The sequence below is a fragment of the Uloborus diversus genome, chromosome 10 (genome assembly GCF_026930045.1).
Source record: "Uloborus diversus isolate 005 chromosome 10, Udiv.v.3.1, whole genome shotgun sequence".
Taxonomy (NCBI): Eukaryota; Metazoa; Arthropoda; class Arachnida; order Araneae; family Uloboridae; genus Uloborus; species Uloborus diversus.
Genome location: NC_072740.1, coordinates 136,107,215 through 136,676,301, shown reverse-complemented (window position 1 = coordinate 136,676,301; position 569,087 = coordinate 136,107,215). Strand labels below are relative to the sequence as shown.

Here is a 569,087-nt window from a genome sequence, read left to right as displayed (position 1 = left end):
GAAGCAGCTCATGAAGGAGGATGGTCCGTCCACCCTTCATCGTCGGATGGCGGTAGATCTTCAAAATCAACCTCCTCGTCCTCCTCCTGGGGAGGGGGTTGTTGGAATTTTTCTATTTGTGATTTGTTCAATTTTACTTTCTTGCTAGAAAGTAAAAAGTCCTCTTTTTTAAAGTTATAAAGTTTTGGGGGCCTCTGTTTAGAGGCTACCCCAATTTTTGCGCGCGTTTGGATAATTTTCTTTTTTTCAATAAGTTTTTTCGAATTTTGAGTGATTGGTTTGTTTTCATTAACAGTAGCAGAATTTGTTTTTTGTATTTGTTGTTGATTACTTTTCTGAAAAGATTTGGGGCTATTATTCTGTTTATTTGATTTGGTTGTGTTTACAGTTTTGGCATTAGTAAAAGCATCGGTTTGGGTATCTGTTTGTGTGCTTACAGACTTTAGTACCTTTTTAACGGCTGAAGCATATGAAAGACCTGTTGTTGGTGTGCGGGATTCAACTAGTTTTCTTGCATCTGGATAAGATATTTTTTGTGTTGTTTTAATTATCTGAATTTCTTTTTCTGTGAGCCATTTTGAGCATGATCTGGAGTATGAAGGATGGTCCCCTTTGCAGTTTACGCATTTGTAGGTCTTGTTACATGTATTACTGTCGTGACCGGGTTCTGCACACCTGGCACAGGTGTCAGTACCACGGCACGCAAATTTCGAATGTCCAAACCAATGGCATTTGAAACACCGGAGCGGATTTGGAATATAGGGGCGAACTGGGCAAGAGAGATAGCCAGCTTTAACACGTGGCGGGAGGACAGGTGTGTTAAATGTCAGAATGACATGTTTGGTGTAAGTCATTTCGCCATTGCGTTTTATGGTGATCCTTTTTACTGCGCACACGTTTTGTTCCTTCATTCCCTCCAAGATTTCCTCCTCGGGTGTAAAGAGAAGGTCAGGTTCCGAAATTATCCCCTTCGAAAAATTTAAAGTTTTGTGTTCTGTTACATCGACAAGATATGAGCCTATTTGTTTTATAGCCATTATTTGTTTTATTTGTTTGCTGTCTTTTATTTCTACGAAAAGTTCGCCGTTGCGTAATTTTTTGACAGATTGATATTCACCAATTAAATGTGTTAGGGCTTTGTTTATTAAAAATGGAGAAACTTTAGTTAAATTTAAATTTGGATCATTGCGCTTTATTATGAAAAACTTAGCAGTGCTAGACAAAACATTCTGACGCTCCCCACAAGGGGGAGAATGGTTATTTACGTTATCTTCCATAAATAAACCTGGGAACTAGGGGGGAAAAGTGGGGTCTAGCCCCTGTGTAGCCCCCCTACACAGAGGTAAGGCTGCGTACGACAGGGTTCGCCTGCTATCCCTGAAGCCTCCCGTTTGAGGCACCGACTACCCCCGGTACCACGCAGCCATCGGCACGGTTGACACACCTTAGCTTAGGGGTTTTCGTCCGAATTTGGTAAGTGTGATGAGGGAAGGAAGGGAAGAAGATCCCCTCCCGCCGATATTCTGTTTGAGCAACTGGGGGGTCACTACTCCTCCCAAGAGCTCGCCCCGAACTCACCACACCGCAAGCCCCCCCACCACGACAAGGTAAACGGACACGGGGGGGAAATTCAGGTCTTTCACTGTACTGAATTTCATTATGTGTCGTGATGTCAAATTGTATTGCGTAATTTCATCCGCCTAATTGTCTCATATCAAAAAAAGAACAGTTAGTGTTCTACACTAATGTCTGCTGCTGTTTTTTTTTATTTTAATGAGTATACCTCCACGAAATACCTTTTCAGCTTTGGGAAGAGTATATGGTATTCATCCTTCTCAGTCAGAGTGTTTTTACCTCAGACTATTGCTGCACCATCACGGCGGTCCAACTTCCTACCAGGATTTGAAAACTAAATGGAATACTAAAAGAAACTTACCAAGCCGCATGTCAAGACCGAGGTTTATTGGAAAATGATGAACAATGGGAAATCACTTTAAGAGAAGCATCAATATCCCAATCTTATGTTTCACATAACAGCTGGGCGGTTCGAACTGGGAAGAACTATTTTTTATGCTGCAGAAATGGTCAGTGCTTTGAAGTTCTTGCACAAAAGAGGGATGATATATAGAGATTTAAAAGTAAGTAATGTCATGCTTGATGAAGATGGACATGTTAGAGTGATCGACTTTGGGCTTTCTAGCATTGCCGATAACTCAAAAGAATTTTAAATGAAAGATAATTCAATAAACGCCAAATTTAGCTAGATTACGACAAATTAATCACAAAAATAATTAGTATTTACAGAATTTGTAACAGTATACAGTGAAGCACCGTTTATACGTTTTTGAAGGGACTGTATGAAAAAAGGGTACAAACGAAAAAACGTATAATAGGTATAGGTTAATGCAGGGCTCTCCAACCTACGGCCCGCGGGCCAGATCCGGCTCGCGGGGAGCTTACAAACTTTTTTCGGAACACAGACAGTCTTGTTGGAAATATACTTGAGACATTATTTTTAATTACAATCAATTATTTAAAATCTTTTTACCGTTAATTTTAACCGTTTTTTTAATCCTTTTGTACTGTTAACTACGAGGGCAGTACCCATCTCTCTTTTTTAGAACAGATTTCTTTTTTCCGCGCCACATTCTTCCGTTAGTCCCCTGGCATGAGGCCTTTTCTGGCCCCAGGGAAAACATGCGCTCACTCCTGTCTTCATCTGTGTTTAATTAGTGGTCAGCTCAGCCTGACAGGGAAGCTGACACCAGATTTAAATGTTCATTGCCAAACTTTAATGCTAGTTTCTGAAAGTTTCGCTAGCTTTAGCGAAAAAAAACCTTGATAACAGAAATCGAAAGTCTCCCATAAATAGCTTCGTAGATTTAGACCGTGCATCAGAAGAAATTCAACTCTTTCAAAACCTTTTTAAGTGTGATATTTACAAGGTGCCTTCTGAAATGTAACTGGAAGTCGTTGAGTTAATAACTAATGACTTACTCTAGACAGCTTTCCAGGAATGCCACAAGGAAGGTAACCTACTTCCATTTTACAGTTCTCTATCAGAAAAAGACTTTGAAAACTTAAAAAATCACGCTAGAGCTATGTTTTCTCTTTTTGCATCCACTTACAAATGTGAACAGACGTTTTCAAAATTAAAGTACATCAGACGAACGTTTAAAACCCTTAATGATCGGAACTACGAAGTTTGTCTCCAAATGGACTGAAATTTTATCAAACAAATGTAATCTTCTCATTAATTTTTTAAACCTTTTTAATTATTTTAAAAGTTTTACACACACACACACGCACAGAGAGAGAGAGAGAGAGAGACGTGTGTTGTGTTATCATTTATTTCCAACTTTTTAATCATCATTAATTCAATAAAATAAATTTGTATTACATTTCGATAATTTTGTCTTCTATCACTTACTCATTAGCCTTTTTTTTTTTTAAAAAATTCACTTTATTTTGTGACAAAGAATACGTTTTATTTCAGTTTTCTGTACTATTCTAAATTTTACAAGATCCCCTATCGTTATGTCATTAGAGATTTACGGGCACTTAAAATATAATTTAATTTAGCTAACAGCAAATATGTACAGTGGACGCCGGTTAATTGAATCAAATTAAACAGAACAAGTTCCAGCTTTATTGAATTATCCGCTTAATTGAATCAGCCGCTTTATGGAATCAAAACTGTTAAGAACAAACGTGATTCATATAAACTGCGACCACTGTACAAAGAAATATAGCCAACTTAGAAGCAAGTAAAGAAATTTTCAAAACCACCACTGAGCGCTTAATTAAAATACATTCGTGATGTATGGGTGGACAGGGGGGGGGGGGGGTAGAGTTCAATGGACCATCTGAGCTAAAATATTGTTGGACCGGCCCGCCTCGTCTCCAAAAATTTACAATGTGGCCCGCGAATGAAAAAGGTTGGAGACCACTGGGTTAATGTGTATTAGATTTTGTAGGGACCAATTCTGAAAACGTATAATTGATAAAAACGTATAAAGGAGAAACGTATAAACGATGCTTCACTGTATATTGTATACACTAGCATTGTTTTTTTAACCTATTATTCGGATTATCCGCGGTTATCATGCCACCCTATTCCGCGGATAATTGGGAGTTTACTGTAGTGTAATGTCAGTTAATAAATGCATTATCTTTAATCATACTGAATCTTGATTATTATTTACTGAATCTTGATATTCTGTTTTACAATTTGGCTTGCATCCATTGTCATTTGATGATAAAAATCTTAAATTACTTTTAAAATTATAAATAGCAAAACATAAAATGAAATGGATGGATTATTTTTAATTGTTTGTGTGAACTGAAATTCAGGTCTTTCACTGTACTGAATTTCATTATGTGTCGTGATGTCAAATTGTATTGCGTAATTTCATCCGCCTAATTGTCTCATATCCAAAAAAGAACAGTTAGTGTTCTACACTAATGTCTGCTGCTGGTTTTTTTTATTTTAATGAGTATATCTCCACGAAATACCTTTTCAGCTTTGGGAAGAGTATATGGTATTCATCCTTCTCAGAGTGTTTTTACCTCAGACTACTGCTGCACCATCAGGGCGGTCCAACTTCCTACCAGGATTTGAAAACTAAATGGAATACTAAAAGAAACTTACCAAGTCGCATGTCAAGACCGAGGTTTATTGGAAAATGATGAACAATGGGAAATCACTTAAAGAGAAGCTTCAATATCCCAATACAGTGATAGTTTTCACAGATTTGTTAATTCATTTACAAAAAGCATGCAAAAATGGACTATTCACTTTTACAGCAAAACACAACCAGAATATATGGTTGGAAGTACATTATTGCCATTACAAGTAAATGATACATCAATTATCTTTTAAGAATTTAATATTTTTACTATGCACAATGTATTTAATACTTTGTGAACATTTGGCTTGCCTATTTGTCGTAAGAATCAGAAATTGCATTATTAGCTGCTACATTGATATCAGTAAACTATGTAAGGACGAACTGTGAAAGGTTGATTTTTGCATATTTTGAATTCAAAATTGAAGTTATGAACTGAATTTACATAAGCTGATGAAAAACAGCAATGTTCAATGTGACCATGTAGACAGAAAATTAAATATTTTTCTTTACACCTGAAATCAATTTCCCAGTTAAAATATTTATACGTTTGCTTTGATGTTTGAAATGTTATTTTCTTGGTAGGGGAACCAACACAATGCGGATCATTTAACAATTTCTTTCAAAACTTAAAATGTAACCACAGCTAAAATCTAAAAGAATAGATTGTGGGGATAGAATCCATGACCTATTGTACCGCATATATACGCACGCATTACCACTCTACTGCGAAGCACAGTCCCTTTTACTGTAGGTCCCTTTTATTTTCTTCGAGAGATATTTTCGATGAATGTGTGAAGCTTTTCATTCTAAAAAGGAAAATAGACATCGGAAGCCTTTAAAGAGAGAACCAATGCTATTAAAACGGGTTTCACTACATTTAAAAAGTAGTTTACATATTAAATTTATGATTTTGCATGAGAAATAATGCATTATTTCTCATTAAATTAATTAAAAAATTAAAGTTTACATTTTTTGCTCAGCATTCCACGACTTATTACACGCTAGTTCATTTGAACTTTTAAACTACTGAGTAATAAATATTTGAATAATTTCCTTGATACTTGACTCGAAATAATTCTTTTTCGACATTATGGAGAGAAGGAAATACTTTGTCTTTTTGCAGTCTGCTGCATGAGATATGTTTTTACAGTTTCCAAGTTAGCTGAAGCATTTGAAAAGTAAGTTTTAATTGGAGTTTCACTACCGCTTTCAGCATCATAATCACTATTCTGATGATGCGGCGGGGGCATGTAATTCCCCCTCGCCCTATCCCGTCAAAATTGCTGATTCCAAGAAAAGTCGTTTTCTACTTCGGACAATATGGATGTAGCATTTGGAAAACGATCCAATATTTCTAACTCAAATTTACCAAAAAAAAAAAAAAAAAAAAAAAGAAAAATTGGCCGTTAAAATAGTTTGGTATTTCGGGGTTTATTATTCGGTAAATAGAGGTTTTTGCCTTCATTTTAGTCGGAGGAAAAAGAAAAATCCGCTAAATCGCGAAATTCGTTAAACAGAGGTTGATTAAATCGGGGTCCGACTGTATATACTAGTTTATATATTTAATGATAAATTTGGAACAAAGCAATGATTATTCATAAAACTAAATTTTCAACATCAACTAGCAGCAATACTTATTTTTTAAAATTGACGTTTATGAAAAAAAATGCAATTTCTTTTGCAGTTTTACAGGATTAAATTAAAGCGAAAATAAATGCTTTCCAACATTTATAAATGAATAAATTGGACATCTCTTTCTGACAAGGAAAATCAATATTCCAATTGATCTCAATCGATAACAATTGTCTCTTCTATTTCAGTGATAATTTCCTGTCACGTATATATCAAAATTCAAGATATTGATTATGGTCTGTAGGTTTCGCCAACCAAGTACGTAAGAGTAGCGAAATTTACAGCGGAGTGAAGAATTGCCGCTTTCTCTTTTGCTTTCATTTGATTCCATACGTTTAGAAATTTCGAAAAATCACATTTTTCTAATTCTTTGCGAGGGGAACTTGTGGTGTGGTAAGTTCGGGGAAGCTCTTGGGCGGAGTCGTGAGCCCTACTTGCTCAAATAGAATATCGAAGGGAAGGAATTATTCCTTCTCTCTCTGACCACACTTACCAAATTCGGACGAAACCCGTAAGCCAAGGTGTGTCAACCGTGCCAATGGCTGCGTGGTAGCAAGGGTAGTCGATGCCGCAAACAGGCGACTTCAGGGACAGCAGGCGAACCCTGTCTATGCAGCCTTACCTCTGTCTAGGGGGGCTACACAATGGCTAGATCCCAATTTTTCCCCTCGATTCTCCGGTAAATCTCGAAAGAAAACATAAAAAACTATTCTCCCCTTGTGTGTGTGAGGGGGGGAGTGAGAAGGAAGTGAGTGGAGTGAAAAGGATCACCATTAAGCCTTATGGTGAATACTAAACGCGTCATTCTGACGTCTAGTACTCCTGTCCTCCCTTCAAGTGTCAAAGCTGGTTATTGGTCTTGTCCAGTCAAACCTTATATTCCAGATCCGCTCCGGTGTTTTAAATGCGAGTGGTTTGGACATTCGTGTCGTGGTACTGAAGCGAGTGCCAGATGTGCTGAGCCAGGCCACGATAGCAATGAATGTAAAAAGGGCTTAAAATGTATTAACTGACTCCCGAACTTGCTCGAAATAGTCCTCTGAGAAAGAAATACAAGTTATTGAAACAACTCGGAAAATTTCACACCCTGGCGCAAAAAAAAAAAAAAAAAAACTCCTCTCATACTCCTACTGCAGGTTTTTCATATGCTGCAGAAGTTAAAAAAAGTGTTAAAATCTTCAAGCACACATAGGGTACGTGGGGGTAAAGCCCCGCGTGGGGTAAAAACCCGCACCGGCATGAAGTAAGAAATTTACCTCTAGGTGGTGGGTTTGTCCTATGGAAACCTATTGATAAATGAAATTTTGTCCTGACTAGGCACTCCAGAGACGAGAAAGGGAGATAAGTCTGTTTTTTACTACTTTGATCTAACTTTTCTAATATATTATTTGAACATTGTAAAATGTAGAATTTGAAAAGAAGAATCAATGAATTGGATGTTAATACTGGTACATTAAAGCTTCACCTTCGCGTGAAAACAGTTATTCTAATGGCTGCTTAAAAGCAACATGGAGCATTTTTCAGAAAGTGACAAAATGGGGAAAATCCCCGCAGTTGTTTTGGGGTAAAACCCCGCATCTCCAAAAGGTCAAGGATTCTCTCCACTCGGCTCAAAATTGTCTCTTTTTTGAAATATTATTAGTATTTTTGTTTAGCATGTGTTTTGTACAGCTTATTCATCTTAAAAATTAATTGTTGGTGAACATTTACTCATGAAATTTTAATTTGGACAAGATTTGTTAAGTAAAATCTTACAAACTTGAAATATACTTCAAATGAGCTTTCATTAATGTAATAATTTCTTTTTTTTTTTTTGAACGTTTACGTACTTTTAATTTTTTGTTCTAGTACCTTCAGAAGAAAAACAGTTCAGAACCATGATAAATGTCGAGCTTAATGAAACACGTTACTTAATTACAGGCACCTCTTCGTTCTGTATGGTAGACACTAAAGTTAGGTTCAAAAATATCGATTGAAGACATCTTTGAAAAATGGAACAAAAGCTTGGGACTTCGAAGAAGAAACAAATTTCCCTATAATTTCGAGTGAAACTGTAGAGAATAACTCGAAGCTTATCCCTGCACAGTGTGGCCAAGATAACTTCAATATGACAAGAAGAAGGAGGCGGTTATGTAAAGGTTTTTTTTTTTTTTTTTTAACATAAAACAACTAGAAGCCTGCAAATGTACTGAGACACAGGAAGAGTCATTGGAAATGACGTTATAAATAAATTGTCGTAACCTCAGCAAGACACGATTCCATCTACGACGCAATAACATTCTTAGAAAAATCAACCTAGTGTAATTGTTAACTTAAAGCACTGGGTACTAGATATTCAATTAAATTATAGCTTCAGGCATTCAAATTATTTCTTATAATGCGACTGTCATTTTTTCCGTGGTTATTAATCCTCCTTTGGTGGAAGAAAAAACATTTTCGTGACACAGTTAAAAAAAGATTAAACGTGTGAGATATTTAAGTTCGGTACTGCTGAATAACAATAAACCAATGGTTCAAGGACGTTTTTCAAGTGTTTTTATCAAGCAGTCACCCTTTTTATTCACATTCATCTTGAGTGGGGTAAAGATCCGCATTGCGGGGTTTTACCCCATTTTGTTTTTCCGCTAAATTCTAATTTTCTCAATTATTTCTAATCAGACGTAGCTAAAATTTGTAAGGATTATAGGTAACAACCCACGCAATGACTCTAATTTGAAAAAATGGGAAAATATGCCCTTTATTGACCGTGGTGGTATAAAAACTGAAAATCGCGGGGCTTTACCCTCACCTACCCTATGGATACCCAATCAGACTTCAACTAATACTAAACTTGTCAATAATCCCAAAACATCAAACAAGATATCCAGTAGTACAAGTTCTCCTCAAAACGTATCTCATGCTAATAAAACACAAAACACAAAAAGTTGACATAAACACCAACTCACTCAACGCAAGCAATGCTAAAACTCAAAAATTTTAAAGAAAACTAGAAAAAAAGAAAGTAATCCATGCGCGATCTAAAGTCGGGGTGTCCTCTAAACAGAGACCCCCTAAATAACACAAATTTAAAGAAGAGGACTTCTTGCTTCCGAGCAAGAAGGTGAAATCGGCTAAATCTACTTCTTCGCCTGAGGAAAAAGAAGAGGACGTTTAGTTTAAAGAAGCTTCTACAACCGGCGAAGAAGGGTGGACGGATTGCTCTCCCTTTTAAGGAGCTCTTCTCTCTTTTGGTCGTTTCTCCTTCTCTTTCTCCTTCATGCCCTGAATATTCTCTGTCGGAATTGTCAGAGTTACTCTCATAACGTCACAGACCTAGAATAATCTCCCCAACCGACCATATTCTGTCTACTAGAAACAGCAATGAGTTCAATTTTGCTACTTGGAACTAGATCCTGGAATCTTTTTCTTAGACGATGCCACAAATACACGATCGGACTGAGATCGGGGGAGGTACTTGGTCAGTTTAATTTCGAAGTGTGACACGAAGCTGAATCATGCTGAAAGGTAAATGTATCATCGCATTAATCCTCACAGGAGGGTATCATGCAGTATTCTAATATATCTTGGTAAACCTTAGAATTTACACGCTGTTTTAAGATACATAATTGCCCTCTTCCAGCAGCACTCATGCATCCCCATACCATAACGGATGTCGCAAATTTGACAGAACGTCTTAAACAAGACTTTTCAAAAACTTCACTTTTTAAATGCCAAACTCGAACGCCTCCTTCGTCAACAGATATTTGAAAAAATATTCATCACTAAACAAAACACTTTTCCAGTCTTCTTGCCCCCAGGTCAGCTTTTCTCTGCACCAGGACAGCCGTGCACGTCTCTGCTTCATGTTGATCTTAGGTTTTACTTTAGGGACTCGCGATTGAAACTCCAATTTATGCAATCGTCTCAGTGTAGTTGACTTTGACACCACGACTCCAGATTCATTCCAACACTTATTAATGTGAGAAACAGTTTTAAAACGATTGTTTTGAACAATTCGCTTTAGTATGCGTTCATCTCTCACAGTGGTTACAAGTTTTCTTCCACATTTATTTCGGTTACCTTGCAGTTGGCCGGATATCCAGAACCCCTGCAAAATTTTTGAAACTGCAGATTGTGAAACATTCATTTCCAGCTTTAAACAACGATAAGATACAAGATTTCGTTGTTTCAGAAAAATCACTTTTACGACTCATTTCCTGCAGTAGACTGGCTGAAGATTTCCCAAGCACCAAGCTTCATACGTGTAGGAACCTCTCGGTTAACAGGCATGCAAATATTTCCTCTGATTTTCAAATTCACGTTGATTGAACTCATTCTAATTTTTTGACCCATATTGAAAATTAACTAATTTTTAAATGACCCATTAATAATTAAAATAATATCCGCAAAGCTGATGAAAATTGTTTGACCACTTTCTGAAAACCATGCATCAGTTTTAATTTGCATGCATTTGTTTTACACAACGCATTACCATGTTTTGTTTAGAAAGTTTTATTATTTTGAATTTGGGTAGTATTAGTATGTTTCTTATTATATGTGATTGCTTGGTTGGTTGCATTGGTTTTTTTTTTAGGCGCAGGAGCCTTAATAGGCTTTACTGTGCCAAATCTGGGTTAGTGTTTGCCTCTACACGTTCTGGTAAATGCACTTTATTATGCCATAACTAGATAATATAGATTCTCAAGTTATGGGTAGTTATATTTGCTGTTATGTAGAGATACATTTTGTGTGTATATGTGCATTACATGCAATATACCGACAGCAAGATTATCCATCCAGAGACTGCAGTTTTGCACTTGTTTGAACTCATCAGTCTGGAATAGGGAATAACCCAGTTAGAGGCAGATGTCATCTCGTCAAAACTGAGAGTGCAAACAAATTGGTAGATAAATTCAATTCATCTCACCAGCGAACGTCCGCAGACATGGTGCGGTTCAACTCGTAAACTGAAGGCAAAGTTTGGGTATTAACCTGTAACAGGGGCGGTGACAAAGTAGGACATAACAGGGGACGTGAGGTCTCGGAGAACGTTCTTCCTTCAGATTTTTTAAAAATCGTGCAATTAAGATACATTCCTGCAACTTCCCTTAAGGAAAAAATATTTTTGAATCCTGAATTAAAATATACCTTTTCCGAGGAAATTTTACTACAGCCTTAAGATTTTTCAAGAAAATTCATATTCTTCAGTAAATAATTTACTACTCGTAATAAAATTAATCTATATTTATTAATGATCTTGTTTTAAGTGTTTAATGTATACAGAACATTTTAATACCAGAAAATTGATTATATTACGTTAAAAGAAAATTTTGACTGTCCTTTAACTATAAGTATTTTGCGTCGTATTTCCAGAAATAACTCTGCCCTTATTGTCCCTAAAACATCATAGCGTATTTTTTGTGAACATACCAAACAACTCTCAACTTCAACTAGAATAGTTTGCATTTCTTCTGCATAAAGCGGGTAAAATAAAGGAACCCGTGTTTAAACGGTTCGCGATGTCTACTACTGCCAAAAATTGTAACACTGAAGGTGAGGTGCGGTCTAACAGACCGCTTCTAAAGAACGCAATGAAATTTAAACCAGATGCACTCGCCAAAAGATGCTGATATGCAAAAGGGGGTGTTCAAGTTCACAAAACAAAAAGCTATTGGGAAAAACCATTCAACCGGACTCAAAATAAAATAGGGGTGATCGGATGAACTTTTGAGCGGTCTGTGAGACCTCCCCTGTAACGAGTTAAGCACTAATACTTGTAATCAAAATATTGTTCATACGAAAGCAGTGTCATAGTAGTGAAAGGAGAGGAAATATAAAGTACAAAGCGAGTTTCGTTATTAAATGTAATAAAAAAAATTTTGAAAAAAAAAAAAAAAAAATAGAACCGACTTTAAAATTGCTCTAAAAAGTGAAAAATAATTTTATTCTTTAAACACCATCGATAATGCTTTTAAACATAATTTTTGAAGTTGGCGCAAAAACAAAACGTAAAATCCAGTGTAACCATGCTTCATTCATATTTTTTTCAGAAAAGCATCCAAAGTTATGAACGAAACATTTATATCGTTATTCAAACATGTTGTCATCAATGCATAATTTATGTGATAGTGAAGAAACTGAGCCTGGTTAAATTTATAGTTGTAGTTAGTAGGGGAAAAAGGACAGTTCTGCGACAGCCGGCGCAGCCGCAGCCAATGCATCTGCAATCCGGCTCATAGCCGCCTCCCACTCCCCCTCCGACCTTGGGGTTGACCTTGGGGTTGACCCTCCCCACGACCGGGGCCGCCGCGAGAACCCGTAGAAGGTGACGAGGGTTTTTCCCGCGTTTTAGATATTTTTCCCGCGTTTTCGGACTTAGAATATTTTGAACTTGTTGTCATGGTATCCACAAAGTTTTTACTTTTTGGATGGCAACACTTGTTTGAGTTTCGGTTTTGGAATGGCAACACTTGTTGTCATGACAACCAGAGTTTTTAGTTTTCGGTTGGCAACACTTGTTGCTATGTTTTAACTTATGCTATGTTTAACGTCGGTGGCGCCATCTATTGAGAGGTTTATTTTTATTTTTCTTATTTCTACGAATTTAATTATTTTTATTTTTACAGAGTGTTGAAGTTGGGAATCGAACACCCAAACTTTGAGTTAGCAAAAACGTATGCTAACCACTATGCTATATTTTTCATTACTCTTTCAGTCTTAATGTGAATCTGTACCATGACAACGAATATTACAATTAAATTAATTTTAAAACCATCAGTTAATTTACTCTTTAGTACTAATCATGGCATATCATTAACTGAATTTCAGCTCATAATTGAAACTATCATCATTATTATTATTTTTCATAATAACAAAGTTTTCACTTAAGTAAAGATTTATTTAAATACAACCCATTCGAGATTTTAGATTTGGTTCAATGCTTTGTGGACTTGAAATATATTTTAAACTTTGAATTTCTTTTTCATGCATTTCAAACTTTATCATTTTTATTTTTTCTAACTTGTTAAATTTTCTTAACTAATTTCATTTTTCTTTGTCAAATTTACAAATATTTTTTCTAACTTGTAAAAATTTCGAAGAAATAATTTTCTTAACTAATTTTTTTTGACTTTCATACAACAAAATATTTTTTCTTACTTGTTAAATTTTTCAAAGAAATAATTAACTTAAATATTCTTTCACACATTTTGAACTTTAACGTTTTTTCCTGTCATTTAGCACTTTGATTTTTTTTTTCACTATTTTAGCGTTTTTCAATTATTTTAAGTCTTTAACTATTTTCTTAACTTTTTAGTCTTTAACTAATTTCAAGCATTTCAGACTTAGATTATTTTTTCGTGATTTCGATTTTTTTTAGTATATTTTAGAGTTTGATCATTTTCTCGCTTGTTTTTACTTTATCGTTTTTTTTTTTTTTTTTTTTTCCCCGATATTTTTAAACTTAGAAATTTTTCACAAGTAGTGACAGGAATCGAACCTTCAAATTTTTCAAAACGTTATCATGTCTTCAATTTTTGCAATCATGTCAAACTTGCAATCAATTTACTCGTAGTAGTAATTAACACTTATCATTAACAAATTTTCTCAGATTTAAAAAAAATCAACTTAATTAATTTTTTCCAGTAAGCAAATTGCGCACTCAAGTTACATTCCAACACTGCATATATGTTTCAAGAGTTTCATTGAATTTATCACATTCCATTTAATTAACTCTAATAATTACTTTTTCATTAATACTTAACTTAATCATTTTATCATACATTTATTCCAGTTACAAAATTATGCTTAAAAGTTATTTATTTTTCTTAGCACAAGAGATTTTAACATGTTCCTACTAAAATGCTTTTCACTCTAGTTTGAGTTTACTAAAATAGCAACTCATTTACGATTTAGATTCATTTAATCGTCTTTGATTCTTTTTTCATTGTTAATATTTTAAATTATCACATACGTTATTATTTTTATACATTTATCCATTTAATTTTCGAAAATCTACAATCAATTTACTTTTCGTATTAATTAACACTTATCACTATCAAATATTTTCATGAATTTTAAAAAATTATCTTCTTAAATAATTTTTTACTGTAACCAAATTTCCCACTCAAGTTATATTTTATCACTACATATGCTTTTCATGAGTTTCACTTAATTTATCGCATTTCATTTAATTAACTCTAATAATTATTTTTTATCATCGATATTTAAGTTAATCATATTTTCCTTTCTTTATTTTTTTTTTTTTTCATGCAAACACTCTTGATGGAATAAAACAAAATTTTCAACTTTCATGAATTAAATCCCCTCTGAATATTTTATTTTACTTTACCATACTTTACTATTTTACTTACTGCGTTTTACTATTTATCATTCATTACAGCTTTTCCAAAATATTACTTTACAACCAACCAATTTCATTAACAGAATTTTCATTACAATTTATAAATTTCACTTTTATTTAATTATTTTTACCTACGGTAAAATAAAACACATAACACAAAAATGTTAAACATCAATGAAGTACCCAAGAAATGTTAAAATTATAAGTCGAGTATCAAAACTTCATGTCAGCAAATTTTAAAAATAGACTTACCGAAAAATAACTTCTACTGAAATTCATTTCAAAACTTGGAATCAATTTACTCTTAGCATTAATAAACACTTATCATTAAGAAATTTTCATGGATTTTAAAAATCAACTTATTTAATTTTTTTCCAGTAAGCAAATTTCGCACTCAAGTTACATTTCATCACTTTATATGCTTTTCAAGAGTTTCATTTAATTTATCACATTTTATTTAATCAACTCTATTAATTATTTTTTTTGATTAGTATTTAACTTAGTCATTTTATCGCATAGTGTTTTACTTTATTTTTTTTTTTTTTTTTCATACAAACACTCTTGTTAGAATAAAACAAAATTTTCAACCTTCATGAATTAGAATCACTTTGGCTATTTCATTTTCCCAATAATATTTTACTTTAACAACTAATTTCTTTAACAAAATCGATATCATTTATTTTAGTCTTTATCCTTTTCGAACGATACATTCAAATGGACAGCTATACGTTAAATTAAGAAACTTAATCTAAATTTCAACAAATTAAGTTAAAGCTAAATACTGACTAAAATTAAGTACAAAAGACTAACCTTTTTGGGGTGAAATCCCTCAAGTACCAGCTATCGCGAAGTTATTTAAAAACAGTGAATGAAATTGTAATAAGTGGATTGTTAATTATAACTCAATCTCACAAAATTACAATTACATGCATGTTTTATTTGAAATCGCTGCATACGGCTGGCAGCCCATCGTCGATTTGCAGAACGCATGCCGTGATATCGCAAATCAACTCGGCTGTTGAAAGAAACTACCGTAATCCCACAGCACTTCGGATCGTCCACACACACACACACACATCGAGGCGAATTAAGAAAATGACTTTATCAATATTGCTATCTACCCCTTTACCGATAACAGATAACAAACCCCACGTGCGAGTATTATTCACCACCTGGCCTACGTCTTTCAAGTGATGTCACTGTTTCTGACCAATTAAAATTAGTTCACGTTTCTCAAATATCAAGCACACAGATCGGCAATAGCCTGATGTCAGGTTTTCCAAACAAAATTTTAGATTTTAATTCGTAGTTTCGAATTAATTTCTTTTTCATTTCAAACTTATAAAAAAAATTTCCAGCTTGTAAGAATATTTCTTTCAAAAACAGATTTTTGATTCAAAACAGTATTTTTTCAAACTTGTAATATTTTTCTACTTAGAAAATGAAATCAAAAATTTTTGTTTTCTTTAATCATATAAAATGTTTTTTAAGAAATAATTTCTCAAACTTGTAATATTTTTCCACTAATTAAAAAAAAAAATCAATTTTTTTTTTTTCAATCATATAAAAATACATTTTCAATCTTACAACAGTAAATTTTTCCGCAAAAATATTTTTTTCAAATCAAAATAATAATAATAATAATATTTTTGTAACATATTGTTTTTTTTTTTCCTTTCAATCTTTTTTTTTTTTTTTTTTTCAAAAATTTTCAAACTTACAAAATAAAATTTTTTCAACTGAATCTTCAAACGAAATGCTTTAATTAAATTTAAAACTCAATATCACTTTACTCTTAGTATTAATAACCAATAGCACTTAACCATTTACTCTTTGCACTCTAAGTATTAATTAACACACACGCATTAGAAATAATAATAATAATGTTTAAGATACTTACAAATCATCCACTCAAGCTTTCAAATATCCATCTAGCATGTTATTGTTCATTCGTGTGAGGGAACTTGTAATAAAACTTTACATATCAACCGAAATTATAAGCGAAAATATCGCATTTTTAGCACTTAATATAATCCTACAATTAACAAATTGGTTTTAACTTTGAATTTAAGAAAAATAAAAACTATTACACACTTAGTAACATATCTATCGATGTATATTATTTCATGACAAATCACAAATAGGTGAGGATCTTTTATCGATCATGTGACCAACTAAGTTAAGAAAGAGCGTTCTTATCTCATATGAGAATTTATAAGTCTTTAATATTTCTCTTTAATGTAAGTGTATTGATACGTACGAGTTTGTGTATGTGAATATAACTGTGTATTGTTTTCAAACCATTGTCATGTTTAAGCTTTACGGTTCTAATTTTGACTTTCCACTTAGCATTATTTGAAGTCCTTCGCATGCATTAAACTATAGAAATATTACAAAAATTATATTTTCATTCAGTCTTAATTACAAAACCATACAATAAGATGAAGACAACACCGATAGTATAAAGATTACTTACAATAAAGTGCATATAAAAAATATATGTAAGAGTGATTTCAAAGTATAATCCATCAACCATATTCAACAACTCAATCAAAACACAAGTCTCTTTTAAAATGATAAACACAATTTATTCACACACAGTAAAAGACAATTAAAAAAACTTTCATCTTCAAGTAAAACTCTTCAAAACTTTCAAGCGTATTTTTAACATCGATTGCATCAAATAAATCAGACACATGACATTTAAAACATGGACTATCAACATTCAAAGTAACGAAGTCACGAGTCAAGTTTTCCCAATTAACATTAAAAAGAGCCCGTTCGAAAAAAGTGTCGAACTTTCGACCCCTTGTTAATGATTCACATTCATGCACTCTCATGTAAAAAATGAATCCATTTTTTACAATCCACACATTCTTTTTTAGAAAGGTAGTTTATGTTGCATATGAGCTCATCAAATAGTCACTTACGTAGAGAATCAGCCAGTTTACGAACTTCTTGTGATGTATATGTGCTGATTTTATCACATCGACAATCACAGGGATATTTTTTCTCAATTTCCGAAAGGATGTACTCTTTTAGAGTATAAGTCATAAGTTTGTCTTTGACACTACGTGAGATACAAGGGGACGCGTAGCACAATTTGTCAATCTGGCTTTCCAAAAGTAGAACTCTATCAGGCATCAACTGGAACACTTCTCGTTTCAGTTTGAACAATCTTTGCACACTAACACAGATGTTACCATTCGCACTCGACTCTCCTTTTTTATAACAAAAGCGAAATCACGGTCTTCGATTAATTTTTGATTTACATTTTTACGTAGGCTTGAAATAAGTGATCTCCACATATCTGGTTCTAAGGAAATACCATCCATAGTTGGTCGAAAAATACCATCTTTCCCACACGTATATCTTCTAATATGCACGCGTGTACGTTTCCGAAAAGTATTCACCTAAAGTGAAAATACAATCACCCAAGTGTATCATATCATCAGGCTGTGGAGAAGCCTCAATGTTCATTTTCATGTTCGTTGCATCCCATCTGTTCATCTTCAGGCTTCAAAGTTTCAGAATGATTTTCACCAGCGTTAGTCATTCTTAACTCTCATAGGATTAGGAGTCACAATACTAAAACAACTTCCTGTGAACTTAAAAAATAAATCAAACTAGGTTTTAACACTAGCTGGTGAAGAAAAATCCTAAGTACATAGAATAAAATTTCACGATCTCTTTCAAAGCTCAGAATCACCCTGAAAATGATTCTCCAAACATCCACTATAAACCAATGAATATTCACTTTAACCAATGAGAAGTGTACATAAATCTCTTGCTACTGACGTCATAGAATATCACATGAACTTTTGAGCAGAATTGAGTTGTTTTACACAGTATTCAGATTTTTAGAAAATGCCAACACTTTGACTTCCAAATTCATCCTGACCTACTACGAGTAATTTTAAGATGGTAGCAGGTTTTCACATCACATCGAATGCCGATGACGGTTTCGCATCTCATGCAAATTGACATGATCAATTACACGTGATTGATCATGTCATGCGTGAGATGCGAAAACGTCATCGGCATTCGATGTGATGTGAAAACCTGCTACCATCTTAAAATTACTCGTAGTAGGTCAGGATGAATTTGGAAGTCAAAGTGTTGGCATTTTCTAAAAATCTGAATACTGTGTAAAACAACTCAATTCTGCTCAAAAGTTCATGTGATATTCTATGACGTCAGTAGCAAGAGATTTATGTACACTTCTCATTGGTTAAAGTGAATATTCATTGGTTTATAGTGGATGTTTGGAGAATCATTTTCAGGGTGATTCTGAGCTTTGAAAGAGATCGTGAAATTTTATTCTATGTACTTAGGATTTTTCTTCACCAGCTAGTGTTAAAACCTAGTTTGATTTATTTTTTAAGTTCACAGGAAGTTGTTTTAGTATTGTGACTCCTAATCCTATGAGAGTTAAGAATGACTAACGCTGGTGAAAATCATTCTGAAACTTTGAAGCCTGAAGATGAACAGATGGGATGCAACGAACATGAAAATGAACATTGAGGCTTCTCCACAGCCTGATGATATGATACACTTGGGTGATTGTATTTTCACTTTAGGTGAATACTTTTCGGAAACGTACACGCGTGCATATTAGAAGATATACGTGTGGGAAAGATGGTATTTTTCGACCAACTATGGATGGTATTTCCTTAGAACCAGATATGTGGAGATCACTTATTTCAAGCCTACGTAAAAATGTAAATCAAAAATTAATCGAAGACCGTGATTTCGCTTTTGTTATAAAAAAGGAGAGTCGAGTGCGAATGGTAACATCTGTGTTAGTGTGCAAAGATTGTTCAAACTGAAACGAGAAGTGTTCCAGTTGATGCCTGATAGAGTTCTACTTTTGGAAAGCCAGATTGACAAATTGTGCTACGCGTCCCCTTGTATCTCACGTAGTGTCAAAGACAAACTTATGACTTATACTCTAAAAGAGTACATCCTTTCGGAAATTGAGAAAAAATATCCCTGTGATTGTCGATGTGATAAAATCAGCACATATACATCACAAGAAGTTCGTAAACTGGCTGATTCTCTACGTAAGTGACTATTTGATGAGCTCATATGCAACATAAACTACCTTTCTAAAAAAGAATGTGTGGATTGTAAAAATGGATTCATTTTTTACATGAGAGTGCATGAATGTGAATCATTAACAAGGGGTCGAAAGTTCGACACTTTTTTCGAACGGGCTCTTTTTAATGTTAATTGGGAAAACTTGACTCGTAACTTCGTTACTTTGAATGTTGATAGTCCATGTTTTAAATGTCATGTGTCTGATTTATTTGATGCAATCGATGTTAAAAATACGCTTGAAAGTTTTGAAGAGTTTTACTTAAAGATGAAAGTTTTTTTAATTGTCTTTTACTGTGTGTGTGAATAAATTGTGTTTATCATTTTAAAAGAGACTTGTGTTTTGATTGAGTTGTTGAATATGGTTGATGGATTATACTTTGAAATCACTCTTACATATATTTTTTATATGCACTTTATTGTAAGTAATCTTTATACTATCGGTGTTGTCTTCATCTTATTGTATGGTTTTGTAATTAAGACTGAATGAAAATATAATTTTTGTAATATTTCTATAGTTTAATGCATGCGAAGGACTTCAAATAATGCTAAGTGGAAAGTCAAAATTAGAACCGTAAAGCTTAAACATGACAATGGTTTGAAAACAATACACAGTTATATTCACATACACAAACTCGTACGTATCAATACACTTACATTAAAGAGAAATATTAAAGACTTATAAATTCTCATATGAGATAAGAACGCTCTTTCTTAACTTAGTTGGTCACATGATCGATAAAAGATCCTCACCTATTTGTGATTTGTCATGAAATAATATACATCGATAGATATGTTACTAAGTGTGTAATAGTTTTTATTTTTCTTAAATTCAAAGTTAAAACCAATTTGTTAATTGTAGGATTATATTAAGTGCTAAAAAATGCGATATTTTCGCTTATAATTTCGGTTGATAAGTAAAGTTTTATTACAAGTTCCCTCACACGAATGAACAATAACATGCTAGATGGATATTTGAAAGCTTGAGTGGATGATTTGTAAGTATCTTAAACATTATTATTATTATTTCTAATGCGTGTGTGTTAATTAATACTTAGAGTGCAAAGAGTAAATGGTTAAGTGCTATTGGTTATTAATACTAAGAGTAAAGTGATATTGAGTTTTAAATTTAATTAAAGCATTTCGTTTGAAGATTCAGTTGAAAAAATTTTATTTTGTAAGTTTGAAAATTTTTGAAAAAAAAAAAAAGATTGAAAGGAAAAAAAACAATATGTTACAAAAATATTATTATTATTTTGATTTGAAAAAAATATTTTTGCGGAAAAATTTACTGTTGTAAGATTAAAAATTTATTTTTATATGATTGAAAAAAAAAAATTGATTTTTTTTAATTAGTGGAAAAATATTACAAGTTTGAGAAATTATTTCTTAAAAACATTTTATATGATTAAAGAAAACAAAAATTTTTGATTTCATTTTCTAAGTAGAAAAATATTACAAGTTTGAAAAAATACTGTTTTGAATCAAAAATCTGTTTTTGAAAGAAATATTCTTACAAGCTGGAAATTTTTTTTATAAGTTTGAAATGAAAAAGAAATTAATTCGAAACTACGAATTAAAATCTAAAATTTTGTTTGGAAAACCTGACATCAGGCTATTGCCGATCTATGTGCTTGATATTTGAGAAACGTGAACTAATTTTAATTGGTCAGAAACAGTGACATCACTTGAAAGACGTAGGCCAGGTGGTGAATAATACTAGCACGTGGGGTTTGCTATCTGTTATCGGTAAAGGGGTAGATGGCAATATTGATAAAGTCATTTTCTCAATTCGCCTCGATGTGTGTGTGTGTGGACGATCCGAAGTGCTGTGGGATTACGGTAGTTTTTTTCAACAGCCGAGTTGATTTGCGATATCACGGCATGCGTTCTGCAAATCGACGATGGGCAGCCAGTCGTATGCAGCGATTTCAAATAAAACACGCATGTAATTGTAATTTTGTGAGATTGAGTTATAATTAACAATCCACTTATTACAATTTCATTCACTGTTTTTAAATAACTTCGCGATAGCTGGTACTTGAGGGATTTCACCCCAAAAAAGGTTAGTCTTTTGTACTTAATTTTAGTCAGTATTTAACTATAACTTAATTTGTCAAAATTTAGATTAAGTTTCTTAATTTAACGTATAGCTGTCCATTTGAATGTATCGTTCGAAAAGGATAAAGACTAAAATAAATGATATCGATTTTGTTAAAGAAATTAGTTGTTAAAGTAAAATATTATTGGGAAAATGAAATAGCCAAAGTGATTCTAATTCATGAAGGTTGAAAATTTTGTTTTATTCTAACAAGAGTGCTTGTATGAAAAAAAAAATAATAAAGTAAAACACTATGCGATAAAATGACTAAGTTAAATACTAATCAAAAAAATAATTAATAGAGTTGATTAAATAAAATGTGATAAATTAAATGAAACTCTTGAAAAGCATATAAAGTGATGAAATGTAACTTGAGTGCGAAATTTGCTTACTGGAAAAAAATTAAATAAGTTGATTTTTAAAATCCATGAAAATTTCTTAATGATAAGTGTTTATTAATGCTAAGAGTAAATTGATTCCAAGTTTTGAAATGAATTTCAGTAGAAGTTATTTTTCGGTAAGTCTATTTTTAAAATTTGCTGACATGAAGTTTTGATACTCGACTTATAATTTTAACATTTCTTGGGTACTTCATTGATGTTTAACATTTTTGTGTTATGTGTTTTATTTTACCGTAGGTAAAAATAATTAAATAAAAGTGAAATTTATAAATTGTAATGAAAATTCTGTTAATGAAATTGGTTGGTTGTAAAGTAATATTTTGGAAAAGCTGTAATGAATGATAAATAGTAAAACGCAGTAAGTAAAATAGTAAAGTATGGTAAAGTAAAATAAAATATTCAGAGGGGATTTAATTCATGAAAGTTGAAAATTTTGTTTTATTCCATCAAGAGTGTTTGCATGAAAAAAAAAATAAAGAAAGGAAAATATGATTAACTTAAATATCGATGATAAAAAATAATTATTAGAGTTAATTAAATGAAATGCGATAAATTAAGTGAAACTCATGAAAAGCATATGTAGTGATAAAATATAACTTGAGTGGGAAATTTGGTTACAGTAAAAAATTATTTAAGAAGATAATTTTTTAAAATTCATGAAAATATTTGATAGTGATAAGTGTTAATTAATACGAAAAGTAAATTGATTGTAGATTTTCGAAAATTAAATGGATAAATGTATAAAAATAATAACGTATGTGATAATTTAAAATATTAACAATGAAAAAAGAATCAAAGACGATTAAATGAATCTAAATCGTAAATGAGTTGCTATTTTAGTAAACTCAAACTAGAGTGAAAAGCATTTTAGTAGGAACATGTTAAAATCTCTTGTGCTAAGAAAAATAAATAACTTTTAAGCATAATTTTGTAACTGGAATAAATGTATGATAAAATGATTAAGTTAAGTATTAATGAAAAAGTAATTATTAGAGTTAATTAAATGGAATGTGATAAATTCAATGAAACTCTTGAAACATATATGCAGTGTTGGAATGTAACTTAAGTGCGCAATTTGCTTACTGGAAAAAATTAATTAAGTTGATTTTTTAAAATCTGAGAAAATTTGTTAATGATAAGTGTTAATTACTACTACGAGTAAATTGATTGCAAGTTTGACATGATTGCAAAAATTGAAGACATGATAACGTTTTGAAAAATTTGAAGGTTCGATTCCTGTCACTACTTGTGAAAAATTTCTAACTTTAAAAATATCGGAAAAAAAAAAACGATAAAGTAAAAACAAGCGAGAAAATGATCAAACTCTAAAATATACTAAAAAAAAATCAAAATCACGAAAAAATAATCTAAGTCTGAAATGCTTGAAATTAGTTAAAGACTAAAAAGTTAAGAAAATAGTTAAAGACTGAAAATAATTGAAAAACGCTAAAATAGTGAAAAAAAAATCAAAGTGCTAAATGACAGGAAAAAACGTTAAAGTTCAAAATGTGTGAAAGAATATTTAAGTTAATTATTTCTTTGAAAATTTAACAAGTAAGAAAAAATATTTTGTTGTATGAAAGTCAAAAAAAAATTAGTTAAGAAAATTATTTCTTCGAAATTTTTACAAGTTAGAAAAAATATTTGTAAATTTGACAAAGAAAAATGAAATTAGTTAAGAAAATTTAACAAGTTAGAAAAAAATAAAAATGATAAAGTTTGAAATGCATGAAAAAGAAAATCAAAGTTTAAAATATATTTCAAGTCCATAAAGCATTGAACCAAATCTAAAATCTCGAATGGGTTGTATTTAAATAAATCTTTACTTAAGTGAAAACTTTGTTATTATGAAAAATAATAATAATGATGATAGTTTCAATTATGAGCTGAAATACAGTTAATGATATGCCATGATTAGTACTAAAGAGTGAATTAACTGATGGTTTTAAAATTAATTTAATTGTAATATTCGTTGTCATGGTACAGATTCACATTAAGACTGAAAGAGTAATGAAAAATATAGCATAGTGGTTAGCATACGTTTTTGCTAACTCAAAGTTTGGGTGTTCGATTCCGAGCAGCGACACTCTGTAAAAATAAAAATAATTAAATTCGCGAAACTTTGGTTGTCTTGACAACCATTCGTCGAAATTATTCAAAGTTCGGAAATAAAAAATCAACCTCTCAATAGATGGCGCCAGGAGCATTGCAAAAATAAAATCTTCAAAGTTCGCGTAAAAATATTCACATCCGAAACGTTGAGTGTTGCCATCCCAAAACTCGTAAAAGGTTACGAAAAACAAGTGTTGCCATCCGAAAACTTCTACGAAGTGTTGCCATCCCAAAACTCTGGTTGTCATGACAACCAGAAACCTCGTAATCTTTCACGGACAACTCAACTCACGCGGCGAGGGAGGGAACGGCTGGGGGAGGGGGGGAGGTCAGTTGGGAGGCGGTGGAGGCGGCATCAGGGAAGCGGAGGGATTGGGAGGCGGCTCATAGCCGCAGAGCCGCCTCTTGGGGCAGAACCGGCCTTATCTCCCTACTCTCACACACTTAAAGGAAATTGCTAAATTTACTTAAAAAATCGCAATTTTAGGCAATTTTCTGTAAAACGAAGGGAAAGGGCGGGTTGGGTTTGCTCCCGATTTTTTTTTAAACTAAAGCCTCTCTTAGTGTTTCTTTGTTGACCGTAAGGAAATGTTCCGAAATCAAAGGTTTAAAATTCGGCTTAGGCTACCTTGTGGAGAAGTTTAGAAAATCGCGAATGGTCGGATACTCAATTCAAAAAATTTCAGCTCTGAACTATAGAACTATGCAATTTTTAGGCTATCTTTGGCAACGCAATTGCATGTGTATTCTAACGCAGTTGTAGGTGCTAGGGGAGAAAGGGACGCTGAGGTTTCTTGCTGAAATACTTTTGAAATTGAAATCAATTTTAAGGATATCTTTGGTGATTTACTGGAACAGGAAGGTTCAGCATCTTTTTTTGAAAATTGTTCTGCACCAAAGTTTCAAATCGCAATTCTAGGCTACCTTTGATGACGTTAAAAGTTTCCCTAGCACCTAATGCCCCATGGCACCAAAAATGTTGCGAAGCCAGGCAGCTCTCTCATGGAAAATTTCTGTAATTGACGCCCAACTTAAGGCTTTGTTTGATATTGATAATGTTAGGAGCAAAAGGGGACAGAGGGAGGTTTCTCTCCCAAAATCTTTCTAAAACTGAAGTTCATTTTAGGCTATCTTTGAGAAGGAAAGATTAGAGAGTTCTGCCAGCCACGCGAATTTGTATGAGCGAAATTTTAGGCTATCTTTGAGGACGTTAGAAAAAGTTCTGAGGAGTCCGGCTTTCCATCCTCGGAAAGTTTTCAAAACGCAGTTTTAATCTTTGGAAACGTTAGATGAGGACGGGGGAGGGGGGGTGATTAAGGCATCTCTCTCGGAAAAATTCCGAAATTGAAGTCCTGAAAACGTATTTTAAGCTATCTTTGATGCCATTAGGATAGTCAAGGTTCAAATATTGATTTCATAAATTGATATTGAAGTATCGAAGTTTTAAAAACGCAATTTTAATAGGCTATATGTTAAGACTTTAGAAGAGAGAGTAGGCGTTTTCTCCAGGAAAATTTTCAGAATTCAAAGCACTAAATATGTACTTTTTGGTTGTGTTTGCTACCTTAAAGAAAAAGACAGGGTTTGGAGTTCTACCCTGAAATTTAACCGTACCTAAAACCGTATTTCTGAGCTATCTTTCGTGATATCAGGAAAAGAGATAAAAAATTCGAGAACTCCCAATCCAAAAAAAATTTTGAATCTATCTTTCACGCTAATATACTGTAGTAGGAGAGGTTCCCGACCCGAATTATTTGAAACTGAATAAGCTAAAAAACAATTTTAGTCTATGTTTGGCCAAGTTGAGGGACCAAACCAAATGTTGAAGAAAGGAATTTGCTTACCTCCTATAAGAACTAACATGTCATCAGGGCCGATCCTAGCAGGTGTGCAGAGTGTGCACCGCACAAGGGCGGCCAAAGTAAGGGGCGGCCGCATGCCTCATCATATAGTTCTTTTAATCAAGCAAAATTTCTCAAGAATTTCTCACAAGATAACATAATAAGTCAAATAAATGTGCTGAATTTTAAATGTTCAATTATCAAAGTAAGTGCCAATTTTCCAGCAGCATAGCATTTTAAGAAAAATGGAATGTTAGAGTACATTGTGTTGCTCCATTATCCATTAATATCAACTTTTTATACATATGCTTCATTTGGTTGCAAAATTTGTGACAGAAATGGTAATCAGGCATGGTTACAGGGGAGGGGCAATGATGAAAATCCCCCCCCCCCCCCGAAGCATGAAAGGGTGCCTTCTAAAGGACACTAATGCTTCACCCAGCCTCCCAAGTTTTTATTGACTCTAAACAATGAAAACATATTTTGTGTAAAAAAAACTATGCTGATAGGTTACTCAAGTATTTCAAACAACAAATTCTGTGTTCAGCAGTCGTGGAGACTGGAGAGGGAGAGACAATGGAAAACTGCGACTCCTCTGAGAGTCAAACATATATAATCAACGAAATAAAATTTTTAGTTTTCCCCCTTTACAGCAATTTTTTCTAATTAAAATCTCGAATGAGCTGCCCGGTTTCAGATCAGGTATGAGGACAGGGTCTTTGCCCTGGGTTACAAATTCTAAGTGTAGCTCTAAAACGAAGATCCAAAAGGATGCTCTGACGAGACTAAAGAAGGCTTCAAACTGAGTTTTTAGGACTTTAAATTCGGAAAATTTCGCTGGTTGAACCACCGATTTTCAAGATCCAATTAAGTTCACCCTTTCTTCCTTAATGTAATCAAACATAGCCTAAAAATGATGGCTCCAAAATGTCTTTTATGGAGACAGCCCTCCCAAACGTCATCAAAAATTGCTCAATGGCATTTTTCGAATTTCTTTTTCGAAATGTTTGAGATAGAGTACCCTGAAATCCATTCCCTAACATTACTACCGAAGATAGTCTGAATTGGCGTCTCTAGAGAGGCCTCCAATCCCACCCCCTCTCACTTAACGTATTCAAAAACAAACTAAAATTGCGTTTTTCAATCATTAGTTTCGAAGAACTTTGGGGCAAATTCCCCGGATCCCCCTTTTCTCCAATGTAATCACTATAGCTCAAAATTTCGTTTTTAGACGGTTCCGTGGAGCCATCAAACCTTCCTGCCTAAACTAGCATGAAATTGACATCAGTTTCAAAAAACAATTCTTGAGGGTACACTGAACCCCAGCCCGCTCTTTGTCCCATCGTTATCAAACAATGCCTAAAATATGATTTTGGGACTTCCATTTCTAAAAAATTCCGGATGGCTTATGTACGGCACTAGGGCATCCGGCATCCCCCATCAATCGCCGAGGTGAGGTGGAGAAAAGTCTTTAGTTGTATTTTTCAGATATTAATATCGAAAAATATTCAGAAAGATCCGATGAAGCTTCCCGGTTTCCTTAACGTCACTAAAGATAGCACAAAATTGTGCTTTTTAGAGCCCCAAAATCCTTCCTTCACAAAAATAACCTAAAATTGATTTTAATTCCGAAAAATATTTCAGTTCGGAATATTTTCCTGTTTCCCCTATCGTGTCCAAATCTAGCCAAAAATGTGTTTTTGAAACAATAGTGCCGATAAATTACCGAAGGAAAGATGCCTGACGCCCTAACGTCACCAAAGACAGCCTAAATTTGAGTTTTAAACTTCAATTTCGAAAACTTTCGATAGGAGACGACCGAATCTTCCTCCCTCGAACAATTTCAACAAAGATAACCCGAAATTGCGAGTTTAAAACTGTTTCAGAAAATTTTCGGGAAGAGCACCGATCCTTCCCAAACTAAGGTCACAAAAAATAGCTGCAATTTGACATCAATTTTGAAAGGATTTCAGGAAAGAACTCCAACATTACTTTCCCCTCAAATCTGGAAAACAGTCCTAAAATTGCAAGTTTTGACTTCAATATTGAAAATTTCTCCATGGACCTTGAATGTTCCCGAATCTTTTGTCCCTGCAACCAAACACAACCAAAGATTAATTCCAGCTATTTTTCATACGCCAATTTCGTATATTTTCTGGGGCGACCCCCCTCCCCCTTCCTCTGATGTCACCAAAGACAGAATATAAAATGCTTTTTTACAACTAGTAAATTTTGGTACTTATTACTTTCTTCAAAGATATAAATTGTACCTAAGGAGTTTCTAACTTTTTACATAAATTCATCCTTCTGTTTTTTTTTTCTTTTTTTTTAATTAGAACTTGATACAGAAATTTGAAGAAAAATTGAAAGATTTATATGGGCGTTAAGTATTAGTCAAAACATGCAAATTGCTGCAGTGGCGGCGCGAGAGCAAAAATAGACGTCGGCAATGCACAGTTTTGCGAGGCCCTTTTAATCATAAAACATTCTCAGACAAATAATGGAATTCATGGAATTAATTTTTGTACTAACTATTGGCACTTGAGTTCCTAATTCACTTAATTGCTAGGACAAAAACATTTCATGATCAGTAGCGAAATCAAAAGAAAGTTTTTTTGGTGGGAGGGGGCGGCACATTGAAAGGAAAAGAAATGGTCTGGCAGAAAGGGGGGTCCGGGGGTTCTCCTCCGGAAAAATTTTGAAATTTGTAGTTTAAAAACGCCGTTTTAAGCTTTCTTTGCTGATGTTAGGGGAAAAGAAGTACAGAGGTCTTGGTGGAAATTTCTAGAAATTGAAGCCTTAAAAACGCAATTATAGGCCATATTTATTGACTTTAGGGTCAGAGACTGTCCTTGATCAATTCTTAAAAAAAGGTCAAAATCAATCCCCTGCAAAGTCTCGACATTGAAGTTTCAAAGAAAGAATTTTAGACAAGGAAGGGAGCTAGCTCTTCACTCGAAAAACTTTCGAAAATTATGGTCCTAAAAACTTTAGCAATATTTTATATTTAGGAGCCATTCCACTAAAACTTTTTGTTAATGTAGTTTAAAAAACCCAATTGCTTATGATATAAAAGAAACGCGGTATGGGGACGCTTGCCCGAATATTTTCTAAAATTCAAGCCTTTAAAATCCGATTATAAGGCCATATTTTGTAATATTAGGGTCGGAAATTTTTAAATTCAAGCTATAAAAACGCAATTTTAAGCGGTTTTCGATGTTGTTGGGCATTTGGGGGCTTTAAGCTGGAAATATCGCGAAATTAAAGACCTGGGAACGAAGTTTCAGTTGCTCCATAATGCTTTCGGTGTGTGTGTGTATGGGGGGGGGGGAGTTTGGAAGAGCAGCATTTTGAATATTTTCTTATTTTTAGACGAACATAGGAAACAATAGAAAAAAGAAAAGAAATAGGACGGGGGTGGGGGGAATAGAGTTGGCTGATCAATAAACTGTAGCTATTGAATATTTTTAATTCAGGTCTCGACAGAATTGGGTCCTGCATTTGCCAAGACTGGCTCTGTGCAGTCTCCCCTGCGCGCACTATTTTGATTACTTTTGTGTCTGTTGTATTTAATAAGAGCTTCAATTGAAAACATGAAAATTTCTTAAAACTTCTGAGAATTTACTTCTGAGATTTTTGCGAGGCCCTATCTGCGCGAGGCCGTCGGCAGTCGCCGACGTCGCCGACGCCTAGCGCCGCCACTACAGGGGCGGCACATTAATTCTTTGCACACGGGCGGCCGACACCCTAGGATCGGCCCTGCATGTCATGTGATCCAACGTTGTCGGATAGATTTTCTACTCTCAAAAGCGAGAAAACAGAAATAACTGTTACTTCTTTTGAAATAGAGAACTCTTGTAATGAATGAAAAATAAAAGTAAACTCTGCAACATATAAAGCCACCCCTATGATAAGCAATAAATTGTTTCATGTACCATTTTTCACCGCCTCCTTCTCCCTTTCATACTCTTGCCACCATTTTCCTGAAGTAAAAAAAAAAAAAAACTTTGTTTCATTGGTGTAGGTTTTCAAGTAATTCTCTCAAAATCCAGTGTTAACTCTTTCTTATAACGAAATTTTGAAAACTTCATTGGTTTCTTCCTCCTGGAGCTAACTTCTACAGTCTAAAAATCCATTGGTCCCATGACTGTCCACTGCCGCCCCTCAGAAAAAAAAAAAAAAAACAAGGAACTGTACTGATATACCATCAAGAAAGACATTTGAAAGCTTTTGAAAGAAAGGAGAACGTTTTGTATAAAAGTAATTTTATAATCTGGTAGTGACACTAAAGTCTTACAATTTGAAGATTTTCTTTTAAACTACAGTAACAGATTAAAATCATAATTTCCTTATTTGGAAAAGACGTTTATTTTTTCCACATCAAAAGGCCTAATTTGCCGCCCCTCGAAAAGTGCCGCCCGGGGCGGACTACCCCCTCCGCCCCTCCCTAGCTACGCCACTGCCCCCCCCCCCTTTTTTTTCCTCCGTTTTTCAGTTTCATAGTCATTATTTTTATTTGGAGGGGAAGTGAGCATTATATTAGCCATTAACACTCTTCTAAAGGGGCTACAGAGCTGCAAGGCTAAAAAGCATGATCATTTAGAGTAAGAAGGGAGACTCATGGGTGTATTCTCCCCTAAAATATTTTTTAAACTATCAAAACCGATCTATTTTCCTAGGGATTTGTTTTACAATTTTTTCACATATTTTTAAGCATAAAACCAAAGTACGAGACTCACTTCTATGAGCCCCATACATTTTCACGATGTAACAAAAAAAAATTAAAATATTGGAAGCATTGCATTTAGCATAGTGTATTTGCAAATGATGTAATTTGGGATCAAAACTCATGGACAGGGACTGAAAGTTCGGGAAATAAGGAGGTTCGTTTAAATCGTAGACCAATTAGTTAGTATCGGTTACAGCAGCACCTTTTATTTTTAGCAGCTGATAGAGAAGAAAAAACGAGTCTTTCTTGAAGAAACGAAATTGCCCCAATGGCACAATCTATGAAATGAATGGTCCTTTCAGTAGTTTGCCAACGATTTTTCCGTAACGACATAAATTATTTTACAAATTATTTTGAAGGTACAAAACAAGACACTTCCATGCAAAGAAATTTCAAAAACAAAACTCTAAAAGAATAATCAAATGTCAAGGAGTACAACATATGACTATGACATATGGTAAAAGTCAGAATATGTCAATGAAAAGTGAAAATGTATTAAGACGAGTGCTGCCATCTAGTACCTACATTTAAAAATACAAACATATTTAGTTCAGACATAATTTGTTCTGATTACGCAAATACCACCCAGGCCCAGGGCGCCCCGATAGAAGGTCACGAGAGGTCACTGTGGCCTCCTAAAAAGTTCCTTACTCGCCAAATTTGAAGATAGCCCGTAGCAATATCCCCCCCCCCCAAATGATATTTGATATCTTTTTTCATCAGATCAGTAGTTCTCAAAGTCGGTCCACGTGGATCCCCAGGGGTCCACTCCAATTCTCCAGTTTCGAAGGTGTCCATGTCATAGGAAGTGAGAACTGGGGGTGCATGAAATGCAAATAAGGCTCAACGAGCCATGATCCCACTGAGCAAGCTATCACTAAAATGTAGGCATTCTATAAGTGTAATAATGCACTCAGGGTGTAAAGAAATCATGGTTTTTTGGGGGATTTTTTTGAAAGAATAAAAAAAAATCGGGTTTTTTTTTTTATTTAACTCCATTTTCCCCCCTAAATGACTTCAAAAACTTAGTTATTAATTAATTTACAGGTATATGATTAATTTAAATATGATTAAGTTAAATATTATTAAACTTGAAATTAATGCCTAAAAATAAATAACCACAATATTTTGGGTTCACTTCCAACAAAAACTTTTATAATGTGATGTTCAACAAATTTAATACAAATGCAGATGATACAACTCAAATTAAGTACAGATAGTATAGTAGTACACTATAAATACAGAAATAACAGTAGAAACAAATAAGGCAGCGTTAAATGAGATAGAAATCAAATGAAAGTAAAATGAAGGAAAAACAATATGTAATTTAAATTAGACACGTACCGAGTAGAACCTAGGTGGTACAGGTGCTGATTAAATTTTGACGCCAATATATCAAATGATGGGTGTTCAGCAATCCAACGGTTCAATTTTTACAGCTACTCGGTATTGGCCGAGTATCGAGTATTTACTGAGTAAGGTAAACACACCAGTAATGTCTCCCAATTGATTCAAACCTCCTGCAGGTTTCAATCCATTTTGAAACCTGGAATCCCATTTTTTTTTAATATAAACCTTGAAGTGGCTACTACTGAAGCACTATTAAACACTGGCCACTATTGGTGCGTTTACCTTACTCGGTGCGGCACTTATTGAAATAGTTTCGATTATTTTATTCATTTATTTATTAATTTATTTTAAGAACATATGCCAGATTTTAAAAAAATTATAAGTTCAACTACTCTTTATTATGTAGATGGCTGCTTACAATGAGACAGCTACCCATTTTTATTAGCTCACTTGTAAAAGTATAAAAAATTCTTTATTCAGTAGCATGATTACAATTTAAAAAAAAATACAAACTTAAGCCTTTTTATTTAATGAATATATTTTTCAAATATCTTTTTTTTTTCCTGAGTTTTCCTAATTTCTATGCACATGCTTTAAATGCTTTTACAAGAGTTCATGGTTGAAGCAATACTAATCAGGGGTCTGGCCAGAGGATATTTGGGTCCGTTAACGGACCCTTCACAAAAATCCGATCAACCAAAACGGACCTTTCACAAAATCCCGAACAAACAAAACGGACCTTTCACAAAATCCCGATAAACAAAACGAACCCTTCACAAAATTCTGATAAACAAGATCGGATCTGTCAAATTGTTTATTGAAAGAGCAAATCTGAAAGCAAAATAACGCATATTTCTGTGTATAAACCGATAATTTTCGGAACCTTTTTTTAAGTCAAATTAGAGAAATCAGCTTATACAAAATCGGCTAATTTTGAAAAAAAAAAAAAAAATCGGCACTGTTGGGATGCTCCTGCAAGCGATAAATAATTGCTACTGCCAAATAAATATAATGGTTGTTTGTTTTATCACAGCTAATTAGCAGCAGTGTTTTTGTAAACTTCTCTGAAAAGGCATTGGTAAGCACTTTTCTCCGCTCATGATTTAATAAACAATAATAATATATATCTGCGAAAAAAAAATATGATCGCTTCAGATAGTGTTACCAACTTCAAAATTATCACCACTTAGCGTCTGGCGTTGAACCTTTATAATGACTTGATTAGAAAATATTCTCATCATTTTGCCAGCTTGTCAATATTTGCGTTTTTACGGTGCGGTGCGATGTTTAATTGTTATTTTGGGAGAAAATTATATGGGTTTTGATTTTTCGATGCTGAAAAGGATGATTAAATAAACTCTTTTAATTACAGTTTTTTTTCTTTAGATGTCTACATTTTGAAAAATGCAATCTTTTAACATCCGATATGAGAATCATATTTTGTTCTTTTTTCAAGCTAACTTCGCTTTATTAGGATTCAAATAAATGAAAAGTCTCTTTATTTCTGTTAGAACTCTCATTTCAAGTTTTTAAAGCAAAATTCCATTTTCTGTTATGAGTCAAAAATTAAAATGCTAAATAGATGGTTGATTCTATTTTATTTTTTGGGTCAACTGTGTCCACAGATATTAATGATATGTTTATCATAGGACTCTAAAATGCAATTTTAAAATAATTTTATCAAAAATATTTCTTTTACAAGCCGTTTTTATACTTTTGATGCCTTCACTTTGAGATTTGCGATCTCATTGCATCCGCTATGGGAATCCGATTTTTCGAATTTTTAATGATTATTACGCTTTGTTAAGAGGTAAACAATTGAAATATCTTTTTATTTTTGTTAAAATCACGGAATTTATAAGTTTTAAACGAAATTCTGTGCTTTTTTAAGAGTGTCTTGGGTGAAAAAGTTGAATGCTGAACCCTATTCTGAATTTTATTTTAATTATTTATATTTTTGTTATACAATTATTTTAAGTACTGTACAGAAATATATCTAGTATAATTTAACATAATGCAGAATGGTAGATAAATATTGATACTTGAAAGAGCGATGCCGCCCCCCCCCCCCCCCCCCCGCCAAATGTCAGAAAAAAAATCCAGAATGATTTTCTCGACGTAGAAGAGGAAAACACTCAACTTTAAGTTTAATTGATGCAGTTTGTGCCATCTCTAAATTCTAAAATTTCGTTTGAACAAAAAAAAAATTTTTTTTTTGCGAAATTTTTTGATTTTTCACAAAATTAATTCATTTTTTACAAAATTATTTGATTTTTCACAAAAAACGGACCCTGTGAAAAATCCTGGACAGACCCCTGCTAATTTCATGTTTCATTTTTATATTTTGTACAAATATGCACAGACATCAAGCGCTATTTGCCAGAACTTAACTTCACACAAACCTTTGGCGTAGTGCCTTTAGATTTCCTTATTGTTTTTAAAGAAAAAAGTCTTGAATACAGTGACTACTAATAATACAGCGACTAATTTAAAAGTGTCCACTGGCCACGAACTTAAAGTATGAATTTAAAGGTTCAGTAAAGAGAGAGAATTTGAATGGATAAAAATAGTCAACGGAGCATAAACCCCAATGATAAAATCAATATAAAGCGGAAAGGTTGAGCCAAAAAGAATTGCTGAGTTAGTAAAATTTAGAATTATCAAGATTTCTAACCAGCGAACTACACAAATAGTGTAATAATGAGAAAAAAAAATTTAAATAGGTAGCAATCGGAAGAGCATATTAAGATTTTTTTTTATTATTAACGTAAAAACTATTTGCCCTTCTTGTGCCCTGTTATCGAGATATAAGGTCTTAAAATCTGACGAAATTTAAAGGAAAAGCGCCAAATTTCAAGACTTTGCGGGAAATTGAAGGTAGTACCCCCGCGATTTCATCGTCTGCATGAGTCAGGACGTCCGTCTGCAAAGCGTGTGAAGGATGCCCTCCATTATTCACCAAAAATCTGTTAAATTTCGCGACTTTTCTTAAAATTTTGGCAGACCTTAAGACTTTATTTTTCGATAACAGGGTCACGAGGGAAAATAAGTTATGCGTCTATAAATATGCGTTACTCTTTAGATTGCTAGTTATTTAGACTTCTTTATTATTAGGCGATCGCATGGTTTCCTGGTAAGGTTTAACTTACAAAATGATTTAATCAATGATTTTTTTTTAAACCAAAAATCACGGATTTTAATCACCTAATTGCACCAAACACAATTTTTACCCATTCATTTCAATAATACATATGTAAGAAAACAAGATTTTGCGTGAAAAAAAAAAAAGTAACTATGCCAAAATGTCTTATAATTTTGCTTTGAAGTTGGAGACAAAAAGTTTTTCTTTCTCTTTTTTCAGAAAAAAAGAAAACTTCTGCTTTGACTATTTTTTCCAGTGTTCAATATATATACGGCTGACATCGTATGCAATTTCGTTCCCGGGAGAATGCCTGCAATGACGACCGATATAAGATAAAGGTTACCTAAAAATGACCAAACAATCGATTTTTTTTTTCATTGTTTATTTTAAAGCTTCAAACAATTTCAAAACACACGGAGAAAAGGTTTCATCGCTCTAACTCGGTGATTTAAAAGTTAGAGAGGTTTTAGGTTACACAGGCAAAGTGACAGGAAACAAAACTTTTAAAAGCTTTTTCTGTAAGGGATTTCTCGGGGAAATTTGGGTATAATGGAGAAATTTGGGCATCAGACATTTTATTAAATAAATGAAAACTAATAATTTCTTACACCTACAAAAATTCAGAGGTAAACATCATCCTTGCCTCTGAGTATATGCGGACTAAGAGAAACTTCAGATTATAACCGAAATTCTAGAATGATCCTAAATAACCGTATGATTCGTTTCAGTTCACTGCTCATTACATACAATTGAAACGCTATAATCGAGTTCTTGAATAATCTCCAACACCCGTAACATTCGACAACTCTTCAAGTGAAAAAACAAATGTTTCTGAAGCGTAAAAAACTGCCCTTCGTTTGAAAAGGTTTACGAGAAGGATTTAAGCGACCGATTTGATATGTAAATTTCAGGATCTATCCCTCCCCCTCTAGAAAAGACACAATCATTGCAATAAAATCAAAATCCACAAATTTACGGCCTTGACCAACTGACAAAAATGCACTTCTAACTGTTACATATAGATGAAGAAAAGAATTATTTTGCAAAAGAAATATTCACCCCCCCCCCTTTTCTTTCCAATATGACACCCAATAAAAGAATGAAAAATTTCTGCAGAAAAACTTTCAGTTTAAAAACAGAATTTTCGAGCAACTGTTTTTAAACGTACTAGTTATGAGAAATTTTGACTTTGATTTAAAATGGCACCAATTGAAGCTTGGAATACGCGCAAAATAAAGATTAGATAAGATACGAGTCATCAAACGAAAAAAAAAATTAATGTTCCTTATAAATCTTTAAAAAGATAATGGTGTTTACTCATTCGTGAATCTCAAGAACTACGGATAACAATACTTTTAAAGTTAGTCAATCCGTTTGCTAGCTGAATCATATTTTTACGCATACACTGAAGGGGCACAAAACCTTTAACCTATCACAAAATATAAAGCCTTTTCTCTCTCTCTCTTTTTTTCCTAACAGAGTAGGGACTATTTGAAGCGATCTTTTTTTCCCCTTGAGACAGAAAGCCAATTTTTTGTGGCAGAAAATTACCGAGAAAGAATTTGATATAGCTTTCACAATAACTAATATTTCTTTGTTTATATCACTGAGATATATTTTGTTTTAGAATGATGGTTTTATGCCATAAAAAAAGTAAGTATACAAGAAATAATTTGGGGAAGAGCCTGTATGTGATAACTGTATCAAAATCTATGTTTTCATCCGATAATCTTGCTCACTTCTGCATATAATCTTGCTTACTTCAGCATTTTTTTTTTTTTACTGTCAATTAAATATGTAACAGCTACGTAGAATAATGTAAACGTGCCATTAGAAAATGATATGTAGGCTTTAGATGCGCATTTAGGATGGTTACAAAAAATCAATTTTCGAATTTCTTCCGTGGCACACCCCGAAAAATGTGCAAATGGACTAGAAAACATGATTTGCAAGGTTCCAGCTTAACCCGATAATTTTAACACGTGCCACAAAGAGGAGTTACGAAAAACAGCGATTTTTAGCCAAAAATCGTTTTTCCTCTTCAAAACCAAAACTATTCATCCTAGAAACTTCATTTTGGTCTCATTTTATAGAAAATTTTATTCTCGTCATGAGCTATCTCAGCTATTTTTTTTAAACAAAATGTACAGAATGGTACTTGGCACGTTTCAGGTCAGGTCATAGAAGATATCATCAGTAAGGAATTTTCATGCAAAGACCTAAAAGCATTATAATATTCAATAACAGAAATTTGCTCTTTGTTGGTTTTATTTTATCAATTAAAAGGGCTTTATTTGGAGGTATTTTAAATTTTAAATGTAACTCATTGCTGCTTTAAAATAAACGAACTGAGCGGTTCAGAAGAGAAAGCTAAGAGTTAAATTTACAAAAAAAAATCTAGTGTATTTTATAACTAACGCTTCTAAATTATACATAATTATGTAAAAACTCTTCATACACAAGTTAAAGTGATAATCGCTTGGATATGGTAGATTTTGGTTTAGCTATCGTTTTAGATTTAATATAATATTGGTTTTCACACCATTCATCAGGATCAGCACTTAAACTCTGTCGATTACGAATCTCTTTGAAAAAAAAATTAAATTTCTTAAAACGTTTGAAGAGAAACGAAACTCCTTTGTCCAAATAAACTAAACTTCTTTCAGAATGAACTGTGCTTCTGTATCCCTATATAATCAAAAACATCGCCTACTTGGAATCTCTTTTTTCTTTTAATCTTTTTTTTTTTTTTTCTAAATAATCATCAAAAAAGGGAAATGCAACCTTCTCTGAGTTCAGGTCACAGATGGTTAATTACTTTAGTTAGTGCTGTGCCTGCAACATCTTTGTCAATACTCTTGTCTTGAAACAAAGATTTTATTAACTATAGATCTGGGTTGGGGGGCCAAAGCTGGATTGCGGACAATAAACCGTACTTTTGCGTAAATGTTGATAATAAACAACTAAATATGTTTAATACTTTTTACCTATAAATTGATTAAGGAAGGCTGATCCCTGAAAATATATTAAAGAGTATATGGCCTTTGCCATCCATCCTGCTCAACCGAATTTTTTTCTGGCTACGCCACTGGTAACATACCTCAGATTCTCCAACGTTTATAAAAATTAAAAATTACGTACCATAGTTTAAGGGGTTACAGTACTTTAGAAATGATGAAACGATCAAAATATTTTTAATTGCTTATTTCAAAACTAAAAACTATTCCGAACACAGGGAAAAGTTTCATTGCTTTAGTTCAAATATTTAAAAAGTTATGAGTGGTTTTAGGCCATGCTCGCTATGTGTTCTTATGCAAAAGAAAAACGTTAAACTGCTTTTTCTCGATTATGGTATTTTTGTGTTTTCATGTCATTAGAATCCCTAAGGATTTTTTCTATTAAAGATACAGCTTTAAAGTAATACTTTTTGCAACTGGATAACATATTTGACAAAACTGTGCATTGGATAAGCATTTTATAAATGACTCAAATGTTTAGAGCATGTTAAATCTTTAAAAACCAATTTTGTTTAAAAAAACTTTGATTTTTTACATAATTAATCACAGAAAATTTTCTAATAAACTCATAAGCAAATAAATGCACAGATTTTTAGAGATGATTATAGTGATCGTTTAGCAAAAAAAAATTTTTTAATTTGTGCAAAAATAAAAAAAGCCTTAGGGATTTCAAAAAATTGAAATTTTCTTCAATTTTTTGAATTTTTAAAAAAAAGTAGGCAATATTTTTAAATTTCGAAAATAAATTATTGATTACGAAATAAGTATGCATGTTATGGTTTCAAAGAAATATAAAATTTACTTCAATTTAAAAAAAATGTTTGAAAGGTACTGTGAATACCCTTAATAATGAATAAATTTTAAACTGGTTACTAATGCATATTGTATAGAACTGTTATCGACAGCTGTATTTAAATTCGTACAAATGAATTTGCTTTCAATTAAGGTAACGAACGCTCAAACTGTCCAGCAACTATTTTTGTTTAAGCGTATCTAGATTGAAGATTATAAACTCGTGCACCTTTCCACGTACAAACAAATGTGTTGGCAAACGTGACTAAAGAAATTGGCTTTACATGCAAACTTTTCCCTGTTTCATTCGAGCTTATGAATGAAGTGCACGTAGAATTTTAATTACCTTGTCAACACGTACGAGTGAAGAAGTTGCACTAGATTGATTCGGCACAGAGCAGTAGTTCAGAATTTCAAGTCCGTTAAATTGCAAAGCAAACAAAATGAACAAATTGAGCTAATATTAACATTTGTGTTATAAGAGATTCACGCATAAATCTTTCAAACAATAATTCCAAAAGAATTTCCGTCTGTAATTCGCATAGGGGCCAGAAATACAGCACCCTCCCCCCCCCCCCATACATTTTTCAAACGAGTGAAAAATACGAAACCCTTGAAGGCAATAATAGTGATTAATTACATTTATTAAAAATTTTATTCCATTTTCAGACGGCAGGGCGTAACTATTTTGATTTTTAGCAGTTAAAATGTTTAGCATTTTGACTAAAAAAATAAACGCATTTTATGTGGAATAAGAAAATAATTTCCCTTTTCATATGAAATTGCTCACGACTCAGGATTCAATTATTTCTCATTGAAGTTCGGGTACTGCAAAATTAACAAATTTATACCTTGATATATATATATATATATATATATATATCTTACAGTAATGGTTTTGTATGACGTTACGAGTCTTTATTATACCTGGTAATGCTGATACAAAATATTCATTTCTTTCTGCTTTGTATGTTTGCTTTAGGATCATAATATAGCAATGCAAGAAGATGAGTGAGGTAAAAGCACTCGTAAAATTGACGAAAATGAAAATAAATTAAACGAAAAATAACATAATTAGATTCAACAAACATGGAGCTAAAATTAAAAGTAGTATTAAGATTATTTTCCGGTTCTGGCTTACTTGCTCTTTTAAATCTATAAAAATTTAGCAAAAGGTAATAACTTTGATAACAATAATTATGAAAATAATTTAACATCCACCTTCTTCTTAGTTGTATCTTGAAAAAACTTTAAAATTACTCTCAAGCATCAAAACTTGGAAAAGGTAAATCGATGACGAACTGAAATATATTAAGATTTTCTATTTTCCTACCAAACACAAATGGTAATATCTGCTGAGTAATTAAAAACGAGATCGTTAAACAAAAATTATCCAGTTCCAGAACGCACAGAGAACGGAAATTTAATTTTGAAACATCCTGGAAAAAAAAAATTAAGGTCTGATAAATTGCGTTTTGAAGATAATAGCTTACAATAACTGAAATTATTAAAACTGTAATTTAGTTCTGCAGCTATAGTCATTACGATAGAAAGAAACGTAATTATAATGAATAAAACTTACGGGAAATGAAAATAAATATGCAAATTAAAGGAAGACTAAAATGACGCATTTTTTCGCCGATATTCATTTCAAGGATTTAAAGAGATGACTTCCGTATTTCGAGGAGCCAATTATTATTAAGTTCCAAGCATATTTAGTTCGTATTGCTATAATGTGAAATTACGCTTTGTGAGTAAGTAAATCGCTGCCAATTACTTTGGTTCATTCACAAATAATGCATGTGGGCATGATCAGAAAATAAACGAAGGAAATTTTTGAACTACTAAAGGAAAAACATATTTACTCTTCAAATAAAATTTTTCCAGTTCAAGGATTTTGTTAAAAACATCTTCAAAAGCAAAAATATATCAGAGCTAATTTCATTGCTTAAGAAGAATGCGACATAAATAAACATGCAAAACGACCTATTTAAACACAAAGATCGTACAAACTAAAAATATTTTTTTGATAAATAGTATAAACGATAACCGAATAGAACTAGAGAAAAGAACGAAATAAAATATACTGCAGTTAAATTTTACAAGTTTTAAAAAGTTTGAATAAAAACTAACTACCAAACTTGAATAAAACATCAGCACCGGAATTATGAACTTGTTACTATAAGTAAAAACAAAACACCTTACACAAAATTTCTATTTACAATGCGTGCTTTTTAGTTCATAATTTACTATACATTCTTAATAACTACCGTCTGTAAGTGAATATTTTAAAAAGTTTTTATATTTGGCGTTAGAAAAATGTCTTACTTGTTCAACTGTTTGATCCATTCTCTATTTCAAGAGCTTATTTATTTCATCATTTGAAAGATTAATTCTTCAAAAGTAATCTTTAAAGAAACTATTGAAGTCAACTTTAGTAAAAGTATCGCGAACTTTATATCCTATATGATCAATATGATACATACACACACATGATATACTTCCGGAGTATGATTAACGTTCTCACTTAAGGGGGTCCGGGACACATTTTGAAATTTTTTTTATTATATACTTTAGAGTTTTGAAATTTTTTGCACTGATTCACCATTTATTTAATAAGCAAAATCATAACATAAATATGAAAAAAAGAAAAATTTTTATTTAAATTTAATTATTTTTTTTATAAAAAATGGGGTTGCTTTAAATTGCTATAACTCAAAATATTCTTAAACAATTTTCAATTTTTTTTTCAATCAATTACGCACAAATATCTAAGCTTTAATTTTTATTCGGCGATTTTAAAAATATTGATTCAATAAAAAATAAAAAATATTTGAAGAAAAATTTCGAAAAATTCGAAGATACTTTTTTTTAAAAAAATCGTAATTTTTGCAGTAAACGTTTTTTTTTTTTTCAAATTCGACGAATAAAATTTAAAGTAAACTGTTTGAAAAAGATATGCTCCAAGTTTCATTACTTTACCTTTATCGGTTCCTGACTTATAAGAGTTTGAATGCAAGAAATCGGGAAAAATTGCATCATGGAGAAAAACGCGTTTAAAGTTTTAAAGTTAAGTACACATTAGTTAGGTGCATGAAACAAAAATAATTATATCTTTCGTTCTATTTAAGATAGAAACAAGATTCAAACCTCCTCTTAAGCAGAAAAACACGGAGTAATTTTTTACATGATAAAAAAAAATTGCAAAATTTGACGATTTTTGTGTCCCGGACCCCCTTAATAAACAAGTAAAGTATCATGTTATGCATATACGTTGTTGTAAGTTACTTATATTTTAAAAAAAATGATTATTAAGTCCTTGTTTAGTCAGCTTACAAAACTGCTTACAATGAGAAAACATTAGTACTACATCAAGAATTTTTTTCACAAATTTTTCTACATTACAAATGCGAATTTCTCTCTTTTCACTCTAAGCAAATCCTTCTGTTGATATAAACGTGTACCCCTCTGATACATATTAATAAATGAATTTTATTTAATTAATCATTGATCAGTTGATGACTTACGAATTAATGGTGTCCAACTATCTAGAACTATTACGGGATTACTACAGTTACGCATTCACGCGCCAAACATAAACAGCGTGTCCCAACCTACAACACCTCTATTTTCACAACTGTTAGTCCCGGCTGAATACTTTCATTTGCAAAAATAGTCAAAATAAGATGCAGATTTAAGATATTAAAAATTTAAAGCAAACAAAAAATTAATGAAAAAAATACCAAATCTAACTTTTTACATGGTTTCCAAATCCCCTACATTGCATTTAGGGAAATCACAAGCATGAAAAAACAATTCGAACACAAAAAATTTGACATTCGTACAACCAATACTCACCGTGATCACAAAACGCAGCGTTTTGTGATTTACTCTCGCAATCAATTAAATCTTTTGGGGGGACATATAGCTGTTAAAAATTGTTTAAAATTATGTTCATGCCATTTTTCAGAAAGGGCGGTAGGTTCTAATTTCATCTTCTGCACGCTCCCTACTAATTTTAAACTCGAATACCTCCTTGAATATTGGTCGCAAATGTTTCACATTTTTATTGTTGGTTTTATTTTTCAATGGATATTATTTCCTTAAATGCTATGTAGGGGACTTTGAGATCATATAAAAAGTTAGATCTCGTATTTTTTCACATTGTTTTTTCTTCTTTTTCGCTTCTAACTTTTAATATCCAACTCTACATCTTATTTCGAACATATATGCAATTGGAAGTATGCATCTAGGACTAACGGCTGACAAGGGCGTCCATCTGGGGGGAGTGGAGGCTCAAGCCCCCCCCCCCCCTCCCTTAGAAATTAGAACTTCTTTGCTTTTAGTACTTTTTCCTTTGCAAAAATGTAAAAACATTTCCTTTCCAGCCATTATTGAATAAGTTATTAAAAATATCAAATTTTAGTTACTCTAATCTGTATTGAAATCGGTTTCCACGGGGAAAATATCCTGCTAAACCATGAGGAAAATATCTAAGCCCTCCCCCCCCCCCCTAAAAATTTCGCATGACGGCTGCTAAAATAAAGATCTGGCAGGATAAATGGAGACACGCTGTAAAGTGAAAAAAGATTTATGCTGATAATTTGTGTACCAACCTTCATAAAATTTACAATTACATTAAATATTATATAAAGCTTTAAAAACTTTTAATATTAATGTTCAAACCTGCCCCATATAGGGCTTCCTTTGAACAAGCTAGAGGCATCTTTGAACAATAAAGAAAAACTTAGAATTAGACAGATTCTTATCAAAAACTGCATATTTATAAGAACTATAAATTATTCAAAATAAAACTGCACTACTTCTATTCCTGAAATTACAATTTTTTGCAACACATTTGTTGGTTTTTGTAAAGCAGAGTCGCTGCTCAGACTTATTTCAGAGACTCAAGTTTCTACCACTTTCGTGTTCAGCTTCGATTAAATTTGTCTCGGGGGTCATGTCGGTATTTTGCCTCGTTATTTCTTACGTCCACCTCGAACGTTTTTTCTTCGTTCGATTTTCAGATACGATCGTATTTCGCATTAATTCTAGAATAAGAGGAGCTGAAGCTTATGGGGAACTGTCTCCCCTAGTTCGGTATCAAAAAGTAAAGTCAACTAAGCATTTAATATAAACATAAATCAGCAAAACCTTTCTACTACATCGATACATCTACTAATCTTTTTGATTGCTCAAATGTATATATAATATATTTTTTTTAATGCAGGCTTTATAATTACCGATATGAACCATAGGCAATTAGTTACTATGAAAATTTATATTAAAAATATTAATAGCTTCTAAATTGATCGCTGTATTTGAAGAAATTATTTTATAGTGATTTATAATTTCTAAGTTCTCGGATAATCTGAAGATAGAAAAAAAAATACATTAAGTCGAAAAAAACTTTTTCTTCTGGGTAACTATAGAAATGTCAAATAGAAGTTATAGACATTTATTCTAGCTACCGGCAATACTTAAATTATCTTACTATTATTTAGGTATCAAAAAATAGAGCCAACTTCGCATTTGACAAAAAAAAACATCACTCAGTGAAAAAAGCTTGTTTATAGCTCAAATCCCTAATTTTCCGGTTCAAATACAAAGAAAACAAGAAATGACAATATTTACCTATTTTCCAGGTAATATGAGCAACAGAGGTTTTCACAAGGCGACGACTCAAATAACAACTAATAAAACACTCAATATCGGGTTACAATCACGCCTGGTTTACTCATGCGTGAAACCGGAATCCGTGTTACTGAAATTTAAACTCATGCTTTACGAGAGACAAAAATTATTTATTATTGGTTTGAAAACCTCTAAGCTTTCAGGTGCCTTATACACATGTCAAATTAAAAGTTCAATGGCGTTTTTTTTTTCCTTCGTCTTTATCAGGGTTCGGCAAACTGGGTTGAGGAATTAAAGATCCACCCTTTTTGTTTTAGGTGGGTTCATTTAGGAAAGAGGATTTTTTCAAAATTTACTGCAAATTGATAACACTTACATCAGAAAAAAAATGTATGTTATTTGTCGTTACCAAAACCTGAAAGTGCTTTGTTCCTTTTTGAGCAAACACGCTTTTTTGTGTAGGTATTTCTTAATCTACTTGCGGACAAACGTTGAATTAACTTCGAGATTTGTTTTACTTTATTTATTATGATAAGTACACATTTTATTACTTTTCATAAGCAATGAAAATTAAAATTGTACGTGGATTTTGCCATTATTACTTTTTTTTAAATACTTGGGTAACTAAAACAAAGGATTGTTGTTTCAATCAATGAAAAAGATTTTTTTTTTTTTTTGCTTTAAACATTCGTTGATAAATTGTAACAGGGGAGCTCGTTTTCAATAGCAACTTCATGCTAGGCTGCCAAGAAAAAACTTCAGATTACAATAATTATATGAAATTAGCCAACTTGTGTGATGACTGTATCACTTCTTAAATTGTATACATAAATATTCATAACATTGTCTTAAAAAACTCTCTTTCAAAAAAATCTGTTAGAATTTTTTGAGAAGATTTTTTTGAGATAGTAGACAGTTAAACCAGTACGATTTTCAGAAAGAATTAAGATAAATTTGTCTCATAACAGGAAAAAATATACCTTCTGAATTGAAAGCATTGCTAGTAAGTAAGTCAATTTTCTAAAATATGCACTAGTCACAATTTAAGATGTCGAAAGAAGCTTCTCCAGATGTAAAAATATTTTAATTCTGAACAACATTATACAATTCATTATTCAGATGTAAAAATATTTTAATTCGGACCCATAACATTAAAAGCAGGAACGTAATGAGGGTATTCAAACGCCAAAAAAGTACCGAACCGTTCGAATTTTAATCTTAGGACCCGAAAACGGCATTATATGGCTCTTCCTACCCGAAATAATTATCTGATTGTCCTGATTTTAATCTCATTCAAAAGAAAGTGAAAAATACCCCTGAAGTAGATTTACTTTCTCAGGATTTCAAAACCAATAAGACAGATAAACCACCAGGAGAAAAGGTATAAGCCTTTTAGAGTTCAGAATATCAATATTAATTCGGAAATTGATCGTCTGCCTCGAGCTTAGTTTTAATTAGCGTGATTAAAATCATTGAAAAGAAAGATCTGTTACCTTTTTTTTTTTTTTTTTCATGACTGCGAACAAATAAAATTCTTGCTCTTGTTTTGAGACTTTTCCCGTAATCGGGAGAGTTAAAATGTTTCCTTTTCGTTTTTTTTTTTTTTTTTTCTTTTTTTTTGCGATATGTCGGGAAATTTCACATTTTTTTTTTTTTTTTCAAACCTGATCGTTGGACACGCGTCACTTGACATAGCTTTTATTTTCGAGGTAGACCGTGCAAAACCGGGCGACGCAGTTAGTAAATCAATAAAAGTGACACCGATAACGACGAATGTGAAAATTTTCAAGCTAAACCATCCTTAACAATGGCTTTTGATATTCAGAAACGCTTACAACTATTTTCGAAGCCAGCGGTGCAAATGAAGATATTTTTCATCAAACCATGAGTCATTTTCGAAAAACAATAACGCAAGAAAGAGATAATAAGATGCTGAAACACATTAACTAACATCTTCGGTACTGTAAAGCAATAAAAATTTAACAAAAGCAAGTGTGCTTTATTTTCATGAATCCGTATTTGGTGACCAATTTGTTATAACGAGCAAATGTCAAGGTCCCTTCGCGCACGTTATAAGCGAGTTCGACTGTATTAGTCTGAATGTTAAAAAAAATTATGCCTCTTTCGGGTACGTGAAAGCTATAAAATGAATTATTAATTTTTTAACAGAGAATCAAACGATGAGATACAAAAAAAAAAAAATGCAGCTTTAACTTATGATAAAATTAGCGAATGAATTATGTCATATATTATAGTCATTATATTAAACTAATCAGGCTGTCAGTGATTGAAATCCATTGTTTTATATCCAGTGAGTTGAATTAATTGGTTTTTAAAAAAAAATCATAGATTTAAATCAATTTATACCTAAAATAATAGAAATCATCATTATCGATTTTTATCGAACTCGAGTTTATCTTCCCTTATTCAATTTGAAAATACAATTTTTAAAATAAAGTAGGAAAATGAATAGGAGATAAGGATCAAGATCGGGAAATTTTTCTGGGCATCAATGGCTAATAGAAGCACCCATTTATTAGTCCCCCCCCCCTTTTCTTTTTTTTTTTTTTTTGTTACCCCATTTTTGTAAACAAAAAATGTAGCTTATCGAAAAATTAGCTTTTTGATTTCTACTAAAACATAAAAATTAGCAGATTTGATAGTTTAAAAATTGTTTGTTTAAAAAGTACTGACATTAACGTTGATAGTATAATAACTGCGTGTTAATTATATAAGAAGAGGCTTTTTTCTTATTTTGAAGAGAGGCGGTTTCTGACAACTTAAAATTGTTATTCGCTTTAATGCATAATTTCACTCCTCCAAAAAACTTACTCCTCCAAATCTCCAACTAAAACATATTCCAAAGGATAAAAAGGGGGCACTTTGCAAAGGAAAATATTAGACCACCCTCACTTTCACAGAACTAGTTGCACTAATGATGAAGTCCTTCCATTGAAGTAACCGCTTTGAAAAATCTGGTTTTCGTGAGCTCCAAGAAAGTAGTAACGGAGCAGGGTCTTAGGTAACGAGTTGTTTAGTCTGGACTCTGGAGTTAAACACCAAGTGCCGCCTATAGGCTGAAATAGTTCTCCGTATTCTTCAAGTATAAAAAGGAACAATAAAGGAATAGTATAACTGGAAGGGGGGAATGGGGGGTAAGAAACTTGCGAAATTCAAACGTTTTCAGCAATAAAATAGCCGCAATTTCTGGGAAAAGGCAAGAATTTCCTTTGCATCTGTGATTATTCTTCTTCGTGCTTGAAGAGTTTCGAACGTAATGACAGAGTACCTTAAGTCCCGGTTTAGATAAGAGCGTCATTAAAGTAGTAATAGTCGGTTGTTTCATATTGGAAAGAAAATATTTGGGTAGTCTTAGATCGACTGCTTTTGTCCTCTCGGAAAGGACGGCCTTACTAGTATATAAAAGTGTCCCAGGCAAGGAGCGATGGCAGAGGCTTCTAAGATTCCTGGACGACAGAAACTTTGCTACACCACTGTTGCCCTAAATGAAAATTTTTCCGAAGATAAATTCACTGTTATAAGGACTTGATATGAATAAAAAAAAGCTTGAAATAAAAAATACAGAAAAAAAAATTGCGAAAAGCATTACTTCTAATTATTATGAAATTTTTGAAGAGCAGTTATTTCATGTACGTTCTTAAGAACGTTCTTCAACTTCCATGACATCAAGAGTGATAAAAGCAATTGAAAAAGAGGGATATTATTGATTACTATGGTATTTCAGGGTAAAACGCTCGTTTTTATAATTTTGTCCGTTTTTAACAATGACATTTTTTATTAATAACGGTAAAACATTTATATTTTGTAATTTCAAATGCTCTGCATTCCACAATGATTTCTAGCATTAAAATGCCATTTTGTGTATAAATTTCACTGAATTATTTCAGAATTTATTTTTATTTTTTTTTTCTATTCCATTTCTGCTGTCCTTATTGTTCTGACCAGCACTGTATGAGAGGTGGAAACTAGAGATGAGACGGGCTCAGTCCACGCCTGACAACCTAGAACCAAAAATAGGTTTCGGGCTCGAGATGGCTCGGACAGGAGCTAAGATATTCAATCGTCAATCTCCAAATAAATTCAAAGCAAATAAATATTATCATGCTGTCAAGACAAAAAAAAACAGCATTTAAATCAGTTCAATCAACGAAAGTTTCACCAAAAAAAAAAAAATGACGCTCAGTTTTTTTTTCTTCGCGATAACTATTACAATGTGTCATACAGTAATGCATTTGAAGTGGAGCATTTTGAGAAAATTTAGAAACTTGTTTTTGAAGAATATTTAACATAACATTTTTCATAAACAGTGTAAGATTTGAAAAAAATCATTTTGAACCAATCGCATTTGAAATATAAGAACCCATATTTAGTTGTTGTAAAACAACAGCTGAGTCTAACATTACATAAAACCATGTCAGACTGTAGAAGATTTTTGCTACAAGAAAGTCTTTCTCGGGCTCGGATCGGTCCCAGACAATATCACCCGGGCTCGGTTACAAGTTTTCAGGCTCGGGCGGGCGCGGGCTATCGAAAATGAGCCCGAACTCATCTCTAGTGAAAAAGGATGGGTTGTGTTTTTCTGGGGGGGGGGGGAAACTTAAGTCGGAGAAGCTTCATTAGCATCAATTGATCTCATAAGAGAGCGAAATTCCACACTTCATCACTATAAAAGCGCTTATTAGCCGTTCTGAGCAACTCAAAGTTCTTTCGAAAAAAGCTCCATCAAGCGTTCTAGATTCCACGTCAAAAATACAAAAGCCGTCGCTAAGTTTAAAAATTCATGTTAAATTCATGCTAATGTAATGATAATATTCAGTTTCATGTTGTGATTGAAAATTTAACTGCTGATCCCTTTTCTATTTTCAAACTAATTTTTTCCTCCATCATATAAACGTTCCAATCCTCACCAGTTTAAAGGATCAGAAAAACTTCAAATAATACTAAAAGCATAAACTAACAATTTTTTCAGTCAAAAAAACAAAATGTGACACAATGCTCTAAAGGTTAAGTATTTTCGCATTTATTTCAGAATCATGCTTGTTTGAGCTTTTGTTACTTTGAAACGCATGTACGTTGATAGTGATCACGTGACTAGCTCGATGCCGTGCAGAAAATTAAGCCCTGAGTGCGCATCTTGAACAAGCTTTACACAGCGGGTAGAATAATCCTTTCTATTAAATCATTCCACAATGAATCCTCCAAGTGAAATAAATTTAGCAAAAAAAAAAAAAAAACGGAACAGTAGCAAATCTGCAGGGGGAAAAAGGCAGCATACTAAAAGAAAACAACAAATGAACACACTTTCCCACATTTAAAAAAAAACTGCAGCAATTCTTTGCAGTTTTAACGTTTAAAAGAACCGAATTGTGTATCAACTTTAGGAGTTAGGTTATAGGAGTATCTCTGATTTGGTTAGGAGTTGAATACACTTTTCATGACTCCTACAATTGCTAAAAGTTACGCCCTGAAGACCTTCGGTCGCCGGTCTCAATGGGAGCAGCGCCCCTAGAAACATCCGCTGTTTATCACGAAATGCCCCCGCAAGGGCATCCGCTCTTTTCATCACTGCTAGGACTACGACGTTTACTCAACCAAACAATCAGCCCATAGAAAAAAACAGGGGGGGGGGGGAGCAAAAAAAAATGATCTCCTGCTAATAGCTATTGTTAAAGGACTCAAAAAGCTGTTGTGGGATTCACGCGGATTCGGATTGAATGATAGACAGTTCGTGTAAAAAAGGTAATGAAAATGTGAGTATTTCAAACTTTTCTCTTACTTTTTTTTGTCGACTTAGTAATGCAAAAGAATGAATGAAACAAAATCTAATTATCAATCCAAGAAATCAAACTCTTTTTAAAAGAGAGTACGTATAACGAAGAAAATCAAACGAGAGATTCGTTTCATAGAACTTTTACGAAACGTTAGAACAAAAGATTTTTTTTTTTTTTTTTTTTGCAAAAAGCTTCCGTTATGAATTCATGAATTATGCCCATTTAGTAGAAGTATTGCTATCTAGAAGTTAAAAATTAATTAAATAGACTAATCAGTGTGTATTTTATCCGTTATTGGAAACAACAGGACTTCAATTTACTTTGAACAATATTTCAGATTTGAGTGTAACATTGCCAAATGGAAATATGCGGCATTTAAGAGTTACTTTTCAATAGCAGTTTTTATTGCACTTTCATAACATACACACACACACACACACACACATATATATATATATATATATATACACACAGTGGCGTGCATGGGTGCACCCTGGTGCCCCCCCCCCCCCCTACAAACGAAAAAAAAAAAGATTTTAATATTCTATGAAAACATGGAATTCACACACTTTTCAGAAACAACTACATTTGTGCCAGAACGAAATTTTAAGTGGGCTATTGAACAAAAGACAAATACAAACTATGAATGCTTGTTATATATATAACTTGCAGTAGACGCAAATATGCAGGTCGTTGTTGAGAGGTCAAAAAAGTGAGGAGGTGTATGAAATTGATGACCCCGTAATTATTTCAAACGTATCTCAAACACAAGGAATAATAATGGGGTTCATTTTTTTTAAAAAAAGGAAGTCACTTCTAGGTCAAAGTATTGACAATATGTCAATATATATTGTCAATACTTTGACTATTGTCATAATAATCATGAGTATAGTATCCACTGCATGATATGGGGTGGGAAAGGGGGGATTTTGAAATTTCTAGTTTTAAAAATGCAATTTAGCTTCATATTTTACAAAAACTTGCAATTCCACTTCGGGTATCACCTCTTCCCCCCCCCCCCCCGACGGTTAAAACCCGGTGCAACCCCCCCCCCCCTCCGCCGTGACGCCACTATATATATATATATATATATATATATATATATATATATATAGTTTAAGCTTTAAAACTCAAGTGATCAAAATCAGAATCCTGAATTTCATTTTCAGCTGAACATATTTTTTCCTTAATCATGTCAGTTGCAGTTGACAAGAACAAAAGACACTCCATGTTCGGTGCTTATATATATATATATATATATATAGAGAGAGAGAGAGAGAGAGAGAGAGACTTGAAATGGTTTAGATTTTTTTCCACACTTCAGCAGCACCTTTCTTTTCACTGCAATTGCAAATCAGTAATGATTCAGACCCAACACAGCTGGAGTCGTCTGACTCAATGTATTCATCTTATAAGCAAGCTCAAAACTCCTTGATACAACAATTCTAAAATGAACTAGCAAGCAAAAGAGAAGCTATCAAGTCCGTGACCAATCTATTCGGGATCGGCTTTGTTTACGGAAATCAATACCATCATTTATGACTGACACGCCAAACGGTTCATCTCAAAAAATGACATTCATGACTAACCGGTTTCTAATGGATCTCTGTATCAGTTTCCTACCTAGAACTTATTACCATTCAGCTCAAGAACATCCGCTTCTTTCAACTAACCATTTAAATCTTTTTTTGACTTTTTCCCATTTGTCACTAATATCCAGCTCGGAACAGCAGGACCGTAATGTTTTCGTTTTTGACATCTCGTGTTTACAGAGCATTATTTCTTCGCCCTCAAAGAGTTATGCGATTTATAGCACTAATTTGGATTTGCAACAGTAATTGTATTATGCACAACGCAGGCAAGGATGGTCAAAGAAATTTATTTTAAAAGAAAAAAATAAATGAAAAAGCACACACACACACAACAAAAGACATTCAATGCTTAGGAAGGAAACTGTCTGACGGAAAGCGCTGAGATTACAATATCAAAACGAAAAACCTCTGGAATTGATGATTTTTAAAATATAACTTTTAGTTTTTCAGGAACAATATCCGGACCCCTTCAAACCTTGATGACACTGGGGCGAACATTTTCGCTATAATTCATATCGATTTAATACTCAACCATCAAAACTAATTTTAAGATGAACTAAACATGATTTCATGCTCAACTTAGTATCAAAATAGATTTTATGAAAATTTTGAACAGACTAAGTTTTTCTATTTTCAGCATCGAGGTTACATAATAAACCTGAGACATAAAATTGAATCTCACATTAGAAAGAGCAGTGCTTCTCAACCCGTGGTCTGCGGATCACAGTGGCCCGCGAACAATTTTCATGTGGTTCGCGAACAGCTAGTAAAAAATAATCTACATCATTTTTATAGATGTAATTAAATTTATTAAAGAAAATTTTTCGGATTTATCTTATTTCCTCTAATATACATTCTATAACAAAAAGAAATGACTCACATGGAAGGAGTTGTCCGAATAAAACAAGATTTTCTATACGTAAGGACAACATTGATGTAAGAAAGTGATTACAAAATGAAAGAAAAATTATCATTTATTATAGGAAAAACCCCAAATGAATGGAAGTTTTAGTACCTTATTGAGCCATCTCCAGCGTGAATGTACGAGGCGATACAAGCGAGCAATGGGGCACGATGTCTTATGTCATCTCGTAGCACTTACTGTTCGTTTTCCGAAGCCGAGACTTAGCGCCAATTTGCGCATGCGTCAGGTCTGTTGTAATTTTATCAAAATAGGGAGGGAAACCCTGAAGTAAAAGGTACAAAATTAACGTGTTCAAAGACAGCAAGTGCGAGCGGTAAGTGCCCATCCTCAACCTATCGCCCCTTTCTGAAATGGAATCTGTCCTGAGTGGTAGTCTTCGCTTTCGAGAACGAACAGTACTGTAAAAAGGCACCACTAATTTAGTATAACTTGTTGGATGACCAACTTACCGTCCCAAGCGATCCCAGATATGTTCCATTTGTGACAACTCAGGAAATCGAGCATGTCAGAGAAGCAGATAATGTGGAAGAGGAAGTTCTCTGACGTCCTTGCTCTGGGTGTCCGAGCATTGTCCTGTTAAAAATAGCCCCTGGGAGCCTTGCCACGAGTACAAACACATGTGACTGAAGCATAGAACAAACGTACCGGTAGGTTGTCTTGGTGTTGGTCCCATCTGGTTAGTCACCAAGTGAGAGGAACAGGGGGCCCTCGGGGGTGATGTCTTGGTGTTGGGGATTAATATTAGGGGTAACCGTGTACCATCAAGGGTGCCCATATGCAAAATTTTAAGGGGGGTCTCAGATATGACGCTGAAAACAATAGCTGGGCTAGGGCTCTCACGTTGTCGTCAGCATTTGGTGTAGTGTCACGATTAACGCGATTGAACTGCAATTGAATTGACCCAGATCTTTTTTAGCGACTAATCCAGATTCAGTTTAGACTACAGACGGCTCAGCAACATCGTACTAAAACCTCTATTAGTTTGAGCTTTTTCCTGTAACAAATGATAAATTTGCTATCATTTTGAAATTATTTTCTTACATCAACGCTGTCCTTACGTGTAAATTTCGTTTCCTTCTGCAACTCTTTCTTGGTTCTTGGTGCGTCGATTATTTTGCTATAGAGTGTAATTGTTGCGAAAATAATACGTATGTAGTCCGCTAGGATTCGGAAGGGTACCAAATGGTCCTCGGTAGTGAAGAGGTTGAGTACCACTGAGACAAAAAAAGAAGTATAAGTAATGCGTGATCTGAGGTAAAGTATAAATAACGCGTGATAAAGTATAAATATCACCATGAAGCATTTCAAGTGATACTGTCCCCTAAAAATTTAAAGACAATTACGTTCCGCTCCGGAAAACTATAACATAAATTGTGAACAGCTAACAAGTTACTAGGTTTCTTGCCCTTTTTCGAAGCGATTAACCCACCCATATGTGCACAAACAGCACCCTGGAATCCAACTTAATTCATTACTTTCACAAGTGAAGATCTTTCTAAGCCAATCTCATCAATTTAAAGTCTCTCTGTTTGTACAATCTGAAAATTCAAATTTTTCGTTAGTAGTCAAGTGAACGGTCAACACTTTCAAGTTTATACCCATTTTTAAATTGTTAGTAGCCATTCTATCCATAACTTTTCTTCTTGATGAATACAATCAAGCAATCTTAAGGCACTATGCCTAAAAATTGGGTGCGAAAAAGAATTGCTAAATGAGGACTGTTGCTACAGTGTATACATATATATTATAAAATGGTAAAACGGAAACTAAAAAATTTACATTGCTTCAACTATTTATTCCTGTAAAAAAAATAATAAATAAAATAATGCCTGTACACATAAGGAAACTTAAAAATTTACATTGCTTCAACTATTTATTCTTGCAAAAAAATAATAAATAAAATAATGCAGTACCCATAAGTTAATAAAACAAAAGACTTTTTTTGTAATATCATACATATATGTGTTACTACAGAACAACAAAATTTTCTAATACGGTGCATTTTTACATGAAATAACCCTTAAGCTTCATTGATAGTCTAAAGATTCTAAAAGTGTATAATTAACTTGACTACAGATTATAGATGATAAGTTAATTTATGAAAGGTTGACTTATCAAATATTTGCAATTCAAAAAAACAAATGGAACGCTTATCTTAATTTTTAAATATCACTAACTAAATTATAAGCTATAGTTTTAAAAATATACATTGTGTAATGCTCGGACATTCGTGTAAGCTAACTCTGTATACTGCGTTGGTATTACGGCTATTTTAAGATATACATGCATTGCATTTTAAAAGAAACTAACGTATCCTGTAACAAAGTAACATAAACTTTTCCTAGAATTAAAAACATTTGATTCACAACAAAACAAAATGCTTCATTACAGAGCAGCAGATAATAATCAAAACTATGAAAAATATTTCCCACTCATTACCTGAATGAATTATTTTCATGAAGTTACACTACTACACATACAAATATTATCTATCTTGTAGTCAAATCTTGCATAGAGCAGAAACGACTACAAACACCAACATATGAGCACAAATTAAAATTCAGAACGACGTTGAATTACAGAAAAACGGAGCGATAACCGATCCAACAAACGTGTGAGAATCTAGCAAGGGAAAGATCAGAAAAAAAGAATCAGGATGCTATGTATTTAAGTAGCACTACATAGGGGCCGTGATACACATTTCTTAAATGCCTACATCTAAGAATGCAGGTAACGTTCTTCTGAAAATATCAAAAATGAGAAACGCAGCAATTACTTGTCCTACTACACGTTTTAAGCTCACGTCCGCAGCACACATAAGAATGCACGTTGCGTTTTCAGTTCAAGAACTTTTCCCAAGTTGAATTTATGATGAACCGAAAATACGAGTTTGTGGAAGAAAATAGTTCAGCTAAGTAAAAAATAGACTGTTATGTAGAATAGTAAAAACAAATATTAAATTAAGACAAAAATGATACACATATATGGGGGGGGGAATGTCAGTAAACTTGTTTGGTAACGAACTATGAACAATGTTGATGACAAAAAAGAAACAAAATGACAGGGAAATATAAAATTCTGCCGAAGATTTTTTGTCTTGCTGATTAGACTAGCACATGAAGAATTCGAGAAATAGTGAGTTAATAACAATATTTTGGGATTTAGAATTCAGTAACAATAGACACTAAACTTCTCATGATGATTGAACAGAAATTAATGTTTTTGATTACAATGGTAGGAACTCCTTACCACCAATTTATAATTGAAGCATTGATCACGTTGGTTCAATTGCATTGAACGAGAGATCTAGGAGAAAAGTGATTGACAAATTGATGATGCGGAAACAGACTTCAAAATGATTGCAACAAAAAAATAATAATAAATAAATAAAAACACAAATTGAAAATGGTAACTAACAATTAGATGTTAAGACTGCGAGGACCAGGATAAAAGTTGCAATAGGAACTATATTATAACCCCTATAGTCAAGTTTTTAAATTTCAACACAAAAATGCCATAGAACGATTCAAATTTACATCAGTTGGTTACATAAAACTTACCACAAATTGAATTCTATTGTAAAATAAAAATAAAACATCCAAAACTTAAACATATTTTTAAGAGTTGATTCTACTGCATAAGAAATAAACTTGGATAACTTTTGGATGATATATTTTATGATTAATGAAACTTCTTACCACTTTACTGAATATGGATTTATGACGTAAATAAGCGTAGACTATTGAAAAAACAGTCATCAAATTTGGCAGTAGAAGTATGGCGACTTAAAGTAGGAATCTTGGACGTCTAAATTCATCCTCAAAAGTTAGCTAATGGCGGCAAATGTACTGACGAGACAATAAATTTGCGATTGTGTATGCGAAACGATATCTATTATATTGAAAAAACCAGAAAATGAAGAGAAGACATTTTATCTTTTGTCAAGGGTTTAAATATAGAATCGTTAAACTGGCACTCGATACAGTGAAACATGTGTAAGTTGTCCACTTGCTGTGCACTACTTTAGAGGTCAACTTAAACAGGTGGTCAACTTATAGAGGTTGAGTTATATAATGCACGTCTAATTGTGTGCCTGAAAACAATGGTCAACTTAGACAGGTAGTCAACTTTACAGGTTTTACTGTACTAGTTTAAGCAGTCGCAGCCAAAGCCCAAAATTTCAAAATGGATACTTGCTTCTGTTTGTCAAAGAATGGGAAACGTCCATCAGCTAATTTTTAGACAAAAAGTGAACTGGTGAATCATGAGTCGTGACCAATTTTATGTGGAAGGATATTTTTTTTTTTTTTCATGCAGTACCGTTCCGGCACCTATTCTGCCGTGTGCAGGTAAACGGCAGTATCTGCAGAAATGACTTTTCGAGATATTTGTAGAAATGCATTATGGAATTCAATGCTAACAATTGGAAAAAGTTGGATTTACATGTCTTTTTCGCGCCTTTTTTTTAGTGGAAACTAAATAAGCGAGCTTGCACAGTAAAGACAACGTACAATAGATGACAAAAATGCAAAAAAAATAAAAAATGAAAAATTTGCTGTTACTGCCCTTTACCTGCACACGGCAGTATTCATCCCTGCTATACATGGTACCGTAAAAGTGCGAAATCTGGTAAATGTCGAAACTAGCCGGTGAATATCAACATTCACAAACCAAAAACATCGGCAGAAGACCGAATATTTCGGGTGACTCACCTGTGAAAGTCGACATTCTCCAATATCGGTCATTATACGGAAGCATATATACTGTGTTTCATTTTGCAAGGCAAAAATTTAAATGATAACTTTTTAGAGTTTGCTCACGCTCTGAGTTTCAATGATGTAAAAGTTATGTATGACAAATTTCAAGAAGATTGGATAATATTTTAAGACTTATACAATCTGATCTTAAAATATAAAAGTAAGACACTGAGATTAGCAGATTAGTAGGTAGTGAGATAGGCAAAATACGAGCTACATTAATCAACTTTGAAAGATGCAACTCCTTCTGTTCACTTGGTGACGACTTTTCTGTGACGCTCGACTGCCCCCAACAAGAATTGCTTTCGCTGTTCGTCCTTGACCGATCCGTTAAACTTGTCTTATCAGAGCAATCCCTATTTTTACAATAGCATAAAGAGCTGTTCTTGATCTCAATTAGATGCGAGTGTCTGATCAAGAAGTTTTAATCTAGAAATTGTACGTAATTTGTCTTCGTTGCTGGAAGCGATAGTTCTGTGTATAACTGCTGTAGTTAAAGGTTTCTTTTCACGAGAGAAAAAGTTAACTTTAATATAATATGTGTTCAAAACGCGATTGGATAAGAAAAGGGAGGTGATAGTATCCATAAAGAGAAAAAAAAACTTTAATTTGGAGTCTGAAGCCACAGTCTTACTGAATACCAGAAAAGCGTAACTTGAGGTGTACAGATTGATCTGGCAACAGTGAAAAAGCAGCAGAATAATGAAACATAAGTTGCAGAAATTTATTTACTATCATTATCATAAGGCTCAAAGTGGGGATGCACAATTCCCACCAGTGAATCTTTAATTGGAAGACTGGAGCACCTAGAGCAAAATGCAAACCTAGGTTCTATTCTAGTACCACCCGGGGCCTCACCTCAGTAAATAGTGTTGTGAAATCGATACATACTCTCTCTCTCATTCATTTAGCCGAGAATCTTCTTCGTGTTAAGTATATTATAAAAATTACTATGCAAAAATGCATCAATTGCCAAATCGATTAACTCCACCTTTCAAAAAAAATCCTGATTTCTGCTTTAATAGTGCTTAATCAATGCTTAGAATTTGAATTTATATTAAACTTTTGGTTCAGTACATTTCTGATCCTGCGATGGCAGAAAATGTAACACGAGGGCCCATTCAATCCTATTAGATAACACTATCTTCTTCATCACTTTTCTCGACTTTTTGTTTTATGGAGTTAATCGATTTGGCAAGTGAAGCATCCATATATTAATCAAAAGGAACAAAATAACTCTTAAACACAGAAGTTAGGGTATATTGGATTTTACATTCAGTGGCTGAATTGTTCAATGTTGGAGGTTCAACTTACAAGTAAAAATAAAATTTTTGCCACTGAAGGAACTTCAAATAATTAGGGAAATCAATCCATTCATAGTTATTTTTCCAAGCGAAAAACAAAGACTCATCATTCCTCCCAAAGCATTTGATTTATGATAAATATCTCATAGACAGAGCGATAGTCGTCTCTCAGAGCTTCAGCCGTCCAGAATCACTTTTTCGCGAGATTACAACTCACGTTCAAATCAACACAACAAACGTAACTTAATTAACGTAACATAAATACAGTGAAAGTGCTACCTTTCGATGGCAGGTATTTGTGTTATCTCGACCTTGATAGAGTCATCCAAGCATGTTTCCTGCGAGCTCTTAATTTATGTCGCTCTCGATTTAAGATTTTTCTCCTCCCAAAAAAATTTAGTGTCATCAAGAAAAAAAAAGGAACACGAGACAATAATAGCTTCAAAAAAGTTCTGTTCCGAACTCATTTGAAGAAGGGTTCATTCGATAGAAAGGGTTTTGGAGAGAGATAGAGAGAGAATGGCATATTATTGTCATTTCCTCACTTATTTTTCCCTGCCATGTAATTACGGAGTTGGGATCTCTACGGTAATGGGAAAAAATCTCACAGTAAACGCTTTGACTCTTCATAGTGAAACGATAAAAGGAATCTAACGACAGTCCCTGTTTTGTAAGAAAAAATGCGTTTATTTTTCTTTTCTCGTTATGAAACAGTAAGTAAAATACATAAGTTTGAAATGCCAAGAAATTTATAATCTATGCACAATCAGTTCAAAGTTAAAATTTTATTTACTTCAAAAAAGTACAACGAGATCTTGGCTTTTTGTAGTTTAACGGTTATGTTGTGTTTACAGTGAAGCACCGTTTATACGTTTTTGAAGGGACTGTATGAAAAAAGCGTACAAATGAAAAAACGTATAATTGGTATAAGTTAATGTATATTAGACTCTCCGGGGACTAATTTAAAAAACGTATAATTGATAAAAACGTATAAAAGAGACACGTATACACGGTGCTTCACTATTTTATTTTAACCCTACCTTTATTGATTTAATCTCAAACTAGATATAAGAAACAATTTGATTGCATACCCCATTAATTTTAAAAATTCTATAAGCACAACTTTACTTTTTAAACAGTTGAATTACAGGCTAATGTACATGAATTGTGTGAATGGGGCCTAAGAATCACTTCTCTGCAACATAATACCCATAAATTATTTAATGCTCCAGGCAACGGCAAAAACTCTTAGGAGTCAGGGGAAAATTTTAGGCACCAGACAAATTATTTCTCATAACTCACAGGAAAATTCAACGTTTTATCGGAAAGATTCTTCTGAAATAATAAAAGTTTGTAAGGTTCTTTTTAGTCGTTCGGGTGACCTGATGCCCGTGATTTATCGAACTCTGCTTTTAACGCAAATGAAAATAATATCGTGCAATAACCAACACCAAACCCGAAAATTAGAAACAAATTAAAGAATCAATACTATATACTAGAACCATAAAAAAGTGGAACATTTTGTCCCGCAAGTGATAGATCTATATTTAATTTCAAAATGTGTAAAAAGCAACATGCTTTTGCCTAGAAAATCAACACTTGAATATGTAGTTTCTTAGGCATAAAATCTTTGTTCATTACATATTTTAAATATTACTTTTGACGCGAAATATAGAGCTGTCCCTCGCGGGACAAAATGTCTGATTTTTTGTGGAATGACATAATGTTAGTTTCCCCGGACCCAATGTTAGTTCTCCCCTCCCCCCCCCCCCCCCCCCCCACCCCTCCCTTTCAAAAAAAAAAACACTAAAAAATAACTGGTTGGAAAGCAAAGTATATATTTAATAAATTTTACACAACAGATTCGAAGGATATTTTGCTAGAATCAAAAGCTCAAAAGCTGATGTCCAAAAGTGTGCCCCACACGTAGTAAAAAAAAAAAAAAAAAAAAAAATAGTAAAAATTTTTTTGCTTCAAAAATTCAAAGAGGCACATACGTTAACAACTAACTTTTAACTTTCAGCCTTTATTAATTTGTGTGCATAATACTTGAAATTAAAAGGAAATTTTAGTACAAATTGGGTCATACGTGACCAGTCTTGCATAATATAGACGAACGCGCGAACGGCGTTTGCAGAAAATTTTTGAGTCTGCAGAAATTGTTTTCAAACTGCTAACGTTAATGAAAAAATAATAATTCTTTTAAAAAGAATTTTTAAAAAAATCCCAGTTCATTGCTGTTAAAGCCTTTCTCCAAAAGCCTTTTAAAGCACGTGTGAAAAAAAATTAATAGTTTTGGCAGTTTTCTTCAGTTGGTAAAAAATAAGAAATAACTATGTTATTATAAAAAAAAATGATTTAAAGCACTTTTTTTTTGTCTCTTTCATATTTGAATATAAATTTAATTCTTTATTCACAAGTGTGAATTAGGCAAAATAATTATTTGCAGAAAATTTTCCAGTTACGATTTGTGTTTGCAGAAAGCTTTTCATTTTATCTAAGTCTGTACGTGACCGTGGAGTCACACTAGTGAGGGCCACAATTTTCTCCTGTGCATAGGGCGGGGGGGGGGAGGACTTTGATCATAAGTCCTCACGTATATAATTTATATTAACATACTAGGACTGCCACTACGACTCCAACCCAAGTGTTCTGGGGGGGGGGGGAGATTAACCCACAAAGTATTTCCTCTATACGCTCCTGTGAAAGAGAAGAAAATACTCTCTTGTAATGGGATTGTTATTCTCTCTCTACATGTACCTAACACAAATAGGAAATATGTAAATATACGTGAGCCAGACTATCGATTACTTACCGAGACATAACAGAAAGAAGACGAAAAAATTCAACCACAAAAATGCCTCTCTTCGTCTAGATTTTTACCATATTTGCCTTCGCCGAACTTCAATACAATTTACTTTTTGAGTGGTGTTCTTTCCAAAAATATTCCGCCTCCGTTATATATTTTTAGAGAACTCGGGATGTTTTCTTACAAAAGCCTCGATGATCAAATAGCTGCTTCCAGCAAACCGCGAAACAAATTACGACTTCTCACAATTCTTCAAATAGTTTAAACGCACGCTCTTACTTCTTTTTCCCCCCTCACTTACCTCTACAGCGAGACTTGAGATTTTTGTCAGCAATTGGCAGCCCAGTGGTATGTCTCAGTACCATAATTCGATTTTTTTTAATCAAAAACGGAAAGAAAAAAAATTATAAGTTCTTAGGGATAAACTAAATTGGAGTAGAATGTGGAAAATCCGAACGACATAAATCCGAACGCATTCCCATGAAGTTTTAATACATTTTTTTATTGTTAAATAAACAATGAAAGCTAATTTTAGTTAAATTTTGACAAGAAATAAAAAAAACTTATTGTAGCGTTAAGTACAGTAATTGTATGTTATTTACACGCATATTCAATGGCCAATTTACTAATTTAAATGGCATACTGTATTCCTAAATTTTATTTTAGGTCGAAAATCCGAAATACCTATGATCAAAACTAGTTCTGATCTTTGACGTTCTGCTGCATTGTTGAAGTTTAACAAAAAGATACTTAAAATGGTACAACGATCGATAAACATTCAAAGAGGTTATAAACACCGCAAATGATAATCATTCTAATAATAACTTTTACATTTGTTAAATATTTTTATGTGTGATGATTTTCAAGAAAAAAAAACTTTACAAGAAAAAAGTAAATATAATGAATAGTAGGTGGAATCATTTTTAATTTCGGCTTTTGTTCTGATTGATAACATGGAAAATAAAGCAGAAGCTACATATACAATATCAAAGCAAAACGAAAGTACGCCATGCATTTAGCGCAAATTCGAAAAAGAAAAGAGTATAATTAAAAGTACAAAAGTGACAACATTGAGAACTACTAATAAAACGTTTCCCGGTAGCCATTGCACACATGTTACCCGCTGCAAATTACAATTGAACACGAAATACATTTAACAACTCAAACAAGAAAAGCAAATAAAATTCTTCATTACGTAGCCATCGATAACTAAACCTACAATGAAACGAAATGCGAGTATGAACGTAAGAAAATCATTTTTATTTTTCTGAGACACAAGCGCAATTCGTATCTTCTTTTTAATAAATGGCTTCCCGTTGAATTCCATCAAAACAAACAATAGCAGGCAACGCATCATTAATTAAAATGAAAATAAAAGCAACATTTATTTTTCGCCATTTTCTAGCGTTATTTAGTGAACTGAACATCATGATTTTTGCTTCAGGGTCAATCGTGCTCTTTGCTATTTTTAGTGATTAATTTCCAATTGTTTTTCGGTGATCAGTACATGTTCAGCAGTGCTTTTTCAAAAAGAAAATTTAGTCTATTAAACCCTCGAATGGTTTCGAAACGTCTTAGATTTTAAAAACCATAAGTAATAATTTCCAATAGTTTTGACAATCATTAAAAGCAAATTTTAAGTCATTCAGGAAATTGGATTACATGACATCGGACAACATGATTACATTTTTTTTTTTTTTAATTTAGTAATACTAAAAGCATGAACAAGAAACAAAATGAACCTATATTCACACAAATGTTACACATGATCAATGAAAACACAAAACGAAGAACGATTTGTGAAATATTTTCAAGGCGATGGCGCACTCCCCTCAATTACTATGCCCCCCCTCACCAAATGAGATAAAAACCCTGTAAAACCAACCCCCGTCCTAAAATTTTCGATGGCGCAGCCCTCCCCCTTGTGAGCTTCCCTGGAACGATTATGATGAAGTGGAAAATTGTGTTTAACACCACAAAATTGTTCCGAAAGTCAACGGTTACACTAACGTTTTTAAAATAACCACACTTCGACACTGTCACGATGGGAAACTTAAAAAAGAAAGACTCCAAGACTTCCACATTTTAAACGGTCCATTAACCGCAATAATGAGTCAATGAAATGAGTAACTGAAGAACATGACAACATATTAAATAAATCATCACAAAAAACAATCTTAAGCAGAATAGAGCTCGTTTATTAAGAAAGCAATTTTAATGAAATTTCCGTTCATTTAAAGAAAAGACGCAGCGATTCTTGAGAAGATCAAGCTTCAGACTTAGACAGACAGACGTGAACATATTTTAATGCTATGGAATACAAATTAATATTTTACTGGTATCCTATATCCTACCTTTCATGATACAGTATAAATGTTGTTAAAACATTATACACTATTCTAATACGATACTCTTGCTCTCTCTCTCTCTCTCTCAAGGTAACACAAGTCGGGGCTCCAAGTACAAAATATTTTATTTATAGTCATTTATTTTGTTTTTCATTAATAAATTTTTATTTATTTTTTTAACGATTTTCTCTTTTTTTTCAGTTTATTGTTTCCTCTTTTTTTTCTCTTGTTCAAACATTTTACAGTAATCTCTTCTCAACTTTACATATGTCTACCTGCAGTCAAATCTGTTACTTTTGCATAACATTTTCCCCCCTTGTGCATTTTTTGTTCAAAAATATAAAATAGAAAATTAAAACGTAAATACTATAAATATTTTTCTAACTAACATCTATTTCCTAAAAGATGAGTTTTTAGAAAATAAAGCTGAAACACTTTACAAAACTAATGCTTTAAAAACGAATTTGATATTTTAGAAAACAAAAAATATTCTCCATCGAGGTATACATGCGTACTTGAAATCGCGAAAAGGAATCAAAATATTGAAATGCATTAAGGGGTTAAAGCCATATTACCAATTATTATTACTATTATTGGTTAAAGCCATATTACCAATCCTAGTATTTAGTACGGTAAGCGATGTTAAGATGCTGTAAAATTCTCTATTTCCAAAGCTTTAAAGTAAATTTATGAAGAATCATGTTTTAGCCATGCTAATGTTCAGTCGTTCAGTGCAGTATTTTTTTTTTTTTTAATTTAATTTAATATTAGGTACGATTTGATTTTGAATGTTTAGTTAGTAGTAACTCCAGCCCACGTTGACTTTTTCTTTCACTCGAATTTAATTTTTTATAATCTTCATTCCAAGACAAGAACAACAATACCATAAGTTCAACTTCAAGGAACAAATATGTTCCACTTTAATACACATCATGTATGTTTGACAGCTACCGTTCAGGAGATAGAAAAGACAGAGAAAATGCAATTTAAGTCAAGCAAATATTTTTTATTAAATATTAAAATATAACAGGCCGATTTAAACGAAAGAAAATTCGCTAACATGATACTTGAACCTGTAAGAGCATTTGACCGAGCAAAGAAAGGGGAATTTCGGGGTTTAACTTCCGACTCACGCATCTGAACCAATTATGGGTTAATTTAAGAAACAGCGTCAAGGGCAAAATAATTTTTATTGAAGAGCAAGCTTTACTTTTTTTTTTTTTTATTTCTTTCTTCAATAGGGTCAAAGGAGAGCAGTGATCATTATAAAACTCATTCCTCCCTTAACTTGAAAACGTAACATGCATTCGCAGACGCATGATTCATTCTATTCAAGTTTCATTGTTAAATGGCCCCAGAAAGCAATATTCTCAGCATTTCTACTTCCAAAATAATAAAAGCCAAGTCTTACATGGCTACTAAATTACTTCAATAAATGCTTTGATGGAAAACAATTTCTAAGAAGGAGCACGAATTTTTCGATGAGACGAATCGGAAATGTTCATTTACGTACCACAAAGATAGGGCAAAATATTTATAGAGTTGAGGATAATGACTAGAAATGGGTTCAGGCAAAAACCGAAAATTTTGGGGGAAAAGTCTTTTTCCGTTTTTCCCGAAAGGGTTTATCTTCACCCGAATAAAAAAGAAAATTTCTACATAAAATAATTTACTCAGACATTTATAATATTGACATTCTGATGCTTTTTCTTAAAATATTTTTTATCTTCAGTGTGCCACACGAAAAAACTAACTTGGATCATGAAAACTGTTAGATAATTTGATTTCCCTGTAACCCAACTGTTATTTGCAACTTAATTTATTCACGCTAAATGTATGATGCACAGAACATTATATTAGTAATCAATAGTATAAATTACTGGAAATATTTAAATTTATCATACATCCATTTAGTATGTGTAAATGTACAATGTACAATGCATAAATGCAGTAAAAGCTTTTTAAAGAACTTTCTGCATAATTTATTTTTTTTAAAAACTGCAAATAACAGTCAAAAAATTGATTTAACAATTCACAAAAATCAAACCCTACACAAATTGATGGTTGAATGATGATTTGACTAATTTGGATAATTTTTGGTGCTTTGAATGAATCAAGCTACTAAAAGTTATGAAAGAGAAAGACTATTTTTATAGTAACTATTTAACGCATATATCTGCTTAGAAGGGAAAAATAAGAAATGCATACATTTTTAAATGATAAATACTATAAGTAGTGTATTAAGAAAATTTTATCTGTTGAAAAACTACATGTTTATTTATAAAAAATCATTTTTTTTTCCATTTTTTACCTGAAAAAAAAGGAAAAAACTGGGTTTTTTTCCACTGCCTCAAAATTGTCAGAAATTTTACAGCTCTAATAATGACAAACACACTACACAAAGCAAACACTACGCTATGTAAGTACAACGTCTTGCTTTATGCGAAAACAATAACAATAAAATAAATCTTTTTCAGGTACACATATGCAAACATTTTGAATATAGTATGTGCTTTGGGTTCAAAAATTTCAATTTGAAACGTTTTAAGATTTTGAACATTAAAACAGCAATCAAAACACAAGGAGAACAAAATATCTTAGCTACCTATTTCAGATATTGAAAAGTAAATGTATTTTCAGATGGAGTTTCTTCGTAGTTCAAACAAAATATTTTGATTTTGAAATTCAAATTGTTTGAAATGTAAAACATTCTCAAGATCACTTGAAACTATTTTGTAACTTTTCTTGGGAAAGGAATTTTGATGGTATTGGGATGGTCCTCGAAGCATAGTTCATGCTGCTTCAGAATTTGCTTCACTTGCAATGCAGGACATTCCAAAAATACATACGTAACATGTTGAAAATACAGACACGGATAAATATTTAACAAAGCTCGATAACAGCTGTAGCCCTAAGACTACATTACATAAAATCTATAAAAGACTATTAAATCCTTGTACCTCATGAGTCTTCAGGAATAGATAAAATGGATGAGTGGTAAAATTAAACAGAATAGCCTGTGAAGAGGATGAAAATATACTAATACTAAAAAACTAGGATCATTTGTCAATGTTAAAATAGGAACTAAATGCAAAGAACTATTATTCATAGCAGAACTTACAAATCTGATGTGAGAGGATGTTGGATATGAGGTGAAATGTCTAAGGAAAACTGAAAATAATAAGATATTTACAGACAACAGACCTGAACATTATCAAAGCATTATACTAAATGCTTTGTAATGACTGTGTTGATACTATGGATCTATTTAATGTTTCAATTATTGATAACCGTATTTGACATAATTTTAAAAATCATGTATTAAAATTTTAATCTAATCATACATACCCTTTTGTCAATTATTTTCATTCTCATTACTAATTTTTTGAAAAAGGTATTTCATTATAATAAAAAAAAATCTTTAAATGTTTTGATTATTTTTGGATCATAATACACTTAAGTCAGAAAAGTAATTAATTAGAAAATATTTTTTCACTTGTAAGATGTTGTAAACCAGAGATTTTTGATCATTGAAAATAGTACGACCTTTATCATTCACAAAATTTTATAGTTTCCAGATCTATTTTATGTAAGGGAAAGAAAACTTATGCAGGGTGAAAATAAACGTTCGGCTTCATCTTAAGCATGTTAATAAATGAGCTATAAAGCATTATCAATTATTGTATTTTTCTTGTAAATGGTATGTCTATTACTTTGATTTTGCCCAATTATAATGAGCTGTTTGCCTTGCACATAGCTGCAGGATGCAGAATTGTCCTGGTTTTTGGCATGATTGAACAGAACAATGTGACAGTCTCAACCGAAAGTCCTCTTTGGATCGAACTGTTTAACAGCATTTTCATATCAATAATTTGACTTGTGCAAACTTTTGCATACTTATTGAATATATAAATGAATGCCTGGCCTTAAAAAAAAATGCACCGCTAAAAGGGTATTTTCCCTTATGAACTTCTGTACTAGAACAGTTGCAATGTTGACTGCAAAAGTAAATTGCATGAAATTCTGTCAATAACTTCCTTTTTTAAAACTAGTACCAAATGTATTCAAGTAAATTTTTCTTTAAAACAAATATGTAATGCTTCATTGATTCTTCTTTCTCAGGAGTTTGTTTCTGTTCTTTTCTCTCATAAAAAAAAATATATAAAAAAAATATATGTAATGTTTCCTGAACAGCCTAAAGTTGCTAAACCTCACATTTTGAGAAAATAAATAAAGGGCAAGGTGATGCCACTTCCTTTACACTGCCGTGAATTTGAAATTACAGTCAAACCTCCTTATATATATAAGCCACACCCAGATTTGACAACACTCCCGGTCCCGGTGTCATGTCACTTTTACAAGGTCCCAAATTCATGGCATACAATCTTAATGTTAAGTAGCACCGCATATTACAAAAGTATTTTTTTTTTGTGAAACTCAAGGTACCAAAACACTTTGGGCTGCTTGGATAGGTTCGAATTTTTATTTTCGAATTGAAATATTTTCAGTAAAATAAGGAAAACATCTGGAAAAGTGTATTGTAGGGATTTTTTACAAACAATAACAGACGAGACATGTAATAACCTATGCATGCCACCTCAAAAATGGCAGGGCGTGTTTGTTCATGGATTCTGAAAGTGACAGATTTAGGACTTAGACATAAGGGACAAACAAAGGAATGCATAGTAGATGGATTTGAAAACTGGGCAAGGGAAATAGGAGAAGAAATACCATATAACTACCTTCAGTTGTAGTAATTGGTTATTGCAAGCTTTTTCCATGAGACCATGAGAAAGAGATAAGAGCCCCTTGTTTAGAATGACAAGGGACATGTAACCTTAAAGAATAGAAACAAATTAGAAAGTGCTTTTCCATGTTTGAAACGGTGGAATTAACTGTCAGAATCTAATCGGGTAGTAATCAAAAGTGCAGAGTTCTTCAATTGGTTTCGTTCTTGCTGATAATTAATGGACCCCGCCCCCCCTTTTTTTTCACTTAAAAATCAACTTTGTAGAAATTATGAGTTTGCTATTCAAAATCCAAGCACACCCTTATTGGAAAGGATTTTAGAATTAAATAAAAAAAATTACAAGTGTATATTTTTCTAATAACTCTTGTATTGTCCATCAATAATTCAAAACTACATTGAGTCTAATAAATAGCAAAAATTATTAGTTAAGTGATAAACTCTGTAGTTTTGTTGCAAACTAGAGCTTAGTTATGAGATTTTCAATGGTTCCAGTTAAGACACTTTGTAGAAAATCCCAAAAGTAATGTAATAAGGAGGTTCAACTGTATTGGATAAGACAAACCCAGCAACTTAATGGTAGTATACGGTGCTCCACACCATAAACCCGGGTTAAATTCCCCGGTTGGGCTTGATTGACTCGGCCTTTCATCCCTTCAGTGGGTCAGTAAAATAAGTACCAGGCATGCTTGGGAGCAAAACACAGGGGGTTCAGCATTCGGTTGACCACCTAACCTGAACATCTGCCTTGCATATCAAAGCCCTCGGTCTTATAAACTGAGATGGGGAAAGTAACCCTTGGCTCCCATGGATTGGCCTTGAAAATATTTGTACAAGCTTACAATAATGATTTTGCAAATAAAAAAACTTCATTAAACTGAAATGTTGAAATAACTTAAAATAGTACATTATATACTGAAGTGTAAGAAATTTAAAAAGTTTTTATCAAGAAAGTCTTCCCAAAGAAGCATTTTTAGTTCAACTTCAAAACAATAGTTGCATTGGCATTTAGCATGACATTTGCAAAAAATATTATGCCAAGGCTTTTTTATGGGCGTTTCTTGAAAATAATAAGATTGATAAGCGGTTTTTTTAACAGACACAGTCGAACTCGCTTATAACCAGCTCTGGTTGAACAGGATTTAGGGAGGAAATCACAAGGACTTGGATGGTACAATAATAAGTCTATGGGAGAATAATTTACTTTAAATGAGCAAGCCCCACTTAAAGCAAGCAATATTTTTGTGATTCATAAAATTTCTATCCACTTCCAACTCAGCTCAATTTGTTGGAAATTTTCTTGAATATTCCGAAAAAAATTAGTGATGAATCATAAATCCCGAGAACAAGTAACCGAGTAACCCGAGAGTAACAAGTAACCCGAGAATAATTAACAGGGCTAGAAAAATCTTTATAATTTTACATGCCCTGCTCTGCATGTTTATTTAAAGGATAGGGGAGGTGGGGTACGTTGAACCGCGGGGCACGTTGAACCAGTCTCAGTTATTTTACTACTGGGGCATTCCATGGTATTTTTGACATTTATGTAGAGTCCGTAACGTGACATTTTTTGGCATAACTTTTTAATTTACCGTTGGATTTGCAAATTATTTTAATTTGAGCTGGTGTGTTGGTAGGAAAAGATCAAAATAAAATAATATGCTAATCAAACAGTAAATTAAAAAGTTATGGCAAAAAAGGTCACGTTACGGACTCTACAGAAATGTCAAAAATACCATGGAATGCCCCTACTATTAATGTTTTTTATTTTATTTTATGACCAACAAACAGCACCTACTGTCCTACAAGTACTATAATAAAATCACATGCTACAGTTATATTGAACCAATTTTATTCCAGAAAGTGTTATTTCAGTGGTCCTGAGTAATTTTCAGAAAACAGTAACTTTTTTTTTTTTTAATAGTTGTCATCAAGATTGCAGGAAAAAAATTGAACTCCTTTCTTAAAGTAAGTTCCTTTATAGTTCAATATAATTGCCAATTTTTCATTTTTTGTCAAAAAGAAAAAAATTATGACATCACTTTTTCAGACTAAGAAGGTGGAATAGGTTGGTCCACTCATTGTAGGGCACATGGGCGCTCATATGCAAAATTGCAAGGGAGGGCTCAAATATTTTCCCCGTGGTTTAGCAGAATATTTTCCCCGTGGAAACCGATTTCAGGACAAATTAGAGTCATTAAAATTTGACATTTTTAATAATTTATTCATTTCTGGCTGGAGAAGAAATGTTTTAACATTTTGCAAAGAGAAAAGTACTAAAAGCAAGGAAGTTCTAATTTCAAAGGGGGGGCTCTAGCCCCCCTATACGGGTTCCCTTGGTAGGGCACGTTGGACCCAAGCAATCTATCCCCACATAATTTTAAAAAAATTTTTTGCTCTTAAATCTCAATAATTATAACAATATTCTATGATTTTTCTTTTGATTTTTAAAAAATAATTGTGTACTAATGGTGAATGGTTATTGATGTTTTTAAATACAGATGATTTATCAATTAAAATCAATTTAATATGTTATATATTGATGTTTAAACTTAATATTTTTTACTCTACACACAACAGAAAATAAGGTAGTTACATAGTTTAATAGTACTTATCATTAAAATTATAACAAATGCTGTTTTGAGTTATGTGGTCCAACATGCCCCACCCATGGGGCACGATGGTCCAGTTTACGAGGCTCCGTTAAAAAATATAAAAAAAGTTTATTGATTCAACACTTCCAAAAAAATCTGTAACGTTGAGAAGCGTTTAGTGAAACTTATTGTAGAAAATCGAACTGATCATTAAATTTTTGATGAGATAAATAAGTAAAAAAGCAGACCAACGTGCCCCATCTCTCCTTACAGGCCAAAATTTTTACATGCATCAATAAAAACATTTGAATTTGTCGTACAGTATTAACCAGACGAATTATTTTTATATAAATCATTAAAAAAAATAGTTTGATTAAATAGTACAATAATAAGCCACCATTAAATTTAACAAAATTTAAATTATATACACAAGTTGGATCGCTTCAACGCAAACCGGAAACAGCAAACCCTCTCAGCAGTAGGGCTTGAAATAAATTTTGAGCTCCAAGTAAGGATACGGTAATTTTTCAATAAAATACAAAATAATAAAGTTTTAGGAATAAATATTTGATCAAAAAATTACATGCCCGGCATGTAAGGGTAAAAGATTCATGCCCAATCGGAATTTTTACATGCCCCTAACATGTTTGGCAGTATAATTTTTGAGCCCTGGTAATTAAGTTACATAATTTTAATTTGTGGCATAAAGAGCAGTTGAAAATTACATATTTGTTGACACCAGTGTTATCAATTCAGAGATATACTTCCAAGGGTGTTGTAGTTCAAATTAAAACCTATTCAGATAAAAAACATAACATGTGAAGCTGAACAATCCACTTAACATACTCAATGGCTTTCAATATACAGAAAATTTTCAAAATTATTCCCAAAGCTAGGAAATGAAAATGATGATGCTTTTCAGAATAAGAGTATTCCTCGAAAATATAAACACAAAAAAAATAATAAGACACTTCAACATAAATCAACCAGATCCTTCGGTACAGTACAGAAATAAAGAGAAGAAAATAAAAGTATATATGAGTATTCAGTTTTTTTCTTTTCACGAACTGGTTTTTTGCAGGGCCATCCGCCAATCGGTTCCACTACTAAAAATAGTCTTTAGTATCCTGTAATACGAAAAATAGACCACCAGATACAAAAAAACAAACTCCTTTTTTTCTTAAATTACCATTTATATTATCAATGCAATAACACTTCATTAATTTGACGTAACTTGGATGCGTCGTAAGCAAACAAGATTGCTCATAGCAATGGGCTAGACTTAAACACAGAGAGAACTGCCAAAAAGTTTTCTCTGAACAACCCATGAAAAAAAACTTTAGAAAACATTTTCCAAACCAGTCCAACCCTTTTAAAGGAACACTAATAAAAAACACACACACAAGCACCAACACTTTCAAATAACCATTTTTCATTGTCTGAATTAATTACAAATAGCAGCAACAGACTGACTGCATAAAAAGAAATAGAAACGCTGCATTCAATTTACGCTAAAAATAATAAGCTGGAATGAGAAAATACATAAGATGGGGTCCATCCGGGGTTTCCGCTACGGTCTCATTTTTCGCAAAATGTGAAAACACTATCTCAATTGCGCAAACAAAGCTTTAAAAAAATGAATGTAACAAAAAATAAAAAAGCAAAATGTAATTGACTCATTCAAGAATGCAAAAAAAGGTTCATGCATCACACATAATTCTGATTGTGAATATGCTTAGTACATTTCATTTTCTAACTTTTTAAACGTTTTTTCTTTCACAAAATAAGCGCAGGAAAACATTTTTGATTTTTTCCCTGGAAAAGTAGGAAACAAACTTTAAGCGGATTTTAAATTATATTTTACAATTTTTTTGCTTTAACAGAGAAAAAAGAAGAGTGGTTTTATGTATTTTAGTCGCTTTTTCACTAAAATATTCTCAGCGTTTTACAACTGATTGCAACAGAGTCGTTTTTGACCATATTTTGGCTAAAGTAGTCGTCATAGTCAGGGCTGACAAGAGGTCAGTTAGGGCCCCTGCTGATTTTTTGCAGGGTGCCTAAAATTTATAGATCCAGGCCTGATTAGTTATACAAATAAATACAAATACAAATGTGACGACCAGCAACAGGCTCTGGAACCAGCTAGGCTGGTCCTAGTCAATTAATTAGTCCCCAATGAAGATCAATGGCCCTCTTAAAGCTATCCACTCCCTTGCTCATTACCGCCTCTTCCGGTAAGCTATTCCAAGTGCCCACGACCCTGCTAAAGTAGTAGTTTTTCCTGATTTCCAAGTTAGCCTGAGATTTAAATAGCTTAAAACAATGACCCCTTGTCCTGCTTTCCCCGCAAAAATTTAATCCATTTACATCTTTCATTTTGATAAATTTAAATAACTGAATCATGTCCCCTCTGACTCTCCTTTGCTCCAGGCTATACATGTTAAGCCTATTAAGTCTGGTATCATAATCTAAATCTGAGAGTCCCCTTACTAATTTAGTTACCCTTCTTTGAACCCTTTCCAATACGAAAATATCTTTCTTCAGATAAGGCGACCAAAACTGAACAGCATACTCCAAATGAGGTCTTACTAAACTCCTATATAAAGGCAGAAGAACTTTCTTAGATTTGTTTGAAATAGATCTCTTGATGAACCCAAGCATTTTGTTGGCTTTGTTACTAGCAATACTGCACTGTTGACTAAACTTGAAGTCCTGATTTATAAAGACACCCAGATCCATAACATTTTCTGCCTGATTTATGACTGAACCCTGTAAATGATATCTCATACGCTTATTTCCATGACCTAAGTGTAGCACTTGACATTTCCCTACATTAACTGCCATACCCCATTTATCTGCCCACTTAGTAATATGATCTAAATCCTCTTGCAGCTGTTTTACTTGTTCTTCATTTTCGACAATCCCCATAACTTTTACATCGTCAGCAAAACAATTCATGCTTCTAGAAATATTTTCATTGATGTCATTCATAAATATAATAAACAAAAGAGGCCCTAAAACTGATCCCTGAGGAACCCCACTTAAAACATCACTCCAATTAGAATGATTTCCTCTCACAACTACTCTTTGCTTCCTACCAGTAAGCCAATTTCTAACCCAAAGTAAAGTTTTTCCTCCTATTCCAATGTCAGCTAACTTGCTGAGAAGAGCAACATGCGGTACCTTGTCAAAAGCTTTTTGAAAGTCGATATAAACAACATCCACACATTTTTTGTTATCTAAAGCTGAGGTAACCTTGTCGTAGAAATGCAATAAATTAGTAGTACAGGATTTACCTTTCCTGAAACCATACTGCAAACTAGTCAACAGACTATTAGTCTCTAAGAACATCATGATCTTAATTTTGATCAAAGTTTCGAAAGTCTTACAAATCACCGAAGTCAAACTTACAGGTCTATAATTCCCAGCAAGACCTTTAGACCCCTTCTTGAAGAGTGGCGTTATGTTAGCCAGCTTCCAGTCCTCTGGCACCGTCCCCGAGTTATAAGAAGCATTGAAAATATTCAAAATAACATCCACTAATTCCTCTGCACATTCAACTAAAATTTTTGGATAAATATTATCTGGTCCCGGAGCTTTAGTTGCTTTAATCTTTTTCAAATGAAATAAAACCTCCTCCCTGGAAAATACAAAATCCTCAAGCTGTATAATAGCTTGTGTCTTGTTAGTGTCAACTGTTGAGATACAGTTATCGTTAAACACACTGGAAAAAAAGTTATTCAGAACATTTGCAATATCCCTATCGTTTTGGATTAAATTTCCATACTCATCAACCAAAGGCCCAATTTGACTGTTTCGAGCTTTCCCAGAATTAGCGTAAGCAAAAAACCTCTTAGGGTTCCCATCAATGTCATCTGCCAGCCTTTGCTCCAATTCCCTTTTCTGAATCCGTACCAAATACTTAAAATTTCGCCTTGCCTTACCATACCGGAGCCTCTCCGCACTCTGACCAGTTTCTTTAAACTTACGAAAAGTGGCTTGCTTATAATTAAGAGCTTCTTTAGTCTCCCTGGAGAACCACATGGGCCTCCAGGTTGCCCATAGTTGCCCATAGTTGCTAGTGGCAGCCCTGTGTTTTATGAGCACTCTGTTATAACAAGAAATATCCTGGTCCAGAAATAGCACAATAGATTGTTACTGCTTTTGCTCACAAAAAGAGTAATAAAATGACTGATTTGGATTATCCCGGGTCTCATTACAAGGTTTATTTTGTGTGATAGTCGCATAGTAGTAAATGAAAATGCTAGTAGTGCAAAATAGTGATCCATTAACGAATTATTTACTCAGTTGTTAAATATTCTGTATTTTTCATGTTTAATAGAATATACTTCTTTAAATGTATCAATTATTTGATTACATAACAAGAAACAAAATACATTACCACGGTCATATAAGCATCTATAACACAATTAAATTTCTAGACTAAAATTCTAAAATAACAGCTTTTTAATTAATTTTGAACTTATGGATACATTTCATTAAGATAATACATAAATGTACAAACATTTGAAAAGATTCATCTGATTTTAAGTTACTAGTTTTTAAACGACGAAACCTCAACCTCAACCCAAGAACAAAATATGACAGAGTAACAAATACAAATACAAAAGTGACGACCAGCAACAGGCTCTGGGCCCAGCTAGACTGGTCCTAGTCAATTTACAATCCCCAGTGAAGATCAATGGCCCTCTTAAAACTATCTACTTCCTTTGCTCATTACCACCTCTTCCGGTAAGCTGTTCCAAGGTTCCACTACCCTGCTAAAATAATAATTTTTCCTAATATCCATGTTAGCCTGAGATTTAAATAGCTTAAAACAATGACCCCTTGTCCTGTTTTCAGTGCTAAACTTCAGCCCCGAAACATCTTTCATTTTAATAAATTTAAACAACTGAATCATGTCCCCTCGGTCTCTTCTTTGCTCAAGACTGTACATTTTTAGCCTTCTAAGCCTGGAACCATAGTCTAAGTGAGAAAGTCCATTTATTAGCCTTGTAGCTCACCTTTGAACCCTTTCCAATACATTAATGTCTTTCTTAAGATAAGGAGACCAAAACTGAACAGCATACTCTAAATGAGGTCTTACCAAACTTCTATATAAAGGGCAGAAGAACTTCTTTAGATTTGTTTGAAATAGATCTATTGATAAACCCAAGCATCTTATTGGCCTTGTTACTAGCAATGCTGCACTGTTGGCTAAACTTTAAATCCTGACTTATTAAGACCCCCCGATCAATAACTTTGTCTGCCTGACTAATGACTGAATCTTGCAAATAATAACTTGCATAGTTATTTCCATGCCCTAAATGTAGCACTTGACATTTCCCAACATTAACAGCCATACCCCATTTATCAGCCCACTCCGTAATATGATCTAGATCCTCTTGCAGCTGATTTGCTTGTTCTTCATTTTCTACAGTCCCCATAACTTTGACATTATTAGCAAAACAATTCATGTTCCCAGAAATATTTTTGTGAATATCGTTCATAAAAACAATGAACAAAACAGGCCCTAACACTGATCCTTGAGGAACCCCGCTTAAAACCTCACTCCAATTAGAATAATTTCCCCTTACAACTACCCTTTGTTTCCTTCCGGTTAGCCAGTTTTTTACCCAAATGAAAGTTTTCCCTCCTATTCCTATATCAGTTAACTTGCTAAGTAGAGCAACATGCGGTACCTTATCGAAAGCTTTTTGAAAATCAATGTAAACAACATCTACAGGCTTCTTATTGTCCAAAGCCATGGTAACTTTGTCATAGAAATGTAATAAATTAGTTGCACAAGATTTACCTTTCCTGAAACCATACTGAAAACTAGTCAATAGATTATTAGTCTCTAGAAAATTTACTATCTTAATTTTTATCAATGTTTCAAAAATTTTGCAAACCACCGAAGTTAGACTCACAGGTCTATAATTTCCCGCACTCCCTTTAGACCTTTTCTTGAAGAGCGGTGTAATGTTAGCCAGCTTCCAGTCCTCTGGCACTGTCCCCGAGTTATAAGAAGCATTGAAAATATTTACGATCACATCTGCTAATTCCTCCGCACATTCAACTAAAATTTTTGGATAAATATTATCAGGTCCCGGAGCCTTAGTCTCTTTAATTTTTTTCAAATGAAGTAAAACGTCATCCCTGGAAAATACAAAGTCCTCAAGCTGTACTATAGCTTGTGTCTTGTTGGTGTCAACTGTTGAGATACAGTTATCGTTAAAAACACTCGAAAAAAAGTTATTAAGAACATTAGCAATATCACTATCGTCCTGAATTAAAATTCCGTGCTCATCAACCAGTTGCCCAATATGACTATTTCGAACTTTCCCCGAATTAGCATATGCAAAAAACCTCTTGGGATTCCTGTTTATGTTATCTGCCAGTGTTTGCTCCAACTCTCTTTTCTGAATCCGTACCAAATACTTAAATTTACGCCTTGCTTTACAATATCGGAGCCTATCTGCACTGTGACCAGTTCCTCTAAACCTATGAAAAGCAGCTTGGTTGTAATTTAGAGCGTCTTTAGTTTTCCTGGAGAACCATATTGGCCAAATTTTAGTGTTGACACCCTTTCTCCTAAAAGAAACATGATCCCTAACCGTATTCGCTAGCTTTTCCTTAAACTCTGCCCACTGTAGATTCACATCGCTATTGTCCAATCCAGAAGAAAAAACTGCTTTCAAACTCTGTCTAAGTGCCACAAAATCAGTATTTCTGAAATTGGGCACAAACCTAAAATTCTCTACTTTGTGCATATCAAATTTAATCCCAAACCTAATACTGTTGTGGTCACTGTCTCCAATGTGTTCCCCTACACATAACCCCTGAACAGAACCTTCCATATCAACTTGGCTTCAGTCAAAACTATCCCATTTGCATTAAAATAACAATGAATTTGAATGGGAAAAATTCAAAACTAAACTCGAAAAAGACTGGAAACAATACAAAACAGAGTATATTTTATAATTACAGTTGCTGTTATTACCAGAAGCTTTCGAGTGAGAAAAACATAATAAGCTGGAATGAGAAAATACATAAGATGGGGTCCATCCGGGGTTTCCGCTACGGTCTCATTTTTCGCAAAATGTGAAAACACTATCTCAATTGCGCAAACCAAGTTTTAAAAAAATGAATGTAACAAGAAATAAAAAAGCAAAATGTAATTGACTCATTCAAGAATGCCAAAAACGTTCATGCATCACATATAATTCTGATTGTGAATATGCTTAGTACATTTCATTTTCTAACTTTTTAAACGATGGGGTCCTTCCAGGGTTTCCACTACGGTCGCACTTTTCGCAAAATGCGAAAACACTATCTCAATTGCGCAAACAAAGTAAAGCATTTTTGCTCAAACAAAAAATAAATTATTAAAAAAAAGAGAGAAACAATGTATAATCCAAGAGAGGAAGCAGCAGGACGATAGTCAACTTGATCTTTTTTCAATTTTAAGCTAAGATTTTAAAACTACTATTAAGTCACCAATACTTAATCTTCCGGCATCATGCCCTTCTCAATAGCATAGATAGTAACTAACTCTCAATAACTGTGGAGGAAGAGAGTGCAACGTTCTAAAAATCAAATATTTACGGGTTTTGTTTTTTCATTTTACATTAAAAAAAATAGCTGCTGTACTTATTTCTTTAAGGATGCCATAGAGATGAAATAAGAATTTTATTTTCAACTGGATATGAAACACAATGAGACATTTAGAAAGATATGCAAATATGTAACATTTTAGCATTTTGCTAAAACTTTTCCCACAATTTTAGATTTTATGCAAAAGAACTTTTGAACACAGCTTAAACCATGAGTCTATTATTTTTAAGTTTTCCCCGGAAGGGGGAGGGGGGCAAAGGATATACAAATACAAATACAAAAGTGACGACCAGCAACAGGTTCTGGGCCCAGCTAGACTGGTCCTAGTCAATTTACAATCCCCAGTGAAGATCAATGGCCCTCTTAAAACTATCTACTCCCTTGCTCATTACCTCTTCCGGTAAGCTGTTCCAAGGTTCCACTACCCTGCTAAAATAATAATTTTTCCTAACATCCATGTTAGCCTGAGATTTAAATAGCTTAAAACAATGACCCCTTGTCCTGTTTTCAGTGCTAAACTTCAGCCCCGTAACATCTTTCACTTTAATAAATTTAAACAACTGAATCATGTCCCCTCTGTCTCTTCTTTGCTCAAGACTGTACATTTTTAGCCTTCTAAGCCTGGAATCATAGTCTAAGTGAGAAAGTCCATTTATTAGCCTTGTAGCCCGCCTTTGAACCCTTTCCAATACATTAATGTCTTTCTTAAGGTAAGGAGACCAAAACTGAACAGCATACTCCAAATGAGGTCTTACCAAACTTCTATATAAGGGCAGAAGAACTTTAGATTTGTTTGAAATAGATCTATTGATAAACCCAAGCATTCAATGCAAATGGTATCGAAAAACAACAAAAATCACTCCCACTTATATGTAAATATAATCATTTTTTCAAAGCAAGGAAGGCAATGCCCAATCCGGACACCCTGAAAAATGGGCCTCTATAATATCATTATTTCTTAAACAATATGCTGAAACAGTTGTATACATATAAAGCTTACATATAAATATCAACATGTTCACAATCAATAAATTTCATAAATTGGAATTTTTTTAGGCACAAATAATTGATGCCATCATTCAGACTAAATGCAAGTAAACTATCAAGAATGGAATCACAAGATTTGAATCATTTTTAATAGTCATCAATGTACTATTAAGATAGGATGACATTTGCAACCTTTGACGTGCATGTTTGTTTATATTCAGGTACAAACACACATAAGATGTGTTTTGAAAAAAAACTGCTGTTTATGCTGGTTTATTAAAAAATACTAAAAATAATGATCAACACTATCAGTAATAACAGAAAGGGGAAATGCGTAGTTCAATAACATAAGCACGTCACTGGTTTCTCTATAGTAAAGGGCCCCATATAAACACATACTAATTTCAGGTATTTTCAGAACAATTGCAAAACAAACAACACAACAGATTGCATACAATTCCTTGCCAAAACAAACTTAAAATTCCGACGAATAGATTCTAAATATAAGTTACAGGCATCAAAATTCAATTACCGATTGCGAGAGGGTAAAAATCGATTCAATTACAGCAGAAAGGAGGAGGCGTATTTCATTTCTGAAATAAACAAATTAAATCCATGATTTAGTCACAGAATCGTAATGAAAATTGACGCTAAACGCTTCAGGAGCGAACGAGAGATTTGAAATGTTAAAGACTGCGCCTTAGAATTAACACCGATTCTTGATCTTGGTGTTGAAAAGCTTCATACACAAATTTGGAATCATAAAAAGAAGTTACATACCTTCAATACAAACAACATGTTCCCGAATTTGTTGAGCTAGAAGAGGATCAGGCATAAGCTCCAGATGATCATAAATAGCATAAATGCTAGGATGTACACTTTCAAATCTTTGTATTTCTTGCCGAATAGCTAATGAATTACTGTAATATGGTTGTTGTACATGGCCCCGATTATTCATTTTTAGATCATTTTCTTACTAGCTCATATAGCATAAACCCATTCTACCTCCGATTATTCGGTAAGTTGACAGATCGCATCCCGATACTTCAAACTCATCCAAGTGCTCGGTTCGCAACACACAGCAATGGCCATTCACTTGTATCCGCGCATGCGCTCACAGTACGGGCATTAAAAAGTTATTTTACTCCGAATTAAAATTACCACCAAGACGTAAATCTTACGTTTCCGAAAACCAAACCAAACTTTTCTAAATTTAAAAATTAACTTTTGCGTTAATAGATGCTTTCGTACAATGTGCTGCTAAATGTTTTTTTGTACAGTGAAAAAAAAAACAAAAATGATTTCGCAATTTGAAGAACTTTTTCGTGGAAATAGAACTATATCATGCATGTGCAGAACTAAAGTGTCTCAGCAGTTATTATGGAATAGTAATAATGGGAATTTTGCATTTAAGTTTGCTTACAAATAAAAAAAAGAAATAATTTTCTTAGAAACGCAGACCATTTTCCATCTGTTTATCTAAATTATTTTTAAACCTGGGGGAAAAGTTTCATAAAATTTAGCAGAGAGTTCTTTCAGAGATATGATGTAATATGGTTATTTTCAAATTAAGAGCGTGGCGTCAGATCTGATAAGGAAGCAATTTATGAACTTCTCCCTATATTGTAGTTACAAAAGCATACATTTACTTAAGGATTTTTAAACGGCGAGTGTGGGATAAAGACAAACACACCAAAGACATCCACAACAAAAAATGTGTGGATGTTGTTTATATTGATTTTCAAAAAGCTTTTGACAAGGTACCGCATGTTGCTCTTCTCAGCAAGTTAGCTGACATTGGAATAGGAGGAAAAACTTTACTTTGGGTTAGAAATTGGCTTACTGGTAGGAAGCAAAGAGTAGTTGTGAGAGGAAATCATTCTAATTGGAGTGATGTTTTAAGTGGGGTTCCTCAGGGATCAGTTTTAGGGCCTCTTTTGTTTATTATATTTATGAATGACATCAATGATAATATTTCTGGAAGCATGAATTGTTTTGCTGACGACGTAAAAGTTATGGGGATTGTCGAAAATGAAGAACAAGTAAAACAGCTGCAAGAGGATTTAGATCATATTACTAAGTGGGCAGATAAATGGGGTATGGCAGTTAATGTAGGGAAATGTCAAGTGCTACACTTAGGTCATGGAAATAAGCGTATGAGATATCGTTTACAGGGTTCAGTCATAAATCAGGCAGAAAATGTTATGGATCTGGGTGTCTTTATAAATCAGGACTTCAAGTTTAGTCAACAGTGCAGTATTGCTAGTAACAAAGCCAACAAAATGCTTGGGTTCATCAATAGATCTATTTCAAACAAATCTAAGAAAGTTCTTCTGCCTTTATATAGGAGTTTAGTAAGACCTCATTTGGAGTATGCTGTTCAGTTTTGGTCGCCTTATCTGAAGAAAGATATTTTTGTATTGGAAAGGGTTCAAAGAAGGGTAACTAAATTAGTAAGGGGACTCTCAGATTTAGATTATGATACCAGGCTTAATATGCTTAACATGTATAGCCTGGAGCAAAGGAGAGTCAGAGGGGACATGATTCAGTTATTTAAATTTATCAAAATGAAAGATGTAAATGGATTAAATTTTTGCGGGGAAAGCAGGACAAGGGGTCATTGTTTTAAGCTATTTAAATCTCAGGCTAACTTGGAAATCAGGAAAAACTACTACTTTAGCAGGGTCGTGGGCACTTGGAATAGCTTACCGGAAGAGGTGGTAATGAGCAAGGGAGTGGATAGCTTTAAGAGGGCCATTGATCTTCATTGGGGACTAATTAATTGACTAGGACCAGCCTAGCTGGGCCCAGTGCCTGTTGCTGGTCGTCACATTTGTATTTGTATTTGTATTTGTAAAGTTCGTGTCACGGTCGTCCTAAGAAATGACTGCGGCAGGGGAAAGAAAATTTTTGGAAGTACCTTCATTCCTTGTGAAATTCGGCCGTTTGGAATATGCTGAGCCATTCATTCTGTACTGCTTCCTCTCATCAGAAATGTGGTCAAAACTATAGTATTTTCGTTTCTTTATCATTCATCACTTTTTTCTGCATTTTTCAAAAAATTATAAGTCTGTATAAAATTCACCCATGTTCATCATGTATACAAAGTCAAAAGTAATTGTCAAATAAAAATAGTTTCTTTATCGCCAGAAACGCAATCAGTAACGATGAAAACGGAAGCAAATAATACGAACCTGTAGAAAATTACGAAATGGGAAGATTGGGAGCCGAGCATACTGGGTGCCGGGAACATTTGGCCATATGTGCTCGGCGCCCAAAATGCTCGGCGCCAAAAGTTCCCGATGTCCAAAGTGCTCGGCGCCCAACATGCTCGGCATCCAATGCTCTCGGCGCCCAAAATGCTCCCGGCGTTCAATCTTCCTAGACCGAGGAAATTATGTATCGTACCATAACAATGAACCTCCACGGTACCGTGAATTAGGTTCATTGAGTTTTTTAAACTTTAATTTCCGAAATTTACTGGAGAAGCTGAAAACTCTTATCATTTAGGCCACCGGACACCGGGGGTTCCTCCGTAAACTTATATGCGAATATATATTTCGAAAATTTTCCGGCGGAATACCAAAAGGCTCTTATTTCTTTGCAAATATTACCCGTGCGCCGTGCGACGGAGTTTCATATAGTCAGTTCTCTTTCTCCGAGTATATAGTGACTTTTCTATGAGAGACTACCTCTATAAAGTGATATCACCAGCCTTAACGACCAATTTTCTCAAACGCCGATGTTCCCCTCTCTATCTAATGTTAAAAATGATCTAGGGGAGACCATTGAAACCTTTCTCAATGACCGCAAATTGCGAAACTCAGCATCAAAAAATAAAGGGATTTTTGGTAAAAGAGAAAACCCCAACAGAGATAATGAAGAAAAAAAAAGCAATAAAACATTTTTGTTTGTACACGCATATCTGTATTCTCTTTTGCTGAAAAGTTTTATTAAAATAAACCAGAATAAGGGGGTAAAATCTATTATGCGTTTCAAACGAATTCCTTTCGTGTCTCTCAAAATGTTACAAAAAAAAAAAAAGTCATGCGCGCGCGTCTGTCATCATGGTAGGTTTTGATACGCACAATATAGTTCTCCTAAATGTTGTTCTCGAATTAGTTGTTGTTATCAAATCGCGAAAAAATCAGCAATTTGTCTTACCTGTGTACGATTATAAAACTATTTCAATGGTGTAGTTATTCAGTAGTACTTAATAACATTCTAAACTACTAGGCTTATATACATTTTTCTTTTTAGTTTTTTTTTTTTTTTTTTTTTTTGGTTTTTACGCAGTCGGGTTTTTTGTTTTTATTTAGTAATTTTAAGAACACACAAATCTAATTGTCTTTATAATTTTGTCCAAATAACAGGGATGTATAAATTCAAACTTCACGGCATGAATACGAAATTTCCATGCATTTTCAATAAAAGTACCAAAAAAAGTATCTTTTACCATAAGTTTCTAATCATAAAATTTGCATAACGCTCCGACCAAATGCAGACAAGATCTGGGGATTTTTTTTCTCCTTATAATTTTGACCCCCAGTGTATTAATATGCATTTGTTTTGTTTATAATTATGGCTGAAACTGAGTCATTGCGATTTTTATAATTCTGTTTTTAGAAATCTTTTCCGACTTTTTTGAGGCGTCCGAGCTGGTAGGGGGGGGGGACCCGTAGCACTGGGGCGCATCGCTCTTGTGATGGACACCCCTGTTGCTAATATAATCATTTTTCATTTATATTTTAAATAGAGGGCATCGCAAAAAATTTTCGCCCAGAGCCCCAAATGACCTAAGGCTGCCACTGCCACTAACGATAGTATCCTCGGCGTCATTTCTCATTTGCGATTTTCGACAAAATTTTTATCTACGGAACGGTACCTGATATATATATATATATATATATATATATATATATATATATATATATATATTTTAATTTGAAACATTAAAGTTTTCTCTTCAAAACAATGTACACTATTTAGAAATGTTCAATTTTTCTTGCAACAGTCTGTTTCTTGCAAAAATGTAAGCAATTTTTGATTTTTTTTTTCTTTTTTTCAAATCCGCTGGTATCATTAACTGTCCTCGTCATATAATCAACTGTCCAGCTAACCGTATTACACTGCTGCCCACACGAAATGCAAAACCCTGAAGAAAGCATTCAAAACATATGTTCTTTTTTTTCCTTTTGGCAAATAATGAATCGGTTGTTGTTTTCACTTGACCCTGGAATAATGTCCCCCCCATCAATTAATTTTATTATTCTATTCTTATAATGAAAGCGTCCATGTGCCGCGGAAGGGAGTTATTTATAAACGACCTTATCGACTTTACGCAATCCTTTCTACGCAAAAACAGTATCCACCACAAAACAACCAGCATACAGTCCCTGGCATTCATTTGAATTTTGTTGTGTTGAATACAAATTATGGTTGCGATAAAAACCGTTAGTAGAAACAAGAAACCCAACGAGTAGGGCTCTCTCACAGTTCGTGATTGCGAAAAACATAAGTTTTAAATTCAATAAGATCTCAAACTTCAATTTTTTTTCGTAAACTCTTTCAATATGGCTCATGGAAAACATCGAGCGTCTTTTGACCAGGTTTCTGAACTCGACCAAGGAAAAATAGCGGCCAATAGGGATTGCGGATGGATAAAATTAATAAGAGATGAAAGGCATTTTCTCAAATGCCTCGAGAAATACTAGACAAAATTTAATGAATTATGGTTATGGAAATAACTTATAGTACGACAATAATGTGTGCAAACAAAAAATAATGTGCCATTCATTGGCAAGAGTTATTGCCAACAGTCCAATGTGGTTTGAACTTCATGATAAAAGATTGCAATGAAAGTGAGACTTGCATGGTGTGTGGCCGCCTCTAGTATGGTGTGTGGTCTCCTCTGACAAATAGACAGCATGCACAACGAGTATGTATGCTGTTAATAAGAGAGTAAAGGAGCGCTTGTGGAAGATCCTTCCACTCTTCCACCAGAGCAGTTTTTAACCCTGGAATAGTTTTGGTTGAATGTTGGCACATCGCAATACCCCTCCCAAGAGCATCCCAAGCATGTTCAATGGGGTTAAGGTCAGGAGATTTGGCTGGCCAATCCATTCGATGAAATCTTCGCTTTGAAGACACTCCTCAACCAAGACAGCCCTGAGAATTAGGTTGTAGACTGAATCTGGACTCATGAATGAAAAGAACATTAGGCCATTGGAGCTGTGTCCAGTGTTGGCGCTGTTTGCACCACTGTATACGCTCTCTTTTGTGGGAGTGAGTGAGTGGGATGCAAATGGCTTGCTTCCTGGTATGCAACCCTCTTTCACCGAGCCTTCTGGCAGCTTTCTTCCTTGAAACTAATGTTCCTGTGGCAGCAGCGAGGCCCTAGACAGCTGTGTTTATGTAGACGTCCTCTGCTGCTTGGCTGTAAGTAACAAATACTGGTCTTTAATGGGTGTTGTTGCTCTCGGACGACCTTGTCCTGGTCTTCTGGACACTGTCCCACTGTTTTTAAACTTTCTCCACAAATTCGAAACAACGCTTGGAGTTACACACGATGCCCTAAAAACGCCACGTGAGCTTGGGATTGTCCTGCCTCAAGTGTACCCACAATTCTCCACCTCACACCTTCGTCTAAATGATGATGTTCACTCATTTCACCTAAAAATCAACAAAAAACCGCAAGATCATTCAAGAAACACAATACAAATCGTTATTGTGTTGTAGAGTGGAATGAGCTGAGCAGCTGGTTGCAGACTTTTATACCTCTCTGCTGCCTTAGCAACACCCATAAGAATACGTAAACTCATTTCAGCGACACCAGCACCTTAGTGTCATTATATGGCAACCAACTGTCCAGGATTTATGGGATACTTTCCAAGAAATGACTGAAAATGCCTTCCACCCCTTAATTTTGTCTACCAGTGTACTTCAGAGAAATCGGTCATATTGTTGGACAAAACCAAGCAACTGTTATGCGGATCTGTAATCGTAGGATGCAGAAAGGGATGACGGACAGAGGAGACCGATCGCATAGACATCTTAAATACGGAGAGATTGGACAACTTTGGAACGGCGGCCATCTTATGTCCAAAGATGCTCTCTCCCCGTAGACCGTAATGCATCTTCTTCCCCAAATATCCCTGTACATTGTATCGGAAAAATTGGAAGCTAGTTATGATATTATGAAATGCAATGTGCAGATCCCAAATATCTGTTTGTTTTCTATCTTTATAAACAAGGTTTTGAGAAAAAAAATTTTCTTTGTAAGCGCTATGACGATATGAAATGATTGGCGCCGGACTGCCAGACTTTACGCTCGCTCCGTTTAATGAAAATATGAGGGGAAAAAAATCAGTCTGTTTTTTAAAGACTTCATGTCCTATATTCCGTGGGAAAGTTAGAAATTCACACAGTACAGCATTTCGAGCTGACAACACTTGGACTAAACATGGCGGACAGCGACGCGCCGTTGTCCAATCTCTCTCTATATAGGATCTCTACGATCGCACCCACCTTGCTGCACCACTGCTTCTGATGACAGGCAGATTGTGTGCATGGCAGTGACGAATCACTGGCGCAACCACATCATGAAACATAGCGTAACAGATCCAGTCTGTTACGCATCATTCGATGTCCGCTCGTACCATTCGACGCCGTTTGCAGCAGAGTAGTAGGATGTCTATAAGGCGTCCATTTCTTTTGCCCTTGACTGGAAAACAGCCGTTTGCGCAGCCTATGGTGCAATGAGCGCGGACCTGGACAATGTCTCAAATAAGTTAAATGCTGCGCTTCTTTTCCGTTTTATGTGCTTTTTTACCTATGAAACGGAATTCAGACTGTTCACACAAAAAGAGAATTTCTGAAGACTCAGACTTTCGCACTTGTTTTGCTAGATAGTTAGCTATTTAGCCTTGTATTCTCCTAACCTCCTTTTCACTGAACAACTATTTGAAAAAATATTTTTTGGGGTGTGGGTTGGTTTGTCAATATTTTTCCTGAGACCTCATTAGTTAAGCTCTCGGTACCCTTTTTAAGTAAAATGCCCTGGTGAAAAATGTTGCATCATGCAAATGACCCCTTAAGTCCCCCCCCCCAGATTTATTTTTTATATCAGTTCGTTTCAAGACAATTTTCGAAATTTTTAAAATTAAAACACGCACACATATTTATTGTGTTTTTCGTGCAGTAAACTCCCGGTTATCCGCAGAATTGGGTGGCACAAGTACCGCGGATAACAAAAATCGCTGATAAACCGCAAAAAGGTGAAGATGAGATACAAATCATGTAAAAATTGTCCTTCCTCAAAAACTTAACTGTATTAAATGCATAATACATGTACTTTCTACAAACAGTAAAAATATATACAGTTCAGTGGAAATGTTTTCTATTTTTGCACAACAGAATTTAACATCAATAGAGCATGTGTATGTATGATGAAGAAAACACAAAAAATTAAAAAAATGGTACCCAGTTGACAGCGCTCAATCTCCCCAGCTGCCTGAAGGCGTCCAATCTTCCCATTTCCCTGAGAGAAAATGACAGACACCGACTTCGACGGCTTGAAATTTAAAGAATTAGACTCCAAAACTCTGCGTATTATCCGTTCATGTAGGTTTTCTACACACAGTCCACTCCCGCTACAACGCGATTCGATTTACGTGAAATGGCTATAACGCGAGTTTTTCAGAAGTAACGAATTTAGCGCTAATACGAATTCTTTACCCACAACGCAGAAATTTTCGGCAGAAAACAGCAGATTGGTTCATCACTTTTACTTGTTCTTCCTCTTCTTCTGACGTGCTTTCTGACACCCATGCGGTGTCGGGGGGGGGGGGGGGGGGGGACTGATAACAATCTAATTAAGCAGCATAAATCCTTATCATCTTTATATTTTATGCTTTAAATATAATTGCTTTATCTATTGTACCTTACTAATATAGCGCTGCATTTTATTATTACTACGTACTGTACGTGCCGTCCTGCTTTATTTTATGTCTCTTTCTCCTATTGACCACTGGTTTTGTGCATCGTAACAATATTTTATGTTGAATAATAATAAGGGGAGCGAGTATTGTCCATTTTTCACGAGAAGGCACTTTGCCCCGCCTTCTCGAACGCAGAGTTCCATTTTACGTGGGGGTGATCGGTAAGCTATTCACGCGCTTGTAAAGAAGATAACCAGCATCCTGAGAGCCTCTTGGGCGCTCACTTTAATGCGCGAAAAAAATCTTAGGGTCCTTTACATCACTTTTTTCATTTGTCTGTTTTCATTTTAGTTATTCTTACATTTGAAAAACTGATGCTTTTACAACAAAATGCTGTGATCCGAATACTATACCTTTTGCTGAAAACAGTGAAATAGAATCATCGGATACCACGTGACGAAGGAGGAGTCAAGTGTCTTTTCATGGAAAACGGACAATAATTCATAGCTTACGGACATTCGCTGGTGAGAGAAATTCAATTTATCTACCAGTTTGTTTGCGCTCTCAGAATGAGATGACATCTGCATCCGGCTCGGTTATTCACTACTCCAGACTGAAGAGTTCTAACAAGAACGAAACTGCAGTCTCTGGATGCAATAACCTGGCTGTCTGGTATATTGCATGTAGTTTGAAAGAGGAGTCTACACATGCAAAAAAAAAAAAAAAAAAACTTGGTAAGTTTACAAAAAGTTTGTACACATACCCTTTTCGACTTAAACGAGTGTTTTGAAACGCATCCCTCGCATAAGTCGAGACTTGACTGTACTTGCGATTGTGGAGAGAATGCTGAGAAAATTGATTGATGGAAAGAAAATAAAGATGTATCTGCAATTTTTTGAATGGGGAAATCTAGGAAAATACAGGGACTGTAGTTAATCTATGGAGAACCAGAGCTGCGTTTGCTTCGTAGCTTAAATACCGACATTGACGTCAGACAATCGTGAGTGGTGGTTTCCAGTAATCCCAAACGATAGGATATTTTCGTGTGAGAGGCAAAGCCGATGCTTTGTATCCGAGCAAGCACAAACACAGAACAGAGCATCTGCGATGCGATGTTGTTATTACCGTTACTATACTACTCAAACACTCAGTGCTACTATATGGCAAATTTTATATTATTAAGAAAGTGAAATTTATTTTCCTCGAGTTTGACGGATAAAAAGTTAAAAATTTTGTGCAAGAATTAAATGGCATGAGTAGTCATGTATGCTCACGATCCCCGCGAAATCGTAAAACACATTAATTCTCGTAATGCAAAAGTTTTAGCAGTTTTTATAGTGATCGGCTTCATTTTTTATCATGGCATTCTTCACCTAACTTCTGGTAAAGTTTTACTTATTTTCTTTCCAATACTAACATGAGAAATTTTCTTCGTAATATTAGTTTGAAAAGTTAATTATGTGGAAGCACTTTGTTTACATTTGTGAGACTCACCATGGTGGTACAAAGAGAACCTATTTTGAAAGATAAATTTTTGATTTTTTTCCCTGCTCTTCGTCTCTATCTGTTTGAAAAATAATTATTGTGAAGTTTAGTCTTAGTTGTGGTTATAGCTCAGTACCCTCTCAATTCTGTTTTATTTTCTATTACAGTTACAAAAAGAAACAAAACTCAGTCAGGAAAAATTTACGATTTCATTTTGTTGAAACTTCTTGCATTTTATAAATTAATAGTTGCAACAGAACAGGTGACGTACAACTAACAATGAATTGCTTGAACTATTTCCCCCTATACTTTATCTTTTGCTTTTTATAGCTCAATAGCTCTCTCTCTGTACATATAGAATAGTAGTGTTGTAAGTATGATCAAATTAAAGCATGTATGAATTCAAGCGCTTTAACTTTTAAGATGGATTAAAGTACAAGCACTTGAAGCATAATATAGATTTTAAAGGGGAATAAAAAATTGAAACTTTTACTTTGACCTTTTTTGTCCGAAATAACTCATGTGAGAAGGTTATCCATCACTTTCCCTAAGATTCTTCTTAACTTCTGGATCTTTTGCATTGTCTTCAGAGTTGATGTTTACCTCTCTGTTCTCAGGTTCTCCTACAGAAAAAACGTAATTGCTACTGTCAACTAGGGTACATTTTCCCACCCCTCAAATGTTAGTTTGTATCCTTTCTGAAACTGGACAACTTATTATTATTTTTTTTTAGATTGAAGAAGAACTGCACTAAATAAAAGGTTTAATCCTTAGGTTTGTTGTTAAGCTTCAGAAGTAATAAAAAACTGTCGTTTGAAAAGTGGGTAAATTCACTCAAAATCGTAATGTCAAAATGGCAATGTCACCCCGGTTGACAGTAACTTAATAATTTCTTCACAAGTCATATCTTCTCAAGGGCAGATTCAGCTTCTGGTTTTGGAGGGGGTCATTATATCGGAAGGAGGGGCGGGAACAAATTGCAGGTCAACGCTTATTGAGTGCAATTAAGTGTGCAAATGCTCAAATAGGGAGTTTGGGGAAAATTTTTTTTGAAAGATAAGCCCCCAAAATTCAGATTTAGGCAATATTGAATCATAGGCAATATTTTCGGCGTCAATGAATTCATTAACTGTAAAAGGATATTCCCAAAAAGTTATTTTGTTAATTTTATCCTACTGGATTATAAGCGATCAACTTATTGGTAAAGTGAGTAAGAACAACTGCAGAGTGCAAAGAGCATAAGCAGTTCATATGAGGGGGAACATGTCTCCTCACTTTCAAAAGCAAAGGGGTCTTGCTCCTCCAATTTCCAAGCTTAAAGTCATCAACCAATCAAAAAATGCTAGTATTGATGAATTCATGGGTTCAAACAAAGAAGAATTGACTTAATAAGTATGTGTTTTATATTTTCTTACATAACTATTATCATAAAAATTAAATTGTAACTTTGAACTGGGGGGGTGGGGGGGAGGAGTGAAAGAGGGAGTCAACTGTGACCAATTTTTGAGGCTGTGTTCCAAACTTTTTGAAGATCATTTGAACAAGAATGACGTTAAAATCAAGTAATACAGCCTAATTTTCCAACAAAAGTCAACTTAAAAGGTGCCACCCCCTAACCCCCCTACATCTCTTCTGACCCCCACTTTTTTTAGGTGCATCAGCCGCCTAAGGCAAAGAGCTTTAGTATATCTTGATTGTTCGAAGTAAGTGGGCGTTCAAAATGCTCTCAAACCTGATAATATTTATCTAAAAATTTTAGTTGAAATAAGAGATCTGGGTGTCTTGATAAATCAGGACTTCAAGTTTAGTCAACACTGCAGCATAATAAGTACAAAAGCAGCATCACTGAGGTTAGGTTTATCAGTAGATCTGTTTCAAACAAATGTAAGAAGGTTTTTCCGCTTTCGTATAGAAGTTTGGTACGACCCAGGGGCGTAGCTAAGGGGGGGTTTTGGGGACAAAACCCCCCCCCGAAAAGTTAGTCTCAAAAAAAAAAAAAGAGAAAAAGAAGAGAGAAGTGAAAGAAAAAAAAAAGAAGAAAAGGAAAAAATTCCAAGCGATTATATATATATATGTATATATATATATATATATTATATATATATATATATATATATATATATATATATATATATATTATATATATATATATATATATTATATATATATATTATATATATATTATATATATATATATATATATATATATATATATATATATATATATATATATATATATATATATAAAAGAAGTAACCCCCCCCCCCGAAAGTCGGGTCTAGCTACGCCACTGGTACGACCTCATTTGTAGTATGCTGTTAAGTTTTGGTCTCCTTATCTCAAGAAAGTAGGACCAGATTAAGGCATGGGCAGGCACGTAGCTAGGATTTTGTTAAGGGGGGGGGGTCCAAGGTTGCACGGACTTTAAAAATGGAAGCATCCTAAATCAGAAGCATTAACTGTTAGTTGTATAAATTAATACTAATCCAATCAAAACTACAATTAATGAGGATGATAAATAGCTTAATTAAGTAATGATGTAATATAAGTATGATAATTAAAGCTTTGCAATATATTTGATTTCAAAAAAAAAGAAAAAACTCATATTTATTTTCATTACAATATCAACTGTCTAATAACTCAATAAATGCTCCATAATTCCCCACTCCTGACTGTTTCGAATTAGATTTTGGACTGCATTTAATGCTTGTATGGACGAAAATGTCGCCAAGGCTCATTAAACAGAAGCTCGAAATGTTTCTTAATTCATTAAATTTTTCAGAATTCATTTAACGATAAAAAAATGGAATGATACTTCTCATCTTCATCCTTTTTTTATATTATTTTCATATAAAAGCTTAGGAAAACATTATTAAGGCTGTTCCAACAACTAAAATACATAGGAAGTGTCTTTGCTCGTTAATAAGTATTTTCTTGTGATTTATTGCCAAAATAGATATCTAAGGATCAGTTATGGTATTTACGATGAATTAAGTTAAACAGTAAAATTTCTTTGTCAAAATTTTGAACAAAATTTGAATGATAATTTGTTTATAAATACTATTTTTTAGGCCATCAAAGATATTAAACATTTTTCTTGGACATTTTCTATTTAAGCAGTTTCGCATGCAGGGTCATTTAAGAGTGATAAGAGGAAGTATTACTTTTAGAACTAAGGAAAATGAATAAATACACTTACGAACACATTGTATATACATAGTATTTTTATGTATAGTCTTTACTCCTCTTCAGGAAAACAAATAAACTAAATCAAATCCGTAGTTCTGTTCATTAAGCTGATTCAAAACAACTTCTGTGCAAAATGTTCCATTCTAAATTTAAAATTTCAATTTAAACAACAACTGTAGGGGAAATGACCGATAGTAACACTAATGAATCATCGCAACAAAATTTGACACTCTAAACCTAGTTATTTTACTAACAATATGGAAATATGAAAATTTTAAATTTCTACATTTGACGGTAGTCATCCGATTTCGATCCTTTAGGAGGTAATTTCTAAGTCATCAGATGTTATAATCTAAAGGTTTAAAAAAAGACAAATCTCTTGTAAAAACTCTGAGAAAAGGTGTAAATTAAAAATCTAGATACGATTTAAATTGATATTTTGAAATTATATAACAACTAGAAAATCGCTCGTCAAGATATGAGGGATGAAAATTGACTCCACATTTGAACGAAGAAATTGCCTGTTTGGTGACATTTTGATAGTTGACATTTTAAACCCTAACTCCAGTGGATTAACTATAAGCTTCAGTAGATAACGTTCATTGTTGACCACTTTTCGATTCTTCAGTGCCCTGAAATGACACAGTCTAACCAGTAAATCAGCTAAGTTACTGGATCAAGTTCAGCGTTCAGCCTTGTCACAATAAAGTCTTTCCCAGTATTTTAAATATTATTAAAACATGTTATCAAATTATCACGGCGTGGCGCGAGTTTCATTATTGATGACGTCAGGAGTGTTACTCAATCATTCGCTATTATATATATGAGATCAAGAATAACAACTATATTATTTTTGCATTCGGAGTCTACTGTGCTTTTTAACCATTAATGTACAGATACTTATTAAATAATTCTTGAACACAAAAAGTCAGTAAATAGCTATCAAAAAATTTGCTAAATGAAGCATATGCACGAATATTATATAGTATTTTTTTCGAAAATTGGAACTAGAAGATAGAAGAAAATATATATTTTCAGTTAAACTAATTAATAACTTTTCCTTTTGACCTCGTGAACACAATTAAGTTAAGTATTTTAAAATAATGATTTAAAATAATGCGTTAATCATTTCAAATTTAAAAAAACGGAACACATTCAAAAAATTTTTTATTGAAATCGTCATTTTTTTAAACTTTGATATCGTTGAAATCAATTTTGTTACATTAGTATTAACCTTTATTTATTCATCTTTTTTTTAAACTCCAGATGCATGTTTTTTTTCCCTTTTTTATAGATTGTATCTAAAACACAAAAGATAAAACATTTGCAAAAATTTTTGTTTCTTTTCGTTACATTTTTGCTCAGAAAGAGTGAAAGAAAAAAAATCTCTCTGTTACCTTGTGATGAAAATGAACAAATATTCAGAACGAATTTCCAGACATTAGTTTCATGGTTGTAAAAAGACATTTTATCAATGGTAAAAGTTGCGAGCTTCCGGGACACAATGATATAAGTAATCAATTATTGCTACGAAAAAAAATTATAAGTGAAATAAATTGAATTGATTAGTTAAAAAATGAAATGATATTCGATGTTATTTTTGTCTGAACAAAATTTTTAAATGCGAAAGCAATGCATAAAATTGCTCCTATTGTTAAAAAAAGAAAAACAAAAACATTAAAAAAAAACTGCAATACAACTTACCCTGTGGGGTGGGGGGGGGGGTGTCGGCTAATTTTTTTCCTATGTTTTTATGGTTCTACTCATGATTTTTCCCTTTCAACTTTGGAGGAAAACATTCGTGCTACCGACCCAATACCAATGGCAGCGATAGAAAAAGTGAATGTGCGACCTGTCATCAGAGTTCTGCACTTTCCATGACTAGGAGCCTTTAGGCACCTTCTAAAAAGACGGCGCTGTATTTATTACAAGGGCGGCTGACCCCACCGGACCCCACGACTGTCCAATAATAAAAAAAACAGAGAGCAAGTGTCGCTTTCCTCTTTGTGTGACCTTCCCGGAAAAACATTCCTGCAAAGTTCCTGTCTCCGACCATTTTCATCATTGATGACTCTCATCAATCTTTCGTTGACAACAAATGTTTGTTTACGAGCTGCCGGCGATTCCGAAATCTGAGAACCTTTTAGAAGGTTCTCAGATTTAAAACCATGCCCCTTCGAACTGCGGGGAGGGGCATGGTTTTAAATCTGAGAACTAGGAATTCACTCGCTGCTCGCTGCTGGGCGATTTTCTTGCGAGGCAGGGGACAAAGATAATGTCTCCTTTTCGGCAGGTCTGCGACGCGAACAAAGACGCGAACCACAGGTTGAAGACTTATGTCCCCCCCCTCCCCCAATTACCACCAATCCTAGAGGTTCTATTGTTCTGAACTAAACTGAACGTGAGAAAGTTGTCGATTAATAAAAATATTTAGAACAAAAAATTTTTTCCAAAAAATATTTTTTTTTGTTGGAAAATTCTGTTTATGTTAGTGCAGGAGGACAGTGACCTATCAGGAAGGGGGGGGTCCGGACCCCATGGACCCCCCCCCCTTGGCTACGTCCCTGGCATAGGGCACGGGCCCAGGGCACCAACATTTTGGGGGCCCAAATGTGTAGCTAAAGTTTTTGAAAATTAAGCAAAATCAAATTGCACCATAACAAAAGCAAATATTAAGTCTAGAAAAAAAAAATTCTATTTTAAAATTATAACCTCTCTTCTCAAATCATTACAAGCCTTATATTATATTTTATTACATTTTAATTATTATATAAGAGATATTTTTGTTATTTACGTTCTATTGCTACTAGGAAGTTCAGAAACATCTCATTTTATAATATTTTTGCAATTTATAATGGAATGTAAAACATTGCCATATTTAGCGTTGATGTAGTAAATACTGAAGTCTCAAAATATTTTATTAATATCTACCATAAGGTAGGGGAATGGGGGAGGTTGGGGGTACCAAATAAAGTTCGTGCTCAGTATTCTCAAAAGTGTTAGTCGGGTCCTGCAAGAAAGATATTTTTTTATTGGAACGGGTTCCAAGAAGGGCTATCAGACTAGTAAGAAGACTAATAAGATAAATAAATACCTTTGTGCTGAATAGTAAAGTCAGAACAAACAACGTAAGTAGAAGCACAAATTTGTAAATTACTGCAGACACGTGTTTCGGCGTTACAGGGAACGCCTTTTTCAATGCAAAAAATAATGAGCTTATGGATGAAAAGACATCCGACAAAAGCTGTTTTGTCGGATTTGTTGCTTTTGTCGGATGTCTTTTCATCCATAAGCTCATTATTTTTTGCATTGAAAAAGGCGTTCCCTGTAATGCCGAAACACGTGTCTGCGGTAATTTACAAATTTGTGCTTCTACTTACGTTGTTTGTTCTGACTTTAGTAAGAAGACTTTCAAATTTGCAGTATGATACCAAAAAACAAAAGTTTTAATATGTATAGCCTGGAGCGAAGTAGAGTCAGACGGGACATAGTTCATTTCTTTAAATTTATCAAAATGAAAGTTATTTTTGCAAATTAAATTTTTGCACGGAAAGCAGAACAAGAGATCATTCTTTTAAGCTATTTTAATCTCAGACTAGCCTGGAAATTAGGAAAATGTACTACATCAGTAATGTTATGGGTACATGGAACAGCTTGGATAGCTTTAAGAGGGTCATTGATCTTTATCGAGGACTAATAAATTGACTAGTACCACCCTAACGAAGCCCAGTGCCTGTTGCTGGTCGTCGCATTCATATTTGCATTTGTATAATTTCTATAAGTTTCATGAAAGTCTGAGACGTTCAAGTTGAAGGCAATTCCATGATAAGGTCAACCAGATGATCAAATTTTCAAAATTAAAATTTCTAAACAAATGAGGTGTCATTTTAAAGGTAAAAAGTTGTATATTTTGAAATGCCTGTCTAAAATTTGATCACTTCAGTTATAAATAAGTTACAGGAGGTTAAACTAAGGTCAACATCTTGAGTATTTTCAAACCATATTTGGTGACTCTCAAAGAAATTCTGTTTTTTTTTCCAAAAAATACGTACTAATATTATGAATTGAGATGAATAACCATTTAAAGAGACAATGTGTTGCTAGTGATGTTGCAAAAATGTGTCAAAATATGATTCATTTTGATTTATAAAAGAATTCCTCTGGGGTACATTAAGTGTTTTACGTCCAACACCAAAATGTGCAGTTAATTATGCTGAGCCAATAATTTTAAAGCTACATGCATGTATTTTTGGGTACAAAGTAAGATTTTCAATCTCATTGATGTAACCTATTTTCATTTTGTAACAAGTGAATATTTTTTACTAAAATCTAGGTGTCGGACGTAAAAATTTTTTAAAGTCCGATACCATTTACGTCCAACACTGTTACATACCTTTAAACAACATATGTTTTCAACTGTGTTTCTCCTTTTTTTGCCTTTAATTTCAAAGTTAAAGTGAAACATGCATAAAAAAACAACTTAGTGAATTTACTGTATATAACATTTAGGGTTGATAGAGGTAAGTAAGACTCCTTTTGAGAAAAGGTGTGTTTAATGAACGTAATATAGTTGATTAAGATCAATTTTGGCAAATTTGCCAAAACTATAAGTGGAAAAAGAAATTGGAAACACTAAATGATTGCATCTATGTAAAGTTGGCTAAGGAAGAACCATTATCAACATTCAATCCATATAAATCTTGATGGTTTCCTTTCAGGTAAGTTTCACAAATAACTAGAGACGTACCGAGTAGCACTTTGGCCGTGTAGCAAGTACTCGGCCTTTCACTGCTCAGCCGAGTGCCGAGTTATGGAGTATTCGGCCTTTCACTACTCGGCCGAGTTACCGAGTACCAATTATGTTTTAAGAAGAGCCACCGACACACACATGATGAATTTTGAACTTATTGGAATAGTAGTATAGACCTCCTTGTCCATATAATAGTTTTTAAAACTAAATTCCTGCTGAAATTTAACTACGCATTATTTAAAAATTTTTGTTTATGTCAAAAATTTTCCAAAAAAAATATTTTTAAAATTAAAAATAAATAAATAAAAGGTATGATTAATCAAGTTGGAATCAAAACAAATTATACCAATCTATTATAGTTCTAGTCCGCAAAACATAAATAATTTTTAAAAGCAAATAAAACAAATATGCAGGACACACACATGTTTCTGCGTTACAAAGAATGTCTTTTTCAGAGCATAAAATGTGAGCTAAAGAAGGTAAAGACATTCGACAAAAAAATCCGACTTTTGTCGGATGTCTTTAAATCCACGAGCTCACATTTTGTGCGGTGAAAAAGAAATTCCTTGTAATGCCAAAACACATGTCTGCAGCGTTCCTGCACTGTGCTTTTAAGGTTGCTTTATTTCCTTTTATTTTTAAGCAAAGGTATTTTTATATTTCTTATAAATAATTTTTGTTTGTAGCAAAAATCCATTTTTAATATAAAATTCCATATTTTCTACACTTATCTTTTTTGCACAATTTAATAAGTTTTATTAACTTTGGGGACATTAAAATAAAGATTTATTCCATTGAAGCATTACAAACTTCATTATTCTCAAAATTTAAATTTGACTTGTAAATTAGAATTGTAAATGATTGCAGAATATTATATATGCTTGCGCTTTTTTATAAATCTTAATATCTGTCTTGTACAATATTCAATTTTTTGCAACTACTCGGTATTGGCCGAGAATCTGAATAACTAATCACCAGGCTTTTGTAGCTGAACTATAAATTTCTACTAAGTCATCATAGTTGTCTTGTATTTCACTAATACAAATATTTCATCAGAGTTGCTTTTGATTTTCAAATCCTCACTGTTACAGAGTTTAAGCCGAGTTTAAAAAATCCTTTAGCAAAAAAGCTAAAATTGGAGAAAAGTCTTAAGCAAAATGCTAAAATTCAGGCTTGACATCTTTGAAGAAATAAAATGCGCAATAGGTAATATCTTTTAAAAATTCAAAATAAAATAAAAAATTCAGAATTGTTCTCAGTATTGAAAGAGCAATTTTTTTTTTTTTTTGAAAACCCCCAACATTGCATTTATTGGTGAGGGGGGGGGGGAAACATAATGCTCATTAAGACAAAATACTGTTGAACTTAATAGCAGTTTATACATGTTAGATAAGATTTATAGTAAGATTAAGTTCAGTATCGCCATGCTAGCTTCCTCTCTCTAACTGTCCACCTTTTTCTCATTATATTGGAGCAAAAATGCGAAAATGCCTTGTTCTATTATCGCAATTTGGATAGTATTTTCTCATTTTGCGAAAAATGCGACCATAGCTGAAACCTTGCACTGTTATGGGGGGAACCACTTAGCCCATAGTGTGGGAACCTCTTATTGCGAAATTTTACGAGGTAAGTGGTGCCGCTCCTCTAATACAGTTTTAAATAATACTTGATTCAAAAATTCTGATTGCAGTATGCACTTTAAGTTAAACTGTACATGAATGTTTAATGATCATAAAAAAATAAATGCTAACCAGGAAACACTTCTTTGAAAAATGCTGCTTAAACTCGCCAAAAAATATTTTTCAGATTTTTTTTTTTGACTAAGTTTTCTGAATTAGAAAAAAAAATCCATCTAGCCCAAATATCTGTAAAACTAATCACTGTGATGAACCATGACATGATCAATGTAAAAAAGTATAAAAACCATATGCATATTTCAGTTTTTGGGGGTAACCTACTTACCCCAGTGTCTCACTTCACCCAATCAACCCTACTTTTGAATTTTCTTGGTAAATTTTGTTTCAGTATATGTAACTTATAATTTACATATTCATAAGTGTGATCATTGTTATGTATACATTTAAGAGCAATAGTTTACGTTCCAATATGAACAATTTACGTCCGACACCAAAAATTTACGTTCGACACCAAGCTAAAAATATTTTTAAAATAATTTTATTTTTTATAATATCAGTTGAAAACTGTGAAATATGCTTCAATCATAAGTATACTTTAGAATGAAGCTGTTTTTATAATTAAAATGTAAGCCAATTCACAGACTTTTAATAATTTTTAATTGAACCATCAGTTTTAATATTTGTGTGTTTACGTCCGACACCAACTCTTTAAATTTTTAATTTATACTTTAGGGATCTATTTTGAAAAACTAACATGATTTTTTATTCAGTGTGATGTAGTAAGTATTTTATAAATAAATTTGATCATTTTGGAACAGTTTTTGGTAAATGGAATTAAAAATGAGAAATTTTTCTTCATTTTTTTCTTTCGACACCATGGAATTGCTCTTGAGATTTTTTATTTTTGGTTGATTTGTCATGGAATGACCTATAAATAAAATACAACTTCACTTTTAATTTCAAGAGGTTGAATATTTTCTATTTTGATTTTTTCTGCACTCTCGTTATCCAGCAAAATTTCTTCTTTTCACTATGTCTCTCACCTAAATGCCGAAGTCTCCTCAATCTAATTCGTCTAAAATCGTTTTTGCTTTTAGAGCTTAGAACTACTTAAATTAAAGTGTGTAGCACCAAACTATGGTAAAAATAGTTTGCATTCTGTCTATCCCAATGCTGTTTCTGAAGATGCACTAAAGTTCTGCATTTGCACACTGCTGCAATTTTCCCTCATTAAAAATAATCCAGTAACAGCATTTTGATGAAAAAAAATGACCTACCTACCTTCGGGAATTTTAGACTTTTAATAACTAAAAAATGTAGTTGGTGATAATGGCAGTGAGTGTAAGGGACATGTAATTTTACAATTCATTTGAGAAGCTACACCTACTGTATAAGCTTATTTGACTAGAGGTTTGATTTTTTAAAATCTGAACTTGTAATGAATAGCTTTTAAAAATGAATTAAAGTAAAAAATGTAAGCAAATAAAATCATACAAAAATCAAACATAACTGATATTGAATTTAGTTTAAATACTCTATTTTTCATTTCAAACGTGTAAAAAAAATATTTCTACTATTAACTAAGTTATGGGAAAACGTAAAACAAATAGAATAAATTGTAAATCTTTTCCAGAGGTCAAAAATTCATCATTATTCAGTCCAACTGTACGTGTAAATCAGTTGGCTTAGTTTTTGTTATCAGATGGCTGCAGTACTGCGCAGAGCCATGTTCATCGGACCATAAGACTGGACCCCCCATGAAACTTTTACTCCTCTTATGCTAACCTAGGGCCCTTGTTTCTGACTAGGCTGATATGGCATCTTTTCGACGCTGGATGACTGTGTAACTTAGAAACAAGCTCAAGTTTATTTAATCTCATTTCTATTGCTACAATTTGAGCTGAACAAAATGAACATTTAAACAAAGTGTATATGTTTGAGTGTGTGTTTAAATGATTTTTTCAATTCTTACTTCCAGTAAAAGATTAAAAATTTACCCTGAAAATTATAGTTGAAATTTCTTTGCTTTTTTTCATTTTAAATTAATTTGTTTTTCTTTATTTTGAATTTGAGATTAGCTTGTGTGTAAACCACTTTTTATTTTAAATTACTGTTAAAATTTATTAATAAGGCCATTAAATTTGTTTTAGGAATTGATTCATGTAAATGGCTACTTAGTGATGGGCGTTTTCAAGGATTTCAAGTCTGGCAGCCATATGGGTGCATGATGCATTCATATACTTCATCGTAAGTATTCTCAATTCTGTTTCTCTTGGGATATTAAGTTTTTTTTTTTGTGTAAGCATTTTGAAAAGATATATATATATATATATATATATATATATATATATATATATAAAACTTAGTGTAGTAAATCGCAGATGTACAGTATGGGACTCCCAAATCCGGAATGCTCGAGACTTCAACCTTTCTGGATTTTAGGATTTTCCAGACTTTTTCTGACTAAAAAAATAGTGAAAACTCTCCTGTCATGTGGTACTTGTCACCTTCTTCCTGGTTTCACTATTGTTCACGCTGAATTTATTTTTTGACAAATCAAATGAAAGTGTACTTCATTAGGCTAAAACTAAAATCAGATAATTTGCAACGGGCGTACAGTCCGCTGATGTTGCCTTTGATTGTTATACAAGCAGTGGCGTATATATGTTTTTATTTTGGAGGAGGCCGATACAACAACAGGGTGGCGACAGATCAGGGAAATCAGGGAGATCAGGGAAAAGTCAGGGAACTTTATTAATCAGGGAAAAGTCAGGGAAATATCAGGGAGTTTTGAAAAAATAACAAAAAATCAGGGAAAATTTATTTTATGAAGAAAAATTTTTTTTTTTTTTGCTTTACAAAATTAAGTACTCTAATTCCCTACGCATTTTCTGCCAATGATCTGTTTAAAAAAAAGGTAAAATTAATGAGGTGTGGTTATACACTGCCGCATATTTGTGCATTTTTTTTCCTCAACGTCAAAGTATTGAATCTTACTTATTAACCAAAGGATGAACTTCCTAAGATTGCTTCTGTGTCTGTTAGGTTGTTTATTTTACCTAGCTTGAAATTTCCTTTTACGCTTTCAATGCTACGTAAAATAAACAACCATACAGGCAAAGAGGAAGCCTTCATTAATGCCTTAGCTTCTTTGCCTTTATTCCGTTGTCTTGAAGTGATTAGCGTACTGTAATCACGATCTCAAGAAGAAATCTTTGGTTTTTGAATTAATACTATAAAAGCTTAAAAGTTATCACTTCTTTGCATTTTCAATTTAATTGCTAAAACTGAACTTTCAATAAAAAAAACTTTGTTTTTTGCCGTTATACTATTTGTTGCCACCGCAGATTATAAGGGTTTTCTTTTCTTCAGACTTAAGTGATTCTTTAATTTTATAACCAAGTTGTATTCTTTTATATGTTTTGAAATTAACTAATTGCTTTTTTTCTTCTTGCATTTCAAAGTTTTTTGTTACAAAAGCAATCTAAGATTTTTTTTTTCATTACATACTGAAATGATTTTAAATAGAGTTAACTTGTGTACTTAAGTAAAATTTTTTTTTATTGTTAAAATGCTGTATTCATTCATTAAAACCTATGTTCTTGATTAGAGAAAAGCTCCCTATGAATGGATGTCAAATGGTTTCATCTGTTTTGCATAAATATTCTATTCTTTCACTATTACTTGTTATTCTTGCAACAATTATTATACTGTTTGAAAACTTAGTTCAAAATGACTTTAATTACTTTTTAGTTCTATCTTAAATACACATATGTTTTTAAGAGTAATTTTAATAGTTTCTTAAAATTCTCATGCTAAGTGGTTTCTGGAAGTGAAGTTTTTTTTTTTAAATTTTCTATAATCTTTCCATTGTAGAAAAATTTAATGTACTGTTTTGTAGGTTCCCTCCCCCCCCCCCAAAGATTGACTTGATATATTTTTTTAACCATTTTATTAAAAAAAAAAAAGTAACATCTTTTGAAAATATATCTTTAGTTCAACAACTTTACACAGCTTAAAACGTTAAAAATACTGCATTTTATACAGATATACAATGGATTTCAAGTAGAGCAAAGAAAGAAAACCATTATCATTGGTAACGTAAATCAGGGAAATTTGGTGAACTTAATCAGGGAAATCAGGGAAAAGTCACGGAACTTTTTTTCACAGTTCCTGTCGCCACCCTGAACAAAGATTAGATCCCATCTCCCTTTTTTTTTTTCCGTTGGTTCAAGTCTCTTTCTTTGGGGGGGGGGAGGAGAGTGACAATGCCCTCATCTTCACTTTTTTTCGAGGTGAGGCAATGAATTCATATAGTCACTCTCATCCAGTGGCGCAACCAAATAATAGTTTCAGGAGGGCACTCTTAAAAAATTGTCACTTCTCATGGGAAGAGGTGAGGGGGAGGGGTGTCCTCCTCTGGAATTATTTTGAAATTGTGTTCCTAAGAACGCAGTTTTAGACAGTCTCTGATAATGGTACAGGGAAGGAAAATTCGAGAGGCCTTTTGCGGAACTTTTTAGAAATTGAAATCTTAAAAACGCCATTATAGATTATAGTTGTTGATGTTAGGGTTATGAAAGAAATAGGACTTTTTGAAGTTGTCCCCGCTCGATTTTTTAAAAAATCAATCTAAATCAATCACGCCTCTGCCCAATTTTTCGAAAAGTTCTAAAATCGCAGTTTCTGCCTAACTACCATGGGGCTCTCCCCAAAAACTATTTCGAAATTGATGTCCTAAAAAACGAATGTGGAGGGATTAAACGCTCTCCACCTTAAACTTTTGGGAATTGTAGTTGTTTCACATTCAGATTTTATGCAGAAGTGGTCGGGCCCTCGTCCAAAATTTTTACGTAATTGAAATCTTAAAAACGCTACTGTGGACCATAATTAGTAACGCTAAGGGTTTGGTAATTTTTCGAAATTGAAGCTCCTCAAAAGCAATCTTAAACGATTTTCAATGCTTTTAGAAGGCAAGGCGTTTGGTAACTGTTCCCTGGAAATTTTTCGACAATGAAGCCCTGAAAACAAGATTTGAGACGCTCTTTAATGGTTTTGGTGGGGGGAGGGGGCTTGCAAAGTGTAGTATTTTGAAGAGTTTCTTATTTATAGGTAGACTAGGAAAAAAAAAAAATGGGACCTGTGGGGGATGAAAGAAATTGAACTTGTTGGATTTAATTACCCGATCAATACTAAGCAACTTTTGAATTTTTTATTTTAAGAGTCTTTTCAAAAGCAATTTAGATTTTTTCCCAACATTAGGCAACCTTTGGAAAGGAAGAGTTCGAGAATCCTCCCCTGAAAGGTAAAACGCATTTTCAGGTTATCTTTGGAGAAGTTTAGAGGTAAGGAGCGGATAGAGATCTCCCTTCGAAATTCCCCCCCCCCTTTTACCTGGGTTCATATCTAGTGCAAACTGACCTAAATCCAGAATTTCATCCAGATCTGTGACCCTCAAGGTCGTGTCATTTGGTAGTTAGATTTTTACAGCGATATTTTAAAGTTTATTTTTACTACAGTAGAAAACCATTATAACTCACACCTCTGGACCTGAGCTTTGTATGAGTTTTTGCATTATATAGATAATTTCCCAAATTTTAAAACTGATATTCAGAATGTATCTATATATTTACGCCTCAGAATGAGTCATAACCACAATGAGTATTAAAGCACTAATTATACAATATAAAATCTATATTATCTTTCACAAATAAATATGTTTCACAATTTAAAGAAAGTGAATCATCCTGCACTTCTGCTAGCTTCATGGTTTGTATAACAGCTACATTTTCTATAGCAGTCCGGCTGTTTTTTTTTTTCTGCTTGGATTAATTTTTTTTCAAAAGCTTTGCCCTGAGATCAAAAGATGAAAAACAGTTTCAAAGATTAATTTTCCTAAGAATTTTTGTGTTTGCAGGGTGGAGTAAAGGGCTTTTTCTAGTTGCAATATTTTTTGTTTACATTTTGTCCATTTTTGAAATTGTGCATATTCCTTAATTCTTGCTTTTATTCTTGAACAATTATATTGAGGTTTAATTTTTAATTCTTGTAGCATTATTGCATTCAACATTTTAAAATGATATTGAATTTTCATGCCCTCAGCTGTCTAAAAAATCTTTGCACCTCAAAGATGTGTTAGTTTTGTATCCAGAATATTTTAACATGAGCTGGAATTTACATTCCCTTAATTGTCTAAATGATTTTGTATCTGGAATTCGGCATTTCCTGCACTTACTGGGTATTCAAGTGTTGTACTCTACTCTAGTCTAGGTTAATGTGAGATTAACTGAAGTATTTAAAAAAAGTTATTTTTCAAAATGAGCAAATTGGGAATTTAGTTTGAAAATTGCTGCATATAAAGAAATAACAACATATTTTATAATATAGCTCATACTTAAACGTCATTTTTCATTTCGTACTGTACTCTAAAAATAACTTGTACCTCTAAAAAAAACGGAAAATTATCACTTTGCGCTATATATGGGGCAAAGGGAAAAGTAAACTAAAAGTGCCCCTTAGATCAAAGTAATAACTAAATATTTTTTTTATTTCAGTATTTTCAGTCTGATTATTTATGATATTTTTTCATTGAATAAATAAAAAAAATGATTCAATACATGAATAAAAAATGAGATAATTATAAAAGATATAAATAAATAAACGTGTAAGTGTAAATTTTTGTGGGAAGAAGCAACGAGTGAGTAAATTAGTCATTGATGAATCAATAAGTGAAGGAATAAATTAATGAATGTGTGTATAACTTAATGAATGAATCAATAAATAAATCAATGACTTTACATACATTAAGGGGCGAATAATTGACTGACATACATTAAGGGTGAATAATTGAAATTTTTCTGTTTCAGTTTACCTCACATAGAGTGAACAATAGGATGGTTCAAAATTACATTAAAAAAAAGTTTCTCCTAGATACCAGGACACCCCTCATATTTTTAGACTTGTGGATAGTAATATACTGGAAGAATTTTAGCTTCCTATTTCAGCTGAAAGAGGGTACTCAACCTCCTTCCCTCAAACTTCATCAGTATGGGGAGAGGGGTTAAAAAAATAGATTGAAATGAAAAAACAATGCTACATATTATAATATACATGAGTATTATACATATACATTGCAATAAAATAATTTACAAAAAACAGCTGGGGAAATTAGATGTTTCTAAATTTGTGACATTTTCTATGCTACAGCTAATGTTAAATTGAGGGGTCATTGAGCACCGTCTTAAAATTTGAATAAGAAGCTAAAACTTTTACAGCATAATACTATTAGTAAGTCTAAAAAAATTAGGGTGTGTCCTGAACTCTAGCTGAAAAAAAAATTTTTTTGAAATTTTTTTTTCTAGCCGTGTTTAAAATCAAACCATTGCTAACATTACTTATTTAATAAATACTGCACTGAACATCAGTAGATCGCAATTAATATTTGAAAGGTAAAAGCAAGAACTTAATCATTTTTTAAAAACTAAAGTTATTTTTGATATATCACATAATATTGCAATATCAGTATCGAATTTTGAAATGGTCCCATATTATTACCATGTAGCTTAGTATTAATAGCTATAAACAATAACATGGTTGAAATATTACCAGATAGGTGGCATCACCAACCCAGTACCACTTTACCATTTCACTTTGCCCCATATTCCCCAACCTTGTTTCACTCACTTCCACTGTGTTTTAATATGTTTTTACTTTTTTTTCCAGAGATTCTCAAATGTGTCTTAGATATATTGCATATTGGGGAGGAAAGACACATGTTGTTTTCATTGGAGATTCACGCATACGTCAACTTTTTTATGGCTTTGTAACAATGGTTAGTCCCAAGTATGAAATGCAAGAATTAATTGCTCACAAAGATTTGCATTATATTGATGAAGAACTCAAGTTTAAAGTAGTAAGTTTCTTAAGTTTTACTTTTAATTTTAAAAATATTAAAAGTGTTTATTCAATTATGCTGTGACATTTATAAATATTTAAAAATCTAAATATGAACATTTTACTCTCAGTATTTGATCTGTTAGCATGTTTTTTTTTCTCTCTACCCAACAGTTTTTCAGAAATTTTGTGTTGAACTTTGATATTGCGGTAAATTTATTTTATTAAAATTGCTGATTGAATTTTTACTTCTTAAAAAAAATCAACTTCTTACAAAAGGTGCATGTAATAATATTTAATGCATAAACAAAAAAAGGGGGGGGGGGTAAGTTTTGGTGCCCATAATACAATTTAATATTCATTAAGTTAAGGAAATTATTTACCTAAATATAAGTTAAGCAACCTAGAGTCCATAAAAAAAGTTATATTTTGTGTTTTTTCATCAATTTTCTTTTTTTCATCAAGTTTTCAATATCTTATTTCTGCTATTTTGACAATTTTTGCAATTGGAAGTATGCATCTAGGACTAACGGTTGCAAAAATAGAGTTTGTTATATTAATATAGGTTAGACGGTTACAAGCTGTCTGTATGTAATCTCCCTAGAAAAAAAAAAGGATAGGGTGCTTGTATAAAAAAAAAGGCCCCATATCCAACTCCAGTTTCAGGTAGCTCTTAAAACTATCAAAAGGGCAGCAGGGTGCGCAAAAAGTATTTGAGATTTACTTATTATTTTTATTTATGTTTTCTGTTTCATAACACATTCAAAACACTTTCTGTAGTGTGTAAGTCCTTCCAAGAAAATGTGAAGCTGTATGAATGACTGACGCTTTACTTATACTCATGATAATTTTTTTTTTTTCAAGAACATTAAAAAGACTGGGAATGATATAGACCTGCAAGGCTCCCAGCTTGGAAAGGCCTCGGGACTTAAAGGCCCTCAAATGAAGACTTAAAAATTAAGCATTTTTCAAAGAAAGCCTCTTTAAGCATTTTGCAGAAGACCTCTCAAGCTCATTGCACTGCTACTGGAAATGATCATCTTTATGAACTCATTTAGAGTTTCAACAATGTTCCTCGAGAATGAAAAAATGGTTATATCTGGAATTTTCTTCGAGATTTTGGAGCATTTACTGCCCCTACTGTTTTCCTCGTCAATTTTTTCATCCTGAAGCAACCCTAAGAACCTTCATCACCTCATGTGGCATCAGGATTCTTGCCAAGATCGCGTGATGAAAGTCATGAGGCAAAACACTTCTTTATAAGGCAACATAGATAGCACTCTTTTTACCAAAAAAAAAAAGTCATAGAAGGGTAAATTTATCTTTAGGACAAGGCAAGCAGGACCAGGCTCCTTTTGAAACCAAAAAAAAAAAAGCATGTTGGGAAAACATTGAATGTAGAACGTAATAATTTATTGCAGGAAATATTTAAGTACAAATTAAAATTTGTTTCATGTATGAAAATTTCAGGTTTGTGTTATCTGCTTGAGCACATATTTGTGCATTTTCCTGTAATATGGTTAGTTGAGGTTTTGAAATAAAATTAAAATGGACTTTCATACCTAAACATTTTACTAAGATTTAAATGTTAAAATTTCATCTAGTCATTTAATAATTTTAAAAGTGCATGATGTAGATTTCTTGTCAAGCTATTTAATGTTTTTTTTTTTTTTCAGAATTCTTAATTTACTAAGTAAATATATATATGTACTTCTTTGTTTATTTATAATGCTGGATCCAGAGATCAATGCTTTAATTTGTCACTTTCAATTCTACAAAATAATAAATAAAGAGGTGACAATGAAATACATATGGTCATGCATGTTCATTATCTTTCATCTAACAAATAGAATATGTAAAAAAAATATATAATTAGGGTTCAGACAATTAAAAAATATGTAATCTACTTTTTTGCAGATTGTTTTGGAAATTTTTTTGACAGCATTTATCTTTTTATTATGTTCTAGGATTTCCTTTGGGCTCCAATGGTAAATGAAACAATGTTTAATATATATAAGCCCTGGATACAAGACAGTCGAACCAGACCTTCTCTTATAGTAACAGGCAGTGGTGCCTGGGCAATAAAAACAAGCAATGCAAGCATCGAAATGTATGGAAGTTATCAAAGAAATTTGACACAATTAGTTCCTATTCTCAATGCTTTGACTCCAATCACAAAAGTATTGTGGGTTTTGCAAGATCCTGTTAAAACTGAAAAATTACATCCATCTAGAAAAATGATCACAAATGAACAAATTGATATGTATAACAAAGCTGCTATGGATTTGCTGTAAGTTTGTTTTATCTTTAAAAACTTGTTTTGAATCAGTTGGAAAACCAGTGGTTTCTCTCTCTGTAAAACAGAATATATTTTTTAAAAAAATGATTGTAAATTTATAGACTCATCCAGGGGTGGATGGAGCCGGTGGGTAGTTGATGCCTCTATTTTGGCCGCATTGAGTTTTACTATTGAATCATATAAAAATTAATCCATAATTTTTTTCTTTTCTTTCTCTTCTTTTAAATTAAAAAAAAATATTTATTTTTTAAAAAATTATTATTTAAATATCTATGTCAATATCATAATAAACTGGTTTCTCAATGACTCAATAAAATCGCTGCAAGAAAAGTAATGGTTACAAAATTAAAATAAAAACTCTACAAACTCATGGTGTTTCATTACAGATGTTTTTCTGTGTATGGGTAAATTCATCGATCAAAAAGACAACTGAATCTCAAAGTGAATTTATGTGTGTGCACTGTTTGAATCATTCTCTTGAATCTCTAATAAGCGCTCTCTTGATTTTGTACAAATGTAAATTTTTTTTTTCTATCATTCATTTTGGATCGCATATTTTCAATTAAAGTAACAAAATTAATGATTTCCAATTTACAACTTTTTACAATACCTAATTCCCAGAAAAATAATTGTGTTAAGCAACAGAAAGTTTCAGACTAATTAATGAACCGAAGCCTGTGTGAGTTGCTTTCATCCAGTTTCTTATTATCTACATTTGAATGATATTTAAAAAGTTCTGAAATATTTCCTTTTTTTTCTCTGTTTATATCCATTTTCAAATTTATATCCAGTGAAATTTTGTTTGTTGTTTTTGTAGAATATGATCTTAAAATTGTAGAATATCATAATCTATTATTATTACTAATAGCAAATTGAGTATTTACTAATTTCTGTGCTGCGTACATACTTTTTAGAAAATGGCTACTAAAAATGTATAAGTGGTTGCTATTTTTTGTGACTTCAGTTGCCAGTGACTACGATTCAGAATTCCTAGTCTAGAGCTTTCATTGGGGTTCTATTGTAGAAGGGTTATTCCATATTGACAAACGTAACATTCAGAGACTCTGTTTTGTTGCATAACGTGAGTTTTAAACTTCTAATAATTATTTAGTTGTGGTTTTGTGGAATTTTGTGAAAGAAGAAAACTTCTGCATAATACTCATGCAGTAAAACACACTATAAATCACATAAATTGGTTTTTGAAACTAAATTACAATAGTGTGAAAAAAGTAACATTTTTGCAACCTTGAATTTGCAACATGAAATTCAGCTCTCAATTTCTCTAAGGGGTTTGGGTAGATATTATTATAAAAACAATTCAATGCATTATTTTCATTCATTAACTTCATTTTTCATGCAGTATAGTACTCATTTTTCTTATAATGTAACAGAAATGAATATTTGTTCAAAATATGACATGTGATGAACATAACCTTGAAGAACGTAACTCTGAAGTTACGTTCGTCACGGTTACTGAAGTCCATTTTAGAAATAGATTTGTTTAGTTTTTTAGACGATTACATGTCTAAATATTATTTGATAAGTAAGCACTGATACTTTGTCTTAAAGTTAACACTTATATCAACAATTTTTCAACATGGATGAAATGAATGCTTTTTTATTGGCTTTGTGCAAAATTTATTTCTTCTCTGTTTTGAAGTGAAACTTTTTATGCAAGAGCTTTGAATTTCAGATCCCCAACCTGTGTGACGGAAGTGAGGTAGTTGTTTTTTAATTGTCGCCAGAAAAAATTAAAAATGATAGCATTTGTAAATTTAATTTTGTTAATGAACTTGATAATTTAATTTCAAGGCTTAAGTAAGCGAATATTTGTGAATTTTGGTCACTTTAAATGTTTTAAATAATGCAGGATTTCTTTGATTAAATCAAGCCATCAGTTTACATTGCTAAGATTTAGACTTGAATCTAGTTTGTTCACTTTTATTACCAAAATATACTTTATTATTACTATCATTTTTTTTATTGTTTTTGGCAACAATTAAAAAATGGATTTCGAGTAATTTTTAGTTTTCTAACTGTTTATAATCTATTTTCTTCATTAAAATATACAATCATGTTGTGAATATGCCTAAGTCAGACACAGAAAGAATAAGAGCTTGACGTGAGAGAAAACGTAAGGGTGAAATGGCAGTTTAGAATGTAATAAACAAGATAAGATAAAAGTTTTTCTTCTGTTTTGAGTTGTTGCAACACCCTTTGTTTTTTAACAAGCGGAACTTTTTTTCTTCCAGAAAGCTATCAAGAAATGTAACCTTCTTTACGAAAACAATATCAATTGTAAGGATTGTTTTTTCAAGAAGGTTTCTTCGAGGAACTTTTTGACTTTCATTTCTGCCTCAGTAATTCCAATATTATTATTATTATTTAGCAAGATAACGTATAAAAGCCTTTTTTTTCCTGGGACTACATGGAAGAGCATGCTTTTTGAATCATTCCATAAACTTAGCATGTTGAGAAAGGCGAAGTTGCATTGGTTTATAACTCTATAGGAAGTTAGCTTACTAGCTTCTCTGCAATTGATTCTCATCTTCTGACTTCTTATTTTTGATTCCTCAGTCTTCTTGATTTTTTTTTTATCATAGTGTGTTTTTTTTTTTTTTTTTTTTTTTGCAATAATATTCGCATATGCTCTCCTGCTATTTTCCTGACATTTTATTTTAGTTTACCAGCCATTCTTGTTCTGCATTAACTTTTTGTTTTCAGCTGCCGTTTTTTACATAAATACAACCCAAGAAAATTCCACAAATATGTGTTAAAAAATCAAGTTAATTGTTGCAAAAATTGCAAAATATTATGCCATGCCAATTAAAAAACTAGTATATTTTGAAGTATACCTTTCATTTATTTCTTATGGAACTAAACGTTCGAAAGATGCAGTGCTTTTTCCAAGCGATTACATTCATCACAATGAATTTGTTACATTTGTTATGCTGATGACTAATTGTTTAAATAACTTAACAAAAATTCAACATTGTAAATGCATTCTAGGCAACTCTTGGGAAGAGAATAAAGTAAAAATTTTCTTTTATAGTCCTGTAAAAATTGTGGAAGGGAAATTAACACATTTTGTGACAAACATAACACGCCGTTCAACACAGAATTCAAAATAGACTCAACAAGAAAAAAATTAAAATTCACTGAAAGAAATTTAAGAAACTGAAATCTCAAAATACAAGCAATAACTGAAAAAAAAAACATCTATGCTTAAAAAATTACAGGCAGGGCCAGGCCATTCCTGTTTGCAAGGTCGTGCAAAGCACGACGGCGCTAGAGCCAAAAAAACGCCGAGCTCTACCGATCAAAAATGCTCCAAATGAAGCGGGGAAAAACTCTGACTGAAAATGTAAAAAAGAATTCTTCATTATATCTAATGGCGGCGGTGAAATTATAGTGTTCATTGAAACAATTAATCCGTTTCACTGAGAAGCTAACTGGATAAATTAATGAATTGTTATGTCTAAACATTCTATTCAAAAGCTCTATCTTTTATTCAAAACAAGTGATATACGTTAGCATTTTCCTTATTAATGTAGAACCGTGAATGCTATTTCACTATTTCTATATTACACCAGGCTAAGCATACGAGGCGCAAGAAATTTGCTAATCCCCATTTTGTTTCTAGCGGTGAATATTTTGTATCATAATTTGTACAATCATAGTATTATGATTTTTAATTCATCATAATTCCACTGCATCGTGTTATCATACATAAAAAAATACGGTATGCACATTTGCATATTATTTAGATGTGTGTAATATTTATATATTGTAGGACAATAATATAGGTAAACTTTTTATTTCCGAAAAGTAACGAGTTGTCCATAATTACTTGATTCTCTCACCCCCACATTTTACTTCTTTAATTATTTGTGTATTAAATAAAAAAAAAATTTTTTTTTGAAGGGATTATGTATTTTTTTTTTCGATCTTAAACTCAATGCCTTTTAAAACACTTCCATTTTTTAGAATTTTTGATTTTACCGGAAGTGGTTTCAGATTTTAAATGGGAATATCATGTACTTCAATTTTGAAATCTATTCAGTACTCTGTTGTCATGTTTTGACAGGCATAAAACTTTGAATAATTATTTAGCAATAAAAGATTAGAGAGATGTTTAGAGTGATGTTAACTTTGATATTTAAAACATTTTCTTTTTCAAAAATGCATTAGCATATTAAACGCAGGCTTCGTCAAACCTGGTCCAAAAAATTTTCAGGCAGGCATACTAAAAAAACCCCACTACTTCAGCAAAGTGGGTTTTTCACAATTTTCTACATTTTGAAACATCTTTTTCAGAAACAAACTAAATATTGATCAATACAAGTCCAGAAATAGACATCTTGCTTTCTGTACAGTATACCAAATATTGGAAGTTTAAGCTGCATAATAGCCACCCCCCCCCCCTTTTTTGAAGTACATTTGTTAGACTAAAATAGGAAGTAATTATTTTGATCAAATTCCAAGATTGTTATTTTTTTAATTGTTGGGGTAAAATGCTTTGATTAACAGACACTGGCCACCTCTTTTTTATCAGCAGCTTAATGCAAGGTTTCCAAGAGAAAAAGTCAGATTCCAAAAGTCAATTTCGATTGCCCTTCCTTACATCCACCCTTACTCGAAATAACTTCGAGATATGAATTAAAGACATACTCTGTGATCCAAAATTAAAAAATTACATCTCTTTTTCTTTTGACAAATTGAAGGCCAAATGTATTTTATTCAATGTCACGTATGTCTATAACACCTCACCCTAGGTGTTAAATATATTTTGCTCGAACGTTACTGCATAAAGGCACTCAAAAGACATTTGCACGACATTTGCAGTCCTGATTACAGGCCGCGTTTCTTGAATGCTTTATAGTTAAAATTTACATGTTGTTGTTAAAGATCTTCAAGCTGTAATTATTCTACGCAAGGCATCCGTCTTGAAAAACCTTTTATGAGATTCGAAAATTTTGAATGTTATCTCTAAATTATGTATAATACATTAATATTAATTGAGTTTGAAATTTTGGCCTACAAGTTGACATTTGTGGGATGACCCAAAAACAATGAAGATAGCAATGGTTAAAACAAGAACTTTATAAAAGTCATGATCATAAAACTCACCATTGACAAAATATTTTGCATTTTACTCTCATCAAATGCCTGAACTCTGTGAATCTACCCCTTTTGTTTACTTAGATTTAACCACCCTCCCCTTACTTAGTTTTTCAATTTAGGCTAGCATATTATGTGTTTAACATTTGTTAATTGTTTTGTTACTATTTATCTTTTTAAAAAAATAATACATGCAGTTTTTTTTTTTTCAAAATTGAAGTTATTTTTAGAAATAACTAAAAATTCAAAATCAAGTTACTGTTGCAAAAAAGAATGCTAGCCACTTCTTGATATTCAAAGCTTGGATCTAATTGCCTACTTACAAATGAATAATATTTATGCATGCTATAAGAAAAAAGTATTGCAAGTACATCTTTGTGTCTCTGAGTTTTTAATGATCTTTATTTTTTGATGTAAATATTTTTTCTTTACAGCCACCATAGTAAAATTTTAATATGGAGTTCATCTCGTTTGGTATCTCAGGGCCTATTGGATGATGATGAAGATGGTTTGCACATGGGAAAACGTGCTCTTTATTATGTGAGTGCATAAGGTTTATAAATGAAGTATGAACACTATTAATAATGTCCTCTATAGATGAAAATTGTGTTTTTTCTGGGGTGCAGCCCCACCCAAAAAATGAGGAAAATAGTCTTCTAAAAATTTCAATGGGACAGTCTGCCCCCTAGGTGGGCACCCCTGGTTTCTTGTATAGTTTTTGCTGAAAATAATGAATCTGTTGTCATTTTTTCTGTACCATATACCATTTTCCAAAAATACCTATTTTACATATTATTTTGATAAATTTGTAGCTGCCTCCAGTAACTGAAAGACTTTTTTAAATTCCCTTCATTAAAAACATGTGGATCCACAATGTGCCTTTCTTCTGCCATTGCACATTGAATTTGGTGTACAAAAATATTTGTAAAAGCTCTGAATCGATAAAGATTGACTCTCTTGCATCTCAGCTGCAAATTCTTTAAGTGAGAATTCTAAAAGTTAACTAAAGTGAGACACAGAGCTTTTATTTGCCTATAAATTAAAGCAGTTATTCATGGTCTAGAGTTTGAAAATAAACTGTCAAATGCTGAAAAGGAAGCCTTGCTGGCATCCATATCAATGTTGACTTCACATATGAGAAGTGGGTCTCCTACAAAAATGGACCATTTTTGTTTAGATACATGAATTAAGCATGTTGTGTTTATACAGAACCATTAAGTCTAATGTAAAGGATATGAAAGAAATTCTGATTTGTTGCGCAGTGTTATATTACTATGAGTTGTAATTTACTTTTAAAAAGTCAGGCAGGATTCAGGCTCATGTTGACTTCGAAGGAAATGAGTTGGCCAATTCCCTTGCCAATAAAGCCAAAACGTGTAAGCTAGTACAGTCGCAAGACAAAATCTATGCCTGACATCCAACCCCCCCCCCCCCAAAAAAAATATATATATCTTGCTGCCCAAATTGAATTACAGCCAAGATATTACAACAACAGTAACAAGACTGAGGACAAAAGATTTTAAGGGCATGAAGATCCTGCCCGACAGATCCAAGACATATGAGGAATTCAAGCATTGCCCAGGCACGCATCTGAACCCCAAACACCGTTTTAGCTGCCCCTTCCGTTGTTTGTGCCCTCTTCAAAGTAGACCGACTGTAACATGAATACTTTGTACTCAGATAGAGCCATTATGTAAATGGCTACTTTGGCAATGTATACCAAGGTAGTGAGTGATTCACCCCTTCAGCAATATTTAAAGTTTCTCTTCTCTTTTTTTTTTCCTTTCATATCACCTTGCACTTTGCCATATGGGTCATTCCTCAAAAAGTGTAACTTTTCTTTCTCATGCCTTTTACAGTAAACACTTTAAGGAACAATTCATTTAACAATCCTTTTTAATTTCATCAGAAATACTTCTTTTTAAACCTACCAATAGTTTTTTAATAATGATTTTTACTTTAATATATTTTTGGTTCACAACATGTGAATTCTCACCTCCGTCGCATGTCAGACACCTTGTGTGACTGTTTTTGTTGCTTATTAACTTGTTTAACAAAAAGTATACATTATTTATTTATTATTCCTTCCACAAGTGTCTCAAATACTAATTGTTTTAGTATATTTAATTTTTTAATAATGTGTTTTAGTTCGTTTTAGTAGGATAAAGAGCCATGTCACACAATAAATTCTCACCTCCATTACCTAAACACAAAATGCCATTCTTCATTAACACGTGGCAGTAATGACATCAAATTTCATTTTTCATGATACAAAAGAGCCCCCTTGTTTATTTTCAGCCATAAAGAAGTTGTGAGATTTTTGTCGAAAAACAAGAAGATAGATTTTGTTTTAAAAACCAAGTATGGTTATTGTGATTTCTCACCTTGTGAACTTGAATTTCAGGGATGTAAATTAATGTAAAAAAAAAAGAAGTGAGCCTATTTTCATATGCTTAACATGCACAGATTGTAGCTACAAAGAAAAAAGATATTTCACTGAATAATGTATCTATTAGGCCTGTATTAATGGAAAATTCCTCACCTCTGTGACAGACCTTATCAATGTCATTATTTCTGAGGTGAAAATAAATGATGGAGGGGAAATACATCAACTATAGTCATTCTACCAATAAACCTACAATTTGCCAGTATATTCTCAAATTTACTAAATACTATTTTTAACACACATTTGAACTAAAAAGATAACTACTAATTAAGCCATACTTTAATTAAGAGAGCTTAATATTACATTCCAACTAATTATTGAAATAGCTCATTGTTTGCACAATTAACAAAATTACTACTTTGATATTAAATTGGCCACAATTTTTAAAACATTAAAAGTTTTTCTTTTTTTTTTCATTTCCATGAACAAGGCATTTTTATTTTTTTATTTATCAGTAAAATAATTGGACCATTGTTTACAGTTGCTTCTAGTGCGTAACAAGTTTATGTAAAAATGAAAAATAGAAAACAAAAGGGTTAGAAATTGAAAAATAATTGCGTTCAAAAGTTACATTTTCCGGAAAATGACCCATATATGATAACAACAACAACAAAAGGCTCACTTTTCCTTATTTTAAGTATTTTAGAGCAAGAATTTTTTTTTCATATATCTTTATGTCAGTGTTTTAGGGAAACTGGTTCCTAGGTTGAACAGTGTAATTAAGTTAACTGCCCGCTTAAGTATCTGATTAAAACCGTCTTGAATCTGTTTCACACATTCGTCATTACCAACAATACCCATGGCTTTGACCTGTAGAAATATTGATGTTCTCAGAAATCCTTTTACTTACATTATTAAAAAAAACTGAACTTGTGGCCTGAAACTGAAACTTGGAGAACATCACCTAAAACTTCAATCCACTGAGAATGGTTACTTTTAACAACTACTTCTTTTTTTCTCTCCTAGTTAGCCAATTTCTGACCCAAATCATAGTTCTTCCTCATTTTATGATGCAAGCCAATGTGCTTAAAAGAGCAGTAAACTATTGTTCTGCAGAAAACACATGCACTTTAATTGTGTAAAATGTTCATTGATGTTACTAGCTGCCTAAATTACTCACTAGGCATTCTCACAGTCTGCCTTAGCTTATACCTTTTTTTTTTTGAAAAGTAGAGTTATGTTTGCAAACTTCCTGTCCATTGGCCCCTTTTTCGAGTTATGAGAAATGTTGGAAATGTTTGAAGTAACTGTAGAACCATTGCCTCTAACAGCATTCATTCAAACACTTCATACATACACCCCAGTATTAGAAAAAGCAACAGACTTCCATATCTCGTGATTATCTACTTTTGAAGACATTTCTTAAAAGTAAACATCTTTATTATTAAACATGCATGTACAAACCTGTTATATTTTATGGATTATTTCTTGTTTCAAAAGAAAAATGTATTTAAAAAAAAAGCAAAAAGACCAGAAATGTGTATTTTGGTTCAATATCTTTCACATTTTTTCCAGGGTGAGGGAGCCTATAGAAAAAATTCCAGCTACTTGTATTTTCTTGTTACTTGAATGCCATATGGATAAGCTTTTACTCTTAGCCTGCAAAAAAGTATAAAGTGAAATATTATTGTGATGCTACTTTCCTTTTTTGCTTTTCCTTTAATTCTGAGTTTTTATTTTGAATGAAAAATGGGCAAACTTTAATTTATTAAGGTTTTCCTGCATTTTCATTGAAACAGTTGGGTCAATCTTTGAAAAATATGAATATGATCATCTTGTAGAGTTTGGTGGTACATCAACAGGATCTTATCCACTAAGTATACTACTTTAGGAATTATTTAATGTCTAAATATTTCTTGACAATGTATATTTCTTGACTGAATATTATTTTTTTTTCTTATAGGCTGTTGAGTTATTAATGAACATGTATTGTAATGATCATATGAATTATAATGATGGAACATGTTGTAGCAGTCCCGAGTCTGTTACTACTCTGCAGTTGATAACATTTTCTGTACTTGGAGTAAGGTATGATTGTTTTTTGTAGCTATGCAGGATAAATTAGTAGTTGTAGCCATTCAGTATAAATTAGTATGTGCTGTGTAATAATTTTGGTATTTGTTTTATGTTTATTGCTGTCAAAATTGATTCAGTACAGCATAATGATATAGCTTTACATGTACAGTCTAGCCCCACTGTACCAAAACTTCAACTCACCAACTTGGGGGATCGCTATCGCTGAGAGTTTTTTACTTACAAAAGGAAAAAACATGTTGGAATTTGAAAAGATACTTCCACAAAGTATGTCTCAATTATGCAAAGTTTCTATTAGTTACTAGGACAATATTAGTGATGTTCCCGATATCCGTATCCGCGGATATCCGAGAGAAAATAAATATCTCTATTCGTATTTGTATCTGTTACTTTTTTGACGAATCTTAAACGGATCTTATCTATTCTCAAAATTCTTAAATATTTGAATAAAAGTAAAATAAATTACGTTTAACTTAGGTTTTATGCCCGATTTAAATAATAAGGTATCATTTCAGAAGCCACTTCACACCCTCCGTCGCAAAATGGAAGGGGTAATAAGTTTTAAAAGTGTGTTTCTGGGTGTCTTTTTGTGGCATTGAAGCTCCTAAACAGATGAACCGATTTTAACAGTTCTTTTTCTGTTCAAACTGTGCCTGGATCGAAAGTGTTCTTAGCTTGGCCTCATTTTGTAGAACTTTAATTAGCGGAGATATTAACTAAAAACCGGCTTAAACGTTTTTCAGAATTATGGTAGTAAAAACTTACTTGTACGTTAAAAATATTGGCCCTAATTGAAAGAACAAAGTTTTCTGCGCTTAGTATTTGTTTGGAACTTCCGAGTTATATACAGTAGGAGCTATAATCTTGTCAAGTAAATTTTAAATGTAATTCTAAGCCTTTGTACGCATGATTGGTAGCAATTTCATAGTTCGGAAGATAAATAGAAAAGACTCAATGTTTTAAAATTTCTATCTGTTGTCAGTTCATATTCGTTAACAATGTGTGTTTTGGCCCACGAAAGTCATCTTTATGAGATCTTCCCTCTGGGACATATTTTTTTTTTAAATTTTTAATTTAATATTAGGTTTTGTTATTGATTTGGGGTTCTAAATTTTCTATTTATTGTTTGTAAAGGGGTTCCCGCCTCTGGTATTTCGTCGGTCAGAGTAAGTTGGGTGGAATGGGTCAGCGCAGCATTTATGCTGAAATAAAATGCAAAAAATTATTTTTAACCTGTCCAGTAGCTGCTTTGCACTTTTGCTCCTGTATCCTGTATGTTATGTCTTGCTCCTGTATGTTATATTCACATTCTAAGCATTAATACAGAGCTGACCCATTCCTTCCAACCCTCCCTCAATTTTAACAGAGATTTCTTTAAAGATTAAATCATAGTCTTGATTATATTTTCGACGTAGATGACATTTTTTGCAGAAACAGTGCCATTACCCTGATGGGAATACCTTTCTTAACAAATTTTACACTTGGATAGTTGAATCGGGTATAAAAATTTTGAGATCCGTATCCGCGGATCTTGACGCTAATGATCCGTATCCGCGGATCTATTTTTTAACGATCCGGCACATCACTAGACTATATAGTGAAATACAGTGAAGCACCGTTTATACGTTTTTGAAGGGACTATGAAAAAGCGTACAAATGAAAAAACTTATAATAGGTATAGGTTAATGTGTATTAGATTCTGCAGGCACCAACTTAAAAAACGTATAATTGATAAACATGTATGAAAGAGAAACGTATAAACGGTAGTTCACTGTATTAATATTGCCAAGCTCCTGGACTTGAATCCTCAGTAGTCAATTTGTTCCTTTCATTTACAAATAATATGATGTCCTCCCAGTGGCATAGCATGGGTGACACCCGGGATGCTAATTTTTGGTGTCACCCTCACACACCCACCCCACAAACACAAAAAAAAATGTTTATTCATCCTATGTAAACATGAAATTCATACAATTTTCCGTAACAACTGCAGTTGTGTTTCAACGAAATTTTAAGTGAACTAATGTACAAAAACTATGAACACTTTGTATATAACATGTCCTAGACGCAATGTGCTGGCCATCGAGAAGTCAAAAAAGTAAGGGGGTGTATGAAATTAATTGCCCCTTAATTATTTCAATTACAGGGAAAGATAATGTGTTTCAGTTTTTTGGTGCAATAGGGTCTAAGGGGGTGTCTACTAATTCTAAATATTGACAATATGAACCTAATCCTGAGCATAGCATTCACTACATGATGTGTGAAATGGAAAAGAGAGGATCCAGTGTTCCTCCCCCCCCCCCAAAAAAAAATTTAATTTGTTGACTTGAAAATGCATTTTAGCTTCATATTGTTAAAAAACTTGCAGTTCCACTTTGGGTGTCATCCCTCAGACTGTTGACATCCGAGGTGGACGGCATCCCTTGCTCTCCCCGTAGGATGCCACTGGGCCTTTTCATTAATTTCACCTGATGTAATAACATCTTCATTGCAGGGCCAAGTGCAATTAAAAGTTTAAAATTTTAGAAATTTTTCGATTGCTATAGCCGATTGATTCTCTAGCTTTTGGGGATGGTTACAAGGGTTTGAAAATGCATTAATAACTTAGGGTTTCAGTTGAAACCATATAAAAGTTCGCTACAACAGCGATAAAATAATATTGGTTATGCAATATTGACAGATGTCCTTTATTTTGATAAAGTAACATCTAGTGATCTTATGGCAAGAAAATGAAACTCTCTTGAAACATCTCTATGTTAAAAAATAATTTTGTGTGTGTTCTGACATGTTTGAATGCTTTGTAGTATTTCTATTCTTTGTAATTTTTCTTTTATTTTTTAATCTTTATAAATAATATTCTGCACTTTTATTTTTGGTTCTCAAAATAGTTATACCTAAACCTTTATTGCTTTTTTAGCTTTTGCCTGGCTACAGCTCTTTTTATACGTAAGAAATTTATGAAACGGAAGTCTCCTGCTGTTTTACCTGTTGTTGAGGAAGGTAAGTCATTTTTCAAATTTGTATTTTGATCAGTCTTGGAATTCCAACTGTTTTATGAAAAAACATCTAGCTGCTAGAGCTCTTTCTGGAACTTAAGAAAATGCACAGATAAAGGCTGTGTCTCCGTAACCCATTACCTGCATCTATACAAAATGCTCAGGAAGAAGAAGAAACATTATCGTTTTTAATTTTTTAATTTGAAACTTTGGGTCTAATTTTGACTTCATAATGTTCAATGTAATGAATGTGTTTTGACATTTGTTTTCACACAGTATTTATTTATTTATTTATAGTATAACCTCTCAATCGGGGATACTAATGGGACTGGACATTTTGTCCCTTACATAGAGGTATCCCTTTTCGGAGATATTAGAGTTGCTGCATGTTGTGTACTTATCCAATATATGAGGGCTGTTCAATAAATAATAAGAATAAATTTATTAAAAATACATAACTTTAATCATCATAAATTACATGGTTTTTTAAAGAATAACTTCTTGGGAACTAAATGAATTTATTCCAACGTTCTGTCCACTTCTTAAAAACTTGTGAACGTTACGTTTGTGAGAACTATTTCAAAGCCGCCTCCGCAGAGTTCAGACATGCTTTGTTGCTTTCAATATGTTTGCGTTGTAATTGTTTTTTAAGTTGAGGAAACAGCCGGAACTCACTGATGTAAAACAATTTTGAGATTCTACTTGATAATAATAGCAGCACTGTTAATCGTTGTCTTTGTGATGGATATTGAAAGTTGTCCATCACATTCAATATCTTCCATATTTTACCTGCCTTCCTTAAAAGCTTTATGCCAGCAAAACGTACTGACTCTAAACATTGCTTCATCGTTGAAAAGTTCACGTATCATTATCAAAGATCTCCGAAGCTGATTTTTGCAGACGAAAACAAACTTTAATCGCATAACTTTGATCCTACGACGCTTCCATTTTGTCAACTGACTGCGTCTTGTAGGCTCCCGCTAACAGGCTTCAATTCAATCCCGTTATACTCAAGAACATGTACCCGCCAAATATCGGTAGCTTTTGTTAATACAGACAACATACATTTTTCATGCCGAAATTAACATTCCCATGAGTGGTTTTGCAGCAGTTAAGTTAGTTTTATTTCTTGTAGGCGCTCGCCAACTGGCTTCAATTCAATCACGTGATACTCAGAAAAAGGAGTCTGTATGTGCCAACTATCGGTAGCTTTTGTTAGTACAGACCACAGACATTTCTCATGCCACAGGAATTAACATTTCATTGAGGGGTTTCACGGCAGTAAAATTAGTCTTATTACTTATTGAACAGCCTACGTAATTTTATATCAAACACAGACTATTAATGCCTGAGATTGAGTAGTGAATTTTTTTTATGTTTACTAATAAAATTAACAATTATTCAATTTTCTAAATTTAATATTTCAATAATTGAAATTTGATCAAAAATGTGGTAAAGACAAAGTTTTGTAGTACACAGAAGTTATTTTGAAGTACTAATTCGTTATATGGATTTGCTTGATGCCATATAATTTACAATGCAATAGAATGCAACTTACCAGTTAGTGTTCACATTTGAAGTTTTTCATAAAAAGTTTAACAGTTGCCCTGAACCATCTGTTGGCCTTTGAGCTACTTGAATAAATTTCTTAGAGGGCAGAGCATGTATGAAAATTTCTACAAGAATCTTGCAACATATACTTGCTTCATTGCACATATATGTTAATCTCAAATTTTCAGCATTTTATTTTCAAATAAAAAGTGAACTTTGATTTTCAGTCAATTTGCTATTTCTTATTCACATATGCATTATTTTTGTAATTTTTCTCTCTCTGACTGTCCCTTACACGTTACCAGAAAGAATGTCCTTTAAATACATGTGTCCCCCTATTCATTGCACATATATGTTAATCTCAAATTTTCAACAATATATTTTCAAATAAAAAGTGAACTTTGATTTTCAGTCAATTTACTTTTTCTTATTCACATATGCATTATTTTTGTAATTTTTCTCTCTCTGACTGTCCCTTACACGTTACCAGAAAGAATGTCCTTTAACTAAAGGTGTCCCTTATTTGGAGGTTTTACTATATTTATTTATTTATTTTTCACATTTGTTTAAAAGCACAGCTTTCTTTGTAAAGTTTATAAAGAATTTTTTGTCTCAGAATCAGTATACACATACTGAATTTTCAAGACCTATTCAGTGAAATTGCTCATGAATCAATAAAAAAGTAAAAACATAGGATTTACTGTATGTAGCATGTTTTGGAGACAACTGCAACAGATTATGGACAGTTTAGTATAAAATTGCATACTATTTCATAAATAGCATTTTGTATCTTAGAATAAGTGCACATTATATTAAATTCTTTTTATTTCTTTGCAACAAAAGCATTTATATTTATGTATTTCCCAGCCCTTTAACACTAGAGTTTCAGCAAGTGTTATTTTGACCCCAAGCAAGCTTTTACTAAATGTTTCTTTGTATTTTCGTTAAAAGCTTAATCCTCCCTTGATTTTTTCCTAAATCATTGTGCTGTGCAATGATATAAAGCTTTCAAGAAAATTATATTTTTTCAAACCTGAACTAAAGTAAAAGAATCAATTAACCAACGTTTTGAAGCACAAAAATAGCAAATTACTGCAGACACGTGTTTTGGTGTTACAAGGAACACCTTTTTAAATGCAAAGAAGTGAGCTTCTAAATGAAAAGTCATCCGAGGAAAGTAATTTGCAATTTTTGTGCTTCAAAACGTTGGTTAATTGATTCTTTTAATTTTCAGCACAAAGGTGTTTATTCGTTACCAAACTAAAGTGTTATACCCAGAAGTATGGGCAGGTGTCGTTTTAACCCCTTTGAGTAAAAAAGAAATGCAAATACATTTATTGATGCTGAAACAGAGCAGAAACTCAAAAATGCCTCTTGGAGCATATCATTGCAAGAATTTGAAGCAATCATAATGTTTTTGTACATAAACGGGAGCGTAAGCTGCTTGTTTCTGAAATGCAACTGAAACATTGCTGGTTATTTTAAGGGTATTTTAAACTTTTTAAAAAATATTTCATTATGTGTCCTTAAAATCTCTGCATCCTTTGAATAAACTATTTATTACAAATATATTTATTTTTAACTAATTTTTGCAAACACATAACATTATGTAGGGAACAGAGGGTCAAAATGACCTCTGCTGTATTTCTATGTATACGAAGACTGCCATAATTCTAGTCTTTTAAATGGATAAGGTGAAGGATAAGTGACTCTTTCATGCAGTTTGGTGCAATTGTATCTGATATGGAGCCATTCATTAATTACTTTAAGATGATTTTGGCAATTTTGGACCCCTACCCCCATGTAAGGTTACGTAAGATTTTCAAACCCCTCTCCCCTATTCTTATGTAAGATTCCATTTCGCTTTTCAAAGTAATAAAATGTTGTTACAAAGGGATCAATTACACTATTAGTTTTTCAACAACTAAGTTATATTATTTTATTCCTGTCAACTACATATTACCATTACATTATTAGATAAATATCTAGTCTTTGGAATACCTTTTAGCAGTAGTTAAAAGTAAGTTTTTAAATAATTTTTAACATAAATCAGTAAAACAATCTACAAACCAATAAAATGTTTTAAATAATGTTCAACTAGTTTTTAATTAATTTCAGAGAAAATAAATTAAAACAGTTGAAACGAGATCAATTCAGATCATCTAGACTGAATGTTTTTTGGATTTTTTTTTTTTTTTGTATATGATGCAATATTAATTAAAAATAAAACATGCCATACATACATGAAACACATCGCCAGCTCAGTCATTTCCAGCCGAGGACTGCAGTTTTGTGCTTATTAGCACTCATCAGCCCTGCAGAGGAAAGTGACTGAGCTGGAGATGGAAAAGCCTCTTAAGGAAGCCAAGAGTGCCAAACAAACTGGTAGCTAATATAGAATTAGCGCAGATCAGACGAGTGATCGAAGCAATGGTTCGGTTCAACTCATAGATTGAAGGCAAGAAGAATAATTTCCTATGCCGGGCTGATGAGTGCTAATAAGCACGAAACTGCAGTCCTCGGCTGGAAATGACTGAGCTGGCGGTGTGTTTCATGTATTTCTGCTTTAGCCCTGGCTACTGGGCGGCAATTTACTGAATGTACCATGCCATACATAGTTATTTTGTTACATTTTGCATCTTTTTCATTTCCATCTTTTATGTGTGTTTTAATTTTTTTTCATTGCCAAAAAAAAAAGTTTAAATAAGCATATCATACATCCAAGCAACATCATGTGTAGAAGTTTAAGGTCTTGCAAAACATTTGAAATGAAATCAGTGTGCAAATGAACCAAATTTATCAACTTCGGTTGCATTTAATTTATTCAAGGAATGATGATATTTATGCATTTAAGTTTTTTTTCTTTTGATGTAAATCAAAAAATGTGTTTGCATCATAAAGGTCACATATCTGTTTAGACATTTATAATATTATGAAAACCAAATTGATTTGAATTTTCAGGTTGTAAGGATACTTCATTTCATGAGTTGTGCACAGCCCTTTCTCGTCTTGCTATTGTGATGGCATACTTTTTTCTTTGTGATAGGTATGTCTTGCTCTCATTTTGTCTTAAAAAATGTATCATTTGGTTTTGCTATGTGTGTTCATATTTTATTCATTATCTTGAAACTTTACTTTGCAAAATAATAAGGCACATTAGATTTTCTTGCTAACAAATATTGATTATCATGCCAAAAAATGCCTTTAAAAGTTATTGAAAAGTTATTTTAAAAATAACTTTTTGTGTGTGTAAAAGTGTTTGCCTTTTTTCAAAACTTTACACTTGAATGGAGATCATGATCCCCCAAAACCTTTGACTGTATTATCCATTCACATTGTGTTCAAGCAATTTATGAATATAATGTAAACAATTGCAGTAATTTTTTCCATTTGATAAAATTTTTTAAGAGTAAATATTTGAAATACTACTTTTTTCATTGCCGATCAAATTATTTAGCAACGTTTTAGCCCTATTAGGTGCATTATTTTAGTGTTTTTTTTTTTTTTTGACACACAAGCTGTTTCAGAAATTTTTCATACAAAAAATCATGTGTTCATCGTGGGGGGAAAAGGTCATTCCTCAGCATGACCCCCCTCCTCTAAAATGAGTGTCTGTATCCAGAGCTGCATTTAAGCCTAAATCATTATCATCAAATAAGTTTAATAAACTGAAAGTAATTTACAGTACTTAAAAGTATATTAAAGTTTATAAAGTTTTTATCTTAAATGCAGCACAATTGCTTGAATTGCAACTTTAAATATTTGCAGTGGTGTGCCATATTATTTGACATACAGCAATAAATATGTTAAAAAGTTCAGGAAACTAATCTCATGAAACTAATGGCTACATTTTCTCATTAAATTCCAGTGTGGCACTGTAAGTGATTGCCGAAAACATTTTAAAGAATTGTATACACTGCCACTTTAAATTGATTAAGTATGTTTCATTTTATGCACCATGTTTACAAAATTAATAATTAAATGATTGAATACTACAAACCCAGTCATATTAGTATTTTTAGAAATATAAATATAATATGGCATTAATGATATGATATACCAAAAAAAAGTTTTCTTAGCTGTAGTTTTAAAATGTGCTTTTTTTTTCTTTTAGGACAAATTTCTTTATGAAGGAAAACAAGTACTTTACATACACAAATTTTTTCCTACCCTTGGGATATCTTTTTGCTTTGGGATTATTTTTTACAGAAGAAAGCCAATTTGTAAGATTTATTATCATTATAATATCCTTTTTTAAGATGATTGCTTGACTATGTTAATACCAGTATATAGCATTCTTTTATCTTGTAAAATTACTTTTAAAGTAGTTCAGATTTTTCCTTTGAATGCATAGTTGTACTGAGCTGCAAATTTTGCTTTTTTAGACTCAAGTCTTACATAGAGATCAAACTAATGAATGGAAAGGTTGGATGCAACTTGTTATACTGGTTTATCATCTGACTGGTGCCAGTAGGGTATGTGCTCAATGACATTTTTGTAGCTTCGTAATATTTTATAAGCAATTAGTGTTTAATGTCATATTTTGAAAATTTCTTCTTTAACTAATAAACAAAACTGCTGTCAAACAAAAACTATTGTTTGAAATTTTTACTCCCAGTTCTTTTTTGTTTATATGAGCTTGTCTTTTCCTGAGCATTAATTTTATAAAAGTATAAAAATAAAATTTGTAATTAATACATAAAGGGTGTCCCAAAATTAATGCAAGATTTGAATTAGCCCCCATTTTTGTAATAAATGGGGGCAACCCTGAAAAAAGAACAATTTGACAGCTGAGAATTTAGGGTAATCAAAAATGGAGTATCATACGATACAATAACGCGCTTTCATTATTGAACAATTGTTTCAAAAATAATGAAAGTTGAGGCTGGTCAAGCAGTTACTGTTATTGGCACTCGGTATCGCAACACGGTAATGCACGGATGGTTGTGGGCTTGTTGACATAGACCTTTGAATTCAAATAACCCCATAAGAAGAAATTTAAAAATGTTAAATCACACGATCTAGGGTGCCAATTCTGATGACCGAAATGAGAGAGTATGCGACTAGGAAATGCCTTATGCAGTAATTGAAATGTTTCACTCTCTAGCTGTATGGTACAATAACACCCCATTTTTACTAACCCTAAACTCTCAGCTGTCAAATTGTTCTTTTTTCATGGCTGCCAACAATTTATGGAAAAAATGGTGGCAAATTCAAATCTTGCGTTAATTTTGGGACACCCTTTATATACAGGTGATTATCGAAATAATAGAAACACTTAAGGAACAATATAGGGAATTCTTTATTAGTATGGTGTCGGACCACTTTCGGCATGAAATACAGCTTGGATTCGCTGAGGAAGCGATTCACACAAGTGCTGAATGATGTTTAACGGAATTACATACCATTTTTGTCAGACCAGGGGTGCCCACTTCAATAAGAGCAAGGGTCTAAGAGCAAGCTCCCTAAAAATTGCAAAGACCCCCACGAAAGCAAGAGCCCCCCTGTACAAAAGAGAAAACCACACCCCTAAAATTTTCAATGGTGCAGTCCTGCGCAATGACCCCCCATCCCCCCCTATGTGGGCACCCCTGCATCAGACCAGTATTACTCTCTTCCACTTATCAACCAACTAGGATTTGTGAGTGTGTTCTCAATGTAGACGAGGTTTAGCATTAACATCTGTAACAAGTGGCTTTGGAATCGCTACTCTGCCATAAATGTTTTGTTTATGAAGGTGCCTTTTGACTGTAATCACTGACAGTGGTGATTGCTAATGTTATTCGCTTTTTAGACATTACAATCCGCTTCAATACCCGTTGATCTCTTTCACTGAGCTTCTCTTTCCGCCCACTATTTTGCTTTGTCGAGCTTGTCTTACCATGCTGTGTGTATGCTGTCATGGCTTAAGACATTGTACCTCTAGAAATGCCAAAAAGTTGAGATGTTTCAGTTTCACTTGCTCCAGTAAGACGCGCTCCAACAGTTTGGCCTCTTTGAAAATTTGAGTGGTCCAACATTTCACGTTCTTGAAAAGAATTCAAGGCTTCTAGAACTTCAGTTAAGCTATCATATACTACCAGAATATATACATTGCTGTTTATAAAAACCTGTTACCTATTTTTATTCTTTAATGCTTACAAATCACATTAAAAAATGTCACTTTTATTCCCAGGTGTTTCTATTATTTTGGTAACAACCAGTATATGTGCAACCCAAATTCAAAATAATAGAGTACTTTTCACTTTTCTGGAAAAAGCTTATTCTAACCAAATGTAAGTGAAAAGTAGGTATTTAAATAAACATACTGACTTTTTCAGACTATAAAGTACACATGTATCGAAAAATTAAAAAAGCAGGAAATTAAAGGGGGAAAAATTCAAACAAACGCGTATCAACATTTTCTCGCATCATTTTTTATTTTTTACAAACATTGTATCTCTAATCCTTCAGACATGGATTCCAACAACTGTTTACATTCATCACCACTGATACTTTTCCATACCCTTTTCAATGCAACATTGAGTTTGATTTTTTTGGTAGGTACTAGGCTTTTAATCTTTTTCTTTAGACTTGACAATGCTATAAAATTCTCAACGGTATTGAGATGAGAATTTCTTACACAAATTTAAATACAATTATGACAACCAACAACTGGCTCTGGGCCCAGCTAGACTGGTCCTAGTCGGTTCATTAGTTCCTAATGAAGATCAATAGCCCTCTTAAAGCTATCTGTCCCCTTGCTCATTACAGCCTCTTCATGTAAGCTGTTCCCAGTACCCACAACCTTAGTGAAGTAGTCATTTTTCCTAATTTCCAGGTTATCCTGAGATTTAATAGCTTAAAAATATGAACCATTGTCCTTCATTCTTTGCAAATATTTAACAAATTTACATCTTTCATTTTGATAAATTTAAACTACTGAATCATTTCTCCTCTGGATTCTCCTTTGCTCCTGGCTATGCATATTAAGCCCTTTAAGTCAGGTATCATACTCTATATCTATAAGTCTCCTTACTAGCCTAGTAGAACTTTGAATCCTTCTCAATGAAGAAATATCTTTCTTGAGATAAGGAGATCAAAACTGAACAGCATACTCCAAATCAGGTCTTACGAAACATCTATATGAAGGCAGAAAAACCTTCTTACATTTGTTTGGAATAGATCTATTGATAAACCCAAGCATTCTATTGACTTTTTTACTTGCATTTCAGCACTGTTGATTAAACTTGAAGTCCTTATTTATTAAGACAACCAGATCAATGATATTTTCTGCCTAACTAATGAATGAACCCTGAAATTAATAACTTTTATGCTTATTCCATGACCTAAATGTAGCACTTGATTACATTAACTGCCCAACAACCAAACATTAACCGCCATACCCCACGTATTTGCCCACTTAGTAATGTGATCTAAATCCTCTTGAAGCTGTTTTACTTATTCTTCATTTTCTACCATTTCCATAACTTTGACATTATCAGCAAAACTATTCTTGTTTCCAGAAATATTTTCATGAATATCATTCATAAAATTAATAAACAAAAGAGATCCTAAAAGTGATTCTTGAGGTACCAAACTTAAAACATCACTTCATTTGGAATAATTGCCCCTTACAGCTATTTTTTTTCCTTCCAGTCAACCAATTTATTTCCCAAAGTAAAATAAAAATTTTCCTTCTATTCCTGTTTTAACTAATTTGCTGAGAAGAGCAACATGTTATACCTTATTGAAAGATTTTTAAATTCAATATAAACATCTACACAATTTTTGTTACCTAAAGCTATTGTAATCATGTCCTAGAAATGCAGTAAGTTAGTTTTACTCGATTTACCATCCTGCAACCTGGGCAACAGACTATTAGTCTCTTAGAAATTCTTAATCTTGATTTTGATCCAAGTTTAAAGAACTTTGCAAGCCGCTGAAGTCACACTTACAGGTTGATAATTTCCTACTTTACCTTTTGAACCTCTTAAGAGCAGCATTATGTTTGCCAGCTTCCAGTCCTCTAGCATTGTCACCTGAGTTTGCTTGGCTAGTTTAATCCCAAAATCCAGCTTTCTGTTCTCCATTCATATACAAATCTATTAAAAGATGTGACGCAAAGCCAAATCTTGTTAAAAAATAAATATGTTGTTTCTGTGCCTCAGAAAAGAGTATCATGCACTAGTATATCTTCATAAACTACAGAATAAACATTGTTGTAAGATACATAATTGCTCAATTTCAGCAGCTCTTGCGCATCCCCATAACATATAGAATGTTGCAAATATGACAAGTGTCTTACGCAAGTAATTTCAAGCGTTTCACTTTTTAAACACCATACTAGAACACCTCTTTTGTCAACTAATATTTGAAATAAAGATTTATCACTGAATAAAATAGCTTCAGGAGAGTTGTGCATGTCTCTGCTTCGTCTCCATCTTTGGTTCTACTTTGAGAACTCGCAATTGAAACTGAAGTTTATATAATTGTCCAAGTGTAGTTGAGTTGGACACAATAACTACAAATTCTTTGCTACATTTATTGATGTTAGAAGCATTTTCAAAACAATTTTTTTTTTTTTTGGATGATCAATTTTAACTTGCGTTCATCTCTGGCAATTGTTACAAGTTTTCTGCCACATTTATTTTGGATACTTTTTAGTTAGCCAGTTCTTCTATATTTCTTTAAAATCTTCAAAACCATAGATTATAAAACATTCATTTCATTCAAGATGAGCTGGGTTTTTCTTTTCTTCTAACTTTAAACAAAGATTCAATACATAACTTCATTCTTCAGAATTATCACATTGACAACCCATTTTGAGCAAAGTAGGATTTTCCATGCGCTTAGGCTTTATACTTGTATCAACCTATCTGCTTACAAGTACGGAAATATTTTCGCTGCTTTTCAAATTCACAATGTATGAACTGATTATTCTAACTTTTTCATCTATATAAAATGTCAGTTGTATTTTTTCAAAGCGTAAATGACCCTTAAATATGTGCAAAGTTGTTAAAAATTATTTGTCCATTTATGAATAACATGTTTCACTCTTTAAATTTATTTGTATTCATTTTACACGACTCAATGATAAGTTTTGTTCAAAACATTATGATATTCCATTACTATAAATCTGAGTTATATATGTAATACGTACATGTATTGTTATTATTCATATTATTTTATAGATTCTTCCCATTTACATGCATGTGCGTGTATTGGTTACATCTTATCTATTTTTGAGTGGATACGGACATTTCACGTACTTCTACCAATATGGTGATTTTGGTTTCTATAGATTGTGGCAGGTAAAATATGTTTTTGCAGTTGAATACATTTTTTGTCTTGTTTATAGCATTTGCTTCATACAGATCTATATATTTACTAGAATTTATGTGTACATAGATATCTAATCTACACTGTTAATGCTCATTAAAGAATTTGCTACATATGAAAATGTTTTGTATAGTATGGTAATTTAAGTTTTACCAATTCAAATCTACTATGCTCTGTTATTAATATGCTAACACAGAGTTCGTACGCTCCGGGAAAACCTGGAATTGTCAGGGAAAATGACATAGTCAAAAATGTCAGGGAATTTTCCAAATATGGTCCAAAAAATTTTTTTACCCAGGGAGTTATGTTCTATGAGATCTAATCTTCACTTCTATCGATGTTTCTTTGAAAAAATTGTAAAAATTGTGAGGCAAAATAGCGCTGGCAATAAAAAAAAAGTGTCGACCCAAAAAAACTTCCACAGCTGCCATTTTTGACCCTCACTAGTTCCCAAGGAAAACATTCCTCAGGTGAACAGGAATTATGCACTAACTCAACAGGGAAGAAAACAATTTACTGCTTTAGAAGCACAACCTGTAGCTGGAATGAAGGTCGATTGGTGAAATTCGTTTTTTTTTAATTGGAAAGTCTTTTCAACTACATGTGAAATGTAGTCACAGTTTTTGTCATTCCTAAGATGGAAGTAGACACGATCCTTAAATGCCTAAGTTTCCAAAAATGAAGCAGAATTGGATGTTTTCTTTAATTGCAAACTAATAAAAATTTCACAAAATGTTCTGAAAGTAGTTTTATTATTATGATTTTAAATAACTTTCTTGAGAAATGAAAAATTTTGTTCTTTAAAACTTAATTTTATCCTTATTGCTTTGGATGCAAATGTGATAAAACTTTCCAACTGAATTGTAGTTTTATGAAGATTTATTAATTTTTAATTGTTTTAATGCGACAAATTCAAAAAAATATTTCTTATTTTTAGGCGTGGCCGCCATATTTGGTCATTCCCAAGATGGAAGTACATAAGGCTTTTTAAGTGAATAAGTTCCCAAAAATTTCATTGGATGTTAATTGCAATGCAAACTATTAAAAACTACTCAAAATGTGCCTTTTTTTCCGGATTGTCCGCAGTTATTTTCTGGAAAAATGTAAAATTTAATTTTCAGAAATTTTTTTATTCTAATTGATTTAAACGTGTATGTGCTAAAAAGTGACTTTTTGGTCTTAAAAGATTATTGGCATTGGCCTATAATCGGCAGATGTTGATTTTTGTTACTATGCATTATATGGTATGCTGATCGATGCTACAAGTTAATCCTCTTTATACTGAAATTTAGCTTTGTATTTTGCTCAATATATTTTGTGTTATGTACTAATAAGAAAATATAAAGAAGTTTTGTAAACCAAAAGCAGATGCTAAAAGATTGCTGTGCGACTACAGCAAAACACTATAATATTACGCATGACACGTGACATTGAGAAAACGCTAAAATAAGTTGAAACTACTCTGTTTTCAACAAGTAGTAAATGACGAAAAAGTTTCAGTTCTTCCGCTTTGATACTGTAAACAATTTTAATTATTTTTAAAATATTGCTATTTAAATTTTATTTCGAATGAAGCAAGTAATCTGGATTTTTCTAAAAAGCAACCTGAAAAACCTGGAAAAGTCAGGGATTTTTTTTAGCCACAAGTGTATGAACATAAAAGTTTCCCTTAAGTGTCCAAACAGGAAACTGCTTATTCAGAGAATTTTCTTTAAAATTATTTTAGTGAGGCCAGGGCACATTTGTACGTGGATTACATTGGTACAATGCATATATTTTTAGTTGAATTATTTTTTTTTTTTTTTTCAATTTTCATTTGAATTTCATTTTTATTATTATTTTTTTTTTCATTTTTCATTTTTTTCATTTTGCCAGCAGTGTAAACTTTCTTCAAGTGAAAGTTTTTCTGAGATTGGATTTGCAATTGTTTGAAAATATAACTAAAACTGTTTTACTGTAATTGTATATTATTTTAGAATTCTTTGTGTTACTTTATACTCAAAATTACTTTTCATAGCACTTTGGGTTATCAAGTAGTAGTTAAGTTATCTCGTTGTAGTATAATGTATCATTTAGGTAATGTGTTATAACATAGATTAGTAAAAATAGATTAGTAATAAGGTTAGTTTGTTTTTGAAGTCTTGAACCACTGTGTGAACAACAAACGTCAGCCTTGACACTTAACTGCTGTAGGAGAGTTTGGTTTAGTCCTATTTGTGCAAATTAGTAAATATATCCAGTGGAGGATCTAGAATTGGAACAAAGGGGGCTAACTTAGATCCAGGTGGACAGTCAGTTTTAGAGGGTCTTTTTCTCTGTTTCTGTGGGGACTCTCAACCTGGGGGGGGAGGGGGAAAGCCATTGCTCTTACAGGAACAGACATCTCTGTTCAAACAATATGAAATTTTTCTCTACAAGGCGACCCTCATCCCTCTCCCAAAGGGGTTAGGACTACATGTATTAGGTTTTTTTATTTTTGAAATTAACTATATAGTATACTGAATAATGTAAATACTTGCACAAACATTTGGATATTGAAATTTTTGAGACTCATACTATCTTTGATAGTAATGTAAGGAAAAAAGTGAGTGTTTGGAGATCTTTTCCAGAATATTTACCAAAATCGATTTCTTTAAAATTCTTTTTCCAGTCTCTTGGACAATGCTAGAAGAGGCCTCAGGGTTCGAGGGCTGTCTTCCGAAAATTTTTGGCATTGAAGTTCAGAAAATATAATTTTAGGCTATATAATGATGGAATGGGTTGTCTCCCAAGGAATGTTTGAAGCATGAAGGCCTAAAATTGCACCTTTCTTTAGTCACGTTAGCATTATGCTGTACAAGTTTTATCTGCTTATTCAAATTTTAAGAGGGTGCTCAATGACCCCTTAATTTAACATTGGCCATAGTATAGAAAATGGTACTAGTTTAGAAATGTTTAATTTCCCCAGCTGTTTTTCTTTTTTTTTTTTTTTTTTTGTAAAAAATAGTCGGACCTCGATTTAACGAAATCATAGGGACCGAAACTTTTCTACGTTAAATCAAGGTTATTCGTAATATCGGGATGAGAAAAAATTTTGACTTGTCTTACATGATAAGCAACTGCAAAAAAATAGCCATAATTAGAAAGTGTACTCTTTTTATTCAGCATTCCGCTACCCTTTACACACTAGTTAATTTGAAATTGTAATGTACTGAGTAATAGGTGTTTGACAATTTTCTTGATAGTTCACTCTAAACAGTTCTCTTTCAATCCTATGGGAAGAGAAAAATACTGTGCCATTTACAGCCTGCTGCATGAGATATGATTTTAGTTTCCAGGCCATGTAAAGCATTAGAAAAAGTAACAGGGAAGTTTCATCTTCACTTTCTGCATTATAATCGCTATTCATTGGTTGCTCCCCCCCCCACCCCCCGCCCGCCAAAATTTGCTCATTCCGGAAAAAAGTCTTTTTTGCTTCAGACAAGATAGATATATCATTTGGAAAACAATCCAGCATTTCTAAACTCAAATTAACAAAAAGAAATTTTTTTTCAGCTGTTAAAATAATTCGTTAATTTGGGATTTGTTATTTGCTTAATCGCAAAATTCATTAAATAGAGGCTTGTTAAATTGGGGTCTGACTGTAATTATTTTAATGCAATGTATATGCATATTACTAGTGTATATTAACATATATAGCAATGTTTTTTCAGTTCTATGTATTTTTAAACCCACCTCCTCATATGTATTAAGTTTGGGGGAGGGGGTTGAATACCCTCTTTCAGTTGAAATAGGAAGCTAAGATTCTTCTAGTAGATTACTATCCACAAGTCTAAAAATATTGAGGCAAGGATGCCCATGTGCAAAATTTTAAGGGAGGGGGGCCTCAGATATTTCCCCCATGGTTTAGCAGGATATTTTCCTCATAGAAACTGATTTCAGTACAGATTAGAGTTATTAAAATTTTATTTTTTAAATACCTTATTCATTAATGGCTGGAGAAGAAATTTTTTTACATTTTTGCAAAGAAAAAGGTACTAAAAGCAATATAGTTCTAATTTCTAAGGGGGGGGGGGGCTTGAGCCCCCACTTGCCCCCTATATGAGCGCCCTTGTATTGAGGAGTGTCCAGTTATCTAGAAGAAACTTTTTTTTTTAACATGTAACCACCCAATTGTACAGGCTATCTAGTATTGTAATATTTTCTTAAAAAAACAGTGTGGTCACTCTATACTTGTTCAATATTCTCTACTAAATAAATAAGGGGAAAATTAGTTCAAAGTTCCTATCAGAATAAAAATCACAGCTCCTGAACAAGGTCAACTGTAGCTCAAATTCCTATTTGAATAAGTATAACTGTTGGTGAAAATACCCATTAGAATACGGTAAAAAGTCACTTAGAATCAAATTAAAATTGTGCCTTTATTTACCATATGGCAAGCCAGGAATGCACATGTCACTAAAGGGTAAAAAAGAAAATACTCATAATTAAGGGGAGAAAAATAAACCTTGAATTTTAAAATACGAAAGCAAACAATGTTTTATTATCAATGTCTTTTTTTTTTGGGGGGGGGGATTTAATTACTGTGAATTTTGCAATTTAAATTTATCACCAACTTGGCTATTGTAAAAGATACTTTGTTTAATTCCTTAAAGATAAATATGCCTATTTTTTAAACTATCATTCTTATATTGTTTACCATAAATTTTTCTTCATATACTTTAATGAGAAAATTGTTTCCTTTTAGGTTCTGTTTCGTCTTAATTTTCTGGTGGTTGTTCTCTGCCTTTGTATGAACCGTCCATATCAGTTTTATTACTTTGTGCCTTTAGTGTCATTTTGGTTTGCTGTTATTTTTATTACTCTGAAATCTGTACCACAAGTGACAGCTTCTTCAGCTGAAGGTTCACATTTTAATTATTCTAGTTTTTTTTTGTTTTTTTTAAATATATAAACCAAAACTGAGTTATGCCTAAAAGCTGCTGAGTGCCCTTTTATTTTTACCTTCATTCATATATTTATTGGCGCTAGTACATAAATTAAGAATTAAGCTGTTTGAACTTCACAATACTGTTCAGAACTCATTTAAGTTTTCCAGAAAAAGTTCCTGTCTTTGTTAGCTACTCTTTTAAAGAGGCCCTTAAATTATGATGCCATGTTTGGCTTTATGTCTGTCATCTTCAATTTTTTAATTATTAATATCAGAGTCCAACAAACTAAATTCTTAGGAGCCTGGAAAAATGTTTAGATGGCACTTATGAAAAATTATTTTTCAGTTTATCGCTTTTAGAATTTTTTTTTGTATGATATAGCTGGTTCATGCATCTTTTTTTGATGAACTGCTTAACTTTTCAATGAGAAAAAAAAATTAATAATTGAATGAAAACGTAAGAAAAACTGAAGAAGAAATATTCTTACCTTGAAATATTTGAAAGATATATTTCGTCTGAAATCTTTAATTCAATTAAAAAAAAAAAAAAAAAAATCTAATGCTTTGAAGAAATGTTTCTTGCTCAGTTAAGAATGCTTGGATAGGTATTAGATACTGCAGCTGTATACAGATAAATACATTTTGATTTTCTTGTAAATCAACTAATTTCTGTGCTTAATTAGTCACTGAATTAATAAATTCTTCAATTCAAAATTAAACTTCAAAGTATTAACTTACTAAACTTTAATACTTGAATTTTCATGTATGTTAGATGTTAATAATATGTTGTTCAGCAAAAAACTAAAAAATGTTGATGATTGAAATCTAAATATTTACAAGTTTTTATTTGAGTTTATTTTAATGTATCGTTTTTTTTTCTTATTTTAGCAAATCCATTACTGTATTTTTATGTAACTTTGAAGTTTGTTGGGCTTTTTGGAGTTGTTACAGTTTTATATATGTCTGAAGTGAGTAGCATTTTTTAAAAACTTTTTCAGTTATTTATTATGTCCTGTAATATTGCATGTCATTTTATTTTACATTCAAGTGTTGCTTTGGAAATTAATCACAAATGGCAACAACATTCAGTTATTAATTTGATTTTTTTTTTTTTTTTGCCATAATTTATGTATTGTAGTTAAAGAGGAAAGTTATTCGCAATTCTTTTTTCTTTACCTGTCTGTTATTCCTGTTTTCCATCTGGAAAATGGGGAAAAGTAAGAAAATTTCAATTTTTCTTTAAAACCTGGAAAAGAAATTACCAGTTTTACGAAGAAGAAAAAGTAATTCAGTCTGAATCACCAAAGACATGATGTCAGGGTTTTTTTTAAATGCCAAAATTGTAAGGGTGATTGCAGGTTTTTTACTCTGCTTCTGGATAAAATGACATCTTATTACATAGGTTGCCTACATGCCAATTTTCTTCATTTTTGTTGGAGCCTTCTACTTTTCTGTTGAAAGTCCCACTTTTGTTTTTCTCATTTTATTTCTTAATAAATTTCAGAATTTAAAAAATTCTCAATTTTTTTAAAATTTAGTCTTAATAAACCTCATTTAAAAAAAAAAAAAAAAATGTAGCTTAATGTTTTTATATTTGAGTAAAAGTTTTGCCGACCAATCTTGTTGCAGTGAGTGATAGTGGAATTTCGCAGTTGATCTGCAAAGTAGGTAAAAAAGCTCACTAGTGTGTTCAATAGCTTAAAAAAATCCAATAACAGTTGCATGTACATTTAAACTCTAGCTAAAAACAATTACAGTCTATGTAAAAAATGCATGCAAAAGTTTTAAAAATAACTGCTCATTATTGCAAACCAATTGACATACATTGCAAATTGTACCAACAGAACAAGTTATGTTACACCAAGAACGTGTACAGACGGGGTGTGATTTTTTCAAACAAAGCTTGTCTGGTAGGGTGGGTTGAAAAACGCTTTTATTTTCTAATCAGTTTCTAATAGCGCAGAAAATTTGAGTATTAGCATCCTAATAATGGGAAAAATAATTAAAAAAATTATCAGTTATTTTTGAAATCGGGCAAAAGCCCTCAAGTTTAGAAAAAATAGAAAAATTTCTGCAATTTTTAAACATGCATATTTTTTTCATAAAATAATTTACTTTATTTTTTAATATTAAAAAAATATACTTTAGTTACTGAAATGTACAGAAAAACTTGGGAGCACATTATCGATCATTTAAATTCGCGCAGAAAGCCTTAAAAAACCATTATTAAAGTAAAGGTCATATTATTTCAACAAGTCTTAAGCTGACATAAAGCTATAAAAGTATACTATAAAACATTCGTTATAATGTTTTACATACAATTTCTCTTGTGCTAAAATGACTCAGAACTCACCACGTGCAGGCCATCATTTCAAATTTTTTCAGAAGGGGGGGGGGGGAGGTGCAAATTCAGTGGAAGTTTCAACGGAAAACATCATAAATCACGCCCACCCAAATAAATGCATTTATTTCTCAAAGCCGTGTGCTGTTGGAGGGGACAATGAACCCCCCTGACCCCCCCTAATTGACGGACCTAATCACATGGCAGTGGCAGCAAGTTGTGTCCCACTCCTCACCCAACCCAATCAATCAACCAATTTGGATGTGATTCATTATGCTTAAGTTCTTTGAATTCTGAATTCGTATCGAATGTTCTTGATCTGATTGTTTTTTCTATAAAACTTTCTTGATTTTCATGCTTGCGAAAATTTTCATCGGCCTCTGTCACAAGTTTTGCTCAGCTCTACCGATTGAGTGTGTTATCAAATATTCAAGTTATGGCAGGGCTTTAGGTTTCAAGTTAGGTTTAGGTTAGTAGTAAATATCCGTTTTAATGCTTTACTTTCTTTTCCATTGTGTTAAAATGACTCAGGACTCCCCACCTCAAGGTAGCAGCAAGTCAAGTTCTCACCCCCCCCCCTCCTCACCGCACCTTACCCAATTTGTGTGTGATTTTTCTGTTGAATTTTTTTAAGTTCTGATTTAGTATCAATTTTTCATCAAAGATCTTGATCTGAATGTTGTCTACTTAAAAAAAACATCTGGGTTTACATGCCCGCAAACTTTTCCACCAGTCTCTCACAAGTTTTACACATCTCTCTACTGACTGAGTATGGCACAGAAATTTCACCTTTTCGTTGAAATTTCCACATCCCGACCACAGAAACATTTCAACAAGCTTTCCAGAATTAACTTTTAAGAATCCCAGACCTCTCATTTATTTCCGACGGTTAATTTTGCTAACTGGGTGTTAGATTTGATGTTTCCCAAATTATTCCAACAAGCGTAATGCAGATACTGGAAAAATGATAGTACAAACCTACGCTCCTGTTTGGTTTGATATTAAGATGCATTACACCATGAAATACGGTCTGAAGCCTATACTAAAGGTCATTCAAACAACTAAACACTTACCGAATAACATTAAAAGAAATCCTTAACCCCGTGATTCATAGAAACTCGTTCTTTTGTCATCCAGAGAATATGATGTGGCAATGATACTGGACTACGCACAGCACATTCGAGAATTAGGCTACAGGAGAATATACTAAAAGTCTGAAATGAGCCGCCAGTTGTACGTCATGTTAGATTCTTCAAGCTTTCATTAACTAATTTTCAAGCCACAGATTATCCTGAACTTATTGATCGGCTCAAGTGTAAGCTGATGCAACTACCATTGTTGTATAATATGGCAATAGAAGACTTTGAACTTCATTGGAAGTCAAAGCCCTGCTATAACTTGAATATTTGACATTGAATATTTTGATGTTGATAGATTGGGTAGGGTGATTGAGTTGGACTCGACTTGCTGCCGCCGCCACCTGAATAGGATCGTCATTTAGGGGGTCGGGGGGGGGGGGGGTCCATTGCCCACTGAAGAGAAAATTCCGAGAAATCCCCTCCGATTCATTTTTTGAGAAAAAAATGAATTTACATTTGGGTGAGCATGATTTTTGATATTTTCCTGTTGAAACTTCCATTGAATTTGCCCTTTCGACCCCTCCCCCCCAAATTGGAAAAATTTGAAATAACTGGCCTGCACGTGGTGAGTCCTGGGTCATTTCAGCACAAGAGAAATGTATAAAACATTAAAACGGATATTTAATAGCATATTTTTATAGCTTTATGTTAGCTTAAGAATTTTTGAAATACTATAACTTTTTTTTTTGCAGTAAGTTACAATCCTATAGCCGGGGCTAAGGCAGAAATACATGAAATACACTGCCAACTCAGTCATTCCTTTAACCGTTTAACCGCCGAACTATTGACGGATGATCAAATTTGAGTAATATTTTGAAATTATGTCTATTTATGTCTAGTAAATACGGAAATCAAATAAAATTTCCAGAAAAAAATTTTTTACTATGATTTTCAGTGTGTTCCATTTTTGGAACATTGGCGTTTTGCATGAAGTTTTTTTTTTTCAGAGAATTTTTTTAAACTAAGAGGTTTTGAATGCGGTTTTTATCTTAGCATACTTTATTGCGGAAAAAATAATATTTTAAATTGCATTTGTGTACATATCAGAATTCAGAAAATCCAATACTGAAATATCTAATGCCCATCATATGAAAGGAAGCGTTGCTGGTGAAGTCGTTTGTCGCAATGGAAACATTTCTTAGTCGTATTTTTTTGCACACCGCGCAACGTCCTTGGGATGCAGATACAATATAATGTCCGTCAGACATTCTTGACCGTTTATGTAAATGACAACGAGGCCCTGGAGGACTTTCCACTCGTACTTTTCTTCTTAGGAGGTGAGTTGTTATTTCTCTTCGGAACTCTAAATGCTTCATCTTGACTTCGTGTAAATCACAATGAAGTAACCAACTAGCTACAACTGAAATATTCAGCGCATTACTAAAAAGATTTCACCACCATTTTTTACTCCTCAAATGAGGTCTGTAGCTCCCTAAAAGTTTATCCAAGACTTCCACACCCCCCATTCCTTCATTGTATCTCTTGATAAGATGAGGTTGTGGCACATCTATCTTGCATTTCTGCGCATTTGAGTAACATTTTACAGATGCAAGTGGCTCATGTGTATAACAATTAGATGCTACTGTAACCACTGCATTATCTTTCCAGCTGCACATGTACACTGATCCATCAGATCGATAGTCAAAATTTCCGCGATCTTCTTTAGAAAGGGCTTTTTTGGATTTCCGTGGACAATGGCCAGTTCGGTTTTCACGAATTGTTCCTGTTGCTCCTACACTTTTTTTTTGATAGCTGAGAAATTAAGTCATATGATGTAAAAAAGTTATCAAAGTATACTTCATGCTTAGACGTGTCAGTCAAAACTGATAATAGATCATTTAGATGTATCTTCTGCACTGCTCCAATACATATCTTCAGAAGGAACAGAATGGTACCCACTCAATAGCAACAAACCAAAAAATTGTAGGATTTCATCTCTGTCAACATCTATTCTTCCTCAGTGATATTGACTAGTTCATCAGGGGGTAATTGGCATATATCTACATCTGACAAATCCGAATCTGACAATGTCTCTAAATAAGCCACAGCTTGTTCTACAGTAAGAAATCTTGTAGACATTTTTTAACATTTTTGAACAGTTGGTATACGTCAAACAGAATTTCGTTTCGCCCGAAAACAAAGCTAGCGAATTATTGAACTGCATTTAAAATATGAAGAATAAAACTCTCACTAATATTATTTTTTATTATTACGTGACAATGCAGCTGTCCGAGCAGGTGTGGATTCAGAGCCATATAGTCCGTCAAACAGAAGACTGTTATTATTTTCTTTGCTAGCGAAACGTCAAATCCTTTCAAAATATAAACTTACTTGGTTTTGCCAACATCTACATCAGAGTACATTCAAAATGAGAAAAAAAAAAAGAAACATATATTACGAAAAATGAAATTTCCCCTTGGAAGTCGAACGATTTACTTCTTGGAAATTTGACTCCCTAAAAGCGCCAATGTTCCAAAATTGGAACATGCTATTTTGAAGGGGTACACCTTTCGGAAATATCATTGTACATTTCTAGAAGCATTTTAAAATCATACATTGAAGTATTTTTCACAACTATAATAAATATCATCACATTTTCTGAAAAAACCAATTTTTGGTAAATTTTATAAGAAAAAGTTGCAAAAAGCTAAAAAAATACTCATCTTTGAAAAATCGCAACAAACATTTGAAAACATATAAACAATCAAGCAGGAAATCAAAAAATACTTTGAAATAAGACTAAACTGTGTTAAAAAAAACTTGTTTATTTTAACGTTATTTCTTGGGAAAATTTTCACTTAAATATGATGTTCCATTTTTGGAACATTGGCGGGTAAACGGTTAACTCGGTCACTGGCATCTAATATAGAATTTGCACAGACCAGACGAGTGACCGAAGCTTTTGTCACTCGTCTGATCTGTGCTAATTATATTTTAGCTGAAAGTTTGTTTGGCACTCTTGGCTTCCTTAAGAGGTTTTCCATCTCCCGCTCGGTCACTTCCTAAGCTGGGCTGATGAGTGCTAATAAGCATGAAACTGCAGTCCTCGGCTGGAATGACTCAGTTGGCGGTGTATTTCAAATATAACTGTTACTTTAAAAATGGTATTTTAAGGCTTTCTGCACGAATCCAAACATGATCGACAATGTGCTCCCATACATTTTTTTTCCATACATTTTAGTAACTACAAAGTGTATTTTTTATACTATTAGAAATGAAGTAAATTTATTTTTTGAAAAAAATATACCTCTTTAAAAATTGCCTATTTTTTCAAAACTTGAGGGCTCTTGTGTGATTTCAAAAATAATTTATAATTTTTTTTATTATTTTTCCCATTATTAGGATGCCAATGCGCAAGTTTTCCGTGCTATTAGAAATTGATTAGGAAAAATGTGTTTTTCAACCCACCCTATTGTCTGGTCACTCGTTTACATGGGTAAAATATGTATATGCAAAAACTGGGTTCTAACTAGTCAGGTTTCAAGGACTTAGGTAGGTTTTATGTCATTTCATTAAAAGGGAGGGGAAAGAATAAAATAGGAATGTCTAAAAGTAAATTTTGCATTAGGTTTTAGTATTCGGCAAATCATTGCTACAAAAAAAAAAAAAAAAAAGAAGAAGAAGAAGAAGAAAAGGGAAAGAGACAGCAGATAATAGGGACTTTACTGTATTTGGGTAAAACCTCAAGCCTGAGACAAGCTAGGGAGTGGTTGGTCTGTGGTTAGAAAATCAATGTTGTAATACCTAGGTTGTAATTGTTCTTCTATACTAACGTTGTAAAAATTCTAGATTAATTTCTTGTAGTTTTAACGCTTACTGTATCTGTTATATTAAGATTTAAATTATTGAGGTTTTTTAGGGTTGAGTGTCCAAACTGGTACTAATATTTATTGATTTCTGTTTCTGCTTTTTGATCATTTTAAATGTAGAAAATTTATATCTGTTTTTTCTATATTTCTTTCTTTCTTTCTTTTTTTTTTAATGATATTTTTACTTTTTTTTAACACAAAGGGATTCCATTTCTTCCTTTTCTCAAACTCTCTTTTTATTTCGGACATTTTGCTATATTTATTTTATTCAGGTTTTTTTGTGTCGTTTAATTCAGTAAAATCAGTTTTTTTCCCTTTTTCTGCAAATGCTATTTTGTTACATACTAAAGGAAACACAGAAACAGCAGTCTTTTAAACGTTATTTTGATTAAAGAAATAAGAAGCACGGTATGTCCTTCTTTTTATTTATTTATTTATTTATTTTTTTGCATTGTTCAAACTTTTTTGTTATGGGATAGGATTGTAGGTTTTGTTAAAATAAGATACATATAGCATAGATCGATATGCATAGATCGTAGAAATAGATGTACGTACATGGATAGGTACTGAAAAAGATAGATCTAGGAGATATTTCATTCAAATTAATATTCATATAGATAGATATTGATTGATAAATACAGCCGCCAAATTTATTCAAGCAATCCCCAAGTCGGTAATCTTGGCATAAAAAAGTGAATGACCTAAAAAACAAACTGCACATCTCGTCTCTTGTGACTAGTATATACAGTGTGACAAGAAATAACTTGAATATACATGATGCATTATAATTTTAATGCTGATGAAAATATTACGACCAAACTTCAAAATAAATATGAATGCATTATTTCGTCTAATATATTTACAAATTTTCAAAGTGGCTACCTTTAGTCTTAATACAGAGCTTTAAACGTCTCACAACATTTTCGATTATGGGCCAAAACTCACTTTCTGATATGTTATCTCATTATTAGCATAAGGATTTCTTTAGGAATGCCAAAGTTTTATGAGGCTTAGCAGGCACCCTTGTTTCCAAGAACTTCTTGCATTGTTGAAGGGTGTCAGCAACCTAAATCTGTAATGAATTAGGGTAGGATATGTTCTAGTGGGAATATGCCACTTGTGTTTGTTGATTAAGGGATACCAATTAATCTAGAAACATATTGCAAACTCATTATGGAAGATGTTGTCTTACCTTGGTCCCAAAAGTTCTTTGGAAACAAAAGATAAAACTTCCAACAGGATTTTGCACCTGCGCGCAGAGCTAAAGACACTCAAGATTGGTGCAAGGCACATTTTCCGGACATCATTGGAGCTCAAGAATGGACACAGTATTCTCCAGATTTGAACTTAATGGATTATTATGTTTAGTCTATCTTGGAAACAAGGGTGTGTGCTAATTCTCATAAAACATTCGCATCCCTGAAAAAATCCTTATGCAAGGAATGTGATAAAATAACAAGTGAGTTGCGGTCCATAGCCAAAACTTTTGTGACACGTTTAAAGCTCTGTGTTAAGGCTGAACATAGCCACTTTGAAAATTTGTAAATATATTTGACAATATAATGTATTCATATATGCAGCTATGGGAAAAATTATAAGGACACGTTAAAAAATGAGTGTTCTTAATGAAAGTAATCATCAACTGCAAACAAAATCAAACATAATTAACTAATAAATAGGGAACATTAGAAACCTGTTAGTATAAAATTAAATTACAATATAATTGTTAAATCACAAACTACCACAAATGTAATAGGTGAAACTTAGAAAAAATTCAAGAACATTAGCAAATATATCCCCCCCCCCCCGAAAAAATTAATATTCTACAACATCACTTTTTTTTTCAATTACTCTCATCAATCGTCCAGTCGTTGACTCAGAAAATTAAGTTAAAGTTTATTTAGAAATGTTTTTGAATGCCAATTCAATGGGTGACACCCATATGTCTTTATTTGTATATGGTGTTCCATTCTTAGACATTTTTTTTAGTTAAAATGCCCTACAGATTCTCTAAGGGTTTTAAATAAAGACTTCTTGTGGGCCAGTGCAGAATTTTAACTGAATTGGCCTCAAACCATGAATGTGATCCACTGGACACATGGCAGCTTGTATTGTCCAGTTGACACAAAAATCACCACCTGTGATAAGGGGTTTCTTCAGGTAATTAAATTTTCAACTAGTAAATCAACATATGATTCTGAATTCAAGAGATCTCAAATGGATACAATTGGTGTTGCTCCTTTAGCTGCCCACACCCATCACAAAACTGCTTCCAAATCATAATTTGGGGGGGAAAAAAGGTTTCGTTTTGCAAATCATGCCAGTAATTGAAAATCATCTAGTCCGTCGAATTAAAAGTTTTTTTCATCAGAAAATATGACATATTTTCTTTGACACCCAAAACAAGCATGTTTCTAAAAAAATTCTAATTTAAAGCTTCTTTTGAAGCTTTGTAAATTGAATGTGACCGTAGTTTAGCTCATGTAGCATTGAAATTCTTTTGCAAAACTTTACGCAACGTTCGACTTGTGCAAGGTACATTCATTTATCTTTTAATTTGAATAGAACTCTTGTTTTTTTAAGCAAGCTCCATGAACAATTGCTCGTTTCTGGCGCTTAGATAGAGTGGGAAGCTTGCCTGTACCCTTTTTCTTGCCATACTTTTTTGAATTCTTCAAAAAATTTTAAATTCTGTTTTAGATCTGTTTTCCTTCCTTGCAATTTTACATCCCCTCATTCTATATTTTTTGAAAGCAACAATTTGTCACTTTTCCCATTTAGAGAGTTGTGTGCTGTTCGATCTGATGAAGAATGAGATAAAGTGAACAATTTTACTGCGTAATAGTTTTGAGTTATTGTAAATAATCATATGATACGACTAAATATGCAAATTTTTCTTCTTGGTCTCAAAATAAATGTGTCCTTATAATTTTTTCTAAGTGGCAAACTGGTAAAACCTTAAAATTTAGGCATTTTTATAATTTTCAAAATTTTTTAAACAAAGTTTGTTTGAAAATGTTTTGTTTCATGTTTTTTATCATAAAAATATTTGCATATTTTTCCAACCAAGCAGCGCCTAGAATTTGCAACTTTTTGCTTGTCCCTATAATTTTTTCCATTACTGTATTTTATAGTTGGATCATAGTATTTTCATTAGCATTAATATTAGATAGAACAGTGCTTCTCAGCCTTTTTTACTTTACAGCCCACACTTGATGGTTGGCTTTATTCTTGTTTCACACTGAACCAAGTTTCGTGCGTTAACATAAAAAATGCTTTCATCATTTACTAATTGAAGCAAGGAAGGGAAAAAAAACAGCGTTTCCATATGGATTTAACATTTAATCTTTCAAATATTTCAATTTCTTTGGAAATTTAATTATTCATCATGAATTTTAGTGATTATTATGACGAACCAGTCCCAAACTTTCACTGAACATCACTGAGAAAGTTATACCTGTCTTAAGGAAAAGTGACGCTTTTTATTTGGCTCTATGATAGAAAAGCTGCAGGAAGTTTTTAAATCAAGGATCCAGCCATAATATTTTGTTATTCTTGAATAGTGTCAATGCTAAGAATAGTAGTAACAGTAACAGCTCGTGAATAATGTGATCAAAAAATTTTAGTATAATCTTTTTACTAACAGCTGAATATATATCCAAAGGCACTAACCCCCAGTTTAAAGGAGTGGTCGCTCCTGAGATCAATAAATTTTTCTTATGAAGATAGTTCCTTGCAGATCCCAAACCCAGTCATATTGTTCTATGCCAGTTAACTTTAAATAGTGCTTAAACATTGTTCTGAATCATGGCTAAATTATCTACCACCATTTTAAGCTTTTCTTTCTAGGTGCATATATAGTTGAGGCAAATCTAACCTGGCAGCATCGTAACGCTGTAATTTGAATCTGCATAGCTTTCATAATACTGCAAGGCTAAGTTTTCCCCAACTATAGTTGGTCTGTTTCAACATGTGCAGCGGGCCACGATCGAACTCTTCTCCCCACTGCAAAATTTTTGGTTTGAATCCATTTAACTGTGCATGCATATGATCACGATACCGAGTGTGTTCATGAATTCTTTGATTCAATTCGTTAAGACTCTAAAAAATATCAGCCAAGTATGCTTGTTTTCCCAGAAAATATTTACCTTGTAGTAAACTGGTATGTTTCGTTTTCTGGATGTTCGTGAAACAGCAGAAATTTGTGCCTTGTCTCTCAACTCAAAAATTCTTGGCTGGATCTTGCTTTTCAAAAAACAGCGAACCACCATGTGAAGAAGCAGGGAGTGATGATCTGCCCCCACGTCTTCCAAAAGTACAATTAAAATATGAGACATAAGTGGTATTACTTGTATGAAGTTGACAGTTTTTGCAGCCTCAACCATGGCTAACTTCAGCTCATAAGTCATATTGTTTGTCAGGAGAGTTTCACGATGGACGAAACCGATTTGAACACCTGGATTTTTATTTTTTGCTTTCAGCATGAACCTTTCAATACTTCCCATCTTTGCAACTGCTCCATCACAGCAAGCGCATGTGCAATTGTAACACTGGATCCCATTGCTTTTTATTAATTTAGCTGTAATGCAGAATATTCATCACCCGTTGCATGATGCTTTTTGTTCTTTGCAGAAAATAAAGTGATTTTTAATGCCGTCTTCATCAACAAGAATAGTGCACCTTTTATATCTCTTAATTCATCAACTTGAAATAAAACATCAAAAAAAATCAGCTACTTGTAGTTTATCGACCATTGTTTTCAATGTCCCCCGTCATGTCATTAATTAGTCGTCAGATGACATCGTCTGGAATTGGCATTTTGACCACTTTATTCATTGCATTAGAACCTATCGTTCCCTTTGTCGTTCGTTATTCCTTTACATGTTGGTAAAATAAATGTTCTCACCGTTATTATTAATTTAATGAAACTAGCAACAATTGATGAAACTAGTAACATTATATGTGATTTTTTGCGAAGGTAAAATAGGTGTTCTCCCTTATTCTACAACTCCGAAAATACTGTGGCACACTAAGGCCCTTGTCGCGGCACACTAGTTGAGAAGCACTGAGATAGAATATATCTTGAGTGTCCAAGTCATTTCTTGTCACCCTGTAATAATTGTTTAACTAAACATGTTTTCTATATCTATTAAAACATTACTTTTTCTACATAACTACCATTTTTATTTATTTAAATTAATTTGTTGCTATTCTATTCTCTACTTATGCCAAAAATACGTATAGTAAGCAATGATATTTATAATTTTTTTTCTTTTTGATAAAGAATTTTGTACTGTGTAACATATATCTACTAATTATTAATCTTTACAAGTTGCCTAAGAATATTGTAGAATTAAATTCTGCAATCTGGTTTCTTTACTTAGAGCTATAATGATGGCTCATTGTGGCCCTAGCGTCAAAATGGCTAAATTTTATTCTATGTTAAAAAATGCAACATACTTGATCAAAACTAAGGGCCTCAGTGTTAAATTTTAGAAAAGAATTGGAGCTAACCTCTGTTATTTAATTTAAACCCACAAAACAGGAAATAAAAACTTTTATAAAAGTGAGTGTAGATGTACTTATTTATGAGAAACCACTTTCTGTAATGATGAAATTGTCTTTAAAAGATTTTTGAAATTCCTATGTCCTTTGTGACTTTGTCACCCATCCTGGGGGAATATTTTCTGCTCCAACAGAACTTTATATTTTTGATCCCAGTAAAGGTCTAAAACTAAACTTATCTCCCTCCAAAATGAATTTCTGGTTATGCCACTAGACCACCCTACCCAATATGTAATTCTTTTCATAGTTTTGTGCTTTCTTGACATAGCTGTTAATCATTTAAACTTTTCAGCCCAAAGGTATTTATCTATTTTTTAAATTCTTTAAGTTTACTTTATTTTATCTAAAGCTATTTCAATCATTTTTAAGAAACTTACATATAAAAGAATTCTGCCAATAACATTATTTTTTATGTTTATAGGTTTTTTTTGAAAAAATATTTGTCACAAGACCATGGAAAGCTTTATTTGTGACTACTGATGATTCTATCAAAGAATGGTGGTTTAGATGGAAAATTGATCGTTATGTAAGTGTCTTCATTTGTTTAAATTTTTTGTTGCCTACCAACCAGCCTTGAATTGATTTCTAGTGTCTGCACTTATGGCATAAACAACCACTTTTCTCTTTGATTTTTTTAAAAAATCTGAAGTACATTTACTCTTATTGGCCCTTTTGGTAGTTAGTCAACAAAAAAAAAAAAAAAAAAAGAAAGAAAGAAAGAAAAGAAAGAAAGAATTCAAAACAGCTGTACTCATTTATAGCAAAAACAAAAGGAACAAATAAAAATTTCCCAATAGCCTTAATTTTGTTATAAAAAGTGAAATAATGCACTGTAAAACATGAAGGTGAATTGAAGCTATTATGTTATAGCCATAAATTCGCTATATAGAGCTTCGCTAAAAACTGGCACAACTGTAGTATGAAAGTCTTTTATTTACTAAAAATGTAAGCATCCTATTCAAAACTTGAGAGAAGAGTGGATGTGAATGCTGATATGGAACCTTTGTAGTTAACATACAACTGAAGGTGTCTGCTTTTTCAATAAGTTTGTTTCAAAGATACAAACTCTGAAACTTTCTCTAACCATAATGTCTAAATATTATTTTCATTCTTTTATGTTACGTATAAAATTGCTTTGTCTTATCCAGAGGTGCCCACGAGGAGGGAGGGAGCATCATTGTGCATACTGTGTGACTCAAATTATTAGAACAGTAGGGTAGTTTTGCAGAGTTTTTGATCTCATTTCGGGGAGATCTTGTTCTTGCAGGGTTGCTCTGTAGCATTTGCTGGAGAGAGTGCATCATCACCCTTGGGAGGATAGGCACCCCTGTTTTATCTATCAGTATATCGTGTTGAATAAAAATTTTTAATTCATGCTCAGTGAAACATTAACATGAATTTTCTTGAAATTGCTTAATGGATGCTTATTAAAATCACTTATAATATTTATAGTTTGTCGTCTGTGTAATGGGAAAGAAAATACCTGGCAATCTTCTTTGAAGTACAATATTATTTTAATAAATCTTTATCTATTGCAAAGGTAAATGTGTATTTTTTTATTTTGTTTTCAGAGTGTAACCTATGGGATGCTCTTTGCATTTGGTCTCCATCTTCTAAAACAATATCACATTTTAGATGACAAAAATCGTGGAAATTTATTTTCAAGAGGAATATCATTAACAGCAGCTTTTTTATCACTACTTGGACTTGGAGTAAGTGCATTAATTTGGTATCTTTGCTTCTAGATACATAGTTCATAGTAAGCTAGATAAATGCAGTTTCTATGCCAAATGTGTAATGGTTGGCAGACCTGTCTGAAGCATACTTCTTGCTATGGCTCTGTCAAGCATAGATGTTTTAATTGCTTCTGAGCATGACATCATTTTCTAATGAGTAAGCCCTGCTATGTGGGCCGATTTTTCTCTTATAATTTTGTGGTTCAATTATGTTTTTAACATGCCAGAGAATGAAAAATTTATTCCCTCTTATTGGCCATTATCTTAGTTGAACTGGTATCCTTTAAAGGATAAAGAAAGACTTAATTGTACATTTAGGAAATCTGAGGATTTAAAAACAACTTTTGCCAAACATCACCATATTTCCAGGATTACATTAAACTATTATTTCATTGAAACAAGTGGTTGAAGAAGCTGATGTCCAAAACAAAAGAAAGAGAATGAGGTAATTGAAGTTTGATGAGATCGAGGACATTTAAATCAATAACTGGAAGATGCCAGATTGCAAAACATGCCAATTTCTGTTGTGATACTCAAAGAAAAAGCCAAAGAAATAGCTGAGGAGTTAAAAGTTAAAGATTATGGCACCCGCAGTGGTAGGTTGAAAGTATTTCAGTAGGTTTATTTTGGAGTGGGAAGCAGTTTCAAAATTTCCATCTCCACTTAAGTTGTAACTCTGTTTTAAGTCATCAAGAAGTTAAGCCTTCTGTTAAAGTTAAATACTCGGCGTTAAATTAAAGACTGATGAGAGACGTAAAGAGGTTTTACTACATTTTAAAAGCAACTGATATTTTATTATATTTGTAAGACCTAACAGTGTTTTTGTAACTCATGAGCAGTTGGGCACATAGTTCATTAAAAATAATCATAAGTTGTTATTGCAAAAAATTTACTTCTTTGTGCATTCTTAAGCAAAAGCTTATTTTAAAAGTATTCCTTTGTGTAGGAAAGTAAATAATTAAGAAATAACCACAAATGAAAATATTAGTCGAGAGCATATATCTTAAGATTTCAAGTAGACATTGCTAGTTTTGCTTTTTTAAAGAAATGCAATCCCTAATGTTGAAAAAGAAATAACAATGTTTCATTTCACAAAATTGTAGATAACTATATACTCGTGTTTCGGAGTTACAAGAAACTCCTTCTTTAATCCAAAAGAAGTGAGCTTATGGATATGAAAAGACATCAATCCCTAGTCAAATAATGGCAGTAGCATGATTTCTATGCCCAGTAAATAAATTTCTATGTTCCACTACAAGAACAAAATGCGTTTGATTTCCTATTTGATTTCAAAATGATTGGTGCTGGTAATTAGCATACTTATTTTTTTTCTTGTTTCAGGGTTATGCAATGTTTGCATTCTTGTGCCGTAACAAAAGAGAATGTAATGAAGTTCATCCTTATGTATCATTTGTTCCTGTAAGTAGATACATTTATAATTTACTTAATGTGATGCTCAAAAATGAATTGCTTTACAACTTAAGTGATCTCTGAAAATAAACGTTTTATGGATTGATTAAAGGCAAAACATTTATTTAATAAAAACTCATTTTGTGTTGCAATGGTCTTCGCTGTATTTCCCATGGCGTTAATTTAGTGTAATAATTTATACATAAATTAAAATTAAATTTGAATTTAAGTTTAGTTTTCTTGACATGTTGCAAATATGATAAGCAATGAGAAACCCTGCCCTTCACTACCCTGTTCAGGTTTCTCAGGGACTGACCGTTAAGCAAGGGACCCTCTTGTCCTTCTGAAACTTTCCGTTCTTAGGGCCCTAGGCTTCATGGTTTTAGATATCTAGCCCTATGGCACCCACCGCCTACTTACTGTCCCACCTTATAGGTGCTGAACAGATACAGATCTGCTGAAACATTTGTAAAGGGTGAACATGTTGTAAATACAATTGGCTCTCTGGTTAACAACTTTCAAGGGACCACAAAAAATCGTCCTTAATTAGATAGCGTCCTTAAATAGAATACTTTTAATACTAAAATGCACCATCTGAGACCGTGAAAAGCTGCCTTTACATAGAGAAAGTCGTTAAACAGAGAGCCAACTGTATGATGTATATTTAGTTGTTGCTTATGGAAATTTTTCTTGGTAATTTTTAATTAGATCAGAATCAACTTGAAATCACTAAAGCCATATTGTATTCCTTGCCCAAATTCAGGTGAGGTATGTTTGGTTAAATGTCATGTTTTCTAATGAACTATAAAAACCGATTCTAGGCACCCAAGTTTGCTGTGCTACAAAAAATCACAAATGCAAGCAGCAATTTTCAGAGGAAGCGGGAGTAGTTAAATCTTTATTCTCAACGAAAGACCTTTTGTGAAAGGTTAGCAGACTTAAGATTAAAATCCTTTAAATGATTGTCTAATTATTTCAATTTAAAAAAATTCAGTTGAATCAAGTTTGTGTAGCATTATTCAGAAAGGTTTTTCTGCTTCCAAGTTAATCTGCTTGCCTTAGGGTGGGGGGGGGGGGGGAACACTTGCACATTTGTTTAATGTTTCAACTAATGTCCCTTTCTTCCTTCAAGTTATGCATTATCTTGGGTTCTTTTTATAATTGACTAGAGATAGATGTAACATTTCTTTTACATTTTTCTGTTGTGATGTTTTGAACAGGTTTCATTTTCAGCTTACTGAAAAAAAAAAAAAAAAAAAAGACATATTTTAGTCTGAAAACATGACTTTTTAAATTTGTATGTTTAAACACCCTCTTTAATCTAAAACAAATATTTAATAGTTTTTACTAAAGACTCAATTATTTAATCCTCTATTTTTGTATTCCCTCTATGTTTATGAGTACATTAGGGTTGTCCTAAAATTTTAAAAATTGTATTTTCCACAAGCTTACCATTATTCTGTATGGTTTATTTAAGTTTCCCATAGTTTTTTATGATGGTATTTGATTGTTCTTAAGATGCTGAAAGCTTATCCAAAGTCAAACCACAGGCCTTAGGAACTGAAGTGATGGGAAACATGCCTTTACAGTCCGAAAACACTGTTAACTGATTTGTTTGAAAATATCCAGCAAATGGTGACTTTTGCAAACAAAAAAAAAAAGTTTACTGATTTCAAATCATCGCTTCCCATAAATATTCTCCAATTTATCCATTTTGGTTTGGTAATTTACTTTGCTTGGTAGAAAAAGTGCAGCAATATGGAGATAAATATTTCAAACTACAGTAAAGCACTATTTATATGTTTCTCTTTTTTTTTTATTTTATCAATTAAGGTTTTTAAAATTTATCCCAGCAGGGTCTAATACATATTAACTTTACCTATTTTATGTTTTTGCATTTATGCGCTTTTTTTACACAGCCCCTTCAAAAACTTATAAATGGTGCATCACTGTACTTTTATTCTCTTCGTATCATTTTGGACCACCCCAGTTTATATAATAAATAAGAAATGAAATCTTTTGAAGTTACTCTACTTATTTATTTTTAATTTTCAGATATTATCATACCTCATCCTTAGAAATATCAGTGGATATTTAAGAACAAAATACAGCATGTTTTTTTCATGGTTTGGGAATATTTCTCTTGAGGTAAGATCTATTAAATAAAAAAGTTTTTCATTTGCTTACAGATTGCATATATATATATATATATATATATATATATTATATATATATATATATATATATATATATATATATATATATATATATATATATATATATATATGTATGTATATATGTATATATATATATATATACGGTTTGTCCCAAAAGTGATGACTGATTTTTTTTTGCCACGAAACTATATTGGCCACGCCTGCGCGACCGGTTGGAAGTGGTAGGGGGGGGAGACTCTAAGCTTTCTTGAGACAACAGGTTCAGTTGTCTAGGAGCTCTCGCAGCGGTGGAGGACGATTTTAATGAACCTCGGTGCAGAGCCTCGTCATGGAGAGAACTTTGGAGCAATGCTATGGGATTAAAATTTTGTATCAAACTCCAAAAGAAGGCAATGAAAACGTTTGATTATTTCACTCAGGCCTTCAAAAATGATTGCTTTTTGTACAAGCAGGTCAAAAAGTGGCACGAGTCGTTCAAAGACGACCGGGAGGATGAGGCTCCTTAATGTCCCTCGTATGCGAGCTTTGCTGAACAAAGATCGCCAAATTAGTGTTCGTTTGATGTCAGAACAATTAAATTTGGCGAAAATAGATGTTCATTGAATTGTTAGGGAAGACTTGACCATGCGTGAGATTTTCGTGAAACTTGTACCAAAATTCTTGTTTGACCACCTTTGTTGTCAACTCCTATCTGACCCGAATCAGTGTTTCAACGCTGCCACAGACCCCCTATTTACTAATATTCACCTAGTTACTAACATTCTCTATTACTGCCCATGTGACCCAACGGTATGTTAAAGTGTTGATTTCAAGTAACTCGTAAATAAAATTGAAACACTTAGATTTCAAAATTATTTGGGTTATTTAAATTATGCAGAGCTTACTAATTCTTAAGTTTTGAGATGTTGTTCGTGGTTGAAGTTGAATTCACATAGGAGCATTGGGCTATTTCTATTGGAGCATTTCATGATATGATGGAAACTCCTTTCTTGAACAATTAGTTCTTGTTCAAGAAAGGAGTCTAGTCTGGAGCCCAAACTGCCATTTTTTGAAATTAAAGTACATTACGCAGCATTTATACTTTTGAACTCTTTATTCATCTACTTGTTGTAACTGGTATTCTATATAAGCATTTTCCTTTTTTGTTATGGATTGAGATTTGAAGATATTGCAGTTATATATTTACTTTTACTTCTAAATAATATATCTCTCTTTGAAATAATTGTGCAGTCATTTTATTCTTGTAAATAAGTACTTACTTCAGTCAACTCGCAATACCTCAAGACTCCTTTATCTCAGTGCCGATAGTAGACCGTACAATTTTTCTGAGCGAATCTTAAAACTTACCTATTAACTCTTACCCATTTACTTTCAAGTTTTTAAATCAAGTTTTAATGCAAAAAAAAGAGAAAAAGAAAGAAATAAGGTGAATTTACCATCCCACAGAAGTTGCCCTCTGGGATGAGGGAACCCGCTTGCTCCCCCTAGATTGGGCGCTGCTTAATCTAGAAGTTTCCATTGGATCTTAAACTCTTGAGAAAGTAGTGAAACAGGGCACTCCAGGCTTAAATTTTTGGGAGAGGAGAACTTTTCAATGTGCCAAATGAAACTTTGAATTTCGCTGAACATAAAACATCAGTATAAAAAATTTGTAATTTTGCGATGCTGTTTCCAAATTTACCAAATCATCAGAAAAAATTTGCTGAATAAAAAAATTTTGGGGGTCCATCAGGTTTCCCAGTGTGGGAACTTCCCATAACTTGAACTACCAATAACTCAAAAGTTTTAGCCAGTCTCTTTGAGTTATCCAGAGTTGACTATAGTATTAACTTGAATAATTGACAGAATTACTGTTAACTAAAATTTTGATATTGTAAATTTGCTGCATTTAAAAATGATTTAACATGTTTTGCAAGGATCATTTCTGAAAATGACCCATTTTGATTATCTTCAACAGCTTTTTATTGCTCAGTACCATATCTGGCTTTCTGCGGATACACATGGAGTCTTGGTCCTAGTTCCGGGATACCCAGTTTTGAATGCTTTAGTAACATCTTTCATTTTTGTTTGTGTTGCTCATGAAATTCATTGTTTAACAGACATTCTTGTTAAATATGCTATACCTACAGATTGGAAGTATCTCATCCGCAATGTTACTGTTTTCTTCTTGATGCTTGTTCCCATTGGTATACATGATGGCATGTTTTAAACTTTCTTATATATTTACTATAAACAGGGTGGCCACAAACTAGAAACACTGGAAAATTTTCAGAGATTTTTAAGAATTCAGGAAATGTTAGAGATGTTATGGAATTCAGGAAAGGATTAGGTAAAATCACTAGCCAGTCAAGCATGATGGATGGCCATTTTGTATGACATTTTTCATATTTTACTGTTAAATGTTCATATTTGAGGAATCACAGCTTTGCTTTATTTTGTTTATAATACAGTGGTGGTAAAAAAAAATTTGCATCATCTCACATTTTCACAACAATGGGATTTGTGAGAAGTTTTGGTCAACCGATTAACAATGAATGTATGTGAAATTCTGCAAAACTTTTTTGCAAGTGATGTTGGCTTATGTTTCATCATTTCTGCACCCATTCTATTCCAACAATTTTTGATCAGATTTAGATTGGGGCTGTTTCCGGGCCAAGGCAAACTGCTGACCCCATGCTCATTATTCCATTTCTGAACCTGCATGTGAGTTTAGAAAAAAAAAAAAAATACTTAACCCCATATCAATTTAAGTCTAATGGCAGGATAAAGGTTTTTAAATTGTTACTTACCAGTTTTGTCCTATGGCACGGAGCAGAATCATCCTGGAAAATGACATTTGGAACTGAAGTAAAGTGATCCCGGATAGTAGGAAGCAATTTCTCCTCCAAAATGCCAATATACACCTGAGCATTTACTGTTCCTTGCACAAAGTGAAACCCACCAACTCCTTGATAAGAAATACATCCCCAAATCATCTGGGATACGGGATGCTTGACTCTCCTTTGTGGCATCTGTGTGCTGCCCGTTGGACCCATGCAGATTGAATTTGGACTTGTCCGAAAACACAACCGATTTCCATTGATCGACAGTCCACCCTTGGTGAGCTGTTTCCTCATTTTTTTGGTCAACAATGGCTTCTTTTGTGGTCGACGTGCCAGCAAACCTGCGCCGCACAGTCGTTTTTGTACAGTAGACGTGATGCGTGAACACCCGATTTATTTTCCCACGCTGTTCTAAGGTCTGTGGAAGAAGATTTTCTGTTCTGAAGGCTGAGTCGTATCAAATACCTGTCCTGCGCTGCATTGGATATTCTTGGACGACAACTGCCACTCTTTCTTAATGTGCTTCCATGCTCTTTAGCTTATTCAGTAGTTGAGCAACATTCAATTGCGAACAGTTTATTCTTTTTACTATGGAACGTGACAACAATCCTTCTTTGTCTAATGCAATGACAATGCTCTTCCTTTGTGGTGTCAGTTGAACGTATTTCGACATACTACAACTCATAAGTCCAGATCCTAAATGAATGCGTCGAACGTTCAACTGTTTTTTTATACAGTTAGAAGGATGATGCAATCTTACGCAATAGCTTGCATCATGTACCAATGCCAATTCGTGTTATATGGTGCAAGAACCGTTAAATATTTCATAATTACTTATAAATGATAAAAATTTGGAGTTCGCAGGTGATGCAATTTTTTTTTTACCATCACTGTAATAATGAAAAAATATTTATAAAAATTATTTATTTGTCCTCTAAATAGTAGTTTTGCTTGTATGTAGGCATTTTAGCTACTTCAATTCCACACTGTTTGCTCCAACACCTTTCTTCAAGTTCAACTGGGATGTTCAATCAAATATGGAAGTTTTTTGATGATTGCAACTAGTGTTCCAGTTGTACCACACTGTGTCATAATGCTTTTCATAGCAAAAAGTCAAGTTTCTCTAAAATTGCACCAGGCTTGTTCTAATGTTTTAGCAGGAAAATACATTTTAAAATGTATTTTCCTGCTGATTTTCTGTTTTTATGCTGTGGTTTTTAACAAACCTTATGTTCTACAGTTTAGTTGTAATTGCTTTGCCAAATAAATTTCAGCTCCAAAAAGCAAAAAGCTTATCACTCCCTCATAATTGTTTGGATGGTTCCCAGCTGCTGCTGCCATCCCTCAAAGCAAAATTGTCCTGTGGTAGCACACAAAACAATAGGGGCCAGTGGTCGGCACTGCTTTTGAAGTGTTCATGGATAGAAATTGTCCCATATTTGCAAATTCTTACTCCTCTGCCTTCACTCACCACTTTTTTAATACATAAAAAATTGTATTGCTAAAAATTTTGCTTAAATTTGTAACTTAAAATCTGCTTCTAATTCAGTAGATTTAAGTAATTGACACTTTAAAAAAATTTGTTAATATTTGCATAATTTTCTCCCGCACAAAATATTTTCTTAAAAAGATGGGGGGGTTTGCAATTTTCTCTGCCCCCAGTTCAGAGTAGCCAACTCTAACTGTTATACTGTCTGATTTAAGACTAAGCAAAGCATATACTTGAAAAATGTTGGGAATGTTGGTGAAAAAGGGAAGCAGTGATTAAAACTTTAAAGTGGAAAAAAGATATTCCTTGTGTGCATGGTGTTTTTAGGGTTATTAAATAAACCAAACCAATCATGGCAACTAGTTATGCATGTAATATGTTCCTTTTTCCCCTTATGAATTAGCAACCTCAAAGTATATTTCATATTGTAGCTGACCATTGTGGTTTATAAATACATAATTGATGCCTGAAATGTGCAAAAAGGCTGATTATGTCAAAGCTGGAGGTCATAGATGTTGGAGAAGTAACAAAAACGTTTTGTTGGAGAAAAATCAGGGGAAAAAAAATATTGTGTACTAGTAGTGGTCACCCTGATCAAGGGTTAATAATTTGAAAAGTTTCTAATACATATTTACATCCATGTTAATTTTTAAGTTAAATGTCATTCCAAGTAAAAGTTTTAGCTCATTTGTATTGATTCATTTTCCCCCAAAATTTATTTAAAAGAATAGTTTAACAAGCAATCCAAATCTTAAACAGCTTGCTATCGCATCCAAAGGCTGCAATTTCACCATTGATACAGTCTCCTCTTACTAACCATTACAGACCTGGAGGAAGTAAATTTCTCATAGACATTATCTCATAGATATCCTCTAACATGGTGTGACTTTGCCTCATACAGCAAATGCAAAAACTGGGTAAAAACTTAATGTTGACGTCCTACCAAAGCTTAGGCAGAATTACAAACAAATACAAAACAGCTTTTTATGACATCCATTTTCACCTCCACTTTGACAAACTGCTGCACCATGTTTGCGGACCCCTCAGTGGTATGCTAGTGCAAAGTATATCAGATCTGTGATAGGTTTATTGTCTCTAGCTCTGTTATAGCTATCCCGGACTGATGATTCCTAACACATGTGAACCTGTGGTCTCTGGATGTGTAATGAGCTGTTTAGAATTTTTTTGTAGTTTTGTATTAGCTCAAGCTATAGAGCATATTAGCTTTAAGCTTATAGTCACTACATAGTGTACCCTCATGTTGTGTTGATTTTTGTGCTTACTTTTGTTTCTTCACTACATTCACTTCATTTGAGTTACATTGAAAACTTTTTTCACATGCTGAAATCATAAATTAGTGTGGCAGTTATAAAAGTCCAAATTAAAAACTTTTAAATTATTTATCCTATACAAATATGTTCAAGCAGATCTATGGAATTAAACATTGGGCTCAGTTCTCCCATAAAGTGGCCTAACACACTATTATCAGTTTTAAACATTTAAACCAAGCTGCCAAAGATGAAATATCATTAATGTGAACAGTATTGTGATTTATGCTCATGAGAAGAATTTTACTGTAAAAAGTGGATAAAAAGCTAGGAGTTTTTTTTTAGACTGAAAACGAATTTTCACGTAAAAATTACATTTTTACATAAAAAATGGAAATATAGTGATAGGTTAAAAGAATAATTTTTTAAATGTTAAAAATGCTAAGGTGGACTGTGTAAATTCATATATATATATAAAGCAGCTTTTTGTATTGTGATTTGCACAAACTGTGGTTAAGCCTGATTTGTAGAGCTCCTTAAGTCTGCTTTGATAACAAACCTTTTGTAACTTATGAATGAAAGGAATATGCTTAAAATGGATATTTTCCCTTCAATTTTGAGCATATGTGTGCTCTTCATTATATTTTCTCTTTTTATTCTTTCTGATACTTACTTTTAAAATATATTAGAACAAAGAAATGTTTTTGCTAAAATCTTCCTATTCCAAGTTGAAAAACCTGTATAAAATTTCAAAATGTGAAATTTAGATTTTGCAAGTGAGATGTGGGTATGAAAGCTGTCTTTCAAGAATTTTGAAAAGAACAAAATTCTGCTGCTCTATTTGCAGTTAGTCATACTTGTGTTGTAAATATTTTTGAGAGAGTAGGACGCTTTTTTTTTCTGTCATTTTTTCATCCTTATACCATGTGATATTTGTGACAAACTCATTTTAAGTCTTAAACTTAGTCAAGTTCTGCTTTTTGTTTTGATTTTATGATGGAGAGGAAAAAAAATATGCTATATGTTTTGTCAATTGTTTAAACATTAAAATAACTAGTCAATTTTAGATTTTATTTTATATTGTAATAATAATACTTGACTTTGTGCACTGTAGCAAAATTGTACAAATCATGCTGTAAAATTATATTTACATTTCTTTTTAATTGGGGAAAAAGGCAAACTGTATTTTTATATGATGTATGTTTTTTATTGGTTTTCATGTTCTTGTTGGCATACATTTGTTTAATCAAAAGCATTAGATTGAACTGTTTTTGGTTTGTTTGAATGTAACAGCTGTGATTTCATTGTACTGAAATACATATCATAAATTAAAAAAAAAGAATAAGTGCCATAACTAATGTGTTTCGGCCTACTTTCCCTGTAAAAAAGAGATTGATTGATTCCAAATGAAGTGAATTCAAAGCACAAATGATTTTATTACGAATACAGATAAATAGTGAGTTGAAAAGTTTTTATTTTTGCATTAAAAGTAGGCAACAAGATAAAATTTTAGAAAAAAATGCAAATGATTTGTTTTTTGATAAAAATAAAATTTAGTTAAAAATATTCTAAATTCTATTAAGAAAAATGTTTTTTGTACTTCTTTTTTACAATTTGTTTCTCTTATGCTTCAATGCTAAGAAGTTAGAAAAAAAGTGCTTGAATTTAAAATGTGACGGGTAAAAAATGTATTAATTCTTGAAATATTATCACGAACAGTTCCATAGAATGATTTAGATATTGTTTTTATATTAACCCCTAGTTTTCCCTTTTTCATAAGAGAGACATATTTTGTTTTTTGAAATTAGTCTTGAATTTTACAAAGGTATATTGAAACCTATTTTCAGCCTAAGCCATTTGAAAGAGAGATTATCTGTTAGAGAATTGATGTGATGTGGGTGTAAGGGAAAGTAGGCTCATTTTGTTTCACACAGAACATTTTTTGTATGTCTATGCACTGTTGGTCCAGCTTTAGCAATTGAACCTACCTCCTCCTCTCATGTTATATGGCAATTGAAAGGCTTCATGATAAAAGGAAAGGTGTTTTGAAGGAAAAGGAACCTTAATAAGTTAGCATATGTGGTTTAATAGAATTAATAATCAGTAGCATTTCAAAATAAGCAGTTTAAGTAAGGTTTTTGTGTAGAAACTAAATTATGTTGTAAATTTTTACCATTGAAGTATATTTATACAAATTGTTTTTTTTTTTTTTTAAATAGGCAAACTCAATAATGAAAATTCAGTTTTTACTTTTTTAATGCAATTGAAATTCAATCTTTGTCTTAAATTTTTAGGGAAAATTTTTATCTTTCATGTGATGTGTAAGGAGTTTTCTAGTATGGGACTAAGGTTAGAGTGGGTTAGACAAATATGAAAAAAATAGTAGACTTTTTTTTTTTTGTTAAAATTTGGCATATTCACTGTTTTAGAGCTAGCAGTTGAGATAAGAGCTGTTAGTTAGTTAGAGAACTTATATTTTAGAATGGGCGGATAATTTTGATGAGAAATGAGTGCAATATTTGTAGCCATCAGAGAGCTATTGTTGAACCAGCTGAACAAAATATTGTTATCTTTGTCGATTCTCAGGCTGCGATTCAGACCATTTCTAACACTTTTTTTGTTTTTGATAGATCAATTGTTTCTGATTTGAAAACCAGAATGAAATGAATTGATGGGTTTTACTTTTATGAGACAGAGTGTATGTTAAAATGAAATTACAACTGGAAAATCATGAACAAAAGATTGTTGTTTTTAAAGAGACTGTTTGTACTTGATAATTAAGAGAACATAGTAAATTCCAGTTGTCAGAATATTAGTAATATTATTCCAAAGCTTATAAATGATAAATAAAAATTTTTCAAAAGATAAGTAAAACCACACAACAATTTCATATAAATGTTATTGTTCATGGAGGTTCATTAAAAGCACAATCTGCTATGGGCTGGACTGCTGACCTACAAATGCTGTAAAAGTACTTGATTGTTTTGAAACCTTCATTTCATGGAATGAATCAATGTAAAGCACAAATGATCATTTCAGCAGTACAATTATACTACATGATTTCGTTTGTTATGTATCATTAATATTTTTTCTAATCGATGTTCTCTGACGAAACAATTCATTTTATGATGTATGAATTCATGCACTATTAAAAAGAGAAAAGTGCTGTTTTTTCCTTGATTTTTTTTTTTTACTTTTATGTAATGGTATGTAATCTCTTTTTAATATATGATAGTACTTAATGATAGTTTTTCATGAAAAACATCATTTTAATGTTGTTTTTAGCTAATTCATTTCATATGATATTCTGATTTATTTATTAATTATATTTTTTTGTTTCATGTAAATTCATCTTATGTGTCACTGTGTACTTCAGACATTTCCTGCATCATGTTAGGTTTTACCTAGTAAAGTTAAGGTTTATATTTTTGACTAAAATCTTACCATCAAGACAAACTATGTTTTATTACTTACAGCCAGAAAATTAAATTTGCTTTTTTTTTTTGCTGAGTAATTCTAGATATAGCAGTTATTAAATCGGACTAAAATTTCTAAATTGCTAATTATCGATATGAATATTTAAAAATTGGTTAGTGTGTTTATTTTGTCCTAACCTTTGATTTGTCCTACAACACTGTCATTTTAAAAAGAATGCACACACCTTTTTTTCCAGACATATGTCATGGGTAGGTTTCATATATTTACTTAATTCTAACAATGTGTCATTCTTTATTCATCTGTTGAATGACTCATGTACCAAGTGTGTTTATTTTGTCCTAATCTTTGATTTGTCCTACAACACTGTCATTTTAAAAAGAATGCACACACCTTTTTTTCCAGACATATGTCATGGGTAGGTTTCATATATTTACTTAATTCTAACAATGTGTCATTCTTTATTCATCTGTTGAATGACTCATGTACCAATGGCAAAAGAGTTGGCCAAAGAGGAAAAGTGACATCTCCCCCCATGAGGTCATTTAATATTACAAGTGTGTCAATTTGTTCTGCAGTCAAGCAGTAAGGATCCTATCATGAACCCATTTTTTCATCAAGTAATTTCACAGAATGTAAGGATATTGTTTTTCATTGCTGGCCCATCTATTTTCTAGGGGCCCATCATGGAAACTTTTTTCAAATCATTATTTAAAATGCAAGGATGCTGTTTTTCATCTGACAAATCTTTCTGCATAGAATCATTTCTCACAATGTGAAGGGGTCAATTGTTCTCTCTGGGTGACCTTTCAGTCCCTGGTACCTGAGCAACTCAACAAATGAGCAAAGAACACTTATTAGACGGAATTGAACATATTGCTTTGAAGTACATACATATTGTACAAACTTTGAAGCCATTGACTTTATCATATTCTGAAGGTCTGCATTGAAACAACCACTATACCATCAAACTAACACCTTAATATGGACATGTTTGTGTACTCAGAGCATTGTGTAAACAAAAGATGTGTTGTTTTATTAGATTTCTGTACAGCTGTTCATATTTTGTGCATTTTACATGCAGCTGTACTAAAGTTATAGTATACTTATAAAAACAGTAGAAGTAAGTATTGACCATAATTATGTTCCATATAAATGAAAGCAGTATTAGCCATAAAATTATCTGTTCATGCTTTCTCTTTATCATTTGATACAGTTTTTAAGTCTGTGATGTATTTCTTGTTATGAGATATAAATTTCATATTTGGTTTAAAACTGCTGTGAACTGAAAAAGTCAAAATTAAGCCAACCATTTGATGGAATATTCTATATTATACGAGGGTTGTAATTTAAGTGATAGCAATGTTTTTTATGAACTTAAGTACAAATGCATTACATTCCTTCTATGCAATCACTAGCAAAGCCTTTTGTCAAATATTGTGAAGCCATTGAAGACTACTTGATTTCAGTGATGGAGTACCCTAAAACTCATGGCACCTGATGAGTAAGACCGATTTCCAAGGATAATTCCTGGATAGTCTGTTGATGACCTATGGGAAAGAGATCACCCAGGATGTCGGTCTGGTCTTGAATAGAGGGCCAACATATGTGTTGCAAACCCGCAGTACCATTCTAACCCGAACAAAATAGTTCAACAAGGTGGATCTCAACCTGGGTGGTGTAGAAGAATTTCTTGGGGGCGTGAAAGCATAAAATTATAAAGTTAAACTGTAAAACTAGCTATGATTAACTGATTTACTTAGTTTTTCAGTCCAATGTAAATTATTTCCATACTATTGCCTTTTTTGAAGTTTTTAGTGCATTTCTTATCCATATATCTCTGAATCTGGATTTTCAGCATGATCATACCTAAAGTCAAATTGCCTACTTCACCTATAAACCTCAAATTAATTAGTGTTTAGTTTTTAATTTTTTGATTTCATGTGTTCTAATAATAATATGTTCAAAGTCAAGTAAAGAGTCTAGTAATATTAAACTTTGTGTACAAAATTATCTATCTATAGTTTTATTAAATTACCAATTTCAGCTATCCAATTCAGCTTCAGTTTTAAATTCCAATTGTACTACATGTATTGATCACATATATTGGGGGAGGGAGGGTGACCTTACATCAGCAATTAAAGGGAGGCGGTGGAGAACCCATTGTGCAAACCTGTACAAAAATCAATTTTTACAACCGGCTTCTAGTAATCCTTGATACCATTATGATGCTTTTTCATCACCTGCATCCTCGATTTTAAGCAGCGACTACAGATTACCTTTTAAAAACATGCTTTAGAGCAATGAAAATTTAAGTTTCCACTTTAAGGCCTCACAATAACTACTCTTCTAACTTTGCATTATACACGTACACAACAGCTCCACCTCACCTCTCTCATACCCTATTTTTGAATGTCCACTCTTCTGCAACTTTCCAGGCCCAGTTTTCACAGTTTAATTTACAACCCTTGTAGTTTCAAAATTTCCATAATGTCGTTTTGTCAAAAAATGATTTTTCCCTTCATATTTTCTATTTGGGGAAAATTGTAAGGGCCAGAAAAGGACATCTGGCTTATGAAACCAATGTTGTCTATGTTAACGAAGTGCCATACTATTTCTCATGGATAAATTCTTGTTGTTTCATTAAATGTCATGTACAGTATTCATATTTAGCTTTTCAAGATTTTTTTAATTATGATTGAGTGAGTATTTTGTAAGTAATTGTAATTAAACTGAAAAGAAACTGATCTTGTAACAAAACTTATATATTGTAAAAAAAATGTCAAAAATAAAAGTTAATTTTCAAGTTATGGACTTCTTTTTTTCCTTATAAAGGTTATTTTTAAAAACAAATCACTAAAAAATAAAACAAAATGAACTTTACCGATGAAACCCTAGTGAGCATTACAATCGAGGAATGAGATAAAATGTTGAAAATGAAGATGAGTGGCTGCTGTTAAATGATTGGAAAAAAAGAACCAAGCTCAGAGGTGAAAAATTTCCAAACGACATCTGTTTTTTTTTTTTTTTTTTTGTCGTCATTAATTTTGTCATTAAATCCTTAAAGTAAAAAACTAAGAGTTGGAATTTAATTTTTAGCACTTCAGTTCCTTCCCTTTCTCTTCCGTTCTTTTTTCCAGTTTCTTCCACTGTCCTGAGATAAAAATTCGTTTACTATGGAAGAAACTCAACCCTGTGCTGAACTATGTTTGTTTAGCAGCATAAGTTGTATCAATTTTTTATTTATTTTTTTCAGTTACAATGAGTTAGTGAAGTCTTTCACATCACTAACACGCTGAACCAAGTTTTCACTTATTCTTTCTTTGCACAAGTGCATATTCCACAATGGATTAAGGACCGTGACGAAAAATATGAACCTGAACTAATATCAGGTGCAGATCCAAAAGAGAGTCATGATTCTCATCTGTCTTAAGCAACCAAATACAGTCTAAAGCTGCATTTTAGGGACATATTTTTCGAAAAATTCAGTCCAAGCAAGGCCTGATAACTAAATAGGCCAAATAGACCATGGCCTAGAGCCCCTGCTCCTTAGGGGGCCAAATGGTTAAAATTGTTTTAGACAAAGCTAAAATTGTAAGGTTTGACAACAAGGATTCCGGAAAAGAGTTTGGTTTTGGTCCGACAATATCTTAAAAGAGACCTGGCCCCAAGACCTCTTTTTGTACTCAAAGTTGCTCTTCGACCCCTTTCTGATTTTTACCCTTCTAATACCAGATGCTAGATCCTCCTTTAACAAAAAGAAAAAAAAAGGAACATAGGTCTTTGAAAGAAGTTCAGACTCCCTGTAAACTTGCCATTTTTGACACTGGAGGTTGAGTACCTTCACCATCGATAAGGACAGGTGCCCCACGAGGGGGGAGGTTTTGGGTTCCAAACCAGGATCTGAAAAAACTTTAGTCATATTTTGCATTTAAAAACTTAATTTTGATGATTGCAATTTTAACCAGTCATTTTTAATGTCCAAACATTTTACAAAAATATTCAGAGTTGAGTTTTGACATTACCTGTCAAAAACTCAAATACCCATTGAAAATTTTAAAAACGTTAAAAACCTGTCTAAAACTTGTTTTTCGGATTTTTTTCACACTTAACATTTCCCCATGCTAAAAAATTATTTGAACTCTTATTTAAACATCATATTAATTGAGTTAAATAAGGAAAATTTAAATTGACCAGCACTCGATGATTTATTATAAATTATGTATATACAGTCGACTCGCACTACAATGCGATTCGGCTTACACGAAATCGCTATAACGAAAGTTCTTCACAAGTAAAGAATTTTAGAGCTAACGCGAATTTCTCGCCCACAATGCGAAAATTTTCGGAAGAAAGCAGAAGATTAATTTATCACTCTTTCTAGTTAAGTTTCTTCCTCTTCTTCAGATGAGTTTCTTGACATGCATACGGTGTCGGGGAAAACCAATAACAATCTGGTCGTGCAGATGACCATCATCATCTTCATATTTTAAGCTATAAATATAAATACTGTATCTACTATGCAATTCTATTATAGTGCTGCAGTTTATTATTACTATACACTGTATGTGCCATACTGTTTTATTTTATGTTGAAAAATACAGAGTTTTTAAAATACAGTAAAGTTTATTTCTTTCTGTTCAAAATGGTAATAGATATTTCAGAAATGGTTTAAAACAGTTTGAGAGGTGTTTACAAATGCCTAAAATAAGTAGGTATGTTTAATATATTAAAAAAAAGAATTTTAAAAGTGTTTAGAATGGAACTAAATATAAAATTTATTGTAAATGTTAACTAAAAAGGTGTCTATTTAAAACTTAATTTGAATAAAATTTTATTTGAATGGGTATGCAAAATAACCCTGTTCCTGTACTTTCAGCTTTGACAAATTAAAGGAATAAATAATCATTATTATTATTATTTTAAATATACTTCTATATATTCATAATACTTTTCATTCTATAATAACAGAAGTGCTTTCATTTATCTTTTATTTTACGGACTAGCAGCTTGTTGAATCAAATGTTTGAGATTTTTTATCGTGCATCATTTAAAAAACCTACAACTGTCAAAAAGTTTTCTTAAGTGTATGAAATCAAAATTAATAAAACTAAGAATCATTTGCTAATGTAATTTTGCTGTTAATATTAATTTTAGACAGGTTTGATAACAGTAAAACCAGTGGTTATAAAACTGGACTTGCCAACACTGAAAATATTAGCTGTTGACTATAATACTAGTAAGCAGTAAGTAACACCCTTAAGGCAGAACTACATGCAATCAGACTTAGATAAAATGAAAAGCTTTCTGCAAACACAAATCCTAACCGGAAAATTTTCTGCAAATAATTATTTTGCCTAATTCATTCTTATTTTATATTAAAATCTGAAAAAGGTAGGGGAAAAACTTTAAAATAATTTTAAATTTTTTTTGCAATAACATATAGACATCACTTGCTTTTCACCAACTGAAGAAAACTGCCAATCCCATTATTTTTTTTTTCACACATGTGCTTTAAAAGGCTTTGGTAGAAACAAACTGGGATTTTTTAAAATTTTCCTTTAAAAAAAAAAAATTTTTTTTTTCGTCTATATTATGCAAGACTGCATGCAATATACTAACAGCCCGGTTATGACATCCAGAGATTGCAGTTTTGCCCTTGTTATGGATTCTGTCTGAAATAGTCAATAACTGAGTTGGAGGCAGATGTCCTCTCATAGAAACTGAGATTACCTTCAAAGTGGTGGCTAAAATTTATTTAGCACACCAGCGAGAGTCCACAAGCAATGGTGCGGAAAATGAATATAGAAGCTTAAATAAGTCTCAGAAACTAAGCCAGAGTTTACAATCACCTCTCTAACTTTTAACTGGGTTTTAACCTTCATTTTACGAGTTGAACTGCACCATTGCCTGTGGACTCTCACTGGGGTGCTAAATTTATTTTAGCCAACAGTTTGAAGGTTATCACAGCTACAATGAAAAGACATCTGCTCCAGGTTTCTAATTGACTATTCCAGACTGATGAGTATATAGAAAGGACGAAACTGCAGTCTCTTGATGTCATAACTGGGCTGTAGGTATATTGCATACTAATGGTGAAGCCGATTTTTTTTTTTCATTTTGCTGGGCCGCAATGAAAATAGGCAATTGTTAAGTAACATTGCTGTCTTCTCAAAAGTTTTAAATAGGAATTGGTTTTCAATTACTTTACACCTATCCATAGTTTGGTCAACAAAGCCAGGTCTGTCATTTCGAATTTCTCCTCGAGTAAAGGGTGTCTACTCAATGCAGATTTTATCTAAAAACAAATGTAAAAACATTATTTTTCAAAGCCATGAAGACTGATTGAACTCCCTGCCTCCCCCCCCCCCCCCAAATGACGACCTGAATAAAGCTCTGTTGTTTTTGATATACCTTTGCAAAAATACCCAACTATAGTATTGCATTTAGGAATCACTAAGCTTTGCTTAAAGCAATTTGAATTGTTTAAAAATTATGCTAAAGCATAACATTTTGGCAACTACAACGAAAAAGCTAGGTGCCAATAACCCTTGACTTTCATATCTTATTTTCAGACCCTGGTCAAAACCCCACCCAGGGGCCTTTTTTTTTAAACCTTATTATTGTCAACCTAATACAGTAGTTTATTTACAAGGGCAGTTATAACAAAAAAAAAAATCTTTTCAGAAGAAGAAAAATTTTCAGAAAAGAAAAAAAAAATTGGCAAGTCGTCAGTCTCCTACCCTAGATTTGGAGAATGAATGTATTTACACGTAAGTGGGTATGGCTTTAGCTGTTTTTTGGTAAAATTTACATTGGGTGTATGCCCTCCCCCCCCCCCCTCCCAAAAAAATGCAGCCTGACAGGCATGTTTAGTAGATATGTATGAATTTATCATAGAGATGGCACTTCTGAAAAGCAGTTTAAATTGAATCCACACTTTAGAATCAATCTATTTTATTAAAATATATTTTATCAACAGCAGCAACATACAAGATTCATTTCATTGTTTTAATTTTCTTTTTATGATGCAGATCAGTATTTTACAAAAGTGCATTCAGCAGAGTACTCATCAGCCCATATATGTTTTTCTCCACTTTGTTGTGCTTTTCGTGACATTTTGATTTTAAAAAAAAGACAAATATACCTTTTTTTTGTTACAGAAAATCAATACATTTTGTCATTTTTTATTCATTTGATCATTTATCTTACTTCACTAAAATGAAATTGGTTGACCCTTCTCCAAAAAAACAGTAAGGAGGTAGCAGCACTTCTCCCTGCTTGGCGACTGCCCTGACTGGAAACGAAATGATGCCTTAACATTAAGTTAAAACAATTTTTCTATATCCTTCTCTTAAGTCTTATTCTTCAAATTTGCTGTCACTGACGAAAATTTTTCTCATGATGTGTTTACTCAAAGAAACGAAAATAAATTTTTTTTTTCTTTTTTTTATATTTTTTTATTTAAGTGTTCACCCCCTCATTATTTCTATATTATTCTCAATCATCATTAATGATTAATACCATTTTTAAACCATAAATGTGAATGCATTAAGATTCAATATGTTATGCAGTCTATATGCAAACATTTGACCATGCTGTTTCTATGGTATCAGTAGGTACTACTACACTTATAGTGTGTTCATGATATAGCATAAATTAAAATTTTTGAAAAGAACTAATTTTGATTGCAAAAGTAATAAGTATAATATCATTTCTGTGCCTTCTTAATATTGTTCATGCTTTAAACTCTAGCAAACTACCAAAAGAATGCAGGAGCTCTATAATAGTAGTTTCCACAAGTTATTTTTACCCGTAAAAAGCCTGAATTTGGCCTAAAACATTTAAATTTGTAAAAAATCAAAAAGAAGTGCAAGAGCTCAGCTCTGGTGAGCTTCTATGCAAATTAACTTCTGGTTAAAATATAAACACATACTTAATGCACAATAGCATCTGGTGGGAAATTGAAGGCGACGACAATAAGTCCATGAACCCATTAGAAAATGTCTGCACATTCACACAAGTACAGACCTTCTTCAAAACTATTATTCATAATAATGTTACCCAAAGGTGTAATTATTTTAACTAACATTGTGTCTATGTATGATTGATATTCTTTTTCTGCAGTACTAGAGTAGGTAATTGCAACTTATAAAATTATTTTCCTTTCCCTTTCCCCTTCAACAGAAAGTCCTGCTTTAACTAGCTTATGTACACTTCTTCTAAAAACTTTGATGAAAAATGGTCCATTTAATGTAATTCTTCTAAAGTGAAATATACACCCTAAACTTAAAAGGTGAGGTCAATTTCACAGAACAGAAATCTCTAAACGCCAATAGTCCGGAAATCCGATTTTTTTACGGAAGAACAAGTCCTGGTTATAAACTACATGTGCAGAAAGTCCCACTACTAGACGCTTTATTTGCATCTTAGCATGAGAATATGTACTCTCAATTTAACATCGTTTAGACACTGTATTCCAATCTATGTGTTTAGTATATATTGTAGCTAGAAAATGTTTCAACAATATTTTCGCTATCTCTCAAAAGCAGGCGACCGAGGCTATGTCAGCTTAGTCAGAAACGAAGAGTCCGGGCCTTGGGGGGGGGGGGGATACTGACGCAGAAAAAAGAAAGAAAACAGGGAAAGGAAAAAAGAAAAAAGGGGGAGAAAAACTGAATAAGAGAAAATGTAGAGATTAAGTAAAATTTACTCTTCTAGTATTTACTGTTGTGCCACTTTTATTAAAGTTAATTGTTTCCTAGTAGCAGTTTTGATTTTTTCTTTCCCCCCTTTATTTCTTTTCCTCTCCCTACATTTTTTCTTTTTTTTTTGGGAGGGGGGAGGGGCCTGGTGACATAACCTTGGCTCTCTACGGCTTTGCTCAAAAGCCTTATACAACAGTAAAATAATAGGTTACATTCAGGGGCGGATACAGAAATAATTTTTGCAGGGGGTGGGAAATTCAAAAGCGCCCCCCCCCCCAAACAATGTTTCATAAGAAAGTTTTCATAACTTAAATATTTTTTTAGGACCTCTTAAGGCCAATTATTCTACTTTTAAGTACATAATATTATGCACTCTAATGTACTTTGAATGCAGAGATAAAATAACTTTGACTTATCAATTGAATACTAAACCTTACCAAGATGCTATAAAATAAGCGGTTTTAATTTGGAACATTGTCATAATGGTTATAACTCGAGGGCAAGGTTATTACTGATTCGTTCTTAAAACGATATTAACTATGATAACATTTTAATACTACGTGCTGTTTCCATTAATATTATGGTATGATTTTGCTAAGAAACTACCATGCGATTTCTTTCCTTTTGTATTTTTTATTAGCTGAGAAATAATTCTAACATTTCACAAATAGCTTCATGGATCGAAATTACTCTTTTGATACTGTTATACATTTTTCTAGAAACGTTTATTATTGATTCCATCAAAGAAGAAAAAATAGATGAATCCTGATATTACATTCCACTGAATTTGAAACCAGGTAGTTAAATGTATTCTGCCACTCTAGCCTCAGACTCCTCCACCCTGAGCCATGTCCAAGGGGAGGGTTTTAGGGGTTAAACCCCTCCCATTGGCGAAAAATAATAAGGAAAATGAAGAAAATATATGTTTTTTTTTTTGGCTTAAATTAATTTTAATGTAAAGTTTGTGTTCAGCGGGTTTTTTTTTTTTTAACTTTCTCTCTTTTCTTAAGTTTTTCTGCAATTTACAACTGTTAAAGCTTTCTCAACTGAAATGATATTCCGGAAAAACAAAGGTGGAAGAACTGCTGAAGTAAGGAGGTTATGATGAATTTAGCATATGTTGTAGCAATGAAAATGCATTAGTGATGGTGTTTGGTAATGTAATTTGTATCTGCAATAACCTCTTTCTTGTTTAGTTTATTAAGCATTATTTCAATTATTTAGAACATAAAACCTGATATACATTCTACATTATAAAAGAATTTGTGGATAAATTTTAGTATTTATTGCAATGTACCGCATAGTAAGCAGATTTAATTAAAAAGAAACAAACAAGGTTTGATTAAAGTGAACTTGTAAAATGAAGAATTACTTTGGTCACCTGCGCAGCCAAAACTATCCCTCAAAAAAAAAAAAAGGGGGGGGGTTCAGCAGCCCTTCCAGGTATAAACAGGGTATATACTGGGATCGGCAATTTGTCGTAAACTAAAGGTTGTGGGGGGTTGAATTCCCCCCTCCGCCGATAAGATTAAAACCCCTCCCTTTATGAAAATCTGGACACGGGCCTGCTCCACCTCTAGTATTACTTCAAAAAACGAAAATGCTTAAAATGTATTTTGTGATCTTTTCAAATAGCTAAAAAAAAAAAAAAAATCCCCATTTTATGTAGAAATCAGTTAAAAAACGATAAACGAAATACAGTAAAATCCCTCTAATACGGACACGACACTAACCGGACAAATTTTTTTGTCCACAATAGAGGGGTGTCCGCAGGTAAGGGGTTTAATAATGTTATTTGCATTGGAATAGGGAAATTGAAAATTGTCCGCATAAGAGAGGTGTCCGTTATGAGGGGTTTTACTGTAGTTAAATCCCCCTCCTAAAATCCGCTACTGGTTATGTTTGAAGATGGTAAAAGCTATCGTTAAACGGAAAAATTATTTAAACTATTCGCATGCTGGATCTACTGCAAGCTGAAAACTAGATTTATAAGACAATGACTCGTCTTACCAGAAAAACATAAACAATAAACAAACTTGTCCTTACACAGTTACATCAGTTGAACTTGACTGATCCCCACACTGAAGGAAAATAGGAACGGTAGATGAATATGATGACTGCTATTTTGATACATCGGGGAGTCAACTCTCCAATAAGCCCAATATATCTTGAATTAATCATAGATCTGTCAATGAAAAACACCTCGCTTCCAGAAATCCCGATTACATATCGTTGTACGAATAGCATTCCACCGCGCTAAGAAGCTGATAGTAAAAAGGGTTACTATATTATCTACACTGCATCTCATCATTGGCGATGGAAGCAAAACGCGCCAACATAGAAATAAATTTGGGAGTTCATCTTATTTATTTTCGCACCAGCAGCGCGATAAAAGGGTGTGAGTAAAAGCAAATCAACATAACCTGAACTGAACGATATGATAAATAACTGCTTTCTGGGGGGGGGGGGGAATAAGAAAAAGGAAATTCATCAATCGTCAAATTGTTTTCTGATTTTTTTTGAGCAATCACGATCGCTTATTGCTTTCATTTGACTGTTTTGATGTGCTATCATTTTATTTTCCCGCCAGCACCCTCTGCAGCATCACCGTCGACCGGCTCCTCACGATGCTGCTCCTCTAGCGAAAACCGCCTCCAGGTTGCGTTCATGTCCTACACACACGCTCATACACACACACGCACACACATACACACACGCATACATACAGACACCTGAACATACACACACAAACATATACACACAACGACCCACATATTCATGCATGCATACACACACACGCACACACATACACACACGCATACATACAGACACCTAAACATACACACGCAAACATATACACACAACTACCCACATATTCATGCATGCACACACACACACAAACACATATGCCCGCATATACAAATACCCCGCCCCCATGCACACAAACACTCATACACGCAACTACCCACACACTCATGCCTGCACACAGACACAAACACACATGCCTACACACACATACACATACCCCCTACACACAAACACACATACCTCCCCCCCCCCCCACACACACAAGCACACACGCCTACACACACACACTCGTGATTGCGAAAAACATAATTTGAATTCAAGATGCCAAAATTCAAATTTTTTTTTTTCTTTGTATATGTTTATTTATATAAATCCGGGGTAATTATATATTTATATAAGTATAAATCCGGTTCGTAAAATTTCTGGTACCGGAACGTCAATGAAATATAATTGAATTCGGATTCGGGACAATTTTGTTTGAAAGGGAAATTTTTTTTCCAGAAAACAAGTACCGTAATGGGGTATTGGTGGCGAAACGCACCGGACGCGTTCCGGTGCTGCTTTTCTAGAAAAAGAAATTCCCCTTGCACAAAAAACTGGTCACGACTCAGGACTCAATTATTTATCATATGCGTTTCGTACTAAAGAAATTACGAATCACCCCCCCCCCCCCTCCCCGCCCCAAATTTTGGGAGGGGCAAATTTTTGATTAAACCTTTTTTCCTTTGCATTTACAAAAAACTAAAATATTTAAAATGCAACAAACCTATCCACACGAATCAATTATTTCTCTGTGGCTGGCCCGTCATTTTAGGGTGGTCAGCGGTCAGGTGATGACAATTGAGGCAGTGAGAAGCAAAGGGAAAAGAGATTTAAGTGGCAAAATTGAAAATTTGGAGATAACCAGTACAAATGGTAGGTGAACCTCGCAGTGGCGTAGCTAGACCCGACTTTCGGGGGGGGGGGGGGGGTTACTTCTTTTATATATATATATATATATATATATATATATATATATATATATATATATATATATATATATATATATATATATAATCGCTTGGAATTTTTTCCTTTTCTTCTTTTTTTTTCTTTCTCATCTCTCTTCTTTTTCTCTTTTTTTTTTTTTTTTTTTTGAGACTAACGTTTCGGGGGGGGGGTTTCGTCCCCAAAAACCCCCCCTTAGCTACGCCCCTGGAACCTCGCCCTGGGTGGTGCTGTACAGCATGATTTAGAAAACAAAATCAATGAAAGCCCACCTGAATCGATTATTTCAGAAAGGGCATAAGTACAACAAATATAACTTTTCAGAAATCAATTAAAAGTGATTATTTCATACAGAAATGAACTAAATTCTACGAAAAGTTTTATGACTCATCTAACTACATGTAGGATCATTACCTCACCTTAAATTACGTTTCATTTCGTCAATGAAATTAATTTTAAAAAAAATTATTTTGAGGATTTATGCCCTTTCTGCAATAAATATCCTGAAAGACTAGTTTAAAGTGATGAAAATGTAAATCAAGTGAAACAGATTTGTTTCAAACTGATTTATGATAATAAAAAATAATATAACAAAGTGACAAAAATAATTGGTTAAGTTCCGCTTTCATAAATTCATTATCTTAAGAAAATACAGCGTGTATTTTCCTCTTTCTTTCGTCTTATTTTAGTGAAATAATAAAATCTGGTATAAAAAAAAAAACCCCTAACGAATTGAGATAAAAAGCAAAAGTTTTACATGTGTATAAAACTATATTCATATTCATCAAATACATCCTCCATGGAAATGTTTTTTTCTATCCTTCTCTTGTCTAGTTTTGTGTACCAAGTTCGATGTACTTAACATCAATAAAAGGCATTCTACCAAAATTATAAATTGCCAGTATATCCTCAAATTTACTAAATACTATTTTTACTTCCTTTTGCAAAAAAGGAAGTATTGTATTCGTGAAAAAATTTTCATTCAAAAATCGGCCTTAATTTCCATTTTGCTCGCCCCCGAATGAATACTGATTTTTTTTTTTCAACCCGACCACACGTGGATACATGCCTAAGAATGTATGGACACCTGAAGAATCCATTGTTACGATCCCCGAGTTAATTACGAGTTTTCTCGTGATGTGCGTATGTGTGTTTGTATCTCGCATAACTCAAGAACGGTATGTCCTAGAAAGTTGAAATTTGGCACAGAGACTCCAATTGGGGTTTAGTTGTGTACCTTCTCTTTTGGTTGCCTTCGGATGTTCCAAAGGGGGTCTTTTACACCTTTTTGGGGCAAAATCATTGTTAATTTCAATGCAAACTCAAGCAGTGCTATAATTTGGCAAACACTTGGCAATATATCGCCAAGCTTTTGGTTTCCCAATATTGGGAAAATTTATCTGCATAAAACGTTTTCTTTGCTTCGGTTTGCAACAGACTTGGAATGAAAGTATTTAAAGTGTTTTTTGTTCACTCCGAGGCATTATTATCTTTAAATTGGAGTAATAGGAAGTCATGTGATGCACACATCGGCTCGTTTAACATACATTTGAAACTACTAATTAAGCCATACTTTAATTAAGAGAGCTTAATATTCTATTCCCACTAATCATTAAAATGGCTGATTGTATGCACAATTAACAAAATTACTACTTTGATATTAAATTGGCTTCAATTTTTAAATTTTAAAAGTTTTTTTCATTTTTTTTTATTTCCGTGAACAAGGCATTTTATTATTTTTTTTATTTATAAGTAAAATAGTTGGAACTTAGCTGGGCCATTGTTTATGGTTACTTATACTAGGTAACACTTTCATGAAAGAAGGAAAAGAAAAAGAAAAACAAAAGGTTTTGAAATTGAAAAATATTTGCTTTTAAAAGTTACGTTTTCTGGAGAATGACCCTGTAAGCCATCTTTTATGGCGTAGGGGGAAGGAACGGGGTTTGAAACTTTCCATCGGAAATTGTTTTAAATTGGAGCCTTGAAATGCGATGGTTGGTCATCTTTGGTAGCGTTAAGGGAAGGGATGAGTTCAGGAGATATCCCTCAGCTTTCAATATTAAAGATTCAAAAACGTAATGTTAGTGGATCTTTATTGATGTTAGGGGACGGACTCCAAATCGGAGGCTCTCCCCCGGAATATTTTCGTAATTGAATTTCTAGAAATGTAATTTAAGGCCGTCGTTAAGGACATTTTCGAAAAAGTTTTCGATTCCGGCGATTTTTTCGAAAATGTAGCTCCAAAAAGTAAAAATGTTTAACGATCTTCGATGACATTGCAGAGAGGGGGTTGAAGGATTCTCCCCTGGAAAATTTTTGGAATTAGTCGTAAAAATACAGTTGTAGGCGATTTTTTGTGTTGGGTTGGGGGGGGGGGGAGTTTGGTGACTTTTCACGGAATATGGGGGCGAGTGCCCTAATCGCCCCCCCCCCCCTCCCTGTGGATCCGCCACTGCTCGAGAGCGAGGGAGAAAAAAACAAGGGCGCAAAAGAAAATCCGACGGAGCTCAGGTTCAAATAAACGAAAGAGAAAAGGATCGCACAGATATGCAGAGTACAAAAAAGGGGGGAGGGGAATCGAAGACGCTCAGGTTCAAGGGTGGAAAAAAAAAACCCCGGAGTCGCACAGGTTTGAAGGAGCAAAAAAAAAAAAAAAAAACACTGAAGGCGCACAGGTTTGAGGTCGCGAAAAGAAACAAAGGCGCACAGGTTCGAGGGTGCAAAGAAAAAAATAATAATAAAATAAAAAACAAAGGCATGCACTTTTGAGGGCACGAATAAAACAAAATAGAAATGAACATTTTCGCGAGAGCAAAAAAAAAAAAAGAAAGAAAGAGAGAAAATAAAACGTAGTCGTACAGTTTGGGCAGTTTTTGAGGGCGGGGGAAAAAACGGTAAAAAAAAAGCGAAGGCGGGGAAGCAAATTGAAGGCGCACAGAGGGCTCTCAGACGGGAGGGTGCATCGGCTGGCGGGCCAGGCCGCCCCTGGATAGGAGCAGACATGGGTCCAGGGAGGGGGGGGGGCATGATCCCTTCTTCCCTTTAAAGACCAAATATAGCCTAAAACTAAATTTTGGGGACTTGTACTTCGAAAATTCGCCTTAGGTTCCCCATTTGTGCCCGAATATCGCACTTCGACCCCCCCTCACCTTTTCTGGTAATGACCCCTTCGAAAACCAGAAGCTGGATCTGCCCTTTGATGGGAGTATTTAAATTACTGTTAATGCCCCCACTTTAAGAGCTTGAGAGGTAAAAATTCAAACGCACGATATTTGTAGCAAGGAGAGAGATAGAGACTTAGGCGTATTCTCTTCAAGAATAATCAAAAACTGTTATTTTTTGCCCCCCCCCATACAGACACGTATTTTCCGGTGTAAAAACGGAGTACCGCAATCCCTCGAAAAGGCCGCGTGGGGGGGGGGATCATATTGAGAAAAATATATTAAAAAATCCTGGAAGCATACCAGTCGTATCGCAGTCTTAAAATTTTCTCGTATGTAAAATTTGCTCACTTCAAAGAATATAAATCAAAATATTCTGATCCCATTTTTTTGAAACTTTGCAGACTTTGCCGCTGTTCTGTTAGCTAGGGAACATACTTAAATGTCAATCATGATGGAACATTTTATTAGTCATGGTCTGTTTTTAAAATATAAATGTAGTACATAAATTTTAACGGAAATCTTTTTAAAAGAAAAGGCTTTGGTGAGCTCTAAAGATTTTATTTCCAACATATTCAAAATTTTTGGTATACTTGCCACAAGGCGGCTGCATTTGCCGCCTACGACAGCTCGCACAACCAGCCTCCGGCGAGTTGGTGTGCAACTGTTCCTCTGAAGTACCAAAGTACAGCACCTTCAGGGGCTTAGCTTAGGAAAGGAAATTCAATTGACGTTTTTGGTATGTAAGTTACATTCCTTCAAATGAAAAGAAAAAGTGAAAAAAATCATCGCATCGAAAAACGAATCGTCTGCGTCGGTACATTAATAAATGAGTCCTGCATTAATTTTCAGCGTGACATAGCTCTGGAATCATCCCATTCCCAGTCCGCTGCGCACCTTGTAACTTAACCATGAACTCGAACTATTCAATATATATATATATATATATATATATATATATATATATATATATATATATATATATATATATATATATATATATATATATATATATATATATATATATATGTATATATATATATATATATATATATGTATATGTATATATATATATATATATATATATATATATGTATATATATATATATATATATATATATATATATATATATATATATATATATATATATATATATATATATATATATATATATATATATATATATAACTTCTGCTTTCAGAAAAAAAAAGAGAGAGAGATTATAAACGCAGGAAAAGAGGCTCCGACCGAGGCAAGATCAACGTAGTCTCCGGAAAAGAAGAACCAAATGTTGAACTTGGCATTATGCCAAAATTCTTTCCTTCGGGGGGAGGGGGGGTAGAAACCTTCTTGAGAACTAACGTATTAATTAATATCTCCGCTAATTGAAATCGTGGGAAAGCGATAAATTGAGCCAGAAAAATTACGATTCAATGGATACCTGGTTCGATCATCATTTCTCTAGCATTTGAAAGAAGTTTGAGTGACACCCATTAATAGATTGATAGATAGATAGGTAGATACAAAGATATACTCAGTTTTTAATATAGTATAAGATGCCCAATGTGATGATCAATGAGTGGCTTTCGTGGTACTTTTGTTCTAATAAGTTAAAAAATTTGTTTTATAGCACTTTATGAAATTTTTCAAAATTTCCAAAAAAAAGAAAAAACCCTCTTAAACGAATTTAAAAAAAAAATAAATAAAAAGGAGTAGAAGAAAAAAGAAAAATACCAGAAAACGCACAATAAATGCATAATTACCAATTTTTTGACCCATGCAAGGGTGCCCCTTGAGGGGGGATCCATGGAAAATTTAGGACAACTTGTTCCGTATAATTACTGCTTGTTTCCTTGTTTCCTTGTTAGTTTAGTGTTGGTGTGGAGGTGTAGTGCGACTTGGGAGGAGACAATACCTTAAATACGGACCTGTGTTAAGGGGTAGATGGCTGGCGGATTGACGATATCGCAAATATCGCAACTCCAGGCTGCCGTGCTTAGCACAAAAGTGATATCTGCAATCGAGCTCAAACTGAGATATTGCTTTTTAAAGTTTTGCGTCTTCATGTATTTGGTTCAGATGGCACTTTTTCAGATTTTCAAAAAAAAAAAAAAAAAAATTGTTCTCAAATGATCATAATACATTGTACAATGAAACTTGTGTAAGTTGACCACTTGCGGTGCAATACTTTGGTGGTCAACTTAGAAAGGTGGTCAACTTATAGAGGGTAGGAATGAAATTTTTTTTTTTTTTTTTTGTCATTTCTTGTCCCATGCATTCGTTTTTTAACTAATTGGAATACTTTAAACTCATTTTTCTTCTTTAACATTACTTTAAAACAATAAGAAAAAATGTTGTTTAAATATTGTTAGAGATTATTTACCAGAATGGCGCTTAAAGTATCATACAAATTTAAAATTTATGTGAATCAGTCAAAAAAAAATTGCCTCATTCCTATGAAAAACTACTTTATATTAATAATTAATAAAAATTTATAACAAGTCAAAAGTGACTAAAATTCTTCACTTGATTTTTTCTTGTACATTTGTAACCATGGTAATCTACTTTTCAACAAAATAACTCCGTATTGAAGTTTGGCGCATTTTCTGGGACTTAGCCCAATGTTTTTCGATAGAAGCATAAATATTCATAGGTTTTTCTAAAATGTCTGGTTACTTATTTGAAGCATAGCTGATGAAACTTTCAGTACAATCTAATGCGTTTGCCTAGTGGTCAACTTACAAAGGGTTTTTTACAGTACTCCAACCCAAAGCTGGTGTATATTAGTGGTCAAGATAGACAGGTGGTCAAGTTACAGAGGTTTTCCTTCATTATGTAAGATAGGACTAATTCCGTTCCCGACAAAAGCGGTCAACTTAGACAGGTGGTCAACTTACAAAGGTAGTCAACTTTACAGGTTTTACTGTATTTAGGTAAAATACGTTACAAAGAACCACCTGATGACAATAACTCAGTTTTGTTAAAAAGTGCAGATACAACTTTTGTGCTTAGCACGGCAGAAGGGTCCCCAAAGAAAACCCAAAAAATGCACTTGAAGCAAATTATTTTACGTAGATTATAGTTAATTCATAATCAGTGTTCAATGATATTGCTTTATGCATTAGTTCGCCCATCAACCGGAGTGATAATTCAACTTCTTGGAGGGGGGGGGGGGACTTGGAGAAGAAAATGCCAACGACAGTAGATTTAAGTAAATATTTTTTTGTAAATTTAGCTTGCCAACGAATTGCCGAATGAGAGTTTTCTAGGTTTTCTTACATTAAAATCGGTAGAGCCATTTTCAGAAGTCTTCCATAAAGGCACCTATCTCCTAAAGTGTTCTACACTAAACAAAACTGCGAAAAAACTTCATTTGATCCATTGAGTCTCTTGAATCTTGAAACACAAAGCAAACAAGAGAGTTACTTTCCGGAAGCTCTCTTATTGAGTATGTTCGATTAGTCGGATTCCTTCTGCCCGTTGCAACCGGTTTACCCGGGCTCACCAGCTTCCGAGTCACAACTGACTACAACTGTATTTATGTCGAGGACTGCATACTAAGTGCCTTGCCTCCATTATTTTTTTATACCGATAGATGGCAGCACCATCACCGGATCGAACAGTTAATGAGAATTTAGAACTAGACCAGGAGCTAATAGCTACCTGGTGCTAGCACCCCCAGAGGTATCGTTTCACTTGGAAGACATTGAGACCACGAGCATATTTAACGTCGCCCAGTCCCCTTTAATGACGACGGTGGATCTTCGACCATCGAGGTTCGAACTCAGGACCCTCCGGCCCCGAAACCGACACTCTACCGATCGGGCTACCACGGCCCGGGCTCACCAGAAACTAACCATCAGATGCGTTCATCTGAGTGCATGAAATCAATCGCTCGTATTAAACCGGTAGCTGTATTCGAACATGACAATTTTTATGCTCTTAATTTTCTTGTAAGGCAGCTGCGACGCCAAATGGGTGGCAAGGGGGGAAATCTCCTCCGTCGGAAACAGCTTGCCCCCACCCCCATCGGGGACAATTTTTTCTTGTCGGAAAAAAAATCGTATTGTCCACAAGGGATAAATTATGAAAATATTAGTATTTTCTTAATTATCAGAATTATGTCGGATATCTTTTCCCGGCCAATCGACACAAAACTTCAAAAAGCAGTTTTTCTCTTTTTGCCTGTTCTACTGAAAAGGAAGACCCAATGCGAAAACAAAATAAAATCCCCACCGGTAAGAGGTTCGGCTGTCTCCAGCTGATGTTTCAACTGCTGAATAACTGGAAATTCGAACTCGGTATACTTGAATAGGGGGAACGGTATAACATAAGAGAGAACGTTCCAAAATGTATCAATAGATGGCACTGTAGGTTGTATACTATGCAATTTAAACAACACATGGATGAAACATCGCATTTGCTATAAAAACGCGGCATTATCTTCATATTACATCTGAGCAGCTTGTTATGGGTTTCTTAATAAGGGATATCGCTCTGCTTGCTAGAGAAGCAAGTTGAATTAGCATTTAAATAAAAATTGTCCTTCAAGCACAAATGTACTTGCTTTCTTGCATAAAATTGAGAGGGTAAACGGAATAGCCGCAGTATGCCCCCCCCCCAAAGGGTGGAGGTGGTGCCATATAACACAAAGCACAGGGGTGCTGAATGCCCAAATGCGAGCGTAATTGCAATTGATAAAAAATAAGCTAGACTTTAATTAGGATGGTGTCAGTTGTTCTGATTGCCTTCGAATAAAGGATAGCTGAATATTTAATTTCATATTAAAGGAAGTTAGCTTTTAGAAAAATTTTTTTGAAGCAATTGATGATTTTCTCCTGAAGCAATGTGCGCATAACCAGCCAAGCGAAGAAATCTCTGTGTTAGGTTAATGCCACAAGGGAATTTTTTAATGGCTACCAATTGTAAGCTTCGAATACTTGGATATGCTCTCTTATTTTAGCTTACTGAGGCGAATCATATCATTGCAGATTCCGAGGGTGATTTCCTCTGAAAAGAAAAGCTAATAGACATTGTTATTAAAGGCAAAGAAGCCGCGAATGTTAGAGAATTAGCGACGGGAGAAATACTGTAAATGCTGGCTCAGTATTGATTCAGAAAGGTAAACTTTATGTCAAAAGCAAAAAGGCAATTTCTGAAGGTTATTGGGCATAGGCGGATTTACGGGGGTGCCAGCCCTAACATTTTGGTTTTGGATATTGAAAATAATTAAAATTAATAATTTTTCATCCGGACACACAATTTAGAAAATAATTTTTCTCTAATCTACAATCCAAGTTAATTTGCTTGAAAACAAACCCAAAAAAACAATAATAAGCAGTTTATTGTGTAACCTGCGTGTGTCACCAAACTTCGCCAGTGCGAGAGAAATTTTACAACGTATAAAGAAGAGTACTTTTATCCATTTGAAAAAAAAAAGAGAAAAAAGACAAATGAAGACATTTCTTAAATTATTTAGTATTTAATGCTATATTATTGAATAACTGTATACTCTGTAACTGAATATTTATGGGTACAAAGTACAATCATTACAATTTCTTATACTCTGAAACAACCATGGCTAATAAAGTCAAAAAAAAAAAAAAAATACATGGCTATTGTTATATACTTCATCAAAAACCATTAAAACTGTTTTAAGTTCTTGCACATCATTTCAGTAAACTGCTATAAAATTTACTCTGAAACCAATTGTAAACCAGCATTCTTGAGGTAAATTTTTAACCCGTCCCACTAGATCCCTGTAATTGCTGCACCCCCAAAATTCGCAGCCTAAATCCGCCTATGTTATTGGGCAATAGTTATGTAAAAGGATGCTGACTGGAAACCCTTCTCGAAATGTTCAGTACATTTTTATGTAAAGAAAAATGAGAAATACTTTGAACAAAAATCATCTCTAATGCCTTTTGGGTAGGTGTGTGATTTTCAGAAGACAAAGTGCATCTTTCACTGCAAGTAGTATGAATGAGCTAATGTGGCTAAATATTATGGGTAACAACATAATGCTGAAAAATTGTTTGCATGGGCGTATCTAAGGCTTACCTAGGTGTGTATTACCCCCACCCCCACCTACCACCCAGAAATTCCAGCATCCATCTAAAATAAGGCATTTAACGAGAGAGTTCTTACTGTGTTACAATGCCCCCACCCTCTCGGGGGGGAGGTCGTGAAACCTCTTTCAAAGTTGATGAATTTCATGGGTGGATACAGAAGTAGTTTTTTGGAGGGGAACCAAAAGGTAAAAAGACCCCCCCCCCTTCTTCACCACCAATTTTTATTAAAAAAAATATAGTCATGAGGTTCTTTTAAAATGTTTTTAAGGAGCCTTTAAAGTCTATTAATCTACTTTAAAGTACAGAGATATTATACTAATTTACTTCGAATGTGGACGTAAAATATCTTTTTCAACATGTTAAGCCAATTAAATAAACTAAATATTCCATGATTTCACTAAAATGGTATAATAATGCGCGGTATAACTTTGTAATAATGATTAAAACAAGAGGTTGTGAGAACAGAATATTCACTTTTTTACTTTTTTTTATATGAAAGAAGAATTAATGAATGAGTTTCGATATTATTCATACTTGAATTCGAAAGTCGTAAGCTTCATGCATTCTTTCTCATTGATCGCCGACTGCAATATTACTCCTATATAGCAAGCCAAAATGATTTTATTCAAATATGCTTTGTGTTAATGTGCTAAGAAGTAGGCTGAATTATGTTATGGAGAAGTAAATTTAAAAATAGTTCATGGTTTCCTTAAATTAATATTGTCCTTTTTTTGAGGGGCACGAGTCCCACCTGAAATCCACTACTGACGAATTTCAAGAAATTTGAAGTCCGGTATCCTTCCGTTTTACATGGCAATTTTTTTTTCTTTTCCGTATCTTAACTCTACGAGGCGGAGAGGTGTAAAATTCGTCGCTAAAAAGACGAATGGGCGTATCTCACTTTTAAGCATTTTGCAGAAACCCGATTTAAAGATTTCCAGTTTACTGTATCGCTTGGGAACCGCCACCAGTGTGAGGGACTGTAATTTTTTTTACTATTTATTGTATTGTAGAGATACGCCCATTGGTCATATTACAAAATTGACTTTGGACATTTCTGTGGTGGTCATAACTCAGTTTTCGATTTTTTTGAGATACGCCCATTCTTCTTTTTAGCGACGAATTAACCAAGGATAAGGAAGGTCTATTCTTTTTCATAGAATTTTTGCAGCTAAATAATAGAAGCAAAACAGAAGGCGAGTGTTGTTTTTCGCGTTATTTTCCCTTTTCTCAAGTCAAGATGATTGCTAAAGTACACACGCAACGAAATCATTTTAAAAAGCGAGAGAGATAGAGAGAGAGAGAGAGTTTAAAATATCTTTAAGGATTTTGGAAGAAACATTTTTCCTGTATTCCATTGGTTTACCCCGAATCTCACTTGTCCGTAATCTCGTTTTTCCTGTCATCGTGAGTGAAAGTAGCAAATATGATTAAGTATGGAGAATGTAAATATTTTTGTGTGTAAATATTCTGGAATGTAAATATTTTTTTGAAACAGAAAAGTGTATTTGTACAGAAAAATATTAATATTATTGTTGTTATTTTTGTCATGATTATTAACTAGAAGCTAACCCGTCATAATATGACGAGGGCAAATTGTTTTTTTTATCAAAGAAATTGCCCGTCAAATTTGTGTCACCGCGCATTTGTGTCATTTGTGTGCCGTCGTGTTCCAAAAAAATATCTGTACCTTAAATCCTGGCTAAAGTAAGTCACATTTTCACTGCTTTGCAGGAGAGCGTAAAAAAATTGTTTACTGTATACAAAAGTTGAGACTCGTGCTCTTAGAACATTGGTAAATGCAGAATATGAAGGTTTCTTTTTTGAAACATAATTACTTTGTTATGGCGTAATGTGGAAAAGGGTTCTACATGTAATGCAGTAATAAACAGAAAGTAACGATTTTTGGACACGTTAGTACTGCTCTAAAGTAGATATATATAAGAGAGAAATGTTTAAAACTAATACAGAATTCCATATAGAAAGTTAAATGACCGTTCTGTTCATAAAACCATAAAATTAGCAATTCATCAGACGTTTTAAATTTCTCAGTACAGGAGTCCCTCGTATAACAGGGTACTTCTATACAACACGGTTTCGATATGACACGGTAAAAAATTTGCGATTGTTATAACACGATTTCGATATTACACGGTACAAAACTTTAATTCATAACTACACGGTTTTGATGCAACACGAATTTTAAAAGAAAGAATTCAATTTTTGTTCAATATACTGTTAAAAAATGTATAATAACAACTGTAATAAGTTTTTGCTTTGTTTTTATGAAACTTTTACGAAAAAGTGTCTGTCTTGGGCTAAAAAGTTTGGTTTCCCCGTATAACACTAACTTTTAACTTTTAAATACATACGTACTTGATTTTTCTCATAAGTGTTCTAAAAGCAAAAAGGTGAATATTATTATGTTTCCAATGCACTGTACGAAATAACATTAGGATTAAACGTAAGCTAAATTTGGCAAACGATAAATGAAAAATGTAGTCGAAACAAAATGCGAAATAAAATAAATAGAATGATTCTATTTATTTTATTTTAAATTTTGTTTTGTTGTTGTTGCTCTGACATATATATATATATATATATATATATATATATATATATATAATAAAAGTGAAAAATATTGAAAAGACCACACCAAGAGCCCATAGATGCGCAACGCAGCAAAACTAAAAAGCCAAGTAAATATAAAATTAAGCAAACAGAATTTCAAATATTAAACAAATTATAAATAATAAATGATGATAAAAAAGAAAAATGCAAACAGCTATTAAGTAGGAAAAGATAGATAAGAAAAGATAAAGTGTGAATCCAGAGCTCATCAGCCGTGGAGGATTCATTAAATATGGTGAACAAGAGACCAGTACATTTTAACTATGAACTAGAGCTCAAACCTAAAACTAAAAGCAGGGGGTTTCGCCTCGACTAATTAGGAAAACACCTAATTAGTCTATATATATATATATATATATATATATATATATATATATATATATATATATATATATATATATATATATATATATATATATATATATATATATATATATATATATATATATATATATATATATATATATATATATATATATATATATATATATAAACTCCCTTCCCCTCTCCCTCATTCTTTCTTTTCTGTGGCTGGCACCTCTGTTAGCCGATAACTGTTATCACTAGAGTTTTGATGTCCAGTTTCCCCACCAGATGGCGCCTGGGCACTTACGAAGCGAAATTGCATTAGGAGTTTAATTTCGCCAAGAGTATTCGAGACCAAAGCAATATTCAAGGGATCTTTTACATGTCTTATAATCATACGACGCGGACACTGTCGATTTTCTGCATCTCGAAAATTTACCGACTGGAGCCAGGATTGAACCAGTGCCTTTGGGTGTAAGAAGCCAACGTCCAATCATTATGCCCCTGTGTCGACAAATATTATAATCTTATTTATGCACGGACAGTTAATGCAATTTTTAATGCATTACATAATACTTATTCGAAATGGTTTGAATGGAAATGAATTGTTTTTAAAAAGAGATTCACTATGTATCACAGGTAACCTAAAAAAACCTAGACTGCTTTATAATACAGAAATTAATTAAATTCAGAATGATTCGACATGAGCGAAATAAAACATCAAAAAAAAAAAAAAAAAAAATTAATTTGAATTCTGAAATTTTGAATTCAAATTATGTTTTTCGCAATCACGAATTACGACAGGACCCTACTCATAGGAGTTCTTGTTTCTAGAAACGGCTCCTGTCTCTTAAGCCTGCCCCTTCTCTTGAGGGATTACGTGTGTATAGATGTGTATGTGTAGGCCTGTGTGTGTGCGTAGACCTGTGTGTACGCACATTGTCGTGTGTGTAAAGGCACGTGTGTGTATGTGTATGTGTAGGCCTGTGTGTGTGCGTAGACCTGTGTGTATGCACATTGTCGTGTGTGTAAAGGCACGTGTGTGTGTGTATGTGTGAGTGTGTATGAGTATGAGCATGCGTGTGTGTAGGACATAGACGCCTCCGACCAGAAGAAGCGGATTCCAGGGGACAGTGCTCAGGACCGGAGGAGTCGTGTCTGCAGAGGACGGTGGGGTTGAAAAAGGAACCAACATCAAGGACGGTCAAAACAAATTAGCAATCGTGATTGCTCAAAAAAAAAAAAAAAAAGAACGTAAAACTAATTAAAATTAATTAAACGTTTGAACGATTCAGAATTTTGGGATTTAACTTTATACGTTTAGGAAAACCTGTTGGCTCAAAGGCAGAATGGTCGTGATCAGGCCCGTCCTTTAAGGGTGGATGTAAGGGGGCAGTTGCCCCACCCTGGCTTTCAGAAATTGATGTGCTTACTTATGTGGACCATTCCATGGAAAACGGAACAATTCACATCACAGAAAAAAATTCTTTTTTAAAATGATATAAGCTAGACTTTGTCTTATAAAGTTCAAATAAATTGAAATATATCTGAGAATACGTTTCTAGTATTTTGATGTTTTGAGTGGCAATTGGGCTTCAAAGATGGCTGCCATCAGCTGAAATCCGTGCAGTTGGAACATGTTTATTTCAAAGCAAGCTTAAATTAATTTTAACTAGATTCCGATACTACTTCTGTTAGAGTGAGTGTTAAAAAAAGGTGAGTTTCTTTTCCATGTCATGCATTATTTTAAGGGTTTTGCCGCAGAACAAGTTATTTTTGAGCGATTTAAAGTTATGGTAAATTTTGTTCCCCAATGCTTGGCTATGACTTATGGCACGAACGTTTATAGTTTCTCCCTTTGTACTATAGTCAGTAGAATCTCAATTTTACATTGTCAACTTCATACATTGTACCGCTTTCGGAGTCATTTTCTATTGGTCCGAGCAACGTGGAAATTGCTGTACCGGTAATGTTAAAATAAATTTTACGCCCTAAGGCCTATGACGTAAAATCAAATTCTTTTGCAATTAAAGAAAAAAAAAGTCATAATTTGTTCAGAAATTTTGTTTTATTCGTTATCCCTAAAACAGATCTGAATCCAATTTCCTCTATAAGACTCGAATAAACGTTTTTCTGTGTCTTTTTTTCCAAGATAAATTTGTTACTTAGCTGTTTGAAGCAGTTTTAGCATTATTTCTGCTCAATCTAATTGCCGTTAAGTTCAAAGCATAAAGACTCTGTATTAAAAAAAAAATATATACTTTTTGCGAATGCAAACAAAGAAGAAAATTTGTAAAAATTATTAATATAAAATGTGCTATGAATATAATTGTATCTAGAAACAAAACAAGTAATGATTAAATTTCTGCCACAGGTCCATTGGGAAAATGTTAATATTTAAACGATATGCTTAAATTTTTATCCCAGCACCCGATTTCATTTTTTCTAGGGTCGTTCGTTTTTTTATGACTAGTCTGACGAAGTACGTAAACCCAGACCACTGTATTGAAGTAATAATTTTTTTTGAATTTCGATTTAAAGTTTACATCTTGCTATGGGCAGGGGTGCCCCCACCTAGGAAGGGGGGGGGGGTCATGGCCAGACTAAACCATTGAAATTTTAAAGGGGGTATGTTTTGAGGGGTATTTTTTCCTTTGGGGGCTCTAGCTTTTGGAGGTCTTCGTGATATTTGGGGGGGGGGGGGTGCGTCCTTGCTCTTAGGAGGTAGGCACCCCTGCTATAGGCGGCATGAAATTATCCATATTTTTTGTAACGTAAGGCACAGACAGTGGCGGATCTAGAACTCCCCTTGGGGTTGGGGGCTAACTTTGGTCCAAGTGGGGAGTCAGTTTTAGAGGGTCCTTTTCTTTGTTTTTGCGTGCACTCTCAATATTGGGGGGTGGGGGAGGAGGCATCGCTCTGAGAGGGACAGTAAACAATATGAAATTTTCTCTACAAGGGATCTCTCATCCCTCTCTTGAAGAAATTGACTTTAAATACGTATTAGGTTTTTACTTATGAAAAAACCTTATATAGTATACTGATGAATGAATACAAATATTTTCGCGAACATCTTAAAGGTCTGAAAACACTATATGCACCTCAAATGGATATGAAACTACAAATATCCATCCTGTAGCCGGTACTAATGAGGAACTGCATGCAAACACCGAAAAAGTCACTGACAGCATCTAGAGATTGCAATTGCGCTCTAGCTTTGTGCTCATCAGTTTGAAGTAATCAAAACCATGCTCAGGCAAAGAACCTCATACAAAACGGACGATGTGTGAATTACACTTAACGGCAGAATTACAGTGATCTCTCGCTTATACGCGACCTCTGTTATACGCGTTTTTCACTTATGCGCGTTTTTCTCACGGGCCCGGCCAGCGATATAGGAAAACAATGTTAACTCTTGTTCATTTATACGCGAAACCTAAAATGCACTTTTCACTTATCCGCGATAATTTTTTTTCAATTTTAGTTAAATCGCCTAATTCACGCTTTGCTTATAGGAGATTTGTACCCTTCTTGTTCTTTCTCTTGAAATACATTCACACGACGTTATTCTATTGTTCGGATTCTTCAAAAAACGTGTTTTTTTTTTTTTTTTTTGCACAAGTGTGCAATAGGGGGTGGAATTAGTCTTGTGATTGACTTCGAGAGGGGAGAACAGGTTACATACAAAAAGGTTGACGTCACTAAAAATCGTGCTCAAGCGGTACGCGTTGACATAGCCTATCGAAAATCTTTTGCATCCTCGTAGACTATAGCACTGATCACGCGACATATTTTTAGGTTTTGGGGAAATCGCTTACGTACTGTACAGTGCATAAAAAATGACAAAACGTACAACTTCAAATTTGGCTTTTTTTATTAAATCACAATGTATAAATAAAAGTTATGTGCGAATTTATTCATTAGTATTAGTAGTATACTATTAGTATTACTATAACTGATGTTAACTTATTGCATTTAAGCTAATTTTTGGGTTTTTCACTTATACGCGAATTTTACTTGTGCGCGAAAACTTCGTTGTCCCATTTGGTCGCGTATAAGTGAGAGATCACTGTATGTGTTATATCGACAGCCCGGTTATCCCATCCAGAGACGGCAGAGCATAGACTCTCGCCTGTTTATAAGTATCATTAATAGGTTGTGTTCCGCCTCTAATAGACAAACAGGTGAGTACAATCTTAAACTTGAAATCCCACCGTTCGATTAACTAGAAACTAGGTGGAATTATTGAATGCAATGTCGCATGCATTGTGCCTGAATGATGCGTATTGATTCGTTGTATTCGCGCAAGAAATTGATTACGTAGCCTTTTATGATTTCTTAGTTATCATTACTTAAGTCAAAATGCTAAGTAAAAATCCTCTTAGTATAGCCTACGTGAGAATCCGTTTACTCAACATCAGCACCACATTTGTTCTTTCTTCTTCAAATGATAGTCCATATTATCGTGCCGCTGACCCATTATTTAACTCATAATGGACGACAGTTTCGGTTCAGTGAAAATACTCTCTCCAGAGAAGAAAATTTTGAACCACTTTCGTAAATGGCTTTCCTTGCGGTAAATAAGATCTCTCGGCACTTTGTCTTTCTATTTATTACTTAAGGCTATAAAAGAGCAATACGTTAAGTTATACGACTAGTCAGAATACTTAACTGGTTTTATGCGTCTATTAGAATTCCTCGATCTTTATGGCATTTGCAATAAACTAATGCACTTTTGCTATATTTAACGAAATAAAACTTTTTATAGTTTTGATGAAGACTCTCCACTGGTAAACAAATGAATATTTCAAGGAATAGGATCAAGTGTTTCTCTACTTGGATGATGTCCTCAATGTATTTCGTGTAAGGAAACCTATTTATGTATAGTGTGAAAGGTATCTAATCCAAAGCAAAAGATTATGTTAGCATACTAAAATATTTTACAGTTATCGTTTTCCACAAGAATAACCTTTAACCTTTTGTGACCTAAATTTCTTTAAATTTCGAAAGCGAGTTTGAAACTTTTCATTAATTTTTTTATGCATGAGAAACACTACAAACTAAAGTTTTCTATCTTTCTTTTCCTTGAATATAAAATTGGAACGTCAATAAGTGGTGAGGGGGAGACACAAATATGAGGTGAAAAACGCCTAATGTTAAATGTGTACAAACAAATAAATATACATTTGAGGGGGAGACACAAATATGAGGTCGTCAATAAGAGGTGAGGGGGAGACACAAATATGAGGTGAAAAACGCCTAATGTTAAATGTGTACAAACAAATAAATATATTTACATCTGGGGCATGAGAAGTCCTAATTTCTGAAAATTAACTTTTCATTTAGCAATTTTTTATGGGACTTTCAAGTCTCACCGGGTCGGGTTAGTCTTTAATGATATTGTAATAACTCAATTTTCTTTCAAAGGAATTTTGATAATTACGATGATTTGGTATCTGTTATTTTTGCCCCCCCCCCACCTATGAATACACCCACTCCGATGAATGAATAGTTCGTTTTTTTTTTTAAATAAGGATTCAAAAGTTTTTTCGTAGATAGAATTGGCAGCAGCAACTTTCTTTTTTACAATTCAAAAAACAAACGGCTAGAAAACGTTATGTTTGTTCACTGGTTAGATGCGTTCATTTACTAAGTTGCTGCACTTTCTCTTTAACCCCTCAAAAAACCTGAAGCACATAACCATATAAGATCTTCCTCCTTTTGTAAATAACTACCCTTTACTGAAAAAAAAGTTTAAAAAAAAAGTCGTATTAAATGCTACAGTTTTTAATGATATTATAAATGTCTGAAAAGGAAATTGTGCTTAGCTGCTCATTTACTGGCCAGAGTATATTAATATGATTTTTGTTTCGTTTTAAGCAATCTAGAATTGCTTATTGTTCTCACTATAACGCAGTTGATGTTCCTTTGATTTTATTTCTCTATGCTTATAATACAAATTCCTCTCGTCCTGGGAATTTTTGCCAGCAGCACTGTCCACCGGCCTCCGCACGCGGATACTCTCTTTAGGCGGTGTCGTCCATGTCCCTTGAAATCGACTTTATTTATACCCGACCCTCTTGACTTATTACAATTCTCTTTGGACAAAAACAACATCCAGCATCGAACCCCTGGCATAAATTTTGATTGTGATACCTTGAATTCAAATTGTTTTTCGCAATTATAATTGCGATAAGAGCCATTTGTAAGGACAAGAAGCCCAAAGAGTAGGATCTTATCGCAGTTCGGGATTGCGAAAAACAAAATTTGAATTCATGATGTCAAAACTCAAACTAATGCCAGGGGCTGGATACTAGATGCTGTGTTTTTTGCTTATTGTTATTATTTTTTTAATCCACGGAACTTTGATGAACATGTTTGTTTGGTTTCGTATTAGACTTACATGGATTGCATGAAAGCGCAGCTAATTACTGATGCTTATACTGAGTGGCTATAGTTAAAGTTGGAAGTAAGTCATTGAAATTTGATGTACATGTTATATTAAGGCGGAGCATATTTTTGAAGTATGAAAATATGATCTTCTCATACCCTAATTTGGTTTCTTTCAATGAAAACAATGTAAGCAAAATTTTAGCAGGATCTAACAATATTTAGAGATAGCTTAACAATGGGAAAGTTTTTAATGTAGGTTAATGTGGGGAAAAGTGGAATAGTTAAGATGACTGAGCTTTTTCAAAATGAACAAATTGAAAATGCGTTTTGAAAATTACAGTGCATGAAGAAAGAACATTGTATTTTATAATAAAACTTGCATTGAAACGCAATTTTTTTTTTCTGGGGGCAAGTGAAAAATGAAATATTTTTCGAGTGAAATATTTTTTCTTCGATTGTGAAAAATGTTTTTGAACAAATGAGCAAATAAAAGGATAGTTGAATAAATGAATGAAAAGACAATAATGAAACAATAAACTAAAATAAATAAATGATACCTACATGAGGAAAAATGAATGAGTGAATAAAATAGTGAATGAATAAGAAAATAAGTGAATGAATGAATTGAGTGAATTATTAAATGAAGAAATTTAAATAAATTAGTTAATAAATGTATACATAAGTGATTTAGTAAATGATTGAATAAGTAAACGAAATGTACTATTTCCCTTTGCCCCGCATGTACTTGATTAATTGTGAAAAATATTAAAAACACGAATGAGCTAAATATTAACTTGATAAATAATTCACCGAATATTAGAAGTTCTCAAATAATATTTAAAATGTTAATAACAAGAACTATACGTATTATTTGATAATGTCAAAATAATTTTTGACTTACAACAAATATTAAAATTTGAGTACCCATCTTTTGAAAATTGCTGGTAATATCATATGCTGTGGTTTTCAGAGTTAATTTTTTCTTGACTGGAATGGCATATTATGTGTTACTACATAGTTAAATTATTACTAGGTGTAAGTGGCGCTAAAAGCAGAGTAAATATTTCACCATTTCACTTTGCCCCACATTCCCCTACATATAGATATATGTAACACATGGGAATTGTAATTTAATGATAACGTTATAAAAATACATTTAATATCACTTCAGTTTTCCATTTTAATCATATAGGCATTACTAGACTGTAAAACTTTAAATATTACAAATAAAAATAAAAGAAAAAAAAAATAGATGACCTATTTTGTGTTGCAATCATAGAATGCATTTAACCACTGTTCATAAAATCTTTGAAATATATTTTTTAAAATTTATTTTAAAGAAATTATGGATAATTTGGATTAAAATTGAAGGCTTGTTTTTAATTTCTAAGCCTAGACCTTGTTCTTTCAGATAGTATAATTATTAAACTGTAGTAGTAAAGCTTACTTAATTGCTTCCAAAAACAATCATATTTAGTGAATTGTAATTGATGGAAAATGATCTATAATCTTACTGAAAAAGAGAAACTTGATCTGCTACGAAGTAGCAAGGAAAGTAATTTCTTAGTTTTAGACAGTTCCTAAGAATCCATATCTTTAACATATAAAGCTCCTGCTGGGGCTATATTTGCTCTCAGTAACTGTTACGAATTGCCGTAAGAGGGCGTATTCCTCACCTATTTAAGCAAGTTGTCTTGTATCTTTTGACTTATGTTATGTTGTGTTTATGTTGATGTGATGTTGTGTTACATCAGTTGAAGGGAGCCGCCAGCCCTCATAATACTGGCAAGAACGAGCACTGCCTCGTTATCTTCATTCTCTTTTAAGTTTTAAATAAAAGTTAGTTTTAAATTAGTGTTGATTTTTGGAACCACCGATAAAGCTACACAAGTCAAATTTTATATGGTGCATTACGGCCACGAATGGAGCTGCTATGAATTTGAGTAAAAGAGAATGTACAGTGAATTAAAGCTTCGACAGAAACTAAGGTAGGCTCATAAACTTCATTATTCAGTTTATCTCAAGTTTCAATTGTACGAAAATAAGTTTTAAAAAATGACTTCAATCCAAGAATTGGAAAGCGATAAGTTTCAAAAACTTACAGCAAAGAGAACTGTTTTGCGAAGGTTAACTACTCAATTAGTCAATCAAATTGAGAAAAAGTTAAAACATGTAGGTGAAATTGATGAAGCAGAATTACGCGACGATTATGAACTTTTAATTGCAAGGTCTAACGGATTGACAGCGCTTGATAGCGAAATGTTAGAATTTATTGAACTCGAACAAATAGAGAAAGAAGTAACTTTAAATGATGAATACGAAGCTAAATGCCTAAAGTTTTCTAAAAGAATATTGCGTTATTTAGAAGATAAAAATAAAGGCAGTCGAAATTTAAGTTCTTCAAGCAACCAAAGTACAAATGCTAGAATTAATGAAAACTCTAGACAAGGTTCAGTTAAATTACCTAAGCTAGTTATAGAAAAGTTCTCAGGAGATCCAAAGCATTGGCAAAGTTTTTGGAACAGCTTTGAAAGCACAATAGACAAAAATGAAACAATTTCAGAAGTCGAAAAATTCGCGTATTTAAAAGCCCTTTTAATCGGTCAGGCAGCTAATGTTGTGTCTGGATTCGATCTTTCAAGCGAAAACTATGATAATTGTAAAGAAATGCTAAAAAATAGATTTGGCAAACGAGATATCATAATTAACTCTTTTATGAACAAAATAATTAACTTAGAAGAGGTTAAGAGCTCTTCCAATGTTCAAGCGCTACGGAGAATTCATGACGAAATTGAAATCGCTTTTAGAAATTTAGAGGCAATGAATGTAGAATCTAAATCCTTCGGACTCTTATTAATGCCTATTTTGCAAAAAAAGCTACCTCATGATTTAATACTGCAATTTAATAAGCAGAGAGAGGACGGTGATATTGAAATTTCTGAATTCATTTCATTTTTAAGGAAAGAAGTGGAATGTCGGGAAATTACTTTAGCAGCATGTAATGAAAATAAAGCTTCGGCAATTTCTAAAGGTTATAGTAATCGAAAGAATGTTAGTAAAAAGTACGATAGAGATATTGCTACAGCCAGTGCATTGAATACTTCCGTAAATCAAGTATGCATCTTCTGCCAAAATGCGCATAGTTCCTACAAGTGTAACATTCGTGCAACGGAAAAAATAAAACAGCTTAAAACGGATAACAGATGTTTTAAATGCTTTAAGAAATTTCATTTGAGTAGGGTTTGTAATGATAAAAGTGTTTGTTTCAAATGTAATGGGAAAAATCATCATGAATCGATTTGTTTCAGAAACAGTGACGAACGTTCTAACTCAAGTAAATCTTTAGAGCAACTTAAAACTTCGGAAAATACTTTAGTCGCTTCTAATTCAAATAATGAATCTGTAGTTCCTAACGTAAATGCAAACGCTTTTGTTTCTCAGAACTGTAGTAATGCTTTGAGCGCGGAAAATGTATTGCTACAAACGTGTACTGTAGTAATTTGTACAGAATCAGACTCGAAAACTACGCGTGCAATTTTGGACCAAGGTAGTGAACGTTCTTTCATAAAAGACACTTTGGTTAAATCTTTGAATTTAAAACCCATACGCACTGAGAAACTATCCGTTTTCGCATTCGGAGCGGAAAAACCCATCGTTAAAAATTATCCTGTGGTAGTAATTGAACTTTGCGACAGGGAGTTGAAAAACAAAATAAGATTAGAATGTTTGGTAACCGACACAATTTCCTCATGTCCTGTGAAGGGTCCAAGTTTACGCTCACTCGAAAAAATGCAGTGCTTGGGACTAAAGCCGGCCGATATTGTAGATAATGTCTCCGATTTACGACATTTGGGGGTATTAATTGGGGCCGACAAATTTTGGGATGTAGTGTTGACAGCGAGAAAACGCATAAATAGAGATCTTCAGGCCGTTAACTCTATATTTGGGTGGTTTTTAGTGGGTTTAGACAGAAATACGTTTAAGCAAGCCAACTTTTCGAAGCATTCAAATGTATCGGTAGGAAATGCAATTGTTTTAAATGATTTAAGAATATTTTGGGAATTGGATTCTATGGGTATAATTGAAGAATCTAGTAAATATTCCAAAAAAGATGAAGATTTAATTCATCGCTTCGAAACAGATTTGCGATTTGTAGACGGGAGATACGAATGTAAATTACTTTGGAAAACCACAACTGACGGTCTCGAAAATAATTTTGAGGTAACTAAAAGACGCTTTGAAACTTTAAAACAAAAACTGGATAAAACTCCAGAAATATTAGCGAAGTATAAGGAAATAATAGAACAGCAGTTAAACGAAAATATAGTTGAGAAATGCGCTAATGAAATCAAAGATAAAGATTATTATATGCCTCACAGAGCAGTCATTCGTAATAGCGAAACGACGAATGTTCGTATCGTATTTGATGCATCTTCTAAATCTGAAAATTGTAAATCCTTAAATGAATGTTTAGAAATTGGTCCTAACTTGAATCCGTCCGTTCTTGATATTATTCTTAGGTTTCGGGAGCATGAAATAGCATTTAGTGGAGACCTAGAAAAGGCGTTTTTGATGATTGGGATAGCTAAACAAGATCGGGATTTTTTGAGATTTCTCTGGTTTGGGGAATCAAACGAACAGTTCAAAATTTTGCGTATGTGCCGCACGCCGTTCGGTACCAGTATTAGCCCATTTATACTAGCCGCTACTATTAAATATCATATTAAAAATATAAAATTAAAAACCCTGATGTATTTGAAATGCTTAATTCATCAATTTATGTAGATGATTTGTTTTATGGTGCTAAAACGGTGGAAGATGCATACAAATTGTCTGTAGATGCAGTAAATATTTTCCGTGACGCGGGAATGAATTTGAGAAAATTGAAATCAAATTCAAATCAACTTAATGCTTTGTGGCTCAGGGATAATATTAAACAGGACGAAAATTTGAGTAAAAAATCAAAATTTTTAGGCATGAATTGGAATCCCATTAATGATTCTATCAATTTAGAGCTAACTGCTGTAATTGAATCTGTGAAAAGCAAATTAGACGACACAAAAAGGACAGTTTTAAGAACTGTAGCTAAAATATTCGATCCAGTGGGATTTCTTCAACCTTTTACTGTGCGGATGAAGATATTGTTACAAGATATTTGGCTGTTAGGTCTAAACTGGGATGAAAGTCTTCCTAGTGCTTTAAAAGGAAGGTGGAATAATTGGTGCTCAGAACTTGAGTTCTTAAAAAATCTGACTTTCCCAAGGAAATTCTTCAGTGAGTCTGATTACACGAAACTGAGCATTCACATTTTTTGCGACGCCTCTCCTAGAGCGTTTGGAGCGGTTGCTTATTTTAGATACTCTAATAGTTACGGGGAGATTAAAACTTCCTTCATAATGGCCAAGGGTAGAGTTGCACCTTTGAAAACTTTATCTTTGCCAAGATGTGAGCTAATGGGAGCTCTTATAGGTGCTCGATTAGCGAAATATTTAAAAGGCATTTTTCCGAACTTAACCGAAAATCTGTATTGTTGGAGCGATTCAACAATTGTACTACACTGGCTAAGAAGATCTCCAAATGAGTGGAAGCCCTTTGTTAGCAATCGCGTAGCAGAAATTCAGGCAATTTGCAGTCCAAATCAGTTTTTCTACTGCGATTCCAGAAATAATCCAGCAGATATGTTAACAAGAGGAGAACAAGCTGAAACAATGGCTTCTAGTCCACTGTGGCGAAATGGACCTAGTTGGCTTACCGAATCCGAAGAGTTATGGCCAAAGAAAATAGCAAAGTTCAACGAGGGAGAAATGTCCATTGAAAGCAGAAAATCGCGAAACGTCCTACAAATTTCCGCTAATAGTGAACCCAAGCAATCTGATAGTTCACTATTTGATTTAGATGAATTCGGCACTTTGAAGAAAGTGTATCGTATTACCGCATGGATAATGAGATTCATCAATAACTGCAAACCAAAATCTGAGAAGTTGTGTGGACCAATTGCAGCAGAAGAAATTATGACTGCAGAAATATTTTGGAGTAAAACCACGCAAATGGAACACTTCAAAAAGGAAATTGAAACCCTATCCGATGGAAAGAATATCGACAAAAATTCCAGCCTATATTTGTTGCATCCTGAAATTGATGAGAATGGTCTTCTGCGTTTAAAAGGGCGAATACAGTTCGCAGATTGTCAAGAATCAGCAAAGCACCCATTAATATTGCCATCAAAGTGCAAATACGTGGAACTTTTAATAATGGATGCACACGAAAGAGTATTTCATTCTGGAGTAGATGCCACACTAACGCATCTCCGTGAAAAGTTCTGGATCATTAAAGCACGACAAAGAGTTAAAACGGTTCTTCACAAGTGTTTGATTTGTAAAAGATTCAACGCGCGTCCAGGGGCTCAGGTTGTAGCTCCACTCCCTGCAGATAGAATAATTGAGTCACCACCCTTTGCAGTAACTGGACTCGATTACGCAGGACCCTTTTATTGCAGAGAAAATAATGAAAAACATTATTTGCTTTTATTTACGTGTGCAGTTACGCGCGCGATCCACTTAGAACTGGTACCTTCCATGAACACTGAATCATTTTTACTGGCCTTCCGGCGGTTTATATCTCGACGAGGACTGTGTAATACAATTTATTCTGACAATGCAAAGTCATTTAAACGAGCAGATATTGAGTTGAAAAAAGTATTTAAATGCTTTGGTCATCCTTCTGTTCAAGATTTATTTTCACATTACAATATAAATTGGAAATATATTGTAGAAAGAGGTGCATGGTGGGGAGGATTCTGGGAGAGAATGGTAAGAACAATTAAAACAAGCTTAAGGAAAATTGTTGGGCGCTCATCGCTCTCTCTCAATGAACTTGAAACGGTGTTTATTGAGATTGAAGCCATAATTAATTCTCGACCCATTACTTACGTATATGATGATCCCTCAGAACCCTCTCCCCTCACTCCTGCACATTTTTTAGTAGGTAAGCGATTGTTATCCCTCCCTCCAACGAGAATTTCAAAGGATGATTTATTAGGATCTAGAAAATCCACAGTTAAAAAATTTAAACATCAGCAAAATGTGTTAAATCATTTTTGGAATCGCTGGCGAAAAAATTATCTATTAATGTTAAGATCTGCTCATGTGTGTCAGCAAACTTCAAAAAATAAGGAATTTAAGCCTAATGATATGTTTTAATCGAAGATGATCGTTACCCAAGAAATATGTGGTCTTTAGGGAAAATTACTGAAATTTTTCATGGCAGGGATAACAAAGTGCGCTCTTGTTCGATCAAAACTAAGACAGGAATTATCAGAAGACCTGTTCAACTAATTTACAACTTAGAACTCACTTGAGCAAATAGACTGTTAAGTTTGTACACAAAATTTAAAAATTTTAGTAAGCATATTAAAATTTTTTGTTTAAATGTATTTAAAACTGTATTGTGTTAATAATTGCTGTTTATATTTTGACAAGGTAGTCATAGAAGAAATGTTATGTTTGTCATTTATGTAGATGGAAACATTAGATGGTAAGTTTGTAAACTCTAAGTAGAGTTTAGGTGGGGAGTGTTGCGATTTGCAGTAAGAGGGCGTGTTCCTCACCTATTTAAGCAAGTTGTCTTGTATCTTTTGGCTTATGTTATGTTATGTTGTGCTTATGTTGATGTGATGTTGTGTTACATCAGTTGAAGGGAGCCGCCAGCCCTCATAATACTGGCAAGAACGAGCACTGCCTCGTTATCTTCATTCTCTTTTAAGTTTTAAATAAAAGCCAGTTTTAAATTAGTGTTGATTTTTGGAACCACCGATAAAGCTACACAAGTCAAATTTTATAGTAACAACTATGGCAATGTTGTTTTGACAGTATTTGTGCAATGTACCTTGAGAACATCAGTTCAAACACTGGTCCAATAAGCTAAATGAAGAAACTTCTACCATGTGCCCTGTAAAAAAACGTGTAAGGTTACCAGTATTCATGGGTGTAACATTATGTAAATTTTGGATTGTGTAGCATCATTGTTTTAAAAACTCTAAATATTGGAGGAACCTTGCACTCTCTCTACTCTCTCTCTCTCTATGGTTTCAGTAGAATTCAAAGCGCATGCGTAAAGATCAGAATCGGCGCATAGCACGTCAACTCTTATTGGCGATACGTAATCCATCCTTGGTGGCCGAGTGGTAAGAGTGGCTTTTTCTGTGAGACTCGCGTCGTGTGTTCAAACAACAAACACGTCATTTCCTCTCTTAGTGAATAAAAATGTCTTGTTCGTATATTTAAATGAATAATTGGTATATATTGGTTGTTAAATAGGTATGAACTTGATAAATTGTTTGAAAAAATTAAGATGAAAGCTTAATCTTTACTTGTGTGCAACCTTGCAAGCAATTTCTACATAAGCATACATAAAAAGCTGGTGCAACCTTACGCAGAAATGAGTGAGACGTTACGCTACATTACCATGGTGTTACCTTCCACAAGCGATGTGTAACTTTACACCAGTTGTATCAGTTAAGTTACTCCAGAGCAGTGTAAGCAGTAAGCTGCCACCGATTTTATAGAGTAAGGTTGCACGAAGTGTTTTAGTGTGCTAGCAAACATCAACATCAAGTTATGAAGTAGATAATTAAGGTAGTGAGAAGCAAAGGGTTGCAAGTGGCAAAATTAAAAATTTGGTGATAACCAGTACAAATGGTAGGTGAACCCCTCCTCTGTCTTGAAGTAAGAGATAGTACTAGTAGTCCTGATAGGTGCTGCTGTACAGTATGATTTAGAAAAAAAAAATAATGAAAGTCTACCTAAGACGTAATCTTTATACGCTTTTTACTCAAAACATGAAAATGTCCGCTTACATCTCTTTTCTTCTCACTGCCTCAATTAGTCTTTGAAGCATGCGTGGGAATTACATCCTAAATATATGCTTCTTCCCTATTTAATTGTGGTATAAAAGTATTAACTTGTGAAATGGATATAAAAAAAAAGCTGTGGCGGTGCTAAGGCGTGTGCAAATAGCAACTGCACTGGGCCTCGAGGTCCTATATATAAGGCCCCGCAAGGGCTAGCGCCAACATTGCGAAAAATTTTAGCATTATTTTAACTTTGACTTAAAGGGGTAGAGTGGGCCATTGGCCTCACTTTTCGTTAGTCGTAGTCGGGCCCTGCTTTTATGATAGTCTCCAATATTCTTTGAGCTATTGAATTTTCACTCATTAGAACGAAACCTTTAGAACCTATTTTCCTCATTCTTGGAAGAAATAAATCGTAAGCAGCTCTCCCTCGCACAGTTAAAGCACTAAACACATTTGCTTCTTTTAGTATTTTCTTTGAAAGCAGTTTTCATTTATTTTTGTCTTTTGAGCTGATGATTTGTGATTTCAATGATTGCTTTCCTGCTCTTACGAAAGATGTTGTGAAAGAAGTTATTTCGTTAAGAATCTTTTCTCTAGGTGTATAGGTATAGAAATACTTTCATCTTTTTTCCTATCGCAATAGATGTCTGGTTTCGTCCCGACAAAGTATCAAAGCGATATAAATGCAATTCAGAGGAAGAACGTTTTAGTAACTTGAAGTCTTTCTTGTATATTTATGCGATGATCTTTTTGTTATTTTCTCGTATTTTTCTGTGTTGAATTAGAATCTAGAAGCGAAGAACCGTTTTATAGTTACCAGATCGACTTCTTTTCACTTTTCAGGGTTTGCTAGAACCTTAATCGATTCAAAATGAAATCAATCAATAGTTTGGTCAAATAAGAGTTTTTTTCTTCTGCGATTAATTTTACTGATTTAATTGAGATTAACCAGTATGAAATAATATAATTGAGCAATCAAAGCTTCATTATGTTTTCTAATTTTCTCTTGATTAAGGTTGGTGTACGTTAACTAATACTTATTTTCTTTTATTACTGATTTTTGCTTTTTCTGCATGTTCTTTGGATATGGAAGAAAGTATATAGGACCCGTGAAAAAATTTTTAATCTTTTTTCGTGTTTTCCCCTTGTTTTTCTATGACTGGCATTTTTGACTTAGTTAACATAAAGCTCAAAAGTTCATTAAAATGCTAAGAAATGCTTAATTAGTATGTGGGCTCATGAGAGTGAAACTCCTGCTTTTCTTCTTTTCACCCGACTGCGCGTGTGTGACGCAAAGGAGGGTAATGTGTTTATGAGTCTATGTTTGTATGTATGTTCCTATGTATGCTGTAGAGGCCAAACGCCTTGGCCAATTTTGATGATTCTTATGTCAATCGATTTGTCTTAACCTTGGGAGTGTCACTAAACACCTGACAGTAATCAAAATCATAACAACCACCAGTTGCCATATTGTTCGGGATCGTGCTATCTACGTGCTACTCAGCTTGCGACAAATGCACATGTAGTGTTTTCACTACCTGAATTTTTTGTTCACGTCTACTAATTCGATTTTCATCTTAAACATGTTGCATTTGTTTTTGTCGTGAGTCTGGGGACTAAATTTCGCGACGTGTACTTTCTTGACGGGCTTTTTTAGTTTTGCGAGAAAGATCTGATAGACGACATTTCCGAGTTCTCGTCATCATGAGTTACACAGGTTGTTTATATAGCTGTGGTTGTCTTAAGTTCGTGAGTTTTCGCAAAAGGTCAAGCATATGTATTTTAAAGCCAAATTAGGTCCATAGAGGGACTAATAATCATTATTTTAGACTACCATAAGTTACTTAATAATACTCACGATTTAAGCTCTTTCAATAAGATGGCAAGATTGCGAAATTTACCGTCTTATAATCATAACTAAGTCGATGAAAAATTAACTAAAAAGTGTAAAATAAACAAAAAACCCGACTGACGAAAAAACTAAAAAGAAAAATATATAAGCCTAGTAGTTTATTATGTTATTAATTACTACTGAATAATTAAAACATTGAAATAGTTTTATAATCGATACACATATAAGACAAATCATAAATTCAAAAGCAGAATAGAAGGATCAACAGTCGGGGCCCCATTCAAGTTTTACGGGGCACCTTGATTGGTCGAAAAGGAATGGGCCCCGACTGTTGATCCTTCTTTTTGCTTTTGAATTTGATTTGTCTTATATGTGTATCGATTATAAAACTATTTAAATTGTGTAGTTATTCAGTAGTAGTTAATAACATTCTAAACTACTGGGCTTATATATTTTTCTTTTTAGTTTTTTCGGTTTTTACGCAGTCGGGGTTTTTTTATTTAATAATTATGTTTTTTTTTAACTTTTAAAATTGAGTCTTCCTGCTTAGTAATTGTAGAAATAAACAGTAACTCGTAGAAATGTAGCAAGCATGGGAATTATTTCCTTCCTGCTTTTTATTAATTTGGTGCTCCAAATTGACAGCAATCTGTTTCTGTATGTTTTGTATGACAAGTCTGACAGATATTTAAAGAAAGGTATTGATTTAGTGCTGCAATAATAACAATTTATATCGCCCAGAGTGGTCCGTCAAGTAATCTTCCCCTCAGTATGTTGGGTTCTGCTTGGGTTTTTCAGACAAAAAGTACCAAAATCAAGCAATTTTGCTGTCCACAAAAGAATAAAAGGAAGTTTATTCTTATGTTAAAACCGAAGACCCATATTTGGACGACAGGTTTTTCTCTTTTAAACCGAGTTGACGCCCTTCTCGCCTTACCCTGAATATTCCACTGTTTCCAAACCTTCAACCAAAGGGTATGAAATATAAACAATTGGTGTTATCCACAAGGAAAATTAATGTCCTTTGATGATCTTATCTTCATAGAAAAAAAAGCCCTATATTTTCGACGACAGTTTTTCTCTTTTAACTCTTGTAATACATAATATTTCTGCTTTTCGGAACATTTTACAACATTTCTTTTCATATTGAAGGGATTTCCTTCCCCCGAGTTGCCGCCTTTCTCGCCTTACCCCGAGTATTCCACTGTTTTCATTAATTGAAGAGATAAATCTCCCTTAAAGCTATTGTCCGTTGATTGAATGCTTTTCAGTGTATTGAGCCTTCAACCAAAGGGTATGAAATGCAAACAATTGGTGTTATCTACAAGGAAAATTAATGTCCTTTGGTAATCTTATCTTCATGGAAAAAAACCCCTATATTTCGACGATGGATTCTCTCTCCCCCCCCCCCTTTTAACTCTTGTAATTCATGACATTTATATGCTTTTGAAACATGCAACTTTTTACAAGGCGTGCCCCAATGAGAGGTCGCTGTGACCTGCCAAAAATTTCCTTATTCGGCAAATTTGGTTTGACTATTCGGCACAATTATCATCATTCGGCGACATTTGGAGTTCAATTCGGCTAATTGAGCCTTCACAAAAATTTAAGTTTGTGGCATCCCTGCTTTTAACTAATTCTTCTGGTCTGCTAATAGGGAAGTTGCAACCTATTAAATGTTCATATTTTGGCTATTGGATATTGTTAATTGACCCTCAAAACTAAAAAATTCACCATCGCCGAATTTTAAAACACCGTGGTTGATTTTTAATGAATTTTTAAAAATCCACGCGCAAAAGTGCGCGCTTCTGAAACGTCACGAGCCTACGTCACAGGGCGCGAATGGGCAGCCTTCCGCCGAAGATCCCTTGTTTTCGCTAGGAACATTTTGAGCGCGCTGATATTTTTATTTTTTAGAAATTCAATAATCCTTTTGAACACACTATGGAGACCGGATTCGTTAAAGCACAATCTAAATAATCTTCCTCGTGTAACATCAATGATTTTATTCGAATATTTCCGAGAGGATGAGAGGTTTAATGTTCCAGAAACGCGAGGAGTTAAATGCGAGGAGATAAGCCTTTTACGTTTCGTCTTCGAAGTCGAATGCGTGACCTTCGGCTTCTCCCCTATCGGAAGAGGGCATGACGTCACTTCCTATGCCATATTACGTCACAAGCTCTTGAACTTTAAAAATTAATTAAAAAAAATACTTATCGTATCGCAAAAATGTTTTCACCTACGATGTTCATACATGTTACTCTATCATATAAAAATAAAATTGAAAAATCGAAAACTTCCCTATTCTATATTAGCTACCAGTTTGTTTCGCACTCTTGGCTTCCTTAAGAGGTTTTCCATCTCCAGCTCGGTCACTTTCCTATGCCGTGCTGATGAGTGCTAATAAGCACGAAACTGTTGTCCTTGGCTGGAAATGACTGAGCTGGCGGTGTATTTCACGTAATTCTTTTCATATTAAAATGATCATAAGTTGAAGTATCTCCCTAAATAGTCCGTCCTTTTTCACCTCAGCTATGTTACTACTTAAAACGCTAAGAACCCTAAGATATTTTCTTGCACCAGTTTAAAAAAACTCCTATAACCATTACTCCTTATCTTCGGAAATCATTTCTTGAAATTCTATCGAGAAAACTGTTGAACTATGATTCGAAATTGAAATTTTCATGCAATAAATTCGACGTTTTATAACTCATTACTGTGCTCATCAACCAACTCAAAATTTTGAGTTAAGTCTCACAGAAACGAAATCGAAACAATTTATTAGAAATTTTAATGATAACTTCTACTTTTTGTTATTTTTACTTAACGGTCTCGCTAAAAACGAGAAACTGATCAAGCATTTTGTATCTCTGCGTTGTTTCAATTTCCTTGATTCTCAATGGTTACATAAATAATTCATTTCCTATAAAAGCATACATGAAATAATACTTGCATCTTTTCTTTAAATGTTCATTAAAAACACATCAATCGGAACTGAAAGCATAAAGAACGGAAACATTTTAAACGAAATTCTATAATCGATCCCAGAACCTTTTAAAAATCAATATACACTTTCCCTAATTTCCCTACGGATAAATTGGTTTTCCTGTTCGGTTTTACGAGAAGTATTAAATTTAGGATATTTTCCCCATTTTTACAAATAAAAATACACTTCGTGAGTGTTAAATTTGAGTCTAAAATATTCCCTCTGTGAAAAAGTTTCATCTTGGAGAAAACGAAAGTTGACCTATGCATTGCTTTTCAAAAGGGGGCATTAACAAATGAAGCAAAACACCGTTCCATTTTTTTTTTTTTTTTGTTCAGTGTCACGTTTCCTATTATTCTACTTTGAATAGGGTGATTGAAAGTAGAGATAACCGCATGAAGATAAGAGGATTTTACAAAAGATTCTTTTTTTTTTTCATAAATGAGCTAGACTTAAAAATATTTTTAGAATACAGAACATATTTTTTTTTAAAAATCGGATTGTTGTTCCTTAAGCATTTTCACTTAGATATTTTCTAATATATACACACACTGTCAATGAGGATTAAGGGCCTAAAAAGTATCTGTTTTGTGCATTGAAACCATGAATGACCTTCGGGTAAAAAGTTTTTCTTTTTGAAGTTAATCTATTACTAATATCAGAAGTTATAAGTAACTATTTTTCGTTCGGTTCAGACTATCCGATTTGGTTATGAATTATTTTTAATAGCATTATGTATATATATATATATATATATATATATATATATATATATATATATATATATATATATATATATATATATATATATATATATATATATATATATATATATATATATATATATATATATATATATATATATATATATATATAAAATCTCTGACGTTAGATATTAAAAGTCGAAGTTGCTCAGATAACTTTTTAGTTACCAGAAAGCAAATATGTTTCCGTGAGACACTGCTTTGCTATTGTAATTCAAGAGCTTTAGCATGAACATGTTAAATGACGTTTTCAAAGAACTATTAGTTTCTTGAGTGGATGAAAACTGGTTGTTATTTCTTGAGAAATATAAACTGTGCTTCTCCTTTTTGCTATCCCTCCAGGTAAAGCCATTTTAAGTCACGTAGTCTGTCAATTGAAGATCAAATTGAAGAAGTTGAGTAGGAAAGAACCACTGACGTCAGACCAAAATAAAATCACCGGATATTCACAGCAACAACTTTTTTCAACAGCTCTACAGCATCGCTCTGATAAAAGGACGTTTTCTCTTCGACGAGTTTATTTCTGCTTGGAGAGAAAGAGGAGGAATTCTTATATTGCCACATGAACTGTAACCTGAGAAGGGTTAAAAGGTGGAGAGAGTGAAATCTTCAATTCTTGAAGCAAGAATCCCAAGTCTCGTATTGTATTTGAAAGAAAAGTATTGGAAGAAATCGAGTTTCTTTCACTCGTTTCACGTGAAACTTGTCTCCCACTCGTCGAAGTTGAAACATGTGAAATGAGATCTTTGCCTCAGCATTTAATAAGCCAATGACTGGACTTGATCTCTCCAGTTACTAATTCCTACTCTAAAACTAAAACTAGCGGATCATTATTATCCAGGCACATGAGGCGCGAGCCTGGGGCCTCAGTAAAACTAGTACCTTAGAATTACTGAATATTTCATCCTAAAAACCAAAATAATTTTGATTTTGAAGATTATTGTCAAGCAAAGTCTTTATTTTGAGGAAAAAAAAAACTCTTATATTTATGGAAACTGACTGTCATGGACTTAGGGCTGGAAAACTGCATGATACAAATTTCCATAAACGCTATTTCTTCTTATTTTGGAAGAAAGAAAAGGCAAAAGGATAAAAGTCATTCATCCAATCGCTTCATCACTCGGCCCACAGGGAATCGGATATGTCAACAGTTTCAAACGTAGTTACACTGTGTTAACCAATTAGATTAATACTTAGTTTAAAATAACGAGCTTTAAGATTAGTAAATGCGAATGCAATAGTTTAGCAACGACTTTGAAACATAAGTACATATTAAAAGAAGAAAAGAAGGAACGATAAGTCGTATCAATATACTTTGAAAAAGTAAAGAATCCATTTTGATTCGTATTGTATTTTTTTACATTTTAAAATCTTCTCTTGCTTTTCTAACATCTGAAATGTGATTTTCTTAAAGTACTTGGGATCATGCGCGATCAGATCATCTATCAGATCTTTTGTCATTAGCCACAGTCGGACTGATTGGTCATCAGGCTATCCTCAGAACTGGATGTCCGGCCTCTTAAGGTTGAAAGGGGTGAGGCAAGGCAGAATGGCTTCCCTTGGATTTTCTGCGTTCTGCGGTACCTTTATTGACTTGGTAGACATTTCCAGTCTAGAGGAGATAGGGTTACAGACACACAGACATAGACACTCACAGGTTTAAGTAGTACAGATTGTTATAACTAAATAATACCAACTGTCTCATTAACTACTTTTTGATTTAATAACCATAACTAAAACCAGTTAATTTCTTTGTGTGAATTGTTAAAATTAATTGAAATATTTAAAAATGTTTTGGAGTTTGAAGGAGGAAAAATGTAATAGCTGATTTGTTTTCAACTGAATTTTCTTTTTTTTGGGGGGGGGGAGTTGGGGGAGGGGGTGATAATTGCTATTATTTTACACTTTTTGGATAGTAGTCACAAAAAGGTTGGAAACCGCTATCCTAGGTCGGGTGTACATTATCTCTTCTGTAAGCTCGTTAACGCTGGAGCGAAACACCTTGTATATTGTATACACCACTAGCTGTACCCGACGCGCGTTGCTACGCCAACAAAAAAACTGATTTTCATGACAATCGGTTGAACGGGGCAGAAGTTGCTACTCTGCAGTGCCACCTGGTGGCGAGTGGCTTCAATGAGCATATTATGCACCTTCTCCGTGGAAAAATACATATATATATAGCAATTTTCATAATAATCGGTCCAGGTATCAAGTGAAGCTGTGACTATACTCAAATTTTGTACTCACGCAGTTTGCAAGATCAATCAATCACTAAAAATATCAAATAGAAAAAGTTTTAAATCCCCCCGTTGCATGAAAAGCCATAAAACAATAAAGAAAGAATTTATTTGTTCAAACTCAAGAAAAATGGCAACAGCTAACTTCTTATCAATGAGATCTTTCACGCGAATTAATTTCTGATAATTTTATTCGTATTTATCCAATGGATTGTGACTTAAATTGGAATAAAAAAGGACCTATCGATCGGATATTTTTCGAACTGGTCTATAAACATTCCCAGTACCAAAAATAACAAACGGCGAAAGTTTCAGCCAAATCTGCCGGGTAGTTTTTGAGTTCATGGATGACATACAAACATTCATTTTTATATATATAGATGGTATAGAAAAACAGACTGGATTGCGAATAAAGTGATGGAGCATCTTAAAATTTGGGGCAATAATTGAGAAATTTCAAAATAATAATATTTTTAATAACAATGATTTCAGAAATAATAATAATAATCACGCAGATAGTTTTGTTTACAAAGATGAACTTAGTTGGTTTCTCTAAAGCAGGGGCAGTCAACCTTATGTGGGGAGGTATTTCTTCCCGCCAAACATGGAGAGGAGTGCACAGAAATTTTGGGGCCCGTCACAAATAACTTTTCCGGGCTCCCTCCATATTATTTACCCCCATATTTCGCGCCTAGTTTTAAAAATATTCGGCCCCATTCAGACTCGGGCCCAGGCCGACAGGTGTCCCTTCTCACCCCCCCCCCCCTCCTGTGCACACTAGGGTGGAGCGAAAAAAATGAAAAATTTTTTGGCGAGTTGCTATAGCGCGGAAAAGTTGCGATTAGTCAAGACTTAAGAAACAAAATTTTTTTTTGAAATCAGATATCTTCCGATCGCGCAACAAGCCTGAAAATTTTTAAAATTGGAAAATTTTATGTTTTTTCACAGATGTTTTAAATATTTTGTGTCAATGATTTTTTTAACTCTCTAAGACGGAAATGTTGCAATTGGTGAAGCCTTGAAAAATTAAAAAGAAATTTTGAAATCGAGTAATACCTTCAATTCAGGAACAAGCCTAAAAAATCGAAAAAATTGAGAATTTCAACTTTTTTTTTTTTGAAATTCAAAAAAATGGTCAATTTTGTTCATTTTTTTTCAGTAATATAGAGAAAAATCTTTTAAAAAGCACTATATTACACAAAAACATTAATTTATTTATTGATTTTGAAGGCATCTTCTAACCATGCAGAAGTCCCATTATTTACAGTAATGAGCCATTTTCAAATAATAGAAGGTTATAAAATATTTAGAAAAAATTCTATCATTCAGAACACAAGTCTAACTGTTTTAAGTCTGACTTGTTGATTTTAATTGATCAGATTTTTTTGGAAAACTCGTACATAATTCATTTGGATTTCAATGTTGCTCTTATGTAGCCATCTCTTGATTTAAATCCACAAACTTTAAGCGAAGCCACCTGTCTTCTCCAAAATCTGGATCAGACAAGGACATACATAATCGATAGCCTTGTTTCATATCTAAATGAACAACTAATTTTACTAGACGATTTATTAGACATCATACGTTATGATGGTACTAAAATTTATACGATGTGGAAAAGTGACTCGATTCGTTATTTAGAAATTTAGTCGGACGACCATTGCAATGGGCTATTCGTTTAATCCATTTCAACAAATGGTCTTTTCGTCACTTTTTTAGGCATTTGAATTGTGAAACAACAGGTTCAAGTTTATTTTTTGGACAAACAGGAGAACATCTCAGAGGTTGTAAAAAACTGCCGGTAATGGATTTTCAAGTAATTGAGTGTACAACTAAAGAAGAGAACGGAAAATGCTTGAGTAAAGGATCAAACGTATCTTTTGGATCCATCTCAAGCAATAAAAAGTTGCAATTATCCAAATGATTGGTCAAACCTTAAACCCCGGCCCACATTCACATTCCAGGTGGCCCGCTTGTGCAAATAGAGTTCTCAGACTTAAACGTAAATGTAACAATCCCATCAGATGCGTTAAAAGACGTTGTTCCTTTTATCTTAAAATGTTACATGCCAGTCTGGTTTGAAATAAAGAACTGCAAAAACTTCATGAACTGTTCCATTCATATTTGCAAAATAATTTAAACCTATGGATACTTGTCTCAGAAGCTGAAACAAGTTGTTTTACCCTGTCATTGAGAGAAACTCTTTCTTTACGCATCCCGAAAACTTATTGATGGACATGGTTTTTGATGAAAAGAGGCACATATGAGAACTAAAGTTTTTAAAAGGTTTTAAAAGAGCCTGTTTCTAAAGGCATCAAAAACTTTGTTCTATCCCTAAATTTCGAAACCACGGATTACACAGAGATTCTTACTTGAAGCACGACAAAGTTATCTCCGCCACTTTTTCGAAAAGTTAGTAACGAAGACAATAAATATTTTGTCAAATAATACAACAGACTTGAATGTAAAATTATTCCCCTGCAATTACGCAAGCCGTGTCAAAAGATACGTAAAGCTAGTGACAGAGGCTTCGCTTGATGTTTGCGAATTAAAATCAAGAGATAGCTACATAAGAACAACATTGAAATCTAAATAAATTTATGCCCAAGTTTCCAAAAACTGATTATAAATTATGTTCAATAAGTAACACTTAAAAAAATAAGGCTTACATGCTGGATGTTAGAAATTTTGCTAAATATTTTATAACCTTCTGTTATTAGAAAATGGCTCATTACTGTAAAGAATGGGACTTCTTCATGGTTAGAAGATACCTTCCAAATCAATAAATAAATAAATGATTTTGTGTAATATAGCGCTTTTTAAAAAATTTCCCCCTATATTACTGAAAAAAAAAACGAAAAAAAATCGATCATTTTTTTAAATTTCAAAAAAAAAAAAAAAAAAAAGCTGAAATTCTCAATTTTTTCGATTTTTTAGGTTTGTTCCTGAATTAGAACGTATCATTCGATTTCAAAATTTCTTTTTAATTTCTCAAGGCTTCACCAATTGCAACATTTCCGTCTTAGAGCGATAAAAAAAATCATTGACACAAAATTTTAAAAAAATCTATGAAAAAACATATTTTCCATTTTTCTAAATTTTCGGGCTCGTTGCGCGATCGGAAGATATTATCCGATTTCAAATATTTTTTTTTCTTTTTTAAGTCTTCACCAATCTCAACTTTTCCGCGCTATAGCAACTCGCAAAAAAAATTTCATTTTTTTCGCTCCACCCTAGTGCACACCTATGCAAACATGACGCGTACACATCTTATTACAATATTCTCACCAAACTTCGCGAGTGAATACAAAACTAAAAGCATCCGGAATTTTTGTTCGATTTTAAGGATTCGAAAATACATAAATCGACGATAAAAACTGAAATCCAAACAATATAAATCTTTTCAATTATTTTTTTTATCTCTCCACCTGTATTTACAAGTCCAATCAAACTGAAAATTAGGAGAAAGGGGATGTAGCTTACTGGATCCAGCCAACAGTGATAAAGCATTCTGATAATGCCTGCTACCTGATAAGGATATCCAATAAACAATGCCGACGTTTTCAGGCTTAATCTGATTGGATTGAAATATATCTATTTCTACTTAGAAGTAGTATTGTTGTTTTACTCTTCAGATGTTTCTTTTTAAATCGTTTATTTATAATTTATGACAACATATTAGAGTAAAAAACACATGAAATAGTCATGATATTCATATGGAGCAATTTTTACTTCCTTTTACAAAAAAGGAAGTATTGTATTCGCGAAAAAATTTTCACTCAAAAATCGGCCTTAATTTCCATTTTTCTCACCCCCGAATGAATGTTGAGTTTTTTTTTTTTTTTTTTGACCCGACCACACGTGGATATATGCCTAGAAACGTACAGACACCTGAAATATCCATTTTGACGACCCCCGAGTTAATTACAACGAATTTTCTCGTGACCTCCGTATGTACGTATGTGTGTATGTATCTCGCATAACTAAAAAAACGGTACGTCCTAGAAAGTTGAAATGTGGTATGTAGACTCTAGTGGGGTTTAGTTGTGCACCTTCTCTTCTGGTTGAATTCGGATGTTCCTAAGGGGGTCTTCTGTCATTTTTTGGGGGAGAATCATTGTTAATTTCGATGTAAACCTGAAGTGATGTTGTAATTTGTCGGATACTTGGCGATAAATCGCCAATCTTTTGGTCACCAACTTGGCGACAAATTTGGCGATTTTTTTTATTTGGTTTCAATTTGGCCACTGTTGGTGATATTTAGAGAGTAAACAATTGAATCACATTAAAATTGCCAATAATGTCGAAATCACATTAAATTGGAGTAAAAGGAAGTCATGTGATGCACACATCAGCTCGTTTTTTTTTTTTACTTCCTTTTACAAAGTAAATTAAGTACTGTATTCGCGAAAAAAATTTCACCCAAAAATCGGCCTTAATTTCCATTTTGCTCGGCCCCGAATGAATATTGAGTTTTTCTTTCAACCTGACCACACGTGGATATATGCCTAAGAACGTATAAACACCCGAAAAATCCATTTTGACGATCCCCAAATTAATTACAACGAGTTTTCTCGTGCGTCTGTATGTATGTGTGTGTCTCGCATAACTCAAAAAGGGTATGTCCTAGAAAGTTGAAATTTGGTACGTAGACTCCTAGTGGGGTCTAGTTGTGCACCTTCCCTTTTGTTTGCATTCAGATGTTCCAAAGGGGATCTTTTACACCTTTAAAGTTTTTTTGCTTACTTCAAGGCACTATTATCATTAAATTGGCGTAAAAGGAAGTCATGTGATGCACACACATCAGCTCGTTTTTGAATGAATTTCGCTTTTCTCTGTAGCTTTATTTCCTCGAGAAAAAAGAGGGTAATTTTATATTTGTGTTTTTTTGTGAAGTGATTTGTTGAACTACTTTAATGAACTTTATCGCTTGTACAGTGAAACCTGTGTAAGTCGACCACTCGCGGTGCACTACTTTAGTGGTTTAGCAGGTGGTCAACCTATAGAGGTTGACCACCCGCTTAAGGGGTCCAATATGATAAGGTCCAATTCTGAGCCTGAAAATAGCGGTCAACTTATAAGGGTGGTCAAATTTACAGGTTTTACTGTATAATATTTTTACATTTTTAAGAGTTATACGACATAATCAGGGCCCGATCAAGACAAACTGGTGCCCAGGTCCTGAGTAAAAATTGGTGCCCCCCCCCCTGCGAAAATCAGCACAATTTCAAAGTCAATGTTTTATACTAGAAACCTAATACACTAGAAACCTACACATTACTGCAGAAACCTGGGATTTGAATACCAAACACTTGATAGTCACCATACTAATCATAGTTAAATTGCCGTACCTTAAGGTAACAATGAATTAAAAAACAATTTAAAACTGCAAAAATAGCAACAAAAAAAAAAAAAAAAGAAAGAAAAAAAACTAACTAATTCTGACATTAAGTTTTAAAAAGGCTTCTTTCTGGCTTTAACAGATGCAAATGTGTCGATCACATCATCGAAATCTAATTTTGATGTCACGGAATTTTCAATGGTCAATAAGAAAAACGCCTGTAAATTATCCTGAGAAGCGCATCTTCTCAAACGATTTTTGATTATTTTCAAAGCTGAGAAGGAACTTTCCCTTTAACAGAGAAAAAAGGAAGTAATTTAATTTAGTCTATTTTAGTGCCCCTAAATTTGTGGTGCCCAGGTCCACGGACCCGCCGGACCGTGCGTTAATCAGGCCCTGACATTATTTCACACTTAATGGATGATATGTTATGCCTACGTGTGGCCCCTTCTCTCCCTGACTTGTCCCTCAGAGAAAACAAATCTCTCTTGACGTGCACCCCCCAAAATGAAATAAAATAATTTCGAACAGCATACCTGGAACGAAATTCGAAGTGATACCTTTATCATTGTTTAGATTAATAGTTTAAAATGCGGATTAAACTTAAAAGCGGTTGCAAACTTGTTTTATGTGTTGATAAATATGAAGTGCTAGTACATAATCAGACCTCTTGCTACCGAGTTTCTTTTTTAGAATTTCCTTATTATACAAATCGTTTCCTGGAAGTAAAAATGTTTTAAGAATTTCTTTGTGAAGTAACCTCCAAAGAAATAAGTGCTAACTATTTTTTTTTTTTATTATGTCATAATATGTGTGCATAATGTAATGATGTCGTGATTAAATGTCGTCTTTTAGGCATGAAGCACTTCCTTTTTTCTGGGTTTACTTAAACGACTGTACGTGCTCTTAGTTGAAGAAATACAAATAATAAATAACTAAAATAAACATGTAAATAAATAAAAAAAATAATTAATAAATTTAAAAAAAAATAAATTTAAAAAAATAATAAATAAATAAAAATAAACATGTAAAATAAATGTGCAAATAAAATAAAATTTTAAAAATCCAAAAGAAAATAAATAAATGAATAAAATAACATAAACGAAGAAAGGAAAAAAGGTATCAAAACTATTATACTAGCGGAAACGCTTATTTAAAGTAGTGGAAAAGAGAAGTTTGACGTATCACTATAATCATCAACTTAAATAAAAATTTTACTAACTTTTTTACACTTCTTTGCACAGCAGCAAAATTTTTTTCAGCTGTCTGCAACGCAAATTAAATAAATAACTTAGATCGACTCGCTTGTTATGTTTTGTTATGGAGTGTAGTGATGAGCGCTTAGCGGTGCAATAACGACCGAGCGGTAGCAGTTGATGTCTGTTATTACGCAAAATCTAAATTGGCAGTGCGAAAATGCTTAAAAATGAGATGCTAATACACGTGCATTCTCCTTGTGGATTATAGGGTAGTCCGACGAGTGAATGAACGCCTCTCAGTGAATGAACAATACGTAGTATTTTTATTTTTTAAAAAAGATCCCAAAAGAATTTTTCTAGATGAATTGGCTACAATAGCTTTCTTCCTGGAAATTCTAAGCTATTTGTCACCAGTTTGGTTACCTTTGTTGCTTATTTTTTCCTGAAAAAAATATAGAATGTGCATCACTATTTCATTCTTCTAAAGAATGGTTGTGTATCCAACTATTTTGATAAATAATAATTGTATAGTTATAAATTTTATTATTTTTAAATTCTGCAAAAGATAAATCACATTCTCAATATAGGGTAGGGTTGCCCAAAGCTGGTAATTTTCGAAGAACGCTCGAAAATTGTATAGCTTTTGGAGTTTTATCGCAACATTTTCAGTTTTATTTCCTAGCAGCGTTCTTGAACTTCAAAATAGAGATTTTTGTATTATTTAAAACCCAATATTTATTTATTATCAATTTACAAACATTTAAAAAACTGGCTTTGCCCTATCAAGGAGCCCAAAGCGGGTAAGCTTAACTAATTGTGATTTAGTACATTTGCAAGTCAAATATGAAGTCATAAATGATTAAAATAATTGACTAGCTACCTGCCATTAATATATATATAAAAGTGGTACTTATCCAATTTAAAGTCAGCAGATTTGTTTATAAGACATAAAGAAATAACTGATTAAATTAATAGACTAATTGATTGCCATCCTAAAAAAAAAACTTTTTAAAGTTATACTTTTCCTATTGAAATAGAAAATCTAAGTCAGCACACGAGTCAAGAAATTATAAATAAATATATGATTAAATCCTACACCCACTTTGCCCGAAGGCACGTTTTTTATTTCAGTAATTATAACCTTAAATTAAAAAAAAAAGATACAAACGAAATGACTATCGTAGTTTGTAGGTGGATGGTGTCACAATAACGTAATATTATTGACAAAAAAGAAAAAAAAAAAAACCTGGTCTTCGCCTAATTACAAGTTACAAAACTTCATTTTTTTAAAAAGAAATTTACCATTTTTTTTTAAATTTTAAGCCTGGTTGCGCCATGCCGCTTCACTGTTGCTTCGCTGGGACTGATTAAAACTCGGATGTGTTCATGTAAACACGACATACGTATGCATCGCCGCGTACATACCATGTGGGGGGGGAGGGGCATACGAAGGGCCTACTCGCTTTGGGCCACCCTTCCCTACGTACTTAATTTAACTGTTTCAATGAATGCAGAATGCTATGGTTTTCAGATCGAGGGGTGTTCAATCATTCGTTAGAAAAATTGGGAAAAATGAACACATGTTCATTCACTGGGATTTGTATGTTTTGCTGAAAATCAAAGAAAGTTACTGCTTTTTTTACTCCTTTAGTCATTTTTTTACCTTAACAGTTGAGTAAATGTGCAGAAAATATCTTTTAGCCAGCTACTAAACACGTATTTTAAATTGAGTAATGTCGCCACAAGTTTTTAAATACGTTTAAATAGTTCATGTTCAAGATGGTTTTTGGAAACATTTGAATTTGTCTCTGACAAATTCAGGGGTGCCCACTCCCCTAAGAGCAAGGGCGCACCCCCCTAAATATCGCGAAGACCCCCCCCCCAAAGCAAGAACTCTCCCCTCAAAATGAGAAAAATACCCGTCAAAACACCACCCACTAAAAATTTCAATGGCGCAGTCCTGCGCCATGACCCCCCTCCCCCCCAGATGGGCACCTCTCACAAATTATAGCTTAGTTAATCAAGGATTGCAGTTCTTAAATAGTGCCTGGTACTTTTACATCCAATACATGGAGGAAAGAACTGAATTAATTTTTTAAAATTTATTTGATGAAAAATATTTTTCTCTGATCAAATTGAAAATATTTCTTTCACACATTTTACTTTTTACTTTACCCCTTGTTTGGGTCGAAGTGATTATTTTCTACCTTTTTTTAAAGGCACGAATTTACTTTCAAAAATGAAAAATACAATTTCAATGCAAGTTTTATTGTAACATAAATTGTAATTTATCGTTTAAAAAATGCTTCAGGGTGTTTACAATTTGTTGCTGCCTAAAAATAATATTTTTTATTGTGATTTAAACCTTACACATTATCTGAAACTTGCCGTCTCGCACCAAATGCAGTGGCGGGCTCTGCCCATGTTTGTGATCTCCCCTCCAACTTTGTGAACTGCGATAAAAATAACACTTCAATAGAAGTTCTCTTATAAAATATACTGTTCTCAATATCACTATGTTCTTTAGTTTTCAATATAAATTTCCAATTAGTTTATTGTGAAAAATGTCCGTTTTCATAACAATTTTGCTTTGCTCCATTCTCTTACGAACGAAAATAATGCAAGTCAAAAGAGTAAATGAGAAAAAAAAAAAAAAAAAAAAAAAAACTCTTAACGGATAGCAAATTGTTTAAAATAATTACGGAAAGACGAAGAGAGTGAGAGAGGAGGAAAACTTTAAATAGTCATATTTTTAACTGTTGTTATTAACGAGCTTTCCCGAAGTTACTTTAAGCACTATCGTAAATCCACAAATAACGCCAGATGCTAGTGTCGTCTTTTCTGTAATTGAAATAAATTTTATTCCCTTGAAAATTCATCATATGACTTATATATCAGTTGAGCAATCTTCCGTTTTCTCCCATACTCAATACTGACTGACATAAAATATTGATTCCTTCGATAGTTCCTTATTCTTTTCCCGAGAAAAAAGATGAAAAACGCATGCCAATTGCTATCCAGTTCGCACGGATTTAGAAAGCATAACGGATCTCTCCAGTAATAAATATTCATTCATTAGAAACCCTTCCTCGTTTTTCCGTTTTGATTAACATAAATAATAATTTAGCGTCCGAGCTTTGATCTAAAGTTGCCAAACGCCGCGATTCAGCGCCGTGACTGGCAGATTGCTGCTGTTGAAGTTCGATCTGCGCATGCACTAAATCTCGATTTCCGGTCCTCCCACATTGTTATGGCTGCCAAGACCAGGACATGAGCGTACGATTTTAAGATAGATGGCTATTTCTTGCTTAAATGACTAAAGATTGTGCCAAAATGGGGTGAGTTTTGGTTAAATTTTTGCATTCCTTCGCTATTGCTTTGATCGCGAACGAACAATACGCGTGTAAAAAATCACCGGAGTGAAATAGACGTGCAAAGTGGTTTGTGTGATGTTTGAACTCGATCGCTCCAAAATAATTCTGTTTTTTATTCTGCAACTCTTTTCGGCATCTTTTGCATTTCCGTACTTTTCCGGAATCCCCTGCACGTGCAGCTCTTGCTGGAATTTAAATGTTTGGCTCGGGGGGCTTGAACGGTGACACATTCCTCATCGCGGTGGGGATCTAAAATCTCTGCTCACACGAAGGGAAGGGAAAATAAAGTAATCACCGCCGGCGTTAAGATTTCCAAGAAACAAAGTTAAACCCGATAATCAAGATATTAATTGGACCTGCGTCATTAATTATCCTTTCGGAGACGACACAAAGCACTAGTTTGTTTTGATTTTTTTTTTTTTGAAAATCGTAGCTATGTTTCACTATTATTGACATAGTATTAAAATTCCCGATCTCATACTTCCTTTTTCAGAACCTATTGAATAATAATTAGGAAAATATATATATATAAAGTGATTGCTCTTTCTGCTCTCTTGTGATTAGATTTTTAGATCTTTCAGTTTCTTTTCAAATGTGCTATCGAAGGAGGGGGAAAGAAAAAGTTGACAGATCGAGATCGGCACGTACCGGCGAACTGCAAACGTTTCATATATTTTTTCCAACAACTTTTCCGGACTATTTGAAAAGTTTGAATTGTTCCAGTAATATTTTATAAAAACTAGAGAACATAATATAAGCAACCTTAGACATTTTTTCTCTGGGAAAAAAATAAAATTGGAGTAATACATTTCTTTTACTGTGAAATGTCATTGTCAAAAATGCTCATTGCTTGTGAAATCTTCAGAATCGAGCTGAATTGTATAAATGAAGTATGATTATGGAATACAAAGAGAAGCATTGGGGACTAAAAATATTCAAGGTACTAGATTAGAGAAGCATTTTATAAAACTTTCATTGTGTGGATAGATTAAGCCCATTTCAATGTAATAAGTGGAAAGTAAGATATATAATGAAATGTTCATTAATTAGGAAACTATACTTACACAGCATGTGATAAATTTTTTTGTCCTGTGATTCTCTTTAGAAATGTTTTCTGAAAAGAATGAATGTAAGGATAAATCTGATGCCTCTTTATTATTTTACAAAAAGTTTTATGAAATTATTTAACTTGTTTTCACTTTTTTTGTTTGCTTGGTGAGAGTCCTGTGTATGCATATCCCCTTTACAAGTTCACTTAAGATTGTTAATTTATTATGTTTTGACTGATTGCAATTCTAGGTAGAAATTATAGTGAAGTTAAAGAGCCTTATTATATTTCACAAAAATTCTTGTTCTTTTTTTGTCGAAAATATAATGTAGATTTTTTTTTTTAAAATTAAATAACTGCTTCTGGGATTTAATTGTTTAAATAAATAATTTTTCTATGTATTGGTTTTTATTTACTATGTTTTTATTGTTTCCCCTCTAAAGATTACTTTCAAATGCACATAAAAACTGAATTCATTCACATATATCTTCTAATATGTACTTGGGGAGGGAGGGCTCTTGTTTGAAACACCCTTGAATGGAAAATATATATGTTTAATGAAATCTATAATTGATTATTTGTCCTAAATATTATTTATCTTCTTTTCCGGTTCTTTAGCCACTGTATCTCATGATTGACCATTCAGTACTTTGATCATTTACTTTTAAATATTTATAAAAATGTCTACTCTCCTAAGATCATGATGATCCACCCTCAAATGCCTTAAATCACCTTCCCAAGAGCACCCCCCCCCCAAAAGACTTCTCAAAACATCACCTAAAAATAGCGCAATATACATCCTATGAAAATATACAACCCCTAGTAGCCAACCACGACACCCCTAGGCAGGCTTGGATTTATGTACAAGCTAAGCAAGCTATAGCTTAGGACCTCCGCTTTGCTAGGGGCCCCCAACCTATACAATGCAATTCTCTATAAACCGTATAACTTTTCAGAAGTAAACAATAGGTTTTGAAGTTTAAAAAATCCCTCTGTTTTGCTTTGCAATCATGGAACTTAATAGGAAAATTAAATTTTGAAACAGTTTTTCATCTTCCTATCTTAATTCAAAGCTTTTTAATAAAAATTAATACTTGCAGTAAACAGAAAATACCAGATGGCTCCCGAAAATGCAGCTGTTATGCAAACCATGAAGCTAGAATAAGTCAGGATAATTCACTCTTGAAATATATTTGTGAATGACTAAATGTAATATTAGTACTTTAATGCTCATTGCAGATAAAACTGATTCTTTGCTAATATCTAGCTGTATTCTGAATATTAGTTTCAAAATTTGTGAAATGATCTATATAACGTAAAAACCTGTATAATGCAAACTCTTTGGTCCCAAGGTGTGCATTATAACAGTCTTCTACTGATTTTTTCAAAAAAAAAAAAAAAAAAAAACTTAAAAAAATTTAATTTTCTAGTATTGAAAACCTTGAAAATTTGGAAAAGTGGCTACAAACCACAAAAGGGAGGGAGTAGGAAGAAGGAATGCCAATATATGTCAAATTCAGCTCCTTGCATTATCCTGCTAAAAAAATGTAAAAACCATGGTTTTTACATTTCTGAAACATATTCAGGGCCTGATTACTGAATAGGCAAACTAGGCCCAGGCCTAGGGCCCCCGATATTTAGGGGCCCCCAAATGGCTGAAATTACTTTAGTCAATGGTTAAAATTGTTTCAGCCAACGGATAAAGTTATAAAGTTTGAACACAGGGAGGCCCAAAAAATAATTTGGCCTAGGGCCCCTCGATATCTTAATCGGGCCCGGAACATATTACAAATGTTTGTGACTCACATGTTTCATGTCTTGCTATTTATGTAATTCCGAATGCAGTATTTTGGAAATTCTTTTGGTGTTGCTTGCTTTTATTTTACTTCTTCTGCATATTGTTAATCTGTTAGTATGGGAAAAAATACTCTACCTCTATTTCTTTTCATTTTCTGTCCCACTCGCAACTGAGGAGAAGTTGTCATGAGAAATCTACGTTTTTTTTCTTTTAAATTTAACATAGCTTACGAAGTTAGAACAGGAGTGTAAAAACTTAGAATCAAGTACTAAAATATCAGAGACTGGAAAGTACAAATGAAGTGAGTCAATTTTTTTTATTGTTCTGGAGTCCTTGAAAATAATTACATAAGTCTTTGAAAATTTGAAGCAAAGTTGGGCTCTAATTTTATTTCTTATCAAGTATATAAATTACGAATTGTTCAAATGGGTAATATATTAATCTCTTGTTACCTATTTTCTAAATCTATACACTATTTCTTTTAAAGCATTTTTTACAATTGATCATTTGATATTTAATTCATTGTTGTATTTGTCGGTGGGTTGGAGGGATGATTAAAAACTAATTGTACTGAAGCCAATATGAGCAAGTAACAATGCATTGTTTTTTCTATTCCCACGTTCTTTCTCACTGTCAACTGCTGTCAATGATTTGTCAAATCAAAAACAATTTTTACAGTGCATTATCTTAATTTGCGAAAGAATATATAACTTTAAAAAAGTTTTATTTGCCGATTCCTGTCCTGATATTTTTGTAGTGCAAACTACATTTTATATGGCTTCAAAATGAAGAATTTTATGTCTATTTTTCAAGCTTTCCTCTGGGAGAGAATCCCCCGGACCCCCTACGATTGGGGATATTCTATACTCCACTGAATGGAGAGTCCTGTGTCACTTTCTTGATACCATTCCCCCTCTTACGGCCAATCCAAAAAGGACATCAGGGTAAAATTATCAAAAAAGTAAAAGTATTGCTGTATGTATTATAGGAAAGAGACAAACATAGTAAAGGAGAAAAAATTAAAAATTTCCTCTTACACTACCAAGAGAAACATTGTTCAAACTACAAAAGGGGGCCCCATACCTGAAACAGCTTAGGGCCCCGTTAAGTCTAAATTCGGCCCTGCACATATGAAATAAATGAAGGTATTCACATTATTAAGGAAGAAAAAGTTTTAAAAAGCTTAAGCATAATTGCGCTATGGATTTGGACGACTGTCATTTAGATTTGGAATGAGTCTGATGAGATAGTTGAAGCAGGCCCGGATCTACTTACCAGCAGTGTGTGAGGGGGGGGGGTATGTCATTAAAACTGCGCACAGCCCTTATTAGCATAAAAATCCAGTCGGCAGTTAGGGGCCCTGCTAATATTTTGCAGGGAGGGGAGCTCCAAAGTTTATTAGCCTGGGCCTGAGTTGAAGTATTGACTTTATAATACACTAAACCCTCATTGAATCAAACCCTATTAAACCAGACTTTACTTAATACGAATAGCCATTTAGATGCACATACTTTATAAATAGAAGGCAAGTTTGCACAAGTTTGCGGTTTTATATTTTGTTCTCTTGCGTTCAAAATACAATTTTTACTGTGTACAACAGTTTGTTTATGTACCTTGGCTCAATTTAGGGGCTGTCCACAAATGTTTTTCTTTGAGTGGGAAAGAGGGGTTCATGAAATTATGATAAGAAGGAGGGAGAGAGTTACGGTAAACTCTCGATAACTCAAAGTCCCAGGGACCGGCTAAAACGTTCGAATTATTGGTAGTTCGAGTAATGGGAAGTTTCCACAACAGTCTCAAGAGTTTTGGGACCCAATGCAAGATAAAGGAATATTCGAGTTATAAGCCAGAAGTTATCGAGATCCGACTATAGTTACAAAAAGTGTACTACCATGTTCATTTTTATGAGAATATGTTTGTGTAAAATAGTTTGACATGTGACAGGGGGGGGGGGTCAAAAATGTGACATTTGTGCACAACCCCTTTTTGGTTATTTTGTTTTAATTGTACTTTCGTTAATTCTTACAAACTGGATCCTCTGTTAGTCCAGATGAATGAGGTTCTACTGTATAACATTATTGCTATGCATATTGATAAAATATAAATACTAAGGGGAAAGAAAAACCCACAGAAATTTTAGGCTGCAACCGGTTTTAACAATCTGAAAGTAATCGGTTTACTGACAATAAGTGAATTATAATAAAAGCTAGCTGTAAATACATACAAGAGAGTGCCTTGAAAGGGTTTTTGAATCTAGGCATTTTGCATTATACTGATGGTCCCGAACAGAAGATTCAGCTTTAGGTTACGGAGGGGGTCATTTCTGGATGGGAGGGGGGATAACTCATTTTTGATTGGGGGTTCGGGCGAATTTTTTGAAATAAACCATATTTTAGGCTATCTTTGGTTACAGCTATGAAAAAGTAGTCATTTTTCATAGCTTCCTTTCTTGGCACTGTTAGCTTTAAAATACCCAAATTGTATACAAATTTAGTTTTTTAAAAATTAGTTTTTAAAATGTATTACTATTTGCCCTAGCCTATTTCTGTTTGTCCTAGATTAATTTGCCTTTATGCAAAAATGTTGTTTTTAATTTAAATTCGATTAAATCGTTTTTACATATGAGTGATTAGAGATTTTTTGCTTAGAAATTGTTGTTTGACCTATTTTAAGTTTAGAATTAATTTGCAGGAATTTGCCATGCAATTCCTATTTCCTTGTATTATTATATCGACATTATTCACAAGATATCACCTTAGTTTATAGTTACTGGCATTTTTACTGTTTTTTTTTTTTTTTTTTTTGTTTTACTTTGTTTCATTCTCTATTTAATTTGTTTCTTCTTATTTCTCCATTTCTTTGCTATTTTGTTTATTTAATTTGCTTTGCTTGTTTCTTTCTCCATTTAATTTTTGCTTGATTTTGATTTGTTTTATATTTTTTACTGTCATTAACTTTTCATTAAGCAAAAAAAAAGGCATTGTTAGGTTTATTTTCTGAATTTCTTGTTCATACTTGCCTACATATATAATATATATTTATAAGAAAGGAAAAAAAAAAAAAAAACCATATCAGTGGTGGTTTGTTGTGCAATGTACTTTATTACCTATATTAGGGTACAATGTACCTATATTAGGGGTGATTTGGGTGCTGGAAAACCACTCTGGTGCTGCTTTTCTGGAACAATAAATTCTCCATTCTTATAAAATTGGTCATTTCTTAGCGTTCATTAATTCCTCATTTGTGTTCTGCAACTTTTTTTTTTCAAATTCACCCCTGATTTATATATATTAATATTTTATAGAGCTTTTACTTAACTTTTATATATATACTCCTAGTTCTACATTTACATCACATCCAGTTTTAAATAGAAAAGTATTCAGATGTTCTTTTAAAAATATTTTTGAGTGACATCTTGTTTCTATAATCTTGTGAGGTACATTTGAGTTTTAATTTAATGGGTGAAAGTAAGCTTGAAATGGCCAAGCTGTACGTATTTAAAATCGCATGTTCTTAATTTAAAGAAAAAACTTGATTTACTGAGACACTAGCTACGCGAGAAAACTTTTCGTAGGAGAGAAGGATTAAAATTAGAGGGGGATATGGTTAGTATGAGCACCTTTCTATAATTATTCTATTTTTTCATAGCTTTGGATATGGAGGAGGATTAAATACGATCCTGACTTCAGATATTGTGGTCCATCGATGATTTTTATGTATTGACGATAGTTTAAAGAGTACTGATAATGTTTAAGAGATGGCGCCACTAGTCAGTTTAATATACAAAGAAAATTGTACTGCCATCTTTCTGAAGAGTTTTACTGTTACTTCGTGTCCAATTTTTAAAACTATTTTTTCAATAATTTTGTTTATTCTGCGGATTTTTGTTAAAAAAATAGTCCGGAAAAGTACAGAAGGGGAAGTGTACTTTAAAAAACAAAAACAAACGGAAACAAAAAAAAAAGGGGGAGGGGGCAAATATATCCCATAAAACACGTTGTTTTGCACTTCACATATTTTAGATCGTGAAAAAAAAAAGCAAAACATGTAACATTTCTTGTACTACCAATCACACTACCGAAGATTGTGAATTATAGAAAATGTGCGTTTTTTATTATCTAAGCTATTAGAAATTATAACTCTAAAACTCTTGTTATGAATGAAAACAATCAATAATTACAAACATTTACTCCTAAAAAGCTTTACTTTTGAAACGCAATTATAATTTTCATACAAAATTGTTATACATTCATTGTTTGCATTACGGATTCAATGCTACTCATTGATTTTTCTTTCTTTTTTAATTTATAATCATCCTTTACCATTAAAAATTATATTTATTCTATTTTTTGTTGAAGTTAAATTAAACTTAAAAACTTTATTTAAATTATTTTTAGAAATTTATATTAGCAAAGTATATATTGTAATATATTTTAACAGTGTTTGATTTTAGTTGTAAGCTCTTCTTAATTCAGTTTTTATACGAAAGCTATGGCTATGTCACAATTCGTTCTACCGCTTATTAATTAATTTGACACTTTCACAAGAAATTAACTAAAATATGCAAAGTTCATTTCTTAGTCATAATGGCGCCTTCCGGCTCCAATTCGGTAACTAAAAGCGGTAGATTGCACTTTACAACATTGCCCAAAATATGGAAATTTTAAATGGAAACCATTATTGATAATTCTGGATTAAGGTTTTCGGGTTAAAGGCCGCTAACTGGACTACACTTTATTTGGCATGCTAATACATAACTTAGTTACGTTGCTTTCTTTCATTCACGAACTGTAAATTCTGAAAGCTAACAGCTTCACATCATAGTGTTAGTTTTTCCGAGTTTCATTGTTAAGGTTAAAGTGCGTCGTCTTACAAAAGAAATGTGGGAGCCCTATAGTCTCCAGAATGTATTTTACTGCGTAAATAGTTTGAATTGTGCCTAAGACTTGAAAATTCATATAAATGGGAAAGAAGTGCAGGAGATCAGCTCCCGTGAGCTCCCATGCAAAGTACTAGTATTTGTGTTAAGTGTAGTTTTTTTCGCTTAGTGCACTTATAACTCATTTAATTCCAAAGAGTATGTAATTATTCATCCATTTATCAGTTTACGTTTCATTTCTTAATTGAATTTTAATTGGAAGTTATTTGTTATTTCGTTCTCTTGGAACTCATTTGATTTCTTACAACTATGTTAAGATGATTGTGCTATCCTGCTGTGCATCAACGTGTGATTTAATTTCCTAAACTGATAGTTAATTGAATCTATTTTGTTACTTTGCGCGCTTAGTATCCATTTAATTTCATGTAATAATGATTATTCTTTCATACGTCAGCCATGTTTATTTTCTTAACTGAAGTGATGATGAACCATAAATGATGGCTCACTTTTTGACCTTTTCTCCGTTTGTCACAAAGTATCACCCTTCATCTTTTCTCCTTCCCTTGTCACATGTTTTTTCATAAGCATATTGAAAAACAAATGTGTGATGTCTCACTTATTACCCCTTCCCTCCCTCTTGTCACTTACCCATAGTTTCACGAACCCCTTCCCCCTCAAAACGTGACTTCATCAGGGGTGATTGCGTTCCGGTATTTTACCGAATTTCCGGTATTTTCGGACGTATTTCCGGTATTTTTATGTCCGAAAATACCGGAATTATGTTTTTTTTTGTTATGCTTTTATCTCCCTACCTCCGCAATTTTTTAAAATTACATAATACTCATCAAATATACCTGCAAGAGCCTTAAGATGGACACTTATCCCTTAAGATGTACAAATGTCAAGATAATTTGTATAACACCAGCACAAAAGTAACTTTGTAACCCATTAAAAATTTTATCAAATGTACACACAATATTTTGACTCAGAACTATTTAATACTATGCCAAAGGTGCACTTAAGTAATAGGGGCCAAAGGTTATCCCCCCCCCATTCTCGCTTTGAAACTTTCAGGTATTTTTTGATGAACTCACAATCACCCCTGCTTCATTTGTGGCCGACCCCTTACAGAAAAACACGAAGTTTTTAGCATTTCAGCAAGCAGATGATGAGAGCGAGGGAGAGAGTGAGAATGGAAGTTAAAATAACGTGAAGAAAATTTTTATTTAGATGACAAGTAGATTAACATGAATATAGGTTTAGTGGAAGTTTTGGTCCTGCTATCCAAGGACTTTTGAGAACAAGCTAGCCACGATTTAATATTGATGATTGATTTCAAAATTTGCAGCTTTTCTCTTTCATTCTTTGTAGTCGAGGTTTCCGAACGATATGTAATCAGCGTCTCCCGGCATTTCACGAAATTCATCATCGGAAACCTTTATAGGTGAAAGGTTTCGATTTATTGGTACTAGAACAACCAAATATATCGACTTGACAAATTTTATTTTTTTATTAATGCTAAAGAGTTTTCACAAATGTTCTACATGAACTTAAAATATTGAAAAATAAAGTGGTTTATTTGTACCTGTGATAAATTGTAACTCAATGTTATTAATAAAAGCCTTATGTACAGTAAACCCTCATTAATCGGGATTTCGCTTAATCCATGCAGCCATCTAGACGTCCGTATACTGTTTAAATAGAAGTCGAGTTAACGCAGAAATGTGTTTTTATGGGCCATATTTTGGATTTTTGTTATGTAGTTTTGTAATGTTCTGTTATGCAGCTATATGTTTCAGTCTCTTAAAATTCAAAATACAATTTTTACTGTGTACAGGTGGCTTGTTTATCTACCTGGGTTCAATTTGTAGGTTATTTTGTTTAATCCGCACTCTTATAAATTCTTTCGACCTGGATCCGCTATTACTCCGGATTAATGAGTCTTTACTGTATTAGGTAACTTTATGCATTCTATAACCTTATCCTCATATATGTAATAGCCAATGATCGAGTAACGCTCCTGACGTCATCAACAATGAAACTCGCGCCACGGCATGATAATTTGATAATATGTTTTGGTAATGTTCAACATGCAGGGAAAGGCTTTATTGTGACAAGGTTGAACTGGATCCGGTAACTTAACTGTTTTACTGGTAAGACTGCCATTTCAGGGGAATGAAGAAACGAAAAAGTGGTCAACGATGAACGCTAATCTACTGGAGTTTAGGGTTGATCCATTGGAGTTAGGGTTAAAATTTCAACTATCAAAATATCATCAAACAGGCAATTGCTTGGTTCAAATGTAGAAGCAATTTTCATCCGTCGTACCTTGACGGGCAGTTTCTATATTAATATTAACCTTTATTTGTTGCGTGTTGGTTTTATATAGCTGTCATAAATAACATCCTTAAGAGCTTAAGATATTTTAACAATCGTTCTGCAATACGCATGTGCCGTCAGAGTAGTTTAATTGAATCTCCAGGGTTGCCACTCCACCGGGAAACCTGAAGAAACAGGGAAAACACAGGGAATTCAAAAATCAACAAAAAAACAGGGAAAATCCAGGGAATTTCGAAAATTTCCTCAAAAACCTGGAAAATACAGGGAATTTTTTTCCTTCTTAAATTAAAGTTACAAAAATCAATTCCCAAATATATAAACTACCAAAAATTAAATAAATTGTAATAATTATAATGTGAAAATTAATAAAAATCAGAAATAAAGTAAAATAAAAAATGGTAATTTTGCTTAAGTTTTTTTTAAAGTAAATATTAAAATATTTATCATAAAAATAGAATCTTGAATTTCATGATAATTTAGAGTGTATGAAATTAGTCGTCAATAATCTTTGTTCTGGGTCACTTATACACTTTTAGGTCCATGGCTAAGAAAAGTTTTTTTTTTGAATAAAAAGTTGAATATATTCAACCACCATGCTATTATTTCAGTTATTATGAATTAGTATTTATTTTCCCTTATTTATTTAGAAATTTGTGTTTCGTTTTTTTACCCTGTGGTGAAATTATTAAGATATTAATGTTCTTTTCCAAATAATCAGTGCTCGCTCGTTTGTAATGTTTTATTTTCATACAGGGAAAACACAGGGAATTTTTTTTCCAAAATTGAGTGGCAACCCTGATCTCGTCCATCCCTTCCAGTTTAATGAAATAACGAAATAAGAATATCGTTTTGACAACTTAACTTTAATGAATACTTTTCTTAGTGACCTTTTAAATTTAACTGTCAAAGGAACTATACTGTATGTTGTTATTAAGAGTATTAAGTAAATATATCCTTATAAAAGCATCAGTCATTTTAATTGGAAAAATACATTTTGATGTTTGCCCATACACTCCTTCTATTATCTTTTCCTTGAAGCATTCTTGTGGTGTTGGTTCATTTTGCTCGTCATCACGCAATTTCGCAATCATTTCTCTGTTATTCTGGCTAAATGAAGAAAAATTGAAATGTCAATTACATTGTTGCAGGAAAAAGGTGATTTTTTGAAATCCGAAATAGTATTTCCTCCTTCTGTTCTCATCCCAGTTTACGTACACAGTAATAGTTCATTTTAAATTCAATTTCCGCCTTATTTTGAGAAGAATAATGTTCATTCATAAGGAGAAAAGATTAATTAATTCTATTTTCGCCTTTAAATTAAGATTTAAGCGTATTTTCGTGGTGTTTGGAAAGTTGACGTTCATTATGAGACAATTTCGTTCTGGGATTTTTTTTTTGTTGTAATCGTGTTAAGCTGCGTCTAATACTCCAACTTTCAAATATTTTTTATCGGAGAATATTCCTTCAAGATGTTACGAAGCGCTATGTTTTGTGGAGCCTTATAGTCGATCCAAAAAAAAAAAAAAAAAGATTTTTACTTGAGGTTAATTTTACGTGGAATGAGACCAAGGAACTTAACCTCTTGTTCCAGGTTGATGAAGCGTCCATACGATCCTCTAGTATTTTGTTCTCTGGAGATGGGTGGGGACATTGACCCATGTTGAATCTTTACCCCCGGAACTAGCACTTTCTCAGAAATTTATATCGCACAAATGTTACAAATTTTATAGTAGTGGCCATCAAACAGTGTTATGCGAAACATTGGACTCCGCGAATCAAAATAAAAATACAAAAAAAAAAAAAAAAAAAAAAAATCGTAAAGCCGACAATGTTGACTACTGTTAACTAGCTAAAAAACAAGAAGGAATCAATATGTGAATTAATACTAAAAGTAGCTTCAAAAAAGCTATATTTTAACAGTTGTGTCAATCGCAAGCATCCTTCGTCACCGACCAGAATACAAGGATGAGTACATATTGTTTGCAACACGAGTTCATGCTATTTTACATTAATCTTATGGATCCATGGGCACATTAGCGTAGAACAACACTGTGGTTCATTGAGTCGTAATAAAATTTCAATTATGAAAATAATGAAGCATTGACTCCAGTTGGCTATAAGTTTGACACTATTGTGTACTTAACTAGCCAAAAAAAAAAAAAAGAAAAAAGGAAGAGCAATTAATAGGACGTAGAATTGCCATTAGCATCAATAAAGCTCGATTTCGATCGCTGTGTAAATAATTTCTAGGACCGCCTAGTCACCAAACATAATGCAAAGGGCAGCTAATGTCTGGAGCACGAGTTAATACTATGTCAACACTTGTTTAATTATCATTACATCGAATACCTGAAACAATTTAATGCAATATAATTTTAATATTTTTTTACTTCCTTTTACAAAAAGGGAAGAATTGTATTCGCGAAAAAATTTTCACTCAAAAATCGGTCTTAATTTCCATTTTGCTCACCCCCGAATGAATGTTAAGTTTTTTCCGACCCAACTACACGTGGATATATGCCTAGGAACGTACAGACACCCGAAATATCCATTTTGACGATCCCCGAGTTAATTACAACGAGTTTTCTCGTGACGTCCGTATGTATGTGAGTATCTGTGTATGTACGTATGTGCCTCGCATAACTCAAAAACGGTTTGTCCTAGAAAGTTTAAATTAGGTACGTAGACTCCTAATGGGGTCTAGTTGTGCACCTTCCCTTTTGGTTGCATTCGGATGTTCCTAAGGGGGTCTTTTACTCTTTTTGGGGGAAATCATTCTTAATTTCAATGCTAACTCAAGTGGTGTTATAGTTTGTCAAACACTTGGCGATATATCGCCAAGCTTTTGGCCGCCAAGTTTTGTCGCCAACTTGGCGAAAAATTTGGCGATTTTTTTTTTAATTTTTAAATCTGGTTTTAATTCGGCCAATGTTGGTGATGTTTAAAGAGTTAACCACTGAGCCACATTAAAATTGCCAATAATGGGGAAATACTTAAAACTAAACTTATACTAAAAACTTGTGTGTTGGTCGAGGGGGGGGGGAGGAGTGGTTACAACAAGTTAGAATTGCACTTGGAGGGTTTTAGGTTCTTAACTTAGCATGGAAGAAAATTAATTGCTCTTGCAAAGTAGACTCCACCGCGACTCTGGTTCGAAGTGCCTTCTCATGAAAAACGGACAATAACACTTCCTTCAGGAGATATTCTTCTTTCGACTAAGTTGTTAGTCTAAAAGGCATGGCTACAGCTAAATATACTGTTTTTCTCTTGAAACAAATTTTGCTCAACGTATCTCGATGAAACCGACTCATACTTCTTAGCTTTAAAAGTGCACTTGTAGGAAGTTTAAAGCACTTAATATCCTCTGCTGAACATCAGCTTTTGCTTTGTCATTTATGTATGAAAATTCTGGATTTTCCATCCGCATTAGTAAGTGCCCGTCAATTATTTTCGCATTTCATCTGGAACTTTGTCTCCCCCCCTCTCAGACCTTCCCCCTGATAGCGATGCGTGAAGCTCAAGAGAGAGAAAAAGGTCTATATTTCCATACTCTTAAATACTACTTCAAAAACTCTTAAAATGGTGTGATTTCAGAAAAAAAAAAGCTAATCGAATTTTAAAGATGCTTCATTTTGTATTCGAAATGTATTTTGTTTTACTTAATATTGTTAAAATTAAATTGCGCGTAATTATTTATGGTACATCTATTTTCTCTTGCGATGTACCTATTTATTTTGTACTTAAGGGCTGTCCGTATATGATGTTACACTTTTCTCAACATTTTTTACCCTCCCTCCCTCTTTTTCACTAACTGTTACACCTCACCTTTCCTATCCCCTTGTCACGTGTCACGCTATTTTTCATAAACATGTCTTATAAAAAAGCGTGACGTCAGTTCTTGTTACCCCCTCCTCCTTATCACAAGCTGTCACAATTTTCCGAGCCCCTCTCCCCCTCAAAGCAGGATATAATTTATGGACAACCCCTTATACCGAGTTGAGCGAAATCAAAAGTATTAGTACAGTTATCTAGGGCAACTCTGAACCATTTGGGCTCAGTTTGTACCTCTTTTTGCTGTTTGTATTTGACTTCAATAGAAACTGCAGAAGGTCTAATGCAACACTCTTCTGACAAGGTTGTGATGTTAGTTTTCTATTTTCCATTTACAAACTTTCGCACCAACATCTAGTTGTATAATCCAAGAATCCTTAAGTTATTGTTTGTTTTACATCAATAAAGAATAAAACATCAATAAAATATTAAAATTGAGCAGATTTTAGTTTTTTTTTGATTCCATTTTTGTTGTACATAAATTTTAATGAGTTATGTTAGATCATTTGAAGAAGATTCGTTAATTATTATTGACTGATAACGAGAAGAATGCAGAAAGATGCGCATGTGCAACAGCATTGTTTCATTCATTTAATCCAACATCTAAATACACTTATAGAGCAATTACATAGTAAGGAAATATCTCCCCTGTGTTTATTTCGTTATCTGTCGGCATTTTCACGTTTGCAAGTTTACATTGTCTGAGCTAGAATGGATTTAACGGTTCCATAAATCTGATTATCTCTTAATTGACATGAATGATCTTAATAAAAAGTAATGTGAGAAACAAAATTATTTTCCTTGTTTCTTGGTTATTTGACTCCGGAGACGAAAGTTGGTTCTTGTAAGGATACATTTTATTGTCTTGCTTTAAACTCAGTTTGTGTGACTTCTGAAAGAAATTAGCCTTTTTTTATCGGGCTTTTTTTTTTCTATGTCCGATAGCTCGTGAAATGAAAACTGTAGTCAAAATGAAAACTTTTATTTGGATTATTTAGTTGCATCATGCAGTTTCTTCTCTACGAGACGTTTGTTGCAGCGTGGCACCAGCTTTGCCAACCCTCGTCATCAATCAAGCCAGTCGCCTTATCTTACTGCTAAGGCTGCTATATAAGGGGAGCTGATATCCGACATTTTGGTTCCAAAATAGTCGGGTGGCAAAATTAGTATTTGTACAAAAGCGTCGTTGCAGAAAACTGGTGCCCAAGCCTTAGATGTGTTGCTTGGTGGATGTTTGAATTTTTTTATTTTGTAAATGAAGGAGATTTATAATAATATTAATTAAAATCAAATTAGGAGTGAAAAGTAGGTTTATTAGAGTAAACATTTCTCGATACATTTTTGTTGAATTTGTGCACTAAGTTATCTTTCTGGATTAACCTTAAGTGACATTTTACTCAACTTATGATCAATTGTTTTACGACATAGCAACCAGCGAATATCATAACGTAATTATAAATACTAGAAATAGGGTCGTATCTAAAGCCGTTTTGGAACCATAATGTCGGATAAGTCGGCCTGTCCCTTTCAAGGGGTTCTACTTATTGCCAAATGGTCTGATCCTATAATAATCTAAAAACTTAAAAATTGAATTTTTTTGTAATTATCCAAATAATATTTGGTTCGAATAAGAAGCCAACATGAGGCTTATGATAAATAAGAATTAATACAAAAAGAAAAAAAAATGTTTTTCTCCATTTTCCCCCGAAAAGTTACCTGTTACATCTCCTTTCCTTTAAAATTTTACTGAATATTGGTTGGAGATGTCTCCTTGTGTGGCTTGAAAGATAATATTTTTCTTTATTCAGTTAAGTGTAAAATTCAAAACCGTCGTATCGGGGAGTTGTCCCTTTCTTGCACCGAGGTCTTCAGTTATTTTTGTAAAGCTTCAAATTTAGTAAAATACCTATATATATATTTTTTACTGTTTCCGGCTGACGTCGGCGGTCCGTAAATTATTTTTCTTGTTTTTGCCTGACCGCATTTGTATGAATTTTGGAAATACCAGTATTTTTCATTTTTCACATAAACTATTATTTAAAAAAAGAAAAAAGAAATAATAATAATAATAATTTGAATTTTGTCATCTTTTGAATTCAAATTATGTTTTTCGCAATCACGAATGTGTGTGTGGGGGGAAGGCTTGTGTGTGGGGGAGGGGGTATGTGTGTGGGGGTATGTGTATGTGCGTGTAGGCATGTGTGTTTGTGTCTGTGTGCAGGCATGAGTGTGTGAGTAGTTGTGTGTATGAGTGTTTGTGTGCGTGGGGGCGGGGTATGTGTATGTGTGTGTAGGCACATGTGTTTGTGTCTGTGTGCAGGCATGAATGTGTGGGTAGTTGTGTGTATGTGTGTACGTGTGTATGTGTTTGTGTATGTGTAGGTGTCGGTATGTATGTGTAGGTGTATGTGTGTGTGTTGGATATGGATGCAACCTGGAGACTGTTTTCGCTATAGGAGCAGCATCGTGAGGAGCCGGTCGACGGTGATGCTGCAGAGGGTTGAGGGGGGAAAATAAAATCATAGGACATCAAAACAGTCAAATGAAAGCAATAAGCAATCGTGATTGCTCAAAAAAAAAAAAAAAAAGAAAAAAACGAGACTGAGATTAAACATAGCTAAAAACAGTACTGCCCATCTTTCTTTTTTTTTTCTAATCCATGGGCATTCTCTTATTAAAATGAGTTTTGCTGGCAGAAATCATATTTAAATACACTGTTACTCACTTCCGTAGCATTTCTCAAGCTTCACGTGCCCTCTGGGTGGTGCCAAAAGAGTAACAGCTTTGCGGCCTTACCAACTTTTCAAATATGTTTCTGAGGTTCAAGCATGATTCTTTGCGATTGGCACAACGGAAAGCTGGTGGGCTTACTTAGCCAAAAAGGAATGACCCTTTACAATTCTATGCAATTGTAGAGCAGATTGTAAAATACTAATATTAGACTAACGTAAAATGTTGGGCAGATTGTAAACTACTTTTAAAAGCTTCTTTTCACCTCTGATTTAACCTATTGATATAGCCTCAAATGTTTGATTTCAGTATGACATCGCTATGATGCGAATCCTGGGTATGAACGTTTTTCAAGTACCATTAAATCATAACGTAGTTCAGTTACTGTAAAACCACCATTATCAAATCACTATTTAGAAAGAAAAGAGTTTCCTCCTGTAAAATGTGTTTTTAGTGCATTTTTTCTCTTAAAGATGTGTGCATCTGCGCATGTTTTTTTCTTTTTGAAACCACTGAACTGCTCTCCCGTGTCCTTATCACTCATTCTATTTCTGTGGACTATTAATAATTTCCTCGTGGATATGTTTCCGCATGTTAAGTTCTTTTCAAATGGATTTTGTTCGTCATTGAAAACGATCGATAGATGATTATTGGCGTACCTTGGCGATGAAAACGTGCTTCTTTGCTAAACAAGGAACACGTGCTCTCTCTCTCTACATTCATCGCATTTTGACGGAAGAGGAGGGATCTTTCCGTAGCTAAAAGGGGTACCAAATCGAAGGGAAAATGCGAGGTCCCAGCTGTTCCATGTAGTTTATGGCTTCCACGGGAGATTTTTGAAAGTTATTTGTGCAAGAATCTGCAGTAGAACTTGCAGTGGATACGTGTTTTTTTTTTTTAAATCAGAATACCATCATTTCACAATATTTTTTAGATACTTAAGCTGTCGTGATTGAGTTTCTGAATTATGGAAATGTCATTGGAAGTGTGACTGTTTTTTAAATTTTTTAATATACTCTTTATCTCTCATGGCTTAGTCGAAATTTTTTTTTGAAGGTTTATTGTTTAAGACGCTGGGATTTTTAATGGACATGTGTATTTTTTAAAAATATAATGTTACTTTTTATTTTTCTTCCAGCTTCGTTTATGTTGCAGTATATATGAGAAATTCAATCCATCCTCTGTATTTCTGAATCCTCCTATAATTAAACCATCATTGAAATATGATTGCTTTTAATTAGGGATAAGTATCTAACTATAATTAAGGCTTTGACAGGAGAGTTTTTGAAGGTCAATGTTACAGTAATCCAGTGTTTACTGTAGACGTGTGTTTGCTTCAGGGTGTCGCTTTTTACCTTTCTTCAAACTGCCATTATTTCGAAAATGTATTAAAATTTTAAATTTCTAAAAATAACCAACTGCCGTATGATATTGTGGAAATCTAACAAATGAATATAATTATAACCTTAATATCTGGTTAGTACGGTCTTAGGTATGTGTTGGAGCTACCAAGAGTATTTTGTCGACAGATTTTTGTAGATGTACCGTATATTTTATGAACGACTGACTGAATGAAACATTTTTTTTAACAATGAATATTTCTGAAGATTTAGATTAATATTTTATTGAAATGATTGCTGGTGTCATGCAAGGTCGAGCTCCCATTAAGGATTTTATCTCTTCGGCTGCTGTGTTACCAAAGATGTCATTCGTTGTAAAATATGAATTATAATTCCCCATCGTATTTGTTTGTCTAAGTACTTTCTTCTCCAAAAGAAGTGACTAACTTGGTAGTTTTGTCTTCTTCCCGTTCACAATCAATGCCTGTCGCAGTAAAACGAGGATTTAATGACTGCAAATATCAGACTGATGTTTGATTGTGTAGCATTAGTACTGTTTTCTTGTTGAACTTCTTTACCGGATAGCTAGCATCAAGTTTACAAAAAACGAAATTAAGAAAAGAAAGAAAGCATTGGCAGAAAGCCAAGGGCGTATCTATGAAAAGGCACGGTTCTAAAACTAAACCTTGTTCTTTTGATCGTCTCTTTCAAGTTTTTTTTTCCAATAGCTTTTCTGCGACAGCTTTGGTTCACTTTTGAATCATTATCTAGTGAATGTGACAGCGGAACTTTGGTTACAGCTCAAATTTCTTTAGAAGTTAAGATTTACTCGGGGAAAAAGCATTTGTGAAGTGATACTTGAGTAAATAAAAGCGAAAATTGCTCCAAAAGTTGGACTCATCAAGAACTCCTGCGACAGATGTGTGAAAGGGAAATTTTTTTTTTGAAACCCTCACATTTTTCGATGCGTGCTATTGTCTGATTGTGTTGTTTTCTTCTAAGTCCGAGTAATATTCATTCCAGCTTGTATGTTCACGAAACGATATTAACGTTTTTGCTTTCTTCTAAACATTTGAACTCTGATGGAATACAGTTTCAACTCCATTATGACAATAAAGAAACTTTAAGCGAAATGTTTGAAACAACAAAAAATGAAGTTTACGAAGTCATTATGTTCATTATCTCAACTTTCGAACGGAGAAAAATTATGGTATGAGTATGTTGATCAAAAGGATGAATAAACTAGAATGTCTCGTAGTACATGTTTAATTAATGATTTTTTACGTACGTCATATGACTTATCAGTACTGAAAAAAACTTTTGTGTTTGTGAATTTTGGACTATTACTTGACCCGTTCGTCATTTTTTCCTTGAACTTGAAGGCATTTGTACAGGCACTTAGTGCAGTAATAGGTCCGTACTACATGTTATTAGTGATTTTTTTTACGTACGTCATATGACTTATCAGTACTGAAAAAAAACTTTTGTGTTTGTGAATTTTGAACTATTATTTGACCCGTGTCGTCATTGTTTCCTTGAACGTGAAGGCATTTGTACAGGCACTTAGTGCAGTAATAGGTCCGTACTACATGTTATTAGTGATTTTTTTACGTACGTCATTTGACTTATCAGTACTGAAAAAAACTTTTGTGTTTGTGAATTTTGGACTATTACTTTACCCGTGTCGTCATTTTTTCCTTGAACGTGAAGGCATTTGTTCAGGCACTTAGTACAGTAATAGATCGGCCAGAAATAAAGAGATTGTGTGCATAACATGTCGGAGTTAACATCTTTGCAAATTCAGCAACTGTATGTCGGCAGTTTCTTAGCCGGGGGAAAGAGGCAAGTAACTTTCTTCTTTTTTTTGTGCATTGTGTTATGCTGATACTTAATTTCGTTGGAAATGCATTGGATTCTAACGAATTCCTTTATTTTCTTACCTTAAAAAATATTTAGACAAATGATAAGGATCTTTGATGATTTGATTTATAGTTATGTGCTAGTGTTGGTTTTTTTTTTTGGTTTGCACTTTAAAATGGCGTCTTAAGTAGGTATAAAAATATTTTAAGAATGGTTTTATTTTAAACTAGCCGCCTGCGGCGATCAGCCGATCCGCTTTTTACGCCATTCGCCTTTCTATGCAAGCAGCCACCTACGGCGGCTGTTTGGCTAACTTGTCATTTAAATTTTTACTTCAAGTTTGCCGACTTCGGCGGCTGTTTAAATAAATTTGGCAGCAATATTAATCAATATATCTTTTGTTGTGCCATTCACATTTTTACGCCAAGATTGCCGCCTTCGGCGGCTATCTACCTTTACGATCTATCTCTAAATTTTCTTATCCATCTCTATTTATTTTAACCTCCCCGCCCATTTCCTAATAAAAACAAAGATCACTCAAAAAAAAACCACCTTTTTTTTATTTAAGTAGAGCAAAAAAAAAAAAGTTATCTTCAAAATTCCCCATAGTGTGCAAAAAGTAGCGTTTGACAAAGAAAAAAAAATCTCTGTTATTATTGAATTAAATGTGCATAACTATGAAATGTAACGTAATATAGATGCAGCAAAACGTTGCAGCTTGGGGGGGGGGGGGAAGAATTAAATGCCATCCCTAAATAAAAGAAAAAAAGGAAAGAAAAAAAGCAAGCTCTGCCGGAAAACACGCGGTCATCACGTCATAAAATGTAGAAGTAAGCTGTATAGTAAAAACAAAAGATAAACATTGTTTGCGATTAAGATTCCATCGTAAATACCGAATCGAAATCCAAGTAGTGACGTCAAAGGCATAAAAGATTGAAGAACGCTTTTTTCGACCGATGCGTGGAAAGACATAATGTGTTCAGCATTAAAAAATTGTTTAAAAAAAAACTATTGCGTATTTTTAAGAACTTTTTTCTTCTGAAGAGGGCGAAATGGTTTTACTATTACCAACTTAAATTTTAGAAATGGGGCTTTGATACTTCTCGCAGGATGATATTTAAAAAAAAACAAAACCCAGGAAAAATGCAAATTAAAGGTTTTTTGAAAAATTCATTAAAAATACAAAAATTGCTCTATCTTCAAATTTTTTTCATTCATCATATTTAAAATTAAATCTCCTACCTTATAGTGCAAAAAATATTTGTGTGGTGCGATTGGTTCGGGGTCTGTGAGGTAAAAAGTGCAAAAAAACACATAAAACATTAAATAACTTTTTTTCTAATTAAAATATCAAAAATCGAAGCCCGAGGTGCACATCTTCAGCAAAAACTGCACCTGTATACCAAATTTCATCTTTCTAGGTCTTACCGTTTTCTCGGGATGCGCGCCACACACACACACACAAACATCTTATTTTATTATATGTATAGAAGATATGATTTTTTTGTTTTAGAATAATTATGCAATTCTAAAACATTGTCAAAAGATAAAAATGGCACCAATTGCAATAAGAATTTCAGACGTGTTTTGGAACCCATTTTTCAGTGGAAACATGTTTCTGTCATTATGTCTTTCCGTCTTAAGCTATTTCTTTTATAAAATGAAAACTAGTTTCTGGTATACGGGGGACAAAACACGTATCAGTAATTCTCAATTCCCTTCATTAATATTTATTCAATTTTACTTTTGTTTTGATGTTTTTAATTTATCGCACGTAGTTTAACATTTCATTTGTATCTCTACGATGCTTTTACTCATCATGACAGTTAATATCCCGTAATCCATTCATTATATTAAATTCTTGGAAACACTGTCAGTATTCTAAACTCTGTCATTCTTAGTCTGGATAGCTTTGAATCAGGCAAATTTTATTTTAAATGGATTTAATAGTAATTATTTATTAGTTTTCGATGGATTATTTTTTAATCATTTGCTGCATATACGTTTTGTTTAGTTTGGTACATTTGAGACTGCCGAATTCTTGTTCTTTTGTGAAAAATGAAACTACTACTTGAACAATGAAATATTTTTACAAATTTTATCTATTTTTCGGAATAGTTGACTAAAAAGTCAATTTTTCTTCTTTTTTTTTCGTTCCATCAGTAGCACAAAATTAGGGGTAATTTTAATGGTCAGAGGTGTAAAAGTTTGTCCCATTTTTTATGTGCGGAGGAACGGGACAGCTGCGTTTACATGCCGAAATAAAATAGAAAAACTATTTCTAGCTTGTTTAGTATATGTAGCGGATTAGATTTTAATCCGCTAGAATTAAATCTGCTTCGTCTACTTGGGCAAGCTAGGATTTTTTTTCTTCACATTTTGTTTCTGGATATAAATGCAGCTGTCCCATTCCTGTCGACTCTCCTATTGCAGTTGTTCCATACATCACATAACTTAATAAATCCAATTCAAAAACAAGCTGATGTGTGCATCGCATGACTCTCTTTTGCGCTAATTTATTGATAATAGTGTTTTGGACCTGGAGTTAGCAAAGAAACGCTTCAAATATTTTCACCCCAAGTTTGTGGCGAACTGAAGCAGAAATAAACAAAAATAAAGTTTTATTCAGATTAATTTTCCCAATATTGGCAATTTTAATGTGATTCAATGGTTAACTCTCTAAATATCGCCAACAGTAGCCAAATTGAAACCAGATTACAAAAAAAAAAAAAAAAAAAAAAAAAAAAAAAAAAAAAAAAAAAAAAAAAAACCGCCAAATTTGGCGCTGAGTTGACGACAAAACTTGGCGACCAAAAGCTTGGCGACATATTGCCAAGAGTTTGCCAAATTATAACACCACTTGAGTTTGCATTGAAATTAAAAATGATTTTGCCCCCAAAAAAGGTGTGAAAGAACTCCTTTGGAGCATCCGAATGCAACTAAAAAGAGGTGCACAACTAGACCCCACTAGGAGTCTACCTACCAAATTTCAACTTTCTAGGACATACCGTTCTTGAGTTATGCGAGATACATACGCACATACGTACATACAGACGTCACGAGAAAACTCGTTGTAATTAACTCGAGTATCGTCAAAATTTATATTTCGGGTGTCTATATGTTCTTAGGCATATATCCACGTGTATCGGGGTGGGGGAAAAAAAAAAAAAAAAAAACTGAACATTTATTCGGAGGCGAGCAAAATGGAAATTAAGGCCGATTTTTGAGTGAAATTTTTTTTCGCGAATGCAATACTTACTTTTTGGTAAAAGGAAGTAACAAAAGGGGGGGGGGGGAAATATTCCGCTTAATTTGTTTATAGACAACTAGCCGCCTGCGGCGACCAGCTGGTTCGCCTTCTTACGCCATTCGCCTTTCTGTGCAAGCAACCACCTACGGCTCATTTACCTTGTCATTTACCTTTTTAATTCAAGTTTGCCGCCTTCGGCGGCTGTTTAAATAAATTTGGCAGCATTATCAATCAATCCATCTCTATCTTTTTTTTTGTGCCATTTTTACGCCAAGATTGGCGCCTTCGGCGGCTATCTACCTTTACGATCCATCTCTAAATTTTCTTATCCATCTCTATTTATTTTAACATCCCCGCCTACTTCCTAATAAAAACAAATATCACTCAAAAAACCGCTTTTTTTATTGAAGTAGAGCAAAAAAAAGTTATCTTCAAAATTCCCTGTAGTGTGCAAAAAGTATCGTTTGACAAAGAAAAAATCTCCCTGCTTTTAATGAATTAAATGCGCACAACTATGAAATGTAACGTAATATAGATACAGCAAAACGTCCAGCTTGGGGGGGGGGTGGAAAAAGAAAAAAATGCAATCCCTAAATAAAACAAAAAAAGGAAAGAAAAAAAGCAAGCGCTGCCGGAAAAACACGTGGTCATCACGTCATAAAATGTAGAAGTAAGCTATATAGTAAAAAAAAAAAAAAAGATTAACATTGTTTGCGATTAAGATTCCGTCGTAAATATCGAATCGAAATCCAAGTAGTGACGTCAGAGGCATAAAGGAATGAAGAACCTTTTTTCGACCGATGCGTGGAAAGACATGATGTGTTCAGCATTAAAAAAATTGTAAAAAAAAAACTATTGCTTATTTTTAAGAACTTTTTTCTTCTGAAGAGGGCGAAATGTTTTTACTATTACCAACTTAAATTTTAGAAATGAGGCTTTGATACTTCTCGCAGGATGATATTAGAAAAAAATAAAAAGAAAAGCTGCAAATTAAAGGTTTTTTCAAAAATTCGTAAAAAATACAAAAATTGCTCTGTCTTCAATTTTTTTTCATTCATCATATTTAAAATTAAATTTCCTACACTATAGTACAAAAAATATTTGAGTGGTGCGATTGGTTCGGGGTCTGTGAGGTAAAAAGTGCAAAAAAACACATAAAACATTACATAACTTTTTTTCTAATTAAAATATCAAAAATCGAAGCCCGAGGTGCACATCTTCGGCAAAAACAACACCTGTATACCAAATTTCATCTTTCTAGGCCTTACCGTTTTCCCAGGAAGCGCGCCACACACATACACACTAACATCTTATTTTATTATATGTATAGATGGGTTTAATTTTCTTGTGGTTGTGAAATTTTTGCTGTTCAGTTGTATTGTACCGCTAGATAAGGAAATAAGCATTAATGAATGAAAAGCCATTAATAAAATGATCTAAAAACTTGAAAGCGATGCGCTGCTCCATCATCTACTTGCACCGATTTCAAGCTCGCCGTCTCGCAACGAATCATTTCTGGATAGTTGCTATAAATGATCTCATGTCGGGAAGGAGGAGAAATTATTTCATCCCAGAAAGTCTTTCTTTCTTTTTCTTTTTTTCAAATTGTTGTCTCTAAAACACGCTGTGAAGATAATCTCTTTTACGTACATCATGTGGTGAATTAGATTAAACACTTTCAAGTATATCTTCATAGCCTCATTAGCTGAAGAGCCACTTCGAAAATTTTGCTTTGATGCTGCAATTCGCTACGGTCGTTCAATTAAGTTAGCTCTTACCTTCCCTAAAAAGATAAAACTTTTACTAATTGAATTTTCTTGTCAAGGAATGAAGTTTCTTTTGGAAAAATAAAATTTGGAGTTGCGACCAGTAACATCAAGAGCTTTAATGTCAGTGCAAAGATTCATAATAAACGTTTGAATCATTATTATGTGATCCAGCTAATTATTTTACGAAACTTTGAGGCTTCTTTTTTAAATTACATTTTTGCTTTAGACGTTAGCAATGGCGCGGAAATAAATGGTTTCTAGGAATTAGAGACGTACCGAGTACTCGGGAACTACTCGGTACTCGGCTTACGCGGCCAATTTGCCGAGTAGTCGGTACAATTTTGATCAGATACTCGACCAATACCGAGTAGTTACACAAAATTGAAGATTGTCCAAATTAGGTGCAAAAAATTGAATATTGTCCAAGACAGATATTAAAATTTATAAAAAAAGCGCAAGCATGTATAATATTCTGCAATCATTTACAATTCAAATTTACAAATAAAATGTAAATTTTGAGAATAATGAAGTTTGCAATGCTTCAATGGAATAAATCTTTATTTTAATAACCCAAAAATTAATAAAACTTATTTATTAAAAACTGTGCAAAAAAGGTAAGTATAGAAAATATGGAATTTTTATATTAAAAATGGATTTTTGCTACAAACAAAAATTAGTTATTAGAAATATAAAAATTCCTTTGCTTAAAAAATAAAAGAAAATAAAACAACGTTAAAAGCACAGGGCAGGAACACTGCAAACACGTGTTTTGGCGTTACAAGGAATTCCTTTTTCAATGCACAAAATGTGAGCTCGTGGATTTAAAAGCATCCGACAAAAGTCGGATTTTTTTTGTCGAATGTCTTTACATTCTTTAGCTCACATTTTGTGCACTGAAAAAGATGTTCCTTTTGTAACGCAGAAGCACGTGTCTGCAGTGTTCCTGCACATTTGTTTTATTTGCTTTTGAAAATTATTTTTGTTTGGCGGACTAGAACTATAATGGATTGGTTTTTATTAGTTTTAGTTCCAACTTGATTAAACATACCTTTTATTTATTTTTAATTTTAAAAATAATTTTTTTGTAAAATTTTTGAGACAAATAAAATTTTTAACCAATGCGTACTTATATTTCAGCAGGAATTTAGTTTTAAAAATTATTATATGGACAAGGAAGGTCTATATTACTATTCCAATAAGTTCAAAATTCATTACATGTGTGTCTGTGGTTCTTCTTAAAACATAATTGGTACTCGGTAACTCGCCGAGTAGCGAAAGGTTGAGTACTCGGTAACTCGGTACTCGGCCGAGTAATGAAATGCTCGGCCAAAGTGCTACTCGGTACGTCTCTACTAGGAATGATGAAATCTGCACTCTAAAATTTCATTTAAACGTATCTTAAAATGACGCATTAGATCTCAACTTATCACTATGCGGACCTGATGTTGGAGCATTACTTGTTTATTAACAATAGTAAACAACGTATATGAAGCACAAATTAGTAATTTGACTTTAGACACTTGTTTCGAGGTTTCAAGGAATCCTTTTTTCAATGCAAAGAAGTACGAGCGTTAGGATGAAAAATATTCCCAGTAAAGATACTTGGATGACTTTTTCCTATCTTCACAGCTCAGGATAAAATCATGAACTATGCATGTACATGAAATGAATAATTTCCTTTCTTGCACAAAAGGATCGGGCAATTTTGGAAAGACTCTTTTATAACAACGGTTGCTGCACTTTTGCCTGTTGATATCAAATGGCTTGTCGATAACGCTTTATCATCAGTTAGGCTTTCTGATGACGATAAAATCACGATGTAGCGAATTTTTTGCTAGCCTACATACAGAAATAGAGGGTTAACTTTATTGGTCTACATTGCTTTTATTTGGCGCACCTGTCTCACAGTAAAAATTTTGAAGCGGTCTGAAGTTTACCGGCATGACTCAAAGTTACCCTAAATGACTGTAACGTCGTTACTCCTTCAAAACTCGCTGTGTGCAGTACATCTTAATCTTCACATTTTTTTTGATTCATGTGCAATTTTACATTTCGGATTGGTTCGGAAAACTCGATCTGGCGCATTGATTCTGTGACCGAAGAATTCAAAATTCGCTATGTGTTTTCAAGCAAAGCTGGGCCTCTAAGCTCGCTATGTGAAAATAAATGTGTCAAAATACTGTAAAAATAAATGTCAAAGCTGATTAATTATATTAAACCATTTTTAGTAATGAAATTGGAATCAAAGTTTGAAAGATTATAATAAAAAATTCAAAATAACTTACCCTTTTTTTTCCCCTTCTTTCTGAACAATTTGCAGTCATAACGATGATACACTCCTGTAAAAAACTAAATGCGTAACGAATTCAACTTCATCTTTAAGTACAAAGCTCTGTTCCAATTAATTTTGCTTTTAATTAAGCTAGTGGTAGAAATTGCTTTTTTTTTTATCCCATCCTCCCTAGCTGTGAAATTTCGATGACTGATTGGAACTTGTGTTAGTTAATACCATCCGTTTTGTTCCCACCGGGAATAGTTATTTCTTCTAGGATATCCCCCCTAGAAAAGTACATAAAGCTAAGATGCTGCTTTTTATGAAATTAGTTTCACCGGGCGCTAAAAGGTTTTGACATATCTCTTGGTCCGTGTCGTCATTGTTTTCTCTTGACTGAACGTGAAAACCTTAGTGCGTTTTGTACACTAATAGGTCGACGAAAATTAAAGGATTGTGCGCTTAACTTGATGGCGCTAAAGCCTAAGGAAATACTGGAACTGTATGTTTGCAGAGTCTTTCCAAAGAAAGGCAAGTGTTTGTTTTTCTTTTTACATCGTGGATTTAAAGTAACACTCCTTCTGCAGTTATATCTTAAGCAGATAAATAATTTTTTTGAATGTTATTTTACTTTGTGCCGACATACTGGTAGATATTTTTTGATTCACTCACACAATAGCTCTCTGCTTTTAAATGGGATCCTAAACGAATATGATACATTTTAAACAGACAACTTTACTGCAAGTTATTTTATTTTTCTGTTTTGAAGTTATAGAACGAATCTCTCACCATTCGCAACGTTTTATAGTCCGTAGAATATTTTAAAGCTTTGGAAACTTTTTCACACGGTGAAATTCTACGTGTTTTAATTATTTGATGTACTTTTGATTGAATATGGAATTTTTTTTCTTTTTGATTGAATTTGCTCAATTAGATATCTGAACGTAAAAATTTTGAAGCGTATCTTTCGGCATAAATTTGTAAGTGACATATTTAGGCTATTTCAAGGCGTATGCAGCCTTTTGTTCAACTTTAAGTGAAAAAGCCATACATTTTTTGCAGGAACTATACAAATATTTGCGTGGCCCGTTGACAATGAAGGAGAAGTACTTTCTGAACCATTCATTGATTTTTTAAAATTTTATTTTGCTTTTCTTTAAGAAATATGTAATCTGCACAGAGTTCGTTGTTTCATTTTATCTATGTCTAGTTTAACTGCGTCATGCCAATTTTGAAATGTGTAAAGAAATTCAATGCAAATGTTAAGCGACGCCATAGTGACAACTAGACAACTTAAGGATGATTCTAAATAGATTAGCGAGTGAGGATTAGGCAACGTAGGGACATTGTGAGAGTTCCAGGTGTTTCCATAAAACTGTGTGGGGGGAAACATTGTTTGAAGATGGTACTGTGAAAAAAAGGTGTTGTTTTTTTACAGTTTTGGGGATCTTAAATTTTCCTTTCTAGCAGAAACTCAAAAGCGAAATAATTGATTTCGATTACTTAAATTTGTAATTTGACTAAGGGGCCAATCCACGGAAAACCGTAATTTTGTCCCGCTCGTGACGCCTCATATTTCATCAGAAATAATACTTTAAAATATTAATGAACAATTTTTTTCTAAACAAATTACAAACTTACTGTGATTTCTTCCGCAAAAAAATTCGTTAGTATCCTTTAAAATTATTACTTTTTAATGAAATATATGAACCATCACGTGCGGGGACAAAAGATTGACTTTTTTGTGGACTGGCGCTAGGACATTTGGTTTGAATTTCACTATTCTGTTACTTTTGATGTGCAATTAAGGTGTTTCCGTTTACCTCATGCATTACCCTGAGGTTAATGGAAACAACTAAACTTGTCATACTTCTTACCTTTTTGAAAATAATATAAGTTTTGGGTGTAAGTTACTCTTAGTATGCTTTTTATATAAATTTTTGTGTGTAATTTTTTTTATAGATTATTCTAGGCTACGTTTAGCATTCGAAAACGGGCCATGGTAAACAGGTTGAATATCGTTGCTCTAGACCTTCTTAAGCCTCTGTGCCGGATGTATATGTTACGTTTTTCTACTAACATCAACCTCATAGTGAAGGAAATCGCTATTTCCATTTTCGCCTTAGTCTATATGGGAATGGAAACACGCTAAATCGAATGAAAACAGAATTTCATTTGCTTAAAAATAGTCTAAGTCAAATTTTTCCATTCTGGCACTCCCAGGGAGTGTATAGTCTTTGATGCACAGCGCACAAAATTTTATTTCAATTCATCCAAGAAGTTGAGAAAGATTTCGAGTTAGGAAACATTGAAATTTTGTTACTAATTACCCCACTGACCCTGTAAGAGACAATGAAGTTTTCTTCTCATAATTGCATTCAATGAAAACTTTCATGTTATGTGTTGTTTACGGTGATTGAGAGTAATTTGTTAAGCAAATGGCCCCAGGAATTGATTCTAGTATTAGTGAAACCTTTTTTTTTCTGTTTTTTTGCTAAACCTTTGTATTTTTCCTCAAAAAAAAAAAACTTTTTATGGTTGGATTAACCGAAATGATTTTCTTTCCGGTACCAAATTAAAAGGCCTTTTGTAAAAATTTGTTTTTCTGAATTATCGAAGAAGCGTTTCGCTTATAAGTTCACCTTTTCTTTTTCGATAATGAACAATGTTCGTGTCTTCTTAATTATGTTTTCTTTTGTAAACCTGCTTCATAGAGCGTGTCGTTCTCCTTGCATTCTTACGTATATTCTGAGTGAAAGGAAATTTTGATACTTTTATCCTTTTGTAGTTAGAAAAATACTAGTAAATAAATGTAGAACGTATCACAGACATTTTTCAAAAAATGATTTTTCTTTTCATAGATTCATTTCACTGAATTGAAACAAAAACGATGTAAACTCGATTTCTTTAATTCACTTTCCTTTATACTCGTCTTCGTTTTTTCTTCGAATGTCTCCTGAAGTTTTGTTTCCAATTTTCTAAAGAATTCTTTTAGTAAGTTAATATCTTATCTTGAAATAGACGCTATTCGATGTAATTCGTGTCGACCATTGCTTCAACCCTTCTTTTATCATCTTGATAGTTATAAATCATATACTTAATGTAACTCCAATACTCTTCTAATTTTGTTTACTACTATCATCATTATCATTATTTACTATTCATTGTCATAATTGTTCAATTATGTTATTTTGTTATCGTAACTGATTCTTAATTATTATCGTCATTATTCAATACTACCAATCACGTGAAAAATTGAAGGATGGAGCTGATACAAATTACTTCGATCAATACGAGACGAAAATTAGTTGGGGTTGGCGAGCGACAAGAGCAGGGGGGTGAAAAAGGCAAGTATATATATATATATATATATATATATATATATACTTTACTTATACTAAACAGGGTGTTCCGTTTTAACTTGCAAGACCTTTATTTTCACAACCGTTAGTTCTAGATGTATACTGTTGAAAGCTTGAAGTAAAAATAAAAATGAGTCAAAAAATACAAAATTTAACTTTTTATTCGGGCCCCAGATCCCCTAACTTATGTTTAGGGAAATAATCTCCATTGAAAAATAATTCCAACACAAAAAGATTGAAATTAGTACGACCAATATTCACAGAGCTATGAAACGCAGCGTTTTGTGAGTTACACCTCTCTTCACTCGCCGTCAATAACACCTTTTGGGGGAAAATATAGTGGTTAAAAAGTGTTTAAAATTACATATGTGCATAGTGCGATTTTTCAAATTATTCGAGATTTCGTCGTGTGCTTTTGCGTATCACGGCATAACATTTGCATTTATTTTTAAATAGCAATGAAAAATATAAATGCCTTGTTTTTCTTACTTTGACGACCTGTCATTCTTCTGAAAGAGCGATAAGTTCCAATCTCATCTTCTGTATGGTCCCTTAAAACTTTAAACTTGAGTATCTCCTTCAGTTTTGCTGTCACAAATGTCACGATTTTTGTGTTAGTAATAATTTTCAATGGATATTATTTCTCTAAATATTAGTTGGAATACCTAGGGCCCCTATAAAAAGTTAAATTTCGTATTTTTTGACTCACTTTTATTTTTGCTTCAGACTTTCTATATCTCAACTCTGCATCTGATTTTGAACATTTTTTCAATTGGAGGTATACATCTAGGACTAACGGTTGCGAAAATTAAGGTCTTGCAGGTTAAAACAGAACACCCTGTATACTTTTTCATCATGACCTAAAGTTGATACAGTTGGCTCTCTGTTTAACGACGCTCTATTTAACGACTTTCTCTATTTAACGACGGTTTTTCACGGTCCCATATGGTCCACTGTAGTGTTAAAAGCATTCTATTTAAAGGCGTTTTCTATTTAAGGACGATTTTTTGTGGTCCCTTGAAAGTCGTTAAACAGAGAGCCAACTGTATATTGTTTGTTTTAATCCGGAGCTCGGACACACAACCTTTATTATAGCTTTTGCGGAAATATTTTTTAAATTTTTATTTCCAATGGCTGGCAGCAAGAAGCAAGAAAAAGTTACAAAGAAGAAAATAGCAAAAACAAACACAATATACAGAACAAGGAACAATACAGTGAAATAATTAGCTGCCAATACGCTCTCTTGCTTCCCAATAACGGTCGCACAGGCTCCGTCTGGAAAACTGTGTGCAAGGTGGCGAATGTCTATTTCTTGATTTTTGCGGAAATATGATTGTTTAATTATGCATTCTATTTTAAAATCATTAATAGGTTACTGCCAAAAAAAAAAAAAAAAAAAAAGGCAACTGTTATCAAGATCGCATATATCTGATATGTATTTTTCAAGCTACTTCTCATTTAAAACTTTTACGAGAAAAGGTACTTTTTTCATGGAAATAATTTCATTTAACAATGTTAGCATAAACATTTTTTATTCTTTTCTTCCCTTGTCTTGAATTCTTGTATCGGAATATTATCTTCCCGCTACATTTTAGACTCCTGGTACATTTTAATTGGACAGTTAGTTTATAAAATAAACTGAACAATTAAACTCTCTAATTTCATTTTAGGTTATCAATTTATACTAATCAAAGTATTGAAACGAAAGATAAAAAATAATTAATAACATTCTTACAAAAAAAAAAAAAAAAAAGTGTTGGCTGCAATGAATAAAAAATTGCTGCTGCACAATTGGTTCAAATTTCCGCAGCCTTGAAAAAGCATTGTCCCTGTTCATGACGAATATCTCTGCGTCGTTTACATTGTATTGGACTTAGTTGCAAGATCCTTTTTCAGATCCGGTTATTATGCAAAGCAATCGAGAATAGATTTGTATGACTCATTTGCGCTCTTGTTCCAAAAAGAGATGTCATGTTAAATGGATGCAATTTGGGATTTTTTATTTATTTATTTTTTCACGTTGAAATTATTTACGACTGCCTAAAATGGCAAAATAGGAAAAAAAAAAAAGACATGTATCGTGGTGAAGTTGTGATTCAGAACTTTCTGTAAATTTTTTTTTTCCCTCCCGATATTTATCAATTTCTAAGCGTATATTCATGTCGTACAGTGCATACTGGTCATGTTGCAATAATCATGGAGTATTGTTTGTTGCTATGTCGCTGCTATCTGCCGATACTTATCAATTTCTACGCATACATTCATAGCCTTACATTTATTTGCTGTTGTGACTGTGTAATGAAATAAAATAAAAGCTATCATAGGTCTCATATGTTGAAAAAAAAAGGATAAAACATCTATGTTTCCTCTGTTTTTTCCCGTGGTTTTCTCGATTCGTTGTAAATTGCACCGTTAAATTTTTAAGTGCTTTTTTCTGTTTTACATTATTTTATCAGCAATATTAAATTCTTTTGCAAATGTAGAGATGAGAATTCTCAACTCTTCTACCGTCTCTTGTCTTGACGCCTGTTGACTTCTTTTTGTTTTTTTCATTCCTCATTAAGACAACTATGGTTTGAAAGAAATCAAGAAGTATCACGCATAATCTGAAAAAGCAACTTTTCAAATATTTGAAAAATACGTGCATAGAATATTTTCTGAAGTGCCAGGAACATCCAGAAAAATAAACACAGCGCAGGGATTATATAACCAATGGAATCCCATTAGGGTTTTTCATCCCGCGCCGTATTCAATCCCGCGGGATTTCGGGATTGTAAGGGGTCAGTCCCGCGGGTTTGACTCGATTCTTCTAGAAGTTAAATTTTAATGTCAAATACTAAAAGTTTTACTTCTGTTTTTGCCTTGTAAAACTGTGCTGTCTGTGCCTTAAAAGTGAAAGGACTGCTTCTGTTACTTGAATTAGTTTTCTTGAATTCCGTACACCAATTGTATAGTAGTTCAGCAAAGTCGCATGCCAATTAACAACTATCGTTTGATACGCAAAACTGTGCCCTAAAGAAGTTCAATGCGTTTTAACAAAGCATCGCTCGTATGGGAGGGGAAGAGATGTTTGGGCAAAAAATAATGCGCTTAATGAAATCATGTGCTGTGGCTTCACTTCAGTTGGTTTTACTGAGATTAAATAATTGTGGACGTTTAGCAAAAGATTTCCATAAACTTCATCAACTTCTAAAATAGGTTTTTCTTTCTTTATGGAGGTCATGCTTGTTTCTTGCTCAATAACTGCAAATTTCGGCTGAAAACGGATTTCTATTTCACTTGTGTATTGCTGTATCCATTTTAACTTGCATTGAGAATAGGTTGCTTCATCAACGTTGGTCATTGCATCAGTGCATTTGACTCATTACAGCAGGGGGAGAATGCTGATTGGTTTCTCTAAGTCGAAGTCTGAATAAAAGTTTTTAGATTACCTTCGCTAATTTTACCCCTCATTTTCAAGAAACATTCCAAAACTTCAGCAGCTTAACGTGCTGCATCGTAATTCGAGTCATCCTGTGTTTCATCCAAGTTTCTGTTGCCTCTTTTAGAGTCGTGCCGAACACATTGCAAATTGCTCAGCTAATTCATCCAACATAATTTTCAAGGTACTACCCACATTTATAATATCAGCTTTACGGTGACAAAGACATCGGCAAGCACTTTCGACAGGTTGGACAGCATAAATAATGTTAGGTTTTCATTGCGTTCTTCGGAGATAAATATTGTGCATTTTTAGTAAGTTAAAGCTTTTGACTGCATTCCTTAAGCATTCACAGAAGCGTTCCAGGATTGCATTAAGGCTACGCCATTGGGTTTTGCAATTTGTAATGAACTAATTTTTTTGTAAAACGCGTTTTTCTGGGTTTTAAAATTTAGTGTTGGTTTTCGAAAACGTTTATATTTTTTACGAATTTTCTCAATAGCTGAACGTATGAAAACTAACCTCGAATGAGAATACCAATTCATTCTCAGAAAAATATACTCTATTTTATTGTGTTCTTAAATGGTTAATCCACCATGAGACACCAAGTTTTTGCTCTTCTTGCAGGAATACGAGGAAGGTGATTCAAACTTCAGATGGGTCATTTTCCCTAAACAGCGCAATTTGGACAGGGCAAGGAATAGCATTCACTGTGCCAGGGGAATGACACTTAGAGGAAATAATGCGTTTTACTGACGATATTATAATTTATGTGGGAAAAGGAAACACTACTTTTATGAAATTGAAAAAGATCCAATGTCGTGGTGTCCAAAAAGTAGTTATTGTGGTTATTTGTTTCCTTTACATTTTACAGGGGAAGGACGACAGGGGAATGACAAAAATTAAAGTTAACTTATATATTGTCATAACTGCAAACAACAAATATCAATGTCACTTAAAGTAAGGGGGGGAAACTCTATACAAACAAGAGTCAATCATTCATTGAGCGATTATTACAAAATTAAATGAATTATCAAAGACAGGGTAATGACAGTCATTAAAAATACTTATCAAGATTTAACTTGATATCACCCGAATATACTCGACACCGTATATTTATTCAAAAAGAACTAATTAAGATTATTTCTATGATGAGACCAGAATTCAAAGATTAAATTATGAGTTAATACAACTATTACCAGGTGTGAGAAACATTCATTCCATTCCTCGACAGGGGAATGACAAAAAATCAAAGGACATTTTTTACTATTTTTTTTAAATAATGCAAACCTTGAAGAATTTTTTTTTCTATTTTACAACATTGCATAACACTTCTTAAGAGGTTAAACAACATTTTCTGTACAAATATGCATGGCTTCCTGAATCTTTAGAGCTGATTTTGCTTTAAGGTGGAGGTAGGGACACACAGGGGAATGACATTTATCATGTCAAAAAATTATTTAAATGTATAATAATAATAGAGTGTTTGTTTTAACTTATTTTACAAACATAAAAACATGTTGTTAAAGCATTCTAGCGTCAGTTTTATTTCTATACTAGTTAGTTTGTTATTTTTGGAGCAAGGACAAGAATTTAGCAGTTTAGAGAAAATGACCCAGATGATGTTTGCGAAAATATCGTTTTATGAGCGGCAAAAGTTGGAAAACGTTTGCATGGAAAATCTTTGGGGGGGAGTGGAAATTTTGTTATCAATCCCGCGGGATTCGGGATGGGATTACGGGATTGGAAACTCTAAATCCCACGAAATGCATCAAGTTACGTGCTATTACGATTTGTGAAATCAGTTTCATTTGGAACTCTTTTGCTATCATTGTATTTATTGACTTCTTTTTGCATTATTGCTCATCTTTTGAATGTGTACGAATGATTTTTTTTTGCAATTCGGAAACATGATTATAACGTATAGCTTTCTTTTTTAAATGTGCAAAGAATAATTTAGTAAATGCTGTGGTAATGCATTATTTTTTTGCACCCTAGGAAAGTAAAGAAATATAAAACGTTGCTACAAATCAGAAATCATAACTCTACGCCTAGAAAACATATTTTAGCCAAGAATCGTGAATGGCATAAATCACACGATTGGCACGTTAAGAATGACGAAAAATATGGGCCGACTTTTGACTTATGGTAATTTATTGAGATATTTTTCTCTCCCGTTATTTCTAAAGAATCATGTCTAGTAAGATTTTTGTGTGATATATACATTTTTTACTTTGATTTTTTTTTATTATCATTTTTTACTTTGTGAATATTTTGACATAAAGGCGATTCATTTTAAAAGTTACCTTTTTTATTCGCCATTGCTTTGTTTATTCATTTTATTTTTGAACTTAATTTTTCTCTTGTGGATGATGATATATGGTAATCAATTTTCGTTAAACTAAATTGCGTACATGCAGGTTTATGCTTAGTTACAGAATTCATTATTTTCATCAGTGCAATGGAACTGATCACATGGCCACTTTTCCTTTCAATGCAAAAAAAAAAAAAAAAAAAAGTGATTCGATCATAATAAATAGATGTCCCATAGTACAGTCAAACTCGTTCATAACGAGCCCTGATTTAACGAGAACCCTGATTTAGCGAGGAAATCAGAGATACTTAGTTGGTACAATGTTAAACCTATGGGAGCATAACTCGCTTTTAACGAGCAAACCCTGCTTAAAGCGAGCAATATTTCTGTGGTTCATAAAATTTCTGTTGACTTTCAGGTAAGTTTATACTTTTTTCTTAAACATTTCGAAGTCAACCGAAAGTTAGTGATAAATCATAAATCCTGGGAACAAGCGATGACAGAATTTTTCTTTTTTAATTTGTGGAGTAAATAAGCATTTAAAATTTTTTATATATGTGTGCATGTGTATTCCTCAAAAACAATGACACGAGAAACAGACATTCTGACAGTTCAAAGCAAATTAATCAACTTTCTTTGTACATATATTAAAAATAAGAAAAAAAGCTACTATAATGAATTTTTATGGTTTTTTTTTCACGAACTCGTTTTTTACGAGCACTCGGTTCTAATGAGCAAATATCGTGATCCCTTTGCGCTCGTTATAAAGCGAGTTCTCCTGTATCAACTAACTGTTGCACAGTTTCGTTTCGTTTTACTGAAGAAAAATTTATAGCTCTAAGCCTTCTTACCAATGGGTTAGAAGGTACCCTTTCATTACTCCAACTAATTTTAGTATAATTCAATTGCTTTCCAATGGAGAAAAACTCGTTCTACCCCCAACCTTATTACCAGTTTTATATTTGCATGGGAGCTCACGAGTCAGATTTTAATATATTATGCAAAATTCTAACTATTTGGACGATTCTCGAAAAAAATGTCCCGTGCGTTTTGTTGTGCCGAAATGGTTTTTTTTTTTTCTAGCAAACCAAAGCTTTCAAAAAATAATGCCGTTGGGGAATAATACATGCTATAATATACTAACAAAACATAACAGTTAATCCCATATTTAATTAGTAGTTACTTGAATAAAATAAAAAATCCTAGCGTTACGCACGGGACATTTTTTCGAGAATCGCCCTTTTGCGTGTCAAAATAAGTTCTGAATGCTATAGAACTAACTCACTTCTTTTGTTAAACGTGATAACTAGTTGAATGCCCTTAACCCTGCTTACAACTAATTGTCTCATAGCTCTAATTATAGCACAGTTGAACTTGTCATTGAATGAAAACTCTTGGTACTATTCCATAACTAAAAGTCTCATATTTCCAACTAATTACAGCATAGTTCAATTCAGAGGAACTTTTGCTACTTCGGGCCTCGCAACTTCCAAGGACGTGCGTGCGATTTTTTGCTGTGTACAAAGGTTTAAATAAACAGTCAAAAGAGCTAGCTGAATGAATATGTGATTAAAAAAAAATCCTGAGTTTTTTTTTTTAATTGTCTTTGGCACTTGCCGTATTTCTGGTGATCCAACATCCTTCTTAATTGGAAATGTTAAGTGAGGAAAGACCACTGACGAAATAATATCACAAAACATTTAACATCTTTATTATATCAACATAACAATATCACGAAGGGAGAGCTCGTTATTTGAAGTAGAGGAAAGAAGAATCTAAAAACTTTAAAGCTAACTTTTAACTTCAACTGTTAGTCAGATTTAATCTCCATTTACTGAAGTTGTTCAGTTATTGGTTTTTGTTAAAAAGTTGAGTTGGGGATTGCACGTTGATGCCGATGCGAAATAAAGGCACAGAAAATTAAATTGAAGAACTTCTTCATATTAACATAAAAATATCAGGCTATTTCTTATTGTGAGGGTGAGGTAAAGAAAAAGAGCAAGCTAACGGCTTTATGAATTGAGGACTAGAAATAAAAAGCGACCTAAGTCCATAAAAAAAAAAATCTTGAAAGCCGAAAAATGAAAAGCAGTCGCATATGATACATGCAACCAGTGCGATCTTTATAAATTATAACTATTAAAGTTTACACATTGAGCATTCTCCACTTCTTTTATCTTGGTTTGAAAGGCTTTTTTGTTAAAAAAAAAACTTTTTTTTTACTGTCGGTGTTTTCCATTTCTAGTCCTCCATTTCACCTATTAACTACCTTGAATCTTCGTCCTGAAGCAATCAATTTGTTGAATTTAGTTGGAAAAAAAAGAAGACTCAGACGTCAGAGCGCACACATTATTAAAAAGTTGAGATATAACTGTCAGAAAATTAAATTGAAGAACTTGTTAACATAAAAATATCAGGCTATTTCTTATTGGGTGAGGTAAAGAAGAGCAAATATTTATGAATTGAGGACTAGAAATAAAAAGCGACCTAAGTCCATAAAAAAAAAAATCTTGAAAGCCGAAAAATGAAAAGCAGTCGCATATGATACATGCAACCAGTGCGATCTTTATAAATTATAACTATTAAAGTTTACACATTGAGCATTCTCCACTTCTTTTATCTTGGTTTGAAAGGCTTTTTCTGTTAAAAAAAAAACTTTTTTTTTACTGTCGGTGTTTTCCATTTCTAGTCCTCCATTTCACCTATTAACTACCTTGAATCTTCGTCCTGAAGCAATCAATTTGTTGAATTTAGTTGGAAAAAACCACTGACGTCAGAGCGCACACATTATGCAAGATATAACTGTCTCCATGTTGTCAAGCGGGAAAGAAGAAAATAAAAATTTTAAGTTTCACTTATTAGTTACGTGACAGTTTCATTCCCTGAAACGTTTCAACTGTTATTTTGTTTTTCGTTAGGTTAATTACATCAAGTAAAACGCTTCGTATACTATTACTTTAAATCATGTCAGTAGATTGTTTGAAAACATGAAGCTCACATAATTGTTAATTTATGAAATTAGCTCTATGATCAGGATTTTAACATAAAGGAAGCGGAAAAATATAGAAACAATGGTAGTGTGATTCCCTCTCTCCTTTTCTGTGAACAGCGTGTTTTTTTACCAAATAGCTACCGGTAACAGACGAAAGAAATGTAGTTATTTAAGCAATACATATATGTCTGCGCTTTGATTCCTTCATAAATCCTTATTACACGCAGGATATATTTTTTTTATGTAGTGCGCATTTCATTTGGATCATGTTGTGTTCTTTTATCCTTTCGTATAGAAATCGCAATGAGGGTTCTTCATAATCTAGATATTCCACTTTCATAAATGCTAGAAATAATTGGATGTGATACATTTTTATTGTCTTATTTTCTTATGGCACAAATTGTTTCTTGCAGATTATTGCTCCTTTAGTCCTCTATTTTCATACCATTCTGATTTCGTACGCATGTCGTTATTGCATCTGAGATGATTGCATTGTTTTAAAGAATTGCGATTATGTGCTGTACGTAATGTAAGGTTATAAGTGAAAACACCAGTAGTGGCCACCTCAAGGTTTAATAAAACGCACTAGTAGTAGCCACAGTAAAGTATATTTTTAAGCTGTAGGTCTACAATATTATTAATTGCCCCTCCTGAAACTCAATAAGCGTTTTAGCGTTTTATAGCCCAACGCTTTCTAAATCTTCCCAGTTTCTAAAAATACCAGAATTTCAATTTGTTAAATTTTTATCAATTTTTTCTCAAACCTCAAATTTGATCCAGCAGTGGCTACTCCAAAATCTGAAAATTTCAGTAGTGGCCATCTGACCTTCTCCCATCCGAAGTATTTGCATTACTTACTTTAAATTCAAATAACTGTTGTATAAAATTGATTCAATATGATTGCTACATTAAGTACCAACAAAAAATTACGTTATTATTGTTCATTTCTTTCTTCAAAGTACAAAAACAAACTTGAAGTGGCCACGACTGAAGCACTGGCCACTACTGGTGTTTTACCTTAGTTGTTTCAAAACTTATTTATTTAAAACCCTCTCGGTGTGGACAGACGTTTCAATCCTCGCTTGAAGTAAACTTTGTTGTTATTTCCCCAATGCCGCAATTGACATGCAGGGTAGCCGAAGGCGGCTGGTTTATAACTTAAAAAAGGAAGATGATTTTGATTTATGCTGCGTGATCAGATCGTTATTCTAATATACTTCTCAATACAATTGCTTCGCCTTTTCTTTTATGACGTTTCCATCTATGGTAACATCCCTCATCCTGGTCTCTTTAATCCACAATACAAGAACTGCTTAAAATATCATAATGTTTGCATTTTGCTTAGACACTATTGCTCTGTTAGCTTCAATATTGAAACTAAGTTCAGAATGTTCAGAACGTGCGGGCGAGGAATTTCCGTTAGATCTAAAATGTGTTACTCATGAAAAACTCGCGTTCTAGCTGTTTCGCGTAAGTCGAATCGCGTTGTAGAGTGAGTCCACTGTATTAATATTTAAAATAGGAACTCTTTAAGTTATAAGCAATTTGGCATTATTAGAATAGATTAGTTTTTTTTCGTTCGGAGAGGAATTGCTTTGGCATTTTGTTTCTTAATTGATTTAAGTGAATAAACTGGAAAAGATGTACATATTTATTTTTTTTTAACTTTTGTTAATAGTTTCCATTTGCTGAACATTTCAAATTTTTATTTCCATCACACCACATCTAGTTCGCTTTCTTTGTCTCTTTCAATATCATTTAAATGTAGTTTTCATTTATTGGAAGAATTTCGCAGCTGAATTTTCATCAAATCGCAACTGTGGACAATGATGCAAAATAGTGTGTGAAAATCACATGTTAAACTTATTCAAGTTATTAACGGTAGTTCTTTATATGCTAATAGTTTGATGAAATATCTCTTTTCGGGATTTTAAATTTTATAAAAGGGTTGTTTTTAAGCCTCAAATGTTCTTATTAACAATTATGAGTTACCCTCAAATTTTGTTTTTAGAGAAAACGTTCTCAAACTTTAGTAGAAGATAAACGGTTCATCTTATTTCAGGCTTTTCTCTTCGTTACAAGAGTTATTTGAAAATAACTTTTGAGGTTAACTCATGACACATACCAAAAAAGAAAAAAAAAGCTTTTTTTTCAATATCTAACTTTTTGCTTTCTTTTGTTCGTTCTTGCTTGCAACATTTTTGTCAAAATTAAATGCGTGGCGTTTTTTATTATACTAGGATTTCGAGCTCAAACAGGGAGTTGGTGAAGAGAAAAAAAAAAGACGGTTTATATGTGTTCGAAGACCATTTTAACCGACTTCAAAAAGGAGGCGGTTATCAATTCATACCGTATGTATGTTTTTTTTTGTTTGTCCACTCATAGCGTCTCACCTAGTGAACCGATTTTGATGATTCTTTTTTTAATGGATAGGGGATGGCTCAACTTAGGTCCCATTACTTTGTTTGACCATATTTGTTCTTTAGAAAAAAAGTTATGGGCAAAAAACAGTAAATTTTATGCAATTTCCCTATTAAATGATATTGTAGCGAAGTTCGCACTTTTCATCCGTGGATAACGGTGGCTCAGTGGTAGAATTCTCGCCTCCCACACGAGCGACCCGGGTTCAAATCCGACTAGGACAAAGTGAATTTTACTAAAATTTCGTTTCTACTGTTTCCCGTATTTTCTCGAATCTTCTATTAATTTCTGTATCTTTTCAAGTCTGGAAAGTTCCAGCACTTTCTCAAGTTGTATATAAGGAGATGTAACGTTCATTCGTGGTTCTGAATAAAGATCTCGAGTTGAGACTAACGAGTATTCGCTTCATTTGGCTTTCACATTGTCTTCGCTATCTTCATCTACGCGACAATATGAAACTCATTGTTATAAAAGTTTGGTGCCATATAACAGTAACATTAATAGTAATTGTAATGATAATTTTGAATGAAGGCTTCTCTGAAGCAAGCATCAAATTTCTTCGAGGGATATTTCGATCATAGGGAATCTGGCGTTGTCGTCTCATTTTTGGCGTAAATAATTTTATTTTAGTAATCCTGTTGATTTATAGTAACCCTATGTGAATTATCAAAATCTTCCTTTCTTCAGTGCTATTGCTCCATAGTAGGGGTAAACCTAACCTGGAAGCGAGGTGATGCAGTGATTAGGATCTGCTTAGCCTTCACAATGCTACCATTAGGTTTGACTCAACTACTCTGTAGTATTTTTATCGTTATCATCTATGCCGATAACAGATGATCGGGGCTAAGTAAGAAAATACAGGATTGCATCATGAGCAACTTAGATGCTGTGGAATGTAAATTAGTTAGGAAAAACGTAATACTTAAATGGTTATATTAAATTAACTACGCATGATTTCCAGAGAGGAACAAAGATAAGTTTTTAGTGCCAATCGCTTAAAGTTTAACGCGTGTCAATAGTTTTTTTTTTAGTATGGAGCATTTTTAAGAAAAAATGTGAAGTTTCGTGATGGTAACTTCTTATTATTTCTGAAATACCTACATTTACACTAAAAAGAATGAAATAAAAAAATTTTGAAAAAAAAATAGAACCGACTTCAAAATTGCTCTAAAAAGTGAAAAATAATTTTATTCTTTAAACACCATCGATAATGCTTTTAAACATAATTTTTGAAGTTGGCGCAAAACGATAGATAAAATCATTCACAGCCATAACTCAAATACAACTATAAATTTAACCAGGACCAGTTTCTTCACTATCACATACATTATGCATTGATGACAGCATATTTGAATAGCGATATAAATGTTTCGTTCGTAACTTTGGATGCTTTTTGATAAAAATATGAACGAAGCATGGTTACATGGATTTTACGTTTTGTTTTTGCGCCAACTTCAAAAATTATGTTTAAAAGCATTATCGATGGTGTTTAAAGAATAAAATTATTTTTCACTTTTTAGAGCAATTTTGAAGTCGGTTCTATTTTTTTTTTTTTCAAAATTTTTTAAATCTTTTGCCGTTCCAGCAATTGTTTTCTAAAAGCTCACTGATTTCAATGCTGATAGAAGGTATTTGTATTGAGTTAAAAAAGTTTTTTTTTTTGCAAAAATCATTTTTTTTAAAACTTTTAAGATTTATGTTAAAAAAAAAAACTTTTGAATTCATTATTGATCGCAAAAAGTCACTAACCTAAAATAATTTCATGATTTTTTTAAAAACTTTACTGAAGAATTTGCGCGTTTTCTTACAGTTGCATTTAAATTTCAAATAGGTTTAATAGTTTAAAATGTTTTTGAAATCCTGATATATAGGCAAGCATTTCCAATCCTAAAACTCGTAAATTGTCTAAGTGATAGGAGAAACAAAAGCAAGCAAAACTTCTGACCCTCTAAATCTGAAATAATGTTTCTCAGATCAGTACATAAACCTCTAAACATGTGAAGACGATAGTATGAAACTTTGCGGAGATAAGGAAGTGCAGCAAAAACGTAGTATTGTTAAATAAGTTACAACATGTAAGTGACAAGTAGACTTTTTTTTTGGACAGCCAACTAGAAACCAGTTAAATTCAAAAAATGAAATTCGGTTAATCTGAATTGAGAAGTGATGATTGAGAGCAGTTTGCCTCTAAACCAGCTGAACTTGACCCCTCCCGTACTTTCATTGCTCCAGCTTATTTCACTCTTTAAGTTTAACTCAAGGAACATCTCAAAATTTTTTTTTAGTACAGTAGCCTTTTGTTACATTCCGCTTTACGGGAGACGACAAAAAAAAAAAAAAAATGTTGAAAATTGCGATTCAACTTGCAACTACCGTAAATTTAGTTTGGTACTTTTTACGAATTCCTAAATAAAAGCTATAAAATAAAATTATCTATCAACTTTATTTTTATTTTTTTTTAAATACGAGACATAAAAGTCTTTGAGTTACTTTTTGGTGATGTAGGAATCCAAACAATTATAACTTAAAATTCAGCGGATAGATCTCAAATTTGTAACAAAGTTTTATTACCTTTATTTTTGTATCAGGTAAGATAAGAGCGATATGCACGAATGAGCAATATAACGATCCTGTAACTTAATTTTGCTATTTTTTTTTGTTTTTTTTTATTCGTTTACTCAGTTCGTTATATTTTCATAATTCATTGGGCATTATTCGTTTGTTTTTAAAATTTCTGTTTCATATATTTTGTAATATTAATACCATAAATATTGTCGGAGCTGAAGAAAACTTCCTTATGGCCATTAAGCATATTTAACGGTCTACTTCAATTAGTTAGATTTTCCAGTTTTTGGGATTGTGAACCACTTATACTATTATTTCTTAATATTTTAAACACCATACTGATTATGGAACACTAAAAAAATTTGGTGTGACAAACTCCATAAAAGGCATGACAGCATTGCTGTCAGCAAGTATTCTGAAATTGAAATACACCGCCAGCTCAGTCATTTCCAGCCGAGGACTGCAGTTTCGTATTCGTGAAACTGCAGTCCTCGGCTGGAAGTGACTGAGCTGGCGGTGTATTTCATGTATTTTGCTTTAGCCCTGGCTAATGGGCCGGTAATTTACTGAATATACCATACCTTGCCTTCAATCTTCGAGTTGAACCGAACCATTGATTGCTTTGGTCACTCGTCTGGTCTCTGCTAATTCTATATTAGTTACCAGTTTATTTGGCATTCTTAGCTTCCTTAAGAGGTTTGCCATCTCCAGCTCAGTCACTTTCCTATGCCGGATGAGTGGTAATATGCACGAAACTGCAGTCCTCGGCTGGAAATGACTGAGCTGGCGGTGTATTTCATGTATTTTGCTTTATCCCTGGCTAATGGGCGGTAATTTACTGAATATGAAACTGCAGTCCTCGGCTGGAAATGACTGAGCTGGCGGTGTATTTCATGTATTTTGCTTTATCCCTGGCTAATGGGCGGTAATTTACTGAATATTCTGGCATTATTTAACTGATATAATTGTTCTAAAATAACGCTCCGCTTTGATAAGGCTACACAATACTATTGTTACTATGTTGTTGTTGTAACGTATACCTAATTTATGTGTAAAGTTATACCAGAATTCCTTGCAAACTCACAGAGAAAGTGTAGCAAAATTAAGCTTTCATCAGACCTTCTTGGAAGGTTCCGCATTTTCTAGTCTATTAATTTATGCTTTAAGTGATTTGACTTATGCTTCAAGTTAACTATTCAATGATTTAAATAATCCAAAGCTGTGAAATCATCAGGTAATAACTGTTTGCTATGAGTTCTAAATTGAAATATAAAAATAAATTAGTAGGTTAAAATACTTGAAGGTACTAGAGTCTGGTGGGGGAAAGTGGTCAATGGAGTAAAGTGGTCACATGTCAAGTAAAGACTATATATTTGAAATAAATGGAAGAATGAGGGTATTTTTTTTAGTTTATATTTTAACAGTTAGGAATTAAGTTTTAAGCAGCAAATTTTAATTCTGGCAATACTTTGTTTTGTGAACAAAGTATTTTTGTTTGCTTATGAAACATTTTAAAATCTGAACGCTTCTTTTAACTTCTTTGTAAAATTTTGGTCATTAGAATTTTTATCAGATTGGTCGAGCAAATGGTTTACGAGTACCTCAAAGACTATTCTATAATAGAACTATATTATTTAGACATTATTGAAGAAATCTTCAATATGTTCTAAGAAATAAAACATTGGGTATAAGCCTTCCTGATGATATTGATGAAAATCAGGGTGAAACATGAAAAATATTTTGGTGAACCAGCTTTTGATCAGTTGACCATCAAAATTTTTAATTTATTTAAATAAATTAATTTCTTCAAAAGAAAAGAGGTGTACAAAGCATTAAAAAAGAAAAAAAAGTTTTTTTATGATGGTTTTACACATCTGTTCTTTTTTTAACTACGACGACTTAACCCCAACCCAGGTCATTACCACATATGAAACAGAAAATGTCATTAAGATATTTAAATAAATTTTTTCTTCCAAAAATTTAGTGTAAAGTAATGTAAAATAAAAACGAAAAAAAAGAGAAGTTCTAAAAGATATCTTTGTATTATTAACTTCAGTTGAAAACCAGGATTTTATGACCACTTTATCCCACCAGATCCTATACTACTAAGCATGTGCCCATGATTTCTTACATATATATACGAACAAGTTTTGCCATTATCATTGATATTTTGCTATAAAAGTATTTAAAAAAAAAACAGTTAAAAACATGTTTTATCTTTAGTCTTCTTTACAGCTTTTGCCTTCCATGTTGTTTTTAATCTGTTGTTTAATCAATATTTATCAGGTTCATGCTTTCTCACAACCAAAGTATCACAACCGCTGTACACTAATTAACTTTACACTAATTCGAAATTTATTTCAATTATAGACAAGATATTCTTACAGCACAAAGCGAAGAAATAACACCCGGGGCACCTGAGTGGAATCGAACCCACAACGTCAGCCTTACTGCTCACAGATAGCTCGCAAAGCAAGAGTTTTTTTTTTACCTGCTCTTTGTGGGTGCTAATCTTTTACGCGTGCGCTTTGGATTCTACCTCAGTTTTTAAAGTAGTTATGAAGTTAGGTGGGGCTTAACACAAACTGCCGTCAAAGTTCCCTTCAACAATTAAAGTTTCCTGAAAATTGCCACGACTTACTCCAGAAGTTGTGTACCTTAACACCCATTAACGATGATAACTTTACATTTTTTTAGCGAAGGAAGCTGAGCTTAGTGGATTATGTTAATCGGTTTTATCAATTAAAACCATCATAAAAATGATGGCCTAGAATTAGTATGCCAAATGTTGTGTTTTGGTTTTTCTAAGCTAGGGTTTGCTAGAAAATGTACTGTTAATAACATTTACCCTCCAGTTTTGAAGGGAAAAGAAACTTAATTATAGACCATTGAAATTTTGGGGTTTAGGGAAAAATCACGTACCTTTTCATTGGAATGAATGTCATTTAATCAGACCTACACGGCATTATAGCATCCATTTAATGCACTTTCTCAGAATGAAATTGTGGTTCGTGCAATAAAGTGTTATATAAATCTGTGCTCTCTAAATTATGTCTTTCGCTCAATCGAGTCTTTTGTCTTGTTGAACTAATGATACGTTGAATGAATAGGCTAAAGTGATAAGACCATTAAGTCCGTTTTATATGAAACAGGCGTCGTTTTTGTACGTGATGCATTGTTTTCTTTGGTCCAAAATTCGCGTCAGGCAGGTTAAGCAGTGTTTTAAATAACGGTAGCTGTGTAAACAATTTTATCTAATGAAATTTATTTTCTTCTATCCATTCTAACTGTTTCCTGCTGTTAATTCCCTATTATTATGTAGTGCCATTTAGGGATAGCAATACCGGACCAAAAATGCAATTCCGGTATTCGGTATTTTTTTAAAACATGATACCGGAATACCGGTATTAGAAATTTCTCAAAAAATGATCGAAAACGTAATGTTTCGTTGGAAGAGTTAGAAACATAATACATCTAATGAGTTGTCTCTAAGCCTGGGACTCATTTTAGTGCACAAATTTACTGCGGTTGAACACTCTTTGAATTCACGCAGGTTGGTGGTACTGTTAACAATATACGGTACATCACCTCTAATTGCCTCGAAGTCCTTCATCTTCAAAAATTCGGAATCTTGCTTGTTGCTTTTAGACAAATCCTTTTGTGTGTGTTTCTTTGGTATTATGTGTAGTTTTTTACTTCCTTTCACAAAAAAGGAAGTATTGTATTCGCGAGAAGATTTTCACTCAGATATCGACCTTAATTTCCATTTTGCTCATCCCCGAATAAACGATGAGTGTTTTTTTCCGACTTGACCACACACGTGGATAATTGAATAAAAACGTATAGCCACGCGAAATATCCATTTTGACGATTCCCGAGTAAATTAAACGAGTTTTCTCGTAACGGTCTGCATGTGCGGACATGCGTATGTATGTCGTACAACTCAAGAACGTATGTCCTAGAAAGTTTAAATTTGGTACGTAGACTATTAGTGGGGTCTAGTTGTGCACCTTTCTTTTTAGTTGCATTCGGATGCTCCAAAGGAGTTCTTTCACACCTTTTTTTGGGGGAAATCATTGTTAATTTCGATGTAAACTCAAGTGGTGCTATAATTTGGCGGACACTTGGCGTTATATCGCCAATCTTTTGGTCGCCAAGTTTTGTCGCCAACTTGGCGAAAGATTTGGCGATTTTTTTAAAAAAAATCTGATTTCAATTTGGCCATTGTTGGTGATATTTAGAGAGTAAACTATTGAATCACATTAAAATTGCCAGTAATGGGGAAATGACATTAAATTGGAGTAAAAGGAAGTCATGTGATGCACACATCTGCTCGTTTTTTTGAATTTATAGATAGTTGTAATTTCTCTTCGAGAGACGATACTTTTCCAACGTTAACATCATCTTCAGCAATTTCCTCTTGAACAGTACAGGTTGGTGTTTACTTTTTATTATCCCTTTGGTTTGAAATTTACGGTGAACTGAACTGAAATTGTTCTTGTTAGTTTCATTTTTTCGTTTTCGTTTCAAATTTTTTTGTAATTATAGTTATGTAAAGACATGAGAATATGTTCCAGTTAATTATGCCTTACCGTATTCATAATTTTCAGGATACTACATAATTCCAAAATACTATCTAGCCAAGTATAAAGCTAAATAGCGAGACAGGACACCGAAAAGTATTACTGCAATTGATGGAGGAATAAATTATTCATGCAACTAAATTCGTGTTTAACCCTTGAAATTAATTTTCGCAGAAGGGAATGTGAGTGATCAGAGAAATGGAAAAAATAAAACATGGTGCACATAAGTGCACGAAAGTGCGATTTTTCTCACCATCTAGCAATGAAAATATCATTTTTGCAATCTTTACGCTGCTTTTATTTAATGACATTCTATTAGTTCGTGCTTTTGGAGCCAAATTTTATATCAATGGATTCATTTTGGTACTGTAACATGGAAAAAGAAATGTGTATTTAAAATAGAAGTAGATATCTAATAAGTTAAATTGAAAACCCTTAAGATGAAACTATATTTTATTTATTATTTTCAGCCAATACCGAAAATACCGGTATTTTACCTCAGCAAATACCGGTATTACGAAATTGCAAGATAGTTCGAAATACCGGTATTGCAATCACTAGTGCCATCGTTATGATTTGGGGTAGTATTATTCGTCATATACGCTTGGGTAAATATGAATATGAATGGCAAAACTGATTGTTCCTTAAATAAATTGATCTTTTATTTAAATAAATTTTTTACTTTAACCCTAGAAAATCCCTTTGAAAATATTAAATTTCTCCAGTTCTGCTTTTTTCTTACTCTTGCTCAACGTTTTTGATCTTGTCATTTGTATTTATCCTCTCTTAATCATTGTTATGTATTCCAAATCTTTTTTCTTAATCAATCTGGAAATCAAATTTTCGTTAGTAGCCAGTAATCAGTTGACAATTTAAAGTTAACCGTTACTTTTTATTAGTAATAGCCAATTTATTCAGGACTGTTTTTTCAAATGAATAAGGTTGGGAAGTCTCAAGGCGCTACTTAAAAGATAGGTCGGTGTAAAGAAAAGTATTTATTAATGAGGCATGTTGCTATATTGTATGCGTATTGGTATAAAATGCAAAAAGGGGAAACTTAAAAATTAAAATTGCTTGAACCGTCATTTCTTGTATAAAAATTTAAAGAATGTTCATTTAAATAAACAAGTAAATAGTATTATTAGAAGAATATTAATTTTATTCTCATATAACACTATCCAATTACATATTTCCTCCCTTTTTTCTATATTTATAAAATACTATAAAGTTATCAATGAAAGATTGACCTAAATCATATGCCTTTGCTTTAAAATTGATTTTACGTTACATTATGTACGTTTTTTTTTTGTAAAATAGTACGTAAGCTATATTTTTGTACTTAAAAAAATAGTAACTTCAAAATTATATATATATATATATATATATATATATATATATATATATATATATATATATATATATATAGAGTATAAATTACAAAAAAAAAAGTTTTTAAAGTTGAAAAAAAGTCTGATTTAAATTTAAAAAACAACAACTTTTTTGATTAAAAATATCCTTGATTTTTTACAGTCTACTTAGAAACAAGGAAATATTTGAAAAATTCTTGGTCAAATGACACTCTTTTTGGCAACGAAATAAAATGTTCTTCAATGCTATTTCTATTATATCTAACAGTTGTTCTTTACTTTCTCTGTTTAAATGCAAAATTATAAAACTGTAATTAGAAACGAGTTTCAATTTTCTGGATTTTCTTTTATTTTCAGGGAGCAGCCCATCTTCACGACAAAAGCGCATGTCTTCCACATCGATCCTAAAACGAAAAGATCATGGGTTCCTGCCAGCTCTCAGGCAGTCAACGTCAGTTTTTTCTTTGATTCAACTCGCAATCTCTATAGGATCATTAGTGTCGAAGGCACTAAGGTGAAGTTTCTTTTTGTTTGTATTACACCTGTCTAAAAATTAATCAAGCTGTCCTAACTTTTCTGTACTCACAATTGGTTGTAACTGGACAGATAATGATCGGGCTTCTTAAAGTAGTTGCTGGAAACAGCAACTGCTTTGTGTAATGGATGGCACTCCTTCTAAAAACGTTGTTTCAGTAAAACTAGTCTTCCTGTCTTCAGAAACTGCTTAGCCTGCCATCTTCCTCTGCTCAAAATCATTATTTGGCTTGTTGAATTTAAAACACTTGTTTTTATTGCGTAGTCAGTTTTAGGTTGTATTGAACATTTTCCCATGTTGCACAATTTTTTCTATGAATGCTTTGCTATATTGTTTAGATTTTTTTTTGTTTTGTTTAACTAACCGCTTAGATGAACGAAAGGTTATTTCATTGAAGAACTATTCGTGTTTAACTAAAACTGCATACAATATTTTTTTCTTTAATTACGGCACTACAAACGTCATATATTTGAATATTTGGTTTAAGTTTAGAAAAAAATAATTTAAAGAGATGGTATTCTTAAAATCATAATTTTTTTTTATTGCATGCTGAATTGTAAAATGCGTACGTTTTGTTTTTTGAGAAACAATCCAACTTAACAGATAAAAGTCAGTCAATCGTTTTTTAGTCACAGTTAAGAGTGCTTTTTCAAAACTTTTTGCTCAAAAATTGGGCTAACAAAAAATCGAATTAACAAAAATGAATTTGTCCATTGAATACTTTTAATGAAATGGAACAGTTTATCTTAATATCGACTTAATTCGTTTAATATATTTTTTTTGTTATCTCTCTATCAACGAGTTTAGACCTTCATGCCATACTTCGTACTGGAAACTTACGCACATTTACATACAACTTGGAATAGTTTCCAGTTAGAATACATCTATAAATTGTACAATTAACTTTTATCTATATTCATTTTCCATTTAAATACTAGATATAGAAGGAAAAAGCTCTTTTGAATATGAGGTTTTAATAGCTTTTCTTTACCAGAATATCAGGCCCGACGAGAGGCCATGTCAGCCTAGTCAGAAACTAGGATCTTGGGGGGACCCGGCGCCAGAGACGTAAAAAAAAAACGAAAGAAAAGAAGAAATAAAAAGGGGATAAAAACTGTAAACATAAAGATGAAATAAAATTTATTCTTTTGGTACTTACTGTAGAGTTAATTGCTTTCTAGTGCTAAACAGTTTTTTATTTTTTCTTTTCTTTCTTTTCTTCCTCTCTTTTTTTTTCGGCGGGGGGGGGGGCGCCTTGGCTCTCTACGGCCCTGCAGATTATGCACAGCTCTCCAAAAAGAAATCGTACTTTAGAGGGCTATTGGGCCCGTTGTCGATTTCTTAATTGCTTGGACGGAAAGCCTTAAACCTTGGAACTAATTTCTGCAGACTTAAGTTGATAAAATTTCACTTTTTTTCTACCTTGGACTAATTAACTAAAAAGAAGATGAAAACGATCGTATTAGGAATAAAATTTTTAACAGTAGTCAGTATTGAATTTTGACAGCAATAAACGCCCTCGTTAATTCATACTAATCATCCTTGATTTAGAATGACCGAAATTAAAATTATAAACATGTCATTTTAGGTTTGCTGTACTAGTTTAGGTAAAATATTACAATCTGTTTTTCTTTTTTTAAGAACGCTGACGAACATTAAATAATTTGGCAAAACTTGAGCTAAAAATTAATTATTAAGTGTTAGTTCTTGAAGTGACAATTTTTATGTCATTGATGTCATTACATGCTCAGTTAAGAAATGAAACAGCTAATTTTAGCACTTTTGATTTTAATATACTGCTTTAACAATCATACATCGTGTATTTTGAATTTATGTGTAAGTTGATGGAAATAAATTGCCGAATTTCATTGCCCCTGCCTCATTATATGTGATTGATTACTGTTCAAATAATGGTCTCTTGAGTCATCGGGTTGCTAATCTCTTTGTAAGTTCTTAGTGGCAGTTAAGTGAGAGATGCATTTGCTGCGTAATATTTAGTGTAATTCTGTCCGATAACGAAGGTGATTATTATATTTGAATGATTATTCTAATGGAGAAAAATGACACTCTATTGCTCTCTTTTTCTTGCCGAGGAAACTTGATCCGTAAATGGAGACTTGTACTATGTAGGGTTGTTCCGATCAGAAATTGAACACACCCCAATGAATGATTAATTGGTATTTTTTAATTAAAAATATTTTTTTATAGATGAATTGTCAACAGTGACTTCCTTTTATAGAATTCCAAAAGTAGTGTTAAAGTTTCCTAGTCGGGAAAAAATTAAAAATTTGCCCCACTTTCCAAAAAAAAAAAGTGGAATATTTTACCACCTTTATTTTTTATTTAAAAAAATAAATAAATAAAAAATTGAAATGTAATGAACATAGTGGCGATCAAAAATGTGTGATACTCGCATTTTTATGCGTAAAGTTTCCATTTTGTGATTGTGATTTCGAAAAAGGGTTCATTTTTGCGATCGCGATTTTTGAAAAGAATTCATTTTTCGTTTATAAATTTTTTCAAAGAGTTGTTTCTGCTTCTACGATTTTTGTTAGTTGTTGATCTTGTTCTGAATGAATATCAATAAAATTTTGCTTTTGATTTCTCTTATCCTTAATACATCTTTTAGAAATCGAGCGATCGGAAATAGCTCGAATCCTGCGTTTCTAGCACTTTTTATGCAATCATTTTTTCTGTTGTCTTTAATTAACGGTTATGTGAAATTATAACGGTATGTTCAGCCCTTGTTTTTTAAGTGTTCATTTAAAACGGTTGGACTAAATTCTGAAAAATGCTCCCCCCCCCCTCCCCAAGAGTTGTTAACGGAAAATCCTAAAATTTGCGCTGCGTATAGGTCTAGTCTCCTGCTTTGAGCGATCTCGTGTACATTCCATGCAGCCAAGATATGTATTTATTATCGAATTATCTTTCAGTATTATGAGATGAATGCTATTAAAAAAGGAAGACTGTTTTTGAAACTTTTCTGCATCTGGTGACTATTTTGGAGACTATTTTTTATAGTTCAAGTTACTGAAGCTACTATTTTTAGTTCCGGAACTCAGTGGCTGTGGCCCTGCAGTCGTGAATTCCGTTTTTTGAGCAATCACTATTGCTTATTGTTCTCATTTGACTGTTTTTGGCGTCTTTTGATTTTTCCCACCGCACCCTCCGCACCATCACCGTCGACGGGCTCCTCACGATGCTGCTCCCATAACGAAAGCCGTCTCCAGGTTGCATCCATGTCCTACACGCACACGCGCATACATACACAACTACACACACACACAAACACATACACACATACACAAACGCATACACACATACACAAACGCATACACACATACACAAACGCATACACACATACACAAACGCATACACACATACACAAACGCATACACACATACAAACACATACACAAACGCATACACACATACAAACGCATACACACACATACACAAACGCATACACACACACAAACGCATACACACACATACACAAACGCATACACACACATACACAAACGCATACACACATACAAAAACATACACACACGCATACATGCAGGCACCCACACATACACACACAAAAACACACACACACATACACACAACTACTAACACATTCATGCCTGCACACAGACACAAACACATACCCCCCACACACACATACCCCCCACACACATTCATACACACAACTACCCACACACTTACGCCAGCACACCGACACAAACACACATGCCTACACACACATACACATAATCCCTACACACAAACACATACCCCCACACACAAACACACGCGCCTACATACACACACTCGTGATTGCGAAAAACATAATTTGAGTTCAAGATGTCAAAATTCAAATTAATTTTTTAATTTTTTTTTTAAAATTTATAAAAAATGTATGCCTAGCCTCATTTTTTTATTTTTTTCAAAATATTTCTATTTTTTGACCACATGTCGAGAAAACTTCCTTAAAGTTTCTTAAAACCTACTCCCTTGTCGGGGCTACAGACAAACATCCAGTTTTAGTCAACTTTAATTTGCTGAAAATAACGTGCGCCATTTTTTTTTTTTTTTTACGGATAGCCTTCAACTTGTCAAAGAAAGTATTTTTTTTTGGAGAAGAAATAAATCCTGAACGTGCTCAGAGGCTCGTTTTGAAAATAAAAACTAGTAAGAGATAAGAGCAGTTATTGATTTATATTCACTTTATGTAAGAGTGCTTAAAAAGAGCTGTAAAACTAGAATTTAAAATCGGCTTTTCTTCTCGTTCAATTTCTCTCATTTTCAGCGTGCGGTAGTGCCTGTCATATTTATTATTCAATGCATTTTTACGATGCAAATTAAATTATGAAGGAAATATTTTAAGATTCTACTGTGTATGCATACATTTTAAAATAAAGAATTAATTCCCCTAGTCACACTGTCTTCTGTCCAATAAGATAATTTATATTTTTAAATTTTATAATTTTACTCTCTGAAGTTTTAATGACTAGCTCGAAAGCTTAATAATACCGGCAATCGATCGGCAGCATTAGGCTTTTAAAGTTTCATAAAGTTGTTAAATACTTTTAACAAAGATAAAAAAAAGTTATAGGCTGGAATCGAAGAGGAGAGACACAGGGTGGTTAAACTATCACCGAGGCTGAACTTGTTTTTATAGTTGGTGTATTGCAAATACCCCTCCCCCCACTTACGTGAATACAGTCGACTCTCGATAACTCGAAGCCTTATAACTCGAATATTTTTTTATCTTGAAGTTTTCATTTGGTCTCAAAATAATTAAGTGTTTTCAATCCAAAGTTGTCTCTATATCTAGAATGTACTCTTTATAAGTCGAAGTTTTTGCGAGAGTTTCGTTTCCATTTTATGGCCTATTTTATGCAGCCAAAATAAGAAAAATAAATCCCCCCCTTTGCTTATCAACTTGTGTGAGAAGAATAATTTATTTACAATAGGGGGGGGGGGTTGCTCTTTAATGCACACAGTGTTGCAAGATTGCGTTAGAAGTACCTGATTGGGCTATTTTTGGTTGTGGCTGACGACCTAAAATTTATTACTGGTTCATCTAAGGGGGTCCGAGACACAAAAAATCCTCAAATTTTGCAATTTTTTTTAATTTGAAAAATTGCTCCGTTTTTTTCTGCTTAAGAGGACGTTTGAATCTTGTTTCTACCTTAAATAGAACGAAAGTTATAGTTATTTTTGTTGCATGCATCTAACGAATGTGTACATAACTTTAAAACTTTAAACGCGTTTTTCTCCATGATGCAATTTTTCCCGATTTCTTGCATTCAAACTCTTATAAGTCAGGAACCGATAGAGATAAAGTAATGAAACTTGGAGCATATCTTTTTCAAGCAATTTACTTTAATTTTTATTCGGCGAATTTGAAAAAAACGTTTACTGCAAAAATTATGATTTTTTTAAAAAAAAGTATCTTCGAATTTTTCGAAATTTTTCTTCAAATATTTTTTATTTACTATTGAATCAATATTTTTAAAATCGCCGAATAAAAATTAACGCTTAGATATTTGTGCATACTTTTTTGAAAAAAAATTGAAAATTGACCAACAATATTTTGAGTTATAGCAATTTAAAGCAACCCCATTTTTTTGAAAAAAACTAATTAAATTTAAATAAAAAAATAATTTTTTTTCATATTTATGTTATGATTTTGCTTATTAAATAAATGATGAATCAGTTCAAAAAATTTCAAAACTCTAAAGTACACAATAAAAAAATTTTCAAAATGTGTCCCGGACCCCCTTAAGAGACTTAAAACTTTGGAAAAAGTTGAAAAAGGAACCTTTATTTTTTGGATGACTCAAACAATCTGCTTTTAGGGTAAACAAACGTTTAAAAGCAATACGAACGGAAATCAAGAGAAAAGAAATAGGGTCTACGACAAAAAGATTTCATGACGTTTTAAGATGCGATGAAAAATGTAAGCAGCCAAAATTAACTTCCATTTTTGAAGTACCTTAATAAAATTTAATCTCTGTAAAGATATTTAGTACTAACAATTATATTTATCACAACTATAAGTGTTACACTATCTATTATGCACTATCCCTGAAAAAGAAAAAAAAATCACAAGGCTGGGAAAGGAACGTTCAATAACTCGTATTGATTACTCGAAGGTTTTACTAAATCTTGATAATTATAAAATGAGAGCTTTATTTCCGTTCTTTAGTAATGAATTGACAAGCTGTTAATGGATGAAAACACGATACAATGAATTTCACTACAAAAAAGAAAAGTTTGTTCTTAGCTAAACGAAATTACTTTCTGGTACACCAACTTCGACTTTCTGTTTCAATTGGTAACATTGTTAAAGAAAAATCTAGCCATGGTCTCGTAACAACTCGAACAGCAAAAAATTCTCTCGCGGGATATTGTTTTCACCAGAGTTGAGGTTTGATATTGCCATTTAACGGAGATAGATTCATGCAGTGCTCTATCGTCATTCAAGATGATGGCTCTTCTGATGCTATGAATTATGTTTGAGTCGTTACAAGTTATCCCGCAACTGAGCGTAACCCTCATTTCCTTAGATATGTTTTCAATAGTTGTGTAATCCACTGAAGGCCTCTGAGGCCAGGGTTGATTGTGTTCCGGTATTTTACCGAATTTCCGGTATTTTCGGGCGTATTTCCGGTATTTTTATGTCCGAAAATACCGGAGTTATGTTTTTTGTTTGGTTATGCTTTTATCTCCCTACCTCCGCAATTTTTTAAAATTATATAATACTCATCAAATATACCGCAAGAGCCTTAAGATGGACACCTATCCCTTAAGATGGACAAATGTCATGATAATTTGTATAACACCACCCTAAAAGTAATTTTGTAATCCATTAAAAACTTAATCAAATGTACACACAATATTTTGACTCAGAACTATATAATACTTTAGCAAAGGTGCACTTAAGTAATAGGGGCCAAAGATTACCCCTCCCCCCCCGTTCTCGCTTTGAAATTTTCAGGTATTTTTTGATGAACTCACAAACACCCCTGCTCTGAGGCTCCTACCATGCTTCAAATGATGAACGTTGCAGCACCCGTCTGTCAAGCAGCATCGTAATTGAGCTGCTTGGGTTGGAAACTATGGAATGAACCAGAACTTTGATTTGGATTGATTTTACGTGCACCAATCACCATTAATGTACCCGGTGAATCTTCGATCGGCTAGCACCGAATTCGCGACTCTTCATTTACAAGTTCAACACCAAATCAATCAGTCCACCAAGGCCCGAACGCCGCATTAAAACTTGAAAAATGAGCACCACGTGTCCATATTTGTGTGTTTGATACCGTTAAGGGGTGTCAGTACCCTCTATACCGTCAATGTTAATTTGCACAGCTTCATGTACCTTTTTCTGAAAATCTATTTAGACTGTTTTCTCTATACTGAAGTAACATTTTACAGAAAGGAAGCTTAGTTAAAAAAAAATTCTAATGCATAAGTCACTGTATTTTTTTCAAAAAATGCCATTTTGTAACACGAAATCAGCTCTATAAAAAATAGTTTTGGAACATGAGAAAGATTTTACTTCAGTATATGCAATTAGATATATGGAATAAGTGGTAAAAGTTTCAAAGCCTAACACACTTTAGTTTTTGAGAGAAAGGAACATTTAGTTTCAAAAATACCATTTCGAGATATTTCAATTTAAAGGGGAAAATCATACCTTATCAACATGCGTTTAAATTTTTTTAAAGCTTATTTTAACTTACTTCTAATATGATCACGATCAAGAAATTTGTGTCATTAAAAAGGTATTGAAATGAAGTTTCAAAACATAAAAATCAAGAAATCAAATTTTTAAAAGTATTTAGGGTACTGACTCCCCTTCAAAATTATTGAACAATGAGTTGAGTTTCTGAACAAGGTTTTAGTCGGTGAACTGAAGCCTTTGAAGTTCCTTCATGTTTCAAGAGCAATTTGAGTTGAACACTAGCAGATCAACTGAACAACTTATTATCAGCTGCGCAATCTTACTTAGTTTCTGTAAAAAACACTGATTTGTCAATTTTCAATCCTAATCTGAAAATATTCACTCCGATAACAAGACGTCTGAATTTGGGGGAGTTTATCTCTTCTTGGGGAGAAACAGGACGCATTTTCAGATCCAATGCCAACAGCCATAGCAGTACGTTATTGGCGCAGCAAACTTACTTTCTTCACCCCATTTAGCAAATGGAATCGTTTAATTCTTCGTTCACCAGAGTTCAAATTATCATTGCCAAATAATCCTCTTCCGCTTACATTTGTGCATTAATATATTTTTTTAAAATTGAACCTTAACAAAATGCAGTTTGTTTTATAAGTTTTTTTCTGATTTATTATTAATGATTTTATCGTTACTTTTCCTTTTTAATTTAGTTAATCTATTCAGTTTTTTAGGATTTTCTCATGCATTAAATGGAAAAGCTTTACTTTCATTATTAAATACGAGTATTACCAAAGAAGAAATAAAGATCGTTTTAAAATTTTGAGCTGCTGATATAAATTTTTTATTGCGAACTGAGTTCATACTTTCGAAAATAAGATTTTGAACGTGAAGAACAATTAAAAGTAATAAATGCATTGTAGTGTCTTAATTATTTTTCTACGCAATGGCTCGCGTGAAATTCATTAATATTCTGGAAGTAATGATTAACATCTAGTTATATTTCACTACATGTTCGCTTTTTATTCATGAATTATTCATTATTATTTCTAATTAAGATAATTAAACTGCTTCAAATATGTTCTTGGAATTCAGTACAATTTTTCACTCTGTTGTAGTAAAGGGGAGAAATTTTAACACCATGCTTTCAAAAAAGAGATAAACCCCTTTTGTCTAACTTTTTTTTTAAACTTTTGTAACATTTATCACATTGTACATTTTAAGAACTTGGGAAGTATGATTTCTTTTGACTCTGTTGTTCAGTTTTAGTTTATGCATTACAACGACGGTAAAAAAAAAGTCTTTTTCTTGGCATTTTTATGTCGTAATTATAAATAACATAAGCTTTTTCTTGAGTTAATTTTTTTGTGCCTGCTCTGCCTATCTAATTTTAATTTTACTTTTCTTTCATGTGAGGCTATGTTTTTTCATTTGGTTTTCATCTTAAATTTTCAAAGTTCAAGAACGTTAGATTAAATATTATATTTTAGGCATGTGTCAAGTGAAAAGCTTACTATTCTGATATTTCTGTTGATTTTTAGTAATTACGGAAACATCTTGTTATTTCTAAACTGAGCTGTTAGCTTTCATTTATTCTAATCCCGCGAGTTCTCTTTCACTTAGTGTGTTTTTCCTTCCATTATTAACTTGATGGCAGAAAAAAAGTAAACAAATAAAATGGTAAATTTTTGACAAATGAGTTAATTCCATTTTTGCCTCTTGTCATTTTCAGAGAACATCTGACAGGGAAGCAACGTCCTAAACCTAAACTAGTTTAATAAGATGATGAGAGTTGGGGTGGTCGTGGATCAATTGACGCTTATTTTCCCCGCTTCAATTGCCAAATCTTAATGTTGAAAATTTAAAAGTTGGCTCCTTTTAATTTTGTTTTGTTCTATTGTTATTCATTAAATAATATTCCAGAAGCGTCTCATTTTTTTAAAATTATTTATTTTTTTTTGTCAGGCATAGGGAAATACACTGAGAAAATTTCCCTTTTGAGCCATTTATTGTTCTTCAGAATTTACCATTCAAGAAATAAGACACATACATACAAGTTGAATTATGGTTGATCTGGTGCTTTAAATTTTGATATGTTTTACACTTTCTTTGCTGAAGGAATTCTCTTCTAGCCTTTAACTGTTGTGATCTGTATCATCTTTTTATTTGTCTTTTGCTATTTCGATTCCGAGTCACAACTGACTACAACTGTATTTATGTCGAGGACTGCATACTAAGTGCCTTGCCTCCATTATTTTTTATACCGATAGATGGCAGCACCATCACCGGATCGAACAGTTAATGAGAATTTAGAACTAGACCAGGAGCTAATAGCTACCTGGTGCTAGCACCCCCAGAGGTATCGTTTCACTTGGAGGACATTGAGACCACGAGCATATTTAACGTCGCCCAGTCCCCTTTAATGACGACGGTGGATCTTCGACCATCGAGGTTCGAACTCAGGACCCTCCGGCCCCGAATGCGACACTCTACCGATCGGGCTACCAAGGCCCATTTGTCTTTTGCTATTTAGAAAATCCTTCACAGGATTGGATATGCTTCTTTTTATCTGTTTAGTTTATGGGGTATTTATGTTACACTGCTCCAATATAGTTGGTTGAAATGTACAGTTTGTCAGCGAGCACGGTACCTGATCCAGGCTTATGTCCAGAATTCTTTTCATGTTAAACTGTCAAATAGAAAACGATGGGAGTCCTCCATTATTATTATTATAAAGCACGTGGGACCGTAAAATGGAGTCGTTATCTCGGACTGTTGCTTTTTTTTTTGATTAATAAGACTCTTTAATTATGAGCAGAAAATGCTTCAGTGGTTTCTTATTGTGGTGAAACCCAAAATAAAGTTTAAAAAATGGTTCCTTGTAACTTTACAAATAATAAACACCTTTTGAATTTCTTATGTTTCGGCACAAGAAATTTCTTTTTGGATTTCTTATGGATGCTGCTTGCGTTCTAAAGGTCAAATGCTTTCCACATTGGAAAAGGGTATATCGTAACCCCGAAACACGTACCTTCAATCATATTTTAACTTTGCGCGTCATAACTTTGTTTCCTTATATTTAGTTTCTGCATGGGTTTAAGCATTTTCTACTTAACTCATTTTTACTTTTTACTGTACTAGATAATAAAATTCCACCACCCAGAAATAGTCGAGTTAATAAGTAAATCCAATTTAGGTGACACGCTCCTTAACTGAAAGTTGACATCTGCGAGAACTGGAAGTTGCTGAATACATTTGGCTCGTAGTGCAGTAGGCTAAAGACACAAATAAAGTTTGTTTTGAATTACGCACTGCAAAATTCGTGAGTTTTTCTTCCGTGTTGAATTCTTGAATGTGGTTTGAATCAAAAATGTCTCTAACGAGAAAGGGTGGAGGAGATATGTTTAGTATTAGACGCGGAATTGAGACCGTTCAACCTGTTATAAAACGCATGAGTACCCTTAATTCAAAATTTTGCAAATTATCGAATACAAATAATTTGTACATCTTTTATTCATGTTTTTGAGAAATCAGTATCTTAATATTAGCAAAAAAAAAAAAAAAAAGCAAAGTTTCTGTAAACTTACATTCTGTATTGCTAAGCTTAAGGTACTTTAAGGGTGATTTTCAACCTTTTTGAAACCACGTACCCCCCTTTTTTTTTGTTTATCATTAACGACGCTACTCTCTATAAAACTCTTTAGCTTCATTCAAGTTTGTTAACTTAATTCAAATTTAGCTATTAAACGGTTGAAGTTTAGCTTAGAATAGGTAATTTAAATTAAAAACATGAAATTTTTTTTTAATGTTGCAATTAAAATAAAATTTCTTGTTTTTACAAAGTTTTCGAATGTTTTTATTAATCAAACATATAAGTCTCAGAGAAGAATTAGTGGACACGTTGGATTTGTTTTTGAGTGCGTAGTTCATCAATGTCTGGCTCTAGTTTGGTCAAGTGCAACCATAAATCATCTTTATTCAGTAAGTTACCAGCCCATTAGCCAGCGCTAAGGCTGAAATACACCGCCAGCTCAGTCATTTCCAGCCGAGGACTGCAGTTTCGTGCTTATTAGCACTCATCAACCCGTAGGAAAGTGACTGAGCTGGAGATGAAAAACCTCTTAAGGAGGCCAAGAGTGCCAAACAAACTGGTAGCTAATATAAAATCAGTTCAGATCAAGTCTGAGACCTCAGTTGACTGAGCTGGCGGTGTATAAATCATCTTTGCTATATAATATTTCTATTCTTCTTCTTCAAGTAAGTTAAATTTGAAAACCGGTTTTCGCACAAATAAATTGTCATAAATTCTATAAGGTACTCCTCAGCAATGTCAGCCCTTTGTGCTCTTTTTCAATACCACTCTAGAAATTAATAAAAATATTTTATTTCAGTGTAGGATTGCGTGATATTACTCAAACTTACGTCACAATTAAAGTCCGTCATGAATCAATAAAAGTTCGTATCCTTTTTGGTAGTTAACCGTGAATCCCAAAGGATACGTGTACCGCCGATTGAAAGCTATTGCTTTAAGAAGCTTTAGAGAAGGTTAAATTTTGTCTTTGGGCATTGCAGAAAGGATGAGTGAAAAAGCATTCACACTGAATTCCCTATTATGCGTGCTAATTGATGTTCAGGTTTACACTAGTGTTTTGCAAATTCCACGAATAATCTGACTCTTGATTGGGAGTTCAGTGTACGGAGTAAGGTTTAGCAGCAGTGTTCACTGCTGGAAGACGGCAGTTCACCGCTCTCTAACCTTTTAGCAGGAAACCTTATGATTGCTGTTTTAGCACTGAGGTGGTGGAGGGAAGGTCAGTCATCCGCGATGCACAAATCACTCCAGGAGTCTTGAGTGCCAACCCAGAGTGAAAAGAAAATATCTTAGATGTCCATAATTTATTTGAAATTATATCTAATTTTCGGTGCATTTTCAAAAAACTAAATACATTTTTAGCATTCGAAACACGATTTGTAAAACGTTTGCCTTTTAGTAGAAACTTTGCATAGGTAAACGTAAACAACCGTTTGCATTGCATAAATGTCCCCCCCCCCCCCAGACGTTAGTTCATTTATTAACCGTTCACTGTTTAGGTAAAGATTTGGGCGTCCTAGAAGAATTTGACTTTTGCTTTTAAAAGTTTGGGAATGTTTGGCATATGTAGCTTTACATAAGTAGATATGTCACTTCAAGTACTGTTTTAGTTGCTTTTATATACACTGCTGTCTACACATATGCAACACTAAGAAGGAGTAGTCAGAGTGAAGCAAAATTTTACACACATGATGGCAACATTGACATTAGAGTTATTATAAAATGAAAGAAAACTTGATCATTTATTACTGGAAAAATCCCAAAATGAATGGAGGTTTGAGTACCCTATTGAGCCACCTCTAGCGTAAATATGAGACAATACATTCAAACATTGAGGCATATGAGTCTTGTACGATATCCAACGTCAAATCAGGGCATCGCGCAGGCTACAGAAAGGGATAATGTGAAAGAGAAAGTCCCCTGACACCCTTGCTGTGTGGTACCGAGCATTGTCCTGTTCAAAAATGGCTCATATGAGCTCCGCATTGAGTGCCAACACAGGTTACTTAAACATGACACTATCGTACCGTTATGCTGTCATGGTACCTTGGATCCATTTTAGGGATGACCACGTTGCGAAAATGAGAGCACCCCTTTACATTACAACAGTTGTGGGTGCGTTGTGCCGCTAAAAAGCATGAGTACCATTTGGGAGTTCACAACGAGTCTTCCTTAAGTGTACAAAAATGTCATCATTGGCCCCTTCGATCTGGATTGATCGCTGAAGATGATCAGGATCCATTCCGTTGCAAGCAAATCCTTCCGAACTCGACACTACTCCAAGTTGAGGCGACAGTGTGAATGTCCTAATAAAGCCTTTGCCTTTTAGCGGCACAGACACTGCACCCATAGCTAGAATGAAGTTATGGGGTGCTATCTCATACGAAACATAGTTCCCCCTAATACTTATTCGCAGCACTATTGCAGGCTAACTGTACGTTTGTTTCTTGCTTCAGTTCAGTGTTGGCACTCATGGCAGGGGCTCACAGGATCCTTATTTAAATAGGACAATGCTCGGTCACACACAACAAGGGCGTCAAAGGACTTTCTCTTCCACATTTTCACTTTCCCTGACTAACTAAACGCCTTGATTTGCCACAAACCGTTCATATCTGGGATCACTTGAGACGGTAAAATGGACAGCCAATGAGTTTGATCGAATTAGCGGCGCGTTTACAGCGACTGTGGTACGAGTAGGATATCGTACTAGACTGCTATGCCTCATTTCTTGGCTGTATCGCCTCGTACATTCACACAAGAGGTTGCTCAACGTGGTATTTAAACCTCCATTCATTTGGGATATTTCCACTAAAAAATATTCATTTTGTAATCACTTTCTAATATCGATGTTGCCATCAGGTGTGTAAAATTTTGTTTCATTCTCACTACTCCTTCTTGGTGTTGCATTTTGTGTGGCCAGCAGTGTAGATAAATACAGAAATCATTGGAAAATCTCCTACTTTAATTTGCTAAATTCTTCTTCTCTTGATCGACACCGCTTTTGCCCTCAACGGCTCAATTCATCAAACATTGAAGCAGAATCGCACAGGAAGGTTCAAGTAATGAAAGATTTTATACCAACTAGTCAAGACTGATGGTTCATGAAAGCGATAAACTTATTTTTAATGATCGTATATATATATATATATATATATATATATATATATATATATATATATATATACAGGGTGATTATAATTAAAGTTCCACTTTCAAAACGCTATAAAAATAAAACCACTGGTCAGAATGACGTCAAACTTCAACGGAATATTATCGAAGAAGGGGGGAACTTGATGGCAGAAGAAAAATAAATAGTTGGAATTTTTAGCAATAGATGGCGCTGTAAGCATCGTATTTAATAGTGGTCGACTACAAATGACAAATAAATCAAAAAATATTACCTAAGGTTTGAACGGTACGTTAAAACACCGTACTACTCAGCGTGCACGAGGGTATTGGTGTGATACTGTTAGTTGAGTAAGCACATCCAACACGGAAAGGTCATATCACATCGGATGGAAAAATTGTTTTTTAATTGTCCTGATGCCGAAAACCGCATAAAAAGCTTCAGTAAAATTGAAATCGGTCTTTAATTTTCGTGAGACTGGCGCAAAAGATGTTCAATATATAATGTACCCCGTTTTCTGTAACAAGTTGAAATCGAGAAACAGCATGTTCTACGACTGATTGAAGTGTTTCCGGGGTCACGTTTAGAATGCGTTGCGGAATGCATACCTTCAGCTCAGCAAAGTTTGCAATCGGATCACTGAACACAACAGCTTTCAGATAGCCACATATCCAGAAGTCGCGCGGGTTAAGATCAGGTGATCGGGACGGCCAGGTCTTTCATTGAGACAGTCATAGTGAACTTCTCAGATGCAAAATGAGGAAAAAAACGTGTATTTGGCGTTTTTATAACAACTTCAACGAGTCGGGCGCATGACAGGTGTTTTGATTTCCATATTCTGACACTTACAGCGCCATCTATTGCTGAAAATTCCAACTATTTATTTTTCTTTTGTCATACGTTTCCCTTCTTCGATAATATTCCGTTGAAATTTGAGGTCATTCTGACCAGTGGTTTTATTTTTACAGCGTTTTGAAAGTTGAACTTTAATTATAATCACGCTGTATTTTTTCGAATTGTAAAACCAATAAAATAGAGTATATTTTATGTTTCAAGATGTCTTTCTCATTTTACACGTTTTTGCAGAAAAATTCAAGATTTCAATTTATACCGTGGAAAATATCTTTAGTGTAAATCGGAAGAGTAGGCCTTATTATTAGCACCAATAAAACTTCTCCCTTTTTAAATTGTCTCAGTTTGAGATAAATAATCCACAGAACTATCGTTAAAAGTATTTTGAAAATCTCAACAGATTTAAATGAGGAATTGCTAAACTGTTTTTATTTTCCTTTTCATAAAACTTTCGGAAGAATGATGCTCAATTGCTCAAAAAGCAATTCTTGGTGGGAGCGTTAGATTTTAACAATGAATAATGAACACGAACGCACTAGAAACGACGAATCGGGGTTTTACTGCTCCTACTTCTTTTTCGTAGTCATTCCGGATAACCTTGATTCAATGTAATACAATTCCTCAACAACTTTAATGCAGCAAAATAAAATGTATAAATAATTTAAAAACTTCTTCATTGTTGTTCAATTATCCCGAGTATTCTATCATTTATAATGTTCTATGCAATATTACCATGAAGATTACTTTCAACCACTTCAAATATAGCTCCCAAACAGAAACTTCAAAATTATTGAATAATGCAACTGTGTACAATTTCGCCAACTTTTTTTTTTTATATAGTTGTTGTACAATCTGTACCTCAGAGCCAGGCTAACGGAAGTCCAAAAAGGGCGACTTTGAGGTTATTACTGCATCGCATGTAAAAATCTTATTCCACATTGAGCCATAACAATGTAAAACTATAAAAAAAAAAAAAAAGAAATAAAATTGTTTGTACTTATTTACCAGTGTTATGAAAACGCGAGTCCCAACCTTTGTATACGCCAGACCACCGTTTTTACGTTCTCCTGCAAAGTAGTGATAGTGTGACTTATGTTAGTCTGGCTTTGCGAAACAGTAAAAAGTAGAAAACTTATTTTATAAGCTGACCGGGAGAGTGCAGCGCTGAGCCTTCTAGCTTTTTTCAAAGTCAAACATTCTAAAACATTTGAAGTGTCGAAAGTTAACTGGCATTGCTTAAGTTACCCTGAATGAATGAATACTTTATTAATATTGTATTGCGAGGCTCAGCATTTTCTCCATTCTACCGCGTTTCGGGAACTGCACTTCATTTGAAAACTTAACCACGAGTAAAAAATTGTGTTGGTGAGAAATCTCTTTTCCTCCCATGATTATCACCAGAAATAGGAACGAAGAATAGTGACCTTGACTCGCTAGTTTTCAGGAAACTGAATGCAACACAGAATAAATGTATGCTGTTTTTTGCTCTTCGTGTTAGATGGCTAAGTCATTGATGCAAGGCGATTATTTTGTATGATTTGCTTGTTGCTATTTTTCGTGCTGTTTTTTTAAATCTTTTTCTTCGATGCAAGGGTATTCTTGATGTAAGGTGAGTGGCTTGTATGATTTGCTTCCCAAAAAGCAAAGTGACGTTCAGTAGGGGAGAGCGTTGTACCATGGGACGTTTGTACCTTGGGACACTGCTAATTTCTGAGAATCTATTTTCAGCAGCCATGTTTATGTTATCTCCAGTAGTAACTTTTACCACTAAATGGTACCATAGTAAAGCATCAAATGAGTAAAATTGGCGATTTTTTGGAGGAAAGAAAACTTCATGACTCCAAAGTAAATATCATTTTTATTTTTATTTCGTTTTCTGTCTTTGTATTTGTAAATTTAATCAAGTGAATTTTATTTTGTTATAAAAGAGAAGTACTTTAAATATTTTGCTTATGAGAAAATAATGATAGTGCATTAAGATTGACTACCGTTTTGGTTTTTCTTAAACCACGTGGTGATTGTACCTTGGGACAGCCTAACCTTTTGTACCTTAGGACACGTTTCAAGGTACAACAAAGGCATGGTTCTTAATAATTAAGATATGTTTAGGAACATAGAACAATGTTCCAATCTTATGTAGTCTTTTAAGCACATTTAATGTTAAGATTATAATTCATTATTCGTAATTATTTATTCATGATTTAATTGACTACCATAAAAAATATTTTTTATTGTTTTCTGGTGCAAAATTGGTTTATGTATATGGCTGTTTCGTGGATCATAAAGACTTTCCCATAGTACAGCAGGATGTGTCTCGAGGTACAATAGGATGTTCTACCTTGGTACAGCTTATAACTTTTACTTTAAATGGCTGGCAATATTTTATTTTCAAACAGTCTGAATTTAAAAAAAAAAAATATTGCATGGAAGTATGTTGGTGAATTTTAATGTGACTTTTGGATTTTAAATTTGATTCAAATAATTGACGCTAAAAATTAAAATATGAAAAGTGTCCCAAGGTACAACACTCTCCCCTAAACATACTCTTAAGTCAAAGAAATAAAAAATTGTTTCAAATCGATAAGGTTTCTAGTTCACCAATACTACTTTCAACTAACCAGGGCGGTCATTCCAAGCTCGTCAGCTTGCGAGATCGAGATTTTCGCTCCCGTGATCGGTTGTGACGTAGAAGTGTTGCAAAGTAGCATTTAAATCTACTCGAACTTAGCTTGCGGCTAGGTTCGAGTAGATTAGAATACTACTTTGCGACATTTCTACGTCGCAACCGATCACGTGAGCGAGAATCTCGATCTCGCAAGCTGACGAGCTTGGAATGACCGCCCTGCTTCTCTCCTGGTAAGGTGCATTTCGAAAATTCCCCTGGCAATGATTCGTTTTTTAAACTGAGCATAGGGAATTTTCTTATCGCTGTTCAAAAGTATTTCCAATGAGCCGTTATTTTCGTTAATTGTTAACGGGCTCTTAAGGCAACTATCCTTTTCCTGATGTTTTGAATGTAATAGAAAGCGTTAATATATTCACCACATGTGCTAGTGAATTTAATGTATTCAATTGGAAATTTTCTACAGTATGGTTGTATAGCCAAGCAATTTCAATATTTTTCATTTTAAGTGGATCATATATTTTAATACTTTTGTAAGTCTTTTCTTTCTTTTAGGTGTTCACATGTCTTAGCCGTATTATTGCTTATTCTAGCCATAATAATACGCGACTTAATAGCAGAACGGAACGCCTAAATTAAGTCACTTTCAAGTCATCATCGCAGATCACCCTTACCAGTTCTGTAATATCCCGCGGATTTTGGTTTTTGGCTTTTTGGTAGTTAAAGGCTTGTTTCTCCCAAAATCAATTGCTATTACAGCACTTGCACTTTTTCCTTTATGAGACTTGCTTCTTCTCAAAGAGCTTATTATAATGAAGCAAATGAGTATTCCGATATTTCTCTTCGTAATCAATAGCAGCAGGGTTTCGTGTCAATTTATCATTTGCTGGTTTTTCCTCCGCTTCTTTGCTCTTTTTTCACTCTTCGTGCTCTTGCGAAATGAGGAAGTTTGATTATCTCCCCTTCATCTGTTCTCCCCTTCGCTCTTTATCCAGCGTCTTCAGGGCTGCTCTGCGTTCTGCCGGGGATGAAGGTTTGTCAGAATTAAATTAATTCATTGAATTTCTAATAGCTTTCCATTATGTCTGTAATTTAAAAGAAATGCTTTTTAGCCTGCTATGGCGGGCAATCGTTTTATGATTATTTATCAATTTTTCTCCGGACCTTTTTATTGCAAAATTTCTGCGTCATAATTTTTTTTACACCACAAAATATATTATCTCTGTCAATCTAGATTAAAGTATCGCTAAAATCGCACCCTTTTGAAGGGAATGGTAAAATATATGTGTATTTAAAACTAGATTGAGCTGTTCAAAATTTAACGAATAAAAAATTCTTTGTAAAAGGAATATTCTCTAAATATAGATTCAACGATTTGAGAGCATTGTCATTAAAGGTGTTCATTATTATCTATGCTTAAAGCTAGATAAGAGTTATATTAGCTCAAAGAAGTAGGTGCAGAACTTTGTTAATGCAAGCTCTATAAGCTAACTTAATTTCCCTGTATACCTAAGTTTTATTTGCTACTATTCTCAGCGACATTGTAAATGTTTACTCAGAACAGAATAAGTGTATACTATTAACGTCAGTTAGTGGAAATGTTTAAGTAAAAATTTTAACATATTTTCATTTTATGTATTTAACAAATTAAGTAAAAAAAAAAAGAGAAACAAACAAGAACTTTCAGTTTAAAATTTCATAATTTGCAGAAAAAAAGGCAAATATTTCTGTCAAATTTTGATTTACCAATTTACAAAAATAACATTTCTCTCAAAATTAATGGCTGATTTATAATATGACTAATTTGGATAATTTTTTAAAAAGCTACTGTTTTTTTAACAGTGAAAGTTTAATGAAAGTTTATGCTTAAAAGAAAAGAATAACATGGATTGATGTATTTTTTATGGTTTTATCATGTGTTATATTTTTTAAGAGCATGTATTTATTAATACATTTAAATTCGCAAAAAAATTAATTTTTCTTTATTTTCCCAGAAGACAAAACGCATCTCAAAATTTTTGGAAATTTTTTCATCTGTATTCATTACTAAAATCTATATAAAGGATCCTCGCAGTCACTAGTCAAGTTAATAATTTCTCTAAATGTTTCAAAAAAGGTTAAGGTTTAGAAATATACAGGGTGAGTCTAAACTCATAGGCAAAACTTTAAGGGGTGTTAGATGGGACTATAAGAAGTAAGAATCATGTTGCGTGTACATATAGTCGCAGACGTAGGTAATAAGACGTTATGATACTCCAAGAACGAAAACATACGTTGGTGAAATAAGGAAAACGAAACCCAATAGAAAAATCCTACAAAATCATGTGCCTGAATATCGAGGGAAAAAAAAAACGCATTCAGAAATCAGTTCGTTGGCCACAACAGCGCAGCCGACCACGCGTCTAAGCCGCGTGGCATGGTTCCTCGTGTCTCTCGACACTGTCTGCCAGCGCCTTCTCGATGAGTTAACTTACTACGCCATCTATTAGGAATTAATAGAACTAAACTTGCCACGCCGTCTGTTAGAAATTCATAGAACTAAACAAGCAATGATACTTTAATTTGCAATTACAAATATTTCGATCAATCTGATTTAAAAAAAAATTTTCAATTCGAACCAGTAGTTCCTGAGATTAGCGCGTTCAAACAAACAAATTCTTCAGCTTTATATTATTAGTATAGATTAGTTTCTTTCGTTTGTTATTACATTTTCATTCATTTATTCACTCATTCGTTTATTTATCTCTTATTTGATGAAAAAAAAGATTAATAATCAAACAGAAAATATTTCAGTAAAAAATATTTAGTAGTTTTCATTTTTCAAAGTGAAAAGTTTTCACTTTTTTTGAAGATACAAATTTATGGCCAAAAATGAAAATTTTCATTGCAAGTTTTATTATGAAATATTTTGTTTTTTTTTTATGTACTGTAAATTTCAAAACAAATTTTCAATCTGTTCATTTTGAAAAAGGTAAATTGTCATAATTATTTCACTTTGCCCCACATTTCCTCCACTCAGATTTTTTCTTATATTCATTCGTAATTTTTACTCATCAATAGTCATTCTTATATGTATTTTTCCCCCTGAAATTTCAGATCCAGTTACCCTGTATTGATTTTAACTTCAGTTTTTTTTTTTTTTTTCATATCGTCATTGAATAATAAATATCCTAAACGTTGGGAAAAAAATATGCAATCCACTGGAAGCAAATAATTGTAAGTTCTCGTTGGAGTTTATAATGCATACCTTTTACTGCGAGTTTATAATTAATAGCTTTCTCAGAGTGGAGTAAATTTTCAGAACAGCATTGTCCAATCCTGGGTTTAATTCCCAACTGAGTCTGAAAATTGAATAGCTCTTGTCTTTTGTCTGGTATTTTCTGAAGGAAGACAAGAGCCAATCTACCGTTTGTTATTCTGAATTTGTCTCTTGAGAAGAATAAAATCTGGGGCACTGGGATTGATTCTTGTATCCATACCGATAAAAAACTGTGTGTTGAATTCTGAGAAATAGAGTTGGGACATAAAACAAAATATCAATTTTGTTCGATATTTCTAACCTGATAGAGACATTTTCTTCTTTTAGCATTCAAGGTGAATTCTTTTCTTTGTAAATTTATATCAGCTGAATTTTATACGCTGATAGTTTAAGTTTGGAGGAGATCTGCGTGAACTACTTGATATTTCACTTTTGTTTAGTGAAACACGGTTTTATTGTTGGTTTCACGGTATTGATTATTGTTGGTTTCTCTGTAATAATTATTATTGGTTTCACTGTTATGATTATTGTTGGTTTCTCTGTAATGGTTATGGTTACTTTATTTAATGTGATGATTATTTTTGATTTAAAAAAAGTGAACTGTTGAAAAAGTAGTATTCATGTCGAGGAGGAAAGGTGTTAGCTGATTTGTTTTTCTTATTGATTTGTAATATCATTCTTTTCTTCAAGAAATTGTTCTGCTTCTACTTACGTTATAACTAAAATAAAAGTTTAAATTATAAATCTAATCTTCGGACCTCAGGTATTGAATGCTAACCTTGTATTAAATACTTTTAAAGTTGTGAATTCTTAGAGTTATCTTTTGCAAACGGAAGCGTTTTTAGTTTTTTTTTTTTAAGTCTAAATAGTGAAGTACCGTGTACTTTTTACTTTCGGAATAGGAATCGTTAAGTAATTTAGAAGACTTTCTTCAAAAATAATTATCAAAATAGTTTTTAGTTTTCGACGCTCTCAGCAAATTATCTTTCTCAAGTCCACGTAATCGTGAATTTTTCGATGCTTACTTTTTAGGTTTTGTATGGAAATTGCATGCATATCGTGTGTCACGTGAGGAAATGAGTTTATTGTTTCTGGAAATGATATACATTTTTGCGAGCACGCAGCGAAATTTTTACGTCATTAAAAAAAAAAAAAAATAGTATGTATAAAATGTAACTCAAATCGTGGAACATATACAACCTTAGTAAAAACTTTAAAGCCAGTAAAAATTTTTCAGAAAACGGAAAAAGGAAATTAAAGGGATTTTAATACTATTGTATTATACGTTACTAATGTTCATTGTTAAGAAATAACGTAAAAGACAGGATTTGTTAAGTATGCAGTTATCAGAAAAACAGTAGTATATCCATAGTTAGTATTTCAGTCTGAGCAAAAACTTTAAGACCACATGTATTTCTTGAAAACTAAATGTACATATACTGGAATAAGTATCACCGCGTTTAACAATATAGTGGAAACCTTTCAATTTGAAGTTTTGCGTTAATGTGTTCGGTTTTGGTGCTTTTTGTGAAGATGTCGAAAGGTAAGAAGTCAACTGATCACGAAAGAGGGCAGATTGAAGCTTTTTCTTTAACTGGGAAGCTGGCTATGCTACTGAGAAAAATAGGAAGATCTGTAGTCGGGTCATTCCACGTCAGATCAACACAATAATTAACAATTTTTGGACGAACCGTCACAGATCTGGATGAAACTTGAAACCATGAAGATATTTAACCTAGTTATGAATGAAATTGCTGAAATTTCTTTTTTTCTTACATCTCATTAAAAATGAGATGTAAGAAAAAAAGAATAATTTTATTAATTATTATTTATTTTAATTATTTATTAATTATTTATTATTTATTTAAGTTGATCCTCAGTTTATGTTATGTCCAATGTCTCAGAAAAGTTCACTGGCCTTAAAATGTTTACTCAGACTGTATATTATATGCCTTCATTCTGTTATTTATTGTTGCTCAAACCCTTTACTTACGAAACCAAAAAGCGATTGAATGCGAAAGACATAAACAAGAGAAAGAAATAAGAATGAACATATTGATGTGCTCAGAAGAAGCTGAGTTCGCAGACTTGATTAATAACACTGTAAAATAAATTGTAACGAATTTTCTGTTCCTCAATGTACTCTGGGTGTTTATAGATTTCAAGGTGCTGAAAAAGAATATGTTTGCAAAAATGTTCTATCACCCTCCAATTTTAAGAAATTTCACTTATACGTTTTGGATTATATAAGCTATCTTATGGCAGTTATAAGTTTACTAAATTTTTCTTAGTATGTAACAAGAAAGTAGAAACCGAATTCACTTTGATAAGTTACAAGTTTACGACCTTGAGGAGGTGACGCTAGGCGTTCCATATCATTTCGGTTTTACACAAGATCACGGTTAAGGGGGTCCGGGACACATTTTGAAATTTTTTTTATTATGTACTTTAGAGTCTTGAAATTTTTTGAACTGATTCATCATTTATTTAATAAGCAAAATCATAACATAAATATGAAAAAAAATTATTTTTTTATTTAAATTTAATTAGTTTTTTTCAAAAAAATGGGGTTGCTTTAAATTGCTATAACTCAAAATATTGTTGGTCAATTTTCAATTTTTTTTCAAAAAAGTATGCACAAATATCTAAGCTTTAATTTTTATTCGGCGATTTTAAAAATATAGATTCAATAAAAAATAAAAAATATTTGAAGAAAAATTTCGAAAAATTCAAAGATACTTTTTTTTAAAAAAATCATAATTTTTGAAGTAAACGTTTTTTTCAAATTCGCCGAATAAAATTTAAAGTAAATTGCTTGAAAAAGATATGCTCCAAGTTTCATTACTTTATCTGTATCGGTTCCTGACTTATAAGAGTTTGAATGCAAGAAATCGGGAAAAATTGCATCATGGAGAAAAACGCGTTTAAAGTTTTAAAGTTATGTACACATTCGTTAGATGCATGCAACAAAAATAACTATAACTTTGGTTCTATTTAAGGTAGAAACAAGATTCAAACGTCCTCTTAAGCAGGAAAAAACGGAGCAATTTTTCAAATTATAAAAAAAAAAATTGCAAAATTTGAGGATTTTTGTGTCCCGGACCCCCTTAATTGAAGTTGTCTTTCAGCATGTGGAAATGCTCTGCCATCAGTTCCCATAGCTTATTTTTGGACATTGACAGAATCTTACGAAAATATGAAGATATTGCTTCATGAAACGACTGCTCACATCATAATTGGAGCATGTGTAAACCTTTTAAAGTAATTGCTGTTCTCATTGATCTGCAACTCGATTGCACAAAATACTGCTATTTTCTGTGCAAGTGGGACAGCAGGGCAAAACATGAACATTACATCAAAAAAGAAATGGCCATAGCGCAAACAATATATTGCACGTGAAAACAAAAATCCAAAACGTTCCTCTGATTAAAAAAAGAATATTCTCCCAACTTCACTCATAAAGTTGGGATTAATGAAGAATTTTGTTAAAGCAACGGATAAAAAAGGGTGTAGATTTCAATATTTGCAGGAACAGTTCCTATGACTCACAAAGGAGGTATTTTCATTGACCCACAAATTGGAAAGCTTATAAAGGGCCAAAAGTTTGAAGCTGGTTTAAGTGATTTATTAAAAACAGCATTGCTTGATTTTTAAAATGCCGTGACACTGTTCTTAGGAAATAATACAAGTCCTAAATATGAAAAAAAGTTACAGAAAATTAAGATGTTCAATGCCATTGTTGAGCAATCACGATTGCTTATTGTTCTCATTCGACCGTTTTTGATGTTCCGTGCCTTTTTCAGCTTGGACCAGAAGCCTCTGCAGCACCACCGTCCTCTGCAGGCGGCGCGGCTGCTCCGGTCCTGAGCTATCCGCTTTTCCTGGTCGGAGGCGTCCATGTCCTACACACACGCACGCTCACACACTCACACACTCACACGCCAACGTGCATACACACAGGTCTACGCACACACGCAAGCCTACACACTTACACACACAACTATGCACACGTAACCGCCCAGGAGGAGAGGCAGGCTTGGGGGGGGGGACAGGAGCTGTTTCTAGAAACAATAACTCCAATAAGTAGGGTCGTGTCTCAGTTCGTGATTGCGAAAAACATAATTTGAATTCCAAATTTCAGAATTCAAATTAATTTTATACATATATATATATATTTTTGGCATCTCACTTAAATTTTCTCCCTGAAAGTATGGGAGCTGTGAGCGACGAACATGGGAAGTGCTACCACCAGGACATTTCTGCAATTGAAGCGCGATATCAAGGACGGTTCACTCCTAACATGCTCGGGATTACTGTTGACATCTTATTCGAGAAGTTTGTGATAGGGCCTATAAGAGAGTATCCGCTGTTAAGGCATTTACAGCGACATAAAGTATGAAATTCAAGATTTTTTAAAACAAATATCGTTATTTTTTCTTAAGTCTTTTATTCATCTACAACTTTTGAAACAATCTATATGTTTTGTATTTTATATTAGTTTTAAGCTGTGTAATGGTTTATATAGTACTAGCTGTACCCGACGCGCGTTGCTACGCCAACAATAAAATACATCATTATACTGATTTTCATGATAATCGGTTGAAAGGGGCAGAAGTTGCTACTCTGCAGTGCCACCTGGTGGCGAGTGGCTTCAATGAGCATATTATGCACCTTCTCCGTGGAAAAATAAATATATATATAGCAATTTTTATAATAATCGGTCCAGGTATCAAATGAAGCCGTGACTATACTCAAATTTTGTACTCACGCAGTTTGCAAGGTCAATCAATCGCTAAAAATATCAAATAGAAAAAGTTTTAAATCCCCCCGTTGCATGAAAAGCCATAAAACAATAAAGAAAGAATTTAGTTGTTCAAACTCAAGAAAAATGGCAATAGCTAACTTCTTATCATTGAGATCTTTCACGCGAATTAATATCTGCAGCCGATAATTTTATTCGTATTTATCCAATGGATTGTGACTTAAATTGGAATAAAAAAGGAACTATCGATCGGATTTTTTTCGAACTGGTCTATAAACATTCCCAGTACCAAAAATAACAAACGGTGAAAGTTTCAGCCAAATCTGCCGGGTAGTTTTTGAGTTCATGGATGACATACAAACATTCTATATATATATATATATATATATATATATATATATATATATATATATATACATATATATATATAGATGGTAAATGACAAGAGTGTTGTACATGTGTTGAATAAATGTCATTAAACTGAGATTTTAAAGATTTTGGATTTTTCAAAAATGTGTGGGTGATGGAGAATTTTTATTGTTATATTCGTTTTCAACACCCCCTAAAATATAATAGTCACCACTTACTTATTGAGGAACAGAAACCTTGTAATTAAGAGTTGTAAGGACGTTTATTAAATGATCATATTTGCTCCCCTTTCGCATTAGTTTTATTTTTACTTTCAAATGCAATCTTAGATGCAAAAAAATACAAAAGCATGTTTTCCCATTTCTCAAATTTTGTTTGCTTTAAATTTTACATTTCACGGACTACTTCATAGATCGACGAAGAGGTTTGTGGCTTCTTTTTAAATGCTATTTCAAAATCAGACTTGGGAGTACCTTCAAAATGATATCAGCGATTGCTCCTGCGATCCCCGATTCCACACGAATGTAACGATCTCAAATTGCTCCGTATTTTTATTATCCTTTCATAATTTTTTTTTTTTTTAAATCTTCAACTCTTTGGAGCAAAAGTAAAGTGCTTGAACGCACGCGACATGCCTAAAAAATTTGAATACTTTGAATCTCCATGGTGGTTTCCAAACTGATGTGGTCGATATTGGACATGGAATGTTTGCAGCTGTTTTCGCTTCTTTATGCTGCTCTGAAATGCGTTCATCTTTTTGCATGAAAGGAATCGGATAAAATACGAATAACCTTCCGTTTGAGTATCTCGAAGAGACCCGTTCGATAACCTTTCCAGTGAAAGGAAAGCTGCAGCTGTTGAGGTCAGTTGGCCACGAGCTTCCTTTGCGTTCTTTCGGACCTGTAAAAAATGTCGAACACCTTGCAGTCTCTATAGAGTATTTTAAGTCTTGCGTAAAATATATCCTTTGTTAAAGTATTTGAGCAAGAAATAAATAAATAACGAAATAAATCAGGATCGTGTTTTCTATTACTTAGATAAATAAGTTTCTGCAGTAAAGGGTTCAGATGTGAATGTTTTCAAAATAGTTCGTTCATTCGGTGTTCATGAAAAATATGAACGTGACAGATTCTTCTTTTGGATATAAAAATATAATTTAGGATCATACTAGGATGAAAATAATGTACGAAACTGTAAAAGTGTTGTCGAATAAACTACTGGAATAGAATACGGGCCTTGCGTTAGGATTGGCAGAAAATCATTTTCATACTAGGGTCATAATGTATTGACATTTTTATGTATTAAACTATTAAATCGTATTGTCACCTTTTTTAATACTTTTTCAACGTCTTAAGTGTGTTTCATCATTTAGTTTTTTTTTCATTGTCTATGGGTAAAAATACGAATTTTAAAAGTAGTTTTGTGAACATAAATTTTGCTAGGTACGTGATATTGATTTTTCTTTAAATGCTGTAAATTAAGTGATAAATTTTAGTTAGATTTCGAAACATCTTTCTTTTGGTAAACATGGGGAAAAAAAAGTTTTAAAATATCTGAGTTCGTTAAATGTAGCAAGAGGCTCGACTTCAGTACTTTTGGAACACATTTCTCTTTACACAAATGAAGCATGATTTTGAGATTAATTTGTTTTGACTGTTTTTTTTTTTGTTTTTTTTTTTTTTTTGTGTGAAAGTATGAAAATCAGGGTTGTTTGTCATCCGATAATTCTGGGTTGCTGTTTCCGAATATTTTGGGCTGACAACACATTCTAAAACTGAAAAATTACTTTAAAAAAAGTTAAAATGGTTTGTTTTTATCATTGAAACTCAATGATTTTTTATGCATATTTGAAGAGTTTTTTTTTTGGAGGGGGGGAGGGATGAGCTTCCTCATACTTTTTAAAAAATTCAAAAAAAAAAAAATACTTTGTTTACAATTACCCCTGATAAAAATAAAAACGTATGTGATCCTTTTTAGATAAAAACATGAGCGAATGTTTGAGCCTAATATTTGGTAATTTATTAAACAGAAATGACTGCCTGTGCATTGGTTTGCTAAACAATACTTTGCGTTCTTGCTGCGTTTTTTCTGTTATGCTTTATGTCTCGTTATGACTACTCAAAATCTTCACATGCAATCTAAAAGGTGTCTTATGCGCAGTGATAGGTGCTATTTCTTGTGTAGTTTGAAAGAAAACATTATCTGCAGTATTATAATGAAATGAACTGCTTGGAACTGTTACATTGTTTCGGTAGTTAACTCGTTAACATATGTGCTGGGCATGCTCGCCTTTTTTTTTCAATATGCTGAAGACAATGTTGAAAGCTTTGAGTAATTAACTTTTTCAAAATAACGTATAAAGAACCCTCTCCAAAAGTCGTGAGCAGTCGTAATCAATTAAACAATTTGTGTCTAACTTCAAGCGCAGTGTGAATAGATACTTTACCTTATTAGTTAATTTGTATTGACGAACCTAAAGGGATTTTTGTATTTGTGCAAAGCTACTTGCGCAATGTAGATTGATGTGAGCTGTCAACTGAAGGGAATTTATAAAACCCGAGTTAACTTTTTATTTGTTTAGCTTGTGTGATACAATAGTTAAACTATTTCCCATCTGCTTTTACTTTTCCAATTCTTTATTTACATTGATACTTGTTTCTAATTGATATCTATTCTCTTCCTAGGCCGTCATCAACAGCACGATCACTCCGAACATGACCTTCACAAAAACTTCTCAAAAATTTGGCCAATGGTCGGACATCAGGGCTAATACGGTGTATGGCTTAGGCTTTGCGTCGGAACCCGAGCTTAATAAGGTATGAAATATTTTTTTTTGTACCATGGAAAAGCTAAGATCAGTATTTTCTTGAACCATTGTTTAAGGTAAAACGGAATCATTCCTAAAAGGAGAATGAATATAAGATTTTTGAGGATTTAGTTATTTTTATCAAACAATGAAGTGTGCTAAAAAGAAAATTGAACAACGTATTAAATGAACAAATCTGCACAAAATTGCAAGCACTTGTTTTGAAGTTAAGAGGAACCCATTTTTCAATAAGGTAATCAACAAATATTACAAACGTTAACTTAAATAGTACAAACGTACACAAAATACGAAAAATATATACAGTATAAAACATGTGTACAAATTGGCTTTTGTTAGACGTCTTTTCTTCCCTTCGCTCACTTCTTTTCCATTGAAAAGTTCCTTGTAACCCTGAAACACGCGTATGCAGTTTTTCTGCAAATATGACATTTTATTCGTTGTTTAATTAGCCATTTTTATTTCAGCACGAAGGTCTTATTTTTCAATGAAGTGTATCTTTAGCGAGGAGTATAAATATTAATTTGCGTAAATAAATGAGAAATGCTTTCCTGTTATTGTTTTCCCTATGACTTCTTGTTTATTAAAACGTGTACTCTTTTTGCATTCTTAGAAATGAGCACCTTTTCTGCTAGTTTAATCAAGGTCGTCTCCAATGTGAACCTACGATTTTACATTATTTCATAATGAAACTAGCTGTACTCGACGCGCGTTGCTATGCCAACAAAAAAATAAATCATTATACTGATTTTCATGACAATCGGTTGAACGGGGCAGAAGTTGCTACTCTGCAGTGCCACCTGGTGGCGAGTGGCTTCAATGAGCATATTATGCACCTTCTCCGTGGAAAAATACATATATATAGCAATTTTCATAATAATCGGTCCAGGTATCAAGTGAAGCCGTGACTATACTCAAATTTTGTACTCACGCAGTTTGCAAGATCAATCAATCGCTAAAAATATCAAATAGAAAAAGTTTTAAATCCCCCCGTTGCATGAAAAGCCATAAAACAATAAAGAAAGAATTTATTTGTTCAAACTCAAGAAAAATGGCAACAGCTAACTTCTTATCAATGAGATCTTTCACGCGAATTAATTTCTGCAGCCGATAATTTTATTCGTATTTATCCAATGGATTGTGACTTAAATTGGAATAAAAAAGGAACTATCGATCGGATTTTTTTCGAACTGGTCTATAAACATTCCCAGTACCAAAAATAACAAACGGTGAAAGTTTCAGCCAAATCTGCCGGGTAGTTTTTGAGTTCATGGATGACATACAGACAAACATTCATTTATATATTTATATATAGATTAAAACATAAAACTTATTTGTGAACATTGTTTCACGCTTGTGAAAGCAAAATTTCCCTAGCTTTAGAAGACACGAAATTCTTACCCATCGAACGCCGCGTTACCTGCACGAACGATTTGTGTGTGAGGGTAAGGTTATCTCTCGCCTAGGTTACATGTTTTGGCTACGAAGATCGTGCAGTTTGAACCAGCTAGACTTTTTCTTGAAGTCACATGTCTATACAAATAAACCGCAACTAATCGATGCTCTAAGAACCTACAGAACCCAGGCCATCGCTCAAATACAAACGGATCTACGCAACAGTCATTGAAAAATGGACCACTCGGATCCGCACCACCGTGAGAAGCAGTAGTAGATATTTAAACGATGTTATATTGCATACCAAATGGCATGCATGAGCCTTTTTTATAAAACTAGCAATACCCGCGCGGCTTTGCCCGTAGTAGAAATTTAAAAGGTCATTTGGTCCGCCTGTATATTTACAATTAATGCATGATGAATTTCTCGCCAATATGCTGTGTTAATTTGCTCGCCCATGTTGTGGTAACTTGCTCGTCCATGGAATGAAAAATTTCTCGGTAAAATGGGCTTAAAATTGGAATAGAAAAGGAACAAAATCGAATTTTCGAAAAAAATCGCTTTGTGGTGCACAACACCATGCTACAAACTAATTTTGTGCAAAATTGAATGAAAATCGGCTAAACGGTTTAGGCGCTATGCTCGTCCCAGAGATCCAGACAGAGATTCGGACAGATATCCCGACAGAGATCCAGATATCCAAACAAATTTGAGCTTTATTATTAGTAAAGATAACGAAAATAATTTCGTTAATGCCTGACACACAGCTCGTTTTGTTCCATTCCAACATCTATCCGCTCTTATTGAAAGACTCTTTATTTAGTCTTGCATATTTTAAGCAGTTGGTATGTACCATGAACAAGTTTCTAGTGTGTTCGCTTGGCACAGAACTGGATATGTTAATGGATAGTGAAAGCATTTAATTTGATCGTTAAATACCACATCTTCTAATTCCACTTTCTTTGTTACGCTAGTTCTCGTAAGAACTACCGAAATACCTATGTCGCCGTAGTTAGTTCTATTTAAGTTCTTTGATTTGTTACAGTGTGAGTGAAAATGCGTTTGTTGGCAGTAAAATGCTTGGAGAAAGCCTTCTTTTATTACCTTTAAAGTTACCTATTGTATTTACTTGTCTCTTTTGTGATCGTGGATATTGATTTAGATTTTTTACCTCACTGTAAAAAAAAATGTGTAACCTTACTCTGTAAATACGGGGGCAGCGTTTTGCACTTTGTGTAACCTTATTCCGCCGACTCGCTACCTCTATAACAATGGAGTAACTTAACTGATAAAAAATGAACGTTACACCAGTTTTATCAGTTAAGTTACTCCATTGCTATGGAGGCAGTTAAGCTAGGTTACACATTTTTTTTTTTTTTTTTTTTACAGCTCTTGACTATTCTTTTAATTCGATTGGTGTTGATTTTTATTTTGATACTAGCTGTACCCGACGCGCGTTGCTACGCCAACAAAAAAATACATCATTATCGTTGAAAACAATTCAACTATACAAATTCTTCACTCTCGACTCGAAATGGCACATATCGTTCGCTTTTTTTTTTTGTTTCAAAATTCATGTGACACGTGTCTAAATCGCGTGTCTAAAAGTCCCGATTAGCTTACTATACCAAGGCTTCACTCGATACGCGTCTTATCGCGTCTTATAGAAACACGTATCAAGTGAAGCCGTGACTATACTCAAATTTTGTACTCACGCAGTTTGCAAGATCAATTCAATCGCTAAAAATATCAAATAGAAAAAGTTTTAAATCCCCCCGTTGCATGAAAAGCCATAAAACAATAAAGAAAGAATTTATTTGTTCAAACTCAAGAAAAATGGCAACAGCTAACTTCTTATCAATGAGATCTTTCACGCGAATTAATTTCTGCAGCCGATAATTTTATTCGTATTTATCCAATGGATTGTGACTTAAATTGGAATAAAAAAGGAACTATCGATCGGATTTTTTTCGAACTGGTCTATAAACATTCCCAGTACCAAAAATAACAAACGGTGAAAGTTTCAGCCAAATCTGCCGGGTAGTTTTTGAGTTCATGGATGACATACAGACAAACATTCATTTATATATATATATAGATTTGATGCGAATTCACAGATACTAACGGCAAATACTCGAAGGTGTTTCTCGATACCTTATATAACTCTCAAATTTGTGTTTAATAAGTAGTTGGAGGTTTTTTCTCTAATCTGAAAGAAATTCAGAACTCGACGATAAAATTTTCATTTTTGAAAAATTTAGGAACTATATGAAAACTCTTAGACATAAGAGTGTTTGAAAAGTCATCGAAACTAATGTAACATGTAGATAAAAGCAAAACTCTTAAATTGATTCAAGTTGTAAATGATAATTTTTTGTGTTGATTTGAGTTTATGAAAGGTACATGTTTACACATAAAAGCCTACCTAAAAATTAACTTGTACATTTTGAGATGTTTAACAACTTTAAGCACGAGTTTTTTTTCTGGAAAACCTGGCAGAAATGATCGATTATGTATTTATTCATTATTATTATTTTTTTTTTTTTTGAAAGAAAATGAATACATTGTATATAGGTATATAGTGTAAGCTGGAAGAGGTGGAGGGAAAGTCAAATAAATGTATTATACAAACAACTTGTAAAGTATTTGATTGCATGTTTCTTTTCGAAGTGTACCAAATTAAAAATTTTCTTACTTACAGGCGTTAGAATTGCTTAGGAAGTCAGTTGGGCAATAAAAATTAAAATATATCCTTTTTTTCCCCAAAGCGAAAATTACGCCAAAAAACGTCTTTTACTCAAAAAAAATGCTGCATAGTTGTGCCCTTAGAGCAGGAATTAGTAAATGGAGGGAGCAAGTCCAACCATTTTCTTAGCAAAAGCCGAGGCGAAGACGCCAAGTCACGTGACTCAACAACGACGAATAGCTGACACGTTTTGCGTGAAACTAGTGAAAGAAACCTAATTTCTTCCAATGCATTGCTTTAAAATTTATCATGTGACTTGGGATCTTTTTTTCACGAATGAAAACTTCACTCCCTCCATTTTATATCTTCTCAATGGTTGTGCCATATATATTGATTGAATATAATAATGAACTAACGTATCTATTTTTACCAGAAAGACGGCTATTAGAAATAATTGAACTTTCTTGCCGCCGAATCTCAAAAGAGTTAAATGCTTTTTGTCGCTTTTTTCGGAGAAAAAAATGTTTTTTTAAAACTGAAGTCGCCAATGAATTATTGTGTCAAGGGTAATGCGGAGACCTGTCACGTGACAATTCCCAAGAGGGATTTTCTTCTCCACTAAAAATATTATCGCTGAGTTTTTGCTTCCATTTGCCATTCGGTGACAAAGGTCAGGGTTTTTCTGTTAAGTGCTTCTTTTAACTAATACTATAACTTTAATTTCCTAATTCTCGCCCTCCCCCCCATTTTTTTCCTTTTAATTTATTTAAGTTGTAGGTTCTTGTTTTTTACCGTTTGAGTGGCATCCAACCGAATAAATGTTTCTATACGTCTGAAGAAAATTGCCCTCTCTTTTTATGTTGAATTGCAGAGTGCTCGAATGAATTAAGCACTGAAAAAAAGTATAAGTTGGTTCTAAATGGGCTGTATGCGAAATTTATAGAATAATATGGGGACATTTTAGACGCATTGTTTTTGAATACACTGTTAAAAATTCAGGAAGATTTTCTGGCAATAGCGCCAATTGGTTGCTGTGGCTTACCGAGGAAACCGTAAAATTTTACAGTAACATTTGATTTTTACGGTAATAGTTACTGGCAACATGTATGCCAGTAACAATTACCGTAAATTTTCCGGAAAATTTTTAACAGTGTAATGGGACGTCCATAAACAATGTCGCACATTAAGGGGCAATTAGATTCGCGAAATTGTGACAGTTTGTGGCGAGGGGGTAGGGAGGAGTAACAAGAAGTGTGACATCACACGTTTTTTGTAACAATATGCGTATTAAAAACAGCGTGTCATATGACGAGGGGAGAGGGGTAAGGTGCTGTGTGACATTTTGTGACGAGGACAGGGGGCTGGGGGTCACATTTGTTGAAAAAAAGTATGAGATCATATATATTGACAGACATTAGATTGACAAATTGTGACAGTTTGTGGCGAGGGGGAGGGGAGGAGTAACAAGAAGTGTGACATCACACGTTTTTTGTAACAATATGCTTATTAAAAACAGCGTGTCATATGACGAGGGGAGAGGGGTAAGGTGCTGTGTGACATTTTGTGACGAGGACAGGGGGCAGGGGGTCACATTTGTTGAAAAAAAAGTATGAGATCATATATATTGACAGACATTAGATTGACAAATTGTGACAGTTTGTGGCGAGGGGGAGGGGAGGAGTAACAAGAAGTGTGACACCACACGTTTTTTGTAACAATATACTTATTAAAAACAGCGTGTCATATGACGAGGGGAGGGGGTAAGGTGCTGTGTGACATTTAGTGACGAGAGCAGGGGGTAGGGGGTCACATTTGTTGAAAAAAAAAGTATGAGATCATATATATTGACAGACATTAGATTGACATCATAAGTTGACCTCTTTTGTGTGTGTAGATAGAATATTACGCGTTAGTTGAAATGCTCGTGCAAAAGACGGTATTTTTGCTAAAGTTCTTTAAAAAAATTGGATTCTGATCCTGCTTTTCTTGTTGATCCCAGTGTATAGAAATGTAAATGCTATTTTTTGCTTTATTCATCATTTTAGGAAATTTTACAGACGGTTGCGTTTTACATTATATGTATCTACAGTAAAACCTCTCCTAACGGACACTCCTCAAATGCGGACACCCTTCTTATGCGGACAATTTTTAATTCCCCAGTTCCAATGCAAATAACATTATTAGCCCCCTGTCCTGCGGGCACCTCTCTATTGCGGACAAAAAAAATTGTCCCGTCAGTGTCCGCATTAGAGGGATTTTACTGTACTATAACTTATGCCGTGCGTAATAAATTTGGCAGGTTCAAATGTTTTCATGAAATAGTCGTACGTAGTTTTACTCAGAAGTTTTGTATTTGATAGTTGTGATAGTTTACTAATCTCTTAAGTTTTTCATTGTGAGATGAATGAAAGCTGCCGTTCTTCTGCGAAAAATTCTTTGCCCGTTTTTCGAGGTAAGCTCCTTTTTCAGGAAAGGAAAATGGCAATCTCGATACCTTCATTTCTCGGATTTTTTTCGAAGCGCCTGGAAATAGGATTCGCTTCTTGCTTTAGTTTATTAAAGTGCTATTTTAGAGGTAGAGATGGCAGCACTATCTACCTTTTGAATTTGTTCATGCATTATGAATGTATGTCATACGAACAAAATAAATCATAAATTGTATTTTGAATATTCTTTCTTTTTTACATTAAAAGTATTCGTTAATGGCGATCTCTGAATAATTATGATAAATTGTTTAGTTCAATTAAAAATTACCTCATCCGAAGGATTCACATAATAAAGCCAATTAATTATAAGTTGGTTTAAATCGAGTATGCGTTGCGTTCATTCAATTGTAATGAAAAAAGAAAGTATACTTATTTGTGTTTAATTGTTTCTGACGAAGTTCATTGAGCAATCAGGATTGCATATTGCTTTTTGATTTTGCTTTGGCGTGGTCTGATGTTTCTCAAACCTTTTGTTTTTGTGATTGGTAAGTAGCGAGTCACGGGATCCATTACTTTTTGTGCCGATGTCTCACGGGGATTGATAGATAGCGAGCTACATAATACACTGCTAAATTTTCCAACAATTTTTATTTTTTGCTGGTGATATAAATATTTTCGCGTTTTATTGATTGTTTCTTTTTTTTTTTTAATTTGTTTTTGTGATTGGTAAGTAGCGAGTCAAGGGATCCGTTTCTTTTTGTGCCGATATCTCATGGGGATTGATAGATAGCGAGTTACGTCATACACTGCTAAATTTCCCATTTATTTTTTTTTCTGGTGATATAAATATTTTCGCGTTTTATTGATTAATTCTTTTTTTTTTCATTTTATTTATTTGTTTTTCAAATGATTATTCTTTTTTTCCGATATTGATTTTTGTTGCAGAAAAAAATTCTTTTCGAATCTGTTTGATACTTTTTTTTCGTTTTATTATTATTAAAAAAAAAAACTTTTCTGCAGCTAATATATTTTTTATGTTTCGCATGCGTTATTTATATGCGTTGCTTTGTTAGATTATACAGTTTAGAAAAGTTTAAATGAAATCATTTGTGCGTATTTCAAGAAAATGAATAAATTATTTTTTACGGGATTTTTGAGGATTAGTCTTTATTCTATTGTTGTATTTTATTTTACTTATTTTGGAAACGTTATTACGCCTTTTTGTCAATTTATTTTAGTGCTGTATCGTCGCCTAACTGGTCATGAGTAAGCTGGGCACCGGACAGAAATTTCTTTCGGATTAATAAGTTGATTGTTTCACTGATTGTACCAACAAGTTGTTTCACGTCGAAAAGTTCAGTTTAAATTTCATTCTTTATATAAAGAATACTTTAATCAGTGTCTATTTAAAATAAAAATAAAAAAAAATCAGAAAAAAATAATTGCGTGTTGAAGTTTTTTTATTTATTTAATTTTTTAACTAAAAATTGCCAAAGTTAATAAAATAAATAAATAATGAAGTCAAATAAATACACATATAAATAAGTGAAATAAAGCATAAAAAAATAAATTGCAAAATAAAAATAAATGTGCAAATAAAAGAAATCACAAGAAAAGCAATACGTGTTATTACAATATAAATAACTGGTATTATAATTATCTCTCTTTGTGGAATCTGAAGACCGTTGAAATTGTTTTTAAACAACTAAAACGGCCATTTATTTGAGCTTAATTAGCTCTCTTTTTCAAAATATATAAACTTTAATTACTAAGATAGTGCAAAATAATGTTAGGGTTTTTTTTTTATGTCTTTGAAATCTCATTTGCATTTATCGGTTTCTGAGATTCGAAATTTTGAAAACGAATAACTAATAACAGTTATTAGGTAAAATAAAAGGGAAGAAAATAAAATGTAAGATACACGTTTTTTTATTCTTTTTGCTTTTAAATTCTTATATGTTTCATTTCTTAGTTATAGCCGATTGTTCGTGTACATTATAAAGCAACGTCGATTTTTTCAACAACATAGTTACTACAATGAAGTACAGTCAACCCTCATTTATCGCGGTTAATTCGTTCCAGGCTTTATCGCGATAACTGAATTTCCGCGAAGTAGGATTCTGTATTTATAAATCTAATATTTTCCTAACTAGAGTGCATAAACTTACTTAGGACAATTTAAATAGATTTTCAACATATTTTGAGCCCTCTAAGACATGAAACAGCACCCTTAGCCACTATTACATTTGCATTACTTAATATATTACACAATATATGAGAAAATGAGATATATTAGACGTAACAGGTATCACATAGTTATTATTGGGAAATAAAACTACATACACACATGCATTTCTTACACACTACTATTAATCTATGAAAATAGCTTAGCTTGTTCGATGAATTAACTGCCAGTTAGTGACCGTATGCGCCCCCGTTCTTCTACATTTATCCTCATTAAAGGTATTGCGCATACAACTCAAAAAGCTAGTACACTGTTGAACACCATTTACAGATTTATTTATCCTCTAGTGATTGATACTTTCCAGTTATAGTGTTTAGCGGTTAAAGTGAAATAGTGATTCGTTCACTTTCTTCGGCGATTTTATACCTCTCACTCCCTCAACTAGTACAACTACAGCCCCTCGGAAGAGCTTACCTTACTTGAAAGACATACTTTGTTATTCTTTTGTAGGAAAAAGTTTATACGAGTGCATAAAAAAGGCTAATTACTATACAAAAAAATTTCAACAATTCGAGTATTTGCCGTTAGTATCTGTGAATTCGCATCAAATATCAAAATAAAAATCAACACCAATCGAATTAAAAGAATAGTCAAGCGCTGTAAAAAAAAAAAAAAAATGTGTAACCTAGCTTAACTGCCTCCATAGCAATGGAGTAACTTAACTGATAAAACTGGTGTAACGTTCATATTTTATCAGTTAAGTTACTCCATTGTTATGGAGACACTTCTTTCTTACTTGAAAGACTTACTTGGAGACTTTCTTACTTGAGACTTACTTGGAGACTTTCTTACTTGAGACTTACTTGGAGACTTTCTTACTTGAAAGACTTACTCGGAGACTTTCTTACTTGAAAGGCATACTTTGTTATTCTTTTGTAGGAAAAAGTTTATACGAGTGCATAAAAAAGGCTAATTACTATACAAAATAATAATAAAAAAAAACGCGATGTAGTGAAGCCGCGAAAGTCGAAGCGCGAAGTAGCGAGTGACGACTGTATCTCTAGTTTTTTTTTATTGCTCTTACGTGCTGGTCGCTGTAAATTAGATAATTTAGTATATTCCTCAGTTACCCTTCGGAATGAGAAATTTAGCTCCTCAGAAATTTCACTCTCCCCGAATTTTGAAATAACTTTAACAGAGCTTAGAGAAACATGTTTTATTGATACGCAAATTAGATGGGAAAATGGGGAGAAAAAAATCACCGCCTGAGAGTTGGAAACCTCCCGAGATATATCGGTGTTGAAATGCCTCTTTTCCCGAAACTGATTGCATTTCTTTGGAGTGGCTCAAGCTCGAAAATATGCAAAAAATTTTCTACTCTGTTCTGCTGACAGGATAGGATCAACTCCAATTTGGCGAGTTGTGGATCTGAATTCAATATTATTTCTATTCTCCTGCCGCTTCGAATGCTTGCTCGTTGCCTTGTGAAGATGGAAAGACTCGAATGGAATGAGATATCTTCCATTCTTTTTGCAGGTCTTTTGGATAAAAAATGGTTTGTCTGGGAAAGGATCGTGTAATGGGGTTTAAATACCATCAGGACGAGGTATGGTTTTGGAAAAAGACGGTATCGCTTTCTTTTATTTATTTTTAGCTGTGCCCTGCGGTTTCACCCGCGTTAATAAGACAACTACAGCCTGAGTAAAAACTTTAAGGCCAGTTAAACAAAATTGAGAATACGGGAAAAGAAAGTTAAAAGGATTTTAATATTGTTGAGCTAGTAATCATTAATGTTCATTTGAAAGAAATAACGCAATACTTAAGTTTTTTAAAGTATGCTTTTACCAGAAAAGTAGTAGTATATTCAAAACTAGTATTTCAGCATGAGTAACAACTTTAAGGCCACTAGTATTTCTTGAATACTAAATGTAGATATACTGGAATAAATATCACAGCAGTTAATGAGATTGAGGAAACCCTTCAACTTGTAGTTTTTTCATTAATTTCTTCGAAGTTTAGGTGCTCTTTGTAAAGATGTCGAAAGGTAAGAAGTTAACTGATCGTGAAAGAGGGCAGATTGAAGCTTTTTCTCCAACGGGGATGAGTAGCCGTACTATTGCGAAAAAAATGGGAAAATCAAAGACTGTGGTCAATAATTAATTGAGATTGAAAGACAATTATGGGAAAAAATCCTGGTGGAAGACCTAGAGCTTTGTCCTCCTGTGATGAAAGAAGTGTTTGCAAACTTACATCAACTGGGAAGTACTCAACCAGGAAACTTATTCAGGCGAGAGGCTTAAATGTTTGTCAAAAAACGATATATAACACATTTAGAAGGTGTGAAAGTTTTGTTTACGTAGTGAAATTGGCTAAGCCACATTTACTGAATAAGCACAAAATAGAGCGTTTGAACTTCAGCCAAAAAGTCATGACCTGGGATAACCAATGGATACAAATATTTTTTTTCTGATGAAAAGAAGTGGAACTTGGATGGACCAGACGGATGGAAGTACTATTGGCATGATTTACGAAGGGAAAAAGAAATATTCTCCAATCGCCAATTGGGTGGAGGCTCTGTCATGACTTGGGGGGTGCTTTTCTTACAATGATATGGGCTCAATTGCGTTTGTTTCGGATAAAATGAATTCACAAGCATATTAAAATGCCCTCCCAGGTAAACTTTTACCAAATGCTTAATTTATTGCTGGAGAAAATTGGAAGCATCAGCAAGACAATGCACCTACCCATTCGAGTAACAGTACACATAATTGGTTAAAAGTCAACAATGTTGAAACATTGAAATGGCCAGCTAAGTCTCCAGATCTGAACCCAATCGAGTACTTATTTGGCGACTTGCAAAAAGAGTTTATACAATTGGGAGACCTTTTACTTCATCAATAGAGCTGAAATCTACTATCGAAGATGAATGATATAAAACAGATCCTGAACTTTGTCAAAAACTAGTTTCATTTATGCAAGCAAGAATATTTGAAGTAATTCGAAGAAATGGCTTCTGCACAAGATTCTAAATGCTTGTATTTCTTTCATCCTATGCGTTTTCCTATGTTGGTCTTAAAGATTTTACTCAGCTCCTTCAGGCTCAAATAGTGATCTGTGGTATTTTCTGTCGATAAAATAATTACAAATGATTGTTTTGTCGTTTTCTGCTTGTATTTAAGGCTTGTGCTTCTACTTACGTTGTTTGTTCAGACTTTATGATTATTACTGATTTAATTTCAATGTATTGTTGCTCCACTCCTATTAGCCATAGCGTGATGTTTTATAATAGCTTATAGCCTTCCTCAAAAAATGAACCTTTTAACACAATGAAATTTTTCAATTCGAACCAGTAGTTCTTGAGATTAGTACGTTCAAACAAACAAACCCTTCAGCTTTATATTATTAGTATAGATTTTCATACTGCATGAAATTGTCTAGCGTTTGATTCCTGTGGCACACCGTCACTCATCTGATGTTCTTGGATGATTTTGATGCAAACTGTGCCAGCTTGCTTATTTCAAAAATAAAGAAACTATTTTCTTAAGCAATTTTTTTTAACTCCTGAAAACTCGGTTTTTGCAGTTAAAACTGGGGCTTGCAGTACGTTCGAAAATTTATATTAGTTCCTGTTAAAATCTCAGTGTTCTTTGTTAAAATTAGAGTGCAGTATGTTGTGATTTCTTTTCAGATTCCTGTTAAAAACACTGTTCCTTCTTGAAATGGTCTTTCTGAGTGTTCTAAATTGTTTGTAGGTTCCTGTCAAAAAGCTCAGTTTTTCCTACCGTAAGTGGGGGTTACTTTGTGACTAGTGGGGTAACATTGTGGTACTTGAACTTTTTGACTAGTTTACATAGTTTATATAGCACATTTTTTGACTAGTTGAGTTTGCTCTCACTTCTTCTTTATGACTAAGAAAGTGTTCAAATGTGCACCGTGGTTCTATTCAGCTAGGGAAATAGCTTGACATTTCCATTTCGTTTTTGTCAGGTTTAATACAATAAAGGCCGGATTATTGAATAGGTCAACTGAGCCGTGGCCTAGAGCCCCCCACATGGCTGAAATTGTTTTATCCATGGACTGAAGCAGGGTACGCTTAAACCACCCAGAGAGAGACTACTCTGTTTATGAGCTACGTTCTCTTTACTTCGAAGAACAATAAAGGAGTTGTAAAAAAACTGCACTCTTTATAGTAACAGTCAAATTATGATTTTGACTGAACAATGAAACTCTGAAGTTGTGTTTGCTTGTATAAATTGAAAATACAAACATCTCATCATTTCATTGATATTCATCAAGATATGAAGTTTTACAATATTGAGATTCAACTGGATTAAGCTAAGTCTTGAAGCTGAAAAAAAAAAATAGTTGCTTTGGAGCCTTTAAACATTAAAAAAAAAAAAAAAAAAAAAAAAAAAAATGAATATTCAAGCTTTATCTCTCTCAAATTTTATAAAACTATTATTGCATCTTTTTTAATCACAATCCAAAATTTTTAATGAGATAGTAAATGATAAGATGATTATTGTTTCTTTTTTTGGTTCTCTATAACACATTCTATGAATGCTAAACTGAAGTACCAATACTTTAAATTAGAACAAATTAAAGAAAAAAAATCCGACTTGTTTGTTTATAGGTCTTTTTCTACGAGAAAACCGTCTTTGAGGTAACGATCTTTTGTAAAAATGATACTGAAAATTTGATGCTATAAGCAATAGGCTCTTGCAAAACTCTTGTCAGAATTCTAGAGATCCGTTGCGTCCCGCGATCTTCGGGTTGAGGACTTCTGCTTCAGACTTTAGAGGAATGAAAGATAAGTACACTGTTAAAAATTCAGGAAATATGGTAAATATCACCGTAAAATGGAGTGTTTACAGTATGTAAAAGATTTACAGTAAATTCTACCGAAAAAAGATAAACGATTGCAGCACCAATTGATACACCACGTGACTTACAGTGCGAAGCACGTAACACCGTTTTTCCCAAGCCATCTGCCAATGAAAAGATCCCGAGATCGAACCTGCTGCTTGCATGTTGCATTTTTTAACTTTGGTATCTTCTACCATAAAATTTTACAGTAAATTAGGACTTTACGGTAAAAGTTCCTGCCAACATGGATGCCAGTAATTTTTACCGTTAAATTTCAGGATTTTTTAAACAGTGGTTCAGATTCAGCGAAGGTATTTTTTTGATAATAACGTTGGAACATTGCACATTCTTTTTTGTCAGAAATGGTAAATCGAAAATGTAACAAAGTGAGTACATTTTTTGCATTTTGGGGCCCCTTGGGTGTTGGAAGGAAAATACTGTAAAAGCACCTATTTTCGCGAGCCGGAATTTTCCCGAAAAGGAAGATACCAGTGATTTCGCGAGCTGAAAATTTCGCGAATTTCGTCTGAACAAAACCGAAAATTAACACTCCGTCGGGCGCAACTGATCTATTAGGCACACCTCGAATTCTTTAGTTAGCCACGCCTCCTCAATAGCTCATGGAAAAATGTATATTCATTTTCTCAAACTTATGTTACATTCGAAAATCATGAAAAACTGTTTTATTTCTCTTCTTTGGTGTTTGTAGTTGACAATTTTTTCGTAAGAAAATGTAAACATGCGTAGAAAAGATCAGTAGATCAAAGTGTGCTTCCCAGGCTCAATGCGCCCGATCGTGTTCTACAACATATTACGCCCGACGGAGTGTTAAAGAAAGAAATATTTCGCTAGATATAAATTTTCGTGAAAACGATGGGCCCGTGAAAATAAATGTTTTACAATTCGTGCTTCCTGTGTCTTTTTTGATTGTCAACTGTGGTTTTAAGATACCTTTTCTTCGCTGCTTGAAAATGGATCGGAGGTTTTTAAGTACTTTCTCCACTGCTTAGAATTATAGCGGAGGTTATAAAGTGCTCTAACGTTGTTACGCGGATCTGCGACTTGAAAAAACCGTGTAGAATCAGAACTGCAATGGGTGAGTACCGCTTTTTAGGTGTACAGAACTGTAAAGCGGTGCTTAGAAATTTAGCTCTGTATGAAATTTTCCGTGGAAAACAAAATCTTAAAAACTTTCTACTTTTATCTAGTTATACATATTTTAATGCTCTGCAGAAGGGTTCTTTGAAACCCCAAAACACGTCTGAAAATTTGTTCTTTAAGAGTGAATAATACGACATTTTGGTAACCTTTTACGCAAATTACTTTTTACGTTGCATAAAGTTATTAATTTATATATTTTTTCTCGCACATACTTTATGAATTTAATACTACACATATGTTTACAAGTTTTTTAAAATTAATTCTTACTGTAATAAGCTGCAGTTGGCTTTTTTTTTTATTAACTAAAGGCATTAATTTCATTGTATCATTTTCGCATAATTTATTCATATTTTGAATTGCATTGACCGGAAAAAGTGTCTTATTCAACATTGACCTTTGATTCATTAAAACTCAATCAATATATCTCGAACTTATTCTACCGGTAAAAATTTGCGAGTAGCAAAAGAAAATTAATTAAGACGGAAAATACAATTTTCGAAATTACACTATTAAAAAATGTCCTCATGAAAAGCGGAAAATGAAAGGGAAGAACTATCCTTTTTTTTCATCCTCTTTCATTTCTTTGCTTCTTTTGAGGATGAAATTGTTCAACGAAACAAAATCCGGCCGGCGGAAGAAAAGAAAGTTAATTTGAGTGTGACAACACACGAACCTCTTGTGCAGATAATTGAAATAATGGAAAGTGTCTGTAATATTGTTTTATGTTAGCTGCTTGTGATAAAAAGACTGCAAAAATAAATCTGTAAAGCCCTGAGCTTTTATTTGAGCAGAGAAATAACCGTTTAGGCGAGAGAAAAATCCTCCAATTTATTATCCTCAGGAACGACATTGTGGTTCTGCGTAGAGAGGTGTGTAAGATATTTGCATTGATAAATGTCTCAAACTTTATAGATAGCTGTTACTTCTGCTGTATATCATCACTGAAACAGGATTTATGAGGTAGCGATAAATTTGTTTCCCTGAGTTTTCATGCAGGAGTCGTAAAGTACTCTAATGGCTCCAGTTCCTCAGTAAAGATGCTTCAGGACTTGAAGTCTTTACGTGTTCCATCAGGTGTTAGTTTCAAATGTTACCTTCCCAATTTATTATCTAGTATAGCACCAGTAGCAAAATAGCACATTATTTGAAGTGAGTAAATTAAGGAAGACTCATTTACGAGAATGAGTTTTTAAAATATTTTCGATATAATGTAGCCGATTCTGGAGATAACGATTCTTTGCTCAACAACTTGATGCGATGAAAGTGACGTCTAAATTTATCTTGAACTAGCTGTACCCGACGCGCGTTGCTACGCCAACAAAAAAATACATCATTATACTGATTTTCATGACAATCGGTTGAACGGGGCAGAAGTTGCTACTCTGCAGTGCCACCCGGTGGCGAGTGGCTTCAATGAGCATATTATGCACCTTCTTCGTGCAAAAATACATATATATAGTAATTTTCATAATAATCGGTCCAGGTATCAAGTGATGCCGTGACTATACTCAAATTTTGTACTCACGCAATTTGCAAGATCAATCAATCGCTAAAAATATCAAATAGAAAAAGTTTTAAATTCCCCCGTAGCATGAAAAGCCATAAAACAATAAAGAAAGAATTTATTTGTTCAAACTCAAGAAAAATGGCAACAGCTAACTTCTTATCAATGAGATCTTTCACGCGAATTAATTCTGCAGGCGATAATTTTATTCGTATTTATCCAATGGATTGTGACTTAAATTGGAATAAAAAAGGAACTATCGATCGGATTTTTTTTCGAACTGGTCTATAAACATTCCCAGTACCAAAAATAACAAACGGTGAAAGTTTCAGCCAAATCTGCCGGGTAGTTTTTGAGTTCATGGATGACATACAAACATTCATTTTTATATATATAGTCGGGGGGCTACGGGGGAAGAAACTGCAAATTGTGATAAAATTATGAAACTCGGCATGCTTGTAGACATTGTATAAACAAAAATTTTAGGAAGGGGAGGCAATCCAAAATCCCCCCCCAAAACCCCCCTGGCGGCCATTTTTGGTCCAAAACCAAAAACGGCGATTCTTTTTAAATTTTCGTTATTATAATTTTTTAAATCATTGGTTGTGTCATTCCATGGATGTTTATTTCATTTTGTACTATTTAAAACTCCAAAAAATGTCTAATTTCAGAAATAACTTCACAAAAAGTGGTTTTTAAAAAAAATCGGTATTTTTAAATTGTGAGTTCTCTGAAGTGAATTTTTTCCCCCATAACAGAATTACAGGTTTCTGAATTTAAAGATACATTACATTAGAGTTATATCAAAATAGGGTCCCAGTTATCCGAACTCTAATTGCCGAACTGTCCAATTATCCGGTCATGATGCCCCTCGTTTTAAATGACTGAGCACGCATAATTGAAATTATTTGCGAAGGATATAATAGAATAAGGACTTGAAGAAAAAAAGGAAGAAATTAATTCCAAGTCAACATAATTCCAATAGAATGAAATTTAAAGTTGAATTTTAAATTTCTGTTCATTATTATTATTACTATTGCTGCTGTTGTTAACTCTCCCTCACCAAATTGATCACCAGTAAGCTTTTTCTCATTTTATAAAATAAAAAAAAAACATATATATATATATATAAACAAATTTAAGTTTTGGAGCACCGTATTAAAGCTGATGCTTTTAAAATTAAAGTTTATTAGATCATAGATTTCAACCAACTTTAGTATCTTTACTGAAACTTTGAAGGAGTTGATTTTGTGTGTACGTGTGTGATTTTTTTTCTATTTTATTGCTATTCGCTATAAATATACTTTGGTAACTATGCTGGATGGTTACCAGTTTTTATTCAAGATCTTTGAAAACGGAACGTTTGTTGTAAAAAAGACAATGAACGTGATTTCTGTCATTGGATCGGACTATGCTTAGCAAAACAATGCGATAGTGAAAGGAGATGGTGGGGCTATTGGACTTTCACAGATCCAACTGCGTTAAGAAGATGGGTGTTGACTGTTCTTCAAATTATCGATTTAATTATACAGTTTGAAAAAGTTACCTCTGCTGATTTAAAGAAACGCTGTACATGCGCAATGAAGAAATGTTAAGTTTCCAAAGCATGTTTTCAAGAAAGGTCTTGAAGAGAAATAGCTAAACATGAAAATCCATTTTTAGAGTCATCGAAAGAATTGTTCTCATTGGAGACGAATGTAGCAGTAGACGACGAATATGTGGAGCAACTGATGAAGATTGGGCAAGTTAAGGGAAAAAAACAGTGCAACAAATTTATAGAAAAAAGAGTTGTGACCCAAAAGTCACTTTAGTTCACGGGTAGAAAAACAATAACTTTTTAGCATTTCATTTTTCCAGAAAAATCAGTAAGTCTGTTCTTTTACTGAAAAGATTAAAATCCGTCACATTCGTTTTCTAAGCTTTTCATTATTTGCAGTACCGTAAATTTCAACCTAATTGAATTTCTCCTCTATAAATATCAACCTCACCCTCCATCGATTTCAATAAATGGAGCTCTTTGAACGTGAAATAAGTCTGATCAATAACATTCCTGCTCAGTGAGTTATATTATAGTATTCCTACTGATGAAAACAGCTCGAGAGAAGAAGAAAACGAGTTAAGATAGGATGATGAAGATACAAATGATGAATGCTAATTTTAAAATAAGTGCAATGGAGATACATTGTGGCGCCATTGTCTATGATTGTTCTTTCATCGTTCACATAAAACGACCTAGGACAGAGAATTTTTCAGTGGAGTATCTGCATTCTTTTCAAGATACAACAAGTAAGACATATAAGAGGAATAAGAGAAAGATATCATTTTAAGAGAAAATGTTTGCTTTCTAAGAACTGGTTCAGTTTCTACGTAACGCAGATAAGACAGAATTGTTTTCCATGATTGCACTATCTATATGATCTTATGTTTGCTCTTAATGATGTAACAGTGATTTTCATTGAATAAAACATCTCTAGCGCCATAAAATCACGAGGAAGCTAATTTCTGGATCTTCGTTCATGTTTTGCATGATGCAATAAGAGGAAACGTGGGCATATTCGTTGGAACTGTTGACAACGATGCTTCCATCAGCTGTACAAAAAGGGGATAAAGAAGATTTAGGAGCTGGAAAACACTTTCGACTTATACTAGTCCAAGACTTAGCGTACAAATTCGGTCAGCAAAAATCAGTTGTTCTAAGAAAATTCCACTCATTCTCAGTGGAATTCTCATGGTTACCTTTTTTCTTGCAGGTCGGAAAAAGTGACGATGTGGAAATGATGAAAAGACTATCCTGATGTTATTGTGTATTTTATACATATATCCTAATAACCTAAAAAAAAATACACACCTAATTAAAGATTTCAAATATCTTAGCGATTCATTAATCTTTTCTAATACTACTCGTCTGCATGCAACTTGCCGTCCGTAAATGATGCTGGAAACTGTTTTTTCACCAGCGAACAATGATCAATGAATAACTTACCACCCACAGCTGAAACCCTAAGGCAAGTTATTAAGTGCTTATCAAGGTGGACATCAGTGGGGCAGTATGTCCAAAAATTTAGCCTTAACTTCAATTTATGATTGGGGTTTTACAGTACACTGATGAAAAGCTCGTTCTTATTTGTTTGAGTTTGCCCGAAGTTTCAAGTTCTTGCTGAAAGCGAATTTACGTTATGCAAGGCAAGTGTAAAAAAAAACTGCTCTCAAAAAACTTGTGGGTGCTTCAAAAATGAACTTATCTAAACACCTATGTTTAAATACTGCAATGGAAAATGTTATGTACTTGTGTAAATTACTTGTAAATTCAAACGTTTTAAATTGCCTTCTATATAATCGTTGTATGCATCACTTAAGCAGATTTGTATTGCAATTTAGTTGTAGTTTTTGTAACAGTGAATTATATTTTAATAAATAACAATTTTATTAATAGTAAAAATATTGCTAGCTTTATTAACATAGCACTAAACTCCTTATTGTAGTAATTAAATATTTCTTCCTCTTACATCGTTTAAAACATAGAACAAACACCTCAAATCATCTAATGAGAAAAAACTTCAAACTTGTTTCAAAGCGTTTAATAATAATAAAGATTGGAGTTCTGTAAAAACAACGTCCGTGCCCCCTTCCCCTTATTTCAAGTGCACATATGACTGATAAAACTGCAGAATGTGAGTGAAACTCCCAAAAAATTGCGTACTTCATTTCCAAGTGCTTGAAGGTTTTTTTTTTTTTTTTTTCACCGATAATGAAAATTGATTTCGTTTTAACTAATCAAAGTGTAATATTTATTCTTAAACAACAATTCAAATGTTTGTTTCAAGTTTTGAAAAATTACTAGCTTTGTTTATGGTTTTTAATTTCTAGTTTTATTCTTAGTTTTGTAATCAATTTTTAATAGTAAACTTTAAAACATAGGTTCGGATTTTCTGATGTTTCGGATTTCTGGCGTTCGGATTATTGGGTTCTACTGTAAATGAATTGATTTTCTTTAACACAGGGCTTTAAAATGCATAAAAAAACATTTCTCAAACGACCCCTCAAGAAATGTTAAAGACTTTGATTAGTTAAAGTTTTGTTTAAAAAAATCAAGTTTTTAAAATTAATTTTAAAGTTAGGAGGTTTAGAGATATTTTGATGATTTTTTACGCTTTAGTAAGCATAATAGAACTCCCAAAAGAAGATACAGTGGGTATTTTTCAAAAAATAAAAAAGAAAAGTAGTTTGGGACTTTTGACCAAAAATGGCTGCCAGGGGGGTTTTGGGGGGGATTTTGAATTGCCTCCCCTTCTAAAAATGTTTGTTAGTACATTGTCTACATGCATGCCAAGTTTCATGATTTTATCACAAGATGCAGTTTCCGGCTATATTTTCTACCATAGCCCCTCTACTAATATAGATGAAATACGTAGTAGGTTTGAGACAGACTTCTGTGCCCATCCCAGCAATGCCCAATGCGATAGCGTGCCCCTTGGAATGGAATTAAGTGAATTCTATTGACTTGTACGGTACTTGAATCTGATTAAAGGTGCATTAGAACCTTGTTTATACGGATCGAATTTGAAGATTTGTTTTCCTTTTAATTCTCAGTTCACATGGATAATAATTTTTAAAATATCACAGCAAAAATTTAATTATAAATGCGCCAAATATTCGCTCTTTTTGTTATCTATTTATGCTGAAATGTTTCCGTACCCGTGCTTCAATCAAACGTTACTCACGTTTGAAGCGGGAAACGTTGGACCAATTCTGTGTTGAGAAAATTATTTATATATTTTTCAATGTCGTCCTGTAAACAATTCTGCCAAGGTGGTTACTAAACGTTGTTTTTTATTGTAATAAATGGCAAGTTTTCTTATTTATATTTTTTGTTTACTATCTATCGACATAACCCGAATTATTTGGATTTTCAATTATCCGAATAGCCTTTGGTTCCAGTTAGTCCGGATAAACGGGATTGTACTGTATCTATATGTTGCATAATTTAAAATGGATTAAATACATTTCCCCACTTTGCCATATTTATAGAAAAATTATTTAGGATTTATCGGAGTTGAATTCGTATATTTTTCAGTACCGAAACGCCAGCCAGAAATAGCAGAGCCCTGACATAGTTACAACTGGGTAGCTTTAACAACTAAAATAATATTTAAGAATGAATGGTTTATATTAGCAAATTCCACCAAAATTGTAGGGCAAGTAACACATGAAGAAAGCGAGGAGAGGGAACACTTAGTGTAAAAATGGAAATCAATGCAAAAATTAAATTAAACATAATTTATTTGAAAAGGAAATTTTTCTGTAAAGTCGTGCCGGAACACCGTTCCAAGTCACCCCGATTTATACATATCTTTACTAATAATAAAGCTGAACATACAAAATACAATAAAAAAACAACGTTTAGTAACCACCTTGGCAGAATTGTTTACAGGACGACATTGAAAAATATATAAATAATTTTCTCAACACAGAACTAATAATAAAGCTGAAATCTGGAAAGAATCTGGATCTCTGTCTGTCTGGATATTTGTGACGCGCATAGCGCCTAGACCGCTCGGCCGATTTTCATGAAATTTGGCACAAAGTTAGTTTGTAGCAGGGGGGTGTGCACCTCGAAGCGATTTTTCGAAAATTCGATTTTGTTCTTATTCTATTCCAATTTAAAGAACATTTTACCCAGCAAATTATCATAACGAAGAAGAGAAAATTACGAAATTATCATAACGTGGAACCGTAACATGGGCGAGCCATTTAACATAGTTTGTAGGCATATGTGTTTGTGTCTGTGTGCAGGCATGAGTGTGTGTGTATGTTTGTGTAGGAGTATGTGTTTGTGTTTGTGCGCAGGCATGAGTGTGTCATTCCAGTTTTGTGGAGCTTTCCTGTGTATTTTAAGACACATAATGCATCAGTTTTTTTCCACGATTCAGTGATTATTTTGAAAGGTGATTTAAAACAAAATCTGGTAAACAAAAGAAAATTAATTAATAATCAAGACGTATCATAATCAGAAATGGGAATTATGGATATTACTTAGAGCTAAAGAAGCCTTTTTTTTTGCATTGTATTTTTGTAAGTGAACGTTAACACTTCATTTGTTTTCAGAGTCGGTTGAAATTCGATGTATTTATCGCATCTAAATGCTTTTTCATTCCTTCTTTTAAGCCATCGCTTCGCATTCGTATCATGTTGAAAGACCTAACTTCTTCCGTTGAAATTTGCGACAAACTGTAGAAAGCATTTAGTTTATAGCTATTTCGGCGATATACAATCAGGTGGGAACAATTTCGTCCCCCCACTGTTTTAAATAAATGAAATCTGAAGCTTGTTTCGTGATGGAGTAAAGGAGGTTGAAAGTAGAAGAACTATGACAACGAAAAGTTATAAACTTTAATGTATAAATTTAATTTTAAGATCTTTCTTTTTACCTTATACTTGAATTAAAAATTAAAGTTGTCCAATTTACTAGAAAGTCCATTTTTCTAGAAATCTATAATCTGAGGCAACATTTGTAAGTTTCCAATTTCGCAGCTAAAAAAAAAAGCTTGGTGCTTTCCTTACTTTGCATTGCGCAATAAAAGCACTACCTTGAAGAAAAAGAAGTAGGTAGAAACGACTGAATTCGCTGATGGGGGAAAAAACCCACAAAATAGCTTTTAGATTCTTTTATCGGTTTTTTCAAAAACTTTCAAGTTTCCTCATCTTTAATGTAATTTCGGAAAAGTTTTGAATGCTAAATTTTGTTTTTCTTAATGATAGGGCACCAAGATAAGGTTGTCTGTATTCGTATGTGAACTTTCTGACATAGACTTTGTAGGCCGAAGGATACATTTTCGCTTTTATTTTTCCCCCAGTAGTTTTTTTTTTCTTTTATAGTTTTAACTTTTACATTGTTGCTTAGAATTTCAAACTCAGTCTTAGCTTATGCAAACTAAAAGCTATATCCAGGTCATCAAATTTCATTGTAAAAGTCTTATCATCCAACTTAGCAATTTGTAAGTTATGTTTAGCACATTTTTCAGGGTCTTTTTTTTCATTATTCATTCTCAATTTTCCCAAAATGTGGCGTTTTAAGCACTTGTTTAGTAAATATAGTATGTTATATTTGGAGCCTCAAAGTTGAATGACGCATCATGATATTAAATGTAATGTTTAAAAAATGAAATTCTAATCGCCCCCCCTCCCCAGTTTTTAAATACAATCGGAAGGAGAACCGATTAGAGTTTAATTTTTTAAATATTGCATTTTAGTGTTTTTTTTTTTTTTTTGATTAAAAATGTCAAACATTCTTTAAAAAAAAAGTGCGCATATCCTCTTTCCCTACATCATTTCATCCTTAAAAAGTTAATCATGTGACGGAATTGATCTCTCTTTTTGTCTTCATTGTTTTCGTTTACTCCACTCCTCCAATTTGAATTTCACTCCTCTAAAAATATCTCGGAGCATATTCCCACCGTCAAAAAAATTCTTGAGCTATCTTTGTTACAGGCTTATCCTCAAATATTGTGCATAGCAAGATATGTACGCATTTTTTTTTTTTTTTTTTTTGAAATTGGGACAATAATTTGGTCAATTGTTCCGAAGAAAATTCACGTCGTGGAAATTGAAGTTCTCTTTTGTTTTAGCTTACTGAAACTGGAATGCTCAGGTGGTTAGATTTTTTTTTTATTTCAATGCAGAAGCCATTGACAGTACGTTACGCCGTCTACATGTACAAAATAAGCAAACAGACAAGAATAAAGAAACAGAAATTCATAAGTAAATAAGAGTTCTCTCGCCGTAGTAAATGAGGAGTTGACTTTAAAAAGGAGTTAAGTGATGGACTTTAAAAAGGAGTTAAGTGACGACAAAAAAAAAAAAAAAAAAAAAAAAATTTTTACATCTTAAATTCAAATTATGTTTTTCGCAATCACGAGTGTGTGTATGTAGGCTTGTGTGTTTGTGTGTGGGGGTATGTGTGTTTGTGTGTAGCAGGGTATGTGTGTGTAGGCATGTGTGTTTGTGTCTGTGTGCTGACATAAGTGTGTGGGTAGTTGTGTGTGTATGAATGTGTGTGTGGAGGGTATGTGTATGTGTGTCTAGGCATATGTGTCTGTGTGCAGGCATGAATGTGTGGGTAAATGTGTGTGTGTGTGTATGTTTGTGTGTGTGTGTGTGTGTATGCTGCAGAGGGTGGCGGTGGGAAAATAAAATCAAAGGACATCAAAACAGTCAAGTGAGAACAATAAGCAATCGCGATTGCTCAAAAAAAAAAAAAGTGCAGAGGAAGGGAAAAAATAAGAGTAGCAGTCATTTTGACACTATTATTATTATTTTATTTTTTTTGGAAATAATCTAGAATTTGTTTTGGAATAAAATAGATCCTTCTTTCTCTTTAGTAAAAGATTTCTTAAGCATTTTTTTAAATGGAAATCTTCTACACATCGCTATCCGATTCCCCCCCACCCTTGTTTAAATTTTGTCTTAAAATGTATATTCGCAAAATATTTTAAAATAAAATAGCAGCTTTTTGTTTTAAAATCGTGCTTGAAATTTTCCCGTTTGCTCATTTTGATGCATTTTTATTTAAAAGTTATTGATAATGATTTTATTGATAAACTAGCTGTACCCGACGCGCGTTGATACGCCAACAAAAAAATACATCATTATACTGATTTTCATGACAATCGGTTGACCGGGGCAGAAGTTGCTACTCTGCAGTGCCACCTGGTGGCGAATGGCTTCAATGAGCATATTATGCATCTTCTCCGTGGGAAAATACATATATATAGCAATTTTCATAATAATCGGTCCAGGTATCAAGTGAAGCCGTGACTATACTCAAATTTTGTACTCACGTAGTTTGCAAGATCAATCAATCGCTAAAAATATCAAATAGAAAAAGTTTTAAATCCCCCCGTAGCATGAAAAGCCATAAAACAATAAAGAATTTATTTGTTCAAACTCAAGAAAAATGGCAACAGCTAACTTCTTATCAATGAGATCTTTCACGCGAATTAATTTCTGCAGCCGATAATTTGATTCGTATTTATCCAATGGATTGTGACTTAAATTGGAATAAAAAAGGAACTATCGATCGGATTTTTTTCGAACTGGTCTATAAACATTCCCAGTACCAAAAATAACAAACGGTGAAAGTTTCAGTCAAATCTGCCGGGTAGTTTTTGAGTTCATGGATGACATACAGACAAACATTCATTTTTATATATATAGATAAAGACATTACGTCATTATTTTTAAGTAATCTTCTGCTACCCTTATGTGGTATGTATGCTTACATGTCATGTAATGTTTTCATAATTTTCACTAATAAAATCGAGTGTAATAGAAATTTTATAATTAGAAGCTCATGTCATATTGTTTAGACTTTGTGCTCTTGTTATATTTTTAACTCCCCCCCCCCCCCGTTTTTTTCACTTAAATTTCTATCCTAGTTTTAAATTCTACATTGGTATTTTTCCTTTTTCATAACTTGATAGATTTTTCTCTTATATTGGTGAAGTTTTTATTGATTGATTATATTTTTGTATGAATGTAGGCCTGTGTTTTCCGTGCATGATATTCTTTATTATTCAGTTTTTAAGCCACTGCGAAGTTAGGGATGTAAGTTGTTTTCGTGATTGATGTGTTTGTAAAAATTTCTGGCCATGAAGACTAGATTTTTTGCTCTGTCGCAAAAGATTTGAGAAAAAAAATATTATGCAATTCCTGCATGATTGTGATAGCAATATCAATATTTGTTTCGGCATCTTTATCATATTCATTTTCATTATTAGTCTTAAATACAATGTTCATAAGAATTCACTTGGGTATCATTTTGTTCTATAGTTGTGCATTTTTTTTTTTTGGAGATATTATAACTCAATTATTGTATGAACTAATAATTTCAGTTTCATTGTTGATTTACGTTGTATGTTTGGAAAAGAAAGGAACTTTTAAATTTATACCGGTATTTAGAAAAAGGACGCCAAAACAATGTGTCCTGTAGAAATTTACCTAAAAAAATTAGAGAAATAAGGGCTATCTCTGATTTTTTTTTTTTTTTTGCTTGCATCCTAGATTTTTAGAGAATCTTTGAGTTGCTGGCTTTAAGTTTCATAAGTCTGTTGTAGTTTTTTCATTTATTCTTCTTTTCTTAAAAGCTCTATTATAGTCCTTTTTATTCTCTTGGTCGGTGTAATTAAGCTAGTTTTCAAAGGCATGATTTCAATTACGTGCGCATCCTCCATTTTTTAAATTTTCATTTAACGTACTTATAATTACACCATTTAGAAAAATATCTTTGAATGGAAAATGAGCTTTAAAAATGGTTTCAATGCATTCGTTAAAGGTGTCTTGCAGTCGCTTTTCAATAAAAGGAAGGCTCTTATTCTTTTTGTTACCGCTAAAAGGCCTTCAATCTAAGTAATCCTTGTTGCTGCTCCTCATTATCAGCATCATTTTGCGTTGAAAAATTCCTACTCTTTGTTCGGAACTTCCGAATGTGTTGAGTTACTGCAATGGAAAGAATGCCCACTTTCTACTTACTATGTGAGAGCAATATTTTGTTTTTAATGTAATGGTTTCTTTTCAAAAATGGTTATTTAAGTCAAATAATGGACAACTTTTTTTTTTCTCGATGGTCAGTCAATGAAAAATATTTAGAGACGTACCTGGAATGGAAAATTTTCATTCTTTGATTATTTAAAGAATGTTATCCCCAAACAACAATCAGCCAATGAAAAATATTTAGAGACGTACCTGGAATGGAAAATTTTCATTCTTTGATTATTTAAAGAATGTTATCCCCAAACAACAATCAGTCAATGAAAAATATTTAGAGACGTACCTGGAATGGAAAATTTTCATTCTTTGATTATTTAAAGAATGTTATCCCCAAACAACAATCAGTCAATGAAAAATATTTAGAGACGTACCTGGAATGGAAAATTTCCATTCTTTGATTATTTAAAGAATGTTATCCCAAAACAACAATCAGTGAATGAAAAATATTTAGAGACGTACCTGGAATGGAAAATAATGGGCAGCTAATGTGCTTAAATTCTGCCAGTAATACACCTGGCAAAAAATAGGAACGTTTTCCGCTTTAAATCAGTAACCTTACTGAAATTTACCTGGAATTTTTTTGAGGAAACCTTTCCAATAAAAGCCAGTTAAATTTAAATTCGATAAAGTGACTGATTCAATTGAGTAAAAATGTTTGTGCGTGTGTTTTATTTGGAGTTCTACATACAATTTAAAAGAACTTTATTTAATTTTTGGTCAACAAGATAAAGTATAATTAAATGTATGCCTTTCCCTCAAAATTTTCATTCTTTGATTATTTAAAGAATGTTATCCCAAAAAAACAATCAGTCAATGAAAAATATTTAGAGACGTACCTGGAATGGAAAATAATGGGCAGCTAATGTGCTTAAATTCTGCCAGTAATACACCTGGCAAAAAATAGGAACGTTTTCCGCTTTAAATCAGTAACCTTACTGAAATTTATCTGGAATTTTTTTGAGGAAACCTTTCCAATAAAAGCCAGTTAAATTTTAGGAATAAATCAGGAACCGTTCAAGAATACTTAGTAACATCGTGGCGTCATCCCGATTTTTCCGCGAAGCTCCTACGTGTCGTCCATAAATAATGTCACCCTTGGTTGGAAGGAGTAACAAAAAGTGGCATATCACACATTTTTGATACAGTAAAACCTGTGAAGTTGACCACCCTTGTAAGTTGACCACCTGTCTAAGTTGACCGCTTTTTTTCAGGCACGGAAATAGCCCTTATCATATAGATCAACCTCTGTAAGTTAACCACCTGTTTAAGTTGATCACTAAATTAGTGCACCGCAGGCGGTCAACTTACACAGGTTTCACTGTACTAAAGTATCTTATGTACTTAAGAAAAACAGCGGGACATGTGACAAGAGGCCCTGTTTGGTAAAGCATTTTCGCAAACATTGCCAAAACTATTGCAGAGTTGCGAGCAAATGCCTTGAGCCTAATTTATGTTTTTAAACTACATCCAAGACCCACACTTTGGGAAACGTGACTACATTGGTATATAAAGTGTGGAAAAGATTTGTACTTCATAAAGTGTTCATGAATGACGTAGACGTGAAGCATTTCATAGATTTAGAAACTTAACTGAAATTTTTTAAGTCGTTGCTTGAAAAAAAAAATGAAAGATGTATAAAAGGGTGGTTCAAAAATACATGTAAAAAAAGTTTCTCCTAGGTACCGGGACACCCCTCAATATTTTTAGACTTGTGGATGGCAATATAGAGGTTTAGCCTCCTATTTCAACTGAAAGAGAGTGCTCACCCCCCCCCCCCCAAATTTCAATAGTATGGGGAAGGGGTTAAAAATACATTGAACTGAAAAAACATTGCTACATATTATAATATACACTAGAAATATGCATATACATTGCAATAAAACAATTATTTACAAAAAAAAAACAGCTGGGGAAATTAAATATACCTCAATTTGTGGCATTTTCTATGATACAGCTAATGTTAAATTAAGGGGTCATTGAGCACCGTCTTAAAATTTGATTAAGAAGCTAAAACTTTTACAGCAGCTTAGTAAGTGTAAAAAAACAGTTGGTGTCCTGGACTCTAGCTGAGAATTTTTTTTTTTTGAACCATCCTATTGTATACTTTGTATACCCAAAAACTACATAATATTTGCTACTTAAAAAACAAGGAGTTTTTTTTTTCTTCCTCCTTTTTTTTTGCTGTTTATATTAGCTTCGTTGCAAAATTCCTTTGTCTCGCCATCATATAAAAATAGAGCAAAACCAAAATATTGGCGTCTTCTTGTACTTTAATATACATCGAAACATTTCTTCTAAGATTTTTATTGCTTCAGTATGTGAAATGCCTATGAGATCGGTATGTTGGACCTCGTCCTTAGAAATAATATCATCTTTATTAACTGCTGTAACTATTTCTTCATTAGTTTACTCTTTGGTGTAGACGTTGAAGTCCTTTTCTTCCTTCCGACGTTTCTCTTAGAGGGAAAAAAAAATGCTTTTCTGTTATGGAAATATTCCTACGCTGTATGTATATAAATATGTATATGTATATATGTAAAATGATATGGGAGAAATAAAAATTTCAACTATTCATCTCCGCGTGTTCCACTAAGTAAAGTAAGCTACTGAGGGATCATTTGGAGTATGTTTAGGAGTCTCGACTAATAGAAAGTTTTAAACGTTTATTTCTCGTTAGTAAAAGTTTACTTTTCATAGGTTACTTTGAAACAAATCAAATTAACCATTACAATTTACTAAAACCATTGAAAGATCTCTTGAGTACCTTCTTTTTTTTTTCGCAATGAGAAAAGTGTTCAACGCCCAGGAAGGTGAAGCTGATGGCGAATGTTATTAAATCTTAATCAACAAGAAGAAAATGTGTGTGACATTAGGATTTCAAAAACTTGTTTTATGATGTTTATAAGTGAAAAATACTCTTTCCGCAATATTTCTGCGCTGAATTAGCCACATCAGTAGTAAATTTCTTTCACTAAAATATTTTAGTTTTAGTATAAGCTCCACTTTCTCCGTGCTAAATCAACATTTTTTGCGACCTCTAAATATCAAACAATACACCTAATCCCCCCCCTCTAATTCTATAATACCATATATAGCAAAGGTAGTCTTGTGGAGAAAACAATCTCCTAAATTTTTATTTTTAGACACACACACACACACACACACACACACACATATATATATATATATATATATATATATATATATATATATATATATATAATACCAAACACAAAGTTATCATTAAAAGTCAAAATACTAAAAATTACAACTAAATTTAAAAATTATTTTACAAAATGCAAATATCGGGGTTCACAATTTTGAAAGGTCATATTGACTTGAGACAACATAGCGGGGTTAACCCGTTTCATCACGGAAACTCTTCCCCAGACCGACTTGAACAGTGATAAAGACAAAAAGTTAAAAGATGATGAAATTCAAAAGAAAGCAAATTCTATATCTCTAGTACATCTAATACTATTGCATGTAATTCAAAAACAGGAAGTACTTTCAGTGTGTCGGACAATAATATATGTATCAAATAAATACCCAAACATATTGAAAGTAACGAAAATACCAAATCAAAGGCCTATAGATGCAAGAGCAGCTTAACTAATAGTCCAAGTAAATAGTGTGATCGAGAAACAGTAAAAGCTAATAGCAACAATACAAATGTAAATTGAAAACTAAAATTTCATTGATTGAGCCAGTTTCAATGGCAGTGGAAGCTCCATCTTATTGTTGAAAAAAACAAAAATTAAAACTTCAGACTAAAAGAGAGATGTATAAGTCCTGAATATCCACCCATTAGAACTGCATTGGGCTAAACGCGCGACTGTTAAACTGTAAGCGTATAATCGGGAACTTATACCTAAAATTATAGCTGGGGGTTTCGTCTCTGTTATTACAAGCCAAATAGCCATCAATAATAACACTCTACCGTACCGGTCAGTACATCCACTATTAATATAAATATCTTACCTTAAACTCCGAGTAAAACAAAAGCAAATCCGATATCAACATATTCTAGTTCGAATCCAGTCATAAAAAAGTATATTTTTCAACTATGAGGCTGATTCTGGGGTAGGTAATGGAATTTGATAAAGCAGTAAGGAAAATCTCTTAGAGCGACTGAAAAGCAAGTTAGAGGTATAAGATACAAGTGTCCAAAAATACTGATTTTTTAAATAATGTGTACTTAAATAAGTATACTGTTAAAAATTTAGCACTGTTTAATATTAGATGGTTGATTTTGAGACTCAAGCTACGTACCAACAAAACCAAGTAACCTTGCTTTAGTATATTACTAGAAGTATCGACAAAATAAGGCAATCAGAAGTTTTTTTTTCCTCCATTTTTTCTCTCCGCTACAATGTGTGCTTTTTTAAATTGTGCTTTATTTTAATGAATTCAGTAAATCGCTATTTTTTTTCTACATTTGCTTCTAATTTCTTATGTTACGATGATGACACTTGAAAAGTGGTTTTATTTTTATACGTGAACGTTGTATACTTAATATTTAATTTTCTGTATCATTTTGTCATAACCTACTGTAATTGATTGTTTTCAAATACATTTGATAGTTTGTGCGGAGACAACTTAAGTACCCTCTTGTGATCAATTCGGTAATTAGATTGAATATGAGTCCTGACCTAATTAGACTACTTAAGGGAGCTTCCTGTGAAGTAATCTTTTTCAATTAATTTCTTTATCTTATGGGAAAATACCCATACATAATCTTCCTTTCAGCCTTCTACTGATTGTACTGGAATATTTAATTGAACTTAGTGACTTAATTGTTCTAATATTGAATGCAATTGTATAGTGAGTACTTTAACTTTATATATAGGAAATTTCAGTTTATTTAAATAATATGTGACGACGCATTTGTTGGATGTAGATTGAAACGAATGCTTCTATATGGAATTTTTTTCGTGAAAGAGACTATATAAAATCGCTTGCTTTATTTTCCAGTTTGTAATACAATGACCGCTGCATATTTGAATCGAGTTTCTTTTTAACAATTTTGATTCGATAAAGTGGCTGATTCAATTGAGTAAAAATGTTTGTGTGTGTGTTTTATTTGGAATTCTACATACAATTTAAAAGACCTTTATTTAATTTTTGGCCAACAAGATAAAGTATAATTAAAAGTACGCCTTTCCCTCAAAATTTTCATTCTTTGATTATTTAAAGAATGTTATCCCAAAACAATATGAAAAAATAAAGAAAAAATACAAAATTAAAACTTTAACTTCTGTGCTTCGGAATACGTATCTGCTGTTGATAACTAAAAAGTAATTCTCAGTGATGAAGTCCGCAGCGCAGAAGTCTCGTCGCTCCCTCTCAATGGTGGTTTTGTTTGACTTTTCCCAAGAAAACACACCAAAAGTGTGCAACACCCTCCCCCCCCCTTTTTTTCACTAGTCACCAAAAAAAAAAAAAAATACTAAAAGAAGGCAAGAAAAAAGACTGCTGATACACTACGTGTTTTGTGGGACGTGTTTAGTCACATACGCTTCGTTCATTTAAGCGGCATGTTTTTTAATGTTAACTCTGGCTATCTTTCTCTTTTTGAGAGTTTGATTCGATAAAGTGGCTGATTCAATTGAGCAAAAATGTTTGTGTGTGTGTTTTATTTGGAGTTCTACATACAATTTAAAAGACCTTTATTTAATTTTTGGCCAACAAGATAAAGTATAATTAAAAGTATGCCTTTCCTTCAAAATTTTCATTCTTTGATTATTTAAAGAATGTTATCCCAAAACAATATGAAAAAAGAAAGAAAAAAATACAAAATTAAATCTTTAACTTCTCTGCTTCGGAATACGTATCGGCTGTTGATAGCTAAAAAAAAGCTAGTAATTCTCGGTGACGAAGTCCGCAGCGCAGAAGTCTCGTCGCTCCCTCTCATTGGTGGTTCTGTTTGACTTTTCCCAAGAAAACACACCAAAAGTGTGCAACACATTGCTTCCCCCCCCCCCTTTTCGCTAGTTACCAAAAAAAAAAAAAAACATTTTACTAAAAGAATGCAAGAAAACAGACTGCTGATACACTACGTGTTTTGTGGGACGTGTTTAGTCACATACGCTTCGTTCATTTAAGCTGCATGTTTTTTAATGTTAACTCGGGATATCTTTCTCTTTTTGAGAGTTTGATTCATTAAAGCGGCTGATTCAATTAACCACCAATTCAATCACCCGGCTCTTACTGTATGCTTGTAAAACCGGTTGCTGTTTTGTCTTATTTTACGAACGGAGATAAAGTATATGTTATCTCGCGCAAGTTATTTATTTTTAAATTTCTAAAACATAATTTTTGTATTGATGTGAATGCGTTCAAACGTCATGTCCTTTTAAGCCCGGTGATGTTTTTTTAATGTGCAAAATAACAATTATATTTCTTATTTCCTAAAAGTCGGTATGTCTCTTTTTTTCACGAATTTTGAAACCCTGGTCTGGCAGACCGTCATCTGTTCCTGGAAAACCTGTCCTTAAATCATCTTTTTCCCTTTCAAAGAGTCTTTCTGATTAAAAACAAAAGATGGAATTTTCAGAATCCATATACTTTAAGACAAGTAACACCGTGGTATGTGTTTACATTTATCGCACATCACGCGTATTTCTTCACCTGGACTAAAATATTTTTGTAATCTAACTAAACTACTTTAATCTAATGGCTAAGTTTTTTTAAATACCTAGTAAGAATTTTTATATCTTGCAAACAAAAGACACTTGTCTACAACATAGTGTTTTCATACGCTTAACATGTTTGCTAAAGTATATATATATATATATATATATATATATATATATATTCTTCAGTATACTATATAAGTTTATTTCGTAAATAAGTGTTTTACCGATTTTCCTGTCAAAAAAGGCTGATAAACAGTGTCGTAGTCTGCTAAAGTATACCTTACTGATAAATTGCTGTGCTGATCGGAATCTTTCCCGCTGAATGTATGTATTTCTTCCTGCTGGTTTTTTTAATTAAAAGAAAAGAAAGAAAAAAAAGAAACGATTGATGGGGAATATTCCATATACGCTTTAAAATGTAACTTATGTATCATTTAATTAATATTTTGTTCTATGATTTGTTCCTCTGTTAATGTAATACTCCAATCTACAGCAAATTTAGGATTTTTTTCATTACTTTTCTGCAGTAATTGGGAGAAGATTTTATTACTTTTCTCATCTGGAGAATTTCCTCTGAAAAAAATGTGTACTTCATAATTTGTTTAATGCTGAATGATTTAATTTCGTATCTGTCACTAAGTAGAGGCAAAAATAATGGTACATAACCTTTTCTGCATCTTAGCACGCTCAATTTTCCCCCCTTCCCCATTTTTTAATGTTATTTGATTTTTTCTCATTAACATTTATGACAGTCATCTGGGAATAACTATTTAGTTGCTACATAAGAATTGCCCTTTCAAACATTTTTCATTTTATTCATTTCTGGACTTCTTAAAAGTAAGTCTGGCATAAAGAAAAATAATATATATATATATATATATATATATATATATATATATATATATATATATATATATATATATATATATATAAACCCCTGTCATTTTCTCTCTCCAAGGGAGCTGGATCTTTTGTAAACTTTTGGTAATGAAGTTTGAAATGAGTTGGTGCTTGTAAACGAAGTAAGCCGGAGTGGCAAAGGCGCAAAGGATTGGCGACAACAAATATTCTTTTCATATCATAATATGATTTAGGTATGATTTTGCGCGCCTAGCTCGATCTATTGAATTACAGTGCAAGCGACTAGAGAGAGGATCGGTCGAAAGGGGAAGTAGAAAGGCTTTTTATGTTCGAAATTTGGTGTTTTTAGATTCTATGTCCCTGGAATTTTTTGTACAAGATAGGTTTAAAATTACTAGTTTGCAATGGGGAAAAAAGAGCAATTGATGAAATGTAACATCTTACTTTCAGAAAAAAAAACGAGAGTATATATATATATATATATATATATATATATATATATATATATATATATATATGAGACTGTATAGCACCTTGGCCGAGTTACGAGTACCGAGTATCAATTATGTTTTAAGTAGAACCATAGCGCACACGTGATAAATTTTGAACACACTGGAATACTAGTATAGATCTCCATGTCCATTACTAGTTTTTAAAACAATTTCTAGCGGAAATATAATTAATCATTACTTAAAAATTTTTATTTATGTCAATAAAGTTTACAAAAAAGCTATTTTTAAAATTAAAAGTAAACAAATGAAAGGATGACTAATCAAGTTGGAATTAAAACAAATTATATCAATCTATTATAGTGCTAGTCCGCCAAACATAAATAATTTTTAAAAGAAAATAAAACAACGTTAAAAGCACAAATGTGCAGGAACACTGCTGACACGTGTTTCTGCATTACAAAGAACATCTTTTTCAGTGCATAAAATGAGAGCTAATGAATGTAAAGACATCCGACAAAAAAAAATCCGACTTTTGTCGAATGTCTTTAAATCCAAGAACTCACATTTTGTGCATTTTAAAAGGCATTCCTTGTAAGCCAAATCACATGCCTGCTGTGTTCCTGCACATTTATTCATTTAACATTATTTTATTTTTTAAACGAAGGTATTTTTTATCTTTCTTATAATTTTTGTTTGAAGCAAAAAATCTGTTTAATAATATCATTTTTTTTGTTCCATTTTTAATAAGTTTAAGTAACTTTGTGGACATTAAAAATAAAGATTTACTCCATTGAATCATAACAAAACTTCATTATTCTCAAAATTAAAATTGGACTTGTAAATGACTGCAGTAAATCTGTCTTGAACAATATTCAATTTTTTACAACTACATTGGCCGAGTACCGAGTACTTACCGAGTACTCGATATATATATATATATATATATATATATATATATATATATATATATATATATATATATATCCCCCTAAGAAACTTTTTCTTTCTAACCCTTCCTTCAATTTCTTGTTTAGGATTTTAAAACTTCGTTTTAACAATCAAGTTTTTAAAATACCATGTTGAAAAAAATAAATAAACAACTCTATATTATTTTCAAAGCTTCATTTCAATGTTCATTCGTTCGAAACTTTATTTTAATTTTTGTGCATAATAAACTTAATTTTGATGTTTTTTTTTAAATTTGATTTTCATGCTCGTTTTCAAACCTTCTCTTTATGTTCTCAAAACTTAATTCTTGAGCATTTCTTGTTTTGAAAATTGGCACCATTAACTAAACTTAATTTTTATAAAAAGTAAACATTTGCCGTTTTGCAAAAACACATTGTAAGTTGCAAATTACAGAGTGTTTAAAAAGTAATGCATAAGCGGGTGTCAAGGGAAAGCTACTTTTCAGTGCAAAGGATTTCAAGATTCTTAGCGCTAAACAGCTGTTTTGATAAAAAATAACTATGTATAAGATGTCGTTTTCGCTTCACTCGTGCCGGGCGAACTTCTCTCCCTTTCGTTTTCGACCAGCCCCGTGGACGATTGCACACAGGTTTCCATTCTGATGTCAAATTTCTCACGTGACCCAGACGAAAAAGATTTCAAAGTTAATCCACGGCGTACGAGAATCGGGCAGATAGTAACTGCTGGTTTGCGTCATGAAGTCGAGAGATTTTTCACATTGCAACAACGAAACATGTGTATGGAATATTCTTTGCAATTTGGGGTTTCATACTACTTTAGTTTTATTTTTGAGTTTTGAAAGTTTTATTTTTATATTTTTGTGTTCTAAAAAGTTATACCTTTACGAAAACTTCACTTTTCTGAGAGAAATATAATTTTTATTGCTTAAGTTCACCCCAAGAAACTGCGACGTCGATTATTGCAATTGTTAAGTATAATTTATTCATTGAGCATTTTCAACCGTTAACACTTTCAGACGCTTTACCATTAAAAATCCGTCATCTTTTAACAACAAATAAACTCCCTCGTTAAGCTTGAGGCAAAATCATATAAGAATTAAAAAAAAAAAAAAAACAAAAGCGCCTAATTTAATAAACCTTTTTTTTTCTTTAGATAATCCCGCAAAACAAAGCCTTTTTCGTTTGAAACGTCTTTGAGTAACGTAATTTTGAGTTAAACTCTTGTATGCGCGGGTTTTCTTTAATATTGTTTCAAGGAGGAAATTAAAGGACAGAATTTAATAGATAGGGAAGTCGGATTTTCTTTAAAAACTCATAATTTCACTGGTTTTATCCTTTTGGGAGATTTTTTTTTGAATACCATGTCTTAATCTTTTGTTTCCGTAGATTTTTTTTCATTTCACGTATCTTCTCCCCTCCCCTCTCTCTCCCCGTGCTCCCGTTACGCTGACAATGCTGCTACAAGGATTTAAAAAAATAATAAAGTAAATCGCCTCATAAATTCTAGTAGAACTTGGGACGTTTTTCTTTTGTTGGAGCCGTTTTATTTTTTTACGCAAGCCTATTGTTATGTTTCCTTTTATTACTAATGACGTTATGCAACATTAAATTGGTTGGAAGGAACCATGCTAGTTATTTTGAGGTGAGTAATCTATTTTTTACTTATACTACTGAACCCTGCTGGCATTCGGTTTTCGCTCTTCATCTGCGGGAAAAGATTTGAAATTGAGTTATTCCGTTATTTTTCCGTTTAAAATCTTGAATTTTTATCATAGAAATCCAAACTTCATACTTACTAAAAGATTTAATGTTAAGAATTAAAGTTTGATCCTTTAATAAAGCCATTTAATTTATGAAATGTTTAGTTATTAATCTTACTAAACATAACACTTCATTAGTTATTATTTTTATGATCTGTTCGAGTGACGGGGAGTCTTTTTCCACTAAAATGCCACTTTAAATTTGACAGTTGGTCATAAGGCCGGTCTAGCAAAATTTTAAGGACTTATGTATTTGCTGTACAATTCGTAAACGGACATGCTGAAAAACCATTGTAAATACTACTTTACATCAAAAATACCTAGTTTTAATAGTAATATACCGTAGCCGCATTCATGCTATGAACATTTTTATGTACTTGAACGCATTTGTACATATTGTAAACGACTCGTAAAGCTGCTTAAAATATTCAAAAAATTTCCATGTTCCTGTTCCATGATCCATTTTGTTTACTTCCTTAAAAGGATGTTTCTTATGTAAGATTACTTTCAAAAAATCATGGCTACTGTTTAAGTGTTTAACTTGTATTATTATTTTTTTTTTTTAAATTGAATCCTAATTTATTTTTTTCAAGTTTATAAAAATGTACTCAATCTTTCCTCTCTGCTCGAACTTTGTCCAAGAGAGAAGTATTTTCATAAGTTTTTGAATATAAAGTTAGTTTAACCCAACCTTCTATCAGCTGCAATGCTGCCGGAAAACCACGAATTTTGATCTCGACTGCCTTCAGCTTACGTGAAATTTACTGGTTTTTCTATTTCAAGCTCATCATCTGAAAGGGTTGAGTATCATCGCCGCTATGACTAGCAGAATCAGGAGTAAAGAGACTTGAATGATCTAAAACTCTTTGCAGTTCAACGCAAAACTAGTTATAGTCACAGATACGTGCATGGGAAGTATTTGCGAAGTTCACGCTAAGGCATGGTACTTCTACAGTTAAATTCCATTACAACGAACTTCAAGGATCCGCAAATTTTGTTCGTTGTAACGGAATTTGAGCAATATAATAAATTAAATCGAGACTGAAAATAAAGTTTTTTGAAACGAATATTTCGTTATATTGGTATTAGTTGTAGCGGTATTTCACTGCATAAAAACCCCCAAGTAAGATCATCCAGAAAAAAAATTCAGATTCTGTCACCGTACTTAACAGTTAAATTTAAGGTAACTGCATCTGAATATCATCTGATTTACCTGTTTGTATTTCCTGTATCATCACTCCTCATCTTCGAGTAAAAATTAATCATCGTGTTATATTTAGCACCAATCAGAATGGTTGATCATTGAGAACACTAGTTCTTGAGTTAAAGAAATTATATAGAGCAGAGATTTTCAATCTGTCTGCTGGTCCGGCGACCGTTGAAAACATTGACAGGTTCTCGGTTATTTAAACGTAAAATAGTTCTTATTAAAACATAATTAAATGAATAATAAATTAAATAATAAAATTTTATGATATTTTGCATTAAAGACATAATTTTGAGATTTATGATGTCATAATTTTGTCGTGGAAGGTTGGCAACAATCGAGTATAATCACTTGTTCCGTCTTGCTTTTTTTTATATATGTTAACTGCAATGGTTTTTATTAAATTCTTATAAAACTGTTAGTTTAATTTTTATTATCATTCAAGGTTTATTTACAGATAAGAAATGCAGCAATTAGTAATCTTTTCATTTAAATATTTTTTCCAAATAAATGCGTAAAAATGTTACTATTAACTTATTTAGCAGTTTTTAATTACCTTAAAATAAATAAATAATTAAAAGTAAAATAAATAAAAACAGGTTCGTTAATTTTTTTCCTTTTATGCCTGTCCATGAGTACAAGTATACGCTGACGTAAGCCCTTCTCTCTCTTTTTTTCAAGCGATATTTAGGTTTAGTCACTAACTCTTCGTCAAGCACATTTATAATTAAATTCTCAACCAAGCACAAATAATCTCTGTAAAAGTATTTTTTCTGCCACGGAGTGAAAATACCGGGAAAACAACCTGTCTTCACTGCAATGATAAGAACTGCGTAGGTATCTGGCGAAGATTTGTCTTATCGGAGCAAGAAGTGGGTTTACTGGGAAAACAATTTACTGTTTCGGCAGGTATTTTTCATTGTAACTGTATTCTGCCGTGCGCAGGTAAAAGGCAGTATCTGCAGAAATGATCTTTCGAGCTATTTGAAGAAATGTGTGTTGGATTTATTACTAAAAATAGGGAAGTGTTGGAATGAAAGTTTTTTTCGCGCCTTTTTTTCTCAGCTGAAACCAAATATGCAGGGCCATTCCGCGGAAAACGGTAATTTTGTCTCGCACGTGACGCTTCATATCTATATATATATATAAAAATGTTTGTCTGTATGTCATCCATGAACTCAAAAAACTACCCGGCAGATTTGGCTGAAACTTTCACCGTTTGTTATTTTTGGTACTGGGAATGTTTATAGACCAGTTCGAAAAAAATCCGATCGATAGTTCCTTTTTTATTCCAATTTAAGTCACAATCCATTGGATAAATACGAATAAAATTATCGGCTGCAGAAATTAATTCGCGTGAAAGATCTCATTGATAAGAAGTTAGCTGTTGCGATTTTTCTTGAGCTTGAACAAATACATTCTTTCTTTATTGTTTTATGGCTTTTCATGCTACGGGGGGATTTAAAACTTTTTCTATTTGATATTTTTAGCGATTGATTGATCTTGCAAACTGCGTGAGTACAAAATTTGAGTATAGTCACGGCTTCACTTGATACCTGGACCGATTATTATGAAAATTGCTATATATATGTATTTTTCCACGGAGAAGGTGCATAATTTGCTCATTGAAGCCACTCGCCACCAGGTGGCACTGCAGAGTAGCAACTTCTGCCCCGTTCAACCGATTGTCATGAAAATCAGTATAATGATGTATTTTTTTGTTGGCGTAGCAACGCGCGTCGGATACAGCTAGTATTTCATAAAAAATCATAATTTAAAAGGATGATGAACGAAATTTTGTTGCTTAAGAAATCACAAACGCATCACAACTTTCTTCAAAAATTATTTCTTTTTTATGAAATATAGGAACCTTTACGTGCGGGACAAAATGACTATTTTCGATGGAATGGGCATATACATATTTTTTTTTTCAATGGTTTAAATTATTATTTCTAAACTAATGAGATATGTTTCCTTTACATTGGAACCATAGCTTTCAAACACTACAATTTGTTTCGTCATTGCTGTATTAATAGAGCAAAAATATGAGCTTATTATAAGCAAATTACCAGAGGTTGACTTTGGATGTCCCGCACGTGACGCATGTGAATAAATTTTATTTTAAATAAAATTATTTAATAAAAATATAATTGTGTCAGGAGTATCTTTGTGTCACAAATGTTATCAAATGTAAAGATTAAAAAAATTGCTTACCCCTGTTTTATTAAAATATTATGAGATATGACGAAATGTTAATGAAAGTTAAGTGTATTTTTGTCCCGCACGTGACGGTGGAATGGCCCTGCAATCTTTTACAATAAAGCTAAGGTACAACAGATGACCAAAAAAAAAAAAAAGAGCAAAATTTGCAGTTACTGCCCTTTACTTGCCCACGGTAGTATTATTATTAACTTTTCGCTCTCTACTGTGTCTTTTGTAAATTTAAAGATAATTACTCTCTTCCTGTAAATAGTGAGGAGTTTTAAACATACAAGATGAAAATGAGCTCAATTTCGTAATAAATATTTGTGACGTTGGCAAACGTCGCATACGGTTCTAAAATTTTTTTAAATAATTCAAAATGATCTCTGCCCCGAATGTAGATAGAAAAGGACCAATGTAACTAAACAAGAATTTTGAATGAACTTTTTATCTCTGTCATATCTTGTATATCTGTATATTACTTTCTTACAATTTAGAGTAATTTAAGTAATATTCCTGTGTAAAAATATCACTTTATCTGCTAGTTTTGTAATTTGAATATAGTCGATTCGCGTTATATCTTCCCTATCTGCACTTCTGTATTCAGGTCATTATATGAAATGCTCGTGTATCGAACAAATGGATAATAATATTTACAGCATCCTAAATTGATATGAAATGTTGTTATTTAATTACCCGTGAAACGTACAATATGAGATGCGTGGAAATATTTACCTTCACCAAGGACTTCTTCGGACATCTTAGTATACAAAATTAAATTTCTATGAATTATGTACAAATCCATTCTTTTAACGGAGGTCTTCTTTTAAGATACAGAAATACCTAACAGTAAGAAACTTAATTTGAATAACTGTTCACGCATTGGATGAAAATAATTATATTTTTATGTTGGGACGGAATGTCAGGAATTTTAAGTTCATTTATTGCATTAAATTGACCATATTTTTAATGAGGCTGTGAGAAGCAAACATATGTAAAGTGGATTTTTTAAACTTTTGTGTGAAGCGCATTTACATTTCAGATCCTAGGTAGCTCTTTATTGATTTTTTTTTCTAAATCATGCAGTATATCAGTGCCTATACCTAGGATACGAGTACCATTTCTTGCCCTAATGCAGGTTTTCCTACTATTTGGTCTGGTTATCTCACATTTTTTAATTTTAGCACTTACATACTTTTTTTTTCTCACTGCCTGAAATGAAATAATAATAATAAAAGATGTACTTATTGGCTCATCTAAAGGTACTGAATAAAGCACTAATGAGAGAAATAATTTATGAAATTAAAATTCATAAAAAAAAGTATTTTGGTAAACGTTGTCATTTCTTGAAAGTGTCCAATATATCTAATCGCTTTGGGAAGGGAAAAACAATAGCATTTAAGTGTACGAAAAATTTTCTGTGCATGTCTGCTTTTTATGTTAGGCTTCTAGTCTCTTTACAGCATTTTTATTATAAACATTGAATGATAAAAGTAACAAAAATTAACATTTGAATTTACAAAACTAATCACTTTTACCTCTACTTTCTAATCGTACAAGTTATAGATCCTTGGTTGTCGACTAAGAAGCTCAAGTGTTCCTTTTCCTTACTGCGGTGATGTACAGACATATTTGCTGTACTAATGCATTCTGCGAAATTGAATCGAAAAGGGAGTTAATGTAATCCTTGGTCCTCTTCATTTAAACAAGGCCGTGAACATCGGAAGTTGTTTGATAAATCGATGTAGGTGCACGTGGCTTCGTGCTAGCTTTTAAGTTGATTTCGTATCGAACATTTTAGCTCTCTCAAGCAGTCTGGAAATGTTTGTTCCATGCAGATTTATCCGGTACTAAAGATTTCTGACATATTTTTCGATCTATTTACCGAGATTAGATAAATAATTTGTCTGTCAGTCAGTCTGTTTCTCTGCTAATCTGGGGAGTTTGTTCATCGTTTTCCCAATCTATGTATTTAAATATTTATTTATTTATTTAACAATCGTTGTAAAAACTTTCCAAGTTTAATTTCATAGGTAAAGTGTTTACAAAATGTGGTGTTGAAATCTTTTTTATTCTAGCGGGAAAACTAATAACGCACACACTCACACAAACACACGCACGCACACACACACACACACACATATATATATATATATATATATATATATATATATATATATATATATATATATACATATATATATATATATATATATATATATACATATATATATATATATATATATATATATATACATACATACATACATACATACAGAGTGTTCCGTTTTAACCTGCAAGACCTTTATTTTCGCAACCATTAGTCCTAGATGTATATTTCCAATTGAAAAAATTTTCAAAACTAGATGCAGAGTTAAGATATTGAAAGTTTGAAGCAAAAATCAAAATGAGTCAAAAAAAAAAACTTTTTATACGGGCCCTAGGTCCCCTAACTAATATTTAGAGAAATAATCTCCATTGAAAACTGTTACTGACGCAAAAAACTTGACATTTATGCGACCAAAACTCAAGGAGATATTCTAGTTTAAAGTTTTAAGGGACCATACAGAAGATGAGATTATAACTTATCACCCTTTCAGAAGAATGACAGGGCGTCTAAGTAAAAAAAAAGTATTTATATTTTTCATTGCTATTCAAAAATAAATGCAATTGTTATGCCGTGATACGCAAAAACACACTGCAAAACCTCGAACGATTTGAAAAACCACACTCTATGCACACATATAATTTTAAACGTTTGTTAACCGCTATATTTTTCCCCAAAAAGTGTTATTGACGGCGTTTGAAAAGTGGTGTAAGTCACAAAACTCTGCATTTCATAGCTCGGTGAATATTGGTCGTACTAATTTCAAACTTTTTGTGTTGGAATTATTTTTTAATGGAGATTATTTCCCTAAATATAAGTTAGGGGACCTGGGGCCCGTGTAAAAAGTTAAATTTTGTATGTTTTGACTTATTTTTATTTTTACTTCAAACTTCTAATATCTTAACACTGCATCTGATTTTGAACATTTTTGCGATTGGAAGGACTAACGGTTACGAAAATAGAGATCTTGCAGGTTAAAACAGAACACCCTGTATATACAGGTATATATATTTACATGGGTTAAACCATCGAATATGGGGTAGCTTTTGTTTTTATCACATCCAACTAGTGATGTGGATCGGGTAAATACCCAGCGGGTAGGTAAATATTTTTTGGGTATTTACCCAAGTCCTGGGTAAATACCCCAAAACTGGGTATTTTACAAAAAAAAAATGCAAAAAGGGAATGGGAATTTTTTTTAAAATCTAAATATGAAATAATTGGTAAAACTGATACATACATATGTATTACACAGTTTATAATATTTTTTATTGAAAGACTTGATGAAATTATGAAAGAAACATATCGTGAACCAAAAAATCTTTCTTTTCAAAGTCATAATTGGAGATGATGTTTGCTTTTTTTTTTTTTTTTTTTTTTGTAACCAGTTAAGCTTTTTACTTTTTGTAGAATGGCTTTTTATATCTGAAATTTGGCTATCAACATTGATTAGGCGTATCCAACACATCTAATGTGAATATCATATTAGACTGCTAAGTTGTTTTACACAATAATTCTCTAAATATGTGATCAAAATACAATTTTTAGACAAAAATTTATTGTTTTGTATATGGTTTGTTATACAAGGTGTATTACAAAAGTAATGCAATGGTTTTTTCCAGGCCGCTTTTATTAGTCGGAGTATAATCGTACTACTTGGTTTAGGTTAGGGAGACCCTAAGGCTTTCCGGAAAATCAGTCTCATGGTTATCCGAGCTGTGGAAGTGGCCGGGCTTAAGTTAAAGTAGGAAGTTAAATGTTAACTTCTGAGCATCTATATCGTGTCACAGGGAAAATGGTACGCGATTAAGTTTTGTTGCTTAACCAACAAAATTTCTTGAGGCGACTAACAAAATGATTCGTGAGGCTTACGGGGCTCTTCTCTGTCGCATTCACAAGTTTTGAGGTGGTTAAAGACCTCTAAAGAGGGACGGGAAAAGGTTCAAGATGAAGAACGCTCTGGGCGGCCGTTAACCAGCAAAACCGACAACAATGCGGCTTGTGTTCCTCAATTATTGGACTTTGACCCTCGATTGACTAACAAGATGGTTGCAAATGAACTGAACGCGTCGTCTACTGCTGTGTTCCACATTGCTCAAGATTTAGCGATGAGAAAAGTGTGAGGCAAGTTCGTGCCGAAGCACCTTGCCATAACGCGCTGCGAATCTGCTGATTCCTAGCTGAAAACACCAGGTGAAAACGTTGTCCCAGCCCCTTATAGTCCTTACGTCCCCCCCAGCAGACTTTTTGTTCCTTCGAATTAAGACAGGCCTGAAATAAACCCATTTTTCATCCCTAGAAGAAATCCAATCAGCCGTGATGAAGACCTTAGAGCAGGTCCCCAAAAACGCCTTTCAGGGCACTTACCATTCATGCTAGAGACAATGGATGAAATCAGCAGAAGCCCAAGGACATTACTTTGAAGAATTTTAAGTGTTTGTGCAAATCTGTTCAATAAATTACTCAAAAAAAAAAAAAAATAATTGCATTACTTTTGGAATAGATCGTATATATACACAGTGCAATGAATACAGAAAAGTATCTTAGTTAAATATAAATTTTTGAAATAAATACCCGGGTAAATACCCTTTTTTTGTATTTTCCCGGGTATTTACCCCTAAAAATAAATACCCGGGTATTTTACATCACTACTTCCAACGCTGACATGATTAGGAAACAAAGATATATATATTCTATTATTATATATATCTAGATATATATATAATCTATAATTCAATTCTCGTAAAATTGAATTATAGATCCTGCAGTTTGAATCATTAAGTTAAAACGATTAAAACAACAATTTTAGCAAAAAATATTAGTTTTTTTTTCTAAAATCGAGAAGTTCTGTTTACACAGGATATATCCTTTTATGGGATACTACAAAAGTAACATTAGGAAATGACTGTTTGCGTTTCATAAATCGTTTGTTTGCACTTCAAATGAAATATGTTCTTTAAACTACCAGCGCAGTTCTATATGAGCCTACACGAAGCACTTTTAACACCAAACGCCTGAACCCACTGTTTACTTTTCCTGATCTTATGAAAATTGCCTTGAGCAGTCACACAGCACCAAATTCATCTTCACTTTCACTTCTCCATTCTTCCATTTCTGATTAAAAAAAACATTCGACCTGTACTGCGTATTTTGCTGGATATTGCCTTCTGCCCTATATTGCGTTCTAGTTCTCTTTCTTAATCTTATGTATTAATTATGCTTGAAATCGAATAAATATTGAAAAGGTTTATAGTCGTGTTAGAAGAAACTAGGAAATATTGCGTTGAAAAATTATGGTATTATGCACGAAAGAATCAGTTTAATTGAATGCATATAAAAATTTGGTAATCAAAAATTAATTAGTGTATGTTAATATATTAGACGATTGTTTGTTAGTGTAAATTTTTACTGTGATTTCCTAAATATGTCATTGAAAACTTGAAAGAAAATGTAATCGTACTAGAGAAGCTTGTGTTTTCTAAATTTTCTTGATTCAGGGATCTTTAAACTTAATGTTTTGTCTTTGAAAAGAGAGAGAGAGATGGGGAATTCGGTTCTGCTCGAATTTCCGCTTCTGTGGAGGCCAAGGGCATATTTCTTGGTTTCTTCGATCAATGCTACTGTTCTGTTTTGTTCGTTCTAGTAGACTGCTTGTCTGAAATTCGTGCTACACATTGACGATTTATCTAAAGAGCCAGTGTTCTTTCATTTCTTAGATTTTCTCGAAGATTTTACCCGTCGCTGCAATCTATCTCAAATCACGTCATTTCATTGAAGCAAGTACACGCAGAAAGTCTATTACATTTCGGATATGAAGTTTACAGCGAACTTGGAAATGACATCTCTTGCGTTTTTCGTTTTGATGGTTGTATAGATACACGTTGAAGAACTTCTTTCACTGCTGGCCCATCACGAGTGATTATCTGTAAAGAATAAATTGCTTCTGGTTTCTACCACGACGTTGCGCGTGATTAAAATGTAAAAGAAAACGACTTAGGCAACCAATGTTTTGCTACATATAATAAATATTCCTGCGTAATAAATAAATATTATATCGTCCTTTGCTCCACTTGTTTTAATATTTTTAGTGTCATACAACATTTTCAGCTTACGCTTGTTGTCTTTTAATAATTAATTTCAGCAAATATGTTATGTTTTACTCTGGTATTACAAGAAAAGTCGATTTTTTTTATTGCAAATAAGTAATATGAAGAATTATTTGAAATATTAAAAGAATGTTTTGCAGTTGATATTTTTACTAGCCCAATGATATGATCAAATGTTACCGATTAAATCACAGAATAATCTAATAAGAAATGATGTGTCAATTATGTTATCTTATTATTTTCTCGTTATTAATAACTAAATGATGTAATGTAACTTATTTATTTCCTAGCAACTTTCAAACTAATTTGAATGTAGTTACTATCATTGGATAGTTTCTGGTTCCAGGGGCTCATTACACACAAATTTTTAACTAAATATAAATTTCTATTATGTTTTATTATAAGGTACAGTTTTGCATAACTTAAAAGGCAATATTTTATGTAATTATATTTGTAAAAAGGATATTCTCAGCATAAATTGTTATAGGCCAAATAGGCTTTCGTTATGATTTGGCCAGGCCGAAGCTTCGTTCCATCTCTAGTGATAACTGCCTTTGTTCTTAAATTTTTCAATTTAAATTGCATATTTTAATACTGGTATTGCTTAAGCATCGTTTTATTTGGATCTACATAAATTTTTTTGTACTCATACGGCCAGTGCATGTTAATGAGAAAGATTAAGAGATATTCTAGAAATGTGGTGTAAGATCACTTATCAATATTTTTTATGTTAAGCTGTAAAACTGGCATTTCTTTTAATATTCAAGTATGAATATTAATGCAATAATTTTACCATAATGATGATTGAAATATAATTTTACCATTCAAGCATTTCGTTTATTTTTGAGTTATTTTTTAAATGTATTGCTTCATGTGATACACTTTTTTTGTTAATATATAATTTTTTTTTACGGTGCTCTTTTGAGATTTTTGCATAAGATCATTTATAGCTTAATATAGTTATGTACTATTAGAAGTTGGTATTTTTGTTGAGATATAATTCTAATTGTATCATAATGAAATACGTAAGACATTTTCTAATCACATTGCTATATAATCATTTTTAAAATGTTTTTTTTTTTCTTTCGATTAGTTGAGTCGTCTTTCGTTTAATGGGAAATTGAACGTAATAGATTTCCTTTCTCCGGAAGCATTTTTCCTCGTTACAATTTTAGTTTTTATTTCGAAAGATTTCGAGGAATTTCCGTCTTAACTTTATTTTTTACTGAAAGTAATTGATACTGAACCAGACGTAATATATCTTTTTCCTTTTCGTCTTTTCGCCATTGATATTTTAACAATCTTACTTGGCTGTCTTAAATTTTATCTGCAACATAAAAACAAATATTTTGATCCCCTATTCTCATGTGTTTACAGTAAGACAAGTTATTATATCGCTGCAAATTTTTCGGTTGCTCGGTTTTTCATCATTCAAATTTTTATAAACATGAGCTAATATTTATTTATAGAAAGTATCGTGTAACCTTTATTTGTCGTTGCCAGTCCTGAAATAAGATCAATGTTTTGCTAAAACAAATATAATCGTTTTTTGAATAAATAAGGCGACTTAACTTGCATTCTAATAATGTTTGCCCGAAATCGCTAATAGAAATGTTGTCATTTTTTAAAAAAGTTTTATATGACTTCGAACAAAAACTTGAAGGTAATAAATATGATTTTATGTAGTCATTTGGTATTACATTTAACTTTAAAGCAAAAGTAATGTTTACTAATCATAAAGCTGAAAGTCTCTCTGTCTGGATATCTGTCAGGATCTCTGTGACGCGCATAGCGCCTGGACCGTTCGGGCGATTTTCATGAAACTTGGCACAGAATTAGTTTATAGCATGGGGGTGTGCACCTCGAAGCGATTTTTCGAAAATTCAATTTTGTCCTTTTTCTATTCCAATTTGAAGAACATTTTCCCGAGCAAAATTATCATAAGATGGATGAGTAAATTACCAAGTTATCATAACGTGGAACCGTAACATGGGCAAGCCAATTGGCGAGAAAGTCATCATACATTGTTTGTAAATATACAGGCGAACCAAAAGTCCTTTTATTTCTACTACGGGCAAAGTCGTGCGGGTACCACTATTAAATAAAGAATGTAATAATAAATAAAGAAAATGAAAGAAGAATACATATATACCTAAAATGAAATTAAAAAAAGAACTATATAAATGTATGTAAAAACGCAAACAAAGTAAAATGAAGTTCTTAACTAAGATTTAAAATAGGAAATTTTTTTTATAGCGCTTTTATACACTTGTGGAAAATAAAAAGTTTGATACACACTTAATTTGTTAAAACAATAATATTTTTATGCATCAATTTTCGAAACTATATTTAAAAATGTTTGATACAGGAATCTATTCTTAATTGTCAACTGCATTTATTTTCGTTATTGGTCAGCAGGATGCAAGTTCATGTCAATTTTAAGCACAAAATCTGAAGTTACACCGTAGCTTTTATTAAAAAGGTCACCAGCATATTTGATTAAGGGCTATTCCACGGAAAAACGGACATTATGACAGCTCATATATTTATTAAATATAGTTATTTAATGGGGTAATAAACAAATTTTTTTGCTAAAGAAATCACACAAACGTTTGTGATTTCTTAAGCAAAAAAAATTGTTCATCCTTTAAAAATTATTTTTTTTTTTAAATCAAATATATGAGCTGACACGTCCGGGACAACATGGCGGCTTTTTCGTGGATTGGCCCTAACCCTTTGGAATATGATGTTTCGTTTGACTTGTGGCACGTTAGAGAATAATGTTGTTGTAAACTTTTTACTTTTTCAATGATTATTTTTTACAGTAAAAATCTTTTTTGTTGCGGATAACATTAATGTAAAGCATAGTTTTGATTCGGTTCACCATCATTTAAATATAAAAGTCAATTTTAAACCTTTTCCCAATATCGACAAATAAAAGCATCTCTATTTTTCCTTTTAGGAAATCCTCTTTCGAAGAAAACTTTTTTATTACTTGAAATGAGCCTCCTCATGTGTTTAAGTGGCCGTGTTTTATGAATATATGGCACACACTTATTTTTTTCGCTTCGCGTAAGAGGATTTCCATTTGCAAATCATTGGAGATGTCTAGACTCGCAAACAAAGAATATATTTTTTCCCCATTTTTATTCATAAGTTCGATCATAACCAGAAGTTTTACTTATACTGTCAGTCTATAAGCTTTTCCCACTGCAACTTGTTTCCGATTTGAGAGTTTTTCTTTCTCTGTAAAACAGATAGACTTTTCTTTGAAAAAAAATCCGTGATAGTAGGAAGATCTATTTCCTTTTCTCGGTCCTGCATTCCCACTTCTTGGGCGTCTGGGAATGGTTTCGAAATTAACTGCTGGAATGGAGTGGAGTTTATTTTGCTTCTTTCATAAGCGAAATTGCGCACGGTTGCGCATGAAAGACGTGATTGGTATGCATTCATGTGAGCCACCGTACGCAGAGGCATGCAATTCGAATTGGGGAAAATGACGCTTGAAATTAATGTTTTCTTAAATTGTGTATTTTTTTTTACAGATGCACACGTTTCCAGTTGCGTACTTTTTTTTTTAAATTCTTCAGGCGTTTTCTAAGAACGGAATTTTCTGCAGTTATTCGCTTGGAATTTCGCTGGAAAAGTTAATTTATCAAAAAAATTTTTTTTTTAAATCTTTCTTTGAATTTAAATTTTTGCTAAATTAAGTTTGAAATTCGCAGTTTTTTTGAAGTTTGGTGTTTGATATAGCTCTTCTCTAAATTATTTTTTTTTAGGGTGAGTATTTTTGCGAAATTTTTATAGTTTATTGTTCAATATTAAATAAGCACATCTCGCACAATTGTTGTAATGTTCTCATACGGTTTACACGTCTTATTAATGCTTGGTTGTGAATGATTAAGTGAAATATCTTAAAGGAACTTTATTATTGAATAAATATTATACAAAATGGAGATAAATGTATATAAATGTCTATCTTGCGTCATATCTTCTTTAAACTGCGCCTTTAATTGAAATTGTAAGACATATAATACAATCATCTGCATGCTATTGCCGCTTGATTTTAAAGCGATGTAGTTACTTATTCAGTAGGCGGGGGGGGGGGTTAATAATTATGACGAATGTAACACTAAATCTTTAACATTGATGCATGATTTTAAGGCAACGTATTAGTTATGATACTTAAGTGTGTTCAGTAGAAAAGCATGCGTAATTAAAAAAGCACCAAACATCAAGAAAATTTGCATCGAATTGTGTATTCCATTTTCTCGGTTCTAATTTGAGTTTCAAACGCACAAATTTTTCAAATATTTTAGCACAAAGATAACTTTTTGTTCTTAATAAATATGGAGTTATTTCTTTATAACATCAATGTATCATTTTTAAGATACTTATAGATTATAATATTTCAGCATTAACATTGTTGCTCATTGTATTACATAATTTGCATCCATTTTTAGTGTCTTTGAATCATATCGGTTGGAATCGAAGTCGTTTTTAATTAAACCCGTTGTTCTTTTTTTTTTTTTTAGTTCACTCAAATTCTCAGATAAATCATAGCTTGAATATATATATATATATATATATATATATATATATATATATATATATAATCAAGCATATATGTATATAGTATATATAATATGCTAAATTTTTATATAAAACACATTTTTGAGACATATACAAATTTCAATGCGTAAAATACGCTGGTAGAGGTGTTCTAAATATCTGTGTATGAGGAATAATTAAGGAGTTTTAAACTTACATTCTTTTCAGTAGAATCTGATATTTTTAAAATTATTTTAAGAGCATCAATTTCATTGAAACAAAACTGTAGACGCTATGTATGCTTACAATGTATGACATGGCTAACAAAAGGCTTTATGGCATAATGTTACGGGGACGCTTGTTTTATATGGATTTTTTTTTTGTTTCCAAAGTGCTAATTTCATTTTTCATAGAGGATATGAAAAAAATGTCAAGAAGTCTCAGGTAACCACTTCTTTCAAATCTTCTGATACGCTATAAAAGCTTCGTTTCTGAAACTCAATTTTTTTAAATCTTATTATTTCAAAAGCCAATTATGGAATTCGACAATGCTTTGTTGGTCTTACATTGACTACACCCTTCTGTCACTCTTCTGCTGTATGTCTGTATATTGCGATTACGATGGTCCGTGCATTGTCATTGCTGCGTATGTACTACAGCTGAAGTCCGTAAATTTCTACAACTGCGTTAAAAGTTTTTTTAAGCCTAAAATACTTTGTTAAATTTCTTCGTGCAATTTAAATGTGACCAGTTTTGCATCCGTCAGTTTTTGTCTTTTGTGCATGTACGCTATTGAGCATTGCGTTTGTGACCATATATTCCTATATAAGTTTCTTGCTTTTTATCGTGTATTTGACCTTTATACAGATCATTGAACATCAGTTCTGAATCTCTCTATTTTGGCCTGTCTGTCGGTGTGCATCTATCTGTCTGTTCTGTCCTATCTGTCCATATACACACACATCTATCGAAGCAGGATGCTGTGAAAAATGAAATATTAGCACTGCGGCAAAACAATTGCAGATAGACTTAAAATGGATCTGAAGCAGACTGAGATCTTGTCGAGAAGAAATAATCTTTCTTTCTTCAGAATGTTTTGAGCAAGGAATATAAAACACTTACCTGGGAGATTGCACCCCAAATAGTATGTGTTTCTCACAAACTCGCATTATGAAGAACATTTTCAATCATCTGAGCGGGTATTGCAGGACACTGCAAAATATTTAGCTGTCTGAAATAAATTCCCTTTAGGTGTTTTTTTATATTCCGGACAAATGGCCACCTTCATTTCTTCTTCTCGGAGTTTATTGCTTAAGTTCTATTTGATGAGAACTACAATCACTGTAGATGTTTCGCCTCCCTTACACGTGTTATATTTTTATTCCATATTGTACAGAGCATGAAAGAATTTAGGGCATAAAGAAGGGAAAGTACATCCGGAGCGACGAGTGTCTCAAGTGTGCCAAGCAATCGCGCTGACCACTCGGCTACACTGTAAAAAAAAAAACTGTAAATTTTGAAGAAGTTACCCGTATTTTTTACAGAAAAAAACTGTTCGTAATAAAATACAGGATTTCTCTGTTTTTTTGAATCTGTAACCGGTTATAGTTTGTTTTTCTTCGAATCTTCGAAATTTCGCCCGCGTGTTTGGATTTTGGTTCTCGTGCTCGAGTTTTTGATCTTATATTTATTTAAAGCGAGTAAGTCTTAAATCGTTTGCAACTTCCATTTCATTGCATCCTAATCTATATTTTATTATTATGTTTTTTTGTCATCTGTTACAGAGGCATATTCGGAAATTTACCTTTGTATACACGTATTTCGTAGTAGTATAGTAAATATTGAAATGGATTTATGAAAGTATAGTTTCATTTTTTTAATCTTCATAAAATAATAAATCAGCTTGAATAAATAATAAAAATACGGAAAATTTCTGTAAAATAAACGGAAGAAAACTGGCGTCCTGGCTGACAGTTTTTTTCTGTAAATTTTACGGATTTTTTTTACAGTGTACTGAAGCCCCCTACCTTCATTTTGGTTAACGGAATTTCCAAAATCTGTCCCACTTGCTTCCAAAATGAATAAATAAATAAACGCTATTAATGAAGAAGTAAATAAAGTATTTTTTTTTCTTGTTTTGCTCGAAATAAAATAGTAGGAAAGTGCAATGTTGCAAGGGAATATGGAAAGAAATGTAATCAGAATAAATACTACGTATTTTTAATTCGTTTGTTGTTGACGAAATTGTAGTTTGAAATTTCCTTTGCTTTCCTTCACTTAAAAATGTGTTGCATCTGCAAAATCAACAATTTTAAGCTACTGAAATTTCTTAGAAAAGAAAGCAGTTCATTAAAATAATTTTCTACTGACCACAGTCGCCTCCCATTCATCCTTTTTTTTTTTTGAGCCCTTTTTTCATTTCTGGGGAAATTTCAAAGAAAAATACTAACGAAAGTGTAAAAAGAACATATTCTAAGTGATTTTCAAGTTTAAAGTGTTGTAAATTGTGTTAAAAATAATAAATTACGTACTTAGCGTAGCTGTTTCGTTTTTCTTTCTGTCACCCAAACACCCGTCTTTATAATTATATACTATATACTACTAATATGTTCGTAGCTATAGGAAAAGTACTAACCCGGAGCTTCGAGATCACTCGTTTAGCTGTGTTACGTTGACATGGTTGGATGAACCGGAAGCGGGAACAGAACATTTCATTTTGTAATTGCTGCGATCAGCGAGAACACGCAACTTTTTACTGTTCTCACGATCCCGTCAGTTATATCTATATTACAAAATGAACTGTTCCATTTCCGCTTCCAGTTCATCCGTCAAATCTCCGTGGCACAACTATCGCCTTCTCGGTCAACAGTTCTCAACTACGAGTGATTTACTAGTTGGAAGTTAAAGTTATGAAATAAAAAAGAAGTTTTATGAAATAGTAATACTTTTTTTCCTTCGATTCATTTGAATGTTTTCAAACGACGATTACGTAATTAAGTGTTCTTTATTTAATGTTCTCTAAACATTTCGACAGCCCATGATATTAAAGTTTAAAATCTGTTTTAACTCTTAAAATCGGAGAACAAATGACCGCAGCAGTTGTTGGATTCTTTCGTAAATACGCTTTTAAAAGGTTTGTTGTTAAATCCGTTTCTCAAAGAAAAGAGAAAGAGAGTAAGAAAGAAACGTGATGCATAGTAAGAGAAGTCCTTTTGCATTCCTCACTGCCCTTCGTAATGGGAAATGTAAATATCCGCTTTTGGTTTTTCAGTTGCACCCCTATTTTAATATTACTTTGGTCTGCTGAAGCATACGAAAGATATATAGGGTTTCGGATTTTTTAATGGATGGTACTGCTAAGCTTTACCTACCCCTAAGAATGTTATTGTTTTCATCCAAATAATTGAAGTAATTTGTTGGCGATATAATTCAAGAAATGCTATTGTGTGACATGCAGTTTTGTTCCCATAGGGTGTACTCCATTTACGCGTATACTCTCAAACATTTTTTAGATATATAGCGTATACACTAAAGCTTCAAAAATTTTCATATAATGACATATTACGTATATGTTCGCACACACATATTGTGCGTAATGGATTACTGGGGGTATACCCTCAGAAAAATAGATGGGAACATAACTGGTGACATATACGAAAATGCTGTTTCTTTTTCTCTTACTTCACATGAATTAATTTATTGCACTTCTCATAAATTTTTAATGGTCAGTTTGAGCCCGAAATTTTTAATGGTCATTATTCATGCCGAATAAAATTGTTCAAAGGATTTTCTTTTCTTATTTTAATCACAATAAAATAAATATAAATAAAGCAGAACATATGTATGATTGTTTGTATGTTTGTAAATATGTTTCTAATACAAATCTGCAGTTTACATTAGATGTCGACCATATTTTCAGGGAAGTACTTTTCCCCCCGAGAAGGGACGTAGGAGGTTTTTTGAACATTAAAGTACCAAAGCCTTCGAACTTAATTTTAGGACCGAATTGTCAATTTGTAATCTGAAATTTTTGGGCAGATGTACTAGTTTTAATTAATATTTTTAAAGTCTATTGACGCTTTTTTGGGAACCTTCATTCTAATGAAGGTTCCCAAAAAGTTAATAATATTAATAATAAGGAACCTTCATTCTAATGAAGGTTCCCATTTATTAATATTTCTCTTTATTCATTTGGGTATTCGAATTTTTTGGTGAGTGTTAACTATATTTACGGAGTTTTCTCTTTCAAATAGGAATTTTTAGGAACTAATGTCCGAATTTTAATGTGGATTTCCATGAACTGTCGTCATTATTCTGACTGGAAATTTTGCATTATGTATTTATTTTAATATATGCCTTATTTTTGAACACTCGTCACTTGACACAACTGTTATTTTCCAGGCCGGCCCTGCAACCGGGTGACGCATCTACTTTTAAATATTTGCAGCTTTGTTAAGAAAAACCTTCTTTTCTTAACAGGAAAAAGCTTAACCTAAACCATTAAATAAAAATGATAATTAATTGTTTTTGCACCGATAGTACTTTTATGCTGTACCGCAAAGTATGCAATCAAATTCCTCAATGTAGTTATAGCAATTAGTAAAATCTGTATTAATCTAGAAATGATATTCCGTGACTGGGGGGAGGGGGGACTCTCGATTTTGCTTGAATCTATAGTACTTTTTGCAAATATTGAATTTTAAACCAAGAAAATTCGTGCCGAAAGAAATTGTTTGCTTCTTAACCTTTAATAAGGAAAGAAGAAAATGGTTCTTTGATTTGCAGTTTAGAGTGAAGCAAAAGTAATGTCTTTGTTGTGACTTTGAATTGGTACATAAGCAGCAAAACATTCACAAATCCTCTGCACTAAATATCATTTTCGTATTCTTCCCAATATCAGTCTACCTCGCAGCTATATGTAGGGAAAGTGTTACGTCAAGCTCTTTTTTGCTGCCCCTGTAATGAAAGCAGCCGCTGAGTCAGATCGGACAAAAAAAAAAAAAAAATATTCATCTCGTCTCCATTCTGCTGTAGGATATATCTTGCAAGATGCTTACCCTATCTTTCTGTCTAGCCTGAGGCTGGCTAGGTATCAGCTCTTTCATTCCTTCAAAATCATACCTCTTTCGGTCTGGTTATTAGTGATGGAATGGAGCGGAAGCTCTAGAGCCCGGAGGTCAGGCTGACATATACTACAAAGCCTGGCAGTAAATTGTTTTTGCTTCCCGGACCACTGGGCTGATTCGATTTTCACTGTCTCCCCTTCTACTAAATAGTGTGTCTAGGGCCTATAAAAGTCTTTTTCCCGAGCAACCTTTAATTCGAGTCGCCATCCAATGACCCAGTTTCTAGTCGCTGGAGTTGAAATACGCCCGTTCTCGCTTTTAATCCAATTATAGGGGATCTCTTGATACGCTCTCCTTGTCAGGGATGTCCAGAGTTAGTGATGGAATACGGTTTTGCATCCAGATCAATTAGGATTTGGGACATCTGCTTTTAGCCAGCTGATTTAAACTAGTTGCGAAGAACTGCAATAACTTTTAATTCTTGTTGTAGATCGATGGTGTTGCGAAACGGTTTTCGTTTTGTAGCTTTTCTAAAAAAATTTAACAGCCCTTTATGTTTCATGCCACAAGACTATAAATATGCGACTTAGCTTTTTTTTTTAGCTAGTTTAAACTTGTAGAACGCAAGTTAAACGTCATACTGATTTCAATGAATGTAAAATATATTAATTTTAATTGTTATATGTTTTTGTTTAGAGATTTTTGTACGCAATTTAAACATATTTTTGTGTTTTGTATCACAGCATTATGAGCATTTGTTTTGATGACCTTCTTCTAGTTAACTTATCTTCTTTAGATTCGATGGTTAATAGAGGATTTATTGTAATAAAACTTTGATTTGTAACTTTTGCATGAATTTGTATTTTACACCACAATAATATAAGGACTAGAAAAATTGCTTTTTGTAGGTTATTAGAAACTTCTTTCAGAATAAAGACTAGATTTTACGACTACGAATAAAGACTAGATTGGCGGCATACTGCTGTACACACAAAAGTCGTATCTGCACTTTTTGGCAAAAATTAAGATTTGCCTTGAGGTGGTTCTTTACAACATAGTTTACCCTAGCAATGGTTTGCGGTCATTTGAGAATGGTGAATATTTTTTTTTTTTAATTTGAAAAAGTGGAATATCAGTCAAATATATGGAGGTGTAAAACTTAAAGCAGCAGTTTCTAATTTTTAGCTCAGCTGGCAGATACGACTTTCGCACTTAACACGGCAGTATAGTATATTTTGTGGCTTTTGGACGGAATTTAATATGTCATGTTGTTATATTGCGAGAGTATGTGTTATTTAAACAATTAAAGAAGAAAACCGAATGAATTTATATTTCATTGTTACTTTTAAATATAATGGCTAGTATTCATTAGCCTTCGTTAGTGTTTGTACTGAGTTTCTTCGGTTTTTGTGTTTCTTTGAATTGAAGCGGTAACTAAAGTTATTTTTCAATCTTTTATTTAGGTTTAGTAAACAGAAGAAAAATTCATATCTTATGAGTGGGCTCGAAAATTAAGCTAAAGCAGTTCTGGTCGACGAGTTTTTAGTGAAATATAAATTTTGTTGATGTCATTAATTGTAAATTCGAATATAATCTCTACTTCATGATTTAAAACTGCAATGTAAAAATGTGTAATCCATAACAGGGGATAAATATCCGGAACGGCTGCCGAGTTAACGATGTACTGAATTATCGGGAAAACGGCTTTAGAAGACTATAAATATTTATTATTATTATTATTTTTTTGGGGGGGGGGCAATGTTGTATCCATTTTTCGTGGACGGTCGATATTGCTCCGCAAGTTTAAACATGAAATTAAAAAAGCGCTTGAAATATTAGTTCTTTTCGTACTAAAAAACTACATATTGGCGTAATAGTTAGAAATTCGTAAATAATCATTACATTTTCACTTAACAACAAACGATACGATGAAAGGTTTACTTAGGTTTTGTTTTTGGGTTTATTTTTGATTCCTGATCTTGGCTTTTATTTTATTATTATTTTACTGTTTTAGCTTGCATTTCAATAAGAAGAATAGAAATAAAGTTGCTGATATACATCGGTTAACTAACTAGTCATGGTTGGTGGCTAATTTTAACTCTGCTTTTCTAAATATTTTATAACCTGTTTTATGACAAATAAACTAATTGAAGATAGTTACTTCGCGTCTGTAGACCGGGAAAATGCCTACGCTGTTCATTGGAAACACGTAGATGTTTTAAAATATCTTCTTTGTGTTGCCTAGTTTAAAATGACTTTCAAAAATCCCTGCACACAAGTGTTGCAATAAAGTTTGTTTCCTCCTACCCCATGCTTTCATTTACTCCAAGTGTAATAAAAGTTTTTCCTTTGGCTCAATGTTATTCAGCTTTTTATTTTCGTTTTTAACACTAAAAATAAGTCCTCTTAGCAGAATAAAAACGTTTCAGAGTTAGTGATATGTTTTGATTATTCTAATACTTGATCAGGTTTTTTAAGCAAGACTTCTGTATCTTCTTTGCCCTAAATATAAGTCCGGAACTTATCTTTTTAGCTTACTACATATTCATGGTTATTTTACACTTGGAACTGGAGTTGAGTAGCGTGGTATGGTATCTGATGCGGAACTCTACGTAGTTAAAAGCTCGAATTATGCTTTGCAGAGGAATTATATTTCTTGGTCTGATAAAATTACTTTTGTCATTCTTGTAGTGATTTAATCTCTTTCATACAAATGAATATTTACTCGAGATCATCATATACTTGCATTACGAAAAGTAATTTAATAAATATGTGTTGTAAAATTTTTATAGTTTTTTTTCCTGCCGTCGGCATCTTTCGGAGGAAGAGAGGCAATATTTGAGACAATGATTCTATATGTGAGCCTTTTCAATATCAATGGTAGTGTGGAACGGTTTCGAATGAATAAATTGAACTACTCCCACATACACGTACTGAATTTTCAAATTTTGTGTGCGGTGACTGAAAAATTGATAGTTGTTGAAATCTTTTTAGTTGATTGATGCAATCTGTTTCACGTAGGTTTTCCGTCTAAAATATTTAATTAAAATATAATCTTCTATGGATGTATGTATATATATATATATATATATATATATATATATATATATATATATATATATATATATATATATTCATTGTTATTATCCTTTTTTCTGTAAAATTTTTGCGTAATTATTAACAGATTTTTAGTAAATTTATATCATTTGAAAGTGTGTAGTGGATGAGAGATTTCAATGTGACTGTCCAAACTCTCATGCCTTGAATTAAGCAGTGTGTTACCGCCTGAGGTACTTAAGCTGAGATTACCAACTAATTGGTGGCTAAAATTAACTTAGCACCCAGGGAAATTCCGCAAGCAATGGTACGATTCAATTCGTAAATTGATGGTAAAAACTTAGGTATTAAGCAGTAAGTTACCACGCGGGGCGGTAACTTACTGCTTTATACCTAAGCTTTTACCTTCAATTTACGAGTTGAATTGCATTATTGCTCTTGGACGCTTGCTAGTGAGCCAAATTAATTTTAGCCACAAAATTTGTTAGTAATCTCAGCTTCAACGAATGAACATCTGCCCCCAGCTCGGTTATTAACTATTCCAGACTGATGAATCCATAACAAGAACGGATGTCGTAATCGGGCTGTCAGTATGTTGCATGGCAAACCCTGTCAAGAGTTTTTTTCAAATTTTGTCTGCAATAAATACAACCTAAATTGCTTAGATGCTAACTGTTCCTCATGATTGGAAGTTCTGGGCTGAGCGGTGGAAAAATTTTTATTTGATCGACATTTCTCAGCTATTTTTTAAAAAGATATTTATGATTTTTTTAATTTATGACATTTAATTTGTGATTAGTTATATATATATATATATATATATATATATATATATATATATATATATATATATATATATATATATGAACATTTTGTTCGGAGTGATCAACAGACCTTTAGATCGTAAAATTTGGAGAAAACAATTTTTTTTAAAGAAAATTTCCTAACATGTCGCTACATTCGAAATTTTTAAGAAAGCAATTGCTAAGATACGTTCTTAGAGCTAGACAAAAAGTTTTTTCAGTATATTGAATGAAATAGTCGACCTACTCTGCCAAAAACAATTTAGGCGTTTCGCTGACAGTTTCTGAAATTGGCTCTTTTGCTTTCCAAACAACTAAGCTACAACTTGTAGTATATTTTTCGCTTTTGTTTTTGATGCTTCGTGTGATGTCGAGAAGGTATTCACTGAGTAATGGACAACAAAAGAAATGTTTATGCTTTTCCTTGTTGGTCTTATATATAGGAGACAATGGATTTTATCAGAAACGAAATTGTGTTTTAAAACGAGCGGATGTGTGCATCACATGACTTCCTTTTACATCAATTTAATGTTATTTCCCCAATATTGGCAATTTTAATGGGATTCAACAGTGAAGTCTCTAAATATCACCAACAATGGCCAAATTACATAAAAAGTAGTCGAAAACTTTGTACTGCATAGTGAATAAAATATGACAACGTATATAAAGTACAAATTCACAATGAAAAAAGATTAAAAAACAGCAAACAGCTGTTTCGGCTTTCTAAAATACAAGTGCCATCATCAGTGCAATTAAAAGCGAAGACAGGTTCATTTTTTCTTCAAGGTATTTTTTCTTACGCCAAAGTTATTCACGAGTGTTCGTCCATTCATGATTTAGATTTTTGGGAGTCATATTACATATGGAAAAATGCTAATTTAATCGTCAATGATTTGTCTAGCACTCCCCCTTTTCCTAATGTTTGGAAGTCTGTTATTTGATTTATTTTTTTGTCTGTGTCGTTTTCTCCTGAGTGCAACTGTCCTCTGTAGTTCTGACGTAACCCTGACGTCATCTTTTCCGGTACTGCTCTCATATCTTTTACAACTCGTCTCTCATTCCATTGTTCGCCTCGACTGTGTTTTAGTCGGGCTGAACCTGTCTTCGCTTTTAATTGCACTGATGATGGCACTTGTATTTTAGAGTGCCGAAACAGCTGTTTGCTGGTTTTTAACCTTTTTTCATTGTGAATTTGTACTTTATATACGTTGTCATATTTTATTCACAATGGCCAAATTGAAACCAGATTTAGAAAAAAAAAATCCACCAAATTTGCCGCCAAGTTGGCGACAAAACTTGGCGACCAAAAGACTGGTGATATATCGCCAGTGTCCGCCAAATCATAACACCACTTGAGTTTTTATCGAAATTAACAATGATTCCCCCCCCCCCCCAAAAAGGAGCAAAAGACCCCTTTAGAAACCTGAATGCAGCCAAAAGGGGAGGGCACAACTAGACCTCACTAGGAGTCTACGTACCAAATTTCAATTTTCTGGGACCTACGGTTCTTGAGTTATGCGACATACATACGCACATCCGTACTACATACGTACATACAGATGTCACGAGAAAACTCGTAATTAACTCGGGAATCGTCAAAATGGATATTTCGGTGTCTATATGTTCTTAGGTATATGTTCACGTGTGGTCGGGTCGAAAAAAAAACGCAACATTCATTAGGGGGTGAGGTCGATTTTTGAGTGAAAATTTTTCGCGAATACAGTACTTTCTTTTTTGTAAAAGGAAGTAAAAAGGGACGACACAAAGTAGTGGAATATAGCTGAAAAATAATCTGATTTTTTTTTTTTTTTTTGCAACATATAAATGAAATATCACTTTTTAAAGAAATTTTTTGTAACTAAATTCGTTTTAAGCTCTAAAAATGTGAATTCGGTTGATAAGGGAAATTATTATTTCTTTTTTTTATTCGTATTGGGCAGTACGCAAAGTATGTTTCTTTCTCTTGGATATAAAAATCTTTGACTTTGAAATTCCTGATTTATTAAGAACTAGAAACGTAATTTATGGAGGCACATTATACATTTCAATTATTGTCATCAAAAAGAAAAAAAAAGCAAAGTAACTAAAAACGCATGTTTAACCTTTGAATTTTCTTTACGAAGCAATATTTTTTAAAGAACATCGTTGAATTTAATACCGTAAAAAAAAATTCTATTTAAAATACTATTTTAAAAAGTGAAGAGGTATATACTGCCGTGTGCAGGTAAACGGCAGTATCTGCAGAAATGAGTTTTCGAGATATTTGAAGAAATGTGTGGTGGATTCAATGCTAACAATAGGAAAACGTCGGAATCGGATGTTTTTTTCGCCCCTTTTTTTTCAGCGGAAACCAAATAAGCGAGTTTGTACAATAAAGATAACGTACAATAGATGACAAAAATGCAAAAAAAAAAATGAAAAATGGAAAAATTTGCAGTTACTGCCCTTTACCTGCACACGGCAGTATGAATGCGAACGGTCAATGTAATTGTCTCTCTAGGTTTATTTGGAAGCTGTTGACCCACCAATGATTGTACTATACTTCAAATTACCAGATTATTGTAGGAATTTTTTTTCAGCAATTTTCCTTTTAAACTATTTCTGGTCAGCTGCTGTTGAACACAGAATCGTTTTTCCTCCTAATTTTAATGTGAAATCTTTAAAAATAGGATTCTTTAATTTTTAAAAAATATTATTTAATTGCCGAATGAAAAGCTGTCGAACCATTTGGGGGAGGGTACGGGAAGCGTTGGAACCTCACAAGTTTTCGACTTATTTCGGAAATTGATATCAAATCAGACTACTGCGCTTCCTTTTGATTGAACTGAGCAATCATAAATATGCGTTTAAGTTCAAACGAAATTCTGAATAGCTGCTTCTGATAATTAGATTACTCGTTGTGAAATTTGCGCCGTTTCAACCCTTTGAACTTTTATAAGCGTATAAATGCAGAGCCGCTTTCATCTTTCATTTTCGAATATTTTCTCCTTATGTATGGGCATTGAATGTGCGTGAATTTATTAGCAATCAGGCACTTATTCCTAATTCAGAATCGTTAGCCTTATAATCAGATTTTCATTGATATCTTTATTCAATTTAGTAACTAACTGTTCAATTTATTCCAGTGCTTAGCTTTGCTTCGCAATCTGTCTAAAAACTAAAAACGAAGCACTTGAACTGAGGTCTGTAAAAAATCAGTTTTTTTCTACCTTTAATACTGGCATATTTTGTATATTTATTGTCAATTGTATATTTCTGACTCTTGACCCTTCATTTACCGAAGGTACTTGAAAGTGCTATCAGATTCAAAATTGAAAAAAAAAATTAAGAAGGTGAAACGCCAAATACTTATACATACCAAATCTATATTCGGCCATTCTATTGTCACGTGCGGGACAATCAGACTCAATAATTTTACCAACATTTTGTTATACATCTTAATATTTTAATTAAGCAGGAGTAAGCTCATTTTTTAATCTTTACATTTAATACAAAGATTTTCCTGACACAATTCCATTTCTATTGAATAATTTTGTTTTTTAAGATTAAATTTATTTGCATGCATGACGTGCGGGACATCCAAAGTTAACCATATGAATCTGTTTTATGAATTAGTTTATATTTTTGCTCTATTAATATAACAATGACGAAACAAAATGTAAGTTTTGAAAGTTAAGGTTCTTACGTAAAGGGAACATGTCTCATTTGTTGAGGAATAATGATTTAAATCGTTGAAAAAAAATGTGTATATTATTAGTTTCCTTTATTTCATTTAGTTGTATTTGTTCTAGGTAGCATCTTTTAGCTTCTTGTCTCTATCCAGAAATGCCAATGAGCTTATCACCTGTGTTTGAATTTATTTCTATACCTTTTCGAGAAATCAATTGAGGTGGTATAGAAATAGTTTCTATAACACCTCAATATCTAGGGTAACGGCACCAGTAACCATGGGCGCCCATATGCAAAATTGTAAGGGGGGGGGGCTCAGAAATTTTAACCATGGTTTAGCAGGATATTTTCCCCATGGAGGCAGATTTCAGGACAGATTAGAGTCATTAAAATTTGACATTTTTAATTATTTATTCATTAATGGCTGGAGAAGAAATATTTTTATATTTTTGCAAAGAAAAAAGTACTAAAAGCAAGGAAGTTTTAATTTCCAGGGGGGGGGGGGCTCGAGCCCCCCTTGGCCCCCCTATATGGGCGCCCTTGCCAGTAACAGAAAAGGGTCTAGTGAAACTCACTCGTAAGTTTGAATTTAAATAACAAGAATTTTAGATGGATAAAACTGATGTTGTTGCTACCCATGAATACAGTGCAACCATCTAGTGCTATCAAAGTGCATTTTATGAGCCAGTTGGTATTTTCAAGGCCGTCGTAGAAGGTTATGAACAGACCCCATGAGGTCTGCCGGTGTTCCATATTAATTTGAGTTTGATGAGGTTTTAGATCTAAAAATCAAGAACTTTTGCTTATTTTGAAGAGAAAAGGGGAATTTGGTCCATTACTCACTTTCCTCATCCTATCTGTTACTGGGTGTCGTCAGAGTTATCGGTGTCTGTTACTGGGGGTCGGACCTTTTTTCGAAATATAGAACAAATAAAAATAGGGTTAACTAATTCAGAAGATCCAGAAGCAGCCAAACGTTAGATTAGATGTAGTTGCATGAGAGAAAAATAGTTTTAAAAGTCTAAATGCGTTAAAAGGCTCAGAAAATAGAGTTAACCTGAGAGCGATGCCTTAAGCATGTCTGTTTCTGGTGCCGTTACCCTATACCTTTTTCAAATTTTAAAGTCCTGACTAGCCTGCGTGCCCGGCGTTGCACGGGCTACTTAAAAAATGAAAGAGCTGTTCAATTGATGTTTTTGTATTATTCTGACATCAGTTTCTAAAGCTCTAAGGAGTAAATAATTACGCGTAATGCAAGGTTTGCAAAACACCAGTAGAGCATATTTTTGGCAAAAACCTCTATAACGTTAATCATATTTATCAATAATACAAGTTATGAGTATTTTCAATTAGCACAAAAGATGAAAATATATGCATTCTCAACTATAATATGTGCTCACTTTAAACTGAATTAAATCTGATAGAATATATCTGAAATATTTATGTACAATTACAATCAGCTTTTTACATAAAATGACACACACTTTTTTTGTTGATTACGTGAAACTAAAGCATCAAGACTTATTAAATACCAATAAGCATTAATTTAATATCAAGCCATCAGATTCCAAATAAGCTTTAGTTAAAATCCTTAAAAACAATCTTTTTTGTTCAACTCTGTTTCACTTAAAGAAATCCAAACAATCTTAATTTAACGTGTTCTTTTAACGATACGAACTGTATTGCAAAAATCGAAACAGGAAGGAAAAAGAGATTTATTACAATTCGAAAACTCACCCATGTGACGGAAAAAAGTCCAACAAAATAAACATAATTAGTCGCACATCCTAAATGTACCCAAATATGAGGCCGGTGAATGATAAACTTACACTTCAATCAATAAACATTACTAAAGAAACATTTTTCATATGCTGAAAAGAGTTAAGAACGTTGAATGTGAAAAAATAAGAAAGGACAGACGATAAATGTCCGAATAGAGCAACCAATTTTAAACTAATTAAAAATGAAATTCTAGATGGAAACGTTGTTTTAAGATTTGGACAGCAGCCAAAAAAATCTCTTTTGACACAATTATTAGAATTTTATTTGCTCACCCATATGCAAAATGGCAACAGGAAAGAAATAAAAATTCCTGAATAGCGTTATGTTAATTAACGTTTTAATTAATATCTGCGCTAATTAAAGTCGTACAATTATGAGATTGGTCCTATTGTTTTCTTTGGAAAATTTCGAATTGATCGGTATCTCGTTTGACTTCCGATTCGCAGTGGTTCTCGTGAAGATCGATCTTCAGACAGACAGACAGACAGACAGACGGACGCGAACAGATTTTATTATTATAGTAGATAGTTTTTTGATCTTTGTATACCGACGGTACGAAAGAGCACCATTTCATTTAATCGTCATTAGTTACTAGAATAACGTAACTACTACAGTTTTTATTGCTTATATCTTTTAATTAGTGAAGTAATAACAAAAATAATTGAAATTTGTCTTCTATGTAACTGATATTGTGGTAAATAAAGGATTAAAATGAGTTAAATATATGAACCCTAAATCTAATGGCATCTATATCTTCTTGGATCCGTTTTCATAGTAATGTCACGTTTATTGATTTCGTGATATTTATTTAGAGTTGAGGCAAAAGTTATTGAAAGCGGATGTCATTGATTTTGTCATTTCATAAACTTCTTTGATCAATGGTTGCTGGTTCCGCGTTTTTGCTCCGTAATTTGCTCATCATTGTAACGAAAGTGTCCTCCCGAATAATAGATTGATCAACATTGTTTTCAACCGGAACTGTATTTGCGCCGAAATTACTTTCAAATATTTCATGTTATTTTTCATTAGATTGTGTCGTAATTATAATTTAAAAAAGTAGTAAAAGGAAAAGTAATATTTACATTGAGTGTAATTTATCGTCAGTCACTGTTGCGGAACTCCCTTTTAATAATTTATCATTTTTTTTTTCACAAAAAACCCTACAAAGACTCTAGATATGTTAGGTTATTGCTTTCTTGCATGGACTTAAAGAAGAACATAGACTCTTCTTAAATATAATGCAGCTAAATTTTGAAAATTTCCAGAAATATTATTTAAGTAAAATTTTTTGGCTCAGTAACGGACATATCTTATGCAGTACGTCCATTTATCTCATAAGATACGTTTTATTCATTGAGCGTATGAAAATATTGAAATATTGTTTATGGAAACCTTTAAAATTTAATTGCATTTCATAGAAGTTGAGTACATATTCTTCATAAAGTTATGCAATAAAACTAGCACATAACATATTTAAAATCTTTATACGGTGCTTTGTGCAACAATGATACGTCTAAGATAAAAAATAACCTTTTTGCTGAAAAGTGCAAAATTGCAGTAATCTGCAATTTGTGCTTTTTGACGTTATTATTTCTTACTTCAATGATACGTCTGTTACCGTGAAATTGTCATTATGTTTATTACGAATTTCTTAGATGTGTTACAGGAAAATATCAAACGGTTCGTTACGGCATTCAGAGAATGCAGTGTTCTCTTTGCAAAAAAGCTACAAAATTTGAAAATTCATTCAGAATATTGTTTGGCATCTGGGGATGAATCTACGTGAGATTCACGCATCGAATTTATTTTAGTTTATTATGTTGCACAGGGCGAGTTGGGAGGAATGAGACAGCGAGCTGCATTTATGCCGAAATAAAATGTGAAGATTTATTTCGATTATGTCCAGCAGATGTAGCAGATTTAATTAAGCAAGTTTCTAAAGCTGCTTCATCTACTTCTCGAAACAATGTTTCACATTGCGGCATAAATGCAGCTGTCCCATTCCTCCCAACTCTACCCCCTATTATGCATCCCAATATTATGATGAGTGTTCTGGATTCTCAACAAACATCGCGTTGGGTAGTAGCTTTAACAAACAGATGTATTATAATACATAAAAAGTAGTCGAAAACTTTGTACTGCATAGTGAATAAAATATGACAGCGTATATAAAGTACAAATTGAGAATGGAAAAAGGTTAAAAAACCAGCCAACAGCTGTTTCGGCACTCTAAAATACAAGTGTCATCATCAGTGCATTAAAAACGAAGACAGGTTCACCCGACTAAAACTTTTCTTCCGCCAAAGTTATTCACGAGTGTTCGTCCATTCATGATTTAGATTTTTGGGAGTCATATTACATATGGAAAAATGCTAATATAATCGTCAATGATTTGTCTAGCACTCCCCCTTTTCCTAATGTTTGGAAGTTTGTTATTTGATTTATTTTTTGTCCGTGACGTTTTCTCCTGAGTGCAACTGTCCTCTGTAGTTCTGACGTAACCTTGACGTCATCGTTTCCGGTACTGCTCTCATATCTTTTACAACTCGTGTCTCATTCCATTGTTCGCCTCGACTGTGTTTTAGTCGGGTGAACCTGTCTTCGTTTTTAATGCACTGGTATTTTAGAGTGCCGAAACAGCTGTTTGCTGGTTTTTTAACCTTTTTCCATTCTCAATTTGTACTTTTTATACGTTGTCATATTTTATTCACAGATGTATTATAAGTTAATGGTAAACCAGCCGAAAACGTTCTTCTAACTAGCTTCTTCATGCGTGCGATATTTGAAATTTTAAGTCGAACATTTTCAGTCAGTACGTTGGTTTGCAACTTGTTGCTCTGCCTTCGAAAGCTTCGGCACTCGAAATGTTCGAAAAGAAGTCCCTCTCGTGTCGTATCGATCGCTTTTGGAGTATTTATGACTCTGTCCCATTCTGGGAAAAAATGAGGAAGAAGTTGCAATCGTAAAATATAACCGGAACATCTGCTTGCTCTGTAATGCAAAAAATTTTGTTTGTCGATGAAAAGACGTTTTTTTTTTCACGAAATTCCCATGTTTTCTTCCGTTCTCCGAGTGGTGCATGTCCTCTTTTGATTGTGCATTTTTCCATTTGAATATTTAGTCATTTTGTGTATGTTTTCCCAGTGGGGGATCTGAAAGACGTCCAAAATCGTGAGGAGCTTTTTTTTCTTTCTTCTGCGTTTCTAATGGGATAGATTGTTGGAGAAAAATTTATCCTTTCTTTATTTATTCGGAATAAATCTCTTATTTATTTTGAGTAAAGAGCGTTTCAGACTTCCACTATTACATTCATATGAATAAAAATGGCTAAATTTAAATCATTTCCTTAAGCTTCCCGTGTCTCTACAGGATTATGTTTGCACTTTTGGTTTTTACTGTGAGTCTTTGAAAATGTTTATTTTAAAAATGTTTTTCGACGAATTTGAATTTTCTTTTTTTATGCCTTTAGGAATTATTCTATTTTTTTTAATCATTTCTTATAAAAATTAAATTTTAATTTCAAAGTCACTACAGATATGAGAAAAAAATCTATTTAATTTCGTATTATGGAAAGCTTGCTAAATTAGTTTCTCTTCTTAGGCATCTTCAATTCTTAAATCAATTGTATTATATTTTGAGAAATTTTGAAGCTCATTTGTTATAAAAATGATCTTTGATTAAATATTTGGTCTAGTGTTTGTAGAACAAAGCAGAATAATTAAAGAAATGTTAAATACGCCATAAGCTTTTCGTTATTGATTTTAAACTAAACGAAAAACCTGTACTACTTCCCCTTGTTTGTAAATAGTTTTATTTTATGGTTTTTACGCACGCGATGAAAAATATCTAACTGCTAAGATATTGAATGTTGGCAGTATAGATGGAAAGCATAATTTATTCCTCCCTCAGATGTAGTAAGTGTTGAAAAGTTCCATGAAAGTTTCATCAGAAAATTCATACTTCCTTGCTCTTTAATTATCTTGTTACTCTTTTTAGGTTTCATACGGCTTTTATTTATTTTCAATATGGATGTTGGTGAGGAATCCAGTCAGATAATAACTGGTTGAATGAGTTTATAGTCCAAGAAGGATCTTTACCAGTCTAAAAATTAATAACAAAAATACTAACAGTTGAAAGGAAATGCAATTTCCTGTAAAATAATGAAGAAATTCTAGTTTTTTCTAGTACAATAAAAATCCAATAATCTGAATCACTTGGGAACCGAACTCATTCGGATAATTGGATTTTCTCCGAAAACAGGACCATTTAAATTAATTACTGTATGTATGTTTATAATGGGAAATAAAAATTATTTTCAAAGAAAAAAAGCTGTTAATTAAATGATATGTAATACTTTTATGTATAAGGCATACTTACGAGTGCTGCACATTCAAAGACAATACTAGAACTGTCCTATGGAAGGGTGATTCGTCATTCCAATAATGTTCGCTCTGCATCTATATTCTACACCCAATGATCTACACTAGCTTTGCGGAGGGAAGAATAATGGTACGCGCAGTATCATTAGTTTTCGTATCGCAGAGTATTTGTTTCCTGGCATTTTGAAAGCGATTCGAATAGTTGGAGTTCGTATAATTGGAGATCTTGGTCACATACAGCTACAGTACCTTCACTGTAGCTGTATGTGACCTCCCCTTTAATAGCAGAAGAAATTCGATTTTCCCCCAAGTTTTTTAACATTTGCGGTGGAACAGTGAATATTGCTAGCTGTGTCCTTTCTTTTAAAACGGATATACCAAAAATAGTTTGGGGAAAAAAGAAAAAAAAAAAAAAAACTTTTGGATTACTCCATTCTTTTGCAGCAAACTGCATTTCATTTGACCAGTTGGAATTTTGACATTGATTTTCCTAATGGTCAAGAATTTTCTAGGCCGTGCAAAACTTAAGTATTGAATCAAAAAAATTTAAATTGAAACTGATCATTGGAAACGATCATTGCGTAGCTCTTTCAAGATCACAACGAGACAGGCTTTAATGAGCTTTCATTTAGATAAAAAGCATTGACTAAATAAAATATCCTCACAAATAGTTTCGTGATGTAATTGTAAGTATTTTTTAAAAAATCTAGGTATTTGTTTCCAAGTTGTTCTGCTTTTCCAGTTTTCTGTTTTTTTCCTGGAAAGAGCTTGAAAATATCTCCGCAGCCGGAGCTTTATTTACGCTACGCACAAACAGTTAATGGTTTAAATAATAGTAACTAAAATTGCCCAAGTTTCAGTTACTATTATTTAAGACCAGTTTCAAGGAAATGATATTTGTTTGCTGTGTAAAATACAAAACACCGTGGAACCCCATTTTTTGTTTTATTCTGTGCGCAGGAAATCTAAATTGTCTTCCTGCATCCAATAACTTGTAAAATATTTCCATCAGTTGAGCATAAGCTCTGCATGTAATTAATTTCATCTGCCCTTCCGTTTTCCATTATTATTTTGCAACCAAACGTAGAGGAGTTAATCTCTCTCGTCGAAAGTGGATACCGTACTTTAAATATTCTTTAATCCCTTTTCTTTAAGTGGTGGTTTGGGTGAAAGTCTCGACGAAGTCTAAAACTCGATTTCACTTCCTGAATCGATCTTAACTAGTTTGCAGTGAAAGGATTTGAACTGGCATGGCTTCTTGACTCTGAACTTGATTAAGGTCTAGATGGCATAATGTCTGAGATTTGGCCACAAATCCCTACGGCAAATTTCGGGCATGCGGTATCGCGTTTTCGACTCATCTAATTAATGCTGACCTTCATAGTTATTAAATTCTTATATTATTTAATGCTAATTAGAGAGTAGATTCCTTGTGAGGCTTAAATACCGGGTTTATTCCCCGTGGAATGGAACTAATCAAGATCCACTTTGACTATGCGAAGCGGCGATTCATCTGAAGCGAAAGGAAATGATTGAGTTTTTGGTTTTGTTGCTGCTAAAATGAGCCTTTCTCTTTGACAAAAGATAAATATTGCTATGGATCTCAGAGCAAATTACTATTTTAAGTCCTCTAAAATTAAGTATATATTCAAGTATTCATAAGGTGTAAAATACTAATAATATCGGTCTTAGTTTTGGGAAATGATTTTAAATTCTTGAAATTTCTTAAATTTTCTCCGAAATTATTATTCAAAAGTCTTGTAGCTGCCCTTCTTTTTGAGAACTGATGTTAAACTTAAAAAAAAAAAAAAAAAAAAACTTAAATTTCTTAAAAATAAAACATTATTTTTTTTTAAATGGAGATCGGAAAAAGCCTGTCTAATGTGGAGTGTGACCATCGTACACTGCTATACAAGCTTCACAACGAGCTTTCATACTGTTTATGATGGTGTCGATAAATGCTTGGAGCAATAAAGCCCATTCTTTCAAAAGCGCGACTTATAACTCTTGGAAGGTATTAGAAGGGGGGTTAATGCAATGGCTTTTCATAGAACCATCCCTAACATATTCAATAGAATTGAGACCAGGAGACCTCGAGGGCCAATCCATACGTCGAATATTATTTCCTCAACATGTTTGTGACCTTATTTATGGACATGAGCGTATTTTGTAATGCATATGTTACCGTAACATATGCAGTCCAACCGCTTATAGTGAACTCCTAGGGACCGATGAAAGAAGTGAGTATAACCGAAAAAAGATAGTTGCTGCTGTTGCTGAAAATTACGCATTGATTAAATATTCAATGAGTTAACAAATTAAAATTTACTTGGTTATCTAAATCTCATTAAAATGTAAGTGTTATTATATGTCGAGTGAGTTTAATAAAAGTAAATATTTTGTTCAATATTATTTCGTAATTATTCACCGTCTAGACATTGATTTTAAAATCAAGTTCATAACTTTTTTCCGTCAACAATTATAAAGGAGTCCATTTTCTTTTTCGCAACAGTTTCTTAAAAAAAAAAAAAGGTTCGTTCGACTCAGAACGGATAGTTTAAAGGATGGGAATAATGGAAGTGGACAGGTGGATTTTTTGAAACGGCGGGTACGGCAAAAAAAAAAAAAAAAAAAAAAAAATAATAATAAAATAAAATAAAATAAATAAAAATAAAAATCGGATTTGAGAAGAAATGTCGAAATACTGGCTTTTGTGCTCAAGTGTATCTAAAATTTCCTTTCAAAATGGGAATAAAAAAAAAAAAAATCTGGAAGGAGATTTTATTTCACTATTTGCGAACTTCCATTTCACTTTCATTATTTAAAATACGTGAGTCATTTTTTAAGTAAGGAGCGTTCTGTTATGAAGTAAAAAAACTTTTTTTTATGAATGTGTTGTATATCACAAACTAAATCTCATCATAGACACCATTACATAGAAACAATTGCTGAGTCATTGCAACAGATTTTGGATTTACGCATCAAAGTACTCTTTACCTGACCAGTTAGTAACAGTTTCTCTTTCCATGCCATGATTTTGAAACATATTTTCACCTAGAAGTTCCTTAAAGTTTGGGAATAGATGACAAGCTGATGGTGGCAAATCAGGACTTTATGGTGGATGATACAGTATCCACTATAATATTAACATCTGTTCGTATCCGTCTGTCTGTCTGTCTGAAGATCGATCTTCTCGAGTACCGCTGCGAATCGAGAGTCGAACGAGATACCGATCAATTCGAAATTTTCCAAAGAAAACAAAAGGACCAATCTCGTAATTGTGCGACTTTAATTAGCGGACATATTAATTAAAACGTTAATTAACATAACGTTATTCAGGAATTTTTATTTCTTTCCTGTTGCCATTTTGCATATGGGTGAGCAAGTAAAATTCTAATATTTGTTTTAAAAGATTTTTTTGGCTGCTGTTCAAATCTTAAAACAACGTTTCCATCCAGAATTTCATTTTAAATTCGTTTAAAATTGGTTTCTCTATTCGGACATAGCCTTTATTTTATCGTCTGTCCTTTTTTTATTTTTTACATTCAACGTTCTTAACTCTTTTCAGCATATGAAAGTTGTTTCTTTAGCTATGTTTATTGATTGTAGTGTAAGTTTATCATTCACCGGCCTCATATTTGGGTACATTTAGGATGTGCGACTAATTATGTTTATTTTGTTGGACTTTTTCCCGTCACATGAGTGAGTTTACGAATTGTAATAACTCTCTTTTTCCTTCCTGTATCTATTTTTGAAATACAGTTTGTATCGTTAAAAGAACATGTTAAATTAAGATCGTTTGGATTTCTTTAAGTGAAACAGAGTTGAAAAAAAAGATTGTTTTTAAGGATTTTAACTAAAGCCAAATTGGAATCTGATGACTTGGTATTAAATTAATGCTTATTGGTATTTATTTAGTCTTGGTGCTTCAGTTTCACGTAATCAACCAAAAAGTGTGTGTCATTTTATGTAAAAAGCTGATTGTAATTGTACATAAATATTTCAGATATAGTCTATCAGGTGTAATTCATTTTAACGTGAGCACAGATTATAGTTGATAATGCAAATATTTTCATCTTTTGTGCTAATTGAAAATACTCATAACTTGTATCATTGATAACAATGATTAACATTAAAGAGATTTTTGCCAAAAATATTCTCTACTGGTGCTTTGCAAACCTTGCATTACGCGTATTTATTTACTCCTTAGCGCTTTAGAAACTGATGTCAGAGTAATACAAAAACATCAATTGGACATCTCTTTCATTTTTTAAGTAGCCCGTGCAACGCCGGGCACGCAGCTAGTTAACAATGAAAATTGTCCATTAAGGCCATTCCACGGAAAAGTCACCATTTTGCCCCGCACGTGACGGTTAATATATTTCAATAACAATAGTATTTTTATATTTTGCTTTTCTTATGGCATTCCTAGCTATACAAATTTCGTAACTAGTGGGGAAGGTATTATAATTTTAGTCAGTAAACGAAATGAACAAGGTGGAAAAATAAATGAAATTCTAATTTATTTGTAATACGAATTTAAGTACAATTTTAATTGTGAAGAGGCAAATGCATTGATTTTCCTTTAATATGTTGCTTTGTGGCGATTTACGTTAAAAGTGATTTGTATAACTTAAAAGTGTTTGCAATTAAACTCTGTACTGGTTTTATCAACTACAACTGCATGAGATTTCGCCGCATCTATTGTGGGATCTTTTAATGAAATTTCAAGAGGGACTTAAAAGCAAATATCAGATTTCTGCCTTGTTTAACTTGCTCAGTTCTCTTAACGTGGGAGGTTAAAGTAAATCTTTTTTGGTGGTGTTCAGTTTCTGATTCAATATTGACACTCTTAAAGTGTAAAATTTAATTGGATTTCTGATAATTTATTCATTGTTATTCTTTTTTTTTTCAGGTAATGAGATATGATTTGATCTAACTGTGATCAGTAAGTGTATAAAAAGTTTTTATAATTTATATAATTTACTATATTGCTATATTGTATCACGAAATATTAACATATGTCCATTTTGAGGAAAAATGCCAGTGCTTTAGGATTTTTGTATTTTAATTGATATCAAAAGATAAGCTCTGTCTGATTTTTGCTACCTGCAATAAAGTGAAAGTGTAGTGAAAATTGTATTAATTATCCTAATGATCAAAATTTTAGATGAACAATCAATTTTAGGGTTTTGTTTACGCGTGGGTTGTTATTTAACATGAAAACTACGTCATTAAGATTAACAATCAATTTAATTTTTCTGAATCGTGGAACAGAGTGCCTAAAGTATAACAATATTGCTAAGCAGAAGTGAAGTCAGATAAAAGTCTCATAATTATTTTCAGGTAAGTCACACATTTTTTTTATCTATACAATAGCACTGCTATCGCGAGGGGAATCAACTCGATTTAAATCGTGATTAAAATCATGATTTAAATGAAGTGAATTTAGAAAAAAAATCATTGATTTAAATCAATTGATTTTAATCAAGTTATTTTTTTAATCACTGATTAAAATCATTGATTAAAATCAGTTGATTTTATATTTATAAATTAATTTTGCATCTCTAAAAGTTGTGGCTCTAAATTTAACAATGCTGCATTCATTGTACAATCTTAACTCTAACTAGCAAAACTACGTAGATCCCTCTTTCTGTGTGTGTAACGGATTTTTAAACTCTTTCAATATTGCTTTTACTCCAAAATTAGTTGTTCAGAACAAAATAAACATTTGCAATTTTTCTTATACACCATGACAAATATGTTATGGTCAAGAAAAGTAGTCGTTCAACATATTATTTTACACTAAAAGTGTAAATGATGATGGAAACCTTTAGCAAAGCGTAAAACAAAATCACATCTCTTATTTAAACATTATAACACATTCATAAATCTTTAAATATTCAATATTTTTTAAAGTACTTTTCCTATTTTTAAAAGTAAGCTGAATGTATTCATTAGTTCAGAATGCTTCATTATCAAGGTTTTTTTGCCTTCATCATCCCCGATTGAACAATTGAATCAATTTCAGAATTTTTGATGACGCTAAGCTGATAAACATAGAAAACTGCAAAATTTTAGGAATCTTTTTTTCTAAAAAGTATGAAAATTATAATTCTGTGGAATAGTGGTATTACTGTTTCCTAGAATTATAGTTGAAGGATTGGTGGTTGTAGCTAAGGAGGGGGGGGGGGGAGGTAAACATTAAATTTAATTTGAATCATGCGTTTGTGTAAACATATCTACTTAAACTATCATTAAAAATAGCTACTGCCATGAAATGAAAACAGCTAAAGAGTTGCTTTTTCATCTATACTATGAAATATATTATGTTAATAAATGTAAAGCAATTAATACCCACAAATTTTTGAAGGTTTTAAAAAATAAAAAAAAATTGATTTTAATCAAAAAAATCCGATTTAAATAAAGAAACCCAAAACTTCTTTTAAAAATGTCAGTTTAATTATTCGAGTTATAGAAATTTGACTGTTGTAATCAACATTATTTTTCAGATGTCTAACTTGTTCGATAGGTTTACTGCTTTTTTTTTCTGCGTGAGGGCAAGCAATTCTTGTAAAGCTCTTGAAATCTTCATTGCCAGACTCGAATAGCTATGAAATTAAATGAGCCTAATTTAATGACAGTAGATAGATGCTTTTGTCTTGCACAAAACTCCTTTAAATATGATGTAGGAGTCTTTAACCATATTAAATAACGTTACAAATACAAATGTGACGACCAGCAACAGGCTCTTGGCCCAGCTCATTACCACCTCTTCCGGTAAGCTGTTCCAAATGCCCACAACCCGTTCTAAAGCAGTAGTTTTTCCTTATTTCCAGGTTAGCCTGAGATATGAATAGCTTAAAACAATGACCCCTCGTCCTGCTTTCGGTGTAAAAATTCAATCCATTGACATCATTCATTTTGATAAATTTAAACAACTGAATCATGTCCCCTCAGAACCTTCTTTGCTCCAGGCTATACATATTAAGCCTATTTAGTCTGGTATCATAATCTAAATCTGAAAGTCCCCTTACTAATCTAGTTACCCTTCTTTGAACCCTTTCCAATACACAAATATCTTTCCTCAGATAAGGCGACCAAAACTGCACAGCATACTCCAAATGGTTACAAACTATAATTTGATTATAAATAAGTTTGAGTTTTAAAAGCATGTTGGAAAAACAGAAGACTAGAGTCGAGAGCTTTGACTTTGCTTTTAGTGACGGAATAACTCATTTGTTTCTTTAATTATCATAAAACCGAATGTCAATAGTTATTCCTCAAAAATGTAAGGAAACTTATACTTTGTCAATGGCTTAATTGCTGTCTTCTATTACTTCACTAATAATCGTCAGTCTTTTATTCGCAGTCTCATCTTTTGAAGAAGATTATTACGATTTAATGAATGTGGATGCTCACACAGGGCAGCTTTTCTGATCGATAAAGATCAGGGGAACCTTTTTCCCATTCGCTTTTGAACAGAATTCCTCTTAGTGAAGAAACTTTTCTCTATTTTAGTGAAATCCCCCGACCTAGAGAAACTGAAATGTTTTATTTCAATTGGCGGCTTTCCAATCCTCTTGTTCAGCGAATTTGAGAGCTTTTGCCGAGAGACGGCATTTTCTTTTCGCGGGAAAGTTCCCCCTTTTTCCATCTTCCTTCTTGTCTATACTTTTTTTCTACAACTCTTTTCTTTACTACGTATGAAATGCAATGCACGGAGAGCATCCGATCTATTAAGGCATACATTTTTCTTTTAAAATGCATTGCGAAGACGACAGTAAAACTTTGACTTGCCGAAAATAACTTTGATAGAAGACGGAAAATCTTTTATGTGTTTTAGCTGACGGCGGAAAATTTCGATTTTTGACTTTTGAAGATTTTAAAAGAGCTTTTAAGGATATGAAGCAAAACTGGAGGGCCCTTTATTGAGAGTTTCTAATATATTTATTATGAATTAAATCCATTGATTATCCAGTTTTAACCTCGCAATTTATGTTTTAAATGCGGAATTTATGGTTTATGCATTTTGGGTGATGTGATTTCCTATCGCATCGGGGACTGTCGCGCCTTTTTAGTTGTGATTTATATATCTGTCGCATTAGATTTTATTTTCTGCAATAAATGTGTTTGGTGTCGTTTCCTTTTATTGGTTTACTTGTATTTTGTTTTTCCAATTACAGTATGTCTGTTGATTTATCGATTTTGATGCTTTTTCTTTTTCCAAGTTCGCCATCGATTTTAAACTAAAAGTTCCTCTCATTTTTATCATTAGTTTTAATCGCATAGTTTATGTCTCAAAAGATTAGTTTTGTGCATTTTGGGTTCTGTCAGGGGTTCCCAAACTTTTCCAAAAAACGACACCCTTTGAAGAATTAGAATTTTCTCACGACATCCTAGTGTAGTTCTCTTACATATTGTTACCATGCACACTTTGCGGCACCTCTCACCTCTTCCTGCGGCACCCAGTTTAGGAACCTCTGGGTTATGGGATTTTTTTTATCTCCTCGAAGACTGTGCTTTTAACATATGTCACATTAAATTTTATTTTCTGCAGTAAATGATTAGGTTCTTTTGTTGATTTAATTGAATTTATTTTTTCAATAATATCAGTGTATTTGTTTATTTTGATGCATATTTTCTTTCAAATTAACTATACGTTTTAAAGAAAAATTTCCCCTTTATTTTTTTCCCTTTTATATTTTCCTGCATTTATCCTTAAGCAATGGTTATCGTTTGTTTGATTTCTGCCTTGCGTTCTCTACTTGTTAGAGTGCCTTTGCTTTTATAAAATGTATGGCATTAGGAATTCTTTTGTTGGATCCTAGACCTTAGTAATTCTATTGATGTTAGACCTAGAAACAAAATGCTACTTCGTTCTGTCTGCACCATGTTTTCAGCTTTGTATCATCAGCAGATTAAAAATGATAATAAAAAAGCGAACTTTATTTTGAGTTAATTGCAACGTATTATGACGAATTATTATTAATGTTTTCTGAGCTGGTGTAGAAATAGTCTGAAGTGTTTCTGAAGTACTTTTTTAATTAAAAAGAAAACATGTTATAATTACTAACTTCTTTGGAGGAACAGAACAGTTCCTATTGTGATTTTTTTTTTGAACATATATATCGCTGAACTTAAAGCTTTAAGAGCTTACAAAAGAGCCTACGCTTACTAGAGAGATGTCTCTTACAGCTTTATACCCATACGAACTTCATTACTGTTCGATGTTTGGGGATATATTAAAAAAAAAAAAAAAAAAAAAAAAAAGAAATAACATCACAATCTCAATTTTAGTTTCTACACGTCAATTAATTTCTGAGGAATTTTGTTGATTACACAAAAGCCTTTTATTTAAGCTTCAAAGAAGTACCTCTGCTCGCTTGCATTGCTTCTATTACCGTTTGGCTATCATGAAAAAAATGATCGTTCGTTTAAATTTTAATCTCTCTCAGAAAGGTCCTCTGGAATAAGTTGATTCACTCATAAACATAAATGTCACGCTTAATGTCCCCTGAGAAAGGACACTCGAGAGTTGTTTTAGAGTTTCGATGTCCCCTTTGAGGAAACAACGGAGTGCAATGGGTCATAATTTTGGGAAACTTTTCAAAACAAATAAAGATAGCTCACAGCTTACAAGTTTCCTGATTTGAGACGGTACGTTGATTGATTGTCTAACTCACAATGTGAAAAAGAACCCGTTCTTTATAAAAGTAATGATTTTTATATTATTCCCCTCCCCCGCAAAAAAAGTGAACTTCGTAAACAGAAACTTGAGAATTTAAAATTTTTTAAATTGTGTGTCTGATCAAGAACAAGTTTAGTAAAATGCTCATTAAAATCAAGTTTCTTGTTTTCAATTTCAATTACCTAATTAAACTTTATGAGTTAAACATATGAATAAGTTTTGCTAATAACATACACTGTAGCGTACACAGACTTCGGTGCGCCCCCCCCCCCGCAAGATTTATAATTTCACCCCCATAAGATTTTATTTTTTAAATTTCAACGCTGTGTTATTTTTTCAGAGCATGTGCCCCCATACCTCCTGCACCCCCTTGCGCCGTGGGGGTTACGGGGGTTCAATGTACGCCACTGATCACACATTTTGTTGAAACTAAAGTGTTGGTGCGTTTAAAAACGTTGAGAACCGTGACAAAAGGGCACATTTTTCAATGGAACGAATTGTTTCTTTTACACACTCTTATACAAGCATAAAGCCATTGCAGGAGTCTTATGAAGAACGATAATTAATTTTTTAGCGTAACTACTGTCAAGAGAAAAAGCAAACTGTCTCTGTCCTGATTGTCACTTTTCGTGAGCCCACCCTTTTCTGACAATCTTCGGAAGATATTTTAACTAATTAACTTAAAACATCGCTTTTGTTTCTTGTGTTTCTAAATCAATTTTTTCTCCTCTTCTTGTGCTTTTGTAGCACTAGCAATAATTTCCTTTCCCGTGTTTCGTCTCGGTCTTTACGTCCAATGTGACAGTTTACCAAAGCCTCTCATCAATGACAAACATAATTTGACACATGACAAACATAATTTGACACAAGTTGCAGCTCAGCATCAAGTACATTGCTTTGCTGCATGCTACAGCCCAATCTTAGAAGTGTTTAGTATTCTGCATCTGAAAATCTGCCGTGAGTACGAAACATTAGACTTTAAATTGAAATATAATTGCATTTTTTTTACATTGTGCCTAAACATTTTTTACCTTGATAGCTCTTGTGTTGAACCCAGTAAAAACTGCTTAGAATTTGTTACTTTTTCAATTCGGCGAAATAGTTTTTTGTGAAAAATTTGTATAATGCAGTCAAATTTGCCAATAGAGAGCTCTGATTTAACGAGAACCCGGAGTTAACGAGGAAATGGCCTACTTGGTTGGAACAATGATAAGTCTATGGGAGCATAACTCGGTTTTCTATGAGCGAATCCTGTTTATGTTGAGCACTATTTTTGTAGTTAATCTACCTCTCCAGCTCAGCTTTTCCTTTCTTGGAAAAAAAATCCTTGAACATTTCAAAATCAACCGACTTGGTTTTTAATAATTGTGATTGAAAAGAATAATTAAAATGACGATGATAATGACGAATGTGAAGTATTTCGAGCTTGAATAGCAAACACCAGGGTACGCCCCTCGCCGGGCTTCCTGGTCTAGAGGGATTTTGAGGTATATCCGCTCTCGAAACTCGAAGTTCTTCCTTCTTTAACCATAGGTAAGGACTAAAATTTATCTCATCCCTCTGACTTTAGTTTTCTGGCTACGTCGCTATCAAACACCTCCAACAAACTCAAATGTTTTTGAGTGAGTCTGTTTTTGAGAGGACAGAAAAACTTCAAACCTTTTTCGAATCAAACCCGCAAAGAACGATGCTCTTCGGACCGTGAGTTTCCTCCGTTAAACAATAACGCAAAGAAAGGGACAATGACAGATAAAAGCAAAATTACCAGCTTCTTTGGTAATGTGCAGAAATCTATACTAATGATATAAAGCTGAAGAGTTTGTTCGTTTGAACGCGTTCATCTCAGGAACTACTGGTTCGAACTGAAAAATTATTTTTGTGTTGAATAGTCTATTTATTGAGATTGGCTATATAACATCACGCTATGACTAATAGGAGTGGAGCAGCAATAAATTGAAATTAAATCAATAATAATCATGATGCATTTTTTGTTGTATCAATAGCCCGAATAGCTCAGTAGGAAAAGCGCGCGGCCAGCAAAAATAGGGTCTTGGGTTCGAACCCGTCGGCGGACGGGAAGATTTTCCGCATTTATTGCCCGGCTCAGTTAAAAATTAATTAATTTATAAATCAAGGGTTTTCAGCTGCGGGACACAGCTATAAGTAAATAATGTATAAATTGTTTCTCAATATTAATATTGACCGAGGCAACTCTAGGTATGTTAGCTAGTTAAAAATAAAGTAAGAAAAATAATTTTCTGATTTTTTTTTTCCGAGCGTTGGGTTATAACTAGTGATGTTCCGGATATCCGTATCCGTATCCGCGGATATCCGAGGAAAAATAAAGATCTGTATCCTTATCCGTTACTTTTTTGACGGATCTTAAACGGATCTTTTCTATTCAAAAATTTTTTAAATATTTGAACAAAAGACTCTTAAATTCCGTTTAAATTCCGTTTTATTCCCTTTTTAAATTATAAGGTATCATTTCAGAAACCAACGGCTCTCTGAGACATGTTTTTTCTTTTTTAATTTTTAGTTTAATATTAGTTTTTGTTATTGATATGGGGTTTCTGTTTTTTTTCATTTTGGTTTTTCCCTGCATCCTTCAAAAACAGTGAGACAAAAGTTTCTATTTACTGTTTGTAACGGTGTTCCCGGCTCTGTTATTTCGTCGGTCGGAGCAATTTGGGTGGAATGGGTCAGCGCTGCATTTATGCTGAAATAAAATGCGAAAAATTATCTCTAGCCTATCCAGTAGCAGCTTTATATTCTTGCTCCTGTATCCTACATCTACCGAGCAAGATAGAAATAATTTTCCACATTCCATTTAAGAATTAATGCTGCGCTTACCCGTTCCTTCCAACTCTCCATCAATCTTAACGGAGATTTCTTCAAAGAGTAAATCATAGTCTTTATTATATTTTCGCCGTAGATGACATTTTTTGAAGAAACTGTTATTATAGTGACGGGAATACCTTCCGGAATAAATTTTACACTTGGATAGTTGAATTGGGCAAAAACATTTTGAGATCCGTATCCGTATCCGCGAATCTTGACACTAATGATCCGGATCCGTATCCGTATCCGCGGATCTACTTTTTTAACGATCCGGCACATCACTAGTTATAACGAGAAATGATCGTGGTCTCTTTGATCTCGTTATTAGCGAGATCGACTCCAAATTTCTTCGTTACTTATCATTTAAGGACAGAGGGAAAGAAAAAAACAAGGAGAATAAAGAGACAGAATTTCGAAAAAGGATATCGGTGTAAATATGTGGCGCGTGTGACGATAGAAATGCTAAAACCCAAATGAGTCCCACTAGCTATTGTCTCTTGAAAAATCCAATTTAAATGATACCATTTCCCTCCCAAATCGATCTCGTGTGAATGCATGCTAAACTTTTCCATTGGTTTGTGGAACAAACCAACTCATAATAGACAATGAAAATTGCTGTTTAATCCCTTTCAATGAAGTTGTTTTATGTAACGCCTGGAAATAGATTCCGTACAGCATTGTTTTGCTCAGCGAAAGAATTAATGAATGAAACTTTTCAGTCATTTTCGTGCACAAATCCTTTCATCTGATGTCAGCGTGCAGGTAACTGCTACTAAATTGTAAGGCGTTTCTACTTTCAAAGAGTGTTTTGAAACACAAGATCTTTTACCCAATATATAATGCGAAACAACCTTTGGTATACCTGTTCTTTATTCGAAGGAATAGTGATAATTTTCGACCACTTTTGTCCGCAATGAAATGTTTTCTCGTAGTTGCACTTTGTTGTTCTGTCTAAAGATTTAGTTTAAGACGATTCCTGATACTTTTACAAAAGATTATTATATTAAAAAGGATTATCGATACCAAATCACGTATTTAAGCTATAGTTAATGATGAACGAGTAAATTATATCAACAACCTATGCATCGAATCGCTAATTCTATCAAATGTTTATCGACTTTTAATTTTAATACTAAATAACTAAGACACTTTTTATGTCTGTTTCGTACCAAGTCTGTCTAGATAAAAAAAAAGAGGGATGAGGGGGGGGGGAGAATTAAGGAAGACGATGGCGAAAATCTACCTTGTTAAACATTTTGATATATATCCTTTTTATGTGTTGTTATGCTTCAATGTATTGAAAGTCGATAAATGTTTCTTTTTAGAGCTTAAAATTTCAAAAGTGAATTTCCGTTTTAGATTTCAATGGTTCATATAGGTAGCGAAATATTTAAAGTTGCCGTTGAGTTGTTCAGGGTTGTTTTCTTTTTAACAATACTCATTAATTAAATAATATTGCTTCTGAAATACATTTGAATTCCCAAAATACCTGACCTATTTGGCGCTGTTTTTCCACAAGGTGTTAAAACACAAACAAGAATTTACCTGTAATTTTCAATGTAACGAGCCTTTTGGTGAAAGTAAAATTTTGATTTATATTGAGTATGCATTGTTCATGGAAAAAAAAAAAAAACCTTAAAAAAAAAAAGGTGGCCTTGTGTCTTAAAAATGTGACAATGTTAATGAACAAACTTGTTTTTTAGTTCCGTTTTCCCATAACAGGACCATCATTCAGTAGATGCAGTTGTGCCATGGAGAGTTGGAGGATGAACTGTAAGCCGAAGCAGAACACTTCGTTTTGAAAAAAGTAGGATCAGCGAGAACGCGTGAGCAGTAAAAACGTTGCTGATGGCGCGATCTCTCTGATCCTACCTATTTCAAAATGAAGTATTCTTTTTCTTCTTCAAGTTCATCCTCCATCTCTTTGTAGCACAACTCTAATTTTATCTTGGGAATTCTCGTACTTCTATTGCTGTTTGCCGAAAGGGACCTGAACCGTGGAAAAAGGGAAGGATTGACTTTATAAAAAGACCACAACTATACAATAGAATTTATGTGAAATGACGTCCTAGAAAGGCAGTGCTACTTCTTTCAAGGGGACACTATAGCATGACATGCATGTGCAAAAAATATAGAATATATACTTAGAAAATGTTCTGCATATTCCATTCATCTTAATAAAAATACTTCTGTGATTACTTTAAGACTTAACTACAACAATTCTCTTGCTTCTGTAACCACTGATTCTTGAAACGAACTAGCATTTTGTTATGGGTAACTAAGTTGCTAATTAACTGGTTTCGCTCAATGAAAGAACATTATTAGTTCTCTGTATACAATATTTTCTTTTATTCCTACCTCTACGTAATATTTTCTAAGCATAAAATGTTTTACCTTTTTTCCGAAGGTAAAGCTTTTTACCATTAAATCTTGCAATAAACCAGCTCTGCATGTAAGTGCAATTCTTTTCTGCTTCGTAACATTAAAAAGCATTTCACTATGGAAAAAAAAAGAACTTAGTAATGTCTTTTAACAATAGCTGTATATTGTAATTAAGAAAATTTCATAGTAAATTTTGTATTTCTTCTTGAACTTTAATGGTCTCGTTTTTTTATCCTTGTTATCTGCCTCTTTTTAATGCATAACTTCTTCCGAGCCATTTCGTTTTTTTCTTTTTTCTCTTTTGGATTATTATATCCTTGCAAACGCGTCAAGAGAAAGTGTTTAAAATGATGGTTTATCATTTAGGTATTTGCATCAAATCTAATAAAAAAGTGCTAATTTTATTTCTTTTGTTAGGTTAGCGATTACGTTTTTTTTCTCCCTCCGACTAGGAAATTACCTCATCCTTAATGTGTCGAAATATTCTTTAGTGTCTGGGGCAAATTCGGATGAAATGGAAGTGATAATCATAGCTGAAATATGGTTGCTGTTGTTATGGGACTTGTGCCAGGTTTTTAATGATTTCATCTTTAATTTTGGAACATCTTAATTTTCGATTAGTGTTTTTGCCTGCTATTGCCTTGTAATTACGTTTTGCTTGTTTTTCAATGTGGATGAAATCTCTGGGAACAAATGAGTAGTGGTCTTTCAAAATTCGTCATATCCATATTTTACAAAGTTTAACTTAAGCAAGGCTCTTTAATGTTTTTGACACGTTCTTTTAAAATATAGCACCATTTCACTTAGAAACGAGTTATATAAGTAAACTCCCGATTACTCGCGGATAAGCGAATTTCGTGGATAATTCAAGAAATAGGTAAACTTGATACTAGTAATGCAATGCAGTGGAGTCCCGACTTACGCGAGGGATGCGTTCCAAGACTCCTCGCGTAAGTTGAAATTTCGCGTTGTAGAAAAATATATGCATACAAATTTTTTAAAGCATACCAAATACTTTTAGGCACTTATAAACACCCCTCAAACTGCTCTAAAGCATTCCTTAATCATTACAGGTTTCTTCCGTAAAGAACAGAACTTTTACTGTATTTAAAAAATAAACTGTTATTCAACATTAAATACTTAAGATGCACAAAATGAATGACCAATGGGAATAAAAGATATAAAATAAAACAATGGTAAGCACTGCATGCAGAAAATTAAAATGATGCACAAAATAGTACTGTACAGTATATACAGTATCAATATTTGCGAGTTAAAAAATGAAGATACTAGTGATGATTTATGCTCCAAGATGAGATCGTTATTCTTATCTAATACATTTTTAAATATGCTTCACCTTTTATTTAAAACGTTTCAATTTGTAGCTACATCTCCTCTACCTGATCTTTTTATTAATCCACAATGCAAGAGAGCGTGTAGCTTCCATTTTCATAATTTTTACTTTGCTAGACTGCTCTGCAAGCTTCAATATTGAAACTAAGTTCTAAACTTTTACGGACATCTTTTTGTTTTGACTTTTAATGGTACATATGGAAGATTCACTCATAATTATTGTCGCGCTACCTTCGACGTTTTGTAATTGTTCAAGCATATCGAGAATCTTAGCCTTTTTAAATTTTTTTATCAGAAACTTTCTGTTTCTTCACATTTTGAAACTTTAGATGAAGGTAACACTAAGGTGCCATTATGGTTATTTGATGCACTAGACTAGTTTGGCGTGGGAACTTTGGCTGTTAGTGATGCTCAAAGGGACGTAATAACATTCACGAAATCAATATTTAGTAGCCAATAACGAAGCTGATACTTCCTTCCAAAAAAATTCATTTTGTGGGCGAAAAATTCGCGTTAGCTCTAAAATTCGTTACTCGGGAAAAATTCGCGTTATAGCCATTTCGCGTAAGTCGGATCGCGTTGTAGCGGGAGTTGACTGTAGCTTAAAAAATCAATAATAGGAGAGAGTACCTTGGGACTTTATTACTCCTGATTCCTGGACACTTCTTTTTACCTCCTGACAGCGTCCTCGGAAATATGGAGACAAATAAAACGAAAATCCGTCATATTGGAGATTTTAGAACTGTCAAAGAAATTCGGTGAGACCTGTAATGTACCTCTATCCTGTAGGGATACAACGATTAATCGGCCATAATCGGCCACTTTGCGGATTATTTATAATCGGCCAAGAAAATATTTTTCAGAATAATTTTTTAATCATACCTTCGACAATAAACTATGATAAATAAATTCATGAACAAATAAATTAATGAACAATTTATGAATGTAACTTGCCGAAAACATAAAATAGAATGTACAGAGTAAAAACGAATATGAATACACCGCCAGCTCAGTCAATTCCAGCCGAGGACTGCAGTTTCGTGCTTATTAGTACTCATCAGCCCGGCATAGGACTAACCGAGCTGGAGGCTGAAAACATTCTATATTAGCTACCAGTTTGTTTGGCACTCTTGGCTTCCTTAAGTTGTTTTCCGCCTCCAGCTCGGTTAGTCCTATGCCGGGCTGATGAGTGCTAATAAGCACGAAACTGCAGTCCTCGGCTGGAATTGACTGAGCTGGCGGTGTATTTCATGTATTTCTGCCTTAGCCCTGGCTATAGGGCGGTAACTTACTGAATAAAAACGAATAGTTTAGAAAATACGTGAAACTGAATAAAGTATTAAAAGAATAATTCTCTCATCATATATTCACATGCATGACACTACTAAGAATAATTCAGTTCCAGGACCTTTTGATTATAATGTAAAAAATATTTATTCCCTCTACCTCCCCCCCTACACTTTTCATATCACCTGCCTTGCAGCCAATTTTCATGTTATAATGTTATTTCTATTTATCTTTTGTAGGACAGAAATTTAACAGAAATAAACAAATGTAAATATGATGCAACTGAAGAGATCCAACTAAAAAGAAAAAGCTTCCAAATGCTTTTGTTTTTATTTTTTAAAGAAAATCAGGATCATTTCCAAAAGTGTATGATGATTCCCTCTCCCATCTTTTGGTGACACAACCGGATTTTTTTTAGTTATTTTTTTCCTCGTAGCTAACTATACATTATACATTTTACAACTATTTAATTTATCAACTTTTGATTCAACAAAAAGAAAACTTATTTTTAAAAATATCATTTGAGGGGGAAAAAACGTTATTTTTTTTACAAACGAATTAATTTTTTTTTTCATTTATTTTTTTATTTTGAGTAAATATGCTCACATATACGATGTTGCATAATATTTCATGAGTTGGTATTTTCCCCCTTTAGAATAGTGGTTTTAGAGAACCTCATAAGTTTTTAGAATGAATACAAAAACTTTTGTTAATGAAAAATAATAATAATTAAAAAATGCTCCTAAACTTGCCTGCTGACCACAGGCTGTCCGCAAATATTTTAAAAATTTTCATGTGTAATTAGATTATGTGATTTTATTAACATTAATATGAAAATTGGCTGAAGGAAATTGCATGAAATTTTGAAATGCTTTTTGGAAAATTAGGAAAGAGGAGGAAAAAAAAGTCGTGTCTCAGAAATTAACAGTTTACAATTTCTAAAGTTGAAACAAAGTTTGACGGATGAATTGGTAACATTAAAATAATCATTATGATCATTAATCGGCCAATTAAAACCAACAACCGATTAATCGGTAATTGGCCAATTTGCGTATCGGTGCATCCCTAGTATCCTGCACAATCATCATCAATGTGTGTGCCAGATTTTGATGATCTGTCTTCTAATCCAATGTGAACTTTATAAAAAACTTCAAACTTTAGGTTTAACAGTAAAACTTTACTATAATTTTGCTAGTTTTAATTTAAAGTTAATGTTGGTTTATGTTTTAATTTTTGTATTTGCTTAAAAGTAATTATATGCTCTATTAAAAATTTGTAGTAATAAAACCTAATACCTAATCAATAGATTTATATTTTAATTTCATTAATTTTAACCATATTAATCGAAACTCGTAATATCAAAGGTGCCGTATAACAAAAAACAAAACTTGCTATTTTCAAACTTCCATTGTCTTTTCTAATAAAACATGTTGCGGATTCATTAATTCATATATATTAAATAACTCTAGCTTCAGTTTAATTAAAAACAATTATTTTGCAAAATTATACTGTCAAAAACATAAATCTATTTATTATTATTTTTTTCAATTACAATAAAATTTGTTGAAATACATAGGACTAGTTTTGAAACGTATGATGCGTTGTACCTGCAGAATATTTCGTTAGAGAGAATGGAAGTATTTGCATCAATAGTTACCAAAAAAGTTACATTTGCACCAGTTGTAAATTTCATAAATCTAAGAAAAGCAATTTTTGGATTAAGCTCTGGGCGGTCATTTCAAGCTCGTCAGCTTGCGAGATCGAGATTCTCGCTCACGTGATCGGTTGTGATGCAGAAATGTCGCAAAGTAGTATTCTAATCTACTCGAACTTAGGTTGCGGCTAGGTTCGAGTAGATTAGAATACTACTTTCCGACATTTCTACGTCACAACCGATCACGTGAGCGAGAATCTCGATCTCGTAAGCTGGTGAGCTTGGAATGACCGCCCTGGAGTCAATGACGTTTATAATTCTATCAATTTTATTTATTTTCTTTTAATTTAGATTTTTCCAAGTGGTTGAAAGATAGGAAATACATTCACGTTATATTTGAGGAGTCGAACCGACATTTAAGGGTTCTATAGGCAGTTTTGTTTTATTAATGCTTTATTCAGCGAATTTCATGCACACTTTTAAACACGGATGAAACATGGTCATTTATTTCGAAGATAAGATTTGTTTGTGCTTCGACTTGTTGTTGTAATTGTAAAATTAAAAAATATATATTTAGAGGGAATATTGGGCACATATTAAATACCGCACTTTCACATTGTAACGTATAAGTGTCGTTCATTGTAAAAGTGGTGTATCTCCTTGTAAATGATACCATATTATATAAAGAGCCGTTTGAAAATTACTGCTTGGGAATAAAGTGAAAGTGTTCAGTTACTATTAGATATTTGTCTTTCGAAAAGAACTTCGCTTTTATACTGAAAGATATAACTAAATGGCCACTTAGCAAACAAATACGCATTTTCAAGATATGAATGAAGACTACTTTTACAATGAATGTCATATACGAAATTACCAAATCCAACATGTTAGCCCGACTTTCAGTTAAGACTCGATTCGCGTGTTTCAGGGTTACTAGGAATCTCTTCTTTAGTGTAGGAAAATGAAACAATGCGAGAAAAATATCAAAATATTTATTTACTTTGTACTGCGTATTTGTATTTAGTAACGTTAGATTTGAAAATTTAACTGTCAGATAAGTATAAAAAATTTGTTTGCATGTAATTTTGATCTATTACTGCATCGCCGAATAAATTTTACTTACATACTTTTGAAGACAGAAATTGATGAATGGTCACTCACACTTTTAACGGCAAATTTGTATTTAGTAACGTTGGATTCGGCAATTGAACTGTCAAGTGAGAATAAACATTTTGACTGTAGGCAATTTTGACTTATTCTTGCATGACTAGCTAGTTTCGCGCATACTGATATGACCGAAAATGAAATTAGTAACGCGAATTGCGTTACTAAATTTCAAAATCTCTTTTTAGACGTTAGATCCGTATTTAAAAGTGAAAACTGACTGAATTGTTTTCATTTCCAAATCTAACGATGTTGCTTCCAGTTTTCCTATTAAAATTGAGTAAATGTTCATGAATAAAATTGAGAGCGTAGTTTTCTTCCCTGCCAAAAATGAAATATTCCGGGTAAAATATCAAAAATAGCAACCTTCGTTAATACTTTCAATTGCTAATTTGTGCTTAGCAACATTGGATTTTAACAGTATGCATGGACGCAAGGGTAATCGTTTACAATTGAGTGTTAATTAGTTTTAATTGTAGCATTTGCAATTAAAATTGCATGCTCATGTTACTTTGTTTCCGTCAGTGGAAAAAAAAAAACAGCTTTCGTATTATTCGCTTATGATTGCTAATTTGTACCGAGCAACATTGGATTTGGCTATGTATACATACATGCCGCTAAGGAGTCTATGGTCTAAAGATTATCTACAACTAAAAGAAGTTTCACTTCAGCTTTTCTTTGAAACTTCTTCCACTCAAAAAGAATGAAACTCATTCTCACAGAATTACAAATAATGCTTATAATGTCGGAAGAGACCCTCTAAGCCCGAAATTAGACGTTATTTTATGTAGATACATTAAAATGTAATTACAGCGAATACCAATTAATACTATAATACGATGAAATATCCGTTTCAACGAAATAAATGTTAAGTCCCGTTTTAATTGGCATTGCATCGTTTGAACTCCATTACAACCACATTCTCGATACAACGAGCAAAATTTGGTGTCCCTTGAATTTCTTAGTAACGGAATTTTGATGTATATTAATTGAAATCTTAAAAGGCGGTATGAACTTGTTACATCAAACAAGATCGTATCAGTTTAATTTTTGTGGAGGAAAGGAGACTTCTAGTTTCTACTAACCGTTGAGAGATTATAGTAGTTATCAACAGGATTAAAAAATGTGGTCATTTGCATGATTTTTGAACATTCAAAAGATGCATAATTGCTTAAATTTTTTTTTCACCATTCTAAAGTACAGGAATTTCTCAGAAATCATTCTGAGGACCTCCCGCACCTAAGGTCATATAATGTGACTCTTGCACAGTGCACACCTAGATCCTTAGTCATTCCTGCTTAATCATGAATGCCAGTGCCGCACACAGGAATTTTGCAAGGGGAGGGTCCAAGATCGAAAGCCTCATTCTCATATCATAACCCCAATACGCCGTCAAACATATTGACTCGATTTTTTTTATTCTCGAGAACGAAATACAGTAAAAAATAAACTTTTGAACACATAATTAGCATTATTGAATGAAATATACTTAAATAAATTACCAGAAGGCAAAATAATATACGCATTAACTTTTCTCATAATTAAAAAAATGGATTCAAGAAATCAAATTCATCGTTCCAGAAGCACCATATGATTATAGAAGTTCATAGAATCTCATTTGATGTAATCTGTAATTACAAAACTAAAAACATGTTTTTTTAGTGTATTCAATTTAGACTCACCATTCTGCTTGTTATAGGCAATTCGTTATAGGAAAAGTGCACAATATTTTAAAAAATCTTTTATCATGAGGATTTTTTTTTCACTTATTAGAACTGAGACTTTGAGTATGACCTTTGGGAGGGGTCCGGACCCCCTGGACCCCTCCCTTGTGTGCGCCACTGATGAATGCCAACTGATTTCTTGCAATCTTCGCAATGCATCAACGCTTAAAACTATAGGTGCTATTTTAATGTACTAACTATATTTCTTTGATAACTGTGTAGTATTTCATGCTTGTGTTTTGGTAGATGTTTCTTCGAAAAATGTTTTTTAAACAAGTACATGAATTTGGGGTACTTCAAAAAGTTGCGTTTACAATCTTTTCATCAAGTGTAGCCAAAAATGATTTTTTTTTCATTTTTTCAATTAAAACTCACTTTAAGATACAAGTTGGTTTTGAGAATAATCACTTGTGGGACAAGACATTATGGGCTCTATTCTAGAAGAAATCGCTAGCATTTCATTTCGGATTGATGTCATAACTCCTCGCTCAAGCCTTCTCAGTTAACGAAATTTCTATGCGTAGACAATCGAGGTAGGGGCATGAATAATTTTGTACTTAGTAAATATAGGCTTACGTTTATTGGTAGAGAAACGCTTTTTAAAACTGGTAGTAACGTAGAAATTTGTTACATTTTGTTCGAATTGATTCAAATAAGTAGTAGTTACAAATCTTTTATAAACGTTGACAGTCTTTAGATGTTGTGCTTTGATTGTAATAAAGTTAGGGTAAGTAGATGATATTGTTTATTATCATTTTTTTTTTACGATTTTTTTTTAAACATGCACAGTGCTTTTCATGATTTGTTCACAGTAATTTCACTGCTTTAACTTTTGTAAGTTTACTTTCATAAATCTTTGAACTCTATTAAATAAAACTCGAAAGTTAATTAAAATTCTAGTTCTTAAACTAAAATTTGATTTAATATACGTTCGTATTACGTATAAGATCAGTACTCCTAGATTAGTTTACATTTTTTTCGCTTATATATTTATATTTTAAAATTTCACTAGACAAATGTAAAACAATCGTACTACAACTTTTTATTTGTTTTACGAAATATTCAGTAATGAATATTTAATGCGTTTTACGTATCTTCTAAATTATTAATTTTATCTAATTTGTACGGATTACATAACTTAGAAACATCGCTACTGTTTGTTTATTAAATTGTAGCGTTTAAGCTGATTGAACTTAATTGGGAGTTCTAATCTTATTAACGTTATTTGTGTTGCAAAATAAAAAGCTGAGCTATTTAATTTTCTTTTTCCTCCCTCCTACGATTGAAATTATGTTAAAACATATGACCAATTACTTTTCAAGTAAGATTATTTTCTGCTCCTGTTTTGTATCATAATCAATAACGTGTCCTCAACTCTTCCCATGGTTCAACATTTATCGCTCCCGGACTCTGTACTCCATCCAGTCAAAATCCGGGACGCCAACGCGTTGGCGAATTTGGCGATCATAGGCAGGTGCCCGGACCTCTCTCCGGCGGCGCTCGCTTCTAGTTGAGTCGCGAGTTAAGTCAGTGGCAGTCCGGTGGGATGCTTCTTTCGTCACCTGTGGATCACTCTACAATTTCTGCATGGCAAGCACTTGCGTCCTGGTATACAAGGACATGTGATTCTGGTGTATGGCATTGTTCTACCTCTCCTCGGCTGGAAAGGTAAAGTATTTGCTGTTTCCCCTGCTAACTTATGTCCTGGACAACATGTCTTCCCACGTGCTTGCGGCACAATTTCTGCCGCCAAGAAAGCCTTTCCTGACTAGGTTTAAGTCTATCAGGCGGGAAACTCTAACGAGATAGCCCTTTCGTGTAGATTCTTTTACCTCTACTGGGTTGTTAAAGTAGGTGCAGCGTTGTAACGACACTGCCACTCAGAAATAGGGCTCTTGATGAAGGAAAAAGATGTCAAATGAACCTTTATGGCCCTCTTTTATCTTTTCTCCGCTAAACAGGTAAGTCCAAAAGGCCTTGACTACTTCCACAAGCTTTGGGTAAGTTACTCATTTGCTTGGCAGGATTTTGGACTTATAGGATGTTTTCGAAAAGTTTGTATTCATTAAATTCATTTTTAATTATTGTAAAAAAAATCGTGCGTGTAAAGTTAAAGTATAATTTCGCTTGAAGATTTATAACTCATCGGCTATTCCAAAGCATAAAATCCTGTCATAATTACGCAAAAATTAGCGAGAGTGTTACATTGTATTATGTCAACAGATCAAGCACACTGGGTACAAACAACACTTTTTACATTAAACATTTTCTTTGTCTTACACGCGGTTTTTCTCTACCCTTGTGGAAAATATTTTACAATATATTTATTTCTTAAATATATTGTTTGTACTTTTCTAGCAGTTAGTATGTTTTTCGAACAACGATGTATTTTGTTTCATAAAAGTTGTGGTATGTTTATCCTTATAAAATGATTTTTTTCCCTTAATTTATTTTCAAGTTCGCTAAGAAGTTTCGTAACTAAGCTTCCAGATCCTAATACCTAAGGGACTAGTTATTTTGACCAAGTTCTGAAACGATAAATATTTATATGAATATCTTCTCGTCTTTTGCGTATCTTTGCACGACTCCATTTTTAAGTAATGGTAATTTTCTTCTAGCTTGTTTCACTGTATACTTTTTTAAACGTATTACTTAAAAAGAGCAATTCATTATTTTTAACGAATTGAAATTGTTGCTTTAATATGCTATAACTGCTTGACTCATCTCTGATTGTTTCATAATAATATATCGCTCGTTTGGAAGAAGAGTGCCACAATACGAAATTTTTAGTTTTCTTTTTTTTTTTTTTACTTAAAGAACTTCAAAGGACATAATCTTTGGAAAATAATGACAGATTTTTTTTTCGAATATTAACCACTGGAGAGCACAGAAAACTCTTACTTTTCTTAGTGCAAATTGCCTGAAGAGTTCGAGTTCAACTTCAAACGCTTCCCCGCATTGTGGCACTCTTCTTCCAAATGAGCGATATATTCAACCGAAACAAATCCAATTGAGTTTGATTATGTTAGATTTCTTCACAGAAGTGTGTTCAGTATATAAATCTTTGGTATGCGTTCGACATCAACTCTATCAGACTCAACTGATAATGTCCGATAGTTGGTCCGGGCGCAACCCCTAGCATGGCAAGAATCTGCCAATTTTTTCGAGCGATGTGGCAATCCTAAGGCTTCACGTTGAAAGGTAGGGAGATGTTGGGGAACAGAAAACATAAATTCATGATCTTTAATTGAACTTCATGGAGAAAAAAAAAAAATGAATTGCAAATCTGTCCTGTCCTACACCAGTTTCGGACAGCCCAAAACCCAACCCTGATTTTAAGAGCTTAAACAAGCGCATCCTCAGTGGCCATACATGAAGAGTACACGGGAGAGTGGCGAAACGTCATTTTGTTTGAGTTGAGTTCAGTAAGGGGATACTGAGTATTAGCAAATATAATTTGTTGCTGTATTTTAACAGATAAGAAAGGAGATCTGTCTATGCAGAAAATCACCCAGACGTTTACTGTACAACGAAGAAAGGCTCGAGTTTTGGACTTTTAAGCGTGATTTTTTCGGAATACTGGGATTATTGAAATTTTGCTCGTTTACATAGTACAAAATCAAAATTCTACTGTACTTTAAAATGTGGAGTTAAATATCACACAATGCTGATTGATTTTAAGCTTCCTTCTTGTTAAGAATATTACATTGTTATGATTCATGAAAGTGCTTAACATTCATACGCACATATCACTGTTGTTAGATTTAATATTGATATTTTCATTCATGCTGTGAATCCTAAAACAATCCATTTTGCAGTTACGAACCCACGAATATCCTCAAAATTAAATGTTTTCGAAACATCGTTTCGAAAGTTGAAATTTTAAACTGATGCAATTTTCGAACCTAAAAAATGATTAAAGCAAGTGAAAGCTTCTATTGTCGTGACTGAAGTCAGCAGCTTTAATAACAGGTACTTAAATGTCTGGCAAAAATAAGAACAAAAGTATCAAATTCAATTGAATGAAATTCATTTAATGAGTTAAGATTTGACATTTTGAACCACTAAGTTATGTTGGAAGTGCAACTATTTTTACTGGTTTAATATTTATGTTTTGTACTTTCAAACAGTTTTAAAAAGTCGTCAGATAAAATGTCGCAAATTTTATTTATCGACTTCGAAATGGCACTAAGATTAAAATCTTCATTTCATTATCTTTTCTTATTTAAGATGTATAGTGAGTAAGCCAATGGCTTCAAAATAAAATTGAGTTTCGTTAGTAAATGAGACTAAAGATGAATTCACTAATTATTACTGCTGAGGACCAATGTTGCTTAATATATCGTAACGAAGTTTCTTTTGCAAAGACATCATTAACGTTTCTGTATATCAAGCAAATTGATGACTTGTTACTACCTGTCTAGTTTAGATCTTAGAGCAAGAATTATAAATAGAGGGAGCTGGTCCAATCATTGGCTAAGGAAAAGCTTGGCCAACGGTCTCAAGTCACATGACTTAACAACAACGAATGGTTGACACGTTTTGCGTAAAACTAGCGAAAGAAACCTGATTTCTTCCAATTCTTCACTTTTAAATCGATCATGTGACTTGGTGTCTTTGTTTCACGAATGAAAGTTTTCATTTCCTCCATTTTCTCTTCTCGATGGTTTAGATCAGGGCTGTCCAATAGACGGCCCGCGGTTCGCATGCGGCCCGCCAACACATTGTGCGACCCGCTAACTTCTTATGCAGCATATTTCTTTTTTCGACATTTTATGGTATCAAGAAGCATCCGAAACTACCATTCTTGGTCAAGCGGGACCCCCGAAATTTCCTCTTGATTATTCTTTTACTCCTTTCATTGTATTGGGAGAAAAAGATACAGGACATCTACAGATCAAGGTCAAGCAGTCTTACTTCCATGCTGGTGTTCAAACGAATTCCCCCTTTCTTTTGGTGCCCTGGGCCTGTGCCCCATGGGCCCATGCCTCAATCTGACCCTGAGTAAGAGGTTATTGTTCAACTTTTTGAAACTGCGGCCCGCCAGGTGATCAGTGACTGGAATTCTGGCCCGTTTGCTCTTTGCAGTTGGACAGCTCTGGTTTAGATGCTATGCTAATGCTCAGCTTAGAGTAACTAAACTCTTTCAAAGGTAATCGTTTTGCCTACTGACTGCTTAATATCTATATTTTTATAAGAATTTTTTTCTTTTTCTTTTGATTGAATAAATTATTATTTTTATTTTTTTCTTTAGTTGATTGAGGTTGATTTATATTAGGGGATGATGCATCTAGTATTGGGTTTTTTGAGACTTTTTTTTTAACAGAGAACGTACAATATTCTTATATATTTATTTTTTAAATTTTATTTCCAGATACATTCCGTACCTTTCTATTCTAGAAACATAAACTTTTTTCTCGTTTGGTTGTGGTTAGCGTTCTTGTTCGTTTTACATGTGCTCGTTTAGGATATTCGCCTTTAACTTTATTTTTGAAAATCATACTGATTAACCTCTCCCCCATCTACAGATTAAAACAATGTAGATATTCTCTATCACAATAAATGTTGTGGATTTTGCAAAAGTCAGTTCTACAAGTATTAAAGTGATTACTAATTTGCAAATCCGTGTTTGAGAAAATCTCTAAAAAACCGACTCCTCAATTCGAATTTGTATTACTCGTTTTTCAGAAAAGTATTTAAAATGTATGGTTTTCTTGTATCTTAAAATATTAAAAAGTACAATACGATTAATCATACCTTTTATTACTAAATGTTTGTTTCGCATCAAAGTTAGTTGGATTATTTCAACCCATTTATATAATTTAAACACATCTTCTACTTTTCACGAAATACTTTCTTTACGGATTGTTAGAGCTGTATGGAATGTGCCTCGCCAATCTGTTTTATTTAATGGGTGCTTCTGTCGTTGACAGCCATTAATCAACCATTCGGCTGCATTGTCATGTAAAACACTTCCTTAGCTCAGCGTAGAGAGAAAAAAACAGCTTCTCATTATTTGTGCCCCAAAATGATAATCCTCCTCTTTCAATTGGAGAGTTCCCATTGTATAGGAACCACCCAGTCTTTTCTTTTTTCTTCCAGGCATCGATTTTACATTGCATTTTTTCATCCTTTTTCACAACCCTCTGTCTTCGTCAAAAGTTTCCTGTTTTTGGTTTCATAAAAATCTGTCGCTCTTTTCTTTCGCTTTTACGCCTCCGCCAGACATTTAACTTTTGTTAGTAAAATGCTGCAAGGTATGTCTCAGCATCATCTTATACAAGATGTCACTAAAAGTCTCTTAGAAATTGAATCTACGACTGCTTTTATGCGTCCATTACTTATATTTTGAAAGTTGCGATGGTTATTTGTCCGACTTTTTTCGCATGCTGGGAATGTTCCTTTTATTTATGGTAAGTGATATTGCTTGCAAGTTAAAAGGAAATAGCGCTCATGTTTTCAAACAGAAATAAAGATGGTTTAAGTGCATATATTACCGCCGCTATTCCATATTTAAAAAATAATCCGTTTTAGGGAGGAAATATGGTCTGATATTCTACAGCTTTATCAACGCCAGCGAAATTTGAACTTTTTTTTTACCAAGCACAAAATTGTCACTTACAACATCTTTATGTTTGAAATCAAAATGTCTGGCTTTTAATTTAATGCAAACAGATTCCTGAAAAAAAAAAAAAAAATGTTGTAGCTAATACTCATTAAAACTATTACTAATCATCGCGATTAGCCCTTTCCAAAGTAGACCACTTCGTTTCATAAGCAACGTAAAATGGTTGTTAACGCTGTGCAGTGGCGCTCTTCAGGGGAGGGTCCAGGGGGTCCAGACCCCTCCCATAGCCTTTGAGTTTCGTTAATCGACTATAATCCTATGTATGTAGTGCGTAAAATTATTCTAGGGAAAGGTAACAATACTTTCAGATTTAAAAATTGAAAAAATAAGTTTTATTTTTGCTTTTGCTTCTCCTGCAAACTCGCACTGTATGTGAACATAAATTGTTTTTCATATCGATTTTGTTTTGCTGCTTTTATTTTCAATTACGAGAAAAGTTAATACATTGATTCTTGTGCTATCTGGTATTTTAATTAAGTATTTGAAATTGATTCTGATGACAAAATTATTTATTCCACATTTTTAAAAAATTTTTATTGTCAGACAGTCGATACAATCAGAAGAAGATGTTTGGATGCGTGATAAAGTAGGATATGGGAATGGTGGACCTTAGATCCTGCCCCCCCCCCCGGCCCCTAATTTGAAACATTCTTGTGTGCGCCACTGACGCTGTGGAAACCATTTTCAAACGTTTATGAAGCGTTTAAACGTTATCAGTGCTATTTGGGTTTCGATCATGGTTGCCACACTTCCGTCCAAGGGACGGAATTCCGTCTTTTCAAAAATTTCGCCAATCAGATTTTTTTTTCCATGTTCAAAATGATTTTTATAGATGAAACAAATCTTTACTTTTGAACCCCTCACTCTCAAAAAAGATCTTATTCTTCTGAGGACAAAAAACTGGCCCATCTGCTAAAGTTAAAAAGATAAGGTGTTTTTTTCCCCAAAAAAATAATTAAAAAAGTCACTCAATCTGTTGATTTCAACAATTCTTATCTTAATCTGGGAAATTTTATTAAAGTTTTATCACAATGCATCTTATAGCCAAGAATCTCATACCTGAATTTTTTTTAATTACTATTTTTTTGTATGAAATATGAACTATTTATGTAACATGAACTATAAAATCGGAAGCTTTTTTCTGCAGTAGCAAATAGTAAGATTTTTTAATGTATTTTATTATTAAGTTCTTTTTCTGCTTTTACCTCCTAAAAATCTTGGACAATGATGTGTTATTTTTTAATTTAGGTTTTAATTTTTACTTAATCTTACAATTTGGTTTTACTATATAGTTACTTCATCAAAAATTAGCATTATATATGTCTAAAACATCAAACAAACTAAGCGCTGACATTTTGGTGTCGCGAAATGGAGCCACGCGCTTTTCAGTCCTGACCAATTTTTAGAGTGGCACCCATGGTTTCGATGGTTGAGGCGGCCCGCGAATTATGAGTAGATCCTCACCTGCCCATGAACCAGATTGGAAAAGGGACCTCATATTAAACACATGAACAAGTTAAGCTTAGAGAAAGCCACACGCTTAACAACCTTGCAAATTTAAAGGTTTGCTGCCACGCGTATTTCTTCGTTTAAACTGTTTGAAGAAAAATCCATTGAAGTGTTTAAGTGATATTTAAGTACATTATTTGATACGGTCTTGAAATTACTAATAATGTATTTTTTAGTTTCATAATCGTATTTTTTGCCGTCAGTCACCTTGACTGATGCGATCTGAACGGAAAGAATAGTGTCAGTCACGGATAAATGATCTACCAAAGGAAAGGAGAGATGTTTTTCTTCGTTAAATTTTTTTTAATGCTTTTCGTTAAAAAAAAAAGTTCTTTTGCAATTTTGGATGTTACGTGTTTTACGTCCTTACGTAGTTGAGCAATGAGCAAGATTTTTAATTTCTTTCTGAAATCTGAGTTATTAAACCATTCCTGCTTCTTGATATTTAAATTTCAAATTTTAATCTTGGTGCGTTTCCTGGATTAATTAAAATCGATTTCAAAATTGCTGCTTTTTAATCACTTTTTTTTTTTTGCTTTTTACTTCCTTCTACAAAAAAGGAAGTATTGTATTCGCAAAAAAATTTTCACCCAAAAATCGGCCTTAATTTCCATTTTGCTCACTCCCGAATGATTGTTGAGTTTTTTTTTTTTCAACCCGACCACACGTGGATATGTGCCTAGGAACGTACAGACACCAGAAATATCGATTTTGACGATCCCTGAGTTAATTGCAACGAGTTTTCTCGTGACGTCTGCATGTACGTATGTGTGTATGTATGTCGCATAACTCAAGAACGGAATGTCCTAGAAAGTTGAAATTTGGTACGTAGACTCCTAGTGGGGTCTAGTCGTGCACCTTCTTTTTTGGTTGCATTCGGATGCTCCAAAGGGGGTCTTTTGCCTCTTTTTGGGGGAAATCATTGTTAATTTCGATGTAAACTAAAGTGGTGTTATAATTTGGCGGTCACTTGCGATATATCGCCAGTATTTTGGTCACCAAGTTTTGTCGCCAACTTGGCGACAAATTTCGCGTTTAAAAAATTTTTTTTTTTAAATCTGGTTTCAATTTGGTCACTGTTGGTGATATTTAAAGAGTAAACTATTGAATCACATTAAAACTGGCAATAATGAGAAAATGACATTAAATTGGAGTAAAAGGAAGTCATGTGATGCACACATCAGCTCGTTTACATATAGTATCTGTGATAGATTTTTCTTTATTCCAAAAACGGCTCTCTAGATTTGTTGGACTGACTATGACTGTTTTCATATATTCGCATCCTGTAAAATATAATCGCTAGACAAAGCCAATGTGTAACCGGACGGTTTTTAAATCCTACTGTGAACTGCAAGTTAAATAAAATTTTCAAATCTTATTTATTTATTGCATGATAAAAAACACGAGCAGGCTACTATATTGACACAGTTATGGCTTTTCGTATCATTTTTACTTCCTTTTACAAAAAAAAAAAAAGTATTGTATTCGCGAAAAAATTTTCACTCAAAAATCGGCCTTAATTTCCATTTTACTCATCCCCGAATGAACGTTTAGTTTTTTTTCGACCCGACCACACGTGAATATATACCTAGGAACCTACAGACACTCGAAACATCCATTTTGACAACCCTCGAGTTAATTACAACGAACTTTCTCGTCACGTCTGTATGTACGTATGTATATGCGTATGTATCTCGCAACTAACTCAAAAACGATATGTCCTAGAAAGTTGAAATTTGGTACGAAGACTTCTAGTGGGGCCTAGTTGTGCAACTTTCCTTTTGGTTGCATTCGGATGCTCCTAAGGGGGTCTTTTGCCCCTTTTTGGGGGGAAATCATTGTTAATTTCGATTTAAACTCAAGTGGTGTTATAATTTGTCGGAAACTTGTCGATATATCGCCAATCTTTCGGTCGCCAAGTTTTGTCGTCAACTTGGCGACGAATTTGGCGATTTTTTTAAAATCTGTTTCAATTTGATCACTGTTGGTGATATTTAGAGAGATAACTCTTGAATCACATTAAAATTGCCAATAATGGGGAAATCACATTAAATTGGAGTAAAAGGAAGTCATGTGATGCACACATCAGCTCGTTTTGTTTGTGCCAACAAATCTTTTTGAGATTCTTCTAAGCATTATTTAATGTGAATATTAACTAAATATAAAAAATCAACTAACAATCAATAATTATATGTGCATTTTAATTATACCTGATTGCGTTTTCTATCTACCAAAGTAGATCGAGATTGACGATTTAGCAACCTCTTCTATTGTGAAGAACAACTACGTACACAAAAGCTTCTAATCATTTTCTACATTAACTCGACTGATAATTTTATACAGCTATTCCTCTAGATTCATTCACAAGGTCTTTCATTTTCTCTTTCTTATACAATACTTTAAAAACTTTTAAACGAAATTTTTAGTATATATGTGCAAAAAATCGAAGTGTATGTCTTTTTGAAAAAGTTCTGCAGAATTTCGTCTGGTGTGTTATCTATTCTCTATTTAGTTCTACGACATATTTTCGAAATTCCCGTTTGAAATTGAATCCAAATAAAGTGAATAGCTTCTAAAATGTCCGTCTTTCTGGTAAATAAAATTGATATCTTCCGTCTATACCTCAGGTATTTTTTGCGGAATATTATTTCTCAAAATGCATTTCAGTTATCTTTTAAAACTTGCTCATCTCTTTCTGTACAAAATACTGAAATGTATTAGAGTAAAATCCTTTTAAAGCATGGACGTAGTAAGAGTTACATGCCATGTTGCGAATTTAAAAAACAACTTGTTTGACTTCCGGATAAATACTAGGCTCACATAAGGCTTCTATGAACACTCGTATCAAAATGAGAAAGGATGACAAACATAATTTTTTCTTCTATGAAGGTGTCTTTTATTAGTTGTTTGTGTAAAATTCAATTTCTTTTTGCTTCCGTTAATTTTTGTGGTACTGTCAAAGGAATTGTATTTTTAAGACGCCATGATTTATATACTAAAAGTCCAAACTTATTCTATGCCATCATTTTTTCATCTAACATTTTTTTTTTTTGATTGTGTTTCTATTATTGGCACTGCCTGTTCCAAAGAGTGAGAGAAATTTTATCTATTTGTCAGTGTATGGAATTTTTCCTTGACTCATCCAATAGAAAAGTCGATGCTATTGAAACTAAATCGTGACTGTTTTTTCATAGCAGAGGAAACTATATACTCAACACAATGTCTCAACTCTTTTATTAGTATTTCGGAGTAATCTCAATAGTTTCTGATGGAAAGACTCTTGAATTATGGGTTTTCGCAATCGTTTGTTGTCTATCAACAGGCTAAGGTTATAGAAAAAGATTCATGCTTCGATGAATAAAATTCGAAGTAAGAAATATTTCCAGTCCAATAAGAGTCTATGATCGGGTTGAAGACAAGGCTGATTTCATTGTATTCGGCGATGCTGCTTTATAAAAGCCTTTTTTTTTTAGCTAAGACTTTTTTTTTGCAAAAATCAATTTCGATTTATTCTTTTCCAAACGCCAAAAAACTTCTTGTTGAAACAAAATTGGAGTCATAATCTCGTTTCAGAAACTGGAGTGAATTCGGAAGCTATGTAGAAAGGGTTCACCGGAAAAAACGATATAAGTCCAGTTTCGGATGAAATCCTTGTTTGTTCTTTCATCTTGTGACATAAATGTTAATTGTAACTAATCTAATAATAGTAATCAAACACTATTTTATCAAACTATATTTTGAAAAATTAATTTCCCTTTTAACTTGGCGTTTTATCAGTAAATCAACTCCCACATTCGTTTTATTCGAAGATTGGAGTCAAACCGTTTTTCCGTTCACCCCTTCATATGTTTCTAAAAGTCTTGTTCATTATTTGGTTTATGCTGGAAGTTTAATTTGAGATTGATTTCATCCTAGGTTGTTTACTACGCTTTTCGCTAATTTTTTGAGATGTTTTAGAGAAGTACAGCAGAGTGCCGATTATCTAAACCGGTTGGGACGATGCAGATCCGGTAAACGAAAAATCCGAACAATTAATTGAGCAACTTTTAAAAACGTCGATGTAACGTTTTTAGGTGACCCCTTCACCTTTCCATGCTTTGAAGTGTCAATTATAGTAGGATATTACATGTGATGTGTTCAGAAGTTGATTTTTTACCTTATGGACCGGTTAATTGGACATTCGCCTAGTCTACGTTCAGTGCTCTGCTGTATTTGTTCTGATTAGAGTAATTTTATTTGTTTGTAATATTAGTTTTGGTGTATGCGTAATTTTACATCAACTCGTAATTACTATTACAAATTGACAGAAATGAAACATGTCTGAGGTGTAATAGAAAATGAATTAACAGTTCCTAATGTAGCTCATCTCAATATAAATATGGTAACGTAATTGAATCACTGCATCAAAGCATACTTGAATCTCGAACTCATGCTCGGCGTAAGAGTCATGTTTTGAGTAATTTATTTCATAATTTTTCGGCCCTCAGAGTTACATTGACGCTTTACTATACGAATTTTCGAATTAGTTACTTTTATTTTGATTTTCTTTTAAAATTAATTCTCTTAAGTGACAAATTTGATCTTACATAACAATGCAAGTAATGAAATCGAAGCCATGCGTTTTAGGTTCCTTTTCTTGTTATAAGAATGCAGAGTTGCCCCCCAGAGAATTATTATTTAAGTAGTTTGCTCTTTACTTGTTTCTAAACACTCTCAAAGCTATGCTATGTATGAGATGGAAATTTCTCTGAGAATTAATAGCTGTGATAATGATTTAATTTTTAGGGATTTGACAACGAAGGCAGTTCTGTGTTTTTTTCCCCTCTCTCTCTTTGCGCCTCATTTTGTTTTTTTGATGATTCTGGCATGGAGATATTTTTTGATATTCTTTTAGTAATTTTTATTTTACAGCATAATATGTACTAGGCTGTCACCCCCCCCCCCCCCAAAAAAAAAACCCGAAAGTCTGTTTCAAGTCGAGCACCATCTAATATTTTTCCTTTCAGGCCAAAACAATTCTAAAAAAAGTTTCATATAAAATGAGCTACGGTTACCGGTGCCGACTTGCGCCCGATTGTTTACTAGGCCGAATATAATTTTTTTTTTTTTTGGGGGGGGGGGAAATTCGAAATTTTATTTTGATAAAACGTTGACTCTATAGCCCCACATGTGCAGCAAAAATGTTTATCTGAATTAAAAAATATTTAGGTGTCCATCAGGAGGTCGAAAATTAATGATTTTCTTCAAAAAAATGAATTTTTTCGATTTATCTTTTAAAAAATTGCATGTACATTTCAATAAAATATCAAGTTCAAAAATCATTAGTGAACACAATTTCAAATCAACATTTGCGAATGAATAATAAAAAATAATGCTTTTAAATTGAAAAATTTAACTTATACTAGAAAAAAATTCATATTTTGAGTACTATGTGGGAGACGTAAATATTGCAATAGAGCAAAAATTTCTATTTAGCGCTAATCACCGAGTTTGCTGTTTGTATTTTTCTTCTTAAAATATATCTCACATTTTTATAAAAGTGTATTGAAAAAAATCAATTTTTTGAAGAAAATTACAAATTTTAGGCCTCTTGCTGGACACGTAAATATTTTTTAAATTTGGATAAGTATTCTTGTGGTACACGTGGGTTTATAGAGGCAACGCTTTATTAACATTAAAAATAACTTCCGGAAAAAAAAAAATTCGGCGTAGTTAACACTTTTAGGCTTTGTTCAAATTATATGAAACTTTTTTAACAATTGTTTTGACCTAAATATATATATATATATATATATATATATATATATATATATATATATATATATATATATATATATATATATATATATATATATATATATATATAAAGAGGGTGTGCGACTTCAAACATCGACTTTTTTGGGGGACACACACCCTAATATATGTATTTAAATAGGGGAGGTAGGCCGCCCAAAGCGGGTAGGCCTTCATATGCCCCCCCCCTCCTCCATGTTGTGTAAGCTGCGATGCATACGTATATCGTATTTACATGAACACCCCGAAATTTGATCAGTCCCAGCGAAGCAGCAGTGAAACGTTATGGCGCAACCAGGCTTAAAATAAAACAAAGTTACATTTCTAAAAAAAAATTAAAAAAAATGAAGTTTTGCTACTTGTGATTAGTCGAAGACTAGATTATTTTTTTGGATTGTTAATAATATTACGTTATTCTGACACAATCTACCTACAAACTACGATAGTCATTTTGTTTGCTCCTTTTTTAAATTTGTGGTTATAATTATTGAAATAAAAAACTTGCCTTTCTACAAAGCGGGTATAGGATTTAATCATATGTGTATTTATAATTTCTTGACTCGTGTGCTGACTTAGATTTCCTATTTCAATAGGATAAGTGTAACTTTAAGTTATTTTTTAGGATGACAATCAATTAGTCTATTAATTTAATCAGTTATTTCTTTATATTTTATAAACCAATGTGCTGACTTGAAATTGGATAAGTACAACTTTTTTGTATTTTTTCAATAATGGCAGGTAACTAGTCAATTACTTAAATCATTCATAACTTCATATTTGATTGGCAAATGTACCAAATCACAATTAGTTAAGCTTACGCTTACCCTCTTTGGGCTCTCTTGTAGGGCAAATTGGATTTTTCAAATGTTTGTAAAGTTTGATAATAAATAAATATTGGGTTTGAAATAATACAAAAATCACTTTTTATTTTGAAGTTCGAGAACCCTGCTAGGAAATGAAACCGAAAATGTTGTGATAAAAACCTTAAAACTACAATTTTCGAACGTTCTTCAAAAACCTACCCGCTTTGGGCCACCCTCATATATATATATATATATATATATATATATATATATATATATATATATATATATATATATATATATATATCGCCCAATTATAAATCTAAACAGAAGTCTAATACAAGAAGCCTTTTATTTACGCTCGGTAATTTTACCCCATTTATGTTGCTAATACATATTCATTAATTACTATTATTTCTGAGTATGCAAATACCTGTAAACATAACAAACATATCTCAGCGAAGTGCTTCGGAGAAAAATAGAAAACAAGTCGCAACTTCTCATTTTTGGAATGTTTCAACATCTCCTTGTCATTATACACTTATTTTCCTAGCTTTTCATATCTTTGCTTGATTTTTGAGCATTATCTCTATGTCTGAGTCTTTCGAAGAAGTTTAAAATTCCTGGAAGCGCCGACTCTTGCACTAATGATGAGCCTGAAGCGTTTTTCTTGAAAATGTTTTCGCGGTTTTCCATAATAGAGCGCTGAGTGGTGTTTACTCTCTTTAATCCCTGCCTTTGTTTGCTGCAACGATTTTCTCTTATGCTGTTGAGTATTTTGTGTCAATGCATCAATTGATAATGAACCTGCTTTGGTTGAAACGTTAATTGATGAGACGTAGAGAGCTTGGGCTAGTCAATGGCAAAATAGTTTCATCACTTCTGTCTGTAACAGCCGTTTCTTCTCTTGCCATTTATAAGCAGAATGGTTGCTTCTAAATAGAAAACATACACTAGACCACGTATCAGTTTCTGATTTTTTTTTTCATTTTAATCAAATACCGAATAATGTTCCTATTTTTAATATAATAGTTTCTTTATTTTTAAAACTAGTTATATATTAAACAGTTCATGTATTTGTCTATTTATTCTTCTACTAAATGTTTACACAGTAGGGTGGTTCGAAAAAAAAACGATTTTTTTCTTCGGAATCGTTTTATCTCTTAAAAGTTGTAATTTGGTATCCTCAATTGGGGGGGGGGGGATCTAAGTTGACATTTTAATTTCGCGCATAAGGCTAAAAGTTCGAAAAAAATCTTACAAATTGAATTTAAAAAAAAAGTTCTAATTTTTAAATTGCAACAACCATAAATTATCAGTAGGAAGGTTGCCGTCAATGAACCAAATAAGTTTTCGATTTTTTTAGAAAGGAAGTCCATCTCTAATTTCGCGTTAATTATAGGAACATTTTCTCAGTCTATTTCTCTTTTAATAATAATATTCATTTTCGTGATAAATGTACACAATAAAGAATGAAAATTAAAAAGAAATATTTTAGCATATGGTCCATTCATGGCTACCGGATGCTATGGATGGACCATCGAGTTTCCATCGATGGACCACATTCTCAAATTAAAAACTCAATACGTAATTTACAAATATTTATAACATGTGATCAATAAACACTATAAATAACAATAAGTTGTAGAAAAATAGATTTATTTTCTAAAATGTTTTATTTTCGGAGAAGAGGAACACAGCACTCACACAACACATAGCTGTTGTCATCACACCTAGTTCACTACTTGATATTTTCCCAACCTATGCAACACTGTAATTAGCTAATATCTTTTCAACCTCTTTTGAACTGTTGAGAATTTTGTTAAATCGACTTTGAAAATTTTCGTTTGACGCAAGATTGTACTTGCTCTCTAAAATGTCAGAGAACATTTTTGACCATTTTATTGCTGAAACCAGAATCTTAAGTCTCAAACTACCAGAAACTAGAGTACTAACAGACTTTTTGTCTTAATTAAATCTATGGTAAATGTTATTTTTCTCGTCCTCTTGAAAGGACAATATCCCCAATTTTTCGGATGTAATTCCAAAAACTTCTTCCCTAGTTTAAAGATATGATTCACTAATCATATTCCTGCTTATCTCCCAGGGGCGTAGCTAAGAGGGGGGTTTTGGAGACAAACCCCCCCCCCGAAAAGTTAGTCTCAAAAAAAAAAGAGAAAAAGAAGAGAGAAGAGAAAGAAAAAAAAAAGAAAAGGAAAAAATTCCAAGCGATTATATATATATATATATATATATATATATATATATATATATATATATATATAAAAGAAGTAACCCCCCCCCCCCCCGAAAGTCGGGTCTAGCTACGCCACTGTTATCTCCTATATTTTTTACCGTTTTTTATCTTCCATGCGACTGTTTAAAGTTGCTATCAAGACTCTATATTGTCGGCAGACTTCGTTAAGGTCCTTACCACCATTTCTGTAATCTACTGTAGCACGTTACATGCTCTCATTTGTCCACTGGCCATAAATTTTACTTTTTTTTTTTTTGGAACAGCAAAAGTATTTGAAACCGTTATTATGTTTTAAATTTTTAATCAATTTTATTAAAAAATTTGCCTTGAAATTATAATTAAGTATAAGAGTTTTCATGAATTGCTGAGATTATTTTTTTCATTGTCGCATATTTATTTTAAAACAATTGAACAATTTTCAAAGGTAATTGAGCTGAAGTTAACAGCAATATTTGAGATTTTTTTATGAATGAAACACTTTGTCAAGTGGTCCATTCATGGAAACACCTAGTGGTCCAATGATAGCAACTGCGTCATTTTGAATATTCTTATAGGTGTTCAGGGCCCAATTAAGATATTAGGGGGCCCTAGGCCATGTGCTTTTTCGGGGCCCCTGTGTAGTCAACCCTTACAATTTTAGAAAGTGGTGAAAACAATTTTAGCTATTGGTTAAATAAAAGTAGCCATTTGAGGGCCCCTAAAAAGTGGGGGCCCTAGGTCACGGCCTAGTTGGCCTATTCAGTAATCAGGCCTTGTGGGTGTTACTGCTGTGACGAATCATGATGAAACATGAAGTATGGGGGATTGTACTTGAAAAGGCATTCTTTTAAGTCAATGCTCACGTTTGGATGATCAGTAATATTCAAAGCATGTTATAACTAAATGAAAATCCCAGTAATTAGTGAGATAATGGTAGAAATCTTTTCTGACTGATTAACAATACGATTAAATAATTTTAACTACTTGACGACTCTGCAGTAGACTATTTTCAAACAGCGGCGTACGCAGACAAATCAGTTCGGGGGGGGGGGGGGGGCTGAGCTCGAAAGTCTTTGAGCTGGGGGGGGGGGGATACTTATGAACTGTAGCTAAGAAAAGTTCATGTATCGCTTTTCTGATGTCAATACGAATGTAAGATTTCAAAAATACATCATAAAAAAAACTTGTTCTTTATTATAATTTTTATAATTAATTTTGAAAATTTCGGGGGGGGGGGCTGTAGTCCTATCAGCCCACCCCCTGGGTACGCCACTGTTTTCAAACAAAGGAAGGTACTAAAACTGATTACGCGTCTACACAAACTCTGGTACGGGAATATTTTTGCGGTCTAGTCAAGGAACCGGTTCATTGACAGCAACCCCTATATAGCGTAGTTTGAACCTAAAAATTGTTTTTTTTTTTATAGCTTATATATAAGATCTTTAGTTCGCGATATAATACGCAATATAATTATATCGCGATATAATTCTTGAACTGCGTTCAAGAATTTGATTCTACGCGATGGTTTTTGTGTCCACCCTGACTTTTGATGTTGAAACTTCTTTCTGGCTTAATTTTGTTATCAAATTCAAGTCAAAATACTGTCTGACCGTTGCACAAGTAATAGATCGTTAGATTTTTAGTGATATTTTGTAATTGCTGGCTTACCGTATAATTCTGTTTTTATAACAAATTTTCAAATATCCAGATATTGCCTACATAGATTGTTATTAAAGTATTGTTTCATCCTCCTGCTCCTTTACTTATATGCATCAACTACCAACTTTTGGTGCTTTAGAGACATTGAAGTGGTTAATCATGGTCTAATCATAGCCTGCAAGCATTTTTCTGCCGAACGTTTGAAATTTGTAAATTTTAAAACTATTCTCAAACATTATGAATGCGGTAAAATGCACGGAGGGAACTCCCCCTCCCCCTTTTTTTTCCAAAAGTGATTATTTTTTGTTCCAATTCAATCTGCTGCTCTGAAGAACAAGGTAAATATGATTACAAAAGCAAACACAACGTTGTTCTTGAAAGATGCTTGCATATTTGTCGAACTGAAGAAAAACCTCGAAATGAAAACTGTTGCCAGCTGAGCCCCGTGTTTATATTTTCACAATGTATTTAGCATGATTGCGAATAAAAAGGAGGAACCTTGTCGAGTCTTTCGTTTTGAATCAAAGTGGAGTTTGAATTTCTGCTTAAAACTGTAGAATTGGGTGTTGGAAGGATCAAGAGAATCCTTAAAAAAAAAAAAAAAGTGATGGGGTGGGGGGGGGGGACTTGCTCGGGGTAAGATAACAGAAATCAAAGACTATATTCTTTTAGGCATGATTAAGATATTTTGAATTTGTATTTGGTGATCAATTGAAAGGGTCGTGACTCGTGACTTTAATTAAATTAACAAAATCGAATCTCTGAAAATCTATATGAATTTGGCAAAGTTGCATTTTTACGAATCAATTTTTCTATGAAGATGAATTTTAGCATTTCTAATTAGATTATTGTCTTGACATAAAATGCTTCATTAGGTAATTAAATCTTTAAAATACTCGAGATACATTTGGAGAGTGCTCTATAGCTCTAGTTGTCATGCGGGCTACTTGTTGACTGCCATTGAAGCAAAAGAGACATTTGAAACTGATATGGACTCTCTCTTCTCCGATACAAAATCTATTCCCGTCTTCGTAGCTTCTGTAACGATCTATGCAAACGTCGACTATTCTATAATTCAAGTACGTATGAATTATCCAATGTTTCAACTCTTGTGGGAATTTCATTCCAGACCTCCTCTATATTCTAGATTTGAATCATATAACAGCACAGATACCAAAATACCCAGAACAACGCAACACGTATCTTATACTAGAGGCATAAGGTTTCTGCTTGCATTGACATGTTTGTATAAATACGTTGTCTTGCACAGTGCGTGTTGAAATCGGTGAAGCTTGCGTTAAAATCAGTGATGTTTGAATCCTACTACAGTGTTAGCAGCTGCGATTTTTTTTCGCAAGGCGGGAAAATATCCTTGACATTTTTTAGAGAAGTGGAATTAATTTTCAAGGTGTGAAATGCATACAAAAACAGTAAAGACCATGAATATTGAGTAATTCCACAAAAAAACTTCCCTGAGGATGAGATGGAGGATGGCATTAGAAGTATATGTGTGTACTATTTTGTTTTTTTAACCTTCAAAATGTCAAACATTTTGAAACTGAAAATATTGAAAGACATTCGAATGCAATATTTTTAAAATTCCAATTGCTTTTATCCCCGTTATCCGCGATACTAACATTTTATAAACTTTGACATACTATTTTACTATTACTGGCCTGCGTGAGAAAAGACGTGAAAAAATATTTGAGACATATTTTCGGTTTTCAATGTGTGAAATACGCTTTTGGAGACGTTAAAAATATCTGTGGTTAGCAGAAAAGAATGTCCGGATTTTAAAATTTTGTACTTTCAAAATTATGACACGTATTAAAATAAATGATGCACAAAATTAATGGAACATATACCAGCTATTTTCATTATCGGTTACAAATGCCCAAAATGTGTAAACCTCTTGTTACACAAACACATGATCAGTCCGTTCCGCACATTTTGTAGTATCACCCTATCAATAGTTCACTATGCGTTCTTATTTTAGTGTTTTCGGCAATGGTGAATTGAACTGGATTCCGAGTTTTTTTACTAAACAGTAAATCTGATTGTTTAACTTTTGATTTCGTTCATTTACTGTTGTAAGCTTGTGTTGAAATAAATCTAATAGAGTGAACTCCCGTTACAACGAAAAGGGACTGCAAACTTTGTTCGTTGTAACGGGAAGTTTGTTGCAATGGAATTCAAGCAATGTAATGGTAATATAATCGGGACTGAAAATTCATTTCGCTGAAACGGGCATTTCGTTATATTGGTATTCGTTGTAACAGGATTTCACTGTATTATTCTTTTCTGCCCCTCAGAATAGAATGCGACGCAACGTTTCTTATGTAATTATTGGTTGCCTCGATAACCCCCTCCCCCCTCTCTTTATTTGTAAAAAAAAAATATTTTTATTTGTAAAAAAAATATATATATAATCTCTCTTTACTCGTATACCATGTGCATGAGACTTTTAATGTTTTTTTATTAAAATAAAATTTAGCTGGAAATGGAAGTGGTACGAAATTGACAGCACTTAATTTTTCCCCAACGTTAATTTCTTGTAACACAAAATACATATATTTGTTACTTTAGTTCCGTCTGTCATTTCCGCTGTATACAAAGCATTATCTTCGAATCGATAAATTAAACTGAAAATAAGAAAGGAAAATCATCCTAATATATTTTATATATTTGGATGATTAATATATAATCATCCTAATATATTTTATTTATAGAAAACATTAGACATCTGTTACAGATGTCTAATGTTTTCTTAAAGATACATTTTTCTTAGAATAGAATGGTCTATTTACTGTATGAAGCATTATTCTGTTGACCGTTGAGTCTTTTCGTGTTTCGGCAATTTTAAGAAGAGCCGATTGCTTTTCTTTCTGAAAATTGATTGCATAATTCTCGCGCTATAAAGCTATTTCCGGACATTGTGTGTTTTGCACATTTCTTGTCGATTTCCCGTTCCAAAGAAGCAAAAATAATAAAAGATGATTTTTATGACATCTTTTCCCATTTCTGTGAATATAAAACTGTGTAACTGTCTCTTTTATGCTGGCACTGTCTGTTTGTTTTATTTTAACACTTTATTTGCGCCTTTCAGTTTGACATTCTTGAATGTTTTTGTGAATTATCTTCACCATTTTGCTCTTCTTGTAACTGTTCCGAAGTTGGCCAACAATTTACATCGTAAATTCTTTTGGAGACAAGTCATGTTCTTTTGTTTTAGAAGAGAATGCCATTTCGATTTCCCTCCTTTGGTCCGCGATTGAACGTCATTTCTACTCGGCAGGATTTATTTTACTCTTCCGAATCTGTGAAAGAATAAAGATGTTTCCCTCTCTGGCTGCATTCCCACCTTTTTCGGAAGTTCGAAATCAATTCGGTGCGTAAAAGCTTTTTCGATTCCCGTGGTTTGTGTGACGGGCTAGCGTATTATTCCCCCTCATTGGGGGGTGGGAGAGAAATGATGTTGAAAAGTAAATATTAGCTCTTGAGAAACGAAATTTTTTGCTCCCACTTCGAAACTTGTCAAATACGTTTTATTTAATCACTAAGATTTTCAAATATTTTACGTTCTAAATGAATTTAAGAAGCGAAAATAAAATAAGATAAAAAAAGATCAAATTAAAAAGATCAGAATTATTTTCCTTAGTGCTTCAAAAATCTTAGGTAAATAGGAAAATGAAATGAAGATATGAGTTTCTTAGACTGAGAAGATATTTTGCTGAATAGTTTCAAATCTAATTTTCATATATACTGCCGTGAGCAGGTAAGCGGCAGTATCTACAGAAATGAGATTTCGAGATATTTGAAAAAACGCATTTTGGGTTCAATACTAACAATAGGGAAATGTTATAATTAGATGTTTTTTTCAGCGGAAACCAAATAAGAAAGCTTGAACAGTAAAGCTCACGCACAATAGATGACAAAAATGCCAAAAAGTGAAAAATTTGCAGTTACTGCCCTTTACGGCAGTATATGTATGGGGAGTGGAGGGTGGGAGGGATGGAACAATTTAACCGAAAATATTTCTTATAAATTAATTTTCTACTTTCACCACATAATAAATTTCAGTACTACCAATTAAGACATTTTAACATTTTTAAAAAATACAAAGTTAATGGTAATTATTATTACTATATTATTAAAAAATAAATAATTAAAACTGACGATGAAAATGTCCCCTGTCTCCTTACATAAGGGAGGGATGGGACATGCAGTTGAAAGTTTAAATGTACGCATAATTTTTAAATTTGTTATGTAATATGACTTAGACCATGTATCAGAGTTTGTGATTTTTTTTTTGATTTTTTTCCTAAAGTCAAAGTCGAAAATCAAGTTTAAAAATAAAAGTCGGAAAGTCATATATTTTTTAACATTTTCACACATTTGTAGATATTAATTACTTTACATTTATAAACTTTATATATTTCATACAATAGACGAAAAAGCACATTTTCGGCAACTTCTTAGATAAACAGTGGTACCATTTGCTTTTTAAAGTTTTTTTAAGTAGCTACAATTTATGAATTTTCATACAATAGCATGATGGTAATACATGTATTTCTAAGCAGATACCGGCAAAAACATTAATATTTGGAGCCAAGGGAAAATTTTAAGTGTGGGCCAAATTATGTCTCGGATATTTTCAGAAAATTCAATGTGGCATGGCTTCTGAAATATATTTTTTCTGAAAGATCTAGTCGCAAATGTTTTTACTCGCTCGAGGGACCTGACTCCCGAGGTTTTTTCCGGACTATGGTAAAAAGGAACGTTCACAAAGAAAAAAAAAGTTAACGAATGAGGTTTTTAGTAACAAAACCATCTCAATCCACGTTTTTAATATTTTACAGAAGAGACAAAAAAAAAAAAAAAAAATTAGTTGCTTTTCATAGAAAACCAGCCTTTTCACAGCAGTTTTCTACCTGAATGAGGTGCATGCGTTCCAAATTGTTGTGTAACGTCATAGAATCCACCAAGAATTATTAAAAGCACTTTTGAAAATTCATGGATTGAGCTGGTTTTGATGCTAAACACCTGAATCAATGTTGAAACGACGTTTTATAAGTTTAGTGTGGACGTGCGTACGCAGGCGGATAGAAAGAAAGGAAAAAATCTGTCAGAGCAAATCAGGGTTTAAGCAGGGTTCAAAAGTTCTTTAGCATAAAAGCTAAAATTGATGGAAAAATGTTAGCAAAATGCTAAAATGTTACACATTCTCATATATTTATATATGCCTCAGTGTGTTTCATCTCCAGTTGAAAATAAAATTCATATTTCATTTGTGACATTCTTGAAGTACAGCAGCAGTTCTTTTAAAACATAAAATAAAAAAAGAAAACATGATTGGTGTTTAGAACGTTGCAGTTCCCTCCTCCTAATAAAGCAGTTTTTGGGGGGGACAAAATGCTGGATAAGACTAATAGTTATTGAACTTAATTGTAGTTTAAACATCTTAGCTAAGATTTTAAAAAGATTAAGTTGATTATCGCCATGCACGCTTGATTATCGCCATGCACGCTTCCTCTCTAGGATCATACATTTCTTCTTTATTTAAAAAACTAATTTATTTTTTATTTGAGCAAAAAAGCGAAAATGCGTTGCTTTATTTTCGCAATTCAGATAGTGTTTTCGCATTATGCGAAAAATGCGACCGTAGCGGAAACCCTGGAGCAAATTAAAATGTGTCTGATTAGTGAAGTCGTAGCGGTTTAAATTTCATTAGGGGTGATTTTGCTTCGGAGAAAACTTGGATTTCCGGGTTATATACGATTTGCGTTCCGAAAACTTACGATATTCCAATCCTTCGTTTTTCTAGCTATGTCAATAGAATTGAATAAATACTTTGCTGCTTGAAAAATAAGAGTATAAAACAACGTATTAATGCGTAAATTAGGAGTAAAGCTGCAAACAAGTGTTATGTGGGTTTGCAATGAACCCCTTTTTCAATGCGAAATAAATGAGCTTTTGGGATGAAAAGACATCCGACAAAAGCATTTGTCAGATTTAGAATTAATGCAGTGGTTGAAGCAGTTGTGCAACTTTACTTGTTTGTTATTAAGGTATAACTGCCAAGTGTTCTGTTTTCCCCGGAGTTTCTCCAATTTTTTTGTGTACATTAAAATTCCAATTATTTTGGAAAAAGTGTAAATTGAAATATTTCTCTTATTTTTTTCGTTGGATAAAATTATTTCGTACCTCATTTTTATCTTTTCCACGAACTTTATACTAACTTCACTGAATTTCTAATGTCCGTAGTGGCTTATTTGTGTGGTAGAAGTTACTAAAGTGGACATAATCGTGGAGTGGGAATGCTCTCAAATCTTTTCCGCCGTTTGCAAAATCTCCGGAGATTTCTTTCCATAAGATGCCAAAGAGAGGTCTTTCTGAACATCCATCTTATTTTTTAACCGGGCTATCATCATTCATCTTAAGGTCATCTAGGCTTTGATAACTCTCAAAAACTCGTACGTCTTTTATAACGCATTGAGTAGTATTTGAAAGTATGACGTGAGGAACACTAGAGACTAGCATTGTGTACATTTCAAATTAAATTATCAGTCCTTTGCAATGAACTATATTTTATTATTGATCTTATTGTAGTACCGTAGAGTATTAAAAAGTTTTAAATGTGTGCAAAGTAGTAGTTTTTTTTATTCTTATTGCAATTATCTTTCACTGACCAATTATTTTTACGATGCTTTTGCCAACATCTAGGGGAAGTTACAAGAAGGTTGACTCTATTTGTCACAGCCTTCTTATTTTTAGAAAAAATATTTTTTAATTTTTGAAGTGAAAACTTCTTTGGGCGCGTTAGGCATTTTTTGGGATGGGAAAAAACAATTGAACTCGCGACACTGTTACCGACACCAGGAATGCAGCGCATGCGCACGTTTTTAAGTGAAAACTTCTATAGGTGCGTTGTATATGTAAAGCGAGCGCTCTAATTGCCAAATGGCTAAGGCGCTGGACTGTGGACTCGGAGATTGCGAGTTTGGGCCTTAGAGGTTCGAATATTCATTTATTCCTCGTTTACTTTTCCAAGTCCTTCTCAAAGTTTGTAGAAAATTTCTAAACACGTAAACTTTTTGTTGCAGTTGTTTTCATAATGATTTAAAAAACACTTCATATAAAAGTATTTCTTGCACAATAAAATATTTCCTGATGATTCAAAAAATACACAAGTAATTGTGTAAGTTTTCACTTCTTTTTCGGAGTGCCACCCCTCCCCTTGTTTTGCATGTCACCGTCTTGTAAACTGCAAACAACGCATTTAATCCTGTCATTACGACTATTTTAGTTGCAAAAAATGGATGTAATAAAAAGGCCGCTATGCAGAGTTGACGATAATACGAGTTTACATGAATATAAACATTGGGTGTGCTGGGATTTCTGGGACTTGAGATTTTTTTATCTTTGTCATTACTGTAAGACGTCTTTTTCTTTTTGCTTTCTTGAGCTCCAGAGAATGGATGTGCTTGTTAAAACAGTATTCGTATAATACTGAATAATTTACTTATGCTTCCAATTCTAATGACGCAAAAATTGTTCTTAACTTTTTTTATGGAGAATATTTTTTTTTCTAATTTATTAAGCTCTTTATTTAATTTAAGATAATAGCTGTACCAAACCCTTTGTTTGCTAATTCATTTTCCGTCTCCTTTATGCCAAAAATGTTAGCAATGCAACACGCCAAGGAATAGGAATTAAATTAAGTTTCCTGGTAGATTTTGCTTTCTTAAAAAGTAGCACAGGAATAGAAATAGTGAAAAGTAATTATACATTTTCTTTAACTATATTTGCTTTTTCCGAAAACAGATGCATTGAATATTCATGACGTACAAATTCGAAGTACAGGGTAACTTTTCTTCAACTTATTCACGATAGTTTGCAAATATTTCTAAAGGAAATTTTTTCTTATTTGAATTCCTGCTCAAACTTATATGTTTTACTTTTAACAACTCAAACAACCGCAACACATGTTTTTCAGACTCAATTTGTGTATTAAACAACTCTTTTCATTTTTTTTTTATTGACACTCTTTTGGTGGAAAACAAAATTCTATTTTGTTATTACATACCGATTAAATTTACTTCCAGTTATTTTGTATTGTAATTTTTTTTCTTGATACTAAATTTTTAAAAATTCAATAGGTGTTTTCACCAAGTAACAGAAAGGGCCTCTAAAAGTTTTCCTGAAATATTTGAGTTTTTGGGAGCATTGAAATGTATGCATTAAACTTTTATGAAAATATGTTTGATTTGAAAACGTTTTAGCTCAAAAGAGCGAAAGGTATTAAAAATTAGCAAATTCTGAGGAAACTTTATGTAATGTTTTTGAAGCAAAAATGAATAGCTATCTTTTCATCAAACGCATTCCATTTTACTCATTTTTTTTTAAGTTAAAGGAATTTAAAGTTTACGATTTTTTTTTTTTTTTTGCAGACTAAATTTTCGTAATCAGTTATAGTTAAAATATGAAGAGAATAAAATCGAAAAATAGAAATAGTATTAAAGGGCTTCCATGTTTAAAACAAATTTGTGCCTAATCTCATGTCTTGTTGAAGCTATAGTTTGGTCTACACACTGCGACGTGACAGACTCATGTACATCGCAACACACACATGTAAATGTGCTGACAGACATTGATTTACATAATTATGTATCTTTTTGTTCATATATATATTTGTATGTCTTTTTGTTTTCCTTAAATTGATCTTGTATACTCTTTTATAAAACTCATTGTGATGTCATTAAAAAGAAAAAAAAATCACACACAACAAGTCATCTTTCACTTGAAATAGAAAATAGACTCATTTGAAGTGATTTTGTAACTGATAACACCAGTGCACAAGAAAGACGTTGAATCGGATTCAAGTCGGGAAATTAAAGATAACGGATCGGTTAAAGTAATTTCACTAAATCCTGAAAATGAAAACTACTTTACTTCCTAAGGTATTGACACTTGCATTGAAAGTGAGGATATTTAAAACTAACAAGCAGCTTTACACTATTACGGAGGACTAAGATTAAAGACCTTTCATCCTTTAACTTGTTTACTTCGAATTTTGGTGTCTTATATGTTCCTACCGAAGTTTCCTAAAAATTCTTTTTCAGTACCCTGATGTAATTCAAATCCTTGAACTATGTATTCTCTGCCGTAAATATCGATCTGTGCTGTATAAACGACTGTTAAATGTAATCTCTAGCTTCGAGGGAACTTTCAAGGTTATGCGTTTATTAAAAGAAATGGTTTTCAATGTTTTAGGGTCTTAATTAAATTTTGTGAGACGGTTAAAATCGTTATGTTTGTATTCATGTTATAATGTTTGATTTCACGTGTTTTGAATAAAGTTTAAGATCGGAGGGTGTAAGTATATTAAGACTTGTCAATTTTTATACGTAGTCGTTAATTTTAATTGCTGGCTATTAGTATTAATACAGTTGCTAATAAAGATTTAAATACGTATTTATTTAAAGCTTGCTATATTGATATTTTTCGAATATGCATATCAAATTGTTGCAAAGATGATGCAAATCGTGAATTAACTTCAAAGATGAAATCGAATGAAATTTGTTTCTCCTATTTTCATTGTAAATTCACGCTACCGACACAGGCAGTAGGTAGCAAAAGCTCCAGTATCATAATATGGGTTTCTATTGCTTTGTGGAAAAGGAAAGTGTCTTACCAGTTGACTTTGGTGGGGGTGCTATCCTTAGAGCAGGTATTAGTAAATGGAGGATGCAAGTCCAATCATTGGCTAAGCAAAAGCTGAAGTAAAGACTCCAAGTCACGTGACTCAGTAACGACGAATGATTGACACGTTTTGCGTGAAACTAGCGAAAGAAATCTGATTTCTTCCAAGGCTTTGCTTAAAAATGTATCACATGACTTGAGATCTTTGAGTCATGAAGGAAAGTCTTCTCTCCCTGCATTTATTCCTCCTCAATGGTGCTATCCCGCATTTGCTTCTCAATTAAATGCACTTAGAGTTGTATGATTTCATGCGCACTAGTCTTGTGACGCTTCTTGTTATTCCTATGTAAGCAACGTCTGTAGTACAAGGATTCGAACCTATCAAACCAAAGATGGACCAGATTGAGCATTTGGGTCGCTATTTGGCTGTCAACATGAAAGCGTTTCTGTCCACAATCACGTGACTATTGAGCAAACAGAATCTTACACTACCTTACATCCTAGTGGGTTTTGTCCAATAGTGTTTGTCCCAAATTTAGTTGAGCAGAGGTTATTTATTTTCACCTAATGGTGATTTCTACAAAAGATCTTACAAGCGAACTCCCTCCCCCCCCCTCACTTCTTAATCATTAATCTCCTCTTTCCTCATCATAGTTGGTACCTTTTGTACGATAAAACGTGCTCTCTATACAGTGAAACCTGTGTATAACGACACTGTCTATAACAATAAACCTGTCTATTACGATATTCTATTTGGTCCCAGCGAAATGTCAGCAGGAATAATCAAACTGTCTATAACGATAACCTGTCTGTAACAACTTTTTTTTAGGTCCCAACAGTATTGTTGTAGACAGGTTTTACTGTACCCCTCTCCCCGCAGTCCCCATGGCATAGTAAGTTAATATTGCGCCATGAGTCTTTAATCCTTAACTGGTGAGCCGATATTTTTGTAACATTAGTTGTTGCAATTCCGATACATTTCTGATGCATTCCACAAAGTTTAGCAAATTTAAGTAGAACATTTTAATGTTTTCTATATTTACTTACTTTAATGATAACAGCAAGTATTTGTTTTTAATTTCCTTTCTTTTTCATTTCCATGTTATTTAGATAAATTTTAAATATTTGGAATATTTTTTTTTCCTAAGAGAATCAATCTAAAATGAAGTTCAACCCTAGAAAAAGGTTGGATACCATTGTTTAAGAAACTGAAACCAATACAACTGAAATAGCACCCTAAGTGACATTACACATAATAAAAAAGCCATATTATATTTTAACATTACGAAACATTTGAATGCAAAAGTTTTAATTCTTTTGGGGGTGTAAGACACCCCACCTCACCAGCTATGTGTTAACTTCGTGAGGAACAACATTTTTGTTATTGCTTTTAGGATTTTGGTTTAAAGTAGCTGAAATTTAAGAGCGAAACTCCTGAATCCATCAAACAGTTGTAGAATTTGTTCTTTGAGGTTATAATAAACACCCTCAATTACCCCCGTAATTACCCTCAACTTTCCCCTAAAACTGCCTTGCGGTAAGACTCAAATTTTCATGCAAAATGAACGTTATCCTTCTGCAACTTCGCCTTGCTTTTTTTAAAGCCTAATAATTTATGAGGGTTGATTAATTTTTCTCTTTAAGAATTCTTCGTCACATCCAGTATTTCAGTTATCACTTTCATGTCGATGTACACTATCAATAGCTATCGGAGATCAGGTGAGGCGGGCTTGACGTAGCACCAAATAAAGCAGAAAACGATGCTAGATTTAAAATCCCTCGACCCGCCATCATAAATCGGCAAGCTGTTTTGTACTGCGTCCATTTCTGACCTCGGCCATGAAACTGATAGCGTGCAACTCTAAACGTAAATGCGACAGGAAATGCATAACCAAATGTTGCTATGGAGACCTGATAAGAACTCAGCATTGAGATAATAACCAAGTCACGTTATCTCCATCTATATTTCAGTTCATTGGAAGGCGCCCTTTTGCAACGCCCCTGGGCTTGACTGGAACAATTTGCTGGAATGCATGACGGAATTTCGTTTGCAGATTGGAGATGGAATTATTTGAACAGCGCTGGATTTGCGGTTATTGAGCTGCTGCGGTGATTTATTTGTGGATAGCAAGATACCCCTACGAAGACGTAAATTTAGCCATATTTACTTAACTCTATGAGATGACAACTCATTTTTATGGACGATACCATTTTATAGGTAGTGCACTTTTCTTCAACGCAAAGGAAATTATTTAACTTTTTGTTTCTGTATGCAAGAATCTTTCTTCTAGAGTTTAATCAACTCTCTGTTTGATCTCTGTTGAATTCGAGAAATTTTGCGAACGCCGAGATTACTATTCCGATTGTTTCTTGAAATTTATTTTTAAAGCTCGCGTTACTTTGAAATTATCTTGCAGCGAGCGCCTTTTCTCTTTCTGAGGAGAAATGATTCCCCCTTCTTCCCTCCAGGTTTGAGAAAGCGATTGGATTGCTCGTATGAAAAGCCTTATGTTCGTTGTGCAGGAAGCAATGATAGTTACTACTTGCGATAATTTTACTTTGAATATTTAATATCTTATACCACGTATTATAAAGCGGCAAGTTAGTCATGCATAGAAACATCAAAAATTAATGTCCAAATAATATGAAAGATGGAATGCGTGGCCTAATCATTTTTTTTATTATTATTATTGATATTGTTAATTTATTGAGCAATCACGATTGCTTATTGTTCTCATTTGACCGTTTTTGGTGTCCGTGCCTTTTTCAACTTGGACCAGAAGCCTATGCAGCACCACCGCCCACCGTCCTCTGCTGGCGGCGCGGCTGCTCCGGTTTTGAGCTACCCGCTTCTCCTGGTCGGAGGCGTCCATGTCCTACACACACGCACGTTCACACACACACACACGACTTCACACACATACTCTCACACACGCCTACGTACATACACACAGGTCTACGCACACACACAACTATGCACACGTAACCGCCCAGGAGGAGAGGCAGGTTTGGGGGGGGGGGGGACAGGAGTCGTTTCTAGAAACAATAACTCCAATGAAGAGGGTCCTGTCTCAGTTCGTGATTGCGAAAAACATAATTTGAATTCAAAATTCAAATTAATTTTCTTTTTTATTTTTCTACTATTTTGAATTCTACGGTTTGTTTAGAGTTTAAAATAATTAATTGACGGAAATTTTTGTTGTTACTAATACTTCTCGAATCACTGAGCCCGAGTAGCAATGGCTAGTCGTTTTAAGACACTGAGGGACGGCTTCACTTTAAGAGACGGCTTCCCATTTCGGAGGAAGTTCGAATTAGCTCAGACAGCACACGATAGACGGAAGCACCATCTATCAACATTCCGAATTTTTGAACCAAAACGGAACCCGAAGTGCTCCTGTACCAGCACATTCAGAAGCATTTAACCACGGGGGAAAATTTATGACGACGACATATTTAACGTGCTCCAGTCATAATCAGTGACCACGGAGGATCTTCGATCGGATGGTATCTATCCTGGAACTCTTTATTTTACCTTATTTCTTGGTTACTCGTATATTAATTATCATTTAGAGTTTGGAGGATATTTTGCTAAAACTGTCAATTCTGTTACTATGTTGCCGGTGGCGGTTTTGACGGTACTTCCAAATATCTATGGATAAATATTTTTATTCGAATTCAAACATTCACAAAGTATTAAAATATAATGCTCCTAGTTAAAGGGACACAAAACCTAATTCTGAGTTTTTTTTTACTTGTTCGTGAAACTAAAATCAATTTATAATGTCTGGTAATGGATTTGACTAATTGAGTCACAATTATGTGAAAAACGGTTTACAAAAATATAAAAAAGCAAAAGTGTTATAAGTTTTCAGATACTTTACGACATAAAATAAGTAATTATTTTACTTTCAATGTTATTTTTTTTCTTTTTAATTGCGTTCTTGAATTGCATTAGTTTATTGAAAACGAACGAGATGAGTTTTTTAATCTTTTTACTAAATATTAAATCCAGTTTTATTATGGTACCTTTAATAGATTCTAAAAGGAAAGAGGAAGATTGTTTTTATGATTTAACGAAATGTGTTGCTAATTTCGGTTACGATATCAATGAGTGAATTGATTAAGATACTAATGATTCAGGTTAGAAAATGCAACTAATGAACAAATAGAGAATGAAACTTGAGGTAAAACTTTAGAGTAAGCGATAAAACGATGGTTAAGTACAAATAAGATGAGCCAAAACGTCGCTTTAGCTTACGTTGAAGATCATACTGAGAATTTAAAAGGAAGAAGAGCACGCATAACTTTAGAAATAAAATACTGTTAAAAAATTTCGATCGCAATTGGAGAGGAAATATTTCAACGCAGAATTGGTTGACCAATTTTGTAAAGAAATAAATTTACAAATTTGTAAGCAATGAAGAATTCGTTATTACCTAGTTGTATGTTATGTCTCCAATTGTGTGTATGAAGTGTTGAAATGCATATACAATTGGGTTGGTTCGAAAAAAATCGATTTTTGATTTTTATCTCGTGACCGCATTACCTCTCAAAAGTTGTAATTTGGTATTCTCAATTGGGGTAAAACATAAAAAAAAATATTCTAAGGCTGAAAGTTTGAAAAAATATGTTAAAAATTGAAATTTTCAGAAAACAATAAAACTAGTGTTTTTGTACTTTTTCATAATTCAACAGCTATAAATTGTCAGTATATAGCGTAGTTTGAACCTAAAAAATATTTCATGGCTTTTACATAAGATCTTTATTTCGCGCATACACCTTAAATTGGACTTGAAATTTCAGGAGATTTTAGCCCAATGTAAGGCGTATGCGTAAACAAAAGATCTTATGTAAAAGCTACAAAATACTTTTTTTAGGTTCAAACTACGCTATAGACTCACAATTTATGGCTGTTGCCTTATAAAGATATTTAAAAAAAATAATTAATTTTATTTTTTTGAAAAATTCAACTTTAAGCATATTTTTTCAAACTTTCAGCCTCATGCGCGAACTGAAAATGTCAACTTAGATTTTTTTTTCTATTTTAACCCAATTGAAGATATCAAATTACAACTTTTAAGAGGTAACGCGGTTCCGAAATAAAAAAAAATCAATTTTTTTGAACCACATATACAAGTATATATTGATTTGTTTCATATTTTCATAGCCTTGTGTCATCCGCGAAAACGTTAACCTGGATAGCAACACCTTTCAATGCTTCAGATAATCGAGAGTTTACTGCACTCTAGATTGAGAAAGACGTAACTTGTTTTATTTATTAATGTTAATTCTTTTTTCTAATGAAACTAAAGGAACATTAATTTTCAATCCTTTATGTTCATTTTGTAATGGAAGTTTTATTTTATCAAAAACTCTCACCTGGTCTTCTTTATGCGTAGACAGCATCAAGTGTGATAGGAAGTCTTAATAATCCATCATAGTTTAAAATGCACGGCTAGAAAATCTCAAAATAAATGCGTCTTCATAAGAGTCAATTAAATAGGGACCAAAAAATATCGAATTTCAATTTCGAAATGTAAAGAGCTCAGTAGGGAGATGCAAATTCGTAACGCCGCTGGAATTTTAATATTGGGATTATAACAATTTTTCCTTATGAAATGTGTTCATTAGCGACGGTAGCTATCAAATGTTTTGCCTGGAGGTCTCAATCTGCTTTCTGCAATTGAGTAGTAAAAAAAGAGGGGAAAATTGATTTTTTCTTCCTTAATCTCATTTTTGGTTCTTTTAAGTATTAAGACATTTATTAATAAATGGAGGCAGTCGGTAATATCTTTTTGACGTTGGAAATACAAACGCACATTTGTATGTGCGGCGGACTATCTTTAATTTGAGACTGAATGATTGGAAACATTGCGCAATTTGAAGTCGTATTTTTTGTTTAACCTAAAAAAGAAATCCTTTCGATGACTTTATCAAAATTAGATAAATATTTCGTTATTATTATTATTATTATTTTTTTTTTTTTGGATGGGGAGGGGGTTCGCTTGAATTTCGTCAGAATAGGATTAATTTTCCGAACTGCTAATCAATTTTTCAGAAAACTATTTGACGGACGAAGTTTCTGTGCATCTGGTAACTAATCATGACCTAAAAGATGTTTCTTTTGAGGAGGCGGTAGGGTAAAGGAAAGTATTTTTTAGTTTTTCCTCTGGATGTCCTGTCGGCATCCTGGTGAGACAGGGTGGATTGACAGTCCCCTGGGTGTTTTGTATCTGTGCTTTGAATATATACATATGAAAATATGATATCACGTATTATTTGTGACGTTTCCTAGCAACTTACGTTGAACTAAGATCCACTAGTGAACTATAAAAGTTTGAAAATAGAAGTAAATTATGGTGAAAGAGAATTCACGACTTCAAACTGTACAACATGTTTGCAGGCGGGATAACGCATTATTTTCGGCAGAACTGGTGAAGCAGAAAGCAAGACAAGAAAAAGTGGCTCTACTTTTTCCAAAATTTTAAAATTTTCATGCTTTTTTTTAGTTTTGTATCTTTTAAAGGTTTTTAAATAAAAAGTAGCATCGAAATTCGCTGTAATAATTATTTTTTTGTTTAATCGCTATCGTAAAGTTACGAAATATTTGTTTCGAATGGATTTGATATTACATGATGAAATTTGATACACCGGATGCATACATAGGGCATCGATCAACAGAAGTGATCTGGACCAGACCCCTTCATCGTTGAATCAAGAATTCTGGATAAATAAGGTTTTAAAAAATGGCTGTTTGGGGCCGGGCGTCGCGTCGGAGTCGGAGCCGAAGGTTTAAAACTTCATTGGCGTCAATCCATTCATCATTCCCTCCCCCCGCCTACAACTCTGCCATTGCTTGTGGAGTTGAACTTATTTTGGAGTAAAGGAGTCGAAGGCTCTAAAATTCTCGGATTCGGAGCCGGTCGTTTTCCCTCCGACTCCGCAGCCCTGCTCAGGGGACAGCTGAAACTTCAAACCCTGGCTTTAAACATTTTCAGATTTACAAAGTGACTACTACATATAGTTTTAAATATATTACTATAATTATAAACAAATTTGTTCAAGAAATATGTCATTAAAGCTGGAAAATGTGATGGAAATTTATTAAGACACTATATAGTAATCTTACTTTTTATTGTGTTGTTAATAATACGGTCAATTGTATTTTTTGTTCTTCAGCTTTAAGTTCAAGAACACCTAGTTAATACCTAGTTAAAAATAATTACTTTATAAAAAATACTTGTACGTTTGGTCGCTTTCGAATTAGATGTCATTTGAAATGATACATTTTTTTACTATTACCGGGGGTGGGGGTGAGAGGGAAAAAAACAGAAGCGATAGAAATCTGAATAATTTGTCTTCAGTAAAACTGGCTACCTCCAGTGATCATAAAGTGTTTTTTGTTTCCGATAAAAAAAATTGATCAATAAATCAAAGGAAATAAAATTTCAGGAAACAGGCTTCGGTTAAACAAAGTTCTGAGTAAAAGTGATTCACACAGTCAAAGTTCTTCTTTCATGGTCTTATGGTTTTTTTTTTTTTTTTTTTTTTTTTTTTTTTTGTGGCATATATAGGATTCGTAGTGAGTCGGAAATTTCTGCAGATACAGTTAAGTACTAATATCCGCACCAGTGAAATTATTATAATGTGTGAAATGTAATGAAATAGCAAACGTTTCAATGTGTTACATTTTCTATATTCTATTTTACTTGGAATTTCATATTCATCTTAAATGCTCTTGGAATCTCATTCTAAAACTTATATTTAAATTCTCTCGGAAAAGCATTTAAAATTATCTACCCACCTTCTCTAGAATGCAGTTCATTACTATTTATTATTGCTTTGCTATTTTCGAGAAACTTAAAATGCACTTGTAAATATTAGGTAGAACCGAAATATTTCCATCAAAAAATTAGCGATCGCGATAAGTTATAATTGCATGGAACAACGATATGTTTATGCAAGCTACAAAATTATCGCATAATATTCGGCAGTACTACGAAACGTAATTTTATGCTTTAATCCGTGTAGAATTTTCCTGTTCCTTGCATTTACAGGAACTATCATATTTTGTAAAATATATTTTAAAAGAAAACATTTGTATTGCATGCATTAGGCATTGCAAAACTTATTTTTCCATGTGAAGTTTTAATGAAATTTGAAATGCAGTTGCATTAAATAGGATTGCAGATGAAATTCCCTATTTCCCTTAATAATTTCTTTAAGCATAGACGACGTGGATTGCTTCGTGTTTTTTAAGAAATGTAGCCGAAAAAGAACTTAATTTTGAAACTCTTTGATTTGACGATGATTTTTATCGAGTGCTTAGACACATTTTCCTTGAGTTCCTTAAGCTGAAATCCAAAAACGTATATGATAGTTTTTATGTCCTCCGTGATAGTGTTATATGATAGTCATAAACCAGTGTATGATAGTTTTTTTTAATTGTACTATACAACGGAGGATGGGAATTTCCTAAAATCAGTCGCAATGCTAAATTATTACTTAACCGAATCATCTGCATTTAAAAAAATTCTCTTTTGTGTTAGTCATAAGCGGATGTTTGGTTTATCAAATTTTATACAGTAGAATCTCATTAATCTGGACTAATAGGGGATCCAGATGTTCCGAATTAATGAAAGTGCGGATTAAACAAAATAATATATACTTGGCTATAAATTGAGCCAAGGTTCATAAACATACATATACCCAGTAAAAATAGTATTTTGAACCCAAGAGAATGAAATATATAACTGCATGAGCGAAAATAACGAAACTACGAAATAAGTCCTAAAAATATTGAGAAAATCTCGCCTTTTATTTATATATTTATAAAGTATGTACATCTAAATGGCTGTCCGTATAAAACGAAGTTCGGTTTAATAGAGTTTGGATTAATGGAACTTCACTGTATAGTCATGTTTTATTGTGAAAGATGAAAACTTCCGTCACTTATCAAAACTGATCCCAAAGAAAGACATGTCGTACCGATAATTTTTGCTTGAGCAATTGAAATTGGTTATCACTACTAAAAGCTTTTCGAGTTTTTGTGCATCTTGCTGAATGAACTTATTTTTTATTACCGATGAGTTAAGAAATGTCCGAATCCGAACTATTTTTTCTATATGAACGTCGTGGACTTTGTTTTTCAACGACTCAAAATAGCCGTCATTTTTCAGAATGCATTTCAAAGGACATCATGATCGTGACAATTAAATTCGCCAAAAAGTTAATGAAATTATTAGTTTAATAAAATAGTTTTCTTGCGTCGCGTATGAATCTAGTATATTTAGTTTTTACTCTGTGGGAAATGTAACGAGAAAGAGATTCTAAAATATTATTTGAGCTTTGAGCTAACTTGAAAAATCTCTGAAAAAGCGTTCAGATCTGAAAACGTATGAATCTAACTTATAGCATTTCTAAAGACTATGTACCAGACAACTACTCGTGTGTTAATATAATAGTGCATACTATTAGTGTTTTCTTTAAAGGGGGGGGGGGGCAGACAACAAGGGTTGAAGGGTTTTTTTTTTCATTTTTTTACTGCATTATTATGAAGATAAAATAAGGTTGTGCAAGAGATCTCTTATAGTTGCTATTTCCCCCCCACGTACAATGGCAGAAATAAAATTAATTGCGTTTGCACGTTATTTTCATTGTGTTAATAGTTAATTTTCGCTCTTTTAACACTAAAGCTTTTGCTATAACACGTTGAAAATCTTTATAAAGCGGAATGTGAGTTTTGTACTTTTTATTCATATTTGAACATACCTTAGAGACTTAACTCGCCAATTTTGTGCTTGGTTGAAATCCTATCTTTCTGCAGTTATTTGTAAATCGCTCCATTTTATACTCTCCTCTATTGAAAGTGGTTTTCTGGTTTTGAACATAGTTTGTGATTTCCGAGATTCGTGAATTTTGAATTCTCTTTCATAATGACGCATGAATATGCATGTTCATTTCCAAAAATGCATATTCAATTTCTGACCAGCTCGCGAATGATGGTTTTCCTCTATTAACCTTTCGTCTAATGAGGCACTTTTCGATTCTGCACTACATCTACCCTTCGCTGAAGGATCAAATGCGTTATTTGAAATAAGCTTTCCCTTTTTTATCTTGCGATCTCTTTTTAAGGTTTTGAAAATTATACCCGTTTTTTTCCCGTAAAATAGTTATTTAGAACTCATGTACTGTTTTATGACATTTAATCAGCAATAATTATAATGCGGCGTACCATTTTTTTGTGTTTTGTGACTCAGGAAAAGCAGTCAGAAAACATCACAAGTCGTGTTTAATGTAAATTTATGTGTGTGCAGGGTCGACTTAAAGCATCGAGTTTTTTTAATTTCCCAAACAAATGAAGAGTGGGAAGCAAAAGAAGATAAGTGAACTTTCTTAAGTTTTGAGAAAATCGTGTACAAAGTTTAAACCCTAGGTAGGCTTTCATTGAGAAACTCCGGGGCTGCTGTATGGGGGGGGGGGGGCTACTGTACAGGGAATCTCACATCTTATCCCGAATCAGATTTCTTTTACTATTTGTTCTAGTTATCTCCAAAAATTTTATTTTGACTTGCACACACCCCTTTGCTTCTAGGTGCTTCAAATGCTGTTTGGTTTGGTTTTGAATCGAGCGGATAATTTAATGAATTCATATCTGCATCGTTTCAGAACTGCACATTAATTTCCCAACCTGGGACTGTGCTACGAATTTCTGGCTACAAAGTTATCCTTATTATGGCGTGGTTATCACGCTTGTTGACTAGCTACTTTTGGCCTACAGCTTTTCACCTGGCAACCTTGAAGCCAGTACGAGCGTATAAATTTTTTTTTCTACTCGACAAAATACTTCCAAGTCAATTTTCCGGACATTTCTTAAGTACGGACATTAATTTGGCCGGGGATTCAAAAACTGGTCTATTTGAATGATATCCGGACGTTTAGTCACCCTTAATATTCCGTTACTAAGGTTCGAACTCATGTCTTTTGCGTACCACCAATATTGTTGGGTGACTGTAGAAAAGGTCTTACGTAACCCCTAATTTGAGTTTCGTATATGACATTAATTGATTTGCTAAGTACTTTTTTTCCTCCTTACATTTAGCGTCGTTACTTATTATTTCTTATTTTATTTAGTTGATTACAGGGGTCGAAGTAGTCCTATATATCCTACGTTTCCTATATTTTCAAAAAAAGCATCAAAATCGTCCTATATTTCCTATATTTCCGTTTTATACCATACATATCTTTTAAAAAGAACGGTAAATAAACTTACTGACATCGGATTTTTGGCTGAAAGTACGTGCCCAAACGAATTTCAAATTAAAAAACTCAACTGACTAAATTCTGCAACAGGCATCTTCTCTCATTGGCTACAGCAATGTGACGTCACTCTATAGTGGGTGGAGTTTCGAGAACTAATGCTGAAGTTGGTTTTAGAATTGTGCATTTGGGGGGGGGGGGGGGGCAACAGCCGTTTGTTTTGTTTTCCATCATGGTTTTCGTTGGTATATTTTTGCGTTCAGTGCATTTTCTGATCGGAATGTTCTAATTTTCTTTTTGCAATCTTTTCTTTTTGTAGAATTTTGGGATCGTGGAATGGTTAGTTCCTTATGATGTTAAAACGTAGTTTGTTGTAATAAGTGGAATTATAATGGCGAAATCGCATCGCTTAACAACATTTCGTGTGGAGTTGTTGAACCAGGAGGACATTAATTCTACGAATTTGGTGCATGGTGCACTAAAGGAAAAGATGATTTTGCCCCTTTTTGCCATTTTTGCAACTATTCAGTGCCCATAAGCAATAGTGGATTTTCGCAATTGAGGCAGCATGCTAAAACATTCAAGCATAAAGAAAACTCTGAAAAAGTCAGAAGGATCCTTCTCAAGCTCTGTTTGTTCTAAATACAAGTGGTAAAGGGTTCAGTTTAGATATAAAATCTAAGAGCAGTGGAATTAGTACTTGGGTCATGAGTGAGGAAGAAAAAATGAAAATTATTTTTGTTCAAATTTTGTTTAGTTATTTAGTCTATAAAGTACACTTTTTTCAAAAATTATTCTCTCAACTATAGGAAAGTCAATATAGATGTAAGGTATTTTATTTGAGGTTTTTTTAAAACAAAATCATTGATAAGAATAACTGAATAATGTATGATATGTATATTATTTCTTTTTTCATAGCAAAATTATTCGTATAATGTGTCCTATATTTTTTGTGGAAAATGTCCTATATGTGACAAGTCGGTCACTTCTACCCCTGGTTGATTTAGAATCCATGTTATGGAATTTACGTTGATTTGCTAGTAATAAGCATAAGAGAAGTTGGATCAATTGTTTATTATTCGTGTACTGTAGCGGGTGAAGTTCTGAGTATAAATCCTTTTTGGTGTGTTTAATAAAAATTGCTGATAGCGGAAAATGCTTTTTACTTTTAAATGTAATTAGTACTGTGTTTATACTTTTTTTATTTACTACGTCATAGCTGAAAACATTTTTTCTATCCAATTTTATACTTTACAGTAAAAAATGCTTTATTATAGCTTTGAGGACTCTAATACAGACTTACCGACGTCTGATCTCTTTATGGTTTGCGAAACCCCATTTGTTAAGATTTGTGTAGTACGTAATGTTGTTGTAATGTGTTCTCTCTCCAAACGGCTATTTGAAAGGCTTATGGAGTCTATGAAAATCGTTTCTCCCACTGTCCCAAATTCGTATTTAGCAAATTATCGCTGGAGATTTTCTTACATGGTTTCTGGAATTGCCTCCTAAAGTACCCTTTTTCCGAGGTATAATTCCTCTATCCAAGAACTTCTTTCAAGTAGTTAATTTGGTGTATAGTTTGTTTTCGGGAAATGATGATCCGAGAGACAATATCGTTTTCCTGTTTCTTTTGTAAAACATTTTTTCAGATTGTTTTCTTGTGCTAAAGATTGAGAGCCTCGGAAACGAAATCAATTATTCAAGCGCAGTTAAGTCAAGTAAGATACACAGCGTTATGTTTTATGAACGTTAAGTACCACATAAAACACACCATTGTTGTGCGTGAAAACTTCTTTTCTCAGTTTGTTTAAAAATTCCTTGAAAATAAATCAAACACTTATTGTAAGAAATTTAACGAAACATTTTTTTATTGTGTACAATATATGTAGCTATTTCCTTTTTTCAATGGATTAAAGTTGTTGAGATTTTTTGTTCAAATACCGGCCTCGAGTTGCTTTATTTAAAATTTAATATTACAAAAAAAAGAAAAGAAAAACTCAAGGTCTGATTTTGAACCAAAAAATTCTCACCAATATTATTTCGCAATTCTGTTTCACCTGAGCGTTTGTAACATGACTATCGTTTAGTTAATTACAGAATTTTCCTTAAAATTTCTGATTTTATGTTCCTTTATCCATAAAAAGGAAATATCACAGAATTATATTTTACCAAAATTAGTATATCAAATGTAAGGTATTTTTAAGGCATAAAAATCTTTTTTTCTTTTGCAAGTTCATGTCTCCGGTACTTTTCGTCATTAACGTACACAAAAGCACATTGAATTATTTGTATACTCAGATTAATGTACTAAAAGACTGCATACTTATTGTTTACTTTTGGTCTTCTGTATAATTGTGTTTTTTAATTTTTTACTAAATGTCTGTTAAGGGAGGTTCGAGTCACATCAATTCTGGCTGGTTTGACCCGGATCAAACCTCCCCATTTAATTTCATTTAATGGTTAACAATTTTTAAACGTTAATGCATTATATTTCGAGATTCCGACCAAACTAAACACAATTAAAACTTACTTTTTTCAAGTGTTTACCCCCCCCCCTTCCTTTTTTAAAATACTCAACCATCTCTACTTTCCTCAATTATTAGCTAGTTTTTATTTTATCGTAAACTGAAGTACCTTTTGTTTTATAATATGAAAATCAACAAAATAAGGACCTTGAAGAGTCAAATGTACTAGCAACCGCACCAAATCAAGGTTTTCAGATACCACTGCCAAAGTTAATATCGAAAAGATGCCCAATATGGAAAAAAGAAATCTCAAAATCAAGAAACGGAACAGGAAACAAACAAAAGGGAAAATTAGTTCTGTTTTCAGACAATGAATCTGAATCAAAATAATTTCACATCTTAAGCGATGTAAGTGATTATACTTCGAAGGTAAAATGTTTAACCATCTAAACTTTATATTGGTTTCTTCATAAAAGTAAATTAACTTAAATGTTTTATAAATTTTCTTAGAAGATCTGTTGCATGCAACTTCAGTTTTGTCCTGGAAAAGATGATGTTGCAACTGTGTCCAAAATAGATGTGAAGCTCCCTCATCCAATGATCATCAGTAGAGGCACATAAAGTTGCTTTGAAAATAAAATTTGGCTGTAACATTTCTTGCAGTCATAATCTTTATTGATTCAAATTTTTATTCGTTTAGCATTTATGGGGTTTCCCTAGATGTAATTAATGCTGGTACCTTGTAATAGCAGCTCATTAGATATGTAATTATTTCAGTACCATTTTTTAAAACTTTTATAATCTCTGTGAGTCAAACCTCCTCCTCCCTCAAACGGGGAGGTTTGACCCTGTTTGGACACTTTTGTATAGTTACTAATAAAAAATTATCTTATTTAAATGAAAAATAAAAATGTAAGAAGTTGACGGATTTCATAAAAAAACACAAAAAAAGTCAATTTGAAAAAATTCTGTCAAAAGAAAATTGAAATATGTATTTGTCAAAAGCGGGTCAAACCTCTCTAGTTTCCCCTATCCTTCACATTTTCAGTTAATTACTAACACCTTGTCTTCCTATTCATTTTTTAGCAACTTATAGAATAGTTTTCTCGTCACTTGGTTCCGTTCTTGTATTTTTGTTAACACATTGCGCCAATAATTCTAGAGTCATTTACATGGTTTCTTATTGCGGATATAAGGCTTCTTTTGGCGAGGTAATACATCTGCTAGCCATTTAGTAATACTTGGAGTGTTTTGCGGTTGAAAAATGTTGCCTTTTGTGAAACTTTCAACTTTTTATTGCATAAATCATTTTTTTCTATATTTCATTCATTATTTATTTTTTTAAAGATACCCTGAAAATTTAGTTGCATTCGGCTGAATAATATTTGAGAAAAAACTGAAGTATTCAGTAACTCCAATTGCTAAAATCTTTTTTGAATTTGCATGAAATGTTTTACCGATTCGCCAAAAACAGCAAATTCATGTGGTGATATAAGTATTTATAATAGTACGAGCGCGAAATAATCTTGAGAAAATTTATAAATTCAAAGAAAGATAAAACGTTTTTTGTTTTATTTTGTTTGTGTAATATTTTTAATCCCAGTATACTTACTCAGTAACTTAATTTAGCTGGTGGTTTTTTAAAATCGAAACAGAGCAAGCTCTTTTTATTTTCATTCCGTTAAATATCTTTTAAACTGTCTTAGTCATTTTTTTTAAATATTTTTCTTGTCATTGTTGATATGCGATTCTGGACGTATTTTAATTTTACATCATTTCGTTTTTCAACATTTCCTCGTACTTAAATGAAACTTGAAATTAAATAAACTTGAGTCGCGAACTCGAAATTAAATGAAACTTTATTTGTGTATTCTTTGTATAATAAAGTAAGCATAAATTTTATAGAAAATACCGATTAATTATTTCTTGGGTTGTAACTATTTCGGAAAGTTTTGTGTTGATGAATTCTAGTATATCTCGTATGAATGAAAACAAAAGAAGACACTGTATGTGAAGGTAAATATCCGAAACCAATACTGAAACCTCTTGAGCAATCTTAAGGAAAGAGTGCAACAATAAAGACTCGTATCCAGTTTTCCTCCCTGGCAAATTGGTCGTCACTGAGAGAATGACCGAAAAGAGTTACAATAAGCTATTTTAACTGATGAACAGGGAGATTTGTAAACTGTTGACAAGACCTAGTGGCCTAAGTCAGTTCAGATAAATTTCAGTTTATTGGTTGTAGCATAAGCAAGGTCTGAATAAAGCCCAAGTTTCGCATCTAGCTTTTTTTTTATATAAACATTTTAACTTTGTTTCTAGTTATCGGAGAAACATAATGTTAGGCTTTGGAATACTTAAGTACATAGTTTAAGGTGGGTGCGCCATATAAAGCCATGGAGGGCAATGAGGCCAACCCTCCATTTTGCTATGTAGGATAACAAAATTTCGCTACCTAGTGATTTTATAGTCTTTCGGAAGCTCAACGGATGATCAAGTGTTATAAACGAGACAGGCAAAATCGTAGCAACCGTTATTACAAAAAAAAAAATTGTCAAAATTGTCTTTTATTTTACAGTAAATTTTGTTCCCTCATGGTTCACTGTAGCTTACTAGTATACAAAAGTTGTTAATTATTCTACAAAGCTTTATTTATGTAGTTGACGAATTTAAAAAGAAAAATGTCGCTTTGTGCAGGTATTTTTTCCTGTGAGTTTATAACTCTAGAAAAGTAGACTGCAACCCAATAAGGCCATGATTGACATTATTACGACTTTGTTGTCCTTAATAAGACATCGAAGGGTAGAGTGGAGAATAGGTCCAGTGCTGCACATCTGTGCACGAAATGTGCGCAGGAGTGACCAAAAGGCATAAAATAACGACTCATTAATGCTACGAATGTGGCGATTCATTTTATCTTTTCCATTGAGGCGAATATGGAATTTTCAAAAATGTTTTCGCGTTTATCAAATGTGGTTTAATATTCTTTTATATTGACAATAAAAACAAATTCCCTTTTTTTAAGTTTAACATTCCTTTTTGGCGTTTTTCCAAAGTTGGCCTTATTAGGAACCCCTGTTCTTAATAATGCCGTTTAGCCTTTTTTTTATTGAATAGCTGTCAAACGGAATATTAACTTAAATTTTAATCTAGGGTGATTGTTTTCTTGTTTTTTATGCGTCATTTGATGAATGTACAGAAATTTCGTGACAGTTGAGCAATGAATTAGCGAGATATTAGGCCCTGTAGCTTAGGGTGGCCTTATTTGGAACACTTACCTTATTAAATCTGTGAATAACAAATAAATAATTCCCCCTCCTCCCCCCATAAGCAGTACCTTTTAGTATTCACGTTGTTGAAGTAATAATTCCTTACCTCTCTATCAGACTCATAATGGACAATTTTAGTCGAAACTTGGAGAAATCTTGCCGAATATTCCGTTAAATCAATAATAACTGTAGAACAAATGGGATTCTGTAATATTCACTTCAACCATTACTAGAGAAAATCACGACAAAATGTCCTTTGGTCGTTACACCAGCATCACTCTTAGAAAGCATTAATATTTTCTTTGTTGAAATGATTCTCAAAATCTTCAGTTGGGAACGAGCTTCATATGTGCTCTATTTAAAGGACCAGAAATGTCCAACTTGGAAAATGTCAAAGCCATGTCGCATCTGACAGTCATTTCGCGCTCCTAGTTTATTATAGCATTTGGGCCGCTGCTATACACGAGTTTATATATGTGAGACATCTATTAATCCCACCTAATTTCTGAGATAATTATTAGCGCTGCTGAACATCTCGTCTAAGTCCTGCCAGTCATCGTTTTACGCATTTCGCTTATTCAGTATCTTTGGCTTCGGATTTTAGGTTGAAATTAGTATTTATCTTTGACAGGAATTTTGATGTTTGGTATTTTATCTTTAGAGAACTTTTTACTACCGTTAAACCAGTATATAGTTCATAAATGATTAACTAATTCAATGTTACAGTTTAGAAATGATTAACTAATTCACAAATTTTCAGTTGCTGTTTTCTTTGAAGTTTGAATCTTACCACGTTGGATTTCGTCAGTAACATTCCCATGCAACCAACTTTTTAACGACTGGCTGTTTAATTTTCATGATCTTCTCCCTCTCTCTCTTTTCTGCATTTGTTGAGAAGGATCTCTTTACGCACAGTCATTGACAGTAAAACATGTAAATTTGTTGACTGCTTTGTCAGGCATTAAAAATAATAATAATAATGCTTTGTCATCATTGTTTTGGCAATTTGTTTGATTTGACCGTTAAAGTATTGCATAACAAATTATCAACTTATACAGGTTTCATTGTATATTATTTCTCAATTGTCATTTTTTTAACTTCCTTAATACTTCATCAACTGCATTAGAAACACGTCTAAGATTTTTTCCACAGCTATCAGCGAAAAATAAACTGTTGAACTTTTGGCTGATTTAAGCAAAATTTAAGAAATAATTAATAAATTCAATAATTTTGTATTGAAAACTTAAAAAAAAAAAGGTAGCGTTTTGAGTTGAGGGATTGTGTGGTTTGCTCATTTGATTTATTGATGAACTTTTTTTTTACTGTTTTAACGTATGATTAAAATTTTTGAACCTGCATAAATACAGTCCTTCAAATTTTACTGATACTTATAACGTCGCTTAAGTGATTTATTTTTCGCTACTTTCTGTATAACTGACTCGTGAGCTTCTTCGCCAAAATGTTAAAAGTATATTTCCTTCACCGCCATTGAAAGCACTTATATTTCGATCTCTGCACCAGCAAAATTTTTCAATTAACCAATATGATGAAGTAGCCTTCGGGGCTCTGCTGCTTTGTACTTAAAATAATCAATTTACTCCATTTAATTTCAAAATCAAATCTCTAATTATATCGCAAATAACGGAAATTGTTTACACGCTCAAAATTCTGACTAAATCGAAGCTTATTAGTATATTTTAATGTGCGTAGGTTTAATTAGATTTCCGTCTTGTCACATTTGATCGAACTAACTTCTTGAGCTTCTTTATATTTCTTGGTAGGCCTCTCCTAAATCATGTAATTCAATGTGATCGTTTAAAATTTGTTTCTCTTTTTCGTCTCTCGTTCTCGTTTTATCCCTTGTTTGTCCTGAGGACATAATTTACTTGCGTTACTTCCTACTTTATGCCCACATGATTTTATTCATAAAGGACAATTAAATGTGTATTGTTACTTTAAAATATGTAGCATAGAATTTTATTGTGTACGCATAGCATTTTTGCATCGCAATATCAACCATGTTATTTATTTTACAATACATAATGTAAATTAGTTTTAATTTTTCTAGTTTGGAAGTGCAAAATTATGCATGTATAACTTGTTTTCCGTCAAAAGGGTATGTACAGTCGGACCCCAATTTAACGAATTCATCGGGACCGAAACTTTTATACGTTAAATCGAGGCTATTCATAATATCGGGGTGAGAAAAAAAAATGCACTTACTTTGTCTAAAAGCCCTTATAAGCAACTGCACAAAAATATCCATGATTAGCAAGTGTAGACTTTTTATTCGGCATTTCGCGACTTATTGCACATTAGTTAATTTGAAACTTTAAAGTACTGAGTAGTAGATGGTTTACAATTTCCGTGATAATTGATTCGAAGTGGTTCTCTTTTGATTTTATGGAGAGAAAAAAATACTGTGTTACAGCCTGCTGCATGAGATATGTTTTTACAGTTTCTAGGCCGTGTTAAGCATTGCAAAAAGTAAGTTATAATGGAAGTTTCATTATCGCCTAATCGCTATTCGTTCGTTGCCCCCCTCGCCCGTTTAAAATGGCTGATTCGAAGAAAAGTCTTTTTCTGCTGCAGACAAGATGGATGTATCATTTGGAAAACAATCTAATATTTCCTAACTCAAATTAACAAAAAAAAAAGGTTGTTGAAATAATTCGTTAATTCGGGGTTTATTATTCGGTAAATAGGGATTTTCTGCCTTTATTTTAGTCGGGGAAAAAGAAAACTTCGCCTAGTCGCGAAATTCGTTAAATAGAGTTTTGTTAAACCGGGGTCCGACTTATTATCATCTCTATGTTAGTAGTATGAAATCGGAGAGCGTTATGAGTCACCAATTAAGACCTTATTCATGCTCATTTTTTAATTAAAAAAAGCATGTATGCTGTTATTTCCTTCATTTTATTTATTTATTTATTTATTTGAGGTGCCGGGGGGGGGGGGGGTAATACATGTTCGCACCATCTAATTGTTCTACATCCGAAGGTCCGTATTTTTTAGTGATACAAATTGGAGCATTTATCAAGTTTACTTTTTTCTAAATTATGTTCACAATTTAATTGAAGCAACGGTTGGACTAAATTACACGAATTTTTTCACACTAAGGGAAATGATGATTTTGATTACAAGTATGTGAGAAAAAAGCTGGGTTGTCAGTGAAAATTTTAAAGTTGATGCTCATTTTAATATGAAGACAACCCCTTAAAAACATTTGCGGAAGTATGTAGAGCACAGTATGTAGAGATATTCCGGAAAAAGCAACACCTTTCACTGTCTCTACTGTAAATAGTCTTTAAATACTAAAGAGCTGAGGTTTTCCCCTTAACTGCTTATTTTGCACACGAAAAATTTCTTCGAAAAAGCTCTTTGACTTGTTACATTTTTACGCTGTTTTAAATTAAACTACACAGTTTCAATGTGGATAACATTAATATTTTTTGGGGTCAGTTGGGGTAAATGGAAACAGAATTTCAATGTTTTAACTTGAGGTCCCCCCCCCCCTCTTTTGGATGAATTGAAACACAAAGTTTTGTGCATTGTGTCCAAGATTAAACTCTCTGTAAGTAACTGGGTATGAAAACTTGAACTTTGACTGTTACTTAGTGATTGAAATCATATTCCCTTTTACCCCAGAGACTAAAGGTGAATGGACAGAACCCGTGTATTTCCCCTTGAGGATCGTGTAGGTAGGTAATTGCACTACAAACAATTAGTTTAGAAAACCTTAACTGCCCCTGGTTAGAAACATCTTAAATGCACATGAAAAAATAGCTAAAAGGTGAAATTTTTATGTAAATGTTTTCAGAAACCTTTAAAACTAGTGAACTCCCGATTATTCGCGGAATTAGGTGGCCCAAGTGCCGTGGATAATAAAAATTGCGGATAAACCACAAAAGGCTAAAATGAGGTACAAATAAAGTAAAAATTGTCTTTCTTCAATATCTTAGCTGTATTGATGCATAATATTTTTTTTTCAAACAGTGAAACTGTATACAGTACAGTAAAAACATTTGTATTTTTGCACTACAGAATTTAACATCAATAAAGAACTAATGTATGTACGATGAAGAAAGCACAAAAAAATAAATGAATGAAACAAGAACAAAAGATTTATTCAGTAAGTTACCGCCCTATAGCCAGGGCTAAGGCAGAAATACCTGAAATACATCGCCATTTCATTCAATTCCAGCCGAAGGACTGCAGTTTCGTATTTCATGTATTTCTGCCTTAGCCCTGGCTATAGGGCGGTAACTTACTGAATATACCCGCCTTGCCTTCAATATGTGAGTTGAACTGAACCATTGCTTCAGTCACTCCTCTGGTCAGTGCTAATTCTGTATTAGCTACCAGTTTGTTTGACACTCTTGGCTTCCTTAAGAGATTTTCCACCTCCAGCTCAGTCACTCCTATGCCGGGCTGATGAGTGCTTATAAGCACGAAACTGCAGTCCTCGGCTGGAATTACTGAACTGGCGGTGTATTTCAAGAACAACAGAGTTTAAATTTACAAATTTTTGACAGAAAACAGCCATTGTTATTTGCTTTTTACAGCGAAAATACCTGTCCCTGATTGTTGATTGACTCGCGGATAACCCGCCCCGCGGATAATCTGCCTGCGGATAATCGGGAGTTAACTGCAGTTTAAACCAGTTCAGTCGCATTTGTAGACCTGCTAAAGAGGAAAATGTAAGATCATTATTCTTTAAGAAACAACTATTTTTAGTCATTTTCAAACAATGATGGCATCTACACAATTGCTTGGAAACACGCGAAACTAACTGAATCTCTTTTACGCGTTACCTTGTCCTCACTCACTAACATTTCAGTTTCAAAAAGTACCACATGTGTTAAAAGAGTATTTCCATTTACCACATGTTTCCTTTTACGGCAGCTGACACTAATAAAAACCATCATAATCAGGGTTGGCTTTCTATCGGCAGAAACTAGTTTTTGCCGTGCCAGTGGCAGAAACTGGTTATAACCGGTAAAAACCGGCAGAAACTGGCAAAAACTTAAAAATGTCTCTAATAACTCAAGTAATTAGTAAATGATATTTGTTTAAGTAAACTAAAAAACTAAACATTTCATCATTTAAAAAAAATAAAATCCCATGCTAGTACCCTTGATTTAGTTCAGAAAGGGAACTTTTCAATTGTAATGGCTTGTAGCATTTGGATTAATTTAACAAAGGATAAAAAATCATGCAGGGGTGCTTAGGAAAGAGGAGTGACATACAGAATCAAACAGGCATTACTGATTGTAATTTGCTCACTTATATGCTTCCTCTAAATTGTTCGTGATTGAAACTATCATGTCATGTGCTTCAAGACGAAAGTGCCAGGATTTTACTTGCCTAAATTTTGTACCTAATGTCAGAGCTTTGCAAAACAAATTGGCCCCATTTCTCAACTTATTTTTCCAGTCAAATTTTTACCACAACCCCAGTTACTACATGGTGGACCAGTTATACAATAATAGATAAAAGTTTCACGAACATTGCTTGCTCCTTGATGCATTGTGTGCTAGCTCTTCTGTTTTAAGAATATTCTAAAACTTCTCATGTAAATTGAGAACCTGTTTAGATTTTTGAAACCACCTTTTCTAATAGGCAATTGCAGGGTCCAAACAATGTAACATTTGATTTTGAATTGTGATAATTCTGTAATAAAATTACAGTACTTTGGTTAGCAATTAATTATTTTTTCCATGCATTTTCTGTTGTATATCAAGAATTAACTTTTCATTTTGTGAGTTTTTGCCAGTTTCTGCCGCAAAGTGGCAGAAAGTGGTTTTTGCCATGCCGGTTTTAACCGGTTTCTACCAGTGGTTTTAACCGCCTCGGCAGAAACTTGCCAACCCTGATCATAATATTCTTAGACAAAATGGTCGAAAATAGATTTTATATGAAGGGGGAGAAAAAAAATTAACTCTATGCTCGTGTTAAGGTAGCGTTTGAGTCCAACAAATCCTGCGCAAGGTTCCAGAGTTTGAGAATTCTTAAGTTATTGATACATTTCTTTTTATTGAAAAAAATATTATAATGTTTACAAAAGATTAAATCGACACAATACTTAGCCCTTTGTCTTCCCTGTGGGGAGAATCAATGCAAAATGTATGCACTCCCTAAACATTGCAAATAAGCATAAATTTCGTATAATTTTTCCTCTCTACTAACAGGGCACATTGTTCAAAAACAATCTAATTATACGAATGTCTTAAATACGCAATCTTTCTCGATTATTTTAAAATCTTCAGAGATTTTCTCCATAAAATTACGCAGCTCTGAAGAGACAACTACACATTTTACGCTCTCTTGATAAAAAGTAACGCCCTTTAATTGGACATGTTCGAAATAGTTCTATGAAACGATTCTTTCTTTTATGTTCTCGTCATCAGTTGTAACTTGTGAGCGGTAAGGAGCTGTAGTACTACTCAGAGAATGTCAAGACGTCTTATTATTATCTTAGCGTGATAGGCTCAGTTCTATCGAAGGGGAAAGGGTTGCCCTTGTGGCTCATTTACATTTCAAATAGCTTAAACTACATTTTTATCGATCTAGCCATCTATTTTATTTTCTATAAGAAGTGCAGTTTCAATAGCTTAATTGCGTCTGTAGAAAATAAATCCTTTATTTGAATTACGTTTTGAGTTGACTAAAATTGCTCTGACATGGTCTTCTTCGTTATGCATTAATATTGACATTTTTTTTCTCTTAACTGCAGTAATTTATGTTTTCATTTTTCGTTTCAGATTATTTCTCTTATATTTTAATTCCATTGTATTCAATATCTTCTACGAACACGTTAGAGCGTCCAGCTTCAAAAAAGAAAACTCAGGTGTAATAATTTGATAATAAAACAAAGACTTATTAATTATTACTAATAAGTGTTTTATTATTTTAATTTTTGCCCGTTTCATGAAATATTAGGCTTATCTTTGATTCTGCATTTCTCTCGTTCTGGGGTGCTTGCAATGATTTCTTGTTCAACTATTTTTATTTTATTATTCTTATTATTTTTGTTAATTATTGAATTTCTTGTTATTTATTCGTACGCTCATTGTTGGTTAATAGTTGTTAATTTAGCTGTATTGTAACTTTAGACTTATTTATTTTCTATATTGAATTTCTTTCTGACCCAGACGTGATATGACTCTGCTCTTATTTGAACTGACAAATCACCGCCTTAATAATGTAACCTGAACTTCAAACACTTTATTTTATAAAGAACAACAAACACTTAGTATTCAACTTCAAACACTTAATGTTAAGAGAGTCAACTACAAAATAAATTTTCATTCAGAACTGGAGCTTTCCGTCTACTCTTTCTTTTCTTTCTTTTTTTTTTGTTGGAAATGCTTCATTTAATATTCGTTCTTGAAAACACTCAATCAAGCTCCATATTATTGCTAGCTGCGTAAAAACTATTGCCCCAAAAACGGGGAAAAAATAGAATCTCGAGGCTTCATAAGGAGGACTAAAAATATAGACGCATTACAAACTATCCACCCCCCCCCCTTTTTTTTCTCTTAAATATCGCAACTTCACGTCAAAAGAAAATATGCAACAGATTAAAATTTTTGATAAAATGAGTGATTAGGTTGTGGATCTAACTTTCTCCTTAAATTATCTATACGAATGAATTAAGGTTGAACGTACAACTAAGTTTTTAATGTACAATCGTAATGATTCTTGCATCAGTATTTGACGTGAGTGATAAGATTTCTGATAAAGGTAGTATATTATTTTATTGTAAATAGAAATTTGTTGTTTTTTCCTCACAACGATATGTGTCTCATGCGCGAGAAATGTGGAAACTATCTTTATCTCTACTAATAATAAAGCTGAAAGGATCTGAATTTCTGTCCAGATCTCTGTTTGGATCACTGTGGCGCGCATAGCGCCTAAACCGTTCGGCCGACTTTCACGAAATTTGGCACATAATTAGTTTCTAGCATGGGAGTGAGCACCTTGAAGCGATTTTTCAAAAATTCGATTTTGTTCTCTTTCTATTCCAATTTTAAAAAAACATTTTTCCCTGCAAATTATCACAACATGGAAGAGTAAATTACCAAATTATCATAACGTGGAACCGTAACGTAGGCGAGCAAATGAACATAGCCATATTGGCGAGAAATTCATCATTCATTATTTGTAAATATACAGGCGAACCAAACGCCTTTTGAGTTTCTACTACGGTCAAAGCCGTGCGGGTATCGCGCTGGTTTAAAATAAAACTACTCGAAAGCTGTATAATGAATGCGATCAAAACATATTTTACCAAAGAAACTCCTGTTTCACAAAATATAAAAGTTTCATTTTGAACTAGTTTTTACCTTGGGCAGTCAAGTCGTTCAAACTTAAAACTTCCTTATTTAGGAATAATCGGATCTAAAATTGAGTGACACTATTTTTAGGATATTGTAGTTCTTTACGAGATTGCCATTTTTGTTATGTGGTGATCTGTCATGAATAGGGAAAAGTAATTAACCTAAAATCCCTACTGCCTCGTTACAAGTTTGAATTGTATGACATTTTTTTCTCCTCCTTAAAAGAACATTAAATCGTTCATTCGTTAAGGTAAGAACTTTAAATTGAAGCTTTTTTCAGTATTAATTTCCATTAACTATTTAAAATAATAATTATTGCGAATGGTGTGGGAAATTTCCGGTATGACATAGCCAAATATCCCTTTGAGGTATAAACCGTTTTTCTTCGAGTTCTTTGAATGTTATTCTTGAGAAATGCAAAACATTCCTTTGAAGATTGTTCCCATCTCACGTACTGGTTCCATCTTGGCATTTTTAAAGCTACTATTTATGTAAGATGAGAAGTGCCACAGATGTTAGCATATTTAACCTTAAATTCTCGCCTCAAAACACGCCTACAGCTGTCTTTGAAGCATAACTCTGAGACGGGAATTTTCATCCTCTCCTTTTGCTGTTGGTTTTGTTGAATATATGTCCTTCAGTCGTTTTGGATTCCATCGTTATCCACGGTGAAGCGCTTTTCGTTTTTCATAAGTTGCCGCCTGGAAAACAAAGAACTAGGATATGAATTCTTAACCTAAGCAACTAGGTCATTCTATTCTCTACGGTTTGAGTTTATAAATTTAAACGCGCAAAAGAAATGTACATATTCTCGCTGTCCTTTTTCCATGTATTGAAAAATATTGTTTCATAGCAGAGTGTTAATCTATTCATTTATTAATTTCCGGTCAATCGTGAACATTTCACATTCTAATTAGTTGAAACATGCTAAGTGTCTTCATTGTCCTTCAGCTATATTTATTGCATCGCCTTTGGTTTTTCTTAAGCTTCCTCTTCAAAAATAAAAAAAGATTTAAATTCCTAACCTAAATAACTGGGTCATACAAACTCCTTTTAAGTATCTTCACTCCCGTCGCTTTTAATGTCATTAGTTTAATCATGTAAAACAAATGTAAGTGATCTCGCCTTCAGTTCTTCTTGTTGAAATGAAATTTAGGAATGTTACAATATTCGTTAAATTGTGTGAATAATGTTTTACATTATAATTAAGAAGTTTTTTTTTTAATGATTTTTTAAAATTTTGTTGACTTAAAAATTCCATAAAACCTTAGATTACACATGTTTACTTAAAAACGATTTGAATTACTTTCAATTTTTTTTTTTTTTTTTTGAGCAGTCACGATTGCTTATTGCTTTCATTTGACTGTTTTTGGCGTGCTATCATTTTTCCCACCTGTGCGGCGCCACCCTCTGCCAGCACCACCCCTCGCGTCGGCCGGCCTCACGATGCCGCTCCTCTAGCGAAAACCGTCTCCAGGTTACGTCCATATCCTACACACACACACGCATACATACACGCACCAACACACACGCACACACAAACACATACACACACATACACAAACACCACCATACACACACATACCCCTACACACATACACACACGCATGCATACAGACACCTACACATATACACAAATACACACAACTGCCCACACATTCATGCCTGCACGCAGACACAAACACATATGCTTCCACACACACATACACATACCCCGCCCCCACGCACACAAACACTCATACACACAACTACCCACACACTCATGACTGCACACAGACACAAACACACATGCCTACACACATACACATACCCCGCCCCCCACACACACATACAAACACACACTCGTGATTGCGAAAAACATAATTTGAATTCAAGATGACAAAATTCAAATTATTATTATTATTTTTTTAATATTCTGGGTTACGTTAGGAATGCCAGATCTATGTTCTTAAAATTGAAATAGAAAAAGAAAAAAATCGAATTTTCGAAAAATCACTTCGATGCTACAAACTAATTTTAAGCCAAATTTCATGAAAATCGGCCGAACGGTCTAGGCGCTTTGCGCGTCACGGAGATCCAGACATCTAGATGTCCCGATATCCAGACTTTCAGCTTTATTATTAATAAAGATGGTTTTTTTATTTGAGCAGCTATACTTCGAGAGTTTTCTTCAGCTTCATATGCCAGTAGATGACACGTTATTAAAAATTATAGTGGAGCTGTTAAAAATAGAAAAAACATAATCAAAATTTCTCTGATTGACTATTTACTAGACACCAGACGCTTAAAAAAAAAGCTTAAATTACTGTTTAAGGGCAGTTTTAAACGCGATTATACTTTTCCTTCGATTAAACAAAGTTAACGCCCTTTAAATGTCAAGAGGCAGTATCCATTAACTAATTAATAGTCTGCAGTCTTGAAAAGGATGAAATTCCAAGGTAACACCTTACAGAGGAGACAGAGACAACAAGAGGCTGAGAAAAGAGCAAAAAATCATGTTTAACATCATTGTACAGATAAAGTCAATCATTTGAAGAAACGATTTCTTTATTGTGATATCAATTTCGTTTCACAAAAGAAATCCATCTCCTTTTAAATCAGCTTAAGAGATCCCATTCTTAAGTTGAAATAACTTTTTACAAATTTTATGTCTTTCATAATCTCTTCTTTTTAAAAAAATTATCATAGAAATGAGCTTGCGAGTAAAGTATGAGCTTTTATTGTATCGCAGGATTTAATGTATTCGCTGAAAGTTAAAATCGAGATTTAGCGAAGAGAAAGAATTTCTAAACTGTTGAAGATTGTTTAAGATTTTGATTGGGATCTTAATGTGTTCTTTTTTTGTTGCTGCAATTAAAGAAATATATCAATGGAGTTTCAAATCTTTATGAGCCGTAGAAATGTGTATAATCTTAGTGTTTTATTTTAAAAGTTTTTTTTTAAATATCTTGTCTTTCGGTTTCCTTTTTAAAAAGTTAAATATTGGCTGGCATTTAATCCAATCCTATTACAGTTGAATTTTATGAAAAATTAGTTTTTTCTTTTCTTTTTTCGCCAGGTTTCATGTTTTTTTTTTTCTTTTTCCAATCAAAATTTCGTCTTATTATTGTTATTAGTTTTATTTTTTACGAGTAGTCATTGTTAAAACTAAATATACAGGGTGTTTCAGTTAAACGTATCAGAACTCCTAAGATGGGTAGGGTGCATCATGATGACTCGAAATTATAAGACAATGTAGGGTCGGAAATGCTTTCCTTATGCGGTGATGTACACAGAAGCACCATAAAGAAAAAGAGAGACCGTAAGTAAAAAATTTTTTAATAATACATGTAAAAAAGAAAAAAGTGCAAATGTGTCCGAGTAAAAAAATAAATGTGTCTGAGTTAGAGCTCGAAGTTTTTTCAACCGGCTACAATGCACACCTCACATCTCCGGCGCATGGAACTCCGAACAGTCAGGAATACTCCCGGCATATCTCAAATTTCTTGAGTCGGGAAAGCAATTCCGACACCACGTTGCTATGTGATTTCGAGTCGTCAGGATGCACCCTACCCCTCTTAGGAGTTCTGAAACGTTTATCTGAAACACCGTGATTTATTTGTTGACGAACAATACTATCTGCCATTGAATGTTACTTTGCGTTTCAGTTATGAAGTAAGATAAATTGTGCAGCCTTGTTTATATATTTTGCCAAAATGTGAAACTCTCACTGTCTTACACCCTTCATCTTCTTTTACAACCCCGAGTTACATGTTTTTCTAAAACTACATAACCTTTGTCTACTTACATATGAGGTAGTGAGAAGCAAAGAGATGCAAGTGGCAAAATTTAAAATTTGGAGATAACCAGTACAAATTGGTAGATGAACCTCTTCTCTGCCTTGGGGCAAGAGATGGTGCTAGTAGCCCTGGTAGGTGCTGCTGTACAGCATGATTTAGAAAAAAAAGCCTACCTAGGTTCTGATCTTTAAACGCATTTTTCTTGAAGTTTAAAATAGTCCACTTGCATCCCTTTGCTTCTCACTGCCTCATATAGTGTCATTATTCCCTGTGCTCTTCATGTCTGAAATAAATGTTTTGGGAAAGTTGAAGAGTGTTGTCAGTCTTCAAACATCTCAAATTACACTAATGCTTTCAAAACGTCTATCAGTCATTATATAAAATAAATTGAATTCTTCGGGAAGTGATGGGCTATCAAAAACTGAGTGACGGAATTGTGTTTTGTTTGCTTTTTAAAGCGTTTTTGGAAGGAAGGTTTTAAACACAGTTTTGTCTTGTTCCTGTGATACCATTTGTAGTTCGTAAACTATTTTAATATTAAAACAATTCTAAGAACTGAAGTAAAATTGAGACGTTGCTGCATTAAATTTCAAGAAATGCTTTATAGCTATTTGTATTCAAAAGTTGTCTAAAGAGTTAGAATTTATCACTTTTAAGGGCTTAATGTTGTTTCGCTAACTTTTCTTTCAGCTTGAAGCAAAGCTTGGAAACAAGTTCCTATTTAGGAATTTATATTGAAGTCTGCTCTGGTTTTTGTGGAAGTTAAATTCGGTGTTTGTTTCTTTTCCTTGCCAATCAACTACATTCCTTTCAGTAATTTCTGCAAATTTTCTGTGTTACCCTGCGTAAATCATTGATGCATTATGCAGATTTTCCAGTTGCTTCTAGTATTATTAACGTGTTTGTGTTGCGGTTTTTTAAAAAAATTATTTCATTTATATCCGTTGTCCCAAACATAAAATTCATGCTTCATTATTTTTTGGGTTGGAGGAAGGAGGACGAGAAATAACTGCTAATGTTTTAAAACTATGTATTTACTTTTAATATGAAGTATCATTAAATAAAGTATCCAAACCAAAATCCTTTCTCAAATTTTTATACGTAATGAGATTACATTTTCTCTTTAGAAATAATAACCAGCTAATAAAATTACATACTCGTTGTACTTGGTAGGCGTATTTTTAGAAATTTGAAACATAGTTTGGAAATCATTATTTTAGCATCGCCCAATGTGTATTATTATCCTCTAAAGATAGTTAATTTAGATGAAAGTAAAAAATGGGTGTGCCCTTTTCGTATAAATTGACTATAGCTGACCCGTGCGAAGCATTCTCTCTCGAAATAAGGAATTCAAAAACCCGGTTTTTCAAGGGTTTTTTTTTCTGAATACCAGCAACTATGTGACTTATATATTTTCTGCTGAAAGCGGTGCAAACTCCCCAGAAAGTTTCCAGTGTTCAAAAGAAATAAAGAATTTCGCTTGAGTGAATTGTAAACTAAAAGTAGCAAATCTTAGTGTTTGAATGAGGCTGAAGAAATTCTTCGTCCTTGGTGATTTGAAAATTGTGAATGATGATAACGGGGAAAAGGGGTTGTTTCGTCAATCATTGTCAGTTTATTGCTGTATAAGAGGTTTTTTTTTTTTGCTCTGTTAGTTTTCGCAAAAGTAGTTTATGCGTCATTGTTCTTGGCTTCTCTTCAGTTAACTAAATTTTTTCTCCTTTTTTAAATTATTGAAAGGTTTATTTTTCCTTCAAAACATCTCAGAATTAAAAACTTTGAAAGTAATTATTACTAAGAAGTAAATAAATACTTCTGTGCGGAATAGTAAATGGTGATCAACAATGCTTTGACGCACAAAATTAGCAGATTACTGCAATCTGCTAATTTTGTGTGTCAAAACGTTGTTGATCATCATTTAATTATTACTAGATTTTATCCTAGTTTTCTGCGTTAACTTGAATGCATTTGAAAAATAAATCATTTTTAGATTAAAAGGAATGTTACATCTTAAATCTTCCTACTTTAAGGGGGTCCGGGACACAAAAATCGTCAAATTTTGCAATTTTTTTTTATCATGTAAAAAATTACTCCGTGTTTTTCTGCTTAAGAGGAGGTTTGAATCTTGTTTCTATCTTAAATAGAACGAAAGATATAATTATTTTTGTTTCATGCACCTAACTAATATGTACTTAACTTTAAAACTTCAAACGCGTTTTTCTCCATGATGCAATTTTTCCCGATTTCTTGCATTCAAACTCTTATAAGTCAGGAACCGATAAAGATAAAGTAATGAAACTTGGAGCATATCTTTTTCAAACAGTTTACTTTAAATTTTATTCGTCGAATTTGAAAAAAACGTTTACTGCAAAAATTACGATTTTTTAAAAAAAAAAGTATCTTCGAATTTTTCGAAATTTTTCTTCAAATATTTTTTATTTTTTATTGAATCAATATTTTTAAAATCGCCGAATAAAAATTAAAGCTTAGATATTTGTGCGTAATTCATTGAAAAAAAATTGAAAATTGTTTAAGAATATTTTGGGTTATAGCAATTTAAAGCAACCCCATTTTTTTATTAAAAAAAATAATTAAATTTAAATAAAAAATTTTCTTTTTTTCATATTTATGTTATGATTTTGCTTATTAAATAAATGGTGAATCAGTGCAAAAAATTTCAAAACTCTAAAGTATATAATAAAAAAAATTTCAAAATGTGTCCCGGACCCCCTTAAATTTAGTGATAAAATACGATGATCAGCAGTAGAAAAAATATTTAAATCGTTCTGCCACGTATTAAGTTTGATTTTCTACTTGGCGCTTAAGCTTCAAATTTACTCCGTTAAATTCAGCATTCCAACTCCTCAAAAAAGCGAGAAGAAATCGAATTTTTTAAACGTAATGAAATTCTACTGGTTGGTCTGACATCGATTTGGAATTCCAAAAGAGTGCATCGATCACTACTCTGCACTTAACAGCTTTAATCCTCGTTGGGCTCTTGAGATATTCGTATTCCATTCCTAACGTCTCTTTCTACACTCGCAAGTGTTGACTCGAAACAAGTCGAGATAAATTATAGAACTCTTCTGTTTCTTTCCTTGAATTACTGTAACAATTGTTTGAACTTGAGAGTAAATTTCTCCCGAGAGAAAAAACAATGGTGGGGGAATGCTCACTGTCTCATGTATTAGATACTTAACTATAGAAATTAATGTCAGCTCTTTGAATGGATTACTTTTACAAACGTGCTGATGTGTGCATCACATGACTTCCTTTTACTCCAATTTAATGTCATTTTCCCATTACTGGTAATTTTAATGTGATTCAATTGGTTTATTCTCCAAATACAGTAAAACCTGTAAAGTTGACCACCTTTGTAAGTTGACCACCTGTCTATGTTGACCGCTTTTGTCAGGAACGGAATTAGTCCTATCTTATATAATGAAGGAAAACCTCTGTAACTTGACCACCTCTCTATCTTGACCACCTGTCTATCTTGACCACTAATGAACACCAAGTTTGGTTTGGAGTATTGTAAAAAACCCTTTGTAAGTTGACCACTTGGTTTATTTTTTTAAATTTTATTTAGCAAATTATTTTTTATTATTATTATTATTTTGAGCTTTCCAAGAATATTTCTGATGCCAGACCAGCATTTTTCCAACTAAATGAAACAGCAGCATAACTAAACCTCCTTTTGAGTTTAACCACATGGGAAAACTACTAAGAACCCTTTTATTCTCCAAACTTGTTTTTTTTTTTTCTGTTGTTAAGCGAAAAATTTGTAATTTTTGATTAGCTATAAATTTTTAGGAACTATTAATATAAAATGAGTAACTTTTCATAAACAATAAGGCTTTTTTTAAATCAATTTACTGAAATTTTAAATTTGCACGGCACATTATACGTCATTCTGGGAAAATAATCTCTAAAAATATTTGAATAACATCTTAAATGATTGTTTCAAAGTAATGCTAAACAATGAAAGTGAGTTAAACAGAAAGAGTAGGTGTCAATTGCAAGAATTACAAAAGGTGTCATGGTGCAAGAATTCCAAAAAAAAAAAAAAAAAAAATCATTACCCCCTTTATAAGTTGACCACCTGTCTAAGTTGACCACCAAAGTACTGCACCGCAAGTGGTCAACTTACACAGGTTTCACTGTATCACCAACAGTGGCCAAATTGAAACCAGATTTAAAAAAAAAGGAAAAAATTAATTTGAATTTTGACATCTTGAATTCAAATTATGTTTTTCGCAATCACGAGTGTGTGTATGTAGGCGTGTGTGTTTGTGTGTTGGGGGTATGTGTGTTTGTGTGTAGGGGGTATGTGTATGTGTGTGCAGGCATATATGTTTGTGTCTGTGTGCAGGCATAAATGTGTGGGTAGTTGTGTTTATGTGTGTGTATGTTTTTTGTGTGTGTATGTGTAAGTGTCTGTATGTATGCGTGTGTGTATGTGTTTGTGTGTGTGTGTGTTCGTGTGTGTATGTAGTTGTGTATGTATGCGCGTGTGTGTAGGACATGGATGCAACCTGGAGACGGCTTTCGCTATAGGTGCAGCATAGTGAGGACCCGGTCGACGGTGGTGCTGCAGAGGGTGACGGTGGGAAAATAAAACGATAGGAACGTCAAAAACAGTCAAATAAGAACAATAAGCAATCGTGATTGGTCAAAAAAAAAAAAAAAATCTCCAAATTTGTAGCCCAGTTGGCGAAAAAAACTTGGCGACCAAAAGACTGGCGATATATCGCTAAGTGACCGCCAAATTGTAACACCACTTGAGTTTACATCTAAATTAACAATGATTTCCCCCAAAAAGGGGCAAAAGACCCCCTAGAAACACCCGAATGCAACCAAAAGGAGAGGTGCACAACTAGACCGCACTAGGAGTCTACCTACCCCAATTTCAACTTTCTAGGACATACCGTTCTTGAGTTATGCGACATACATACGCTCATCCGCACATACATACGTACATACAGACGTCACGAGAAAACTCGTTGTAACTAACTCTGGAATCGTCAAAATGGATATTTTGCGTGTCTGTACGTTCTTAGGCACTTATCCACGTGTGGTCACGTCGAAAAAAAAAAAAACCCTCAAAATTCATTCGGGTGTGATCAAAATGGAAATTAAGGTCGATTTTTGAGTGAAAATTTATTCGCGAATACAATACTTCCTTTTTTTGTAAAAGGAAGAGAAAAGAAAAGAAAAGCAAAACAGGAGTCAAAGAACTGTTACGTTAATTGCAAGATTGTTATCGCGATTTCCTTAAAATAGTAACTAAATGTAAAGATAAGTAGGGTTGATTTAAAAAAAGAAAAAAAAACATGAGATAGCGAGAAACAAAGTCTACTACCACGCTTGTGATGACTTTTAACTAAACTATTAGTGAATGGAGACTAGGCATTGTTTAGAAGACATTGAGAATGTTTTTTAAAGTTTAGTGAAACATTTTTCTCTCTTACAATTCTACAAATGCGAAATTACTGTTTTCGGTTTAATTTATCATGTGGAAGATTGATGAAAACTTAGTTATGAATTTCACCTTCGCTGCTATTTTTGGCGTACAATTTGAGTGCTTCTACCTACCCCAGTCATGCTGTACTCAGAGATAAATGAAAAGAACTATACTAAGTTTGCCATTCTTCCTACTTCGAAAGATTAAATTTTGATGTAAATTACACTTATTTTGCACAAATTTAGTGCCTGGTTTAGTTTTTTGTTTGATTTTTCTTTTTAAATGATTTTAGATTATATTTTATTGATTCAGTGGGTCACATGCAACGTATGGGTCGTAGATGTAAAACTTTTTTATAAACTGAGTGTGTATATGACGATTATCTACCTATATCATCCATATGGGGAGGGAAATCACTGTTTCCATTTACCCTCTAGTCTCTGAAGTAAATGGAAACACGCTGGGGTTAATGGAAACTTATCATCCGCTAACAAAAGTCATAAAGTAAAACGTTCCATACCCAGTTACTCTGAGAGAGTAGTCTTGGACGCAATACAACTCTCGGTTTATCCAAAAGGAATGAAAAGATCTCAAGCTTAAATATTGAACTTTCTCACTTAGATTATGATTCCAGGCTTAGAAGGCTAAAAATGTACAGTCTTGAGCAAAGAAGAGACCGAGGGGACATGATTCAGCTGTTTAAATTTATTAAAACGAAAGATGTTACGGGGCTGAAGTTTAGCACTGAAAACAGGACAAGGGGTCATTGTTTTAAGCTATTTAAATCTCAGGCTAACACGGATATTAGGAAAAATTATTATTTTAGCAGGGTAGTGGAACCTTGGAACAGCTTACCGGAAGAGGTGGTAATGAGCGAGGGAGTAGATAGTTTTAAGAGGGCCATTGATCTTCACTGGGGATTGTAAATTGACTAGGACCAGTCTAGCTGGGCCCAGAGCCTGTTGCTGGTCGTCACTTTTGTATTTGTATTTGTATTTAATTTCTGTTTCCGTTTGACTAAACTGACCCTAATATTTATGCTTAAAATAAATAAAAAAACAGAAAATTCTAAAAATTAATCGCAAAATAAAGTGAATTAGTATCGTACAAACAAATATTTTTTTTTAAATTTTATTTGGGGGAGAGTTAAGATAAATGAGTCGAGGGGAGGAATGGGACAGCTGCGTTTATGCCGAAATCAAGTATGAAAAGTTATTTTTTGCAAGAGTCGATTCAAGCAGGTGAAGTTGAGTATTATAAAGCAACAGTCGAAAGCTGCCACTTCTGCTGGAGAAGCAGAAAATATTTTTTTCGCATTTTATATCCGCATGCATGCTGTCCCATTCCTCCCGCCGTCCCATTACTAAAAACTCTCCCCTATTTATCTGCTTATCCTATTTTTTTAATCTGTTTTTTTTGAGCAATCACGATTGCTTATTGTTCTCATTTGACCGTTTTTGGTGTCCGTGCCTCTTTCAACTTGGACCAGAAGCCTATGCAGCACCACCGCCCACCGTCCTCTGCTGGCGGCGCGACGCGGCAGCTCCGGTTTTGAGCTATCCGCTTCTCCTGGCAGGAGGCGTCCATATCCTACACACACGCACATTCACACACATACACACACACGACTTCACACACATACCCTCACACACGCCTACGTGCATACACACAGGTCTACGCACACACACAGCTATACACACGTAACCGCCCAGGAGGAGAGGCAGGCTTGGGGGGGGGGGCAGGAGCCATCTCTAGAAACAATAACTCCAATGAGTAGGGTCCTGTCTCAGTTCGTGATTGCGGAAAACATAATTTGAATTCAAAATTTCAGAATTCAAATTAATTTTTTTTTTATTTATTGTATTTTTATATACTTAGTTTTTGAACCAGGAATTTCTTGTTTTCACGAAAACAGTGAAAAATCTCCTAGATCCGGTCAAACTTTTCTACGGACCGTGATAGTCCGTGCTGCTGAGAACCGTGACCAGCTGCTGAGAAAAAATACCTGAATTTGTGCAAACAAACCGGTTTTCATGTGTTGCGAAATCGAGTCAACATAAGTCATTAAAATTATGTATTATTCTTGAAATGCGCCTTCTTTTTTGAGGAACTTAGCCACTAAGATGAAATTTCTCTTCATGGGAAAAATTGTTTAGGAAAAGAAAGAGGGGAGGGGATTATCTCACTTGCTAGATACTTAAGTGGAGGAATTGTTATCTCTTTTGAATGAATTTTGCTATCAAACTCGTTTTCATGTTTTTCTGAGTCGAGTTAAATTAAATGATTAAAACTATGTATTGTTCCTTGAATACGATTTCTTTTCTTGATGTACTGACAATTTTTTTAACATTATTCATTTCAATGACTAAAGCTATCAAACGCCTTTTTATGTTTTGCTAAATCAAGTCAGAATAAATGATTAAAAATATGTGTGTTACTCTTAGATTACGCTTGCTTTTCTTGATAAGCGAACAAATGTTTGTACTTAAAAGTTACTCTTTCTCGCAAAAAAATGAAAAAATAAATAAATACATGTTTAAAATTTTAAGTTGCAGGAAGGCAGCATTCCTCACATAGGGATACGAAATGAGCAAAATTCGCAAAAAAGTGGTGGCCGCATAGTTACAGATTTTTATGAAATTTGGTATACAGGTTCCTTTTATGCCTATATAAAAATATCTAAAATATTTTTGCTTAAAATTTTTTATTTGAATAGTTACATGCGATTGAAAATTGGTCAAATTGAACAGCATTCTCATGAATGCTAAATGTTGCACTTTTGAAGGCTTGTATCTTATTAACTATTTAATGAAAGCATAAAAGTTATAGGTTGTTGCAATCTATGGAGTAGGGTAATTAATCTGATATCAGTAAAATTTTCAAAGTTATTATAGTTAACTTTTAACCGAGTTTCAAAAACTGAAAATATTTCAATTTTCTCATAATTAAGCATTTTTTTTTTAATCTCAATCTTTAAGGAATGCATTAGCTTTGATGAAATTAATACCCAATAGTGTGCTAAGTATCATAAAAGAAATACCTTACTTTTGAAGTTGTATTTTAACTCCTTTGTCTTCAAAATCAGTTTTAAACTTAGCTACATTTTGTAAAATGATTTTCCCCTTCATATACACACAAATTCAAATGAGGGAAAAGTCAGACAACTTTAAAATTTTACAAGAATATAGAGCTGTGTTTCTAGTATTTGCTTGAAGAAACTCGAAATTGGTTTTTAATTTCCAAACGTAAAATAAAATTCAGAAAAATAGCTTTTTTTTGTTTTATGGGTCAATCCATACAGGTTCGAGGGATGGGTGCGCTCGACGATTTTAAATTTTTTTTTGAAATTCATATTCCTAAAAGCTGCATATGAAAGATGTTTAAAATCACTTTTATTTTTTCTCTCAACTGAACCTTTGATTTTTTAGAGGTCATCAAAAGTGATTTTCGTTGTCAAAAATGGGACTTTTAGACCTTTGCATTTAGGCCGAAATCTATTTGAATTACATTTATGACAGTTAATTTAACGCTTTGATGTTAAAGTGCATAAGTTGATAGTCTTACATGCTGAGTTACGTAGCTGTAAGTTAATAATTAAAATAATGGCAACAGGTTAAGGTTCAAGGCCAAATGTAAAAATTTTACTCATTTCAAAGGGGTATAATTCACGTAGGGGACGGAAACACAAAATGAAATACGACAAAAACTAATCACTGGAACCATGCTAAAAAGAATATGTAACTGTTGCTGTGTGTTTGTGCACCCTTTTATACAGCTCCTCAAAAATCGGAAAAAAGACGAAAATGACATTTTTAGACCCCTATAAACCAAAAGGGGATGGAATTAAAAATAAAATTTCCTGGCCAATTGAATATTCCGTTCAAGTACTATACATGTTATACCTATTGTTTTTTGTATTTGATTTGTAAAAAAGATACAGGTCTTTGAAATTAAGCAATTTTGCTAATCAAGTAACACACTAAAACAGAAATAAAAAATGTGAAAACGTCATGGCACCTTCTTAAATTACGTATATTGTGCCCTATATAATACATTATACTGAAAAACATATTGTAATTTTCAAAATAATTATTTTAATTTGATAACTTAGAAATATTTGAACATAAATGAGTAGTTTATACTGTATGGAACCTGTACGGATTGACCCTTATGTGAAATTACGAGAATTCAAAGAATTAGATAAACGACTAAATGATGCAAAAGTAAGTAAAACTAACATTTATTTCAATTTAAAAATGTACATTTCAGACTGTACTTCAGAAACATGCTTTTGAGAAAATGAAACACGAAAGAAATGGTTAGTTTTGCTAAACTTACAAAATAAAAAGAAGTAACTAATGTAATTTTACCTTAGTTCAAGTTACTCCAGTAACAAAAATACGCCGATACCAATGATTAAAATTTAGTAGCATCTAAAAGACGCTTCAATATGTTACGTAAAAAAAAATTGAGTAAATTTAGAGCATTCCCTCACTTCGAAAAAACATCTGAAACAGAGGAAAAAATGAAATTTTTGGAAATTTTCGATTTTTTGAAGTATAATTTCGTCATCAAGAAATTCATAAACAGTTACTAAATTAGAGCAGATAGTTATAGATATTAGAGCAGATAGTTAGTTTTTCAATCTGAATCATTTTTTCTGTTATTTTTTTATTAAAAGAGCTAGAAGAGTGATTTAAAATCTGAAGTAAGTTGGCAAAATTTCAATCTTTGTTAATATCTCAGATTCAAAAAAAGATCCGAAGAAATTTTACTTTGCTCTTTCTCAATAGAGAATTGTTTATAGAATGTGGAAATATTTATTTTTTAAGTGTACGTTTATAACTTATGGAGTTATTGCGTCACAAACTGGTAGCAATGGACTCTGAAAATTTAGGCTTAGCGTAAGCATCAACTTCTAATTTCAATAACAAAGCTACAGTTTTTAAACTTCCATACTTTGAACTCCCTCATAGATATGTATGGTTTACCTAAATAAAAATTTTCATTGAAATCTGTGACATGTCAGCCACAGCTGATTTGCTCATTTCGCATGGAATGACCCATAGTAGATTCTAAACTTGCGAAGTTAATGTTTCACCTCAGAATATACTTTCCTACCAGTCTTGTTTTAATGATTTTAATAGTACATAAATGATTAATCAATCTTTATTTAGCCGTCTGCGCGGCTAGTAGATTCAATAAGTCGTCACTTAATTTCAATCAACTCTAGTTACGCATTCCGAAACTTTTGAGTCTCATATTTTGTTGATACATCAAAAACAAATAAATGCGCAGTAAACCTACTTCGGATAAGCAAATATTCGTTTAGTTGAACAGTAAATTTAAGGAATGCTCCTGACTTGGATACTGTTAAAACGGTTGAAATGCGTATTTTTGTGCTTAGCAGTTTTTTTTTTTTAATACAGTAACTATTTTTTCCAAATTCAGTAGTTGATAAACGTATTTGAGAAATATTGATTGATTAAAGTGAAAAACCAACGTAAATAAAGCACATATTCTGCAGAAAATAGAGCATATAGCTTTTTCAAGGCTACAATGGAGCCTTTGCATCAGTGCAAAAAGCTCACCAACACAACCAAAAGTCGCGAGAGAACTTATATTGATTGCTTATTATTTTCCTTCGCTCTATCCAAGCTGTGACATGCAGCTTTTAGGGCAGTCATTAGAAGTTATTAAAAATTTTTTTGCCCTTTTCCATTTTGAGGAATGAGCGATGAAATGTTTTCACTGTCACTTTCTAAATCAAAAAGAAAAAAAAAAAAGGAATGTAAAGAAGAAAGAAAGAAAGAACGAAAAAAAAAATTTTGTTAATTAAAATATTCGGTTAACTGAAGTTCGGTTTATCGGCAGTGTAGTGTTATGTTTACATGGTTTCATGCTGCTTGGTTTGAATTTTAGAACAATGTAGCAGTTAACAGTTCTTAATTTTGCAAGAACTTAAAGGACATCCGAAAACCACTTTTGTAGCAGATACTATTTTTTGACATTAAAAAGTGAGAATTTTTACTTCTAGTCTTAAGCAAAATGACATCACCCGCTAGTTTCCAATAGCGGCTCCGAGTAGTTTCTAAGGCCATTTTCCCATGAGTTCTTTTATGTGAACTTTTAGTTCATGAACTATCGCACTTTTCTGCATAATTATGATCATTTAAAAAATATTTGCTGTAAATCTTGACGATCTTTGTAGCTTTAAAACCAGAATGCAAGCAAAAACATACCCTTCCAATATATTTACTCGTATTATTCTACTATTCTATTTCCGTTGAACTTTTTGTGATAATTTTAAAGCATTGTATTTGAAGACATAAACATTTATTGTAACTTGCTGTTGGTAAGTGTAATTTGTCAATTATAAAATTTCTAAAGCAATTATGCGAAAGCGAACGAAATTGATTTATGGTAATTTTGCTGGATTCAAATGACTTCGAAATTTCGATTTTAACCATAAAATTGAATAAAGTCAAAAATGGTAATGACTCAGATATTTAAACAGTAATGCTCTCGCCGCAAGTCAGTTGTTGATTCTTAAATGAGAGAGAATGAACTATCTCCGCATTCAATTATTGTTAATTTTCTATTTAAGCTAAGTTTACTCGTACAATTTACTGCGATAGCTTGATGGATTTATATTGGTTAAAACCATTCATGGTGTGTTAAATTTCACACCTCTGAAGCAATTAAAATTTAAACCCTGTTACCCAAATTAAATGTTTAAGTAATAGAATAGCTATAAAGTTGAAAAACAACGTGAATTAAGCTCAAATTGTCAACAAAATACTGCTAATATCTCTTTCAAAACGCTTGAAATAGTAATTTGATGAATATTCTTGACAATTTGTGCCTTTGCATCAGTCTTTTTCATTTTACTCATATTTAAGCATAAAGCATTTTTGATCATTTTTCATTCAACAAAATAGTTTAATCTTTCAACTTACTATGCTTTACTGAGAGTGAATTCATTTATGAGCTTTCTTAATCAAACTTTTAAGTTACTTTACGTCCCTGCATAAGCGAGATTAATTTCGTGAAGACCAGTTTGAGCTGCAATACGAAATACAGAAGAACCGACAATTACCCAAGTTATTGCTTGAGTGGTGAGAAATTTTCGTTGTTGTGTAATGTCCGTCACACATTGGCTATTTATTAAAAAGTATCTTTATTTTCCTATGGTAGTGAATAATCAGACGTTTTACAAATATGACAAAACTGAACTGTAACGTGAGAAGTCAATATCTCATCATTTTCCTACCTCATAAGCTCCGAACATCTTCTAATATGTGGGTCCTGTGCATTTATGAGTTTTGCCTGCTAAGTGGGAATGGGGCTGTTAAGATTTCAGACATCGCTAAGCAGTCAGGACCAATTTCTAGCCAGTTTACGCTCGCCGCTTCATCTCGGGTTTTTGTATTCTACTTTCCAACACCTCCCTCCAGCTATTGTTAGAGATGTACAACACGAGTTGTTTTCTACATTTACATTTTCAAATTCTGCGAATGTGTCTGGAGTACTATTACGAGTCGGCTTGATGGGTTTGACATTAGCAAGCGAATTGAGGCATTTATTATTGATAAGATCTGTCAGCACTGCATGTGTACATTTTGTCTCGCAGTCGTATTAACGATCGACACTTATGCAATCTTTCTTTTTCATAAATTCTTCTAATCAATGAATGTTTTTTTGTTGTAGAGAGCGCTGAAATCTTTTGCTGCGGCATAATATAGAAGCAATATCCTATTTTTCATTCAACAAAACAGTTAATACTTAACAACCATAGTCAGTGGCGCAGCGAAGGGGGGAGGAACACCCCCCAGAGCCATTGGTTTTAACATAAATGCAAATACTAATGCAGTAGTTTATGCATATGAAAAGGCTACATTGATTTTTTAAAAAATCCCCTGCAGAAGGTATTTTTGATCCAAAATCCCCTTAAAAGAAGACATTTTTCATCAAAAAAAACCCCCTCCAAATGATATTTTTCATCAAAAAAACCTCTCTAGAAGGTATTTCTGGCTTCGCTGGTGATCAGAGTCATTTGTTAAAGCGTGTCTGTGGTACTGAAAACTGTTCATTTTGTTTCAAAATACAGTCAAACCTTGATGTCTCGAACCTCCTTATCTCGAAACACTTGATGTCTCGAAACAAAAATTTTCCCCAGCATTTTCCATAAAAACCCCTATGTATTTTCCATAGTTATCTCGAAATTTATTTTTCGAAACCCTTGATATGTCGAATTTTTTGCACTTTGGCAATTTTTGTAGTAAAACCAGTTCAGAGACAATTGCTTAACGTTTTTCATCCCTTTTCTTGGAAATTTTGTGAATAGGGGATTGGGACAAGATAATAGGGGAGTGTTGGTGTGAAGGGGTGCTGTGTTTTCCCCAGAGTTAAGAATCTTTGTTCATTTCTCTCGAACATGTTGTCCACGTTGAGGAAAGGGGTTCAATTTTTCGTCCGTCAGTTTTCAAGCGAAAACGGAAAATGCGTTAATCATTTTCATCATTCAGCTTTTTTAACTCCTACAAAATGGCTGCTGAGAACTTTTTGAATGTGAGGTTACTAGTTAAAGATAAAATTAGAATTTTAAAATTTTTAGGTGAAAAAACCAAGTTGAAATTGTTGTTCATTTCAAAATCTCATCCTGTGCTCTTTTGACAATTAGAAAATTTCAAATCTAGTGAAATATTGAAGACTACTTTATTGATCGTAATTCGAAGTGATCCCATAGTACATATATAAATGCATATAGCGTACGTGTGTGTACATGTGAGAGTTAATAGTGTAATTTTTTAAAAACCTTGATAACTCAAAAACTCGATATCTCGAAAAAAATTCTTATCCCGAGAGATTCGAGATATCGAGGTTGTACAGAGGCTATCGGCTAAATGTGTTTAATTTGATTTTCAGTTCATCGAGAAGTTCCAGGAGGTGAAGGAAGCGACTCGCCAAGCGGCGCAGCAGAAAGCTCAACAACAGACCAACGGCAGCGCCTCGACACCGGTCACTTCGGCCAGCGCGTCCCCCTGTAGCAGCCGGAGCGTTCCCACGCCTCCTGTCCCGTCTCAGACGCCCCCCTCTGAGGGCGGCCCAACTGAGGACGCCCCCGCCAACCAGCTCGACCACGTGGTTAGCAGCCTCCCTTCCAATGTCAACGAGATCGCCAATACTCTCAAGTCCTCTCTCGTCGCACATCAAAGAAGCCAAAGCTTATCCGGACTCCAGGCTAGCAAGGTACAACCATCTCCAATTCTTGCGCTATTACCACTTATGCACTCTGTCCTTTTCCACTAATAAGTTATTTTCCGAATAGATTTAATTTACTCTCTTTTATTCTAGCGTATGTTCTCAGCCCCTTAATTGCTGTTTTTTTTACTTACGAAATCGTATTTTGGTGATGCCTGCCTTGTCTAGTGGTCAGAGAAGTCTGACTGCGACAGGAAGGTCCTGGTTCAAATCCCGGCTCGGGCATGGACGTACCTTCTCTCTCGTGTCCTTGTCCTTTCTTTGTGTGAATGTGCTGTTATGCTGTGAATGGTTGCCTACCCTATAAACGGGTCCTTATGGCATGTGTGTACTTGTAGAACTTGGACTTCACACCAAATTACAGGGCAGTTGGAAAAGTGAAGCAGCGCACCCCAAATTCCCAGCCTAGCTGGCATACGATAACAACAACCAACCACTTTACAAGTTTTCGTCTGTAAGTCATCACTGGTGTCATCAATGTTGAACTGGATTCGAATTCCTACTCAGTAAATAAAGGGTTAAAATCCAAAATACCATAGATATTCTATTCACAGCAACTCCTCCAAATAACTGCAAAAATGTCTTTCCTGCTCATAGACCTTTATGGCATAAGTCTTGCCCATGTCTCAGAAATGCGACAAATACTTTGTTACTATTTTCTTCTGTAGAGGAAAAAAGAGCTACTTAAAATGCTTGCCACTAACTCTGACAACTCTAAATACGGAGATAGGTTCTTCAAGTCTTGCCCACTTGACTTATTGGTGTACCATCTGAATGTTTATGACCCTTGTCGAATCATAATTTTACGTGTGTGCTGAGTGCAACGAAAAAGTTCAGTTGTCAGGGAACTAATTGTTGTTGTTAATTATGCCGCTCCGGAACTCGAACCCGAGTAGCAGTGCTACTCGATTTTAAGGCAGAGGGGTACGACTTCCATTTTAATCGAGCGCCAGTTTCTAGGTGGAAGTCCGATTTGGCTCAGACAACACAATAGATGGAAGCACCATCTACGGACAGTTCGATAATTTAGAACAGGGGTGATTGTGTTCCTGTATTTTACCGAATTTCCGGTATTTTCGGACGTATTTCCGGTATTTTTATGTCCGAAAATACCGGAATTATGTTTTTTTTTTTGTTATGCTTTTATCTCCCTACCTCCGCATTTTTTAAAAAATTATATAATTTAATTTTGTATAACACCAGCTCAAAACTAACTTTGTAACCCATTAAAATTTTAATCAAATGTATACACACTATTTTGACTCAGAACTATTTAATACTATGGCAAAGGTGCACTTAAATAATAGGGGCCAAAGATCCCCCCCCCCTCCGTTCTCGCTTTGAAACTTTCAGGTATTTTTTGATCAACTCACAATCACCGCTGTAGAACTAGACCAGAAGCTGATAACTTTCTGGCCTAGCACCCCCCAGAGGTATCGTTTCACTTGGAGGATATTGTGACCACGAGCAAATTTAACGTCCCCAGTCACCCTTAGTGAAGACGGTGGATCTTCGATCCGGCTAGGATCGAACCAGGGACCCTCCAATCACAAGTACGATGCCTTACCGATCAGGCCACCACGGCCCAGGGAACTAATTGATACCAATATTGGAAATTCTGTGAATAAGCTCGTTTTTTTTTTATTTATTTATTTTTTGATTTTTTTAATCCGAACTGTAAATATACTTTTATTTTGATTGAAATTCTTAAAACACATTAAAAAATCGAATGGAATGTGTACCATTGATCTGAACGGAAGAGTCAAGTTTTCTGTAGTTTAAAAATCCGAGACTCTCATCGCAGTTTTTCTTTTTCCAGATTTAGATAACTTTAGCTAACAAATTTAACGGTTTATTTATCACAGGAGAAAACTAATTATAGTTTAAAACAGGGGTTTCTCACTGGCGGTCCTCGGGCCGCGTGCCTTGTTTCTGGGGCGATAGCTCCATAACTCGATATTTTATTAGACTCACAAAAACACCACACAATGACTCAAGTCACTTAATTATATTGCTCATTCCCTCTTAATATAACAATATTATAATATAACAAATAAGAAAAAATAAACACACTTGCACTCAAGTGTTGGCTACAACAACGCCACTCTTTTTAATTCGTATTAGTCGTAGGCGTTTTACGCAACATACCGCCTGCCTTCATAAATTTTTCAAAACATTTTCAACTAACTATCCACAATCACTTAATGACACTTTAAAACACAGTTACAATATTTTCTCAATTATTCACAATTAATGACCAATAAAATAATATTGCATAATTAAAAATTCTCCATCGATTTATTAAATGTGCATCTAAATCTGTTCTCATAGTTCAATTAGAATCAAACGGTAATTTCAACTTACAGGCGCGGATCCAAAGGGGGGGGGCAATGGGGGCAATTGCCCCTCCCTGGGAAAATCAAGGGCGCCAGTAGGAAGGGGGCGCCGAAGGCGTCCCCGGACGAATATTTAAATACCAAAAAGAAAGAACGAAAGATAGTTGGAAATTGTATTTGTCTCATTCACCAGTTCTTACCTGTATGACGTGGGGCGCTTCCGTGCCTCTCTAGGGGGGGGGGGGGGCAATATCCGCCAATTATGAGCTTTCTTTCTGAATTTGGTAGGAAAATTTTGGAATTGGGTACAAAAGAAAGACATTTGGAAAATTTATTTGGTTCATTCACCAGTTCCCAATGTGTGGGGAGTAGAGCACGTCCCCTGGGGCGCAATATCCGCAAATAATGAGTTTTCCTTCTAAATATAGGGGTGGGGGAGTTTTGGAATTAGGACAAAAGAAAGAAATATACTTAGAAAATTTATTTGTCTCATTTACCGATTCTAAACCAATATCAAGTAGGGCGCTTCCACGCCCCTCTAGGGGCGCAATACTCGTAACTTAAAAAAAATCCCTCCAAATTTAGGGGGAAAGTTTTGAAATTGGGTACAGAAGAAAGACATTCAGAAAAGGTATTTGATTCATTCACCAGTTCTCAATCTGTGGGGAGCGGGGCGCGTCCCCCTAGAAGGCGCAATATCCGTAACTAACGAGTTCTTTGAAATTTAGAGAGGAAGTTTTGGAATTAAGTACAAAAGAAAGAAAGATACTTGGAAAATTTATGTGTCTCATTCATCGGTTCTCAACCTGCGGGAAGCGGGCCGCTTCTGCGGGCCTCTAGGGGGCGCACTATTCGCAACTTATAAGTTTTGGCTCTACATTTAGGGGGAAAGTTTTGGAATTTGGTACAAAAGAAAGAAAGACATTTGGAAAATTTATTTGGTTCATCTACCGATTCTCAATTTGTGGGGCGCCCGCGCCCCCTAAGTGCGCAATATCTGCATTTTATGAGTGTCCCTCTAAATTTTGGGAAGTTTTGAAACTGGGTGCAAAAGAAAGACATTTTATTTATTTTATTTTTTTTTAACTTCATTAACCGTTCCTCAGCCAGCGGAGAGGGGCGCAATATCATGAGAATTACCCGCTCTCAACAGCGGATACAGAAATTTTTCAATTGAAGAGCGATTGATTTTAATCATTCAACCTTTACTACGTATCCTGGTTACATGTTAATAACACAGGTTTAGGTCTTCAATTCTGAAACATTTCCGCTTGAGATCTCTGACTCCCCCCCTTTCCCGATTATTATCGAAGATCATCTAAAATTGCGTTTTTTAACATTCAATAACAAAAAAAACTGCGGGGGAGCCTTTATCTTCCTAACATCAGGGAAGGGGCGAACCTCTCCCCTCTCTGCCATCACCGAAGATCCTCAAAAATTGCGTTTTTGAAACTTCAATTTCGAAAAATGTTCGGGAGTAAGTTCCAAATCCAAACAATTCCACTAACGCCTAACGTCATCAAAGAGATACTATGATTACGTCTTTAGAATTTTATTTTCGACAAAATTTCCAAGGGAGAGCCTCCTAACCTTTCTTTGCGAAGCATCATCGAAGATCGTCTGAAATTGAATTTCATAAAACTTTTTCAAAAAAATACACATAAATCTCATTCTTTCCTTCAACATTACAAAAGATAGTTTACAATTGCGTTTTTACGACTTAAGTTTTGAAAAATATCTAGAGGTAGGGTGTTTGGAGGTGAAAACACCCCTCAGAGCCATTGGTTTTAACATAAATGCCAATTCTAGTACAGTAGCTTATGCACATGAAAGGGCTGTTTTGAACAAAAAAAACCACCTTTAAAAGGTATTTTAGATCAAAAAATCCACTTCATCAAAAAACCCCTCTCCTAAGGGTATTTTTGATTAAAAAAAGTCCCTCCAGAAAAAATTTTTCATCGAAAAACCTCCTCCAGAAAGTATTTCTGGTTGCGCTAGTGCAGTCTTTACATTCTTCTTATGTGGTGCAACCAGAGGATGGGTCCACAGGACCCGTATCTACCCCAGAATGCCGAGTTGATTTTTTTTTCTTAAGAAGTATTCTTTCTTACTGAAAGGAAGAAAAGAACATGTCTCAGGGAAAAAAAAGTTATTTTATCAAGGAAAAGAAATGTTAGGAAAAAACCTTAATTATTTTAAAAAGAAATTTTTAAATTAAAAACTTTTAACAGTTGCAGATTCTTGGTCAGCTAATTTGTTCCACCTCCCTTCTGAAGACAAGAATACTGTGCGTGAAGCTCCCCCCCCCCCCCATCGAAAATTATTACAGGTAGTCTCAAATTTTGTTTCCTGGTCTTTAATTTTGTAGAGATTATTCAGGAGGAAGAGCTCCCGAACACCCCGTCATCTAACAACACCGAAGATCGTCCAAGTAGCGATTTTGAATCTTCAATTTCGAAAAATTACCAAGCTCTTAACCTTATCAAATATACCTACAAAAATGCCTACAACCGCATTTTTAAGAGTTCAATTTTGAAAAATTCCTGGGGAGTGACCCTTAAAATCCGTCCCTCTAATATCAATAAAGAATAACAAAAATTGTGTTTTAAAAGCTACAATTTTGCTAGTTTTAAGGGGTTGAACCTCTGAATTTTTCTCTCTAACATCATTGAAGAAAGTCTAAAAACCTTTGCTTTAAGGACATCAATTTCGAAAAACATCCAGATAAGAGTCCCCCCTGGAACTTCCCCTCTCCTTAATATCTTCAGATTGTCAAAAATTTCGTTTTTGGAGCTTCAATTTCGAAACATTGGCTAGAAGTGATAAATCGACTCAAAAAATCGGTATTCTAGTAGTTCAATAATTCTTGGCATTCTAGGACTTTTTTACCGTTTGATAATAGCCTATTTGCATCGGTGACATTTCTTAAACCACAGTTCTTTCTTTAACATCTACAAGTGCATCTATAATCACGTTTTTAAGCCATAATTTTCAAAAAACTTCTGGGGAAGGCCCCGAACATTTGCTTCCTTTAACATTACCAAAGATCATCTCCTAGTTTTGACTTCCCAACGGTCCTGTTAGTTTTTGTATGTGTGTTATATATTACATATATACTATCTGTCTGGGGGAATTTTTTAAGTGCTCCCCCCTTTTAAACGAAAAAGAAAAAACTCTTTTCAAGTTGTGCACCTGCTCTTCTTGGAACTTCAGATGGAATGCAATCGCGTTTTTAAGACTACAATTTTGAATTATTTTTGAAGAATCCCCACCCTCCATCCGCTAACTTCATCGAAGATCGACTGAAGTTGCGTTTATGGCAGGTGGACAATCCCTCAAATTATCACCCCCATCGCCTCTCCCTTGCATCCGTGCTTGCATTTTTGCATTTTGTTATTTAGGGCTATACTAAAACAATTGTTTCCACTGAAAACGTTATGCGTATCAATTACTTTTATTGCAATAACAAATCACAATACCTTGTTCTAAGTTTTTTTTTGTTGGGGCGAGTGAGGAGGGGAGGGGGGGGGGCACCACAAATTAACGTCCTAGGAGACATCCGTTCTGGGAACTCCACTATAAAATCCCATTATGTCCTACATTAGTTTATTTAAATTATTTTTCACTTCCGGTAGCAATGCATTTTTACATAATATTTTTTTTTCCTCTAGCGGGAGAATAGTTGAATGTTCAAAAGTAAAGACGATGTGGGTAACAAACAAAAATGTGATTTTTCCTCTTTATGAATTCATTTGGTGAGGGGGGGCGCTAGGAGTGTGGGGGCGCCGAAATTGAAAAAAAAAGTGCCCCCTCCTGAGCCGAATCCTGGATCCGCGCCATGTTGTTGATAGGTCGCTTGTAGATACCCTTATTTGTTTTTGATAAGGGTATCTACAAGCGACCCTGATAATATTTTCTTCTCCTGGGGAACCTTAATTTTTTTTTGGCAGGACTCTAATTCGGTACATTTGAACTATCTTCACCTATAACTAATACTACTTCATTTTCTTTGAACCCTTCATCAAATTTATACCATTTCGGTCGCCCAAAGACGATTTAGGTAGTGAAGCACCCTTTTTATGTTATTCAAGGGACTATGAAAATCGCGTATAAATGAAAAAACGTATAATAGGTATACGTCAATATGTATTAGACTCTGACGAGACCAACTTTAAAAAAACGTATAAAAGAGAAACGTATAAACGGTGCTTCACTTACTCCAAGCTGTGTGAGACAATGTCTGCACTCATTCCTACCTGCTGAACCTATTCATTGGAGTCTCCCTAAAATCTGACTCTGGCAACGAGGCCAATGACAAACAGATTTTAAAATGGAAGAAAAAAAGGTCGATTAAATAAAAATCTAATACTGAGCAACATCCCCCACCGTCTTTTTTCCCCCGTTGAAGTAGTGCTTTTCTTTTTGGAAGAAGTCTACTTTCAGCCAACGAAATTTCGTTTTCTAGAACTGTAATTATTTTTCCTCTAATTTCATGCACAATAATGTTTTATCCTCTCATTTAAGTTCTGTTAGGAGTTTTTACATTATTCTCCTCATTTAACAAAAAAAAAAAAAAACTGCTGCTTTCTTGAATTTTTTTATGTATCTTTTCAATGCATTTACGAGTTATAAATTTTTCTTTGTAATGAAAATCACAACATCATCTGTTAAATGTTCGGGTTCAAGTATACTGTCCGATCTTTTAACGCAAAACCTTACTCGTATTTGCGCATGCGTCAGGTCTCTTCTGATTTTATCAAAACAGGGGTGATAGCAAGAAGGAAGTAATGAGCAAGCAAAAACTGAATGCATCGGGAAGTGCGCTTCCTTAAATCATCACCCCTTTTTCAATTGAAACCGTTCGCAGCTGCTAGTTGCGGAGTTCTAGAACAGACAGTAGTCAGATCCATAACTCTCTGTTTTTTATTTATTTTCCTTCTCCCTCTGTAATAGGCATTTTTGTTTCGTGCCACTAATATGTAAGTCAAAAAGTGATTCAGATTTGGATAAATAAACTACTTAAAACTGCTCCTGGCATACTGCGAAAATTAATTCTCCTACTTTGCAATTAGTTTCTATCCAACTCAATAGCCTGACTTAATTCCTGACCAGCAAATGAACTCTTAAGCACAATTACATTTTAAGAAATTAATAATCCTTAGAGTTGTAGCATTTAATTCACGACAGTATAAATAATATTATTAATATAATATTAAAAATGAATAGAATAAGAGAAGCTCGAACTGTTATAACTCTGTTTAGGGTATTTTTTGGAGGCTTGAATGTAAAAGTAAATGAACTCTTCTAATGGACAAACACATTATTCTCTAATCATTTCCTTTGGAATTGTGTTTAAGAAAGTTACTGTTATCTATTTATCCAAGAAAAATGTTGAAGGGTCTGAAATTTATACTAAAAAAAAAATGATAATGAAAACAAGAAAAAAAAACGGACTGTTCCATTCATCGTGATGTGTTAATTCATTAGTCGGTCTGTCCTATTTCCTATTCAAAGTCACAACTGACTACAACTGTATTTATGTCGAGGACTGCATACTAAGTGCCTTGCCTCCATTATTTTATATACCGATAGATGGCAGCACCATCACCGGATCGAACAGTTAATGAGAATTTAGAACTAGTCCAGGTGCTAATAGCTACCTGGTGCTAGCACCCCCAGAGGTATCGTTTCACTTGGAGGACATTGAGACCACGAGCATATTTAACGTCGCCCAGTCCCCTTTAATGACGACGGTGGGTCTTCGACCATCGAGGTTCGAACTCAGGACCCTCCGACCCCGAATCCGACACTCTACCGATCGGGCTACCACGGTCCTGTCTGTCCTATTTAATATAACATTGTTCTCCTTGTTTAAATTATGTTATGATTTCCGATCTTCCTCACTCTACAATACTCTTCTATGGTGTAATCGATATACACTGAAATTTGTTATTCAGGGAAACTCCGTTACAACGAATACCACTACAACGAAAAAGTTAACAGTCCCGATTTAATTTCCATCACATTTCTTTGTAGTCCATTCTCGTCAGGAACTGTCCACAAATGATGCAACGCTTTGAGGGAGATGAGGGTTTGTGAAATTGTGAGTTTGAGACAAGAGAGTGGGGAGGGGAAAACAGGAAGTTTGATATCAAGCATTTTTTAAAAAATAAGAATACTAGCGGCACCCGCACGGCTTTGCCAGTAGTAGAAAATTAAAAGGCCATTTGGTTCGCCTGTATATTTACAATTAATGGACGATGAATTTGTCGCCAATTTGCTATGTTCATTTTCCCTCCCATGTTAAGGTAGTTTGCTCGTTCACGTTAAGGTAGTTTGCTCGTTCACGTTATGGTAATTTGCTCGTTCACGTTATGGTCATTTGCTCGTCCACGTTACAATAATTTGCTCGTCCACGTTATAATAATTTGCTCATTCATGTTTTGATAATTTGCTCGGTAGAATGTTCTTAAAATTGGAATAGAAAAGGAACAAAATCGAATGTTTGAAAAATCGGGTACTGGGTATAGTAAAGTGTCAAACTTTATGAAAACGAAGGAAGGGAGCACACAAAAAGGTTGAAAAAAAAAAAAAGTGATATAATTAATGGACAGCCCCTTATAACGAGCAATATTTTGCGGTCCCTTGTTCGTTGTAATGGAATTTCATTGCATTATAAACTTCTCAATTGTTATTCTCTGTACCAGCTACGCCTTCGTGTTATTTTAAACTTAGCTCTCCACGATTAGAATCGCTACGTCATGTTTAATTATAAAAGCAGATCAAATTTAATAGTTTTAAGCTTTTTAAATTTATACTTTATGCATCTCATTAAATATAATAACTATATTGCGTTCAAAAATGAAAATAGCTTCCGTGAATGCTGCATCTTCAATTTTGAAAATCATTAAACCTAAATTTACCTGCATCTATTAAACATAATAATTGATTCCATTCATTAACTTTCGCTCTTGGTGAATTTTTAATAAGTTGGTTATATTTTTAATCATCTGATCCTTATATTACGGTTAATTAATCTGTGAAACATAATTTAATTGCACCGTTTACCTGCTTTATTATTTCCGATTTCTTAATTTCTTCTTTTTGCGCTTTCAAGGACTTATTTTCAAATTTAAACAAAATACACTTCGTGTCGCTGGAAAAGGACAAGGGGCATATATATATATATATATATATATATATATATATATATATATATATATATATATATATATATATATATATATATATATATAATAAACGACATTGAATTCAGATTTTTTTTTCAATCTGAATTAATAAAACATTATATTATGACACCAAATATCTATGCAAAAATGGTTGCAGCCTTTAATTATAAAACTAGCTGCGTGCCCGGCGTTGCACGGGCTACCAAAAAAATAAAGAGATGTCCAGTTGATTTTTTTGTATTACTCTGACATCAGTTTCCAAAGCGTTAAGGAATAAATAAATCCGCGTAATGCAAGATTTGCAAAACACCAGTAGAGCATATTTTTGGCAAAAATCTCATTAACGTTAATCATAGTTATCAATGATACAAGTTATGAGTATTTTCAATTTGCACAAACGATGAAAATATATGCATTATGCAACTATAATCAACTATAATCAATGCAACTATAATCTGTGCTAAACTGAATTACACCTGATAGACTATATCTGAAATATTTATGTACAGTTACAATCAGCTTTTTACATAGAATGATACATACTGTTTCGTTGAATATGTGAAACTAAAGCACCAAGACTTAATAAATACCAATAAGCATTAATTTAGTACCAAAAAAGTCGTTAGATTCCAACTAAGCTTTAGTTAAAATCCTTAAAAGCAACTTTTTTGTTCAACTCTGTTTCACTTAAAAAATCCAAACAATCTTGATTTAACGTGTTCTTTTAACGGTACAAAGTATATTTCAAAAGTAAAAACAGGAAGGAAAAAGAGAGTTATTACAATTCGAAAACTCACCCATGTGACGGAAAAAAGTCCAGCAAAATAAACATAATTAGTCGCACATCCTAAATTTACCAAAATATGAGGCCGGTCAATGATAAACTTACACTACAATAAATAAACATAATTAAAGAAACAACTTTCATATGCTGAAAAGAGTTAAGAACGTTGGCTGTAAAAAATAGAAGGACAGACGATAAAATAAAGGCTACGTCCGAATAGGAGCAACCAATTTTAAACTAATTTAAAATAAAATTCTAAATGGAGACGTTGTTTTAAGATTTGGACAGCAGCCAAAAAAATCTCTTTTAAAACAATTATTAGAATTTTATTTGCTCACCCAGATTCAAAATGGCAACAGGAAAGAAATAAATATTCCTGAATAACGTAATGTTAATTAACGTTTTAATTAATATCTCCGCTAATTAAAGTCGTACAATTACGAGATTGGTCCTATTGTTTTCTTTGGAAAATTTTGAATTGATCGGTATCTCGTTCGACTCTCGATTCGCAGTGGTTCTCGAGAAGATAGATCTTCAGACAGACAGACAGACGCGAACAGATTTTAATATTATAGTGGATGGATTTAAGATTGTATTTCGGTTTGAAATGATCTACTGATAAGAGTTATCTTTTCCACTAAACTTTTGTCAACGACGGCAAGATTCTCTTGTTCAATGACGAAAAATCAATGATGAAAAAAAATCATGATAAAAAAAAGTTTTTTTTTTTAAATCTGAAAATGTGTTACATGTATCATATGGGTAGGGATTGCAATACCGAACCAAAAATTTAATACGGTATTCGGTATTTTAAAAAGGTGATACTGGAATACCGGTATTAATACCGGTATTTGAAATTTCTCAAAAAATTCTTGAAAACATTGTATCGTTGCGTTATTTCATAATTTTGTACAAAAAATGTATTATTAATGAAAATGTTTTGTGAACACATAAAAAATGAAGGAACAAATGTCATAATAAAAATCAATAACAGTAAACACATAATGAGTCTATTGAATTTTCTCCAATCCTGGAACTGATTTTAGTGCTCATTTTTCTTACTGTTGAAAATACTCTTTCTTATTTAATTGTCTAGTCCTTCTTTTTCAAATAACTCAGTCTCTTGCGTGTTATTTTGAATAAATCCTTTTGTGTGTATGTGTTTCTTTTGTATTGTGTAGATTATTATTTATTATTATTTTTTTAATTTATAGCTAGTTGTAATTTCTTTCCGAGATACGATCCTTTTTCAATATTAACATGATTTTCTCTTGAACGGACAGGCTTGTGTTTGCTTTTTATTAGGCCTTTTGTTTCGAATTTACGATAAACTCGACTAAATTTAATTCTGCTGGTTTCTCTTATTCAATTTCGCTTTTTTAAAAAAATTCTTTATAATTATGTAAATATCTGAAAATATGTTTCAATTGATTATGTTTCACTTCTATGCAAATTTTCAAGACACTACATAATTTTTAAATAATATCTTACCAAGTATAAAGCCAAATAGGGAAACAGGACATCAAATCAACACTGGTGGCAACAAATTACCATTTGTTATACTAACAAGAAAAAGATTTTTTCAAAATTTAGTACAGTTAAGACATTTTAAAAAAAATGTCATAAAGTATGACTGCAATTGATGGTTGGAATAAATTGTTCATAGGACAAATGCATTCGAAATTAACTTTTACAAAAGGGAATGTGAGTTATCAGGGAAATGGAAAAAATAGAAACATAGTGCACATAAGCGCACGAAAATGCGCTTCATCTCACCATCTATTGATGACAATATCATGTTGCAATCTTTTGGTTACTTTCGTTTAATGATATTCTATTAGCTCGTGCTTTTGAAGTCAAATTTTTTCATCAATAGACTGATTTTGGTTCTTTGTCATGGAAAAAGAAATGTACTTTTAAAATAAAAGTAGATACTTAATAAGTTAAATTGAAATGTCTTTAATTGAAACTATATGCTTAATTTCAGCTAATACCGAAAATACCGGTATTTTACCTCAGCAAATACCGGTGTTACGAAATTGCAAAATTGCTCCAAATACCGGTATTCGGTATACCGGTATTGCAGTCACTACATATAGCAAATATTTTACCGAACGGGGTCTTAGAACGCCTGTACCATAATTATGAATTATTTTACTGTAAAATGTTATTATGCTACCACCAGGACTCAAAAATCGATCTAAAATGTTCTGTTCTTGAGTCAACAAATAACTATAAAAGAAAATATTCATTAAATACGACGGAGAAAGACTTTCGGTGCTGGCGAGTGGGGTTGGTAGTGCTGCCCTCTTCCATTAGGAACGTTTACTACACCCTTTTTCTTCGCAGATGGCCTTAGCGGTTATGAAAACGCATTGCAATCAGTGAGCTCTATAATCGAGGCTACCACCAGGCCAGTCATTTCAAAAATTTCCAGGAGGAGGGGGGGGGGGGTGCTCGTATTCAAAACATTTAAGAGGGAAAAAACAATAAAACATTCACAAATGGATTATTAAATTATGTTTCTAAAACCTACTCATGATCACCCAAATGACGGCCTGGCTATCACCTATGCTGCCTACCCCTGCCAAATTGGTTGTTTACGTTAGTTTTTCTCAAAGCCTGTTCTCGATTGAATACTTTGAGGTACCCTGTGATATCGAGTTCGAGAATCGATGTCTAATCCGATCAAGAACTTCCGTCTAGAACTAAGCGAGCCTACTTTCCTGTGTACCAACGTCTACTTTCTAGAATTGGCAGCATTTGTCTTTCAATTGGTTTAAGCTGCAAATTGTTCCAAACAACCTTTTTTGAGCACTTGAAACCGACTTTTAGAAACAAAGCCTGTCTCTTTTATGAAGAAAGGAAAAGTACAAAGGTTAAGTTCATTTTCATAAAAGCTATTAGACGTTATGTATCACTTAAATCCAGCTATTAATGACATTTTAAGAAGGAGCATTTTAAAGTCTTTTTTTTCCCCCGATTTTTAAGTGTACTAACGTAAGTAAAACATTTGTAGAATTGAATTTACTACAAACAATATAGAATTTTAAATCAGAAAAGGTTTAAAATAGATTAGTTTATTTACCAAACTGTAAGTAAAGACTTACACATGAAGTAAGGAATGAATTTTTATGCCCTACATAGGTTGCTAATTTTGTGAAAAAAATGACTTTAATATGTATGTATCATGTATATTAAGAATTATAAATACATATTAAGGGCATAGTATTTAATATGCGTATTAAGGAGAAAACTTAATTTCATTTAGTAAATTCCGAAAAAACTCAACTGGCAATTTTTAGATTTGTTGAAATCCATCTTTTGTGTTTAAGTGGGTTAAAAAACGTTTTAATGCCCCCCTCCTCTTATGTTAACGAATTTCCTTGATTAACACTTTTTGTGATTCGATAGCTTAACATTTAAAAGTATCAATGGTTTTCACTTTGATTCCCCAAATATTAACATTGACAAATTCGTTGAAAAAAATGAGAAATTTTCATTTTTTTAAATCTGAGGATACATCAATCATAATATATTTCAAATTTTTTCCGCTAATACTCTTTACTTTATTTACTAAACTTCATAGAAAACCACTTTTGTTTTCATAATTTTCAATCTGTAATTCACAAGCAGTAAATGGAAAAGAAGAAAAAGGAGAAATGTTGCCACAAATAAAGAATTCTATGAAGAAATTATATCTGCATTAATATTCAGAGAGGTCACAAAAAAGAAAAAAACAAATTGTATTTTTACTCTTTTTGTGGTTAGATGTTTTCTACGGTAGGAACTGAAAATGCGTAAATAATTTTCTATTAAGAAAAAGTGATAGAGAGACTTGAATTTTACCAAAATTTCCGTTCTTACTCGATTTTTTATGAATTTTTCAAAGCTACAGAAACATATACAATAGCAGTTGATTGTTTGATCAAAAACGCAATACTTTGATAAAACTTCCTTTTTAGCTTAGGCTTTATCAGAAGCAAGAACGATGACAAAAGCGCGTTAAATATTCTGAGAAAATTCAATAACAGAAAAATAAATGAAATAAAAATCAAAATTTTAAGTCCACTGTTATAATTCGTTTAGTTACTCCTGGGAAAATTTGATGGACTCCAAGAAAAAAAATATCGAGCCTTTTGGGTGAAACAGTTCCCTGAAGCTCTTCATCTATAATGTTTAGGTACTTATCGGTGAAACCAAAACATAAAATGCAGCATTCATGTGACAGTTGTCTTCTTGCCAGGGGGCGACTGGCCCGCTGGCCCAGTAGCCCGCGGGCGATTCGCCCTCAAGCGTTAACACTTTTTTTTTATTTAAAAAAAATTATTTTTAGTTTTGATGCAACTTCCTTATTTTTTTTTAATGTTATTTATTATTATTATTATTTACTTATTTATTTTTTGCTAACAAACCTGTGCGACTTCACTTCTTTTTTTTTCTTTTTCTTTTCTTTAAAACCGTAAACCTGTGTACCATCGTTTTTTTTTTTTTTTTTTGGAGGCTAAGGTTGGCGCCCTCTTGCGGGACCCAGTCCGACCCTGCTTCTTGCGCTATAAAACGTTTTAAGTACCGTTTTGCAAGATATGAGGTTTACAGTTTGAGGGTTGATCGATAGTAAAAAAAAAGAATATAACCTTTGTTTAAGAGACAAACAATTGTAAAAGGTGGAAAGCTGACAACGTAAGACCAAAATTGCCCGGGGCAAAATCTGTTTTCTATTACGAATGGTGATTTTCGGACGTTCCTAATATTTTACGTCCACCAAACTGCATCTATTTTTTTTTTTTTTTTTGAGCAATCACGATTGCTTATTGTTCTCATTTGACTGTTTTTGGCGTCTTTTGATTTTTCCCACCGCCACCCCCCGCACCATCACCGTCGACGTGATCCTCACGATGCTGCTCCTATAGCGAAAGACGCCTCCAGGGTGCATCCATGTCCTACACATACGCGTACATACACAACAACACACGCACACATACACACACACAACTACACACACACACGCGCATACACACAACTACACACACACATACACACACAAACACATACATACAGACACCTACACATACACATACACAAAAACATACACCTACACATACACACAACTGCCCACACATTCATGCCTGCACACAGACACAAACACATATGCCTACACATACATACACCTACCCCCCCCCTTACACACACTCATACACACAACTATTATGCCAGCACACAGACACAAACACACATGCCTACACACACATACACATAACCCTTACACACAAACACATACCCCCACACACAAACACATACTCCCACACACAAACACACACTCGTGATTGCGAAAAACATAATTTGAATTCAAGATGTCATAATTCAAATTAATTTCTTTTCTTTTGCATTCAGTGTACTCTTTTGCACTATTCTTTATTCCCCTAGTTATAAATCGACAAATGAATGCCCCTCCTGCCCATAAAAGCTAATGACAGAAAGCTCTTTGATATTGTGTTGTATGTCTGCTATGATCCAGACCACGGAAGGGCAGTATTTATATATTGCTTCTTGATCAGATAGCATGCCGGATACATAAATAACTTGATGCTTTCAGACTGAGCCCATTACTATTTCTTTTCCAATCAGCATTTCCAACGCAAATCGAAAAATGCGGAGACTTCGTGAACTCAATCTTATCGTCTGATGATGTCAACATGAAAGTAGCACTGAAACATAAATTTGCGAATTTTACTTCTTTCGTATGTTAGGGTATATTTTTCCCGGTATTTATCACGTTACGTTCTGGTATTAGTATTTTATTGATTTTTTTTCGATGAAGACAAATCAAATTATGTTCAAGTTATATTTGACAAATTGGCTTGTTTTTGTTCAAGATGCTTTAACTTTGCTAGACTAAACTGTTTTTTGAGCAATCACGATTGCTTATTGTTCTCATTTGACCGTTTTTGAGGTCCGTGCCTTTTTCAGCTTGGACCAGAAGCCTCTACAGCACCACCGCCCACCGTCCTCTGCAGGCGGCTTGGCGCGGCTACTCCGGTCCTGAGCTATCCGCTTCTCCTTGTCGGAGGCGTCCATGTCCTTCACACACAATACACACACACGCGTACGTGCATACACACGGGTCTACGCACACACACATGCCTACACACTTACACACACAACTATGCTCACGTAAACGCCCAGGAGGAGAGGCAGGCTTGGGGGGGGGGACAGGAGTCGTTTCTAGAAACAATAACTCCAATGAGTAGGGTGATTGCGAAAAACATAATTTGAATTCCAAATTTCAGAATTCAAATTAATTTTCTTTTTTTTTTTTTTTTTTTTTTTTGCATTAAAAATTTTGTATGAAAAAATTGCCTTGAGGGGGGGGGGGGGGGGTGACCCCGACCTTGAGACATCTGTAATTTTAAAGCTTTATTTAATTTTTTGAAAACTGATCGAATATCGCCATCTGGCGTCACCAACAATTAAAATTATTGTCTGCTTTGAAATTGTAAAATTAGATTCTCAGAGAAAATAAGAAGAGAGGGTTAGTTATCTCGGTTTATAAAATATCGTCTGTTTCATAATCATAGTTATTTGATGAAAAAAGAATGAAAGAATTTTTTTTTATAAATTCAAAAAGAATAATGGGTTTAGTTTTATCTATTTATTTATTTATTTATCGTTTAAATATCGTCTGAGCTTTCTTGCCAGTTTTATCAGCTTTTGTGGAATACGATAGATTGGCGAAATTTTGTTTCGTTGATGTACGTTAGTTCTAAAATAACGTTAAGTCTACATTTTTAAAATTTTTCTGAAATTTTTAGAATTTAATTCATTAATACATGCTGCTGTCAACATGGAACTACTCTGAATCAAAACTTTATCTTCATGCTTGATGATGGTAGATATTTCAAATTCATTCCTATTTTTAGTGAAAAATAGTAAGTTAAATCAGTTGCATATCACGCGCGAGATTTATCTATTGCTATCACGATGATACATTTTAACAATATCTTCTGGCAATGTTGAAGAGCTGAGAACAGCTTTATACTGATTATGATTTCGAACAGGAAATCCTTAGAAATTCAAAACGTTTGAGTTGCTGATTACATGGTTTTATGAACAGAATTGTTATTTGACTTTGAATATCGAATTCCGTACAAGTTTTAAACATTTCTCTCTCATATATATCTACTTCAGAACCATACTAACGTGCCTAAAAGCTGTTATTTTCAGTTCAGTATTTATTATTAATTTATTGCTGCTTTGCATGTAGTATCCTATTCTGCATTAACCCATAACAACGTAACTCTGTTTTTTTTTTTTTTTTTTTTTTTTTTTTTAACCTTTATACTTATGTACCAATGTTTTAAGAGCACGAGTCTCAACCTTCGTATTCAGTAAACAAACGTTTTTACGCTTTCCTGAGAATTTATTACTTTGAGTATTTAGGCTCATCTCAATGGATAGTACCTAGTATAACGATGTATTCAAATTAGTTTTAATTATTTCAAATAAATTAGTTTTTGGGCATTGAGAAAAAGTGGCTGAGGTATCTTAGGTCTCCCATGCTTTAGAGTCTTTTCTGATATCAGTATATGGGCTTGTGAGACATAAAATTTCGTTATTTATCTGCAGTAATATAACAGTAAAAATTGTTTTTACTGTTCAAGTTGTACATTTAACGCTTTCTGCTCTCTCAGAGCTGTATTCAACCATAGGTTATATTAAATATAGTGTTAGTCTTGATGAGCGCATTCATCCCTCTTACTTAGTAGCATCCCTTAGAATATATAAAATATATATATTAGGGTGTCCCTCCCCCCCCCCCCCCGAAAAAAAGAAACATAAGTCGATTTTTCAAGTTGCACAGCCTCGTATATATTTTTCCTTTTAGGTAAAAACAATTGTAAATAAAGTTCCATGTAATTTAAACAACGACAACTCGTGCCGACTTGCGCCTGAAAGTGTGAACCAGCACTGCGTACTAGACCGAATCGATTTTTTTTTTTTTTTTTGGAAATACGAAATTTCATGTTGGGAAAACGTTGCCCCTACAGCCCCACATATACCACAAAAATATTTACCCAAATCAAAAAATATTTAGGTGTCTAGCAAGAGGACTAAAGTTCGTAATATGCTTAAAAAAATTTTTTTTCATACATATTTTTTTAAAAATGTAAGGTAAATTTTAAGAAGTTATCAAGCTGAAAAATATAAACAGTAAAGTCGGTAATTCGCGTTATAGAAATTTTTACCCCCTAACAAATATGTAAGTCTCCCACATTGTACTCAAAATATGTATTTTTTCACTTTTAAATTAAATTTTTCATTTTCAATATGTTATTTTGTTATTATTCATTTGCAAATGTTGATTTAAAAATATGTTCGCTAATAATTTTTGAGCTTGGTATTTTATTCAAGTGTACATGTATTTTTTAAAGGAAAATAGAACAAAATCAATTTTTTGAAGAAAATTATAAATTTTAGGCCTCCTGCTGGACATTTAAATGTTTTTTTTTAATTTGGATGAATATTTTTTATGGTATGTGTGGGGTCATAGGCACGACGTTTTATCAGCATAAAATTTCAAAGTTCCAAAACAAAAAAAGTTTTTTTTTTTTATTGGACCTAGTACATAGGGCTGGTTTACACTTTCAGGCGCAAGTCGTCAAGGTTGCCGTTGTTCCAATTATATAAAACTTCTTTTACAATTGTTTAGACCTAAAAGAAAAAAAATATAAGAGGGTGTTACGACTTGAAAAACCGACTTTCGTTTTTTTTTGGGGGGGGGGACACCCTTATATCTATGTTTATACAGGGTGTTTCGTTTTAACCTGCAAGACCTTTGTTTTCGCAACCGTTAGTCCTAGGTGTATTTTTCCAATTGCAAAAATGTTCAAAATTAGAGGTGGAGTTAAAATATGGAAAATTTGAAGCAAAAATAAAAATGAGTCAAAATATATAAAATATAACTTTTTATACGGTCCCCATGTCTCCTAACTTATATTTAGGGAAATAATCTCCGTTGAAAGATATTACTAACGCAAAAAAAACTTGATGTTTGCACGACTAAAACTTATGGAGATATTCCAGTTTAAAGTTTTAAGGGTCCATACAAAAGATGAGATTCGAACTTACCGCCCTTTCAGAAGAATGACAGGTCGTCAAAGTAAGAAAAGCAATGTAGTTAAATGTTTTATTGCTATTTCAAAGTAAATGCAAATGTTATGCCGTGATACGCAAACACACACGCCAAAACCTCGAACAATTTTAAAAACCACACTCTGTGCACAGGTATAATTTTAAACACATGTAAACTGCTATATTGCCCCCCCCCCCCCCCGAAAAAAGGCGTTATTGACGGCGAGGGAAAAATATTGTAAATCACTAAACGCTGAGTTTCGTATCTCGGTGAATATTAGTCGTACTAATTTCTAACTTTTTGTATTGGAATTTTTTTTCAATGAAGATTATTTCCATAAACATAAGTTAGGGGACATGAGGCCCGTATGAAAAGTTAAATTTTGTTTTTTTTGACTTATTTTTATTTTCACTTTCAATATCTTAACTCTGCATCTGATTTTGAACATTTTTTGCGATTGGTATATTGGCGATTTGGAGTATACATCTAGGACTAACGGTTGTGTAAATAAAGGTCTTGCAGGTCGAAACGGAACACCATGTATATAAAATGTTCATATTCCAATATAAAGTGGTAATTAATTACATGAACTAAGCAAAATATCCATTATTTTCAATCGATTGTAGTTACTAACTCAGTGCTGCTTGCCTTTTCTATATTAATTACATTGATACCCTGAGTGGCTTTATTCCTGTACCTCTATTTCTTTCTCTCCCTTCTTTCTCTAGTTTTGATTTCTTTTCTTCAATTCATGGTGTCACTATTTAAAACGAAAAAGGAACTTCTGAAGCTAATGCTCGCCACCTTCTATTCATTTGGAGCAAATTCACGTCTTGAAGATTTTCAACTAATCTCTTCTTTTTTCTTTCCTATCTCTTGTATAAGAAACCTAATGGATTGGCAGTCTTTTTCTTGCAAGTTTCTTCTTCTGTGCTGTCAAGCAGTTTTAGTCGGATGGTTATTTGTATCAACAAAATAAAAAATCGAATATTTTTACGAACTACTTCTATAAATAGTGCAATATTCTTTACTTATTTGTTTTATTTTATCTATCAGTAATAGAAATAAGAGAACAATAATATGTTGAAATAATAACCAATTTTATGCTTAGCACGTAACACCGTTAGATATAAAAAGGACATCGGATGTGAATTAACTTAGTATATCCAGAATAATGCTTTGATGGATATAGAAATAAATGAAAAGTTATACATGGAATGAGAACTCTTTACATATGCAGAATGTAATACCAATGAAAAAATAAGAGGAAAATCGAAAGTAACTTATTTTTCGCAAATAATGTGGCGTCGATATATCGTTGCCTCAGAGCAACAGTAGGATATCTTAGTGTTATTTCTGGGATTAGATGTCTTACTGTTGCTCTGAGGCGACGATATATAAAATAAGTCAAGACTGACTACGAAATAAGAGCTCATTACGCACTCAGAATGTTATGTAATAGAGGCGGGCTGTGTCATTCTTTTTAGTGATCCGTTCATCATTGGATCGTTCATTTGTTTTACCTGTACATTGAACTCGTTCATTTGAACGACATCGTTAATTTAAAAATATTACGGGTGATGTATCTGTGAGACTTAACTCGCGTACATTCAAAATGTTTCATTGGACCAGAAATATTCTTCTAAGTAAAAGCAACTGAAATAACCTAAAAGTAAGAAAATGTAAATTGTTTTGAGATACATACAACTGCCCAGTTCCAGCCGCTCTCCATACCATAAAAGATGTATCCAATTTGAGAGAACTTCTTGCACAATATTTCTCAAGCGCTTTGCTTTTTAAACGCCAAACCTGAACACCTCTTTCGTCAACAGATGAATAAAATACTTTCCCAGTCTTGTTGCACCTAGAGTAGCGTTTCTTTGCTCCAGAAAAGTTAAGCACATCTCTGCTTCCATGTTCATCTTTGAGTTTACGTTGAGGATTTTTAAAACTTGTTTTGGACGTTTTTTTTTAATTTGCGTTCATCTCTGCCATTTGTTACAAGCTTTCTATCTCATTTACGTCTGTTACTTTTTAATTGGTTGGTCCTTCTACGTATATTTTTTTAAGACTTTCGAGACCATTGACTGTAAAAACATTTGATCCGAGATAAATTACTTTTTTCTAACTTTAAACAATGATACAATGAGTAACTTAGTTGTTTCTGGTTTATCATGTTGACGACCCATTTTCAGAAAAAAAAAGTAATATTTTCCTGACGTAATTTTCAAATGTGTTATGACCCTTAAATTATTAAAATGATCGAAGTTTTTAAATTGTTTTATACCCATTCATTAATAACATGCTTTACTTTGTTTAGTTTAATTTGCTTGCGTTCATTTTACCCGACTCATTGACAAGTTCTGTTTAAGCAGTTCTGATATTATTTTATTTTGAATTATGGTTATATTTTGCTTTATGTCAATTCATCCACTTGTGTAAATAAAATATTTTTATTTACAGTTTTTCCGTTTTCACAAACATAGCTTAAAATTAATTAAACCCATGTATAAATTTATGAACGTTGTCAAATCCATTGTGAAAATATTAGCATGTTCTTAAAGCATCAGCGTGCTAAATATCTTGGAAAAAATTTCAAGAAATGTCTATTAGCTTATATATTTAAATCTATCTAAGAGCACCAGACTGAGTAGTTCCCGTAACGCACGGGCGGATTTATAGTTCATTTAAGGGAGTGGCGGTTGAAAACCATAAAAGCCTCCCCCGGCCAGACCTGTCACTTGTGTGGGGGGTCTTAGTATCAATTGCTCCCCCCACCCCTCTGGGGCTTTGAAATACTAATGTGTGTGTGTGTTTTTTTTTTCTTTTTAATGCAAAACACGATGTTTTTTTTTTTTGGTGCAACGTGAGCCTTTTTTCGGACATGGGGCTCAAAGGAGTGAGTCCTTTCCTCTGGTTTTATGTCAAAAACAAGTGAAAACATTGGAAAACAAGCACCTAGGGAAAAAATTATCAGTTTTGATGATTTTTTAAAGATTTGAGTCGGAATACCGGCATGAGTCTCCCAACTTGCTCCAAATGCCCCTCTCTAGCCCTTCAGCAGCGTGTTAATGGCTAATATAATGCTTCCTTTTCCTCCAAATAAAAATAATGGTTATGAAACTGACGAGAACTGGGAAAAAATGGGGGGGGGGGGGCACCAATTGCAGAAAATAGGACGCATAGGGGGAACACGGCGATCGTATTTGCATTCAGAAGTCAGAAAACATAACAATCCGCAAGAATTAAGTCAAGCATTTTGAAGGAATCCCCCCCCCCCCATTTGTTTTATTGCCGAGCAGTGTTATTAAAGTTCAAAGAAAAGGGGGAGGGAGGCAACTTGGGTTAATGAAAGTGGTAACGCCGTTCATCCTTGACTATACTATTGTCTAAAACTAATTTAAAGTAAATTTATAGAATTTACTTGATTAAAGTAGTAGTAATTGCTAGTATTTTCTTTAATTACGTGTTATTCTTTTCAGAAAATGACTGTTACGGAGGGGGCGGTCGCCCCCACCGCTCCCCTAGTGAATCCGCCACTGCCGTAACGAATATCTTTTCGTTTCAGTAATAGTCGCATTGTTTCGTTGCCACAGTCAAAAATCAATGGAATACAAAGAAAATACCGGATTATTTATTCTTCTCTTAACATAACATATAAGAGCTATAATGTTAAGTGTAATGTCGTGCACACAAGTTTTAATCCTCCTAACAAATATCGATGCTCATCTTTCTTCCCAAATGTGGCCGCTATCCTCATTTAGAAGACATTCTATTTGATTACTCTCAAGTAATTTCAGTTGTCTTTCAGTTGTCATTTGGTAGTTTTCTTTGTTCGCTGTTTCGTTGCTAGCTATCGAATTTTCCTGGCTATAGTTTACGTGTCATTGTTTTATCTTTTGCATGCATTTATTTCCCGCTCTAGTGGTACGTAGGATCGAAATGAGCATTTCGAGAGGAAAATGGAAACATTGTTTATCCTATTCAATTCCCAAGTTTCATTTTCCTATTGTTTGTTACAAGTTTCGGGAACATTTTATTCCTTTCCACTTCCGGGGAAAGAAATTCCCGAGAATACGATTCCTAGAATTGCATGTTGTTCGCTTGAATTTGCTTCTTTGAATTTTCCTGATCGAAATGTCTAACATAATAATGTCATTGCTGTGAATTTAGCCAATCATTTTGAAATATTTCTCTCCAAGTTTGGAAATGTGTCACACACAACACAATGAAACTATTTTCGTCCGTTTCATCAAGAGTTTGTTTCGACGGTTCTTGAAAATTAAAAATTTCCCCCCCCTTTCATTATGTTATTTTATATTTTAGTAACATAAGTCTAACAAAAATCTATTTTTTGAAAACAATGGTTTTGTTTTTGTTTTACGAAACATGACTTCATTGCATATTTGTAGTTATGTACTCGTAATTTGAAAAAAAAACTGTAGCTAGTTTAGTTGGTTTCCCTATTTAGATATTTGCGTATCCGTATACTAGCATTTAATGTCATTTTAGGAGACCCTTGGTAGTTTTAGTTTAAAACTAGCTGATCCATGCGAAACATTCGCGCTCGAACCCACTCTATACTTGGAGTAAATGTGGCATCGGTGTAGATGTGATAAATAAATTCAATCACTGAAAAAAAAAATTAAACAGTTTAGAATTTTGAATTTTTTTTACCATCTATTTAATGAGCAAAATTATAACCTAAATATTTAAAAAGAAATTTTTTTTATTTATATTTAATTTTTCTAAAAAAAAAAATGGGGTTGCTTTTAATTGCTAAAACTCAAAATATTCTTGGTCAATTTTCAATTTTTTTTTTTTCAAAAAATTATGCGCAAATATGAGCTTCTACTTTTATTTGGCGATTTAAAAAATATTACTTCAATAAAAAATAGAAAATATTTGAAGAAAAATTCCTAAATACTTTTTTTTTTAAATCATTTTTTTTTTTTTTGAAGTATTTTTTTTTTTTTTTTTTTTTTTTCAAATTTGCTAAATAAAAATCAAAGTAAATTAAAGTAATTTGAAAAATATGTGCTCCAAGTTTCATTACTTCATCTTTATTAGTTCTTGACTTATAAAAGTTTAAATGCAAAATATCGGGAAAATTGCAAAACGTGTTTGAAATTTTAAAGTTAAATGTAATATCAGTTAAATGCATGCAACAAAAATAAACATATCTTTCGATCTGATAAAGATAGAAGCAAGATTCGAACGCCTTTTTAAGCAGAAAAAATAGAAAAAATTTTTATATAATTTAAAAAAAGGAAATATTTGACGATTTTTGTGTCCCGGATCCCCTTAAGTGCTATAGCGAAATAACAAAACTCTTAGGTGCCAAGAAACATTTTTAGGGGCCGGATAAATTATATCTCTTAAGTTTATAGAAATATTCAGTGTAACATGGCTTCAGAAGCATTCTTGTTCTGCAAGAACTAATCGCCGAGACATTTTTAGTCGCTCGGGATTAGTTGTAGTCGCGACGTATGCTCCAAGATTACTTATATATCGATAAATATATAAGCTTGTGAAAAGTTTTTAAAATTATTACTTGCTCTGACGTCTTAATAAATTTCTTTGACAGTTTTCTTCAATTGAAATATATATACGTGTTAGTTCAAAGAAATTTCGTACTTAGAAATTGATTTAAAAAATATATAATAATAATAGAAACGGTGATTCAATTAGAAGAAAAGCTATCAGATGAAAGCTTTTGAAAAGACAAGCAAAAAATGCAGCAAGTGTCATATGAAAAAGAGAGGCCACAATCAAATTATAGGTTGACTGCCCAGAAACGTCTTCAAGAAAGCCATAACATTAAAATAAGAAAAAGAATCAAGCAAGGTGAAATTCAAGTAGAGAAATGTGAGGTACTTTCTTTAAAATTAACAATTTGAAAGTTTGTTTTGAAACTTACAGTACAGAAAGAAATGACAATCTGTTTTATTATAAAACTTGCATTGAAATATTGTTTTTTATTTTTTGACAGTAAATTCGAACCTTTGAAAAATAAAAGTGGAAAATTTTCTTTTTTGTTTGTGGCAAAGTGAAAAATAAAATATTGTTCTGATGAATTATTTTTTATTTTATTATTAAAAGTATTTTTCATAAAGCGAATGAATAAATAAACGAATAAATAAATAAATTAATGCATGAGAAAAAATAAATGAGTGAATAAACTAGTGATTGAATAAGTGAATGAATAAATTAGTGAATTAATTAATGTAAATGAAATAATTGATGAATAAGTAAGTGATTTAACTAATGAATGAATACGTATTTAAAATGAGCTATTTCACTTTTCCCCGCGTGTACTCCAGAAATTGTATTAAACATTTCAAGTCAAAACAAGCCTAATATTAACAAAATAAGTACTTTACTAGACAACAGTAAACGTCGATTAATACTTTTAAAATGTTAATTACAGAACATTTATCACTTTTTAAATACTTTTTTTTTTCATAAACCATAAAATGTTTCAATATGTGTATCAAAATTTGAAAATGACAGACATTCATTTTTCTTTATGCTTTCAACCATTGATTTGTTTACTGGAATCAACTATCTGTTTAAAAATTAGTTAAAATATTGTTAGATAAGTTGCGCTGCTAAGTGAAAATATTTTACAACTTCATTTGCCCCCATTCCCTACTTTTATATTACTTATACTTTTATATAATTGGTTTGAACAGTGAGTTCATTGTTTCACTATCAGAAAAATGAATATTTTTATTACTTAGATTTAGTTTCAATGTGGTTTTATTTTAAAATAAGTAGAGTATCATGATGTAGGGTAGACTGCGGCTAGTAGTGATATTTCCAACATTTTTGATATTACTGTAAGATTTGAACTGGATTGAAACATTTTGTGTGTCATAGCATTAGAATAAATCGTGAGTAATATATTCATAAAACAACTATTAACACTGTTAACGTTTTTCATAACATAAACTGAATTCTGCGTAACCTCGAAATCTGTCACAACTTTCCCCGTAGCGGGACTTGTAGTGACATGCTTGGGGCACGTTGGGACACATCATTAACAAACACTAATGCATTGTAACATGCAATAAATTATGTAAAAAAAAGCCATTATATGAGATATTTTAAACCAATCTTGCAAAATTTATTCGGTTATAACGTTCTTAACCCAATAATAACTCCCATGTTTCTTTAATAACACTAAATAAATTAAAACGAAGTAATTTAATTATTGACACTTGTAAACTCCTTTTTAGAGACACCTAAAAAATGCTGTGTTGGTTGGAAAAAAATAAAACGCAGACCAACAATAATCTTCAGCCACATTAATCTTTTCCTCGATATAACGTGTAGGTCCATATCCTATAGGTTTGAAGCTTAGAGCAGGAATTAAAATGGATGGAGCAAAGTCCAAACATTGGCTTAGCAAAAGCTGACCCAAGTCACGTGACTCAACAACAACGAATAGTTGGCACGTTTTGCGTGAAACAAGCGAACGAGACCCGATTTCTTCCAATGCTTTGCTTTAAAATCTATCACATGACTTGGGATCTTGGTTTCAAGAATGAAAGTCTTCACTCCCTCCATTTTATCTCTTCTCAATGGTTTGAAGACTTTTATTATCGCTCATCATCATCCTTTGTTTCAGCAAAAGTTTGCAGTTAACAAACACATAATGTTTTTTTTTTTTTTTGTACATTTGACATTGAATTCATCTATGTCATTCATTGCATCCAGTCTTCTCCGGGTCTAGAAACTTTGCATGACTCCAAGTAAACTGGAACTCCATGCTAACTAGTAATTTTCATCTTCAGCGTTATCCAATTCTTCCATCTTCATTTTTTTTCAACAACGTAGGTGCACATTTTTAACGCTGTTTTTGGCCTTTCCATACAGTTTCTTTACTGAGTTTTCTTCTTAAATTCGTTTCTTGCGTTCTACTGTTTTTTTTTCTTTCTGCTTGAATTTTCTCTTTTACAGTTGCACTTATAAGAATGGCAGATTTCAAACGTTTACGAGTGAAGCGCTTGCCTTATTACGAAGTCCTGATTTAGGTAGCGGTTGTATTTCTGTAAGACTTTCCGCGGATACATTTCTGATGTCAACTCTCATAGAATCTCAATTCCTGCAATTTCGCACATTTTCTCCTGATATATAAAAACCTGCATTAAAAATTACGCCGAGGCAAGTAGTGACACTGTCACAACTTGCCTCTTTGACCTTGTCACACTTATCCCTGAGTCACGCCATTTTGAAATTCATTCATTAGTTTTCGAAATGTAGTGACGGTTGGCAAATGAAATACATAGAATAACAATTGAAAATATAAGTATTTAAATAATGTTTGGAAAGTTTACACACCTTAGTCAACTTAGTGGCAATGAGAGAATTCCAACATAGCTCACAAAATTTACTTTTGCAATAGAAAACACGATAAATACTTTTATTCAACGCTGTACTTCCAAACATACACAGCACACTGAATCAGCCTGCTCACTTATATGCCACGACAGAAGCCCCAACTTTTTTGTTTAGTCAAGAAGCTCGATGGCACAACTTGCCACTGGCACAACTAATCCCGGTCTCCCCTACTAGGTTTCTTTTCTTTTATTTTTATTTACTTAATTTATTTTTCAAATTTAATTATTTATTTATTTGAGATATAGTGTTGATACAAATGTCTCTTAAGTTTTTTTTTTTAATTTATTTTTATTTATTTATTTATTTATTTATTAAATGCTGCTCAGTGAACACCTGATTTTTGTTCTGTTCCGTTTAAAAACTACAAACGTGTTTTAAATAAGTATTTTAGATCTTGTTTTTGCTTTCGCTCCCCTGCAAGATTGATCGAAAATGAGCTGGAAATTTAATTTAAATAAAATAAATAAAGGCGAAAGTCGTTTAATTAAAATTTTTAGTTTTTCTCTTCCTTTCTTAAAGAAAAGTTTGTGGTGAAGTAATTTAAATGGAACTTCAAAAGGGAGGTACTGAAAAGTTTTAACTTCAGAAAACATCGTATTTTTTGCTTGTTTATTTTATTTATTATTACAAATATTGTTTTACTGTCAAAGTAGATAGAAAAGTCGAAGAAATAGATATATTTATAGGAGAAAGCAGTTTCATTACATCATTTTTTTTCCACTTCACTATATCAAACTTTATATATATCGTCGCCTTAGAACAACAGTAAGATATCTTACTGCTATTTCTGGGATTAGATATTTTACTGATGCTTTGAGGCGACGATATATGGACGTGAATGGACTTTTACATCCCTTGAGTATCACAAGAAGCGGAAGTTTACACCCCGAACTAGTCGAAATATCTCCTTTTTAGTGTATACAAATAACTACTAAGCGTTTTTCATTATAAATAAAAAAAATTCTTCATTCTAAATATATATGCTGCATTTTTTTATTGCAACGTACTGTATCCCGTTAATTATTGGTTTTGTGCATCGGAACAGTATCTTAGTTAAATATTTCAGCTTATATAAGGTCCGGCTATTAATTTCCAGGACTGACATAACTAATGGAACGAAAAGCCGGACGATGACTCTAATGATTGCATACTGAAGAGCGTTTTCTTGCGCATGTGCAGTGCAATCGGCGTCATTCTAGAGTAAGTGGTTCTCGCGAAAAGGGGGGCCCTTTCGTCGAAGTGAAAATGGAGCAAAGAATTAACATTAAATTTTGCTTCAAATTGGGCAAGACAGCTGCAGAAACATACGAAGTGTTGAAACAAGTTCTCTTGAACTTTTGAATGGTTTAAACACTTGGGATGGGCACAAAAGCATCGATGATGATCCACACACTGGTCGGCTTCAGTCCGTACGCACGCTGGAAGCAACTGAAAAAGTTTGCATTATGGTGACAACAGGATTTAAGAGCTACGTTTTAATGCGCCCCTTTCCACGAAAACCACTTACCTCAGAATGGCGCCAATTGCACTGCGCATGCGCAAGCAAACGCTCTTCAATATGCAATCATTAGCGCCATCTTCCGGCTTTTCGTTCTCTTACAGTTACGTCAGTCCTGAAATTAATAGCCGGACCTTGTTTATAGGGATCTGGTCCCCTGAATTCATTGGTGATATAATTTTTATTGGAAAAGGACAAATGGAATTATATTTTACGTGACAAAAGCTACAGAGCTATTGGTCTCTCATTTCTCAAAAATTTTATAAAAGTGAATTTTTGCAATATAAATGCTACATTTAGTAAAACCACAATTTGTTTATTTTTCTTTGAGTTTCTTTTTTCCCCTCTTTCTTTCTTTTTCTTTTCTTTTCTTTTCTTTTTTTTTTTTTTTTTTTGCCTGAACTTGTATTTCTGAAATAATGAAGCAACAATTTTCTTTTTTCATTTTGTACTTTTGATCCTTAAACGTCACTATTTGTTTATAAATTTTGCAAGGAATTCATGTAAAAATGGATCGGATATCTGTCGAGTTTACAAAACATAAAGTTATCGGAGTAACCTTCTTTCTGAACCAAAACTGTTCAATAGGTTGTAAATAAACATATTCGCATTTTTTGAAACGAATGCTTTCGAAAAACATGACTTTAGACTGCAGATGTGTTGAAAAATTAAGGAAGGTTTTAAAATGCATGCAACAAATAAAATAATTTATTTATTTATTCAAATTAATGATTTCAGCTGTTGCTTGATCTCAATTTGGCGCCGTTGTTCTTCATCAAATATGCATGAATTTTGTTTTCTACTGTTTAAAAATGTTACTAATGCTGAAATTGGCCAGGTTTTTCTGTGCTGAGTTTGCTAAGATGTTGATGTATATTTAAAGAGTGGGCAAATGTTTTATTTATTAGCTTGTTTATTAATTTGGGATTTCATTTGTTTCTCGATCTTAGGCGTCGCGCTGCTGTATTTCATGTATAGTAATATCTTTCAACTATTTGAAATATTTCTTGTTTAATTATCCTAAGTATCACGTTATCCTCTCTCGAGTTCGCATTGATATGCCGATTTTAAAGTCGCAGAAAAAGAGGTTAAAATTCGCATGGATCATTTGGAACATTTTGATTTTTTCTGCAAAAAACTAATACATTTTGATTTTAATAAAATTAGCGGATGAATTACAAAATAATGTTTTCATCACTGAATGGTGTGACGAATCGCATATTTTGTGTTTTTGTGTACACCACGTTTTTTTTATTTTTTTCATTACGTTGATCACTCACTTGGCCTTTTGTAAAAGTTGATTGCATGTGTGTAATTACGAATGTATTTGTGCTATAAATAATTTTTTCCAACCATTAATTGCAGCAATACTTTATGATATTTTTTTTCACTAAATATCTGTCTCAACTGTACTGAATTTTGAAAAAAAAAAACTTTTCTTGCTAGTATAACCAAAGGTTAATTTGTTGTCACCGGAATTGCTTTACTGTCCCGTCTCGCTATTTAGTTGTGTGCTTGGCGAGATAATATCTAGCAATTTTACAGTGCCTTGAAGATTTGCATAGAGGAAAAACATAATTACCTGGGAAATATTTTCAGATATTTTCACAATTGTAAAAAAAAAAAAACAAGGAAAGAAAATGAATAATAAAAGAAGATCAAATTTAATTAAATTCATCGTAAATTTCAAACCAAAGGGTTAATAAAAAGCCAACTCAAACCGATCTTCATGAAGAGAAAATCCTTGAAGATGATGTTAATATTGGAAATGAATAATATCTCGAAGAAAAATTACAAGTAACTATTAATTAAAAAAAAAAATGCTACACACAGTGCAAAAAAACACACACACACAAAAAAAGGTGTAATCCAAAATCTGCTGGCAAGAGACCGAATTATTTGAAGAAGGAATTCGAGGCAATTAGAGGAGGTGTATCGTGCAATATTACCAGTATCTGCGTGAATTCCGAAAGCTTATTTTCAACTGCGAGTTCCCGGTCTAGGGTGACAATTCATCAGATGCATTATGTTGCTTACTATTATTGACCTTTTATTACGGCATTTGTTCCTTCATTTTATGCTTTTTCGCAATAATTTTTCATAAATAGTAAACTTTTTTTATCAAAATTATGAAATGTGGTTACAAAAAAAATGTGATCATTTCTTGGAAAATTCTTATACCGGTATTCCGGTATTACGTTTTTAAAAAAAACCGAATTCTGATATTGCAATCCCTATTTTGAACATATTTTGAAAGTCCCGGTGATTGCATTCCGATGATCCAATCTCCCTTCTCGGTCCCATTTGTGTTCAGAATAGGGAGAGGATCTGTCGTATGTTGTATGAACAGTTTTTAAGACATTCCTCTTACGAAAAGTGAATACAATGCTTTTGATGTAAAGAATGAATCCAAGCATGATGTACTGAACATCTGACACATTTTTCACCAAAGTTGTCCATTATGTATAGGTTATTGGTTTGCTAGTAGAAAACTAGTGTAATGTCTGCGTCTGTCAAAAAAAAAAAAAAAAAAATGGTTGTAATGAATTTTTTCAAGATTTAACATTTTATTGCAAATCGTTTTGCCATAAATTAACTTTTTTATTGTGATTATGTTTTTCTCTCTTCCTTTCTCATTTTCTTTTTGAATTTGTTCAGTTTACCAAAATATAATTTTCCTGTATGTTTCAGAATGCAGACTTAGGAATTCGTTTATGTTTTCTTATTATTTACATTCTGAAACAAACAATGATTTCCATCTTCGGTAGCAAATCCAGTCACGGCCATGGTTACTATCTCATCGGTTTCATCGTAGAGACTGGTTTTGAATGCATATCTACGGATTTCGCTTTTATAAATTGAATCTCCGAGGTGAATAATATCTTTTTCTTGCGCGTGTGCTGTTACACTTTCAAATCGCCTTTACCTCTTTTGGCAGAATTTTGTTTTCAAAACGTACGTAAACTCATTCTTTAAGATGGTTGCATACTGTCGAAAGGAAAAAAAAAAAACATTTTGCAAATAAATAAAACTATACACTTAACCTTTTTATTCATACAGGTTACATTTTTACTGCCAGGTGCTTACAAAATCGGATATGTAAGTTTTAAAAACAGCCTTGTCCTCTAAATTACACAGTGTTATAAAGAGCACCCTGCATAAACCAGAATAAAAGTTCAGCTTGTGTTTTCGTCTCAAGTATATACATTATCAAGAAAATCGGAGAAGATGACACAGATCCATGCTGAAAAAAATGCGATTGTCAGAACGGTATCGTGAAAGCTTTGTACTCACTCTCGAAACCGATCGAGCCACGAGGCGAAATCGAGCTATCGTCAAACTAGACTAACCCAAATGAATGTTTATAATGGAATCCTTCCTGCATTTTCCGAATCGATTAAAAACATATACAATCTTTCAAAAGACTAAGCCAACTAACTCACTGACAAAAGGCAATTCGGTCTTCAGGCGAGCTTTGCTTAAATGCGTACGTTTAAAATGAACTTATTTTAATATGAATACTTAGTTTTTTAAAGTAAATGACATTTCACATGTATAACAAAGACATGAAAAGGTTCACTTTTTCACTTTTAATGAATTCGTAAATTATACCAAAATTCTGGAATTAATAATGACGATCAATTATGTTTAACGTTCTATTCATTTCGCAGTTTTAAATTGGATTACACTTTTCTGTAGGAATGTATCAGTACTCTTCATAATATATTTATTTCCCTTTGGAAACTACGCCGTGTGTACAGAAATATTCGAGTAATTAATACTAATTAATAAATTATTATGTCAGGATATTAACGATTTAAATCAATTGATTTAGATCAGTAATTTTAATCATAATTTAGGTGAATTGCTAAAACGCACACAGCAGATACACACATCGGTGTAAATCATTTTTAACTTAAACCATAGAAATCCTCTTGAAAACTCCAAATTTCACTAGTTCTGTGTAAGTCTGCACAACCTTTTCACCTCGGTTTGATTTTTTCCCAAGGGTTTGTCGTCATTTGACCATGTTCCAAACTTACTACTTACTCAACTGGAAATTAGTAGCTAGTGGCAGTGGCCAATAGATGCTTTTAAATTAGTCATCACTTTATTATTAGTAGACACTGAACCCAAAACCTTTCAGTTCCTTGCATATTTGTAAAATGGAAAATATCAAGTTTAAAAATTTATATTCTAGCACCAATTCTTGGAAAAACTTTAAAGCGTGCACACATAAACTAAAGGAACAAAATATATTTAAAAATATTTAGCAAGAGAAAAGTTTAAAGCTTTGAAAGCAAGTTGTAAAACGTACGTTATAATTATATGTATAAACAGTGAATGTATATGTACTGTCTTTCTCTATTTTTTTTTCATTTAGGTAACTCTTACTTGATTATCATCTGGTATAACACTACCGAACTTGTTTGTTTCTTCCTATTTTTTGTATGCATAGGAGGGTACATAAAGCCCTGGGCATATAAGCAGCAGTACAGTCCAGCCTGCTTAATGGAATAGGCAATTGCCACGAAACACGAAAAATTATTCTAATAAGCGGAATGTTCCATTATCCGTGATAAAAATAACACACAGCGGTGTAGTACATTGAAATTACATTAAACATTTATTACATTAAGCGGGATAGTCTATTATCCGATATTCCAATAAGCGGGCTCAACTGTATTTACAAATTGTTCGTTTTTCTTTTTTCTCCTTTTTTTTTTGCATTTTTGTCATCTCTTTTACTGTAGCTTTATAGTAAACTTGCTTATTTGTTTTTTACTAAAAGTTCATCACGAAAATATCGTCAAATTCCAAAATTTTACTATGGTTGGTGGGGAAATAAAATTACGTATCATCAAATAGCTCAAAAACTCATTTTTGTAGATACTTTGTAGGTTCTTGCCCACGGTGGTCTAACTCCATATGTATTATATTTCTTTTGTATCATAGGAATTAGCATTAAAATTGGTTTGATATCACATTATCCACGTTTTTTTTTTTTTTTTGTAATGCTTGAAACTTAAAGTACGCTGTTTTTAGTAATTGTTAAAAATATCGATTAATGCTTTATATAGATTAGCAAATAAAAAATAATTACTCACTTAAGTTTTCAAAGTCATTGAAAGTCGAAAAAACATCTGATTTAAATTTTAAAAAATCCTCTCACTTCATTTAACTAATAAAAGCTCGACTCTTTTTTAAGCTGTTTTAATCATGTTTTTTTTTCTTTTTTCTTTTCACGTTGAATAGTAGTCTGTGTAAAAGTGAAAAAAATCACTAATATTTTTGAGACTAATGACAGTTTATTTAATATACTATTTAACGTAAGAGAAAACATTTTAGCTTCAAGCTCTATGTCATTCAACGAAATAAAATTGCCTGCCAACTGCTTTATTCGAGCTCACTATTACGTGTAATTATTCTAATTATTCACTGTACTGTTCTGTAAACCTATTATTTATATTTATCTTGTTATTGTTATTAATTTGATCTTTCTATGACACACCTCCACACAACACAAACACAACACTGAAACTTGTGTCAACTAACATCAAAAAGCGAAACTTCTTAATCGGTATTTATTACTGAATTTCTAGTTATATTCCATAAATGTTTTTTTTTTGGGGGGGGGGCGGGGGGGGGGGGGCATGTATTTCCAACGAAAATTTGTCCTTTCGTCCCATTTTATTGCTCCCCCCCCCTCTTTTTCTTTACTTTTAAAGAGACTGAGCTTCAAAGTTATTTTAGAATAAACATATGAAAATATGTATCAACGTTAAACCTTGTGTAAGGTGTAGCGTTGTGTATGTTATCAATCTTTAGGATTTGGACTTGAAAAAAAAAATAAACGTTTTTTCCCCCTCCCCTCCTTTTTCAATTTAATACATTTGTACGTACATTGGAAAAAGAAATTTTAACAATTACGCGCAAAATACCGAGAAGTCTTCCAACAAAAGATGCTTTACCTAACCAAGATGTTATGTCTTTCCCTCCCATTTCAAAAAACATCCCACGTCTTTTTGAAGCTTTATCATGACGGTTTATAACCCTTACTGTCAACGTGTTCCATTCCTTTATATCCCCACTGAAATAATAATGCTTTCTTAATCTCCGGCTCATCTTTGGGCTTAATAATTTATAAATCCGGCTTTTGTGTTGACATTACGCCCCGATTCCTTAGAAAGGAAGATACTATTATAGTTAACGTCTTAAGCATTGTCAATTAATATTAAAAGGTTTTCTTGATTTCTTTTTTGAACTTTAAATCTTCCGTTTAGACTGCCTCCTACTTCATCACCCATTTGCAACTGTTTTCAGAAAGATTAACAATCGTTTTCTCTCAGTAATTTGAAAATATTTTTGTTTGTTATTGAAGTTTAATTGCTTTAGTAAATACTTATAATGAATGTTTCGTGCTAAAAATGCTTGTTTCTGTCTTATGTGGATTACCATTTTAATGTGAAGAGCTTCTACATTCTCAATCATTAGCAAATGCTTAATGAGTGGCATAATCTTCCGTAAATGTCAAGATTTCTGCGAAGAGAAGTACCAGTGCATCTGGATATTTTGTTTTCTCTTTTTCTTACTTTCCAATTATTCAGATGTAAACACATTCTAGGAAATCTTATTTCCCCATGCAGGTATGGACCCACTCTTTTCGTTAACTTTTAGTAGATAAGCTTTATATGGTCTGTAGTGCTCTTTACCATCATTAAAAGTCACACAACTTAGATTTCTACCTCAAGTTGTTCTTTAGCTGCTTGAATTGTTTAGCAAAGTCCATTAACAATTCAGGAGAAAGTCTACATTGAGTTTGCCGTGAAAGATTCGACGAAAGCTGCTAATCTTATTAGTAATTGGGAATGCATTAAGAAAGAAAAAAAAACCATCATTGTCATTAAATTACCCTTGAAAGCTTCATCATTTTCGTTCATTTAACTGAAGCCACCGTTCTTTATATGCTTTCTGCTTCTATTTCTGAACTCATTTAGGGTTAAATAGTTTTCATGAAAGCTGAAGCGTCTCTCATGATTAAAAAAAATAGTAATTGTTACAAAAATTAAGTTTTTTGTTGATAAGAGCATTTTCGGGAAGAGGGTTTTTGTCTTTTATGTATAGCCAACTATAGTTAGCATATGTATTCATTATGTAATTTATATTGCAGGGTGGTAACACAACCTGGAAATTAGAGAATTCTCAGGGAATTATCAGAGTATTTTATAAATTTCTCAAAATATCAGGGAAAATTATAAGTTTTAATCGTCAAACCTCTAAAGTTTTCCTCTCTAAAATTTCTTTTTATTTGGACACGAAAGATTTTTTTAACCAAACAAAATTTGTTGAACATTCTAAAATTATTTTTAAGAACTGCTACTAACCAACAAAGCCGTAAGAGGAAACCCGAAAAAAAAAAAAAAAAAAATGTTCGAAAATCACCCCAAATCATAAATATTTCTCTTCACTCTTTTTTAATTTCCTCAAACGTTCTGACAATCGTGTCTGTAATTATTAATAATATTTTAATCTTTTGTTTCATACAGCTGATGATCTCAATATTTTTGCATCTGTGTTTTTATTTATTTATTTATTTTTCATTTTTGTTTATTATTTTAGCTTTATTAAAAGGCTTGTCATTAAAAGTTGTTTATTTTTATTGAAACATTAATTCGGAAGTGTTTAATCAAAATTCTGTGATCATTTTGAGTGCGAGTTTTTAAATGTCACAAGTTAAAGGTTGAACCAAACAAAATTTAATGAAAAAAAAAGTTTAGTCTTAAAGTATTTTGAATGAAAATCTTACTGTTTTCTCTCTTGTTTTCTGATTTAAAAATCGACTGATTTTCCTCTTATCTTTTGAAATAAAATCCACTGCTTGTGTTTTTTGCAAAAATGGCAGGTATGCTATATGATGTGGTTCTATCTTTTAGATATGTGTGATAGCCACAATTGTAACATCAGGGAATTTTTCGAAGCTAAATCAGGGAGTATCAGGGAACTTTTTTTTTCCTGGATTTTGTTACCACCATGTATTGGTCCTTTAAAGCTTTATATAGTGTTCCTGTTCAAAAACAGCTTTTGTACTATATATTACTTTGCTCGAAAAAGCTGTGTTAATTATAATAGGGGAGAGTGGGGATACCTGATCCGTTGGCAGACTTGTTACCCCTCTCACATCTCGAAACTGCAATAATACCCAGATTTAATAATGGCAACATTACTAAGTAGGCATGGTAGGTTTACATTTTCGATTGTCAGATGATCCGTTTTGCTTGTGTCTTTGAGTTTATGTGTCATTGTCAGTTTTCAGAGGGGAGATATTTTTTTTGGACTGTCGATCAAAGGGTTTTTAGGATACGTTAGGAGATTCGAAACACTGTTACAACTGTGGGAAGTACTTATTTGTGCCTTCGATTGCTGTAATTTTGAGATATGTTTAAAAAGTGTACTTGGTGATTCTTGATCTTTTCGAATGAGGGGGGCTTGATCTGGGATCAAGTGTCCTTGAATGTGATTATACACATAAGTATATACTATTTATTCTACTTACTACTTTTTAGTAGTGCCGTCGTGTTTCAACACAACTACTGCTGAAGTAAAACCCCTATCAGTAGCTAATGCTTAAAAAAAGCTAACATGGGAGAAGTGTTCTGTTACCACTTACCAGACGATAAAAAATTACCCTCACTAGCTTCTAAGCTCATCGGATGCTTTATTTTCCAAACTCATTGTTAAATTTCAAGAGTAAACATTTTTTTTCCTTTTCATGTAACCACTCATTTCAACTGATTCTTGGTGGCAATTTTGAAATATTTTTATAGTTTATGACGTTAAAATAATAATTTTGCTCGTCACTTATATTAGGGAAATGTGGGGCAAAGTTAAGATGACTGAGCTTTTTCAAAACGAGCGAATTGGAAATTTGTTTTGGAAATTACAGTACATAAAAAAAAACATTGAATTTTATAATAAATCTTGCATTAAAACAGTATTTTTTCAAGTAAACTTGCGCCTTTAAAAGAAGTGGATTTTTTTTTTTTTTTTTTTTCATGGAGCAAAGTGAAAAATAAAATATTTTTCTAATGAAGCATTTTCCATGCGACTATAAAACATATTTTTGAGCAAATGAATCAGTAAATAAAATGTTGAATGAACAATTACTGAAAAAATAAACGAATAATCAACGAAATTAATTAATACGTGAAAAAAGATAAATAAGGGAATGAAAGAGTGAATGAATAAGAAAATAACTGAAGCAGTGAATAAATATAAGTGAATTTATCAATAAAGGAATGTTAATGAAGCAATTCATTTACAACCTTCAATGACAATGAATACGTAAGTGATTTAGTAAATGATTGAATGAATAAATAAAATACACTATTTCACTTTGCCCAGCATATACTTGACTAATTGTACAAAATATCTAAAGAACAAATAAGCTTCATATCAACTAAATGTATACCGCACCGAATATTAGAAGATCTCAATTAATATTTAAAATATTAATTACAAGAACTTTATTTTATAATAAGAAAAATAATTTTTGATTTACAACAAAATAGTTCACCATTTCACTTTGCCCCACATTCCCCTACATACGTCTAGGTTTAAATGTTTTTTTTAAACATTTACTTCTCAGTTTTCAGAGTACTTGATCAAGAATAATGAAAAAGTATGAGTTCCTTTAGCAATGTTAGTATTTTTCCTCTGCAGAGTTGATTGTATTTGTTAAATATCTGTTTTATAAGCTATTGTTTTATTTAGTCTTATTTTTAATATGATTTTTTCATGAATAAAAATTTTAACAGGTAGCAAAAATAAATTTTTGACTTGTATTTAAAACACTTATAAAGACACTTGTTCTCTCAGAATCACGTCTGGTGCAGACCGGGATCAAGTCTCCTTGAATGAAAGACAATTGATACTTTTACTTATTTTTAGTTGTCTTTAAAATATTTTATCCTAGTTTATAAATTTCAAAAACTGGAGTAACATCTTGATGGGCTAAAGGCTGTTCTCAATGTGCAACGTGAAGTCGTTCAGGTCTTTAGATTCAATCAAAAATTATAAGCTCCAATAAAGAAGCGGATCAAGTGTTTCCAGTCACTGTACCTGAGGCTTTTCTTTTTTATGAATAACTTTTGCTATGATTTCATTTATTTATTTTTCTGCTCACTCTATGTTATGCAATAGTAATTTCTCACATTTGTTGCACGACTAAATAAAACCATCCCGTATACAATTTCACTGAGGTTTTTTTTAAATAATGCTCTATTAGTTTTAGCCATTTCTGAAAATCTTCTGCGTATACTTTCATACTTTTCCGAAAATGCTCAATTATTTAGGATGCGGGCATTTCTTTCAAACGAATGTTTCGTCTGTCTTTGCTGCAATTTACGAAGCAAAATAAATTTACTGTTAGTAAAAGTCTGTAATGGCTCTCCGATAAAAGCTTTCTAATTCTTTTTTCTTTCAAGCTAAATAATGCTTTATATTTTAGAATCTTTAGTCAGGATAGTTTCCCGCTGTGTTTCAAGTCTATAATGCCGTCATTGTTCTCGAGTTTTTCTAATAGTTTTCTTGTGATAGCTTCTCTGTGTTTATAGATTTCTTTACTTTTCTTAGAGCTGAAGTATAAATATTAAACGTTTCACTTTTCACGTTATCCGGGAAATGTGTTACAAAATTTTAAGAGAAATGTCTTCAGCGATGCAGCGGTTTGAACGAATTTGCTGTAATCTGCCTATGCACATATGTCTGTATGCGTTTTGGTGCGAACTCGCTAAAACTTCCTTTTTTCAACCTGTCTTATTATCTATTATTTATTTTCACCAGTTAACTATTAGCTCCTAGATCATGAATATCGCTGACAAATCGATATTGCTTCTGTTAACTCAATGCTTTTCTCTGTCGTTAACCAAACAATTATTCAATCTCAAATTTTGGATAATGTGAATGTTCCTCGATATTTTCCTTTCAATTAGAAATAGTTTTAACCCCAATTAAGGATGAATAATTACTCTGTATCCATTTCCCCTGGCAGCACGTATAATTCTCATTTTCAAAGAAATTGAAAAAGGGCTTCTTATTACTGGGGGTGGGGAATCCTGATAAAACCCGTTTACATTACATACAGCATTTGACTAATGCACTTTTGAACTAAATTACTTTCTATATGAAATACACCGCCAGCTCGGTCGTTTCCAGCCGAGGACTGCAGTTTCGTGCTTATTAGCACAGCACTCATCAGCCCGGCATAGGAAAGTGACTAAGCTGGAGATGGAAAACCTCTTAAGGAAGCCAAGAGTACCAAACAAACTGGTAGCTGATATAGAATCAGCACAGACCAGACGAGTGGCCGAAGCAATGGTTCGGTTCAACTCGAAGATTGAAGGCAAGGCATGGTATATTCAGTAAATTACCGGCCGATTAGCCAGGCCTAAAGCAGAAATACATGAAATACACCGCCAGCTCAGTCATTTCCAGCCGAGGACTGCAGTTTCGTGCTTATTAGCACTCACTTTTTCTATGCCGGGCTGACGGTCACTCGTCTGGTCTGTGCTGATTCTTATAGTAAAACCTGTAAAGTTCACCACCTTTGTAAGTTGACCACCTGTCTAAGTTGACCGCTTTTGTCAGGAACGGAATTAGTCCTATCTATATAATGAAGGAAAACCTCTGTAACTTGACCACCTCTCTATCTTGACCACCTGTCTATCTTGACCACTAATATACACCAGCTTTGGTTTGGAGTATTGTAAAACACCCTTTGTAAGTTGACCACTTGGCAAAAGCATTAGATTGTACTAAAAGTGTAATCAGTTAAGCATCAAATAAGCAACCAAACATTTTTAAAAACACCAATGAATATTTATGTTTCTATCTAAAAACATTGGGTTTATGTTAAGTCCCAGAAAATGCGCCAAACTTCATTAAGAAGTTATTTTGTTGAAAAGTAGATTACTATTGTTACAAATGTACAAGAAAAAAATCAAAGAATTTAAGTCACTTTTGACTTATTATGAATTTTTAGGAATTGTTCATGTCAAGTAAGTAGTTTTTCAAAAGCAATGAGACATTTTTTTTCTTCGATCGATTTACAGACATTTTGAATTTGTATGATAATTTACGCGTTATTCTGGTAAATAATCTCTAAAAATATTTTAAACCATTTTACTTATTGTCTTAAACTCCATTTCATTGTTTAACATTACTTTAAAGTATTCCAATTAGTTAAAAAATGAATGCATGGGGGAAGAAATGACAAAAAAAAAAAAAAACAGTTTTTGTTACTACCCTCTATAAGTTGACCACCAAAGTACTGCACCGCAAGTGGTCAACTTACACAGGTTTCACTGTATTAGCTACCAGTTTGTTTGGCACTCTTGGCTTCCTTAAGAGGTTTTCCATCTCCAGCTCAGTCACTTTCCTATGCCGGGCTAATAAACACGAAACTGCAGTCTTGGCTGGAAATGACTGAGCTGGCGATATATTTCATGTATTTCTGCTTTAGCCCTGGCTAATTGGGCGGTAATTTACTGAATATAAATTACTTTCTACCTGATGAAGTTGTCTGCAATGATTTGCCTCCCCCCCCTCCTACCATAGGAAATTTTATCATCGGGGTTTGAAAATGCTTTTAATCAGTAGGTATGTTCGACAGTATAAACAGCGCTATCTAATACACGCTCATTTCTACGAAGTTGTAGGGATTAAGGAACACTTCAAAACCAAGAGTTCGTAGAGTAAAAATTGGAAACTAGCTAGAGCTATTGTTCATTTGTTTTTAAAACATTTCTGTGTAAATATTTTGTATCCACATAATGAATAATACCAGCTGCCGTCGCACAAAGGAGTATTTGTATCAAAAAACCGGACAAAATTATTTGATGCGATTTTTTGTCATATGATGCATTGAAACTTGCTACTCGATCACAATGAGGTGTTTATTTGAAGAAGAAAAAAAAAGATATTTCTTTTCTTTACTAATAATAAAGCTGAAAGTCTGCCTGTCTGGATGTCCGGAGGATGTCTGGATCTCTGTGACGCGCATAGCGCCTAGACCGCTCGGCCGATTTTCATGAAATTTGGCACAAAGTTAGTTTGCAGCATGGGGATGTGCACCTCGAAGCGATTTTTCGAAAATTCGATGTGGTTCTCTTTCTATTCCAATTTTAAGAACAAAATTATCATAAGATGGACGAGTAAATTACGAAACTATCATAACGTGGAACCGTAACATGGGCGAAGCCAAATGGCGAGATACGAAATTATCATAGCGTGGAACCGTAACATGGGTACAAGCCAATTGGTGAGAAAATTCACCATACATTATTTGTAAATATATAGGCGAACCAAAAGACCTTTTAATTTTTCTATTACGGGCAAAGCCGTGCGGGTACCACTAGTAGTTAATAATTATCGTTTTTCTCTTCTATACACTTATTGTAATTAAATGATTGTTCATCTAGTATTTATTACTGAGTGCTTGCGTCTTGCGATTATCGTATTTACTGCTTCTGGGGAAAACGACTTTGTTTTTTAGAGCTACCTGGGTCTAATATACCACTTTTTAAGTAGGGGTTAGAATTTCATAAGTGTCTGTGTAGTTTTCAACTAACTTGATTTTGTTGGTAAGGGAAATAGGTGGTGTGAGAAAAAAAAAATCACTCGTGATTTCTCAGGTCAGTTTTTGACGTGAGTTTCTGAAGGATTAAAATCATTTCTAGAGCGTTTTCAATAAGCTTAATTTGTCTTAATATCTTTTCAAGAAACCCGTTATTTTTTCCTTTAAGAGAAATATTTGCAAAATTTCTCAGACAGTACTAATACCATAAAACGAACGATACTTTTCCCTCGAATTATTTCAAATCTTTTATATAGTAAACTTTGTCAAACAACTTACCTCAAAAAATTCTACAATCCAAACGCTCTTACTTTCTCCTCCAAATCTATATATATAAAGTAGACGGTGTTTCTTCGTTTGTTTCTTTCTTTGTACCCGATGGCTAAAAGACCCCATAACACCTACAGCTCTGAAACTTGGCAACAAATTCAAACGTGCCCCGGGTGTGTGCACCTCGAAGCCGAAATTCTAAATTTCTAATTCGTTTTTTCTTAATTAAATGTTTTATGTGAGTTTAGCCCTTTTTTGTGTTCAATTCGTCACAGACCCCCAACCAGTCGTGCCAGGAAAATATTTTTTGTACTATAGTGTAGGGAATTTAATTTGAAATATGATGACGAAAAAATTTTAAAGATTGACCGATTTTTGAATTTTTATAAATTTTTGAAAAAACTTTTATTTTGCGTTTTTTTTTTCCAGGTTTAACTTTTTTCTTAACCCATCCCACCAAATGTATGAGAGATTTCTTTGATTTCTTTCTGAAAATTTAGTATGTAGTAGTAAAAACATTTCCCTCTCTTCAGAAGAAAAAAGTTTTCAAAAATACGCGATAACTTTTTTTTTTTTATAATTTTTATGAAATTTTGAAAAAATCTTTATTTTTCGCTTTTCTCTGGGTTTAACTCTTTCTAAAATCATCCCACAAAATGTATGAGAGATTTCTTTCTGAAAGTTTAGTATGTAGTAATCAAGACATTTAACCTTCTTCAGATTTTTTTTTTTTTTTTCAAAAATATGAATTGCTTTTTTTTACAATTTTTTAAATTCGAAGTGACACATTTTATGTTCTACCGTCGTTCCGATCAGGGGTAAAAAAAGCTTTCTTCCATCTGTGACGAGATGCCTGGATTTCGATTTTCTTTTATTTTTTAGCTATTGCTAACGGTAGCACTTGCTTTTATCTTTACTTTGTTTAGTTAGAAATTCTTTCTTTTTTCCATCCTCCCTCCTCCGCTGTACGTTTCGCTGTATCTATTTTACGTTACATATTTGCGTACTTAATTTAATTTAAATATTGAGGTTTTTTTTTTTTACAAACGCTAATTTTTGCAAACTACAGGGAACAAGGAAAGAGCTTTTTTTTTTTTCGCTATTTAATTTAATGAATAAAGCGCAGTTTTTTGAATGATCTCTGTTTAGATTAGGAAATGGGCGGGGAGGTTGAAATAACAGAGACGGATAAAAAAAAATAGAGGTAGATCGTATAGGTGCATAGCCGCCGAAAGCGCCAATTTTGGCGTAAAAAGGTGAATGACACAAAACGCAACTAGAAATGGGTATAGAAAATACGAAAAAGATAGATACAGATTAATTGATACCTCTACCAAACTTATTTATTTTAACAGCCGTCGTAGGCGGCGAACTTGACATAAAAACAGGGGGCAACTTTTTGCGCACTACTGGGAACAAGGAGAAAGATATTTTTTTCATAGGCTGTTGAATTGAAAGAAAAAAGCGGCTTTTTTTTTTTTTTTTTTTGAAAACTAAAGATAGATCTAGAAAATATTTTATTCAAATTAATTATAGATTGTTTAATACCGCCGCCAAACTATTTAAGCAGCCGCCGAAGACGGCAACCTTGGCGTACAAAGGCTAACCAGCTGGTCGCCGCAGGCGACTATTCTACTATAAAAACTAGAAATAAAATGTTTGTTTTCAGTTCTTACGAACTATATCTTTTGCAACAGAAAAGCAGTGCTATGCTAAGTACATTTTAAATTTTAAAAATCAAGAATTTTATGAGATAAATTTTAGATGTTCGATTTTTACATTACGCACTGTCGGTAATATCTAGTATAAATCATACAATAATGTTATGAATGACAGAAGTTTTAAAATACATTTAAAACTACGCAGAATATAATTGTTTTTTAATTCCGAAAGTTCGATGTGTTACATTTATTCTTGAACTTGGAGACATTTAATAGTTTTAATCATGATTGGTTATAAATAGGAATAAAGCTGAAAATTTCATCTAAAACTAAATTTATTTAGTTTAAAAATGAGAACGTTGAATCCCTATATTGCCTTCCGGCTGTTGTCTTAAAATAACCTAGTAGATTATTTCTAAATTATGTTTGCTCTTGGTCGGAACTTTTGAGTCTTCTCTGGCACAACAATGGTTTCTTTCTGTCGCAACGCGTGCTTTCACAAAAGAACCATTCAAGTGAAAACTGGTTGTATGCTTGCTTGATTCCAATACTACGTTGAAATGATGCCTCACAGAAAAGATGTGGTTTTGTTTACGCTTGTTTGCCTCGAGTTTACTAATTGATTTTCAGACTGTTATGTGCACTTGTTTTTTTGAACTGAATATGTTTGGAAAAGATCATTTGTATCGCGTAAAAATGATAGTGTGATGACTATACCGTTTATACGATGGGTGATTCATAAATTATTTATATTGTATTTGCCTCAAGTCAATTCAACATTTAAATAATGCCTCGCAGAAAGATGGTTTTGTTTACGCCATTATGCCTCAAGTAGTCTCATTAATTTCAGACTGTACTTTGCACTTGTATTTTCGAATTGAATTCATTTGTCACAGATATGTTTAGAAAACGACCGGTTGCATAATCTGCAAATATTTTAGTGGGATTAATACATAATTTACGGGATAGGTGAATCATATTTAATTGCTGTATGTCATATTTGAAAATATATTTCCACTGTCCATTTCAATGCTAGTTTTTGATTGTTGCGAAAAGCAATAGTGCTATGTATGATTGACTTTGATATTTGATATTCTCTGAATCAAAAGAGAACGCGTGATCTTTAAAGTTGAAATTAAGTTTGGATTGTTCTTTTAATACATAGGCTTGAACATCAAAATTCACGTTTATATTGAAAAATGCCTGAAATTTTTTTCATGTTCTATAAAAATAATTAAAGTTCAAGTATGAAAACCAGCTTGTTTTGAATGGAAACTGAGTTGGCGCATTTTTTTATGATTTTTTAAACGACTCAAAGGCATAAGTAATTCTATTTATGGTTCACATTCTCAACGAAGTCTTATCTGTCTTTGATTGTTTATATTGCAAGTAGCATACTGATGTGGTTGATTATTTTTAGTCGGATCTTGACTGGTTCAAGTTGTTTCAATTTCACCATGTATGAATGTTTGCTTCGTAAGCGAATTTGGCATGTAACTCAAGTTAACGTCAGTTATTTTCTACAGTGCTTTTGTGTATTTTAGTCAATTGTCTGAAATCGTCTCTTTGTCCACTTAACAGAAAGTTTTTGTGTATCAGAATATTTCTTTTGCTCCGAAAAAAGATTGCACTTAAAAAAAAGTGTAAAAAAGGCATTTTCAAAATTTTGATCAACGAATTGCAAGCAGTAATTATTTAGCACTACTATACTATAAGCTCTGTTGGATAATCATTAACTATAGTACTTCTAAATGAGTTTTAATGTGCAAGCTTTTTATGACATCTCTTGCGTTAGGAAACAAAGTTACGCAATTGTTTTTTCTGTTAAACTTCAATAAATTTAACGAAATACGATATGTTGGAATGATGTTTTAACACGTTTGCAAGGTTACTGCAAAATCAGCGAAAGAGACGGTTGGATTGTTTTAGCAGCGAGTCAATAAAATAAAGGAGGAAAAATAATAAAAATAATAATGAAAACAAAAAGCTTTAGAAAGAGTTTGTTTTGAAAACTGTTTTGTTCGACAGTTCAATGCGTGAGCGTGACCGAACATACAATAGAAATATTTCAGCACTTGCAAAAAAAAGAAAAAAAAATATGACAAATTTAGGTAAATCCCTTGAATCTTTTATTTTATTATGGTGGAATTTAGCTCTTGTGCTGTAGCCAGTAACGTTTTGTAGTTTGTGATTTGAATTGCCGCATAGCTTTCGGTCTAAGAGATACGTCATAACCCGACGGTATTCCTCCCTCTATTCAGCGTAGTGGAAACATCGCACACAATCAACAATCAAGTGTTCCTGTGACGTCATGTCCTGTTCTGTGAAAGCTTTTCCGCTACAATGACTATCTGCCAAGTTATGTTTTGATGGGGTTACCGTTTAACAAACTTAGCTGTCATTCTTTCTAGCCATGGAGAAATTCATTATAACCGAACGAGTAAGTACATTTAACGCACCGTTTCCATTATTGAAATAGAAGGTGGTATTTTATCCAAATATATCTTCTGAATGATAAACTGAATGAATCTTTCTGTTAATTGGGCGAATTTTTCTGACCAATATTTTTTATTACCGAATGTAGATGAATTCTTATGGACAGAGCGAGTGATATTTTTCTTAATTGGCAATCTTCATTAGGCAAATTCTCTGATCCTATTTATCCTAAATTTTTACATTTAACATTAACGAATTCTTGTTTGTTTTTTGTTCAATTTATTTCTACAAATAAGAATTTTTTCTGCATATATTTACATTATTTTCCCGGAATTTTAAACTTTGAATTTTAATTTTCATACATTCGAATATAAGGAACCATTTTGCTGCATAATATGAAGTATCAACTTTCCGAAATGTTTTCTTGTATTTATAAAATAATGATTTGTTCATGTTGCGGGCGCGACCAAACGGTCACACTCGTAAGACGTACAAATCATTATTTTTCCCAAGTACAGTCGACTCCCGCTACAACGCGATCCGACTTACGCGAAATGGCTATAACGCGAGTTTTTCAGGAGCAGCGAATTTTAGAGCTGAAACGAATTTCTCGCTCTCAACACGAAAATATTTGGAAAGGAATCGTGATGCAAAGTTTCGGCTTTGTTATTGAGTACTAAACAAAAATTCGTGAATGTACTTTCATCTTTTCAACACCACTAACTGCGCAAGTTCCCACATACCGCACTATAAACATAGCATTGTTAGTTTGCATGTATCACCCCACTCCTCATTTATCATTTATTTATTCTAAATATGAAAGGTATCAAATATTGTGGCATCAAGGCAAGCTGTGTCATCTAAAGTTTGAAGATGGAAACAAAAAGCGTAAGTTTGAGACAATTTAAGAAAAGGGAAATATTCTTAATATGCTTGAACAACTAGAAAGTGGGTCGAAGGTAGCACGACAATTAGGTATGGGTGAATCATTCACACGTATAATTAAAAGTCAAGAAGGGGAGAAGGCAATCCGTATAAGTCCAGAGGACCCAGAACGGTGTCACCATAGGTGTAAATGTTATAAAAGTAAACGCGAAGCTACTGTATTTAAAAATATATTACAATGACGATCAGATTGCGCAGGATAAATCATCTTCAATTTTTAGGTTATAAATGTAACTTATTGTGTCTACTGTATAGTACTTTTACAGTGCAGTGCTTTATTATTACTACATACTGTACGTACCGTAGTTTTATTTTTATGTCGCTCTCTCCCATTGATAATTGATTTTGTGCATTGTAACAGTATTTTATGTTGAACAATGCAACTTTTTTTTAAAAATCGGTAAAAATTCAGCTTTTTATGTTAGAAACGTTCATGTACAGTTAAAAAAATGGTCAAAAACAGTTTAAAAGGTAAAGTAAGACAAAACAACGTTAGATGGAGCACAAATTTGCAAATTACAACAGACACGTGTTTCGGCGTTACAGGGAACGCCTTTTTCAATGCAAAAAATAATGAGCTTATGGATGAAAAGACATCCGACAAAAGCTCTTGGCTTTATTTTTTGCATTGAAAAAGGCGTTCCCTGTAACGCCGAAACACGTGTCTGTTGTAATTTGCAAATTTGTGCTTCATCTAACGTTGTTTTGTCTTACTTTACTGTTCAGCACAAAGGTATTTATTTATCTTAGTTTAAAAGGTGTTTAAATGTCTAAAATGATTGAGTATTTCAATAAAAAAAATCATATACACAACACACTTTTCCACAACGCGAAATTCCGACTTACGCGAGGAGTCTTGGAACGCATCCCGCGCGTAAGTCGGGATCCGACTGTACAAACATTTGTTTTTCCTTTTTCAGAATATTGATGCTTCATACTATACGATATATAATAGTTGTTTTTAATACACCGCAATTAAATTTTAAATTTCCGATACAATAGAGTGCAAGTATATGCGTAAACATTTCATACCCGTGCAAATATATATATATATATATATATATATATATATATATATATATATATAATCTTGATACTTCATACTACGAAACGCCTTTCCTTTCTTTGGTTCCTTTTAATATACAGCAATTAAATGTTGAAACTAAAATTTCCGATGATAATTTGCAAGTATGCGTAAAAGTGTCACACCCGTGCAAATAGAAGAAAACTTTGCCCAAAATTTGCTGTTTTTTAATTCAGGGGTTCCCTAAGTGGGTGCCACAAGGAGGGACGAGGGATTTCGCGAAGTGTCTGTATTTTCAATATGTATGTAAACTGAGATAGACTGGGATGTCTCTTAAAAAAGTTGTAATTCTTCAAAGTCGGAAAAGTTTGGGAACTCCTGTTCTAGGTTATGAACTGAATGAATAGTAAGTTATTCACTATCAACTACACTTTTTTCTGATCCCGTTCGTCATACGTTTTATTAAATGCAAACAAATACTTACTCGTCAGGAAAATCTAAAGTGACAAAAGAGGGATTATATTTTACTTAAATATTACGATCTTCAAAGTATCTACCGATTGAATTTTGTATTAATTGTGCTCAAGTTTCTGATAAAATTCGTTGTAATCGCAAAGAAAGTTCAATGCAGTAATAGATTATAAGATGTTTTGCGCAACTATTGTAATCTTCTATTTGTATCAACTGCATAAATTTAGTATTAATTACTCTCAATCTTCTAATCTCGTTCATCATTAGTCTAATTATTTGATCCAAATGAATTGTTACTTGTCCGGAAAGTCCAAACTGATACTTTGCCCAAATAATGCATTCTTATGACTTGTTCAACTGAATGAGTTTAGTATTATTTGTGCTCATTTTTCTGATCACAATCAACGTAAGTTTTATTATTTAATTCAACTGAATTCTTACTCGTCTAGAGAATCCAAAAAAGTTTACTGATGATGATATTTTACTCTTAATTTCGTCAACAAAATGAATTTAGTATTAATCACGCTCATTTTTCTGAACTCTTTTCATGTAAGTTTTATTATTTGATATAAATAAATTCTTACTCATGAAAAAAAGAAAAAACTGAAAAATGTTTCACTTCAATATTTTATTTTTCTGACTATATGAACAGAATAATTCAGCTTTAATTACGTTCATTTTTGTGATCCCAAGCACCATAAATTTAATTATTCAACAACGATTTTTTTTTCTTTTCACGAGCAAATGAATTCTTACTCGTCAAGAAAATTGAAAGTAGCAGGGTCTAGTGTGGTAAAGTGGTCATAAAATACATGTTTTTCAACTTTGGTAAATAATAAATGCAAGCATTTCTTTTAAAACTCCAAATTTTCTTGTCGTTATTTTACACTATATTAATAAAGAACACGTTGCACTTCATTTTTGAAAGAAAACAATTGATTTAAATAGCTTAATGGCATTTTCTTTTTCATGTGTGTTAATGACCTGGGGTGGGGTAAAGTGGTCGTAGTTTAAAAAAATAACCTTTAAAAATTAACCGTAATTTTTTTAATGCTCAACACACCTAGTTATCTTGTAGAAATTAACTTTATTTAAATAAATTTTTGATGGTCAACTATGGTCAAAAGCTGGTTCACGAAGAATTTTAATCATATTGCACTCCTGATATCATCAACATCATCAGGAAAGGTGTGAAAATTTGCAATGTTTCATTTCTTTGGGAATATATTAAACACAGCGTCTGAATGATGTCTGAACTACCAAAAATACATAAGAAAATATTACTCTAAAATAGATTTCCGTAAAAATATTACTAAATTAAAAAACTAATTATTCTACGAGAATAAATTCAAAACTATGGTTGCAGAAAAAAATCTATGATTTTTTTTCCAAGTATAATAAGGTTATATATACTTGCTTTAATTTAATCGATATGCTATGTTAAATTTAAACTGAGTTGTATTTAATTCAGTTTACTTTAAAAATATTAAATGGTTAGTAAACTTAATATTTAACTGATATATGCCTTATTAGTGAAGATTAAATGGTTTTGGATGAAGGATATACGTTAAGCTTAACCTGTGACCACTATACCCTATCCTACTTAACTTGTTCTAAAATATTACATAAAATGAATCCAGCTTAGCTGTTTATGCAGACGTGTTCTAGAGAGATCCGGGTAGCTTCCTACACAACCAATCTGCTAAACATTTTAATAAACAAAATTTTACCAAGAAGTTAAAAAAAGGTGTTCAGATTTTATAATGTTTCATGTTCACACAAAAAAAATTTTTTTCACGAAATAAAATACTGCCAGTTTCAAAATTTTGAGTTCAAAATAGTTTTTGATTGTTAAAATCCAAAATAAAAAAGTACCCTCATTCTTTCATTTACTTCGAATATTGTAACTCTTTATTTGATTTATGACCACTTTACATCATTGACCACTTTCCGCCACCAGACCTTAATAAATGATGATATTTTACTTAAATATTGCAACCTTTAAATTGAGTCGACTAAATAAATTAAGCATTTTAATGACTCTCATTTTTTTTATTCCGTTTCGTAGTTTTATTAGTACACACCTGAATTCATACTTGTCTGGAAAATCCAAAATGGTACTTAACTTAAATACCATTTTACTTAATACCATAACTAATACCATAACTAATTTGATTTAATCAGCTGATTGAATTTAGTATTGATTACACTCATTTTCTAATCCCATTTATAGTAAGTTTTTTTATTTGATGTAAATCTATTTTTATTCGTCAAGAAAATCCATTGCAATAATAAGTTAATGATATTTTTCCCATCTACTGTAATCTTCTAATTGAGTTAACTGCATAAATTTAGTATTAATTCAGCTCGTTTTTCAAATCCAGTTCATTAATAGTCTAATTATTTGGTACAAAGGAATTCGTACATGTCTAGAAAAATTCAAAAATGATACTTTACTCAAGTAATACATTCTTAGGATTTTATCAACCGAATAAATTTAGTATTACAGTAAACTCTCGATTATCCGCAGAATACGTTGGCACGATAACCGCGGATAAGCGAAACCGCTGATAATCCGAGTAATAGGTCAAACACGATGCTTAGTGTATGCAGTAGGTAAAAAATATTAATGACACTCACACATTCAATTCAAATTATAACTAAAAACATTGCTACATTGCATCTACTAACATTGCATGTAAAAAATATATGTAAAATCTAAAAGGGAACAACAACACGATCACAAGTTTCAAAAAAAAAAAAGTGTGACAGGACCCGCGGATAATCCGAGCTGCGGATAACTCGACCGCCGATAATCGAGAGTTTACTATACTTACGCTCACTTTTCTGACCCCATTCATCATAAATTTTATTATTCAACGACAAATTTTATTATTGACGAGCTAAGGAATTATTACTCTTCTAGAAAAATCAAAGTAGTAAAAGATAATGATATTTTACTCAAGTATTGCACCCTTCTAATTGATTCAACTGAATAAATTTAGCATTTTAATTTAGCTCATTTTTCGAATCTAGTTCATAGTTTGTTTTATTATTTGAAACGCATGAATTCTTACTTGTCTGGAAAATCCAAAATGTTACTGAACTCAAATCTTGCAGTCTGATGAATTAATCAGCTGAATATATTTAGTATTGATTACTCATTTTCTGATACCATTTTTTTGTATATTTTATTATTTAATAAAACTGAATTCTTACTCGTCAAGAAAATTGTAAGGCGTTTACAGACGATAATATTTTACTCAAGCATTTCAATTTTATCATTCTCTCAACTAAATGATTTTTTAAATTAATTATGCTCATTTTTCTGATCCCTTTGATCGTAAGTTTTATTATTTAACACAAATGAATTCTTACTCATCAAAAAAGTTCAAAATGGTACTTAGCTCAAGTATTGCAATCTGATAATTTAATCAGGTGAATGAATTTAGTATTGATTACACTCATTTTTTGATCCCATTTATCGTAAGTTTTATTATTTTATGAAAACTGAATTCTTGCTTGTCAAGAAAATCCTAAGAAGTTTACAGACGACAATATTAACTCAAACACATTCCAATCTTCTCATTCTGTCAAAAGTCCAAAACAATGTTTCACTCAAATATTGTAATCCTCTGATTCAATCAACAGAATGAACTGGGTATGATTTATGCTCAATTTTTTGATCTCATTCATCATAAGTTTTATTATTTAATTCAGTTAAATTGATGCTCATCCGGTAAATCCAAAATTTTTACAGAGGATATTTCGGTCAAAATATATTGCAATGATTTCTCTAAAGCAAATGAATGATGGTTACTATTAGTTACCCCTCCTCCTCTTTCATGGAAACTTATTTCTGTAGCGCAAATAATTTCTTACTCATTTTGAAATTTTTAAAACAAAGAACGCTTACTTATGATCCGCTGAGAGCAACAGTGGTGTTAGTCAACTTTTTTATACTTTGTATTTACACCATCAGATATTACTTTTACCCTTCCATGCGATAATGGTGTATGTCTTGGTCCAATCATTTGCCGATAGAAACTAATCGAAAAACGGAACGCGGTAGTAGTGTTTGGTGCAAAGGTTTCTAGCAAACCATTCAATGACTTAAAGTCTTGATTCATTGACTTTCAGCACTTTTGCTCTCAGCGGCTCATTTGTCTCTGTGTGATATTGTGTAGTATAACCTATAATGAGGCTTGCCAGGAGTCCCGGTTTTCAGAAAAAGTCCCGATGTCCCGGCCGATTTACTTCACGTCGCGGAAAAAGATAAATTTGATTACAAATGACCAAAAGGGTCTAAAAATAATTAACCATAAAGGATTATTTTTGGATAATTACTTTATCATTTGTAGCATTGACTTGTAAAATTAATACTGGATTAGCTGGTGGAGAATTTTTACAACAAAGTTAAAAACAAAAGAGACTATCTAAAAAGTCCTATAAAATGAAAAGTATATCCAAGTATTGTTCAGTTTTTTATTCCTCCTTCAAAGCGTTTTCTCCAACTAAAATAAATTGTAATTATTTACAGCTGTTCAAATTATATCTGCTTATGTCATTTTTTTTCTTCCTTTTACAAAAAAGGAAGTATTGTATTCACGAAAGCATTTTCACTCACAAATCGACCTTATATTTCCATTTTGCTCACCCCCGAATGAATGTTGAGTTATTTTCGACCCAACCACTCGTGCATATATACCTTAGAACGTATAAACGCCCGAAATATCCATTTTAACGTTTCCCGAGTTAATTACAATGAGTTTTCTCGTGACGTTTGCATGTACGTATGTGCGTATGTCTGTCGCATAACTCAAGAACGGTATGTCCTTGAAAGTTCAAATTTGGTACGTAGACTCTTAGTGGGGTCCAGTTGTGCACCTCCCATTTTGGTTGCATTCGGATGTTTCTAAAGGGATCTTTTGCACCTCTTTGGGGAGAAATCATTGTTTACTTTGATGAAAACTCAAGTGGTGTTATAATTTGGCGGACACTTGGCGATATATCACCAGTCTTTTGGTCGCCAACTTGGCGACAATTTTTTTTATTTATTTATTTATTTATTTTTTTATTTAGATCTGGTTTCAATTTGTCTACTGTTGCTGATATTTAGAGAAACAACTATTGAATCACATTAAAGTTGAAATAATGAGGAAAGAACATTAAATTGGTGTAAGAGGAAGTCACGTGATGCACACATCAGCTCGTTATTTCCCCTGTTTTAGGTTCATAATTAGTAACCATTTATTCATAGCATTGAGAATAAACTGCCCTATGAAACACTCCAAAAATCAGCTACAGGTGTGACACATACAGTTACGAGCTGTAGAATTCCAATACAAATGTTTCATATTGTATAGTAAACACCGCCTAAAATGTTTAATGTGGAAGGATTCTGATGCATTACTCCACCTATACTAATAGTGATTTAACTTAAATATGCGCACACGTAATGCAATGTTATTATGTTTTATAGTGTAGTAAGTGTAGTCGTATCATTTTGTTAAAATTCCTCATCGGCCTGTAATTATGCTTAAATGCTTTTAAAATGTGTTTCAATGAGGAACAATTGCGCGAATAGGTTCTGGTGGGGTACAGTGGTCGATAGGGTAAAATGGTCATACATCAAATAAAATGCTATAATTTTGAAATGATGTTATTTTTATTTAGATTTTTGTAATTAAGAATTTCGTTTTTTGAATTACAAATTTTAATACTGGCATAAATTTCTTTAGTTTAAAAAGTCAATTTGTTTGTATAAGAAACATTTTTAATACTGAACACATCTTTTAACTTCTTTGTAAAATTTTTTAGTTTGAATTTTCATAGTATTGGCTGTGCGGGCAGCTTCACGGATGTCTCAAGAACACGCCTGCATAAAGAGCTAAGCTCGATTAATTTTATATAATATTTCGGCAACTTAAGTAAGATGGGGTAAAGTGGTCGTATGTTAGACTCATTATATATACTTCAACTTCATCTAACATTTAATCTTAACTTTTCAGGCAAATATCAGTTAAATATTAATTTTCTAAACATGAACTGTTTTTAAGGGAAACTGGATAAGTACACCTGAGCTTAAATATGATATGTCCATTGAATTAGTGCAAGATTATATTCTTATAATATTTGAAAAATTCTCTGCACTTTTTCTGGAACCATAATTTTCTGTTCATTGGAAGAACTTATGCCAACCCCTCCCTCCCCCTGAAAAAAAAAGTAAAATATGTGTAAAAAGTAGAAGCTTAGAACTAGAAGTATTTCGTATACATTGAATAATTGGATAAAGTTTTATCTTGTTTTTTAATTTAGTAACTTTTTTTCAGAACTCTGTTTGGGTGTAATATTTTTAATTATATAGGGTTGGTTGGGGTAAGTTTAACCCCTTTTTTGAATAATTCGTTTTTGGAACCTTATATAAAAGTTTCGAAACAAAAAAATTTAAACTTATTGTCCAGTCTTATCTTGGACAGTATTAATAAACAAAAGTTCATCATTACTATCTAAAATAATGCTTTAAATATTCTTAACGATACTATTTATAAAAAAATTGGATTGGTGTCCCACTTACCCCATAGTAAGGGGTAAGTGGTTCCCCCCCCCCCTTTATTTAAATTTTAATGAATCATATCAAAAAAAGGAGGTAAGGAGGTCTTACACGATAAAGTATGTACATTTTTAGTGTGAATTTTTGTTTTTTAAATGCATCCATTTATGAGATATTTACTGTCTTTTAAATCTGTATCATAGAAACTTTTAAAACGAAAAAACAAAACGATCTCATTTGTGAAATTTATTGAAAGCCTATAGGTATATATTTACTTTTACATATAAAGGTGTGTTTAATGAAAGTAATACAGTTGATTAAGATCAACTTCGGTAAATTTGCCAAAACTATAAGTTGAAGAAGAAATTGGAAATACTAAATGACTGCGTCTATGTAAAATTGGCTAAGGAAGAACCATTGTCGCTTCATCCTCAGTAATTATTCCAACATCATCTGCACTATGCCAATAAAAAGTGCCACTATTTCTATTCGTTTTTGCAAATTCAACAGTTTTTTTAAATTTTTATCAGCAACTTTCAAAATTAGACCTACTTAAATGTTAATTATTTTCTTTCATGTATGTTTCATAAATACATTATCACCAGCTTTAGCAGTTTTTGCAGCTGAACTATCAATTCCTACTAAGTCATCATAGTTCTCTTGTATTTGACCAATACAAATATTTAATCTGAATTGCTTTTGATTTTGGCATCCCCATTATTGGAGGGGGGCCCACTTACCCCATAGCGAGGGGATCCCTTTACCCCGTATCGCAAAAATGTACGGGGTAAGTGGGACCCCCTCCTCTGAAACACTTATTAATAATATTTCATACAAAAATTATTGTTGCTGTATAAACTTTAAGTTAAACTTTACGTGAAAAATTAATTGTCATAAAAAATAATTAAAACTAACCTGAAAACACGTCTTTGAAAAATGTTGCTTGAAGTTGCAAAAAAAAAAAATTTTTTTAGAATTGTTTTTTGACTAAATGCTATAACCTAGAAAAAAAATTCCTCGAATCCCAAATATGTGCAAAACCAATCACTGTGATGAAATTTAACATGATCAGTGCGAAAAAGGTTGAAAACTTTATCCATATTTCAGTTTTAGGGGGGTGACATACTTACCCTAACCAAGCCTAATTTATTTAATTAAGACACTGTTCTGATGCTATATTTAATATATTGCAAAAAGAATAAAACATTGGAAAAATATCACACCTTCCCTGATGATGCTGATGGAAGCCAAGAGTGAAATATGATTAAAGTTCTTAGTGAGCCAACTTTTGACCGTAGTTTACTATCTGAAATTTGCAATTTAACTAAAGTTAATTTCTTCAAAAGAACTAAGTGCGTTGAGCATTTAAAAAACTATGGTTATGTATGATGGTAGAAAACTATTTTTCTTTTAACTTTGACTACTTTAACCCCACCACAGATCATTAACACATATATGAAAAAGAAAAGTCTATTAAGCTATTTCAATAATTCCCCCCCTAAAATTCATTGCAACGTGCTCTTTATTAATGTAATGTAAAGTAACAGCAAACATATAAGTTTTGTAAAGAAATTCTTGTATTTCATATTTACCCTTGTTGAGAAACGTAGATTTAATGACCACTTACCACACCAGAACACCAGACCTTATAAGTTTAAACTAAAAGATGCATTTTTGTAATTTACTCATATTTTTCTGCAGATTTGCATTTCATTTTGTTCTTAGTTGATATTTAGTAGATTATAGAATAGTAGATTTGCTTTTCATTTTGTAAAAGTAAGTATTTAACAATTGCTGTCGTTTTTATGAACTTTCATTTTCTATTTCAGTTACATCAAGTTTTATTGCTATTATTATTATTGCTATCATTATTTCATGAACATTTGTTTTCTATTTCAAATGCAACCGGTATTTTATTTTATTATTATTTTTAATGAAATGTTAAATTTGTATTTAAAAAAAAAACAGATATTCTCAGTGATGCCTAAACTATTCTGTGCAGAATAACTTATGAATCGCCGTTAAGGTTTTACAAGTCGCTAATTCGTTGAATTATACTCTTGCTTTAAATAAAGTTTTGCGTGATGGCAGTAGTTTCGTTTTGATATTAATGCGAGATATGCTTTGTGGTTTCGAGTATGTTGCTTTTGGTCAGTTCCATGAACTTTTGAATAGGTTGCTCTGTACCTGATACTTCGTTAAGCTTATACCACACATGAAATTAATTCAGGGACCCCGTTTATGTAGTAGTCTTCCGACCCGCAGCGAATTTTACTGCCACGTCTTCTGCTTAAAAGAAATGTTTCTTTTTAAAGAAGGAGTCTTTAAAGTGGTTTTGTCATGTCTAAGAAACTTGACTTATGAACTATGAATTAATAGCAGTGTTCGTTTAGTATGTTGACACCGTCTTAAATGAAATTTCCTTAAATAAAAGGTGAGATTGAGAAAGGGGTAAGAGAAAGGGGTTTGAGAAAAAGGTAAAGAATGATTTTCCTTAAATAAAAGGTGAACGTTGCTATTATTAATTGTGGTAGTATCTCACTACATTGATACTAACTGAAATCCTCGACCTGAATGTCCAAAATGTTTTTCTTAAAAACAGACGGTATTTATTTTAATGTGTCATATAAAGCTATGTAGTTAGTTAATGTAATAAAGTATAAAAACAGGGACACATTTAAGGAATAGGCTTTAGTCCACCTCACAATTGTTGACATTCGTCTTTGGACAAATTTCAAAACCGATTGAAAGCAAGATAAACCAGTGTTACTAAAATCAAGCATTTTCAAAGCAAATCGAATCCAATTCAATATAGTTAGCGCTCGGCAAACTACAAAAATCAATTATTTCATATACACGTTTTGCACAAAATTGTAAACAATGATGCTTCACGAAGGAAACTTGCTTATTCAATACTTGATTTTAGCAACACCGGCTGTCCTTATTTTCAATCAGTTTTGATGTAGATTCATTCGTAAACGAACTTTAACCATTAAGAGACTCTTCGTGACGCTTCGATGTTTGTTTACAATTTTGCAAATCGAGTGTATATAAAACCATTGAATAATTGTAGTTTACTAAGTACCCACAATAGTAAGGCTGACTAGAAAATATTCACCATTGATTTCCTTTCCAATGTATTCGAAGAGTTTTCATGCTTAAAGGATGAACACTGATCATTCATTGTTCATCTCTCAGTTGTGAATAGAATCTCAAGATATATTTCCATGATGTTTAGCAATAACTATTCATGCTTTCTGAAGTGTATTTGTAACTTGTGACTTAGCAGTTATAATCGTAGGTTGCTGCTGCGTGATAAAACTTTACACTATGCGCTCAGTCAGGAATAATTTCGTTTCCTGAAAAGGGTACTAACGATCGATCATAGATGGTTGATTTGGTTTCAATGGAATAGAGATCAAAAGAAGAGAAAAGCTTAACAATGCGACCAAATTTCTGCATCTACGAAGCCGTTGCAGGTCATCTGAAGGGCATTCAAAACATTGCTTTACTTGCGTCTTTTTCTCTTATTCGATTTGTACGCAGACCGATTTAGTGAACTTCGTTAAAATGAAAAATGATGATGTTATCTTATTCTTTTTAAAGACAAATGTTTAATGTTTTAAAACGTCTAGTACGACTCATATGTTCTTCTGCATACCCTTCCTTGAAGTTTTGAATGAGCTTCACCAATTCAAAATATTCATTCTGCTCTTCGAAAAACTTCATTTTGAAATGATCAATTTATAAAAATACGTGATTTTTTTTTTTTTTTTTTGAAAATTTGCTGTAAAATTTTTAATGTAATAAAACTGAAATAGTTTTGTTCTAGTCATTACATTTAAATCAAAACTTTTTATTAAGTTAGATACAATCAGTTGATGCTGCCACGTCTTGAACCGATTTTTCGTGAAACTAAACTAAATGTCAGTATTTCCTGAACCATTTTATTGCTAATCGTGATTGGCACACTCACCGAGCTAAATAGAAATGTCTTTCAGGATCTTTCTATTTCGTAAAGAAATGAATTACTTTTAGATTAAGTAAAAAGTGTTGGAAATTGCTTGTATTCGGTATAAAAATGTCTTTCAGGATCCTTTTATTTCGTAAAGAAATGAATTACTTTTAGATTAAGTAAAAAGTGTTGGAAATTGCTTGTATTCGGTACTTACAATCAACTGCCGGTGACGAAGACCCTTGTTTGTAACGTCGCGCAGTGTGTTTGGGGGGGGGGGGGGTGATAACACATAAAATTGTATTAGTAATTACTAGAAAGTTTGGGCAATTTTTCGGAAAAAAAAATGGTTTTGAATGCAATGTTTGCGGGTATTTTTTTCTTGAAAGATTTCTAAAGTTAAAGTAATTTACTTCTTCGTAAGAATTCCATTTCCAAAGAACTATCTGCACTGCTTCAATCGAATTTTTTTAAACACATAAATATATTTTGATTATGTGTAGGTCCATTTCCGTTTCTGTATTAAAAAACAACTGCGAAAATTGTCGCAGTAACCCTTGACATCATGTTTACAAAACAGTTTTATTTCGCATACAAAACACACAAGTTGGTTCCTAATATTCACAGAGTTCTACTGCAAGTTTTCTTGTGTCGTCTGTATGTGCGTATGTACCTTGCATAACTCAAAAACGGTATGCCGTAGAAAGTTGAAGTTTGGTATGTAAACTCCTAGTGGGGTCTAGTTGTGCACCTTCTCTTTTGGTTGCATTCGGATGTTCCAAAAGGGGTTTTTACACCTTTTTGGAGGAAAATCGGTGTTAATTTCAATGCAAACTCAAGTGGTGTAAAAATTTGACAATATGTCACCATGCTTTTGTCAAATTTGGCGAAATATCGCCAAGTTGGCGTCAAATTTTTCGAAAAAGAAATATTTTTCGAATCTGTTTTTAATTTGGCGCAATTGGCGATATTTCGAGAGCTAATCATTGAAGACTTAAAATTGCCATTACAGTGAAACCTGTGTAAGTTGACCACTCGCGGTGCAGTACTATGGCGGTCAACTTAGACAGGTGGTCAACTTATAAAGGGCGGCGGCAATGTTTTTTTTTTTTATAAGGAATTCACCCATACTCTTTCTGTTCAACTCCACTTTCATTGTTTAACATTATTGAAAGTGAAGCAATAGTTAAAAATACTATTCAAATACTTTTGTTATTTTTCCCTTGTTTTTAACCATATTAGACAATGAAGTTTTAGAAATTCCGTATATGCCAGCTAATTTTATCTGGCTTTCTCCATTTTCAATTACTTTTAATATTTCATACTTTTTATTAATCTCAAGTTCCACTAACTTTCTTTTTGAAGCCTTTTTATGTAAAACTTATAGCACTAAAAGCAACAAGCTCGACTCTCCCAGTTCATGAAGACAAAATTAAAATGTCCTATCTCTTAATCCGTTTCACCAGAAACATGTAACAACTCATTGCTCATTAGCAGGCCCAGATCTGCGTGCCCGCAGTACGAGGGGAACGCGTCCTTAAAGGGGATAACAGCCCTAGAACTTGAAGAAAAAAAAAACAATACACTAAGGCTTATTCGCTTTACAAATAGACACTGCTGGCCACTAGGGAGGTGCCCTACATATTTTTTTGCAGGGGGGGGGGCAAAATGTATAGGTGCGGGCCTGCTCTTTTTAACAGAATTCCTGTGTTGCCACAATATATTGCAACTGAAAGAAAAGACTTTGAACTTTTCTACTGACACCTATTTTCATTGAACAGAGTACAAAAAGCTATGTCAAATAGAACAACAAATGAAAAACACGTTTGGAGAATAAAGAGCAGCATAAACTTTATGCTGCTATATAATAATATATATATAATATAATATAATGCTGCTATATAATAATAATATATATATATATTATAATAATAATATATATATATATATATATTATTATTATATATAATAAATAAAAAAATAATAAAATAAAATAATATGCTGAAGAAAGTTTAAAAAAATAAACCAAGTGGTCAACTTACAAAGGGTTTTTTACAATACTCCAGACCAAATTTGGCATACATTAGTGGTCAAGATAGACAGGTGGTCAAGATATAGAGGTGGTCAAGTTACAGAGGTTTTCCTTCATTATATGAGATAGGGCTAATTCCGTTCCTGACAAAACTGGTCAACATAAACAGGTGGTCAACTTACAAGGGTGGTCAACTTTACAGGTTTTACTGTATTAGGAAAATTAATCTTTGTTAAACGCTTCTTTTTTTCTTTGGTTCGTTACAAACTAGGGGTGGGGGGAATATTTCAAGTTTTTACTTGCTTACTCTAAGGAACAATTATGATTATATTGGCGTAAACGGAAGTCACGTGATGCACACATCAGCTCGTTTCTAACCCTGTTAAGAATTGAAGTATTTTTGCCCAAATATTTGATTGAAATGTCACTTCATAGACTTTATATGTCTTAAACATAAATGAAAAGAGTTTCAATAAATTTTACGCTTTAAAATGAAGAGGCGTTAATGAGCCCAACATAGAGATTTTACTGAAAAATTAAACTTTGTTTACTTTCTCATCTAAGTATTTTTATCACTTTTGCAGGCCTCCGATAGTCCGAAGCATCAAACAAAAGACAAGACATCTGTGGCAAGTCTACCGCAAACTACAGTTGAAGCACAACTTCGGTACGAAAATGATCGCCTCAAGTTAGCTCTTGCTCAAAGGTAAGAAAATTGAAATGTTGACTTACAGAGCGAAACTAGAGATCCTATATACGGAGAGATTGGACTACGGCGCGCCGCTGTCCGCCATGTTTAGTCCAAGTGTTGTTAACTCGAAATGCTGTGCTGTGTGCAGAGCCGGCACGTGGGGCACAGGCCCCTCCACTTAGATTTCAGGGGGCCCGAAAACTCCTTAATTTATCATGCTTATTAAAAATAGATAATGATTTCACTCAGAATATAGAATACAATGATATCATTGATATTTTTTCAACTGCTTCTTATTTGTTCATAAAAATACCCCTTAAAAATTTGATCTCTCTGCAAATCTCAAAACCACTCCAAGTTTAGTCTGTATTTACTGTTAAAAGATATATCATGGATAATTTTGATAGTTACGATTTACTGCAAGGGGCAAAGTTTAACCACATCTTATATAATTATCGAATACTATATATCTTCTACTTTTTAAATGTATATACTATATTGTGATATGAGGTACCACCAAATGTAGCAGGGCTGTGTTAATACGCACATGTATTATCGAAATATTTTGTTGCTTTATTATATAGACTAAGGGGAATAGGGGGGGGGGGTTGCAAAAGGAATTTTGTGCCCAGTGTCTTCAAAAATCTTAGTCAGACCTAAGGGGGCCCTGAAATAAAAATGTGCCCCATGTACAATATCAGAATGATCGGGCTCTGGCTGTGTGAATTTCTAGATTTCTCACGGAATATAGGGACATGAAATCTTTGAAGAATAGACTGATTTTTCTTCTCGTATTTTCATCAAACGGAGTGAGCGCCAAGTCTGGCAATCTGGTGCCAATAGTTTCGTATCGTCATAGCGCTTACCAAGAAAAATGTTTTTCTCAAAAGTTTGTTCATAAAGGTAGAAAACAAACATATATTTGTGATCTGCACATTTCGTTTCATAATATCATAACTAGCTTCTAATTTTTTCGATACAATGTACAGTGATATTTGAGGCAGAAGATGCATTACGGTCTACGAGGAGTGAGCATTTTGGACATAAGATGGCCGCCGCTCTGAAGTTGTCCAATTTCTCCGTATTAAGGATCTCTAAGCGATACAGTGCCGAACTCAGGCGGAAAAACTGGGACGGGCTTGTACAAGTTACGTGTGCGTAATCTCATTGTGCATAGCAGTATATTTATTTACAGTTACATACACATATTGATTGTTTAAAAATTATCTTCTGAAACTCGACCTTAAGCAGGCCGCCGGGCCGAAAAGTGGCCGAGTTAGTGGTGGATGCGCACGTAGTAGGTTTTATGCGCAGGGTTTTTCCCCCGGTTTGCAAGAAGGAGGCCGAGTTTTTTTTATATTCGGTTGGATTTACCGAGTGAGTGCCGACTTTTCGAGACTCAACTGTTACCCCTTTAAATTATTTTTACAAACATTTTTCATTGTTTCTGAATCAGTTTCAAATAGTATTTTAGGTTTGAAAAATTATTCACAAAGCTAATATAAAACATATTTTTTTAAATAACAAATCTGCATTTTTTAATCGTATTCACCTTTTCCTGAAATATTCCTTTTTCAAAGCGCAAAACTGGTGGTCATTTGTTAAGGGACAACCTATAGTAGGCGATCATAAATATCCCTAACATAGAACTTGGTGGATAACTGCATTGATAATCGACGTTTGGCACCAATCTGTAAGCCATTTATTCACTAGTTGAAAGGGGAAGAAATTTTTCTCCCTTTTCTTGTACGTATGTAACTTGTAGCGATCCTGGTTTAAGGATTTTCTGGTTTTCTTGGTCTGGACCCTGGTTTAAGGATTTACAGAACAAGTACCTCAATATAATGGTGAATATTTATTTCATTTCATCTGTCCTTAAATCTGGGAAGTCTGAACTAATTTAATCTTTTTTTTTTTATGCCGACTAACCAAGTTGGTTTCAACTTCCGTTATTGACTGCAATTGAATTTAGTAATCAGATTTAATCAATCTGAAAGTAAAAATATGTCATTACTTTTGTAATTTGATAACGCAGTTGTTTACTAAACTAAATACGGGAAACTGCCTACTTTTTTCGATATTGTTTCAGGAAAAAAATCGGAAATTTTGCCCCTCGCGTATAGGTTGATCCTGTAACTTTGAACATGGCTTTTTACACCGCATTTTTCAACTTTAAGTACATACAGTAATTATTACAATGAAATTTCATAAACCTTCTTCTAAGAAATTCACAAGGGCAATCTTTCGATGATTTTCACTGAGTTATAGAGAAATCTTGTGGGAAAACGGGCTGTCGAGCATCATCACTGCCTTTTAAGCCATGAAGACAAAAAAGCGGACTATCGCTCAGGTATCGCTTTTGAGGTCTATTTTTTTGACCAGAAAATTCACTGACACATTTTTTTTCCCTCCCTAGAACTGTAAAGACGCTTTGTCAGCAGGACTATTCCCTTGATACCTTGAGTCATCCATCAAGGCAAATGTATTCATGAACATATGCGCTCACGAGTCATATAAAGAAGCATAGCAAGATCATTTTGTGACCGCCATGTTGGGAATTTTCGGTAGCGATCTCAAACCCAAACATGTGCTGGTCTCGTGGATGTTATTTTATGCTTGTTTAGTTTGTGGGGAGTGTCATAAGACAAAATGATCGAGTAAAGAAATTCGAAATATCCCAAATTCGAAAAAAATAAAATTTGTATTTGAGAATAATTAAAACTATCATATTGCTTTAACATTTAATTTGAGTGTTCGATCGAATGTTTTGAAATCGTTTTGGAATAAAATTTTAATTCCATAAATGATTGGGAAGTGAATTTTCAGTAATGTCTGTCTGTACAGTGTTGCAAAAGCCCAATGTTTTCATCACGCCATATGGGGGGGGGGGGAGGGGAGAACATAGTTCTTCCAATTTAATTGCTGTAATTATAGTTTAAAATATTGTTAGTGTACTTTTTGAAAAAAAATTTAAAAGTTTTTGAGCACTTTTATTTTGCCAATGAACAGCTTTGTTAGGGAAGCATATGCAGGAATTAAAAAAAAAAAAAAGAATTTTATCAGTTTGTCATGGGTTTTGTATATTATGAAGTAGAAGTTTGTCTAATATTTGTGTGGGAGTCGAAATAAAATGTCCATTTTCTGAAATGGGCAAAAAAGAGGCTTAAGGTTAAAAGGTTTCCTGCTGTAAGGAACTAGGGAGAGATGATGCAAAGAATTTAACACAGCAGTCTCAGCATTGCTGGAAATTCACTGTGACGCTGGTAGGGCTGTTGTAAGAGTGAAGATTTCCTTTTTGCAATATATGGGTAAAATAGGGTATAAAAGAACTTTATTCTGCTTAGTGCCATAGTCAACTTGGTATTCAATTTTGTTTCATAAAATAATAAAGCAGAGATCCTTACATTAACTGCTAGTTAATAGTTAATATTTTCAATCTACATTTTTTCCCTTTTAGGGCCTAACAGAGAGGAAAAGCTAAAACATTGTTATCAGCAAACTTCCAATTTTTTTTCAATAATTGCTATTGCAATATATTTCTGCACCAAAAGTACTGATTGGTGTTAATGATTTTAGTTTTAATATGTAACTGTGGAATCAAAAGAATTACAAGAAATCAAAGAATAGGTTGAAATTATGGATTAGAAGTCTGGGCTTTTTCTTTTTTACCTTCGAATTTGATCTTGATACCCATAAGTAAAATTACACCAAATGTAACACTAAAAACTTCAACAAATTTAACTATTTGTTGAAGCCTTTTGTATTAGGCTTGTATCATCTGCAGTTAATGGCGGAGACAAAATTCATAATTCTTCTTTTATGAAATTTTGTCATGTACATTTAACGTTTAACTCAATCATAAAACATTGAATTTAAATTTTATTTATAATTCCTTAACAGAGCATCTGTGATGGATTTGTTTTCAGCTCTGCGAATGCCAAAAAGTGGGAAGTTGAACTTCAGACATTAAAAAGCAATAATGCCCGCTTAACTGGAGCACTCCAAGAAAGTACTGCTAATGTTGAAGAGTGGAAGAGGCAACTGCAGGCGTTAAAAGAAGAAAATACAAAAATGAAATCCAAGGTAAGGGTTCTTTTTTTAATGTTTCTTCTTGAATAGCAGCAGTAATATTTCCAATACTTGATCTTTAATATTAGTGTTAACAGAATTCCATTTGTGATGCTTCAAATCTTCATGAATTGTGATTTGTTTATTTATAATACTACGACAAGGCTGTTGTTTCTATGGCAGACATTCAAGCTTTTAATCTTCCAGTCTACATTGAATCAAGTGTCATGTTGCAGTAATTATTCCAGGAACATTTGAAGGGCTCAGTGGATAAAGGTGTTAACTGACAAAGCATTTGTTTTGAGAAAAACGCAGTCAAAGTTCAAAGGCTAGTATTTTTTATGCAATGGATAAAATGTTTCTCTCTTGGTAGCAAATGTTAGTTTTTTGTTTGAAATATCTATTATAAAATGATCAGCTGTAAAAACCATCAATTAATGAGTTTTTTTATCACTTTTATGTAGTTAACACCTTCATCCACTAAATTTCGGATCAAACTTTTCATACCATGTCAATGGATGACGGTAATAAAATACACTAACATCTATCTGAATCACATTTTTTGAATTAAGAATTTAAAAAAACATCGCAATATTCTGGATTTAATAAACAAATAAAGTAAACAAACTTTTTATAAGCTTTACTGTCATTTACATAACATTTCCATTTATAACAGTGCTGTAAAACCATTGATCTTCTGGAACAAACTTTTGTTGTTAAGATTTTGAGCTGTTTCCTTTGTTATAGTTCCTGTTTTACCCATTTTTCTTGGAAGACGAATACTAGTATTTAGTGGACTTGCTATTTTCTTGTTTCGTAGTAAATCTACTCTTTCAAATGGCAAAGATTGATCATAACTTTCCTTATATAGATAAGATCCATATTCTTCAACCCGAATCCATCTGATCCCATCCCAAAATCTAACTTTCTCTTGTAGACAATTTTTCTTCTTGCTTGTCAAATTTAACATTGTGCAAGCATTTCAGTATGGCAGAAATGTTTTGTCATATCAATCACTTTGTTTTTTCGAGATACACTCCGGATGATATCCCGATACCGGTCTGGTACATATATCGTTTCGTGTTTTCTAAGAACCTTCTCAATTCTTCCAAAATCTCGATCTGAATCTAGATATGTATGTCCCACTTCTGGAAATTTGTGGTCAATTGATTTGAAATAACCTTTCAATGTAAGGAATTGATAGAGGCAGATCATTGGCCAAGATTTTGTTCTGACCAGCACAAGAGTCACTCTATACTATTAAATCGTCTTTTGTTTTCAGCTCATCATCTGTTTCTATTGCCGTTAAAATTGAACTACAGACTTCTGAGCTTCTTTGATGGGCAACGTCTTCAGTCCATGTACAAAATGTGGCTTTGGCGACATTTTTTTAAATTATATGTATTCCTAGATTGTAGAACCACATCTGACGCAAGTAAAGGTCTTTTTGATGTTGTTAATTTTGGCAACGGCATAGTCTGTTGTAAGTCAACGGTAATGAAAGCAGTACCATTATTACTTTTCGCATATTCCCTATCAAATTTGATTGACTCGAAAGCAGCTTTGAAATTCTCTTCATATTCTTCATCATTACTCCCAAAATCACATGTGCTACATGTATCGCTTCTTGGTTGAGAAAAGGACAAGCTAAATTCGCTATTAAAAATACTTCTGTGTGTCCACTCTATGACAAAAAAGGTTTCTCGTTGGTGAGTTTTGTTACATTGTTCAATATATAAAGCATACATTTTTGAGATTCTAAGAAGAGGGGAAAGGTATTTTCTGTGAGGATTGCTGCACCTGGAATAATGTGAACTTTCTGCTGGGAAACTGTTTATATGCACCATTACATATGCTTTCACATCATTTTCCACTTTGTCTTGAACTGTGATGGCCCCTTTTATCTGGTAGTGGTGCTGACAACCCATTTGAAATACTGTTTCTTATAATATCAAGTTTTTTTCTCCCAATACCATACAAAGAGCACAAAGCTGTCTTGCAAATATTAATAGTTTGACAGTCAAAAGTGACATAATATTTGTATGAAGCTGCCCTACTTTTCCTAGCACTTGTGCTCTGTCTTTTAATGCTATTAATTTCAGTACTATTAAAAAGTGTACAATTTTTAGCATTTACATCTAGTTTATTGAATTCAGTTAGTATGGAAGTCCTGTCATCAATACTGAATTTAGAGGAACACTGTAAATGACACTTAACATGGCACAGAGTACCTGTACATACTGATTTTGCTGGTACTAATTTGTCTGTCTGGAAACATAAGCTTCTCCTTTCTGCCTAGCTGTAGCTGCTTTTTTTCGCTTCCATGCATGAGGAGTTCTTTGCCCTTGACATTATTTCTCTTGACAAAATGTATCTTATGTTAATTATCACAATAAAGCGCAAAAGGCTATTACAAGAAAATAATATCTAAATCACGTTCAGAACTGTAAACAAACAAATCAGTCAGGAGGAATCAACTCAACAGCTGTTTGCTGCCAACGTTTGAATCAAAAACGGTGCTAACTCTATGAAAACGGTGCCTTCTAGTGGATGAAGGTGTTAACATACGTAAACACTTTTAACCACTAGAAAATTTACAGTTTTATGTTAGATAACACCTTTATCATCTAGAATCTCTGGAAATACACTGAATAGGACTTTCAATGCTAGCTTATATGAAATATAATCATTTAAAACTTTCATCCATCAACAAAACTTTTTTTTTAAATGTCAGTTAACACCTTTATCCACTCATCCCTTCATTTATATGACTATATTTTGGGAGGGGCTGAAGTCAAATATTTGAGAACTTCCAAGTTTAAAAGTGAAAATTTTTGAGACCTTATTCACAATGAATGGCTCAAAATATATTTGGGAGCGACCCAGCCCCTCCCCCCCCCTTAAATACGCTCTTTACTATTCCATGAAAAACTTTTGCACAAAATATAGCGAATTATTTTCAAGCTGAATAAATATTAAAGTTTTTATTTAAATGTATGTGACAAACATTATGAAAACAATTCATAGCACTCTTAGTTTATGTAACAACTTGGTTGTTTAACTAAAGAGCCTCTGTAATCATTTCAGTGATTATTAAAGCTTAAAAAAGTGCCTGAGTGCACATTTGGCATGAATTTATTATCAAAGACAAACTTTCAAATTATTTCTCACTCACAAGGATATTCTGTCTGTTATAATATGTAATTCGTTCAGCTTCTCTAAATGCTTTTGAGCCTCTGATCAAGCTCCTATCAATTAAAAATGAAGCAGCAAGAAGCAAAGAGATGTAAGTGACAAAATTAAAAATTTGGAGATAACCTGTACAAATGGTAGGTGAACCTCTTTTCTGTCTTGGGGCAAGAGATAGTACATCCTAGTGGTTCTGGTAGGTTCTGCTATACGGCATGATTTTAAAAAAAAAATCAAATCCTACCTAGGACCTTATCTTTAAACGCATTTTACTCACAACTTGAAAATGTCTGCTTACATCCCTGTGTTTCTCACTGCCTCAAATGAAAAATATCTGATTCTCATTGGCACATTTCACTGCAAATATAAGCGTTCATAGAAAAACTTTTCACTAGTATGTAACTCTTAAAATTCATTTGCTCAATCTATTGGTTTGGTTAAGAGTTTTGTAATGATATACTTTCTGTCATTGCATACTAAAATTTGCTTTAAAAGTCAATATTTTATGATAAGTAATTGCTTTTGAAAAATAATTTTGCATGTTTAGTTTTCTGAGCGTCAGGGTATTTTCGCCCCCTGTCATTGTCATCCCTCTGGACAGCCCTGATCAATATTAACTGGCATTCTCAAAAGATTTTTTCACCATACTTTTGTATAATAGCAAAATTTGGTTGAATTTTTGGTACTATTTCTAAATTTCTATTGCTAAATTTCTTCTTTTTTTTGGCTTTGTTAACTGCTATCCCACTCTACTAACTAAATTTCTAACATGGGTTATTAATGGTTATTAATACTCAGAGGGTTCTAATTGTTTCGAATTCATTAATGACATCCCTGTGAAAAGTTGCTTGCATGGTAATACAGTGAAGCACCGTTTATACAGTTCTCGTTTATACGTTTTTATCAATTATACTTTTTTAAAATTGGTCCCTGCAAAGTGTAATACACATTAACCTATACCTGTTATACGTTTTTTAGTTTGTACGCTTTTTTCATCCAGTCCCTTCGAAAACGTATAAACGGTGCTTCACTGTATTTCCATGACATAATGAGGCCCTTAATGTTCTCCAACTTAACTACCAAATTAGAAATTTGATCAACATTTTCTTGAAGCTATTTTACTGTCAACAATCCTCCTAAGTTTAATATTTTCATTTTTTTTTTTTTTTTTTGAATTGAGCCTTTCCTTAATGTTATTTAATAAACATAATAAACAGTGTTGGTCTGAAACTGAAACTTGTGGGACACCGCTTAAGACATCAACTTGTTGATAATGATTGTTCTTAACAACTAACTTTGTTTCCTTCAGGTGCCTATTTCATCAGGGAAGCTGAAGCACAAATGTCCTCCAAAGTTTCAAGGGGAAATTCTCCCCCCCCCCTCCCTCAATGAAATTGTATAGATAACATTTAGTTTTGTGTATCAGCATTTTTCTCAGTTGTCTATTTAAATGATTACTCCCCAGTGTGCAAAATATGCTGCCACAACATTGCAGACACAACAGCAAAGAGCGTGTTGCATAAGTGCTGCCTCAGCATTTTTATGTTCCTCTATTTATACTCAATGTTGTGACAGTCAATGTTGTAGCAGTCACAGACTGCTACAGATGTGTGCAGCATAATATCAAGGTTATTGTTTGTGCAGTACTGCATACATAGACATGACACTATATATTGGTATCACAGTGTGAGATCAGTATGTAGGAGAAGTGTTTTAATTGTTTATTTATTATTTTCCCTTCAAACTTACAAATTAAATTTAATTCTTTAACTATTCCTGCCATTCTTCAAGATTAATTAATTTTACAACCTAAGAATATTTTTAAGACTGACTCTGCTTGGGAATGCATATAAAGACATTGTGTATTTGCAATTTAATGGTATACAATGGAACCTTGATAACCAGACAGTCAAAGGGAACACGAAAACATGTCGAGTTAAGTGGGCGCCAACTTACTGTGGTTACATATTTTCAATTTCCGAAGAGTTGTCTGTGTCTTACCATTCACGATTCCAGCAAATGATATTTCTTTTCTTGAAAAGTATATAATGAAATAAGTAATATTATTTGAATAATTCATGGGAACAATGCAAGTTTTGAAAACAGATAAGAGCTCTTTGTCAGTGTGGCCCATTCAAGATTGTCCTATACTCACCGGTATTTGAAAAACATGTGGCATGTTGCTTTCTTTCTCGCAGGGAGATTTCTCCAATCCCGTCCTTTTCTAGCACAAACCACTCACTGCACTTTGTACCCCTGGGTATAAGAGGAAATTCTCTAAAAGAGCTCTTTCCAGAAAAAACTTGATAGGCTAACCAGGAAACTGCTAAGAAAATTTCTCAGAGTCAATGTATAAAAATGTCGATGACAAAAAGTGAACTAGAATCAGCATGTGGGGAGCAACTTTCAGGGGTTCCCTCAAATTTAAGTCAAGCTAAAGAGAAATTTGCACTAGGTCAACCATCAGAAAAATAAATGTCAATTTATTGAGGTAGCAGAGTTATCCACCTGTCGAGTTACCAGAGTTTCACTGCATGATGAAAATTCCTTCATTAATTTTGGATTAAACTTTACTCCTTAAAAATTTTGTTTGATTTTGCTTAAAAGCTTCTTAGATGGTGTTCAGCACTTAGATAATTTTTGTCTATGGCCTTTATGTAGCATGGTGTAATATTTTATATATTTTTTAATGTATTCTTCCTGCAGTATTACAAAGATATAAAATTCCTAATTGAGAATTTATGAGGAAATTTGTATTGCACATTAAAAAGTAAAGATAACAAACATAAATAAATCAAGTTCATTTCCAAGTAGATGTCAGCAAAAGAAATATTTTCTGGACAGAAAATTAATTTATCTGTTTATAATATTATTTATAACCTAAATAGTCGATGAATAAAACTAAACTTTCTCCTGTGCTTGAAGTGTTTATAAGAAAATCTTTACTGCATATTCCTTGTACTCGGCCACTTTTAGGAACAAAAAATTTATTTTCGGATGTTCCTGCAATTGATCGCTTATCACTTGCTACATGGCCTGTCTAGTACTACATTAATAAACAATAGTCATAACTCATGCATAAAAAACCCTTTCATAAAGAGAAGAATTATGTTGGCTAGCTTCTTATCTATTCAGATTATCCCCGAGTAAAGAATTGTTGACATTTAAAATAACATAGTCAAATTCTTTGGCACAGTTTGCCTTTTTTTTTGGATGAATATTCAAGTCCTATAAACTTTCATATTGCATTAAAAAAAAAAAAAAATCCTTCTTGCAAAAATAACAAATTTCATGATGTAGCTTGAAGATTCTAAGATACAAGCTTGAAAATAAGCAAGAAATAGAGTTATTTGAATTCAGCTTAACACTTTCCCTATAAATATAGTTTCAACTAATTTATGTGGGGTAAAGAGCAAATTAAAGGTCTCCCAGAAAACATGCTTAACTGTATCAATGATACAGAAATGCATTTAGTAACATTACTTCCATGTCAAATAAATTATAATGCATCCAATATATGAGATTCTAATTCAGTAGAAAAACTCTGTGGAAATGTATTGTCAGTTTTTTATAGAGTGCAAATTTTACTATGAAAGAAAATAATATGTTCTTTGACATTGTGTTTTTTTAAATTTTTTATTTTATTATGTCCTGTTAAAATGTGCGAAAAGTATTTCTGATATTATCAACATTACATTATCCTTTGATAGAGAGATTTAGTTAAGTGGTCTCCGTTTAATTTGTGAAAATTGTTACAAAATGTAAGGGTTCCCAAATGAAAAGTGTACAAGTTGAATAAAAATAATACTTTTAATGTAACTCAAAAGAAATCGCCATGGGCGTTGAAACAGCTTTGCAGCAGCGGGTTGATGCTTTTGCTGTAGGGGCTGATTCCTGAGGAAGTCCTGCACAGCTTCCTTCACTTAATTGTCTAAATAGAAACCTTTCCCCTGTAATGCTCCCATATGTAGCCCAAAGATGTGGAAGTCACAAGGTGACAAGTCTGGACTATATGGGGGGTGCTCCAAAACTTCCCAACAGAATTTATTTAGGATCGTCTGGCACACACTTTATTGTACTGCAGATGTTTGTGGATGAAAGTGAGAAGGGTTCCTTTACTCAGGTTGAGTTTGCCACTGATTTCACAGGTCTTAATCCTTCAATTAAAAAAGCACAGTTGTCATGGATAAGACATGTTCTCAGAATGCAAGCAATAGACCCTACAAGAACTGCTCTCACTTAGACCCCTGATGGCAAGAGGAAGGGCGGGCATCCAAAACTAACCTGGTGTCGGATGGCCATACAAGAAAGAAATGCCTTTGGTTGGCCAAGCTGGGGGAGTGGCAGGGAGGCGGCATTAAACCAGTCGGGATGGAATGCCACGCGTTAGTGGCCTCATGCGCTACTAGGCATTAAGAGAATCAAATCAAGTCAATCCTGCAGATAGCTAAGATCATTTCATTAACAAAGGTAATGAAATCATTGGTCATCGCAATGTTTGCCTAGCCCGATCGCGGCAGATCCGATGTCGTTTGCCCCCCCCCCCTTCTCGAAAACTTTTATGCCATTTACTTGCAGCCATACAACCTAGGCATAGTTTGCCACACACTGCTACCATTTGCTGATAGATAACCGCATTTCGCTCACCTTCCCCAACCAGAAACCGTACTACCATGCGTTGTTCCGATCTGGTTGTATCCATGGATAGCATGGCTTTCCTTTTGTACAGTGTTCTCTACTGCAATCAGGTTTCACTGTTGAACAGCATCTGGGACGCATACATCATACCACCCTTCATATACTTGTGCAGTGGCGCTGCAATCGAATCATTCTGACATTATCGATTATCGCAGGTGTCCTTTTTTTATTTGGTCAAACCTTATATGTTTTTGATAGCTGTTTGAAAAATGTTTTGGCGTTAATTCCATAACAATGTATTGCTTATAACTTGTGTTTTACTTATTGCAGGTTTTAGAATTAGAAGCTAGCCATGGTAATCCTGAGGCAATAGCAGAACTAAGGAAGGAAATTGGTACTTTACGAAGCAAGAAAGAGATTCTTGAAGAACAAGTGAATAGCAAAGATAATGTAAGATGTTAAATTATTTAATTGTACTAATTAACTTTCTGACATGAGTTATGCAGTTTGATGTACCATTTATGGGTATAAACTCGAACTTAAACGAAGTGAATGAAAAATGTTTCTGATTGTGTACTGTAAGTTTTGTGCCCATATCACATGAGTGTGTACATACGTTCATGAATTGAATTTTAGGAACCTGGAATTTGATATAGTATATGTCAGTGTGCATACTATATACAGAGTAGCATGGTCTATTTATGAGGGTTTAAAAAAATATTGAATGTTTAATAGGGCACCTCATGGTTTTAAAATTGTCTATAAATAAGAATTACGGTAATTTATTAGATTTTTAATGCAAAATTTTAAGGGTTGCTACCACAGCTAGCAATCCGTGAATTTCTGGAAAAAATATCCACCTTCACTTAAAAGTCTTTATTAACCATTTCATACAATTTAAATTCAATCAAATTTATGAGACCAGAAAAAATATCAAATTAATGGAATTGCAAAAACAAATTAGAAGGAGTTGGGAGATAGGGACCTTTCGGGACAATAAAAGACAAGTATGGATATTTATTTCTGAATTGATTCATAGCAACAATAAATGTTTCTTTTTTATGAGGTTTATTGTACGCCCTCAAAAAAGAAGAGTAGAGCCTCAAAAAACTACCCTCCCTAAAAGTTTCAATGTCATAGTTTGTGTCATGTTTTCCTCCCCCCTCCTGTGCCACTCACCCACTGGTGAACACCCCAGGTATAAAGAAACTACCTTATTTTTCTTGTAGGATTTTGCACTTTCCATTTTATATCGCTTTGCTTCTTTTACAAATACAAATACAAAAGTGACGACCAGCAACAGGCTCTGGGCCCAGCTAGACTGGTCCTGGTCAATTTACAATCCCCAATGAAGATCAATGGCCCTCTTAAAACTATCTACTCCCTTGCTCATTACCACCTCTTCCGGTAAGCTGTTCCAAGGTTCCACTACCCTGCTAAAATAATATTTTTTCCTAATATCCATGTTAGCCTGAGATTTAAATAGCTAGAAACAATGACCCCTTGTCCTGTTTTCAGTGCTAAACTTCAGCCCCGTAACATCTTTCATTTTAATAAATTTAAACAACTGAATCATGTCCCCTCGGTCTCTTCTTTGCTCAAGACTGTAAATTTTTAGCCTTCTAAGCCTGGAATCATAATCTAAGTGGGAAAGTCCATTTATTAGCCTTGTAGCCCGCCCTTGAACCCTTTCCAATACATTAATATCTTTCTTAAGATAAGGAGACCAAAACTGAACAGCATACTCCAAATGGGGTCTTACCAAACTTCTATATAAGGGCAGAAGAACTTCTTTAGATTTGTTTGAAATAAATCTATTGATAAACCCAAGCATCTTATTGGCTTTGTTACTTGCAATGCTGCACTGTTGGCTAAACTTTAAATCCTGACTTATTAAGACCCCCCAGATCAGTAACTTTGTCTGCCTGACTAATGACTGAACCTTGCAAATAATAACTTGTACACTTATTTCCATGCCCTAAATGTAGCACTTGACATTTCCCAACATTAACAGCCATACCCCATTTATCAGCCCACTCGGTAATATGATCTAGATCCTCTTGCAGCTGATTTGCTTGATCTTCATTTTCTACAGTCTCCATAACTTTGACATCATCAGCAAAACAATTCATGTTCCCAGAAATATTTTTGTGAATATCGTTCATAAAGACAATGAACAAAACAGGCCCTAACACTGATCCTTGAGGAACCCTGATTAAGACCTCACTCCAATTAGAATAATTTCCCCTTACAACTACCCTTTGTTCCCTTCCGGTCAGCCAATTTTTTACCCAAATGAAAGTTTTCCCTCCTATTCCTATGTCAGCTAATTTGCTAAGTAGAGCAACATGCGGTACCTTATTGAAAGCTTTTTGAAAATCAATGTAAACAACATCTACAGGCTTCTTATTGTCCAAAGCCATGGTAACTTTGTCATAGAAATGTCATAGAAATTAGTTGCACAAGATTTACCTTTCCTGAAACCATACTGAAAACTAGTCAATAGATTATTAGTCTCTAGAAAATTTACTATCCTAATTTTCATCAATGTTTCAAAAATTTTGCAAACCACCGAAGTTAGACTTACAGGTCTATAATTTCCCGCATTCCCTTTAGACCCTTTCTTGAAGAGCGGTGTAATGTTAGCCAGCTTCCAGTCCTCTGGCACTGTCCCCGAGTTACAAGAAGCATTGAAAATATTTACGATTACAACTGCTAATTCCTCCGCACATTCAACTAAAATTTTTGGATAAATATTATTTGGTCCCGGAGCCTTAGTCTCTTTAATTTTTTTCAAATGAAGTAAAACGTCGTCCCTGGAAAATACAAAGTCCTCAAGCTGTACTATAGCTTGTGTCTTGTTGGTGTCAACTGTTGAGATACAGTTATCGTTAAAAACACTCGAAAAAAAGCTCGGTATTAAGAACATTAGCAATATCACTATCGTCCTGAATTAAAATTCCGTGCTCATCAACCAGTGGCCCAATATGACTATTTCGAACTTTCCCCGAATTAGCGTATGCAAAAAACCTCTTGGGATTCCTGTTTATGTTATCTGCCAGTCTTTGCTCCAACTCTCTTTTCTGAATCCGTACCAAATACTTAAATTTACGCCTTGCCTTACAATATTGGAGCCTATCTGCACTGTGACCAGTTTCTCTAAACCTATAAAAAGCAGCTTGCTTGTAATTTAGAGCGTCTTTAGTTTCCCTGGAGAACCACATTGGCCAAATTTTAGTGTTGACACCCTTTCTCCTAAAGGAAACATGATCCCCAACCGTTTTCGCTAGATTTTCCTTAAACTCTGCTCACTGAAGATTCACATCGCTATTGTCCAATCCAGAAGAAAAAACTGCTTTCAAACTCTGCCTAAGTGCCACAAAGTCAGTATTTCTGAAATTGGGCACAAACCTAAAATTCTCTACTTTGTGCATATCAAATTTAATCCCAAACCTAATACTGTTGTGGTCACTATCTCCAATGTGTTCCCCTACACATAACCCCTGAACAGAACCTTCCATGTCGCAGAAAACTAGATCCAAAATCGCGTCCTGTCGAGTACCCTGAGTTACAATTTAATCTAAGAAACAGTCACCAATTACTTTCAAAAATTCCTCTTCTCTGCTATTACTATGGCAAAAATTATTCCAATCAATTCCTGGAAAATTAAAATCTCCTATTATGATGACTGACCCTTGCTTTAAATGTCACTAATAATACTAAACATCTGCTCATCATGACCCTGGCTTAAGTTGGGTGGCCTATAGATGTTCCCTAAATGTAGTTTTTTGCCCTTATTGCTCATCAACTCCAGCCAAATCGTATCAATCTCATTAGGTTTATCATTAATTACCAATTCATTGCAAGTTAAACTGTCTCTGACATGAAATAAAAATCATCTTAAAAAGTTATTAAATCCTTTTTAAGTGAACCCTTGGTTTTATTAGGAATAAACCATAAAGGTATCAGTAATGGGGAGCAAGTGTATGTTTAATTACCATTAGGTTTTTCAGTATTGGTTCTGACTATCGGGAAAAAAATTCTAACTAAAATATGTTTAAAGTTTTATTTTAATCTCATTTAAACTAAACAGTAAAATATCTAACAAAAAGTTTGTTCTGGTTTGTTCTGGCCAACTATGCCCATATTTAATGGAGCAATTGAAGAATACATAACCTTAAAATGGGCTGCTATTGAAGTATTATTGCTACAAGCTTATTTTATGTTTTATAAAAACTGCTCACATACTATTAAATGCCTAATGAAATATAAAAGTTCACTCCAATTTTTAAAAAAAATGCACATATTTAAAACGAAATGATGTCTAGAAGGAAGCTTAACTTCTAAACAAATCTCTAAGAACTGGCAAGAAATATTTGTTAAATCCACTTAATGAAAGCAATTGTTACTGCTCATACAACAATGGGTACATGTTTGCTGAGTTCATTTTAAAACACAGTGAATGATAGTAAATAACTAATAAAATCTTGTTTAGTAAAAACATTGGTGTACCTAGCATAGATTATACAAGGGGTGGTAATTTGGAGTGTCACCCCCTTCCGCTCCCACTGAACGGAAAAAAAAAGAAAAAAAGAAGTTCCATGTTTACATGAAAACATAGAATTCATACAATTTTCAGAAACAACAACATTAGTGTGACAACAGAATGTTAAGTTGGCCAACTCACAAAAGACAAAAAAAAAAAAACTGAACGCTTTTCATGTAACTTGCTCTAAACGTATTTGTGCAGAGCCATCACAAGATCAAGAAAGTGAGGGTTTGTACGAAATTTGTGGCCTCTTAATTATTTCAAACTTATCTGAAACACAGGAAAAGATAATAATTCGGTTTTTTGGTTTAAGAGGAAGTCATTACTAGGGCTAAAAATATTGACAATATGAACCTAATCCTGAATATAATATGCTGAGGAGAAGGGTTTGGGGGTTCCAGGAGTTTTTCTCCCAAAAAATTTTTGAATTTGTAGTCTTAAAAATGTATTTTAGATGAGCAAAGAAAATGTTCGGGGAGAAGAGGTTTGTGAGAACTCTTCCACGTTTGTTTTACGATATTGTAACGTTAAAACGCAAATGTTATCTCCAAGTGAATCGAATATTTCAGAAAGGGCATAAGTCCAATGGGTTTCCGTAGGCCTTATGCCCTTTCTGAAAAAATCGATTCGCGGGGTTATGTTAGCCAGCTTCCAGTCTTCTGGCACTGTCCCTGAGTTATAAGAAGCATTGAAAATATTTAAAATAACATCCACTAGCTCCTCTGCACATTCAACTTAAATTTTTAGAAAAATATTATCTGGTCCTGGAGCTTTAGTTGCTTTAATTTTTTTCAAATGAAATAGAACCTCCTCCCTGGAAAACACAAAATCCTCAACCTGTACAATAGCTTGTGTCTTGCTAGTGTCAATTGTTGAGATGCAGTTATCGCTAAACACACTGGAAAAAACGTTATTAAGAACATTGCAATATCCCTATCGTTTTAGATTAAATTTACATGTTCACCAACCAATGGCCCAATTTGACTATATAGAGCTTTCCCAAAATTAGTGTAAGCAAAAAATGTTTTAGGATTCCCATCAATGTTATCTGCTAGCCTTTGCTCCATTTCCCTTTCCTGAATCTGTACCAAATGCTTAAAATTTTGCCTTGCTTTACAATACTGGAGCCTATCTGCATTTTGACCAGTTTACTTAAACTTAAGAAAGGTGGCTTGCTTGTAATTTAAAACTTCTTTCTGGAGAAACACATGGGCCAAATTTTAGTACTAACACCTTTTACCCTAAATGGAATGTAATCCTCAACCGTTTTTGCTAGTTTTTCCTTAAACTCTGTCCACTGCTGGTCTACGTTGCTATTTTCCAGTTCTGGAGAAAAAACCTCTTTCAAGCTCTGCGTAAGTGCAACAAAATCAGTGTTTCTAAAATTGGGCACAAACCTAAAATTTCATCTTTGTACACTTCAAATTTAATCCAGAACCTAATGCTGTCATTATGATCACTACCTCCAATATGATACCCTACACACAACCCCTGAACAGAACTTCCTACATCACAGAAAACTAGATCCAAAATCGCCTCCTCTTGAGTCCCCTTAGTTACAACTTGATCTAAGAAACTCACCAATTAATTTTAAACATTTCTCTTCTTAGACATTATCACGATAAAAATTATTCTAATCGATACCCGGAAAATTGATCCCTGATCGTGATGACGGATCCCTTACTGGACATGTCACTAATAATATGATACATCTGTTCATCTTGTCCCTGACTTGAATTAGGTGGCCTATAAATGTTTCATAAGCACATTTTTTTGCCCTTATTGCTCATCAACTGCAGCCAAACTATATCAATATCAATAGGTTTATCATTTATAACCAACTCATTGAAAATGAAATTGTCTAACATAAAATAAAACCTCACCACCTCTTTTGCCACCTCTTGTCTAAACAAATTATACCCAGCAATATGTAATAAATCAATATGAAATTCGTTAGCCCATGTCTTTGTAATTCCAATAACATCCAACCTCTCATCTATAATTATCCTTTTAAATTCTTCCATCTTGTTCCTAATACTGTGAGCATTGGTACAATAAACTTTAAGCATGCTGAAATTAGTTTTATTTAAGACCCTGAAATTTCCTAAATCACGATTGTTAAAATTATCATGTTCGACACATTTACATATGTTTTTAGCTGCTGATTTCTAAAGGAAGAACAAAAATTATATTTTAACAAAAATAATTCAAAATCTTACTTATAAAAATTTATCTCAAATAAATATAGAAAGTTTAAAACAGATTTTGATTCAGTTTGATGATATGTTTTATTTCCGTTGAAGTGAATTTTGGCATTAAAGGATTTGATTATTGAGTTAATTCATAAAAATGTTATTGTTAACTGAAAACAATTGCTCTGCAGTAATGTTGCATTAAGAAAGTGTAGCGAAGATCCAATCTTATTATTCTGTATGATATTTTCGGCAAATCCTGTCGGAAATTCTACAAAAACAGACAAGAAAAACGTTTCTATGTTTACCATTTTTGATTTTTTTTTTCTCTGCTCCACTCATGAAAGGAGACCTCAATGTATACCACCTCAAATATTTTGATTCAACATTTTATTTTTATGACGTAATTTCACTTTTTTCACCAAATAAAAAAAATCTATGTACTGGGAAATTATTTGAAGTTTCCCTCAACTTTTCCAGAATTGAGAAATTCTGTGACTTTCCAGGTTTTGCAGATCTTCCTGGTTGTTCTCCAACCAAAAAAAGGAAGCAAGAAAATTATCCTACATTTTACAGTCCAAAAGGAAAACATTAAAGTAAAATTTTATGTGCTTTTTGATGTCTAAAATAAATACATTTTTTGTCCTTGAATTTTCTATAAAAAACCTTAAGTTCTTTTTTTTTTGAATAAGAGAAGAAGGTTGGTTAAATGGGAAAATTAAATACATTAAAAATAGTGTTTTTATACCTTTTCAAAATGCAGATTTGAGTAGATAATTGTTTCATTATGTGTTTTGAAACTAATTGCAAGCTAAAACTTTTTCCAGGAACTTGAACAAATGCGGAAAAGAATTGAAGATAACCATCAAGGTCAATCTGCTAGCCAAAAGGTTGAAGATAAGCTCAAAGTATGTAACCAAATTTTGATATACAGTTGACCCTCATTCTGCACAAGTTTATTGTATGCGAATTTGATTATACACAGCTTAAAATTTGATGTCTTTATTTTGTTTTACGCGGATGAGTGTTGATTTTATATAGAAGCGGCATTGCAAACAGAGGAAATTTCCGGGTCTTTCAGAGTTTACACTTCTGAGACTGGTGATGGCATGCAATGAACAGTATTTTTGCGTGATGATAAGTGAGCTTGAGTCACTGGAGACAATGTTACTCTGTTAAAAGCTTCCACATTGAAAGTTTTGAGACACTCCTTGACAATCGCAAATGATCTTTCTGATTTGTTAGTAAAGGAAAATTTTGTTGTGGAAATAACATGAGAAATCATGAATGCTTTAATTCCCTATAAAGAGCTACACTGAAAAATGATTATTTATTGGCAAAAAAACATTTTTAGAAGTGTCCCTTTCAGTTTATTATATATACTGAAGTGTTTTTTTTTTTTTCAATTTTTTTTATAATCTCTGGAACCTAACCCCTACTTTAGCTCTAATATTGGGTTTGTCTTAATCTATGCAGCTTTTTAGTCTAACATAATCCATGTATAAAACGTGGGTCTACTGTACTTATTTAATGACTACAATTTAAAATTAAATCATACCTTTTTTTAATAAAAAGTCTAATTTAAGCCATTGAATAATAATTACCCAAACATTGATATTACACCCGTAACACATACAAGTAATTATTTTTTTAAATACAAAAAAAGAAGAAAGTTGATACTTTTTATAACCCAGTAAGCAAACTATGCTGTATCGGCATTGTTATGTCAGTGGCTTCATTTATGCTGTCAGTGAACTACTTATTATTAATATCAGTTTAATATTAATGTAAGCAGCTTTTGTAATCCTGCATTCATATTGTCACAGCAGTATGCATTTGTAGTGTATGACTGTATAATCAGTAAACAAGCAAGGTTTTTTTATTTATTTCTGTGTAATTATTTTCACTTTAAACTCGGTCATTAAATTCCATTCTTTATACAATTCTGTTATTCTGCAAAATTAATTTCCTAGCAGAGAGACCTAGTCGGGAACTAGGGGTCCAGCCCTTGGAGGGCGGCAGCTTAAAATCTGAGTAGAATAAACTTTATAAACTTGATGGAGGGGTAGGATCTGGTGATCAAACTAACAAGAGACCTGCCTTGACTCTCAGCAGCCCAGAGCCTAAGAATATTTTTAAGAATATCGAACCTGTTTAGAAATGCAGCTGTTACGCAAACCACAAAGCTATCAAAAGTGTGCAATAAGGCACTTTCTTTTAATTATAAAACCAATTGTTTGTGAATTATTATACACTGGTGGACAATTGCTAAGGATGGATGAAAACAGCAGCATTAGCAACCACAAAATTGAAGGCAAGAAAGTATGGAAATTAGCAAAGGTTCAGGACATTGTAAGACGTCCTGCGAGTATGCAAATTTCATACTCACGATGTTGCTGGTCATGTGATAGCTCTGATAAGCGATATAAAGGATTGGGTGCATGATGACCATTGTTGTTCAAAAGCAAAAGTTGACAGGAAAGAATCAATTGACGAACTCTCAGTTTTCGGTATGTCTTCCCGACACCCCCTTAGGTGATTTTATTAGTAGCCGCTTGGTTGGCAACATTGAAGAAGGGAAGAAAAATTTAGCTGATGCCAGGGAGTTCGACATCAGGCACAGGGTTGTTTTGAGGGTTTGGAAATCATTTCAAACAAATGGAATGTGTAGCAAATGTTACGAGGGAGGTCGTGTACACAATACGATGTCAGCAGAAGATTGGTACTTAGTCCTGGCAACGAAAAGGAACCAGTGCACTGCCGCGACTGAGATATCAAAGCAATTTGTCTGCTGCTACTAGCAGGCAAATATCCCAAAAAACTGTATCCAGACGTTTGAATTCAGTAAGACTATATGCTCGTCGGCTTGTTTCATACATCCCATTGTGTACAAGTCAGTGTTTTGTTTGTTTGTAATGGTGTCTTCAGCATCGCATTTGGAGAGAAGTCGACTGGGCTTGTGAACTATTCTCAGATGAAAGCAGGTTCAGTCTGTCATCTAATTGTGTAAGACAACTAACTTGGCATGAGAGTGGTACAGCATAAAAGCCGGCTAATATAAAAGAGAAGGACTAGTATCCTACAAGTTGTGTCATGGTATGGCTAGGATTATGATCAATGGCGGTACGTCGCTCCATGTGCTTCTAAACAAGACTCTGACGGCTAGTGATGCATTAATGTTGTTTTACTGCCTCATGTTCACATGTTCTGAGGTGCTGTGGGCGATAAATTCATTTTCTTGGATGGCAATGAACCATGTCATTAACAATCGTCGTCCAGGAGTGTCTAGCTCACTCAAAATATTCAAGCCATCAGATGGCCAGCACGGTCTATAGATCTGAATCATATTGAAAATGTTTGGGATGCTCTGGAGAGCAGTTTTGCTGGTCGACAATGCCCTCGAATAAGCAAGGACACCCTTATCCGGGACTGAGAGAAGAAAGGGATAAATTACCCCAACAGCTGCTGGACAATGTTGTGTAAAGCATCACATGAGGTGTGGAAGCTTGTGTCGCTCTGTATGGTAGCCATATCCCAAATTGACATATTACGCCACAACGCCTGGGGGCAGTTATTACATTTATTCATTTTTACGTATTCTGCCCAAAATGACCATTTCGTCCTTTGAACACTCTTCAACACCTTCTGGATTTCAGAGCACAATAAATTATCGTCATTGCAATGTTCTGGAGTTCTGGCATTAGTTTATTTCACTTGGCATCGAATTGCACTTATTTTTTTATGCGCTACATCTTGGATTGGAATCCGTCCTTAGCAATTGTCTGCCAGTGTATATATGTTGAATTGCATAATTAGTGCTTTAATTCGCATTGCAGTAAAAACGTATTTGAATATGCAAATATATTCATATATTCTGAATATCATTTTTGAAATTTGTGAGATGTTCATCTTAACTCCAAGGCCTGCATAACGCACACTCTCTGCATGCAAGGTGTGTGTTATAATGGTCTTCTACTGTATAAGGAATAGAGAAATTATTAACAACATTCAAATCGAATGACCAACTGGGCAGTAATTTAAGCACAACACTTGTTTTTTGGTTACTCAGAAGTACTTATTAAACTTTTGCTTTATTTTTAATTAGTTTAAAATACAAGGCTTTTGATAAGAACATTTCATCTTCTTATTTCTTTCCTTCAGTACAAATTTATATATGCAAGAAAAGAGTCAGGATATTTCTTGGTGTTCCAAAATCTTCATTTATGAGCTGTAAACTCTGAGACAACTTTAAAATAACCAAGTAGCATCTAAATATCCTCATCTTAAGCAGGTTCTTTTAGGAGCATCCATTAGATGTTCTGTATATCCATATCTATAAGGTAAACGCTTAATGATAACTTGGATATATACAAATACCTATGTCTTAAACAGATCCTAAGCTTAACATCCAAGAGAGATTCAAGACATTAATATCAATCATATGGATGTTTTGATATCTATAAAGTATATTAGCACATGATTGTGCATGCTAATATTAAGTCATGAGCCTTCAATAATAAGAAAAATAAAACTCCTATCAAAACAACTGATTTTGTATTTTAATTTTTATGAAACATACTTGAACATTTAGGTGATAAGCTTGCAATAACACCCTGTTTCATAATATTAGGACCATTATTATTTTATTAAGTAGAAAAAGCAAGAAAATATCATTGAATTAATACTTTGTGGTAGAAAAATATGTCTAATAAATTGCATTTGAAAATGAGGGTGGCGACAGATCAGGGAGATCAGGGAAAAGTCAGGGAACTTTATTAATCAGGGAAAAGTCTGGGAAATATCAGGGAATTTAGAAAAAATAACAAAAAATCAGGAAAAATTGATTTTATGAAGAAAAAAAATTTTTTTTTGCTTTACAAAATTGAGTATCCAAATTCCCTACGCATTTTCTGCCAATTATCTGTTCAAAAAAAAGTGAAATTAATGAGGTGCAATTATACACTGCCACATAATTAAAAAAAATTTTTCCTTAATGTCAAAGTATTGAATCTGACTTATTAACCGCAGGATGAACTTCCTAAGATTGCTTCTATGTCTGTTAGGTTGTTTATTTTACCTAGCTTGAAATTTCCTTTCACACTTTCAATGCAACATAAAATAAGCAACCATACAGGCAAAGAGAAAGCCTTCATTAATGCCTTAGTTCCTTTGCCTTTATTCCATTGATTCAAAGTGATTAGCCTACTTCTTGAAATCGTAATCACGATTTAAAGAAGAACTCTTCGGTTTTTGAATTAATACTGATAAAAGCTTAAAAGCTATTACTTCTTCTCGTTTTTAATTTAATTGCTAAAATTGAACTTTCAATCAAAAAATCTTGGTTTTTTGCCGCTATACTATTTGCTGTCGCCGCAGATTATAAAGGTTTTCTTTTTTTCAGACTTAAATGATTCTTTTATTTTATAACCAAGTTGTATTCTTCTTTTATATATTTTGAGTTTGACTAATTGCTTTTTTTTCTTGCATTTCAAAGTTGTTTCTTACAAAAGCAATCTAAGATTTTTTCGTTACATACTTAAATCATTTGAAATAGAGTTAACTTGTGTACTTAAGTAAATATCTTTATTTTTTATTGTTAAAATACTGTATTCATTCATTAAAAACTATGTTCTTGATTAGAGAAAAGCTTCCTATGAAAGGATGTCAAAAAGTTTCATCTGTTTTGCATAAATATGTCAATTAATTTTATAAGAATAACTACGTTACTTCCATTCTTTCCTTATTACTTATTATTCTTGCAGCAATTATTATACTGTTTGAAAATTTAGTTCAAAATAATTTCAATTACTTCTTTATTCTACCATAAATACACATATGTTTTTAAGAGTGATTTTAATAGTTTCTTAACATTCTTATGCTAAGTGGTTTCTAGAAGTAAAGTACTTTTTAAAAATTTTCTATAATCTTTCCATGTAGAAAAATTTAATATACTGTTTTGTATTTTTTTTCCCAAAAAATTAACTTGATCTGTTTTTTTTACCATTTTGTTAAAAAAGTAGCATTTTTGAAAAATATATCTTTAGTTCATCAACTTTAAAGAACTTAAAACGTTTAAAATACTGCATTTTATACAAACATACAATGGATTTCAAGTAGAGCAAAGAGAGGAAACCATTATCAATGGTAACTTAAATCAGGGAAATTTGGTGAACTTAATCGGGGAAATCAGGGAAAAGTCAGGGAATTTTTTTTCACAGTTCCTGTCGCCACCCTGAAAACATACCAAAACTTTTGGATAACTATATATTCTTATTTTTAAAAAACTAAAAAGTTGCATCATAAGAATGTTTAGTTAGTATGGTATATAACTGATGTAGTTCTTGGTCACATAAAATACTCAATTTGATGTGTGATATAATCAGTTGTAGAAGAGGTTGTAGGTGAATCTTATTTCTCATTCTGAAACAATGGGTATTCAAAAATCAAAGCAAATGTATTGTTTTTCACCTTTAGAAGCGGCGGTTAGTAAAATACTCACTATAAGAATTGAGTCAAGGGAAACAGACAATCAGTATATTACACACACATCTTGGCATTAAAATAATCTCTGAAACTTTTAGTGGCATGTAAAGTAATTTGCACAGGAGCTCAACTTCTGCACTTCTTTTAAATATCATATGAAAACTCCAAATTAGATTGCATTCTCACTGTTTAAGTATAAAGAGAAGTTCTGAAGATTATAGGGCTCTACCACTTCTTTAGTTAGAAAGCACTGGTGTATTGAGAAATACAAGACAGACCTTCTGTGCTTTCTCCAAACAGTATTAAATTTTTTTGCAGTAAGTTGCTGCCCTAAGCCAGGACTAAGGCAGAAATACATAAAATACTCTGCCAGCTCAGTCATTCCATCCGAGGACTGCAGTTTCATGCTTTTTAGCACTCATCAACCCAGAACAGGAAGTAACTAAGCTGGAGATGGAAAACCCTTAAAGGAGCCTAGAGAGCCAAACAAACTGGTAGCCAATGTAGAATTAGCACCCCAGATGAGTTACCCCAGCGATGGTGCAGTTCAACTCAAAGATTGAGGGCAAAGATAGGTATTTTGCAGTAAATTACCGTCCTAAGCCAGGGCTAAGAGAGAAATACATAAAATGCACCGCCAGCTGAGCTGGCAGTATATTTTAAGTATTAAATTCTCTTGCTACAATTTCTCATCAGTCACAGCATTTATACTACCTGAAGAGGAATGTTATCAGTGTTACCATATTGCATTCAAAATGTGCCACGTCATAATAGCAATATAACTGCCATCCAGGTTTTGAAAAATATTTCTTCATCTTTTCCCCAAATAGAGCTTGTCAGCTCTGAAGTCTTTTGACTTTGAGTAATCGTCATCGCCATCTGTTGCTTTACTTTACCTTGCAAATGCATTGTATAATAATATAATTCCTACATTCTTTGCTACTCTAGATAATATTATTGCTAAAGTATCAATCAACAAAATGCATTTTAACAGCTGTTTCCGAGATGTTTTCATGTCACCGAATTTGCATAGCACACATCATTTGGCGGTGAGAGAAAATTATGGTCTTTCAGTTTCAAAACTTCTCTTTGACACCTTGAGACCAGCATAACTTTTTTGTTAAGGTTCATGCAAAAAATCACTTTCTACAAAAGCAGCACTTTTTCACTAGTGTTCTATTTTTAATATCAGTGTTAATATTCAATGTTTTTGTCGCAATTTTTGTGCCTGTGTGTAAACTATTTTCAAAACACACACAAATATTGATGTTCTGATTTGAATGCTTGTAGGTTTAGGAAATTACTTGCGTTTGGCAGATTAAATCTTTAAAATGCAAAAACTTAATTATTAATTATAGGTAATTTATCTTAACTATAAAAATTATTGTTTTTACAATTTAGAGAAACTTTTTGTATATAAATAAAAAGTGTATTTTCTTCGAATTTTTTTTTCCTGAAGTGTTTTTATGTTTTAATGCTCAAATCTATCTCTATTTTAGGTTCTTTTAGCTGACAATGAAGGATTGCGGAATAGTGTTAGTCGACTTCAAGAACAATTAGACACTACAAAATCTAGTAACAAGGTCAAGAAAGGCGCTTTAGAACAACTAAATCAAAGATTGGCTCAAAAAATACAGGAACTGAAAGACATTCAACACGAGATCTCAAATTTACTTAATTCCTGATACTTGAACTCTTTACTTCATATGATATTTCAATGCCCTTGATCAGAAAGAGTAGCTCCCTATCAAAAAAATTAAAGAAAAAACTTATTCAAATGGATCCTTACTAAAGAAATTATACTTAAGCTATATTATAAGTTTGTAAAGATTGCAGCTCAGATAAAGTTGATTCATTTTAAATACTAAAATTTATGTTAGTGTTTTGATGCCAAAGAGATGCTGTTTATATAAATCTAGTACAAGAATGAATTTACTATATCATAATGACTGATTTTATACCCTTACAGTTCCTATACAGAACTTACCCACAATTTCATTGGTTGTATTAGCATTATTATGATACAAACACAAAAGTGATGACCAGAAGCAAGTTCTGGGCCCAGCTAGGCTGGTTGTAGTTGATTTATCTATCCCCAATGTAAGGTCAAGAACCCCCATTCACCCCATCATAAGTAACAGCTGCTTCTGGTTAACTGTTTAAATGGCCTACAACCCTATTGAAAAAGTAGTTTTCCCTAATTTCCAGATAAGCTTGGGATTTAAAGCTTAAAACAATGATCCCTGACTCGGCTATCTAAGCAGAAATTTATATTAATGTTAAGTTTTGAAATTTTATGCTCATTCAATTATCATAAGTAATTTACTTATTTTCATTGTTTTTCAATTACACCCTCAATTTTATTGACTATTTTAATATAGACTATTTTTAATAAATTAGAAGTAATCAACTTACTGTAGGCAAGCCAATGGTGTGACATTGGGTGCTGATATATTTATGTACTCTAAGTCTAAGTAATAAGCATTATGTTAATAACTTATCACTTTTGCTTCAAATATGCCTTTTATTTCCCTATCCAACATGCTACTTTAAAAACACTTTTATCACTTGAAGTGAGAATATTATTAATTTATCTTTTACAAAAAGCATTGCTAAAACATATGATCAGTCTCAATAATTTCTCCATTCAATGAAAATTTCCATTTTTTGATACTATAATCTTTAAGTTACTAGTTTACGAATTGACTCATAAGAAAATGGAACGTTTGCTTTTACATTTTTATTTTTGCCTTATTATAGTGACCCATGAATATAATGCTGGAATATCAGTTGTTTTTTTTTAACTATATTATTATGTATGACATGTTGAGAACTGAATGCAAAGCAAAGCTCCTATGTCCTGAATCTGAAAGAACCAATGTTTTGCAGGAAGTGACATAAAAATGTCATGATATTGAGATGCATAGCAACAAATCATTTTCAGTCCTTTTGTAAAGTGGATAAATCATGTGTTATTATTATATTGAAATATTGTTTCTTTTCTTCTAGAATTACTCATTTTTAAAACATAAAAAATACTAATAAGTTTACAAATTATAAATCTGAATGTATTCATTTTTGAATTAATTCAATTTAGAAAAGATTCTTGCTGAAGTTCTTACATTTCACTATTGCTGCACTTAATGAGTGTTCTGCATAGGATCTTGTCTACCTATAGTTGCTACCCCTTTATATCCTTGTGAGTGTTTTACATTGCATAGTTTAGTTATAGTTCCGCGTGATTAAAAATTAAGTCTTTAAAAGTTATTTTTTTATTTAAAACAGACGTTAATCTTTCTTTTTTAGTTTTTTCTTAAATTGAACCCGGTCATTAGAAAATTTGTTTTCATAAGAAGATTATAGGCTATTTGCAATGTACAAGTTCAATAACATTATGGTCATTCTGAAACATTTATACTTAAACTCATGCAAAAAGGAAAATTGATAAGTGTGGAATTAAGATTTTCTTTATGTGATGGACATCAAAAATTTTTCCCCCTTTTTGAGTTTTCCTAGAATACTTTTACCAGTAACCCTGAAAAGAAAGTAAAAAAACCAGTGATTTTAAGCATTTTAATTTGTATTCGTTATTGCCAAAGTAGTTTAGTAGTATATAGTTTTTTTTATTGTTTATATTTTGGATTTTATATGTAACACCAGCTTATGATTTACTCTTTAGTAAATTGTTGCAATTGAGCTAGTACTAATTATGTAACTAAAATACATAACTCTGTAGTGAAAATAACTTATACAGAAATGTTTGACTTTGACTAAAAAAATTTTGACTTTTATTTGAACTTAAATCAGAACAATAGACCCATACATAAACTTGTTTTCGCTTAATTTCAATTTTGAGATTTGCTCAATAAACTAAAAAACTTTAATGTTAAAATTCAAAGTGGAAGAGAAAAATAGCTTATATATTACACCATTAGAATTGACTTTCAGCAAATTACCATCTGTTATTTTTGCTTGAGAATAACATTTTAAAAATGTTACCTGTGCCGCTGTTTACATCAAGATAATGAAATTAGAATATTTTAAAATAAAATACAAATATGACGAACAGCAACAGGCTCTGTTTCCTACTAGGCTGGTCCTAGTCTGTTTATCAGCCCCACTCCCTAATGAAGATCAGTAGCCCTCTTAAAGCTATCTACCCCCTTAATTACAGCATCTTCCAGTAAGCTGTACTTAATTTATAATTTTTCCAAATTTCCACATTTGCCTGATATTTAAAAAAGCTTAAAATAATAACCTCTTGTTCTGCTCTCCCTGCAAAAAATTAACCTATTAACATCTTTTGTATGATGATTTAAACAACTGAAACATGTCCTGTCTGACGCACTTTTGTTCCAGGCTATACATATTAAGACTGGTCTCATAAACTAAATTTGAAAATCCCCTTACTAGCCCTTCTTTGAACCCTTTCCATTCAAGAAATATCTTTCTTCAGATAAGGACATGAAAACTGAATAGCATACTCCAAATGAGGTCTTGCTGAAATGCAATTTCAATAGAGTAGATTGATTTTTAAGAATAAAAGATAGTTTTACAAAATTTATATCATTGTATCTTGATCAGGTACTTCTGAAGTGATGGTTTTAAGGTTTTGTGTACTAGTTTATTAGTCTGCTTTTGCTATCATTGCATAACTGATAAAACATATTTTGGAAATTACTTTTAAGACAATGATCAGACACAATTGTGAAGATCACAATATTATCTGTCTTGCACTTTCAATTTCTTTCTCCTTCTCTTGTTCATGTTTTATTTTGTTTTTGGTAATGTAATGAAAGTTCAGCATAGCTTTTATGCTTCGTTTTCATTCCATGTCCTTTTGTTTAACTTCTTATCTTTTCTCAAACTTTGTAAGATTGTTTTGTCTATCTTCTTTTGAAAATTTGTTTTAAAATACTCTTAGTTAATTCAGCTCCTTTTTATTTATTCATTCTTTTTCAAAGTAATTACTACAAATTTATTTTTTAAGCTTTCAATGTTTTATCAATGTTTGCTGTTGCTTGAATTCAAATTATTTCATTTAATTTTAAAATAAAACTGGTTAAGTTGAAGCAAGCAAGTGCAAAGCAGTAGTCATCCAATGGTGCTGTTTCACTACAAATGAGATAATTGTCTTTTTCATTATTATTTTCATCTTTTATCTCTTCATTATTTTGCCCAAGCATAGGACTAGAGATAAAAATTACATGTAAGCGAGAGCAAAAAACACATATTTAAGGAATACATACCTTTTCAGGGTAGTTTTTTTTATCAAAGTACATAGATTTAAACTTTTCATACTATTATTTTTTTATATTTCTATACAGCATATTAAAGTCAAGTACAGTACCCTATTTAATGATTGTCAAGGGACTGTAAAAAGTTATTGTAAAATCAAGGATATCGTCAAATCAAGGAGCATAGACATTCAATGCCATCAAATCCAGACCAGAATAAATGTATCAATAAATTGAGGAAATCGTTAAATCGGGTATTGTTAATTCGAAGTTATACTGTAGTAGATTTTCTTCCATTTCACTCTTGAATTTTTAATTAGTCATTCAAATACTTAACATTAGTTGTGATGTCATGAATCTTCAGCCAATTTCCTTGAGATTTTTCTGATACATTTCTCATACATGAAAAATGCAACTAAGTGAATAACTCAGTATCATTAGTTTTTTTGTTTTTCTTTTTTATGATGACATGACAAAGAAACTTCTTAGAACAGTTTTTTTTTTAAATATTATTATTATTTTGGCATATTTTGGTCTGTTTGCATTTGATGCTCAATGCTTTTTAACAGCACCATGTTTTAGCTGAATTTGAGTTTATAATATAAAATTGCTTCTCACATTTCATTTTTACTTGTGAATTCCAAATTGATTGTCAAATTTTTTATTTACATTTGTTACTGTATAAAATATTCTTATAATATAAAGAATATAAATTTAGCCTTTTTTCTTTAAAATCAATTTTTGTATAAAACTTGATTATTATCCATATTTGTATACTACATTATTGCACATTGTTTAGTTTCAGTTATATGATAAATAAATACCTGCTAAGGCATCCTTTCAAAACTACAAGTTGTGACCCATGAATAGGTCACTAATCAATTTGTGGTGTGTTAAGACACTATAATTATCTCTTTGTTTTAAGAATATTTTATTTTATATCTGACTGTAAATCAGAAAAAAAATAGAAGAAAGTATATATATGAAACCAAACAAAGATTCAAATTTTTTCAGATGTTGCTTTTCCTATAAAAGTAGATAATAGAAAAAAAATATCAGGTTTTAAATAGTTGTTCTAGCTCTTTGAATTTTACTATACATTTCATTACTTAATTATGTTATATGCATACAAATTTATTTAAACGAATCTAAGAAGAAAGAATTTCACAAAACTATTGCATGAGGGAGATTTAAAATATCCTAAATTGAAAGTCTACTAAATTCAATTGAATGAATACTTCAGCAGAAGAGTTTCAGTACAAATTTCCTTTGTTCAGTTTTAGAATTACACCATTCTTCAATTTTATTTTTACATTTTCTATGCCAATTTTATGTTTACAATCATAAAATCATTCTTTATCACTAATAAGTATTATGGCTCCACCTTTAAAATTATATTTTTGTCTAGTCCAACAAAAGTAATTGTTTGTCCGGCAAGTAAAATTGTGAAATTAATATAACTCCATATTTAAATCAGTTTTATTATTACAAATTTTGGGATGAAGAGAACTATCCATTAGGATTCTAAAGTGTGGGTTGCAATGTTTTAAAAGTATCATAAGCTGTGACCTAAAGTGTGAGTGTACCTTTTGAATAACCTTATGTAGTCCACAAATAAAAAATAATGAAATGAAATGCTCCATTTTACAAAGTTATGTACATTGAATTCATAAATTCTAGAATAAGAGCCTTTGTCTGTTCAAAGTTACCCATTTAAATGTTCAGAAATTAAGAAAGAATGAAATATGTAATTCTGTTTACTACTTTCTTTGTCAAGCAAGAGCATATAGTAGAGGGGTTTTTTCTCATGAAACTACATTTCCAATAACATGAAAACAACTCCAATGTTCTGTTGGTTAGTTGCTAATGTTTCAGCAATTCATGAAAATGCAAAATTTCTAAAATGAGAACATTGGTTAGTAGTCCAACAAGTACAGTGATGTAGGGAGGGAGGAAAATAAGGGGGTCACCTTCCCTACCCGAAAAGGAATAAAACTATACATACATTATTATATATGTGTTATAAGAGAACCTTCTCCCCATCAAAAATTGCTACTACACATAATTAAGTGTTGTATCCAGCCTGGATATATCTTTGATTGTGGATAAATGATTGTGGATAAATAATGTTTTAGTTTTTATAATTTAATTTACATTTTTGTATATTTATTTGTGTTTGTGAATGAATTGTTTCTTTTTGTGTTTACTACTTTTATGGGCACTTAACTTTTCTTCTTGAAATTGTCATCTTTTGTGCTCATTTTACACAGCAAAGCGATATAAGTGACAAAAGATAGATTTTAAGTAAAAGGAGTACAAAGCAAATTGTATGTGAATCTTTCTGTAAATTTTTTATACAAGTCATGTTACACAGCTGCATCTGTAAGGACTATCGTAAACTGTCTCTTGCCATGAAACAGATTGGTTTTTATTGTATTTGCATTGATTATCCTCAAATTTTTATTTTCACCACTTATACCCTTTTTTACTTCTTGGTGCCTCATATGAATATATTATGCTAACTATATGTGATAGTCCTTATTGAAGCAATTATGTGATTCATTTTTTCAGATTTGCTACTTTGTATTTCTGGAATCTAGTGCATCAGATTTATATGTTGACTTCCTGTATCTTTTAATCTCATTGGGAGAGATTCTATTGCAGTCACAATTTCTGACATATAATTATACTTAAAGAAATTTTAGTATGGGCTGAAATGTAAATTTAAAATTCCAGAATTTTTCTAAAGAATTGGTCATGGAATGTATAAGGTGCACTAACTTAGTCTTAATGTAACATTCTGTAACCTCTTGAGCTGGAAAGATGTTCCTTGCATGAAACTTGTTATCTGCTTTGAAGTGGCATTGATGTACTTTGTATATCTGCAGAACTTACTGCTTAATAATGAGTAAGAACTACAGTACTTTAGTATTCAAGTATATAAAAAGTAATGCAACAATTTAATTTTGCTGTAGTATAATAAATAACAATCAAATCAGTAGTGGTATATATATTATGCTTTATTTTTCTAATTTTCATTTAATTTGTACTAAACTTTATTATTTATTTTGGTGGTGTGTAAAAAAAATGAATATAGTCACACAGTTTACACATGCATAAACATGCATGTGTAATTAATTGGAATTGTGTGACTACATTCATTTTTTACACACCATCTGCTAAATCTGTAATAGAGTTAACAATTAAAAACTTGATTTAGTCAAATTAGTCACAGGCATCTGCTAATTCATTTCCAGTGCAAGAGGTAAAATTTCGTTTCTGAAAGTCCTTACTTTTTCTAAAAATTACAAATAAACATCACCCAGCAAGAACTTTTGCTGTGTTACCTGTATAAATATGTGCAATACAGTTTGAAAATCTTAATATTCTTATGAAATACAAACATAATAGTTTGTACTTTGCATTATGACTCCAACGTCAAAAGAAACATGTGCTTTTTAAGAGTTAAATATATATACAGTCGACGCTCGATATAACGACCATCTCCGTCCCAAAGGAAAAGGTCTTTATAACGAGTGGTCGTTATAAGAGGTATAAATTAAAAAAATGTACACCGTCATCATGTATGCCCAAGTAAATGCCCAAATGTTTATCATAGGAATTTTTAGAAATTAGTGTGCAAAATATTATGACAGAATATTAAACAAGTTTTAAAGTAGAAAATATAGGGAGGAAAATGTTACACACTTTCAGATCTGCTACTACTACTACTACCACAACAATTTCTGAAGATAAAACCAGAAACAGAGGTCTGCCTTTTTAGCAGACGCGATTTTTGCAAATCATTATCTTCTGTTTCAGATATAGGTGATAAACTGTGTTTCTCTTGCTTTCCAAAGAAACATTTAAAAGTCCCTCGAGAACCCCAAATCTTTAAGAATAGTAGATTCAAACACCAAACTACCAATACATCTGTCAACTCCCTTTTCTTAGGAATCTGGAATTTTCTCGATTTTTCCTCCCATTATTTTTTCTGTGCTAGCTGTGGTGAATGGTAACCTCCCCCCCCCCCATCTTAAAGTTGGATTTGACATTGAAAACTTCAGGCAGATATCCGTAAACAATAATCAGTGTCATTTTAAGCTACAAATTTGTTTTATTGGAAAGAACACAAGAAGTAGCGTCCGCTAATTCGGTCGCTGTATTGGATTAGACGATACAGAACGGTCTTTATAACGAAAGCAAATTAACATAGAGTTCATAGGAACAAAGTTGGGACTTCTACCACTGGTCGTTATAATGGGACGGTCTTTATAATGTGTGGTCGTTATAATGAGCGTCGACTGTATATATATATATATATATATATATATATATATATATATATATATATATATATATATATATATATATATATATATGTGTGCTTTAGAGCAGTGGTGCCCTACTGTAACCCAAGGACCATATGAAGTCCATGAAGATTATTCATATGAAATATTTTGCTCAATGTTACAAATCAAACACTACGTTCTGGAAATTTCCAAAACTTGCAATTATCTTCATTTGTTATTGAGAGTGATTGTTGCAAATTTGTAGCCTTAAAGTCAGAAATTGATTTCTAAAAATTATACTTCCTTTATAAAAAAAAATAAAAATAAAATAAGTGTGTAGTAATGATAACTACAGTTCTTGGTATGTAACTTTCTTTTTTATTTTCCCATGTGCACCAACATTTGTATACATTTAAATTTTGTTTGAGCTCTAACCCATGAGATTCATCTGAATAAACGAGGCATAGCCCTCAGATGAAAAACAGTTGAGCACCATTGCTTTAGAGCTGTTCGATAGAAATTGCTTAAAATTCTGCTTTCTCAGTAAAATATTGATTTTTTGTGCATTTGTTTAAAATAATAGTTATTTTTTTTCCCTTTACATGGTTATAATTAGAGGATTTCATAATGTAATCAGTTTTTGTATTATTCAATATTGTTTCTTTTGACATGAAATGCTTACTTTTGATTGCATAATTGCTTAGTGGCTGTTATGTCACTATGTGACATGAGCTTGACATGTGTATTCATAAATTTGATTAGAAAGCATTAAACTGGTGTTATTTTCTGCAGTTGTTCTACTTCAGAGAGCAGCTTGGAAAAATGGCAGCTATTACATTAGAAAATTTGTTAAATATACTTTACCTACTGTGAATTTACTCTAAAAATGTAGGTTTTTTATGGTCACTATAATAAAATATAGTTGCATTACTGTAAAAAGTATGAGTAGAAAGTCAAAGTTAAATTATATGAAAGTTTTATAAATTATTTTGTAAATATTGTGTAAAAGTAAAATTATCATTTTCGCTTATGTCATGTTTTTATTTTGTAACTTTCGATTTGTTTCCCAGTGACAATGGAAGACAGTTAGTCCATAAATTTTTAACCTCTAAGCTTTTACTTGTTTTGATTTTTTGTCAAAAAAAAAAAACTTGTAAAATACAAATTATGTCCAAGACTTTTAGACACTATGATCATAAATTAGTTTCATATATTAACTTTTTTATTTACCATGAATATTTTCAGGCTAAGCATTTTTTGCCATGAATATATGCTGCTATTCTTCAAAGTATTCTTTAAAGCTATGAATTTTTTTAAAAGTCCATGTTTATGTCACGTTTTAAAGTTGTTGGGTTTTTTTTTTTCCTATTTGCTTTTGTTAATTACCAAAAATATTTTGAGGCATTAAAATTTCTTTCACACTAAGAAAACTTTTGGCAGTAATCATACATTTTTTTGTTTTGAAGTGAAATTGGGATTGGCTGATTGTATGAGGTGCCATAGATTTGTTCCATATCTGTAGTTAGTAATGTTGGTGCCATTGCATTCGAATGTTGGTACAAATGTTTCTTTTTCTTTCATTTTCATCTTTTCATAAATATTTTCACCAGTTGATCATTCATAAGCATGGAAATGGTGCTCTCTTGGAAAAATCACAACATACTTAATTATTTAACTACAGCATAAATTTTGCACTGCCATTATAAAAACATTCATATTATCGCCATATTTATGCTAATAGGTAGTTGATGCTTTTAACCAAAGCTGAATGTATGTTTACCATAAATTACAAGTAAGGAGAATTAGATTCTTTTTTATCCAATTTTAAAGTTTTCTGTAGGCAGCAGCAATACAAGAATGTAAAAGTAGAGCGCTGATAAGATCAGCTGTAAGAATCTCATTATTCATGTATTATAATTCATTTTTATTTTTCATTGTACTACTGTTAGTTTTATTAAGAACAAATTTTCATGATTTATAGATATGTGACCGAAATATCGGCTGTCGGAAAGGTGTCAACAGTATTATATGAATAATTTTGCACTATTAAGGCCCTGATGGAGATTATACACCTTTTTGAGGAAGTACTGATTACTGCATGATTTTTTTTCATGTAGTGTTAGTATTCATTGAACACATATGCTCATTGGGCATTATGCAAATAACTTTGAGATGTATAGGTCCTTTTGGAATATGATATGTGTGTCAATATTATGTTTAAAAGTTAATTTTTCTTCTGTACATTTATTATAGGACAAAATGAACAGAATTTACTCTTCAAATGTCTTGGTGTGTTTATTTAAAAAAAAAAAAAACTTGAGTACAGAACATTATTTCAAGGAAGATGCATTACTGGAGGCAGAGGCACAATAGGTGACAGAAATAGTAATTGTCTGAGCTTTTTGGCTTGTTTAAAAGTAAACCTACATAATTGAAAAAATTAATAACAATACATATCTTTCTAAACGGTGTAATACGAAATCTGACCCTATAGATATCTCATTTATATGCAGGTGTGAAGGCTCAGATTGGAACGATAATACCAACCTGTCAGCCAATTCTGAAAACTATTTCTTACAATTTACATTCTATTTAAAAATATTTTTGCATAAAATCCAATTGCAATCATAAGTGTTGGATAGAGAGCACTAATAGTGTATATCTGGTGGTACCACCTTTTATAGATTGCAAATGATTACTTTCAGGCATTGTGACATCAACACGCATACCATTTATAAGGTGCGTTACATAGGTCAACACACTCACACTGAGGAATAGTGACTGTTCAACTATAATCTAATACTATTATTAGGGCTACATTGTGCACTTCATTTCAGACCTATAGGACATGAGTTGTTGTGATAACTCAATGCTAGCTTTCACCATATACTATATTTTGGTTTCACCTTATATGCATTATGTAACTGCTATTCAAGCCCATTCAATTATCACAATCTCGAGTGCATTTCTTTAAATCACCATTTCTAAAATTTTGATTCTGCGAATGGACTGCTAGGGCTCATATGTAGGGAATGTTTCTTTTGAACCACCCACGCTCTCTCTGTATATAATGCTACCACCTTAATACATGAAAAATGGCAAAATTCAACCAAAGTGACTACTCTACTCGACTCATGAGCAATCTTCGTTCCTGGAAAAAATTATTTTTAATGGAGGTTGTTGGGGGGGGGGGGGGGCTCTGTGGTAGATGCTTAAACTTCTAAGCCGGAGGTCATAGATTCAATTCCTGCCAGCTCCCTGGGTATTATTTCCCTCACTCGTGTTGCAAATCTTTCTTGTGTGTGTCCGGAGACAGGCGCTTTGT

General features: G+C 33.0%; 3 protein-coding genes across 3 annotated transcripts in view; 2 read left to right on the top strand and 1 right to left on the bottom strand.

Moving 5' to 3' along the window:
- The window catches only part of LOC129231291 (centaurin-gamma-1A-like), a 361,060-nt gene extending 279,732 nt beyond the window's left edge, over positions 1–81,328 (bottom strand). Inside the window, exon 1 of the mRNA XM_054865578.1 lies at positions 81,073–81,328. Within this exon, the coding sequence (XP_054721553.1) occupies positions 81,073–81,250 (178 nt within the window). The 5' untranslated portion in view covers positions 81,251–81,328. The remainder of the gene's footprint in view (positions 1–81,072) is intronic.
- A 9,165-nt stretch (positions 81,329–90,493) lies between these two features.
- Positions 90,494–159,248, top strand: LOC129231197 (N-acetylneuraminate 9-O-acetyltransferase-like). Its single transcript, XM_054865445.1, has 18 exons — positions 90,494–90,614; positions 102,443–102,539; positions 108,015–108,204; positions 110,153–110,475; positions 116,040–116,145; positions 119,955–120,079; positions 123,003–123,085; positions 127,594–127,678; positions 128,747–128,855; positions 129,018–129,107; positions 133,806–133,925; positions 138,680–138,836; positions 139,751–139,830; positions 152,138–152,242; positions 153,288–153,428; positions 154,794–154,871; positions 156,918–157,010; positions 158,997–159,248. The coding sequence occupies exons 1-18, from the start codon at positions 90,494–90,496 to the stop codon at positions 159,246–159,248; spliced, it is 2,355 nt and encodes a 784-aa protein (XP_054721420.1).
- A 143,447-nt stretch (positions 159,249–302,695) lies between these two features.
- LOC129231196 (homer protein homolog 1-like) lies at positions 302,696–558,040 on the top strand. Its single transcript, XM_054865444.1, has 8 exons — positions 302,696–302,713; positions 303,349–303,480; positions 467,761–468,084; positions 531,008–531,129; positions 535,041–535,197; positions 543,340–543,459; positions 550,578–550,658; positions 557,733–558,040. Exons 1-8 carry the CDS (start codon positions 302,696–302,698, stop codon positions 557,916–557,918), a joined length of 1,140 nt encoding a protein of 379 aa, XP_054721419.1. The 3' UTR covers positions 557,919–558,040.
- The last annotated feature ends 11,047 nt before the right edge of the window (positions 558,041–569,087 follow it).

Bases quoted from the DNA above. Each gene is read 5' to 3' on its own strand.
- LOC129231197 (XM_054865445.1), top strand. From the start codon at position 90,494: ATGTATGCTCACGATCCCCGCGAAATCGTAAAACACATTAATTCTCGT. The intron at 133,926-138,679 runs GTAAAATATGTT...GTTTCCTTTTAG, and splicing joins GTTTCTATAGATTGTGGCAG to GTTCTGTTTCGTCTTAATTT. The intron at 154,872-156,917 runs GTAAGTAGATAC...TTTAATTTTCAG, and splicing joins CTTATGTATCATTTGTTCCT to ATATTATCATACCTCATCCT.
- LOC129231196 (XM_054865444.1), top strand. The intron at 303,481-467,760 runs GTATGAAATATT...TTTGATTTTCAG, and splicing joins CGGAACCCGAGCTTAATAAG to TTCATCGAGAAGTTCCAGGA. The intron at 543,460-550,577 runs GTAAGATGTTAA...AACTTTTTCCAG, and splicing joins AAGTGAATAGCAAAGATAAT to GAACTTGAACAAATGCGGAA.